Source organism: Pseudophryne corroboree, chromosome 1 (assembly GCF_028390025.1).
Source record: "Pseudophryne corroboree isolate aPseCor3 chromosome 1, aPseCor3.hap2, whole genome shotgun sequence".
In the NCBI taxonomy this organism is placed as follows: domain Eukaryota; kingdom Metazoa; phylum Chordata; class Amphibia; order Anura; family Myobatrachidae; genus Pseudophryne; species Pseudophryne corroboree.
The window spans coordinates 170,405,389-170,954,718 of record NC_086444.1 but is presented as its reverse complement, the minus strand read 5'-3'; the positions used below and the strand labels follow the sequence as shown (position 1 = coordinate 170,954,718).

The following is a 549,330-nucleotide window of genomic DNA, read 5'->3' as shown; positions in this document are numbered from 1 at the left end:
TGGGAGTGCCGTGAAAAACGCAGGCATGTCCAGGCGTTTGCAGGGCAGGTGTCTGACGTCAGGCTGAAGTGATCGCTGTGGCTGAGTAATGGGCCCTACACACTGGCAGATAACACAGAACGATATGAACGTTCATATCATTCAGTGTGTAGGCACCAACGATGAGCGATGCGCGGCCCTGCGCTCGGTCATCATTGGTGCCCCGTCGCTTATGCATGCAGGCCAATATGGACAATCTCGTCCATATTAGCATGCACTGCTATGGAGCCGGGTGAAACTTCACTCCCCCCCGCCGCGGGGTATAAGTTCAGAGCTACTCAGAAACTGCACAAAAACTTTTTGCACAGCTCCCCTGCACAAGCGATCACACACTTGCTATGCTAAAATACGCTCCCCCATTGGGGGGTCATTCCGAGTTGATCACTAGCTGCCGTTTTTCGCAGTGTAGCGATCAGGCTAAAAATCGTCATTTCTGCGCATGCATATGCACCGCAATGCGCAGCCGCGTCGTACAGGTACAATGAGCATCGTGGGTTTGCACAGAGTCTAACAAACATTCCTGTCGCACAGCCGAACGCAGGAAGATTGACATGAAGTGGGCGTTTCTGGGTGGCAACTGACCGTTTTCAGGGAGTGTTTGGAAAAACGCAGGCGTGGCTGAAAAAACGCAGGCGTGGCTGGGAGTTTGCTGGGCCGGTGTGTGACATCAAAAGCCGCCCCTCCATCGTTAGAATCAACGCACACGAAGAGTAACTACAGGGCTGGTCTTGTTTTGCACAAAAAGATTTTGCAGGCACTCTGCTGCACAAGCGTTTGCACTTCTGAAAGCGAAAATACACTCCCCAGTGGGCGGCGGCAATGCGTTTGCACGGCTGCTAAAAACTGCTAGCGAGCGATCAACTCGGAATGACCCCCACAGAGACAGCCCTCGCTGCTGGGAGCTGAGCTCTCAGGTTGTCAGGGGGCGGAAGCAAGCTCGGACAGAAGGAAGAGACAGGAAAAGCTCTACTTCGGAGGAGTAGAGGTGACAGGGAGTGTGTAAGTTTGTCACTTTCTTCCTCACATCCCTATGTATAGCCCTCTCCTTTATCTCTACCTCTGTATAACACTCTCCCCTCTCTCTTATCTCTCCTTCTGTATAAAACTCTCCCCATCTTATCTCTCCCCCTGAATAACACTCTCCCCATCTTACAGTATCTCTCTCCCTGTATAACACACTGCCCTACCTCTCCCCCCTGTATAACACTCTCCCCTACCTTATCTCTCCCCCTGTATAACACTCTCCCCTACCTTATCTCTCCCCCTATATAACACTCTCCCCTACCTTATCTCTTACTCTGTATAACACTCTCCCTTATCTTTTCTCTCCCCCTGTATAACACCCTCTCCTTCCTCCTCGCTCCTTCTGTATTACACCCTCTTTCCTTCTCTCTACCTCTGTATAACACCCTCTCCTTCCTCCTCGCTCCATCTGTATAACTCTCTCTTCTTCCTCACATCTCCCTCTGTATAATACACTCTCCTTCCTCTTCTTTCCTTCTGTATAACACTCTCTATTTCCTCTTCCCTCCCTCCGTATAACAATCTTCTTCCTTGTATCTCTCTCTTTATAACACTCCTTCCTCTTCTCTCCCTCTATAATACTCTCTCCTTCCTCTTCTTTTCCTCTATATAACACCCTCTTGTTCCTCCTCGCTCCGTCTGTATAACAATCTCTCCTTCTTCCTTGCTACCTCCGTATAACACTCTTCTTCCTTGTATTTCTCTCTGTATAACACTCTCTCCTTACTCTTCTCTCCCTCTGTATAACACTCTCTCCTTCCTCTTCTCTCCTTCTGTATAGCACTCTCTCCTTCCACTTCTCTCCCTCTGTATAACACCCTTTCCTTCCTCCATGCTCCCTCCGTATAACACTCTCTTCCTCGTATTTCTCTCTGTATAACGCTCTCTCCTTCCTCTTCTCTCCCTCTGTATAACGCTCTCTCCTTCCTCTTCTCTCCCTCTGTATAACACCCTCTCCTTCCTCCTTGCTTCCTCTGTATAACACTCTTATTTCTTGTATATCTCTCTGTATAACACTCTCTCCTTCCTCTTCTCTCCCTCTGTATAACACCCTCTCCTTCCTCCGCGCTCCCTCCGTATAACTCTCTTCCTCTTCTCTCCCTCTGTATAACATCCTCTCCTTCCTCCTCGCTCCCGTCTGTATAACAGCGCCACCTTTGCCCCGGATCGAATGCTCCGCCCCCCCTGCAGTGTCGCCAGGGAGAAACATGATGACATGGGGGCTTGAAGAGGAGGCATTCCAGCTCCCAGTGCAGCAGCAGCCCAGCGAGTCCGGAGTCAGACCTCCGGTGACCTTTTCCCCACCTGCCCTCAGTCACAGAGCTTGGGCTGGTGAGTGATGCTTAAAACAAGAATGTTATTTTATATTTCTCTAACTGGTGTAATGTGTAAAAGGGGGCGCTTCCTGGTGTAATGTGTAAAAGGGGGCTCTACCTGGTTCAATGTGTAAAATGGAGCTCTACCTGGCATAATGTGTGACAGGGGCTCTACCTAGCGGAATGTGTCAGTGATCGCGCTGAGCCAATAAAAAAAGTGGGTCCCAGGGACCCTTCACTTTTAAAAATTTGGGTCCTACCGGTCTTTTTCTGGGTCCCATCGGAATGAAGGTTCTTATTAATCTTCATCTTGTTTGGACACTACAAAAGTGTTGCAAGATGGGGGGATGGGGTGACAATGCTGCTGGGCTGTGTAGCATGCAGGACACCCTGCACCAGAGCTGTAACTAGACATTTTGGTGCCCTTAGGCAGAAAGTGAATTGGTGTTCCACCTCTCAGATCATAAAGTATAGGTAGTGTGCGCCGTAGGCGCGTTGCAAAATTTTAGGGGCGTGGCTTCATAGGGAAGGGGCGTGACCACATAATAGTGTCAATTCACATTACACCACACAGTAGTGCCGCTTAGACACATTGCACCAGGTAGAACCTCCTATGCACACTGCGCCAGGTAGAGCGCGTTATACACTTTGCTCCAGGTACAGCACGTCATACACTTTGCTCCAGGTACAGCACGTCATACACTATGCTCCAGGTACAGCACGTTATACACTTTGCTCCAGGTACAGCACGTCATACACTTTGCTCCAGGTACAGCACGTCATACACTTTGCTCCAGGTACAGCATGTCATACACTTTGCTCCAGGTAGAGGACTTATACAAATTGCACCAGGTAGAGCACGTTATACACATTGCGCCAGGTAGAGCACGTTATCATACACATTGCGCCAGGTAGAACACGTTATACACAATGTGCCCGGTACAGCACGTTATTATACACATTGCGCCAGGTAGAGCACGTTATACACAATGCGCCTGGTAGAGCACGTTATTATACACATTGCGCCCGGTAGAGCACGTTATTATACACATTACGCCAGGTAGAGCACGTTATTATACACATTGCGCCCGGTAGAGCACGTTATTATACACATTACGCCAGGTAGAGCACGTTATTATACACATTGCGCCAGGTAGAGCACGTTATCATACACATTGCGCCAGGTAGAACACGTTATACACAATGCGCCCGGTACAGCACGTTGTTGTACACATTGCACCAGGTAGAGCACGTTATACACAATGCGAATGGTAGAGCACGTTATTATGCACATTGCGCCAGGTAGAACACTGAGGCACATTGCAGTAACCACTTATGACCTCCAGTTGCGCGGGGCTCTGAGACACTGGATGGGGTGCAATACAATGCAGATAGATGGGATCTGATCTCAATAACTGTCAGGCTGCACCGACGGACGCTACCCCTCTGCCCTGAAGCTCCAATATGTTACGTTCCTGGTGCTCAGAACAAGAGAGATGTTGCGTAGTGAGTCCAGAGCACCAGGACGTGACGCTGAAATAAGGTGTGGTATGGAAATAGCCCCTAGCAGCCTACCTCCATTGTTTCACCCGTGTGGTCAATTCACGCCTGCGTGACTATGGTTTCTTGGGCCCACGGCAGCCGCGTTTGAAGGGCGGATTAGGTCTGCCCAACTCCGATGCCCCCAGGTCTTAGAGTGAGACAAGGCGTGAACCGAGACAGGATAATAACAAGGGGACCTATAACTAAAGCAAACAGAAGGCTAGGGGCTACTAATAACCCTAAAACTAAATATATGTGCGGCACGCCGCCAAAGGAAAAGAACAACAAAAGTTACCACTGTCCACACCCCCACACGGCACCGTCGTGTACCGGGGAGGACAGTGAAAAGCGGAAACCTCCGCAAAAACACCAGTACAAAACAAACGCAAGGACTAAGCGGCCTAGAAGCCGCTACTTACGAAACCGGGAGAGAACCCCCAGATGACTGCAACAGGTTCACTTGGACTGGAAGGATTCCCAGGACCGGCTTCAGAACTCCAGGACTCAGGAGCACAGGGAGCAGGATCGACCAGATACAGCAGACTAGGAACAAACTTTGCAAGGCAGGAACAGCATACAGGAAGCTATCACCGGCGAGGCTGCAGTGTGCTGGCTCCCATAAGAAGGCTGCCTTCCGAGAAAAAAAAATTTCAGATAGGCCCCGACGCACATGCACTTTTAAGGTGGGAGATGAGGTGTGGTTGTCAACCCGCAACATCAAGCTCCGACAACCCTCGGCTAGATTGGGACCCAAATTTATTGGACCGTTCCTTATCGTAAAGAAGGTCAATCCAGTTGCTTTTCGGCTACGCTTGCCTAAATCACTCAAAATTGGCAATACTTTTCACTGTTCCCTTTTGAAGCAATATATTTCTTCCAGGAGATTCCCTCGGAAAACTTCCCAGGGTAGACCTCCGGTGGATGTTCAGGGGCAACAAGAGTTCCTGGTGGAGAAGGTTTTAGATTCCAAAGTCTCTCGGGCCGGCTTTATTTTTTGGTTCACTGGAAAGGCTATGGCCCGGAAGAAAGGTCTTGGGTCCTGGATAACAATTTACATGCCCCTAAACTTAAGAGATTATTCTTTCAGGAATTTCCTCAGAAACCCGGCTTTAGGGGTTCTTTAACCCCTCCTCAAGGGGGGGTACTGTTAGGTGCCGCGGTCCGCGGTGCCTCTCGGTCTGCTACCGAGCGACGCTCCCTGCCGCTGCACCTCCCTCGCTGCCCGCCCGGCGCCTAGCAACGCCAGGACGCCGTGCTGTTAGGGTCTCCTGCCCTGTGCTGCCACGTCGTCATGGCAACCGGGAGACAAGTGCTAGCGGAGTAACCTGAGCGCAGCTGATACTCCGGTTCGGGTCTTTTGCTGTGCAGTGGTTACAGGCTCTGTGCACGGCAGGGGATCCGGTGCTGGTTTTTGTGCTCACAGTCTGTGAGGTCTGAGTGGGGCGTGGACAGCACCTGCTATATAAGGCCTCTTCTCAGGTTAAGCAGAGGCTGCTGAATATGTTATGCACACCAGTGCCTGCAGGAATGTACTGGTGTCTGAACTGTTATGCACACCAGTGCCTGCAGGAATGTACTGGTGTCTGAACTGTTATGCACACCAGTGCCTGCAGGAATGTACTGGTGTCTGAACAGATAGGGATGCAAAACAAATGAACTCACAGACAGACTGGGGAATATGACATTACGTACACAGAAGGTGATAGGGTAACAAAATAAACACAAAGTGAACAGAGAAGCCCAGAGGCTAAGAAACTGGGTGTCTCCCTAGTATTAAGAATGCTCAGATGGAAAAAGCAAGATGTTGTGTTTTAATACGTAGAGAACCCGAAATGCTGTTGCTAAGGGCAACAGCAAAACCCTAAAGGGTTACCAACGGGTGTGGCAGTAAACTCCTTGGTCAGAGATGGAATGATAGACACAAGGAGAGTCTCCACAATCCTAATCCTCACTTGCAGTGCACAGGTTCAGCTTACTGCCACTAAACTGACACCTGAACACCTTGCACAGTGAGACAGGATTTAGGCAGGCAAGTCTGAGAATACAGCCGCAAACTTGCTAAGTTCACAGAGTAGCAAAAGAACCCCAGCAAGTTAAACGACTGACTCCAGTCTTACTGCTAGGTCTGGATTGGCAGAGTGTAGTACCAAATCCCAAGGCCTATATGCAGTAAGCAACAACAAATACAAAGCTACACAGTACTGGCTAACTTTCAGGAACTAACTAACCAACAAAGATTCAGCAGCATCTGCTTAACCTGAGAATAGGCCTTATATAGCAGGTGCTGTCCACGCCCCACTCAGACCTCACAGACTGTGAGCACAAAAACCAGCACCGGATCCCCTGCCGTGCACAGAGCCTGTAACCACTGCACAGCAAAAGACCCGAACCGGAGTATCAGCTGCGCTCAGGTTACTCCGCTAGCACTTGTCTCCCGGTTGCCATGACGACGTGGCAGCACAGGGCAGGAGACCCTAACACGTGCGTACTGTAGCCGCCGGGTCCCTGGCAACGCTAGGACGTCGGGCGTCCACAGCCACCGGGTCCATGGCAACGGGGTCGCCATTGGCGGACCGCGTTCCCCGTTGCCAGATAAAACTGGATTAGTTGTTCGTGCAGCAGGGCAGCTGCACGGCAACTATTAATTAGGGTCTGGGGGCTCAATTTTAATAGCAAGCTCCATGAGTTTATCTAAAGTCTCAGGAGCGGGGTACTGAAGGAGACTGTCTTTGATAACTTCGGACAAACCGAGGTGAAACTGACTGCGCAGGGCCAGGTCGTTCCAGCCACAGCCGTTCAACCAACGGCGAAATTCGGTACAATACACCTCTGCGGGATTTTTCCACTGTTTAAGTGCACGCAGGTGACTCTCAGCCGACGCTTCCCTATCAGGGTCGTCATACAAAAGGCCTAAGGACTTAAAAAAGGCATCTACAGATAGCAAGGCTGCGTCATCGACTTTTAGCCCAAAAGCCCAGGTTTGCGGATCGCCTTGTAGTAATGACATCACAATCCCGACCCGTTGAAACTCAGTACCAGAGGATCGGGGCCTTAAACGAAAATAAAGTTTACAAGCTTCCTTGAAATTAAAAAAATCCTTTCGGTTACCCAAAAAACGGTCGGGAAGATGCATCTTTGGTTCTGGAATCATACTCGGGGAGGCTCGCAAAAGATCTTCCTGCAATCTCACCCGAAGAGTAAGATCCTGAACCATCTGAGTTAGTTCCTGAATCTGGTTGGCCAAAAGCTGGCTGGGATTCGGTCCTAATACTGCCGGATTCATGAGGCCGAATTTCAAGGCCCACCAAATACAAATAACTCTTTATTCTTTTTGTGGCCGGTGATAATGTTACGTTCCTGGTGCTCGGAACAAGAGAGGTGTTGCGTAGTGAGTCCAGAGCACCAGGACGTGACGCTGAATTAAGGTGTGGTATGGAAATAGCCCCTAGCAGCCTACCTCCATTGTTTCACCCGTGTGGTCAGTTCACGCCTGCGTGACTATGGTTTCTTGGGCCCACGGCAGCCGCGTTTGAAGGACGGATTAGGCCTGCCCAAGTCCGATGCCCCCAGGTCTTAGAGTGAGACAAGGCGTGAACCGAGACAGGATAATAACAAGGGGACCTCTAACTAAAGCAAACAGAAGGCTAGGGGCTACTAATAACCCTAAAACTAAATATATGTGCTTCACGCCGCCAAATGAAGAGAACAACAAAAGATACCACTGTCCACACCCCCACACGGCACCGTCGTGTACCGGGGAGGACAGTGAAAAGCGTAAACCTCCGCAAAAACACCAGTACAAAACAAACGCAAGGACTAAGCGGCCTAGGCCGCAACACGCGGCAGAAGCCGCTACTCACGAAACCGGGAGAGAACCCCAATAAGCGAGAACCCCCAGATGATTGCAACAGGTTTACTTGGACTGGAAAGATTCCCAGGACTGGCTTCAGAATTCCAGGACTCAGGAGCACAGGGAGCGGGATCGACCAGATACAGCAGACTAGGAACAAACTTTGCAAGGCAGGAACAGCATACAGGAATCTATCACCGGCGAGGCTGCAGTGTGCTGGCTCCCATAAAAAGGCCCTGCTGGCCAATGACAGGAGGGCCAGCAAGACCAGCCCCCAGACCCTAATTAATAGTTGCCGTGCAGCTGCCCTGCTGCACGAACAACTAATCCAGTTTTATCTGGCAACGGGGAACGCGGTCCGCCAATGGCGTCCCCGTTGCCATGGACCCGGCGGCTGTGGACGCCCGGCGTCCTAGCGTTGCCAGGGACCCGGCGGCTACAGTACGCACGGCGTCCTGGCGTTGCTAGGCGCCGGGCGGGCAGCGAGGGAGGTGCGGCACCCGTGAGCATCGCTCAGAAGCAGACCGAGCGGCGCCGCAGACCGCGGCACCTAACACAATACTGTCTGTCTGCAGTGAATCAAAGCAGTACAGCCCCAGGTGCTGGGAGGCCGACTGCACGAAGGGTCCGTTTGACACATGTGGCTCCGCCCCAGCAGCGACTCACTGACACTCACCATTTTTTCTGACAGCACAGTGCAGTGAGTGCACTGGCACAAGTAGCCAGCCGGTGCCTGTAGTGGCCGCAGCCTGGAGGGAGGAGCTCTATGTGAAATCGCAAGCAGAGGCTGTTCTCTGATAAGAAGGAGCTCCTCCAATCGCTTCCCCTGATGTGCTGGCCACTGCTAAATATACCGACGATCAGTTACAACTGTGTCAAAGTAGTGGAGCCCCAGGTGCAATGGGAAAGTCAGTGTCACACTGCACAGTTGTACTGATTACCGGTATATTTAGCAGTGGCCAGCCTGCGGCGGCGGCCAGATCCGGAGCGGTACTCACCGTCACAGAGGAGGGTGCGGTGCCTGGTGTGCGTGGCCAGTCTGCCAGCCCTGCAGCACAGATTCATGTGCTGACGGCGGAGCCGAGGTCAGCGCGCAGAGGGGAGCAGGATTCAAAGCGGTGGACTGGCGGGAGACACTGCAGGCTGTGATTGGTTGGAGACTACAGGAGGTGATTGGCTGAGGAAACAGCCAGTCACCTCCTGCGTTCCGCTGACTGGCTTACAACATGCAAACACATATTCAGATGAGCGCGTCCTGTGGGACCCGCTCATCTTCTAAATGTGAGTCCCGGGCGGCTATTTCTGGGTAAAATACGCGCCATAGCGCGTTTTTGCGAACACTGTGTGTAAAAGGGGCTCTACCTGGTGCAGTGTGCGTAAGTGGTGTTACTGTGCGGCGTAATTTGAGTAACGGAGACTACTGTGCAGCGTAAAATGAATTGGTATATTCTTGTGATTATGCCCCTTCCCCACGAAGCCATGCCCCTATATTTTTGGCGCACACCTACAACGTGCACTGGCACACCTACAACGTGTACTGTTTTAAATATTATTTTTTGGGGGGAGGGTTGCCGATGCTGCTTCTTGTACACATCACTAAAATGTCTAGTTACGGCACTGGGTGTATACTAGGTATGCAGGTAACACTGGTAGGGTGTGTACTAGTAGGTTGCCCATATTATCCCTTTAACCAGGGATACTCATTAATTACACAGGTTCTGTGGCTGTCTGACTACAAGCCTGTATTTCACCTGGTTAAAAGCAGCCACAGAACCTGTGTAATTCATGAGTGTCCCAGGTTAAAGGGATAATATGGTCAGCCTAATACTAGCTACTCCGGTAACAATCACACTGGAAGAAGGGTATATACTACTAGGGATGCAAGTAACACTCAGCACTGGAAGGGTGTATACTACTAGGGATGCAAGTAACACTCAGCACTGGAAGGGTATATACTAGGGAAGCAGGTAAAACACAGCACTGAAAGGGAGTATAGAGAGTGAGTGAATAAATAAGTATACTGCTGGGAAGCAGCACAGCCCTGCCTGGAGATTACTACGGAACACTGCAGGAAAAGCGGTTGACCTGTCTGCACTCTGCATGGCCTCTGCAGTGTACGGCAAATGTACAGCTCACTATCTCTATATACTGCTTACTACGTCTCCTGTCCATAGTTACACCCGGGGGGAGCTGCACAGCACAGCTGGTAGTAAGTAATTAGTGCTCCTGCTGTAAGGAGCACAATGCAAGTGACACAAGGGCAGGACTTGCTGCATGTCAGAGACTTTCTCATCCTAACTCCAAGTACAAACACTCACACGGCGTTTAACAACAGGCATGTGATAGAATGACCAGGAAGGAGGAGGGGAGGAGCTAAGCACAATCCAGGGTAACACAGGACGGCTTCAATCATGAAGCTTCCGTCCCAGCCAGACAGAGCTGGGGCGCCCCCTGCTGTCCACACACAGTACCTGCATGTAAATTGCCCCCATACAATCTGCTAATATTCAAACAATTGGGAAGGGGTTAGGTTTGGGAGATCGCTGGTCACCATACTGATGCCGGGATCCCGGTGTCCACATTGCCCCATGTGGGCTTGCTTCGCTCTCCATGCAGCAGGCTCGGTGGCTCGCTGCACTCGCCACTGGTTCTTTTCCCACTCTATGGGTGTCATGGACATCCACGAGTGGGAATAGTCCCTGTCAGTCAGCATGCCGACTGTCAGGTTTTCCCCCGCTCGGGGTTCCAGCGCCAGGATCACATAGCCACATCCCTTGGGCAGATGTATTAACGTGGAGAAGGGTATAAAGAAGTGATAAACTAGTGATAAGCGCAAGGTGATAACGCACCTACCAATCATTGCGGATTTTAAAAATGACAATTGGGAGCTGACTGGCTGGTGCGTTATCACCTTGAGCTTATCACTTCTTTATCCTTTCTCCAGGCTTAAGACATCTGTCCCAGACTGTCCCAAATATATTAAGCCATAAAAAGTGATAAGTTTAGAAAGGTAAAGATTGATAAAGTGCCAGCCAATCAGCTTCCTGTCATTTTTTCAAACACAGTATGTGACATAGCAGTTAGGAAGCGGATTGGCTTGTACTCAACACTCTTTATCCATCTCCACTCTATCACTTTCTAAGGCTTAATACATTTGGGTCTATGTTTACAAAAAATCTTCATGAAATTCTAAGAAATCGCTATGAAACCCGGTTATGAGTAGTTCTGGGTGTATGTACTGTGGACATGAAGTTCCTACTTATACAGGACTATTTGTAAATTAAAACAAGAAGTTATGCTTAGTAGTTATATATAAGGAGAGTATCATATTCATGTTTATGTTATGAGACCTATTGCAGTGCAGCTCATGGAAAGTATCATTATTATTAACATACATTGTGGCAATGAGGAATTATCTTCTGGATTTATCAAGATTAGTGACTCCCATAGGAACCTGTCCCAACGAAGAGCTTGGCCTGCAGAATTAACTATCGCCAGGATGGATTCGTGTGGAACAAATACAAATGGATACTACTTAATGGGACTAATTCAGAGTTGATCGTAGCAGCAAATTTGTTAGCAGTTGGGCAAAACCATGGGGGTAATTCCAAGTTGATCGCAGCAGGAATTTTGTTAGCAGTTGGGCAAAACCATGTGCACTGCAGGGGAGGCAGATATAACATGTGCAGAAAGAGTTAGATTTGGGTGGGTTATTTTATTTCTGTGCAGGGTAAATACTGGCTGCTTTATTTTTACACTGCAAATTAGATTTCAGATTGAACACACCACACCAGGGCTGGCTCCAGGCCTACTAGCACCCTGAGCGAAAACATGTAAAAGCGCCCCCCCCCCTCCATGCGCGCGCTCTCCAGGGAAAGTGGGTGTGGCCTCTTGGAAAGTGGGCGTGGCCTCATAACTTCATATTATTAGACTATAAATAAATATGTTTTCACACCCCCTCTACGCACACAATTAGCAGCCTTACACATAACAGCCACAGTAGTGTTCCTTACACACAATGTCTCCAGTATAGTGTCAGATACACATAATGTCTCCAGTATAGTGCCAGATACACAAGTGCAGTGCCAGATAGACATGATATGCCCCCCAGCAGTGCCAGCTACACACAATATGCCCCCCAGCAGTGCCAGCTACACGATAGTGTTCACTTTTTAGGGCAGAGAGGGCACATTTTTAAGTTAGGAGGGCAAAATGATGTACATACTGTAATGCTTGGTGCTCATCTACCTACATGGTAAAGCACGGACAGTGCGCGGAGAAGGCGCGCATCAAAAATTTAGGGGCGTTGCTTCGTGGGGAAGGTGCGTGGCCACATAATAGTGACAATTCGCATTACACCACACAGTAGTGCAGTTAATACACACTGCACCAGGTAGAACCTCCTAGACACTTTGCGCCAGGCAGAGCACGTTAGACACTTTGCGCCAGGCAGAGCATGTTAGACACTTTGCGCCAGGCAGAGCATGTTAGACACTTTGCGCCAGGCAGAGCACGTTAGACACTGATAAAGTCAAATATTACCTATGAACATAAGCTATATACTAATACCGTGGAGCCGTAATGGCCGCTAAACCACGTGCACGTGCGCCGCATTCTGTACGCTGTTTGCGTACAAAGAACTGTACGTGGTACGCACGTTGCGTACACACGCTGCGCTGAGTGTACGGAATACACTCAGCGAGCGTACACACAGTTGATGACCTTTAAACCTTTTAAATGAACGCTGTAAGGGTATGCTTATACTGTAAACCTTGGCAATGTAAAACCACAATGATGTAATGCTTAAACCTTTAACGATGTGAATAAGGTATGAGCGGTTAATACGCTAAGAGAGACCCTTTATAATAACTGGTGAAACACACAAGACCTGGTAAGGTTCCAACACCTTCGTAGAAGATTCTATAGTATAAAAAGGGGAAAACAGTTACAGCTTATACACTACAGACCTAACATCAATATCTAAACAGAATAACAAGAAATAAATGTGAACAATAGCGAACGATCGCAAACAGAACAAACACAAAGAGAATAAATGGCAAACACTTAAAAGATAACAAAATGAGAACGAATGGCGTACACAAAGAATAACAAAATGGCTACAGAGAAACTTACACACGTGGGAATGATTTGCAAGCGCGTTCTGGAAACCAGCCCTCAGCCTTCACCGTGAAAACCTTGCAGAGAGAGTGAGTGCTGGTCCCGCAATGGTGGCCTTTATATACACAGCATACAGTACAATACAATGGTCCCTACAATCTCATTGTTCATTGGACACAGGAATGTGTCTCTGCATTATAACAAAAGGTCATAGGTGGATTCGAACAGGTGGGCTGTGTCTATTTCCAACTGCTAAGGTGGGAGGTATCCTCAGGATTCCCGCCGCATGGATAATGAACCGCAAATATAGTAAATGTCTATAAACTACTTTGATACATAACTATACGCAGGAGCGAACAATCTCTTCCTAACCAACACCGATATGTTACTAATAAAATACTCTACAGCTGGATACTAAACACCACCGTTCAACCTTTGTCTGACCCTTCATATCATGCAAAGAGGAATCCCCATGTCCACGAACCATTTACACTAAACATACTTGCTGACATTGTTAAGGGAAACACTATCTATAAAACACACTATTTAGGTTAAATATGATATAAACGAGTCGCCCGCTACAAGCTCACAAACTCTACCGTAAATACGCATATCACGCGCGTAATCGCCGGAGCGAGTTTACACAATTTGCGGACATGTGCACGCACGGCAGACTGAATGCACGAGCAGCGGGCATGTGCATTGGGGTTAGTACAAGGCATTGTGAATCACGATATTTTTCGACTTTGACAGTCCACCCTTTGGCAGTCACCAATAACTGCCACTTTCTAAACAATTCAAGCAGAAAAATATATATGTTATCATGAAATACCTCATTATGATTGGGAGTAGGGAGGAGAGGAGGAGGTGGGAAATGTATGACCTAGTGGGATAGTAAAAGCATGTGTGTATGAAATCCATGTCTGAGGGGTCATGTATCATCGTGCCGTACGTGTTCTAAACCAAGCTTCGAGGTATTGCGAAGTATACATTGAATCCTTCTCATCCCGTATTAAGGGTCTGTAAATGGGCTAACAAACTCTACCGAGCTCTTTTCGGCTTTTAGTTCCAACAAATGGGGTGCACATTAGTTGATGATACATGAAGGGGGAGAATATGTGAGTACTAATATATGTGCCTATATTACCTGTCGACTATGTGTGTCACTACCTGAAGATAGTAGAGATGAAGATAAGAAACATGCGTTATAAATGCAGTCGTATGATCATGTATGTGGTCATCTTTGGGTGTCTTGTTGAAGTCTTGTCTGATGTCTTGTCTGATGTTTTGTCTCTTTACTGTATCTTTGCTGTAAATGGCAAGCAAAGCTCTTCAAGTGTCCATAAAAAATTACAGTCTCTAAAACTCATCAATTGTCGGTGAAACAGTTCATCAATGGTCTGTATGAAGGGTCATCAAATTCTTCTTCCAAGTGGATGTCTTTGTACCTTGGAGAAAACCAAAGGAGAAACGGGTGAAAGAAACGGACCGTGGAATCACATTTTCTCTGACGTCCTAGTGGATGCTGGGGACTCCGTAAGGACCATGGGGAATAGCGGCTCCGCAGGAGACTGGGCACAAAAGTAAAGCTTTAGAACTACCTGGTGTGCACTGGCTCCTCCCCCTATGACCCTCCTCCAAGCCTCAGTTAGATTTTTGTGCCCGAACGAGAAGGGTGCACACTAGGTGGCTCTCCTGAGCTGCTTAGTGAAAAGTTTAGTTTTAGGTTTTTTATGTTCAGTGAGACCTGCTGGCAACAGGCTCACTGCATCGAGGGACTAAGGGGAGAAGAAGCGAACTCACCTGCGTGCAGAGTGGATTGGGCTTCTTAGGCTACTGGACATTAGCTCCAGAGGGACCGATCACAGGCCCAGCCATGTATAGGTCCCAGAGCCGCGCCGCCGGCCCCCTTACAGAGCCAGAAGACAGAAGAGGTCCGGAAAATCGGCGGCAGAAGACGTCCTGTCTTCAACAAGGTAGCGCACAGCACTGCAGCTGTGCGCCATTGCTCTCAGCACACTTCACACTCTGGTCACTGAGGGTGCAGGGCGCTGGGGGGGGGGCGCCCTGAGACGCAATAAAAACACCTTGGATGGCAAAAAATGCATCACATATAGTTCCTGGGCTATATGGATGAATTTAACCCCTGCCAGAATACACAGAAAAACGGGAGATAAGGCCGCCGAGAAGGGGGCGGAGCCTATCTCCTCAGCACACTGGCGCCATTTTCCCTCACAGCTTCGTTGGAGGGAAGCTCCCTGGCTCTCCCCTGCAGTCACTACACTACAGAAAGGGTTAAAAAAGAGAGGGGCACTAATTACGCGCAGTATTAAAAATACAGCAGCTATAAGGGGAAAAACACTTATATAAGGTTATCCCTGTATATATATAGCGCTCTGGTGTGTGCTGGCAAACTCTCCCTCTGTCTCCCCAAAGGGCTAGTGGGGTCCTGTCCTCTATCAGAGCATTCCCTGTGTGTGTGCTGTGTGTCGGTACGTTTGTGTCGACATGTATGAGGAGAAAAATGATGTGGAGACGGAGCAGATTGCCTGTAATAGTGATGTCACCCCCTAGGGGGTCGACACCTGAGTGGATGAACTGTTGGAAGGAATTACATGACAGTGTCAGCTCTGTATAAAAGACAGTGGTTGACATGAGACAGCCGGCTACTCAGCTTGTGCCTGTCCAGACGTCTCATAGGCCGTCAGGGGCTCTAAAGCGCCCGTTACCTCAGATGGCAGATATAGACGCCGACGCGGATACTGACTCCAGTGTCGACGGTGAAGAGACAAATGTGACTTCCAGTAGGGCCACACGTTACATGATTGAGGCAATGAAAAATGTTTTACACATTTCTGATAATACGAGTACCACCAAAAAGGGGTATTATGTTCGGTGAGGAAAAACTACCTGTAGTTTTCCTGAATCTGAGAAATTAAATGAGGTGTGTGATGATGCGTGGGTTTCCCCCGATAACAACTGATAATTTCTAAAATGTTATTGGCATTATATCCTTTCCCGCCAGAGGTTAGGGTGCGTTGGGAAACACCCCCTAGGGTGGATAAAGCGCTCACACGCTTGTAAGAACAAGGGCTCTACCCTCTCCTGAGATGGCCGCCCTTAAGGATCCTGCTGATAGAAAGCAGGAGGGTATCCTAAAATGTATTTACACACATACTGGTGTTATACTGCGACCAGCAATCGCCTCAGCCTGGATGTGCAGTGCTGGGTTGGCGTGGTCGGATTCCCTGACTGAAAATATTGATACCCTAGATAGGGACAGTATATTATTGCCTATAGAGCATTTAAAAGATGCATTTCTATATATGCGTGATGCACAGCGGAATATTTGCCGACTGGCATCAAGTCTAAGTGCGTTGTCCATTTCTGCCAGTAGAGGGTTATGGACACGACAGTGGTCAGGTGATGCGGATTCCAAACGGCATTTGGAAGTATTGCCTTATTAAGGGGAGGAGTTATTTGGGGTCGGTCTTTCAGACCTGGTGGCCACGGCAACAGCTGGGAAATCCACGTTTGTACCCCAGGTCGCCTCTCAACATAACAAGCGGGCAAAAGGTTCCTCATTTCTGCCCCGTGACAGAGGGAGAGGAAAAAGGCTGCGGAAATCAGCCAGTTCCCAGGAACAGAAGCCCTCTCCCGCCTCTGCCAAGCCCTCAGTATGACGCTGGGGCTTTACAAGCAGAATCAGGCACGGTGGGGGCCCGTCTCAATGAATTTCAGCGTGCAGTGGGCTCACTCGCAATTAGACCCCTGGATCCTTTAGGTGATATCTCAGGGGTACAAATTGGAATTCGAGACGTCTCCCCCTCGCCGTTTCCTAAAGTCGGCTTTACCGATGTCTCCCTCTGACAGGGAGGCAGTTTTGGAAGCCATTCACAAGCTGTATTCCCAGCAGGTGATAATCAAGGTACCCCTCCTGCAACAGGGAACGGGGTATTATTCCACACTGTTGTGGTACCGAAGCCGGACGGCTCGTGAGACCGATTCTAAATCTAAAATCTTGAACACTTACATACGGAGGTTCAAATTCAAGATTGAGTCACTCAGAGCAGTGATTGCGAACCTGGAAGAAGGGGACTACATGATGTCTCGGGACATCAAGGATGCTTACCTTCATGTCCCAATTTACCCTTCTCACCAAGGGTACCTCAGGTTTGTGGTACAGAACTGTCACTATCAGTTTCAGACGCTGCCGTATGGATGGTCCACGGCACCCCGGGTCTTTACCAAGGTAATGGCCGAAATGATGATACTCTTTCGAAGGAAGGGAATTTTAGTTATCCCTTACTTGGACGATTCCCTGATAAGGGTAAGATCCAGGGAACAGTTGGAGGTCGGTGTAGCACTATCTCAGGTAGTGTTGCGGCAGCACGATTGGATTCTCAATATTCCAAAATCGCAGCTGATTCCGACGTCTCGTCTTCTGTTCCTAGGGATGATCCTGGACACAGTCCAGAAAAAGGTGTTTCTCCCGGAGGAGAAAGTCAGGGAGTTATCCGAGCTAGTCGGGAACCTCCTATAACCGAGCCAAGTCTCAGTACATCAATGAAAGGGTTCTGGGAAAAATGGTGGCTTCCTACGAAGCAATCCCATTCGGCAGATTCCACGCAAGAACTTTCCAGTGGGACCTGCTGGACAAATGGTCCGGGTCGCATCTTCAGATGCATCAGCGGATAACCCTGTCACCAAGCACAAGGGTGTCTCTCCTGTGGTGGTTGCAGAGTGCTCATCTTCTAGAGGGCCGCAGATTCGACATTCAGGACTGGGTCCTGGTGACCACGGATGCCAGCCTGCGAGGCTGGGGAGCAGTCACACAGGGAAGGAATTTCCAGAGCTTATGGTCAAGCCTGGAGACATCACTTCACATAAATATCCTGAAGCTAAGGGCCATTTACAATGCTCTAAGCTCAGCAAGACCTCTGCTTCAAGGTCACCCGGAGTTGATCCATTCGGACAACATCACGGCAGTTACCCACGTAAACAGACAGGGTGACACAAGAAGCAGGAGGGCAAGGCAGAAGCTGCAAGGATTCTTCGCTGGGCGGAAAATCATGTGATAGCACTGTCAGCAGTATTCATTCCGGGAGTGGACAACTGGGAAGCAGACTTCCTCAGCAGACACGACCCCCACCCGGGAGAGTGGGGACTTCACCCAGAAGTCTTCCACATGTTTATAAAACTCGACAAGTATTGCGCCAGGTCAAGGGACCCTCAGGCAATAGCTGTAGACGCTCTGGTAACACAGTGGGTGTACCAGTCAGTGTATATGTTCCCTCCTCTGCCTCTCATACCCAAGGTACTGAGAATTATAAGATGGAGAGGAGTAAGCACTATATTCGTGGCTCCGGATTGGCCAAGAAGGACTTGGTAACCGGAACTTCAAGAGATGCTCACGGAGGATCCGTGGCCTCTACCTCTAAGAAGGGACCTGCTCCAGCAAGGACCCTGTCTGTTCCAAGACTTACCGCGTCTGCGTTTGACGGCATGGCGGTTGAACGCCGGATCCTGAAGGAGAAAGGCATTCCGGATGAAGTCATTCCTTTCCTGATCAAAGCCAGGAAAGATATAACCGCAAAACATTATCACCGCATTTGGCGAAAATATGTTGCGTGGTGCGAGGCCAGTAAGGCCCAGACGGAGGAATTTTCAACTAGGTCGATTCCTACATTTCCTGCAAACAGGAGTGTCTATGGGCCTGAAATGGGGGTCCATTAAGGTTCAAATTTCGGCCCTGTCAATTTTCTTCCAAAAAGAACTAGCTTCAGTCCCTGAAGTTCAGACGTTTGTGAAAGGGGTACTGTATATACAGCCTCCTTTTGTGCCTCCAGTGGCACCTTGGGATCTAAATGTAGTTTTTGGGTTCCAAAAGTCACATTGGTTTGAACCACTTAAATATGTGGAGTTAAAATATCTCACATGGAAAGTGGTCATGCTGTTGGCCCTGGCCTGGGCCAGGTGCGTGTCAGAATTGGCGGCTTTATCCTGTAAAAGCCCTCATCTGATTTTCCATTCGGACAGGGCGGAATTGAGGACTTGTCCTCAGTTTCTCCCTAAGGTGGTTTTCAGCGTTTCACCTGAATCAACCTATTGTGGTGCCTGCGGCTACTAGGGACTTGGAGGACTCCAAGTTGCTAGACGTTGTCAGGGCCCTGGAAATATAGGTTTCCAGGATGGCTGGAGTCAGAAAATCTGACTCGTTGTTTATTCTGTATGCACCCAACAAGCTGGGTGCTCCTGCTTCTAAGCAGACTATTGCTCGTTGGATTTGTAGTACAATTCAGCTTGCACATTCTGTGGCAGGCCTGCCACAGCCAAAATCTGTAAAAGCCCATTCCACAAGGAAGGTGGGCTCATCTTGGGCGGCTGCCCGAGGGGTCTCGGCTTTACAACTTTGCCGAGCAGCTACTTGGTCAGGAGCAAATACGTTTGTAAAATTCTACAAATTTGATACCCTGGCTGAGGAGGACCTGGAGTTCTCTCATTTGGTGCTGCAGAGTCATCCGCACTCTCCCGCCCGTTTGGGAGCTTTGGTATAATCCCCATGGTCCTTACGGAGTCCCCAGCATCCACTAGGACGTCAGAGAAAATAAGAATTTACTTACCGATAATTCTATTTCTCGTAGTCCGTAGTGGATGCTGGGCGCCCATCCCAAGTGCGGATTGTCTGCAATACTGGTACATAGTTATTGTTACCAAAAAAATCGGGTTATTGCTGTAGTGAGCCATCTTTTCTAGAGGCTCCTCTGTTATCATGCTGTTAACTGGGTTTAGATCACAAGTTATATGGTGTGATTGGTGTGGCTGGTATGAGTCTTACCCGGGATTCAAAATCCTTCCTTATTGTGTACGCTCGTCCGGGCACAGTATCCTAACTGAGGCTTGGAGGAGGGTCATAGGGGGAGGAGCCAGTGCACACCAGGTAGTTCTAAAGCTTTACTTTTGTGCCCAGTCTCCTGCGGAGCCGCTATTCCCCATGGTCCTTACGGAGTCCCCAGCATCCACTACGGACTACGAGAAATAGAATTATCGGTAAGTAAATTCTTATTTTATCACAACATTGTCTCGATGGACGGGTCATAAATTAAACTGGTTGTTGTTACAATGCCCTCGCTCCTCAAACTCATCAATTTGGTACTACGCTTGCAATTCATTAAAATCCGAACACATCTGAATATCAGACCAATCATTATGACAACTCCTAGGATACATAAGAGGAACTTCCCTACAGCAACGATAACATTTTGAGCCCATTCTCCTAAACCTGAGAACCAATTACATGGGTTCAACCATGATACCCAGCCGGTTAGTTCATTACCCACAGAAGCAAGGGTAAGGTTGTGCCTCCTTCGGAACTCCTACTTCAATTGCAAGATATCGTCCATCTTTTGATCTATGACCTCTGTTGGGTCCTCAGTGCTGTTTGTGATATACGTACAACACTTTACACCATACTGAGTTGCTAGGGTGACACAATACCCTCCTGTCACTGCTGTGAGGTAATTTAGAACCATCCTGTGCTGGACCAGTTCCGTTTTGTAAGCTTGCAATTCTCTCCCGGTATACCTGAAGGTGTCATCATACATCTCGGTGATATTGTCTATCAGGTTCGCTAGCGCGGTTATATACCTATAATATATAACTCCTCTGGCGGTAAGGGTGATATCTAACGTGAGTAGGAGTTGAATCCCGGTGGATTCGTGAATCAAATCAGAGGCTGCATGCTCTGTCCTATCTATAAGGTGTCTTTTTACAATGTGTTCGTAATGAGTGTGAGTGTAAGGAGCTTGAGCATTGCGGTGAACATCTTTCATCTTTTCATGGGTAATGGTCATTACTTCTGGTAATACTCTTCCAATGTAACACAATCCCTCTGAGTTTGGGGCAAGCCACTTATACGCCTTCCTCCCACATATGAAATATGCATCATCGGGGAGGACATATGGGATAGAGAATGACATCACCATATTACAAACCTTCCAGGTGAAAAATCCTATCCCTTACTCTCTCATCTGTCTAGTACACGTATCAGGTTGTATGATATGTGCACAGTATCCTGGTGATACTTCTCCAACTCGCATGGGCCTATTTCCTAAAGTGTACCTATATTGGAAATATCTTCCACTGTTGGCTATTTGGCGTATAAGCTCTGAGTCGATGGGCATTCAATCGGCTCTGTGTGAGAATGTGATGGTTCAGTTGTTCCATGTCACTTCCCAATTTCCCGGCTTTCGGGGATTGGAAATGTTAAAACATATTAGGGACCTATCTACATGGTATTGGTGGAGCTTCAAACTAGGAGGGAAAGAAATATTAAATTTCTTGTCCACCGGTCTCCCACCCCTTAACTCAAGTACCTCATCTATCGTTAAAGAGTATGGCACTAGTCCTGACTTTCTATGACCTTGAGGTACTTGTGAGCACACCCAGCATTCCGTTTGGTTTAAAACCTTACCCACTCATGAGTGATAGTCACTCAATGGATGACGGTCCATGTTGATATTAAGGTTGGACTGACATCTCTGGATGCACCCGTCCTCAACTATGTTGTCACAATTCCTACAGATACAATTCTCTTCAGCTAACAATCCTTCACAATGTCTACTAGTGTCATGGCTACCAGATCGTTTTCTGATACTCGCCTTTACTCTGTGATTGTGTTGCTCTTGGAATTCTACGACTCCATCCTGATCATCGGAACCCATTCCAGATCCTTTCTCGACCTCACTGGTACTCTCACCGAAACAGACTGCTCTGGTCAACAACAGGGTCAACAGGAAAACACGAACTGCAGTCTCTTGGGGCGAGTCCATCTTGCAGGAGGAGAAAGAGAAAGTTGTAATGGGGGTACAGAAAATAATTGAAGGGGAAAAAAACTTGTTACGATAATTTGTCCTCTAGTCTTGCTGTTCTTCTTGCTCAGTTGTCATCTCAAAGGTGCTGTCTCACAGTCTTCCCAAAACGAACACTCCGGTGATACAATATTCTTTCCAAATCAGCGATCTTTCTGTAAGGAGCATAAATCTGGTATTACCATTTGTCTAACTTTTGTGTGACATACCATCCGTAAAACATGAAAGAACAAAAAGAGAGAGAACAATTAGAAAAGAAAAACATTGTCAGATTTCCGTTCACCATTAGGCTTTTTACACCAACATGTCCATCGGTATCTCTGCGCAGTCTCCCCCACCAGTTTCTCCACTCTCCACCCTTTGTGCCTGGCCAAACACAACGATGCTGGTAAGATATACTGGGGTTGGGTAGACCTCTGAAGAGACCAAGTAGTCATGTGACGTTTGAGTTCTGCTGTTGAACGTTAGAGATGAGAAGGAAACATTTAAAGATAAATTACAAAAGTTTACCCGGCCGTCCCTGTGTCTACAAGGAACTGACCTCCCAATTACATTGACTGTAACCTCAGGCTTACTATCAAGGCTAATGATCAACTTTACTGGCTGCAAATTACAGGTGCGGCCCAAAATTCTTCCTATATGATCCCTGATTATAATTACGTGTGTCATAACTTTGCTCGTGTTCTTGTCTAGGGGGTCTGACTTTATGTGTGCTGTTACAGTTGTTGGCATAATGCCCTTCCCTTTTACAAAGATAACAAACCCTTGGCTTCCTCCATGTGCCAGGGGCCTGGGGTTTTGGTCGATTTGATGCCTCCTCTAGTGCTTGGATGCTCATCACCATCAACTGCTCTCCCTGTGCTTCCCTGGTTCTTTGGATATTACGGTCATGTCGTTGTCTAAGGGGTTTATACACCTTATGTGCATCTTTAAACCTACAATTCCGTGCATAATGACCTTCCCTCTGGCAACTATAACATCTTATCATATTCGACTTACCCACAGGGGTCTGGGGCTTAGACTGAGGTAGTTTACTTATTGTCATCAGCTTACCCCCCTGTGACTCCCTGTGTTTGCTGATGTTCCGATCGTGCCCAACAGCGGACTTTCTTAATGCAGCCACCGAGATACTTCTCCAGTTTGGTTGAGAGGTTTGTACCCTGATTCTTAGTGTGTCTTTTAAGCCGTCCATTAATACGGACACAGCTACCTCCCTATAATGTACATTATCCTCAATGTCCGTGATCCCAGTGTATCTAGATATTTCCTGCAGTGCTCGATGGAAATATTCCGCTGCCATTTCACCTTCTTTTTGTCTAATGGAGAAAATTTTGTTCCACTTGACAACAGTTGGGAAATATACTCCTAATTGCAGATTGATTTGTCGTACATTCTCCTGAGTGTATTCCTCAGTGAGAGGTACGTCTGCGTCTAATTTACAATCAGTAATAAATTTCAAAGGGTCAATGTTGGAAGGTAAACATACTCGTAGCACTGTTCGCCAATCTTTGTTTGTGGGTTCTGCGGCGTTACCTAATTCTTTAATAAACCTCTGACATGTGGCTAGATCTCTCCTGGGATCAGGAAATTCAGACATAATTGTCCTTAATTCTGTCCGGGACCAGGGACAATGCATAGCAATGTCTCTGACGGGAGTGACTCCCTGAGCGTCAGTCCTCCCATTGGGGACTGTGATCACCCTGACAGGATTAAGTTCAGCTACATCATCTTGTGTTGACTCTACAATATGAGGTGCATTTGTCTGTGTATAATATACAATACCGTACTTACCTGTGGACACGACCTCACCTGACCCTCCGTAAGGGGGCTTGACTACTGCCTTTACCGATTGGGTCATGCCCACCTGGGTGTCTCGTATGATGGCTGCTGGAAAAAGTTCCGACATCGTGCTGGGCTCACTTTCTTGCTTGTAATCCTGAGGGAAGTTTAACATGGGGTGCAACTTGCACGGGTTAGAATTTGTATATTTATCAGTTTTCCTTCTATCATTATTACATTTATTACATTTACTACTATCATTATTAATACAGTTACTAAGTGCACTATTATCATCATATCCCAGTATGCCATTCTCTGTAGCCATTGCTTCTCCAGTTGCCATGTGTTTCCTGCTAAAGTGGGAACAAGCTGTGTAAGCTAATTCCCTTTGTATCTCACTTTCCTGTTGCCATAAATGTAAACAATTATAATGTCTATTCCGTTGCTTTCCGGATTTTATGAGACATATCCTTCTCCTTAAATTTTGCAACACCTCAGGATCAAAACTGCCTACCCTGGAGAACTGTTCTCCATTGTTCACAGTCATACGTTCCCACTCAATGCATAAAACCTCTGCGTGTGATCCATATTTTTCACACATTATATACCTGGCCGACCCAACTGGTCGTGGTATTAAATCAACCTGAACCTTGGTTGATCGTCCCTTACTTGAGCAACTGGCCCCCATTATTTGCAGGTATTGCTTTCTCAGCGAATTTCCTACAAAAAACCAAGTTCCCAGAGGTAAGGCGACGGTGAAAGTTCAACGAGTGCCTTCACTCACTCTCGCCCACGTCGACCAATACGCCCACACACTGCCTTAGCGCTGGCGTACCCAACCCAGGGCCCCTGCAACCTGAACCTCTACTTACTGGGGCGTGTGGGAGTATGCTACCCTCCCCAGTAAGTATCAGTTGCTGGAGAATTCCTGAGTGATCAGCGAACCTCCCTTAAAATAAAAAAAACCTACACAAATCACGTTAGAATGTACAAATAGCGTTTATGATCCCACAAAGCGTACGCAAACTGCGTAATGGGTATCAAGGTAACCAACTAATGCACACAATTATGTGCGGTACAGTCGCACTGCGTATAAGTAACTATTACTTATCCGCCGCACGACCAGCAGAATCTGTTGTTTAGGCTGCGAAACCTTCAGCCGGAGCGTATTCTCAAAACGGGCCTATATGGGTACTGCGCCAACTCCCCTGGGTTGCGCTCACTACCTCTGACCTTTCTTAAGTCAGGGTCTTCAGAAACTTGGTATAGGTACTTTTAACGGATTTCTGATTTTTTTTAGCGGACCTTCTGGTCTGCTGTAACACTAATTGCTCCTTTTACCTTAAATCACTGTTAACGTGAGATGGCCTTCTCCCACGCCACCACGTGTTCACTTCACGGGTGGCTTTCTACGAGATCCCGAATTTTCTCAAGGTTCACCCAAAAGAAAACTTTACTTGCATACGCACGCTCTTTCACTTCATATATACTTTGATTTTTCTGTACAGAAAATTTCTTTCATTCAGGTAACACAGGTTAATCCCAAAGGAGATGCAACAAGAGAAGGATCTTTTTAAACTAGTTTTAGGAAACTGAAAGAAATTGTGCTATTATCTCGTGGCTTCTGTATCGCCTTACTAAAACAATGCTATCGTGTGATTTGTATCTAATGGGCGTATCTGTACGCACGTTGCGTAATTTACGCCACGTGTGTAGGCCTTTGCGTTGCATACGCTGTCTCGCACTCGGTCAGAGACACGTGTACACAGGCCGGATACGTCCGCAGTAACACAAATAACACGCTTCTATAAATGCAAACGATATCTAACTATAATCGCTCACTTAACACTACACACAGTTTCCTCTGTATCAACCTTTACAACTAGGCCAGGCTGTGTGCGTGCTTTACAATTACTCCCTTAAGTATTACTCTTTACTTTTAACTAAAATAGCAACAAATTTTCTCAGCACGTTATCAATGCAAATGGCAAACAGGAAAGGTAGATATGTGAAAGTACACAAATGAAAATACAGGTGTGTGCGTGTGTTGCGTGCGCAACTTGCACCAAACAGAAATTAAAACAGTTTTAAAAGAAAATAGCTTAACGTTCTTACCTTTCGGTTCCGCATCCCATCAGCATCCCTACAAACCAAGCGAAGCAGACGCTTATCCGATCAGCACTACCGTATCCCCAATCATAAACACGGATACAGGGGATACTACCTTCCCGCCCTTTGCTGATGGATAAAGTCTGCCTGGTACCGCTTGGCAGCGGATATGAGTAGGCCCGGACGATGCCCCCAATTGATAAAGTCAAATATTACCTATGAACATAAGCTATATACTAATACCGTGGAGCCGTAATGGCCGCTAAACCACGTGCACGTGCGCCACACTCTGTACGCTGTTTGCGTACAAAGAACCGTACGTGGTACGCACGTTGCGTACGCTGCGCTGAGTGTACGGAATACACTCAGCGAGCGTACACACAGTTGATGACCTTTAAACCTTTTAAATGAACGCTGTAAGGGTATGCTTATACTGTAAACCTTGGCAATGTAAAACCACAATGATGTAATGCTTAAACCTTTAACGATGTGAATAAGGTATGAGCGGTTAATACGCTAAGAGAGACCCTTTATAATAACTGGTGAAACACACAAGACCTGGGAAGGTTCCAACACCTTCGTAGAAGATTCTTTAGTATAAAAAGGGGAAAATAGTTACAGTTTATACACTACAGACCTAACATCAATATCTAAACAGAATAACAAGAAATAAATGTGAACAATAGCGAACGATCGCAAACAGAACAAACACAAAGAGAATAAATGGCAAACACTTAAAAGATAACAAAATGAGAACGAATGGCGTACACAAAGAATAACAAAATGGCTACAGAGAAACTTACACACGTGGGAATGATTCGCAAGCGCGTTCTGGAAACCAGCCCTCAGCCTTCACCGTGAAAACCTTGCAGAGAGAGTGAGTGCTGGTCCTGCAATGGTGGCCTTTATATACACAGCATACAGTACAATACAATGGTCCCTACAATCTCATTGTTCATTGGACACAGGAATGTGTCTCTGCATTATAACAAAAGGTCATAGGTGGATTCGAACAGGTGGGCTGTGTCTATTTCCAACTGCTCAGGTGGGAGGTATCCTCAGGATTCCCGCCGCATGGATAATGAACCGCAAATATAGTAAATGTCTATAAACTACTTTTATACATAACTATACGCAGGAGCGAACAATCTCTTCCTAACCAACACCGATATGTTACTAATAAAATACTCTACAGCTGGATACTAAACACCACCGTTCAACCTTTGTCTGACCCTTCATATCATGCAAAGAGGAATCCCCATGTCCACGAACCATTTACACTAAACATACTTGCTGACATTGTTAAGGGAAATACTTTCTATAAAACACACTATTTAGGTTAAATATGATATAAACGAGTTGCCCGCTACAAGCTCACAAACTCTACCGTAAATACGCATATCACGCGCGTAATAGCCGGAGCGAGTTTACGCAATTTGCGGACATGTGCACGCACGGCAGACTGAATGCACGAGCAGCGGGCATGTGCATTGGGGTTAGTACAAGGCATTGTGAATCACAATATTTTTCGACTTTGACAACACTTTGCGCCAGGCAGAGCACGTTAGACACTTTGCGCCAGGCAGAGCACGTTAGACACTCTGCGCCAGGCAGAGCACGTTAGACACTTTACGCCAGGCAGAGCACGTTAGACACTTTGCGCCAGGCAGAGCACGTTAGACACATTGCCTAGCCACAGACGCCTAGCGGGAACACTACATGATATGCTCCCCAGCCGTGCTCCCCAGCTGCTCCCCAGCAGTGCCAGCAACACATGACATGCCCCCCAGCAATGCCAGATACATAAATGGCCACACAGTGCCAGATATGTAGATACAGAAAAGCCCCCACAGTGCTAGATAAATGCCCCCACAGTGCCAGATAAATGTCCCCACAGTGCCAGATAAATGTCCCCACAGTGCCAGATAAATGCCCCCACAGTGCCAGATAAATGCCCCCACAGTGCCAGATATGACCCCACAGTGCTACATAAATGCCCCCACAGTGCTACATAAATGCCCCCACAGTGCCAGATAAATGTCCCCACAGTGCCAGATAAATGCCTCCACAGTGCCAGATAAATGCCCCCACAGTGCCAGATAACTGCCCCCACAGTGCCAGATAAATGCCCCCAGTGCCAGATAAATGTCCCCACAGTGCCAGATAAATGCCCACAGTGCCAGATAAATGCCCCCACAGTGCCAGATAAATGTCCCCACAGTGCCAGATAAATGTCCCCACAGTGCCAGGTAAATGCCCCCACAGTGCCAGATAAATGCCCCCAGTGCCACAGTGCCAGATAAATGTCCCCACAGTGCCAGATAAATGCCCCCACAGTGCCATCCATAAATGATTCACTCAGCCCCCCCCCCCCAATACCTGCGGCGTTGGAGGGGGAGGAGTACTGCTGTCTGCGGGCGGCAGTGCAGGTCCGGGTGCAGGGGTGCGGGCGGGCGGCTAGGAAGCCTCCAAGGCGCTTGAGTGCGCGGCGCCGGCGTCTGACGTTAGACACCGGCGCCGCTCAGCGCGTATAGCGCACTCAAGTCACACGATGCTGCAGTGCACAGGGCCGGCTCCATGTTCGAATATGGCGGCGCCAGCGCGCGGCGCCCATTATGGGTGGCGCCCTGTGCGGCCGCTCTATTCGAACATGCCTAGAGCCGGCCCTGCACCACACCCAAATCTAACTCTCTCTGCACATGTTAAACCTGCCTCCCCTGCAGTGCACATGGTTTTGCCCAACTGCTAACAAAATTCCTGCTGCGATCAACTTGGAATTACCCCCACGTGCACTGCAGGTGTGGCAGATATAACATGTGCAGAGAGAGTTAGATTTGGGTGGGGTGTGTTCAAACTGAAATCTAAATTGCAGTGTAAAAATAAAGCAGCCAGTATTTATCCTGCACAGAAACAATATAACCCACCCAAATCTAACTCTCTCTGTAAATGTTATATCTGCCACCCCTGCAGTGCACATGGGCCCTCATTCCGAGTTGTTCGCTCGGTATTTTTCATCGCATCGCAATGAAAATCCGCTTAGTACGCATGCGCAATGTTCGCACTGCGACTGCGCCAAGTAACTTTGCTATGTAGAAAGTAATTTTACTCACGGCTTTTTCATCGCTCCGGCGATCGTAATGTGATTGACAGGAAATGGGTGTTACTGGGCGGAAACACGGCGTTTCAGGGGCGTGTGGCTGAAAACGCTACCGTTTCCGGAAAAAACGCAGGAGTGGCCGGAGAAACGGTGGGAATGCCTGGGAGAACGCTGGGTGTGTTTGTGACGTCAAACAGGAACGACAAGCACTGAACTGATCGCACAGGCAGAGTAAGTCTGAAGCTACTCTGAAACTGCTAAGTAGTTAGTAATCGCAATATTGCGAATACATCGGTCGCAATTTTAAGAAGCTAAGATTCACTCCCAGTAGGCGGCGGCTTAGCGTGTGTAACTCTGCTAAATTCGCCTTGCGACCGATCAACTCGGAATGAGGGCCATGGTTTTGCCCGACTGCTAACAAATTTGCTGCTATAATCAACTTTGAATTGGTGCTCACAAGTCGAAATTCTTAAAAGGATTAATGAGATGATGTTCATAATGTCCTTGTGACTTGTCATCTGCTCGATGGTACTGCTCTGCACGTCCTTTTCCTCCGAACAATGATGAACATAGGATAGGTGGAAAATAAATCCAATAGTGTAATATGTCTTATAAAGGGGTTAACAAGCCCTGTTGGCAGAAAACACGGACTAGATGAGGGATAGTCAGAAATCCTGATCCTCCACTATAGTGCGCTTGAGGGGGTAAACACAGTATGAATTACTATATGTATCACTTATAGACCTGCAGCTCCAGGTGTGCGCAGGACCACTCTTTCATATTTTTTTCTTTGTGTGCAGCCTCCACCCAGGCCCCCTCCTCTCTCACCAGCAGCGCAGCTGCGCAGTAGACAGAGCACTAGGGTCACTAGTAGAACCTAGCACTGTGCCAGAGTCTAGTACGCATGCACAGGTCTCTGGGAAGATGACAGCCTTTTTTCTTGTGATTATGCCACTGTGCATGTGCAAAATACCAAGAAAATGGTGCCACAGCCATTTTTTTATTTGTGCAGTGCTTGGGAGCAAATGGTCGATTGTCATTTGCTCTCATCCATTACTAGATTTTCATTCCAACCAACCAGATAATTGTATAGTGTCACGATCCGGGTATCTGGACGCCATTTCTTACCCATCAGATGTCTCCTAAGGCTGGCTCAGCGCTCCAGGACCGGATCCCATCTGTTATCCTGAGATTTACATTCCTGTATCCTCTCCTGTCACTCTGAGATGCTGTCACAGTAAACGCCATATTACACCTGGCATGGCGTCTCCCGCGGCCTCCGCCGCCGTCCCTGAGCTTCTGCATGCAGAGTGTCTGAGTGGCGATTACGTCAGCCGCGGCCTCCGCTGTGTCCGCGTGGTTGGATGTGCACCTGTCAGCTTGGCGCCTCCTGTCTCCGGGGGCCGGCGCCGCCATTACTGTTTTCATTACCACATGGATTACAAACCAAACTTCCCTCCAAGTGTCTGCATGGGCGCAGCCATCTTGGATTCTGTCAGCTGATCATTTCCACCAATCTGTTCTCAGTATTGATAATCTGCATAATTGCCTAGCCAATCCCTTCCTTGCTGCAGGTATAAATACACTGTGCCTGAGCAAGGAAGGCGTCAGTGCTTTGGTTGTCAAACCTAGTTCCTGTTTGTCTCTCTCCTGTGATTGTCTTCCAGGTTCCAGCTCCTGTCTCAAGACTTCCACCATAGAGACCCGCACCAGCATTCCACCTGCGGTGTAGCCTGACTCTCCGATCCATTGTGGACTCATCTGTTTCCAGCTACAACATTACCTGCTTCCAGCCCAGCTTCCAGCAGAGTACAGCTTCTCTTAAAGGGCCGGTGTCCTTTCTACAGTTTACCACTCTCCACCGGTATTATTATTTCTCCGCTCTCAAGTTCTACATTTCATTCATATTGCATCGCTCTCAAGCTTCATTTATTATTTAACTGGTTCCAGCCAGTATCCACTCCGTGCCAACATCTGTCTGGTTCCAACCAGAACCCACAGCAGCTATTTTATTTACAGCAGTCCAGCTTTCCCTGGAACACCAGCTGGTACGATCCTGGGCTTTCTTCATTGCTACAGTCGGGCCTGGTAAGGACTTTCCAACTCGCAGATAATAAGAACTGTCTCATACTACCAGAGCTCTGTGGCCCCTGCCACCCTGTAGTACCCAGGAACTGTATTATTTCTCTGCTGATTTTATGTTTCTTTTACTGCTACTGTGATGCATGGAGTTTGTCATAAATAAACATCATTGACTTTTATTCAAGTTGTCGTGGTCACGCCTTCGGGCGGTTATTCTTCATGTTACTTACATGTCCAGGGGTCTGATACAACCTCCCAGGTTCCGGTACATCTCAGCCCCTACAACTGAGGCTGCCTCCCGTCAGCTCAGGCCCTCAGTTGTGACAGTAAGCACTGACCTAATGAATCCAGCCGGAGACCAGGATCAAGCGGCCAGGCCGATGCAAGAACTGGCAGCCCGACTAGAACATCAGGAGGCTGCACAGGGCCACATCATCCGCTGTCTCCAGGATCTCTCTACTCGGCTGGATGGGATTCAGACAACTCTCCGTGGATCAGGCGCGTCTGGTGCGTCAACCACAGTGACTCCAGCTATAACCCCACCCACCTTACCCATTTCTGCTCCACGTCTTCATCTTCCAACGCCAGCAAAATTTGACGGATCTCCAAGATTCTGCAGGGGATTTCTCAACCAGTGTGAGATTCAGTTTGAGCTACAACCTGGCAATTTTCCCAGTGACCGTACAAAAATTGCCTACATTATTTCTCTTCTCAGTGGCTCAGCCCTTGATTGGGCATCACCGTTATGGGAGAGGTCCGACACCCTGCTATCTTCCTACACTGCCTTCGTGTCAACATTCAGGCGCATCTTCGACGAGCCAGGCCGGGTAACCTCAGCTTCATCCGAGATTCTCCGTTTACGCCAGGGCTCACGTACTGTAGGACAATATCTGATACAGTTCCAGATCCTGGCATCCGAACTGGCATGGAACGACGAGGCCCTGTATGCTGCATTCTGGCATGAGCGTATTAAAGATGAGTTAGCTACCAGAGACTTACCCTCTAAGTTAGATGAGCTAATCTCACTCTGCACGAAAGTTGATTTACGTTTCAGAGAGAGAGCAACTGAGCGTGGAAGATCATCTGCTCCAAAATCTTCTGCTCCTCCTCCTCGCCAACTGTCACCAACTAAAGATGAGCCCATGCAAATTGGCCGTTCCCGTTTAACTCCTGCTGAGCGCCGAAGACGTCTCTCCGAGTCTCTCTGTCTTTATTGTGCAGCTCTGTCTCACACCATTAATGCCTGTCCCAAACGTCCGGGAAACTCCAAATCCTAGCAGCCAAGGAGAGGGCCGGCTAGGAGTAATGATCTCCTCTCCATCTCCTCAAGATTGTAATCTCCCAGTCTCGCTTCAAGTTGCTCAACGTTATCGGAACGTCATTGCCCTCCTTGATTCCGGAGCAGCTGGGAACTTTATTACCGAAGCCTATGTTAAACGGTGGTCCCTACCCACCGAGAGACTTCCTTCGTCCATTTCTTTAACTGCCGTGGATGGCAGCAAAATTTTTGATGCAGTTATTTCTTTAAGGACTCTACCAGTTCGTCTGAGAGTGGGAGTTCTTCATTCCGAACTAATTTCTTTTTTAGTGATTCCTAGAGCCACACATCCTGTGGTCCTGGGCCTTCCATGGCTCCGTCTTCACAATCCTACAATTGATTGGACGACTACGCAAATCCTGGCATGGGGTTCCTCCTGTGCTGAGACATGTTTGTTTAAAGTATTGCCTGTCTGTTCTTCCTCCCCCAGGTCGTCTGATGTTCCACCTCCTCCATATCAAGATTTCACGGATGTGTTCAGTAAAGCTTCTGCTGATATCCTTCCTCCTCATAGAGAATGGGACTGCCCGATTGATCTCGTTCCAGGGAAGGTTCCACCTCGAGGCTGAACTTATCCGTTGTCTCTGCCTGAGACGCATTCTATGGAGGAATACATTAAAGAGAACCTAGCAAAGGGGTTCATTCGACCTTCTTCTTCCCCAGCCGGCGCAGGCTTCTTTTTTGTAAAAAAGAAAGATGGTGGTCTGCGGCCGTGCATCGACTACAGAGGTTTGAACGACATTACCATCAAGAACCGTTATCCTTTACCCCTGATTACTGAGCTCTTTGACAGAGTTAGCGGAGCTACCATCTTTACAAAGCTGGACTTGAGAGGTGCATACAATCTCATCCGGATCCGTGAGGGTGACGAGTGGAAGACCGCCTTTAACACCCGTGACGGACATTATGAGTACCTCGTCATGCCCTTCGGATTGAGCAATGCTCCAGCTGTCTTCCAGCATTTTGTCAATGAGATCTTCAGAGACATTCTATACCGTCATGTCGTGGTCTATCTAGACGATATCCTCATTTTTGCCAACGATTTAGAGGAACATCGTTTTTGGGTTAAAGAGGTTCTGTCCCGTCTCCGTGTCAATCATCTCTATTGCAAATGAGAGAAATGCGTCTTTGAAGTCAAGTCCATTCCGTTTCTAGGGTACATTGTGTCCGGTTCCGGACTAGAGATGGATCCTGAGAAACTACAAGCAATCCAAAATTGGCCGGTACCCTTAACCCTCAAAGGGGTCCAGAGGTTCTTAGGGTTCGCCAACTATTACCGAAAGTTTATACGAGACTTTTCCACCATTGTGGCGCCTATTACTGCTTTCACTAAGAAGGGTGCTAACCCGTCCAAGTGGTCTGAAGAAGCCATGCAAGCATTTCATCTTTTAAAACAAAGGTTCATCTCTGCGCCTGTTCTGAAACAGCCTGACATCGACTCTCCTTTCATCTTAGAGGTGGATGCCTCCTCCGTTGGAGTAGGAGCGGTGTTATCTCAGAGGGCTAAAGATGGCCATTTACACCCTTGCAGTTTCTTCTCCCGGAAGTTCTCCCCAGCTGAGCGCAACTATGCCATTGGCGACCAGGAGTTGCTAGCCATCAAGCTCGCTCTAGAAGAGTGGAGGTATCTGTTGGAGGGAGCTTCTCATTCAATCACCATACTTACAGACCACAAGAACCTTTTATATCTGAAAGGCGCACAATGTCTCAACCCTCGTCAGGCCAGATGGGCACTTTTCTTTTCCAGGTTCGACTTTAAACTCCAGTTCTGTCCGGGCTCTCAGAATCGCAAGGCCGATGCCCTTTCCCGCTCTTGGGAGCAAGAAAATGAGTCAGAGTCTTCAGACAAGCATCCTATTATAAATCCGTTGGCATTCTCCACGGTAGGGATGGACTCTACACCCCCATCAGTGAAAAGTTTTGTGAAACCGATGCTAAGGAAGAAGCTCATGCATTGGGCCCATGCTTCCCGTTTTGCCGGACATACAGGTATCCAAAAAACCCTGGAGTTTATCTCTAGGTCCTATTGGTGGCCAACTCTGAAAAAGGACGTCTTGGAGTTTATTGCATCTTGCCCAAAGTGTGCTCAACATAAGGTATCCCGCCAGTCGCCTGCGGGGCAACTGGTTCCACTATCTGTTCCCCGTCGACCTTGGACCCATTTGTCGATGGATTTTATTACAGATTTACCCATGTGCAACAAGTTCAATACCATCTGGGTGGTAGTTGACCGGTTCACCAAGATGGCACACTTCATTCCTCTCACCGGTCTTCCGTCAGCTTCCAAGTTGGCTCAAGTATTCATACAAGAGATCTTCCGACTCCACGGTCTTCCTGAAGAAATTATCTCAGATCGAGGAGTTCAATTCACAGCCAAATTCTGGCGAAGTTTATGTCAAGTCCTCCAAGTCAAGCTAAAGTTTTCCACGGCTTACCATCCTCAGACCAATGGTCAAACCGAGAGGGTGAATCAGGACTTGGAGGCCTTCCTCCGCATCTATGTGTCCTCCTCTCAAGATGACTGGGTTCAATTACTTCCCTGGGCCGAGTTTTGTCATAACAACCAGTATCATTCTTCATCTGCTTCAACACCATTCTTCACTAACTTTGGATTCCACCCTAAAGTCCCTGAGTTCCAACCGCTTCCAGCAACTTCTGTTCCCGCAGTGGATACCACCTTGCATCAGTTTGCCAATATCTGGAAGAGCGTACGATCAGCTCTGCTCAAGGCATCGTTCAGGTACAAGAAGTTTGCGGATAAGAAGCGTCGAGCAGTTCCTGCTCTCAAGGTGGGTGATCGGGTATGGTTATCCACGAAGAATTTGAGGTTAAGAGTTCCCAGTATGAAGTTTGCACCTCGCTCTATCGGTCCTTTCAAGATTGAACAAGTCATCAATCCTGTTGCTTACAGATTTCAGTTGCCTCCCTTCTTAAAAATACCCAGGACATTCCATGTTTCCCTGTTGAAACCGCTGATCTTGAATCGGTTTCATTCCTCCAACTCTGAAAGTCCAAACTCAACGAGGCGTTGAGTATGAAGTAGCCAAGATCCTGGACTCACGTCACCGTTACGGTCAACTACAATATCTTATTGACTGGAAGGGTTATGGCCCTGAGGAACGTTCATGGACCAATGCTTCTGATGTCCATGCTCCTGCCTTGGTCCAGAGATTCCATTCCAAGTTTCCTCAAAAGCCAAAGAAGTGTCCTGGGGCCACTCCTAAAGGGGGGGGTGCTGTCACGATCCGGGTATCTGGACGCCATTTCTTACCCATCAGATGTCTCCTAAGGCTGGCTCAGCGCTCCAGGACCGGATCCCATCTGTTATCCTGAGATTTACATTCCTGTATCCTCTCCTGTCACTCTGAGACGCTGTCACAGTAAACGCCATATTACACCTGGCATGGCGTCTCCCGCGGCCTCCGCCGCCGTCCCTGAGCTTCTGCATGCAGAGTGTCTGAGTGGCGATTACGTCAGCCGCGGCCTCCGCTGTGTCCGCGTGGTTGGATGTGCACCTGTCAGCTTGGCGCCTCCTGTCTCCGGTGGCCGGCGCCGCCATTACTGTTTTCATTACCACATGGATTACAAACCAAACTTCCCTCCAAGTGTCTGCATGGGCGCAGCCATCTTGGATTCTGTCAGCTGATCATTTCCACCAATCTGTTCTCAGTATTGATAATCTGCATAATTGCCTAGCCAATCCCTTCCTTGCTGCAGGTATAAATACACTGTGCCTGAGCAAGGAAGGCGTCAGTGCTTTGGTTGTCAAACCTAGTTCCTGTTTGTCTCTCTCCTGTGATTGTCTTCCAGGTTCCAGCTCCTGTCTCAAGACTTCCACCATAGAGACCCGCACCAGCATTCCACCTGCGGTGTAGCCTGACTCTCCGATCCATTGTGGACTCATCTGTTTCCAGCTACAACATTACCTGCTTCCAGCCCAGCTTCCAGCAGAGTACAGCTTCTCTTAAAGGGCCGGTGTCCTTTCTACAGTTTACCACTCTCCACCGGTATTATTATTTCTCCGCTCTCAAGTTCTACATTTCATTCATATTGCATCGCTCTCAAGCTTCATTTATTATTTAACTGGTTCCAGCCAGTATCCACTCCGTGCCAACATCTGTCTGGTTCCAACCAGAACCCACAGCAGCTATTTTATTTACAGCAGTCCAGCTTTCCCTGGAACACCAGCTGGTACGATCCTGGGCTTTCTTCATTGCTACAGTCGGGCCTGGTAAGGACTTTCCAACTCGCAGATAATAAGAACTGTCTCATACTACCAGAGCTCTGTGGCCCCTGCCACCCTGTAGTACCCAGGAACTGTATTATTTCTCTGCTGATTTTATGTTTCTTTTACTGCTACTGTGATGCATGGAGTTTGTCATAAATAAACATCATTGACTTTTATTCAAGTTGTCGTGGTCACGCCTTCGGGCGGTTATTCTTCATGTTACTTACATGTCCAGGGGTCTGATACAACCTCCCAGGTTCCGGTACATCTCAGCCCCTACAACTGAGGCTGCCTCCCGTCAGCTCAGGCCCTCAGTTGTGACATATAGTATATGCCCAGTTTAAGACAGCTCTGATTTGCAGGCAAGGAAATGGATAGCACTGCCTTGGAAAGTGGGAGTGATTATGCAAATTAGTAACCTGCATACATTGGGGCTGGAAATAAAATCACAGGATAGAATGCTGGTGGCGCAGGTAGATGCACATGCGCATTTTGTAGGTGTGTTGGTTGTGTTTAGGCAGTGGCGTAACTAGAAGTTTTTCTCCCCCAAGCCAAAAAATTCTTCGGCGCCCCCCCCCCCCCCTTCCCCCCTCCCCATCCCCCATCCCTCATAATTGGCACTATTAAAGGGACAAAATGCGCGCATCACAAAAAAGGGTGCGTGGCTTTGTTGGAATGGGCGTGGTTTTGCATAAAGGGGCGTGGCATTGCAGGAAAAGACTTCCTTATACCCCAGTTTTGCAACCTGCACGCCCAGACGTTAGCCACCACAGGAAAGAAAAATAATCCTGATTCATGCCCCTTACATTATTTGTAATTTTTCCTCCTTATAGTAATGCCCAGTATACATTATGCCACATACTGCAATGGCCCTTAGACATTATTCCACACACAATAAAGCACATGACATAATATGCACACACCATAATGCCCCCGACACAGTATGCCACACACCATAATGCCTGTGACACATTATGCCACACACCGTAATGCCTGTGACACATGACGACAGGAATCGCAATGCCCGTTATACATTATGCTACACACTGCAATGCCCCTGATACATTATAGCACATACAATGTCTGTGACACATTATGCCACACACCGTAATGCCTGTGACACATGACGACAGGCAGTAGCGGATCTTGCCACGGGCAAGCAGGACTTTTGCACGGGGCGCCGCCTTCCGGAGGGCGCCGCACCATGGCAAGATCCGCCACTGCTGTGCCGTCCGCTGCCCACTGTGTCCCCCGTCTGTGCCTCCTGTGAAGGGAACTAGACGCGTAGCGTCTAGTTTCCCTTCGTGGAGAGTACCTTTGCTGAACGGTGCACGATGACGTCATCGCGCACCGCTCAGCATTCAAGCGGCGCTACTAATGTACAGGGGGCGTAACTGACCACGCCCCCTGTATTAATCCACGCCCCGTTTCCTGCCCGGGGCGCAGAGCGGGCTTGAACCGGCCCTGTCGACAGGAATCGCAATGCCCGTTATACATTATGCTACACACTGCAATGCCCCTGATACATTATAGCACATACAATGCCTGTGACACATTATGACACGCACTGCAATGACCCTGAGACATTATACCACATACCACAATGCCCGTGATATAGTATACAACACACAGTAATGCCTGACACATACCGCAATGCCCGTTATACATTATGGCACACTGCAATGACCCTGAGACATTATACCATATACCACAATGCCCGTGATATAGTATACAACACACCGTAATGCCTGACACATTATGACACACACCGCAATGTCCGTGATACATTATGCCACACACTGCAATGACCCTGAGACATTATACCATACACCGTAATGCCTGTGACACATACCGCAATGCCTGTTATACCCTATGCCACACTGAAATGCCCCTGAGACATTATACCACATACCACAATGCCCGTGATATAGTATGCCACACACCGTAATGCCTGTGACACATTCTGACACACACTGCAATGTCCGTGATACATTATGCCACACACCGTAATGCCCATTACACATTAAGTCCTACAGTAAGGCTTCTAATTACTTTTAAATTACCTGCTCGTTACCAGGGGTTTCATGCTCTTGGTTCCATGCACGGTGCCAGGGGTTTTCATGCTCAGGGTGTCATGCTCGTTGCCAGGTGTTTCATGCACTGGGTGTCATGCTCGTTGCCAGGGGTTTCATGCACTGGGTGTCATGCTCGTTGCTAGGGGGTAGTGCTTGTTGCTAGGGCTGTGCTCCCAGTGCCACATATGTCCCCAGTGCCAGATATTCCCCCACGGTACCAGGTACTCACATGCCCCCAGAGCCAAATATAGCCCCCCCCCCAGTGCCACATATGCCCCCAGTGCCAGATATTCCCCCACAGTGCCAGGTGCTCACGTGCCACCAGTGCCAAATATAGCCCCCCCCATGAGCCAGGTACACATACAGTGCCATATATGCCCTCTCAGTGCCCCCCCCCAGTGCCATATATGTCCCCTGGCGGGTCTGTTAAAGGAAGTGCCGGTTTGTGAGCCAATCAGAGCTCTTGAACGGCACTTCCTTTATTAGACCCGCCGGAGACCCAGAGGGACACGGGAGAGGCGCGCGCTGTGCCCTCCGTGTCCCTCCTTACAGCAGGGAGGGTTAGTGACAACAGATTGACATGCGGACACTCATCCGCATGTCAATCTGCTCTAAATCAGTGGCGGCGCCCCCGCAGCCCCTCGCCCCCAAGCCACCGCGATCGCTGCGGGGGCAGTAGTTACGCCACTGCTGGTACTGTATAGTCATTTTGGACAGGTTGGTATTGGGTGACCGGTGGTTGGGAGACTGGCGGTCACCATACCGACGCCGGGATTCCGTCTGTCAGATGGCCAGCAGGGGTGGTTTCGGCCAGCACAACAAAGACCCTTGCGGGCTCGTTGCGCTTGCCACAGGTTCTATCCCACTCTATGGGAATAGTCCCTGTTGCTCGGCATGCCAACTGGCGGGCTAGTCAGTGTTCATGATGCCAGCGCTGGTATTGTAACCGCATCCTTTTTGGACTTGAAGAGCCTGCACACTGCAAGCATCTGTTTGTTCATTTATTGTTTTTCTCCCTGATGTTAGATCGAGACCATACATACCTCAGTCCTTTTCTAGGTCACTAAGCTATACAACAGTGAAAATGTGATATAAATTCATACAGTATTTTCTGTGTGATGCCAGAACGTACAGTCTAAATTTCACTTTTTTTTGTCTCCATGGTCCATAAACAGTCCCTAGAAGTATAATTCTCAATAAAAAAATGTCTATGTACAGACACAACCCTTACAGCTTTATTATATGTATATATATTTATTGTAGGGTGTCCCTATTTATCTTTGGCTATGTAAGGCTTTGTGTGAACCCAATTTCCACTGTTGTTATGTTGTTTATTACTGTTCCAGTGTTTCAATGATAACCTCATTTAAGGACAAAACAATGAAAACTAGTGTGCCCTGAGCAGTCTCCAGGTGTGCCGCCATAGAAGCACATCCAGGCCCGTCAGTGTTTTGCCGTTACTGAGGCCCTGGAACGATCAAAACTGGTGGGTTTAGTGGTTGCAGAGCCAGTTCTTATTTTGGACCCGGGCAGTGTTGGGCTCTTCTGGCTTTCTCAGATGTGGCTCAGGCGTTACCTGTGGAGAAGCTGCAACATGACATCATAGGACATGCAACTGCACCATGCATCACCATTATATTTGAATGTGCCTTGGCAATACTTAAATCTTGTTCAGTGTGCCGCGAGTTGTAAAGGGTTGAAAATCTCTGTGCTACAGTGTCGTCACCATGTTGTTATAAAAACGACAAAAGACGAGCATTGGTAAAGGGGCTGCTGGAGGGGCCTGGCAGAAGCCCCAGTTTGCTACCCCTCCCCAGTATGCCTGTGCTGTAGCCAGTGGCAGTGGCGCCGTCTTCATGGTGATTTCTTTGGGAAGATGGCACTGCACATAGAAAGCAAAGACTCTGGCACTGCTCCTGATTGGCTTCTGGTCCGTGAACACGGACCGGCACCTGACCCGTGCCATCGCCGGAGACCGGACTGGGGAGCAAGAGAGGTGTGCGCTGTGCTCTCCTGCCCTCGCTGCAAGCAAGGTGGTTGGGCCGCAAAAGGACCCCTGCCCGCGGGCCACAAAAGGATGCGGTAGGAGCTGCGAGTTTGACACCCCTGCCCTAGAGTTTCAGAATTTCTGTTACGGCACCCCAAGACCATAGTTTCTTAGTGAGAAATTAAGAAAAAAATATAAAATTAAGTAAATTGTGTTTATAATATGTCATCCTTAGGTTCAGTTATGTGGTGAAGGACTGGTTTTGCCGATTAAATTCAGTATAAGCAATTTGAATTGTTCATGGACCACCAAACTACGGCACCACTGCAAGGCCTCCTCTATCCCCCCCCTTCCCACCTTTCCCAAGGAACCCCAGGGTCTCACGGCCCCCTGTATGGAAACTATTGCCATAAAATAAATGTATTTTTATAACTACATGTAATACACCTTAGATCTCAGTTCCTTTAAGGTTTTATATCCTTGTATACAGTAAACTACACATATTTGAAAATCCTACACCAGGCACAAGTAATAATTCAGATGCGTTGTTGACCGGCGGCCGGGATCCTGGTGGTCAGCATACCGATGATGGGATCCTGACTGCCAGCATGCCGGGAGAGGGGCAAGCAAAATGAAGCCCCTTGCTGCGGGCTTCACGCTGCGGGCTTGGTGGCTTGCTGCGCTCGCCACAGGTTCTATTCCCACTCTATGGGTGTCATGGACACCAACTAGTGGGAATAGTCCTCGGCCCCACTGACTGCATTCGGTGGCCTGGATCCCGGTGGTGGTAAGCTGACCGCCGGGGTGGTGACTACATCCCATTTAGATGACTATGTGGGAGTTTTAGCATTATTATCCTATTTGTATGTAAAAAGTGTTGAAAGGGGAGAGCGCTACTGCGCAGATTCCATACTGTTCCTTCAGGAAGGCTTCACTCCCTGTACCAAGATGGCTGCTGACCTAAATCCTGCACATAAATGCGACGGCATCTTGTCAATGTCTTAGAGCATCACAGTGGGAGACAGTAGTTTATCACTTAACTCCTCAGAGACCTGAGATTATCAGAGATCCACACTTCCAGTGATCTTGCCGAATAACACCCCTCTCATCTCAACCTCCGCTCAGTGAGAACCAGTGTGTAACAGTGATCAAGTGGGGTTCATAGGAATATTTTATGCAATTCACAGTATGAGCTTACCATCTTTGGAGTGTTGGAGAATTATTATACATTTTTATTTTTTGGTCAGAGAATTTTTTTTTATTATTTTATAATGTAACTGGACCCTGTATTGTTATTTTCCCCTCAGCTCACTTTAAAATAGTTATAAAGGAGAAAGATATCTAAAAGCAATGATAGAGTAAGACCATTTCTCTAACGTCCTAGTGGATGCTGGGTACTCCGTATGGACCATGGGGAATAGACGGGCTCCGCAGGAGACTGGGCACTCTAAAGAAAGATTAGGTACTATCTGGTGTGCACTGGCTCCTCCCTCTATGCCCATACTTGCCTACTCTCCCGGAATGGCCGGGAGGCTCCCGAAAATCAGGTGACCCTCCCGGCCCCCCGGAAGAGCAGGCAAGTCTCCCGATTCGCGGGGTCCCCCTGCTCGTCCGCCCACTTAGTGTGTAAAGTGGGCGGTCCGGGCAGTTGATGACGCGATTCTTGCTGAATCGCGTCATCTTAGCCACGCCCCCTGCAGTGTAATGCCGGTGATCGCGGCATTACAGTGTGGGGGCGTGGCTTAAAGGCAGTGTCATCGTGACTCCGCCCCCGCTCTGCCCCCGTCCCGCCTCCATCCCACCCCTTCATCCACGTCACAGCCTCCCCTGCCCGCCCTCTGAGACGACCTGGCTGCTCTCTCCCGCAGAGAGCAGCCAGAATGTAGGTAAGTCTGTCTATGCCCCTCCTCCAGACCTCAGTTAGAATCTGTGCCCGGCCAGAGCTGGGTGCTCCTAGTGGGCTCTCCTGAGCCTGCTAGTAAAAGAAAGTTTTGTTAGGTTTTTTAATTTTCAGTGAGCTTCTGCTGGCATCAGACTCACTGCTACGTGGGACTGAGGGGAAAGAAGCAAACCTACCTATGTGCAGCTAGGTTGCGCTTCTTAGGCTACTGGACACTATTAGCTCCAGAGGGTTCGAACACAGGCACTTGTGCTCGGTCATCCGTTCCCGGAGCCGCGCCGCCATCCCCCTCGCAGAGCCAGAAGAACAGAAGCTTGAAGACGGCGAAATTGGCGGCAGAAGACTCCTGTCTTCATTTAAGGTAGCGCACAGCACCGCAGCTGTGCGCCATTGCTCCCAGCACACTTTCACACTCCGGTCACTGTATGGTGCAGGGCGCTGGGAGGGGGGTGCGCCCTGGGCAGCAATTGAAGTACCTTTCTGGCAAAATACACATATATACAGTCAGGCACTGTATATATGTAAAATCCCCCGCCATTTTTTCACACAGAAAGCGGGACAGAAGCCCGCCGCTGAGGGGGCGGGGCCTTCTTCCTCAGCACACCAGCGCCATTTTCTCTTCACAGCTCCGCTGAAAGGACGCTCCCCAGGCTCTCCCCTGCAGTATCCAGGTACAAGAAGGGTTAAAAAGAGAGGGGGGGCACATAAATTTAGGCGCAAAAGTCATAAAATCGGCAGCTATTGGGTAATCACTTATTATAGTGAGAATCCCTGGGTTATATAGCGCTGTGGTGTGTGCTGGCATACTCTCTCTCTGTCTCCCCAAAGGCCTTTGTGGGGTCCTGTCCTCAGTCAGAGCATTCCCTGTGTGTGTGAAGTGTGTCGGTACGGCTGTGTCGACATGTTTGATGAGGAGGGTTACGTGGAGGCGGAGCAAGTGCAGATAAATGTGGTGTCGCCGCCGTTGGGGCCGACACCTAATTGGATGGATATGTGGAAGGTCTTAAATGATAATGTAAGCTCCTTACAGAAAAGGTTTGATGACGCTGCAGCCTTGGGACAGCCGGGGTCTCAACCCGTGCCTGCCCAGGCGACTCAGAGGCCGTCAGGGTCTCATAAATGCCCACTATCTCAGATGGTTGACACAGATGCCGACACGGAGTCCGACTCCAGTGTCGACGATGATGAGGCACATTTACAGCCTAAGATGACCAAGGCCATCCGCTACATGATTATTGCAATGAAAGATGTATTGCACATTTCAGAGGTTAACCCTGTCCCTGACAGGAGGGTGTATATGTTTGGGGAGAAAAAGCAGGCAGTGACTTTTCCCCCTTCACATGAATTAAATGAATTATGTGAAGAAGCGTGGAGTTCCCCCGATAAGAAAGTAGTGATTTCCAAAAAGCTACTGATGGCGTACCCTTTCCCGCCAACGGACAGGTTACGTTGGGAATCCTCCCCTAGGGTAGACAAGGCGTTGACATGCTTATCTAAGAAGGTGGCCCTGCCGTCACAGGATACGGCCGCCCTAAAGGATCCTGCGGACAGGAAGCAGGAAAGTATCCTGAAATCAGTGTATACACACTCTGGTACTCTACTGAGACCTGCTATTGCTTCAGCCTGGATGTGTAGCGCTGTAGCTGCGTGGACAGATACTCTGTCGGAGGACATAGATGCCCTGAACAGGGATACTGTTTTGCTAACCCTGGGCCATATAAAAGACGCCGCCTTATATATGCGGGATGCCCAGAGGGACATTTGCCTGCTGGGCTCTAGAATAAATGCAATGTCCATTTCTGCCAGAAGGGTCTTATGGACTCGGCAATGGACAGGAGATGCCGATTCTAATAAACACATGGAGGTTTTGCCTTATTTGGGTGAGGAATTGTTTGGGGACGGTCTCTCGGACCTCGTGTCCACAGCGACAGCTGGAAAGTCGACTTTCTTGCCTCAGGTTTCCTCACAGCCTAAGAAAGCACTGTATTATCAAATGCAGTCCTTTCGTTCTCAGAGAAGCAAGAAGGTCAGAGGTGCATCCTTTCTTGCCAGAGGCAGGGGTAGAGGAAAGAAGCTGCACCATGCAGCCGGTTCCCAGGAACAAAAGTCCTCCCCGGCTTCCACTAAGTCTACCGCATGACGCTGGGGCTCCACAGGCGGAGCCAGGTGCGGTGGGGGCGCGTCTCCGAAAATTCAGCAACCAGTCGGTTTGCTCGCAGGTGGATCCCTGGGCTGCACAAATTGTATCTCAGGGATACAAGCTGGAATTCGAAGTGACTCCCCCTCACCGTTACCTAAAATCAGCCTTGCCAGCTTCCCCCATGGAAAGGGTGGTAGTGCTGGCGGCAATTCACAAGCTGTACCTCCTGCAAGTGATAATAATGGTCCCCCTCCTTCAACAGGGAAGGGGTTACTATTCCAAAATGTTTGTGGTACCGAAACCGGACGGTTCGGTAAGACCCATTCTGAATTTAAAATCCTTGAAGATTTATATGAAAAAATTCAAGTTCAAAATGGAATCGCTCAGAGCGGTCATTGCAAACCTGGAAGAGGGGGATTTTATGGTATCTCTGGACATCAAGGATGCTTACTTGCATGTCCCCATTTATCCACCTCACCAGGAGTACCTCAGGTTTGTGGTACAGGACTGTCATTACCAGTTCCAGTCGTTGCCGTTTGGCCTGTCCATGGCACCGAGAATATTTACCAAGGTAATGGCGGAAATGATGGTACTCCTTCGGAAGCAAGGAGTTACAGTTATCCCGTACTTGGACGATCTCCTCATAAAGGCGAGGTCCAGGGAGCAGTTGTTGATCAGCGTAGCACACTCTCAGGAAGTGTTGCAACAGCACGGCTGGATTCTGAATATTCCAAAGTCGCAGCTGATTCCTACGACGCGTCTGCCCTTCCTGGGCATGATTCTGGACACAGAACAGAAGAAGGTGTTTCTCCCGGAGGAGAAGGCCCAGGAGCTAGTGGCTCTGGTCGGGGACCTCCTAAAACCAAAACAGGTGTCGGTGCACCACTGCACGCGAGTCCTGGGAAAGATGGTGGCCTCATACGAAGCCATTCCCTTCGGCAGGTTCCATGCCAGGATCTTTCAGTGGGATCTGTTGGACAAATGGTCCGGATCGCATCTTCAGATGCATCGGCTGATCACCTTGTCCCCGAGGGCCAGGGTGTCTCTTCTGTGGTGGCTGCAGAGTGCTCATCTTCTCGAGGGCCGCAGGTTCGGCATTCAGGACTGGGTCCTGGTGACCACGGATGCAAGCCTCCGCGAATGGAGGGCAGTCACTCAGGGAAGAAACTTCCAAGGGCTGTGGTCAAGTCAGGAGACTTGTCTGCACATAAACATACTGGAACTAAGGGCCATATACAACGCCCTGAGTCAAGCGGAGCCCCTGCTTCGAGACCAACCAGTGCTGATTCAGTCAGACAACATCACGGCGGTCGCCCATGTAAACCGCCAGGGCGGCACAAGAAGCAGGGTGGCCATGGCGGAAGCCACAAAGATTCTTCGTTGGGCGGAGAATCACGTGCAAGCACTGTCAGCAGTGTTCATTCTGGGAGTGGACAACTGGGAAGCAGACTTCCTCAGCAGACACGACCTCCACCCGGGAGAGTGGGGACTTCATCAAGAAGTCTTCACACAGATTGCAAATCGATGAGAACTGCCACAGGTGGACATGATGGCGTCCCGCCTCAACAAAAAGCTAAAAAGATATTGCGCCAGGTCAAGGGACCCTCAGGCGATAGCTGTGGACGCGTTAGTGACACCGTGGGTGTTCCAGTCGGTCTATGTGTTTCCTCCTCTTCCTCTCATACCCAAGGTGCTGAGAATAGTAAGAAAAAGAGGAGTGAGAACAATTCTCATCGTTCCGGATTGGCCAAGAAGGACTTGGTACCCAGAACTACAAGAGTTGATCACAAAGGACCCATGGCCTCTGCCTCTCAGACAGGACCTGTTTCAACAGGGACCCTGTCTGTTCCAAGACTTACCGCGGCTGCGTTTGACGGCATGGCGGTTGAACGCCGGATCCTAATGAAAAAGGGCATTCCGGAAGAATTGATTCCTACGCTGATCAGAGCTAGGAAGGATGTGACAGCAAAGCATTATCACCGTATATGGCGAAAATATGTTGCTTGGTGTGAGGCCAGGAAGGCCCCTACTGAGGAATTCCAGCTGGGTCGATTTCTGCACTTCCTACAGTCAGGTGTGACTATGGGCCTAAAATTAGGGTCCATAAAGGTCCAGATTTCGGCCCTATCTATTTTCTTTCAAAAAGAACTGGCTTCACTGCCTGAGGTTCAGACGTTTGTAAAGGGAGTGCTGCATATTCAGCCCCCTTTTGTGCCACCAGTGGCACCTTGGGATCTTAACGTTGTGTTGGATTTCCTGAAATCCTACTGGTTTGAGCCACTTAAGACCGTGGAACTAAAGTATCTCACGTGGAAAGTGGTCATGCTGTTGGCCTTAGCTTTGGCTAGGCGTGTGTCAGAATTGGCGGCTTTGTCATGTAAAAGCCCCTATCTGGTCTTCCATATGGACAGGGCAGAATTGCGGACTCGTACCCAATTTCTCCCAAAGGTGGTATCATCGTTTCATTTGAACCAACCTATTGTGGTGCCTGCGGCTACTCGGGACTTGGAGGACTCCAAGTTGCTGGACGTAGTCCGGGCTTTGAAAATATATGTTTCCAGAACAGCTGGAGTCAGGAAGACTGACTCGCTGTTTATTCTGTATGCACCCATTAAGCTGGGTGCTCCTGCTTCAAAGCAAACTATTGCTCGCTGGATCTGTAGCGCGATTCAGCTGGCTCATTCTGCGGCTGGATTGCCGCATCCTAAATCAGTGAAAGCCCATTCCACAAGGAAGGTGGGCTCTTCTTTGGCGGCTGCCCGAGGGGTCTCGGCTTTACAGCTTTGCCGAGCAGCTACTTGGTCGGGGTCAAACACTTTTGCAAGGTTCTACAAGTTTGATACCCTGGCTGAGGAGGACCTTGTGTTTGCTCGTTCGGTGCTGCAGAGTCATCCGCACTCTCCCGCCCGTTTGGGAGCTTTGGTATAATCCCCATGGTCCTTACGGAGTTCCCAGCATCCACTAGGACGTTAGAGAAAATAAGAATTTACTCACCGGTAATTCTATGTCTCGTAGTCCGTAGTGGATGCTGGGCGCCCGTCCCTAGTGCGGACTTTCTGCAATACGTGTATATAGTTTTTGCTAAATAAGGGTTATTGTTATGAGCCATCCGTTGAGTGATGCTCAGTTGTTGTTCATACTGTTAACTGGGTAAGGTTATCACAAGTTGTACGGTGTGATTGGTGTGGCTGGTATGAGTCTTACCCTGGATTCCAAAATCCTTTCCTTGTAATGTCAGCTCTTCCGGGCACAGTTTCCCTAACTGAGGTCTGGAGGAGGGGCATAGAGGGAGGAGCCAGTGCACACCAGATAGTACCTAATCTTTCTTTAGAGTGCCCAGTCTCCTGCGGAGCCCGTCTATTCCCCATGGTCCTTACGGAGTTCCCAGCATCCACTACGGACTACGAGAAATAGAATTACCGGTGAGTAAATTCTTATTTCTCTGACGTCCTAGTGGATGCTGGGGACTCTGTAAGGACCATGGGGAATAGACGGGCTCCGCAGGAGACTGGGCACTCTAAAAGAAAGATTAGGTACTATCTGGTGTGCACTGGCTCCTCCCTCTATGCCCCTCCTCCAGACCTCAGTTAGAATCTGTGCCCGGCCAGAGCTGGATGCACCTAGTGGGCTCTCCTGAGCCTGCTAGTAAAGAAAGTAATTGTTAGGTTTTTTATTTTCAGTGAGATCTGCTGGCAACAGACTCACTGCTACGTGGGACCGAGGGGAGAGAAGCAAACGTACCTATTCACAGCTAGGTTGCGCTTCTTAGGCTACTGGACACCATTAGCTCCAGAGGGTTCGAACACAGGCAGAGGTCCTCGGTCGTCTTTTCCCGGAGCCGCGCCGCCGTCCCCCTCGCAGAGCCAGAAGATCAGAAGTTGGTGATGAAATCGGCGGCTGAAGACTCCTGTCTTCATTAAGGTAGCGCACAGCACCGCAGCTGTGCGCCATTGCTCCCACTGCACACCACACACTCCGGTCACTGTAGGGTGCAGGGCGCTGGGGGGGGGGGGCGCCCTGGGCAGCAATAAGAATACCTTTGGCATAAAAAGACACATAATACAGTCTGTGACTGTGTATGTGTAAAACCCCCGCCATTTTTTAGTCAGAAACAGCGGGACAGAAGCCCGCCGCTGAGGGGGAGGGGCCTTCTTCCTCGGCACACCAGCGCCATTTCTCTTCACAGCTCCGCTGGAAGGACGCTCCCCAGGCTCTCCCCTGCAGTCTCCTGGCACTAAGAGGGTAAAAAGAGAGGGGGGGCACATAAATTTAGGCAAAAGGTATATATATACAGCAGCTATTGGGAAAAATTCACTTCTGTTAGTGTGTATCCCTGTGTTATAGCGCTGTGGTGTGTGCTGGCATACTCTTTCTCTGTCTCCCCATAGACCTTGTGGGGTCCTGTCCTCAGTCAGAGCATTCCCTGTGTGTGTGCTGTGTGTCGGTACGGCTGTGTCGACATGTTTGATGAGGAGGGTTACGTGGAGACGGAGCAAGTGCAGATAAATGTGGTGTCGCCCCCGTCGGTGCCGACACCTGATTGGATGGATATGTGGAAGGTCTTAAATGACAATGTAAACTCATTACACAAGAGATTTGATGATGTTGCTGCCGGGGGACAGCCGGGCTCTCAACCCGGGCCTGCCCAGGCGCCTCAGAGGCAGTCAGCGTCTCAAAAACGCCCACCTACTCAGTTGGTTGACACGGATGTCGACACGGAGTCCGACTCCAGCGTCGACGATGATGAGGCACTATTACAGCCCAAAATGACTAAGGCCATCCGATACACAGAGCCGGCCCTAACCAATATGATGCCCTAGGCAAGATTTTGGCTGGTGCCCCCTAGCACCACCGCTGGTTCCGCTTCTGACCTTGCACCTCTTTCCCAGCATCATCACATCTCACCCATTGCAGTCCTTATTTTGGTGTTTGTACCCCCTATATTTTAAATAGGAACAGTTCGCATATTTGGCACACAGCCCAAAAAGGGGTGTGTTTTTGCTGGCAAGGGGCATGGCCACACAATAGTAACCCCAATTCCAATAACGCCACACAGTACTGCAACTTTATTCACATTTGATCATGCAATAGTGTCCCTAATTCACATAGCATCACACAGTAATACCAATTTACCTTATATATGTTACTCCTCACAGTAGTACCCCTTATTCACACTCCATCACACTGAATTGCTTTTTATTCACATTACACCACACCCTATTGCTCTTTATTCACATTAGATGACACAGTAGTGCCCTTTCTATACACAACGACACATAGTAGAGCACCTTATACACATAATGCCACAGAGTAATGCCCCTTACACATATGAGACACATTATCAATGCCCTTATACACATAATGACACACATAGTGCCCCTTACACACATGTTGCACATTATTAATACATTTTTACATGACACACATAATGCTCCTTACACATATTCTGAACACTACTGCACAACCAACCCACTCACATGCACACAGCACTCACACTGCCACTGTGACCTCTGCCTCTGCTTGGATACAGATGTGTCCTCATAAATCTTGCCTCAATGCTAACGTCGGGCACCTTTTTTTATGAAAAGGCATCTTATTTGCATTGCTATGTGGCTAGTATGCACAAGCAGCTTCTGCTGATTAAAATGATATGCATCATGCCTATATACTGTGTGAGACTGTGGCTGTATCTGCATACAAAATGCTACACACAGAATATAGGCATGCTGCATATCATTTTAATCAGCAGAAGCTGCTGATACCCCTAGGCATATCAAATGCCCTAGGCAATTGCCTAGTTTGCCTATGCCTATGGCCGGCTCTGCCGATACATGATTATTGCAATGAAAAATGTATTACACATTTCAGAGGCTGACCCTGTCCCTGACAAGAGGGTAAATATGTTTGGGGAGAAAAAGCAGCCAGTGACTTTTCCCCCGTCACATGAATTAAATGAGTTATGTGAAGAACCGTGGTCTTCCCCTGATAAGAAAGTAGTGATTCCCAAGAGAATACTAATGGCGTACCCTTTCCCGCCAAAGGATAGGTTACGCTGGGAATCCTCCCCTAGGGTTGACAAGGCCCTGACGCGCTTATCTAAAAGAGTGGCCCTGCTGTCTCAGGATACGGCCGCCCTAAAGGAACCTGCGGATAGGAAGCAGGAAGGTGTCTTGAAGTCAGTGTATACACACTCTGGTACTCTACTGAGACCGGCTATTGCTTCAGCTTGGGTGCGCAGTGCTGTTGCAGCATGGACAGATACTCTGTCAGAGGGGTTAGATACCCTGGACAGGGATACCGTATTGCTAACACTTAGCCATATTAAAGACGTCGTCTTATATATGCGGGATGCCCAGAGGGACATTTGCCTGCTGGGCTCTCGAATAAATGCAATGTCCATTTCTGCCAGGAGGGTCTTATGGACTCGGCAGTGGACAGGGGATGCCGACTCTAAAAAACACATGGAGGTTTTGCCTTATAAGGGTGAGGAATTGTTTGGGGACGGTCTCTCGGACCTCGTATCCACAGCGACAGCTGGAAAGTCGACTTTCTTGCCACAGGTTTCCTCACAGCCTAAGAAAGCACCGTATTACCAAATGCAGTCCTTTCGTTCTCAAAAAAGCAAGGGAGTCAGAGGTGCATCCTTTCTTGTCAGAGGCAGGGGTAGAGGAAAAAAGCTGCACCATGCAGCCAGTTCTCAGGAACAAAAGTCCTCCCCTGCTTCCACTACGTCCACCGCATGACGCTGGGGCTCCACAGGCAGAGCCAGGAGCGGTGGGGGCGCGTCTCCGAAATTTCTGCAACCAGTGGGTTCGCTCACAAGTGGATCCTTGGGCTATACAAATTGTATCTCAGGGATACAAGCTGGAATTCGAAGTGACGCCCCCTCACCGTTACCTAAAATCCGCCTTGCCAGCTTCTCCCACGGAGAGGGAGATAGGCCTGACGGCTATTCACAAGCTGCTCCTCCAGCAAGTGATAATAATGGTACCCCCCCTTCAGCAGGGAAGGGGTTACTATTCCACACTGTTTGTGGTACCGAAACCGGACGGTTCGGTAAGACCCATTCTAAATTAAAATCCTTGAACATTTACATGAAAAAGTTCAAGTTCAAAATGGAATCGCTCAGAGCGGTCATTGCCAGCCTGGAAGAGGGGGATTTTATGGTATCTCTGGACATCAAGGATGCGTAGTTGCATGTCCCCATTTATCCGCCTCACCAGGAGTACCTCAGGTTTGTGGTACAGGACTGTCATTACCAATTCCAGACGTTGCCGTTTGGTCTATCCACGGCACCGAGAGTCTTTACCAAGGTAATGGCGGAGATGATGGTACTTCTCCGGAAGCAAGGAGTTACAGTTATCCCGTACTTGGACGATCTCCTCATAAAGGCGAGTTCCAGAGAGCAGTTGTTGATCAGCGTAGCACACTCTCAGGAAGTGTTGCTACGGCACGGCTGGATTCTGAATATTCCAAAGTCGCAGCTGATTCCTACGACGCGTCTGCCCTTCCTGGGCATGATTCTGGACACAGAACAGAAGAAGGTATTTCTCCCAGAGGAGAAGGCTCAGGAGTTAGTGACCCTGCTCAGGGATCTCCTGAAACCAAAGCAGGTGTCGGTGCATCACTGCACGCGAGTCCTGGGAAAGATGGTAGCGTCATACGAAGCCATTCCTTTCGGCAGGTTCCATGCCAGGATCTTTCAGTGGGATCTGTTGGACAAGTGGTCCGGATCGCATCTTCAGATGCATCGGCAGATCGCCCTGTCCCCGAGGGCCAGGGTGTCTCTTCTGTGGTGGCTGCAGAGTGCTCATCTTCTCGAGGGCCGCAGGTTCGGCATACAGGACTGGGTCCTGGTGACCACGGATGCAAGCCTCCGCGGATGGGGGGCAGTCACGCAGGGAAGAAACTTCCAGGGGCTGTAGTCAAGTCAGGAGACTCGTCTGCACATAAACATACTGGAATTAAGGGCCATATACAACGCCCTGAGTCAAGCGAAACCCCTGCTTCGAGACCAACCAGTGCTGATTCAGTCAGACAACATCACGGCAGTCGCCCATGTAAACCGACAGGGCGGCACAAGAAGCAGGGTGGCGATGGCGGAAGCCACAAGGATTCTTCGTTGGGCGGAGAATCACGTACAAGCACTGTCAGCAGTGTTCATTCCTGGAGTGGACAACTGGGAAGCAGACTTCCTCAGCAGGCACGACCTCCACCCGGGAGAGTGGGGACTTCATCAAGAAGTCTTCGAACAGATTGCAAATCGGTGGGAACGGCCACAGGTGGACATGATGGCGTCCCGCCTAAACAAAAAGCTAAAAAGATATTGCGCCAGGTCAAGGGACCCTCAGGCGATAGCTGTGGACGCACTGGTAACTCCGTGGGTGTTCCAGTCGGTATATGTGTTTCCTCCTCTTCCTCTCATACACAAGGTACTGAGAATAGTAAGAAAAAGAGGAGTGAGAACGATACTCATTGTTCCGGATTGGCCAAAAAGGACTTGGTACCCAGAACTTCAAGAGATGATCACAGAGGACCCATGGCCTCTGCCTCTCAGACAGGACCTGTTGCAGCAGGGGCCCTGTCTGTTCCAAGACTTACCGCGGCTGCGTTTGACGGCATGGCAGTTGAATGCCGGATCCTAGCGGAAAAGGGTATACCGGCTGAAGTAATTCCTACGCTGATAAGAGCTAGGAAGGATGTGACAGCAAAGCATTATCACCGCATATGGCGGAAATATGTTGCTTGGTGTGAGGCCAGGAAGGCCCCTACTGAGGAATTCCAGTTGGGTCGTTTTTCTGCATTTCCTACAGTCAGGTGTGACTATGGGCCTCAAATTGGGGTCCATAAAGGTTCAGATCTCGGCCCTATCCATTTTCTTTCAAAAAGAACTGGCTTCACTGCCTGAGGTTCAGACGTTTGTAAAGGGAGTGCTGCATATTCAGCCTCCTTTTGTGCCACCAGTGGCACCTTGGGATCTTAACGTTGTGTTGGATTTCCTGAAATCCCACTGGTTTGAGCCACTTAAGACCGTGGAGCTAAAATATCTCACGTGGAAAGTGGTCATGCTATTGGCCTTAGCTTCGGCTAGGCGTGTGTCAGAATTGGCGGCTTTGTCATGTAAAAGCCCCTATCTGATTTTCCATATGGACAGGGCAGAATATTCAGCTGGCTCACTCTGCGGCTGGATTGCCGCATCCAAAATCAGTAAAAGCCCATTCCACAAGGAAGGTGGGCTCTTCTTGGGCGGCTGCCCGAGGGGTCTCGGCTTTACAGCTTTGCCGAGCTGCTACTTGGTCGGGTTCAAACACATTTGCTAAGTTCTACAAGTTTGATACCCAGGCTGAGGAGGACCTTGAGTTCGCTCATTCGGTGCTGTAGAGTCATCCGCACTCTCCCGCCCGTTTGGAAGCTTTGGTATAATCCCCATGGTCCTTACCGAGTCCCCAGCATCCACTAGGACGTCAGAGAAAATAAGAATTTACTCACCGGTAATTCTATTTCTCGTAGTCCGTAGTGGATGCTGGGCGCCCGTCCCAAGTGCGGACTTCTTCTGCAATACGTGTATATAGTTATTGCATACTAAAGGGTTATTGTTATGAGCCATCCGTTGATTGAGGCTCAGTTGTTGTTCATACTGTTAACTGGGTATGGTTATCACAAGTTGTACGGTGTGATTGGTGTGGCTGGTATGAGTCTTACCCTGGATTCCAAATCCTTTCCTTGTAGTGTCAGCTCTTCCGGGCACAGTTTCCCTAACTGAGGTCTGGAGGAGGGGCATAGAGGGAGGAGCCAGTGCACACCAGATAGTACCTAATCTTTCTTTTAGAGTGCCCAGTCTCCTGCGGAGCCCATCTATTCCCCATGGTCCGTACGGAGTCCCCAGCATCCACTACGGACTACGAGAAATAGAATTACCGGTGAGTAAATTCTTATTTTTTCCTTACTGTGTAAGCTGCAAACTAGGTGTCCTGTTAGTTGCTTTTCATTTTTCCTTTGTATGCCTTACTGCCATGCTTTACTTATTGCACAGTGTAATCTATGTAGTGGATCCAAGATGGCTGCCTCACATGGTACTCTCTTGTGTAGAATAAACAATGCATGGTTCTAAACTCTCCTAATATATTTGTCTCCCTAAATATGTGTCATTTCTTCACCTTTTGAGAGAATTTATTTATTAAGACAACTTCAAGCAAAATATATTTAAAAAATAAATGTCTATTTTTATTTCAAGCACAATGTAGCCTATTTTTGTTCTACTACTTCTTCTTCTTCGTCTTCTTCTTCTTCTTCTTCTTCTTCTTCGTCTTCGTCTTCTTCTTTAAAAACACCACACCGTCTTTAAGAAAAAAGTTTATTAGTCAGGGTTTTCACCTGGGGGCGGCGGCCTTTAAGTTCTTTTGCATGGCTGCCGCCTTCCCAGGGCTTCCAGCTTCTACAGCTGGTGGGCGGCGGCTGTTAAGCTCTTTTGCATAGCACTTGGAGAACCACAATTGCCAGCATGTCCGGACATAAAGGGCCCGCTTGCACCTGTAAAGAAAATATTAAAATAAAAACACCACACCGTCTTTAAAAAAAAGTTTATTAGTCAGGGTCTTCACCTGGGGACGGCGGCATTTAAGCACTTTTGCATGGCCACTGCCTCTCCAGGGCTTCCGCCGTCTTCACCTGGGGGGCCGCCGCCTCCCCAGGGCTTCCGTCATCTTTCTCCGGCGTCTTCACCTGGGAGGCAGCGGCCTTTAAGCTCTTTTGCATGGCTGCCGCCTTCCCAGGGCTTCCAGCGTCTTCACCTGGTGGACGGTGGCTGTTAAGCTTTTTTGCATAGCACTTGGAGAACCACAAGTGCCAGCATGTCCGGACATAAAGGGCCCACTGGCACCTGTAGTCCACCTGTAAAGAAAATATTAAAATAAAAACACCACTCCGTCTTTAAAAAAAAGTTTATTATTCAGGGTCTTTACCTGGGGACGGCGGCCTTTAAGCTTTTTTGCATGGCTGCCGCCTCTCCAGGGCTTCCGATGCCTTCACCTGGGGGGCCACCGCCTCCCCAGGGCTTCCGGCGTCTTCACCGGGGAGGCAGCGGCCTTTAAGCTCTTTTGCATGGCTTCCGCCTTCCCAGGGCTTCCAGCGTCTTCACCTGGTGGGCGGCGGCCGTTAAGCTCTTTTGCATAGCACTTGGAGAACCACAAGTGCCAGCATGTCCGGACATAAAGGGCCAGCTGGCACCTGTAGTCCACCTGTAAAGAAAATATTAAAATAAAACACCACACCATCTTTAAAAAAAAGTTTATTATTCAGGGTCTTCACCTGGGGGCGGCGGCCTTTAAGTTTGTTTGCATGGCTGCCGCCCATCCAGGACTTCCAGCGTCTTCTTTCTTCAGGAGCTCTTCCGCCGTCGGACTGACTCCGATGCCTCGCGCTGACTTATATAAGTCAGCCGGAGGGGCCGGGGTGATGACGCAGCGAGCCGTGATTGGCTCGTGGATGATATCTTGAATTTAAAAAATTACGCTGAGGTGCCATTTTTGAAATTGATACTTCTCCGCTGCCAAACTCTGCAGAATGGCAGTGCCACTAATACTCTGCCAATGATGCCCACACCTCCGCACACCCATACAGTGATGGCAGCGGATCCAGTGACGGATCCTCTGGCCAATCACTGTGGCCTCACTGACAGGGGTGTGCTTTCATAGGTTGAAAGCACGTCCCTGTATGAAAGCAGCACCTCTAATGGTGCCGCTTTCCCATGCATTTCCAATGGACTTTTAATGCCCATGGTTAGGCCCCGCCCCCCGCTCCCACACCCTTCCCCATTCACAATGGGAGGCACCACGATCCCAAACACATTTAAACAGGGATAATGATTAGATTAATATAAAGGAGATACTTATGACACAGAATACAGTATGTGTCATAAGTATCTTCTTTATATTATTTTAATCATTAATGACAGGGGAGGCACTGCCTCCCCTGCCTTCCCTGACTGCACGTCCCTGGTTTGCCCAGAACACCCACCCACCAACTAACCTTGCCTAACCCAGTCTTCCCATCTGTCACCTCAAATCTGATATTTTGACCTATTTACTCGTCAGGAGAAAAACGCACCTATAAGTCAATGGTGAGAGAGTGAAAAAAGAGAGCAAGAAATGAGTGGGGCATGGAGAGCCCACCGGGGGAATGCAGAGGTAAAGGCCCATGCTTAGGGGTGTGGCCTGCTGCCACAGAGGCTTGGCTAACATGGTATAGGGCCCATGATAAATATATATAGTAAATACTGCTAGTGCATGCATGATAATGTACCAGATTAATAACTGCAATGCACTGTAGATAATATGTATAATGTACAATTCAAGTGCACAGACGGGACCTGATCCATAGACGAGGAGGTGGGCCCCCAGGCAGTAGGGCCCACCGGTGGTTTCCCTTGTACCCTTATGGGTTATGACTGTCCCCCTCCCCCCTTACTCCCACTCAGGGAGGGGGACAGTCATAACCACCATAGCATTAATTTCTGACGCTAACAGGAATTACAACTGTACAAATGTAGCCATTCTCGTTGTGGCTACATCTTAAGACGATTGCGCCTTGTTAGTCGCGACCGCACCACGTACGTCTGGACGTCTAAGACATGTGTGTGCCCCATTCACATGGATGGGGGCGGCAAATGCCGCAACTCGACATGGCTATGCACAGGTGCGCATAGCTGCGTCGAGGGTGCACGTTTCCCTCAGATGTAGCCATGATCAGCATGGCTACATCTGTATATAGTATTGGATAAAAACAAAAGTAATGATTAAAGCACAATTTAATTCTCTTACATCTCTACATATTAATAAAAATGGATCAGCGTGCAACACTGGCACACTGGGATTTAGGCAGGCAGAGAGAGAGAGAGAGTAAAGCACCCTTCATATATCTCCAATGGCCCATTTGCAGCCGCTTGTGGATATTAAGTAATGGCACTGTCCCAGTAGGTGTGAGATTTTGTTTTTATCCAATACTATGCTATCCCCAAGGTCGTAAGTCATATATTATAATAGTCATGCTAAACGTCTGCCGACAATTCAAAATAAGCTGCTCTTATCTTTGTCCAGTCACTAACCTTCTACCAGTGGGCTATGCCGTGCCAGGCCTCTGAAAGCATGTGCAAGAGACAGCAACAGCATAGCCCTGACATAGGCAGTTTCCATTATGACATCACAGCATGACCTCACACACCCCACCAGACCGGCTAAGACTGGTTATTTCTGGTTTGAGGCCCTTGTCTTTTACATGACTGGCCTAAGGGAAATGTGATTTAATTTATTATTTAAAATTATTACATTAGAAAAATGTTATTACTGCCATTTGCCGGCAGTTTTGCTCACTTAGTGGCATCTAATATTGTGATGTATATTTTATATTTTACAAATAGAGCCTGATTCAGGTTGGATCGCAATCGCAATAAGCGATCCAACGGTAAAAATTGCTAAGAGGATGCGGGATCCTGCGCAGGGCCCATACTGCGCATGCGCCTGCATTTTCTATGGCGCCCCACAGAAAATGCGATTGCTTCTGCCTCTCTATGAGGCAGAGATGGTCGCGGAGGTGTGGGGGGGGGGGGGGAGGCAACGCTACATTTCAAAGACGGAGATGGAGTATTGCGGGGACGAGACTTCAAAACAGGGTCGGCAACGGAGAAACAGGGGGCGTAGTCGGGGCAGCTGCATGACATCACATGCAGCCGATGCTATCACAAAAATGGCTGCGGGTCTCATGCGGGCGCCTAACATGTGAGGCATACTAGCCCTGTGCTGGGCGTCCCCCCGCATGTCAGAGAATCTGATCATAAATGTGCTAAATTTAGCACATCTAGGATCAGGTCTGAATCACCCCCATGGAACAAAAAAAAGGCCCAAATTATGTGATTTTAGTTTTGTATGTCAATTTTTGAAAACAAAAAAACAAAACCAGTCACGGCAGTTTGGCAAAAACCAAATACAAAGCCGGATGACGAATCAAGGCCAATTGCAAATCCAGCAAAAATGGTCCTGTGCACATCTCTAGTAATATTCTAATATCACATTGAGTTTGCTAGCATTGTATGCCTAGGGATGTGCTGATATGAGACATTCCCTTTAACTCCTGTTTTATTGAGTTTAATAAATTATTCCTGTAGTTTAGCTGGTCATTCAAAACTTGGGATCAGTGCTACCATATGGTCCCTACTGGTCTGCACATGTGCACTGATGTTGCTTGCTAACTGGTAGCTGCATTAGAAGTTGTTGCATTCCACAGGAGGAGCTAGTTGCTTATATCCAGTTTTGCGTTCCACATGGCACAGTTCGGGAGCACCAGTGCCACATTTTACACATGGTACCCTGAGGTTACCGGCAGAGAGGTGCATCTCTGCCTGACCGATTACGTGACTTAAGTGTTGAACAGTGTATTGTTGCTATAGGATGTGATACCACTACCAGGCAGGCCATGTGGTCCAAATTAAACTACTGTACATGTAGTTTGCTGTCTTTTTGTACATTATTCTGTTGGTATAAACATACTTGCCTACGCTCCCTCATTCTGCAGGAGACTCCCTGAAATAGAAGCAATCTCCCAAACTCCCTGAATAGTCCAGCAATCTCACTGATTGCACCTTAACCCCTGATGGGGGGTAAGGTAGAGACAGTGGCGTAAGTTAGTCCCAGTTGCCCGGAGGCAAGATAAATATTTGTGCCCCCCTATTTCCTATATTAAGATAAATATATGTATGTATGGTATGTATGTGTGCGTGTGTTCTGAAAAAAAATTATATACTTTATTTATACATTTAATTGTCTTTTATTTTAAATCACACATTTCTTAGCAGTCATACCCAGGATTAGAACCCATGACCTGTTACCCTAACAGCAGACACTTTACTGATGGAGTTATGAGAATTCTAACTATATGAAGTAGAAGTTACGTGTTATAGTTACAATTCTCATATTTCCTGTACAGGAGCAAACTGCTTCATCAGTAAAGTGACTGATTCTAGTGTAATAGATTGTGGTTTCTAATCCTGGGTGTGACACTTGTAAAATGTTTATATTCAGTATAATAATGAGGGTGTGATTTGTAAGGTGCAGGGACCAGTGCAGAAGTCGGACACTGAAAAGACAGCGGCAGCTATCAATTAACTTAATTCAATGGTGTTACAGAATGGGAGGAGAGGTGCCCCCTTCAGAGAAGGAGCCCGGCGGCAGATGACTCCGGTGCCTCCCAGAGTTCTGCCTCTGGGTAGAGAATAGAATAACAGTCGGTAAGAGTAATTCTAGAAAGGCACTTGTAAATAATGGTAAGTTACCATTAAAGCAAAAGGGCAAAGGAAATATTAACATAAAATGTATGCTTGCGAAAGCAAGAAGCCTATCAGGTAAAATGGGGGAATTGGAATGGCATGTATCAAAAAATCAGTATGATATTACAGAAACATCGTGGGACGACTCTCACGACTGGGTTACTAATTTGGAGGGATATTCACTTTTCAGGAGGGACAGGGCTACCAAAAGGGGAGGAGGGGTATGTCTCTATGTAAAACCATCTCTAAAACCAAACTTAATATATGTTATTTACGAGGGGACTGGTGATAATGTGGAATCACTATGGGTTGAGATCACTAGTGGGGGCACTGAAATAAAGAAACTAGTCATTGGCACGTGCTACAAGCAACCAGATATTAGCATACGTGACGAGGAACTGCTCTCACAGCAAATTGAAAAAGCTACGGGATTGGGGGACATCCTAGTGTTACGGGATTTTTAACTATCCGGGTATAAACTGGAGTAACGATTCATGTGTAAAAATTAGGAGCAGCAGGATTCTAAACACATTAAAGGATCAATACTTGTCTCAATCAGTTGAGGACCCAACCAGAGGTAATAATGTTCTGGACCAAGTTATTACCAATAATGTGGACATTATATCAAACATTACAGTTGGGGAGACCTTGGGAAACAGTGATCACTATATGATCACATTCAGCATCAGTTTCAAGAAACATAGCTATAAGGAATCAACAAAAACATTCAACTTTAGAAAAGCTAACTTCAATATGCTGAGACAGGCACTAAACGACATTGACTGGGAAGTTTTGTTTCATGATAAAGACACATCGGAAATGTGGGATACTTTAAAAGGGTTGCTTGATAGCAATATTCACAAATTCATACCCTTGGGCAGTAAACACAAGAGTAATAGACTCAAATCAATGTGGCTTAATAAGGATGTCAAAGAAGCAATGGCTAAAAAGAGGTGTTCTTTTAAAGCATTTAAAACTAATGGAGGGGAGAAGTCATTCCAGTATTACAAAGAATGCAATAAAAGATGCAAAAAAGTAATAAGGGCAGCTACAATTGTAAACGAAAAACAAATTGCTATAGAGAATAAAGCCAATCCCAAAGAGTTTTATAAATACATAAACATTAAAGGGTTAAAAAATTAGAACATAGGCCCATTAAAAGATGAACTGTGAGCCTTGGAAACGATGACAAAATAAAAGCGGATATACTGAACAGCTTTTTTTCAGGGAGGATCAGACAGTGTTAGTAGTGCATAACGACAGTGAAGGTAATGATTCTTGGCTAGATGCTTGTTTAAGTGAGGAAATAGTCCTGGAGAGACTAAGCAACATAAAGATTAATAAATCACCGGGACCAAATGGTTTTCATCCGAGGGTTATTATGGAACTTAAGGCACAGCTTGCAAGACCCTTATACTTGATTTTCTATAGTTCCATTAAATCGGGTATGGTAAACATGGATTGGCGTATAGCTGAGGCAGTGCCATTATTTAAAAAGGGTTCTAAAAATCATTCTGGGAACTATAGACCAGTTAGTTTAACCTCTATAGTGGGTAAAATATTGGAAGAAATTTTGAGGGATAGCATAGAAGATTATATGCGGAATACTAAATTTATTAGCAGGAGTTAGCATGGGTTTGTGAGGGACAGATCATGTCAAACTAACTTAATTAGCTTCTTCGACGAAGTGAGCGATAATCTTAACCAGGGAAAAGCAGTGGATGTGGTCTATTTAGATTTTGCAAAATCCTTCAATACAGTGCCTCACAAGAGACTGATCATCAAATTAAGGGAACTTGGCCTAGGATACACTGTTGTACATGGATAGGTAATTGGCTGGATAACAGGGTACAACGAGTAGTGGTCAATGAGATGTTCTCCAGCTGGGCACTAGTAGTCAGCGGTATAACACAAGGGTCCATATTTGGTCCGCTACTGTTCAATATATGTATTACTGACCTAGGAATAGGCCTGGGAAGCATAGTATCAATCTTTGCAGATGATACTAAACTGTGTAAGGTAATTAATTTGGAAATAGATGTGGAGTCTCTACAGAATGACTTATTTAAACTTGAATTCTGGGTGTCTAAATGGGGAATGAGGTTCAATATTGAAAAATGCAAAGCTATGCATTTTGGGATTAAAAACAAACTTGCATCCTATTCACTTAATGGGGAAAATATAGGGGTATCAGTAGTGGAAAAAGATTTGGGGGTCCTCATAGATAATACACTCAATAACAGTACACAGTGTCAAAATGCAGTGAAGAAGACAAGTAAAGTCCTTGCTTGCATAAAACGGGGTATTAAGACCAGGGACGAGGATGTAATCATGCCGCTGTGCAAATCATTGGTACGTCCGCACCTGGAATATTGTGTTCAATTTTTGGCACCATATTATAAAAAAGATATTGCGGAACTCGAAAGAGTTCAGAGGCGTGCTACTAAACTGATTAAAGGTTTAGAGACACTGGAGTACGAGGAAAGGCTAACTATGTTAAATATGTATACTCTAGAAAAGAGGCGTCTAAGAGGAGATATTATTAAAATCTTCAAATAGGTAAAGGGTCATTACAAGGAGTTAGCAGGGGATTTGTTTATTAATAGAACTCTGTATAGGACACTTGGACACTCACTGAGGCTAGAGGAGAGAAAATTCCGTACAAAACGTAGGAAGGGGTTCTTCACGGTAAAGGGCAATAAAGATTTGGAACTCCCTGCCGGAGAAGGTAATAATGGCGGACTCTGTAAATGCATTAAAAATCAGGTTGGACAGCTTTCTAGCTGAAAAAAGTATCCAAGGCTACAGCATTTAATATATTGGCATTAGTATCTGGGAGTTGTACGAAATATAGTTGACAATTGGTACGAAACCATTATTTCAACTGGTGCATTATAATGTGCACAGCTAAACACAGAATACAAGTTGAACCCGATAGGCATTTCACCTCTTTTCAACCTCAACAACTATGTTACTATGTTAACCCCATTGTGCAGCTGTTACATTCTTGGGGGGAAAAAATAAATCACAGATACATACATTCAAATGGGAACATCAGTGCCATTTCCCTGTATTGGTTATAAGTAGTGATGTGCACCGGAAATTTTTTGGGTTTTGTGTTTTGGTTTTGGATTCGGTTCCGCGGACGTGTTTTGGATTCGGACGCGTTTTGGCAAAACCTCCCTTAAAAATTTTTGTCGGATTCGGGTGTGTTTTGGATTCGGGTGTTTGTTTGTTTTTTTTCAAAAAACCCTCAAAAACAGCTTAAATCATAGAATTTGGGGGTAATTTTGATCCTATAGTATTATTAACCTCAATAACCATAATTTCCACTCATTTCCAGTCTATTCTGAACACCTCACACCTCACAATATTATTTTTAGTCCTAAAATTTGCACCGAGGTCGCTGGATGACTAAGCAAAGCGACCCAAGTGGCCGGCACAAATACCTGGCCCATTTAGGAGTGGCACTGCAGTGTCAGACAGGATGGCACTTAAAAAAATTGGCCCCAAACAGCACATGATGCAAAGAAAAGAGAAAAAGAGGTGCACTGTGGTCACTGGATGGCAGAGCTAAGCGACACAAGCACCTCAATATCACAGGAATTATTTTTGTTCTAATCAATGGTATTATTGGTCCAAATCACTGGAAGAAAATGACAAAATCACTGGAATTAAATGGCAGTAATGGCGGGAATTATTTCAAATGGCAGTACCACTGGACATATACGGAAGTGTCAGACAGGATGGCACTTAAAAAAATAGTCCCCAAACAGCACATGATGCAAAGAAAAGAGAAAAAGAGGTGCACTGTGGTCGCTGGATGGCTAAGCTAAGCAACACAAACACCTCAATATCACAGAAATTATTCGTTCTAATCAATGGTATTATTGGTCCAAATCACAGGTAGAAAATGACAAAATCACAGGAATTATTCATTCTAATCAATGGTATTATTGGTCCAAATCACTGGAAGAAAATGACAAAATTACAGGAATTATTCATTCTAATCAATGGTATTATTGGTCCAAATCACTGGCAAAAAATAACAAAATCACAGGAAGTATTTGTTCTAATCAATGGTATTACTGGTCCAAATCACTGGAAAAAAATTACAAAATCACAGGAATTATTCGTTCTAATCAATGGTATTATTGGTCCAAATCACTGGAAGAAAATGACAAAATTACTGGAATTATTTGGCAAGATCACTGTAATTAATAATTATAAATCACTGATGTTAATTGGTAATATCTGCTATCGCCTGCCTAGTGAAGTGGAATCTAGATGGGATTTTGTACCAGGGACACAATAACTTCATCAATTATCTAAATCCCAATGCACTAATAGCTGAAAACGGGCGCACGTCTAACAGCACACTGATTATACTGAGAACTGATTATACTGATCACTGATGATACTACGGAGAACTGACACTGAGCAGCGAGAACAGCACTGGACTATTGTACTGTAGTATACTGCTCACCACAATGCAGCACTGACACTGAGCACAGATATTAAGCACTGATCAGGATACTAGAAGTGACATGGTGCAGCAAAATAACGCTATGGCCTACTGTACTGTAATACTATATACTGGTGGTCACCACAATGCAGCTCTGTACTACTATATACAGGTTACCACAATGCAGCACAGATATTGAGCACTGATCCGGAGAATAGAACTGAGTCTGACACGGAGCTGCAAGATACAGCAATGGACAACTGTACTGTACTACTATATACTGGTGGTCACCACAATGCAGATTGTACTACTATATACTGGTCCCCACAATGCAGCACAGATATTGAGCACTGATCTGGAGAATAGAACTGAGTCTCACACGGAGCTGCAAGATACAGCAATGGCCTACTGTACTGTACTACTATATACTGGTGGTCACCACAATGCAGCACTGTACTACTATATACAGGTCCCCACTATGCAGCACAGATATTGAGCACTGATCCGGAGAATCGAACTGAGTCTGACACGGAGCTGCAAGATACAGCAATGGACAACTGTACTGTACTGCTATATACTGGTGGTCACCACAATGCAGCACTGTACTACTATATACTGGTCCCCACAATGCAGCAAAGATATTGAACACCGATCCGGAGAATAGAACTGAGTCTGACATGGAGCTGCAAGATACAGCAATGGCCTACTGTACTATACTACTATATACTGGTGGTCACCACAATGCAGCACTGTACTACTATATACTGGTCCCCACAATGCAGCAAAGATATTGATCACTAATCTGGAGAATAGAACTGAGTCTGACATGGAGCTGCAAGATACAGCAATGGCCTACTGTACTGTACTACTATATACTGGTGGTCACCATAATGCAGCACTGTACTACTATATACTGGTCCCCACAATGCAGCAAAGATATTGATCACTAATCTGGAGAATAGAACTGAGTCTGGCACGGAGCTGCAAGATACAGTAATTGACAACTGTACTGTACTACTATATACTGGTGGTCACCACAATGCAGCACTGTACTACTATATACTGGTCCCCACAATGCAGCACACTGAGCACATATATTGAGCTTTTCAGGCAGAGAACGTAGCCACGTCCTCTTCGCTCAATCGACAATGCACAAGTGAAAATGGCGGCGGCACTCAGCTCTTTATATGGATTCCGAATCTCGCGAGAATCCGACAGCGGGATGATGACGTTTTCCTCCGTTCGGGTTTTGCGTGTTAGGCGGGAAGAACCAAGGCTGCCTCCGACCCATGTAAACCACGTTAAGTTCGGGGGGGTTCGGATCTCGACGAACCGATCCCTCTCATCTCTAGTTATAAGACACAGTGCTCCCTATGGCTACATGCATTTTAAATAAAGTTTCTCGTGGCCACTTACAGTATATGGAACCTCTTGTAAAGCACAATACACAAACAAATTCTGCAAAATATAAGAGTTTTTTCTTCAACAAGTAGATCTTACTAACTTTGGGGCTCATTTACATTTGGATGTACTGTAAGTAATTTTTATGACACGCCTCTCAGATGGAGCAGTACACGTCCGCAATGATAGTTGTTACTTTCACATCTCCCTGAAATACTTTTTCAAAAGTAGGCAAGTATGCTTTAAGTCGGGTTCTGTTGTATAACCTGGGCAGAGTCAAGGTCTGCAGAAGCATGACCGGAACACCAACTGTCAGTGCAGTGCTATACGCTGGAAGTCCAACTGCACTAAGTGAGTGTAATAATTCCACTCATACTGTATAGTCATTTTGGACAGGTTGGTATTGGGTGACCGGTGGTTGGGAGACTGGCGGTCACCATACCGACGCCAGGATTCTGTCTGTCAGATGGCCAGCAGGGGGGGTTTCGGCCAGCACAACAAAGACCCTTGCGGGCTCGTTGCGCTTGCCACAGGTTCTATCCCACTCTATGGATATAGTCCCTGTTGCTCGGCATGCCAACTGGCGGGCTAGTCAGTGTTCATGATGCCAGCGCTGGTATTGTAACCGCATCCTTTCTGGACTCGAGGAGCCTGCACACTGCAAGCATCTGGTTGTTCATTTATTGTTCCTCTCCCTGATGTTAGATCGAGACCATACATACCTCAGTCCTTTTCTAGGTCACTAAGCTATACAACAGTGAAAATGTGATATAAATTCATACAGTAGTTTCTGTGTGATGCCAGAACGTACAGTCTAAATTTCACTTTTTTTGTCTCCATGGTCCATAAACAGTCCCTAGAAGTATAATTCTCAGTAAAAAAATGTCTATGTACAGACCCAACCCTTACAGTTTTATTATATGTATAGATTTTTATTGTAGGGTGTCCCTATTTATCTTTGGCTTTGTAAGGCTTTGTGTGAACCCAATTTCCACTGTTGTTATGTTGTTTATTACTGTTCAAGTGTTTCAATGATAACCTCATTTAAGGACAAAATGATGAAAACTAGTGTGCCCTGAGCAGTCTCCAGGTGTGCCGCCATAGAAGCACATCCAGGCCCGTCAGTGTTTTGCCGCTACTGAGGCCCTGGAACAATCAATACTGGTGGGTTTAGTGGTTGCAGAGCCAGTTCTTATTTTCGACCCGGGCAGTGTTGGGCTCTTCTGGCTTTCTCAGATGTGGCTCAGGCGTTACCTATGGAGAAGCTGCAACATGACATTATAGGACATGCAACTGCACCAAGCATCACCATTATATTTGAATGTGCCTTGGCAATACTTAAATCTTGTTAAGTGTGCCACGAGTTGTAAAGGGTTGAAAATCTCTGTGCTACAGTGTCGTCACCATGTTGTTATAAAAACGACAAAAGACGAGCATTGGTAAAGGGGCTGCTGGAGGGGCCTGGCAGATGCCCCAGTTTGCTACCCCTCCCCAGTATGCCTGTGCTGTAGCCAGTGGCAGTGGCGCCATCTTCATGGTGATTTCTTTGGGAAGATGGCACTGCACATAGAAAGCAAAGACTCTGGCACTGCTCCTGATTGGCTTCTGGTCCGTGAACACGGACCGGCACCTGATTTAAGATACCCGTGCCCAGTGCCGTAACTAGGCATTTTAGCGCTGTGTGCAAGAAACGACAGTGGCGTGTCCCCCCCATGTAAGATAGGGGCAGTGCGCGCCGTAGGCGCGTGCAAAATTTATAGGGGCGTGGCTTCACGGGGAAGGGGCATGGCCACAAAATAATAGCAATTCATACTACGGTGCACAGTAGTCTACATTATTCAAATTACGCTGCACAGTAGCGCCACTACACCAGGTAGAGCCCCTTTTATACATTACAGCAGACAGCGTCCCCCTTTTTACAAATTACAGCAGACAGTCCCCCTTTTTACACATTGCGGCAGCTAGTCCCCCTTTTTACACATTGCGGCAGCCAGGCCCCCTCTTTACACATTGCGGCAGCCAGTCCCCCTTTTTATACATTGCGGCAGCCAGTCCCCCTTTTTATATATTGCGGCAGCCAGGCCCCCTTTTTACACATTACGGCAGCCAGGCCCCCTTTTTACACATTGCGGCAGCCAGGCCCCCTCTTTACACATTGCAGCAGCCAGGACCCCTTTTTACACATTGCGGCAGCCAGACCCCCTCTTTACACATTGCGGCAGCCAGTCCCCCTTTTTACACATTGCGGCAGCCAGGACCCCTTTTTACACATTGCAGCAGCCAGTCCCCCTTTTTACACATTGCGGCAGCCAGGCCCCCTTTTTACACATTGCGGCAGCCAGGACCCCTTTTTACACATTGCGGCAGCCAGGCCCCCTTTTTATACATTGCGGCAGCCAGGACCCCTTTTTACACATTCCGGCAGCCAGGCCCCCTTTTTACACATTGCGGCAGACGGTGTCCCCCTGAGAGAGAGAGAGAGAGAGGGAGGGATATACTTACCTTCTCCCCGCTGACAGGCTCCTCATGCTGGCATCTCCCTCTCGGTGCAGGCAGTGAGGTGAGAAGGAGGAGGAGGGAGGGGGATTGGAGCCGCAGCAGCGCTATTTGATTGGTAGTAAGCGCCGCTGCAGCATCCCCCTCTCCTTCCGTATTGGTTGCCTGGCGCTGCTGTGGATGCTGGGATGAAGGAACCGCATCCCAGCATCCATAGCAGCGCCGGGCAGCCAATACAGAAGGAGAGGGGGATGCTGCAGCGGCGCTTACAACCAATCAAATAGCGCTGCTGCGGCTCCCTGCTCCCCCTCCCTCCTCCTCCTTGAACGCTGCCCGGCGCTGGTCTCTTCTCCCTCCAGCGCGGCGCACGGCGCACACAGCAGCCAGAGGCGGCATGTAATGAGTCAATTTGACTCATTACATGCCGCTGGCCGTTGCGCCCTCAGGGCAACTGCGCTGTGTGCCAAGCCCACTTGGCACACGCGTAGTTACGGCCCTGCCCGTGCCATCGCCGGAAACCGGACTGGGGAGCAAGAGAGGTGTGCGCTGTGCTCTCCTGCCCTCGCTGCAAGCAAGGTGGTTGGGCCGCAAAAGGACCCCAGCCCGTGGGCCACAAAAGGATGCGGTAGGAGCTGCGAGTTTGGCACCCCTGCCCTAGAGTTTCAGAATTTCTGTCGCGGCACCCAAAGACCATAGTTTCTTAGTGAGAAATTTAGAAAAAAATATAAAATGAAGTAAATTGTGTTTATAATATGTCATCCTTAGGTTCAGTTATGTGGTGAAGGATTGGTTTTGCCGATTAAATTCAGTATAAGCAATTTGAATTGTTCATGGACCACCAAACTACGGCACCACTGCAAGGCCTCCCCTATCCCCCCCCTTCCCACCTTTCCCAAGGAACCCCAAGGTCTCACGGCCCCCTGTATGGAAACTACTGCCATAAAATAAACTTATTTTTATAACTACATGTAATACACCTTAGATCTCAGTTCCTTTAAGGTTTTATATCCTTGTATACAGTAAACTACACATATTTGAAAATCCTACACCAGGCACAAGTAATAATTCAGATGCGTTGTTGACTGGCGGCCAGGATCCTGGTGGTCAGCATACCGATGATGGGAAGGACTGATTTAATTTTAACAACTGGTTGTGCAGGAATACTCCCCTTTCCTTTCCATAATTGATTTACTGAGGTAAACTCAGCTTCTTTCCTAGCACACCACACTCTACACTCTTTGCCAGGTCCATATACTAGACCTATTTTTACAACATATATTTCCCTTTTTCTTTTCTTCTTTGGGGTTTTTCCTCTTTTTCTGATCTATAAACTATCTGTATCCTTGACCTAACCTTGACAAGTATGTCAAGCTTCAGCCTGAGGAATGAACTGATTAATAAACGGAGGACTGAAGACCTAGGGGGTATTTTTTCAGATCCAAGTACATCCACTACATCCGCCATTAGTTGGAATGATGACATGCACAAATTGAAACTTCTGAGACAAAGACAAACAAGAGTGAACTGGGACTTGATAAGTTTGGAAAACTATTTGAAACATAAGATAGTACCACGAGGATTGCGCCCTAAGGTTTTCCCAACCTATCCACTTGCTACTGACAGTCTGAAACGTGATTGGGAGACCTGCCTACTCAAATGCTCTAATGATTTGATACTGATATTAATCAAACATAACAACTTGATTTTGGAAGAAGTAGGAAAAGAAATTGATAACATTGGGAAAAAAATGGAAGTGTTTGAGAACGAGACTCTCTTCCAAACTAGATTTGAACTGGAGAAAAAAGCCCTACAAGAATATGAGGAAGTAATTACAGAACGCAAAAAGTCAAAATTTCAACGTGACAAACAGGACTTCTCATTGGGCAAAATCTTCAAGTGGAATATACCGCCAAGGAGGGAAAGATCACAGAATCATCAGGGGTACCCCTCCTCATCAGAGATTGACTCATCAGGAACTGAGGAGGATCAAGGGGAAACCTACCATCATTACAGAGACGAAACCGACAACTTTCAGGCACAACATCCCTCTTCCTCTTCTTCTTTTTTGGACAAACAGAGACCCAAAAGGGGCCGTCCAAGAGGAAGTCGAGGAGGGGCGGCAGGAAAAGGAAGAGGGGATTGAAGATGGGATTCTCCACCCCCATCCCACTATCCAATACGGAATCGGAGGAAATACTAACTGGACCAACCAGTCTTACGATTATTAACTTATCTGAACATATTATCACAGATGACCATAGAAATGTTTTATCCAAAGGCCTTACTTTTGCGCCCACCAAGAGATTTGATCGCTTCCAATGGGAGAAGGATTTAAATCTCTTTGGGAGAAAATTGCTTCTCAAAAAATTCTTTGCCAACAAAAATAGAGCTGATGCCTCTAATACAGGAGGATACCAAGAACTAGACAGTATTACCCAACAAGATCTCACATCGGATGATGATAGGAGGGCGATTATTATGTTGGAGGAACTTCAGGATGATGTTGAAATACATCATGTGGAAACACAGGACGACACATCAACTAATAGATCAATATGCAAGAAAAAAAGCAATTTCTTCCCACAGGATAACATTTGCCCAGAAGTAAAGGTCTTTATGCGCCTTGTCTCCCAAGACCTTGATGATTTACATCAGAGACGAAAGAGACTTTCCCAGCGCAATCTGAAATACAGAGAAAGGATGGCCATCGCTGAAATTGAGTCATGGGAAGACGTGGTGGTTAAACCATCTGACAAAGGTGGCAATGTTGTGATTTGGGGAAAACATCTTTATATTAAAGAAGCTATGAGACAACTAAATGACACAGATTGTTATAGAAGATCCATCTTTAACCCAACAGACAACATCCTAACTCTGTATATTAGACTGATTGAGAAAGCATTTAGGGAAGGTACAATTACAAAAACTGAATTCGAATACCTAAGAGTAATCAACCCTAGGGTACCGACGTTCTATCTTCTCCCAAAGACGCACAAGAGCCTTACCCACCCTCCTGGTAGGCCAATTGTCTCCGGGATTGGAGGTCTTTTGGAGCAAGCCAGTACATTTATTGATATTCACCTTCCTACGTACAAGACACTACTGACGTCTTGAAAAAGATCCATGATGTACGGTTGGAGGACAACCAACTTCTGATAAGCATGGATGTGGAATCACTATACACATCGATTGACCATCAGAAAGGAATTAATGCCATTAAATACTTCTTGGATATAGAGGGAACAAGTGACTTTCATCAATTTCTTTTGGACCTCTTACATTTTGTTTTAAACAACAATTACTTCACATTTAACAATAGATTTTACGTACAAACGAGGGGCACGGCTATGGGGGCAGCCTGTGCCCCCACGTACGCAAACTTATTTCTTGGATGGTGGGAATGTGAGAAAGTTTTTTCTGATTATAATGACCATCATACCAGAAGAGTTTTGATGTGGTTACGGTATATAGATGACATCCTGGTCATCTGGGATGGAGACGAGAAAACATTTGAGGACTTTGTCCAGGACCTGCACGCAAACGACTTGAATTTGAAATTCACATATGTCATTAATAAAGACAGAGCCCCTGTTGAGGGTGAAACGTACGTCCAGTATCTGTTCCTGAGCGTCATGTGACGCTGTTTCCGGAAATCCCGCCATACGTCACTGGGACCGGACCATTGGCACTGACGGAGACGCTTGCCGAGGCTGCTACACAGGGGGACACTCTCTCCCCGCAAGGTATTCAGTGTGCTCTCATCGCCTGCACGGCATCACCTGTCAAACCCTGCAATGACATCCTGTTAACAGGGCTGAGGGGTGCCACAGCGGACGACAGCAGAATCACTCTTTCTTCCTTCAGCCCGCCGCCGCCTGGTTAACTCTCTCACCTCCCATTCACTGTGTGCTAGCACGCACATGGGAAGGCAGCAGAAGTTAGCCAGACACATGGGACGGGCTACTTTACTATCCACAAGGTTCTCTTGTTTATTACAAACGTGTTAATTTAACCCAATGATTGATATTGCATCAAAGTATCATAGGTTAAGCATATGAGAATTCTGAGCCATCTTGCACTAAGTCAGCACTACAGGTTAATTTATTCACAGGAGGATTGAGCTCAATGTAAATGTTTGAATTTGTTATCATTGTGTCACTTTCTCAAGGAACCAGACCACCAAGTTACATATGACACATCTATACAATATACCCTTCATATACAGGGGAATTGAGCTCATTCAGGCATCATAATTGTTTTTATAGCAAATGATATGCTCCAGATGAACCAATAATATTTCTAGGTTACAGAAGAAACAGTCCTGATACATTGTGACTTGACATAAGTTCTGTTATTTATACAGAACTGTTCTCTCCGGTTTTTCTTCTTCTTTCCTCCCAACAGGAAACAGACATAATATCTGTTCAATGCCCGTATAATTATATTTATTGAACACTCTGGAGATTATGATGTGACTGATAATTTGTTACTAATTGTAACTGGCATACTTGGCTCTCCCACTATTTCAAATATTATAACCTTTCCAGCTGATACCCTGGGAAATATGTTGTAGGCAAACAGCTCCGTTTGAACTATTACAGTGCCATCGTGGTCATAAGATTATTTTGACCATTTTTTAAATTTAATTCTTTCTTTTTTAATTTATCATTTTGCTGTGCATTATCTATTTGTTACACAGTTTACAATATTTTCACCCGTGGGTAAACCCGCATATAGAGGTCTGAATTATCTAAATAGAAAACCTCAACCATATGGGAATTAATATACTCACCTTTTTGCTTTTTGAATTTATATATATTTTTTTCTTCATCATTTGTTTAAAATTTAAAAAAAATACATAAAAATATCCAAAAAATTACATTAAAAACCCTGTTAAAGAAAAGACAAATATTATATCTTACTTGAGAACAAATAAAAGTTATGTTTTAACAATTATTATATTTACAACTATAAGAGTGCCCCCACAAAGAGGTTTACTTCTCTGTTCCCTGATCCCTTTCAAGGAACAACCTGTTTTTGTTACCGATGATGGGATCCTGACTGCCAGCATGCCGGGAGAGGGGCAAGCAAAATGAAGCCCCTTGCTGCGGGCTTCACGCTGCGGGCTTGGTGGCTTGCTGCGCTCGCCACAGGTTCTAATCCCACTCTATGGGTGTCATGGACACCAACTAGTGGGAATAGTCCTCGGCCACACTGACTGCATTCGGTGGCCGGGATCCCGGTGGTGGTAAGCTGACCGCCGGGATGGTGACTACATCCCATTTAGATGACTGTGTGGGAGTTTTAGCATTATTATCCTATTTGTATGTAAAAAGTGTTGAAAGGGGAGAGCGCTACTGCGCAGATTCCATACTGTTCCTTCAGGAAGGCTTCACTCCCTGTACCAAGATGGCTGCTGACCTAAATCCTACACATAAATACGGCGGCATCTTGTCAATGTCTTAGAGCATCACAGTGGGAGACAGTAGTTTTTCACTTAACTCCTCAGAGACCTGAGATTATCAGAGATCCACACTTCCAGTGATCTTGCCGAATAACACCCCTCTCATCTCAACCTCCGCTCAGTGAGAACCAGTGTGTAACAGTGATTAAGTGGGGTTCATAGAAATATTTTATGCAATTCACAGTATGAGCTTACCATCTTTGGAGTGTTGGAGAATTATTATACATTTTTATTTTTTATTTTTTGGTCAGAGAATTTTTTTTTATTATTTTATAATGTAACTGGACCCTGTATTGTTATTTTCCCGTCAGCTCACTTTAAAATAGTTATAAAGGAGAAAGATATCTAAAAGCAATTATAGAGTAAGACCATTTTCCTTACTGCATAAGCTGCAAACTAGGTGTCCTGTTAGTTGCTTTTCATTTTACCTTTGTATGCCTTACTGCCATGCTTTACTTATTGCACAGTGTGTAATCTATGTAGTGGACCCAAAATGGCTGCCTCACATGGTACTCTCTTGTGTAGAATAAACAATGCATGGTTCTAAACTCTCCTAATATATTTGTCTCCCTAAATATGTGTCATTTCTTCACCTTTTGAGAGAATTTATTTATTAAGACAACTTCAAGCAAAATATATTTAAAAAATTAATGTCTATTTTTATTTTAAGCACAATGTAGCCTATTTTTGTTCTACTACTTCGTCTTCTTCTTCTTCTTCTTCTTCTTTGTCCTTGTCTTCTTCTTTAAAAACACCACACCGTCTTTAAGAAAAAAGTTTATTAGTCAGGGTTTTCACCTCGGGGCGGCGGCCTTTAAGTTCTTTTGCATGGCTGCCACCTTCCCAGGGCTTCCAGCTTCTTCACCTGGTGGGCGGCGGCTGTTAAGCTCTTTTGCATAGCACTTGGAGAACCACAATTGCCAGCATGTCCGGACATAAAGGGCCCGCTGGCACCTGTAAAGAAAATAATAAAATAAAAACACCACACTGTCTTTAAAAAAAAGTTTATTAGTCAGGGTCTTCACCTGGGGACGGCGGCATTTAAGCACTTTTGCATGGCCACTGCCTCTCCAGGGCTTCCGCCGTCTTCACCTGGGGGGCCGCCGCCTCCCCAGGGCTTCCGTCGTCTTTCTCCGGCGTGGGCAGCGGCCTTTAAGCTCTTTTGCATGGCTGCCGCCTTCCCAGGGCTTCCAGCGTCTTTACCTGGTGGACGGTGGCTGTTAAGCTTTTTTGCATAGCACTTGGAGAACCACAAGTGCCAGCATGTCCGGACATAAAGGGCCCACTGGCACCTGTAGTCCACCTGTAAAAAAAATATTAAAATAAAAACACCACTCCGTCTTTAAAAAAAAGTTTATTATTCAGGGTCTTCACCTGGGGGCGGCGGCCTTTAAGCTTTTTTGCATGGCTGCCGCCTCTCCAGGGCTTCCGACGCCTTCACATGGGGGGCCGCCGCCTCCCCAGGGCTTCCGGCGTCTTCACCGGGGAGGCAGCGGCCTTTAAGCTCTTTTGCATGGCTGCCGCCTTTCCAGGGCTTCCAGCGTCTTCACCTGGTGGGCGGCGGCCGTTAAGCTCTTTTGCATAGCACTTGGAGAACCACAAGTGCCAGCATGTCCGGACATAAAGGGCCCGCTGGCACCTGTAGTCCACCTGTAAAGACAATATTAAAATAAAAACACCACACCATCTTTAAAAAAAGTTTATTATTCAGGGTCTTCACCTGGGGGCGGCGGCCTTTAAGCTCGTTTGCATGGCTGCCGCCCATCCAGGACTTCCAGCGTCTTCTTTCTTCAGGAGCTCTTCCGCCGTCGGATTGACGCCGATGTCTCGCGCTGACTTATATAAGTCAGCCTGAGGGGCCGGGGTGATGATGCAGCGAGCCGTGATTGGCTCGTGGTTGCCATCTTGAATTTAAAAAATTACGCTGAGGTGCCATTTTTTAAATTGGTACCGCTCCGCTGCCAAACTCTGCAGAATGGTAGTGCCAATAATACTCTCACTGCCACCGATGCCCACACCTCCGCGCACCCATACAGTGATGGCAGCGGATCCAGTGACGGATCCTCTGGCCAATCACTGTGGCCTCACTGACAGGGGTGTGCTCTCATGGGTTGAAAGCACGTCCCTGTATGAAAGCAGCACCTCTAATGGTGCCGCTTTCCCATGCATTTCCAATGGACTTTTAATGACCATGGCTAGGCCCCGCCCCCCGCTCCCACACCCTTCCCCATTCACAATGGGAGGCACCACGATCGGTGCCTCCCAAACACATTTAAACAGGGATAATGATTAGATTAATATAAATTAGTATCTTCTTTATATTATTTTAATCATTAATGACAGGGGAGGTACTGCCTCCCCCAGGGGCGAATCCAGAAGAAAATGATAGGGGGGGCACCATGGAAGGGGCAAGTACATTTGCGTGCGGCTTCGGTGCATGTGAGTGGCGCTTCTTATACAATGCCCACAGTTGTAGCGCTCATTATGCAATGTCCACTGTACTGGTATTGCCCCTTATATAGACCCCCAAGTAGTGGTGCCCCTTTTGCAATGCCCGTATTGCCCCCAGTAGTAATGTTGCCTGTAGTAATGCCCCCAGTCATTATGCCCCCAGTGGTAATTCCCCTGCAGTCATGACCCCAGTAGTTTACCACCCCCCCCCCCTTTAGTTTAGCCTCCCAGTGGTAATGCCCCCAGTTGTTTAGCCACCAGTAGTAATGCCCACCTGTAGTTTGCCCCATTGTAGTTTAGTCCCTGTAGTTATGCCCCCTTGTAGCTTAGCCTTCAGTAGTAATGCCCCCAGTAGTTTGGCCCCTGTAGTTATCCCCCAGTAGTTTGGCCCCCAGTAGTTTGGCCCCTCTGTAGTTTAGCCCCCAAGTAGTAATGCCCCTGCAGTTAAGTCGCCAGTAGTAATGCCCCTGTAGTTACGCCGCCAGTAGTTGGCACCTTTGTAGTTGTCCCCCAGTAATAGTCCCCCAGTAGTTTACCCCCAGTAGATGCCACCCAGTAATAATGTCCCCCAGCAGTTTGCCCCCAGTAGATACCCCCCAGTAATAATGTCCCCCAGTAGTTTGCCCCCAGTAGATGCCCCCCAGTAATAATGTCCCCCAGTAGATGCCCCCCAGTAATAATGTCCCCCAGCAGTTTGCCCCCAGTAGATGCCCCCCAGTAATAATGTCCTCCAGTAGTTTGCCCCCAGTAGTAATGCCCCTTATGAGTTTGCCCCCAATAGATGACCTCCCAGTAGTAATGCCCCCAGTAGATGCCCCCCAGTAAAAATGTCCCCCAGTATCTGCCCCCAATAGATGGCCCCCAGTAGTAATGTCCCCAGTAGATGCCCCCCAGTAATAATGCCCCAGTAGCTGCCCCCAATAGATGACCCCCCAGTAATAATGCCCCCTACGAGTTTGCCCCAATAGATGACCCCCCTGTAGTAATGCCCCCAGTAGATGGCCCCCAGTAAAAATGTCCCCCAGTAGCTGCCCCAATAGATGACCCCTCAGTAGTGATGCCCCCAGTAGATGCCCCCCAGTTATAATGCCCCCAGTAGTTTGCCCCCCCAGTAGTTATGCCCCTTGTTGATGGCCCCCCAGTAGTAATGTCCCCCGTAGTTTGCCCCCAGGAGATGCCCCCGCTGCATTAAGGAAGAAAAAAACATACTTACCGAGCCCCGTTCCCGCGCCGCTGCAGTCCTCCTCTTGGCGTCCTCTCCTCAGCACTATGAGAGAGATGGCACAGTGACAGCGCCGGAAGCCGGAGCTCAGTACTGAGCTCCTGCCTCCGGCTGCCGCTGTGCAGGGAGACGAGCGCCCGCTGGTAACACAATCTCAGCGGGCGCCCGTCATCTCCCTGTGTGGCGCCGGGGGAGAACGGGGGAGCGCAAGGGAAGAACGGGGGACGGAGGCCAGAAATGACAGGGGGGGGCACGGGCCCGAGTGCCCCCCCCCCTGGATCCGCCACTGGCCTCCCCTGCCTTCCCTGACTGCACGTCCCTGGTTTGCCCAGACCACCCACCCACCAACTAACCTTGCCTAAGCCAGTCTTCCCATCTGTCACCTCAAATCTGATATTTTGACCTATTTACCCGGCAGGAGAAAAACGCACCTATACGTCAATGGTGAGCGAGTGAGAAAAGAGAGCAAGAAATGAGTGGGGCATGGAGAGACCACCGGGGGAATGCAGAGGTAAAGGCTCATGCTTAGGGGTGTGGCCTGCTGCCACAGATGCTTGGCTAACATGGTATAGGGCCTATGATAAATATATATAGTAAATACTGCTAGTGCATGCATGATAATGTACCAGATTAATAACTGCAATGCACTGTAGATAATATGTATAATGTACAATTCAAGTGCACAGACGGGACCTGATCCATAGACGAGGAGGTGGGCCCCCAGGCAGTAGGGCCCACCAGTGGTTTCCCTTGTACCCCTATGGGTTATGACTGTCCCCTTCCCCCCTCTCTCCCACTCAGGGAGGGGGACAGTCATAACCACCATAGCATTCATTTCTGACGCTAACAGGAATTACAACTGTACAAATGTAGCCATTCTCGTTGTGGCTACATTTTAAGGCGATTACGCCTTGTTAGTCTTGTTAGTCGCGACCGCACCACGTACGTCTGGACATCTAAGACATGTGTGTGCCCCATTCACATGGATGGGGCGGCAAATGCCGCAACTCGACATGGCTAGGCACAGGTGCGCATAGCTGCGTACAGGGGTGCACGTTTCCCTCAGATGTAGCCATGATCAGCATGGCTACATCTGTATATAGTATTGGATAAAAACAAAAGTAATGATTAAAGCACAATTTAATTCTCTTACATCTCTACATATTAATAAAAATGAATCAGCGTGCAACACTGGCACACTGGGATTTAGGCAGGCAGAGAGAGAGAGAGAGTAAAGCACCCTTCATATATCTCCAATGGCCCATTTGCAGCCGCTTGTGGATGTTAAGTAATGGCACTGTCCCAGTAGGTGTGAGATTTTGTTTTTATCCAATACTATGCTATCCCCAACTTCGTAAGTCATATATTATAATAGTCATGCTAAACGTCTGCCGACGATTCAAAATAAGCTGCTCTTATCTTTGTCCAGTCACTAACCTTCTACCAGTGTGCTATGCCGTGCCAGGCCTCTGAAAGCATATGCAAGAGACAGCAACAGCATAGCCCTGACATAGGCAATTTCCATTATGACATCACAGCATGACCTCACACACCCCACCAGACCGGCTAAGACTGATTATTTCTGGTTTGAGGCCCTTGTCTTTTACATGACTGGCCTAAGGGTAATGTGATTTCACTTATTATTTAAAATTATTACATTAGAAAAATTTTATTACTGCCATTTGCCGGCAGTTTTGCTCACTTAGTGGCATCTAATATTGTGATGTATATTTTATATTTTACAAATAGAGCCTGATTCAGGTTGGATCGCAATCGCAATAAGCGATCCAACGGTAAAAATTGCTAAGAGGATGCGGGATTCTGCGCAGGGCCCATACTGCGCATGCGCCTGCATTTTCTACGGCGCCCCACAGAAAATGCGATTGCTTCTGCCTGTCTATGAGGCAGAGATGGTCGCGGGGGTGGGGGGGGGGTGGGAGGCAACGCTCCATTTCAAAGACAGAGGGGTATATTTACTAAGGTCCCGATTTTGACCGAGATTCCGTTTTTTCTTCAAAGTGTCATGTCGGGAATTTACTAAGCAAAAATCTCGGCAGTGATGAGGGCATTCGTAATATTTTGGAAGTCCTAGGAAAAAATTACGAATCAATACACCATCGGTCAAATACGCCTGCAATTTGGTAGAAATCGGTAAGTTACTAAAAAGTGCAAATCACAAACACTGCCGACAACAGCCAAACACTGCCGTGCTGAAATACAATTCGTTAAAAAGTGCTAAAAAAAAACAGACCTGCTTTTTTATCCCGTGTTTGGATAGGCATGCACGGATCCATGAGATCCGTGCATGTTTATCAGTGGGAAGGGGATGGGAAAGTGTTTTTTTTTTTTTTTTTTTATGCGTGGGGTCCCCCCTCCTAAGTAAAACCAGCCTCGGGCTCTTTGAGCCGGTCCTGGTTGCAAAAATATGGGGGGGAAAAAGATAGGGGTATAATTTTTTCAACAGGTACACCATGGATTCTACATGGAGAAGAGGACCGACCCTCGTGTGAACATAGGTAAGTATGTGTATATGGAGGTGTGGATGTATGCATTAAAGTTTTACTTTCAAGGTGTGTGTCTTGTGTTTTTATTGGGGTATTTTTTTAGTAGTAGTACTACAGGTACCAGCGGGCCCGGTTTTCCTCCGCATGCTGGTACTTGTGGTTCTCCAAGTTCCAGCTTGCGGGGGAGGCTTGCTGGGACTTGTAGTACTGCTACTAAAAACAATATTCATTTTTTTACAAAACGGCTATCAGCCTCCCATCCGCAGCCCTTGGATGGGGGGGACAGCCTCGGGCTTCACCCCTGGTCCTTGGGTGGCTGGAGGGGGGGGACCCCTTGATTGAAGGGGTCTCCACTCCTCCAGGGTACCCCGGCCAGGGGTGACTAGTTGGTTATGTAATGCCAGGGCCGCCGGGACCTATATAAAAGTGTCCCCCGGCTGTGGCATTATGTATCTGGCTAGTGGAGCCCGGTGCTGGTTTCAGAAATACGGGGGACCCCTACGCTTTTTGTCCCCCGCATTTTTGGAACCAGGACCAGGCGGAGAGCCCGGTGCTGGTTGTTTAAATATGGGGGAACCTCTGACATTTTTTTCCCCATATTTTTGCAACCAGGACCGGCTCAAAGAGCCCAAGGCTGGTTTTGCTTAGGAGGGGGGACCCCACGCAATTTTTTGGGGGATTTTAACACTGATTTTATTTTTTTAAAAGGTGCACAATGAAGCCCAGCATGGATCTCTCAGATCCGGTCGAGATGCATTGTATTAAAGTCAGCAGTGTTTTACAAGACACTCACGTAAAACACTGCCAAAAAAAACGAATGACATCGACATCGGTAAAACCGAAAATGCAGAATACGGGAGCTTAGTAAATTAGTCGTACTAAATTCAAAAAGTTGCAACTTTACACTTTCAATGTCATTCGTGATCGAACTTTGACCTCAAACGGGAAAATACTAATTTTAGTAAATATACCCCAGAGATGGAGTATTGCGGGGACGAGACTTCAAAACAGGGGCGGCAACGGAGAAACAGGGGGCGTAGTCGGGGCAGCTGCATGACATCACACGCAGCCGATGCTATCACAAAAATGGCTGTGGGTCTCATGCGGACGCCTAACATGTGGGGCATACAAGCCCTGCGCTGGGCGTCCCCCCGCATGTCAGAGAATCCAGCAAAAATGGTCCTGTGCACATCTCTAGTAATATTCTAATATCACATTGAGTTTGCTAGCATTGTATGCCTAGGGATGTGCTGATATGAGACATTCCCTTTAACTCCTGTTTTATTGAGTTTAATAAATTATTCCTGTAGTTTAGCTGGTCATTCAAAACTTGGGATCAGTGCTACCATATGGTCCCTACTGGTCTGCACATGTGCACTGATGTTGCTTGCTAACTGGTAGCTGCATTAGAAGTTGTTGCATTCCACAGGAGGAGCTAGTTGCTTATATCCAGTTTTGCGTTCCACATGGCACAGTTCGGGAGCACCAGTGCCACATTTTACACATGGTACCCTGAGGTTACCGGCAGAGAGGTGCATCTCTGCCTGACCGATTACGTGACTTAAGTGTTGAACAGTGTATTGTTGCTATAGGATGTGCTACCACTACCAGGCAGGCCATGTGGTCCAAATTAAACTACTGTACATGTAGTTTGCTGTCTTTTTGAACATTATTCTGTTGGTATAAACATACTTGCCGGGTGTAGTATGGCTGACCGGCGGTCTCCTGACCGCCGGTCAGTTTACCGACGCCGGGATCCCGGCAGCATACCGACGCCGGGATCCCGGCGGGGAGAGGCGAGTGCAGCAAGCCCCTTGCGGGCTCGCTGTGCTCGCCGTGCTGCGGGCTCGGTGGCGACCTACGGTCGCCACGGGTTCTATTCCCACTCTATGGGTGTCGTGGACACCCACGAGTGGAAATAGTCCCTGTTGGTCGGCATGCCGACCATCGGGAGAGTGGGTGTCGGGAAGCTGCAGGAGGTCATGTGACCGTCGGTCTCCCGACCGTCGGTCACCTGACCGTCGGTCACATGAATACCACCCATACTTGCCTACGCTCCCTCATTCTGCAGGAGACTCCCTGAAATAGAAGCAATCTCCCAAACTCCCTGAATAGTCCAGCAATCTCACTAATTGCACCTTAACCCCTGATGGGGGGTAAGGTAGAGAATAGAATAACAGTCGGTAAGAGTAATTCTAGAAAGGCACTTGTAAATAATGGTAAGTTACCATTAAAGCAAAAGGGCAAAGGAAATATTAACATAAAATGTATGCTTGCGAAAGCAAGAAGCCTATCAGGTAAAATGGGGGAATTGGAATGGCATGTATCAAAAAATCAGTATGATATTATAGGTATTACGGAAACATGGTGGGAGGACTCTCACGACTGGGTTACTAATTTGGAGGGATATTCACTTTTCAGGAGGGACAGGGCTACCAAAAGGGGAGGAGGGGTATGTCTCTATGTAAAACCATCTCTAAAACCAAACTTAATATATGTTATTTACGAGGGGACTGGTGATAATCTGGAATCACTATGGGTTGGAATCACGAGTGGGGGAACTGAAATAAAGTAACTAGTCATTGGCACGTGCTACAAGCAACCAGATATTAGCATACGTGTGTTAGGGTCTCCTGCCCTGTGCTGCCACGTCGTCATGGCAACCGGGAGACAAGTGCTAGTGGAGTAACCTGAGCGCAGCTGATACTCCGGTTCGGGTCTTTTGCTGTGCAGTGGTTATAGGCTCTGTGCACGGCAGGGGATCCGGTGCTGGTTTTTGTGCTCACAGTCTGTGAGGTCTGAGTGGGGCGTGGACAGCACCTGCTTTATAAGGCCTCTTTTCAGGGTAAGCAGATGCTGCTGAATCTTTGTTGGTTAGTCAGTTCATGAACGTTAGCCAGTACTGTGTAGCTTTGTATTTGTTTGTTGCTTACTGCAAATAGGCCTGGGAATTTGGTATTACACTCTGCCAATCCAGACCTAGCAGTAAGACTGGAGTCAGTCGTTTAGCTTGCTGGGGTTCTATTACTACTCTGTGAACTTAGCAAGTTTGCGGCTGTATTCTAAGACTTGCCTGTCTAATCCTGTCTCACTGTGCTAGGTGTCAGGGGTCAGTTTAGTGGCAGTAAGCTAAAACCTGTGCACTGCAAGTGAGAATTAGGATTGTGGAGATTCTCCTTGTGTCTATCATTCCATCTCTGACCAAGGAGTTTACTGCCACACCCGTTGGTAACCCTTTAGGGTTTTGCTGTTGCCCTTAGCAACAGCATTTCGGGTACTCTACGTATTAAAACACAACATCTTGCTTTTTCCATCTTAGCAGTTCTAATACAAGGGAGATACCCAGTTCCTTAGCCTCTGGGCTTCTCTGTTCACTTTGTGTGTATTTTGTTACCCTATCACCTTCTGTGTACGTTATGTCATATCCCCCAGTTTGTCTGTGAGTCCATCTGTTTTGCATAACAGTTCAAACACCAGTACATTCCTGCAGACACTGGAGTGCATAACAGTTCTGACACCAGTACTTTCCTGCTGGCACTGGTGTGCATAACATATTCAGCAGCCTAATACTCCTGTTGAAATTTTGTGGGAATATGGAGCATACCCCTCAAAATATGTTGCAACAGGTGGTCGATCAGGTGCAGGTCCTGACTCGACAATTTAATGATTTGTCCATTAAAATGCACACCTCCCAGGCTGCTGGCGGAGCTCCCGCAGCAGCAGCACCTGCAGGGGTTAAGGAGCCGAAAGTAAATCTCCCGGATCGTTTTTCTGGAGATCGCTCGCAGTTCTTTTGTTTCAAGGAGAGCTGCAAGCTATACTTCCGGCTTAGGCCTCAGTCTTCTGGGTCGGAGATTCAGCGGGTGGGCATAGTGATTTCCTTGCTACAAGGAGACCCACAGGTCTGGGCATATGGGTTGCAGCCTGACTGTCCGTCGCTTAAAAGTGTTGATGCTTTTTTTACGGCACTGGGCATGTTGTATGATGACCCTGACAAGACGGCCTCAGCCGAGGCTCAGATTTCGATCCTTAAGCAAGGGCGAAGGCCAGTTGAGGTTTACTGTACGGAGTTTCGGAGGTTGGCCCATGATACCCAGTGGAATGACCCAGCCCTGAGACACCAGTACCGAAGAGGTCTTTCTAACCAGATAAAGGACCAACTGGTACAATATCCCTTGCCTGATAGCTTGGATCAGCTCATGCAGTTATCCATCCGGGTGGATAGACGGCTGAGAGAGCGTAGGCTTGAAAGGGAGACTGAGATTTCCTTCCTTCCCAAGGGAACCTCAGACTCTGAGGAATTTTTTGAGGAGCCTATGCAGATTGGGGCTACCCGCCTCTCCTCGCGTGAGAAGACGCGGAGGAGACAGCAGGGGTTGTGTTTGTACTGTGGGAATAAAGGTCATGTGGTAGTATCATGCCCAGAAAAGCCGGAAAACTTCAGGGCCTGAGGGTGATGGGAAATATCCTGTCAGGCCAGAAGTCAGAATTTCCCAAGAAGACTTTTATCATTCCGGTGACCTTGAAGATCCTCGGTCAAACTGTCAAGACTGAGGCCTTTGTGGACAGTGGGGCCGACGGGGTTTTTATGGACCGCCAATTCGCCCTGAAACACTCTGTTCCCTTAGTACCCTTGGCATCGGAAATTGAGATTTGTGGGTTAAACGGGGAACCATTATCCCAAGGTAAAATTACCTCTTGCACTAGCCAGATTTCTTTTTTTATTGGAGCCACACACTCTGAAAAATTGTCCTTTTATGTGACTGTCTGTACTTTTGCCCCATTGGTGTTGGGGTTACCCTGGTTAAGGGCCCACAATCCTCAATTTGACTGGGTCTCTGGGGAGATTCTTAGTTGGGGTACTGATTGTTTCAGGAGTTGCTTGAGCCTTCCAGTCAGGCTCTCGCAGCTAAGTTTGCCAGGATTGCCAGGGTGTTATGCAGATTTTGCGGACGTGTTCTCCAAAAAAGTTGCAGAGGTACTACCTCCCCATCGCCCCTATGACTGTGCCATTGATTTGTTGCCAAATGCTAAGCTTCCCAAGAGCAGGTTGTACTCCCTGTCACGTCCTGAGACTCAGGCTATGGCAGAGTACATTCAGGAGAACTTGGCTAAGGGATTTATCAGACCTTCACAGTCTCCAGTTGGGTCGGGGTTCTTCTTCGTGGGTAAAAAGGACGGTTCGTTGCGACCCTGCATCGACTTCAGGGAATTGAACCGTATCACGATTAAAAACTCATACCCACTGCCTCTCATTTCGGTCTTGTTTGACCAGCTTCGTACTGCCACCATTTTTTCTAAGATTGACCTACGCGGTGCGTACAATCTAATCCGAATAAGAGAGGGGGATGAATGGAAGACTGCCTTTAATACCCACTCAGGGCATTATGAATATTTGGTGATGCCTTTTGGGCTCTGTAATGCCCCGGCAGTCTTCCAGGATTTCATGAATGATGTGCTCAGGGAATATTTGGATAGATTCTTAGTTGTATACTTAGATGACATCCTAATCTTCTCCCATTCCCTGGAGGAACATCGGAAGCATGTACGCTTAGTCCTCCAGAAACTCAGAGACCACCGGCTTGGGGCGAAGCTGGAGAAGTGCGAATTTGAAGTTCAGCAAATCGCATTTCTAGGATATATTATCTCCCCAGAAGGTTTCCAAATGGAGGGTTCCAAGGTACAGGCAGTCCTGGATTGGGTGCAGCCCACTAGTTTGAAGGCGCTTCAGCGTTTCCTGGGCTTTGCGAATTTTTATAGACGATTTATCGCTGGATTTTCGTCTATAGTGGCGCCCTTGGTGGCACTCACTAAGAAAGGGGCGGATGTTGCTCACTGGTCTTGTGAGGCTAAAGCGGCTTTTGCCCGTCTCAAAAGGGCATTTGTTTCGGCCAAGGTGCTGCGACACCCAGATCCAGAGCGTCCTTTTGTGGTGGAGGTGGATGCCTCTGAGATGGGTATTGGGGCAGTGCTTTCTCAGATGGGAGTGTCTGATAATCGCCTTCATCCCTGTGCTTACTTTTCCCGTAAATTTTCGCCTGCCGAGATGAATTATGACGTGGGTAACTGGGAATTGTTGGCTATTAAGGATGCACTCGAGGAGTGGAGACACTGGCTTGAGGGGGCTAAGTTTGTGGTCTCAATTCTCACTGACCATAAGAATCTGGCATATTTAGAGTCAGCGAAGCGTCTCAATGCCAGGCAGGCACGATGGGCTTTGTTTTTTGCTCGCTTTAATTTTTTGATAACATATCGCCCTGGGTCAAAAAACATCAAGGCTGATGCGCTCTCGCGGAGTTTTGCTCCAATCCAGGAGACCACAGAGGAGCCGTTGCCCATTGTTTCCCCATCATGTATTAAAGTGGGCATTACCCAGGACCTCTTATCATTAGTCCTTAGAGCACAGGAGCAGGCTCCTCCAGACCTTCCGGTAGGTCTTTTGTTTGTGCCTCCTAGGTTAAGACAGCGAGTGTTCCTGGAATTCCATGCCAAGAAGTCGGCAGGTCACCCGGGTATTGCCAGAACTCGGGAGTTGCTATCTAGGGCGGTGTGGTGGCCCTCGGTGGCTAAGGATGTGGATCAGTGGGTTCGGGCATGTGACATCTGTGCCCGAAATAAGACTCCTAGAGGGGTTCCTGTTGGCCCATTACATCCACTCTCTATCCCATCTAAGCCATGGACCCACATTTCAATGGATTTTGTGGTGGACTTGCCCAAATCCTCGGGGATGACAGCCATCTGGGTTGTCGTTGACAGGTTTTCGAAGATGGCGCACTTCGTTCCACTGGTTGGGCTGCCATCAGCCAGACGCCTGTCTGAATTATTTATGCTGCATGTTGTGCGTCTCCACGGGTTGCCACTTGATGTGGTCTCTGACCGCGGATCCCAGTTTGTGGCCAAATTCTGGAGGGCATTTTGTTCCGATCTCCAGATTTCTGTCAGCTTGTCGTCAGGCTACCATCCGCAGTCTAATGGGCAGACTGAAAGGGTGAACCAGTCCTTGGAGCAGTTCCTCAGGTGTTATGTCTCCAAGTGTCAGACTGACTGGGTTGCTCATCTGTCCATGGCGGAGTTTGCCTATAACAACGCGGCTCACTCTGCTACAGGGATCTCTCCCTTCCTTTGTGTGTATGGGCATCATCCTAAGGCCAATTCTTTTGACCCCCTGGACTCCACGCCTGGTGGTTCCTCTGTGGTTTCGGTCCTTAGAGGTATTTGGCGGAAAGTGAAGAAAGCCCTTGTGTCTGTGTCATTAGTGACCAAAAGGGTTTTTGATAAGCGGAAAAGACCCTGCAGCTTCAAATTAGGAGACTTCGTCTGGTTGTCTACCAAGAATTTGAAGTTGAGACAGCCATCTCATAAGTTAGGGCCCCGGTTCATCGGCCCTTATAAGATCACCAGGGTTATCAATCCGGTGGCATTTCAGTTAGATCTGCCCCGTTCTTTGGGTATCAATAAAACATTTCATTGTTCCCTTTTAAAACGGGCGATTAGTAATCCTTCTACCAGTGGAAGACCTTCCCCTCTTCTGATACGTGGCCAGAGGGAGTTTGTTGTTGAAAGGATTCTTGACTCCAAGGTGGTTCGGGGTCGGCTGTCATTTTTGGTGCACTGGAAGGGGTATGGCCCGGAGGAGCGGTCGTGGGTGCGCAGTTGTGATCTTCATGCCCCCAGACTGATACGCTCTTTCTTCTCGCAGTTCCCCGATAAACCCGGTGGTAGGGGTTCTTTGACCCCTCGTCAGAGGGGGGGTACTGTTAGGGTCTCCTGCCCTGTGCTGCCACGTCGTCATGGCAACCGGGAGACAAGTGCTAGTGGAGTAACCTGAGCGCAGCTGATACTCCGGTTCGGGTCTTTTGCTGTGCAGTGGTTATAGGCTCTGTGCACGGCAGGGGATCCGGTGCTGGTTTTTGTGCTCACAGTCTGTGAGGTCTGAGTGGGGCGTGGACAGCACCTGCTTTATAAGGCCTCTTTTCAGGGTAAGCAGATGCTGCTGAATCTTTGTTGGTTAGTCAGTTCATGAACGTTAGCCAGTACTGTGTAGCTTTGTATTTGTTTGTTGCTTACTGCAAATAGGCCTGGGAATTTGGTATTACACTCTGCCAATCCAGACCTAGCAGTAAGACTGGAGTCAGTCGTTTAGCTTGCTGGGGTTCTCTTACTACTCTGTGAACTTAGCAAGTTTGCGGCTGTATTCTAAGACTTGCCTGTCTAATCCTGTCTCACTGTGCTAGGTGTCAGGGGTCAGTTTAGTGGCAGTAAGCTAAAACCTGTGCACTGCAAGTGAGAATTAGGATTGTGGAGATTCTCCTTGTGTCTATCATTCCATCTCTGACCAAGGAGTTTACTGCCACACCCGTTGGTAACCCTTTAGGGTTTTGCTGTTGCCCTTAGCAACAGCATTTCGGGTACTCTACGTATTAAAACACAACATCTTGCTTTTTCCATCTTAGCAGTTCTAATACAAGGGAGATACCCAGTTCCTTAGCCTCTGGGCTTCTCTGTTCACTTTGTGTGTATTTTGTTACCCTATCACCTTCTGTGTACGTTATGTCATATCCCCCAGTTTGTCTGTGAGTCCATCTGTTTTGCATAACAGTTCAAACACCAGTACATTCCTGCAGACACTGGAGTGCATAACAGTTCTGACACCAGTACTTTCCTGCTGGCACTGGTGTGCATAACAACGTGACGAGGAACTGCTCTCACAGCAAATTGAAAAAGCTGCGGGAATGGGGGACATCCTAGTGTTACGGGATTTTTAACTATCCGGGTATAAACTGGAGTAACGATTCATGTGTAAAAATTAGGAGCAGCAGGATTCTAAACACATTAAAGGATCAATACTTGTCTCAATTAGTCGAGGACCCAACCAGAGATAATAATGTTCTGGACCAAGTTATTACCAATAATGTGGACATTATATCAAACATTACAGTTGGGGAGACCTTGGGAAACAGTGATCACTATATGATCACATTCAGCATCAGTTTCAAGAAACATAGCTATAAGGAATCAACAAAAACATTCAACTTTAGAAAAGCTAACTTCAATATGCTGAGACAGGCACTAAACGACATTGACTGGGAAGTTTTGTTTCATGGTAAAGACACATCGGAAATGTGGGATACTTTAAAAGGGTTGCTTGATAGCAATATTCACAAATTCATACCCTTGGGCAGTAAACGCAAGAGTAATAGACTCAAATCAATGTGGCTTAATAAGGATGTCAAAGAAGCAATGGCTAAAAAGAGATGTTCTTTTAAAGCATTTCAAACTAAAGGATGGGAGGAGTCATTCCAGTATTACAAAGAATGCAATAAAAGATGCAAAAAAGTAATAAGGGCAGCTACAATTGTAAACGAAAAACAAATTGCTATAGAGAATAAAGCCAATCCCAAGGAGGTTTATAAATACATAAACATTAAAGGGTTAAAAAATTAGAACATAGGCCCATTAAAAGATGAACTGTGAGCCTTGGAAACGATGACAAAATAAAAGCGGATATACTGAACAGCTTTTTTTCACCAGGGAGGATCAGACGGTGTTAGTAGTGCATAACGACAGTGAAGGTAATGATTCTTGGCTAGATGCTTGTTTAAGTGAGGAAATAGTCCTGGAGAGACTAAGCAACATAAAGATTAATAAATCACCGGGACCAAATGGTTTTCATCCGAGGGTTATTATGGAGCTAAAGGCACAGCTTGCAAGACTCTTATACTTGATTTTCTATAGTTCCATTAAATCGGGTATGGTACCGATGGTTTGACGTATAGCTGAGGTAGTGCCATTATTTAAAAAGGGTTCTAAAAATCATCCTGGGAACTATAGACCAGTTAGTTTAACCTCTATAGTGGGTAAAATATTGGAAGGAATTTTGAGGGATAGCATAGAGGATTATCTGCGCAATACTAAGTTTATTAGCAGGAGTTAGCATGGGTTTGTAAGGGACAGATCATGTCACACTAACTTAATTAGCTTCTACGACGAAGTGAGCGATAATCTTAACCAGGGAAAAGCAGTGGATGTGGTCTATTTAGATTTTGCAAAAGCCTTCAATACAGTGCCTCACAAGAGACTGATCATCAAATTAAGGGAACTTGGCCTAGGATACACTGTTTGTACATGGATTGGTAATTGGCTGGATAACAGGGTACAACGAGTAATGGTCAATGAGATGTTCTCCAGCTGGGCACTAGTAGTCAGCGGTATACCACAAGGGTCCATATTTGGTCCGCTACTGTTCAATATATGTATTAATGACCTAGGAATAGGCCTGGGAAGCATAGTATCAATCTTTGCAGATGATACTAAACTGTGTAAGGTAATTAATTTGGAAATAGATGTGGAGTCTCTACAGAATGACTTATTTAAACTTGAATTCTGGGTGTCTAAATGGGGAATGAGGTTCAATATTGAAAAATGCAAAGCTATGCATTTTGGGATTAAAAACAAACTTGCATCCTATTCACTTAATGGGGAAAATATAGGGGTATCAGTAGTGGAAAAAGATTTGGGGGTCCTCATAGATAATACACTCAATAACAATACACAGTGTCAAAATGCAGTGACGAAGACAAGTAAAGTCCTTGCTTGCATAAAACGGGGTATTAAGACCAGGGACGAGGATGTAATCATGCCGCTGTACAAATCATTGGTACGTCCGCACCTGGAATATTGTGTTCAATTTTTGGCACTATATTATAAAAAAATATTGCGGAACTCGAAAGAGTTCAAAGGCGTGCTACTAAACTGATTAAAGGTTTAGAGACACTGGAGTACGAGGAAAGGCTAACTATGTTAAATATGTATACTCTAGAAAAGAGGCGTTTAAGAGGAGATATTATTAATATCTTCAAATATGTAAAGGGTCATTACAAGGAGTTAGCAGGGGATTTGTTTATTAATAGAACTCTGTATAGGACACGTGGACACTCACTGAGGTTAGAGGAGAGAAAATTCCGTACAAAACGTAGGAAGGGGTTCTTCGCGGTAAAGGCAATAAAGATTTGGAACTCCCTGCCGGAGAAGGTAATAATGGCGGACTCTGTAAATGCATTCAAAATCAGGTTGGACAGCTTTCTAGCTGAAAAAAGTATCCAAGGCTACAGCATTTAATATATTGGCATTAGTATCTGGGAGTTGTACGAAATATAGTTGACAATTGGTACGAAACCATTATTTCAACTGGTGCATTATAATGTGCACAGCTAAACATAGAATACAGGTTGAACCCGATAGGCATTTCACCTCTTTTCAACCTCAACAACTATGTTACTATGTTAACCCCATTGTGCAGATGTTACATTCTTGGGGGGGAAAATAAATCACAGATACATACATTCAAATGGGAACATCAGTGCCATTTCCCTGTATTGGTTATAAGTAGTGATATGCACCGGAATTTTTTTGTGTTTTGTTTTTGGATTTGGTTCCGCGGACGTGTTTTGGATTCAGACGCGTTTTGGCAAAACCTCCCTTAAAAATTTTTGTCGGATTCGGGTGTGTTTTGGATTTGGGTGTTTTTTTTCCCCAAAAAACCATCAAAAACAGCTTAAATCATAGAATTTGGGGGTAATTTTGATCCTATAGTATTATTAACCTCAATAACCATAATTTCCACTAATTTCCAGTCTATTCTGAACACCTCACACCTCACAATATTATTTTTAGTCCTAAAATTTGCACCAAGGTCGCTGGATGACTAAGCTAAGCGACCCAAGTGGCCGGCACAAACACCTGGCCCATTTAGGAGTGGCACTGCAGTGTCAGACAGGATGGCACTTAAAAAAATTGGCCCCAAACAGCACATGATGCAAAGAAAAGAGAAAAAGAGGTGCACTGTGGTCACTGGATGGCAGAGCTAAGCGACACAAACACCTCAATATCACAGGAATTATTTTTGTTCTAATCAATGGTATTATTGGTCCAAATCACTGGAAGAAAATGACAAAATCACTGGAATCATTCTTTCTAATCAAGGGTTTTATTGGTCCAAATCACTAGAATAAAATGACAAAATCACTGGAATTAAATGGCAGTAATGTCGGGAATTATTTCAAATGGCAGTACCACTGGACATATACGGAAGTGTCAGACAGGATGGCACTTAAAAAAATAGTCCCCAAACAGCACATGATGCAAAGAAAAGAGAAAAAGAGGTGCACTGTGGTCGCTGGATGGCTAAGCTAAGCAACGCAAACACCTCAATATCACAGGAATTATTTGTTCTAATCAATGGTATTATTGGTCCAAATCACAGGAAGAAAATGACAAAATCATAGGAATTATTAATTCTAATCAATGGTATTATTGGTCCAAATCACTGGAAGAAAATGACAAAATTACAGGAATTATTCATTCTAATCAATGGTATTATTGGTCCAAATCACTGGAAGAAAATGACAAAATTACTGGAATTATTTGGCAAGATCACTGTAATTAATAATTATAAATCACTGTTGTTAATTGGTAATATCTGCTATCGCCTGCCTAGTGAAGTGGAATTTAGATGGGATTTTGTACCAGGGACACAATAACTTCATCAATTATCTAAATCCCAATGCACTAATAGCGGAAAACGGGCGCACGTCTAACAGCACACTGATTATACTGAGAACTGATTATACTTATCACTGATGATACTACGGAGAACTGACACTGAGCAGCGAGAACAGCACTGGACTATTGTACTGTAGTATACTGGTCACCACAATGCAGCACTGACACTGAGCACAGATATTAAGCACTGATCAGGATAATAGAAGTGACATGGTGCAGCAAAATAACGCTATGTCCTACTGTTCTGTAATACTATATACTGGTGGTCACCACAATGCAGCTCTGTACTAATATATACAGGTCACCACAATGCAGCAAAGATATTGAGCACTGATCCGTAGAATAGAACTGAGTCTGACACGGAGCTGCAAGATACAGCAATGGACAACTGTACTGTACTGCTATATACTGGTGGTCACCACAATGCAGATTGTACTACTATATACTGGTCCCCACAATGCAGCACAGATATTGAGCACTGATCCTGAGAATAGAACTGAGTCTCACACGGAGCTGCAAGATACAGCAATGACCTACTGTACTGTACTACTATATACTGGTGGTCACCACAATGCAGCACTGTACTACTATATACAGGTCCCCACAATGCAGCACAGATATTGAGCACTGATCCGGAGAATCGAACTGAGTCTGACACGGAGCTGCAAGATACAGCAATGGACAACTGAACTGTACTGCTATATACTGGTGGTCACCACAATGCAGCACTGTACTACTATATACTGGTCCCCACAATGCAGCACAGATATTGAGCACTGATCCGGAGAATAGAACTGAGTCTGACACGGAGCTGCAAGATACAGCAATGGACAACTGTACTGTACTGCTATATACTGGTGGTCACCACAATGCAGCATTGTACTACTATATACTGGTCCCCACAATGCAGCAAAGATATTGAACACCGATCCGGAGAATAGAACTGAGTCTGACACGGAGCTGCAAGATACAGCAATGGCCTACTGTACTGTACTACTATATACTGGTGGTCACCACAATGCAGCACTGTACTACTATATACTGGTCCCCACAATGCAGCACAGATATTGAGCACTGATCCGGAGAATCGAACTGAGTCTGGCACGGAGCTGCAAGATACAGCAATTGACAACTGTACTGTACTACTATATACTGGTGGTCACCACAATGCAGCACTGTACTACTATATACTGGTCCCCACAATGCAGCACACTGAGCACAGATATTGAGCTTTTCAGGCAGAAAACGTAGCCACGTCCTCTCCGCTCAATCGACAATGCACGAGTGAAAATGGCGGCATACATTATAGCACATACAATGTCTGTGACACATTATGCCACACACCGTAATGCCTGTGACACATTATGCCACACACCGTAATGCCTGTGACACATGACGACAGGCAGTAGCGGATCTTGCCACGGGCAAGCAGGACTTTTGCTGGGGCACCGTCTTCCGGAGGGCGCTGGCGCCATCCAGAGGACGACGCACCATGGCAAGATCCGCCACTGCTGTGCCCTCCGCTGCCCGCTGTGTCCCCCGTCTGTGCCTCCTGTGAAGGGAACTAGACGCTACGCGTCTTGTTTCCCTTCGTGGAGAGTACCTTTGCTGAACGGTGCACGATGATGTCATTGTGCACCGCACAGCAAAGGTCCTCTCCAGGAAGGGTACTAGACGCTACGCGTCTAGTTTCCCTTCGTAGAGAGGACCTTTTGCGGTGCGGTGCGCGATGACGTCATCGTGCACCGCTCAGCATTCAAGCGACGCTACTAATGTACAGGGGGCGTAACTGACCACGCCCCCTGTATTAAGCCACGCCCCATTCCCTGCCCGGGGCGCAGAGCGGGCTTGAACCGGCCCTGACGACTGGAATCGCAATGCCCGTTATACATTATGCTACACACTGCAATGCCCCTGATACATTATAGCACATACAATGCCTGTGAAACATTATGACACGCACTGCAATGACCCTGAGACATTATACCACATACCACAATGCCCGTGATATAGTATACAACGCACAGTAATGCCTGACACATTCCGCAATGCCCGTTATACATTATGCCACACTGCAATGACCCTGAGACATTATACCACATACCACAATGCCCGTGATATAGTATACAACACACCGTAATGCCTGACACATTATGACACACACCGCAATGTCCATGATACATTATGCCACACACTGCAATGACCCTGAGACATTATACCATACACCGTAATGTCTGTGACACATACCGCAATGCCCGTTATACCATATGCCACACTGCAATGCCCCTGAGACATTATACCACATACCACAATGCCCGTGATATAGTATGCCACACACCGTAATGCCTGTGTCACATTCTGACACACACCGCAATGTCCGTGATACATTATGCCACACACCGTAATGCCCATTACACATTAAGTCCTACAGTAAGGCTTCTAATTACTTTTAAATTACCTGCTCATTTCATTCTCTTGGGTTTCATGCTCTTGGTTCCATGCATGGTGTCAGGGGTTTTCATGCTCAGGGTGTCATGCTCGTTGCCAGGTGTTTCATGCACTGGGTGTCATGCTCGTTGCCAGGGGTTTCATGCACTGGGTGTCATGCTCGTTGCTAGGGTGTAGTGCTTGTTGCTAGGGCTGTGCTCCCAGTTCCACATATGTCCCCAGTGCCAGATATTCCCCCACGGTACCAGGTACTCACATGCCCCCAGTGCCAAATATAGCCCCCCCCCCCAGTGCCACATATGCCCCCAGTGCCAGGTATTCCCCCACAGTGCCAGGTGCTCACGTGCCACCAGTGCCAAATATAGCCCCCCCCATGTGCCAGGTACACATACAGTGCCACAAATGTCCCCTCAGTGCCCCCCCCAGTGCCATATATGTCCCCTCAGTGCCCCCCAGTGCCATATATGCCCCCTCAGTGCCCCCCCAGTGCCACCTATGCCCCCAGTGCCAGATATTTCCCCACATATGCCCCCTCAGTGCCTCCCCAGTGCCATATATGCCCCCTCAGTGCCCCCAGTGCCTTATATGCCCCCTCAGTGTCCCCCAGTGCCATTTATGCCCCCTCAGTGCCCCCCCAGTGCCATATATGCCCCCTCAGTGCCCCCCCCCCCCCCGCTGCTGTGAAGGAGGAACACGGAGGGCACATCGAGCGCCTCTCCTGTGTCCCTCTGGGTCTCTGGCGGGTCTGTTAAAGGAAGTGCCGATTCGTGAGCCAATCAGACCTCACGAACGGCACTTCCTTTATTAGACCCGCCGGAGACCCAGAGGGAGATGGGAGAGGCGCGCTCTGTGCCCTCCGTGTCCCTCCTTACAGCAGTGATGGTTAGTGACAACAGATTGACATGCGGACGCTCGTCCGCATGTCAATCTGCTCTAAATCAGTGGCGGCGCCCCCGCAGCCCCTCGCCCCCAAGCCACCGCGAGGGCTGCGGGGGCAGTAGTTACGCCACTGCTCATACTGTATAGTCATTTTGGACAGGTTGATATTGGGTAACCAGTGGTTGGGAGATTGGCGGTCACCATACAGACGCCGGGATTCCGTCTGTCAGATGGCCAGCAGGGGGGGTTTCGGCCAGCACAACAAAGACCCTTGCGGGCTCGTTGCGCTTGCCACAGGTTCTATCCCACTCTATGGGAATAGCCCCTGTTGCTCGGCATGCCAACTGGCGGGCTAGTCAGTGTTCATGATGCCAGCGCTGGTATTGTAACCGCATCCTTTTTGGACTTGAGGAGCCTGCACACTGCAAGCATCTGGTTGTTCATTTATTGTTCCTCTCCCTGATGTTAGATCGAGACCATACATACCTCAGTCCTTTTCTAGGTCACTAAGCTATACAACAGTGAAAATGTGATATAAATTCATACAGTAGTTTCTGTGTGATGCCAGAACGTACAGTCTAAATTTCACTTTTTTTGTCTCCATGGTCCATAAACAGTCCCTAGAAGTATAATTCTCAATAAAAAAATGTCTATGTACAGACACAACCCTTACAGTTTTATTATATGTATAGATTTTTATTGTAGGGTGTCCCTATTTATCTTTGGCTATGTAAGGCTTTGTGTGAACCCAATTTCCACTGTTGTTATGTAGTTTATTACTGTTCCAGTGTTTCAATGATAACCTCATTTAAGGACAAAACAATGAAAACTAGTGTGCCCTGAGCAGTCTCCAGGTGTGCCGCCATAGAAGCACATCCAGGCCCGTCAGTGTTTTGCCGTTACTGAGGCCCTGGAACGATCAATACTGGTGGGTTTAGTGGTTGCAGAGCCAGTTCTTATCTTGGACCCGGGCAGTGTTGGGCTCTTCTGGCTTTCTCAGATGTGGCTCAGGCGTTACCTATGGAGAAGCTGCAACATGACATCATAGGACATGCAACTGCACCATGCATCACCATTATATTTGAATGTGCCTTGGCAATACTTAAATCTTGTTCAGTGTGCCGCGAGTTGTAAAGGGTTGAAAATCTCTGTGCTACAGTGTCGTCACCATGTTGTTATAAAAACGACAAAAGACGAGCATTGGTTAAGGGGCTGCTGGAGGGGCCTGGCAGAAGCCCCAGTTTGCTACCCCTCCCAAGTATGCCTGTGCTGTAGCCAGTGGCAGTGGCGCCGTCTTCATGGTGATTTCTTTGGGAAGATGGCACTGCACATAGAAAGCAAAGACTCTGGCACTGCTCCTGATTGGCTTCTGGTCCGTGAACACGGACCGGCACCTGATTTAAGATACCCGTGCCATCGCCGGAGACCGGACTGGGGAGCAAGAGAGGTGTGCGCTGTGCTCTCCTGCCCTCGCTGCAAGCAAGGTGGTTGGACCGCAAAAGGACCCCTGCCCGCGGATCACTAAAGGATGCGGTAGGAGCTGCGAGTTTGACACCCCTGCCCTAGAGTTTCAGAATTTCTGTTGCGGCACCCCAAGACCATAGTTTCTTAGTGAGAAACTTAGAAAAAAATATAAAATGAAGTAAATTGTGTTTATAATATGTCATCCTTAGGTTCAGTTATGTGGTGAAGGACTGGTTTTGCCGATTAAATTCAGTATAAGCAATTTGAATTGTTCATGGACCACCAAACGACGGCACCACTGCAAGGCCTCCCCTATCCCCCCCCCCCTTCCCCTTCCCACCTTTCCCAAGGAACCCCAGGGTCTCACAGCCCCCTGTATGGAAACTACTGCCATAAAATAAACTTATTTTTATAACTACATGTAATACACCTTAGATCTCAGTTCCTTTAAGGTTTTATATCCTTTTATACAGTAAACTACACATATTTGAAAATCCTACACCAGGCACAAGTAATAATTCAGATGCATTGTTGACCGGCGGCCGGGATCCTGGTGGTCAGCATACCGATGATGGGATCCTGACTGCCAGCATGCCGGGAGAGGGGCAAGCAAAATGAAGCCCCTTGCTGCGGGATTCACGCTGCGGGCTTGGTGGCTTGCTGCGCTCGCCACAGGTTTTATTCCCACTCTATGGGTGTCATGGACACCAACTAGTGGGAAAAGTCCTTGGCCCCACTGACTGCATTCGGTGGCCGGGATCCCGGTGGTGGTATGCTGACCATCGGGATGGTGACTACATCCCATTTAGATGACTATGTGGGAGTTTTAGCATTATTATCCTATTTGTATGTAAAAAGTGTTGAAAGGGGAGAACGCTACTGCGCAGATTCCATACTGTTCCTTCAGGAAGGCTTCACTCCCTGTACCAAGATGGCTGCTGACCTAAATCCTGCACATAAATGTGGCGGCATCTTGTCAATGTCTTAGAGCATCACAGTGGGAGACAGTAGTTTTTCACTTAACTCCTCAGAGACCTGAGATTATCAGAGATCCACACTTCCAGTGATCTTGCCGAATAACACCCCTCTCATCTCAACCTCCGCTCAGTGAGAACCAGTGTGTAACAGTGATCAAGTGGGGTTCATAGAAATATTTTATGCAATTCACAGTATCAGCTTACCATCTTTGGAGTGTTGGAGAATTATTATACATTTTTATTTTTTATTTTTTGGTCAGAGAATTTTTTTTTATTATTTTATAATGTAACTGGACCCTGTATTGTTATTTTCCCCTCAGCTCACTTTAAAATAGTTATAAAGGAGAAAGATATCTAAAAGCAATGATAGAGTAAGACCATTTCTCTAACGTCCTTGTGGATGCTGGGAACTCCGTATGGACCATGGGGAATAGACGGGCTCCGCAGGAGACTGGGCACTCTAAAGAAAGATTAGGTACTATCGGGTGTGCACTGGCTCCTCCCTCTATGCCCATACTTGCCTACTCTCCCGGAATGGCCGGGAGGCTCCCGAAAATCGGGTGACCCGATTGTTATTTTCCCCTCAGCTCACTTTAAAATAGTTATAAAGGAGAAAGATATCTAAAAGCAATTATAGAGTAAGACCATTTTCCTTACTGCGTAAGCTGCAAACTAGGTGTCTTGTTAGTTGCATTTCATTTTACCTTTGTATGCCTTACTGCCATGCTTTACTTATTGAACAGTGTAATCTATGTAGTGGACCCAAAATGGCTGCCTCACATGGTACTCTCTTGTGTAGAATAAACAATGCATGGTTCTAAACTCTCCTAATATATTTGTCTCCCGAAATATGTGTCATTTCTTCACCTTTTGAGAGAATTTATTTATTAAGACAACTTCAGGCAAAATATATTTAAAAAATAAATGTCTATTTTTATTTTAAGCACAATGTAGCCTATTTTTGTTCTACCACTTCTTCTTCTTCTTTGTCTTCGTCTTCTTCTTTAAAAACACCACACCGTCTTTATGAAAAAAGGTTATTAGTCAGGGTCTTCACCTGGGGGCGGCGGCCTTTAAGTTCTTTTGCATGGCTGCCGGCTTCCCAGGGCTTCCAGCTTCTTCACCTGGTGGGCGGCGGCTGTTAAGCTCTTTTGCATAGCACTTGGAGAACCACAATTGCCAGCATGTCCGGACATAAAGGGCCCGCTGGCACCTGTAAAGAAAATATTAAAATAAAAACACCACACCGTCTTTAAAAAAAAGTTTATTAGTCAGGGTCTTCATTGGGGACGGCGGCATTTAAGCACTTTTGCATGGCCATTGCCTCTCCAGGGATTCCGCCATCTTCACCTGGGGGGCCGCCGCCTCTTCAGGGCTTCCGTCGTCTTTCTTCGGCGTCTTCACCTGGGAGGCAGCGGTCTTTAAGCTCTTTTGCATGGCTGCCGGCTTCCCAGGGCTTCCAGCGTCTTCACCTGGTGGACGGTGGCTGTTAAGCTTTTTTGCATAGCACTTGGAGAACCACAAGTGCCAGCATGCCCGGACATAAAGGGCCCACTGGCACCTGTAGTCCACCTGTAAAGAAAATATTAAAATAAAAACACCACTCCGTCTTTAAAAAAAAGTTTATTATTCAGGGTCTTCACCTGGGGGCGGCGGCCTTTAAGCTTTTTTGCTTGGCTGCCGCCTCTCCAGGGCTTCCGACACCTTCACCTGGGGGCCGCCGCCTCCCCAGGGCTTCCGGCGTCTTCACCGGGTAGGCAGCGGCCTTTAAGCTCTTTTGCATGGCTGCCGCCTTCCCAGGGCTTCTAGCGTCTTCACCTGGTGGGCGGCGGCCGTTAAGCTCTTTTGCATAGCACTTGGAGAACCACAAGTGCCAGCATGTCCGGACATAAAGGGCCCGCTGGCACCTGTAGTCCACCTGTAAAGAAAATATTAAAATAAAAACACCACACCATCTTTAAAAAAAAGTTTATTATTCAGGGTCTTCACCTGGGGGCGGCGGTCTTTAAGCTCGTTTGCATGGCTGCCGCCCATCCAGGACTTCCAGCGTCTTCTTTCTTCAGGAGCTCTTCAGCCGTCGGACTGACGCCGATGCCTCGCGCTGACTTATATAAGTCAGCCGGAGGGGCCGGGGTGATGACGCAGCAAGCCGTGATTGGCTCGTGGTTGCCATCTTGAATTTAAAAAATTACGCTGAGGTGCCATTTTTGAAATTGGTACCGCTCCGCTGCCAAACTCTGCAGAATGGCAGTGCCACTAATACTCTCACTGCCACCGATGCCCACAACTCCGCGCACCCATTACAGTGATGGCAGCGGATCCAGTGACGGATCCTCTGGCCAATCACTGTGGCCTCACTGACAGGGGTGTGCTTTCATGGGTTGAAAGCACGTCCCTGTATGAAAGCAGCACCTCTAATGCTGCCGCTTTCCCATGCATTTCCAATGGACTTTTAATGCCCATGGCTAGGCCCCGCCCCCCGCTCCCACACCCTTCCCCATTCACAATGGGAGGCACCACGATCCCAAACACATTTAAACAGGGATAATGATTAGATTAATATAAAGGAGATACTTATGACACAGAATACAGTATGTGTCATAAGTATCTTCTTTATATTATTTTAATCATTAATGACAGGGAGGCACTGCCTCCCCTGCCTTCCCTGACTGCACGTCCCTGGTTTGCCCAGACCACCCACCCACCCACCCACCAAATAACCTTGCCTAACCCAGTCTTCCCATCTGTCACGTCAAATCTGATATTTTGACCTATTTACCCGGCAGGAGAAAAACGCACCTATACGTCAATGGTGAGAGAGTGAAAAAAGAGAGCAAGAAATGAGTGGGACATGGAGAGCCCACCGGGGGAATGCAGAGGTAAAGGCCCATGCTTAGGGGTGTGGCCTGCTGCCACAGAGGCTTGGCTAACATGGTATAGGGCCCATGATAAATATATATAGTAAATACTGCTAGTGCATGCATGATAATGTACCAGATCAATAACTGCAATGCACTGTAGATAATATGTATAATGTACAATTCAAGTGCACAGACGGGACCTGATCCATAGACGAGGAGGTGGGCCCCCAGGCAGTAGGGCCCACCGGTGGTTTCCCTTGTACCCCTATGGGTTATGACTGTCCCCCTCCCCCCTCACTCCCACTCAGGGAGGGGGACAGTCATAACCACCATAGCATTCATTTCTGACGCTAACAGGAATTACAACTGTACAAATGTAGCCATTCTTGTTGTGGCTACATCTTAAGGCGATTGCGCCTTGTTAGTCGCGACCGCACCACGTACGTCTGGACGTCTTAGACATGTGTGTGCCCCATTCACATGGATGGGGGCGGCAAATGCCGCAACTCGACATGGCTAGGCACAGGTGCGCATAGCTGTGTCGAGGGTGCACGTTTCCCTCAGATGTAGCCATGATCAGCATGGCTACATCTGTATATAGTATTGGATAAAAACAAAAGTAATGATTAAAGCACAATTTAATTCTCTTACATCTCTACATTTTAATAAAAAGGGATCAGCGTGCAACACTGGCACACTGGGATTTAGGCAGGCAGAGAGAGAGTAAAGCACCCTTCATATATCTCCAATGGCCCATTTGCAGCCGCTTGTGGATGTTAAGTAATGGCACTGTCCCAGTAGGTGTGAGATTTTGTTTTTATCCAATACAATGCTATCCCCAAGGTCGTAAGTCATATATTATAATAGTCATGCTAAACGTCTGCCGACAATTAAAAATAAGCTGCTCTTATCTTTGTCCAGTCACTAACCTTCTACCAGTGTGCTATGCCGTGCCAGGCCTCTGAAAGCATATGCAAGAGACAGCAACAGCATAGCCCTGACATAGGCAGTTTCCATTATGACGTCACAGCATGACCTCACACACCCCACCAGACCAGCTAAGACTGGTTATTTCTGGTTTGAGGCCCTTGTCTTTTACATGACTGGCCTAAGGGAAATGTGATTTCACTTATTATTTAAAATTATTACATTAGAAAAATTTTATTACTGCCATTTGCCGGCAGTTTTGCTCACTTAGTGGCATCTAATATTGTGATGTATATTTGATATTTTACAAATAGAGCCTGATTCAGGTTGGATCGCAATCGCAATAAGCGATCCAACGGTAAAAATTGCTAAGAGGATGCCGGATCCTGCGCAGGGCCCATACTGCGCATGCGCCTGCATTTTCTACGGCGCCCCACAGAAAATGCGATTGCTTCTGCCTGTTTATAAGGCAGAGATGGCTCCGGGGGTGGGGAAGGGGGGGGAGGCAACGTTCCATTTCAAAGACGGAGACGAGTATTGCGGGGACGAGACTTCAAAACAGGGGCGGCAACGGAGAAACAGGGGGCGTAGTCGAGGCAGCTGCATGACATCACACGCAGCCGATGCTATCACAAAAATGGCTGCGGGTCTCATGCGGGCGCCTAACATGTGGGGCATACTAGCCCTGTGCTAGGCGTCCCCCCGCATGTCAGAGAATCTGATCATAAATGTGCTAAATTTAGCACATCTAGGATCAGGTCTGAATCACCCCCATGGAACAAAAAAAAGGCCCAAATTATGTGATTTTAGTTTTGTTTGTCAATTTTTGAAAACAAAAAAACAAAACCAAAATACAAAGCCGGATGACGAATCAGGGCCAATTGCAAATCCAGCAAAAATGGTCCTGTGCACATCTCTAGTAATATTCTAATATCACATTGAGTTTGCTAGCATTGTATGCCTAGGGATGTGCTGATATGAGACATTCCCTTTAACTCCTGTTTTATTGAGTTTAATAAATTATTCCTGTAGTTTAGCTGGTCATTTAAAACTTGGGATCAGTGCTACCATATGGTCCCTACTGGTCTGCACATGTGCACTGATGTTGCTTGCTAACTGGTAGCTGCATTAGAAGTTGTTGCATTCCACAGGAAGAGCTAGTTGCTTATATCCAGTTTTGCGTTCCACATGGCACAGTTCGGGAGCACCAGTGCCACATTTTACACATGGTACCCTGAGGTTACCGGTAGAGAGGTGCATCTCTGCCTGACCAATTACGTGACTTAAGTGCTGAACAGTTTATTGTTGCTATAGGATGTGATACCACTACCAGGCAGGCCATGTGGTCCAAATTAAACTACTGTACATGTAGTTTGCTGTCTTTTTGTACATTATTCTGTTGGTATAAACATACTTGCCTACGCTCCCTCATTCTGCAGGAGACTCCCTGAAATAGAAGCAATCTCCCAAACTCCCTGAATAGTCCAGCAATCTCACTGATTGCACCTTAACCCCTGATGGGGGGTAAGGTAGAGAATAGAATAACAGTCGGTAAGAGTAATTCTAGAAAGGCACTTGTAAATAATGGTAAGTTACCATTAAAGCAAAAGGGCAAAGGAAATATTAACATAACATAAAATGGGGGAATTGGAATGGCATGTATCAAAAAATCAGTATGATATTATAGGTATTACGGAAACATGGTGGGACGACTCTCATGACTGGGTTACTAATTTGGAGGGATATTCACTTTTCAGGAGGGACAGGGCTACCAAAAGGGGAGGAGGGGTATGTCTCTATGTAAAATCATCTCTAAAACCAAACTTAATATATGTTATTTACGAGGGGACTGGTGATAATGTGGAATCACTATGGGTTGAGATCACTAGTGGGGGCACTGAAATAAAGTAACTAGTCATTGGCACGTGCTACAAGCAACCAGATATTAGCATACGTGACGAGGAACTGCTCTCACAGCAAACTGAAAAAGCTGCGGAAATGGGGGACATCCTAGTGTTACAGGATTTTTAACTATCCGGGTATAAACTGGAGTAACGATTCATGTGTAAAAATTAGGAGCAGCAGGATTCTAAACACATTAAAGGATCAATACTTGTCTCAATTAGTCGAGGACCCAACCAGAGGTAATAATGTTCTGGACCAAGTTATTACCAATAATGTGGACATTATATCAAACATTACAGTTGGGGAGACCTTGGGAAACAGTGATCACTATATGATCACATTCAGCATCAGTTTCAAGAAACATAGCTATAAGGAATCAACAAAAACATTCAACTTTAGAAAAGCTAACTTCAATATGCTGAGACAGGCACTAAACGACATTAACTGGGAAGTTTTGTTTCATGGTAAAGACACATCGGAAATGTGGGATACTTTAAAAGGGTTGCTTGATAGCAATATTCACAAATTCATACCCTTGGGCAGTAAACGCAAGAGTAATAGACTCAAATCAATGTGGCTTAATAAGGATGTCAAAGAAGCAATGGCTAAAAAGAGGTGTTCTTTTAAAGCATTTAAAACTAATGGAGGGGAGGAGTCATTCCAGTATTACAAAGAATGCAATAAAAGATGCAAAAAAGTAATAAGGGCAGCTACAATTGTAAACGAAAAACAAATTGCTGTAGAGAATAAAGCCAATCCCAAGGAGGTTTATAAATACATAAACATTAAAGGGTTAAAAAATTAGAACATAGGCCCATTAAAAGATGAACTGTGAGCCTTGGAAACGATGACAAAATAAAAGCGGATATACTGAACAGCTTTTTTTCACCAGGGAGGATCAGACGGTGTTAGTATTGCATAACGACAGTGAAGGTAATGATTCTTGGCTAGATGCTTGTTTAAGTGAGGAAATAGTCCTGGAGAGACTAAGCAACATAAAGATTAATAAATCACCGGGACCAAATGGTTTTCATCCGAGGGTTATTATGGAGCTTAAGGCACAGCTTGCAAGACCCTTATACTTGATTTTCTATAGTTCCATTAAATCGGGTATGGTACCGATGGATTGGCGTATAGCTGAGGTAGTGCCATTATTTAAAAAGGGTTCTAAAAATTATCCTGGGAACTATAGACCAGTTAGTTTAACCTCTATGGTGGGTAAAATATTGGAAGGAATTTTGAGGGATAGCATAGAGGATTATCTGTGGAATACTAAGTTTATTAGCAGGAGTTAGCATGGGTTTGTGAGGGACAGATCATGTCAAACTAACTTAATTAGCTTCTACGACGAAGTGAGCGATAATCTTAACCAGGGAAAAGCAGTGGATGTGGTCTATTTAGATTTTGCAAAAGCCTTCAATACAGTGCTTCACAAGAGACTGAACATCAAATTAAGGGAACTTGGCCTAGGATACACTGTTTGTACATGGATAGGTAATTAGCTGGATAATAGGGTACAACGAGTAGTGGTCAATGAGATATTCTCCAGCTGGGCACTAGTAGTCAGCGGTATACCACAAGGGTCCATATTTGGTCTGCTACTGTTCAATATATGTATTAATGATCTAGGAATAGGCCTGGAAAGCATAGTATCAATCTTTGCAGATGATACTAAACTGTGTAAGGTAATTAATTCGGAAATAGATGTGGAGTCTCTACAGAATGACTTATTTAAACTTGAATTCTGGGTGTCTAAATGGGGAATGAGGTTCTATATTGAAAAATGCAAAGCTATGCATTTTGGGATTAAAAACAAACTTGCATCCTATTCACTTAATGGGGAAAATATAGGGGTATCAGTAGTGGAAAAAGATTTGGGGGTCCTCATAGATAATACACTCAATAACAGTACACAGTGTCAAAATGCAGTGAAGAAGACAAGTAAAGTCCTTGCTTGCATAAAACGGGGTATTGAGACCAGGGACGAGGATGTAATCATCATGCCGCTGTACAAATCATTGGTACGTCCGCACCTGGAATATTGTGTTCAATTTTTGGCACCATATTATAAAAAAGATATTGCGGAACTCGAAAGAGTTCAAAGGTGTGCTACTAAACTGATCAAAGGGTTAGAGACACTGGAGTACGAGGAAAGGCTAACTATGTTAAATATGTATACTCTAGAAAAGAGGCGCCTAAGAGGAGATATTATTAACATCTTCAAATATGTAAAGGGTCATTACAAGGAGTTAGCAGGGGATTTGTTTATTAATAGAACTCTGTATAGGACACGTGGACACTTACTGAGGTTAGAGGAGAGAAAATTCCGTACAAAACGTAGGAAGGGGTTCTTCACGGTAAGGGCAATAAAGATTTGGAACTCCCTGCCGGAGAAGGTAATAATGGAGGACTCTGTAAATGCATTCAAAATCAGGTTGGACAGCTTTCTAGCTGAAAAAAGTATCCAAGGCTACAGCATTTAATATATTGGCATTAGTATCTGGGAGTTGTACGAAATATAGTTGACAATTGGTACGAAACCATTATTTCAACTGGTGCATTATAATGTGCACAGCTAAACACAGAATACAGGTTGAACCCGATAGGCATTTCACCTCTTTTCAACCTCAACAACTATGTTACTATGTTAACCCCATTGTGCAGCTGTTACATTCTTGGGGGGGGGGGGGGATAAATCACAGATACATACATTCAAATGGGAACATCAGTGCCATTTCCCTGTATTGGTTATAAGTAGTGATGTGCACCGGAAATTTTTTGGGTTTTGTGTTTTGGTTTTGGATTCGGTTCCGCGGACGTGTTTTGGATTCGGACGCGTTTTGGCAAAACCTCCCTTAAAAAATTTTGTCGGACTCGGGTGTGTTTTGGATTCGGGTGTTTTTTTTTTTTTAAAAACCCTCAAAAACCGCTTAAATCATAGAATTTGGGGGTAATTTTGATCCTATAGTATTATTAACCTCAATAACCATAATTTCCACTAATTTCCAGTCTATTCTAAACACCTCACAATATTATTTTTAGTCCTAAAATTTGCACCGAGGTCGCTGGATGACTAAGCTAAGCGACCCAAGTGGCTGGCACAGACACCTGGCCCATTTAGGAGTGGCACTGCAGTGTCAGACAGGATGGCACTTAAAAAAATTGGCCCCAAACAGCACATTGTCACGATCCGGGTATCTGGACGCCATTTCTTACCCATCAGATGCCTCCTAGGGCTGGCTCGGCGCTCCAGGACCGGATCCCATCTGTTGTCCTGATGTGTACGTTCCTGTGTCCTCTCCTGTCGCTCTGGGACGCTGTCACAGTGGGCGCCATATTGCACCTGGCATGGCGTCTCCCGCGGCCTCCGCCGCCGTCCCTGAACTTCTGCATGCAGAGTGTCTGAGTGGCGATTGCGTCAGCCGCGGCCTCCGCTGTGTCCGCGTGGTTGGATGTGCATCTGTCAGCCTGGCGCCTCCTGTCTCCGGTGGCCGGCGCCGCCATTACTGTTTTCATTACCACATGGATTACAAACCAAACTTCCCTCCAAGTGTCTGCATGGGCGCAGCCATCTTGGATTCTGTCAACTGATCATTTCCACCAATCTGTTCTCAGTATTGATAAATCTGCATAATTGCCTAGCCAATCCCTTCCTTGCTGCAGGTATAAATACACTGTGCCTGAGCAAGGAAGGCGTCAGTGCTTTGGTTGTCAAACCTAGTTCCTGTTTGTCTCTCTCCTGTGATTGTCTTCCAGGTTCCAGCTCCTGTCTCAAGACTTCCACCATAGAGACCCGCACCAGCATTCCACCTGCGGTGTAGCCTGACTCTCCAATCCATTGTGGATTCATCTGTTTCCAGCTACAACATTACCTGCTTCCAGCTCAGCTTCCAGCAGAGTACAGCTTCCCTTAAAGGGCCGGTGTTCTTTCTACACTTTACCACTCTCCACCGGTATTATTATTTCTCCGCTCTCAAGTTCTACATTTCAGTTCATATTTCATCGCTCCCAAGTTCATTTATTATTTAACTGGTTCCAGCCAGTATCCACTCCGTGCTAACAACAGTCTGGTTCCAGCCAGTATCCACAGCAGCTGTTTTATCTTCAGCAACCCAGCTTTTCCTGGAACACCAGCTGGCACAATCCTGGGTTATCTCCATTGCTACAGTCGGGCCTGGTAAGGACTTTCCATCTAGAAGATCATAAGAACTATCTCACACTACCAGTGCCCTGTGGCTCCTGCCATCCTGTAGTACCCAGGAACTGTATTTATTCTTTGCTGACTTTTACGTTTTCTTTTACTGCTGCTGTGTTGCGGAGTTGTCATAATAAACATCATTGACTTTTATCCAAGTTGTCGTGGTCACGCCTTCGGGCAGTTATTATTCATGTTACTTACATGTCCAGGGGTCTGATACAACCTCCCAGGTTCCGGTACATCTCAGCCCCTACAACTGAGGCTGCCTCCCGTCAGCTCAGGCCCTCAGTTGTGACAGTAAGCACAGACCAAATGAATCCAGCCGGAGACCAGGATCAAGCGGCCAGGCCGATGCAAGAACTGGCAGCCCGACTAGAACATCAGGAGGCTGCACAGGGCCACATCATCCGCTGTCTCCAGGATCTCTCTACTCGGCTGGATGGGATTCAGACAACTCTCCGTGGATCAGGCGCGTCTGGTGCGTCAACCACAGTGTCTCCAGCTATAACCCCACCCACCTTACCCATTTCTGCTCCACGTCTTCATCTTCCAACGCCAGCAAAATTTGACGGATCTCCAAGATTCTGCAGGGGATTTCTCAACCAGTGTGAGATTCAGTTTGAGCTACAACCTGGCAATTTTCCCAGTGACCGTACAAAAATTGCCTTCATTATTTCTCTTCTCAGTGGCTCAGCCCTTGATTGGGCATCACCGTTATGGGAGAGGTCCGACACCCTGCTATCTTCCTACACTGCCTTCGTGTCAACATTCAGGCGCATCTTCGACGAGCCAGGCCGGGTAACCTCAGCTTCATCCGAGATACTCCGTTTACGCCAGGGGTCACGTACTGTAGGACAATATCTGATACAGTTCCAGATCCTGGCATCCGAACTGGCATGGAACGACGAGGCCCTGTATGCTGCATTCTGGCATGGCTTATCTGAGCGTATTAAAGATGAGTTAGCTACCAGAGACTTACCTTCTAAGTTAGATGAGCTAATCTCACTCTGCACGAAAGTTGATTTACGTTTCAGAGAGAGAGCAACTGAGCGTGGAAGATCATCTGCTCCAAAATCTTCTGCTCCTCCTCCTCGTCAACTGTCACCATCTAAAGATGAGCCCATGCAACTTGGCCGTTCCCGTTTAACTCCTGCTGAGCGCCGAAGACGTCTCTCCGAGTTTCTCTGTCTCTATTGTGCAGCTCCGTCTCACATCATTAATGCCTGTCCCAAACGTCCGGGAAACTCCAAATCCTAGCTTGCCAAGGAGAGGGCCGGCTAGGAGTAATGATCTCCTCTCCATCTCCTCAAGATTGTAATCTCCCAGTCTCGCTTCAAGTTGCTCAACGTTATCGGAACGTCATTGCCCTCCTTGATTCCGGAGCAGCTGGGAACTTTATTACCGAAGCCTATGTTAAACGGTGGTCCCTACCCACCGAGAGACTTCCTTCGTCCATTTCTTTAACTGCCGTGGATGGCAGCAAAATTTTTGACGCAGTTATTTCTTTAAGGACTCTACCAGTTCGTCTGAGAGTGGGAGTTCTTCATTCCGAACTTATTTCTTTTTTAGTGATTCCAAGAGCCACACATCCTGTGGTCCTGGGCCTTCCATGGCTCCGTCTTCACAATCCTACAATTGATTGGACGACTACGCAAATCCTGGCATGGGGTTCCTCCTGTGCTGAGACATGTTTGTTTAAAGTATTGCCTGTCTGTTCTTCCTCCCCCAGGTCGTCTGATGTTCCACCTCCTCCATATCAAGATTTCACGGATGTGTTCAGTAAAGCTTCTGCTGATATCCTTCCTCCTCATAGAGAATGGGACTGTCCGATTGATCTCGTTCCAGGGAAGGTTCCACCTCGAGGCCGAACTTATCCGTTGTCTCTGCCTGAGACGCATTCTATGGAGGAATATATTAAAGAGAACCTAGCAAAGGGGTTCATTCGACCTTCTTCTTCTCCAGCCGGCGCAGGCTTCTTTTTTGTAAAAAAGAAAGATGGTGGTCTGCGGCCGTGCATCGACTACAGAGGTTTGAACGACATTACCATCAAGAACCGTTATCCTTTACCCCTGATTACTGAGCTCTTTGACAGAGTTAGCGGAGCTACCATCTTTACAAAGCTGGACTTGCGAGGTGCATACAATCTCATCCGGATCCGTGAGGGTGACGAGTGGAAGACCGCCTTTAACACCCGTGACGGACATTATGAGTACCTCGTCATGCCCTTCGGATTGAGCAATGCTCCAGCTGTCTTCCAGCATTTTGTCAATGAGATCTTCAGAGACATTCTATACCGTCATGTCGTGGTCTATCTAGACGATATCCTCATTTTTGCCAACGATTTAGAGGAACATCGTTTTTGGGTTAAAGAGGTTCTGTCCCGTCTCGGTGTCAATCATCTCTATTGCAAATTAGAAAAATGCGTCTTTGAAGTCAAGTCCATTCCGTTTCTAGGGTACATTGTGTCCGGTTCCGGACTAGAGATGGATCCTGAGAAACTACAAGCAATCCAAAATTGGCCGGTACCCTTAATCCTCAAAGGGGTCCAGAGGTTCTTAGGGTTCGCCAACTATTACCGAAAGTTTATACGAGACTTTTCCACCATTGTGGCGCCTATTACTGCTTTCACTAAGAAGGGTGCTAACCCGTCCAAGTGGTCTGAAGAAGCCATGCAAGCATTTCATCTTTTAAAACAAAGGTTCATCTCTGCGCCTGTTCTGAAACAGCCTGACAACGACTCTCCTTTCATCTTAGAGGTGGATGCCTCCTCCGTTGGAGTAGGAGCGGTGTTATCTCAGAGGGCTAAAGATGGCCATTTACACCCTTGCAGTTTCTTCTCCCGGAAGTTCTCCCCAGCTGAGCGCAACTATGCCATTGGCGACCAGGAGTTGCTAGCCATCAAGCTCGCTCTAGAAGAGTGGAGGTATCTGTTGGAGGGAGCTTCTCATTCAATCACCATACTTACAGACCACAAGAACCTTTTATACCTGAAGGGTGCACAATGTCTCAACCCTCGTCAGGCCAGATGGGCACTTTTCTTTTCCAGGTTCGACTTTAAACTCCAGTTCTGTCCGGGCTCTCAGAATCGCAAGGCCGATGCCCTTTCCCGCTCATGGGAGCAAGAAAATGAGTCAGAGTCTTCAGACAAGCATCCTATTATAAATCCGTTGGCATTCTCCACGGTAGGGATGGACTCTACGCCCCCATCAGGGAAAAGTTTTGTGAAGCCGATGCTAAGGAAGAAGCTCATGCATTGGGCCCATGCTTCCCGTTTTGCCGGACATACAGGTATCCAAAAAACCCTGGAGTTTATCTCTAGGTCCTATTGGTGGCCAACTCTGAAAAAGGACGTCTTGGAGTTTATTGCATCTTGCCCAAAGTGTGCCCAACATAAAGTATCCCGCCAGTCGCCTGCGGGGCAACTGGTTCCACTATCCGTTCCCCGTCGACCATGGACCCACTTGTCGATGGATTTCATTACAGACTTACCCATGTGCAACAAGTTCAATACCATCTGGGTGGTAGTTGACCGGTTCACCAAGATGGCACACTTCATTCCTCTCACCGGTCTTCCGTCAGCTTCCAAGTTGGCTCAAGTATTCATACAAGAGATCTTCCGACTCCACGGTCTTCCTGAAGAAATTATCTCAGATCGAGGAGTTCAATTCACAGCCAAATTCTGGCGAAGTTTATGTCAAGTCCTCCAAGTCAAGCTAAAGTTTTCCACGGCTTACCATCCTCAGACCAATGGTCAAACCGAGAGGGTGAATCAGGACTTGGAGGCCTTCCTCCGCATCTATGTGTCCTCCTCTCAAGATGACTGGGTTCAATTACTTCCCTGGGCCGAGTTCTGTCATAACAACCAGTATCATTCTTCATCTGCTTCAACACCATTCTTCACTAACTTTGGATTCCACCCTAAAGTCCCTGAGTTCCAACCGCTTCCAGCAACTTCTGTTCCCGCAGTGGATATCACCTTGCATCAGTTTGCCAATATCTGGAAGAGCGTACGATCAGCTCTGCTCAAGGCATCGTTCAGGTACAAGAAGTTTGCGGATAAGAAGCGTCGAGCAGTTCCTGCTCTCAAGGTGGGTGATCGGGTATGGTTATCCACGAAGAATTTGAGGTTAAGAGTTCCCAGTATGAAGTTTGCACCTCGCTATATCGGTCCTTTCAAGATTGAACAAGTCATCAATCCTGTTGCTTACAGACTCCAGTTGCCTCCCTTCTTAAAAATACCCAGGACATTCCATGTTTCCCTGTTGAAACCGCTGATCTTGAATCGGTTTCATTCCTCACTTCCTCCAACTCCGAAAGTCCAAACTCAACGAGGCGTTGAGTATGAAGTGGCCAAGATCCTGGACTCACGTCACCGTTACGGTCAACTACAATATCTTATTGACTGGAAGGGTTATGGTCCTGAGGAACGTTCATGGACCAATGCTTCTGATGTCCATGCTCCTGCCTTGGTCCGGAGATTCCATTCCAAGTTTCCTCAAAAGCCAAAGAAGTGTCCTGGGGCCACTCCTAAAGGGGGGGGTGCTGTCACGATCCGGATATCTGGACGCCATTTCTTACCCATCAGATGCCTCCTAGGGCTGGCTCGGCGCTCCAGGACCGGATCCCATCTGTTGTCCTGATGTGTACGTTCCTGTATCCTCTCCTGTCGCTCTGGGACGCTGTCACAGTGGGCGCCATATTGCACCTGGCATGGCGTCTCCCGCGGCCTCCGCCGCCGTCCCTGAACTTCTGCATGCAGAGTGTCTGAGTGGCGATTGCGTCAGCCGCGGCCTCCGCTGTGTCCGCGTGGTTGGATGTGCATCTGTCAGCCTGGCGCCTCCTGTCTCCGGTGGCCGGCGCCGCCATTACTGTTTTCATTACCACATGGATTACAAACCAAACTTCCCTCCAAGTGTCTGCATGGGCGCAGCCATCTTGGATTCTGTCAACTGATCATTTCCACCAATCTGTTCTCAGTATTGATAAATCTGCATAATTGCCTAGCCAATCCCTTCCTTGCTGCAGGTATAAATACACTGTGCCTGAGCAAGGAAGGCGTCAGTGCTTTGGTTGTCAAACCTAGTTCCTGTTTGTCTCTCTCCTGTGATTGTCTTCCAGGTTCCAGCTCCTGTCTCAAGACTTCCACCATAGAGACCCGCACCAGCATTCCACCTGCGGTGTAGCCTGACTCTCCAATCCATTGTGGATTCATCTGTTTCCAGCTACAACATTACCTGCTTCCAGCTCAGCTTCCAGCAGAGTACAGCTTCCCTTAAAGGGCCGGTGTCCTTTCTACACTTTACCACTCTCCACCGGTATTATTATTTCTCCGCTCTCAAGTTCTACATTTCAGTTCATATTTCATCGCTCCCAAGTTCATTTATTATTTAACTGGTTCCAGCCAGTATCCACTCCGTGCTAACAACAGTCTGGTTCCAGCCAGTATCCACAGCAGCTGTTTTATCTTCAGCAACCCAGCTTTTCCTGGAACACCAGCTGGCACAATCCTGGGTTATCTCCATTGCTACAGTCGGGCCTGGTAAGGACTTTCCATCTAGAAGATCATAAGAACTATCTCACACTACCAGTGCCCTGTGACTCCTGCCATCCTGTAGTACCCAGGAACTGTATTTATTCTTTGCTGACTTTTACGTTTTCTTTTACTGCTGCTGTGTTGCGGAGTTGTCATAATAAACATCATTGACTTTTATCCAAGTTGTCGTGGTCACGCCTTCGGGCAGTTATTATTCATGTTACTTACATGTCCAGGGGTCTGATACAACCTCCCAGGTTCCGGTACATCTCAGCCCCTACAACTGAGGCTGCCTCCCGTCAGCTCAGGCCCTCAGTTGTGACACACATTATGCAAAGAAAAGAGAAAAAGAGGTGCACTGTGGTCACTGGATGGCTAAGCTAAGCAACACAAACACCTCAATATCACAGGAATTATTCGTTCTAATCAATGGTATTATTGGTCCAAATCACATGAAGAAAATGACAAAATCACAGGAATTATTCATTCTAATCAATGGTATTATTGGTCCAAATCACTGGAAGAAAATGACAAAATCACAGGAATTATTCGTTCTAATCAATGGTATTATTGGTCCAAATCACTGGAATAAAATGACAAAATTACAGGAATAATTCATTCTAATCAATGGTATTATTGGTCCAAATCACTGGCAGAAAATGACAAAATCACAGGAATTATTTGTTCTAATCACTGGTATTACTGGTCTAAATCACTGGAAGAAAATAACAAAATCACAGGAATTATTCGTTCTAATCAATGGTATTATTGGTCCAAATCACTGGAAGAAAATGACAAAATTACTGGAATTATTTGGCAAGATCACTGTAATTAATAATTATAAATCACTGATGTTAATTGGTAATATCTGCTATCGCCTGCCTAGTGAAGTGGAATCTAGATGGGATTTTGTACCAGGGACACAATAACTTCATCAATTATCTAAATCCCAATGCACTAATAGCGGAAAACGGGTGCACGTCTAACAGCACACTGATTATACTGAGAACTGATTATACTGATCACTGATGATACTACGGAGAACTGACACTGAGCAGCGAGAACAGCACTGGACTATTGTACTGCAGTATACTGGTCACCACAATGCAGCACTGACACTGAGCACAGATATTAAGCACTGATCAGGATACTAGAAGTGACATGGTGCAGCAAAAAAACGCTATGGCCTACTGTACTGTAATACTATATACTGGTGGTCACCACAATGCAGCTCTATACTACTATATACAGGTCACCACAATGCAGCAAAGATATTGATCACTAATCTGGAGAATAGAACTTAGTCTGACACGGAGCTGCAAGATAAAGCAATGGCCTACTGTACTGTACTACTATATACTGGTGGTTACCACAATGCAGCACTGTACTACTATATACTGGTCCCCACAATGCAGCACAGATTTTTAGCACTGATCCGGAGAATAGAACTGAGTCTGACACGGAGCTGCAAGATACAGCAATGGACAACTGTACTATACTGCTATATACTGGTGGTCACCACAATGCAGATTGTACTACTATATACTGGTCCCCACAATGCAGCACAGATATTGAGAACTGATCTAGAGAATAGAACTGAGTCTCACACGGAGCTGCAAGATACAGCAATGGCATACTGTACTGTACTACTATATACTGGTGGTCACCACAATGCAGCACTGTACTACTATATACTGGTCCCCACAATGCAGCAAAGATATTGATCACTAATCTGGAGAATAGAACTTAGTCTGACACGGAGCTGCAAGATAAAGCAATGGCCTACTGTACTGTACTACTATATACTGGTGGTTACCACAATGCAGCACTGTACTACTATATACTGGTCCCCACAATGCAGCACAGATTTTTAGCACTGATCCGGAGAATAGAACTGAGTCTGACACGGAGCTGCAAGATACAGCAATGGACAACTGTACTATACTGCTATATACTGGTGGTCACCACAATGCAGCATTGTACTACTATATACTGGTCCCCACAATGCAGCAAAGATATTGAACACCGATCCGGAGAATAGAACTGAGTATGACACGGAGCTGCAAGATACAGCAATGGCCTACTGTACTGTACTATATACTGGTGGTCACCACAATGCTGCACTGTACTACTATATACTGGTCCCCACAATGCAGCACACTGAGCACAGATATTGAGCTTTTCAGGCAGAGAACGTAGCCACATCCTCTCCGCTCAATCGACAATGCACGAGTGAAAATGGCTGCGGCACGCAGCTCTTTATATGGAATCCGAATCTCGCGAGAATCCGACAGCGGGATGATGACGTTTTCCTCAGTTCGGGTTTTGCGTGTTAGGCGGGAAGAACCGAGGCTGCCTCCGACCCGTGTAAACCACGTGAAGTTCGGGGGGGTTCGGATCTCGACGAACCGATCCCTTTCATCTCTAGTTATAAGACACAGTGCTCCCTATGGCTACATGCATTTTAAATAAAGTTTCTTGTGGCCACTTACAGTATATGGAACCTCTTGTAAAGCACAATACACAAACACATTCTGCAAAATATAAGAGTTTTTTCTTCAACAAGTAGATCTTACTAACTTTGGGGCTCATTTACATTTGGATGTACTGTAAGTCATTTTTATGACACGCCTCTCAGATGGAGCAGTACACGTCCGCAATGATAGTTGTTACTTTCACATCTCCCTGAAATACTTTTTCAAAAGTAGGCAAGTATGCTTTAAGTCGGGTTCTGTTGTATAACCTGGGCAGAGTCAAGATCTGCAGAAGCATGACCGGAACACCAACTGTCAGTGCAGTGCTATACGCTGGAAGTCCAACTGCACTAAGTGAGTGTAATAATTCCACTCATACTCAGTGGCGTAACTAGAAGTTTTTCTCCCCCAAGCCAAAAAATTCTTCAGCGCTATTAAAGGGACAAAATGCATGTGCCACAAAAAAGGGGGCGTGGCTTCGTTGGAATGGGCATGGTTTTGTATAAAGGGGCGTGACATTGGGGGAAAATACTTCCTTATACCCCAGTTTTGCAACCTGCACGCCCAGACGTTAGCCACCACAGGAAAGAAAAATAATCCTGATTCATGCCCCTTACATTATTTGTAATTTTTCCTCCTTATAGTAATGCCCAGTATACATTATGCCACATACTGCAATGGCCCTTAGACATTATTCCACACACAATAATGCACATGACACAATATGCACACACCATAATGCCCCCGACAAATTATGCCAGACACCGTAATGCCTGTGACACATTATGCAACATACCGTAATGCCTGTGACACATGACGACAGGAATCGCAATGCCCATTATACGTTATGCTACACACTGCAATGCCCCTGATACATTATAGCACATACAATGTCTGTGACACATTATGCCACACACCGTAATGCCTGTGACACATTATGCCACACACCGTAATGCCTGTGACACATGACGACAGGCAGTAGCGGATCTTGCCACGGGCAAGCAGGACTTTTGCCCGGGGCGCCGCCTTCCGGAGGGCGCCACACCATGGCAAGATCCGCCACTGCTGTGCCCTCCGCTGTGCCCTCCACTGCCCGCTCAGTGCCCCCCAGTGCCACATATGCCCCCAGTGCCAGATATTCCCCTACAGATGCCCCCTCAGTGCCCCCCCCAGTGCCATATATGCCCCCTCAGTGCCATATATGCCCCCTCAGTGCCATATATATGCCCCCTCAGTGCCGCCCCCGCTGCTGTGAAGGAGGAATACGGAGGTCACAGCGCGCGCTTCTCCTGTGTCCCTCTGGGTCTCTGGCGGGTCTGTTAAAGGAAGTGCCGGTTCGTGAGCCAATCAGAGCTCACAAACGGCACTTCCTTTTTCAGACCCGCCGGAGACCAAGTGGGACACGGGAGAGGCGCGCGCTGTGCCCTCCGTGTCCCTCCTTACAGCAGGGAGGGTTAGTGACAACAGATTGACATGCGGACGCTCGTCCGCATGTCAATCTGCTCTAAATCAGTGGCGGCGCCCCCCGCAGCCCCTCGCCCCCCAAGCCACCGCGAGGGCTGCGTGGGTAGTAGTTACGCCACTGCTCATACTGTATAGTCATTTTGGACAGGTTGGTATTGGGTGACCGGTGGTTGGGAGACTGGCGGTCACCATACCGACGCCGGGATTCCGTCTGTCAGATGGCCAGCTGGTGGGGGGGGGGGGGGGTTTCGGCCAGCACAACAAAGACCCTTGCGGGCTCGTTACGCTTGCCACAGGTTCTATCCCACTCTATGGGAATAGTCCCTGTTGCTCGGCATGCCAACTGGCGGGCTAGTCAGTGTTCATGATGCCAGCGCTGGTATTGTAACCGCATCCTTTTTGGACTTGAGGAGCCTGCACACTGCAAGCATCTGGTTGTTCATTTATTGTTCCTCTCCCTGATGTTAGATCGAGACCATACATACCTCAGTCCTTTTCTAGGTCACTAAGCTATACAACAGTGAAAATGTGATATAAATTCATACAGTATTTTCTGTGTGATGCCAGAACGTACAGTCTAAATTTCACTTTTTTTTGTCTCCATGGTCCATAAACAGTCCCTAGAAGTATAATTCTCAGTAAAAAAATGTCTATGTACAGACACAACCCTTACAGTTTTATTATATGTATATATATTTATTGTAGGGTGTCCCTATTTATCTTTGGCTATGTAAGGCTTTGTGTGAACCCAATTTCCACTGTTGTTATGTTGTTTATTACTGTTCCAGTGTTTCAATGATAACCTCATTTAAGGACAAAACAATGAAAACTAGTGTGCCTTGAGCAGTCTCCAGGTGTGCCGCCATAGAAGCACATCCAGGCCCGTCAGTGTTTTGCCGTTACTGAGGCCCTGGAACGATCAATACTAGTGGGTTTAGTGGTTGCAGAGCCAGTTCTTATTTTGGACCAGGGCAGTGTTGGGCTCTTCTGGCTTTCTCAGATGTGGCTCAGGCGTTACCTATGGAGAAGCTGCAACATGACATCATAGGACATGCAACTGCACCATGCATCACCATTATATTTGAATGTGCCTTGGCAATACTTAAATCTTGTTCAGTGTGCCGCGAGTTGTAAAGGGTTGAAAATCTCTGTGCTACAGTGTCGTCACCATGTTGTTATAAAAACGACAAAAGACGAGCATTGGTAAAGGGGCTGCTGGAGGGGCCTGGCAGAAGCCCCAGTTTGCTACCCCTCCCCAGTATGCCTGTGCTGTAGCCAGTGGCAGTGGCGCCGTCTTCATGGTGATTTCTTTGGGAAGATGGCACTGCACATAGAAAGCAAAGACTCTGGCACTGCTCCTGATTGGCTTCTGGTCCGTGAACACGGACCGGCACCTGATTTAAGATACCCGTGCCATCGCCGGAGACCGGACTGGGGAGCAAAAGAGGTGTGCGCTGTGCTCTCCTGCCCTCGCTGCAAGCAAGGTGGTTGGGCCGCAAAAGGACCCCTGCCCGCGGGCCACAAAAGGATGCAGTAGGAGCTGAGAGTTTGACACCCCTGCCCTAGAGTTTCAGAATTTCTGTTGCGGCACCCCAAGACCATAGTTTCTTAGTGAGAAATTTAGAAAAAAATATAAAATGAAGTATATTGTGTTTATAATATGTCATCCTTAGGTTCAGTTATGTGGTGAAGGACTGGTTTTGCCGATTAAATTCAGTATAAGCAATTTGAATTGTTCATGGACCACCAAACTACGGCACCACTGCAAGGCCTCCCCTATCCCCCCCCCCCCCCCTTCCCACCTTTCCCAAGGAACCCCAGGGTCTCACGGCCCCCTGTATGGAAACTACTGCCATAAAATAAACTTATTTTTATAACTACATGTAATACACCTTAGATCTCAGTTCCTTTAAGGTTTTATATCCTTGTGTGAGAGGGCAGCGGGTTGCGGGGGACGGGGGCAGTTGCTTGCCCCCACTCCCTCGGTCGGCGGCGGCATTGCGGCGGGTCCCGAGTGCGGAGGGGCTTGCATCCGTTGGGATTCAAGCCCCTCCAATCGCGGCACGGAGCGGCGCCGGGCGGGAGCCAATCAGGGCTCGCGCCCGGTCAGCCAATCAGGACATGCCGCGACGAGCCAATCGAGGCTCGTCGCGTCATAGCTCCGCCCCCTCCCAGCGTCTTATAACAGACGCGGCGGAGCGGGAGCAGTCAGTCGGCGCCGGGGACGGAGCAGAGAAGAGCTCCAGAAGAAAAAGAAGAAAGAAGACGGCGGCGGTGCCCGGGAAGCGGCAGAAGCGGCGGCGGCGACGACGACGACGACGAGAGCGGCCCGGAAGCGGCAAAAGAAGACAGAAGAGGTCACAGCTGGAAGAACCTGTCTACGCCCGGGAAGAGGACGAAGACGTCGGAACGGCCAGGACAGAGGAGCCCACCGGAAGTCCCGGCGGAGAGTGCCGCGGTGTGTGGGAAGCGAAAGAGCTAACGAAGCTCCCCACCGCGGCCTCTCCCAACGGCCCGGTAAGCGGCCTCGCGCCGAGCCTCCTACCACTAGACCACCGGGTGTTCGGGCACTAGGCCCGTGGGCATGGTCAGGCCCTCTCGGCCTGTGGGTAGTTAGTCGGGCCCCTCCGGCCCGTGGGCACCGAGTCGGGTCCTCCTGGCCCGTGGGGCATATTGTTGAGTCCTTGTGGCCAAGTGGGACGAATAAGGTGACCCTGGGTATTAGGCCCAGGTCACCCAACGGGCGCCAGTTAGGCGGGCACTAGGCCCGGGGCGCAAGCCAGGCACTAGGCCTGTGGGGCATTAGGGTATTACAAGGTGACCCGGTAACAGACCCACCAGGGGAGGAGAACACCATCGGGCTGTTGACCTAATAGGTGGAACCCCGTGCCTTGCGTACCTCGACGAGTGTGCTGTGCGGCCGCTCGGCGGGGTGCGCTGTAGGTGAGGCGCGGAGGGTCGGCTGACCCTCGCGTCGGGTGTACGCTCCCAGGTGGGTAAGGACCGTGGGGAGTGGGGCCTCACCAGGAGGGGCAGCAGAACCTGTGACGGACCGGATGACAAGGTACTCCTCATAATAAATGTATTCGCATTTGAACTTGCACTTGCTTGACCTGTTAGTGATTAGGAGACGTAGCCGGCCCAATAAGTTGTAGTTTCTAACAATTAGGCTCAGTTTGTTGTTAGCCGTTGTTTAGTTGTAGGGAGGTTGCTGTCGTCCTTTTTCCCCAGGAGCGGAGGGGCGCTTCAAGCAAGCTGACAAGATTGCCTGCGTAAGTACTAATTGTGAGTTGTGTATTTGTCCGTGTCGAGCACCAGTTGCAGGATCCCGCTGTTACGATTCCTGTACCCCAGACTGGAGAAGATCTTATGGCAGAGATCTGAGTACAGGAATGAAATACAGGTTGTGGGAGCTGGAGAGCCTAGTAACCCCTGGCGCCCTAACTCCGTTGTCTCGCCCGTGTTATCAGAAATCCCCTGCGAGACTATGGTTGCTTGAGCCCATGGCAGCCGCGTTCGAAGGGCGGATTATGTCTGCCCAACCCCGATGCCCCCGCAGGTCTTAATGGGAGACAAGGGGAAGTCCGAGACAGGGAGATAACAAGGGGCCCTCTGACTAAGCAACCAAGCCAGGGGTTACAAGCTAACTTAACTAAATCAAAAGGTATGTGCGGACTAGCCGCCAGGGAAAAGGACAACCAAGGATCCATGGATCCGACACTCCTATCCGGCACCGCTGGACACCAGAGTGGATCTTGTGGAAGCGGAATCCTCCGCAAAGCACCAGAACTCAAAATAAACACAATAATAAATAGTAGCGGACAAGCCGCAACACACGGCTGCGCCGCGACTCACGAACACCACCAGATGTTAAAGGTGCTCGGTCAGACTCCAGGAACAGATGGTAACTTCCGAGTACTGGATCACTGAGAACAGGAACAAACGAACAGACCGGGACTGGGAACTCTCTCTGCAGCAGAATCAGGCAAACAGGAAGCTATCACCGGCGTCTGTGAGGAGTCCTGGGAGTGCTTTTAACAGAGAGTCTTCCAATCAGCTGTTTGGAGGCTGATTGGATTAAATGCCATGCAGCTGACAAGCTGCATGGCCAGGGAAACAGATGAGTGATAATTACAACATGCCGTGCAGCTGCATGCTACACAGCCAGGAAACCAGTGATGATATAAACTTAGACCCAGCAACGGGGAACACGATCCGACAGTGGCGTCCCCGTTGCTAGGCGCCGGCCGCACTGACGAGCGGACCCTCGGCGCCTAACAGTACCCCCCCCTTGAGGAGGGGTCAAGGAACCCCTAAATCCGGGTTTCTGAGGAAATTCTTGAAAAAATGCCCTTTTGAGCCTTGGGGCATGAAGGTCCTCATCTAGGACCCACGACCTTTCCTCAGGGCCATAACCTCTCCAATGCACCAAAAAATAAAGCCGACCCCGGGACAGCTTGGAATCGAGAACCTTCTCAACCACGAACTCCTGCTGACCCTGTACATTAACTGGTGATCTCCCCTGAGGTTTTTTACGAGGAAATCTGCTAGATGAAACATATGGTTTGAGCAAAGAGCAATGGAAGGTATTTCCGATTCGTAACGTTTTTGGTAGCTGTAACCGGAAAGCAACTGGATTGACTTTTTTGATAATGAGAAATGGTCCAATAAATCTAGGACCCAATCTGGCTGAGGTTTGTCGAAGTTTGATATTGCGAGTCGACAGCCACACCCTGTCTCCTACTCTAAAAGTGCACGGCCGCCGGAACCTGTCCGAAAAATCTTTTTCCTTGAAAGCTGCTTTTCTGAGAGCTATGTGCACTTTTTTCCAAATAAGTTTAAGATGAGAGGTCAGGGCCAGAGAGGAGACAGAGGAATGTTGGAAAAATGAATTAGCTCTGGGGTGGAAACCAAAAACTGCAAAAAATGGAGACACATTGGTAGAGGAATGACAGGCATTATTATAAGCAAACTCTGCCAATGGAAGAAACTCAGACCAGTCATTTTGGAGTTTGGCCGAGTACAAACGCAAATATTGTTTTAAGGATTGGTTCACTCGCTCAGTCTGTCCATTTGATTGTGGATGATAACCGGAGGTTAATGATAATTTCATTTTTAACGAAGCACAAAAAGACTTCCAAAACTGTGCAATGAATTGTGGACCCCTGTCAGAAACAATATCAGTGGGTAACCCATGGAGTCTGAAAACATGACGGAGGAACAAGACTGCCAATCCCTGGGCAGATGGCAATCGGGGAAGACCAATAAAATGAGCCATCTTACTAAAACGGTCCACTACCACCCATATGACTGTGCATCCAGCTGACAGAGGGAGATCCACCACAAAATCCATGGAGATATGCGACCATGGTCTAAGAGGAACATTCAATGGCATAAGTTGACCAATAGGCAAAGAACGGGGAACTTTATGCTGTGCACAGACCTGACACGAAAAAACAAACTCTTTAATGTCTTTAGAAAGACCAGGCCACCACACTGCGCGGGATACCAATTCAAAAGTTTTAGCGACTCCCAGATGCCCTGCAACTTTGCTATCATGAAATTCCTCCAAAACAGTTGCTCTCAAAAACTCAGGAACAAAAAGACGACCAGCAGGAGTATTTCCCGGAGCTTGATGTTGAAGCAGCTTCAATTGAGAAAAAACATCCTGTGTGAGACCTGCCTGAATGACTGAAGGCGGAAGTATGAGAGTAACAGGACTGTTGTCTTGAGCTGGAAGAAAACTGCGTGAGAGGGCATCTGCCTTGGTATTCTTGGAACCAGGTCTGAAGGTGATAATGAATTTGAAACGAGTGAAAAATAAAGCCCAACGAGCCTGTCGGGCATTCAGTCGCTTAGCTGATTCAATGTATTGAAGATTTTTGTGATCTGTCAAAACAGAAATGGTATGGGTCGCTCCTTCAAGCCAATGTCTCCACTCCTCAAAAGCCCATTTAATAGCCAGCAACTCCCGATTACCAACATCGTAGTTGGATTCAGCAGATGAGAATTTCCTGGACATAAAGGCACAAGGATGTAACTCAAGGGAATCTGGATCCTTCTGAGAAAGGATAGCCCCTACACCAACCTCCGAGGCATCTACCTCAACGATGAAAGGCAATTCTGGGTTGGGATGTCTAAGGACAGGGGCTGAGACAAAGGCTTGTTTCAAGGCCTGAAAAGATACTTTAGCTTCACATGACCAATTGGTAGGATCTGCTCCCTTCTTAGTGAGTGCCACAATGGGAGCAACTATGTCAGAGAAAGAGTGAATAAACCTTCTGTAGTAGTTCGCAAACCCTAAAAAGCGCTGAATTGCTTTTAAGTTGGTGGGTTGCGCCCAACTCAGGATGGCTTGGAGCTTCTTAGGTTCCATTCGGAATCCCCGAGGGGAAATAATGTACCCTAAAAAGGATACCTCCGTGACGTGAAATTCACACTTCTCCGGTTTGGCATACAAGTGATTTTCACGTAATTTCTTAAGTACCTGACGCACCTGGGTAACATGTTGTTCTATAGAGTCAGAAAAAATCAAAATGTCGTCTAAATAGACCACAACGAATCTTCCCAGAAACTCACGGAGCACATCATTAATGAGATCCTGAAAGACTGCCGGAGCGTTAGATAGGCCGAAAGGCATGACCAGATACTCATAATGACCTGATTGAGTACTGAATGCCGTTTTCCACTCATCCCCCGATCTGATTCTAATGAGATTATATGCTCCTCTCAGGTCAATCTTGGAAAAAATAACAGCCGAACGTAGCTGATCAAAGAGGACAGAGATCAGAGGCAGAGGGTAAGTATTCTTTACTGAGATTTTATTCAGGGCTCGAAAGTCAATGCAGGGTCTGAGGGAACCATCCTTCTTCTCTACGAAGAAAAAACCTGCACTTAAAGGGGATTTAGATGGCCTGATAAACCCTTTCTCAAGACTTTCTTTCACATACTCATTCATGGCCACAGTTTCAGGACCAGACAATGCATATAACCTTCCTTTAGGCAACGTGGCACCAGGAATTAACTCAATGGTACAATCATAAGGCCTATGGGGAGGCAAAATATCCGCATTGCCCTTGGAAAACACATCCAAAAAATCTTGGTACTCTCCAGGAATATGTGCGGGCCTGGCAGCAGCTACTCGGATAGGAAGTGTAATACATTCTTTATCACAGATGGTACTCCATTGTAGAATCTCCCCAGACTGCCAATCTATGATGGGATTATGAAAGGCCAGCCAAGGGTGACCCAGAACCACAGGAACTGCTGGACAATGGGTAAGAAAAAACTCAATCTTTTCAGAATGTAGAGCTCCCACCGAGAGCAAAACAGGAGGTGTACATAGAGAAATAACCCCATTGGATAAGGGACTCCCATCTAAACCATGCATGGTGATACACCTACTTAAGGTTAACTGAGGAATACCTAAGGCCTTGGCCCATGTTAAGTCCATAAAGTTTCCTGCAGCTCCACTGTCCACAAAAGCAGAGACCGAGGAACAGAGGCTGTCATAAGAAACTTTAGCAGGAACCAATAGTGAATTATTTGAGGAGATGAGCTGTAGACCAAAGTGAACCCCCTCACTATTCACTTGGTCAGGAAGTTTCCAGACTTGTTTGGGCAACTACGGGCAAAATGTCCCTTACCTCCGCAGTACAAACACAGACCAGAATTTTGCCTCCTGGTTCTTTCTTCCGGAGACAATTTGGAGAGACCAATCTGCATAGGCTCCTCCATGTCTATCGGAACGGAAGAAACACAGGGAAAAGAAACTACAGATGCCCCTTTCTCAGTCCTCCGCTCTCTGAGCCGACGATCTATTTTAATAGAGAGCTCCATGAGTTTATCAAGGTTCTCAGGAGCGGGATACTGAAGGAGGCTGTCTTTTATAGATTCAGATAAGCCGAGGCGAAACTGACTGCGCAGGGCAGGATCATTCCAGCCACAGTCGTTCGACCAACGGCGAAACTCCGTACAATAATTCTCTGCAGGATTCCTACCCTGTCTTAGAGCACGCAACTGACTTTCTGCGGATGCCTCTCTATCAGGGTCGTCATACAATAGCCCTAAAGATTTCAAAAAAGCGTCTACAGACGATAAGGCCGGATCGTCTGTCTTTAAACCAAAAGCCCAGGTCTGAGGATCCCCCTGAAGCAGAGAAATTATAATTCCAACCCGCTGAGCCTCCGTACCTGAGGAAACTGGTCTTAAACGAAAATACAGTTTACAAGACTCTTTAAAATTAAAAAACTGTTTTCTATCCCCAAAAAAACGGTCAGGCAGATGCATTTTTGGTTCAGGGATGACCCTCGGGGAAGTCCGTAACAGATCTTCCTGTGAGCTCACCCGGAGGGACAGATCCTGAACCATCTGGGTAAGTTCCTGAATCTGACTAACCAAAAACTGGCCAGGATTTGGCCCAACACCGGTGGGATTCATGAGGCCGACAAAATTCTCCCTACTGGATAAGTGAAAAAAATTAACTCCTGTTGAAATTTTTTCTTTTGTCTGGCCGGTGATAATGTTACGATTCCTGTACCCCAGACTGGAGAAGATCTTATGGCAGAGATCTGAGTACAGGAATGAAATACAGGTTGTGGGAGCTGGAGAGCCTAGTAACCCCTGGCGCCCTAACTCCGTTGTCTCGCCCGTGTTATCAGAAATCCCCTGCGAGACTATGGTTGCTTGAGCCCATGGCAGCCGCGTTCGAAGGGCGGATTATGTCTGCCCAACCCCGATGCCCCCGCAGGTCTTAATGGGAGACAAGGGGAAGTCCGAGACAGGGAGATAACAAGGGGCCCTCTGACTAAGCAACCAAGCCAGGGGTTACAAGCTAACTTAACTAAATCAAAAGGTATGTGCGGACTAGCCGCCAGGGAAAAGGACAACCAAGGATCCACGGATCCGACACTCCTATCCGGCACCGCTGGACACCAGAGTGGATCTTGTGGAAGCGGAATCCTCCGCAAAGCACCAGAACTCAAAATAAACACAATAATAAATAGTAGCGGACAAGCCGCAACACACGGCTGCGCCGCGACTCACGAACACCACCAGATGTTAAAGGTGCTCGGTCAGACTCCAGGAACAGATGGTAACTTCCGAGTACTGGATCACTGAGAACAGGAACAAACGAACAGACCGGGACTGGGAACTCTCTCTGCAGCAGAATCAGGCAAACAGGAAGCTATCACCGGCGTCTGTGAGGAGTCCTGGGAGTGCTTTTAACAGAGAGTCTTCCAATCAGCTGTTTGGAGGCTGATTGGATTAAATGCCATGCAGCTGACAAGCTGCATGGCCAGGGAAACAGATGAGTGATAATTACAACATGCCGTGCAGCTGCATGCTACACAGCCAGGAAACCAGTGATGATATAAACTTAGACCCAGCAACGGGGAACACGATCCGACAGTGGCGTCCCCGTTGCTAGGCGCCGGCCGCACTGACGAGCGGACCCTCGGCGCCTAACACCCGCTAGGCCTAGCGGACCCGCTCACACCTCGGTGCGCAAGTGCCAATAGGTGATGATTGGGTAGCTGAGGCCCACGGGCCGATGATGACATTCACCTAATCGGTGAACGTCGCAGCTGCCCCGGTGTGCCACCTATTCCCTGGAGGGAACCAGTGGCCCCGCAGTAAGACTGTTTCTTGTCCTTTTCTAGCCGTCGAGTTCCGGCTGGGCCACGGCGGGGAGGGCTCGGAAGAAGCGACCCCAGAAGCCCAGGTTGAGGGCAGCGCATAAGACGTATACAGAGGTAAGCAGGGATTTACTTGCACGGGCGCAGACTTCGTACCATATACTGATCCGCTTACATTTGGCGTAGTCGGCAGGATCCTGAGAAAAGATGGATCAGGAAGTGGAACGTCCGGAGGATGAGGATAACGAGTCCCCCGAGGAGACGAAGGACGCGCCTCGAGACAGGGTACCCATTGGGGCGGCCCTTAACCACCTCGATAAGTTCGATGGACGGAATATGCCCTTGACAGAGTGGATCGAGCAGTTGGAAACTACGATCGACCTCTACCAAATTCCGAGGCGGATCCAGGTGAATTTGGCTTTGAAGGTTCTGACTGGCGATGCCCGCAAGACCGTGCGAGTACGCCCCGAGCGGCTACGGAAGAACCTGGCCGATGTCTTCACCATCCTGAAAGGCGTGTATGGGGAGAAGGCCACCACCACCACCCTGAAGAAGCGTGTGTTCGCACGGGTTCAACGGGAAGATGAGACGATCTCCCAGTTCGCGAACGCGATCCAGGAGTACATGAGCGAGATCCAGACGAGAGAAGATGAGGACTTGATGACAGGGGACCCGGATTCCACCTTGCGAGGTATTTTAATTGGTGGACTGAGGAGCAGGTCCCTGCGGAACTACCTCCAGGATAAGATCGACGGGGATGGCGAACTCACCTTCTTCGAAGTATTAGGGATGGCGCTGAAGAAGGAGGAAAATGCGGAGCTTAGTTCCAGCGCCGTGGCCGCACCACCCACCCAACCGGTAGATAGGGTCCGAACACCGGAGGTTAGTCCCCTGGAAGGATGTATCAAGGAGTTAACCACCACGCTCCTTCTCGTCCAGGACGAAGTGTCCCAGTTGAGGCAGCGGGTGGAACGGGCCGAAAACCGTGACGCCGACCCTGAAAGGAGGAGCTGGGATGACGAGGACCGGCCCAAGGAAAGGAACCCTCGGAAAAAAAAGGAAACGGAGACCGCCGGACGTCGAGGAGGCGAGGGGCGCTCGAGAGGACCCCGCGAGCTGGTGTGTTGGGAATGTGAGGAGCCTGGACACTTCGCTCGGGATTGCCCAGGACGCCGCTCCGGACGGGAGGGGCGTAGGAGACCTTTAAACTAAGGTCCCTCGCGGTAACGGGACAATCCGCGGGGGAAGGCGGCGCGCAAGTAGACGTCGTCAACTCATCGGACTTGTTCGGTGAGTGTCCCACGGTAGTGGCAAAGCTAGGAGGGAGGGATCAACGTTGCCTTTTGGATACCGGATCCCAAGTGTCCACCATGTCCGAGAAACGGTTTAGGGAAGATTATGCCCATCTCACGACCACCAGCGTCGGAAATTGGGTAACCCTAGTGGCCGCAAACAACCTCCCCATTCCCGTGACAGGTGTCGTGTGGATTGAGGTGGAGGTGTATGGGCAGTCCCTTGGGAGAAAAGGGTTCGTAGTGGTGAGTGGCGAGGAGTTTCACCATGGGCCGGTGATTCTGGGGATGAACATCCTACGGAGTCTAGATCGAGTACTTGTACACGATAAGGGCCCCCAGTACTGGAAGTACCTGGGTGTACAGAGGCCGGTGCAGCAGGCTTTCCAGAGGGTCGTCCAGCAGAAGGAGGAGACCGCCTCTATAGAAACCCTGCATCCTCTCGGCTTGATCAAGACGCGATATAATCAAAGGGTGAGGGTTCCGGCGAGACAGGAGGTGGTCCTGGAAGTACCCGTCCGTGCACAGCAGCGGTTAGAAGGGAAGGAGGTTGTGATAGAGCCTTGTTGGTTCCGACAAGTGGAGGCCGGGTTGCTGCTGGCCCGAACCGTAGCGGTCGTACGGAATGGTACCGTACCCCTACGGGTGTGCAACCTAGGAAACTCTCCAATTAAGATCCCGGGCAGGTCAGTGCTGGCCCATCTAGAGGCTATCCCCGAGGGTGGTATTGAACCCGGCCCTAGGGTTACTTTAAAGCCAGACGCATGCGAGCCTTGGACGTTGGCCGTCGCCCTCGAGGAAAAACAGGAACCCACCGCGGAGTGGAACGGGGACGTGATACTGAACCAGATGGACGTATCACTGGAGGGCCTTAGTACCGCCGAGGTGGACCGGGTAAAGCGCATGTTGTGGGCACGACAGAAGTCGTTCTCCCGCAGCGAGGAAGATTTTGGGCACACGACCGAGATAGAGCATGAGATAAACACCGGTGACAGCCTGCCCGCTCGGGAGCGCTATCGGCAGATTCCCCCGAAGCTGTACCAAGAGGTTAAGACCATGATCCAGCAGATGTTGGCCAACGGCGTCATCAGGGAGATTAAGAGCCCATGGGCTGCCCCCATCGTGCTGGTCAAGAAGAAGGACGGGACGATCCGATTCTGCGTGGACTATCGGAGGTTAAACAGCTGCACCGTCCGGGACGCTTATCCCTTGCCCCGCATTGAGGAGTCGTTGGCGGCCCTGGGGAAGTCGCGCTTCTTCTCCACCTTGGATCTGGCCAGTGGGTACTGGCAGGTGCCCGTTGCGGAGAAGGATCAGGCGAAGACGGCGTTCGTGACGCCCATGGGGCTTTTTGATTTTTGTCGAATGCCCTTCGGGCTCTCCAATGCACCGGCCACGTTCCAGCGCCTTATGGAGCGCTGTCTCGGGGACTTGAACTTCGAGGCAATCCTCATTTACCTGGATGATATCATAGTGTTCGCCCCCACCCTGGAGGAACACTTGCAGAGGCTGGAACAAGTGCTCCAGCGATTGGAGCAATACGGCCTCAAATTGAAGCCAAGGAAGTGCCACCTCCTGAAGTCCAGCCTGGAGTACCTGGGCCATGTAGTCTCAGAGGAAGGGGTGCGGCCCACCCCCGATAAAATTGCCGCAGTCCAGGAATGGAAGACCCCGGGCAACGTGACGGAGGTGAGGGCGTTTCTGGGGTTGGTGGGCTATTATCGGCGGTTCATTCGGGATTTTGCCAAAATTGCCGGCCCTCTGCATGGACTGTTGCGAGGTGTTGCCACGGATGTGCGGAATCGGGCAGTGGCGTGGGACCAAGCACAGGAGGTTGCCTTCACGGGGCTTAAACAAGCCCTCACCCAGGCACCCGTGCTGGCTTATGCGGACTTCGATAAGCCATTCATATTATACACCGACGGAAGTCACCAAGGCCTGGGGGCCGTCCTCTCCCAGTTACAGGAGGGCCAGGAGCGAGTCATCGCGTATGGGAGTCGGAGTCTCCGGGAGTCGGAGCGGAACCCTGACAACTACAGCTCGTTCAAGCTGGAGTTGCTGGCAGTTGTTTGGGCGGTCACCGAGAAGTTTGCAGAGTACTTGACCGCCACCGACTTCGAAGTGGTCACGGATAACAGCCCCCTGTCACATCTGCATACGGCCAAGTTGGGCGCCCTGGAGCAGCGTTGGGTAGCCCGCTTGGCCAAGTTCTCCTTTAAGATTCGATACCGGCCGGGTAAGGCGAATGCCAACGCAGACGCCCTGTCCCGCTATCCGGTAGGGCTACCTATGGGGCCCACGGATGAAGAGAGAGAGGGTCAGGAGATGCCTGACCTTACCCGGATGACCCCCAGCCCGAACGGGCCCAAGGCAGCACGCGGGATTCTTCTACAGCAGACCTTGCCGGACTGGGCTACGGCCCAAGGGCAAGACCCGGAGGTGCGGTATGTACGGGGGTGGAAGGAGCGGGACCACTGGCCGACCTCCGCGGAGAGGCTGCGGCTTAGCCCGTGGGGCAGGAGGCTGGTACGTCAGTGGGAACGACTGGCCGTACGAGGAGGGGTGTTGTGCCGCCAAGCTTACCTCGAGCATGAGCTCCGGAAAGTATGGCAGGTGGTTCTACCCCGCGAGTCGGCCCGTGGCCTGGTGACAGAGGCCCACGAAGAAGGCGCCCATTTTGGTACAGAGAAGACCCTGCAATGGGTCCGCCGACAGTATTTCTTCCCGGGGTTGCAGACCCTGGTAGAAAGCGTGTGTCAGACCTGTAGGAGGTGTGCAGTCACCAAAGGTGGCGAACAACGGGCACCGGTGCAGACCATCCGGACCACCAGACCCCTGGAGCTCCTCATGGTGGACTATGTTTTGATCGGAGAGTCGGTGCGTGGGTGCCAGTATGCCATTGTCATGACCGACCACTTCACCAAATTCACAGTGGTTGTCCCTACCAGGGACCAGACGGCCGACACGGCGGCTAGGGCCATTGTGGAGCATTTCATCCGGCGGTACGGCTGCCCGGAGCGCCTCCATTCGGATCAAGGTGCGTGCTTCCAGGGGCGGGTGATGGAGCGGTTGTGTCGCACCTATGGCATGAATAAATCAAGGACCACCCCGTACCACCCCCAGGGGAATGGGGCCTGCGAACGATTCAACCGGACGTTGCTACAAATGCTGAGGGTCCTGGAGGCTGACAAGAAGCGACGTTGGCCCGACTTCGTTCCAGAATTGGTGTGGGTCTACAATAACAGAGTGCATCGGACCACTGGGTTCTCGCCGTATTTCCTGTTGTTCGGCCGACCTGAGAAGGACCTGCAGGACCTCGATCTGTCTCTACCGGCGGAGGAGGAAGAGTGGACACACAGTGGGTGGATTGAGGAACAGAAACGCCGCCTGACGTTCGCCCAGGAGGTGGCAGCGGGGAACATCGGGTCCAACCTGCACCCCAGCCCCGGGAGGTCACTAGGAGGACCGTTCGCGGAGGGGCAAAGAGTGCTAGTCCGCGAGAAACGTCCTGGGAACAAGTTGAGCGAACGGTGGGAGGTGATGCCCTACGTTGTGCAGCGGCGAGTGTCTCCTGACAACCCCGTCTACGAAGTAAAGGCCGAAGACGGGAGTGGGCGTGCCCGCACCTTACATAGGAACATGCTGCGTCCCTGCCTATTTGAGGATCTGCTTCCCCTGGAGACAGTCTCAGGGAACACTCCGGACCCGGAGGAGGATGATTGGTGGATGCCGCCGCCGGAAGGGGTCCCGGGGCCTCCACCATCGGGAGAGTCGGCCGGGAGTGAAGAACTGGTGACTTCGGTGTCAGAAGTTCCCGTCCCCGCCTCCGCAACCCTGCCCAGGCGGTCGACGCGAACTACCCTTGGGGTGCCGTCCCCCCGTTTTGCGGACCCAGATTTTGAGTGGGCCGCAGCTCGCATTTTTGTAGGGACTACAAAGGAAACAGGGGGGGGAAATGTGAGAGGGCAGCGGGTTGCGGGGGACGGGGGCAGTTGCTTGCCCCCACTCCCTCGGTCGGCGGCGGCATTGCGGCGGGTCCCGAGTGCGGAGGGGCTTGCATCCGTTGGGATTCAAGCCCCTCCAATCGCGGCACGGAGCGGCGCCGGGCGGGAGCCAATCAGGGCTCGCGCCCGGTCAGCCAATCAGGACATGCCGCGACGAGCCAATCGAGGCTCGTCGCGTCATAGCTCCGCCCCCTCCCAGCGTCTTATAACAGACGCGGCGGAGCGGGAGCAGTCAGTCGGCGCCGGGGACGGAGCAGAGAAGAGCTCCAGAAGAAAAAGAAGAAAGAAGACGGCGGCGGTGCCCGGGAAGCGGCAGAAGCGGCGGCGGCGACGACGACGACGACGAGAGCGGCCCGGAAGCGGCAAAAGAAGACAGAAGAGGTCACAGCTGGAAGAACCTGTCTACGCCCGGGAAGAGGACGAAGACGTCGGAACGGCCAGGACAGAGGAGCCCACCGGAAGTCCCGGCGGAGAGTGCCGCGGTGTGTGGGAAGCGAAAGAGCTAACGAAGCTCCCCACCGCGGCCTCTCCCAACGGCCCGGTAAGCGGCCTCGCGCCGAGCCTCCTACCACTAGACCACCGGGTGTTCGGGCACTAGGCCCGTGGGCATGGTCAGGCCCTCTCGGCCTGTGGGTAGTTAGTCGGGCCCCTCCGGCCCGTGGGCACCGAGTCGGTTCCTCCTGGCCCGTGGGGCATATTGTTGAGTCCTTGTGGCCAAGTGGGACGAATAAGGTGACCCTGGGTATTAGGCCCAGGTCACCCAACGGGCGCCAGTTAGGCGGGCACTAGGCCCGGGGCGCAAGCCAGGCACTAGGCCTGTGGGGCATTAGGGTATTACAAGGTGACCCGGTAACAGACCCACCAGGGGAGGAGAACACCATCGGGCTGTTGACCTAATAGGTGGAACCCCGTGCCTTGCGTACCTCGACGAGTGTGCTGTGCGGCCGCTCGGCGGGGTGCGCTGTAGGTGAGGCGCGGAGGGTCGGCTGACCCTCGCGTCGGGTGTACGCTCCCAGGTGGGTAAGGACCGTGGGGAGTGGGGCCTCACCAGGAGGGGCAGCAGAACCTGTGACGGACCGGATGACAAGGTACTCCTCATAATAAATGTATTCGCATTTGAACTTGCACTTGCTTGACCTGTTAGTGATTAGGAGACGTAGCCGGCCCAATAAGTTGTAGTTTCTAACAATTAGGCTCAGTTTGTTGTTAGCCGTTGTTTAGTTGTAGGGAGGTTGCTGTCGTCCTTTTTCCCCAGGAGCGGAGGGGCGCTTCAAGCAAGCTGACAAGATTGCCTGCGTAAGTACTAATTGTGAGTTGTGTATTTGTCCGTGTCGAGCACCGGTTGCAGGATCCCGCTAGGCCTAGCGGACCCGCTCACACCTCGGTGCGCAAGTGCCAATAGGTGATGATTGGGTAGCTGAGGCCCACGGGCCGATGATGACATTCACCTAATCGGTGAACGTCGCAGCTGCCCCGGTGTGCCACCTATTCCCTGGAGGGAACCAGTGGCCCCGCAGTAAGACTGTTTCTTGTCCTTTTCTAGCCGTCGAGTTCCGGCTGGGCCACGGCGGGGAGGGCTCGGAAGAAGCGACCCCAGAAGCCCAGGTTGAGGGCAGCGCATAAGACGTATACAGAGGTAAGCAGGGATTTACTTGCACGGGCGCAGACTTCGTACCATATACTGATCCGCTTACATTTGTATACAGTAAACTACACATATTTGAAAATCCTACACCAGGCACAAGTAATAATTCAGATGCGTTGTTGACCCGCGGCCGGAATCTTGGTGGTCAGCATACCGATGATGGGATCCTGACTGCCAGCATGTCGGGAGAGGGGCAAGCAAAATGAAGCCCCTTGCTGCGGGCTTCACGCTGCGGGCTTGGTGGCTTGCTGCGCTCGCCACAGGTTCTATTCCCACTCTATGGGTGTCATGGACACCAACTAGTGGGAATAGTCCTCGGCCCCACTGACTGCATTCGGTGGCCGGCATCCCGGTGGTGGTAAGCTGACCGCCGGGATGGTGACTACATCCCATTTAGATGACTATGTGGGAGTTTTAGCATTATTATCCTATTTGTATGTAAAAAGTGTTGAAAGGGGAGAGCGCTACTGCGCAGATTCCATACTGTTCCTTCAGGAAGGCTTCACTCCCTGTACCAAGATGGCTGCTGACCTAAATCCTGCACATAAATGTGGCGGCATCTTGTCAATGTCTTAGAGCATCACAGTGGGAGACAGTAGTTTTTCACTTAACTCCTCAGAGACCTGAGATTATCAGAGATCCACACTTCCAGTGATCTTGCCGAATAACACCCCTCTCATCTCAACCTCCGCTCAGTGAGAACCAGTGTGTAACAGTGATTAAGTGGGGTTCATAGAAATATTTTATGCAATTCACAGTATGAGCTTACCATCTTTGGAGTGTTGGAGAATTATTATACATTTTTATTTTTTATTCTTTGGTCAGAGAATTTTTTTTTTTTAATTTTATAATGTAACTGGACCCTGTATTGTTATTTTCCCCTCAGCTCACTTTAAAATAGTTATAGAGGAGAAAGATATCTAAAAGCATTTATAGAGTAAGACCGTTTTCCTTACTGCGTAAGCTGCAAACTAGGTGTCCTGTTAGTTGCTTTTCATTTTACCTTTGTATGCCTTACTGCCATGCTTTACTTATTGCACAGTGTAATCTATATAGTGGACCCAAAATGGCTGCCTCACATGGGGGGTCATTCCGAGTTATTCGCTCGTTATTTTTTTCTCGCAATGGAGCGATTAGTCGCTAATGCGCATGCGCAATGTCCGCAGTGCGACTGCGCCAAGTAAATTTGCTATGCAGTTAGGTAATTTACTCACGGCATTACGAGGTTTTTTCTCCGTTCTGGTGATCGTAATGTGATTGACAGGAAGTGGGTGTTTCTGGCCGGAAACTGGACGTTTTATGGGTGTGTGTGAAAAAACGCTACCGTTTCTGGGAAAAACGCGGGAGTGGCCGTAGAAATGGAGGAGTGTCTGGGCGAACGCTGGGTGTGTTTGTGACGTCAAACCAGGAACGACAAGCACTGAACTGATCGCAGATGCCTAGTAAGTGTGGAGCTACTCAGAAACTGCTAAGAAGTGTCTATTCGCAATTCTGCTAATATTTCGTTCGCAATTTTGATAAGCTAAGATTCACTCCCAGTAGGCGGTGGCTTAGCGTGTGCAAAGCTGCTAAAAGCAGCTTGCGAGCGAACAACTCGGAATGAGGGCCATGGTACTCTCTTGTGTAGAATAAACAATGCATGGTTCTAAACTCTCCTAATATATTTGTCTCCCTAAATATGTGTCATTTCTTCACCCTTTGAGAGAATTTATTTATTAAGACAACTTTAAGCAAAATATATTTAAAAAATAAATGTCTATTTTTATTTTAAGCACAATGTAGCCTATTTGTGTTCTACTACTACTTCTTCTTCTTCTTCTTCTTCTTCTTCTTTGTCTTCGTCTTCTTCTTTAAAAACACCACACTGTCTTAAAGAAAAAAGTTCATTAGTCAGGGTCTTCACCTGGGGGCGGCGGAATTTAAGTTCTTTTGCATGGCTGCTGCCTTCCCAGGGCTTCCAGCTTCTTCACCTGGTGGGCGGCGGCTGTTAAGCTCTTTTGCATAGCACTTGGAGAACCACAATTGCCAGCATGTCCGGACATAAAGGGCCCGCTGGCACCTGTAAAGAAAATATTAAAATAAAAACACCACACCGTCTTTAAAAAAAAGTTTATTAGTCAGGGTCTTCACCTGGGGACGGCGGCATTTAAGCACTTTTGCATGGCCACTGCCTTTCCAGGGCTTCCGCCGTCTTCACCTGGGGGGCCGCCGCCTTCCCAGGGCTTCCAGCGTCTTCACCTGGTGGACGGTGGCTGTTAAGCTTTTTTGCATAGCACTTGGAGAACCACAAGTGCCAGCATGTCCGGACATAAAGGGCCCACTGGCACCTGTAGTCCACCTGTAAAGAAAATATTAAAATAAAAACACCACTCCGTCTTTAAAAAAAAGTTTATTATTCAGGGTCTTCACCTGGGGGCGGCGGCCTTTAAGCTTTTTTGCTTGGCTGCCGCCTCTCCAGGGCTTCCGACGCCTTCACCTGGGGGCCTCCGCCTTCCCAGGGCTTCCAGCGTCTTCACCTGGTGGGCGGCGGCCGTTAAGCTCTTTTGCATAGCACTTGGAGAACCACAAGTGCCAGCATGTCCGGACATAAAGGGCCCGCTGGCACCTGTAGTCCACCTGTAAAGAAAATATTAAAATAAAAACACCACACCATCTTTAAAAAAAAGTTTATTATTCAGGGTCTTCACCTGGGGGCGGCGGCCTTTAAGCTCGTTTTCATGGCTGCCGCCCATCCAGGACTTCCAGCGTCTTCTTACTTCAGGAGCTCTTCCGCCGTCGGACTGACGCTGATGCCTCGCACTGACTTATATAAGTCAGCCGGTGGGGCCGGGGTGATGACGCAGCAAGCCGTGATTGGCTCGTGGTTGCCATTTTGAATTTAAAAAATTACGCTGAGGTGCCATTTTTTAAATTGGTACCGCTCCGCTGCCAAACTCTGCAGAATGGCAGTGCCACTAATACTCTCACTGCCACCGATGCCCACACCTCTGCGCACCCACACAGGGATGGCAGCGGATCCAGTGACGGATCCTCTGGCCAATCACTGTGGCCTCACTGACAGGGGTGTGCTTTCATGGGTTGAAAGCACGTCCCTGTATGAAAGCAGCACCTCTAATGGTGCCGCTTTCCCATGCATTTCCAATGGACTTTTAATGCCCAAGGCTAGGTCCCGCCCCCCGCTTCCACACCCTTCCCCATTCACAATGGGAGGCACCACGATCCCAAACACATTTAAACAGGGATAATGATTAGATTAATATAAAGGAGATACTTATGACACAGAATACAGTATGTGTCATAAGTATCTTCTTTATATTATTTTAATCATTAATGACAGGGGAGGCACTGCCTCCCCTGCCTTCCCTGACTGCACGCCCCTGGTTTGCCCAGACCACCCACCCACCAACTAACCTTGCCTAACCCAGTCTTCCCATCTGTCACCTCAAATCTGATATTTTGACCTATTTACCCGGCAGGAGAAAAACGCACCGATACGTCAATGGTGAGAGAGTGAAAAAAGAGAGCAAGAAATGAGTGGGGCATGGAGAGCCCACCGGGGGAATGCAGAGGTAAAGGCCCATGCTTAGGGGCGTGGCCTGCTGCCACAGAGGCTTGGCTAAGATGGTATAGGGCCCATGATAAATATATATAGTAAATACTGCTAGTGCATGCATGATAATGTACCAGATTAATAACTGCAATGCACTGTAGATAATATGTATAATGTACAATTCAAGTGCACAGACGGGACCTGATTCTTAGATGAGGAGGTGGGCCCCCAGACAGTAGGGCCCACGGGTGGTTTCCCCTGTACCCCTATGGACCAATCCAACCCTGAGTGGGAGTGAGGGAGGGAGGGGGACAGTCATAACCACCATAGCATTAATTTCTGACGCTAACAGGAATTACAACTGTACAAATGTAGCCATTCTCGTTGTGGCTACATCTTAAGGCGATTGCGCCTTGTTAGTCGCGACTGCACCACGTACGTCTGGACGTCAAAGACATGTGAGTGCCCCATTCACATGGATGGGGGCGGCAAATGCCGCAACTCGACATGGCTAGGCACAGGTGCGCATAGCTGTGTCGAGGGTGCATGTTTCCCTCAGATGTAGCCATGATCAGCATGGCTACATCTGTATATAGTATTGGATAAAAACAAAAGTAATGATTAAAGCACAATTTAATTCTCTTACATCTCTACATATTAATAAAAATGAATCAGCGTGCAACACTGGCACACAGGGATTTAGGCAGGAAGAGAGAGAGAGAGAGAGTAAAGCACCCTTCATATATCTCCAATGGCCCATTTGCAGCCGCTTGTGGATATTAAGTAATGGCACTGTCCCAGTAGGTGTGAGATTTTGTTTTTATCCAATACTATGCTATCCCCAAGGTCGTAAGTCATATATTATAATTGTCGTGCTAAACGTCTGCCGACAATTCAAAATAAGCTGCTCTTATCTTTTTCCAGTCACTAACCTTCTACCAGTGTGCTATGCCGTGCCAGGCCTCTGAAAGCATATGCAAGAGACAGCAACAGCATAGCCCTGACATAGGCAGTTTCCATTATGCCATCACAGCATGATCTCACACACCCCACCAGACCGGCTAAGACTGGTTATTTCTGGTTTGAGGCCCTTGTCTTTTACATGACTGGCCTAAGGGAAATGTGATGTCACTTATTATTTTAAATTATTAGATTAGAAACATTTTATTACTGCCATTTGCCGGCAGTTTTGCTCACTTAGTGGCATCTAATATTGTGATGTATATTTTATATTTTACAAATAGAGCCTGATTCAGGTTGGATCGCAATCGCAATAAGCGATCCAACGGTAAAAATTGCTAAGAGGATGCGGGATCCTGCGCAGGGCCCATACTGCGTATGCGCCTGCATTTTCTACGGCGCCCCACAGAAAATGCGATTGCTTCTGCCTGTCTATGAGGCAGAGATAGTCGCGGGGGTGGGGGGGGGGGAGGCAACGCTCCATTTCAAAGACGGAGATGGAGTATTGCGGGGACGAGACTTCAAAACAGGGGTGGCAATGGAGAAACGGGGCGTAGTCGGGGCAGCTGCATGACATCACACGCAGCCGATGCTATCACAAAAATGGTTGCGGGTCTCATGCGGGCGCCTAACATGTGGGGCATACTAGCCCTGTGCTGGGCGTCCCCCCGCATGTCAGAGAATCTGATCATAAATGTGCTAAATTTAGCACATCTGGGATCAGGTCTTAATCACCCCCATGGAACAAAAAAAAGGCCCAAATTATGTGATTTTAGTTTTGTTTGGCAATTTTTGAAAACAAAAAAACAAAACCAGTCACGGCAGTTTGGCAAAAACAAATACAAAGCTGGATGACGAATCAGGGCCAATTGCAAATCCAGCAAAAATGGTCCTGTGCACATCTCTAGTAATATTCTAATATCACATTGAGTTTGCTAGCATTGTATGCCTAGGGATGTGCTGATATGAGACATTCCCTTTAACTCCTGTTTTATTGAGTTTAATAAATTATTCCTGTAGTTTAGCTGGTCATTCAAAACTTGGGATCAGTGCTACCATATGGTCCCTACTGGTCTGTACTGATGTTGCTTGCTAACTGGTAGCTGCATTAGAAGTTGTTGCATTCCACAGGAGGAGCTAGTTGCTTATATCCAGTTTTGCGTTCCACATGGCACAGTTCGGGAGCACCAGTGCCACATTTTACACATGGTACCCTGAGGTTACCGGCAGAGAGGTACATCTCTGCCTGACCGATTACGTGACTTAAGTGTTGAACAGTGTATTGTTGCTATAGGATGTGATCCCACTACCAGGCGGGCCATGTGGTCCAAATTAAACTACTGTACATGTAGTTTGCTGTCTTTTTGTACATTATACTGTTGGTATAAACATACTTGCCTACGCTCCCTTATTCTGCAGGAGATTCCCTGAAATAGAAGCAATCTCCCAAACTCCCTGAATAGTCCAGCAATCTCACTGATTGCACCTTAACCCCTGATGGGGGGTAAGGTAGAGAATAGAATAACAGTCGGTAAGAGTAATTCTAGAAAGGCACTTGTAAATAATGGTAAGTTACCATTAAAGCAAAAGGGCAAAGGAAATATTAACATAAAATGTATGCTTGCGAAAGCAAAAAGCCTATCAGGTAAAATGGGGGAATTGGAATGGCATGTATCAAAAAATCAGTATGATATTATAGGTATTATGGAAACATGGTGGGACGACTCTCACGACTGGGTTACTAATTTGGAGGGATATTCACTTTTCAGGAGGGACAGGGCTACCAAAAGGGGAGGAGGGGTATGTCTCTATGTAAAATCATCTCTAAAACCAAACTTAATATATGTTATTTACGAGGGGATTGGTGGTAATGTGGAATCACTATGGGTTGGGATCACTAGTGGGGGCACTGAAATAAAGAAACTAGTCATTGGCACGTGCTACAAGCAACCAGATATTAGCATACGTGACGAGGAACTGCTCTCACAGCAAATTGAAAAAGCTGCGGGAATGGGGGACATCCTAGTGTTACGGGATTTTTAACTATCCGGGTATAAACTGGAGTAACGATTCATGTGTAAAAATTAGGAGCAGCAGGATTCTAAACACATTAAAGGAGCAATACTTGTCTCAATTAGTCGAGGACCCAACCAGAGGTAATAATGTTCTGGACCAAGTTATTACCAATAATGTGGACATTATATCAAACATTACAGTTGGGGAGACCTTAGGAAACAGTGATCACTATATGATCACATTCAGCATCAGTTTCAAGAAACATAGCTATAAGGAATCAACAAAAACATTCAACTTTAGAAAAGCTAACTTCAATATGCTGAGACAGGCACTAAACGACATTGACTGGGAAGTTTTGTTTCATGGTAAAGACACATCGGAAATGTGGGATACTTTAAAAGGGTTGCTTGATAGCAATATTCACAAATTCATACCCTTGGGCAGTAAACGCAAGAGTAATAGACTCAAATCAATGTGGCTTAATAAGGATGTCAAAGAAGCAATGGCTAAAAAGAGGTGTTCTTTTAAAGCATTTAAAACTAATGGAGGGGAGGAGTCATTCCAGTATTACAAAGAATGCAATAAAAGATGCAAAAAAGTAATAAGGGCAGCTACAATTGTAAACGAAAAACAAATCGCTATAGAGAGTAAAGCCAGTCCCAAAGAGTTTTATAAATACATAAACATTAAAGGGTTAAAAAATTAGAACATAGGCCCATTGAAAGATGAACTGTGAGCCTTGGAAACGATGACAAAATAAAAGCGGATATACTGAACAGCTTTTTTTCACCAGGGAAGATCAGACGGTGTTAGTAGTGCATAACGACAGTGAAGGTAATGATTCTTGGCTAGATGCTTGTTTAAGTGAGGAAATAGTCCTGGAGAGACTAAGCAACATAAAGATTAATAAATCACCGGGACCAAATGGTTTTCATCCGAGGGTTATTATGGAGCTTAAGGCACAGCTTGCAAGACCCTTATACTTGATTTTCTATAGTTCCATTAAATCGGGTATGGTACCGATGGATTGGCGTATAGCTGAGGTAGTGCCATTATTTAAAAAGGGTTCTAAAAATCATCCTGGGAACTATAGACCAGTTAGTTTAACCTCTATAGTGGGTAAAATATTGGAAGGAATTTTGAGGGATAGCATAGAGGATTATCTGCGGAATACTGAGTTTATTAGCAGGAGTTAGCATGGGTTTGTGAGGGACAGATCATGTCAAACTAACTTAATTAGCTTCTACGACGAAGTGAGCGATAATCTTAACCAGGGAAAAGCAGTGGATGTGGTCTATTTAGATTTTGCAAAAGCCTTCAATACAGTGCCTCACAAGAGACTGATCATCAAATTAAGGGAACTTGGCCTAGGATACATTGTTTGTACATGGATAGGCAATTGGCTGGATAACAGGGTACAACGAGTAGTGGTCAATGAGATGTTCTCCAGCTGGGCACTAGTAGTCAGCGGTATACCACAAGGGTCCATATTTGGTCCGCTACTGTACAATATATGTATTAATGACCTAGGAATAGGCATGGGAAGCATAGTATCAATCTTTGCAGATGATACTAAACTGTGTAAGGTAATTAATTCGGAAATAGATGTGGAGTCTCTACAGAATGACTTATTTAAACTTGAATTCTGGGTGTCTAAATGGGGAATGAGGTTCAATATTGAAAAATGCAAAGCTATGCATTTTGGGATTAAAAACAAACTTGCATCCTATTCACTTAATGGGGAAAATATAGGGGTATCAGTAGTGGAAAAAGATTTGGGGGTCCTCATAGATAATACACTCAATAACAGTACACAGTATCAAAATGCAGTGAAGAAGACAAGTAAAGTCCTTGCTTGCATAAAACGGGGTATTGAGACCAGGGACGAGGATGTAATCATGCCGCTGTACAAATCATTGGTACGTCCGCACCTGGAATATTGTGTTCAATTTTTGGCACCATATTATAAAAAAGATATTAGTAACATAGTAACATAGTATCTGAGGTTGCAAAAAGACAATTGTCCATCGAGTTCAACCTATTTGTCGTCTCCTATGCATGATGATTTTACTAAAATTTCTGACTGATGCTGCTGTCAGCCGATGCATTTTATCCCTATTTATAGTAACTATAATGCATGACTATGCACCATACCCATGGATATCCTTATCCATTAGGAATTTATCTAACCCATTCTTAAAGGTGTTGACAGATTCCGCCATTACAACTCCCTCGGGCAGGGAATTCCAAACACGTATTGTCCTTACCGTGAAAAAGCCTTTATGCCGTATTGTGCGGAATCTCCTCTCCTCTAACCTGAGCGAGTGTCCACGAGTCCTCTGTGTTGATCTAACCAAAAACAGGTCCCGCGCAAGCTCTGTGTATTGTCCCCTTATATATTTGTAGATGTTGATCACATCCCCTCTTAGTCTCCGCTTTTCCAATGTAAATGTCACGATCCGGGTATCTGGACGCCATTTCTTACCTATCAGATGCGCTCCAGGACCGGATCCCATCTGTTATCCTGATGTACACATTCCCGCATCCTCTCCTGTCTCTCTGGACGCAGTCACAGTAACGCCTTATACATCTGGCATGGCGTCTCCCGCGGCCTCCGCCGCCGTCCCTGAGCTTCTGCATTCAGAGTGGCGATTACGTCAGCCGCGGCCTCCGCTGTGTCCGCGTGGTCGGATGTGCATCTGTCAGCCTGGCGTCTCCTGTCTCCGGTGGCCGGCGCCGCCATTACTGTTTTCCAGACCACATGGATTACAATCCAAACTTCCCTCCAAGTGTCTGCATGGGCGCAGCCATCTTGGATTCTGTCAGCTGATCATTCCTACCAATCCGTTGCCAGTATTATTAATTTGCATAATTGCCTAGCCAATGCCTTCCTTGCTGCAGGTATAAATAGGTTGTGCCTGAGCAAGGAAGGCGTCAGTGCTTTGGTTGTCAAACCTAGTTCCAGTTTGTCTCTCTTCTGTGAATGTCTTCCAGGTTCCAGCTCCTGTCTCCAGACTTCTGCTATAGAGACCCGCACCAGCATTCCATCTGCGGTGTAGCCTGACTCTCCGATCCATTCTGGACTCACCTGTTTCCAGCTACAACATCACCTGCTTCCAGCTTAGCTTCCAGCAGTGTACAGCTTCTCTTAAAGGGCCGGTGTCCTTTCTGCAGTTTACCACTCTCCACCGGTATTATTATTTCTCCGCTCTCAAATTCTACATTTCATCTACATTGCATCGCTCTCAAGCTTTATTTATTATTTAACTGGTTCCAGCCAGTATCCACTCCGTGCCAACACCTGTCTGGTTCTAACCAGTACCCACAGCAGCATTTTATCTACAGCAGTCCAGCTTTCCCTGGAACACCAGCTGGTACGACCCTGGGCTTTCCTCATTGCTACAGTTGAGCCTGGTAAGGACTTTCCAACTTGCAGATAATAAGAACTGTCTCATACCACCAGAGCACTGTGGCCCCTGCCACCCTGTAGTACCCAGGAACTGTATTATTATTATTTCTCTGCTGATTTTTATGTTACTTTTTACTGCTACTGTGATGCATGGAGTTTGTCATAAATAAATATCATTGACTTTTACTCAAGTTGTCGTGGTCACGCCTTCGGGCGGTTTCTCTTCATGTTACTTACATGTCCAGGGGTCTGATACAACCTCCCAGGTTCCGGTACATCTCAGCCCCTACAACTGAGGCTGCCTTCCGTCAGCTCAGGCCCTCAGTTGTGACAGTAAGCACTGACCAAATGAATCCAGCCGGAGACCAGGATCAAGCGGCCAGGCCGATGCAAGAACTGGCAGCCCGACTTGAACATCAGGAGGCTGCACAGGGCCACATCATCCGCTGTCTCCAGGATCTCTCTACTCGGCTGGATGGGATTCAGACAACTCTCCGTGGATCAGGCGCATCTGGGGCGTCAACCACAGTGACTCCAACTATAACCCCACCCACCTTACCCGTTTCTGCTCCACGTCTTCATCTTCCAACGCCAGCAAAATTTGACGGATCTCCAAGATTCTGCAGGGGATTTCTCAACCAGTGTGAGATTCAGTTTGAGCTACAACCTGGCAATTTTCCCAGTGACCGTACAAAAATTGCCTACATCATTTCACTTCTCAGTGGCTCAGCCCTTGACTGGGCATCACCGTTATGGGAGAGGTCCGACACCCTGCTATCTTCTTACACTGCATTCGTGTCAACATTCAGGCGCATCTTCGACGAGCCAGGCCGGGTAACTTCAGCTTCGTCTGAGATTCTCCGTTTACGCCAGGGATCACATACTGTAGGACAATATCTTATACAGTTCCAGATCCTGGCATCTGAACTGGCATGGAACGACGAGGCCCTGTATGCTGCATTCTGGCATGGTTTATCCGAGCGTATTAAAGATGAGTTAGCTACCAGAGACTTACCCTCCAAGTTAGATGAGCTAATCTCACTTTGTACAAAAGTTGACTTACGTTTCAGAGAGAGAGCAACTGAGCGTGGAAGATCATCTGCTCCAAAATCTTCTGCTCCTCCTTCTCGCCAACTGTCACCAACTAAAGATGAACCCATGCAAATTGGCCGTTCCCGTTTAACTCCTGCTGAGCGCCGAAGACGTCTCTCCGAGTCTCTCTGTCTTTATTGTGCAGCTCCGTCTCACACCATTAATGCCTGTCCCAAACGTCCGGGACTCCAAGTCCTAGCTCGTCAAGGAGAGGGCCGGCTAGGAGTAATGATCTCCTCTCCATCTCCTCAAGATTGTAATCTCCCAGTCTCGCTTCAAGTTGCTCAACGTTATCAGAACGTCATTGCCCTCCTGGATTCCGGAGCAGCTGGGAACTTTATTACCGAAGCCTATGTTAAACGGTGGTCCCTACCCACCGAGAGACTTCCTTCCTCCTTTTCCTTAACTGCCGTGGCTGGCAGTAAAATTTTTGATACAGTTATTGCTCTAAGGACTCTACCAGTTCGTCTGAGAGTGGGAGTTCTTCATTCCGAACTTATTTCACTTTTAGTGATTCCAAGAGCCACACATCCTGTGGTCCTGGGCCTTCCATGGCTCCGTCTTCACAATCCTACAATTGATTGGACGACTATGCAAATCCTGGCATGGGGTCCCTCCTGTGCTGAGACATGTTTGTTTAAAGTGTTGCCTGTCTGTTCTTCCTCCCCCAGGTCGTCTGATGTTCCACCTCCTCCATATGAAGATTTCACGGATGTGTTCAGTAAAGCTTCTGCTGATATCCTTCCTCCTCATAGAGAATGGGACTGCCCGATTTATCTCGTTCCAGGGAAGGTTCCACCTCGAGGCCGAACTTATCCGTTGTCTCTGCCCGAGACGCATTCTATGGAGGAATACATTAAAGAGAACCTAGCAAAGGGGTTCATTCGACCTTCTTCTTCTCCAGCCGGCGCAGGCTTCTTTTTTGTAAAAAAGAAAGATGGTGGTCTGCGGCCGTGCATCGACTACAGAGGTTTGAACGACATTACCATTAAGAACCGCTATCCTTTACCCCTGATTACTGAGCTCTTTGACAGAGTTAGCGGAGCTACCATCTTTACAAAGCTGGACTTGAGAGGTGCATACAATCTCATCCGGATCCGTGAGGGTGACGAGTGGAAGACCGCATTTAACCCCCGTGACGGACATTATGAGTACCTCGTCATGCCCTTCGGATTGAGCAATGCTCCAGCTGTCTTCCAGCATTTCGTCAATGAGATCTTCAGAGACATTCTATACCGTCATGTCGTGGTCTATCTAGACGATATCCTCATTTTTGCCAACAATTTATAGGAACATCGTTTTTGGGTAAAGGAGGTTCTGTCCCGTCTCCGTGTCAATCATCTCTATTGCAAATTAGAGAAATGCGTCTTTGAAGTCAAGTCCATTCCGTTTCTAGGGTACATTGTGTCCGGTTCCGGACTAGAGATGGATCCTGAGAAACTACAAGCAATCCAGAATTGGCCGGTACCCTTAACCCTCAAAGGGGTCCAGAGGTTCTTAGGGTTCGCCAATTATTACCGAAAGTTTATACGAGACTTTTCCACCATTGTGGCGCCTATTACTGCTTTTACCAAGAAGGGTGCTAACCCGTCCAAGTGGTCTGAAGAAGCCATGCAAGCTTTTCATCTTTTAAAACAGAGGTTCATCTCTGCGCCTGTCCTGAAACAGCCTGACATCGACTCTCCTTTCATCCTAGAGGTGGATGCCTCCTCCGTTGGAGTAGGAGCGGTGTTATCTCAGAGGGCTAAAGATGGCCATTTACATCCTTGCAGTTTCTTCTCACGGAAGTTCTCCCCAGCGGAGCGCAACTATGCCATTGGCGACCAGGAGTTTCTAGCCATCAAGCTCGCTCTAGAGGAGTGGAGATATCTGTTGGAGGGAGCTTCTCATTCAATCACCATCCTTACAGACCACAAGAACCTTCTATATCTGAAAGGCGCACAATGTCTCAACCCTCGTCAGGCCAGATGGGCACTTTTCTTTTCCAGGTTCGACTTTAAACTCCAGTTCTGTCCGGGCTCTCAGAATCGCAAGGCCGATGCCCTTTCCCGCTCATGGGAGCAAGAAAATGAGTCAGAGTCTTCAGACAAGCATCCTATTATAAATCCGTTGGCATTCTCCACGGTAGGGATGGATTCTATGCCCCCATCAGGGAAAAGTTTTGTGAAGCCGACACTAAGGAAGAAGCTCATGCATTGGGCCCATGCTTCCCGCTTTGCCGGACATACAGGTATCCAAAAAACCCTGGAGTTTATCTCTAGGTCTTATTGGTGGCCAACTCTGAAAAAGGACGTTTTGGAGTTTATTGCATCTTGCCCAAAGTGTGCTCAACATAAAGTATCCCGCCAGTCGCCTGCGGGGCAACTGGTTCCACTATCTGTTCCCCGTCGACCATGGACCCATTTGTCGATGGATTTTATTACAGATTTGCCCATGTGCAACAAGTTTAATACCATCTGGGTGGTAGTTGACCGGTTCACCAAGATGGCACACTTCATTCCTCTCACCGGTCTTCCGTCAGCTTCCAAGTTGGCTCAAGTATTCATACAAGAGATCTTTCGACTCCACGGTCTTCCAGAAGAAATTATCTCAGATCGAGGAGTTCAATTCACAGCCAAATTCTGGCGAAGTTTATGTCAAGCCCTCCAAGTCAAGCTAAAGTTTTCCACGGCTTACCATCCTCAGACCAATGGTCAAACTGAGAGGGTGAATCAGGACTTGGAGTCCTTCCTCCGCATCTATGTGTCCTCCTCTCAAGATGACTGGGTTCAATTACTTCCCTGGGCCGAGTTCTGTCATAACAACCAGTATCATTCTTCATCTTCTTCAACACCATTCTTCACCAACTTTGGATTCCACCCTAAAGTCCCTGAGTTCCAACCGCTTCCAGCAACTTCTGTTCCCGCAGTGGATATCACCTTGCATCAGTTTGCCAATATCTGGAAGAGCGTACGATCAGCTCTGCTCAAGGCATCGTTCAGGTACAAGAAGTTTGCGGATAAGAAGCGTCGAGCAGTTCCTGCTCTCAAGGTGGGTGATCGGGTATGGTTATCCACGAAGAATTTGAGGTTAAGAGTTCCCAGTATGAAGTTTGCACCTCGCTACATCGGTCCTTTTAAAATTGATCAAGTCATCAATCCTGTTGCTTACAGACTCCAGTTGCCTCCTTTCTTAAAGATACCCAGGACATTCCATGTTTCCCTGTTGAAACCGCTAATCTTGAATCGGTTTCATTCCTCACTTCCTCCAACTCCGAAAGTCCAAACTCAACGAGGCGTTGAGTATGAAGTAGCCAAGATCCTGGACTCACGTCACCGTTACGGTCAACTTCAGTATCTTATTGACTGGAAGGGTTATGGCCCTGAGGAACGTTCATGGACCAATGCTTCTGATGTCCATGCTCCTGCCTTGGTCCGGAGATTCCATTCCAAGTTTCCGCAAAAGCCAAAGAAGTGTCCTGGGGCCACTCCTAAAGGGGGGGGGGGTGCTGTCACGATCCGGGTATCTGGACGCCATTTCTTACCTATCAGATGCCTCCTAAGGCTGGCTCAGCACGCCAGGACCGGATCCCATCTGTTATCCTGATGTGCACATTCCCGCATCCTCTCCTGTCTCTCTGGACGCAGTCACAGTAACGCCTTATACATCTGGCATGGCGTCTCCCGCGGCCTCCGCCGCCGTCCCTGAGCTTCTGCATTCAGAGTGGCGATTACGTCAGCCGCGGCCTCCGCTGTGTCCGCGTGGTCGGATGTGCATCTGTCAGCCTGGCGTCTCCTGTCTCCGGTGGCCGGCGCCGCCATTACTGTTTTCCAGACCACATGGATTACAATCCAAACTTCCCTCCAAGTGTCTGCATGGGCGCAGCCATCTTGGATTCTGTCAGCTGATCATTCCTACCAATCCGTTGTCAGTATTATTAATTTGCATAATTGCCTAGCCAATGCCTTCCTTGCTGCAGGTATAAATAGGTTGTGCCTGAGCAAGGAAGGCGTCAGTGCTTTGGTTGTCAAACCTAGTTCCAGTTTGTCTCTCTTCTGTGAATGTCTTCCAGGTTTCAGCTCCTGTCTCCAGACTTCTGCTATAGAGACCCGCACCAGCATTCCATCTGCGGTGTAGACTGACTCTCCGATCCATTCTGGACTCACCTGTTTCCAGCTACAACATCACCTGCTTCCAGCTTAGCTTCCAGCAGTGTACAGCTTCTCTTAAAGGGCCGGTGTCCTTTCTGCAGTTTACCACTCTCCACCAGTATTATTATTTCTCCGCTCTCAAATTCTACATTCCATCTACATTGCATCGCTCTCAAGCTTTATTTATTATTTAACTGGTTCCAGCCAGTATCCACTCCGTGCCAACACCTGTCTGGTTCTAACCAGTACCCACAGCAGCATTTTATCTACAGCAGTCCAGCTTTCCCTGGAACACCAGCTGGTACGACCCTGGGCTTTCCTCATTGCTACAGTTGAGCCTGGTAAGGACTTTCCAACTTGCAGATAATAAGAACTGTCTCATACCACCAGAGCTCTGTGGCCCCTGCCACCCTGTAGTACCCAGGAACTGTATTATTATTTCTCTGCTGATTTTTATGTTACTTTTTACTGCTACTGTGATGCATGGAGTTTGTCATAAATAAATATCATTGACTTTTACTCAAGTTGTCGTGGTCACGCCTTCGGGCGGTTTCTCTTCATGTTACTTACATGTCCAGGGGTCTGATACAACCTCCCAGGTTCCGGTACATCTCAGCCCCTACAACTGAGGCTGCCTTCCGTCAGCTCAGGCCCTCAGTTGTGACAGTAAGCACTGACCAAATGAATCCAGCCGGAGACCAGGATCAAGCGGCCAGGCCGATGCAAGAACTGGCAGCCCGACTTGAACATCAGGAGGCTGCACAGGGCCACATCATCCGCTGTCTCCAGGATCTCTCTACTCGGCTGGATGGGATTCAGACAACTCTCCGTGGATCAGGCGCATCTCGGGCGTCAACCACAGTGACTCCAACTATAACCCCACCCACCTTACCCGTTTCTGCTCCACGTCTTCATCTTCCAACGCCAGCAAAATTTGACGGATCTCCAAGATTCTGCAGGGGATTTCTCAACCAGTGTGAGATTCAGTTTGAGCTACAACCTGGCAATTTTCCCAGTGACCGTACAAAAATTGCCTACATCATTTCACTTCTCAGTGGCTCAGCCCTTGACTGGGCATCACCGTTATGGGAGAGGTCCGACACCCTGCTATCTTCTTACACTGCATTCGTGTCAACATTCAGGCGCATCTTCGACGAGCCAGGCCGGGTAACTTCAGCTTCGTCTGAGATTCTCCGTTTACGCCAGGGATCACATACTGTAGGACAATATCTTATACAGTTCCAGATCCTGGCATCTGAACTGGCATGGAACGACGAGGCCCTGTATGCTGCATTCTGGCATGGTTTATCCGAGCGTATTAAAGATGAGTTAGCTACCAGAGACTTACCCTCCAAGTTAGATGAGCTAATCTCACTTTGTACAAAAGTTGACTTACGTTTCAGAGAGAGAGCAACTGAGCGTGGAAGATCATCTGCTCCAAAATCTTCTGCTCCTCCTTCTCGCCAACTGTCACCAACTAAAGATGAACCCATGCAAATTGGCCGTTCCCGTTTAACTCCTGCTGAGCGCCGAAGACGTCTCTCCGAGTCTCTCTGTCTTTATTGTGCAGCTCCGTCTCACACCATTAATGCCTGTCCCAAACGTCCGGGACTCCAAGTCCTAGCTCGTCAAGGAGAGGGCCGGCTAGGAGTAATGATCTCCTCTCCATCTCCTCAAGATTGTAATCTCCCAGTCTCGCTTCAAGTTGCTCAACGTTATCAGAACGTCATTGCCCTCCTGGATTCCGGAGCAGCTGGGAACTTTATTACCGAAGCCTATGTTAAACGGTGGTCCCTACCCACCGAGAGACTTCCTTCCTCCTTTTCCTTAACTGCCGTGGATGGCAGTAAAATTTTTGATTCAGTTATTGCTCTAAGGACTCTACCAGTTCGTCTGAGAGTGGGAGTTCTTCATTCCGAACTTATTTCACTTTTAGTGATTCCAAGAGCCACACATCCTGTGGTCCTGGGCCTTCCATGGCTCCGTCTTCACAATCCTACAATTGATTGGACGACTACGCAAATCCTGGCATGGGGTCCCTCCTGTGCTGAGACATGTTTGTTTAAAGTGTTGCCTGTCTGTTCTTCCTCCCCCAGGTCGTCTGATGTTCCACCTCCTCCATATCAAGATTTCACGGATGTGTTCAGTAAAGCTTCTGCTGATATCCTTCCTCCTCATAGAGAATGGGACTGCCCGATTGATCTCGTTCCAGGGAAGGTTCCACCTCGAGGCCGAACTTATCCGTTGTCTCTGCCCGAGACGCATTCTATGGAGGAATACATTAAAGAGAACCTAGCAAAGGGGTTCATTCGACCTTCTTCTTCTCCAGCCGGCGCAGGCTTCTTTTTTGTAAAAAAGAAAGATGGTGGTCTGCGGCCGTGCATCGACTACAGAGGTTTGAACGACATTACCATTAAGAACCGCTATCCTTTACCCCTGATTACTGAGCTCTTTGACAGAGTTAGCGGAGCTACCATCTTTACAAAGCTGGACTTGAGAGGTGCATACAATCTCATCCGGATCCGTGAGGGTGACGAGTGGAAGACCGCATTTAACCCCCGTGACGGACATTATGAGTACCTCGTCATGCCCTTCGGATTGAGCAATGCTCCAGCTGTCTTCCAGCATTTCGTCAATGAGATCTTCAGAGACATTCTATACCGTCATGTCGTGGTCTATCTAGACGATATCCTCATTTTTGCCAACAATTTAGAGGAACATCGTTTTTGGGTAAAGGAGGTTCTGTCCCGTCTCCGTGTCAATCATCTCTATTGCAAATTAGAGAAATGCGTCTTTGAAGTCAAGTCCATTCCGTTTCTAGGGTACATTGTGTCCGGTTCCGGACTAGAGATGGATCCTGAGAAACTACAAGCAATCCAGAATTGGCCGGTACCCTTAACCCTCAAAGGGGTCCAGAGGTTCTTAGGGTTCGCCAATTATTACCGAAAGTTTATACGAGACTTTTCCACCATTGTGGCGCCTATTACTGCTTTTACCAAGAAGGGTACTAACCCGTCCAAGTGGTCTGAAGAAGCCATGCAAGCTTTTCATCTTTTAAAACAGAGGTTCATCTCTGCGCCTGTCCTGAAACAGCCTGACATCGACTCTCCTTTCATCCTAGAGGTGGATGCCTCCTCCGTTGGAGTAGGAGCGGTGTTATCTCAGAGGGCTAAAGATGGCCATTGACATCCTTGCAGTTTCTTCTCACGGAAGTTCTCCCCAGCGGAGCGCAACTATGCCATTGGCGACCAGGAGTTGCTAGCCATCAAGCTCACTCTAGAGGAGTGGAGATATCTGTTGGAGGGAGCTTCTCATTCAATCACCATCCTTACAGACCACAAGAACCTTCTATATCTGAAAGGCGCACAATGTCTCAACCCTCGTCAGGCCAGATGGGCACTTTTCTTTTCCAGGTTCGACTTTAAACTCCAGTTCTGTCCGGGCTCTCAGAATCGCAAGGCCGATGCCCTTTCCCGCTCATGGGAGCAAGAAAATGAGTCAGAGTCTTCAGACAAGCATCCTATTATAAATCCGTTGGCATTCTCCACGGTAGGGATGGACTCTATGCCCCCATCAGGGAAAAGTTTTGTGAAGCCGACACTAAGGAAGAAGCTCATGCATTGGGCCCATGCTTCCCGCTTTGCCGGACATACAGGTATCCAAAAAACCCTGGAGTTTATCTCTAGGTCTTATTGGTGGCCAACTCTGAAAAAGGACGTTTTGGAGTTTATTGCATCTTGCCCAAAGTGTGCTCAACATAAAGTATCCCGCCAGTCGCCTGCGGGGCAACTGGTTCCACTATCTGTTCCCCGTCGACCATGGACCCATTTGTCGATGGATTTTATTACAGATTTGCCCATGTGCAACAAGTTTAATACCATCTGGGTGGTAGTTGACCGGTTCACCAAGATGGCACACTTCATTCCTCTCACCGGTCTTCCGTCAGCTTCCAAGTTGGCTCAAGTATTCATACAAGAGATCTTTCGACTCCACGGTCTTCCAGAAGAAATTATCTCAGATCGAGGAGTTCAATTCACAGCCAAATTCTGGCGAAGTTTATGTCAAGCCCTCCAAGTCAAGCTAAAGTTTTCCACGGCTTACCATCCTCAGACCAATGGTCAAACTGAGAGGGTGAATCAGGACTTGGAGTCCTTCCTCCGCATCTATGTGTCCTCCTCTCAAGATGACTGGGTTCAATTACTTCCCTGGGCCGAGTTCTGTCATAACAACCAGTATCATTCTTCATCTTCTTCAACACCATTCTTCACCAACTTTGGATTCCACCCTAAAGTCCCTGAGTTCCAACCGCTTCCAGCAACTTCTGTTCCCGCAGTGGATATCACCTTGCATCAGTTTGCCAATATCTGGAAGAGCGTACGATCAGCTCTGCTCAAGGCATCGTTCAGGTACAAGAAGTTTGCGGATAAGAAGCGTCGAGCAGTTCCTGCTCTCAAGGTGGGTGATCGGGTATGGTTATCCACGAAGAATTTGAGGTTAAGAGTTCCCAGTATGAAGTTTGCACCTCGCTACATCGGTCCTTTTAAAATTGATCAAGTCATCAATCCTGTTGCTTACAGACTCCAGTTGCCTCCCTTCTTAAAGATACCCAGGACATTCCATGTTTCCCTGTTGAAACCGCTAATCTTGAATCGGTTTCATTCCTCACTTCCTCCAACTCCGAAAGTCCAAACTCAACGAGGCGTTGAGTATGAAGTAGCCAAGATCCTGGACTCACGTCACCGTTACGGTCAACTTCAGTATCTTATTGACTGGAAGGGTTATGGCCCTGAGGAACGTTCATGGACCAATGCTTCTGATGTCCATGCTCCTGCCTTGGTCCGAAAATTCCATTCCAAGTTTCCCCAAAAGCCAAAGAAGTGTCCTGGGGCCACTCCTAAAGGGGGGGGTGCTGTCACGATCCGGGTATCTGGACGCCATTTCTTACCTATCAGATGCCTCCTAAGGCTGGCTCAGCGCTCCAGGACCGGATCCCATCTGTTATCCTGATGTGCACATTCCCGCATCCTCTCCTGTCTCTCTGGACGCAGTCACAGTAACGCCTTATACATCTGGCATGGCGTCTCCCGCGGCCTCCGCCGCCGTCCCTGAGCTTCTGCATTCAGAGTGGCGATTACGTCAGCCGCGGCCTTCGCTGTGTCCGCGTGGTCGGATGTGCATCTGTCAGCCTGGCGTCTCCTGTCTCCGGTGGCCGGCGCCGCCATTACTGTTTTCCAGACCACATGGATTACAATCCAAACTTCCCTCCAAGTGTCTGCATGGGCGCAGCCATCTTGGATTCTGTCAGCTGATCATTCCTACCAATCCGTTGTCAGTATTATTAATTTGCATAATTGCCTAGCCAATGCCTTCCTTGCTGCAGGTATAAATAGGTTGTGCCTGAGCAAGGAAGGCGTCAGTGCTTTGGTTGTCAAACCTAGTTCCAGTTTGTCTCTCTTCTGTGAATGTCTTCCAGGTTCCAGCTCCTGTCTCCAGACTTCTGCTATAGAGACCCGCACCAGCATTCCATCTGCGTTGTAGCCTGACTCTCCGATCCATTCTGGACTCACCTGTTTCCAGCTACAACATCACCTGCTTCCAGCTTAGCTTCCAGCAGTGTACAGCTTCTCTTAAAGGGCCGGTGTCCTTTCTGCAGTTTACCACTCTCCACCGGTATTATTATTTCTCCGCTCTCAAATTCTACATTTCATCTACATTGCATCGCTCTCAAGCTTTATTTATTATTTAACTTGTTTCAAGCCAGTATCCACTCCGTGCCAACACCTGTCTGGTTCTAACCAGTACCCACAGCAGCATTTTATCTACAGCAGTCCAGCTTTCCCTGGAACACCAGCTGGTACGACCCTGGGCTTTCCTCATTGCTACAGTTGAGCCTGGTAAGGACTTTCCAACTTGCAGATAATAAGAACTGTCTCATACCACCAGAGCTCTGTGGCCCCTGCCACCCTGTAGTACCCAGGAACTGTATTATTATTTCTCTGCTGATTTTTATGTTACTTTTTACTGCTACTGTGATGCATGGAGTTTGTCATAAATAAATATCATTGAATTTTACTCAAGTTGTCGTGGTCACGCCTTCGGGCGGTTTCTCTTCATGTTACTTACATGTCCAGGGGTCTGATACAACCTCCCAGGTTCCGGTACATCTCAGCCCCTACAACTGAGGCTGCCTTCCGTCAGCTCAGGCCCTCAGTTGTGACAGTAAACATGCCTAGTCTTTCAAGCCTTTCCTTGTATTTTATCGTCTCCATGCCCTTGATTAGTTTGGTCGCCCTCCTCTGTATCTTTTCAAGCTCCAGGATATCCTTTTTGTAGTACGGTGCCCAGAATTGTACACAGTGTTCAAGGTGTGGTCTCACTAGTGATTTATATAACGGGAGTATAATACTCTCGTCCCTAGCATCAATACCCCGTTTTATGCATGCTAATATCTTTTTAGCCTTCTTTGCTGCAGTCCTACTTTGGGTACTACTGCTTAGCTTGCTATCTATGAGAACACCTAAGTCCTTTTCCAGTACAGAATCCCCTAATTTTACCCCATTTAGTAGGTAGGTGTAATTTTTGTTCTTGTTACCACAGTGCATTACCTTACACTTGTCTGTGTTGAAGCGCATTCTCCATTTGGCTGCCCATGCTTCTAATTTAACTAAGTAATTCTGAAGAGAATCGGCATCCTCCTCTGTATTTATAGCCTTACACAATTTGGTATCATCTGTTAAAATTGACACCATGCTCTCTAGACCTTCTGTTAGGTCGTTAATGAAAATATTGAACAATAGCGTGTTATGATTCCAGCACTCCTGACCAGAGGAGATCTTATGACAATGACCAGAGCGCTGGAATGGAATGCTGGTAACGGGAGCAGGAAAGACTAGTTGCCCCTGGCGCCCTAACTCTATTGTCTCACCCGTGCTATCGGAAATCCCTTGCGAGACTATGGTTTCTTGAGCCCTTGGCAGCCACGTTTGAAGGGCGGATTATGTCTGCCCAACTCCGGTGCCCCCCGGTCTTAATGAGAGACAAAGGGAAATCCGAGGCAGGATGATAACAAGAGGACCTCTGACTGACAACAGGCCAGGGGCAACAAGCTAACTAGCAAAGACCAGGCCACCATACTGAGCGGGAGTAGTATGTGCGGAAAAACCGCCAGGGAAAAGGACAACCAAAAATCCACTTGTCCAATACTCCTACCCAGCACCGCCGGATACCAGAGTGGACCTGTGGAAGCGGAACCCTCCGCAAAATGCTCCAAAACACAAATAATAAATGGTAAAGCGGCCAAGCCGCAACACACGGCAAAGCCGCGACTCACGAACACCACTGGATGTTAAACGGTGATCAGTCAGGACTCCAGGAACAAGATGACAACTTCCGAGTACAGGACTACTGGAGACTGGAACGACCGGATACAGCAAGACTGGAAACAGACTCTCAGCAAACAAGGACAGCATGCAGGAAGCTATTACCGGCGTCTGTAAGAAGCCCTGAGAGTGCATATAAACAGGAGTCCTCCAATCAGCTGCTGACAGGGCTGATTACATAAATGCCATGCAGCTGCCTTGCTGCACGGCCAGGAAACAGGTGCACAATAATTTTAACTGGACCCAGCAACGGGGAAAGCGGTCCGCCAGTGGCGTCCCCGTTGCTAGGGTCCGTGCGGCTCAGTGCGCCCGGCGTCTAGCGTTGCCAGGGAGCCGGCGGCTGTACGCGTACGGCGTCCCTGGTTGCTAGGCGCCGGGCCGCACCGACGAGCGGACCCCGGCGCCTGACAGTACCCCCCCCTTGAGGAGGGGTCAAGGAACCCCTAAAGCCAGGCTTCCGAGGAAATTCCCGAAAAAATGCCCGCTTGAGCCTCGGGGCATGAAGATCCTTATCCAGGACCCAAGACCTTTCCTCTGGACCATAGCCTCTCCAGTGAACCAGAAAATAAAGCCTGCCCCGGGACAATTTGGAATCGAGAACCTTCTCCACCAGGAACTCCTGTTGTCCCTGTACATCCACTGGAGATCTTCCCTGAGAGATCTTCCGAGGAAATCTACTGGAAGAAACGTATGGTTTCAACAGGGAGCAATGAAACGTATTTCCAATCCGGAGAGATCTTGGTAAACGTAACCGGAAAGCAACTGGGTTGAATTTTTTAATAATATGAAATGGTCCAATAAATTTGGGTCCCAATCTAGCCGAGGATTGTCGAAGTCTAATGTTACGAGTCGACAACCATACCCTATCTCCCACCTTAAAAGTGCAAGGACGTCGGAGCCTGTCAGAAATTTTTTTCTCTTGAAAGGCCGCTTTTCTGAGAGCAAGGTGCACCTTTTTCCAAATGGCTCTGAGATGGGAGGTTAAGGTTAGCGAGGAAACTGAGGAATGTTGAAAAAAAGAATTAGCTCTGGGGTGAAAACCAAAAACTGAAAAGAATGGAGACACATTAGTGGAGGAATGACAAGAATTATTGTAAGCAAACTCCGCCAATGGAAGAAACTCGGACCAATCATTCTGGAGTTTGTCTGAGTACAAACGCAAATACTGTTTCAATGATTGGTTAACTTGCTCGGTTTGCCCGTTGGATTGGGGGTGGTAACCGGATGTTAATGACAATTTCATCTTTAATGAAGCACAAAAACACTTCAAGAATTGTGCAATGAATTGTGGACCCCGATCAGAAACAATATCAGTGGGCAACCCATGAAGTCTGAAAACATGGCGGAGAAATAAAACTGCCAATCCTTGGGCAGATGGCAGTCGGGGAAGAGCAATGAAATGAGCCATCTTGCTAAAACGGTCCACTACCACCCATATGACTCGGGATCCGGCTGAAAGGGGAAGGTCTACCACAAAATCCATGGAAATATGAGACCATGGCCTGAGGGGGACATTTAAGGGCATAAGTTGCCCGATAGGCAAGGAACGGGGAACCTTATGCTGTGCACAAACCTGACATGAAAAAACAAACTCCTTAACGTCTTTAGAAAGACCAGGCCACCATACTGAGCGGGAGACTAACTCCAAAGTCTTAGAGATCCCCGGATGCCCGGAAACTTTGTTATCATGGAACTCAGTTAAAACAGTAGCTCTCAAAAACTCAGGGACGTAAAGACGACCAGCAGGAGTATTTCCAGGAGCTTGGTGTTGAAGCTGTTTTAACTGGGTAAATAAATCTTGTGTGAGGCCTGCCCAAATGACTGAAGATGGAAGTATGGGAGTAACAGGACTGTTATTGTGAACCGGAAGCAAACTGCGTGACAGGGCATCCGCCTTGGTATTCTTGGAACCTGGCCTGAAAGTGATAATAAATTTGAAACGAGTAAAGAATAAAGCCCAACGAGCCTGCCGGGCATTCAGCCGCTTAGCTGATTCGATGTATTGCAGGTTTTTATGGTCAGTCAATACTGAAATAGTATGTGTTGCTCCCTCCAGCCAATGCCTCCACTCCTCGAAAGCCCATTTTATTGCCAGTAACTCCCGGTTACCAACGTCATAGTTGGATTCAGCGGAGGAGAATTTCCTGGACATAAAGGCACAAGGATGTAGTTCCAGAGACTCCGGATCTTTTTGAGATAGGATAGCCCCCATTCCAACCTCCGAGGCATCAACCTCCACAACGAAGGGCAATTCTGGATTGGGATGTCTGAGGACTGGAGCCGAGACAAAAGCTTGTTTCAGGGCCCGAAAGGACAACTCAGCTTCACGCGACCAGTTGGTAGGATCCGCTCCTTTCTTTGTCAGAGCCACAATGGGAGCAACCAGGTCGGAAAAAGAACGAATGAACCTCCTATAATAATTCGCAAACCCTAAAAAGCGCTGAATTGCTTTTAAATTGGTGGGTTGCGCCCAACTAAGGATGGCCTGGAGCTTCTTAGGTTCCATGAAAAATCCCCGAGGGGAAATAATGTATCCTAAAAAAGATACCTCCGTGACATGAAACTCACATTTCTCCAGCTTGGCATATAGATGATTCTCACGTAACTTTTGAAGAACCTGACGCACCTGGGTAACATGTTGTTCAATTGAGTCAGAATAAATCAGGATGTCGTCTAAGTAAACGACCACGAATTTCCCTAGGAAGTCACGGAGCACATCGTTAATGAGGTCCTGGAAAACTGCTGGAGCGTTAGACAAGCCAAACGGCATCACCAGGTACTCGTAGTGACCCGACTGAGTACTGAAGGCCGTCTTCCACTCATCTCCAGACTTGATTCGGATGAGGTTATACGCTCCTCTTAGGTCAATTTTAGAAAAAATCACAGCCGAACGCAGCTGATCAAAGAGGACAGAAATCAGCGGCAGAGAATAAGTATTTTTTACTGAGATTTTATTCAGGGCTCTAAAGTCAATGCAAGGTCTAAGCGAGCCATCCTTTTTCTCCACAAAGAAGAAGCCTGCACTTAAAGGAGATTTTGATGGCCTAATAAATCCTTTCCCTAGGCTCTCCTTAACATAATCATTCATGGCCGCAGTTTCTGGCCCGGATAAAGCATAAACCTTCCCTTTGGCAATGCGGCACCAGGAATTAGATCAATAGCACAATCATAAGGCCGATGTGGAGGCAGAATGTCTGCATTGCCCTTGGAGAACACATCAGCAAACTCTTGGTATTCCACGGGAATGAGTTCAGGAATGGCAGCTGCTATTCTGACTGGAAACGTAATACATTCCTTATCACAGAAGGTACCCCATTGTGAAATATCCCCCGACCGCCAATCAATGGTGGGATTATGAAAGGCCAGCCAAGGGTGACCCAGAACCACTGGAACTGCTGGGCAATGGGTAAGGAAGAACTCGATTTTTTCAGAATGAAGAGCTCCTACCGTAAGTAGTACAGGGGGTGTACAGAGGGAAATAACCCCATTGGACAGTGGACTCCCATCTAAGCCATGCATGGTGACACACCTACCCAAAGATAACTGAGGAATGCCTAAGGCCTTAGCCCAAGTTAAATCCATAAAGTTTCCTGCAGCTCCACTGTCAACAAAAGCCGACACCGAAGAACTGAGGCTGCCAAAGGAAACTTTAGCTGGGACTAAAAGGGAGTTATTCGAGGAGATAAGCTGCAGACCTAGGTGAACCCCCTCACAATTCACCTGGTCGAGGCGTTTCCCGACTTGTTCGGACAATTACGAGCAAAATGTCCCTTACCCCCACAGTACAAACAAAAACCAGAGTTTTGCCTTCTGGCTCTTTCTTCAGGAGACAGCCGGGAGAGACCCATCTGCATGGGCTCCTCTACGTCCTCAGGAATGTAATATACACATGGAGTTGACCTGACAGGTGCTCCTTTTTCAGCTCTCCGCTCTCTGAGACGACGATCAATCTTAATAGAAAGCTCCATGAGTTTATTGAGAGTCTCAGGAGCGGGATACTGAAGGAGACTGTCTTTTATAGACTCTGATAAGCCGAGGCGAAACTGACTGCGCAGGGCTGGGTCATTCCAGCCACAGTCGTTCGACCAACGGCGAAACTCCGTACAATAAACCTCTGCAGGATTCCTACCCTGTCTGAGAGCGCGCAACTGACCTTCAGCGGATGCCTCTCTATCAGGGTCATCATACAATAGCCCTAAAGACCCAAAAAAGGCGTCTACTGACAACAAGACCGGATCCTCTGCTTTTAAACCAAATGCCCAGGTCTGAGGATCCCCCTAGAGCAAAGAAATAATAATCCCAACCCGCTGAGATTCAGTACCCGAGGAGATCGGTCTTAAACGAAAATAAAGTTTACAGGATTCTTTAAAATTAAAAAACTCTTTCCTATCACCAGAAAAACGGTCAGGCAAATGCATCTTTGGTTCAGGGACTACCTTCGGGGAAGTTCGCAAAAGATCTTCCTGCGACTTCACCCGAAGGGAAAGATCCTGAACCATCTGAGTAAGTTCTTGAATCTGGCTGACTAAGAGCTGACCAGGATTTGGCCCTAAACCTGTTGGATTCATGAGGCCGATAAACTCGTACAAAACTGAATGAGAAAAAAATTAAACCCCGTTTAATTTTAAGTTTTGGTGTGGCCGGTAATAATGTTATGATTCCAGCACTCCTGAGCAGAGGAGATCTTATGACAATGACCAGAGCGCTGGAATGGAATGCTGGTAACGGGAGCAGGAAAGACTAGTTGCCCCTGGCGCCCTAACTCTATTGTCTCACCCGTGCTATCGGAAATCCCTTGCGAGACTATGGTTTCTTGAGCCCTTGGCAGCCACGTTTGAAGGGCGGATTATGTCTGCCCAACTCCGGTGCCCCCCGGTCTTAATGAGAGACAAAGGGAAATCCGAGGCAGGATGATAACAAGAGGACCTCTGACTGACAACAGGCCAGGGGCAACAAGCTAACTAGCAAATACCTGAAGTATGTGCGGAAAAACCGCCAGGGAAAAGGACAACCAAAAATCCACTTGTCCAATACTCCTACCCAGCACCGCCGGATACCAGAGTGGACCTGTGGAAGCGGAACCCTCCGCAAAATGCTCCAAAACACAAATAATAAATGGTAAAGCGGCCAAGCCGCAACACACGGCAAAGCCGCGACTCACGAACACCACTGGATGTTAAACGGTGATCAGTCAGGACTCCAGGAACAAGATGACAACTTCCGAGTACAGGACTACTGGAGACTGGAACGACCGGATACAGCAAGACTGGAAACAGACTCTCAGCAAACAAGGACAGCATGCTGGAAGCTATTACCGGCGTCTGTGAGAAGCCCTGAGAGTGCATATAAACAGGAGTCCTCCAATCAGCTGCTGACAGGGCTGATTACATAAATGCCGTGCAGCTGCCTTGCTGCACGGCCAGGAAACAGGTGCACAATCATTTTAACTGGACCCAGCAACGGGGAACGCGGTCCGCCAGTGGCGTCCCCGTTGCTAGGGTCCGTGCGGCTCAGTGCGCCCGGCGTCTAGCGTTGCCAGGGAGCCGGCGGCTGTACGCGTACGGCGTCCCTGGTTGCTAGGCGCCGGGCCGCACCGACGAGCGGACCCCGGCGCCTAACATAGCGGTCCTAATACTGAGCCTTGCGCACACCACTTAGCACTTCAGTCCAAGTTGAAAAAGATCCATTAACCACAACGTGCTGCTCCCTATTATCTAAGCAGTTTTTGACCCAAGTGCATATTGTGCTTCCTAGCCCTGATTCTTGTAGCTTGTAGATAAGTCTCATGTGTGGTACAGTATCGAACGCTTTGGCAAAGTCTAAAAAGATTACATCCACGTCTTTACCCTGATCTAGGTTTGCGCTTACTGTTTCATAAAAGCCAAGTAAGTTGGTTTGACAGGATCTGTCCTTCATAAACCCATGTTGATTCCTTTTAATGACCTAATTGGCTTCAAGAAACTTCTGAATACTATCTCTTAGAATACCTTCCAATACTTTCCCCACTATAGATGTAAGACTAACTGATCTATAATTACCTGGTTCAGCTTTACATCCCTTTTTGAATATAGGCACTACTTCCGCTATACGCCAGTCTTTGGGAATCATACCTGATATAACTGAATCCTTAAAGATCAAAGATAGCGGTTTTGCCAGTTCAGAGTGAAGCTCCATTAGAACCCTTGGATGAATACCATCGGGCCCTGGTGATTTATTAATCTTTAAATGTTTTAATCGGTCACAGACTACTTCCTCGCTTAAATAAGTACCTATCAGTGTGATATTCTCATTATTGAGATTGTGTGTCAGTCCCTGAATTGGATCCTCTCTAGTGAATACTGTTGAAAAAAACTCATTTAGTGTGTCCGCTATGTCATTGTCATTTTTGCTTAAGACTCCCAACTTGTCTTTTAAAGGGCCTATACTCTCCTTCTTTAATCTCTTGCTATTAATGTATTTAAATAATTTTTTGGGATTCGCTTTGCTTTCCTTTGCTACTAGTTTTTCAGTTTCTACTTTAGCCGCTCTTATTTCCTTTTTGCAAATTTTGTTACATTCCTTATAGTGCTGAAATGACTCTGCTTCCCCGTCAGATTTGTATTTTTTAAATGCTCGCCTTTTCTTGCCCATAATTCCTTAATCTTTTTGTTAAGCCACATCGGTTTATGATTTTTATTCCCTTTTTTGCTACTCATAGGAATACATTTGAGTGTTTTTTTAGCTAGCAGGAATTTTAGTACCTCCCATTTCTCCGTAGTATTTTTTCCTAAAAACAAACCTTCCCATTCAATATCCCTGAAAAATACCCTCATCTTTTCAAAATTTGCTTTGCTAAAGTTTAAAGTCCTAGTTGAGCCAGTATAGGGCTGTTTATGGAAACTGATATTGAATGTGACCATATTGTGGTCGCTGTTTCCTATGGGTTCCCCTACTATAATACCTGATACCAAATCCCCATTGTTTGTTAATACCAGGTCTAAGATTGCATTGTACCTAGTTGGTTCCTCAATTAGTTGGACTAAGTAGTTATCATTAAGTGTGGTTAAAAACATATTGCCCCTAGCAGTATCACATGAATCGTTTTTCCAGTTTATCTCTGGATAGTTAAAATCTCCCATCACTACTATGTATCCTACTCCTGCTGCTCTTTCAATTTGCTTTAGTAACAATTCATCATCAGATGCGTTGATACCAGGCGGCCTATAGCATACACCCAATACTAACTTTTTTATTCCTTTTTCCCCGCATGCAATTTCTACCCATAATGTCTCGACAGTGTCTACAGTCCCCTCCTGAATATCTTCCCATATATTAGGTTTTAAAAACGGCTTTACGTAAAGACACACCCCTCCACCCTTTTTATTTAGTCTGTCTCTCCTAAACAGTGTATAGCCCTCTAGATTGACTGTCCAATCATGAGATTCATCCCACCAAGTTTCAGTAATGCCTATAATATCATACTGTTTGCTTGCTGCAAGTATTTCTAGTTCACCCTTTTTACCAGTAATGCTTCTGGCGTTTACATACATACAACTAAGATAAGTATTTTCCCTTGCATTAGGGACATCTTTCACCTTATGTAGCAAGGATGACCTGTAATCGTCATTGGTTAGTGCTTTGGTAAAATCCCTTTTAGTACCCATGTTAGTAACCTTATTGCCTGCTCTTACCCTCCCCCCAACTTCTCCCCCATTTCGTTTACTACCGCCATCTCCACTATTCTCACTGCATGACCCGTAGTTTCTAGCTAAACCCTCCCCCAAGGCTCCTAGTTTAAAATCTCCTCCAACCTTCTAACCATCCTTCCCCCCAGCACCGCTGCCCCCTCCTCAGTCAGGTGCAATCCGTCACGACAAAAGATATGGCGCCTGACTGAGAAGTCCGCCCAGTGTTCCAGGAACACAAACCCCTCTTTCCTGCACCAATCTCTAAGGCACACATTTACCTCCCTAATCTCCCTCTGCCTCCCTGGACTAGCGCGTGGCACGGGTAATAATTCCGAGAATATTACCTTAGATGTCCTTGCCTTCAGTTTCTTTCCTAAGTCCCTATAGTCTTTCTTAAGGACATCCCACCTTCCGCTAACTTTGTCATTGGTGCCAATGTGCACCAAGTCCGCCGGGTCTTTGCCAGCCCCTCCCAACAATCTATCTACCCGGTCCGCGATGTGCCATACCCGAGCACCCGGGAGACAACAGACTGTACGGCGATCACGGTCTCGGTAGCAAATTGCCCTATCTGCCTTCCTGATGATAGAATCCCCTAGCACCACCATCTGACTAGGTACCTCTCTATCTTTTATCCCAACCGCGCCAGAGGGACCGCACCTCTGGATGCTAGAGGGAGCAGTCTCCTCCGGCACCGTCATTTCTTCACTATCATCCAATGTAATCATGCCGCTGTACAAATCATTGGTACGTCCGCACCTGGAATATTGTGTTCAATTTTTGGCACCATATTATTAAAAAGATATTGCGGAACTCGAAAGAGTTCAAAGGAGTGCTACTAAACTGATTAAAGGGTTAGAGACACTGGAGTACGAGGAAAGGCTAACTATGTTAAATATGTATACTCTAGAAAAGAGGCGTCTAAGAGGAGATATTATTAATATCTTCAAATATGTAAAGGGTCATTACAAGGAGTTAGCAGGGGATTTGTTTATTAATAAAACTCTGTATTGGACACGTGGACACTCACTGAGGTTAGAGGAGAGAAAATTCCGTACAAAACGTAGGAAGGGGTTCTTCACGGTAAGGGCAGTAAAGATTTGGAACTCCCTGACGGAGAAGGTAATAATGGCGGACTCTGTAAATGCATTCAAAATCAGGTTGGACAGCTTTCTAGCTGAAAAAAGTATCCAAGGCTACAGCATTTAATATATTGGCATTAGTATCTAGGAGTTGTACGAAATATAGTTGACAATTGGTATGAAACCATTATTTTAACTGGTGCATTATAATGTGCATAGCTAAACACAGAATACAGGTTGAACCCGATAGGCATTTCATCTCTTTTCCACCTCAACAACTATGTTACTATGTTAACCCCATTGTGCAGCTGTTACATTCTTGGGGGGGAAAAATAAATCACAGATACATACATTCAAATGGGAACATCAGTGGCATTTCCCTGTATTGGTTATAAGTAGTGATGTGCACCGGAAATTTTTTGGGTTTTGTGTTTTGGTTTTGGATTCGGTTCCGCTGACGTGTTTTGGATTCGGACGCGTTTTGGCAAAACCTCCCTTAAAAATTTTTGTCGGATTCGGGTGTGTTTTGGATTCGGGTGTTTTTTTTAAAAAAAAACCCCTCAAAAACAGCTTAAATCATAGAATTTGGGGGTAATTTTGATCCTATAGTATCATTAACCTCAATAACCATAATTTCCACTCATTTCCAGTCTATTCTGAACACCTCACACCTCACAATATTATTTTTAGTCCTAAAATTTGCACCGAGGTCGCTGAATGACTAAGCTAAGCGACCCAAGTGGCCGGCATAAACACCTGGCCCATTTAGGAGTGGCACTGCAGTGTCAGACAGGATGGCACTTAAAAAAATTGGCCCCAAACAGCACATGATGCAAAGAAAAGAGAAAAAGAGGTGCACTGTGGTCACTGGATGGCAGATCTAAGCGATACAAACACCTCAATATCACAGGAATTATTTTTGTTCTAATCAATGGTATTATTGGTCCAAATCACTGGAAGAAAATTACAAAATCACTGGAATCATTTGTTCTAATCAATGGTATTATTGGTCCAAATCACTGGAATAAAATGACAAAATTACTGGAATTAAATGGCAGTAATGTCGGGAATTATTTCAAATGGCAGTACCACTGGACATATACGGAAGTGTCAGACAGGATGGCACTTAAAAAAATAGTCCCCAAACAGCACATGATGCAAAGAAAAGAGAAAAAGAGGTGCACTGTGGTCGCTGGACGGCTAAGCTAAGCAACACAAACACCTCAATATCACAGGAATTATTTGTTCTAATCAATGGTATCATTGGTCCAAATCACATGAAGAAAATGACAAAATCACAGGAATTATTCATTCTAATCAATGGTATTATTGGTCCAAATCACTGGAAGAAAATGACAAAATTACAGGAATTATTCATTCTAATCAATGGTATTATTGGTCCAAATCACTGGCAGAAAATGAAAAAATCACAGGAATTATTTGTTCTAATCAATGGTATTACTGGTCCAAATCACTGGAAGAAAATGACAAAATCGCAGGAATTATTCGTTCTAATCAATGGTATTATTGTTCCAAATCACTGGAAGAAAATGACAAAATTACTGGAATTATTTGGCAAGATCACTGTAATTAATAATTATAAATCACTGATGTTAATTGGTAATATCTGCTATCGCCTGCCTAGTGAAGTGGAATCTAGATGGGATTTTGTACCAGGGACACAATAACTTCATCAATTATCTAAATCCCAATGCACTAATAGCGGAAAACGGGCGCACGTCTAACAGCACACTGATTATACTGAGAACTGATTATACTGATCACTGATGATACTACAGAGAACTGACACTGAGCAGCGAGAACAGCACTGGACTATTGTACTGCAGTATACTGGTCACCACAATGCAGCACTGACACTAAGCACAGATATTAAGCACTGATCAGGATACTAGAAGTGACATGGTGCAGCAAAAAAACGCTATGGCCTACTGTACTGTAATACTATATACTGGTGGTCACCACAATGCAGCTCTGTACTACTATATACAGGTCACCACAATGCAGCACAGATATTGAGCACTGATCCGGAGAATAGAACTGAGTCTGACACGGAGCTGCAAGATACAGCAATGGCCTACTGTACTGTACTACTATATACTGGTTGTCACCACAATGCAGATTGTACTACTATATACTGGTCCCCACAATGCAGCACAGATATTGAGCACTGATCTGGAGAATAGAACTGAGTCTCACACGGAGCTGCAAGATACAGCAATGGCCTACTGTGCTGTACTACTATATACTGGTGGTCACCACAATGCAGCACTGTACTACTATATACAGGTCCCCACAATGCAGCACAGATATTGAGCACTGATCCAGAGAATCGAACTGAGTCTGACACAGAGCTGCAAGATACAGCAATGGACAACTGAACTGTACTGCTATAATAAGAATTTACTTACCGATAATTCTATTTCTCATAGTCCGTAGTGGATGCTGGGGACTCCGTAAGGACCATGGGGAATAGCGGCTCTGCAGGAGACTGGGCACATCTAAAGAAAGCTTTAGGACTATCTGGTGTGCACTGGCTCCTCCCCCTATGACCCTCCTCCAAGCCTCAGTTAGGATACTGTGCCCGGACGAGCGTACACAATAAGGAAGGATTTTGAATCCCGGGTAAGACTCATACCAGCCACACCAATCACACCGTATAACTCGTGATCTGAACCCAGTTAACAGCATGATAACAGAGGAGCCTCTAGAAAAGATGGCTCACTACAGCAATAACCCGATTTTTTGGTAACAATAACTATGTACCAGTATTGCAGACAATCCGCACTTGGGATGGGCGCCCAGCATCCACTACGGACTACGAGAAATAGAATTATCGGTAAGTAAATTCTTATTTTCTCTAACGTCCTAAGTGGATGCTGGGGACTCCGTAAGGACCATGGGGATTATACTAAAGCTCCCAAACGGGCGGGAGAGTGCGGATGACTCTGCAGCACCAATTGAGAGAACTCCAGGTCCTCCTCAGCCAGGGTATCAATTTTGTAGAATTTTACAAACGTATTTGCTCCTGACCAAGTAGCTGCTCGGCAAAGTTGTAAAGCCGAGACCCCTCGGGCAGCCGCCCAAGATGAGCCCCCTTCCTTGTGGAGTGGGCATGTACAGATTTTTGGCTGTGGCAGGCCTGCCACAGAATGTGCAAGCTGAATTGTACTACAAAATAGTCTGCTTAGAAGCAGGAGCACCCAGCTTGTTGGGTGCATACAGAATAAACAGCGAGTCAGTTTTCCTGACTCCAGCCGTCCTGGAAACATATATTTTCAGGGCCCTGACAACGTCTAGCAACTTGGAGTCCTCCAAGTCCCTAGTAGCCGCAGGCACCACAATAGGTTGGTTCAGGTGAAAACGCTGAAACCACCTTAGGGAGAAACTGAGGACGAGTCCTCAATTCCGCCCTGTCCGAATGGAAAATCAGATAAGGGCTTTTACAGGATAAAGCCGCCAATTCTGACACGCGCCTGGCCCAGGCCAGGGCCAACAGCATGACCACTTTCCATGTGAGATATTTTAACTCCACAGATTTAAGTGGTTCAAACCAATGTGACTTTTGGAACCCAAAAACTACATTGAGATCCCAAAGTGCCACTGGAGGCACAAAAGGAGGCTGTATATGCAGTACCCCTTTTACAAACGTCTGAACTTCAGGGACTGAAGCTAGTTCTTTTTGGAAGAAAATTGACAGGGCCGAAATTTGAACCTTAATGGACCCCAATTTCAGGCCCATAGACACTCCTGTTTGCAGGAAATGTAGGAATCGACCCAGTTGAATTTCCTCCGTCGGGCTTTACTGGCCTCGCACCACGCAACATATTTTCGCCAAATGCGGTGATAATGTTTTGCGGTTACATCCTTCCTGGCTTTGATCAGGATAGGGATGACTTCATCCGGAATGCCTTTTTTCCTTCAGGATCCGGCGTTCAAAACCGCCATGCCGTCAAACGCAGCCGCGGTAAGTCTTGGAACAGACAGGGTCCTTGCTGGAGCAGGTCCCTTCTTAGAGGTAGAGGCCACGGATCCTCCGTGAGCATCTCTTGAAGTTCCGGTTACCAAGTCCTTCTTGGCCAATCCGGAGCCACGAATATAGTGCTTACTCCTCTCCATCTTATCAATCTCAGTACCTTGGGTATGAGAGGCAGAGGAGGGAACACATACACTGACTGGTACACCCACGGTGTTACCAGAGCGTCTACAGCTATTGCCTGAGGGTCCCTTGACCTGGCGCAATACCTGTCGAGTTTTTCCCAACGGTTTATAATCATGTGGAAGACTTCTGGGTGAAGTCCCCACTCTCCCGGGTGGAGGTCGTGCTGAGGAAGTCTGCTTCCCAGTTGTCCACTCCCGGAATGAATACTGCTGACAGTGCTATCACATGATTTTCCGCCCAGCGAAGAATCCTTGCAGCTTCTGCCATTACCCTCCTGCTTCTTGTGTCACCCTGTCTGTTTACGTGGGTGACTGCCGTGATGTTGTCCTACTGGATCAACACCGGCTGACCTTGAAGCAGAGGTCTTGCTAAGCTTAGAGAATTGTAAATGTCCCTTAGCTTCAGGATATTTATGTGAAGTGATGTCTCCAGGCTTGACCATAAGCCCTGGATATTCCTTCCCTGTGTGACTGCTCTCCAGCCTCGCAGGCTGGCATCCGTGGTCACCAGGACCCAGTCCTGAATGCCTAATCTGCGGCCCTCTGGAAGATGAGCACTCTGCAACCACCACAGGAGGGACACCCTTGTCCTTGGTGACAGGGTTATCCGCTGATGCATCTGAAGATGCGACCCGGACCATTTGTCCAGCAGGTCCCACTGGAAAGTTCTTGCGTGGAATCTGTCGAATGGGATTGCTTCGTAGGAAGCCACCATTTTACCCTTGGCTCGGTTTTAGGAGGTTCCTGACTAGCTCGGATAACTCCCTGGCTTTCTCCTCCGGGAGAAACACCTTTTTCTGGACTGTGTCCAGGATCATCCCTAGGAACAGAAGACACGTCGTCGGAACCAGCTGCGATTTTGGAATATTGAAAATCCAATCGTGCTGCCGCAACACTACCTGAGATAGTGCTACACCGACCTCCAACTGTTCCCTGGATCTTACCCTTATCAGGGAATTGTCCAAGTAAGGGATAACTAAAATTCCCTTCCTTCGAAGGAATATCATCATTTCGGCCATTACCTTGGTAAAGACCCGGGGTGCCGTGGACCATCCATACGGCAGCGTCTGAACTGATAGTGACAGTTCTGTACCATAAACCTGAGGTACCCTTGGTGAGAAGGGTAAATTTTGACATGAAGGTAAGCATCCTTGATGTCCCGAGACATCATGTAGTCCCCTTCTTCCAGGTTCGCAATCACTGCTCTGAGTGACTCAATCTTGAATTTGAACCTCTGTATGTAAGTGTTCAAAGATTTTAGATTTAGAATCGGTCTCACCGAGCCGTCCGGCTTCGGTACCACAACATTGTGGAATAATACCCCGTTCCCTGTTGCAGGAGGGGTATCTTGATTATCACCTGCTGGGAATACAGCTTGTGAATGGCTTCCAAAACTGTCTCCCTGTCAGAAGGAGACATCGGTAAAGCCGACTTTAGGAAACGGCGAGGGGGAGACGTCTCGAATTCTAATTTGTACCCCTGAGATATCACCTGAAGGATCCAGGGGTCTACTTGCGAGTGAGCCCACTGCGCGCTAAAATTCATTGAGACGGGCCCCCACCGTGCCTGATTCTGCTTGTAAAGCCCCCGCGTATACTGAGGGCTTGGCAGAGGCGGGAGAGGGTTTCTGTTCCTGGGAACTGGCTGATTTCTGCAGCCTTTTTCCTCTCCCTCTGTCACGGGGCAGAAATGAGGAACCTTTTGCCCGCTTGTCCACGAAAAGACTGCGCCTGATAATACGGCGTCTTCTCATGTTGAGAGGCGACCTGGGGTACAAACGTGGATTTCCCAGCTGTTGCCGTGGCCACCAGGTCTGAAAGACCGACCCCAAATAACTCCTCCCCTTAATAAAGCAATACTTCCAAATGCCGTTTGGAATACGCATCACCTGACCACTGACGTGTCCATAACCCTCTACTGGTAGAAATGGACAACGCACTTAGACTTGATGCCAGTCGGCAAATATTCCGCTGTGCATCACGCATATATAGAAATGCATCTTTTAAATGCTCTATAGGCAAAAATATACTGTCCCTATCTAGGGTATCAATATTTTCAGTCAGGGAATCCGACCACGCCAACCCAGCACTGCACATCCAGGCTGAGGCGATTGCTGGTCGCAGTATAACACCAGTATGTGTGTAAATACCTTTTAGGATACCCTCCTGCTTTCTATCAGCAGGATCCTTAAGGGCGGCCATCTCAGGCGAGGGTAGAGCCCTTACAAGCGTGTGAGCGCTTTATCCACCCTAGGGGGTGTTTCCCAACGCACCCTAACCTCTGGCGGGAAAGGATATAATGCCAATAACATTTTAGAAATTATCAGTTGTTATCGGGGGAAACCCACGCATCATCACACACCTCATTTGATTTCTCAGATTCAGGAAAACTACAGGTAGTTTTTCCTCACCGAACATAATACCCCTTTTTGGTGGTACTCGTATTATCAGAAATGTGTAAAACATTTTTCATTGCCTCAATCATGTAACTTGTGGCCCTACTGGAAGTCACATTTGTCTCTTCACCGTCGACACTGGAGTCAGTATCCGTGTCGGCGTCTATATCTGCCATCTGAGGTAACGGGCGCTTTAGAGCCCCTGACGGCCTATGAGACGTCTTGACAGGCACAAGCTGAGTAGCCGGCTGTCTCATGTCAACCACTGTCTTTTATACAGAGCTGACACTGTCACGTAATTTCTTCCAACAGTTCATCCACTCAGGTGTCGACCCCCTAGGGGGTGACATCACTATTACAGGCAATCTGCTCCGTCTCCACATTATTTTTCTCCTCATACATGTCGACACAAAAGTAGCGACATACAGCACACACACAGGGAATGCTCTGATAGAGGACAGGACCCCACTAGCCCTTTGGGGAGACAGAGGGAGAGTTTGCCAGCACACACCAGAGCGCTATATATATACAGGGATAACCTTATATAAGTGTTTTTCCCCTTATAGCTGCTGTATAGTTAATACTGCGCCTAATTAGTGCCCCCCTCTCTTTTTTAACCCTTTCTGTAGTGTAGTGACTGCAGGGGAGAGCCAGGGAGCTTCCCTCCAACGGAGCTGTGAGGGAAAATGGCGCCAGTGTGCTGAGGAGATAGGCTCCGCCCCCTTATCGGCGGCCTTATCTCCTGTTTTTCTATGTATTCTGGCAGGGGTTAAATGCATCCATATAGCCCAGGAGCTATATGTGATGCATTTTTTTTTGCCATCTAAGGTGTTTTTATTGCGTCTCAGGGCGCTCCCCCCCAACGCCCTGCACCCTCAGTGACCGAAGTGTGAAGTGTGCTGAGAGCAATGGCGCACAGCTGCAGTGCTGTGCGCTACCTTGTTGAAGACAGGACGTCTTCTGCCGCCGATTTTCCAGACCTCTTCTGCCTTCTGGCTCTGTAAGGGGGCCGGCGGCGCGGCTCTGGGACCCATCCAAGCTGGGCCTGTGATCGTCCCTCTGGAGCTAATGTCCAGTAGCCTAAGAAGCCCAATCCACTCTGCACGCAGGTGAGTTCGCTTCTTCTCCCCTTAATCCCTCGATGCAGTGAGCCTGTTGCCAGCAGGTCTCACTGAAAATAAAAAACCTAAACTAAAACTTTCACTAAGAAGCTCAGGAGAGCCCCTAGTGTGCACCCTTCTCGTTCGGGCACAGAGATCTAACTGAGGCTTGGAGGAGGGTCATAGGGGGAGGAGCCAGTGCACACCAGATAGTCCTAAAGCTTTCTTTAGATGTAAAATTGGAATTTAAGGTAAAAACCTGCGCACTCTATTTGCTGCCTTTAGTGGTTCCTATACCCTGATGTGTCACCTTACACACCTGAAGAACATACACAATACAAAAATGATGGGATAGGGACCAACTGGTGGCGCAAACAAATGTCAAATGAGAAGGGCAATTACCTATACACAGCTGATACTATGCAATGTCCTTATAATTCAAAGAGAGTCCAATTTACTGGGAATTCCCAGAAAAACTTCTCACGAGTGTCCAAGTCCAAATGGTACCATGTAAGAAAACACAAGTGGTATATTCTAGTTCAGAAAAACATACAAATGGTGGTAATATTCAGTGTTAATACTTCTTCCCGGATTCCTTATATGAAGGTGTCTATGGGAGGTGGTGATATAGCCGTACGGGTTCACCTCGGTGCAGAAGGTTATGTCGGTTCCTCACATGTATGCTTACTTAAAATACTTGCAAACAGACTTATATGGGTTTCTTTGGAATTCTGGACATATTAACTATATGTCATACACTCATCAAAATAGTAGCTCACATTCAGGCTTACTTCAACAGATGTCGTTCTTCCATGTAGCGGTTTCTTTACAGGTTACTGCTCCTGCTGTCCTCAGATGTCTCCTCGCTTCGTGATGTGCTCGATATAAAGCATACAAACGAGGGGACGTATGAGGATAAGTGCAGAATTTATTTTATAAAATAATGATAAAAATTCCTTCCAAGAAGGTACAGAAAATCAGATCCCCACAGGGAAAACCAGAATATCAAGATCTAATAAATCACAGTCAGACAGTGGGAAAAGATGGTACCCCGGGGAGTCTCACCGCTTTCTGGCTGGAAAAACCGGTTGCTGTGGTGATCCAATCTGTTACATGCTCCCACCAACGCGTTTCAACTATAAGTCTTTCTCAAGGTGCATGTGGAGTGTGCCCTGCCTTCTATTTATACCTGGCATAATGTGCAAACATACGCCCCTTCCTGGGCGTGTCCTATTCTGTTGATTAGTGCATGTATCAAATAAAATACCATTTAAACAATTGAGTCCTATAAGAGGGGTCAAGGGATAATATAACATATAAATACTGTAAGTAAATAAAAAGAGAAGAAGGGTAAAAACGTATTTTGCGTTCCATTTGGTCTGGAACGCATGCTACTTCCGCCGGACATCCGGCGGAAGTGACTAGACATCCAATAGAGTACGTCCTCGTGGCGAGTAGTTGCCATGGTAACACTATTCAGCATAGTGCTCGAACGGTGTGTTACTAATGTGGCCATGGTGATCCGTCCCAGCGGATCTGACGTCATACGCCACGATAGGTAACCCTGGTAACGTTGCCAAGCCTAATGCTGATGGTCGCGCCGAACGGGACCTTGTTGTCATGGTAACCCGTCCCCGGATTCTGACAATATGCGGTTCATAATGTGATTGCTGGGCCCTGCTGTTTCCTGTTCTTTGCGTTCCAAATGCTTTGGATTGCGGATGGACAGACTAGTCCATTCCAAATATAGTATCAAATTAAATGTATCAATTAGATTTATACTTGGCGGGTCCTAGCGGTTCATTAGCGGGTCCTGGATTTCTCTATTGATTTCTACATAAAATCACAACCATTATGTGGAGCACTAATACCAGATTGATAGCATTCACTCTGGAAATAATTTATAAGAGGTAGGTATCCAAGTGTCTTAAAAACTTTTTTTCAGAGACTTAAGTAATTAAGATAATTAAATAGTTAAAATATTTGACGTGTCTTAAAAACGGGACTGATAATTTGATAAATTTAAGAATTTAAAACAGCAAATAAAGCCCCCATTAGGTTATGGTGCATACTCTGATACATAGATATAAATACACGGGTTTCTCCATGTATCATAACACGTACATTATTCTGTTTCCTATTCTTATGAAATTAACCCTATTTCTGGTAAGATATCAATATTTTTCTTTAACATAAAAAATATGGGCCTGGAAAAAGGGAGTTACAGGAACCATTTTGTTTCAAAGTCCAGGTTAAGACCTGCTGGGTGTAAGGTCCCCATTTCGAAGATACTTCGCATTTCTCTTTTTGCGAGATCCTCTTCCATGCTGTTCTTCCTCCAATTACCTTTTATAATATGAATTCCACAAAAGGCAACTAGGTCTGTTGGTTGACATTGATGAAACTCCTTGAAATGGGCTGAAACCCCATGTGAGATGACTCCTTTCTTAATATTCCGAACGTGTTCGGCCATCCGTTCCTTCAATTTTCTCCCAGTCCTGCCAATGTATTGTTTGCTGCATGAACAAGTGAGGAGATATACCACGTTGGTGCTATTGCAGGTAATGAAATGTTGGATATGTCCCACTCTTCCATTGGAAGTTGAGGTATATTCCGTGATCTTTGAAGTAGGGCTTTTACAATTTTTACACATGCTGCAAGTGCCGCATCTATGGAAGCCCTTAGTCATAATCGTACCCGGTTTTCTTTTCTCGTTTACAGCACTCTTCACTAGATGGTTCTTGAGGTTGTCAGCCTTTCTGTATATGAACCTTGGCTTATCCCTCAAAGTTTCTTTCAGTACTGGATCACGTAGAAGAATGTTCCAGTGCCTTTTAATGATTGATTCCATTTGCTTGTGCTGACTACTGTATTTTGTTATAAATGGTATACCCATAACTTCCACAGGATTCTCCAGATTTCTTTTTAACGTGAGAAGATCTTCTCTATTGCTTTCCCGATATTCTTGAAAAGGAGTTTCCAAAATCCCAGCTGCATATCCCTTCTCAATGAATTGTTTTTTAAGTTGGGTCCCTTGTTCTTGATAGTCTTCCAATCTGGAGCAATTTTTTCTAATCCGATGGAATTGGCTTTTAGGTACTGACGCTAACCAGTTTTTGTGATGGTTACTATCTGAGGGTATGAATGAATTGCAATCCGTTGGTTTTGTATAGGTGCGTGTATGTAAGGTTCCTCCTTCAATGAAGATCTCTAGATCCAGAAAATGTACCGACCTTTCGCTGATATCGAATGTGAGTATGATATTCTTGTTGTTATTATTCAAGGATAGGCAAAACTCCTGTAGGGATAAGTCCGTACCATGCCATACAAAGAAAATGTCATCTATGTACCGGACCCAGGTAACCAGGCCCGCCCCTTCGCCACCCCAAACATCCATGACTTCCTGTTCCCATTTGGCCATGAATAAATTTGCATAGCTCGGGGCGAACCTGGTCCCCATGGCCGTACCGTTAATCCGGAGGTAATATGATTGATCATGAAAGAAGAAATTATTCTTAAGTATGAGTTCTATCCCTTCCAGAATAAATTCCAGTTTAGGATTGAGATGCTGCTCTCCTGAGACAAAATAGGATACTGCCTCCAACCCGTCTGTGTGTTTAATAATGGTGTACAGTGATGAAACATCAGCCGTCACCAAGCGATACTCTGAATTCCACTCAATAAGTTCTAATTTCCTAATCAGATCTGTAGAATCTCTGAGATATGAAGGTACTTTTGCAACCAGTGGTTGTAGCAGATGGTCTATGAACTGTGATAAATTAGATGTCAGAGATTCAGTCCCCGCTACTATAGGTCTTCCCGGTGGTTTTTGGGAGTTCTTATGAACCTTCGGTAAGATGTAGAACACCGGTATGGAGGGATTCTGGATCAACATATATTTGTGATTCTTCTCCGTAATAATTTCTCGTTGTTTATATTTATCTAAGAAGGTGATAAGTCTCTTTTTTATTTGTTCTGATGGATTCCCTCTAAGCTTCTTATACGTTTGTTCATCTCCCAGCTGCCTCACGATTTCTTCTTCATAATCCTTCTGGTCCAAAATAACGATACCACCGCCCTTGTCGGCTGGTTTAATTATAATAGATGTTTGTTCCTTCAGTTTCTTCAAAGCTTCTCGTTCTTTCCGATTTAAATTATTCGATCCATTCTTCCAAGGGATTTCCTGTTCGAGGTCTTCTTTCACAGCTTTTTCGAATGTTTCTATAAAACAGCCTTTCTTATGGGCTGGGTAGAAGATGGATTTTGGTTTGAAGATATTATTCGTTTCCTCGTTCTGTATTGGTTGTTCATTGAAGAATTTTTTGAGCGTAAGTTTTCGTATGAACTTCTGTAGGTCCACATATACCTCAAAATTGTCAATCCTTGATGATGGGGCAAACTTTAGTCCCCTGGATAGGACCTTCTCTTCCTCATTTGAAAGCTTATAATTACTTAAATTAAAGATTTTAACGAACCCTTGATTCTTATTTTCCTGGGTATTTCCATTACTACAATGTTCTTCATCCTTTTCCTGTATTATACTCTTTCTCTTTTTCCGTCTTTTCCTTTTCTTTCCAGTTTGATTTCCCTCCACCGTTTTTTTCTTTTTCCCGCCACGTTTACCTCTTCTAATCTTAGGGGCGGGTTTTATTCTAAAAAAACCCTTCCCGCGGTGCTTTCTTTCTGGTGATAGCTGTTATGGATTCGTCTTCCATTGTGTCCATTATATTCTCTTTGATTATGTCTTCGGTCGTGGGGTATACTCTCCTCTCTCCTCCTTCGCTGATATCCCTCTCTCCAAGAGTCTCTTCTCTCTATCCGATGTATTCTCCTTTCAAAACTTGGTGTTCTTGCTCTCCAGGACCTTCTTCTTTCTTCCCTATGGTGGTTTCTCGTGGGAGAGGGATCCCTTCTTCGTGGGGGTGGGTTCTTCCTGGGATTAACCCATGTTCTCCTCCTTCTTCCATCTTCCTCTCTACTTGTGTCTTGGCGTCTATCATTAAACCTCACCCTATTTTCTAGGTTGTTTGTTGTCATCTTTTGAACTCCAAAATAGTTTCTCTCTTTCTTGGTGATGAGGTGTTGTTTTCCCTCTTTGAAATCCGTGATATCCCGTAGATATTTTTTCTTTTTCTTCTGCATTAATTCCTTTTCATTGTCCCTCACTTTCTCTACAATGTCTTGTTCGATCTCCTTATAATCGGTAAGGCCCTTAAATGGTTCTACCATATTCTTTAGGGATTCTATTTCCGTTTCTACTTCTTTAAGTTCCTTAGTCCTCTCTCGTACCAAGAGTCTCATCAGCGAAAGCGAGCAGGAATCTAGGATTCTCATCCATTCAACCTCGAATGGTGATGATCTATTTTGGAATGAGGGTAGTTTATCTATTCTTAAGCCCCTAGGAATGATTTCCTCAGAAATGTATCTTTCCAGGGAGATCAATTCCCACCATATTTTCCCTTCTTTTAATAGAGCCTTCTGTAATTTCTCCATCATCCCTTCTAGGTCTTCGTCCACACATTGGACGGAATCTACATGATTTTGGAATATTTCTTCCAATTTCTCTCTTCTTATGTCTCTATGTGAGAACATATTGGCGGTGCAGCTGGAAATTACCTTAGGGTGAACAGACTACGTAAAATTGGAATTTAAGGTAAAAACCTGCGCACTCTATTTGCTGCCTTTAGTGGTTCCTATACCCTGATGTGTCACCTTACACACCTGAAGAACATACACAATACAAAAATGATGGGATAGGGACCAACTGGTGGCGCAAACAAATGTCAAATGAGAAGGGCAATTACCTATACACAGCTGATACTATGCAATGTCCTTATAATTCAAAGAGAGTCCAATTTACTGGGAATTCCCAGAAAAACTTCTCACGAGTGTCCAAGTCCAAATGGTACCATGTAAGAAAACACAAGTGGTATATTCTAGTTCAGAAAAACATCCAAATGGTGGTAATATTCAGTGTTAATACTTCTTCCCGGATTCCTTATATGAAGGTGTCTATGGGAGGTGGTGATATAGCCGTACGGGTTCACCTCGGTGCAGAAGGTTATGTCGGTTCCTCACATGTATGCTTACTTAAAATACTTGCAAACAGACTTATATGGGTTTCTTTGGAATTCTGGACATATTAACTATATGTCATACACTCATCAAAATAGTAGCTCACATTCAGGCTTACTTCAACAGATGTCGTTCTTCCATGTAGCGGTTTCTTTACAGGTTACTGCTCCTGCTGTCCTCAGATGTCTCCTCGCTTCGTGATGTGCTCGATATAAAGCATACAAACGAGGGGACGTATGAGGATAAGTGCAGAATTTATTTTATAAAATAATGATAAAAATTCCTTCCAAGAAGGTACAGAAAATCAGATCCCCACAGGGAAAACCAGAATATCAAGATCTAATAAATCACAGTCAGACAGTGGGAAAAGATGGTACCCCGGGGAGTCTCACCGCTTTCTGGCTGGAAAAACCGGTTGCTGTGGTGATCCAATCTGTTACATGCTCCCACCAACGCGTTTCAACTATAAGTCTTTCTCAAGGTGCATGTGGAGTGTGCCCTGCCTTCTATTTATACCTGGCATAATGTGCAAACATACGCCCCTTCCTGGGCGTGTCCTATTCTGTTGATTAGTGCATGTATCAAATAAAATACCATTTAAACAATTGAGTCCTATAAGAGGGGTCAAGGGATAATATAACATATAAATACTGTAAGTAAATAAAAAGAGAAGAAGGGTAAAAACGTATTTTGCGTTCCATTTGGTCTGGAACGCATGCTACTTCCGCCGGACATCCGGCGGAAGTGACTAGACATCCAATAGAGTACGTCCTCGTGGCGAGTAGTTGCCATGGTAACACTATTCAGCATAGTGCTCGAACGGTGTGTTACTAGTGTGGCCATGGTGATCCGTCCCAGCGGATCTGACGTCATACGCCACGATAGGTAACCCTGGTAACGTTGCCAAGCCTAATGCTGATGGTCGCGCCGAACGGGACCTTGTTGTCATGGTAACCCGTCCCCGGATTCTGACAATATGCGGTTCATAATGTGATTGCTGGGCCCTGCTGTTTCCTGTTCTTTGCGTTCCAAATGCTTTGGATTGCGGATGGACAGACTAGTCCATTCCAAATATAGTATCAAATTAAATGTATCAATTAGATTTATACTTGGCGGGTCCTAGCGGTTCATTAGCGGGTCCTGGATTTCTCTATTGATTTCTACATAAAATCACAACCATTATGTGGAGCACTAATACCAGATTGATAGCATTCACTCTGGAAATAATTTATAAGAGGTAGGTATCCAAGTGTCTTAAAAACTTTTTTTCAGAGACTTAAGTAATTAAGATAATTAAATAGTTAAAATATTTGACGTGTCTTAAAAACGGGACTGATAATTTGATAAATTTAAGAATTTAAAACAGCAAATAAAGCCCCCATTAGGTTATGGTGCATACTCTGATACATAGATATAAATACACGGGTTTCTCCATGTATCATAACACGTACATTATTCTGTTTCCTATTCTTATGAAATTAACCCTATTTCTGGTAAGATATCAATATTTTTCTTTAACATAAAAAATATGGGCCTGGAAAAAGGGAGTTACAGGAACCATTTTGTTTCAAAGTCCAGGTTAAGACCTGCTGGGTGTAAGGTCCCCATTTCGAAGATACTTCGCATTTCTCTTTTTGCGAGATCCTCTTCCATGCTGTTCTTCCTCCAATTACCTTTTATAATATGAATTCCACAAAAGGCAACTAGGTCTGTTGGTTGACATTGATGAAACTCCTTGAAATGGGCTGAAACCCCATGTGAGATGACTCCTTTCTTAATATTCCGAACGTGTTCGGCCATCCGTTCCTTCAATTTTCTCCCAGTCCTGCCAATGTATTGTTTGCTGCATGAACAAGTGAGGAGATATACCACGTTGGTGCTATTGCAGGTAATGAAATGTTGGATATGTCCCACTCTTCCATTGGAAGTTGAGGTATATTCCGTGATCTTTGAAGTAGGGCTTTTACAATTTTTACACATGCTGCAAGTGCCGCATCTATGGAAGCCCTTAGTCATAATCGTACCCGGTTTTCTTTTCTCGTTTACAGCACTCTTCACTAGATGGTTCTTGAGGTTGTCAGCCTTTCTGTATATGAACCTTGGCTTATCCCTCAAAGTTTCTTTCAGTACTGGATCACGTAGAAGAATGTTCCAGTGCCTTTTAATGATTGATTCCATTTGCTTGTGCTGACTACTGTATTTTGTTATAAATGGTATACCCATAACTTCCACAGGATTCTCCAGATTTCTTTTTAACGTGAGAAGATCTTCTCTATTGCTTTCCCGATATTCTTGAAAAGGAGTTTCCAAAATCCCAGCTGCATATCCCTTCTCAATGAATTGTTTTTTAAGTTGGGTCCCTTGTTCTTGATAGTCTTCCAATCTGGAGCAATTTTTTCTAATCCGATGGAATTGGCTTTTAGGTACTGACGCTAACCAGTTTTTGTGATGGTTACTATCTGAGGGTATGAATGAATTGCAATCCGTTGGTTTTGTATAGGTGCGTGTATGTAAGGTTCCTCCTTCAATGAAGATCTCTAGATCCAGAAAATGTACCGACCTTTCGCTGATATCGAATGTGAGTATGATATTCTTGTTGTTATTATTCAAGGATAGGCAAAACTCCTGTAGGGATAAGTCCGTACCATGCCATACAAAGAAAATGTCATCTATGTACCGGACCCAGGTAACCAGGCCCGCCCCTTCGCCACCCCAAACATCCATGACTTCCTGTTCCCATTTGGCCATGAATAAATTTGCATAGCTCGGGGCGAACCTGGTCCCCATGGCCGTACCGTTAATCCGGAGGTAATATGATTGATCATGAAAGAAGAAATTATTCTTAAGTATGAGTTCTATCCCTTCCAGAATAAATTCCAGTTTAGGATTGAGATGCTGCTCTCCTGAGACAAAATAGGATACTGCCTCCAACCCGTCTGTGTGTTTAATAATGGTGTACAGTGATGAAACATCAGCCGTCACCAAGCGATACTCTGAATTCCACTCAATAAGTTCTAATTTCCTAATCAGATCTGTAGAATCTCTGAGATATGAAGGTACTTTTGCAACCAGTGGTTGTAGCAGATGGTCTATGAACTGTGATAAATTAGATGTCAGAGATTCAGTCCCCGCTACTATAGGTCTTCCCGGTGGTTTTTGGGAGTTCTTATGAACCTTCGGTAAGATGTAGAACACCGGTATGGAGGGATTCTGGATCAACATATATTTGTGATTCTTCTCCGTAATAATTTCTCGTTGTTTATATTTATCTAAGAAGGTGATAAGTCTCTTTTTTATTTGTTCTGATGGATTCCCTCTAAGCTTCTTATACGTTTGTTCATCTCCCAGCTGCCTCACGATTTCTTCTTCATAATCCTTCTGGTCCAAAATAACGATACCACCGCCCTTGTCGGCTGGTTTAATTATAATAGATGTTTGTTCCTTCAGTTTCTTCAAAGCTTCTCGTTCTTTCCGATTTAAATTATTCGATCCATTCTTCCAAGGGATTTCCTGTTCGAGGTCTTCTTTCACAGCTTTTTCGAATGTTTCTATAAAACAGCCTTTCTTATGGGCTGGGTAGAAGATGGATTTTGGTTTGAAGATATTATTCGTTTCCTCGTTCTGTATTGGTTGTTCATTGAAGAATTTTTTGAGCGTAAGTTTTCGTATGAACTTCTGTAGGTCCACATATACCTCAAAATTGTCAATCCTTGATGATGGGGCAAACTTTAGTCCCCTGGATAGGACCTTCTCTTCCTCATTTGAAAGCTTATAATTACTTAAATTAAAGATTTTAACGAACCCTTGATTCTTATTTTCCTGGGTATTTCCATTACTACAATGTTCTTCATCCTTTTCCTGTATTATACTCTTTCTCTTTTTCCGTCTTTTCCTTTTCTTTCCAGTTTGATTTCCCTCCACCGTTTTTTTCTTTTTCCCGCCACGTTTACCTCTTCTAATCTTAGGGGCGGGTTTTATTCTAAAAAAACCCTTCCCGCGGTGCTTTCTTTCTGGTGATAGCTGTTATGGATTCGTCTTCCATTGTGTCCATTATATTCTCTTTGATTATGTCTTCGGTCGTGGGGTATACTCTCCTCTCTCCTCCTTCGCTGATATCCCTCTCTCCAAGAGTCTCTTCTCTCTATCCGATGTATTCTCCTTTCAAAACTTGGTGTTCTTGCTCTCCAGGACCTTCTTCTTTCTTCCCTATGGTGGTTTCTCGTGGGAGAGGGATCCCTTCTTCGTGGGGGTGGGTTCTTCCTGGGATTAACCCATGTTCTCCTCCTTCTTCCATCTTCCTCTCTACTTGTGTCTTGGCGTCTATCATTAAACCTCACCCTATTTTCTAGGTTGTTTGTTGTCATCTTTTGAACTCCAAAATAGTTTCTCTCTTTCTTGGTGATGAGGTGTTGTTTTCCCTCTTTGAAATCCGTGATATCCCGTAGATATTTTTTCTTTTTCTTCTGCATTAATTCCTTTTCATTGTCCCTCACTTTCTCTACAATGTCTTGTTCGATCTCCTTATAATCGGTAAGGCCCTTAAATGGTTCTACCATATTCTTTAGGGATTCTATTTCCGTTTCTACTTCTTTAAGTTCCTTAGTCCTCTCTCGTACCAAGAGTCTCATCAGCGAAAGCGAGCAGGAATCTAGGATTCTCATCCATTCAACCTCGAATGGTGATGATCTATTTTGGAATGAGGGTAGTTTATCTATTCTTAAGCCCCTAGGAATGATTTCCTCAGAAATGTATCTTTCCAGGGAGATCAATTCCCACCATATTTTCCCTTCTTTTAATAGAGCCTTCTGTAATTTCTCCATCATCCCTTCTAGGTCTTCGTCCACACATTGGACGGAATCTACATGATTTTGGAATATTTCTTCCAATTTCTCTCTTCTTATGTCTCTATGTGAGAACATATTGGCGGTGCAGCTGGAAATTACCTTAGGGTGAACAGACTACGTAAAATTGGAATTTAAGGTAAAAACCTGCGCACTCTATTTGCTGCCTTTAGTGGTTCCTATACCCTGATGTGTCACCTTACACACCTGAAGAACATACACAATACAAAAATGATGGGATAGGGACCAACTGGTGGCGCAAACAAATGTCAAATGAGAAGGGCAATTACCTATACACAGCTGATACTATGCAATGTCCTTATAATTCAAAGAGAGTCCAATTTACTGGGAATTCCCAGAAAAACTTCTCACGAGTGTCCAAGTCCAAATGGTACCATGTAAGAAAACACAAGTGGTATATTCTAGTTCAGAAAAACATCCAAATGGTGGTAATATTCAGTGTTAATACTTCTTCCCGGATTCCTTATATGAAGGTGTCTATGGGAGGTGGTGATATAGCCGTACGGGTTCACCTCGGTGCAGAAGGTTATGTCGGTTCCTCACATGTATGCTTACTTAAAATACTTGCAAACAGACTTATATGGGTTTCTTTGGAATTCTGGACATATTAACTATATGTCATACACTCATCAAAATAGTAGCTCACATTCAGGCTTACTTCAACAGATGTCGTTCTTCCATGTAGCGGTTTCTTTACAGGTTACTGCTCCTGCTGTCCTCAGATGTCTCCTCGCTTCGTGATGTGCTCGATATAAAGCATACAAACGAGGGGACGTATGAGGATAAGTGCAGAATTTATTTTATAAAATAATGATAAAAATTCCTTCCAAGAAGGTACAGAAAATCAGATCCCCACAGGGAAAACCAGAATATCAAGATCTAATAAATCACAGTCAGACAGTGGGAAAAGATGGTACCCCGGGGAGTCTCACCGCTTTCTGGCTGGAAAAACCGGTTGCTGTGGTGATCCAATCTGTTACATGCTCCCACCAACGCGTTTCAACTATAAGTCTTTCTCAAGGTGCATGTGGAGTGTGCCCTGCCTTCTATTTATACCTGGCATAATGTGCAAACATACGCCCCTTCCTGGGCGTGTCCTATTCTGTTGATTAGTGCATGTATCAAATAAAATACCATTTAAACAATTGAGTCCTATAAGAGGGGTCAAGGGATAATATAACATATAAATACTGTAAGTAAATAAAAAGAGAAGAAGGGTAAAAACGTATTTTGCGTTCCATTTGGTCTGGAACGCATGCTACTTCCGCCGGACATCCGGCGGAAGTGACTAGACATCCAATAGAGTACGTCCTCGTGGCGAGTAGTTGCCATGGTAACACTATTCAGCATAGTGCTCGAACGGTGTGTTACTAGTGTGGCCATGGTGATCCGTCCCAGCGGATCTGACGTCATACGCCACGATAGGTAACCCTGGTAACGTTGCCAAGCCTAATGCTGATGGTCGCGCCGAACGGGACCTTGTTGTCATGGTAACCCGTCCCCGGATTCTGACAATATGCGGTTCATAATGTGATTGCTGGGCCCTGCTGTTTCCTGTTCTTTGCGTTCCAAATGCTTTGGATTGCGGATGGACAGACTAGTCCATTCCAAATATAGTATCAAATTAAATGTATCAATTAGATTTATACTTGGCGGGTCCTAGCGGTTCATTAGCGGGTCCTGGATTTCTCTATTGATTTCTACATAAAATCACAACCATTATGTGGAGCACTAATACCAGATTGATAGCATTCACTCTGGAAATAATTTATAAGAGGTAGGTATCCAAGTGTCTTAAAAACTTTTTTTCAGAGACTTAAGTAATTAAGATAATTAAATAGTTAAAATATTTGACGTGTCTTAAAAACGGGACTGATAATTTGATAAATTTAAGAATTTAAAACAGCAAATAAAGCCCCCATTAGGTTATGGTGCATACTCTGATACATAGATATAAATACACGGGTTTCTCCATGTATCATAACACGTACATTATTCTGTTTCCTATTCTTATGAAATTAACCCTATTTCTGGTAAGATATCAATATTTTTCTTTAACATAAAAAATATGGGCCTGGAAAAAGGGAGTTACAGGAACCATTTTGTTTCAAAGTCCAGGTTAAGACCTGCTGGGTGTAAGGTCCCCATTTCGAAGATACTTCGCATTTCTCTTTTTGCGAGATCCTCTTCCATGCTGTTCTTCCTCCAATTACCTTTTATAATATGAATTCCACAAAAGGCAACTAGGTCTGTTGGTTGACATTGATGAAACTCCTTGAAATGGGCTGAAACCCCATGTGAGATGACTCCTTTCTTAATATTCCGAACGTGTTCGGCCATCCGTTCCTTCAATTTTCTCCCAGTCCTGCCAATGTATTGTTTGCTGCATGAACAAGTGAGGAGATATACCACGTTGGTGCTATTGCAGGTAATGAAATGTTGGATATGTCCCACTCTTCCATTGGAAGTTGAGGTATATTCCGTGATCTTTGAAGTAGGGCTTTTACAATTTTTACACATGCTGCAAGTGCCGCATCTATGGAAGCCCTTAGTCATAATCGTACCCGGTTTTCTTTTCTCGTTTACAGCACTCTTCACTAGATGGTTCTTGAGGTTGTCAGCCTTTCTGTATATGAACCTTGGCTTATCCCTCAAAGTTTCTTTCAGTACTGGATCACGTAGAAGAATGTTCCAGTGCCTTTTAATGATTGATTCCATTTGCTTGTGCTGACTACTGTATTTTGTTATAAATGGTATACCCATAACTTCCACAGGATTCTCCAGATTTCTTTTTAACGTTTGCACAAGCAAATGGAATCAATCATTAAAAGGCACTGGAACATTCTTCTACGTGATCCAGTACTGAAAGAAACTTTGAGGGATAAGCCAAGGTTCATATACAGAAAGGCTGACAACCTCAAGAACCATCTAGTGAAGAGTGCTGTAAACGAGAAAAGAAAACCGGGTACGATTATGACTAAGGGCTTCCATAGATGCGGCACTTGCAGCATGTGTAAAAATTGTAAAAGCCCTACTTCAAAGATCACGGAATATACTTCAACTTCCAATGGAAGAGTGGGACATATCCAACATTTCATTACCTGCAATAGCACCAACGTGGTATATCTCCTCACTTATTCATGCAGCAAACAATACATTGGCAGGACTGGGAGAAAATTGAAGGAACGGATGGCCGAACACGTTCGGAATATTAAGAAAGGAGTCATCTCACATGGGGTTTCAGCCCATTTCAAGGAGTTTCATCAATGTCAACCAACAGACCTAGTTGCCTTTTGTGGAATTCATATTATAAAAGGTAATTGGAGGAAGAACAGCATGGAAGAGGATCTCGCAAAAAGAGAAATGCGAAGTATCTTCGAAATGGGGACCTTACACCCAGCAGGTCTTAACCTGGACTTTGAAACAAAATGGTTCCTGTAACTCCCTTTTTCCAGGCCCATATTTTTTATGTTAAAGAAAAATATTGATATCTTACCAGAAATAGGGTTAATTTCATAAGAATAGGAAACAGAATAATGTACGTGTTATGATACATGGAGAAACCCGTGTATTTATATCTATGTATCAGAGTATGCACCATAACCTAATGGGGGCTTTATTTGCTGTTTTAAATTCTTAAATTTATCAAATTATCAGTCCCGTTTTTAAGACACGTCAAATATTTTAACTATTTAATTATCTTAATTACTTAAGTCTCTGAAAAAAAGTTTTTAAGACACTTGGATACCTACCTCTTATAAATTATTTCCAGAGTGAATGCTATCAATCTGGTATTAGTGCTCCACATAATGGTTGTGATTTTATGTAGAAATCAATAGAGAAATCCAGGACCCGCTAATGAACCGCTAGGACCCGCCAAGTATAAATCTAATTGATACATTTAATTTGATACTATATTTGGAATGGACTAGTCTGTCCATCCGCAATCCAAAGCATTTGGAACGCAAAGAACAGGAAACAGCAGGGCCCAGCAATCACATTATGAACCGCATATTGTCAGAATCCGGGGACGGGTTACCATGACAACAAGGTCCCGTTCGGCGCGACCATCAGCATTAGGCTTGGCAACGTTACCAGGGTTACCTATCGTGGCGTATGATGTCAGATCCGCTGGGACGGATCACCATGGCCACATTAGTAACACACCGTTCGAGCACTATGCTGAATAGTGTTACCATGGCAACTACTCGCCACGAGGACGTACTCTATTGGATGTCTAGTCATTTCCGCCGGATGTCCGGCGGAAGTAGCATGCGTTCCAGACCAAATGGAACGCAAAATACGTTTTTACCCTTCTTCTCTTTTTATTTACTTACAGTATTTATATGTTATATTATCCCTTGACCCCTCTTATAGGACTCAATTGTTTAAATGGTATTTTATTTGATACATGCACTAATCAACAGAATAGGACACGCCCAGGAAGGGGCGTATGTTTGCACATTATGCCAGGTATAAATAGAAGGCAGGGCACACTCCACATGCACCTTGAGAAAGACTTATAGTTGAAACGCGTTGGTGGGAGCATGTAACAGATTGGATCACCACAGCAACCGGTTTTTCCAGCCAGAAAGCGGTGAGACTCCCCGGGGTACCATCTTTTCCCACTGTCTGACTGTGATTTATTAGATCTTGATATTCTGGTTTTCCCTGTGGGGATCTGATTTTCTGTACCTTCTTGGAAGGAATTTTTATCATTATTTTATAAAATAAATTCTGCACTTATCCTCATACGTCCCCTCGTTTGTATGCTTTATATCGAGCACATCACGAAGCGAGGAGACATCTGAGGACAGCAGGAGCAGTAACCTGTAAAGAAACCGCTACATGGAAGAACGACATCTGTTGAAGTAAGCCTGAATGTGAGCTACTATTTTGATGAGTGTATGACATATAGTTAATATGTCCAGAATTCCAAAGAAACCCATATAAGTCTGTTTGCAAGTATTTTAAGTAAGCATACATGTGAGGAACCGACATAACCTTCTGCACCGAGGTGAACCCGTACGGCTATATCACCACCTCCCATAGACACCTTCATATAAGGAATCCAGGAAGAAGTATTAACACTGAATATTACCACCATTTGGATGTTTTTCTGAACTAGAATATACCACTTGTGTTTTCTTACATGGTACCATTTGGACTTGGACACTCGTGAGAAGTTTTTCTGGGAATTCCCAGTAAATTGGACTCTCTTTGAATTATAAGGACATTGCATAGTATCAGCTGTGTATAGGTAATTGCCCTTCTCATTTGACATTTGTTTGCGCCACCAGTTGGTCCCTATCCCATCATTTTTGTATTGTGTATGTTCTTCAGGTGTGTAAGGTGACACATCAGGGTATAGGAACCACTAGAGGCAGCAAATAGAGTGCGCAGGTTTTTACCTTAAATTCCAATTTTACGTAGTCTGTTCACCCTAAGGTAATTTCCAGCTGCACCGCCAATATGTTCTCACATAGAGACATAAGAAGAGAGAAATTGGAAGAAATATTCCAAAATCATGTAGATTCCGTCCAATGTGTGGACGAAGACCTAGAAGGGATGATGGAGAAATTACAGAAGGCTCTATTAAAAGAAGGGAAAATATGGTGGGAATTGATCTCCCTGGAAAGATACATTTCTGAGGAAATCATTCCTAGGGGCTTAAGAATAGATAAACTACCCTCATTCCAAAATAGATCATCACCATTCGAGGTTGAATGGATGAGAATCCTAGATTCCTGCTCGCTTTCGCTGATGAGACTCTTGGTACGAGAGAGGACTAAGGAACTTAAAGAAGTAGAAACGGAAATAGAATCCCTAAAGAATATGGTAGAACCATTTAAGGGCCTTACCGATTATAAGGAGATCGAACAAGACATTGTAGAGAAAGTGAGGGACAATGAAAAGGAATTAATGCAGAAGAAAAAGAAAAAATATCTACGGGATATCACGGATTTCAAAGAGGGAAAACAACACCTCATCACCAAGAAAGAGAGAAACTATTTTGGAGTTCAAAAGATGACAACAAACAACCTAGAAAATAGGGTGAGGTTTAATGATAGACGCCAAGACACAAGTAGAGAGGAAGATGGAAGAAGGAGGAGAACATGGGTTAATCCCAGGAAGAACCCACCCCCACGAAGAAGGGATCCCTCTCCCACGAGAAACCACCATAGGGAAGAAAGAAGAAGGTCCTGGAGAGCAAGAACACCAAGTTTTGAAAGGAGAATACATCGGATAGAGAGAAGAGACTCTTGGAGAGAGGGATATCAGCGAAGGAGGAGAGAGGAGAGTATACCCCACGACCGAAGACATAATCAAAGAGAATATAATGGACACAATGGAAGACGAATCCATAACAGCTATCACCAGAAAGAAAGCACCGCGGGAAGGGTTTTTTTAGAATAAAACCCGCCCCTAAGATTAGAAGAGGTAAACGTGGCGGGAAAAAGAAAAAAACGGTGGAGGGAAATCAAACTGGAAAGAAAAGGAAAAGACGGAAAAAGAGAAAGAGTATAATACAGGAAAAGGATGAAGAACATTGTAGTAATGGAAATACCCAGGAAAATAAGAATCAAGGGTTCGTTAAAATCTTTAATTTAAGTAATTATAAGCTTTCAAATGAGGAAGAGAAGGTCCTATCCAGGGGACTAAAGTTTGCCCCATCATCAAGGATTGACAATTTTGAGGTATATGTGGACCTACAGAAGTTCATACGAAAACTTACGCTCAAAAAATTCTTCAATGAACAACCAATACAGAACGAGGAAACGAATAATATCTTCAAACCAAAATCCATCTTCTACCCAGCCCATAAGAAAGGCTGTTTTATAGAAACATTCGAAAAAGCTGTGAAAGAAGACCTCGAACAGGAAATCCCTTGGAAGAATGGATCGAATAATTTAAATCGGAAAGAACGAGAAGCTTTGAAGAAACTGAAGGAACAAACATCTATTATAATTAAACCAGCCGACAAGGGCGGTGGTATCGTTATTTTGGACCAGAAGGATTATGAAGAAGAAATCGTGAGGCAGCTGGGAGATGAACAAACGTATAAGAAGCTTAGAGGGAATCCATCAGAACAAATAAAAAAGAGACTTATCACCTTCTTAGATAAATATAAACAACGAGAAATTATTACGGAGAAGAATCACAAATATATGTTGATCCAGAATCCCTCCATACCGGTGTTCTACATCTTACCGAAGGTTCATAAGAACTCCCAAAAACCACCGGGAAGACCTATAGTAGCGGGGACTGAATCTCTGACATCTAATTTATCACAGTTCATAGACCATCTGCTACAACCACTGGTTGCAAAAGTACCTTCATATCTCAGAGATTCTACAGATCTGATTAGGAAATTAGAACTTATTGAGTGGAATTCAGAGTATCGCTTGGTGACGGCTGATGTTTCATCACTGTACACCATTATTAAACACACAGACGGGTTGGAGGCAGTATCCTATTTTGTCTCAGGAGAGCAGCATCTCAATCCTAAACTGGAATTTATTCTGGAAGGGATAGAACTCATACTTAAGAATAATTTCTTCTTTCATGATCAATCATATTACCTCCGGATTAACGGTACGGCCATGGGGACCAGGTTCGCCCCGAGCTATGCAAATTTATTCATGGCCAAATGGGAACAGGAAGTCATGGATGTTTGGGGTGGCGAAGGGGCGGGCCTGGTTACCTGGGTCCGGTACATAGATGACATTTTCTTTGTATGGCATGGTACGGACTTATCCCTACAGGAGTTTTGCCTATCCTTGAATAATAACAACAAGAATATCATACTCACATTCGATATCAGCGAAAGGTCGGTACATTTTCTGGATCTAGAGATCTTCATTGAAGGAGGAACCTTACATACACGCACCTATACAAAACCAACGGATTGCAATTCATTCATACCCTCAGATAGTAACCATCACAAAAACTGGTTAGCGTCAGTACCTAAAAGCCAATTCTATCGGATTAGAAAAAATTGCTCCAGATTGGAAGACTATCAAGAACAAGGGACCCAACTTAAAAAACAATTCATTGAGAAGGGATATGCAGCTGGGATTTTGGAAACTCCTTTTCAAGAATATCGGGAAAGCAATAGAGAAGATCTTCTCACGTTAAAAAGAAATCTGGAGAATCCTGTGGAAGTTATGGGTATACCATTTATAACAAAATACAGTAGTCAGCACAAGCAAATGGAATCAATCATTAAAAGGCACTGGAACATTCTTCTACGTGATCCAGTACTGAAAGAAACTTTGAGGGATAAGCCAAGGTTCATATACAGAAAGGCTGACAACCTCAAGAACCATCTAGTGAAGAGTGCTGTAAACGAGAAAAGAAAACCGGGTACGATTATGACTAAGGGCTTCCATAGATGCGGCACTTGCAGCATGTGTAAAAATTGTAAAAGCCCTACTTCAAAGATCACGGAATATACCTCAACTTCCAATGGAAGAGTGGGACATATCCAACATTTCATTACCTGCAATAGCACCAACGTGGTATATCTCCTCACTTGTTCATGCAGCAAACAATACATTGGCAGGACTGGGAGAAAATTGAAGGAACGGATGGCCGAACACGTTCGGAATATTAAGAAAGGAGTCATCTCACATGGGGTTTCAGCCCATTTCAAGGAGTTTCATCAATGTCAACCAACAGACCTAGTTGCCTTTTGTGGAATTCATATTATAAAAGGTAATTGGAGGAAGAACAGCATGGAAGAGGATCTCGCAAAAAGAGAAATGCGAAGTATCTTCGAAATGGGGACCTTACACCCAGCAGGTCTTAACCTGGACTTTGAAACAAAATGGTTCCTGTAACTCCCTTTTTCCAGGCCCATATTTTTTATGTTAAAGAAAAATATTGATATCTTACCAGAAATAGGGTTAATTTCATAAGAATAGGAAACAGAATAATGTACGTGTTATGATACATGGAGAAACCCGTGTATTTATATCTATGTATCAGAGTATGCACCATAACCTAATGGGGGCTTTATTTGCTGTTTTAAATTCTTAAATTTATCAAATTATCAGTCCCGTTTTTAAGACACGTCAAATATTTTAACTATTTAATTATCTTAATTACTTAAGTCTCTGAAAAAAAGTTTTTAAGACACTTGGATACCTACCTCTTATAAATTATTTCCAGAGTGAATGCTATCAATCTGGTATTAGTGCTCCACATAATGGTTGTGTGATTTTATGTAGAAATCAATAGAGAAATCCAGGACCCGCTAATGAACCGCTAGGACCCGCCAAGTATAAATCTAATTGATACATTTAATTTGATACTATATTTGGAATGGACTAGTCTGTCCATCCGCAATCCAAAGCATTTGGAACGCAAAGAACAGGAAACAGCAGGGCCCAGCAATCACATTATGAACCGCATATTGTCAGAATCCGGGGACGGGTTACCATGACAACAAGGTCCCGTTCGGCGCGACCATCAGCATTAGGCTTGGCAACGTTACCAGGGTTACCTATCGTGGCGTATGACGTCAGATCCGCTGGGACGGATCACCATGGCCACATTAGTAACACACCGTTCGAGCACTATGCTGAATAGTGTTACCATGGCAACTACTCGCCACGAGGACGTACTCTATTGGATGTCTAGTCACTTCCGCCGGATGTCCGGCGGAAGTAGCATGCGTTCCAGACCAAATGGAACGCAAAATACGTTTTTACCCTTCTTCTCTTTTTATTTACTTACAGTATTTATATGTTATATTATCCCTTGACCCCTCTTATAGGACTCAATTGTTTAAATGGTATTTTATTTGATACATGCACTAATCAACAGAATAGGACACGCCCAGGAAGGGGCGTATGTTTGCACATTATGCCAGGTATAAATAGAAGGCAGGGCACACTCCACATGCACCTTGAGAAAGACTTATAGTTGAAACGCGTTGGTGGGAGCATGTAACAGATTGGATCACCACAGCAACCGGTTTTTCCAGCCAGAAAGCGGTGAGACTCCCCGGGGTACCATCTTTTCCCACTGTCTGACTGTGATTTATTAGATCTTGATATTCTGGTTTTCCCTGTGGGGATCTGATTTTCTGTACCTTCTTGGAAGGAATTTTTATCATTATTTTATAAAATAAATTCTGCACTTATCCTCATACGTCCCCTCGTTTGTATGCTTTATATCGAGCACATCACGAAGCGAGGAGACATCTGAGGACAGCAGGAGCAGTAACCTGTAAAGAAACCGCTACATGGAAGAACGACATCTGTTGAAGTAAGCCTGAATGTGAGCTACTATTTTGATGAGTGTATGACATATAGTTAATATGTCCAGAATTCCAAAGAAACCCATATAAGTCTGTTTGCAAGTATTTTAAGTAAGCATACATGTGAGGAACCGACATAACCTTCTGCACCGAGGTGAACCCGTACGGCTATATCACCACCTCCCATAGACACCTTCATATAAGGAATCCGGGAAGAAGTATTAACACTGAATATTACCACCATTTGGATGTTTTTCTGAACTAGAATATACCACTTGTGTTTTCTTACATGGTACCATTTGGACTTGGACACTCGTGAGAAGTTTTTCTGGGAATTCCCAGTAAATTGGACTCTCTTTGAATTATAAGGACATTGCATAGTATCAGCTGTGTATAGGTAATTGCCCTTCTCATTTGACATTTGTTTGCGCCACCAGTTGGTCCCTATCCCATCATTTTTGTATTGTGTACTTTCTTTAGATGTGCCCAGTCTCCTGTGGAGCCGCTATTCCCCATGGTCCTTACGGAGTCCCCAGCATCCACTTAGGACGTTAGAGAAATACTGTTGGTCACCACAATGCAGCACTGTACTACTATATACTGGTCCCCACAATGCAGCACAGATATTGAGCACTGATCCGGAGAATAGAACTGAGTCTGACACGGAGCTGCAAGATACAGCAATGGACAACTGTACTGTACTGCTATATACTGGTGGTCACCACAATGCAGCATTGTACTACTATATACTGGTCCCCACAATGCAGCAAAGATATTGAACACCGATCCAGAGAATAGAACTGAGTCTGACACGGAGCTGCAAGATACAGCAATGGACAACTGTACTGTACTGCTATATACTGGTGGTCACCACAATGCAGCACTGTACTACTATATACTGGTCCCCACAATGCAGCAAAGATATTGATCACTAATCTGGAGAATAGAACTGAGTCTCACACGGAGCTGCAAGATAAAGCAATGGCCTACTGTACTGTACTACTATATACTGGTGGTTACCACAATGCAGCACTGTACTACTATATACTGGTCCCCACAATGCAGCACAGATTTTGAGCACTGATCCGGAGAATCGAACTGAGTCTGGCATGGAGCTGCAAGATACAGCAATGGACAACTGTACTGTACTGCTATATACTGGTGGTCACCACAATGCAGCACTGTACTACTATATACTGGTCCCCACAATGCAGCACACTGAGCACAGATATTGAGCTTTTCAGGCAGAGAACGTAGCCACGTCCTCTCCGCTCAATCGACAATGCACGAGTGAAAATGGCGGCGGCACGCAGCTCTTTATATGGAATCCGAATCTCGCGAGAATCCGACAGCGGGATGATGACGTTTTCCTCCGTTCAGGTTTTGCGTGTTAGGCGGGAAGAACCGAGGCTGCCTCCGACCCGTGTACACCTCGTGAAGTTCGGGGGGGTTCGGATCTCAACGAACCGATCCCTCTCATCTCTAGTTATAAGACACAGTGCTCCCTATGGCTACATGCATTTTAAATAAAGTTTCTTGTGGCCACTTACAGTATATGGAACCTCTTGTAAAGCACAATACACAAACACATTCTGCAAAATATAAGAGTTTTTTCTTCAACACGTAGATCTTACTAACTTTGGGGCTCATTTACATGGATGTACTGTAAGTCATTTTTATGACACGCCTCTCAGATGGAGCAGTACACGTCCGCAATGATAGTTGTTACTTTCACATCTCCCTGAAATACTTTTTCAAAAGTAGGCAAGTATGCTTTAAGTCGGGTTCTGTTGTATAACCTGGGCAGAGTCAAGGTCTGCAGAAGCATGACCGGAACACCAACTGTCAGTGCAGTGCTATACGCTGGAAGTCCAACTGCACTAAGTGAGTGTAATAATTCCACTCATACTCAGTGGCGTAACTAGAAGTTTTTCTCCCCCAAGCCAAAAAATTCTTCGGCGCTATTAAAGGGACAAAATGCGTGTGCCACAAAAGGGGGCGTGGCTTTGTTGGAATGGGCGTGGTTTTGCATAAAGGGGCGTGGCATTGCAGGAAAAGACTTCCTTATACCCCAGTTTTGCAACCTGCACGCCCAGATGTTAGCCACCACAGGAAAGAAAAATAATCCTGATTCATGCCCCTTACATTATTTGTCATTTTTCCTCCTTATAGTAATGCCCAGTATACATTATGCCACATACTGCAATGGCCCTTAGACATTATTCCACACACAATAATGCACATGACACAATATGCACACACCATAATGCTCCCGACACATTATGCCACACACCGTAATGCCTGTGACACATTATGCCACACACCGTAATGCCTGTGACACATGACGACAGGAATCGCAATGCCCGTTATACATTATGCTACACACTGCAATGCCCCTGATACATTATAGCACATACGTCTGTGACACATTATGCCACACACCGTAATGCCTGTGACACATTATGCCACACACCGTAATGCCTGTGACACATGACGACAGGCAGTAGCGGATCTTGCCACGGGCAAGCAGGACTTTTGCCCGGGGCGCCGCCTTCCGGAGGGCGCTGGCCGCACCATGGCAAGATCTGCCACTGCTGTGCCCTCCGCTGCCCGCTGTGTCCCCCGTCTGTGCGTCCTGTGAAGGGAACTAGACGCGTAGCGTCTAGTTTCCCTTCGTGGAGAGTACCTTTGCTGAACGGTGCACGATGACGTCATCGCGCACCGCACAGCAAAGGTCCTTTCCACGAAGGGAACTAGACGCTACGCGTCTAGTTTCCCTTCGTGGAGAGGACCTTTTGCTGTGTGGTGCGCCATGAGGTCATCGCGCACCGCTCAGCATTCAAGCGGCGCTACTAATGTACAGGGGGCGTAACTGACCACGCCCCCTGTATTAAGCCACGCCCCATTTCCTGCCCGGGGCGCAGAGCGGGTTTGAACTGGCCCTGACGACAGGAATCGCAATGCCCGTTATACATTATGCTACACACTGCAATGCCCCTGATACATTATAGCACATACAATGCCTGTGACACATTATGACACGCACTGCAATGACCCTGAGACATTATACCACATACCACAATGCCCGTGATATAGTATACAACACACAGTAATGCCTGACACATACCGCAATGCCCGTTATACATTATGCCACACTGCAATGACCCTGAGACATTATACCACATACCACAATGCCCGTGATATAGTATACAACACACCGTAATGCCTGACACATTATGACACACACCGCAATGTCCGTGATACATTATGCCACACACTGCAATGACCCTGAGACATTATACCATACACCGTAATGCCTGTGACACATACCGCAATGCCCGTTATACACTATGCCACACTGCAATGCCCCTGAGACATTATACCACATACCACAATGCCCGTGATATAGTATGCCACACACCGTAATGCCTGTGACACATTCTAACACACACCGCAATGTCCGTGATACATTATGCCACACACCGTAATGCCCATTACACATTAAGTCCTACAGTAAGGCTTCTAATTACTTTTCTCTGACGTCCTAGTGGATGCTGGGAACTCCGTAAGGACCATGGGGAATAGCGGCTCCGCAGGAGACTGGGCACAAAAAGAAAGCTTTAGGACTACCTGATGTGCACTGGCTCCTCCCCCTATGACCCTCCTCCAAGCCTCAGTTAGATTTTTGTGCCCGACCGAGCAGGGTGCAATCTAGGGGGCTCTCCTGAGCTTCTTAGATAAAAGTTAGTTTTAGGTTTTTTATTTTCAGTGAGACCTGCTGGCAACAGGCTCACTGCATCGAGGGACTAAGGGGAGAAGAAGCGAACCTGCCTGCTTGCAGCCAGCTTGGGCTTCTTAGGCTACTGGACACCATTAGCTCCAGAGGGATCGAACACAGGCCCAGCCCCGGAGTCCGGTCCCAGAGCCGCGCCGCCGGCCCCCTTACAGAGCCAGAAGCAAGAAGGTCCGGAAAATCGGCGGCAGAAGACATCAGTCTTCATCAAGGTAACGCACAGCACTGCAGCTGTGCGCCATTGCTCCTCATGCACACCTCACACTGCGGTCACTGATGGGTGCAGGGCGCTGGGGGGGGCGCCCTGAGCAGCAATATTAACACCTTGGCTGGCAAAAATACATCACATATAACCCCCAGGGCTATATGGATGTACATTAACCCCTGCCAGAATCCATAAAAATGCGGGAGAAAAGTCAGCAAAAAAGGGGCGGAGCTATCTCCTTCAGCACACTGGCGCCATTTTTCCCTCACAGCTCCGTTGGAGGGAAGCTCCCTGGCTCTCCCCTGCAGTTAATACACTACAGAAAAGGTTAAAAAGAGAGGGGGGGCACAATTTAGGCGCAGTATACATATATATATGCAGCTTTAAGGGAAAACACTTTTTATAGGTGCTATCCCTGTGATATATAGCGCCCTGGTGTGTGCTGGCATACTCTCCCTCTGTCTCCCCAAAGGGCTTTGTGGGGTCCTGTCCTCTATCAGAGCATTCCCTGTGTGTGTGCTGTGTGTCGGTACGGCTGTGTCGACAGGTATGTGGAGGATAATGAGGTGGAGGCGGAGCGAATGCCGGTAAATATGTTGTCACCCCCTGCGGGGTCGACACCGGTGTGGTTGAACTTATGGAAGGATTACGTGAAAGTGTCAACTCCTTACATAAAAGGTCGACGACACAGAACAGCCGGCTACTCAGCTTGTGCCTGTTCCAGCGTCTCAAATGTCATGGGGGGCTCTAAAATCGCCCGCTACCTCAGATAACAGACACAGATGTCGACACGGATACTGACTCCAGTGTCGACGTCGACGAGACTGGTGTACCCTCCAAATAGGTCCACCCGTTACAGGATTGAGGCAATGAAAAATGTATTACACATTTATGATTATACCCCAGGTACCACATAAAAGGGTATTGTGTTTGGTGAGAGAAAACTATTAGTAGTTTTTCCTGCATCTGAGAAATTAAATGAGGTGTGTGAGGAAGAGTGGTCTTCCCCCGGTAAGAAATTGATAATTTCTAAAACGGTTATTGGCAGCGTACCCTTTCCCGCCAGAGGATAGGTCACGCGGGGAAACACCCCATAGGGTAGATACAGCGCTTACACGCTTATCAGAAAAGGTGGCACTACCGTCTCCGGATACGGCCGCCCTGAAGGGACCTGCTGATAGAAAGCAGGAGGTTACCCTATAAGATATAGTCACACACTAGGGCATTATATTGCGACCAGCCGTTGCTTCGGCATGGATGTGCAGTGCTCCCGCTGCGTGGTCAGATTCCCTGTCGGAAAATAACTATGGATAGGGACAATATTTTGCTGAAAATAGAGCATATAAAAGACGTGGTCTTATACATGCGTGATGCACAGAGGGATATTTGCCGGCTGGCATCAAAAATAAGCGCTAGGTCCATTGCCGCCAGACGGGGGTTATGGACTTGGCAATGGTCAGGCGATGCCGACTCGAATCGGCACATGGAAGTTGCCCTATAAGGGGGTAAAACTGTTTGGGGATGGTTTTTCAGACCTCGTTTCCACAGCTACTGTTGGGAAATCGATTTTTTTTGCCACAGGCTACCCCACAACAAAAGAAAGCACCGTATCATCAAGTACGGTCCTTTCGGCCCCAGAAAAGCAAGAGGGCTAGAGGCTCATCCTTTCTGCCGAGAGGCAAAGGTAGAGGAAAAAGCTGCAACACACAGCTAGTTCCCAAGAGCAGAAATCCTCCCTGCGTCCGGTAGGTCCACAGCATGGTGCGGGGGCTGCTCAGGCGGACCCGGGTACAGTGGGGGCCCGTCTCAGAATTTTCAGCGGACAGTGGGCTCTCTCACATGGATCCCTGGGTCCTTCAAGTAGTATCTCAGGGGTACAGGCTGGAGTTCGAGACGTTCTTCCCCCCGCCGTTTCCTAAAATCTGCCTTACCGGCACCTCCCTCTGCCAGGGAGACGGTGTTGGTGGATATTCAACACTATAATCACAACAAGTGATTGTCAAGGTGCCCCTCCTTCAGCAAGGAAGGGGTTACTATTCCACAGTGGTTGTGGTACCGAAACGTTTCGGTGAGACCCATCTTGAAATTAAAATACTTGAACTTTTATATCAGAAGATTCAAGTTCAAGATGGAATCGCTAAGGGCGGATATTACGAGCCTGGACGAGGGGGATTACAGGGTCTCCCTGGACATCAAGTATGCGTACCTGCATGTCCCCATTTACCCTCCTCACCAGGAGTACCTCAGATATGTGGTACAGGACTGTCACTATCAGTTCCAGACGCGGCCGGTGGAGTTGTCCACGGCACCGAAGGTCTTTACCTAGGTAATGGCAGAAGTGATGATACTCCTTCGCAAGAAGGAAGTTTTTATTATCCCATACTTGGACGATCTCCTGATAAAGGCGAGGTCCAAAGAACAGTTGGTAGTGGGGGTAGCACTCTCTCGGGAAGTGCTACAACAGCACGACTGGATTCTCAATATTCCAAAGTCACAGCTGGTCCCGACGACACGTCTTCTGTTCCTGAGAATGTTTCTGAACGCAGACCAGAAAAGAGTGTTTCTTCCAGTGGAAAAAAGCCGAGGAGTTGTCATCTCTAGTCAGAGACATCCTAAAACCAGGACAGGTGTCGGTACATCAATGCACACGAGTCCTGGGAAAAATGGTAGCTTCGTACGAAGCATAATTCCATTCGGAAGACTCCACGCAAGGACGTTCCAGTGGGACCTGTGGGACTAATGGTCCGGGTCCCATCTACAGATACAACAGCGGATAACCCTGTCAGCAAGAAACAGGGTGTCGCTGCTGTGGTGGCTGCAGAGGGCTCATCTACTAGAGGGCCGCAGATTCGGAATACAGGACTGGGTCCTGGTGACCACGGATGCCAGCCTTCGGGGCTGGGGTGCAGTCACACAGGGAAGAAATTTCCAAGGAGATTTCGCTTCACATAAATATTCTGCAGCGAAGGGCCATTTACAATGCCCTAAGCCAAGCAAGGCCCCTGCTTCAGAACCAGCCGGTACTGATCCAATCAGACGACATCACGGCGGTCGCCCATGTAAACAGACAGGGCGGCACAAGAAGCAGGATGGCGATGGCAGAAGCCACAAGGATTCTCCGATGGGCGACCTACACCCAGGAGAATGGGGACTTCATTCAGAAGTTTTCCAAATGCGGGTAAACCGTTGGGAATGACCACGGGTGGACATGATGGCGTCCCGCCTCAACAAGAAGTTGAAAAGATATTGCGCCAGGTCAAGGGATCCTCAGGCGATCGCTGGGGACGCTCTAGTGACACCGTGGGTGTACCAGTCGGTTTATGTGTCTCCTCCTCTACCTCTCGTACCCAAGGTACTGAGAATAATAAGAAGGCGAGGAGTGAAAACCATACTCGGGGTTCCGGATTGGCCATGAAGAGCTTGGTACCCGGAACTTCAAGAGATGCTGGCAGAGGACCCTTGGCCTCTGCCGCTTAGACAAGACCTGCTGCAGCAGGGACCCTGTCTGTTCCAAGACTTACCGCAGCTGCGTTTGACGGCATGGCGGTAGAACACCGGATCCTAAAGGAAAAGGGTATTCCGAAGGAAGTCATCCCTACCCTGATCATAGCCAGGAAGGATGTCACCGCAAGACATTATCGCCGCGTTTGGCGAAAATTTATTGATGGTGGGAGGCCATGAAGGCCCCGATGGAGGAATTTCAACTATGTCGATTCCTGCACTTCCTGTAAGCAGGGGTGACGTTTGGGCCTCAAATTGGGGTCCATCAAGGTCCAGATTTCAGCTCTGTCGATTTTCTTCCAGAAAGAACTGGCTTCACTGCCTGAAGTTCAGACTTTGGTTAAAGGAGTACTACATATTCAGCCTCCTTTTGTGCCTCCTGTGGCACTTTTTTGGATCTCAACGTGGTGTTGGATTTCCTAAAGTCGCATTGGTTGAGCCACTTAAAACCATGGAGCTAAAGTATCTCGCGTGGAAAGTGGTCATGCTGTTGGCCTTGGCCTTGGCCAGGCGTGTGTCAGAATTGGCGGCTTTGTCATGTAAAAGCCCTTATCTGATTTTCTATATGGATTGGGCAGAGTTGAGGACTCGTCCTCAGTTTCTCCCAAAGGTGGTCTCAGGTTTTCACTTGAACCAACCTATTGTGGTGCCTGCGGCTACTAGGGACTTGGAGGATTCCAAGTTGCTGGACGTAGTCAGGGCCCTGAAAATTTTATTTTTCCAGGACGGCTGGAGTCAGGAAAACTGACTCGCTGTTTATCCTGATGGCACCCAACAAGCTGGGTGCTCCTGCTTCTAAGCAGTCTATTGCGCGCTGGATTTGTAGCACTATTCAGCTGGCGCATTCTGCGGTAGGATGACCGCAGCCTAAATCAATAAAAGCCCATTCCACAAGGAAGGTGGGCTCATCTTGGGCGGCTGCCCGAGGGGTCTCGGCTTTACAACTTTGCCGAGCAGCTACTTGGTCAGGGGCAAACACGTTTGCAAAATTCTATGAATTTGATACCCTGGCTGAGGAGGACCTGGAGTTCTCTCATTCGGTGCTGCAGAGTCATCCGCACTCTCCCGCCCGTTTGGGAACTTTGGTATAATCCCCATGGTCCTTACGGAGTTCCCAGCATCCACTAGGACGTCAGAGAAAATAAGAATTTACTTACCGATAATTCTATTTCTCGTAGTCCGTAGTGGATGCTGGGCGCCCATCCCAAGTGCGGATTGTCTGCAATACTTGTACATAGTTATTGTTAACTAATCGGGTTCTTGTTGTGAGCCATCTATTCAGAGGCTCCTCTGTTATCATGCTGTTAACTGGGTTTCATATCACAAGTTGTACGGTGTGATTGGTGTGGCTGGTATGAGTCTTACCCGGGATTCAAAATCTTTCCTTATTGTGTACGCTCGTCCGGGCACAGTATCCTAACTGAGGCTTGGAGGAGGCTCATAGGGGGAGGAGCCAGTGCACACCAGGTAGTCCTAAAGCTTTCTTTTTGTGCCCAGTCTCCTGCGGAGCCGCTATTCCCCATGGTCCTTACGGAGTTCCCAGCATCCACTACGGACTACGAGAAATAGAATTATCGGTAAGTAAATTCTTATTTTAAATTACCTGCTCGTTACCAGGGGTTTCATGCTCTTGGTTCCATGCACCGTGCCAGGGGTTTTCATGCTCAGGGTGTCATGCTCGTTGCCAGGTGTTTCATGCACTGGGTGTCATGCTCGTTGCCAGGGGTTTCATGCACTGGGTGTCATGCTCGTTGCTAGGGGGTAGTGCTTGTTGCTAGGGCTGTGCTCCCAGTGCCACATATGTCCCCAGTGACAGATATTTCCCCACGGTACCAAGTACTCACATGCCCCCAGTGCCAAATATAGCCCCCCCCCAATGCCACATATGCCCCCAGTGCCAGATATTCCCCCACAGTGCCAGGTGCTCACGTGCCCCCAGTGCCAAATATAGCCCCCGCATGTGCCAGGTACACATACAGTGCCATATATGCCCCCCTCAGTGCCCCCCCAGTGCCATATATGTCCCCTCAGTGCCCCCCAGTGCCACATATGCCCCCAGTGCCAGATATTCCCCCACAGATGCCCCCTCAGTGCCCCCCCAGTGCCATATATGCCCCCTCAGTGCCCCCCCAGTGCCATATATGCCCCCTCAGTGCCCCCCCAGTGCCATATATGCCCCCTCAGTGCCATATATGCCCCCTCAGTGCCCCCCCCCCCCCCCCCCCCCGCTGCTGTGGAGGAGGAATACGGAGGGCACAGCGCATGCCTCTCCTGTATCCCTCTGGGTCTCTGGCGGGTCTGTTAAAGGAAGTGCCGGTTCGTGAGCCAATCAGAGCTCACGAACGGCACTTCCTTTATTAGACCCGCCGGAGACCCAGAGGGACACGGGAGAGGTGCGCGCTGTGCCCTCTGTGTCCCTCCTTACAGCAGGGAGGGTTAGTGACAACAGATTGACATGCGGACGCTCGTCCGCATGTCAATCTGCTCTAAATTAGTGGCGGCGCCCCCGCAACCCCTCGCTCCCAAGCCACCGCGAGGGCTGCGGGGGCAGTAGTTACGCCACTGCTCATACTGTATAGTCATTTTGGACAGGTTGGTATTGGGTGACCGGTGGTTGGGAGACTGGCGGTCACCATACCGACGCCGGGATTCCATCTGTCAGATGGCCAGCAGGGGGAGTTTCGGTCAGCACAACAAAGACCTTTGCGGGCTCGTTGCGCTTGCCACAGGTTCTATCCCACTCTATGGGAATAGTCCCTGTTGCTCGGCGTGCCAACTGGCGGGCTAGTCAGTGTTCATGATGCCAGCTCTGGTATTGTAACCGCATCCTTTCTGGACTTGAGGAGCCTGCACACTGCAAGCATCTAGTTGTTCATTTATTGTTCCTCTCCCTGATGTTAGATCGAGACCATACATACCTCAGTCCTTTTCTAGGTCACTAAGCTATACAACAGTGAAAATGTGATATTAATTCATACAGTAGTTTTTGTGTGATGCCAGAACGTACAGTCTAAATTTCACTTTTTTTTGTCTCCATGGTCCATAAACAGTCCCTAGAAGTATAATTCTCAATAAAAAAATGTCTATGTACAGACACAACCCTTACAGTTTTATTAAATGTATAGATTTTTATTGTAGGGTGTCCCTATTTATCTTTGGCTATGTAAGGCTTTGCGTGAACCCAATTTCCACTGTTATGTTGTTTATTACTGTTCCAGTGTTTCAATGATAACCTCATTTAAGGACAAAACGATGAAAACTAGTATGCACTGAGCAGGTGTGCCGCCATAGAAGCACATCCTGGCCCGTCGGTGTTTTGCCGCTACTGAGGCCCTGGAACTATCAATACTGGTGGGTTTAGTGGTTACAGAGCCAGTTCTTATTTTGGACCAGGGCAGTGTTGGGCTCTTCTGGCTTTCTCAGATGTGGCTCAGGCGTTACCTATGGAGAAGCTGCAACATGACATCATAGGACATGCAACTGCACCATGCATCACCATTATATTTGAATGTGCCTTGGCAATACTTAAATCTTGTTCAGTGTGCCGCGAGTTGTAAAGGGTTGAAAATCTCTGTGCTACAGTGTCGTCACCATGTTGTTATAAAAACGACAAAAGACGAGCATTGGTAAAGGGGCTGCTGGAGGGGCCTGGCAGAAGCCCCAGTTTGCTACCCCTCCCCAGTATGCCTGTGCTGTAGCCAGTGGCAGTGGCGCCGTCTTCATGGTGATTTCTTTGGGAAGATGGCACTGCACATAGAAAGCAAAGACTCTGGCACTGCTCCTGATTGGCTTCTGGTCCGTGAACACGGACCGGCACCTGATTTAAGATACCCGTGCCATCGCCGGAGACCGGACTGGGGAGCAAGAGAGGTGTGCGCTGTGCTCTCCTGCCCTCGCTGCAAGCAAGGTGGTTGGGCCGCAAAAGGACCCCTGCCCGCGGGCCACAAAAGGATGCAGTAGGAGCTGCGAGTTTGACCATAGTTTCTTAGTGAGAAATTTAGAAAAAAATATAAAATGAAGTAAATTGTGTTTATAATATGTCATCCTTAGGTTCAGTTATGTGGTGAAGGACTCTATTCCCACTCTATGGGTGTCATGGACACCAACTAGTGGGAATAGTCCTCGGCCCCACTGACTGCATTCGGTGGCCGGGATCCCGGTGGTGGTAAGATGACCGCCGGGATGGTGACTACATCCCATTTAGATGACTATGTGGGAGTTTTAGCATTATTATCCTATTTGTATGTAAAAAGTGTTGAAAGGGGAGAGCGCTACTGCGCAGATTCCATACTGTTCCTTCAGGAAGGCTTCACTCCCTGTACCAAGATGGCTGCTGACCTAAATCCTGCACATAAATGCGGCGGCATCTTGTCAATGTCTTAGAGCATCACAGTGGGAGACAGTAGTTTTTCACTTAACTCCTCAGAGACCTGAGATTATCAGAGATCCACACTTCCAGTGATCTTGCCGAATAACACCCCTCTCATCTCAACCTCCGCTCAGTGAGAACCAGTGTGTAACAGTGATTAAGTGGGGTTCATATAAATATTTTATGCAATTCACAGTATGAGCTTACCATCTTTGGAGTGTTGGAGAATTATTATACATTTTTATTTTTTAATCTTTGGTCAGAGATTTTTTTATTATTATTTTATAATGTAACTGGACCCTGTATTGTTATTTTCCCCTCAGCTCACTTTAAAATAGTTATAAAGGAGAAAGATATCTAAAAGCAATTATAGAGTAAGACCATTTTCCTTACTGCGTAAGCTGCAAACTAGGTGTCCTGTTAGTTGCTTTTCATTTTACCTTTGTATGCCTTACTGCCATGCTTTACTTATTGCACAGTGTAATCTATGTAGTGGACCCAAAATGGCTGCCTCACATGGTACTCTCTTGTGTAGAATAAACAATGCATGGTTCTAAACTCTCCTAATATATTTGTCTCCCTAAATATGTGTCATTTCTTCACCTTTTGAGAGAATTTATTTATTAAGACAACTTCAAGCAAAATATATTTAAAAAATAAATGTCTATTTTTATTTTAAGCACAATGTAGCCTATTTTTGTTCTACTACTTCTTCTTCTTCTTCTTTGTCTTCATCTTCTTCTTTAAAAACACCACACCGTCTTTAAGAAAAAGGGCTTCCAGCTTCTTCACCTGGTGGGCGGAGGCTGTTAAGCTCTTTTGCATAGCACTTGGAGAACCACAATTGCCAGCATGTCCGGACATAAAGGGCCCGCTGGCACCTGTAAAGAAAATATTAAAATAAAAACACCACACCGTCTTTAAAAAAAAGTTTATTAGTCAGGGTCTTCACCTGGGGATGGCGGAATTTAAGCACTTTTGCATGGCCACTGCCTCTCAAGGGCTTCCGCCGTCTTCACCTGGGGGGCCGCCGCCTCCCCAGGGCTTCCGTCGTCTTTCTCCGTCGTCTTCACTTGGGAGGCAGCGGCCTTTAAGTTCTTTTGCATGGCTGTCGCCTTCCCAGGGCTTCCAGCGTCTTCACCTGGTGGACGGTGGCTGTTAAGCTTTTTTGCATAGCACTTGGAGAACCACAAGTGCCAGCATGTCCGTACATAAAGGGCCCACTGGCACCTGTAGTCCACCTGTAAAGAAAATATTACAATAAAAACACCACTCCGTCTTTAAAAAATTTTTTATTATTCAGGGTCTTCTCCTGGGGGCGGCGGCCTTTAAGCTCTTTGCATGGCTGCCGCCTCTCCAGGGCTTCCGACGCCTTCACCTGGGTGCCTCCGCCTCCCCAGGGCTTCCGGCGTCTTCACCGGGGAGGCAGCGGCCTTTAAGCTCTTTTGCTTGGCTGCCGCCTTCCCAGGGCTTCCAGCGTCTTCACCTGGTGGGCGGCGGCCGTTAAGCTCTTTTGCATAGCACTTGGAGAACCACAAGTGCCAGCATGTCCGGACATAAAGGGCCCGCTGGCACCTGTAGTCCACCTGTAAAGAAAATATTAAAATAAAAACACCACACCATCTTTAAAAAAAAGTTTATTATTCAGGGTCTTTACCTGGGGGCTGCGGCCTTTAAGCTCGTTTGCATGGCTGCCGCCCATCCAGGACTTCCAGCGTCTTCTTACTTCAGGAGCTCTTCCGCCGTCGGACTGACGCCGATGCCTCGCGCTGACTTATATAAGTCAGCCGGAGGGGCCGGGGTGATGACGCAGCGAGCCGTGATTGGCTCGTGGTTGCCATCTTGAATTTAAAAAATTACGCTGAGGTGCCATTTTTCAAATTGGTACTTCTCCGCTGCCAAACTCTGCAGAATGGCAGCGCTACTAATACTCTCACTGCCTCCGATGCCCACACCTCCGCGCACCCATAAAGTGATGGCAGCGGATCCAGTGACGGATCCTCTGGCCAATCACTGTGGCCTCACTGACAGGGGTGTGCTTTCATGGGTTGAAAGCATGTCCCTGTATGAAAGCAGCACCTCTAATGGTGCCGCTTTCCCATGCATTTCCAATGGACTTTTAATGCCCATGGCTAGGCCCCGCCCCCCGCTCCCACACCCTTCCCCATTCACAATGGGAGGCACCACGATCCCTAACACATTTAAACAGGGATAATGATTCGATTAATATAAAGGAGATACTTATGACACAGAATACAGTATGTTTCATAAGTATCTTCTTTATATTATTTTAATCATTAATGACAGGGGAGGCACTGCCTTCCCTGACTGCACGTCCCTGATTTGCCCAGACCACCCACCCACCAACTAACCTTGCCTAAGCCAGTCTTCCCATCTGTCACCTCAAATCTGATATTTTGACCTATTTACCCGGCAGGAGAAAAACGCACCTATACGTCAATGGTGAGAGAGTGAAAAAAGAGAGCAAGAAATTAGTGGAGCATGGAGAGCCCACCGGGAGAATGCAGAGGTAAAGGCCCATGCTTAGGGGTGTGGCCTGCTGCCACAGAGGCTTGGCTAACATGGTATAGGGCCCATGATAAATATATATAGTAAATACTGCTAGTGCATGCATGATAATGTACCAGATTAATAACTGCAATGCACTGTAGATAATATGTATAATGTACAATTCAAGTGCACAGACGGGACCTGATCCATAGACGAGGAGGTGGGCCCCCAGGCAGTAGGGCCCACCGGTGGTTTCCCTTGTACCCCTAAGGGTTATGACTGTCCCCCTCCCCCCTCACTCCCACTCAGGGAGGGGGACAGTCATAACCACCATAGCATTCATTTCTGATGCTAACAGGAATTACAACTGTATAAATGTAGCCATTCTCGTTGTGGCTACATCTTAAGGCGATTGCGCCTTGTTAGTCGCGACCGCACCACGTACGTCTGGACGTCTAAGACGTGTGTGCCCCATTCACATGGATGGGGGCGGCAAATGCCGCAACTCGACATGGCTAGGCACAGGTGCGCATAGCTGCGTCGAGGGTGCACGTTTCCCTCAGATGTAGCCATGATCAGCATGGCTACATCTGTATATAGTATTGGATAAAAACAAAAGTAATGATTAAAGCACAATTTAATTCTCTTACATCTCTACATATTAATAAAAATGAATCAGCGTGCAACACTGGCACACTGGGATTTAGGCAGGCAGAGAGAGAGTAAAGCACCCTTCATATATCTCCAATGGCCCATTTGCAGCCGCTTGTGGATGTTAAGTAATGGCACTGTCCCAGTAGGTGTGAGATTTTGTTTTTATCCAATACAATGCTATCCCCAAGGTCGTAAGTCATATATTATAATAGTCATGCTAAACGTCTGCCGACGATTCAAAATAAGCTGCTCTTATCTTTGTCCAGTCACTAACCTTCTACCAGTGTGCTATGCCGTGCCAGGCCTCTGAAAGCATATGCAAGAGACAGCAACAGCATAGCCCTGACATAGGCAGTTTCAATTATGACATCACAGCATGACCTCACACACCCCACCAGACCGGCTAAGACTGGTTATTTCTGGTTTGAGGCCCTTGTCTTTTACATGACTGGCCTAAGGGAAATGTGATTTCACTTATTATTTAAAATTATTACATTAGAAAAATGTTATTACTGCCATTTGCCGGCAGTTTTGCTCACTTAGTGGCATCTAATATTGTGATGTATATTTTATATTTTACAAATAGAGCCTGATTCAGGTTGGATCGCAATCGCAATAAGCGATCCAACGGTAAAAATTGCTAAGAGGATACGGGATCCTGCGCAGGGCCCATACTGCGCATGCGCCTGCATTTTCTACGGCGCCCCACAGAAAATGCGATTGCTTCTGCCTGTCTATGAGGCAGAGATGGTCGCGGGGGTGGGGGGGGGGGATGCAACGCTCCATTTCAAAGACGGAGATGGAGTATTGCGGGGCGAGACTTCAAAACAGGGGCAGCAATGGAGAAACGGGGCGTAGTCGGGGCAGCTGCATGACATCACACGCAGCCGATGCTATCACAAAAATGACTCCGGGTCTCATGCGGGCGCCTAACATGTGGGGCATTCTAGCCCTGTGCTGGGCATCCCCCCGCATGTCAGAGAATCTGATCATAAATGTGCTAAATTTAGCACATCTAGGATCAGGTCTGAATCACCCCCATGGAACAAAAAAAGGCCCAAATTATGTGATTTTAGTTTTGTTTGTCAATTTTTGAAAACAAAAAAAACAAAACCAGTCACGGCAGTTTGGCAAAAACCAAATACAAAGCCGGATGACGAATCAGGGCCAATTGCAAATCCAGCAAAAATGGTCCTGTGCACATCTCTAGTAATATTCTAATATCACATTGAGTTTGCTAGCATTGTATGCCTAGGGATGTGCTGATATGAGACATTCCCTTTAACTCCTGTTTTATTGAGTTTAATAAATTATTCCTGTAGTTTAGCTGGTCATTCAAAACTTGGGATCAGTACTACCATATGGTCCCTACTGGTCTGCACATGTGCACTGATGTTGCTTGCTAACTGATAGCTGCATTAGAAGTTGTTGCATTCCACAGGAGGAGCTAGTTGCTTATATCCAGTTTTGCGTTCCACATGGCACAGTTCGGGAGCACCAGTGCCACATTTTACACATGATACCCTGAGGTTACCGGCAGAGAGGTGCATCTCTGCCTGACCGATTACGTGACTTAAGTGTTGAACAGGGTATTGTTGCTATAGGATGTGATACCACTACCAGGCAGGCCATGTGGTCCAAATTAAACTACTGTGTACATGTAGTTTGCTGTCTTTTTGTACATTATTCTGTTGGTATAAACATACTTGCCTGCGCTCCCTCATTCTGCAGGAGACTCCCTGAAATAGAAGCAATCTCCCAAACTCCCTGAATAGTCCAGCAATCTCACTGATTTCACCTTAACCCCTGATGGGGGGTAAGGTAGAGAATAGAATAACAGTCGGTAAGAGTAATTCTAGAAAGGCACTTGTAAATAATGGTAAGTTACCATTAAAGCAAAAGGGCAAAGGAAATATTAACATAAAATGTATGCTTGCGAAAGCAAAAAGCCTATCAGGTAAAATGGGGGAATTGTAATGGCATGTATCAAAAAATCAGTATGATATTATAGGTATTACGGAAACATGGTGGGACGACTCTCACGACTGGGTTACTAATTTGGAGGGATATTCACTTTTCATGAGGGACAGGGCTACCAAAAGGGGAGGAGGGGTATGTCTCTATGTAAAATCATCTCTAAAACCAAACTTAATATATGTTATTTACGAGGGGACTGGTGATAATGTGGAATCACTATGGGTTGAGATCACTAGTGGGGGCACTGAAATAAAGAAACTAGTCATTGGCACGTGCTACAAGCAACCAGATATTAGCATACGTGACGAGGAACTGCTCTCACAGCAAATTGAAAAAGCTGCGGGAATGGGGGACATCCTAGTGTTACGGGATTTTTAACTATCCGGGTATAAACTGGAGTAACGATTCATGTGTAAAAATTAGGAGCAGCAGGATTCCAAACACATTAAAGGATCAATTCTTGTCTCAATTAGTCGAGGACCCAACCAGAGGTAATAATGTTCTGGACCAAGTTATTACCAATAATGTGGACATTATATCAAACATTACAGTTGGGGAGACCTTGGGAAACAGTGATCACTATATGATCACATTCAGCATCAGTTTCAAGAAACATAGCTATAAGGAATCAACAAAAACATTCAACTTTAGAAAAGCTAACTTCAATATGCTGAGACAGGCACTAAACGACATTGACTGGGAAGTTTTGTTTCATGGTAAAGACACATCGGAAATGTGGGATACTTTAAAAGGGTTGCTTGATAGCAATATTCACAAATTCATACCCTTGGGCAGTAAACGCAAGAGTAATAGACTCAAATCAATGTGGCTTAATAAGGATGTCAAAGAAGCAATGGCTAAAAAGAGGTGTTCTTTTAAAGCATTTAAAACTAATGGAGGGGAGGAGTCATTCCAGTATTACAAAGAATGCAATAAAAGATGCAAAAAAGTAATAAGGGTGTCACGATCCGGGTATCTGGACGCCATTACTTGCCTTTCAGATGTCTCCTGAGGCTGGCTCAGCGTTCCAAGGCCGGATCTCATCTGTGTCCACCTTCTGCATATCCCTCCTGTCACGCTGAGACGCTGTCACAGCAGCGCCATGTTTGAATCCTGCATGGCGTCTCCCGTCCTCCGCGGCCTCCGCCGTCATCCACGTGTCTCAGCATGCATTTGTCAGTCTGGCGTCTCCTGTCCTCTGCGTCCGGCGCCGCCATTACAGTTATGTTTCCACATGGTTTCCAAACCAGCTTTCCCTCCAAGTTCTAACATGGGCGCAGCCATGTTGGATCCAATCACATGCTTCAGTTCCACCAATCCACTGCCTCTGGAAATCTGCATAATTGCCCAGCCAATGCCTGCCTTGCTGCAGGTATAAGTATCCTGTGCCTGGGCCAGGAAGTCGTCAGTGCTTTGTTTGTCATACCTTGTTCCAGTCTCTCTCTCCTGTGGTTGTTTTTCCAGGTTCCAGCTCCTGTCTCCAGCATCCACTAAGAGACCCGCACCTGCCTACCATCCTGCGGTGCAGCCTGACTCTGCAGTCCTCCGTGGCTGATCCAGCTTCCAGCTATTAACCCATCTGCTTCCAGCAGCCTGCTTCCAGCAGATTCCAGTATCCTTAAAGTGCCGGTGTTGTTCCAGCGGATTCCTACTTACCAGCAGTATCCACTACCACCGGTAACCATCCTTCAACTCCTCTGTTTCCACGCTCCCTAGCATCTTACAGTATCCACTCCGTGTTTCATCACCTGGCTGGTTTCATCCAGCATTCACTCTGTGACTTTATCACCTGGCTGATCCCATTTCAGCATCCACTCCATGTCTTACCACCTGGCTGGTTCCATCCAGCAATTACAACAGCTTATTCAAGTTACCGGCTTCATCTGTTACATCTACTGGCATGTTCCTTGGCTATCTCCACTACTGCAGCCAGGCCTGGTAAGGTTATTCCATCAAAGGACTTTAACAGCTGTTCTTTAACCTACCAGTGCTCTGTGATACCTTTTATGGTCAAAGTGTTCCAGGAACTATATTATTTACCATTGCCATTATTTGCTGTTTGTTATTGTCACAACTGAGGGTTTTAGCTGACAGGAGGAAGCCTCAGTTGTAGGGGCTGAGAGGAACTTAAACCGGGGAGGTTTAATCAGACCCCTGGACATGTAAGTGTTAAAAGGAAACCCGAAGGTGTGACCATGACAACCATGTAAAAGTAAATTAAAAGTTTATTGACAAACTCCGTGTAACAACAGACAGCAAATGATGACAGTGGCAATAAATAATATTCCTGGAACACTTTGACCATGGAAGGTGTAACAGAGCACTGGTAGGTTAAGAACAGCTGTTAAAGTCCTTGATGGAAAAACCTTACCAGGCCTGGCTGTAGTAGTGCAGATAACCAAGGAACATGCCAGTAGATGGAATAGATGAAGCTGGTAACTTGAATCAGCTGTTGTGTTTGCTGGATAGAACCAGCCAGGTGGTAAGACACGGAGTGGATGCTGAGAGGGATCAGCCAGGTGATAAAGTCACTGATTGAATGCTGGATGGAACCAGCCAGGTAATGATACATGGAGTGGAAACTGTAAGATGCTAGGGAGCGTGGAAACAGAGGAGTTGAAGGATGGTTACCGGTGGTAGTGGATACTGCTGTTTAAGTAGGAATCCGCTGGAACAACACCGGCACTTTAAGGATACTGGAATCTGCTGGAAGCAGGCTGCTGGAAGCAGATGGGTTAATAGCTGGAAGCTGGATCAGCCACGGAGGACTGCAGAGTCAGGCTGCACCGCAGGATGGTAGGCAGGTGCGGGTCTCTTAGTGGATGCTGGAGACAGGAGCTGGAACCTGGAAAAACAACCACAGGAGAGAGAGACTGGAACAAGGTATGACAAACAAAGCACTGACGACTTGCTAGCCCAGGCACAGGATACTAATACCTGCAGCAATGCAGGTATTGGCTGGGCAATTATGCAGATTTCCAGAGGCAGTGGATTGGAGGAACTGAAGCATGTGATTGAATCCAACATGGCTGCGCCCATGTTAGAACTTGGAGGGAAAACTGGTTTGGGAATCCATGTGGAAACATAACTGTAATGGCGGCGCCGGCCGCAGAGGACAGGAGACGCCATGCAGGATTCAAACATGGCGCCGCTGTGACAGCGTCTCAGCGTGACAGGAGGGATATGCAGAATGTGGACACAGATGAGATCCGGCCTTGGAACGCTGAGCCAGCCTCAGGAGACATCTGAAAGGAAAGTAATGGCGTCCAGATACCCGGATCGTGACAGCACCCCCCCCTTTAAGAGTGGCCCCAGGACACTTCTTAGGCTTTAGAGGAAACTTCGAGTGGAAATTCCGGACCAAGACAGGAGCATGGACATCTGAGGCATTGGTCCAAGAGCGTTCTTCAGGACCATAGCCCTTCCAGTTAATAAGATACTGCAACTGACCGTAACGGAAACGTGAGTCCAGAATCTTGGCCACCTCATACTCGACTCCCCGTTGAGTCTGAACTTTAGGAGCTGGAGGAAGTGCAGAATGAAACCGATTCAGAATCAGCGGTTTCAACAGGGAAACATGGAATGTCCTGGGTATTTTCAAGAAGGGAGGTAACTGGAGTCTGTAAGCAACGGGATTGATGACTTGTTCAATTTTAAAAGGACCGATGAAACGAGGTGCAAATTTCATGCTGGGAACTCTCAACCTCAAATTCTTCGTGGACAACCATACACGATCACCCACCTTGAGAGCAGGAACCGCTCTACGCTTCCTATCGGCAAACTTCTTGTACCTGAATGAGGCTTTAAGCAGGGCCGCGCGGACATTCTTCCAGTTATTTGAAAACTGACGCAAGGTGACATCCACTGCTGGAACAGAAGTTGCTGGAAGCGGTTGGAATTCTGGAACTTTAGGGTGGAATCCATAGTTGATGAAGAATGGTGTTGAAGAAGATGAGGAATGGTATTGATTGTTGTGGCTAAACTCGGCCCAAGGAAGGAGTTGAACCCAGTCATCTTGGGAGGAAGACACATAAATGCGGAGGAAGGCCTCCAAGTCCTGATTCACCCCCTAGGTCTGACCATTGGTCTGAGGATGGTAAGCTGTAGAAAACTTTAACTTGACTTGGAGGGCTTGACACAAACTTCGCCAAAATTTGGCTACGAATTGTACTCCACGATCAGAGATGATCTCTTCAGGAAGACCGTGAAGTCGGAAGATCTCTTGGATAAACACTTGAGCCAACTTGGAAGCTGACGGAAGAACGGTGAAGGGTATGAAATGTGCCATCTTGGTGAACCGGTCAACTACCACCCAGATGGTATTAAACTTGTTGCACATAGGCAGGTCTGTAACAAAGTCCATCGACAAATGGGTCCACGGTCGACGGGGAACAGATAATGGAACCAGTTGCCCTGCAGGCGACTGGCGGGAGACTTTGTGTTGGGCACATTTCGGGCAAGAAGCAATAAACTCCATGACGTCCTTCTTCAGAGTTGGCCACCAGTAGGACCTAGAAATAAATTCAAGGGTTTTCTGAATGCCTGTATGTCCGGCAAAACGGGAAGCATGGGCCCAATGCATTAGCTTCTTCCTTAACACCGGCTTCACAAAACTTTTCCCTGGTGGAGGCGTAGAGTCCATCCCTACCGTGGAGAATGCCAATGGATTAATAATAGGATGCTTGTCCGCAGACTCCGACTCATTTTCTTGCTCCCATGAGCGGGAAAGGGCATCGGCCTTGCGATTCTGAGAACCCGGACAGAACTGGAGTTTAAAGTCGAACCTGGAAAAGAAAAGTGCCCATCTGGCCTGATGAGGGTTAAGACATTATGTGCTTTTCAGATATAAAAGATTCTTGTGGTCAGTAAGTATAGTAATTGAATGAGAAGCTCCCTCCAACAGATATCTCCACTCCTCTAGAGCGAGCTTGATGGCTAGCAACTCCTGGTCGCCAATGGCATAGTTGCGCTCAGCTGGGGAGAACTTCCAGGAGAAGAAACTGCAAGGATGTAGATGGACATCTTTAGCCCTCTGGGATAACACCGCTCCTACTCCAACAGAGGAGGCATCCACCTCTAAGATGAAAGGAGAGTCGATGTCGGGCTGTTTCAGAACTGGTGCAGAGATGAAACGTTGCTTTAGGAGATGAAAAGCTTGCGTAGCTTCTTCAGACCACTTGGATGGGTTAACACCCTTCTTGGCTAATGCAGTGATAGGCGCCACAATGGTGGAAAAGTCTCGTATAAACTTTCTGTAAAAATTGGCGAACCCTAAGAACCTCTGGACCCCTTTGAGGGTTAAGGGTATCGGCCAATTCTGGATTGCTTGTAGTTTCTCAGGATCCATCTCTAGTCCGGAACCGGACACAATGTAACCTAGAAACGGAATGGATTTAACTTCAAAAACACATTTCTCCAATTTGCAATAGAGATGATTGACACGGAGACGGGACAGAACCTCCTTTACCCAAAAACGATGTTCCTCTAGATTATTGGCAAAGATGAGGATATCATCTAGATATACCACGACATGGCGGTATAAGATGTCTCTGAAGATCTCATTGACGAAATGCTGGAAGACAGCTGGAGCATTGCTCAATCCGAAGGGCATGACGAGGCACTCATAATGTCCATCACGGGTGTTAAAGGCGGTCTTCCACTCGTCACCCTCACGGACCCGGATGAGATTGTAGGCACCCCTCAAATCCAACTTTGTAAAGATGGTTGCTCCGCTGACTCTATCGAAGAGCTCTGTAATCAAGGGTAAAGGATACCGGTTCTTGACGGTAATGTCGTTCAGACCTCTGTAGTCGATGCACGGCCGCAGACCACCGTCTTTCTTCTTAACGAAGAAGAAGCCTGCGCCAGCTGGAGAAGAAGAAGGTCGGATAAAACCCTTCGCCAGGTTCTCTTTGATGTACTCCTCCATGGAGTGCGTCTCAGGCAGAGACAACGGATAAGTTCGGCCTCGAGGTGGAACCTTCCCTGGAATGAGATCAATTGGGCAGTCCCATTCTCTATGAGGAGGAAGGATATCAGCAGATGCTTTACAGAACACGTCCGTGTAGTCTTGATATGGAGGAGGTGGAACATCAGACGACCTGGGGAAAGAAGAACAAACAGGAAGCACTTTGGACAAACAGGTCTCAGCACAGGAGGGACCCCATGCTAGTATCTGCGTAGTCGTCCAGTCAATCGATGGATTGTGGAGGCGGAGCCATGGAAGGCCCAAAACCACTGGATGTGTGGCTCTTGGAATCACTAGGAAGGAAATAAATTCTGCATGAAGAACTCCCACTCTTAGACGAACTGGTAGAGTCCTTAGAGAAATAACTGCATCAAATATCTTGCTGCCATCCATGGCAGTCAAGGAGATGGACGAGGAAAGTCTCTCGGTGGGTAGGGACCACCGTTTAACATAAGCTTCGGTTATGAAATTCCCAGCTGCTCAAGGAATCAAGGAGGGCAATGACGTTCCTGTAACGTTGAGCAATTTGAAGCGAGACTGGGAGATTACAATCATGAGGAGATGGAGAGGAGAGCATTACTCCTAGCCGGCCATCTCCTTGGCGAGCTAGGACTTGAAGTCCCAGACGTTTGGGACAGGCATTGATTGCGTGAGACGGAGCTGCACAGTAGAGACAGAGGAACTCGGAAAGACGTCTTCGGCGCTCAGCAGGGGATAGACGGGAACGACCAATTTGCATGGGCTCATCCTCGGACGGAGACGGTTGACGAGGAGGAGGAGCAGCGGATTTTGGAGTGGATGACCTTCCCCGCTCAATTGCTCTTTCGCTGAACCGTAGATCAACCTTCGTGCATAATGAAATTAGCTCATCCAACTTAGAGGGCAAGTCTCTGGTAGCTAACTCATCCTTGATGCGCTCAGATAAGCCATGCCAGAATGCAGCATACAGGGCCTCGTCGTTCCATGCCAGTTCGGATGCCAGGATTTGGAACTGTATTAGATACTGTCCCACAGTACGTGTTCCCTGGCGTAAACGGAGATTCTCAGATGAAGCAGAGGTTACCCGGCCTGGCTCGTCGAAGATGCGCCTGAATGTTGCCACAAAGTCAGTATAGGAGGACAGCAGGGGATCAGACTTCTCCCATAAAGGTGATGCCCAGTCAAGGGCTGAGCCGCTGAGAAGGGAGATGATATAGGCAATTTTAGTACGGTCACTGGGGAAATTGCCAGGTTGAAGCTCAAAATGGATTTCGCATTGGTTGAGAAATCCCCTGCAGAAACTTGGAGATCCGTCAAATTTTGCTGGCGTTGGAAGATGAAGACGTGGAATGGAAATGGGCAAGGTGGGTGGGGTTACAGCTGGTGTCACTGTCGTGGACGCAACGGACGTGTCAGGTTCACGGAGGGTTGTTTGAATCCCATCCAGCCGCGTAGAGAGATCCTGGAGACAGCAGATGATATGGCCTTGTGCAGCCTCCTGATGTTCAAGTCGGGCTGCCAGTTCTTGCATCGGCCTAACCGCTTGATCCTGGTCTCCGGCTGGATTCATATGGTCAGTGCTTACTGTCACAACTGAGGGTTTTAGCTGACAGGAGGAAGCCTCAGTTGTAGGGGCTGAGAGGAACTTAAACCGGGGAGGTTTAATCAGACCCCTGGACATGTAAGTGTTAAAAGGAAACCCGAAGGTGTGACCATGACAACCAGGTAAAAGTAAATTAAAAGTTTATTGACAAACTCCGTATAACAACAGACAGCAAATGATGACAGTGGCAATAAATAATATTCCTGGAACACTTTGACCATGGAAGGTGTAACAGAGCACTGGTAGGTTAAGAACAGCTGTTAAAGTCCTTGATGGAAAAACCTTACCAGGCCTGGCTGTAGTAGTGCAGATAACCAAGGAACATGCCAGTAGATGGAATAGATGAAGCTGGTAACTTGAATCAGCTGTTGTGTTTGCTGGATAGAACCAGCCAGGTGGTAAGACACGGAGTGGATGCTGAGTGGGATCAGCCAGGTGATAAAGTCACTGAGTGAATGCTGGATGGAACCAGCCAGGTAATGATACACGGAGTGGAAACTGTAAGATGCTAGGGAGCGTGGAAACAGAGGAGTTGAAGGATGGTTACCAGTGGTAGTGGATACTGCAGATAAGTAGGAATCCGCTGGAACAACACCGGCACTTTAAGGATACTGGAATCTGCTGGAAGCAGGCTGCTGGAAGCAGATGGGTTGATAGCTGGAAGCTGGATCAGCCACGGAGGACTGCAGAGTCAGGCTGCACCGCAGGATGGGTAGGCAGGTGCGGGTCTCTTAGTGGATGCTGGAGACAGGAGCTGGAACCTGGAAAAACAACCACAGGAGAGAGAGACTGGAACAAGGTATGACAAACAAAGCACTGACGACTTGCTAGCCCAGGCACAGGATACTTATACCTGCAGCAATGCAGGTATTGGCTGGGCAATTATGCAGATTTCCAGGCAGTGGATTGGAGGAACTGAAGCATGTGATTGAATCCAACATGGCTGCGCCCATGTTAGAACTTGGAGGGAAAACTGGTTTGGGAATCCATGTGGAAACATAACTGTAATGGCGGCGCCGGCCGCAGAGGACAGGAGACGCCATGCAGGATTCAAACATGGCGCCGATGTGACAGCGTCTCAGCGTGACAGGAGGGATATGCAGAATGTGGACACAGATGAGATCCGGCCTTGGAACGCTGAGCCAGCCTCAGGAGACATCTGAAAGGCAAGTAATGGCGTCCAGATACCCGGATCGTGACGGTTATTACACGGAGTCTGTCAATAAACTTTTATTTTTACTTTTACCTGGTTGTCATGGTCACACTTTCGGGTTTCCTTTAACACTTACATGTCCAGGGGTCTGATTAAACCTCCCCGGTTTAAGTTCCTTTCAGCCCCTACAACTGAGGCTTCCTCCTGTCAGCAAAAACCCTCAGTTGTGAGAGTAAGCACTGACCATATGAATCCAGCCGGAGACCAGGATCAAGCGGCCAGGCCGATGCAAGAACTGGCAGCCAGACTCGAACATCAGGATGCTGCACAAGGCCACATCATCCGCTGTCTCCAGGATCTCTCTACGCGGCTGGATGGGATTCAAACGACCCTCCGTGGACCTGGCACGTCCGGTGCGTCCACGACAGTGACACCAGCTGTAACCCCACCCATCTTACCCATTTCCATTCCACGTCTTCATCTTCCAACGCCAGCAAAATTTGACGGATCTCCAAGATTCTGCAGGGGATTTCTTAACCAATGTGAAATCCATTTTGAGCTTCAACCTGGCAATTTCCCCAGTGACCGTACTAAAATTGCCTATATCATCTCCCTTCTCAGTGGCTCAGCCCTTGACTGGGCATCACCTTTATGGGAGAAGTCTGATCCCCTGCTGTCCTTCTATACTGACTTTGTAGCTACATTCAGGTGCATCTTCGACGAGCCAGGCCGGGTAACCTCTGCTTCATCTGAGATTCTCCGTTTATGCCAGGGAACACGTACTGTGGGACAGTATCTTATACAGTTCAAAATCCTGGCATCCGAACTGGCATGGAACGACGAGGCCCTGTATGCTGCATTCTGGCATGGCTTATCTGAATGCATCAAGGATGAGTTAGCTACCAGAGACTTGCCCTCTAAGTTGGATGAGCTAATTTCATTATGCACGAAAGTTGATCTACGCTTCAGAGAAAGAGCAACCGAGCGAGGAAGATCATCTATTCCTAAATCTTCTGCTCCTCCTCCTCGTCAACCGTCTCCATCCGAAGATGAGCCCATGCAGATTGGTCGTTCCCGTCTATCCCCTGCTGAGCGCCGAAGACGTCTTTCCGAGCTTCTTTGTCTCTACTGTGCAGCTCCGTCTCACGAAATCAATGTCTGTCCCAAACGTCTTGGACTTCAAGTTCTAGCTCGCCAGGGAGAGGGCCGGCTAGGAGTAATGCTCTCCCCTCCATCTCCTCATGATTGTAATCTCCCAGTCTCGCTCCAAATTGCTCAACGTTACAGGAACGTCATTGCCCTCCTTGATTCCGGAGCAGCTGGGAATTTCATAACCGAAGCTTATGTTAAACGGTGGTCCCTACCCACCGAGAGACTTTCCTCGTCCATCTCCTTGACTGCCGTGGATGGCAGCAAGATTTTTGACGCAGTTATTTCTCTAAGGACTCTACCAGTTCATCTGAGAGTGGGAGTTCTTCATGCAGAATTTATTTCCTTTCTAGTGATTCCAAGAGCCACACATCCAGTGGTTTTAGGCCTTCCATGGCTCCATCTCCACAATCCATCAATTGACTGGACGACTACGCAGATACTAGCATGGGGTCCCTCCTGTGCTGAGACCTGTTTGTCCAAAGTGCTTCCTGTTTGTTCTTCTCTCCCCAGTTCATCTGATGTTCCACCTTCTCCATATCAAGACTACACGGACGTGTTCAGTAAAGCTTCTGCTGATATCCTTCCTCCTCATAGAGAATGGGACTGCCCAATTGATCTCATTCCAGGGAAGGTTCCACCTCGAGGCCAAACTTATCCATTGTCTCTACCTGAGACGCACTCCATGGAGGAGTACATCAAGGAGAACCTGGCGAAGGGTTTTATCCGACCTTCTTCTTCTCCAGCTGGCGCAGGCTTCTTCTTCGTTAAGAAGAAAGACGGTGGTCTGCGGCCGTGCATCGACTACAGAGGTCTGAACGACATTACCGTCAAGAACCGATATCCTTTACCCTTGATTACAGAGCTCTTCGATAGAGTCAGCGGAGCAACCATCTTTACAAAGTTGGATTTGAGGGGTGCCTACAATCTCATCCGGATCCGTGAGGGTGACGAGTGGAAGACCGCCTTTAACACCCGTGATGGACATTATGAGTACCTCGTCATGCCCTTCGGATTGAGTAACGCTCCAGCTGTCTTCCAGCATTTCGTGAATGAGATCTTCAGAGACATCCTATACCGCCATGTCGTGGTTTATCTAGATGATATCCTCATCTTTGCCAATAATCTAGAGGAACATCGTTTCTGGGTAAAGGAGGTTCTGTCCCGTCTCCGTGTCAATCATCTCTATTGCAAATTGGAGAAATGTGTCTTTGAAGTTAAATCCATTCCGTTTCTAGGTTACATTGTGTCCGGTTCCAGACTAGAGATGGATCCTGAGAAACTACAAGCAATCCAGAATTGGCCGATACCCTCAACCCTCAAAGGGGTCCAGAGGTTCTTAGGGTTCGCCAATTATTACAGAAAGTTTATACGAGACTTTTCCACCATTGTGGTGCCGATCACTGCATTAACCAAGAAGGGTGCTAACCCGTCCAAGTGGTCTGAAGAAGCTACGCAAGCTTTTCATCTTCTAAAGCAACGTTTCATCTCTGCACCAGTTCTGAAACAGCCCGAAATCGACTCTCCTTTCATCTTAGAGGTGGATGCCTCCTCCGTTGGAGTAGGAGCGGTGTTATCCCAGAGGGCTAGAGATGGCCATCTACATCCTTGCAGTTTCTTCTCCCGGAAGTTCTCCCCAGCTGAGCGCAACTATGCCATTGGCGACCAGGAGTTGCTAGCCATCAAGCTCGCTCTAGAGGAGTGGAGATATCTGTTGGAGGGAGCTTCTCATTCAATCACTATACTTACCGACCACAAGAATCTTTTATACCTGAAAAGCGCAGAATGTCTTAATCCTCGTCAGTCCAGATGGGCACTTTTCTTTTCCAGGTTCGACTTTAAACTCCAGTTCTGTCCGGGTTCTCAGAATCGCAAGGCCAATGCCCTTTCCCGATCATGGGAGCAAGAAAATTAGTCAGAGTCTGCGGACAAGCATCCTATTATTAATCCGTTGGCATTCTCCGCGGTAGGGATGGACTCTACGCCTCCACCAGGGAAAAGTTTTGTGAAGCCGGTGTTAAGGAAGAAGCTCATGCATTGGGCCCATGCTTCCCGTTTTGCCGGACATACAGGCATTCAGAAAACCCTTGAGTTTATCTCTAGGTCCTACTGGTGGCCAACTCTGAAGAAGGACGTCATGGAGTTTATTGCTTCTTGCCCAAAGTGTGCCCAACACAAAGTTTACCGCCAGTCGCCTGCAGGGCAACTGGTTCCATTATCCGTTCCCCGTCGACCATGGACCCATTTGTCGATGGACTTTGTTACAGACCTGCCTATGTGCAACAAGTTTAATACCATCTGGGTGGTAGTTGACCGGTTCACCAAGATGGCACATTTCATACCCCTCACCGGTCTTCCGTCAGCTTCCAAGTTGGCTCAAGTGTTTATCCAAGAGATCTTCCGACTTCACGGTCTTCCTGAAGAGATCATCTCCGATCGTGGAGTACAATTTGTAGCCAAATTTTGGCGAAGTTTGTGTCACGTCCTCCAAGTCAAGTTAAAGTTTTCTACAGCTTACCATCCTCAGACCAATGGTCAGACCGAGAGGGTGAATCAGGACTTGGAGGCCTTCCTCCGCATTTATGTATCTTACTCCCAAGATGACTGGGTTCAACTCCTTCCGTGGGCCGAGTTTAGCCACAACAATCAATACCATTCCTCATCTTCTTCAACACCATTCTTCATCAATTATGGATTCCACCCTAAAGTTCCAGAATTCCAACCGCTTCCAGCAACTTCTGTTCCAGCAGTGGATGTCACCTTGCGTCAGTTTTCAAATAACTGGAAGAATGTCCGCGCGGCCCTGCTTAAAGCCTCATTCGGGTACAAGAAGTTTGCCGATAGGAAGCGTAGAGCAGTTCCTGCTCTCAAGGTGGGTGATCCTGAATGGTTGTCCACGAAGAATTTGAGGTTGAGAGTTCCCAGCATGAAATTTGCACCTCGTTACATCGGTCCTTTTAAAATTGAACAAGTCATCAATCCCGTTGCTTACAGACTCCAGTTACCTCCCTTCTTGAAAATACCCAGGACATTCCATGTTTCCCTGTTGAAACTGCTGATCCTGAATCGGTTTCACTCTGCACTTCCTCCAGCTCCTAAAGTTCAGACTCATCGGGGAGTCGAGTATGAGGTGGCCAAGATTCTGGACTCACGTTTCCGTTACGGTCAGTTGCAGTATCTTATTGACTGGAAGGGCTATGGTCCTGAAGAACGCTCTTGGACCAATGCCTCAGATGTCCATGCTCCTGTCTTGGTCCGGAATTTCCACTCGAAGTTTCCTCTAAAGCCTAAGAAGTGTCCTGGGGCCACTCCTAAAGGGGGGGGGGTGCTGTCACGATACGGGTATCTGGACGCCATTACTTGCCTTTCAGATGTCTCCTGAGGCTGGCTCAGCATTCCAAGGCCGGATCTCATCTGTGTCCACCTTCTGCATATCCCTCCTGTCACGCTGAGACGCTGTCACAGCAGCGCCATGTTTGAATCCTGCATGGCGTCTCCTGTCCTCCGCGGCCTCCGCCGTCATCCACGTGTCTCAGCATGCATTTGTCAGTCTGGCGTCTCCTTTCCTCTGCGGCCGGCGCCGCCATTACAGTTATGTTTCCACATGGTTTCCAAAACAGCTTTCCCTCCAAGTTCTAACATGGGCGCAGCCATGTTGGATCCAATCACATGCTTCAGTTCCACCAATCCACTGCCTCTGGAAATCTGCATAATTGCCCAGCCAATGCCTGCCTTGCTGCAGGTATAAGTATCCTGTGCCTGGGCCAGGAAGTCGTCAGTGCTTTGTTTGTCATACCTAGTTCCAGTCTCTCTCTCCTGTGGTTGTTTTTCCAGGTTCCAGCTCCTGTCTCCAGCATCCACTAAGAGACCCGCACCTGCCTACCATCCTGCGGTGCAGCCTGACTCTGCAGTCCTCCGTGGCTGATACAGCTTCCAGCTTCCAGCTATTAACCCATCTGCTTCCAGCAGATTCCAGTATCCTTAAAGTGCCGGTGTTGTTCCAGCGGATTCCTACTTATCAGCAGTATCCACTACCACCGGTAACCATCCTTCAACTCCTCTGTTTCCACGCTCCCTAGCATCTTACAGTATCCACTCCGTGTTTCATCACCTGGCTGGTTTCATCCAGCATTCACTCTGTGACTTTATCACCTGGCTGATCCCATTTCAGCATCCACTCCGTGTCTTACCACCTGGCTGGTTCCATCCAGCAATTAAAACAGCTTATTCAAGTTACCAGCTTCATCTGTTACATCTACTGGCATGTTCCTTGGCTATCTCCACTACTGCAGCCAGGCCTGGTAAGGTTATTCCATCAAAGGACTTTAACAGCTGTTCTTTAACCTACCAGTGCTCTGTGATACCTTTTATGGTCAAAGTGTTCCAGGAACTATATTATTTACCATTGCCATTATTTGCTGTTTGTTATTACACAGAGTCTGTCAATAAACTTTTATTTTTACTTTTACCTGGTTGTCATGGTCACACCTTCGGGTTTCCTTTAACACTTACATGTCCAGGGGTCTGATTAAACCTCCCTGGTTTAAGTTCCTTTCAGCCCCTACAACTGAGGCTTCCTCCTGTCAGCCAAAACCCTCAGTTGTGACAAAGTGCAGCTACAATTGTAAACGAAAAACAAATTGCTATAGAGAATAAAGCCAGTCCCAAAGAGTTTTATAAATACATAAACATTAAAGGGTTAAAAAATTAGAACATAGGCCCATTAAAAGATGAACTGTGAGCCTTGGAAACAATGACAAAATAAAAGCGGATATACTGAACAGCTGTTTTTCACCAGGGAGGATCAGACGGTGTTAGTAGTGCATAACGACAGTGAAGGTAATGATTCTTGGCTAGATGCTTGTTTAAGTGAGGAAATAGTCCTGGAGAGACTAAGCAACATAAAGATTAATAAATCACCGGGACCAAATGGTTTTCATCCGAGGGTTATTATGGAACTTAAGGCACAGCTTGCAAGACCCTTATACTTGATTTTCTATAGTTCCATTAAATCGGGTATGGTACCGATGGATTGGCGTATAGCTGAGGTAGTGACATTATTTAAAAAGGGTTCTAAAAATCATCCTGGGAACTATAGACCAGTTAGTTTAACCTCTATAGTGGGTAAAATATTGGAAGGAATTTTGAGGGATAGCATAGAGGATTATCTGCGGAATACTAAGTTTATTAGCAGGAGTTAGCATGGATTTGTGAGGGACAGATCATGTCAAACTAACTTAATTAGCTTCTACGACGAAGTGAGCGATAATCTTAACCAGGGAAAAGCAGTGGATGTGGTCTATTTAGAGTTTGCAAAAGCCTTCAATACAGTGCCTCACAAGAGACTGATCATCAAATGAAGGGAACTTGGCCTAGGATACACTGTTGTACATGGATAGGTAATTGGCTGGATAATAGGGTACAACGAGTAGTGGTCAATGAGATGTTCTCCAGCTGGGCACTAGTAGTCAGCGGTATACCACAATGGTCCATATTTGGTCCGCTGCTGTTCAATATATGTATTAATGATCTAGGAATAGGCCTGGGAAGCATAGTATCAATCTTTGCAGATGATACTAAACTGTGTAAGGTAATTAATTCGGAAATAGATGTGGAGTCTCTACGGAATGACTTATTTAAACTTGAATTCTGGGTGTCTAAATGGGGAATGAGGTTCAATATTGAAAAATGCAAAGCTATGCATTTTGGGATTAAAAACAAACTTGCATCCTATTCACTTAATGGGGAAAATATAGGGGTATCAGTAGTGGAAAAAGATTTGGTGGTCCTCATAGAAAATACACTCAATAACAGTACACAGTGTCAAAATGCAGTGAAGATGACAAGTAAAGTCCTTGCTTGCATAAAACGGGGTATTGAGACCAGGGACGAGGATGTAATCATGCCGCTGTACAAATCATTGGTACGTCCGCACCTGGAATATTGTGTTCAATTTTTGGCACCATATTATAAAAAAGATATTGCGGAACTCGAAAGAGTTCAAAGGCGTGCTACTAAACTGATCAAAGGGTTAGAGACACTGGAGTACGAGGAAAGGCTAACTATGTTAAATATGTATACTCTAGAAAAGAGGCGTCTAAGAGGAGATATTATTAATATCTTCAAATATGTAAAGGGTCATTTCAAGGAGTTAGCAGGGGATTTGTTTATTAATAGAACTCTATATAGGACACGCGGACACTCACTGAGGTTAGAGGAGAGAAAATTCCGTACAAAACGTAGGAAGGGGTTCTTCACGGTAAGGGCAATAAAGATTTGGAACTCCCTGCCGGAGAAGGTAATAATGGCGGACTTTGTAAATGCATTCAAAATCAGGTTGGACAGCTTTCTAGCTAAAAAAAGTATCCAAGGCTACAGCATTTAATATATTGGCATTAGTATCTGGGAGTTGTACGAAATATAGTTGACAATTGGTACGAAACCATTATTTCAACTGGTGCATTATAATGTGCACAGCTAAACACAGAATACAGGTTGAACCCGATAGGCATTTCACCTCTTTTCAACCTCAACAACTATGTTACTATGTTAACCCCATTGTGCAGCTGTTACATTTTTTGGGGGGGAAAATAAATCACAGATACATACATTCAAATGGGAACATCAGTGGCATTTCCCTGTATTGGTTATAAGTAGTGATGTGCACCGGAAATTTTTTGGGTTTTGAGTTTTGGTTTTGGATTCGGTTCCGCGGACGTGTTTTGGTTTCGGACGCGTTTTGGCAAAACCTCCCTTAAAAATTTTTGTCGGATTCGGGTGTGTTTTGGATTTGGGTGTTTTTTTCTTCAAAAAACCCTCAAAAACAGCTTAAATCATAGAATTTGGGGGTAATTTTGATCCTATAGTATTATTAACCTCAATAACCATAATTTCCACTCATTTCCAGTCTATTCTGAACACCTCACACCTCACAATATTATTTTTAGTCCTAAAATTTGCACCAAGGTCGCTGGATGACTAAGCTAAGCGACCCAAGTGGCCGGCACAAACACCTGGCCCATTTAGGAGTGGCACTGCAGTGTCAGACAGGATGGCACTTAAAAAAATTGGCCCCAAACAGCACATGATGCAAAGAAAAGAGAAAAAGAGGTGCACTGTGGTCACTGGATGGCAGAGCTAAGCGACCCAACACCTCAATATCACAGGAATTATTTTTGTTCTAATCATTGGTATTATTGGTCCAAATCACTGGAAGAAAATGACAAAATCACTGGAATCATTCGTTCTAATCAATGGTATTATTGGTCCAAATCACTGGAATAAAATGACAAAATTACTGGAATTAAATGGCAGTAATGTCGGGAATTATTTCAAATGGCAGTACCACTGGACATATACGGAAGTGTCAGACAGGATGGCACTTAAAAAAATAGTCCCCAAACAGCACATGATGCAAAGAAAAGAGAAAAAGAGGTGCACTGTGGTCGCTGGATGGCTAAGCTAAGCAACACAAACACCTCAATATCACAGAAATTATTCGTTCTAATCAATGGTATTATTGGTCCAAATCACAGGTAGAAAATGACAAAATCACAGGAATTATATATTCTAATCAATGGTATTACTGGTCCAAATCACTGTCAGTACAGTGCTATACGCTGGAAGTCCAACTGCACTAAGTGAGTGTAATAATTACACTCATACTCAGTGGCGTTACTAGAAGTTTTTCTCCACCAAGCCAAAAAATTATTCGGCGCAGTGCCCGTTATACATTATGCTACACACTGCAATGTCCCTGATACATTATAGCACATACAATGCCTGTGACACATTATGACACGCACTGCAATGACCCTGAGACATTATACCACATACCACAATGCCGGTGATATAGTATACAACACACAGTAATGCCTGACTCATGCCGCAATGCCCGTTATACATTATGCCACACTGCAATGACCCTGAGACATTATACCACATACCACAATGCCCGTGATATAGTATACAACACACCGTAATGCCTGACACATTATGACACACACCGCAATGTCCGTGATACATTATGCCACACACTGCAATGACCCTGAGACATTATACCATACACCGTAATGCCTGTGACACTGTTAGGGTCTCCTGCTCTGTGCTGCCACGTCGTCATGGCAACCGGGAGACAAGTGCTAGCGGAGTAACCTGAGCGTAGCTGATACTCCGGTTCGGGTCTTTTGCTGTGCAGTGGTTACAGGCTCTGTGCACGGCAGGGGATCCGGTGCTGGTTTTTGTGCTCACAGTCTGTGAGGTCTGAGTGGGGCGTGGACAGCACCTGCTATATAAACCCTCTTCTCAGGTTAGGCAGATGCTGCTGAATTTTTGTTGGTTAGTCAGTTCCTGAAAGCTAGCTAGTACTGTGTAAACTTTGTATTTGTTTGTTGCTTACTGCAAATAGGCCTTGGGATTTGGTATTACACTCTGCCAATCCAGACCTAGCAGTAAGACTGGAGTCAGTCGTTTAACCTGCTGGGGTTCTTTTGCTACTCTGTGAACCTAGCAAGTTTGCGGCTGTATTCTCAGACTTGCCTGCCAAAATCCTTTCTCACTGTGCAAGGTGTTCAGGTGTCAGTTTAGTGGCAGTAAGCTGAATCAGTGCACTGCAAGTGAGGACTAGGATTGTGGAGACTCTCCTTGTGTCTATTATTCCATCTCTGACCAAGGAGTTTACTGCCACACCCGTTGGTAACCCTTTAGGGTTTTGCTGTTGCCCTTAGCAACAGCATTTCGGGTTCTCTACGTATTAAATCACAACATCTCGCTTCTTTCCATCTGAGCATTCCTAATACTAGGGAGACACCCAGTTTCTTAGCCTTTGGGCTTCTCTGTTCACTTTGTGGTTATTTTGTTACCCTATCACCTTCTATGTATGTAATGTCATATTCCCCAGTCTGTCTGTGAGTTCATTTGTTTTGCATCCCTCTCCGTTCAGACACCAGTACATTCCTGCTGGCACTGGTGTGCATAACATATTCAGCAGCCCAATACTCCTGTTGAAATTTTGTGGGAATATGGAGTATACCCCTCAAAATACTTTGCAACAGGTGGTCGATCAGGTGCAGGTCCTGACTCGACAATTTAATGATTTGTCCTTTAAAATGCACACCTCGCAGGCCGCTGGCGGAGCTCCCGCAGCAGCAGTGCCTTCAGGGGTTAAGGAGCCGAAAGTAAATCTCCCGGATCGTTTTTCTGGAGATCGCTCGCAGTTCTTTTGTTTCAAGGAGAGCTGCAAGCTATATTTCCAGCTTAGGCCTCAGTCTTCTGGGTCGGAGATTCAGCGGGTGGGCATAGTGATTTCCTTGCTACAAGGAGACCCACAGGTCTGGGCATATGGGTTGCAGCCTGACTGTCCGTCGCTTAAAAGTGTTGATGCTTTTTTTACGGCACTGGGCATGTTGTATGATGACCCTGACAAGACGGCCTCAGCCGAGGCTCAGATTTCGATCCTTAAGCAAGGGCGAAGGCCAGTTGAGGTTTATTGTACGGAGTTTCGGAGGTTGGCCCATGATACCCAGTGGAATGACCCAGCCCTGAGACACCAGTACCGAAGAGGTCTTTCTAACCAGTTAAAAGACCAACTGGTACAATATCCCTTGCCTGATAGCTTGGATCAGCTCATGCAGTTATCCATTCGGGTGGATAGACGGCTGAGAGAGCGCAGGCTTGAATGGGAGACCGAGGTTTCCTTCTTTCCCAAGGGAACCTCAGACTCTGAGGAATTTTCCGAGGAGCCTATGCAGATTGGGGCTACCCGCCTCTCCTCGCGTGAGAAGACGCGGAGGAGACAGCAGGGGTTATGTTTGTACTGTGGGAATTAAGGTCATGTGGTAGTATCATGCCCAGAAAAGCCGGAAAACTTCAGGGCCTGAGGGTGATGGGAAATATCCTGTCAGGCCAGAAGTCAGAATTTCCCAAGAAGACTTTTATCATTCCGGTGACCTTGAAGATCCTCGGTCAAACTGTCAAGACTGAGGCCTTTGTGGACAGTGGGGCCGACAGGGTTTTTATGGACCGCCAATTCGCCCTGAGACACTCTGTTCCCTTAGTACCCTTGGCATCGGAAATTGAGATTTGTGGGTTAAACGGGGAACCATTATCCCAGGGTAAAATTACCACTTGCACTAGCCAGATTTCTTTGCTTATTGGAGCCACACACTCTGAAAAATTGTCCTTTTATGTGACTGTCTGTACTTTTGCCCCATTGGTGTTGGGGTTACCCTGGTTAAGGGCCCACAATCCTCAATTTGACTGGGTCTCTGGGGAGATTCTTAGTTGGGGTACTGATTGTTTCAGGAGTTGCTTGAGCCTTCCAGTCAGGCTTTCACAGCTAAGGTTGCCAGGATTGCCAGGATGTTATGCAGATTTTGCGGACGTGTTCTCCAAAAGAGTTGCAGAGGTACTACCTCCCCATCGCCCCTATGACTGTGCCATTGATTTGTTGCTGAATGCTAAGCTTCCCAAGAGCAGGTTGTACTCCCTGTCACGTCCTGAGACTCAGGCTATGGCAGAGTACATTCAGGAGAACTTGGCTAAGGGATTTATCAGACCTTCACAGTCTCCAGTTGGGTCGGGGTTCTTCTTCGTGGGTAAAAAGGACGGTTCGTTGCGACCCTGCATCGACTTCAGGGAATTGAACCGTATCACGATTAAAAACTCATACCCACTGCCTCTCATTTCGGTCTTGTTTGACCAGCTTCGTACTGCCACCATTTTTTCTAAGATTGACCTACGCGGTGCGTACAATCTAATCCGAATAAGAGAGGGGGATGAATGGAAGACTGCCTTTAATACCCACTCAGGGCATTATGAATATTTGGTGATGCCTTTTGGGCTCTGTAATGCCCCGGCAGTCTTCCAGGACTTCATGAACGATGTGCTCAGGGAATATTTGGATAGATTCTTAGTTGTATACTTAGATGACATCCTAATCTTCTCCCATTCCCTGGAGGAACATCGGAAGCATGTACGCTTAGTCCTCCAGAAACTCAGAGACCACCGGCTTGGGGCGAAGCTGGAGAAGTGCGAATTAGAAGTTCAGCAAATCGCATTTCTAGGATATATTATCTCCCCAGAAGGTTTCCAAATGGAGGGTTCCAAGGTACAGGCAGTCCTGGATTGGGTGCAGCCCACTAGTTTGAAGGCGCTTCAGCGTTTTCTGGGCTTTGCGAATTTTTATAGACGATTTATCGCTGGATTTTCGTCTATAGTGGCGCCCTTGGTGGCACTCACTAAGAAAGGGGCGGATGTTGCTCACTGGTCTTGTGAGGCCAAAGCGGCTTTTGCCCGTCTCAAAAGGGCATTTGTCTCGGCCAAGGTGCTGCGACACCCAGATCCAGAGCGTCCTTTTGTGGTGGAGGTGGATGCCTCTGAGATGGGTATTGGGGCAGTGCTCTCTCAGATGGGGGTGTCTGATAATTGCCTTCATCCCTGTGCTTACTTTTCCCGTAAATTTTCGCCTGCCGAGATGAATTATGACGTGGGTAACCGGGAATTGTTGGCTATTAAGGATGCACTCGAGGAGTGGAGACACTGGCTTGAGGGGGCTAAGTTTGTGGTCTCAATTCTCACCGACCATAAGAATTTGGCATATTTAGAGTCAGCGAAGCGCCTCAATGCCAGGCAGGCACGATGGGCTTTGTTTTTTGCTCGCTTTAATTTTTTGATAACATATCGCCCTGGGTCAAAAAACATCAAGGCTGATGCGCTCTCGCGAGTTTTGCTCCAATCCAGGAGACCACCGAGGAGCCATTGCCCATTGTGTCCCCATCATGTATTAAAGTGGGCATTACCCAGGACCTCTTGTCATTAGTCCTTAGAGCACAGGAGCAGGCTCCTCCAGACCTTCCGGTAGGTCTTTAGTTTGTGCCTCCTAGGTTAAGACAGCGAGTGTTCCTGGAATTCCATGCCAAGAAGTCGGCAGGTCACCCGGGTATTGCCAGAACTCGGGAGTTGCTATCTAGGGCGGTGTGGTGGCCCTCGGTGGCTAGGGATGTGGATCAGTGGGTTCGGGCATGTGACATCTGTGCCCGAAATAAGACTCCTAGAGGGGTTCCTGTTGGCCCATTACATCCACTCTCTATTCCATCTAAGCCATGGACCCACATTTCAATGGATTTTGTGGTGGACTTGCCCAAATCCTCGGGGATGACAGCCATCTGGGTTGTCGTTGACAGGTTTTCGAAGATGGCGCACATCGTTCCATTGGTTGGGCTGCCATCGGCCAGATGCCTGTCTGAATTATTTATGCTGCATGTTGTGCGCCTCCACGGGTTGCCACTTGATGTGGTCTCTGACCGCGGATCCCAGTTTGTGGCCAAATTCTGGAGGGCATTTTGTTCCGATCTCCAGATTTCTGTCAGCTTGTCGTCAGGCTACCATCCGCAGTCTAATGGGCAGACTGAAAGGGTGAACCAGTCCTTGGAGCAGTTCCTCAGGTGTTATGTCTCCAAGTGTCAGACTGACTGGGTTGCTCATCTGTCCATGGCGGAGTTTGCCTATAACAACGCGGCTCACTCTGCTACAGGGATCTCTCCCTTCCTTTGTGTGTATGGGCATCATCCTAAGGCCAATTCTTTTGACCCCCAGGACGCCACGCCTGGTGGTTCCTCTGTGGTTTCGGTCCTTAGAGGTATTTGGAGGAAAGTGAAGAAAGCCCTTGTGTCTGTGTCATTAGTGACCAAAAGGGTTTTTGATAAGCGGAAAAGACCCTGCAGCTTCAAATTAGAAGACTTCGTCTGGTTGTCTACCAAGAATTTGAAGTTGAGACAGCCATCTCATAAGTTAGGCCCCCGGTTCATCGGTCCTTATAAGATCACTAGGGTTATCAATCCGGTGGCATTTCAGTTAGATCTACCCCGTTCTTTGGGTATCAATAAAACATTTCATTGTTCCCTTTTAAAACGGGCGATTAGTAATCCTTCTTCCAGTGGAAGACCTTCCCCTCTTCTGATACGTGGCCAGAGGGAGTTTGTTGTTGAAAGGATTCTTGACTCCAAGATGGTTCGGGGTCGGCTGTCATTTTTGGTGCACTGGAAGGGGTATGGCCCGGAGGAGCGGTCGTGGGTGCGCAGTTGTGATCTTCATGCCCCCAGACTGTTACGCTCTTTCTTCTCGCAGGTCCCCGATAAACCCGGTGGTAGGGGTTCTTTGACCCCTCGTCAGAGGGGGGGTACTGTTAGGGTCTCCTGATCTGTGCTGCCACGTCATCATGGCAACCGGGAGACAAGTGCTAGCGGAGTAACCTGAGCGTAGCTGATACTCCGGTTCGGGTCTTTTGCTGTGCAGTGGTTACAGGCTCTGTGCACGGCAGGGGATCCGGTGCTGGTTTTTGTGCTCACAGTCTGTGAGGTCTGAGTGGGGCGTGGACAGCACCTGCTATATAAACCCTCTTCTCAGGTTAGGCAGATGCTGCTGAATCTTTGTTGGTTAGTCAGTTCCTGAAAGCTAGCTAGTACTGTGTAAACTTTGTATTTGTTTGTTGCTTACTACAAATAGGCCTTGGGATTTGGTATTACACTCTGCCAATCCAGACCTAGCAGTAAGACTGGAGTCAGTCGTTTAACCTGCTGGGGTTCTTTTGCTACTCTGTGAACCTAGCAAGTTTGCGGCTGTATTCTCAGACTTGCCTGCCAAAATCCTTTCTCACTGTGCAAGGTGTTCAGGTGTCAGTTTAGTGGCAGTAAGCTGAACCAGTGCACTGCAAGTGAGGACTAGGATTGTGGAGACTCTCCTTGTGTCTATTATTCCATCTCTGACCAAGGAGTTTACTGCCACACCCGTTGGTAACCCTTTAGGGTTTTGCTGTTGCCCTTAGCAACAGAATTTCGGGTTCTCTACGTATTAAATCACAACATCTCGCTTCTTTCCATCTGAGCATTCCTAATACTAGGGAGACACCCAGTTTCTTAGCCTTTGGGCTTCTCTGTTCACTTTGTGGTTATTTTGTTACCCTATCACCTTCTATGTATGTAATGTCATATTCCCCAGTCTGTCTGTGAGTTCATTTGTTTTGCATCCCTCTCCGTTCAGACACCAGTACATTCCTGCTGGCACTGGTGTGCATAACAGACACATACCGCAATGCCCGTTATACCCTATGCCACACTGCAATGCCCCTGAGACATTATACCACATACCACAATGCCCGTGATATAGTATGCCACACACCGCAATGCCTGTGACACATTCTGGCACACCCGCAATGTCCGTGATACATTATGCCACACACCGTAATGCCCATTACACATTAAGTCCTACAGTAAGGCTTCTAATTACTTTTAAATTACCTGCTCGGTAGCTCTTGGTTCCATGCACGGTGCCAGGAGTTTTCATGCTCAGGGTGTCATGCTCGTTGCCAGGTGTTTCATGCACTGGGTGCCATGCTCGTTGCCAGGGGTTTCATGCACCGGGTGTCATGCTCGTTGCTAGGGGGTAGTGCTTGTTGCTAGGGCTGTGCTCCAAGTTCCACATATGTCCCCAGTGCCAGATATTCCCCCACGGTACCAGGTACTCACATGCCCCCAGTGCCAAATATAGCCCCCCCCCCTCCAGTGCCACATATGCCCCCAGTGTCAGATATTCCCCCACAGTGCCAGGTGCTCACGTGCACCCAGTGCCAAATATAGCCCCCCCATGTGCCAGGTACACATACAGTGCCATATATGCCCCACTTAGTGCCCCCCAGTGCCATATATGTCCCCTCAGTGCCCCCAGTGCCAGATATTCCTCCACAGATGCCCCCTCAGTGCCCCCCACAGTGCTACATATGCCCCTCAGTGCCCTCCCAGTGCCATATATGCCCCCTCAGTGCCCCCCTTAGTGCCATATATGCCCCCTCAGTGCCCCCCCGTGCCATATATGCCCCCCCCCACCCGCTGCTGTGAAGGAGGAACACGGAGGGCACAGCGCGCGCCTCTCCTGTGCCCCTCTGGGTCTCTGGCGGGTCTGTTAAAGGAAGTGCAGGTTCGTGTTTTAATCAGAGCTCACGAACGGCACTTCCTTTATTAGACCCGCCGGAGACCCAGAAGGACACGGGAGAGGCGTGCGCTGTGCCCTCCGTGTCCCTCCTTACAGCAGGGAGGGTTAGTGACAACAGATTGACATGCGGACGCTCGTCCGCATGTCAATCTGCTCTACATCAGTGGCGACGCCCCCGCAGCCACTCGCCCCCAAGCCACCGCGAGGACTGCGGGGGCAGTAGTTACGCCACTGCTCATACTGTATAGTCATTTTGGACAGGTTGGTACTGGGTGACCGGTGGTTGGGAGACTGGGGGTCACCATACCAACGCCGGGATTCTGTCTGTCAGATGGCCAGCAGGGGGGGTTTCGGCCAGCACAACAAAGACCCTTGCGGACTCGTTGCGCTTGCCACAGGTTCTATCCCACTCTATGGGAATAGTCCCTGTTGCTCGGCATGCCAACTGGCGGGCTAGTCAGTGTTCATGATGCCAGCGCTGGTATTGTAACCGCATCCTTTTTGGACTTGAGGAGCCTGCACACTGCAAGCATCTGGTTGTTCATTTATTGTTCCTCTCCCTGATGTTAGATCGAGACCATACATACCTCAGTCCTTTTCTAGGTCACTAAGCTATACAACAGTGAAAATGTGATATAAATTCATACAGTAGTTTCTGTGTGATGCCAGAACGTACAGTCTAAATTTCACTTTTTTTTCTCTCCATGGTCCATAAACAGTCCCTAGAAGTATAATTCTCAATAAAAAAATGTCTATGTACAGACACAACCCTTACAGTTTTATTATATGTATAGATTTTTATTGTAGGGTGTCCCTATTTATCTTTGGCTATGTAAGGCTTTGTGTGAACCCAATTTCCACTGTTGTTATGTTGTTTATTACTGTTCCAGTGTTTCAATGATAACCTCATTTAAGGACAAAACGATGAAAACTAGTGTGCCCTGAGCAGTCTCCAGGTGTGCCGCCATAGAAGTACATCCAGGCCCGTCAGTGTTTTGCCGCTACTGAGGCCCTGGAACGATCAATACTGGTGGGTTTAGTGGTTGCAGAGCCAGTTCTTATTTTGGACCCGGGCAGTGTTGGGCTCTTCTGGCTTTCTCAGATGTGGCTCAGGCGTTACCTATGGAGAAGCTGCAACATGACATCATAGGACATGCAACTGCACCATGCATCACCATTATATTTGAATGTGCCTTGGCAATACTTAAATCTTGTTCAGTGTGCCGCGAGTTGTAAAGGGTTGAAAATCTCTGTGCTACAGTGTCTTCACCATGTTGTTATAAAAACGACAAAAGACGAGCATTGGTAAAGGGGCTGCTGGAGGGGCCTGGCAGAAGCCCCAGTTTGCTACCCCTCCCCAGTATGCCTGTGCTGTAGCCAGTGGCAGTGGTGCCGTCTTCATGGTGATTTCTTTGGGAAGATGGCACTGCACATAGAAAGCAAAGACTCTGGCACTGCTCCTGATTGGCTTCTGGTCCGTGAACACGGACCGGCACCTGATTTAAGATACCCGTGCCATCGCCGGAGACCGGACTGGGGAGCAAGAGAGGTGTGCGCTGTGCTCTCCTGCCCTCGCTGCAAGCAAGGTGGTAGGGCCGCAAAAAGACCCCTGCTCGCGGGCCACAAAAGGATGCGGTAGGAGCTGCGAGTTTGACACCCCTGCCCTAGAGTTTCAGAATTCCTGTTGCGGCACCCCAAGACCATAGTTTCTTAGTAAGAAATTTAGAAAAAAATATAAAATGAAGTAAATTGTGTTTATAATATGTCATCCTTAGGTTCAGTTATGTGGTGAAGGACTGGTTTTGCCGATTAAATTCAGTATAAGCAATTTGAATTGTTCATGGACCACCAAACTACGGCACCACTGCAAGGCCTCCCCTACCCCCCCCCCCCCCCTTCCCACCTTTCCCAAGGAACCCCAGGGTCTCACGGCCCCCTGTATGGAAACTACTGCCATAAAATAAACTTATTTTTATAACTACATGTAATACACCTTAGATCTCAGTTCCTTTAAGGTTTTATATTCTTGTATACAGTAAACTACACATATTTGAAAATCCTACACCAGGCACAAGTAATAATTCAGATGCGTTGTTGACCGGCGGCCGGGATCCTGGTGGTCAGCATACCGATGATGGGATCCTGACTGCCAGCATGCCGGGAGAGGGGCAAGCGAAACGAAGCCCCTTGCTGCGGGCTTCACGCTGCGGGCTTGGTGGCTTGCTGCGCTCGCCACAGGTTCTATTCCCACTCTATGGGTGTCATGGACACCAACTAGTGGGAATAGTCCTCGGCCCCACTGACTGCATTCGGTGGCCGGGATCCTGGTGGTGGTTAGCTGACCGCCGGGATGGTGACTACATCCCATTTAGATGACTATGTGGGAGTTTTAGCATTATTATCCTATTTGTATGTAAAAAGTGTTGAAAGGGGAGAGCGCTACTGCGCAGATTCCATACTGTTCCTTCAGGAAGGCTTCACTCCCTGTACCAAGATGGCTGCTGACCTAAATCCTGCACATAAATGCGGCGGCATCTTGTCAATGTCTTAGAGCATCACAGTGGGAGACAGTAGTTTTTCACTTAACTCCTCAGAGATCTGAGATTATCAGAGATCCACACTTCCAGTGATCTTGCCGAATTACACCCCTCTCATCTCAACCTCCGCTCAGTGAGAACCAGTGTGTAACAGTGATTAAGTGGGGTTCATAGAAATATTTTATGCAATTCACAGTATGAGCTTACCATCTTTGGAGTGTTGGAGAATTATTATACATTTTTATTTTTTATTCTTTGGTCAGAGAATTTTTTTTAATTATTTTATAATGTAACTGGACCCTGTATTGTTATTTTCCCCTCAGCTCACTTTAAAATAGTTATAGAGGAGAAAGATATCTAAAAGCATTTATAGAGTAAGACCGTTTTCCTTATTGCGTAAGCTGCAAACTAGGTGTCCTGTTAGTTGCTTTTCATTTTACCTTTGTATGCCTTACTGCCATGCTTTACTTATTGCACAGTGTAATCTATGTAGTGGACCCAAAATGGCTGCCTCACATGGTACTCTCTTGTGTAGAATAAACAATGCATGGTTCTAAACTCTCCTAATATATTTGTCTCCCTAAATATGTGTCATTTCTTCACCTTTCGAGAGAATTTATTTATTAAGACAACTTCAAGCAAAATATATTAAAAAAATAAATGTCTATTTTTATTTTAAGCACAATGTAGCCTATTTTTGTTCTACTTCTTCTTCTTCTTCTTCTTCTTCTTCTTCTTCTTCTTCTTCTTCTTCTTTGTCTTCATCTTCTTCTTTAAAAACACCACACCGTATTTAAGAAAAAAGTTTATTAGTCAGGGCCTTCACCTGGGGGCGGCGGCCTTTAAGTTCTTTTGCATGGTTGCCGCCTTCCCAGGGCTTCCAGCTTCTTCACCTGGTGGGCAGAGGCTGTTAAGCTCTTTTGCATAGCACTTGGAGAACCACAATTGCCAGCATGTCCGGACATAAAGGGCCCGCTGGCACCTGTAAAGAAAATATTAAAATAAAAACACCACACCGTCTTTAAAAAAAAGTTTATTAGTCAGGGTCTTCACCTGGGGACGGCGGCATTTAAGCACTTTTGCATGGCCACTGCCTCTCCAGGGCTTCCGCCGTCTTCACCTGGGGGGCCGCCGCCTCCCCAGGGCTTCCATCGTCTTTCTCCGTCGTCTTCACCTGGGAGGCAGCGGCCTTTAAGCTCTTTTGCATGGCTGCCGCCTTCCCAGGGCTTCCAGCGTCTTCACCTGGTGGACGGTGGCTGTTAAGCTTTTTTGCATAGCACTTGGAGAACCACAAGTGCCAGCATCTTCGGACATAAAGGGCCCACTGGCACCTGTAGTCCACCTGTAAAGAAAATATTAAAATAAAAACACCACACCGTCTTTAAAAAAAAGTTTATTATTCAGGGTCTTCACCTGGGGGCGGTGGCCTTTAAGCTTTTTTGCATGGCTGCCGCCTCTCCAGGGTTTCCGGCGTCTTCACCAGGGAGGCAGCGGCCTTTAAGCTCTTTTGCTTGGCTGACGCCTTCCCAGGGCTTCCAGCGTCTTCACCTGGTGGGCGGCGGCCGTTAAGCTCTTTTGCATAGCACTTGGAGAACCACAAGTGCCAGCATGTCCGGACATAAAGGGCCCGCTGGCACCTGTAGTCTACCTGTAAAGAAAATATTAAAATAAAAACACCACACCATCTTTCAAAAAAAGTTTATTATTCAGGGTCTTCACCTGGGGGCGGCGGCCTTTAAGCTCGTTTGCATGGCTGCCGCCCATCCGGGACTTCCAGCGTCTTCTTACTTCAGGAGCTCTTCCGCCGTCGGACTGACGCTGATGCCTCGCGCTGACTTATATAAGTCAGCCGGAGGGGCCGGGGTGATGACGCAGCGAGCCGTGATTGGCTCGTGGTTGCCATCTTGAATTTAAAAAATTACGCTGAGGTGCCATTTTTGAAATTGGTACCGCTCCGCTGCCAAACTCTGCAGAATGGCAGTGCCACTAATACTCTCACTGCCACCGATGCCCACACCTCCGCGCACCCATACAGTGATGGCAGCGGATCCAGTGACGGATCCTCTGGCCAATCACTGTGGCCTCACTGACAGGGGTGTGCTTTCATGGGTTGAAAGCACGTCCCTGTATGAAAGCAGCACCTCTAATGGTGCCGCTTTCCCATGCATTTCCAATGGACTTTTAATGCCCATGGCTAGGCCCCGCCCCCCGCTTCCACACCCTTCCCCATTCACAATGGGAGGCACCACGATCCCAAACACATTTAAACAGGGATAATGATTAGATTAATATAAAGGAGATACTTATGACACAGAATACAGTATGTGTCATAAGTATCTTTATATTATTTTAATCATTAATGACAGGGGAGGCACTGCCTCCCCTGCCTTCCCTGACTGCACGTCCCTGGTTTGCCCAGACCACCCACCCACCAACTAACCTTGCCTAAGCCAGTCTTCCCATCTGTCATGTCAAATCTGATATTTTGACCTATTTACCCGGCAGGAGAAAAATGCACCTATACGTCAATGGTGAGAGAGTGAAAAAAGAGAGCAAGAAATGAGTGGGGCATGGAGAGCCCACCGGGGGAATGCAGAGGTAAAGGCCCATGCTTAGGGTTGTGGCCTGCTGCCACAGAGGCTTGGCTAACATGGTATAGGGCCCATGATAAATATATATAGTAAATACTGCTAGTGCATGCATGATAATGTACCAGATTAATAACTGCAATGCACTGTAGATAATATGTATAATGTACAATTCAAGTGCACAGATGGGACCTGATCCATAGACGAGGAGGTGGGCCCCCAGGCAGTAGTGCCCACCGGTGGTTTCCCTTGTACCCCTATGGGTTATGACTGTCCCCTCCCCCCTCACTCCCACTCAGGGAGGGGGACAGTCATAACCACCATAGCATTCATTTCTGACGCTAACAGGAATTACAACTGTACAAATGTAGCCATTCTCGTTGTGGCTACATCTTAAGGTAATTGCGCCTTGTTAGTCGCGACCGCACCACGTACGTCTGGACATAAAAGAAATGTGTGTGCCCCAATCACATGGATGGGGGCGGCAAATGCCGCAACTCGACATGGCTAGGCACAGGTGCGCATAGCTGCGTCGAGGGTGCACGTTTCCCTCAGATGTAGCCATGATCAGCATGGCTACATCTGTATATAGTATTGGATAAAAACAAAAGTAATGATTAAAGCACAATTTAATTCTCTTACATCTCTACATATTAATAAAAATGAATCAGCGTGCAACACTGGCACACTGGGATTTAGGCAGGCAGAGAGAGAGAGAGTAAAGCACCCTTCATATATCTCCAATGGCCCATTTGCAGCCGCTTGTGGATATTAAGTAATGGCACTGTCCCAGTAGGTGTGAGATTTTGTTTTTATCCAATACTATGCTATCCCCAAGGTCGTAAGTCATATATTATAATAGTCATGCTAAACGTCTGCCGACAATTCAAAATAAGCTGCTCTTATCTTTGTCCAGTCACTAACCTTCTACCAGTGTGCTATGCCGTGCCAGGCCTCTGAAAGCATATGCAAGAGACAGCAACAGCATAGCCCTGACATAGGCAGTTTCCATTATGACATCACAGCATGACCTCACACACCCCACCAGACCGGCTAAGACTGGTTATTTCTGGTTTGAGGCCCTTGTCTTTTACATGACTGGCCTAAGGAAAATGTGATTTCACTTATTATTTAAAATTATTACATTAGAAACATTTTATTACTGCCATCTGCCGGCAGTTTTGCTCACTTAGTGGCATCTAATATTGTGATGTATATTTTATATTTTACAAATAGAGCCTGATTCAGGTTGGATCGCAATCGCAATAAGCGATCCAACGGTAAAAATTGCTAAGAGGATGTGGGATCCTGCGCAGGGCCCATACTGTGAATGTGCCTGCATTTTCTACAGCGCCCCACAGAAAATGCGATTGCTTCTGCCTGTCTATGAGGCAGAGATGGCTCCGGGGGTGGGGAAGGGGGGGAGGCAACGCTCCATTTCAAAGACGGAGATGGAGTATTGCGGGGACGAGACTTCAAAACAGGGGCGGCAATGGAGAAACGGGGCGTAGTCGGGGCAGCTGCATGACATCACACGCAGGCGATGCTATCACAAAAATGGCTGCGGGTCTCATGCGGGCGCCTAGCATGTGGGGCATACTAACCCTGTGCTGGGCGTCCCCCCGCATGTCAGAGAATCTGATCATAAATGTGCTAAATTTAGCACATCTAGGATCAGGTCTGAATCACCCCCATGGAACAAAAAAAAGGCCCAAATTATGTGATTTTAGTTTTGTTTGTCAATTTTTGAAAACAAAAAAACAAAACCAGTCACGGCAGTTTGGCAAAAACCAAATACAAAGCCGGATGACGAATCAGGGCCAATTGCAAATCCAGCAAAAATGGTCCTGTGCACATCTCTAGTAATATTCTAATATCACATTGAGTTTGCTAGCATTGTATGCCTAGGGATGTGCTGATATGAGACATTCCCTTTAACTCCTGTTTTATTGAGTTTAATAAATTATTCCTGTAGTTTAGCTGGTCATTCAAAACTTGGGATCAGTGCTACCATATGGTCCCTACTGGTCTGCACATGTGCACTGATGTTGCTTGCTAACTGGTAGCTGCATTAGAAGTTGTTGCATTCCACAGGAGGAGCTAGTTGCTTATATCCAGTTTTGCGTTCCACATGGCACAGTTCGGGAGCACCAGTGCCACATTTTACACATGGTACCCTGAGGTTACCGGCAGAGAGGTGCATCTCTGCCTGACCGATTACGTGACTTAAGTGTTGAACAGTGTATTGTTGCTATAGGATGTGATACCACTACCAGGCAGGCCATGTGGTCCAAATTAAACTACTGTACATGTAGTTTGCTGTCTTTTTGTACATTATTCTGTTGGTATAAACATACTTGCCTACGCTCCCTCATTCTGTAGGAGACTCCCTGAAATAGAAGCAATCTCCCAAACTCCCTGAATAGTCCAGCAATCTCACTGATTGCACCTTAACGCCTGATGGGGGGTAAGGTAGAGTATAGAATAACAGTCGGTAAGAGTAATTCTAGAAAGGCACTTGTAAATAATGGTAAGTTACCATTAAAGCAAAAGGGCAAAGGAAATATTAACATAAAATGTATGCTTGCGAAAGCAAAAAACCTATCAGGTAAAATGGGGGAATTGGAATGGCATGTATCAAAAAATCAGTATGATATTATAGGTATTACGGAAACATGGTGGGACGACTCTCACGACTGGGTTACTAATTTGGAGGGATGGTCACTTTTCAGGAGGGACAGGGCTACCAAAAGGGGAGGAGGGGTATGTCTCTATGTAAAATCATCTCTAAAACCAAACTTAATATATGTTATTTACGAGGGGACTGGTGATAATGTGGAATCACTATGGGTTGAGATCACTAGTGGGGGCACTGAAATAAAGAAACTAGTCATTGGCACGTGCTACAAGCAACCAGACATTAGCATACGTGACGAGGAACTGCTCTCACAGCAAATTGAAAAAGCTGTGGGAATGGGGGACATCCTAGTGTTATGGGATTTTTAACTATCCGGGTATAAACTGGAGTAACGATTCATGTGTAAAAATTAGGAGCAGCAGGATTCTAAACACATTAAAGGATCAATACTTGTCTCAATTAGTCGAGGACCCAACCAGAGGTAATAATGTTCTGGACCAAGTTATTACCAATAATGTGGACATTATATCAAACATTACAGTTGGGGAGACCTTGGGAAACAGTGATCACTATATGATCACATTCAGCATCAGTTTCAAGAAACATAGCTATAAGGAATCAACAAAAACATTCAACTTTAGAAAAGCTAACTTCAATATGCTGAGACAGGCACTAAACGACATTGACTGGGAAGTTTTGTTTCATGGTAAAGACACATCGGAAATGTGGGATACTTTAAAAGGGTTGCTTGATAGCAATATTCACAAATTCATACCCTTGGGCAGTAAACGCAAGAGTAATAGACTCAAATCAATGTGGCTTAATAAGGATGTCAAAGAAGCAATGGCTAAAAAGAGGTGTTCTTTTAAAGCATTTAAAATTAATGGAGGGGAGGAGTCATTCCAGTATTACAAAGAATGCAATAAAAGATGCAAAAAAGTAATAAGGGCAGCTACAATTGTAAACGAAAAACAAATTGCTATAGAGAATAAAGCCAGTCCCAAAGAGTTTTATAAATACATAAACATTAAAGGGTTAAAAAATTAGAACATAGGCCCATTAAAATATGAACTGTGAGCCTTGGAAACAATGACAAAATAAAACCGGATATACTGAACAGCTTTTTTTCACCAGGGAGGATAAGACTGTGTTAGTATTGCATAACGACAGTGAAGGTAATGATTCTTGGCTAGATGCTTGTTTAAGTGAGGAATAGTCCTGGAGAGACTAAGCAACATAAAGATTAATAAATCACCGGGACCAAATGGTTTTCATCCGAGGGTTATTATGGAGCTTAAGGCACAGCTTGCAAGACCCTTATACTTGATTTTCTATACTTCCATTAAATCGGGTATGGTACCGATGGATTGGCGTATAGCTGAGGTAGTGCCTATCACTGACCTGATTGGAAAGTGTTGTGGACTCGGGGCTTCTTCCGGTGACCGGGAAGAGGAACCGCTACTGGGTCGCAGTAGAGATGGCCGGATGTAGGTCTTCCTCATACAGGATTAAGACGGCAGACAGGAGGCACGGAGGAATGCGTGAAGGTCTCCTGAAAGACAAGACTTGTAAAGATGCTGAATGCTGAGGCACTGAGATGCTGGAGGCACAGGTATTGAGGCACGGAAGTGCCGGAGGCACAGCGATGCTGAGTGCTGAGGCACAGAGGTGCTGGAGGCACTGAGGTGCTAGGGGCACAGGTATTGAGGCACGGAGGTGCCGGAGGCACAGCGATGCTGAGTGCTGAGGCACAGAGGTGCTGGAGGCACTGAGGTGCTGGGAGCACAGGTATTGAGGCACGGAGGTGCCGGAGGCACAGGTATTGAGGCACGGAGGTGCCGGAGGCACAGCGATGCTGAGTGCTGAGGCACAGAGGTGCTGGAGGCACTGAGGTGCTGGGAGCACAGGTATTGAGGCACGGAGGTGCCGGAGGCACAGGTATTGAGGCACGGAGGTGCCGGAGGCACAGCGATGCTGAGTGCTGAGGCACAGAGGTGCTGGAGGCACTGAGGTGCTGGGAGCACAGGTATTGAGGCACGGAGGTGCCGGAGGCACAGGTATTGGGGCACGGAGGTGCGTGGAGGCGCTTGGAAGCACAGAGGTGCATGGAGGCACGGAGGAGCTTGGAGGCACGGAGGTGCTTGGAGGCACAGAGGTGCTTGGAGGCACGGAGATGCTTGGAGGCACGGAAGTGCTTGGAGGCACGGAGGTGCTTGGAGGCACGGAGATGCTTGGAGGCACGGAAGTGCTTGGAGGCACAAAGATGCTTGGAGGCACGGAAGTGCTTGGAGGCACGGAAGTGCTTGGAGGCACGAAGATGCTTGGAGGCACGGAGATGCAGGCACGGAGACCGCAGGAACGTGGGAGCTCTGGAGATCACAGCTTCTGACAGCAGAATTGATGATACTCAGGCACCGGAGCTCTGCCCGGTGACTGAATTTAAACTTCCCGCCTCTCTCCAATGACGTCACCCGCCCATCAGACCCCCGGGGACGCCAGGCGCACTCGCGACGCCCGTCCCCCGGACATCCGCCGGGACCAGCACCGACAGAGCAACAGGAGCCGGGGACCACCAGCGGGGACGGCCGCCAGGAAGCCCAGCGCACCCGGAGGGGTAAGCGCCGCGGCGGCATGACAGTACCCCCTCCTCTAGGAGTGGCCTCAGGACACTTTCCTGGTTTAGTTGGGTGTCTGGAATGAAAGATCCGAATCGGTCGGGGAGCGGTGACCTCAGAAGCCTTTATCCAACTTCTTTCTTCAGGTCCATAACCCTTCCATTCCACCAAATATTGTAAACCCTTGTGATAGTAACGAGAGTCTAGAATAGTTTTGATCTCGAAGTCTGTTCCTGTTTCAGTCTCCATTGAGGTGGGGCTAGAGGCCTTTGACTGAAAACGATTAAGGACGAGAGGACGAAGAAGAGAAACATGGAAGGCATTAGGTATACGTAGGTGAGAAGTCAAACCCAGCTTACAGACCACAGGATTCAGAACTTGTAGCACAGGGTAAGGACCGATGAATCTTGGAGCAAACTTCGTGGTGGGCACCTTCAACCGGAGATTACGTGTGGACAGCCATACCCTGTCACCAACCTTGTATTGAGGAGCGGCTCGCCGTTTCTTATCTGCGAAGAACTTGTACCGGACTGAAACCTTCTTAAGATTAGCATGAATCTTACTCCAAATTTGTCCGAAGTGTCGTAGAGTGGACGTTACAGCTGGAACCTCTTCTGTCGGAAGGCTTGGTAATTCTGGAACACGTGGATGGAACCCGTAATTGACGAACAATGGAGATTCCCCAGTGGAAGAATGAAACGAATGGTTATGGGCAAACTCCGCCCAAGGCAACAACTCCACCCAGTTGTCCTGTGAAGGGGAGAGATAAAGACGAAGGAAAGTCTCTAGATCTTGATTGACTCGTTCCGTTTGACCATTCGTTTGGGGATGATAAGCGGATGAAAACTTAAGTTTAATCTGTAGAGTCGAACAGAGGGCTTTCCAAAACCTTGCGGTGAACTGTACCCCACGGTCAGAGACTATTTCTTGTGGCAACCCATGCAACCGAAAATGTTCTTGGATGAACAGTAGAGCTAGTTTCGGAGCTGACGGTAGACCAGTCAAAGGCACGAAGTGTGCCATCTTCGAAAAACGGTCAACGATTACCCAGACGGTGTTGCAACCCTTGGAACAGGGCAAGTCAGTGATGAAGTCCATGGAAATGTGAGTCCAGGGTCTCACAGGGATAGGTAAAGGACGAAGTAACCCAGCAGGAGGCAGGTGAGGAGATTTATGTTGTGTACACTGTGGACAAGAATTAACTTAATCCTGTACATCCTTCCTCATGGTGTTCCACCAGTAAGACCTTTGCAGAAACTTGTACATCTTCTGGGCACCGGGATGACCGGAAAACTTGGAGTTATGGACCCACTGTAATATTCTTGGCCAGAATCTAGCTGGTACGGACATTCTTCCAGGAGGAGGAGCTGGAGTAGTTAAAGCAGCGGAAACTGGATTTAGAATTAAACTCCGCTCAAAAGATTCGTCCTCGTCTGTGGAAACTTGTGAACGGGACAGCGCATCTGCTTTAATATTGAGAGTCCCGGCCCGGTACTTGATAACAAAAGAAAATCGAGTAAAGAAAAATGCCCATCTCGCTTGGCGAGGATTCAAGCATTGTGCGGATTTGATGTACAGCAAATTTTTGTGATCCGTGTAAATGGTAAACACATGTTTAGCCCCTTCCAAGAGGTATCTCCACTCTTCCAAGGCGGATTTAATTGCCAAAAGTTCCTGGTCTCCAATAGTGTCATTTCATTTGGCCGGAGAGAATTTACGAGAGTGGAAGCCACACGGATGTAACTTCTTATCAGAGGAGTACTGAGAGAGAACGGCCCCAACCCCGACTGAAGATGCGTCAACCTCTAGGAAGAAAGGTTCATCGAAATTTGGTTGTTGGAGAACTGGAGCGGCCATGAAAGCTAACTTCAAGTGGGAAAATGCCTCAATGGCTTCGGGAGGCCACAAACTCGGATTAGAGCCCTTTCTTGTCAGGGCAGTAATGGGGGCGACAATGGCTGAGAAACCTCTAACGAATTTCCTGTAGTAATTCGCAAAGCCCAGGAACCTTTGTATTGCTTTCAAAGAGAGAGGCTGAGTCCAGTCACGAATGGCAGAAAGCTTTTCCGGATCCATGCGAAGCTCCGTCCCCGAGATGATATAACCGAGGAACGGAATTGATGTTACTTCAAAGGTACATTTGGAAAGCTTAGCATAGAGATGATTCTCTCGTAAACGGTGGAGCACTTCTTTGACTTGAGTCCTGTGTTCAACAAGATTCTTGGAAAAAATCAGTATGTCGTCCAAATATACCACAACACTCTGATATAACATGTCTCGGAAGATTTTGTTGACGAATCCCTGGAAAACAGCAGGAGCATTACTAAGACCGAACGGCATCACCAAGTATTCGTAATGCCCATCTCGGGTATTGAAGGCAGTCTTCCATTCATCCCCTTCTCGGATGCGTATAAGATTATAAGCTCTCCTCAAGTCGAGTTTGGAGAAAACGCGGGCACCACGAACCCTATCAAATAACTCTGGGATTAGTGGCAAGGGGTATTTATTCTTGATAGTGATATCGTTTAAGCCGCGGTAGTCGATACATGGTCTCAACCCCCCGTCCTTCTTCTTCACGAAAAAGAAGCCCGCTCCAGCAGGGGAGGAAGAGGGGCGAATAAATCCCTTGAGCAGATTGGATTTAATATATTCCGACATAGCTTGAGTCTCGGGAAGTGATAGGGGATATGTGCGACCACGAGGTGGCATCTTCCCTGGGACAAGGTTAATAGGGCAGTCCCAAGGCCTATGAGGTGGTAACAGATCAGCTGCTTGTTCCGAAAACACATCCTTGTACCCTTGATACGCCTCCGGAATATGCTCTTCATCCGTCTTGGAAGAGACACGGAGCGGACAAACAGGAGTAAGACAATTAGCGTGACAAAAGGAACTCCAGGACAGAATTTGTGAAGACTTCCAGTCAATGTGGGGATTATGAATTTTTAGCCAAGGCATTCCAAGGACCAGATCATGGTGCATTTCTGGGATCACCAAGAGTTCCAGACTTTCTTGATGTAGAGCCCCGACCTGCAGCTTAACTGGCTCCGTGCGCCACATTAAGAGACCCTTGGAAATTCTAGTCCCGTTGATAGCCGTCAACGAAATAGGCCGCTCGATAGGCCGTAACTTTAAACCCATGCTTTGGACACAGGAGGAAGAAACAAAGTTCCCCGCAGCCCCGGAATCCAACAGGGCTTCACAAGACTTGGAGGCTGAATCGGTGACTAGAGTTATAGGAAGCAAACAGTCCAAAATTGGAGAAGATTTTGTCGTAACCCCCAGCTTGACTCCTCCGGAACAAGCTAGGCCTGCCCGTTTCCCGGACGGGATTTACAAAATTTGAGAAAGTGATCTGCGGCTCCACAGTAAAGGCAAAGTTTACCCTCACGACGACGCTGTCGTTCTTCCGGAGACAGTCGGGATCGGTTAATTTGCATGGGCTCGTCCGAGCTAGGCATAGCCACCGGTCTAGGAGTAGGATTCTGGAACCTGGAACGATCTGAACGGCTACGTTCTCTTCCACGCTCCTGCATCCGAAGATCCACCTTGACGCAAAGAGAAATCAACTCTTCTAATGGATCCGGCAGATCCCTTGTAACCAGCTCATCTTTCAGCCGATCGGAGAGACCGTTCCAGAAGGCGGCTCTCAGGGCATCATTATTCCAGCGTAATTCAGAGGCAATGGTCTGGAAATGAACCACATACTGACCCACGGAACGGGAGCCCTGACGAACACGGAGCAAGTCGGAAGAAGCAGTGGTCATCCTGCTGGGTTCGTCGAAGATTCTTCGAAAGGACGTGATGAAGTTGGTGTAGTTGTAAACCACGGGATCAGATCGTTCCCACAACGGAGACACCCAATCCAACGCTGATCCCTCAAGCAGGGAAATGATATACGCTACCTTAGAGCGATCCGTAGGGAAGTTATGAGCGAGTAGCTTGAAGTGCACCTCGCACTGATTTAAAAAACCACGGCAATTCTTTGGGTTCCCATTGTAGCGGGGAGGAGTAGGAAGCTGAAGACGTGACCTGGTACCGGCCGGAGGTTGGACATTACTGGAAACAGCAACTGGAGCAGTTACGGAAGCTGGAGCCGGAATTGCGGAGGCTAAGGATGCTTGGATTTGATCCAATCGGCCGGACAGCTCCTGGAGATATTGCATCACCTGACCCTGTGTCGCCTCTTGAGACTGAACTCGGGAAGCCAAACTTTGGATGGCGCTCGACTCTGTGTTCCGATTCCCCGGGTCCATGTGGCCTGAGTATACTATCACTGACCTGATTGGAAAGTGTTGTGGACTCGGGGCTTCTTCCGGTGACCGGGAAGAGGAACCGCTACTGGGTCGCAGTAGAGATGGCCGGATGTAGGTCTTCCTCATACAGGATTAAGACATCAAACAGGAGGCACGGAGGAATGCGTGAAGGTCTCCTGAAAGACAAGACTTGTAAAGATGCTGAATGCTGAGGCACTGAGATGCTGGAGGCACAGGTATTGAGGCACGGAAGTGCCGGAGGCACAGCGATGCTGAGTGCTGAGGCACAGAGGTGCTGGAGGCACTGAGGTGCTAGGGGCACAGGTATTGAGGCACGGAGGTGCCGGAGGCACAGCGATGCTGAGTGCTGAGGCACAGAGATGCTGGAGGCACTGAGGTGCTGGGAGCACAGGTATTGAGGCACGGAGGTGCCGGAGGCACAGGTATTGAGGCACGGAGGTGCCGGAAGCACAGCGATGCTGAGTGCTGAGGCACTGTGGTGCTGGGAGCACAGGTATTGAGGCATGGAGGTGCCGGAGGCACAGCGATGCTGAGTGCTGAGGCAAAGAGGTGCTGGAGGCACAGAGGTGCTGGGAGCACAGGTATTGAGGCACGGAGGTGCTGGATGCACAGGTATTGGGGCACGGAGGTGCGTGGAGGCGCTTGGAAGCACGGAGGTGCTTGGAGGCACGGAGGAGCTTGGAGGCACGGAGGTGCTTGGAGGCACGGAGGTGCTTGGTGGCACGGAAGTGCTTGGGGGCACGGAGGTGCTTGGAGGCACGGAGATGCTTGGAGGCACGGAAGTGCTTGGAGGCACGGAGATGCAGGCACGGAGACCGCAGGAACATGGGAGCTCTGGAGATCACAGCTTCTGACAGCAGAATTGATGATACTCAGGCACCGGAGCTCTGCCCTGTATCTGAATTTAAACTTCCCGCCTCTCTCCGATTGGCGGAGAGCGCCGATGACGTCACCCGCCCATCTGACCCCCGGGGACGCCAGTCGCACTCGCGACGCCCGTCCCCCGGACATCCGCCGGGACCAGCGCCGACAGAGCAACAGGAGCCGGGGACCACCAGCGGGGACGGCCGCCAGGAAGCCCAGCGCACCCGGAGGGGTAAGCGCCGCGGCGGCATGACAGTACCCCCTCCTCTAGGAGTGGCCTCAGGACACTTTCCTGGTTTAGTTGGGTGTCTGGAATGAAAGATCCGAATCGGTCGGGGAGCGGTGACCTCAGAAGCCTTTATCCAACTTCTTTCTTCAGGTCCATAACCCTTCCATTCCACCAAATATTGTAAACCCTTGTGATAGTAACGAGAGTCTAGAATAGTTTTGATCTCGAAGTCTGTTCCTGTTTCAGTCTCCATTGAGGTGGGGCTAGAGGCCTTTGACTGAAAACGATTAAGGACGAGAGGACGAAGAAGAGAAACATGGAAGGCATTAGGTATACGTAGGTGAGAAGTCAAACCCAGCTTACAGACCACAGGATTCAGAACTTGTAGCACAGGGTAAGGACCGATGAATCTTGGAGCAAACTTCGTGGTGGGCACCTTCAACCGGAGATTACGTGTGGACAGCCATACCCTGTCACCAACCTTGTATTGAGGAGCGGCTCGCCGTTTCTTATCTGCGAAGAACTTGTACCGGACTGAAACCTTCTTAAGATTAGCATGAATCTTACTCCAAATTTGTCCGAAGTGTCGTAGAGTGGACGTTACAGCTGGAACCTCTTCTGTCGGAAGGCTTGGTAATTCTGGAACACGTGGATGGAACCCGTAATTGACGAACAATGGAGATTCCCCAGTGGAAGAATGAAACGAATGGTTATGGGCAAACTCCGCCCAAGGCAACAACTCCACCCAGTTGTCCTGTGAAGGGGAGAGATAAAGACGAAGGAAAGTCTCTAGATCTTGATTGACTCGTTCCGTTTGACCATTCGTTTGGGGATGATAAGCGGATGAAAACTTAAGTTTAATCTGTAGAGTCGAACAGAGGGCTTTCCAAAACCTTGCGGTGAACTGTACCCCACGGTCAGAGACTATTTCTTGTGGCAACCCATGCAACCGAAAATGTTCTTGGATGAACAGTAGAGCTAGTTTCGGAGCTGACGGTAGACCAGTCAAAGGCACGAAGTGTGCCATCTTCGAAAAACGGTCAACGATTACCCAGACGGTGTTGCAACCCTTGGAACAGGGCAAGTCAGTGATGAAGTCCATGGAAATGTGAGTCCAGGGTCTCACAGGGATAGGTAAAGGACGAAGTAACCCAGCAGGAGGCAGGTGAGGAGATTTATGTTGTGTACACTGTGGACAAGAATTAACTTAATCCTGTACATCCTTCCTCATGGTGTTCCACCAGTAAGACCTTTGCAGAAACTTGTACATCTTCTGGGCACCGGGATGACCGGAAAACTTGGAGTTATGGACCCACTGTAATATTCTTGGCCAGAATCTAGCTGGTACGGACATTCTTCCAGGAGGAGGAGCTGGAGTAGTTAAAGCAGCGGAAACTGGATTTAGAATTAAACTCCGCTCAAAAGATTCGTCCTCGTCTGTGGAAACTTGTGAACGGGACAGCGCATCTGCTTTAATATTGAGAGTCCCGGCCCGGTACTTGATAACAAAAGAAAATCGAGTAAAGAAAAATGCCCATCTCGCTTGGCGAGGATTCAAGCATTGTGCGGATTTGATGTACAGCAAATTTTTGTGATCCGTGTAAATGGTAAACACATGTTTAGCCCCTTCCAAGAGGTATCTCCACTCTTCCAAGGCGGATTTAATTGCCAAAAGTTCCTGGTCTCCAATAGTGTCATTTCATTTGGCCGGAGAGAATTTACGAGAGTGGAAGCCACACGGATGTAACTTCTTATCAGAGGAGTACTGAGAGAGAACGGCCCCAACCCCGACTGAAGATGCGTCAACCTCTAGGAAGAAAGGTTCATCGAAATTTGGTTGTTGGAGAACTGGAGCGGCCATGAAAGCTAACTTCAAGTGGGAAAATGCCTCAATGGCTTCGGGAGGCCACAAACTCGGATTAGAGCCCTTTCTTGTCAGGGCAGTAATGGGGGCGACAATGGCTGAGAAACCTCTAACGAATTTCCTGTAGTAATTCGCAAAGCCCAGGAACCTTTGTATTGCTTTCAAAGAGAGAGGCTGAGTCCAGTCACGAATGGCAGAAAGCTTTTCCGGATCCATGCGAAGCTCCGTCCCCGAGATGATATAACCGAGGAACGGAATTGATGTTACTTCAAAGGTACATTTGGAAAGCTTAGCATAGAGATGATTCTCTCGTAAACGGTGGAGCACTTCTTTGACTTGAGTCCTGTGTTCAACAAGATTCTTGGAAAAAATCAGTATGTCGTCCAAATATACCACAACACTCTGATATAACATGTCTCGGAAGATTTTGTTGACGAATCCCTGGAAAACAGCAGGAGCATTACTAAGACCGAACGGCATCACCAAGTATTCGTAATGCCCATCTCGGGTATTGAAGGCAGTCTTCCATTCATCCCCTTCTCGGATGCGTATAAGATTATAAGCTCTCCTCAAGTCGAGTTTGGAGAAAACGCGGGCACCACGAACCCTATCAAATAACTCTGGGATTAGTGGCAAGGGGTATTTATTCTTGATAGTGATATCGTTTAAGCCGCGGTAGTCGATACATGGTCTCAACCCCCCGTCCTTCTTCTTCACGAAAAAGAAGCCCGCTCCAGCAGGGGAGGAAGAGGGGCGAATAAATCCCTTGAGCAGATTGGATTTAATATATTCCGACATAGCTTGAGTCTCGGGAAGTGATAGGGGATATGTGCGACCACGAGGTGGCGTCTTCCCTGGGACAAGGTTAATAGGGCAGTCCCAAGGCCTATGAGGTGGTAACAGATCAGCTGCTTGTTCCGAAAACACATCCTTGTACCCTTGATACGCCTCCGGAATATGCTCTTCATCCGTCTTGGAAGAGACACGGAGCGGACAAACAGGAGTAAGACAATTAGCGTGACAAAAGGAACTCCAGGACAGAATTTGTGAAGACTTCCAGTCAATGTGGGGATTATGAATTTTTAGCCAAGGCATTCCAAGGACCAGATCATGGTGCATTTCTGGGATCACCAAGAGTTCCAGACTTTCTTGATGTAGAGCCCCGACCTGCAGCTTAACTGGCTCCGTGCGCCACATTAAGAGACCCTTGGAAATTCTAGTCCCGTTGATAGCCGTCAACGAAATAGGCCGCTCGATAGGCCGTAACTTTAAACCCATGCTTTGGACACAGGAGGAAGAAACAAAGTTCCCCGCAGCCCCGGAATCCAACAGGGCTTCACAAGACTTGGAGGCTGAATCGGTGACTAGAGTTATAGGAAGCAAACAGTCCAAAATTGGAGAAGATTTTGTCGTAACCCCCAGCTTGACTCCTCCGGAACAAGCTAGGCCTGCCCGTTTCCCGGACGGGATTTACAAAATTTGAGAAAGTGATCTGCGGCTCCACAGTAAAGGCAAAGTTTACCCTCACGACGACGCTGTCGTTCTTCCGGAGACAGTCGGGATCGGTTAATTTGCATGGGCTCGTCCGAGCTAGGCATAGCCACCGGTCTAGGAGTAGGATTCTGGAACCTGGAACGATCTGAACGGCTACGTTCTCTTCCACGCTCCTGCATCCGAAGATCCACCTTGACGCAAAGAGAAATCAACTCTTCTAATGGATCCGGCAGATCCCTTGTAACCAGCTCATCTTTCAGCCGATCGGAGAGACCGTTCCAGAAGGCGGCTCTCAGGGCATCATTATTCCAGCGTAATTCAGAGGCAATGGTCTGGAAATGAACCACATACTGACCCACGGAACGGGAGCCCTGACGAACACGGAGCAAGTCGGAAGAAGCAGTGGTCATCCTGCTGGGTTCGTCGAAGATTCTTCGAAAGGACGTGATGAAGTTGGTGTAGTTGTAAACCACGGGATCAGATCGTTCCCACAACGGAGACACCCAATCCAACGCTGATCCCTCAAGCAGGGAAATGATATACGCTACCTTAGAGCGATCCGTAGGGAAGTTATGAGCGAGTAGCTTGAAGTGCACCTCGCACTGATTTAAAAAACCACGGCAATTCTTTGGGTTCCCATTGTAGCGGGGAGGAGTAGGAAGCTGAAGACGTGACCTGGTACCGGCCGGAGGTTGGACATTACTGGAAACAGCAACTGGAGCAGTTACGGAAGCTGGAGCCGGAATTGCGGAGGCTAAGGATGCTTGGATTTGATCCAATCGGCCGGACAGCTCCTGGAGATATTGCATCACCTGACCCTGTGTCGCCTCTTGAGACTGAACTCGGGAAGCCAAACTTTGGATGGCGCTCGACTCTGTGTTCCGATTCCCCGGGTCCATGTGGCCTGAGTATACTATCACTGACCTGATTGGAAAGTGTTGTGGACTCGGGGCTTCTTCCGGTGACCGGGAAGAGGAACCGCTACTGGGTCGCAGTAGAGATGGCCGGATGTAGGTCTTCCTCATACAGGATTAAGACATCAGACAGGAGGCACGGAGGAATGCGTGAAGGTCTCCTGAAAGACAAGACTTGTAAAGATGCTGAATGCTGAGGCACTGAGATGCTGGAGGCACAGGTATTGAGGCACGGAAGTGCCGGAGGCACAGCGATGCTGAGTGCTGAGGCACAGAGGTGCTGGAGGCACTGAGGTGCTAGGGGCACAGGTATTGAGGCACGGAGGTGCCGGAGGCACAGCGATGCTGAGTGCTGAGGCACAGAGATGCTGGAGGCACTGAGGTGCTGGGAGCACAGGTATTGAGGCACGGAGGTGCCGGAGGCACAGGTATTGAGGCACGGAGGTGCCGGAAGCACAGCGATGCTGAGTGCTGAGGCACTGTGGTGCTGGGAGCACAGGTATTGAGGCATGGAGGTGCCGGAGGCACAGCGATGCTGAGTGCTGAGGCAAAGAGGTGCTGGAGGCACAGAGGTGCTGGGAGCACAGGTATTGAGGCACGGAGGTGCTGGATGCACAGGTATTGGGGCACGGAGGTGCGTGGAGGCGCTTGGAAGCACGGAGGTGCTTGGAGGCACGGAGGAGCTTGGAGGCACGGAGGTGCTTGGAGGCACGGAGGTGCTTGGTGGCACGGAAGTGCTTGGGGGCACGGAGGTGCTTGGAGGCACGGAGATGCTTGGAGGCACGGAAGTGCTTGGAGGCACGGAGATGCAGGCACGGAGACCGCAGGAACATGGGAGCTCTGGAGATCACAGCTTCTGACAGCAGAATTGATGATACTCAGGCACCGGAGCTCTGCCCTGTATCTGAATTTAAACTTCCCGCCTCTCTCCGATTGGCGGAGAGCGCCGATGACGTCACCCGCCCATCTGACCCCCGGGGACGCCAGTCGCACTCGCGACGCCCGTCCCCCGGACATCCGCCGGGACCAGCGCCGACAGAGCAACAGGAGCCGGGGACCACCAGCGGGGACGGCCGCCAGGAAGCCCAGCGCACCCGGAGGGGTAAGTGCTGCGGCGGCATGACAGTGCCATTATTTAAAAAGGGTTCTAAAAATCATCCTGGGAACTATAGACCAGTTAGTTTAACCTCTATAGTGGGTAAAATATTGGAAGGAATTTTGAGGGATAGCATAGAGGATTATCTGCGGAATACTGCAGGAGTTAGCATGGGTTTGTGAGGGACAGATCATGTCAAACTAACTTAATTAGCTTCTACGACGAAGTGAGCGATAATCTTAACCAGGGAAAAGCAGTGGATGTGGTCTATTTAGATTTTGCAAAAGCCTTCAATACAGTGCCTCACAAGAGACTGATCATCAAATTAAGGGAACTTGGCCTAGGATACACTGTTTGTACATGGATAGGTAATTGGCTGGATAACAGGGTACAACGAGTAGTGGTCAATGAGATGTTCTCCAGCTGGGCACTAGTAGTCAGCGGTATACCACAAGGGTCCATATTTGGTCCGCTACTATTCAATATATGTATTAATGACCTAGGAATAGGCCTGGGAAGCATAGTATCAATCTTTGCAGATGATACTAAACTGTGTAAGGTAATTAATTCGGAAATAGATGTGGAGTCTCTACAGAATTACTTATTTAAACTTGAATTCTGGGTGTCTAAATGGGGAATGAGGTTCAATATTGAAAAATGCAAAGCTATGCATTTTGGGATTAAAAACAAACTTGCATCCTATTCACTTAATGGGGAAAATATAGGGGTATCAGTAGTGGAAAAATATTTGGGGGTCCTCATAGATAATACCCTCAATAACAGTACACAGTATCAAAATGCAGTGAAGAAGACAAGTAAAGTCCTTGCTTGCATAAAACGTGGTATTGAGACCACGGACGAGGATTTAATCATGCCGCTGTACAAATCATTGGTACGTCCGCACCTGGAATATTGTGTTCAATTTTTGGCATCATATTATAAAAAAGATATTGCGGAACTCGAAAGAGTTCAAAGGTGTGCTACTAAACTGATTAAAGGGTTAGAGACACTGGAGTACGAGGAAAGGCTAACTATGTTAAATATGTATACTCTAGAAAAGAGGCGTCTAAGAGGAGATATTATTAATATCTTCAAATATGTAAAAGGTCATTACAAGGAGTTAGCAGGGGATTTGTTTATTAATAGAACTCTGTATAGGACACGTGGACACTCACTGAGGTTAGAGGAGAGAAAATTCCGTACAAAACGTAGGAAGGGGTTCTTTACGGTAAGGGCAGTAAAGATTTGGAACTCCCTGCCGGAGAAGGTAATAATGGAGGACTCTGTAAATGCATTCAAAATCAGGTTGGACAGCTTTCTAGCTGAAAAAAGTATCAAAGGCTACAGCATTTAATATATTGGCATTAGTATCTGGGAGTTGTACGAAATATAGTTGACAATTGGTACGAAACCATTATTTCAACTGGTGCATTATAATGTGCACAGCTAAACACAGAATACAAGTTGAACCCGATAGGCATTTCACCTCTTTTCAACCTCAACAACTATGTTACTATGTTAACCCCATTGTGCAGCTGTTACATTCTTGGGGGGAAAAAATAAATCACAGATACATACATTCAAATGGGAACATCAGTGCCATTTCCCTGTATTGGTTATAAGTAGTGATGTGCACCGGAAATTTTTTGGGTTTTGGTTTTGGATTCGTTTCCGCGGACGTGTTTTGGATTCAGACGCGTTTTGGCAAAACCTCCCTTAAAAATTTTTTACGGATTCGGGTGTGTTTTGGATTCGGGTGTTTTTTTTTTTTAAAAAACCCCTTAAAAACAGCTTAAGTCATAGAATTTGGGGGTAATTTTGATCCTATAGTATTATTTACCTCAATAACCATCATTTCCACTCATTTCCAGTCTATTCTGAACAACTCACACCTCACAATATTATTTTTAGTCCTAAAATTTGCACTGAGGTAGCTGGATGACTAAGCTAAGCGACCCAAGTGGCCGGCACAAACACCTGGCCCATTTAGGAGTGGCACTGCAGTGTCAGACAGGATGGCACTTAAAAAAATTGGCCCCAAACAGCACATGATGCAAAGAAAAGAGAAAAAGAGGTACACTGTGGTCACTGGATGGCAGAGCTAAGCGACACAAACACCTCAATATCACAGGAATTATTTTTGTTCTAATCAATGGTATTATTGGTCCAAATCACTGGAATAAAACGACAAAATCACTGGAATCATTCGCTCTAATCAATGTTATTATTGGTCCAAATCACTGGAATAAAATGACAAAATCACTGGAATTATTCATTCTAATCAATGGTATTATTGGTCCAAATCACTGGCAGAAAATGACAAAATCACAGGAATTATTTGTTCTAATCACTGGTATTACTGGTCCAAATCACTGGAAGAAAATTACAAAATCACAGGAATTATTTGTTCTAATCAATGGTATTATTGGTCCAAATCACTGGAAGAAAATGACAAAATTACTGGAATTATTTGGCAAGATCACTGTAATTAATAATTATAAATCACTGATGTTAATTGGTAATATCTGCTATCGCCTGCCTAGTGAAGTGGAATCTAGATGGGATTTTGTACCAGGGACACAATAACTTCATCAATTATTTAAATCCCAATGCACTAATAGCGGAAAACGGACGCACATCTAACAGCACACTGATTATACTGAGAACTGATTATACTGATCACTGATAATACTACGGAGTACTGACACTGAGCAGCGAGAACAGCACTGGACTATTGTACTGTAGTATACTGGTCACCACAATGCAGCACTCACACTGAGCACAGATATTAAGCACTGATCAGGATACTAGAAGTGACATGGTGCAGCAAAATAACGCTATGGCCTACTGTACTGTAATACTATATACTGGTGGTCACCACAATGCAGCTCTGTACTACTATATACAGGTCACCACACTGCAGCACAGATATTGAGCACTGATCCGGAGAATAGAACTGAGTCTGACACGGAGCTGCAAGATACAGCAATGGCCTACAGTACTGTACTACTATATACTGGTGGTCACCACAATGCAGATTGTACTTCTATATACTGGTCCCCACAATGCAGCAAAGATATTGAGCACTGATCTGGAGAATAGAACTGAGTCTCACACGGAGCTGCAAGATACAGCAATGGCCTACTGTACTGTACTACTATATACTGGTGGTCACCACAATGCAGCACTGTACTACTATATACAGGTCCCCACAATGCAGCACAGATATTGAGCACTGATCCGGAGAATCGAACTGAGTCTGACACGGAGCTGCAAGATACAGCAATGGACAACTGAACTGTACTGCTATATACTGGTGGTCACCACAATGCAGTACTGTACTACTATATACTGGTCCCCACAATGCAGCACAGATATTGAGCACTGATCCGGAGAATCGAACTGAGTCTGACACGGAGCTGCAAGATACAGCAATGGACAACTGTACTGTACTGCTATATACTGGTGGTCACCACAATGCAGCATTGTACTACTATGTACTGGTCCCCACAATGCAGCAAACATATTGAACACCGATCCGGAGAATAGAACTGAGTCTGACACGGAGCTGCAAGATACAGCAATGGCCTACTGTACTGTACTACTATATACTGGTGGTCACCACAAAGCAGCACTGTACTACTATATACTGGTCCCCACAATGCAGCAAAGATATTGATCACTAATCTGGAGAATAGAACTAAGTCTGACACGGAGCTGCAAGATACAGCAATGGCCTACTGTACTGTACTACTATATACTGGTGGTTACCACAATGCAGCACTGTACTACTATATACTGGTCCCCACAATGCAGCACAGATTTTGAGCACTGATCCAGAGAATTGAACTGAGTCTGGCACGGAGCTGCAAGATACAGCAATTGACAACTGTACTGTACTACTATATACTGGTGGTCACCACAATGCAGCACTATACTACTATATACTGGTCCCCACAATGCAGCACACTGAGCACAGATATTGAGCTTTTCAGGCAGAGAACGTAGCCACGTCCTCTCCGCTCAATCGACAATGCACAAGTGAAAATGGCAGCAGCACGCAGCTCTTTATATGGAATCCGAATCTCGCGAGAATCCGACAGCGGGATGATGACGTTTTCCTCCATTCGGGTTTTGCGTGTTAGGCGGGAAGAACCGAGGCTGCTTCCGACCCGTGTAAACCACGTGAAGTTCGCGGGGGGTTCGGATCTCGACAAACCGATCCCTCTCATCTCTAGTTATAAGACACAGTGCTCCCTATGGCTACATGCATTTTAAATAAAGTTTCTCGTGGCCACTTACAGTATATGGAACCTCTTGTAACGCACAATACACAAACAAATTCTGCAAAATATAAGAGTTTTTTCTTCAACAAGTAGATCTTACTAACTTTGGGGCTCATTTACATTTGGATGTACTGTAAGTCATTTTTATGACACGCCTCTCAGATGGAGCAGTACACGTCCGCAATGATAGTTGTTACTTTCACATCTCCCTGAAATGCTTTTTAAAAAGTAGACAAGTATGCTTTAAGTCGGGTTCTGTTGTATAACCTGGGCAGAGTCAAGGTCTGCAGAAGCATGATCGGAACACCAACTGTCAGTGCAGTGCTATACGCTGGAAGTCCAACTGCACTAAGTGAGTGTAATAATTCCACTCATACTCAGTGGCGTAACTAGAAGTTTTTCTCCCCCAAGCCAAAAAATCCTTCGCCCCCCCCCCATCCCCCATAATTGGCACTATTAAAGGGACAAAATGCGCGCGCCACAAAAAGGGGGCGTGGCTTCGTTGGAATGGGCGTGGTTTTGCATAAAGGGCGTGGCATTGCAGGAAAAGACTTCCTTATACCCCAGTTTTGCAACCTGCACGCCCAGACGTTAGCCACCACAGGAAAGAAAAATAATCCTGATTCATGCCCCTTACATTATTTGTAATTTTTCCTCCTTATAGTAATGCCCAGTATACATTATGCCACATACTGCAATGGCCCTTAGACATTATTCCACACACAATAATGCACATGACACGATTATGCACACACCATAATGCCCCCGACACATTATGCCACACACCATAATGCCTGTGACACATTATGCCACACACCGTAATGCCTGTGACACATGACGACAGGAATCGCAATGCCCGTTATACATTATGCTACACACTGCAATGCCCCTGATAAATTATAGCACATACAATGTCTGTGACACATTATGCCACACACCGTAATGCCTGTGACACATTATGCCACACACCGTAATGCCTGTGACACATAACGACAGGCAGTAGCGGATCTTGCCACGGGCAAGCAGGACTTTTGCCCGGGGCGCCGCCTTCCGGAGGGCGCTGGCGCCTTCTGGAGGGCGCTGGCGCCTTCCGGAGGGCGCAGCACCATGGCAAGATCCGCCACTGATGTGCCCTCCGCTGCCCGCTGTGTCCCCCGTCTGTGCCTCCTGTGAAGGGAACTAGACGCGTAGCGTCTAGTTTCCCTTCGTGGAGAGGACCTTTGCTGAACGGTGCACGATGACGTCATCGCGCACCGCACAGCAAAGGTCCTCTCCACGAAGAGAACTAGACGCTATGCGTATAGTTTCCCTTCGTGGAGAGGACCTTTTGCAGTGCGGTGCGCGATGACGTTATCGCGCACCGCTCAGCATTCAAGCGGCGCTACTAATGTACAGGGGGCGTAACTGACCACGCCCCCTGTATTAAGCCACACCCCGTTTCCTGCCCGGGGCGCAGAGCGGGCTTGAAACAGCCCTGAAAACAGGAATCGCAATGCCCGTTATACATTATGCTACACACTGCAATGCCCCTGATACATTATAGCACATACAATGCCTGTGACACATTATGACACGCACTGCAATGACCCTGAGACATTATACCACATACCACAATGCCCGTGATATAGTATACAACACACAGTAATGCCTGACACATACCGCAATGCCCGTTATACATTATGCCACACTGCAATGACCCTGAGACATTATACCACATACCACAATGCCCGTGATATAGTATACAACAAACCGTAATGCCTGACACATTATGACACACACCGCAATGTCCGTGATACATTATGCCACACACTGCAATGACCCTGAGACATTATACCATACACCATAATGCCTGTGACACATACCGCAATGCCTGTTATACCCTATGCCACACTGAAATGCCCCTGAGACAATATACCACATACCACAATGCCCGTGATATAGTATGCCACACACCGTAATGCCTGTGACACATTGTGACACACACTGCAATGTCCGTGATACATTATGCCACACACCGTAATGCCCATTACACATTAAGTCCTACAGTAAGGCTTCTAATTACTTTTACATTACCTGCTCGTTGCCAGGGGTTTCATGCTCTTGGTTCCATGCACGGTGCCAGGGGTTTTCATGCTCAGGTTGTCATGCTCGTTGCCAGGTGTTTCATGCACTGGGTGTCATGCTCGTTGCCAGGGGTTTCATGCACTGGGTGTCATGCTCGTTGCTAGGGGGTAGTGCTTGTTGCTAGGGCTGTGCTCCCAGTGCCACATATGTCCCCAGTGCCAGATATTCCCCCACGGTACCAGGTACTCACATGCCCCCAGAGCCAAATATAGCCCCCCCCCCAGTGCCACATATGCCCCCAGTGCCAGATATTCCCCCACAGTGCCAGGTGCTCACGTGCCACCAGTGCCAAATATAGCCCCCCCCATGTGCCAGGTACACATACAGTGCCATATATGCCCCCACAGTGCCCCCGCCAGTGCCATATATGTCCCCTCAGTGCCCCCCAGTGCCATATATGCCTCCTCAGTGCCCCCCAGTGCCACATATGCCCCCAGTGCCAGATATTCCCCCACAGATGCCCCCTCAGTGCCATATATGCCCCCTCAGTGCCATATATGCCCCCTCAGTGCCCCCCCAATGCCATATATGCCCCCTCACCCCTCAGTGCCCCCCCCCCCCCCTGCTGCTGTGAAGGAGGGACACGGAGGGCACAGCGCGCGCCTCTCCTGTGTCCCTCTGGGTTTCTGGCAGGTCTGTTAAAGGAAGTGCCGGTTCATGAGCTAATCAGAGCTCACGAGCGGCACTTCCTTTATTAGACCCCCGGAGACCCAGAGGGACACGGGAGAGGCGCGCGCTGTGCCCTCCGTGTCCCTCCTTACAGCAGGGAGGGTTAGTGACATCAGATTAACATGCGGACGCTCGTCCGCATGTCAATCTGCTCTAAATCAGTGGCGGCGCTCCCGCAGCCCCTCGCCCCCAAGCCACCGCGAGGGCTGCGGGGGCAGTAGTTACGCCACTGCTCATACTGTATAGTCATTTTGGACAGGTTAGTATTGGGTGACCGGTGGTTGGGAGACTGGCGGTCACCATACCGACGCCGGGATTCCGCTTGTCAGATGGCCAGCAGGGGGGGTTTCGGCCAGCACAACAAAGACCCTTGCGGGCTCGTTGTGCTTGCCACAGGTTCTATCCCACTCTATGGGAATAGTCCCTGTTGCTCAGCATGCCAACTGGCGGGCTAGTCAGTGTTCATGATGCCAGCGCTGGTATTGTAACCGCATCCTTTTTGGACTTGAGGAGCCTGCACACTACAAGCATCTGGTTGTTCATTTATTGTTCCTCTCCCTGATGTTAGATCGAGACCATACATACCTCAGTCCTTTTCTAGGTCACTAAGCTATACAACAGTGAAAATGTGATATAAATTCATACAGTAGTTTTTGTGTGATGCCAGAACGTACAGTCTAAATTTCACTTTTTTTTCTCTCCATGGTCCATAAACAGTCCCTAGAAGTATATTTCTCAATAAAAAAATGTCTATGTACAGACACAACCCTTACAGTTTTATTATATGTATAGATTTTTACTGTAGGGTGTCCCTATTTATCTTTGGCTTTGTAAGGCTTTGTGTGAACCCAATTTCCACTGTTGTTATGTTGTTTATTACTGTTCCAGTGTTTCAATGATAACCTCATTTAAGGACAAAACGATGAAAACTAGTGTGCCCTGAGCAGTCTCCAGGTGTGCCGCCATAGAAGCACATCCAGGCCCGTCAGTGTTTTGCCGTTACTGAGGCCCTGGAACGATCAATACTGGTGGGTTTAGTGGTTGCAGAGCCAGTTCTTATTTTGGACCCGGGCAGTGTTGGGCTCTTCTGGCTTTCTCAGATGTGGCTCAGGCGTTACCTGTGGAGAAGCTGCAACAAGACATCATAGGACATGCAACTGCACCATGCATCACCATTATATTTGAATGTGCCTTGGCAATACTTAAATCTTGTTCAGTGTGCCGTGAGTTGTAAAGGGTTGAAAATCTCTGTGCTACAGTGTCGTCACCATGTTGTTATAAAAACGACAAAAGACGAGCATTGGTAAAGGGGCTGCTGGAGGGGCCTGGCAGAAGCTCCAGTTTGCTATCCCTCCCCAGTATGCCTGTGCTGTAGCCAGTGGCAGTGGCGCGGTCTTCATGGTGATTTCTTTGGGAAGATGGCACTGCACATAGAAAGCAAAGACTCTGGCACTGCTCCTGATTGACTTCTGATCCGTGAACACGGACCGGCACCTGACCCGTGCCATCGCCGGAGACCGGACTGGGGAGCAAGAGAGGTGTGCGCTGTGCTCTCCTGCCCTCGCTGCAAGCAAGGTGGTTGGGCCGCAAAAGGACCCCTGCCCGCGGGCCACAAAAGGATGCGGTAGGAGCTGCGAGTTTGACACCCCTGCCCTAGAGTTTCAGAATTTCTGTTGCGGCACCCCAAGACCATAGTTTCTTAGTGAGAAATTTAGAAAAAAATATAAAATGAAGTAAATTGTGTTTATAATATGTCATCCTTAGGTTAACTTATGTGGTGAAGGACTGGTTTTGCCGATTAAATTCAGTATAAGCAATTTGAATTGTTCATGGACCACCAAACTACGGCACCACTGCAAGGCCTCCCCTATCCCTACACTTCCCACCTTTCCCAAGGAACCCCAGGGTCTCACGGCCCCCTGTATGGAAACTATTGCCATAAAATAAACTTATTTTTATAACTACATGTAATACACCTTAGATCTCAGTTCCTTTAAGGTTTTATATCCTTGTATACAGTAAACTACACTTATTTTAAAATCCTACACCAGGCACAAGTAATAATTCAGATGCGTTGTTGACCGGCGGCTGGGATCCTGGTGGTCAGCATACCGATGATGGGATCCTGACTGCCAACATGCCAGGAGAGGGGCAAGCAAAATGAAGCCCCTTGCTGCGGGCTTGGTGGCTTGCTGCGCTCGCCACAGGTTCTATTCCCACTCTATGGGTGTCATGGACACCAACTAGTGGGAATAGTCCTCGGCCCCACTGACTGCATTCGGTGGCCGGGATCCCGGTGGTGGTAAACTGACCGCCGGGATGGTGACTACATCCCATTTAGATGACTATGTGGGAGTTTTAGCATTATTATCCTATTTGTATGTAAAAAGTGTTGAAAGGGGAGAGCGCTACTGCGCAGATTCCATACTGTTCCTTCAGGAAGGCTTCACTCCCTGTACCAAGATGGCTGCTGACCTAAATCCTGCACATAAATGCGGCGGCATCTTGTCAATGTCTTAGAGCATCACAGTGGGAGACAGTAGTTTTTCACTTAACTCCTCAGAGACCTGAGATTATCAGAGATCCACACTTCCAGTGATCTTGCCGAATAACACCCCTCTCATCTCAACCTCCGCTCAGTGAGAACCAGTGTGTAACAGTGATTAAGTGGGGTTCATAGAAATATTTTATGCAATTCACAGTATGAGCTTACCATCTTTGGAGTGTTGGAGAATTATTATACATTTTTATTTTTTATTTTTTGGTCAGAGAATTTTTTTTAATTATTTTAGAATGTAACTGGACCCTGTATTGTTATTTTCCCCTCAGCTCACTTTAAAATAGTTATAAAGGAGAAAGATATCTAAAAGCAATTATAGAGTAAGACCATTTTCCTTACTGCGTAAGCTGCAAACTAGGTGTCCTGTTAGTTGCTTTTCATTTTACCTTTGTATGCCTTACTGCCATGCTTTACTTATTGAACAGTGTAATCTATGTAGTGGACCCAAAATGGCTGCCTCACATGGTACTCTCTTGTGTAGAATAAACAATGCATGGTTCTAAACTCTCCTAATAAATTTGTCTCCCTAAATATGTGTCATTTATTTACATTTTGAGAGAATTTATTTATTAAGACAACTTCAAGCAAAATATATTTAAAAAATAAATGTCTACAGTGACACAAATAGGGAAACTTAAAGAGACGGGCCAGGTTCCACTCTAGGAGAGTTCCTAAAACGGCATAATCAAACATCGAAATATAAAGGTAAGTAAGAAAGCCCAACATAATCAGGTAGTATCAGGTTGTGGGGAAAGTAGTTGTGACATATCTGCAGGGGCAGTAATGACCATGGGAAGTCCACGCCGCTCCCGGAATACCTCCCACTTTGACCATCCCTCCCGCACCAGAGCAGGAGAACTGGAATATATCCCTCCTGCTGTTTCAAATAAGAAATGCTTGTGGGTGTTGTTAATAATTGAGTGGATGGTGGGTATCACTTGAGATTTCCACAGCTGTCCAATTGCAGCCTTGGTGGAAATTAGGACATGACCAGCAACATATCTGTCTCGTAGCGGTAAATCAAACGTCAAGTAATGAAATAGAGCAAACAAAGGATTCATTGGTAGCTCCATCCCCAGCACCTCCCGCAAAAGAGAGAACACTTCAGTCCACAGCGGGGTTGTGCATATTGAACCAATCCCGAGCCTGACTAAGAGCACAGGCGGTGTGGTACCCTTCTAAGTTAGGGTAGGCAACCCCTCCAACAGTCTTGGGTAACATCAAAACCTGCCTAGCAATGCGAGGCCTAGATCCCTTCCAGATATAGTGAGAAATAATTTTGTTAGCCCGTATAATAAGTGGTTTGGGAAGGCTACGAGGGATAGCCCGAAACAGGTATAAGAGTTTAGGGACCAAACAGAAAGAAAAAACTCTTTTGCTGCGCCTGTGTGTAATGATCTATTATAAATAAATATAAATTGAACCTGGATCTTATGGCGTGGGGAAACACGTTCGCCTCTATAAGGAGATGTGCAATACTCCTATAGGGTTAATAGAATTATAGAATAAAAATAGAGGCGCTCATGAAAAACACACACCAAAATGTCACAGGTTCAGTGTCAGCCAAGGAATAAATCAAAAAGTATAAAATATATATATTTATTAATAATGATATAAGAATACTATTTCATAATGGATAATTCACAATTAATATTCCTTATGATTTTAGCATTATTTATAAGATACAGAGGTTTAAAAATTACATGGATTATCTGAATCTTGATAGTATATTAATATACTTAAGAAATCACTGAACTGTACAATTCAAAAAATATATGTATCAGAATGTTGCAGTCTCTTTTAGAAACACTGTTACCACAGCTGCAGGACGTGATTTATGAGTATGTCACATTGACTGCACGTATTATTGATAGTCAACATAGATTGATATGTGAAATACCTCTCCACAAGGGCTGGTGAACCCGAGCGTCCCCGGGTGAGTCCAAAAGTTGCCCTGTAGATAATAAAGCTGGAGGGTACGTTGGATGTCTGAATCTGTCAGCCGACAGCACGGTTTGTTTGATTACCTTACTTGTTCCACCTTGCAAGTGCTGTGCAGGTAATGGTGAGCGGCAGATGTATAGCTGCTGGATCGGGTGGTATCTTAAACCCGGATGTGTGTATGCGTTCCTTCCAAGCTACCTGGACGTGCACCGTCCGCCGGTAGATACCGCGGTGGAATCGCTGGAGATGAATGCCGTATCCGTGCGGCGTCTGTAGCTGATCGTGTGGCCACGTAGAGAGCCGTCCACGGCTGCTGTTGGTGAGGCCGGATAAGGTGGCTGTGGCCTGAATGCGTCCCGGATACAGGTGTTCAGTGATTTCCAAAAAAGGGGAAGAGTCCTGACGCGTTTCGTCACGTTACCCGTGACTTTTTCAAAGATTTGAAAAAGTTTAAGATACCACCCGATCCAGCAGCTATACATCTGCCGCTCACCATTACCTGCACAGCACTTGCAAGGTGGAACAAGTAAGGTAATCAAACAAACCGTGCTGTCGGCTGACAGATTCAGACATCCAACGTACCCTCCAGCTTTATTATCTACAGGGCAACTTTTGGACTCACCCGGGGACGCTCGGGTTCACCAGCCCTTGTGGAGAGGTATTTCACATATCAATCTTTGTTGACTATCAATAATACGTGCAGTCAATGTGACATACTCATAAATCACGTCCTGCAGCTGTGGTAACAGTGTTTCTAAAAGAGATTGCAACATTCTGATACATATATTTTTTGAATTGTACAGTTCAGTGATTTCTTAAGTATATTAATATACTATCAAGATTCAGATAATCCATGTAATTTTTAAACCTCTGTATCTTATAAATCATGCTAAAATCATAAGGAATATTAATTGTGAATTATCCATTATGAAATAGTATTCTTATATCATTATTAATAAATATATATATTTTATACTTTTTGATTTATTCCTTGGCTGACACTGAACCTGTGACATTTTGGTGTGTGTTTTTCATGAGCGCCTCTATTTTTATTCTATAATAAGAGTTTAGGGAGCAGGATCATCTTAGTTGCAGAGATACGTCCTCGCCAGGAAAGTTCGTTTAGGGACCCTTCTTTAATTAATTTTTCAAATGCGTTTAATAAGGGCGTATAATTACAATCATATAAATCCCCATCTAGAGATAGATGGATACCTAAATACTTGATAGATCTCCCCTGCCAAGCGTAACGGTATCTGTCTTTGAGTAAAGCGATAGTGCGTGGTGAAGTGTGAAGCGGTAAAGCTTCCGTTTTGGAAGTGTTTAAATTATAATAGGAAATTCTGGAATATAGGTCCAGAATACAATGGAGGGCAGGAAGGGAGGTGGCAGGATGGGTCATACAAAGCAAAATGTCGTCAGCGAATAAACTGATTTTGTGCGTCAGTCCTCCTATCTCTGGACCCGTAATTTTCAGCTCGGACCTAATGGTTTCGGCTAGAGGCTCAATGGCTAAGGCGAATATAAGAGACGATAAGGGACAGCCCTGTCTTGTGCCATTCGAGATATCAAATCTACCTGACAAACATCCATTGACAAACACCCTTGCAGAGGGAGCAGAGTACAGAGCGAATATAGAGTCTAAGAACCCCCCAGCAAAACCGAATTTATCCAGAACCGCTCTCAAATATCCCCAATGGAGCCTGTCAAACGCCTTTTCGGCGTCCAATAACAAAATGAGGAGGGGCGTCTTATGCGCATCGCAATATTCCATTATGTTGTATACTCTACGAGTGTTGTCCGGGGCCTGTCTGTCTGGAACAAAGCCAACCTGGTCAGCAGCTATGAGAGATGGAAGCAGCGGGGATAGTCAGTTGGCGATAAGCTTTGCAAAAAGCTTGACATCTGTATTCAACAGAGCTATGGGACGGTAATTTTGGACAGCTGCAGGGGATTTGCCAGGTTTAGGAATAGCAACTATTTGTGCCTCAAGCATTTCCCCTGGAAACTTCCCCACAGCTGACGCCTCATTAAAAACAGACAACAGCACAGGGGCCAAGTCAGCTTTAAATGATTTGTAGAAATTGGTAGGGAAGCCATCGGGGCCGGGGGCTTTGTCTCTCGGGAGACCATCAATAGCCACCTCTAGTTCTTTTAATGTCCATGGGGAACTGAGGGACAGGCAGGCCGCTGAGTCCAACATCGGGAGGGAAAGTCCCTTTAGGAAGGACTGGATATCAGCTGCACTGGGTTGGTGGGTAGTCGGGTCCGATTTTAAACAATATAGTCGAGAATAATACTCTGCAAAAGTGTTTGCAATATCATAAGGATCTGACACTCTATATCCCGTGGAGGAGCAAACATAGTGGATTCTGGTCCTAACTCGCCTACCACGGAGTTTCCGAGCCAAAAGGCGACCCGCTTTATTCACTATATGATCACATTCAGCATCAGTTTCAAGAAACATAGCTATAAGGAATCAACAAAAACATTCAACTTTAGAAAAGCTAACTTCAATATGCTGAGACAGGCACTAAACGACATTGACTGGGAAGTTTTGTTTCATGGTAAAGACACATCGGAAATGTGGGATACTTTAAAAGGGTTGCTTGATAGCAATATTCACAAATTCATACCCTTGGGTAGTAAACGCAAGAGTAATAGACTCAAATCAATATGACTTAATAAGGATGTCAAAGAAGCAATGGCTAAAAAGAGGTGTTCTTTTAAAGCATTTAAAACTAATGGATGGGAGGAGTCCTTCAGTATTACAAAGAATGCAATAAAAGATGCAAAAAAGTAATAAGGGCAGCTACAATTGTAAACGAAAAACAAATTGCTATAGAGAATAAAGCCAATCCCAAAGAGTTTTATAAATACATAAACATTAAAGGGTTAAAAAATTAGAACATAGGCCCATTAAAAGATGAACTGTGAACCTTGGAAACGATGACAAAATAAAAAGTGTATAAACTGAACAGCTTTTTTTCACCAGGGAGGATCAGACGGTGTTAGTAGTGCATAACGACAGTGAAGGTAATGATTCTTGGCTAGATGCTTGTTTAAGTGAGGAAATAGTCCTGGAGAGACTAAGCAACATAAATACTCCCCAAACAGCACATGACGCAAAGAAAAAAAGAGGCGCAATGAGGTAGCTGTGTGACTAAGCTAAGCGACCCTAGTGGCCGACACAAACACCTGGCCCATCTAGGAGTGGCACTGCAGTGTCACGCAGGCTGGCCCTTCAAAAAAATACTCCCCAAACAGCACATGACGCAAAGAAAAAAAGAGGCGCAATGAGGTAGCTGTGTGACTAAGCTAAGCGACCCTAGTGGCCGACACAAACACCTGGCCCATCTAGGAGTGGCACTGCAGTGTCACGCAGGATGGCCCTTCAAAAAAATACTCCGAGTGCACTGACGACACAGAGGTAGGTACAGCCGTGGCCTACCGTACTGCTATATATATATATAATATACTGTATAATAATAACGGACCTGGTGGACACTGTCAGCAGACTGCTAAACTAGTATGAAGAAAAAAAAAGCCACCACAGGTATACAATGTAGATGGATGGATAGTATAGTATTATATTACTTATGGACGACGAGTGCACTGACGACACAGAGGTAGGTACAGCCGTGGCCTACCGTACTGCTATATATATATATAATATACTGTATAATAATAACGGACCTGGTGGACACTGTCAGCAGACTGCTAAACTAGTATGAAGAAAAAAAAAGCCACCACAGGTATACAATGTAGATGGATGGATAGTATAGTATTATATTACTTATGGACGACGAGTGCACTGACGACACAGAGGTAGGTACAGCCGTGGCCTACCGTACTGCTATATATATATATATATATATATAATATACTGTATAATAATAACAACGGACCTGGTGGACACTGTCAGCAGACTGCTAAACTAGTATGAAGAAAAAAAAAGCCACCACAGGTATACAATGTAGATGGATGGATAGTATAGTATTATATTACTTATGGACGACGAGTGCACTGACGACACAGAGGTAGGTACAGCCGTGGCCTATCGTACTGCTATATATATATATATATATATATATATATATAAAATATACTGTATAATAATAACGGACCTGGTGGACGCTGTCAGCAGACTGCTAAACTAGTATGAAGAAAAAAAAAAGCCACCACAGGTATACAATGTAGATGGATGGATAGTATAGTATTATATTACTTATGGACGACGAGTGCACTGACGACACAGAGGTAGGTACAGCCGTGGCCTACCGTACTGCTATATATATATATAATATACTGTATAATAATAATGGACCTGGTGGACACTGTCAGCAGACTGCTAAACTAGTATGAAGAAAAAAAAAGCCACCACAGGTATACAATGTAGATGGATGGATAGTATAGTATTATATTACTTATGGACGACGAGTGCACTGATGACACAGAGGTAGGTACAGCCGTGGCCTACCGTACTGCTATATATATATATATAATATACTGTATAATAATAACGGACCTGGTGGACACTGTCAGCAGACTGCTAAACTAGTATGAAGGAAAAAAAAGCCACCACAGGTATACAATGTAGATGGATGGATAGTATAGTATTATATTACTTATGGACGACGAGTGCACTGACGACACAGAGGTAGGTACAGCCGTGGCCTAACGTACTGCTATATATATATATAATATACTGTATAATAATAACGGACCTGGTGGACACTGTCAGCAGACTGCTAAACTAGTATGAAGAAAAAAAAAGCCACTACAGGTATACAATGTAGATGGATGGATAGTATAGTATTATATTACTTATGGACGACGAGTGCACTGACGACACAGAGGTAGGTACAGCCGTGGCCTACCGTACTGCTATATATATATATATAATATACTGTATAATAATAACGGACCTGGTGGACACTGTCAGCAGACTGCTAAACTAGTATGAAGGAAAAAAAAGCCACCACAGGTATACAATGTAGATGGATGGATAGTATAGTATTATATTACTTATGGACGACGAGTGCACTGACGACACAGAGGTAGGTACAGCCGTGGCCTACCGTACTGCTATATAATATATATAATATACTGTATTATAATAACGGACCTGGTGGACACTGTCAGCAGACTGCTAAACTAGTATGAATAAAAAAAAAGCCACCACAGGTATACAATGTAGATGGATGGATAGTATAGTATTATATTACTTATGGACGACGAGTGCACTGACGACACAGAGGTAGGTACAGCCATGGCCTACCGTACTGCTAATAGATATAATAAATATACTGTATAATAATAACGGACCTGGTGGACACTGTCAGCAGACTGCTAAACTAGTATGAAGAAAAAAAAAGCCACCACAGGAGTGTTTTTCAGGCAGACAAACGTATACTGGACTGGTGGTCACTGTCAGCAAAACTGTGCACTGTACTCCTGCTATAACTGCTCCCCAGTCCCCACAATTAGGCAGTGTGAGCACTGAGCAGTGCACTCAGCACAGATATATCATGCAGCAGTGAAGCACACTGAGTGAGCACAGATATGGTGGAGCGTTTTTTTCAGGCAGAGAAACAAAGGATTAAACTCACTGGTGGTATAATCAAAACCCTGCACTGTACTCCAACAGCTGCTCCCCTTCCCCAATCCTCCCCACAATTATAAGTCACTCAGTCTCTTTACTCTTTTCTTCTACTATAACGGAGAGGACGCCAGCCACGTCCTCTCCCTATCAATCTCAATGCATGTGTGAAAATGGCGGCGACGCGGCTCCTTATATAGAATCCGAATCTCGCGAGAATACGACAGCGGGATGATGACGTTCGGGCGCGCTCGGGTTAACCGAGCAAGGCGGGAGGATCCGAGTCGCTCGGACCCGTGAAAAAAAAGGTGAAGTTCGGGCGGGTTCGGATCCCGAGGATCCGAACCCGCTCATCACTACTAATCAATGGTATTACTGGTCCAAATCACTGGAAGAAAATGACAAAATCACAGGAATTATTCGTTCTAATCAATGGTATTATTGGTCCAAATCACTGGAAGAAAATGACAAAATTACTGGAATTATTTGGCAAGATCACTGTAATTAATAATTATAAATCACTGATGTTAATTGGTAATATCTGCTATCGCCTGCCTAGTGAAGTGGAATCTAGATGGGATTTTGTACCAGGGACACAATAACTTCATCAATTATCTAAATTCCAATGCACTAATAGCGGAAAACGGGCGCACGTCTAACAGCACACTGATTGTACTGAGAACTGATTATACTGATCACTGATGATACTACGGAGAACTGACACTGAGCAGCGAGAACAGCACTGGACTATTGTACTGTAGTATACTGGTCACCACAATGCAGCACTCACACTGAGCACAGATATTAAGCACTGATCAGGATACTAGAAGTGACATGGTGCAGCAAAATAACGCTATGGCCTACTGTACTGTAATACTATATACTGGTGGTCACCACAATGCAGCTCTGTACTACTAAATACAGGTCACCACAATGCAGCACAGATATTGAGCACTGATCCGGAGAATAGAACTGAGTCTGACACGGAGCTGCAAGATACAGCAATGGCCTACTGTACAGTACTACTATATACTGGTGGTCACCACAATGCAGATTGTACTACTATATACTGGTCCCCACAATGCAGCACAGATATTGAGCACTGACCTGGAGAAAAGAACTGAGTCTCACACGGAGCTGCAAGATACAGCAATGGCCAACTGTACTGTACTACTATATACTGGTGGTCACCACAATGCAGCACTGTACTACTATATACAGGTCCCCAAAATGCAGCACAGATATTGAGCACTGATCCGGAGAATCAAACTGAGTCTGACACGGAGCTGCAAGATACAGCAATGGACAACTGAACTGTACTGCTATATACTGGTGGTCACCACAATGCAGCACTGTACTACTATATATTGGTCCCCACAATGCAGCACAGATATTGAGCACTGATCCTGAGAATAGAACTGAGTCTGACACGGAGCTGCAAGATACAGCAATGGACAACTGTACTGTACTGCTATATACTGGTGGTCACCACAATGCAGCATTGTACTACTATATACTGGTCCCCACAATGCAGCACAGATATTGAGCACTGATCCAGAGAATAGAACTGAGTCTGACACGGAGCTGCAAGATACAGCAATGGCCTACTGTACTGTACTACTATATACTGGTGGTCACCACAATGCAGCACTGTACTACTATATACTGTTCCCCACAATGCAGCACAGATATTGAGCACTGATCCGGAGAATCGAACTGAGTCTGGCACGGAGCTGCAAGATACAGCAATTGACAACTGTACTGTACTACTATATACTGGTGGTCACCACAATGCAGCACTATACTACTATATACTGGTCCCCACAATGCAGCACACTGAGCACAGATATTGAGCTTTTCATGCAGAGAACGTAGCCACGTCCTCTCCGCTCAATCGACAATGCACGAGTGAAAATGGCGGCGGCACGCAGCTCTTTATATGGAATCCGAATCTCGCGAGAATCCGACAGCGGGATGATGACGTTTTCCTCCGTTCGGGTTTTGCGTGTTAGGCGGGAAGAACCGAGGCTGCCTCCGACCCGTGTAAACCACGTGAAGTTCGGGGGGGTTCGGATCTCGACGAACTGATCACTCTCATCTCTAGTTATAAGACACAGTGCTCCCTATGGCTACATGCATTTTAAATAAAGTTTCTCGTGGCCACTTACAGTATATGGAACCTCTTGTAACGCACAATACACACAAAAAATTCTGCAAAATATAAGAGTTTTTTCTTCAACAAGTAGATCTCACTAACTTTGGGGCTCATTTACATTTGGATGTACTGTAAGTCATTTTTATGACACGCCTCTCAGATGGAGCAGTACACGTCCGCAATGATAGTTGTTACTTTCACATCTCCCTGAAATGCTTTTTCAAAAGTAGGCAAGTATGCTTTAAGTCGGGTTCTGTTGTATAACCTGGGCAGAGTCAAGGTCTGCAGAAGCATGACCGGAACACCAACTGTCAGTGCAGTGCTATACGCTGGAAGTCCAACTGCACTAAGTGAGTGTAATAATTCCACTCATACTCAGTGGCGTAACTAGAAGTTTTTCTCCCCCAAGCCAAAAAATTATTCGGCGCCCCATCCCCACCCATCCCCCATAATTGGCACTATTAAAGGGACAAAAAGCGCGCAGCAAAAAAGGGTGTGTGGCTTCATTGGAATGGGCGTGGGTTTGCATAAAGGGGCGTGGCATTGCAGGAAAAGACTTCCTTATACCCCAGTTTTGCAACCTGCACGCCCAGACGTTAGCCACCACAGGAAAGAAAAATAATCCTGATTCATGCCCCTTACATTATTTGTAATTTTTGCTCCTTATAGTAATGCCCAGTATACATTATGCCACATACTGCAATGGCCCTTAGACATTATTCCACACACAATAATGCACACGACACAATATGCACACACCATAATGCCCCCGACACATTATGCCACACACCGTAATGCCTGTGACACATTATGCCACACACCGTAATGCCTGTGACACAAGACGACAGGAATCGATATGCCCGTTATACATTATGCTACACACTGCAATGCCCCTGATACATTATAGCACATACAATGTCTGTGACACATTATGCCACACACCGTAATGCCTGTGACACATTATGCCACACACCGTAATGCCTGTGACACATGACGACAGGCAGTATCGGATCTTGCCACGGGCAAGCAGGACTTTTGCCCGGGGCGCCGCCTTCCGGAGGGCGCTGGCGCCTTCCGGAGGGCGCCGCACCATGGCAAGGTCCGCCACTGCTGTGCCCTCCGCTGCCTGCTGTGTCCCCCGTCTGTGCCTCCTGTGAAGGGAACTAGAAGCGCAGCGTCTAGTTTCCCTTCGTGGAGAGTACCTTTGCTGAACGGTGCACGATGACGTCATCGCACACCGCACAGCAAAGGTCCTCTCCACGAAGGGAACTAGACGCTACTCGTCTAGTTTCCCTTCGTGGAGAGGACCTTTTGCTGTGCGGTGCGCAATGACGTCATCGCGAACCGCTCAGCATTCAAGCGGCGCTACTAATGTACAGGGGGGGTAACTGACCACGCCCCCTGTATTAAGCCACGCCCCGTTCCCTGCCTGGGGCGCAGAGCGGGCTTGAACAGGCCCTGACGACAGGAATCGCAATGCCCGTTATACATTATGCTACACACTGCAATGCCCCTGATACATTATAGCACATACAATGCCTGTGACACATTATGACACGCACTGCAATGACCCTGAGACATTATACCACATACCACAATGCCCTTGATATAGTATACTACACACAGTAATGCCTGACACACACCGCAATGCCCGTTATACATTATGCTACACACTGCAATGCCCCTGATACATTATAGCACATACAATGTCTGTGACACATTATGCCACACACCGTAATGCCTGTGACACATTATGCCACACACCGTAATGCCTGTGACACATGACGACAGGCAGTATCGGATCTTGCCACGGGCAAACAAGACTTTTGCCCGGGGCGCCGCCTTCCGGAGGGCGCGGCACCATGGCAAGGTCCGCCACTGCTGTGCCCTCCGCTGCCCGCTGTGTTCCCCGTCTGTGCCTCCTGTGAAGGGAACTAGACGCGTAGCGTCTAGTTTCCCTTCGTGGAGAGGACCTTTGCTGAACGGTGCACGATGACGTCATCGCGCACCGCACAGCAAAGGTCCTCTCCACGAAGGGAACTAGACGCTACGCGTCTAGTTTCCCTTCGTGGAGAGGACCTTTTGCTATGCGGTGCGCGATGACGCCATCGCGCACCGCTCAGCATTCAAGCGGCGCTACTAATGTACAGGGGGTGTAACTGACCACGCCCCCTGTATTAAGCCACGCCCCATTCCCTGCCCGGGGCGCAGAGCGGGCTTGAACCGGCCCTGACGACAGGAATCGCAATGCCCGTTATACATTATGCTACACACTGCAATGCCCCTGATACATTATAGCACATACAATGCCTGTGACACATTATGACACGCACTGCAATGACCCTGAGACATTATACCACATACCACAATGCCCGTGATATAGTATACAACACACCGTAATGCCTGACACATTATGACACACACCGCAATGTCCGTGATACATTATGTCACACACTGCAATGACTCTGAGATATTATACCATACACCGTAATGCCTGTGACACATACCGCAATGCCCGTTATACCCTATGCCACACTGCAATGCCCCTGAGACATTATACCACATACCACAATGCCCGTGATATAGTATGCCACACACCGTAATGCCTGTGACACATTCTGACACACACCGCAATGTCCGTGATACATTATGCCACACACTGTAATGCCCATTACACATTAAGTCCTACAGTAAGGCTTCTAATTACTTTTAAATTACCTGCTTGTTGCCAGGGGTTTCATGCTCTTGGTTCCATGCACGGTGCCAGGGGTTTTCATGCTCAGGGTGTCATGCTCGTTGCCAGGTGTTTCATGCACTGGGTGTCATGCTCGTTGCCTGGGGTTTCATGCACTGGGTGTCATGCTCATTGCTAGGGGGTAGTGCTTGTTGCTAGGGCTGTGCTCCCAGTGCCACATATGTCCCCAGTGCCAGATATTCCCCCACGGTACCAGGTACTCACATGCCCCCAGTGCCAAATATAGCCCCCCCCCCCCCCAGTGCCACATATGCCCCCAGTGCCAGATATTCCCCCCCAGTGCCAGGTGCTCACGTGCCCCCAGTGCCAAATATAGCCCCCTCCCCATGTGCCAGGTACACATACAGTGCCATATATGCCCCCTCAGTGCCCCCCCCAGTGCCATATATGTCCCCTCAGTGCCCCCCAGTGCCATATATGCCCCCTCAGTGCCACATATGCCCCCAGTGCGATATTCCTCCACAGATGCCCCCTCAGTGCCCCCCCCAGTGCCATATATGCCCCCTCAGTGCCCCCCCAGTGCCATATATGCCCCCTCAGTGCCCCCCCTAGTGCCATATATGCCCCCTCAGTGCCCCCCAGTGCCATATATACCCCCTCAGTGCCATATATTCCCCCTTAGTGCCCCCCCGCTACTGTGAAGGAGGAACACGGAGGGCACAGCGCGCGCCTCTCCTGTGTCCCTCTGGGTCTCTGGCGGGTCTGTTAAAGGAAGTGCCGGTTCGTGAGCTAATCAGAGCTCACGAACGGCACTTCTTTTATTAGACCCGCCGGAGACCCAGAGGGACACGGGAGAGGCGCGCGCTGTGCCCTCCGTGTCCCTCCTTACAGCAGGGAGGTTTCGTGACAACAGATTGACATGCTCGTCCGCATGTCAATCTGCTCTAAATCAGTGGCGGCGCCCCTGCAGCCCCTCGCCCCCAAGCCACCGCGAGGGCTGCGGGGGCAGTAGTTACGCCACTGTGTTTAGGGATAAGTGAGTTGGGCATTGCATCAAACTGCTGTTATCTATCTCCCCCTCCTGTTTTCTTTGTTATTCCCTGATATCCTTTTCCCGCTCTCTGGGGAACATGCACAAAGGCCATTCTTCCTTATGATATAATTCTACCTGTATGTGGGGAGCTGCTGTGGTTGTTTTGAGAGCTGTCTAGACCCTCTAGCACAACATTTTTCAACCGCTGTGCAGCGGCACACTAGTGTGCCACCAGCGGTTGTCAGGTGTGCCGCAGCCTGCTGCTCACGTGGCTCACCGGCCACCAGAGATGCCCTGCACAGTGCGCCGCTGCCATCCGCCAGCGATACATGAATCCTTCTCCTGCCGTCGTGCACGGGCAGCACAGTCAGCTCTCCTGCTACCCAGTCCGTGACCTATACCCCCAAAAATTAATTACAAAAAAAAAGACACCTAGACTGATTCACAAATACACAGACTCACAAATACACAGCAAATACAGACACATAAGGCTTTCTGCACCACTATCTCCTTCAGCAGGCTGAATATGCCCAACCCCATGGTTCCAGCTTAGGCTGCAGCATTGCCGGAGCTTCAAGATGTGGCCCATCGGAAGTCCCAAAAGGGGACGTCCAGTTTCTAACCACAGACCCTGCACCTCTGCGTGTGGGAGGAGGTGCGGACCTTAACACAACATGAGCGAAAGACTGCAAATAATCCCTTGTGTCGGGAAAAGGCATGTGAAGCATTATCAGTATATAATCTGCGCAGTAAAACATCAGAGCGTGCCGATGACACATTTATAGTTCTTTCATTGGACTAGGTTCACAGACATCTACCATAATATAAATAAGGAAACGCTACAGAAAAAGTGCTCACTACTGGTAAAGTAGGATATCAATGTGATTTCATCACTGTTCTGGAAAAGCATGAGTTCTGCTTTCCAAATAGGTTCCGCCTCATAATGTGTTTTATTAGTGTCCGTTCTAGGTCAGCCAACATGGGAACCCCTATAACTGAGTTTGCCAATACAACAATTTGTTTCCTACCAACAATATGTGGGGGGCAAATGAAACACTAAAGTTGAACGCTGAGGGGTCGATTAAATTAGGTGCAGGCCCCACAAAGTGACGTTACAATTCTGCTAATTACCAAAAGAAGGGTATGTGATTCCGCACCAGTCTTACACAAATTAAGTGTATAATTCAGACCAGTATTATCTGTTTAGAGAGAAAATCTCTGATAAAAAACCTGGTGGTGCACCCAGAGTCAGACAAGAACCTAAGACAAAATATTTACAGAAGACTCTTGTGTAGGTGCACTCTTATATATGTTTATGTAAATATGGTAAGTATTAAAACATAACGTTTATTATGTGTAGTTAAGATAAATTCAATATCCACTAATCCACCATAGGATCAACATACAAAGAAACAAACAAAGAGCACAAAATAGAAAAAAAACACATTGGAAAAATGTGAAATGTGTTCTGGTTGGTCTATATCAATAATAGCCTGGCATAGAGATGTAGACACTGTCGTCATACATCAGTCTTCTGCCTTACCAGCACAAGCAGATCTTGTCTGGGACCTGAATAGGTCAAACATGGGTCGGACCTCATATCTCAGGAGTACCTTGTCGTCATGTAAAATCTCAAAGATACGTCTGTGTATCTCTCTACCCCACAATAACTGAAATATACCTCTGGGGCTTGCCTCTGATATTTCAAAGGATTCGCCAAAGATTGGAAGGAAGACACAGTGTGCCCATCACCGGTTTGCTTCCAGATCGGACGAGATTGAGCTCATGCGGTGAGGTATGGTAGTAAAAAGCGGACAGAATTGTCGACTCACCAATGAGAGTGCACCTATTAAGTATATTTAAGGGTAGAAAATTGTGGATCTACTGTCTACGTTAGACCTAGGATTGCTCCTCTGAATCGTAGCTGAGAGTCCACAGAATAAGTTTAGGTTAGAAGGAGAGAAATAAGCTTGAAGTCTGAAGTATGTTTTAGAAGTAGGTTGTAACATACATCATTGCTGCATCCACAATCAGATCTCAGTATAGCCAGTTCAAATTCACAAAAGGCAGTAATCCATGTGACGAATAAGCACAGTTGCCCTGTTCACATGTGTGGAATTATCCATACACCGTATTGGGACATATTAAAGGGCATCACCATAATCTAGAGGACCCGTCAGACCAAGAGGACATAGAGGACCTGTCAGACCAAGAGGACGAAGAGGACCCGTCGGACCAAAATGATGAAGAGGACCCGTCAGTCCAAGAGGACACGTCAGACCAAGAGGACCCGTCGGAACAAGATGACAAGGAGGACCTGTTGGACCAAGAGGACCCTTCGGACCAAAAGGACGAGGAGGACCCATTGGACCAAGAGGACCCGTCGGACCAAGAGGACGTAGAGGACCCGTCGGACCAAGAGGACCCGTCGGAACAAGAGGACGAGGAAGACAAGTCGGAACCAAGAGGAAAAGGAGGACCCATCTGACCAAGAGGACGAGGAGGACCCATCAAACCAAGAGGACCCCATCAGATCAAGAGGATGAGGAGGACCCGTCGGACCAAGAGGATGAGGAGGACCCGTCGGACCTAGAGGACGTGTTGGACCAAGAATACCCATTGTACCAAGAGGACAAGCACCCGTTGGACCAAGAGGAAGAGGAGGACCCGTCGGACCAAAAGGAAGAGGAGCACCACTCGGACCAAGAGGATGCATCAGACCAAGAGTACAAAGCGGACCCGTAGGACCAAGAGGACATGTCAGACCAAGAGGACAAAGCAGATCCGTCGGACCAAGAGGACCCGTTGGACCAAGAGGACCCATCGGACCAAGTGAACCCGTCGGACCAAGAGGACGAGGACCCGTCGGACTAACAAGATGAGGAGGACCCATCAGACCAAGAGGACCCGTCGGACCAAGAGGACATAGGGGCCCCGTCAGACCACAAGGACGAGGAGGACCCATCGGAACAAAATGACAAAGAGGACACGTCGGTCCAAGAGGACGCATCAGACCAAGAGGACAAAGAGGACCAGTCGGAACAAGAGGATGAGGAGGACCCGTCGGACCAAGAGGAAGAGGAGGACCCGTCGGACCAAGAGGACCTGTCGGACCAAGAGGACCCGTCAGACCAAAAGGACGTAGAGAACCCGTCGGACCAAGAGGACGTAGAGGACCCATCGGACCAAGAGGACCCGTCGGACCAAGAGGAAGAAGAGGACCCGTCGGACCAAGAGGAGGAGGAAGACCCGTCGGACCAAGAGGACGTAGAGGACCTGTCGGACCAAGAGGACGAAGAGGACCCGTCGGACCAAGAGGACGAAGAGGACCCGTTGGACCAAGAGGACCCGTCCGACCAAGAGGACAGGGAGGACCCGTCGGACCAAGAGGATGAAGAGGACCAGTTGGGCCAAAATGACGAAGAGGACCTGTCGGTCCAAGAGGATGTGTCGGACCAAGAAGACGCTTCGGACCAAGAGGACCCGTCGGAACAAGAGGACGAGGAAGACCCGTTGGAACCAAGTGGAAGAGGAGGACCCAACCGACCAAGAGGACGTAGAGGACCTGTCGGACCAAGAGGACGAAGAGGACCCGTCGGACCAAGAGGACGAAGAGGACCCATCGGACCAAGAGGACCCGTCAGACCAAGAGGACAGAGAGGACCCGTCGGACCAAGAGGATGAAGAGGACCCGTCGGTCCAAGAGGACGTGTCGGACCAAGAAGACGCTTCGGACCAAGAGGAGGAAGAGTACCCGTCGGACCAAAAGGACAAAGAGGACCCATCGGACCAAGAGGACGCGTTGGACCAAGAGAAACAAGAATACCCGTCGGACTAAGAGGACGAGGAGGACCCATTGGACCAAGAGGACCCATCGGACCAAGAGGACAAGGAGGACCCATCAGACCAAGAGGAGGAGGACCCGTCGGACCAAGAGGACGTAGAGGACCTGTCGGACCAAGAGGACCCGTCGGAACAAGAGGACGAGGAAGACCCGTTGGAACCAAGAGGAAGAGGAGGACCCAACCGATCAAGAGGATGAGGAGGACCCATCCGACCAAGAGGACCCCGTCAGATCAAGAGGACGAGGAGGACCCGTCAGACCAAGAGGACAAGGAGGACTTGTCAGACCAAGAGGAAGAGGAGAACCCGTCGGACCAAGAGGATGAGGAGGACCCGTCGGACCAGGAGGACCCGTCGGACCAAGAGACCGAAGAGGACCCGTCGGACCAAGATGACATAGAGGACCCGTCGGACCAAAATGACACAGAGGACCCGTCGGTCCAAGAGGACGCGTCAGACCAAGAGGACAAAGAGGACCCGTCGGAACAAGAGGACGAGGAGGACCCGTTGGACCAAGAGGACACGTTGGACCAAAAATACCCATCGGACCAAGAGGACGAGCACCCGTCGGACCAAGAGGAAGAGGAACACCCGTCGGACCAAGAGGAAGAGGAGCACCCGTCGGACCAAGAGGAGGTATCAGACCAAGAAGACAAAGCGGACCCGTCGGACCAAGAGGACGTGTCAGACCAAGAGGACAAAGCGGACTCGTCGGACCAAGAGGACCCGTTGGACCAAGTGAACCCGTCGGATCAAGAGGATAAGGACCCAGCAGACTAAGAAGACAAGGAGGACCCGTCGGACCAAGAGGACATAGAGGACCCGTCGGACCAAAATGACTAAGAGGACCCGTCAGTCCAAGAGGACAAAGAGGACCCATCGGAACAAGAGGACGAGGAGGACCCGTTGGACCAAGAGGACCCGTCGGACCAAGAGGACGAGGAGGACCCGTCTGACCAAGAGGACCCGTCGGACCAAGAGGACGTAGAGGACCCGTCGGACCAAGAGGATGTAGAGGACCCGTCGGACCAAGAGGACGATGAGGACCCATCGGACCAAGAGGACCAGTCGGAACAAGAGGACGAGGAAGACCCGTTGGAACCAAGAGGAAGAGGAGGACCCAATCGACCAAGAGGATGAGGAGGACCCATCCGACCAAGAGGACCCCGCCAGATCAAGAGGACGAGGAGGACCCGTCGGACCAAGAGGACGAGGAGGACTTGTCAGACCAAGAGGAGAACCCGTCGGACCAAGAGGATGAGGAGGACCCGTCGGACCAGGAGGACCCGACGGACCAAGAGACTGAAGATGACCCGTCGGACCAAGAGGACCCATCGGACCAAGATGACATAGAGGACCCGTCGGACCAAGAGGACCCGTCGGACCAAAATGACGCAGAGGACCCGTCGGTCCTAGAGGACGCGTCAGACCAAGAGGACAAAGAGGACCTGTCGGAACAAGAGGACGAGGAGGACCCGTTGGACCAAGAGGACACGTTGGACCAAGAATACCCATCGGACCAAGAGGACGAGCACCCATCGGACCAAGAGGAAGAGGAGCACCCGTCGGACCAAGAGGAGGTATCAGACCAAGAAGACAAAGCGGACCCGTCGGACGTGTCAGACCAAGAGGACAAATCGGACCCGTCGGACCAAGTGAACCCGTCGGTTCAAGAGGATAAGGACCCGTCAGACTAAGAAGACAAGGAGGACCCGTCGGACCAAGAGGACAAAGCGGACCCGTCGGACCAAGAGGACATAGAGGACCCGTCGGACCAAAATGACTAAGAGGACCCGTCAGTCCAAGAGGACAAAGAGGACCCATCGGAACAAGAGGACGAGGAGGACCCGTTGGACCAAGAGGACCCGTTGGACCAAGAGGACGAGGAGGACCCGTCTGACCAAGAGGACCCGTCGGACCAAGAGGACGTAGAGGACCCGTCGGACCAAGAGGATGTAGAGGACCCGTCGGACCAAGAGGACGATGAGGACCCATCGGACCAAGAGGACCTGTCGGACCAAGAGGACCCGTCAGACCAAAAGGACGTAGAGAACCCGTCGGACCAAGAGGACGTAGAGGACCCATCGGACCAAGAGGACATAGAGGCCCCGTCAGACCAAGAGGACGAGGAGGACCCATCGGACTAAAATGATGAAGAGGACACGTCGGTCCAAGAGGATGCATCAGACAAAGAGGACAAAGAGGACCAGTCGGAACAAGAGGACGAGGAGGACCCGTTGGACCAAGAGGACCCGTCGGACCAAGAGGACCTGTCGGACCAAGAGGACCCGTCAGACCAAAAGGACGTAGAGAACCCGTCGGACCAAGAGGACGTAGAGGACCCATCGGACCAAGAGGACCCGTCGGACAAAGAGGAGGAGGACTCGTCGGACCAAGAGGACCCATCGGACCTGTCGTACCAAGAGGACGAAGAGGACCCGTCAGACCAAGAGGACGAAGAGGACCCGTTGGACCAAGAGGACAGAGAGGACTCGTCGGACCAAGAAGATGAAGAGGACCAGTTGGACCAAAATGACGAAGAGGACCCGTCGGTCCAAGAGGATGTGTCGGACCAAGAAGACGCTTCGGACCAAGAGGACCCGTCGGAACAAGAGGATGAGGAAGACCCGTTGGAACCAAGAGGAAAAGGAGGACCCAACCGACCAAGAGGACGTAGAGGACCTGTCGGACCAAGAGGACGAAGAGGACCCGTCGGACCAAGAGGACGAAGAGGACCCGTCAGACCAAGAGGACGAAGAGGACCCGTCGGACCAAGAGGACCCGTCGGACCAAGAGGACAGAGAGGACCCGTCGGACCAAGAGGATGAAGAGGACCCGTTGGACCAAAATGACGAAGAGGACCCGTCGGTCCAAGAGGACGTGTCGGACCAAGAAGACGCTTCGGACCAAGAGGAGGAAGAGTACCCGTTGGACCAAAAGGACCCATCGGACCAAGAGGACGCGTTGGACCAAGAGAAACAAGAATACCCGTCGGACTAAGAGGACCCATTGGACCAAGAGGACCCATCGGACCAAGAGGACAAGGAGGACCCGTCGGACCAAGAGGACAAGGAGGACCCGTCGGACCAAGAGGAGGAGGACCCGTCGGACCAAGAGGACCCGTCGGACCAAGAGGACGTAGAGGACCAGTCGGACCAAGAGGACCAGTCGGAACAAGAGGACGAGGAAGACCCGTTGGAACCAAGAGGAAGAGGAGGACCCAATCGACCAAGAGGATGAGGAGGACCCATCCGACCAAGAGGACCCCGCCAGATCAAGAGGACGAGGAGGACCCGTCGGACCAAGAGGACGAGGAGGACTTGTCAGACCAAGAGGAGAACCCGTCGGACCAAGAGGATGAGGAGGACCCGTCGGACCAGGAGGACCCGTCGGACCAAGAGACTGAAGATGACCCGTCGGACCAAGAGGACCCATCGGACCAAGATGACATAGAGGACCCGTCGGACCAAGAGGACCCGTCGGACCAAAATGACGCAGAGGACCCGTCGGTCCTAGAGGACGCGTCAGACCAAGAGGACAAAGAGGACCTGTCGGAACAAGAGGACGAGGAGGACCCGTTGGACCAAGAGGACACGTTGGACCAAGAATACCCATCGGACCAAGAGGACGAGCACCCGTCGGACCAAGAGGAAGAGGAGCACCCGTCGGACCAAGAGGAGGTATCAGACCAAGAAGACAAAGCGGACCCGTCGGACGTGTCAGACCAAGAGGACAAAGCGGACCCGTCGGACCAAGTGAACCCGTCGGTTCAAGAGGATAAGGACCCGTCAGACTAAGAAGACAAGGAGGACCCGTCGGACCAAGAGGACAAAGCGGACCCGTCGGACCAAGAGGACATAGAGGACCCGTCGGACCAAAATGACTAAGAGGACCCGTCAGTCCAAGAGGACAAAGAGGACCCATTGGAATAAGAAGATGAAGAGGACCCGTTGGACCAAGAGGACCCGTCGGACCAAGAGGACGTAGAGGACCCATCGGACCAAGAGGATGTAGAGGACCCGTCGGACAAAGAGGACGATGAGGACCCGTCGGAACAAGAGGACGAGGAAGACCAGTCGGAACCAAGAGGAAGAGGAGGATCCATCCGACCAAGAGGATGAGGAGGACTCATCAGACCAAGAGGACCCCATCAGATCAAGAGGACGAGGAGGACCCGTCAGACCAAGAGGACCCATCGGACCAAGAGGACGCGTTGGACCAAGAATACCTATCGGACCAAGGGGACGAGCACCCGTCGGACCAAGAGGAAGAGGAGCACCCAACGGACCAAGAATACTCATTGGACCAAGAGGACAAGCCCCCGTCGGACCAAGAGGAAGAGGAGCACTCGTCGGGCCAAGAGGAAGAGGAGCACCCATAAGACCAAGAGGACGCATCAGACCAAGAGGACAAAGCGGACCCGTCGGACCAAGAGGACGCGTCAGGCCAAGAGGACAAAGCGGACCCGTCGGACCAAGAGGACCCATCGGACCAATTGAACCCGTCGGACCAAGAGAACGAGGACCCGTCGGATTAAGAAGATGAGGAGGACCCGTTGGACCAAGAGGACGAGGAGGACTCATCAGACCAAGAGGACCCCATCAGATCAAGAGGACGAGGAGGACCCGTCAGACCAAGAGGACCCATCGGACCAAGAGGACGCGTTGGACCAAGAATACCTATCGGACCAAGGGGACGAGCACCCGTCGGACCAAGAGGAAGAGGAGCACCCAACGGACCAAGAATACTCATTGGACCAAGAGGATCCGTCGGACCAAGAGGATCCGTCGGACCATGAGGACCCATTGGACCAGGAGGACCCCTCGGACCAAGAGGATGAGGAGGACACGCCAGACAAAGAGGACGCGTTGGACCATAAGAAAACGTCGGACCAACAGGACCCGTCGGACCAAGAGGACCCATCGGACCAAGAGGACCCATCGGACCAAGAGGACCCATCAGACCAAGAGGACAAAGACGACTCGTCGGACCAAGAGGACGAGCGGGACCAAGAGGAAGTGGAGAACCTGTTTGACCAAGAGGACGCAGAAGACATGTCAGACCAAGAGGACAAAGCAGACCCGCCGGATCAAGAGGACGCATCAATACTTCTCCATACAGAGCTCTTTGTAAGCTGTGATCCAGACTGCCAGGATAGACCATGCAGTGCAGTTACGGTACCGCAGAAAATGTACAGGTATGCTCATGCTGCACGGCTGACTAGTGCTGATTGTAGTGGCTAGTGTTTGGTGACAGACCGCGAGGGACCAATGAGAAGGGGAGCGGATGAGGAAGAGAAGGTGCCCCGCTCCCCGGCTATATTCACCATCTGTCACGATCTGGGTATCTGGATGCCATTACTTGCCTTTTAGATGTCTCCTGAGGCTGGCTCAGCGTTCCAGGGCCGGATTGCATCTGTAGTGCTGATGGCCACATTCTGCATCCCTCTCCTGTCACTCTGAGACGCTGTCACAGCGGCGCCATGTTTACCTTCTGAATGGCGTCTCCCGTCCTCCGCCGCCGTTCCTGTGTTCCAGTATACAGGTTATCAGAGTGGCGCCTCATGCCAGCCGCGGCCTCCGCTGTCGTCCGCGTGGTTCTAGTGTGCAGTCATCAGTCTGGCGTCTCCTGTCCTCTGCGGCCGGCGCCGCCATTACTGCTAAGTTTCCACATGGATTACCAAACCAACTTTCCCTCCAAGTACCAACATGGGCGCAGCCATGTTGGATTCTGTCACATGTCCAATTTCCACCAGTCCACTGCTCCATGGAATCTGCATAATTGGCTAGGCAATCCCTTCCTTGCTGCAGGTATAAGTATCCTGTGCCTGAGCAAGGAAGGCGTCAGTGCTTTGGTTGTCAAACCTAGTTCCAGTCTGTCTCTCTCCTGTGGTTGTTTTCCAGGTTCCAGCTCCTGTCTCCAAGCTTCCACTAAAGAGACCCGCTCCAGTCTACCACCTGCGGTGCAGCCTGACTCTCCAGTCTTCTGTGACTCCTCCATCTCCAATTACAGATTCACCTGCTTCCAGCATCCAGCTTCCAGCAGAGATCAACTCTTCTTAAAGTGCCGGTACCATTTCTGCAGATTTCCATTAACCACCAGTACTATTATTTCACCGCTCTCAAGCTCCATATATCATTTGTATTTCACCGCTCTCAAGCTTCATATATCATTTGGCTGGTTCCATCCAGCACCCACTCCGTGTCTACATCTGTCTGGTTCCAACCAGTACTCACAGCAGCCACTTCATCTGCAGCAGTCCAGCTTTCCATGGAACATCAGCTGGTATGAACCTGGGCTATTCCCACTACTACAGTCGGGCCTGGTAAGCACTTTCCATCTAGAGGACAATAAGAACTGTACCCATACTACCAGAGCCCTGTGGCCTTTGCCATCCTGTAGTACCCAGGAACTGTGATATATATTACTGCTGATTTTACGTATCTCTTTTTATCACTGCTGTGTTGCATGGAGTCTGTCTAATAAATATCATTGACTTTTACCTTGGTTGTCGTGGTCACGCCTTCGGGCAATCTTCCTACGTGTAACTTACATGTCCAGGGGTCTGATACAACCTCCCAGGTTTCACTACACCTCAGCCCCTACAACTGAGGCTGCCTCCCGTCAGCTCAGGCCCTCAGTTGTGACAGTAAGCACTGACCAAATGAATCCAGCCGGAGACCAGGATCAAGCGGCCAGGCCGATACAAGAACTGGCAGCCAGACTTGAACATCAGGAGGCTGCACAGGGCCACATCATCCGCTGTCTCCAGGATCTCTCTACTCGGCTGGATGGGATCCAGACAACCCTCCGTGGAACAGGCGCGTCCGGTGCGTCACCCACAGTGACTCCAGCTGTAACCCCACCCACCTTACCCATTTCTGCTCCACGTCTTCATCTTCCAACGCCAGCAAAATTTGACGGATCTCCAAGATTCTGCAGGGGATTTCTCAACCCGTGTGAAATCCATTTTGAGCTACAACCTGGCAATTTCCTCAGTGATCGTACTAAAATTGCCTAGATTATTTCCCTTCTCAGTGGCTCAGCCCTTGACTGGGCATCACCGTTATGGGAGAAGTCTGATGCCCTGCTGTCCTCCTATGCTGATTTTGTGACAACATTCAGGCGCATCTTCGACGAGCCAGGCCGGGTAACTTCAGCTTCATCTGAGATTCTCCGTTTACGCCAGGGATTGCGTACTGTGGGACAGTATCTTATACAGTTCAAGATCCTGGCATCCGAACTGGCATGGAACGACGAGGCCCTGTATGCTGCATTCTGGCATGGCTTATCAGAACGCATCAAGGATGAGTTAGCTACTAGAGACTTGCCCTCTAAGTTGGATGAGCTAATCTCACTATGCACAAAAGTTGATCTACGGTTCAGAGAAAGAGCAACTGAGCGAGGAAGATCATCTGCTCCAAAATCTTCTGCTCCTCCTCCTCGTCAACCGTCTCCATCCAAAGATGAGCCCATGCAAATTGGTCGTTCCCGTCTATCTCCTGCTGAGCGCCGAAGACGTCTTTCTGAGTCTCTCTGTCTCTACTGTGCAGCTCCGTCTCACACCATCAATGCCTGTCCCAAACGTCCGGGAAACTTCAAATCCTAGCTCGCCAGGGAGAGGGCCGGCTAGGAGTAATGATCTCCTCTCCATCTCCTCATGATTGTAACCTCCCAGTCTCGCTTCAACTTGCTCAACGTTATAGGAACGTCATTGCCCTCCTGGATTCCGGAGCAGCTGGGAATTTCATGACTGAAGCATATGTTAAACGGTGGTCCCTACCCACGAGAGACTTCCCTCGTCCATTTCCTTGACTGCCGTGGATGGCAGTAAGATTTTTGATGCAGTTATTTCTCTAAGGACTCTACCAGTTCGTCTGAGAGTGGGAGTTCTTCATTCAGAATTTATTTCTTTTTTAGTGATTCCAAGAGCCACACATCCAGTGGTTTTGGGCCTTCCATGGCTCCGTCTCCACAATCCATCGATTGACTGAACGACTACGCAAATACTGGCATGGGGTCCCTCCTGTGCTGAGACCTGTTTGTTTAAAGTACTTCCTGTTTGTTCTTCCTCCTCCAGGTCGTCTGATGTTCCACCTCCTCCATATCAAGACTACACTGACGTGTTCAGTAAAGCTTCTGCTGATGTCCTTCCTCCTCATAGGGAATGGGACTGTCCAATTGATCTCATCCCAGGGAAGGTTCCACCTCGAGGCCGAACTTATCCGTTGTCCTTACCAGAGACGCATTCCATGGAGGAGTACATCAAAGAGAATCTGGCGAAGGGTTTTATTCGACCTTCTTCTTCTCCAGCTGGCGCAGGCTTCTTTTTCGTAAAGAAGAAAGACGGTGGCCTGCGGCCGTGCATCGACTACAGAGGTTTGAACGACATTACCGTCAAGAACCGATATCCTTTACCCCTGATTACAGAGCTCTTCGACAGAGTTAGCGGAGCAACCATCTTTACAAAGTTGGATTTGAGGGGTGCTTACAATCTCATCCGGATCCGTGAGGGTGATGAGTGGAAGACCACCTTTAACACCAGTGACGGACATTATGACTACCTCGTCATGCCCTTCGGATTGAGCAACGCTCCAGCTGTCTTCCAGCATTTCGTGAATGAGATCTTCAGAGACATCTTATACCGCCATGTCGTGGTTTATCTAGATGATATCCTTATCTTTGTCAATAATCTAGACGAACATCGTTTCTGGGTAAAGGAGGTTCTGTCCCGTCTCCGTGTCAATCATCTCTATTGCAAATTAGAGAAATGTGTCTTTGAAGTCAAATCCATTCCGTTTCTAGGTTACATTGTGTCCGGTTCCGGACTAGAGATGGATCCTGAGAAACTACAAGCAATCCGGAATTGGCCGATACCCTTAACCCTCAAAGGGGTCCAGAGGTTCTTAGGGTTCGCCAATTACTACAGAAAGTTTATACGAGACTTTTCCACCATTGTGGCGCCTATCACTGCGTTGACCAAGAAGGGTGCTAATCCATCCAAGTGGTCTGAAGAAGCTACGCAAGCTTTTCATCTATTGAAACAACGGTTCATCTCTGCACCGGTTCTGAAACAGCCCGTCATCGACTCTCCTTTCATCCTTGAGGTGGATGCCTCCTCCGTTGGAGTAGGAGCGGTGTTATCCCAGAGGGCTAAAGATGGTCATCTACATCCTTGCAGTTTCTTCTCCCGGAAGTTCTCCCCAGCTGAGCGCAACTATGCCATTGGCGACCAGGAGTTGCTAGCCATCAAGCTCGCTCTAGAGGAGTGGAGATATCTGTTGGAGGGAGCTTCTCATTCAATCACTATATTTACCGACCACAAGAATCTTTTATATCTGAAAAGCGCACAATGTCTTAACCCTCGTCAGGCCAGATGGGCACTTTTCTTTTCCAGGTTCGACTTTAAACTCCAGTTCTGTCCGGGCGCTCAGAATCGCAAGGCCGATGCCCTTTCCCGCTCTTGGGAGCAAGAAAATGAGTCGGAGTCTTCAGACAAGCATCCTATTATTAATCCGTTGGCATTCTCCACGGTAGGGATGGACTCTACGCCCCCACCAGGGAAAAGTTTTGTGAAGCCGGTGTTAAGGAAGAAGCTCATGCATTGGGCCCACGCTTCCCGTTTTGCCGGACATACAGGCATTCAAAAAACCCTTGAGTTTATCTCTAGGTCCTATTGGTGGCCAACTCTGAAGAAGGACGTCATGGAGTTTATTGCATCTTGCCCAAAGTGTGCCCAACACAAAGTTTCCCGCCAGTCGCCTGCGGGGCAACTGGTTCCATTATCTGTTCCCCGTCGACCGTGGACCCATTTGTCGATGGACTTTGTTACAGACCTGCCTATGTGCAACAAGTTTAATACCATCTGGGTGGTAGTTGACCGGTTCACCAAGATGGCACTGTCACAACTGAGGGCTGGTGCTGACCAGGGGGAGCCTCAGTTGTAGGGGCTGAGGTATATGTGTACCTGGGAGGCAGTACAGGGTTCTTAGACAAGCAGGGAACCTTTAGAACAAATGCCCGAAGGCGTGACCAAGACAACGAAGGAAAGTTCAAAGGTTTATTAAACACAGTTCAGAGGAATACGGATGACTTGGTACAGGTAACAGGAATCACAGTTCAGAGAAATACTTGGGATCGATGACGGAACACCGATGGAGACTTGGGATCGATGGCGGAGCACCGATGGAGACTTGGGATCGATGGCGGAGCACCGATGGAGACTTGGGATCGATGGCGGAGCACCGATGGAGACTTGGGATCGATGGCGGAGCACCGATGGAGACTTGGGCATCGATGGCGGAGCACCGATGGTTACTGGGCATCGATGGCGGAACACCGATGGTTACTGGGGATCGATGGCGGAACACCGATGGTTACTGGGGATCGATGGCGGAACACCGATAGAGACTTGGGATCGATGGCAGAACACCGATGGTGACTGGGGATCGATGGCGGAGCACCGATGGAGACTCGGGATCGATGGCGGAGCACCGATGGTTACTGGCAGGGCAGAGCACCGCTGGAAGCTAGAAGCTGGAAGCCGGTCTCAGGTAACTGCCAGTCACAGGGAGCAATGTAGACACTGCAGAGTCAGGCTGTACTGCAGAGAAAGTCCATGGAAGAACTGCAAACTGGAATCACTGAAGACAATTGAAGCACTGACAAAACTTTCCAGCCCAGGAACAAGATATTTATACCAGCTGGGAAACAGGGATTGGCTGGCTGATTAAGCAGAGTCCAGAGTGCAGCTGCTGGGTAATCAGGCCGAGAGCAGAGTACAGCTGATAGGCTGAAAAGTAACATGTGATGAAAACAAACATGGCTGCGCCCATGTTTGAACTTGGAGGGAAAGACTGTTTGTAACTTGCATGTGAAACTTAACCCTGATGCTGCCAGAATCACAGTAAAGAGATTAGAGACAGAGATGCAGCATGCTGCACACAGACAGTGCAGATGGAATCCAGGCTTGGAACGCTGGGACAGTCTCAGGAGGCATTTGGAAGGTAAATACTGATAAGGAATTACCTGGATCGTGACAGGCACATTTCATTCCTCTCACCGGTCTTCCGTCAGCTTCCAAGTTGGCTCAAGTGTTCATTCAAGAGATCTTCCGACTCCACGGTCTTCCTGAAGAGATCATCTCAGATCGAGGAGTACAATTTGTAGCCAAATTCTGGCGAAGTTTGTGTCAAGCCCTCCAAGTCAAGTTGAAGTTTTCTACAGCTTACCATCCTCAGACCAATGGTCAAACTGAGAGGGTGAATCAGGACTTGGAGGCCTTCCTCCGCATTTATGTGTCTTCCTCTCAAGATGACTGGGTTCAACTCCTTCCCTGGGCCGAGTTCTGCCATAGCAACCAATATCATTCCTCATCTTCTTCAACACCATTCTTCACCAACTATGGATTCCACCCTAAAGTTCCAGAATTCCAACCGCTTCCAGCAACTTCTGTTCCAGCAGTGGATGTCACCTTGCGTCAGTTTGCAAACAACTGGAAGAATGTACGAGCGGCTCTGCTCAAAGCATCGTTCAGGTACAAGAAGTTTGCAGATAAGAAGCGTAGAGCGGTTCCTGCTCTCAAGGTGGGTGTTCGTGTGTGGTTGTCCACGAAGAATTTGAGGTTAAGAGTTCCCAGCATGAAGTTTGCACCTCGTTACATCGGTCCTTTCAAAATTGAACAAGTCATCAATCCTGTTGCTTACAGACTCCAGTTACCTTCCTTCTTGAAAATACCTAGGACATTCCATGTTTCCCTTTTGAAACCGCTGATTCTGAATCGGTTTCATTCTGCACTTCCTCCGGCTCCGAAAGTCCAGACTCAACGGGGAGTTGAGTATGAAGTTGCCAAGATTCTGGATTCACGTTTCCGTTACGGCCAATTACAGTATCTTATTGACTGGAAGGGCTATGGTCCTGAAGAACGCTCTTGGACCAATGCTTCAGATGTCCATGCTCCTGCCTTGGTCCGGAATTTCCACTCTAAGTTTCCTCAAAAGCCGAAGAAGTGTCCTGGGGTCACTCCTAAAGGGGAGGGTGCTGTCACGATCCGGGTATCTGGACGCCATTACTTGCCTTTTAGATGTCTCCTGAGGCTGGCTCAGCGTTCCAGGGCCGGATTTCATCTGTAGTGCTGATGGCCACATTCTGCATCCCTCTCCTGTCACTCTGAGACGCTGTCACAGCGGCGCCATGTTTACCTTCTGAATGGCGTCTCCCGTCCTCCGCGGCCTTCTGCCGCCATTCCTGTGTTCCAGTATACAGGTTATCAGAGTGGCGCCTCATGCCAGCCGCGGCCTCCGCGTGGTTCTAGTGTGCAGTCATTAGTCTGGCGTCTCCTGTCCTCTGCGGCCGGCGCCGCCATTACTGCTAAGTTTCCACATGGATTACCAAACCAACTTTCCCTCCAAGTACCAACATGGGCACAGCCATGTTGGATTCTGTCACATGTCCAATTTCCACCAGTCCGCTGCTCCATGGAATCTGCATAATTGCCTAGGCAATCCCTTCCTTGCTGCAGGTATAAGTATCCTGTGCCTGAGCAAGGAAGGCGTCAGTGCTTTGGTTGTCAAACCTAGTTCCAGTCTGTCTCTCTCCTGTGGTTGTTTTCCAGGTTCCAGCTCCTGTCTCCAAGCTTCCACTAAAGAGACCCGCTCCAGTCTACCACCTGCGGTGCAGCCTGACTCTCCAGTCCTCTATGACTCCTCCATCTCCAATTACAGATTCACCTGCTTCCAGCATCCAGCTTCCAGCAGAGATCAACTCTTCTTAAAGTGCCGGTACCATTTCTGCAGATTTCCATTAACCACCGGTACTATTATTTCACCGCTCTCAAGCTCCATATATCATTTGTATTTCATCGCTCTCAAGCTTCATATATCATTTGGCTGGTTCCATCCAGCACCCACTCCGTGTCTACATCTGTCTGGTTCCAACCAGTACTCACAGCAGCCACTTCATCTGCAGCAGTCCAGCTTTCCATGGAACATCAGCTGGTATGAACCTGGGCTATTCCCACTATTACAGTCGGGCCTGGTAAGGACTTTCCATCTAGAGGACAATAAGAACTGTACCCATACTACCAGAGCCCTGTGGCCTTTGCCATCCTGTAGTACCCAGGAACTGTGATATATATTACTGCTGATTTTACGTATCTCTTTTTATCACTGCTGTGTTGCATGGAGTCTGTCTAATAAATATCATTGACTTTTACCTTGGTTGTCGTGGTCACGCCTTCGGGCAATCTTCCTACGTGTAACTTACATGTCCAGGGGTCTGATACAACCTCCCAGGTTTCACTACATCTCAGCCCCTACAACTGAGGCTGCCTCCCGTCAGCTCAGGCCCTCAGTTGTGACACCATCATTGTGACTGTAGTCACAGAGAGTGTCAGAGTGCAATACGCTTCTGAGAGTCTGGCAGTGGATGAGCACTGCTAAGGTATATACTCAATGAGAACTACTATGTCATTCTACCCCCTGGCACGGGTGGCACTGCCGGGCGGCTCCATCCCCCTTGGCAGGCGCCCCTGGCAAGTGCCATCCTGGCCAATAGGAAGATACATCCCTGCCTCCGACTCAAGATATTCAACCCAGGTCTCAGAAAAAAGGTGCTGATTGGCTGTTTATGTGTCTGCTCAGAGCAGTCCCCAGCCCCTCCTTTGAAACCTCATCAATGTGAGCCAGAAAAGTCTATTTTAAATCACATCACAGTATTTAACATGGGTGACCCGGGTTCAGCGTGAAAGGCACTAACCCGGGAATAATCAAAAACGAAACTGTAATGTGAAAGGGTCTGAGCCTGCTTGGACACAGGTCGGACCCGGGTTCAAAAGCCGGGTCTGACCTGGGTTTGTGATCTGAGAGCGGTATTTCTGGAATGGGTCATGTTGACATCCATCAGATAGGTTAAAACAAATGTTTTCTTTTCCACTGGAAGGTAGCATAAAGGTAAGAATAATAATAAAATAATAATAATCATTTTCAAATCACCTTATCAGTCCAAAAATAATATTTTTTAAAGATGTGAGTATTCAACGGAAACAATATCTAAAACTTTATAAGACAGAGGTTCCCAAACTGTGTGCCGTGGCTCCCTGGGGTGCCTCGGGACACTTGCAGGGGTGCCCTGGGTTGGTGGTCCAGGACCAATTCAAATTATTCATGGTCAATATAATAGGCAAAACCAGTGCTGGTGGCTGCCAGTCATAAAATATGTGGCCAAACAGAAGCAAATCTTGTCCCTCACCACACAACTGACCCTAAGGATGACATATAAACGCGATAAACTTAATGTAATATTTATTTCTAAATTTCTCAATAAGAAATTTTTGGCCTAGGGGTGCCGTGAATAAAATTCTGATATTCTAGGGAGCCGTGATTAAAAAAAGTTTGGAAACCACTGTTATAAGAGGTAGATTTTCGAATCCACAGCCCTATCTTCTAACAGGTGTATCACGTGACCGATGGGCGCCAAACTAATGTTGGGATCCCGGCATTGAGATGTCCGGCAAAGGGGGGGGGGGGATGGCGAGCGCAACGAAGCCCCTTGCGGGCTCGCTGTGCTCACCATGCTGTGGTGCCGTGGACAGCCACAGTGGGAATAGTCCTTTTTAGTTGGCATGCCGACTGTCAGGATTATGGGTGGGCGGGATGTAGGTGCCGGCATTGTTACCGATGGTCTCCTAACCACCTGACACATAACTACATCCCCTTCTAACACGCTTAAGTCAGATGTGTCTTACAGGTGAGACAAGCATGTCATTCGTCTTTGGTTAAGAATAATAAAAACCACAAAAGCATACAAAAAACCCAGTAAGTGTTATTAACAAAGATCTGCTGAGACACTTGAAAGCACCCTCCTCCTGGGACTGTGGCCAGACAGAGAGCACCCTCCTGTGCAGTGTGTACTGAGTAACTGCCGCACTCCCTCCTGTCACTCTAGTACTGTGTATAATAATACGGTTGCGTCTATGGCTTGCCACAGGTTACTATTCCAAATAGTTTGTGACATGGATCCAGAGGTTTATGGGAAAGGTCCTCTCCACTAAAAGAAACTAGACGCTACCATAATGATAATAATGCACATGGAGCTGTCACATGACGTCACGTCGTGTCGCCCGCAGATGATGTCATACTGAAACTTGTCTACTCTTCGGCCGGTACGTCCCTCCTGGCCTCACGTGACAGGCTGCGGCGTGCTGTGTGCGCTGGGCCCGGGTGTGTGTCACAGCTGCTGCCGGGATGAGGAAGGGGAGAAGCGGGGACCCGGTTGCACAATGATCCGCAGAGCGAGACTCAGCTTCAAGCCGAACGTAAGGCCAGGAAGCCGTGCCCCAGGGTCCGGGGCTGTCGGCGGGGGAGATGGAGTGGGAGCCCCCCAGCCAGAGCCCGTACATGTTACGGGGAAGGATAACGTAAGAGGAGGCCTGGAGGAGAGCGCCACCCAGGGGAGCGCAGAGACACAGCCCCGGGAGAGTGAGGCAGAGCGGTGAGTGTCACATTATAGTGTGGCTGCAATAGAGACACCACTGATTGGGGGAACCTGTCACCGCCTGCACTTCCTCAGGTGTTGTATAGCTGCCAATCCCAGGTTATGCTGGGACATATAGTTCATCTGCCTTTTGAGAGCTGCAGGTTACATGTACCTGTAGTACAGTGGTTCTCAAGCTGTGTGCCGTGTTATCCTGGGGTTCCTCGGGGCATTTGCAGGGTTTCCCTAGGTTGGTGGTTCAGGACCAATTCAAATTATTTATGGTTAATGTAATAGGCAAAACCAGTGCAGGTGGCTATCAATCATAACGTGTACAAACAGAAGCAAATCCTGTCCCTCACCACATAACTGACCCTAAGGATGACATACAGTAGTTTAGTTCATCTTTAGTTTTGTTTGAATCTGCTTTATCACAAGAACAAGGACAGTTTAAAATATTAATAAAATATGATCCAATTTTAGTATTGTTTCATTGTTTGTGGGTATAGCCAGGGTAGGTATAGCAGGGTGTAGCATGGCTGACTGGCGGTCAGCATACCAACGCCAGGATCCCGGCAGGGAGGGGCGAGGGCAGCAAGCCCCTTGCGGGCTCGGTGGCGACCCACTCTATGGGTGTCGTGGACACCGACGAGTGGAAATAGTCCCTGTTGGTCGGCATGCCGACCATTGGGATAGTGAAGGGTCGGGATTTTGGTGGAGGTCATGTGACCGTCGGTCTCCCGACCGCCGGTCACATGAATACCACCCGGTTTAGCAAACAGCTGGAAGGGCAACTGGAAGCATGTCCACTGGTATTTGTACAGGTGTGTGCTGGCACTGAACAACTGACAGGGCATAGTCCTCTTTGCAGTGCACATTTACACTGCCTATAGATATACTGGATGCCACCAGCACATTACAAAATCTGAATACATAAAACCTCGACCATTCTTCATGAACACACAGTCAGCTCACTGGTTGCTGTATTCTTTATAATGTCTAGGATATGTGGGTAGTGTTTCTGGCAGTTATGGTGAATGAATTGATCCGTGCGATGTGCACCTACCATATAGCACCCATTCTTTTGGCAGCCATCTTGGGAGCTGGGAGTAGTATGGTATGCCGGCGGTCGGGCTCCCGGCGACCAGCATACCGGCGCTGGGAGCCCGACCACCGGCATACCGACAGTGTGGCGAGCACAAATGAGTCTCTTGCGGGCACGGTGGCGTGCTACGCGCGCCACGCTATTTTATTCTCCCTCCAGGGGGGGTCATGGAACCCCACGAGAGAGAATAAGTGTCGGGATTCCGGCGCCGGTATACTGTGCGCCGGGATCCCGACAGCCGGCATTACTGAAGACCACCCTGGGAGCTTACCTCTCATGAAGTGATCTGAGCAAGTCGTCTCTTATGTCACCAAGAGGCAGGTTAATTGGGCTATAAAATAAAGAGACCCTACATCTTCTGCCTATCAGGGCCAGATGAAGGCTACCAATTAAATGGACACTTCTGCCACTACTATGTCCTTTAAATTGTCTCCAGACTCTCCACTGACTATAAGCATCATAGCTACAGTTGCCAGACAATCCCTCTAATAAGGGGAGCAGGAAAGAGACAGAGAGGGAGGGTGGGGGAGCGAGAAAGAGAGGGTGTCAGGGAGAGGGGGGGAGCAAGAGTGAGGGTGTCAGAGATACGGATAGAGGTGAGAGAGAGTGTGTGTGTCAGGGAAAGAGGTAGAGAGAGTGAGTGTGTGTGCGTCAGGGAGCGAGTGAGTGTGTGCGCGTCAGGGAGCGAGTGTGTGTGTGCGCGTCAGGGAGCGAGTGTGTGTGTGCGCGTCAGGGAGCGAGTGTGTGTGTGCGTCAGGGAGCGAGTGTGTGTGTGCGTCAGGGAGCGAGTGTGTGTGTGCGTCAGGGAGCGAGTGTGTGTGTGCGCGTCAGGGAGCGAGTGTGTGTGCGCGTCAGGGAGCGAGCGAGTGTGTGTGCGTCAGGGAGCGAGCGAGTGTGTGTCAGCGAGCGAGTGTGTGTGTGTGTCAGGGAGCGTGTGTGTGTGTCAGGGAGCGAGCGTGTGTGTGTGTCAGGGACCGAGCGTGTGTGTGTGTGTGTGTGTGTGTGTGTGTCAGGGACCGAGCGTGTGTGTGTGTGTCAGGGACCGAGCGTGTGTGTGTGTGTCAGGGACCGAGCGTGTGTGTGTGTGTCAGGGACCGTGCGTGTGTGTGTCAGGGACCGTGTGTGTGTGTCAGGGACCGAGCGTGTGTGTGTGTCAGGGACCGAGCGTGTGTGTGTGTGTGTGTGTGTGTGTCAGGGACCGAGCGTGTGTGTGTGTGTCAGGGACCGAGCGTGTGTGTGTGTGTCAGGGACCGAGCGTGTGTGTGTGAGTCAGGGACCGAGCGTGTGTGTGTGTGTGTTAGGGACCGAGCGTATGTGTGTGTGTCAGGGACCGAGCGTGTGTTTGTGTGTCGGGGACCGAGCGTGTGTGTGTGTGTGTGTCGGGGACCGAGCGTGTGTGTGTGTGTCGGGGACCGAGCGTGTGTGTGTGTGTCGGGGACCGAGCGTGTGTGTGTGTGTCGGGGACCGAGCGTGTGTGTGTGTGTGTCAGGGACCGAGCGTGTGTGTGAGAGTCAGGGACCGAGCGTGTGTGTGTGTGTCAGGGACCGAGCGTGTGTGTGTGTCAGGGACCGAGCGTGCGTGGGTGTGTTTGTCAGTCTGGGAGGGAGTGGACAAATTGCAGCATTATGTCTACGAGAGGGTAGAGCTCCTATAGTCAGTCATGCCCACCTACTGTAGAGAGACGGAGACAATGTTGTCTCTACCTCCAAAAGACATCCATCATTGCCTACGATGCTGTAGGCAATGATGTACGATGATGCCAGGAAGGTTCAGAGTGGGCTGGAGCAATGTTTTCCATAGCGTGGGGGCCACTGTGTGACTATCTGCCTATAACTCGCCTCTGTTGTCAACTCCCTTTAATGCTTGCAATCGGTACTCATTTGGTGCTTCCCCACTCTGTGGTAAAGTTTAAGCTGGGTACACAGTAGACAATGTGTACCCAACACAACATTGATATGGACGGGACCCGACAGGGGTGCCTTAATCGGCAAGTGCATAGACTCTTGCCGATGCAGACAGTGGGGGAGAGCTGTTCCTTGCTGTTGGCAAGGTGATGTCGGATGCATCGTTAACAACATTTAGTGTACACACTGAACGAGATTGTGAAAGATCTCGCTCGGATCGGCCCTTCTGATCGAGAATTTTCAAAATCTCGTCTAGTGTGTATGGGGATTTGATAAGTCTGGATTGTATGGCGGGGTGTAATGGAGTCCGAGATTGCTGGAGATGCGGGATGCAGACCGATCTGACGTTTTTTCAAAGAGGCAAAACCAAGTGATTGTCCCTTTAAAAAACATCCGAGATTGGCCGGCATCCCGCACCTCCGGCAGTCTCGGACTCCATTACATCTCACCATTAATGAATAGAAAGCATTAAATATGCTTGGGTTTCTAATACATAACAATGTTTCACAGTTTTAATATAATAAGCAGGACTTAATTTGTTTTTCACTAAAACATTTATGGCAAAAAACTTGGTTTAAAAAAATATGTATACAGATATATTCTCTTGCATCCTTGCAGTCACGCTAAACAGCACTTGAAGTTGCAACAGTCGCCGTGGCGGGACTATGTAGCGCAGAGCATATTTTTTTGCGTTTTTCCACGAAAATGCGTCTTAGACGCAAAGTAATGCAATAGGACGCACAAGCAGCTTCTATTGATAAAAATGATATGCAGCATGCCTATATGCTGTGTGTACTTGTGGCTCTATCTGCATCCGGGAAAAAAATCCACTGTAGCATAGCTTTTTGTATGCAAATACAGTCGCAGTCACACACAGAATATAGGCATGCTGCAAATCGTTTTGATCAGCAGAAGCTGCTTGTGCGTCCTATTACATTACTTTGTGTCGAAGACCCATTTTCGCAGGATAAACGCAAAATTAGACGCTCTTCGCTACCAAGTCACATGGCGCTCACACGTTATGTGTATTGCAACTTGTAGCGCACGGAGCAAAGATGTAAGAGGACACATCTGTATATTTTTTATTTTATATTTACCGTGCCCGCAGCGTGGTGAATGCAGTGAACCCGCACGGGGCCTCGATGCTCTCGCCCCGCTGCCGGCAATCTGGCGGACGGGATGCTGCTGCGGCCACTGGCTGTTTGGCTGTTGTGCGAGTCTCTGGGAGAATCACTGGCAAAGGGAGGACAGCAGCTTAGCTGCTTCCTGGAGAAGCATTACCCGCCCTACCCCACTCACAGTACCTCCGGCCCTCATCCGCGGCACACCCACACACACACCCTCCAGCACCCGTGGTGGCTCCGGACCCCTCCCCCACCCACAGCACCACCGCACCTGCCCCCAACCGCGGCGTCCCCCGCACCTGCTCCTACCCCACCCACGGTGGGTCCGGATCCCCGCCCGCGGCACCCACGCACCCGCCACTCACCTGCCCGCGACACCATCACACCCGCCACTCCCCCACCCGCAGCATCACCGCACTCGCCTCTCCCCCACACGCGGCACCACCGCACCCGCTCCTCTCCCACCTGCGTTGGCTCCGGACACCCTCCCCACTCGCAGCACCCCCGCAACCGCCCCTCCCCCACATACGGCACTCCCGGCCCCCCACCCCCATCCGTGTTTCCCCCGCACACCCGCCACTCCCCCATCCATAGCACCTATTAGGCAATTCATCAGGCCCTGCATGCGCTGTTCACGCCGTTGCAAGGGGCTAAGACCCCTTAACCATCGCACGCCCTTTGTCCGTGCCATATTTAACCACTCACACAATTATAATTGGAGCTAATACTCCATATAATAAAAATATTGCACGCCACAAGAGCGTGCAAGGGTTAAGGGGACGTAGCCCCTTACGACGGTGTGAAGAGCGCCTGTAGAGTGCGATGAATCACCTAGTATAAATATATCAAATATTTCTCTGAAATGGGTCCCAGTAACAGCATGAATTTCACACACAGCAAGTTCCTAATGAAATCTGTGTAATATAAAGGGGTTACTATTGGCTACTGACCCCTGCTGGGCATGCCAGCTCCTGTGATTACGTTTCCATTCAGGAAAATAAAATGGATTTGCCTGTAGAATCAGCTCTCAACAGTAAATTATTAATGCAAGGTAGGTAGTTTAAGGGAAGTACATTGTGTACTGTATCTCTCACCAAGATTGTGAACAGCTTGTGGCTTTAATCAGCCTATAATACAGTAGGTTGTATAAGGTCTCCCACCTACTGTATGGAGCTGCTTCTCTGAATAAATAGCCTTGACTGGTCCGTCTATTCTGTGGCTCCAGGAATGTGGCTTTCACATCAGGCTATATAGAATATCCCGCCCGTCCATGCTGTTACTCTGAATAGTTGGCTTCCCCGACATAAGCTGCATGTGCTCCCAGTCTGTCCCGCTGTAAGCCAATAGAGCAAGTGGTCAGGGCACACCAGGACACTACAGTGCACACTGGTCACTACCTTGGGGGAAAATAGGACATTGATAGGTAAAATGTCTGGGTCCCAGAACCTGAATAGAAAGGAACTTAATAACCATTTTCTTTACCCTACTTGTAATTTCATCAAAGGAGGATGAACATTGCAGGTTTTCCTGCATGTACCTCTATAGGTAGCAAAGGGAAATTGTGATCTGTGATGTTTGTGGCCGTGAGTTAGCAGGGAAACAGGCCAGCTGCTGGCAGCTTATGGTTATTGTTAGTGAATGAATTGCCCCCAATTTGTGACTGCTAAAAAATAGCCTGCTAAACTTAGTCACTGGGCAGTATTGCCTGTCTGTCACACTGTATAGTGTGTGAGTGTTACATGGGCACCTTTACAGAACTGGTTCTCGTTTATTTTGGTTTTAAACTCATTAGAATTAAGGTTGTAGCAGAGAAAGAAGTAATTGCTGGGATGTCATAACAATTGTAAACGTCAATAATGTCTTAAATGTACTTATTCTGCCTCTTTCTTTGGTTGCCAGGCATGAAAAGACGACCACTGTCAGCAATGAAAGTCAGCCGAGTGTGGCAACTTCCACACCTCTCCAGAGGAGGAAAAGGATTTCCACATTGCCTAACCTGGCCAAGCCAAGGCTTTCTAATTCTAAACCTGTTGTTGTTGCTCCTCCTCCCAAGCCTCCACAAGTGGAAATTGGTCCCACATTACCTGTCAGTAATGTTCCGTGTCAGACTGAAGTGTCTCCACCTGAGAAGGCCAAATTACCGAGCCCTCCAAAGTCACAAGCTCCTCCTGCTGCAACTCAAGCGCAGCATGTGGCCTTACCTGAAAAGAGAACTCCAGTGCCTCAGGTCCCCCAGTTTTCTCCTTATAAAAAATCTGTCCTTAAACATTCTGAAGCGAGTCCTGTTAAACCTGTGGAGTGCACGCCAAGGGACGAGCTGAGTCCTCTTAAAGAAAGACCTTCCCAGAAGTCTATCAATGAAGACTTTGTGACAAATAAGCGAATTACTTCTAAAAAGACTGTTGGTAATCTGGAGAAGGAGAGACTTAGACGATCACAAAAATTACGAGAATTGCTTAGGGATGAATTGCGGAAAGAACGGGTATATATTTATATATTTTTTCTCTCTCTTAAGCATGTCTGGTGCGTTGTAATATTTAAGATCTGCTCCTGAAACTTTTCTAAATGTAAATAGAATTCTACTTAATGGAAATAAAATACATTGGGGTATATTCAATTGGTGTCGAAAGCTGCCATCTGTCGAAAAGACGTCAGTTTTTGACTTTTTAAGGTCAAATCGTGATTCGACCTATTCAATCCCAGCTGTCTTTATTCGACAAGTCGGGGAATTCGACTTGTCGAATAGTACGTGAATCGGTGGTATAGCTGCCGATTCACGTACTTTTGAGGGAAACGGGGCCAAATTCGACATGATTTGACCCTGTTTCCGACCATCTCAGTCCGACATAAAAAAAATGTCGGACTGAGATTAGGGACCTTAGTGGAGGAGACGGAGTAGAGCCGCGGGCAGTGCTGGAGATGGGTAGCGCCGGAGACGGGGAGCCGCGGGCAGCCAGACCCCTGTCGGGCAGCGCTGGAGACGTGGAGCCGCGGGCGACGGGGTGAGCAGCGCTGGAGGATGTCACAGCCGCCGCTCACAGCAGCGTCCACCCGGCTCCAGCAAGCGAGACTTTGCTTGCTTGAGCCGTGTGTCGCTGCTGTGAGCGGTGGCTGTGATGCGGGGACGACTGTGAGGCAGAGAGACGGGGGGGGGGGGGTGGGGGGAGACGGGGGAGAGCCACAAGCAGACTGGGGAGAGCAGCGCTACAGCAGCGGCTATATAGCCGCTGCTGTAGCGCTGCTCTCCCCAGTCTGCTCGTGGGTCTCCCCTGTCTAGCTCCTGCATCTCAATTCGCCTTTTTTAAAAGTCGAATTGAGATGACATTGAATAGCCCAAGTCGGATCCATTCCGACAAATGAATGTCGGAATGGATCCGACTTCAATTAAATATACCCCATTGCCTATAGGTTTATATTATTAATACAAATTGAAGGGAATTGAATGCATAACTTCTACTTTAAAACTTCCTACTCCTAAATAAGATTTCTCTGACGTCCTAGTGGATGCTGGGAACTCCGTAAGGACCATGGAGTATAGCGGCTCCGCAGGAGACTGGGCACAAATAGAAAGCTTTAGTACTACCTGGTGTGCACTGGCTCCTCCCCCTATGACCCTCCTCCAAGCCTCAGTTAGATTTTTGTGCCCGAACGAGAAGGGTGCACACTAGGGGCTCTCCTGAGCTTCTTAGTGAAAGTTTTAGTTTAGGTTTTTTATTTTCAGTGAGACCTGCTGGCAACAGGCTCACTGCATCGAGGGACTAAGGGGAGAAGAAGCGAACTCACCTGCGTGCAGAGTGGATTGGGCTTCTTGGCTACTGGACACCATTAGCTCCAGAGGGACCGATCACAGGCCCAGCCTTGGAGCTCGGTCCCAGAGCCGCGCCGCCGGCCCCCTTACAGAGCCAGAAGCAAGTAGAGTCCGGCAAATCGGCGGCAGAAGACATCCTGTCTTCCACAAGGTAGCGCACAGCACTGCAGCTGTGCGCCATTGCTTCTCAGCACACTTCACACTCCGGTCACTGAGGGTGCAGGGCGCTGGGGGGGGGGCGCCCTGAGCAGCAATAGAAACACCTTGGCTGGCTAAAAGTACATCACATATAGCTCCTGGGCTATATGGATGAATTTTAACCCCTGCCAGATTTTCACAAAAAGCGGGAGAAAGGCCGCCGAGAAGGGGGCGGAGCCTATCTCCTCAGCACACAGGCGCCATTTTCCCTCACAGCTCCGCTGGAAGGACGTCTCCCTGACTCTCCCCTGCAGTCCTGCACTACAGAAACAGGGTAAAAAAAGAGAGGGGGGCACTAATTGGCGGGATATTAACAATACAGCAGCTATAAGGGAGAAACACTTATATAAGGTTGTCCCTATATCTATATATAGCGCTCTGGTGTGTGCTGGCATACTCTCCCTCTGTCTCCCCAAAGGGCTAGTGGGGTCCTGTCCTCTATCAGAGCATTCCCTGTGCGTGTGCTGTGTGTCGGTACGTTTGTGTCGACATGTATGAGGAGGAAAATGATGTGGAGGCGGGGCAATTGCCTATAATAGAGATGTCACCCCCAAAGGAGTCGACACCTGAGTGGATGGCTTTATGGAAGGATTTACGTGACAGTGTCAGCTCCTTACAAAAGACGGTTGATGACATGAGACAGCCGACTAATCAGCTAGTCCCTGTCCAGGCGTCTCAGAAACCATCAGGGGCTCTAAAAAGGCCGTTACCTCAGGTGGTGGATACTGACGTCGACACGGATACTGACTCCAGTGTCGACGGTGAGGAGACAAACGTGACTTCCAGTAGGGCCACACGTTACATGATCACGACAATGAGAGAGGTGTTAAACATTTCTGATACTGCAAGTACCACTAAAAAGGGTATTATGTGGGGTGTGAAAAAAACTACCTGTAGTTTTTCCTGAATCAGACGAATTAAATGAGGTGTGTGATGAAGCGTGGGTTTCCCCCGATAAAAAACTGATAATTTCTAAAAAGTTATTGGCATTATACCCTTTCCCGCCAGAGGTTAGGGCGCGTTGGGAAACACCCCCTAGAGTGGATAAAGCGCTCACACGCTTATCAAAACAAGTGGCGTTACCGTCTCCTGATACGGCCGCCCTCAAGGAACCAGGTGACAGAAAACTGGAAAATATCCTAAAAAGTATATACACACATACTGGTGTTATACTGCGACCAGCAATCGCCTCAGCCTGGATGTGCAGCGCTGGGGTAGCTTGGTCGGATTCCCTGACTGAAAATATTGATACCCTGGATAGGGACAGTATATTGTTGACTATAGAGCATTTAAAAGATGCATTTCTATATATGCGAGATGCACAGAGGGATATTTCCACTCTGGCTTCAAGAGTGAGTGCGCTGTCCATTTCTGCCAGAAGAGGATTATGGACGCGACAGTGGTCAGGTGATGCGGACTCTAAACGGCATATGGAAATATTGCCTTATAAAGGGGAGGAGTTATTTGGGGTCGGTCTATCGGACCTGGTGGCCACGGCAACTGCTGGGAAATCCACATTTTTACCCCAGGTAGCCTCTCAACATAAAAAGACGCCGTCTTATCCGGCTCAGTCCTTTCGTCCCCATAAGGGCAAGCGGGCAAAAGGTTCCTCTTTTCTGCCCCGGGGCAGAGGAAGGGGAAAAAGACTGCAACAGACAGCCACTTCCCAGGAACAAAAGCCCTCCCCCGCTTCTGCCAAGTCCTCAGCATGACGCTGGGGCCTTACAAGCGGACTCAGGCACGGTGGGGGCCCGTCTCAAGAATTTCAGCGCGCAGTGGGCTCACTCGCAAGTGGACCCATGGATCCTGCAAGTAGTATCTCAGGGGTACAAATTGGAGTTCGAGACGTCTCCCCCCTCGCCGGTTCCTGAAGTCTGCTTTACCAACGTCTCCCTCCGACAGGGAGGCAGTATTGGAGGCAGTTCACAAGCTGTATTCCCAGCAGGTGATAATCAAGGTACCCCTCCTGCAACAAGGGAAGGGGTATTATTCCACGCTGTTTGTAGTACCGAAGCCGGACGGCTCGGTGAGACCAATTTTAAATCTGAAGTCTTTGAACACTTTCATACAGAGGTTCAAATTCAAGATGGAGTCACTCAGGGCAGTGATCGCGAACCTGGAAGAGGGGGACTATATGGTGTCTCTGGACATCAAAGATGCCTACCTCCATGTCCCCATTTACCCTTCTCATCAAGGGTACCTCAGGTTTGTGGTAGAAAACTGTCACTATCAGTTTCAGACGCTGCCGTTTGGATTATCCACGGCACCTCGGGTCTTTACCAAGGTAATGGCCGAAATGATGATTCTTCTTCGAAGAAAAGGCGTTTTAATTATCCCTTACTTGGACGATCTCCTGATAAGAGCAAGATCCAGAGAACAGTTAGTAGTCGGAGTAGCCCTATCTCAAGTAGTGCTACGGCAGCACGGCTGGATTCTAAATATCCCAAAATCGCAGCTGATTCCGACAACACGTCTTCTGTTCCTAGGGATGATTCTGGACACAGTCCAGAAAAAGGTGTTCCTTCCGGAAGAAAAAGCCAGGGAGTTATCCGACCTAGTCAGAAACCTCCTGAAACCAGGGCAAGTCTCAGTGCATCAATGCACAAGAGTCCTGGGAAAGATGGTAGCTTCCTACGAAGCGATTCCATTCGGCAGATTCCACGCAAGAACGTTCCAGTGGGATCTGCTGGACAAATGGTCCGGATCGCATCTTCAGATGCATCAGCGGATAACCCTGTCCCCAAGGACACGGGTGTCTCTTCTGTGGTGGTTGCAGAGTGCTCATCTTCTAGAGGGCCGCAGATTCGGCATTCAGGACTGGGTCCTGGTGACCACGGATGCCAGCCTGAGAGGCTGGGGAGCAGTCACACAGGGAAGAAATTTCCAGGGCTTGTGGTCAAGCCTGGAGACATCACTTCACATAAATATCCTGGAGCTAAGGGCCATCTACAATGCTCTAAGCCTAGCAAGACCTCTGCTTCAAGGTCAGCCGGTGCTGATCCAGTCGGACAACATCACGGCAGTCACCCACGTAAACAGACAGGGCGGCACAAGAAGCAGGAGGGCAATGACAGAAGTTGCAAGGATTCTTCGCTGGGCGGAAAATCATGTGATAGCACTGTCAGCAGTGTTCATTCCGGGAGTGGACAACTGGGAAGCAGACTTCCTCAGCAGGCACGACCTCCACCCGGGAGAGTGGGGACTTCACCCAGAAGTTTTCCACATGATTGTGAACCGTTGGGAAAAACCAAAGGTGGACATGATGGCGTCACGCCTCAACAAAAAACTAGACAGGTATTGCGCCAGGTCACGGGACCCTCAGGCAATAGCTGTGGACGCTCTGGTAACACTGTGGGTGTACCAGTCAGTGTATGTGTTCCCTCCTCTGCCTCTCATACCCAAGGTACTGAGAATCATAAGAAGGAGAGGAGTAAGGACTATACTCGTGGCTCCGGATTGGCCAAGAAGGACTTGGTACCCGGAACTTCAAGAGATGCTCACGGAGGACCCGTGGCCTCTACCTCTACGAAGGGACCTGCTCCAGCAGGGACCCTGTCTGTTCCAAGACTTACCGCGGCTGCGTTTGACGGCATGGCGGTTGAACGCCGGATCCTGAAGGAAAAAGGCATTCCGGATGAAGTCATCCCTACCCTGATCAAAGCCAGGAAGGATGTAACCGTGCAGCATTATCACCGTATTTGGCGTAAATATGTTGCGTGGTGCGAGGCCAGGAAGGCCCCTACGGAGGAATTTCAACTGGGTCGTTTCCTGCATTTCCTGCAAACAGGACTGTCTATGGGCCTAAAATTAGGGTCCATTAAGGTTCAAATTTCGGCCCTGTCGATCTTCTTCCAAAAAGAACTGGCTTCAGTTCCTGAAGTTCAGACGTTTGTCAAAGGAGTGCTGCATATACAGCCTCCTTTTGTGCCTCCAGTGGCACCTTGGGATCTCAATGTGGTTTTGGGGTTCCTAAAATCACATTGGTTTGAACCACTCACCACTGTGGACTTAAAATATCTCACATGGAAAGTGGTAATGCTATTGGCCCTGGCTTCAGCCAGGCGCGTGTCAGAATTGGCGGCTTTATCCTATAAAAGCCCTTACCTAATTTTTCATACGGATAGGGCAGAATTGAGGACTCGTCCTCAATTTCTCCCTAAGGTGGTTTCAGCGTTTCACCTGAACCAGCCTATTGTGGTACCTGTGGCTACTAGGGACTTGGAGGACTCCAAGTTGCTGGACGTAGTCAGGGCCCTGAAAATATACGTTTCCAGGACGGCTGGAGTCAGAAAATCTGACTCGCTGTTTATTCTGTATGCACCCAACAAGCTGGGTGCTCCTGCTTCTAAGCAGACTATTGCTTGTTGGATTTGTAGTACAATTCAGCTTGCACATTCTGTGGCAGGCCTACCACAGCCAAAATCTGTAAAAGCCCATTCCACACGGAAAGTGGGCTCATCTTGGGCGGCCGCCCGAGGGGTCTCGGCTTTACAACTTTGCCGAGCAGCTACTTGGTCAGGGGCAAACACGTTTGAACAAATTTGATACCCTGGCTGAGGAGGACCTGGAGTTCTCTCATTCGGTGCTGCAGAGTCATCCGCACTCTCCCGCCCGTTTGGGAGCTTTGGTATAATCCCCATGGTCCTTACGGAGTTCCCAGCATCCACTAGGACGTTAGAGAAAATAAGAATTTACTTACCGATAATTCTATTTCTCATAGTCCGTAGTGGATGCTGGGCGCCCATCCCAAGTGCGGATTGTCTGCAATACTTGTACATAGTTATTGTTAACTAAATCGGGTTATTGTTGTAGTGAGCCATCTTTTCTAGAGGCTCCTCTGTTTATCATACTGTTAACTGGGTTCAGATCACAAGTTATACGGTGTGATTGGTGTGGCTGGTATGAGTCTTACCCGGGATTCAAAATCCTTCCTTATTGTGTACGCTCGTCCGGGCACAGTATCCTAACTGAGGCTTGGAGGAGGGTCATAGGGGGAGGAGCCAGTGCACACCAGGTAGTACTAAAGCTTTCTATTTGTGCCCAGTCTCCTGCGGAGCCGCTATTCCCCATGGTCCTTACGGAGTTCCCAGCATCCACTACGGACTATGAGAAATAGAATTATCGGTAAGTAAATTCTTATTTTTACCATTTAAGTTGCCCTTAGCACTAAAGATATATATTAAAAAAATCAATTAACGTGTAAAGTATTTAAAAAAAAAAAAAAAAAATATTAATCATCATAGACCTATGTTAAAACAAAACACACAAAAGAAAAGCAGTGATTTGTTTATTTCTGAAGTCGGATGCTGTCGTTTAAACCTGCTGTGCTACGTATGCAGGGGGGCTACCGCTATGCCGGCGCTTGTGATCACATTCTTAAATGCAATCGCAACGCAGGAGGGCGGCCCTTCTTATGTTGGGCGGCCTTGCCCTGTGCTGGGCGGCCACCAGCATGACATTTTTTTAGTGAAGATTCTGCTCTTTAGCAGAATCTACTCCTGAACCTGAGTCGGGTATAACCACAATCAAATAATTACTTTGGTTATTAATTGCATCTGGAACTTAATTAGTCCCTTGTTCATACATGTTTTAGCTATACTTTATATGGGGTACTTAGTCATTGTTATGTTACTAGCCTAGATTCAGAAAGATTCCTTCTTCTTTTGGCAGATTGTATCCCTCAAAGTGGTGATCCAAAGCTCTAGTAGTTGCTTTATGCATTGTGATTGTATAAAACTTTGCCCTGAGTTTAAAAACTTAATCTTAACAGAGTTTTAGGGGGATATCCTATTAGCAGTGGTACTTTTACTACTGCTAATAGGATCGCTGGGGGCTGTTCTATTAGCCCTTTTCCCTCAATGCCGTCGCCTGTTGGGGATTATGATTGGCATGCCTCAGGCATCCGAAGCATAATCTGCGATAAGGAGCTGACAGAGCTGCGATAACACATGGGAACGGGAACTTATTCCGAATCCAATGTGTTTTCGTGCGATCGCAGGTCCAATTTTGGTCTCTAATTGGATACTGCGATAATGAGTCATTCATTAATTGCGATAAACAGCCGTTTAACTGCCGAAATTACATCGGGGCTAATAGGATACCACCCATAGTCTTTAATCTAAAGTTCCTTTTATTAATATGTTGGCAGTGATCAACTCCCTTGAATCCTCAGGGGGGTATTCAATTAGTGTTGAAAAAACTGCACTTTTTGCCGTTTTTTTGGGTCGAATTTTATTGCCTGTGCCGATTTCAAAACTCCAGCACTGGCGAAAACCATGTGTATCTGTAAATTTGCCACTGATACACATGTTTTGGCGAATTTGCGGCCGTTTTCGCCCATTTTTGGTGCAATTTTTGCCCATGCCATTTCTACAAAAAAAAAAAAAGTGAAACAGCATGGGCGAAAATGGGTTAAAAAACGGGCATGCCAGCAATTGAATACCCTGTGTCTAAAAAACTGCACTTAATTGAATTCCCCTTTCAGTGAGCTACTTGGAACAATATACAGCAGATCAGGAACTTTTCATAAATCCCCATAAGGTTTTCTCTGTAATGGTAACCGTTTGGTTTTTCCAGTGAAGTTAATAAATTTGTCTGTCGTTAAAATCTGTAATAAAGTAATTTGTTTTCTATATAACTCTCATAGCATCTTACTAATCAACATTTCAGTCATGTTTAAAATGAACTTTATAAATATGACATAACTTGAAATCAACCCATAAACCATTTGTCTTAAGCCAGGTACACATCAGCCAAGTAATCGGACGATATATCGTTCTGACGCAGTTGGGAATGAAATAATCGTGCGCTCGTGGATCTTTCCCTGGATCATCCTGTCTGGCATGCTGCATGCCCAATGGGATGACCCACAGAACAACAACACATTTTAAATATGGTGGTCAACGATGCATAACGCCTTCGTCCACTGCATCGTGCAGTGTGTATGGACAGCGCAATGTATCGTGCCATCGCTGGGTACACACATTGTTTAGTGTGTACATAACAGTAGCTCAACAGGTTGTGTCTGCTCTCTCAGCTTCATCAATTTCCAAAACATCTGGATTCAAATGTTATCCCCCCCTCCCGGGCACGATCGCGCCCACCGGTGGTATTCTAATGTTACTGCCGACGGACACGACAGGTTAATTTCAACTCGCTACCCTCGGAGGTAGCGAGCTGAAATTCGTGTAAAGAGACCCGTTTGGGCGCCCAAACGGGTCTTTTCATGATCGCGTCCATTAGTTTAGTTGGGTTCAGGTGCTTTACGCGCCTAAACCCGACTGTACTGTGCGCGATAGGGGCAAAAAAGGGGGACATTTGAATATCGCCCCTCTATCTAACGTCACTTAAGACGGGAGATATGGGGTGCATTAAGATTTGAATCCTCCTACCCCCCCTAGATTCAGGAGTCCCTTATGCGTCCTCAAAAACACAGCTGTCCTGGAATTAGCAACTGATAGAGATCTTGTGAAGCTTTGGAAATGTTGGGGAACATTTAATAGAAAATGGAGGTCCAGCTAACCATCCATTTGACAGTTTAAACCGATATCACGCTAAAGGGCTGTAACCTCTGGTGTCTGTTAATCTGATGTCTCGCTGAGGATGCAGAGTACCCCACATATACCTAAAGACCTGGTATTGAAAAGGAAATAGTTAAATTCCAGATACAATTAATTATCAAATTATCTAGTACTTATAATGTGGCAATACACTGAGGGTTTACCAGAGAGTGACTGATTTCACCACTTGTTTAGAAAGTGATAGCTAACATTTCTTCCTGTCTCTGTTTTACCACATCTGTTACCAGTAGTACATTTTAAAATTGTTTTGAAGTACTTTATTAATGTATCATATTTTTTCGAGGGCGGGAGGGGGGGTCTGTAAAAAAAAAAAAAAAAAATATATATATATATATATATATATATATATATATATATATACATTTTTTTTTTTTTTTTTACATAGTCTTAGCTGTCCTTCAAATTAGATGTATACCCCTGGCCCTCTTGCACCCGTCACCTGCGTGTGCCAAGCCATAACTTGCAGCAAGTTAATGGCTGGGTATAGGTCACCAAACACATATGTATAATTTTGCCACTGGCTGCAAAACATGGCAAAGCACGGCAGGTGACAGGCAACATACAACAGTAAACTCCAGACAGCAGCTTTTTTTTAACAAACATAACAGTACAGCACTTCCAATTTTCATTAAAGTTTTGGGTTTAACGCAAAGAAATAACAGGCCCCCCCAACGTCTTGAAGATTTCTTTCCCTCACAAGCAATATACTATAACTACAACACCCCTGAAATGCATGGATTAATCAGTGGTGCAGGTTGCAAATAAATTGTGTAATGTGTGGCAAAAAAGGATGTTGCCACATGGGGAGCGGACAATAAAAATAATTGTGCTTAACCTTTTCCTGTGTGTATGTGTGTGTGTGTGCTGTCACATTTACATTGTCAGGCAAAGAGTGTGTTTCTTGTACAGCGGAGTGTTCCTCTTCACCAGGGGGCTCACTACTGGGTACTCAGGGCAGTGCACCTTCCTAGAATAGCAGGGCTGAACTGGAATGGGTTAATTCCATTGAGGGAATGATCTCAAATATTTCTACAAAGCTATCCCGCAAGGAGAAAGAGACGCAATACTTAAGACAGACTGTGGATGAGTTTATGAATAGAGAGTTAGTGCCCAAACCAGCGTCTCAATCCCCTCCCATTTGTCCACAAAAACGATCTCTGGCCCATATCCTGCAGTCTGTCTCTGCTACTCTGTCACATGGAATAGAGGCTCTTATAGAGGCTAACAGAGATGTTCTACAAATTCCTGATAAGGCGTCAGAGGAGTGTGAGGAATCTTATTTTAATGTAAAAAGAAGTCCTCAGTCACTTTTCCTGCGTCAAAGGAATTGAATACCCTGTTTGAAAAACCATGGGTTACTCCTGATGGGAAATGTCCAATTCCTAAAAGGTTGCTCTCACCTTTTCCTTATCCTCTGGAGGATAGGAAAAAATGGGAAAATCCACAGATAGTGGACGCATCAGTCTCTAGGCTGTCAAGAAAAATAGTATTGCCTGTCCGTGGTGCAGCCTCCCTAAAAGATACGGCTGATCGTAAAATTGAGACTACACTCAAATCATTGTACACAAAGACCCACTATTGCATGTGCTTGGATCACAAAAGCCATTGCTAAATGGTCAGGTAACGTAATTGAGGGGTTAGATTCCTTGTCTAGGGGGGGATGTTGTTTTACTCCTGCAGCATATACAGGACTGTGCGAACTTTATGGTGGAAGCCTTATAGGAGATTGGTTTGCTCAATGCACGCACCACCGCTATGGCTGGGGCTTGTGGCTACACCAGTGGACTGCTGATGCGGACTCCAGGTAAGGCGAGGAAGGCCTACCATTCACAGGAGTGCCCTTATTTGGAGACTAATTGGACAAATGGATCTCCAAAGCTACTGCGGGTAAGTCTACGTATTTTCCTTCCGCAGCTCCCCCTGCCAGGAAAGCTTATTCAGCTTCAAATTTACAGTCCTTTCGGATAGCCAAGTTTAAGGGCAAATCCAGAGGTGCCTCTATGGCCTCCAGAGGCGCAAGAGGTAAACCACTCAAACCAGCAACTGCAGGTGCTCGGGAACAGAGCTCAGGCTCTGCTTCCTCAAAGCCTTCAGCATGACGGTGGACCGTGAGGCCTGGAGGATTGTCAGGTGGGAGCCCGAGTAAAATTCTTCAGTCACATCTGGTTAAGTTCATGCCGGGATCCCTGGGTAATAGATCTTATTTCCCAGGGCTACAGACTGGAGTTCCAAGAGCTCCCACCTCACATATTCTTCAAATCAGGCTTACCAGCTTCACAAGAGGCAAGTATAACGTTGCAGCAGGCCATCCAAAAACTGGTACAGATTCAAGTCATTGTTCCAGTTCCACCTCATCTACACAACAAGGGGTACTATTCCAACTTGTTTGTAGTACCGAAACCGGACGGTTCGGTACGACCAATTCTGAACCTCAAGTCCTTGAATCCATTCTTAAGAGTGTTCAAGCTCAAGATGGAATCTCTGAGAGTGGTGATCTCGGGTCTGGAGGAAGAGGAATTCCCTAGTGTCTCTAGATATCAAGGATGTGTACCTTCACATTCCGATCTGGCCGCCTCATCAGGCTTATCTACGGTTTGCACTGCAGAACTGTCACTACCAGTTCCAGGCCCTGCCATTTGGTCTCTCCACGGCACCGATGGTGTTCACCGAGGTGATGGCAGAGATCATGTTTATACTCCGCAAGCATGGAGTGAACGGAATTCCGTACCTGGACGATCTTCTGATAAAGTCGCCATCCAGGGAGAGGTTGCTGGACAGCACTGGCCTCTCAACCAAACTTCTCCAGGATCACCGGTGGATTCTGCACCTTCCGAAATCTCACCTAGAGCCAACACAGAGGCTCCCATTCCTGGGAATGATACTGGTCACGGAGTCGCAGAAAGTGTTCCTTCCGTTGGAAAAGGCATTGGTAATCCAGTCGATGATTTGGGATGTCCTGAAGCCAACCTGGATATCGGTGCATCTATGCATTCGCCTTCTGGGGAAAATGGTAATGGTGGCCTCTTACGAGGCACTTCAATACTGACGGTTTCACGCAAGACCCTTCCAGCTCGATCTGTTGGACAAATGGTCCGGATCACATCTTCACATGCACCAGAGGATTCGTCTGTCGCCAAAAGCCAGGATCTCCCTTCTGTGGTGGCTACAGACCTCTCAGCTCGTTGAAGTTCGGAATTCAGGACTGGATCCTGTTAACCACGGACGCAAGCCTCCGAGGTTGCGGAACAGTCACCCAGGGGGTGCAGTTTCAAGGAAGATGGTCAAGTCAGGAAGACATCCTTACAATCAACATTCTGGAACTCAGGGCCGTAAACAACGCCCTTCTGCAGGCCTCTTATGTTCTTCAGAATCAGGCTATTCAAGTCCAGACGGACAATGTGACGGCAGTGATGTACATAAATGGACAGGGCAGATCGAGAAGCAGAGCAGCAATGTCGGAGGTGTCAAGAATTCTCCTCTGGGCAGAAAAAACCTCTTTGGCGTTGTCTGCGGTCTTCATTCTGGGAGTAGACAACTGGGAAGCAGACTTCCTCAGCAGACATGACCTGCACCCGGGGTAGTGAGGCCTTCACCCGGATGTGTTCAGGTGCTTGACATGTCGATGGGGATATCCACATGATGGCCTCTTGTCTCAACAGGAAGCTTGAGAGGATTGTTCCAGGTCGAGAGACCCACAGGCAGTGGCAGTAGACGCTCTGACGACTCCATGGGTCTATCAGATGGTGTACGTGTTTCCTCCACTAACTCTGATCCCAAGAATTCTCAAAAGAATAAAAAGGGAAAAGGTTCAAGCAATACTCATTGCTCGCACTGGCCAAGAAGGGCCTGGTACGCGGACCTTCTGGAGATGTTCCTTGAAGATCCGTGGCCTCTACCTCTTCGCGAGGATCTTCTGCAACAGGGCCCATTCGTCTATCAGGACTTACCATGGCTACGTTTGACGGCATGGAAGTTGAACGGCTAATTCTAGCCAGAAGAGGGATTCCTAACAAGGTTAAGACTATGACCCAAGCCAGGAAGGGGGTAACGTCTAAACATTACCAAAGTATTTGGAAGAAATGCGTCTCTTGGTGTGAGAGCAGAACTTATTCTGTGGTGGCATTTCATCTGGGACGTTTCCTGCTTTTTCTGCAGACAGGTGTGGATGTGGGCCTATGTCTGGGCTCCATATAATGTCCAGATTTCGGACTTGTCCATTTTCTTTCAAAAACATTTGGCTTTTCTCCCTGAGATCCAGACGTTCTTGAAAGGTGTTCTGCACATCCAACCTCCCTTTGTGCCTCCCACAGCATCTTGGAATCTCAATTTGGTGCTGCAGTTCCGCCAATTGGACTGGTTTGGACCGTTACAGGAGGTGGATGTAAAATATCTTACGTGGAAGACCGTCACACTGTTGGCCTTGGCTTCAGCAAGACGTGTGTCGGAGCCCTTATTTAATTTTCCATGAGGATAGAGCTGAACTCAGAACTCGTCAGCAATTTTTTCCTAAAATGGTGTCTCAGTTTCACATTAACCAACCTATTGTGGTTCCGGTTGTCACTGACACCTCTGCAACTTCAAAGTCTTCGGATGTTGTGAGGGTTTTGAAGGTGTATGTAAAGCAAACAGCTCGTTACAGAAAATCGGACTCGCTGTTTGTTCTTTATGATCCCAATAAAATTGGGTGTCCTGCTTCAAAGCAGTCCATTGCACGCTGGATGAGGCTCACTATCCAGCATGTTTATTCCACGGCAGGTTTGCCGGTTCCAAAATCTGTACAGGCCCACTCTACTAGGTCAGTGGGTTCTTCTTGGGTAGCCGCCCAGGGTGTCTCAGCTTTACAGCTCTGCCGAGCGGCTACTTGGTCTGGTTCGAACACGTTTGCGAAGTTCTACAAGTTCGATACTTTGGCCTCTGAGGACCTTCAGTTTGGTCACTCTGTTCTGCAGGAACCTCAGCACTCTCCCACCCGGTTTGGGAGCTTTCGTACATCCCCATGTAGTGTTCACTCTAGGCTGTTTTAGCAGGGCGCCGCGCCCTGCCCGTTTTTTAAAAGGCAAAACCCACCCTGCCCCTTTTGCGGCGCCTTGCTAGAACAGCCGCCCGCTTCCTGCCCTCCCAGCGTGTAAAGATGCCGTGCGCATGTGCACGGCATCCATTCACGCTATGGGAGAGAGCTGGAGGAAGCCCAGCACCGACGGAGGTGCTGGGCACGCCCCCAACAGTGACGTCGCCGGCGACGGACGTCCCCTACAGCAGCGTATGTGGGCCGAACGCCCACTAAAATGACGTAGCCATGCCCCCTAATTTGCATTCCACCCCCCACCCCACCCCGATTCGACGCGCAAATGTGTCCCCGGAGTCGGGCACCCTGTCCCATTTAATTTCTAGAGTGAACACTACCTATGGTACTAAATGGAATCCCAGTATCCTCTAGGACAGGGCTGGCCAAACCGGTCCTCGAGATCTACCAACAGTTCATGTTTTCTAGGCCTCCTGGAGATCTGTAGAATTGTCAGTTAGGAATGAACGAACTAAAGTTTATCCTGCACCAGACTAAATGTAAATAATTAATTAATGATAACCAACTAGACAAAGAAAAATTAGGCCCCAATAGGCAACTGTTCTTATGTTGGAGGTGCTCCCGGAATTATGTAACAGATGCACATTTATTTGGTGGGTGTGGAAAAACCCACAACTCACCAAAAGAGAAGAAATTCCTTTGTTTGGAGCACTCTTTTTTTTTTTATAATATGTATACATTATTTATTTGAATTAAAACCTAACTTTTATTATTCAGTACTTGACTAAAAAATGAAAGGGGTATACTTTGAATATCATTTAGTGAATCCCCTTATGAACAGTGGTAAAAATATATATGAGCAGATACTGTCGTCTTGAAATTCTTGATCTTGCTCAAAAAATAATAAAAAGACAGTGATAGTAGTCTATCAGAATTCTAGCAAACCGCAATAGTGATATTTTTTAATGCATTTAATCAGACAACACATTAGTATCTAATATTGGAACTTGAATGTCTCATACATAAAATCCAGACCAATAATGTGTCTGGATTACAGCAAACGGCATGAATCGTGCTTAATACCTTCTTAGGATCGGCTTATCCCCATAGCTAAATAAACACTTGTGCATTGATAGCTGGTCCCTCTTCCATGAAAGGTGATTCAGAATTACTACACATGTCTTTGTTTGCTGAATAGAGAATACATGGTTGCTATTTGAATATACTGGGCACCTCATCTGCATTATAGTTCATATGTATCCTTTTGTATAATCTTGAGCATGATCATAACAATTTAATATTATGTATCAAATTATATTTGTAACAGATGCAGGTGCCTAAGCAGCAGCCACTCCATCTAGCTCAAATTCTAGTCACAATTCAGCAAGCCACGTAACTGCCATTTGACCTGTACATAAATATACAACACAGTATCCCCCTAAGATCATACGGGAATTATGGTTATTTAAGAGGTAGAATCAAAAATCCAGAAAAACCCTAAGCATGTCTTGATAAAGGCATCAAGATGTATTGCAGATCCTATACATATGGGCAGATGTCTGCATGCCGGAATCACTTAGATGCATATAGGGTTTAGTAACAAAAATAATGTGTTGTAGTATATCATGGACAGTGAAGAAGACAGCTGTAGACACTCTAGTAAACGAATCCCATCTGCTGTCTGACCTCATCCATGAACGGAGGAAAGATGAGAGTAGGACCGTGGACTGTGCCGTAGAAATGAGAAAAGAAGGAACACTGGCTGGGGATCCCGTTGTGGTGTTAGATGGGCCCTGGTGCTTTAAAGGCCTTGCAGGATCTAAATGCGCCACTAGGGCCTGGGCCAGAGTCCAAAATAAAAGAGGGAAAACAATGAAAAAGATCAAAATATCATTGATTTAATGATGCTATCAATTAAAGAGAAAACTATCCAAATTGTAGCATAAGGTTAAATATTCAACCGTATATACAATATAAGGGACATGTGATCGATATGTCTCTCTGTAGCTTGTCCCTGGCATATAATCCCCAGGGCAAAAATTAGTGTTAAACACACAAATGTTAATACCTCCTTATCCTTGGAATAGAAAGTTTAAAGCAGATTTTATTTATACTGCAGTTTCCCACACCAAAGTTACTCTTAATAGCTGTAAACTGCTCGAGGTTAGTAAATCATAATCATAAATGATATGATAAATAAAATACTTTAAGATCTTAGCAACAAGTGCTATGTTCTCTATGAATAGATAATAAAGAATCACTAGTGACGTGAAAAAATGTCTGTTCAAAACAAAAGCCCGCACATGACAATAAGCATATATATTGCTACTATAAAGAATGGTTATAATATATATCTTTGTGGGCACAAGCTAAATGTTATATCAGGCATTAATATATACATATTGGTTGGGCTTTGACGTTGCCATACTGCTCTAAGAGGTTGGTACCTGTTCAATAGAGAACATACAAGGACAATACCTGTTAGATAAAGAGCTGAAATAAAGCAGTTGGCACTCCAGTTCACCGATCCCATCTGCTGTCTGACCTCATCAGATGAGCGGAGGACAGATGAGAATATGATCGTGGGCTGTGCTGTTGAGTAAGAAGAAGAAAAGGACGGCAACTTGTGAAGCCGTATGTGGTGTTAGGCGGACCCTGATGCTTATTGCCTTGCAGGGTCTGGATGCGCCACCGGAGACCAAGGGGTATATGCAATTAGCGGCGAATCGCGGCAATTTTTCGCCCGTTTTTTCATTCGACACAATTCGCCCGTCGAATTTCGGCAAGTGGGTGCCGAAATTCACCATATTCAATGAAAAATGTATTCGACAGTTCCGCTGTCGAAAAACGGCCGATTTGACGGTTTTTGATCCGATTTTTAAAAAACGTGAAAAAACAGTAAAAAACCCGAAAAAAAATGGCGTGGGGTCCCCCCTCCAAAGCATAACCAGCCTCGGGCTCTTCGAGCTGGTCCTGGTTCTAAAAATCCGGGGGAAAAATGGACAGGGGATCCCCCGTATTTTTAAAACCAGCACCGGGCTCTGCGCCTGGTGCTGGTGCAAAAAATACGGGGGACAAAAAGAGTAGGGGTCCCCCGTATTTTTAACACCAGCATCGGGCTCCACTAGCTGGACAGATAATGCCACAGCCAGGGGTCACTTTTATACAGCGCCCTGCGGCCGTGGCATTGAATATCCAACTAGTCACCCCTGGCCGGGGTACCCTGGGGGAGTGGGGACCCCTTCAATCAAGGGGTCCCCCCCCCCCAGCCACCCAAGGGCCAGTCACGGGGGGGGTCTCTTCATTCGGGGAAAGGGGTCCCATGTGTAAACATGGGACCCCTTTCAGTCCGCTGGTCCGGGTGTTCGTTTTGTTTTTTTGCTAAGTACGAGGATTTATCTCTGGACACTGGATTGAGGTGAGTATAATTTTTTTCACAGGTACCCCGGATCGTCGGAGACGAGACGTGCCAGTCGGCGTGTCAACATAGGTAAGTATGTGTGTGTCGGCAGGTGTGAAATAAAGTTTTACACTCAAGGTGTGTGTCTCCTGTTTTTATTTGGGTATTTTTTTCCCAGTAGTACTACAGGTACCAGCGGGCCCGTTTTTCTCCCGCATGCTGGTACTTGTGGTTCTCCAAGTACCAGCTTGCGGGGGAGGCTTGCTGGGACTTGTAGTACTACTACTGGAAAAAACAATATACTTGACATTTTCTCAAGGCTATCAGCCCCCCATCCGCAGCCCTTGGATGGGGGGGACAGCCTCGGGCTTCACCCCTGGCCCTTGGGTGGCTGGGGGGGAGCCCCATGATTGAAGGGGTCCCCACTCCCCCAGGGTACCCCGGCCAGGGGTGACTAGTTGGATATTTAATGCCATGGCCGCAGGGCGCTGTATAAAAGTGACCCCTGGCTGTGGCATTATCTGTCCAGCTAGTGGAGCCCGGTGCTGGTTTTAAAAATACGGGGGATCCCCTGTCCATTTTCCCCCCGGATTTTTAGAACCAGGACCAGCTCGAAGAGCCCGAGGCTGGTTATGCTTTGGAGGGGGGACCCCACGCCATTTTTTTCCGGGATTTTACCATTCCATCTAAAAAAAATATATATATTTTTACAAATATATAAATAATACTTGTGCCTCCAAAAAAGACAAACCAAGTACCTAATCCCTTCTAATATAAATAGATATGCTATTACCAATAAAAAAAACACCAAAAAAAACATGTTTTAATTTTTTTTTATTAGTTTCACCCACCAAAGTGTGGCGGATTGAAAATGACGAATTTACTGTCTAAAAGCACTGTTGTCGAATTTCCAAACTTCAATTGAATATACTTTTGTCGAATTGCAGCATTTGTATCATTGCAGAAAAGTCGAATTTCAAAAAGTCGAATTTTGAAAGTCCGTTTTTTTTGATGGAAAGTACTGAATTGCATTGACGATTTTTTTTTTTTGGCGAAAAAGTCCCGTTTTTCGACAATTTCGGGAATTCGACCGCAATTGCATATACCCCCAAGTGTCGGTCCGTGGAGGGGAGAAGAGAGAGAGGGTATGGGGAATACCGGGTTGTTTTGTCCAAACCGCAGGTCGCTGTATATTGCCGCTGCTGGCCGCGGTACCCCCGGATTCAGTAGATCCTGGCCGCAGGATTACTGTATATTGCTGCTGCTAATCACGGCTCCCCCTGCAGTGAGGAGTCCGTGCGTCAGGCCGTTGCTGGACGTACGTTTCACCACCTGGGCTTGCTCACCTAGCAGCCTATAGTGGTGTTCAGATAATGCATTTAAAAAGGAATCGTTAGCCAATACCTTTCCTGAGGTCCTAATTATTTAATTTTGGCATCAATTAGCCCTGCTGTTCTTATCCATTAAACAATGTATTCCCTATCTGACTCCAAAAGGCAAGTCATCTCAGAGATTAAATGTAAAATTTATTTTGTACACAATGAATGAATGCAGCACATCTTAATTAGTAATGACTACACCTGTGCACCAGATAGGTGGTCTGGAAAATGTGAACTGTTGGTAGATCTCGAGGACCGGTTTGGCCAGCCCTGCTCTAGGGTGTAAGAGAAAATATGATTTTAATTACCTACCGGTAAATCCTTTTCTCGTAGTCTGTAGAGGATACTGGGCACCCGGCCGGTGCTTCTTTCTTCCTGCACTGTTATTGTTGGTTCAGCTGTTACTGTTCCTATTTAAAGTTGGGTTAGCATAGCTTTCCTCTAGTTTGTGTGTGCTGGTTCGGAATCTCACCACTATCCTTTATATCCTTCTCTCAAAGTATGTTCATCTCCTCGGGCACAGTTTCGTAGAGTCATGTTTAGTGAAAATGTCAGTTCTTTTAACCCGTGTCCTCAATGCTGCATGGCCTTAACATAATCTTTTTTTTTTTTTTTACCACATTTATCCTACCTTTTGGTTGTAACTGTGTTTTGTCTGTGTAGAAAATCTGGAAGGAGAAGCATCCCATTATACCCATCACAGTGGAGCCAGAGCGATCCAAGATGGTTATGAGAGATTTCATACACTTCATTCCAGCAAATAACCCCATGACGTAAGTCTGTCACTGCCTGGATATGGCTGCTGTCCTGTCTGTGTGTCCATCTATGCAAAGTATAAACCATAGCCTAAGAGTAGAAACAATTATCTAGAAAACAGTCTTGAGCATTCTTGAGAATAGATCTATGTCTACATGTAAGTGCTCAGCAGACTATTCGTGTCACTTCAACCTCATCCAGTGTGTGTGATATTGGGGCTGTGGGCTGGCAGTATTGCAAACTTAATTCATGACTGCTGGTAAGAAAGGAGTGTTAAGGACTTTAGATTAGATAGGAGACTTGCACACCATACCGGCCGCTTACATCCCGTGACAGTTGTCATTTTGCACAAGGGATGTGGATACTCCGGAGAAGGCTGCAAGGAAAGGTTTAAATGCTAGCAGTCGGGAGACACCTGCCCACAGCACGGTATTTCAAAAACCAGTGTAATATCACCAGGAATTTACAATTATTTAGTATATAGTATGCACTGTTTAATCAGGAATATAGTACATACAGTAGGAGGTGAATACGATCTGCCTCCATCTACTGTATCTCCAGACCTGGAAGTTGCAAAACTTGCTTTGGAGGAATACAACCCAGGAATACGCAAGTACCTGCTTAAATATCTATGAACCTCGAACAATACTAATTCACTAAACTGCTTTCAAGTGCTACTAACAAGTGTTCACTGATTTCTAGAATTGTTCCTAACTGAGTTTTAATACCAAGTTTGTGCTTTGCAGTATTGCTTTTATGATATTCTTTTATTGTCAACCGGCCGGCAGGGGTGTATTTAGGGGTCCGAGCGCCCCTGGCAAAGTAAAGGACTGGTGCCCCCGCCCATATGTGAAATAGGGAAGGCACGTGTGCCAAAAAAAGGGGCATGGCCACTCAATAGTACCCCAATTCAAATTACATCACAATAGTGTGCCTTACTCACATTACACAGCACAGTAATGTACAGTACATTATTCACGTTATGCTACGCAGTAGTACCAGGGGCATCTCTAGAGAGGAGGGGACCCATGTGCAGATTCCATGTTTGGGCCCCCTCCTCTCTCGTAGCCGTCACCGCTGCTGGTCTGAGCGCCGTAGACTCTGGCTCAGTTCGCTAGCAGCGGCGGTTACGGCTACAGGAGAGGAGGAGGCCCACACACAGTCACCGATGGACTCTGGAAAGGTAGGTATAGGAGAAATGGGTGCAGTGTGTGTGGTGTGCGTTCCTCTGGACTCAGGGGCCCCGTGTGCACTGCACACACTGCACCCATTATAGATACACCACTGAGTACTACCCCTTATACACATTATGCCACGCAGTAGTGCCCATATATATGGGAAGGCATGCATGCTCCTGGGAAAGTGGGCGTGGCCTCATAATTTTATATTATATCAAACTATAAATATATAATCACACCCCCTACAAATGCACACACACAATTAGCAGCCTTACACACAATACCCACAGTAGTTCTCCTTACACATAATGTCCCGAGTATAGTGTAGGATGCACATTATTTCCCCCAGTATAGTGCCAGTTACACATAATGACCCCAGTAGTGCAGTGCCAGATACACATAATGCCTCAGAGTATAGTGGCAAATACACATATGCTCCCACAGTACCAGACACTCGTATGCCCCCACAGTGCCGGACACTCAAATGTCCCCACAGTGCCACATGCCCCCACAGTGCCAGATACACACATGCCACCACAGTGCCAGACACACACATTCCCCCATGTTGATTTTACTATTAAAGGCAGCTATTTTTAGGTAGATTCACTTTTAGAGGTGGCAGCTATCTCCCCAACCCCATATAGTTCCTCAACAGCAGGGATGCCCATTAATGATCAAAGAATGCAGCAACAGCCACTGTAATTGGTGCCGGGGTCCAGCACCACACCACAATACAGACAAGAAACTCTACATACTGTAAACTACACCTCCCAGCAGTCGCTGCTGCATGCTGTGATCGTTACTGGGCATCCATGCTAGTGAGGAACTACACAGGGGGTGGGGGGATAGCTGCTGTCTCTAAAAGTGAATCTACATTACCTACTGCCCGCGTGTGGCACCTCTGGATGGCGCCCCTCCTCAACTGGCGCCCCTGGCGAGTGCCATCCTGGCCAATAGGAAGATACACCCCTGCCGGCCGGTACCAAATTGTAATCTGTTTAATATATGTTTTATTAAAAACTGATACTCTAAATACCTGTTTCTTGAGAGCCATTCATTTTATTTCTTTTATTTATTGTTAACCCTTTGGGAGCTGAGCGGTCTCCCTTTTTACCCCATTCACACCACCAATGCCGGATCTTACCTGGGAATTGGAATCGTGCCCTTTTCGGGTGGGATCCGGCATTGGACCCTACAGCAGGCTTCCCTGACCCGCCAATATGCTGGGCGAGTTGCCATATCGACGGGGGACGGAGCCAGCAGCGGAGGCGAGGCTGCGCTGGGAGAAGAGATCATCTCTCAGCGCCGCCTCTCCCTATTATAGTGAACGGGACCCGGGAGCCCGTTCACGCTGCCACTGACCCGGTATTAAACCCAGGAATAACACGGCTTTATTCCCGGGTCAAATTAACAGGCCAGGCAACCCGAGATTTTGACCATGGCCCTTTCGCACACCGACCCGCGTAGACCCGGCAATTTTCTGGGTCGATACCGGGTTTTGTGCTGTGTGAAAGGGGTATAAGTGGCAGCTAGAGGCATATGTGTCAGTTTATAGTAATCTAGAAAATTATCAGCGCCAGGTCATGTATTTGGTTCAGTGTTGAGGACTTAAGTGTGATGACCAACCAGGATAAAGTTGTTAACCGATATGTTTAAGGTTAGAGTGGAAAGTGATGATATATAGTTTCCTCTGATATGTATGCAAGGATAGGGCATATACAATGCATCCAGAAAGTATTCACTTTTTCCATGTTTTATGTTACAGCCTTATTCCAAAATGGAATAAATTCTTTTTTTTTCCCACTCAAAATGACAACGTGAGAAGGGTTTGTTTTTTTGTTTGTGTTTTTTTGTGTGCAAATTTATTCAAAATAAAAAACGAAGCAATCGCATTTACATAAGTATTCACAGCTTTTGCCATAAAGCTCAAAATTGAGCTCAGGTGCATCCTGTTTCCATTGATCATCCTTGAGATGTTCCTACAGCTTAATTGGAGTCCACCTGTGGTAAAGGCACAGACCTGTCTATATAAGGTCCCACACTTGACAGTGCATGTCTGAGCACAAACCAAGCATGAAATCAAAGGAATTGTCTGGATACCTCCAAGACAGAATTGTCTCGAGGCATGAATCTGGGGAAGGGTACAGAAAAATATCTGCTGCTTTGAAGGTCCCAATGAGCACAGTGGCCTCCATCATCCGTAAATGGAAGACGTTCGCAACCACCAGTACTCTTCCTAGAGCTGACTGGCCGTCTAAACTGAGCGATCGGGGGAGAAGGGCCCTAGCCAGGGAGGTGACCAAGAACCCGATGGTCACTCTGTCAGAGCTACAGCATTCCTCTGTGGAGAGAGGAGAACTTTCCAGAAGGACAACCACCTCTGCAGCAATCGAACCAATCAAGCCTGTATGGTATAGTGGCCAGATGGAAGCTACTCCTTAGTAAAAAGCACATGGCATCCCGCCTGGAGTTTGCCAAAATGCACCTGAAAGACTCTCAGACCATGAGAAACAAAATTCTCTGGTCTGATGAGACAAGGATTGTGAAGCATGGTGGTGGCAGCATAATGCTGTGGGGTTGTTTTTCAGCGACAGGAACTGGGAGACTAGTCAGGATTGAGGGAAAGATGAATGCAGCAATGTACAGAGACATCCTGGATGAAAACCTGCTCCAGAGCGCTCTTGACCTCAGACTGGAGCGACAGTTCATCTTTAAGCAGGACAACGACCCTAAGCACACAAGATATCAAAGAAATGGCTTCAGGACAGCTCTGTGAATGTCCTTGTGGCCCAACCAGAGCCCAGATTTGAATCCAATTGAACATCTCTGGAGAAGAGATCTGAAAATGGCTGTGCGCCGACTCTTCCCATCCAGCCTGATGGAGCTTGAGAGGTGCTGCAAAGAGGAATATGCGAAACTGCCCAAAGATAGGTGTGCCAAGCTTGTGGCATCATATTCAAAAAGAGTTAAGGCTGTAATTGCTGCCAAAGGTGCATCAACAAAGTATTGAGCAAAGGCTGTGAATACTTATGTACATGTGATTTCTTAGTTTTTTTATTTTTAATACATTTGCAAAAATCTCAAAAACACTTTTCACGTTGTCATTATGGGGTATTGTGTGTAAAATTTTGAGGGAAAAAATTAATTTATTCCATTTTGGAATAAGCCTGTAACATAACAAAATGTGGAAACAGTGAAGCGCTGTGAATACTTTCCGGATGCACTGTAAACATTTTGCAGGCAAACTCTTAAGTGAACAGAACATACTGCGTGTGAGTGTGTAAGAATTGTGTGATATTTCTCTCTGTCCTTTTATTGCTTTACATTGTTTTCTTCCACTGGGAGAAGTGATCAGTCTGGATTACATAACTAGGGACCTGATATGTAGGTTTTCATCTAGATGAGAAGATAGTTGGATTCATTTTAGATGATGATGTTGCTGGGCTCCTAGTCACTAATCCATTAAATGTGAAAAATGTATAATTTGATACTTTTAGGGCTAATGACTTTCCCTTGTTTTCCTAAAGCTCTTCTCTTGAAGAAACAAAAACTAGTGAAAAGTCTCCTCCTACAGAATCCCAAGTTACTCAAGGGTGAGTTCAGTACTTCCGACTTGTTTATGTAAGCACTTGTCTGTATACTGCATGTACAGGAAGCACTGGTGTATGTGTATGTGTATGTATATGTGTGTGTGTATATATGTATGTATGTGTATATATATATATATATATATATATATATATATATATATATATATATATACTTATGTAATTGGGTGGCACTCAAAGGGACTTAATTAGAAGAAATAATCTCAGAGACCACGCTCTTCAGATGCGGTAACGTTTCAGTTGTATTACAACTTTTGTCAGACCCAACAAGCATTCACAAAATACAAACATTTATACCTTACCCTCCACCTCGTGCAGCGTCCTCTCTGACCCGGTGTGCTGGCAGGGATAGATGACGTCATCGCGCATTCTTTGTGCGACGCGCTCCCGCCGCTAGCAGCGTCCCGGTTACCTGGGGAACACACAAATACAATAACAGTGCAGCTTATTAGAACCTATTCATACAATTAAACACAGCGTTTCAGTTTGACATGTAGAGGCAAAAATTACAAGACTTAAAAAAAACAGCATAACCCTGCTAATATTAATATTAGCAGGTTTATGCTGTTTATTTAAGTACACACAGCTCAAAAAAATAAAGGGAACACTTAAACAACACATTGTAACTCCAAGTCAATCACACTTCTGTGAAATCAAACTGTCCACTTAGGAAGCAACACTGATTGACAATCAATTTCACATGCTGTTGTGCAAATGGAATAGACAACAGGTGGTAATTATAGGCAATTAGCAAGACACCCCCAATAAAGGAGTTGTTCTGCAGGTGGTGACCACAGACCACTTCTCAGCTCCTATGCTTTCTGGCTGATGTTTTGGTCACTTTTGAAAGCTGGCGGTGCTTTCATTCTAGTGGTAGCATGAGACTGAGTCTAAAATCCACGCAAGTGGCTCAGGTAGTGCAGCTCGTCCAGGATGGCACATCAATGCGAGCTGTGGCAAGAAGGTTTGCTGTGTCTGTCAGCGTAGTGTCCAGAGCATGGAGGCGCTACCAGGAGACAGGCCAGTACATCAGGAGACGTGGAGGAGGCCGTAGGAGGGCAACAACCCAGCAGCAGGACCGCTACCTCCGCCTTTGTGCAAGGAGGAACAGGAGGAGCACTGCCAGAGCCCTGCAAAATGACATCCACCAAGCCACAAATGTGCATGTGCATGAGGGTGGTATGAGGGCCCGACGTCCACAGGTGGGGGTTGTGCTTACAGCCCAACACCGTGCAGGACGTTTGGCATTTTCCAGAGAACACCAAGATTGGCAAATTCTCCACTGGCGCCCTGTGCTCTTCACAGATGAAAGCAGGTTCTCACTGAGCACATGTGACAGACGTGACAGAGTCTGGAGATGCCAAGGAGAAGGTTCTGCTGCCTGCAACATCCTCCAGCATGACCGGTTTGGCAGTGGGTCAGTAATGGTGTGGGGTGGCATTTCTTTGGGGTGCCGCTCAGCCCTCCATGTGCTCGCCAGAGGTAGCCTGACTGCCATTAGGTACCGAGATGAGATCCTCAGACCCCTTGTGAGACCATATGCTGGGTGCGGTTGGCCCTGGTTTCCTCCTAATGCAAGACAATGCTAGACCTCATGTGGCTGGAGTGTGTCAGCAGTTCCTGCAAGGCGAAGGCATTGATGCTATGGACTGGCCCGCCCGTTCCCCAGACCTGAATCCAATTGAGCACATCTGGGACATCATGTGTCGTTCCATCCACCAACGCCACGTTGCACCACAGACTGTCCAGGAGTTGGCGGATGCTTTAGTCCAGGTCTGGGAGGAGATCCCTCAGGAGACCATCCGCCACCTCATCAGGAGCATGCCCAGGCGTTGCAGGGAGGTCATGCAGGCACGTGGAGGCCACACACACTACTGAGCCTCATTTTGACTTGTTTTAAGGACATTACATCAAAGTTGGATCAGCCTGTAGTGTGTTTTTACACTTTTTAATTTTGAGTGTGACAACAAATCCAGACCTCCATGGGTTAATAAATTTGATTTCCATTGATAATTTTTGTGTGATTTTGTTGTCGGCACATTCAACTATGTAAAGAACAAAGTATTTAATAAGAATATTTAATTCATTCAGATCTAGGATGTGTTATTTTAGTGTTCCCTTTATTTTTTTGAGCAGTGTATATCTATATCTATCTATCTATCTATTTTTTTATTTTTTTATTTCTCATACGTCCCAGAGGATGCTGGGGATGCTTCAAGAACCATGGTGTATAGACGGGATCCGCAGGAGACATGGGCACAATATAAGACTTTGAATGGGTGTGAACTGGCTCCTCCCTCTATGCCCCTCCTCCAGACTCCAGTTAGATTCTGTGCCCAGTGAGAATTGATGCACACTGAGGAGCTCTCCAGAGTTTCTCAGAAAAAAGACTTCTGTTAGGTTTATTATTTTCAGGGAGACCTGCTGGCAACAGGCTCCCTGCATCATGAGACTGAGGAGAGAGAAGCAGGCCTACTTCTCTGAGTTCAAAGGCTCTGCTTCTTAGGCTACTGGATACCATTAGCTCCAGAGGGTTCGATCACTTGGTGCGCCTAGCTGCTTGTTCCCGGAGCCGCACCGTTACCCCCCCTCACAGAGCCAGAAGACAGAAGCCGGGTGAATATAGGAAGATCAGAAGACTTCAGTGACGGCAGAAGACGGCGTTTGAGGTACTGCGCAGCGGTCGCGCTGTGTGCCATGCTCCCACACATAACACGGCACTGCAGGGCGCAGGAGGGCCGCCCTGTGCAGCACTGGACCCTCAAACAGCACTGGCAGAAGTAAAAACAGTGCCTAGGCACTAGTTAAGGGACCCCCGCCAGTATAAATATGAATTTAAGCGGGACTAAAGCGCGCCATGTAGTGGCCGGGCTTAGCCCACACAGCTCTGACCAGCGCCATTTTCTCTTCACAGAAGCTGCAGAGTGCTCTTCCCAGGAGGAGGCTGGAGTGGGGACAGAAAATACTGTGAGAGTGACCGTGTCGGCACTGCCGACGGATGATTGGATAAATATGTTGAGTGTTTTGAATGCAAATGTGACTCTGTTGACTAAGAGATTTGATAAATCTGAGTCTAGGAACCAGACATGGAGGAAATCCATGGAGGATGCTTTGTCACAAGCTCAGACCCCTTCGGGGTCACAGAAACGTGCATTAACCCAGATGGCTGATACAGATACCGACATGGACTCTGATTCCAGTGTCGACTATCGTGATGCCAGATTAAATCCAAAACTGGCTAAGAGCATTCAGTACATGATTGTGGCAATAAAAGGAGTGTTGCATATAACAGAGGACCCTGCTGTCCCTTATACAAGGGTCTGTATGTATAAAGGAAAGAAACCTGAGGTAATGTTTCCTCCCTCTCATGAACTGAACGCGCTCTTTGAAAAGGCTTGGGAAAATCCTGACAAGAAGATACAGGTTCCCAAAAGAATTCCAGTGGCATATCCGTTTCCATTTGGGGACAGGTAAAAGTGGGAGTCAACCCCCACGGTAGACAAAGCTTTTTCGCGTCTATCCAAAAAGGTGGCGCTTCCGTCTCCTGACACGGCAGTCCTAAAAGATCCTGCGGATCGTAAGCGGGAAAATACACTAAAATCCATTTATGTCACTACAGGGTCGCTACTCAGGCCTGCCGTTGCTTCGGCATGGGTGAGTAGCGCTATTGAAAAGTGGGCAGATAACTTGTCATCTGAGAGAGATTCCCTAGACAGGGATAGCGTGCTTTTGACTCTGGGTCATATCAGGGACGCTGCAACATATTTAAAAGAAGCTGTAAGGGATATTGGCCTTTTGGGATCAAGGGCCAATGCCATGGCAGTCTTGGCAAGGAGAGCATTTTGGATTCATTAATGGAATGCTGACGCTGACTCTAAGAAGGCGATGGAGTCTCTACCGTTTAACGGTAGTGTCTTGTTTGGTGACTGCCTCACTGACCTGGTATCTACGGCTACCGCGGGTAAGTTGTAATTTTTACCTTATGTTCCTGCACAGCAGAAGAAAACGCATCACTATCAGATGCAGTTCTTTCGGCCCAATAAATACAAAAAAGGACGAGGGTTCTCCTTCCTTGCTGCGAGGTGAAGAGGAAGGGGAAAAAGGTCACAGGCTGAGGCAAGTTCCCAAGAGCAGAAGTCCTCTCCGGCTTCTACCAAATCCACCGCATGACGCTGGGGCTCCTCTGCGGGAGTCCGCACCGGTGGGGGCACGTCTCCAACTCTTCAGTCAGGTCTGGGTGCACTCGAACCTGGATCCTTGGATAGTAGAAATAGTAACCCAAGGATACAGATTGGAGTTTCAAGACGTGCCCCCTCACCGATTTTTCAAATCGGCCTTGCCAGCTTCTCTTCTAGAAAGGGAGGGTAGTAAGCGCTGCGATACTAAAGTTGTGTCAAAATCAAGTAATTGTCACAGTGCCCCCGTCACAACAGGTGGAAGGCTTTTATTCGAGCCTGTTCGTGGTCCCGAAGCTGGATGGCTCAGTCAGACCGATTCTGAACCTAAAATCCCTCAATTTCTTTCTAAAAAAATTCAAATTCAAGATGGAATCTCTCTGAGCAGTGATCTCCAGTCTGGAGGAGGGGGATTTTATGGTGTCGGTCGACATAAAAGATGCCTACTTGCATGTCCCCATATATCCTCCACATCTGGCTTAACTGAGATTTGCTGTTCAGGGTTGTCATTACCAATTTCAGACGTTGCAGTTTGGTCTATCCACGGCTCCGAGGATTTTCACCAAAGTAATGGCGGAAATGAAGGTTCTCCTGCGCAAGCAGGGAATCACAATTATCCCGTACTTGGACGATCTCCTCATAAAGGCGAGATCCAAGGAGCAATTGCTGAAAAATGTTGCCCTTTCACTGACGATTCTGCAACAACATGGTTGGCTCCTAAATTTGCCAAAATCACAGTTGGATCCGACGACACGGCTGTCGTTCCTGGGTATGATTATGGATACAGAATTGCAGAGAGTTTTTCTTCCAGTGGAAAAGGCTCTGGAAATACAGAACATGGTAAAACAGATTCTGAAACCAGCAAAGGTGTCAGTTCTTCAATGCACTCGGTTGCTGGGGAAGATGGTGGCGGCCTACGAGGACATTCCGTATGGCAGGTTCCATGCCAGGGTGTTTCAGTGGGACCTGTTGAACAAGTGGTCCGGGTCTCACCTGGACATGCACCGGAAAATGATCCTATCTCCCAGGACTAGAATCTCCCTTCTGTAGTGGCTGCACAGTTCTCACCTTCTGGAGGGACGCAGGTTCGGGATTCAGGATTGGATCCTGGTAACCACAGATGCAAGCCTTCGAGGCTGGGGAGTAGTCACACAGGGAAGAATCTTTCAGGGAAAGTGGTCAAGCCAGGAAGCTTGTCTACACATAAACATTCTGGAATTAAGGGCCATTTACAACGGCATCTTGCAAGCAGAACATCATCTTCGAGGTCTGCCTGTCTTGATTCAGTCAGACAATGTGACGGCAGTGGCGTACATAAACCGCCAGGGCGGAACAAGGAGCAGAGCGGCGATGGCTGAGGCCACGAAGATTCTTCGCTGGGCGGAAAGACATGCCAGCTCTCTGTCAGCAGTCTTCATTCCAGGATTGGACAACTGGAAGCAGACTTCCTCAGCAGACACTATCTCCATCCAGGAGAGGTGGGGTCTTCATCGAGAGGTCTTTGCAGAAGTGACAAGTCGTTGGGGAGTTCCTCAAGTAGACATGATGGCGTCCCGCTTCAACAAGAAACTTCAGAGATATTGCTCCAGGTCAAGGGACCCTCAAGTGATAGCGGTGGACGCCCTAGTGACACCGTGGGTGTTTCCGTCGGTATGTGTTCCCTCCACTTCCACTCATTCCAAAGGTGATAAAAATTATAAGAAGAACAAGGGTTCAGGCGATACTCACTCATTGTTACGGATTGGCCAAAAAGGTCCTGGTATCCAGATCTTCAGGAGTTGCTCATAGAAGATCCCTGGCCTCTTCCTCTTTGGGAGGACCTGTTACAACAGGGGCCGTGCGTGTATCAGGACTTACCGCGGCTGCGTTTGACGGCGTGGCAGTTGAACGCCAAATCCTAGCCCGAAAGGGTATTCCCAGTGAAGTCATTCCCACACTTATTCAGGCTAGAAAAGAAGTAACTGCAAAGCATTATCACCGTATTTGGAGAAAATATGTGCCTTGGTGTGAATCCAAGAAGGCTGCTATGGAAGAATTTCACCTGGGGCGTTGGCTCCATTTTCTACAAGCAGGTGTGGATGCGGGCCTAAAGTTAGGCTCCATTAAAGTACAGAGTTTTTTCAATGACATTAACATTGCATGAACACGTGCAAAGAAAAGAACATTCCAATGACAGCTGTTTCCACAAAGCACTGCTCCACAATACATCAGACATGCTGCATCTCTATCAGGCAGTAAGGGTAGCTCTGTCATTGGTGTCTTAGTACAGAATAGGATTTTACTGAGTAACCTACTGTACATCTTTCAATGTCCCTTCTGTAATATTCAGTGAAGATATTTGAGATTTGGAATGTATTCTTCACGTATTAGGGCGGCTTCACCAAATTTGTGTATATATGTCCGTTCATCAGTCAGAACTTCACAGGATCTGTCTTTCCGTGAATTTGGGTGTTGCAGGAAGAAGCTGGGTGACGACAATGCAATCTCACAGCACTTCCCTGACTTGTGGGAGTGTCGTGGGTGAGTAGCTAGAGATCTAGCCGAGTCAGGCATACGGGGAAGGGAAGGCTGTTTCTGGCGGATCTCTTGCACCTAACATGGGGCTAGTTCTAGTTGTGGCTGTTGCGGAGGCAGGCATAGGAACATTAAGCGGCACATCTTCCTGCTTGTAGACGCACAGTGACTTTCATTAGCTGAATGGATTCTGGCATTAGCATAAGGTAGTAGCTTCCATGGCTGCCTGCAAATACAGCTGCTTTTTGTGGGTAACAACCCCACTGTTTAGGATTATCTGTCCTCTTGCAGTTTTTACCAATATGTCTCTCTTGCTATCATCTCAGGCCAGTGGGAAAAACAAGTAATGTGGATGAAGAGGATCCTGATGAAGAAGAAGGTGGCGAAGATGATGACAGCCAGTTACTGGCTCCTCGTGTGAAAGTGGCGGAAGATGGCTCCATTATTCTTGATGAGGAGAGGTAAGACATTATGGAATGCATGGGAAAATGAGCTGTACACTGTAAATCATTTAGACTATGAAAATCTCCAACCTTGATCCAGAGATTGTTCTAATGCACAACACTGATTTGCCCAGTGCAGAAGTGTTCCTATACATCTGTCCTCTAATACAGCCAGGTAGGCTAGTTTGGAGCACCACAAATCTTTCAGCTTGCCCACCAGAGACTTTTTCACAAAATATGCATCTTATTTGCATCACTAATGCAACAAAATGACAATGCGCAGGTGCTCTGGGTGCTGACACTGGCTTTTCATGTAGCTTCCCTATGCGGCTCATTTGCTAATCTGGGAAGAAATAGAGGTCCTATACCAGTGTGCAGCGCCATGCCTTGCGCCACGTATTGTAATGCTTGCTCTCTATATGCTTTGCAGCAAAAATAGTAGTCCCAAGTACCTAGGACACTGTGGGTCTGATTCATGTTTGTAAGTAAAGCAAAAAAAAAATAAGCAGCTGGGCAAAACTATGCTGCACTGCTGCTGGGGCAGCTGTAACATGTGCAGAGATATTTAGATTTGGTTGGGGTGTAATCAAACTGAAATTTAAATTGCAGTGTAAAAATAAAGCAGCCAGTATTTACCCTGCTCAGAAAAACATACAACCCACCCAAATGTATATCTCTCTGCACATGTTACATCTGCCCCTCCTGCTCAGTTGTGTGCTTTACTTACAAACATGAATCAGGCCATTCTGTGTATATGAATATGTATGCAGCTACAATGCCAATAAGATGCATTGTTCAGGAAAGTACAAAAATCACAAGGATCTCTACCCCTGGTGGTGCATTTACGTTGCTCCAAGCATCTTTCGCCATATGGCATAAAAACACTAGGTGACTGATAGACACAGCTGTGTTCCATTATTTAGGGCTACATATCTGCGTGTACAGAGATGCTCAGGTCAAGTTTTTCGTACAACTGTAATAAATTATAAAGGTACAAGCAGTATACATGTTGATGCACTTATTGTGTGATTATAAAAAGGAAGATGGAATGTATTAGATGTGCAGATGGTGGGCTTTTAAGAATAGAGAGAATAAAGTATCGGCTAAATTGTTCATTGTGTCTTATTTTTTTTGTCAGTTTAACAGTAGAAGTAATTAGAAATAAAGCTCCAATAGTTGAAGGCAATGACCCAATATTTGAGCGAGGCTCCACAACAACGTACTCCAGTTTTCGAAAGAGCAATTACTCAAAGCCATGGTCTGATCAAGGTCAGTAAATTTCCATATATGGTACTGCAGTGTGTTATTAGGTTTCATCATAGCATAAATAGATACAGAGTGGAACTTCCACTTCACTTACAGGAAAGGTCTTGATGAATGTTCTGAAAGGTGACTGAAATATATTACCTGTATCGAATTGTGCCATGATGAAAAAGATCCCCAAACTACTATACCTGGGGACGTATTCCATGTTGTACGCAAACATTTGCATAATGTACCTGAAAATAGTCACATACAGTATTTGCAGCGTACTCGGATATGATTGCAGCTGAAAGTTTGCTAGTGCGTCTCCGTTCCCTCTCACATAACTGTGTCGGCTGTACATGGCGTATGGCTGTGAGTATAAATATATGTCTGTTATCCTGATTCGTGTTTACAACATCAGGTTTCAGCACCCACAAGTCAGTCCCCTCCAGGCAAACGCAATCACTTCTGTTCAGTGTGCATTCCCAGCCTGCGGCTACACATCCCCGAGCCCCTAGTTGTGCGCTTTTGCAAGCCAGGATTATACAGATGGGTCCACATTTATCTTGACCTTTAATAGGATTAACTGAGACTCCCCTGCTGTAATGACTTAATCCCCTGCTGTATTGTTCTCTGTATTGTATTGCAGTAGAGAACAATAGGTGAAGGGTTTATGCTAATAAATCATGTTGTGCCTAGGCGCAGAAAACTAGTCAAGATAACCGTGGACCCATCTGTAGCTGAAAAAGACACTGTGCTAAAAGACCCAAAACCTGAGTTTGTGTCCAATTATGAATAAGTCCTATAATAGTTAACAAGCTTGCATGTCTTATATAAAAGATAAATTCTATATGTACTGTATATGTCATTAGCTATTAAGTTTCTGCTAACCTGTTTTATAAGGAGCTGTTTTTTTCTTAGAAACGGATATGTTCTTTTTGGCTATCAGCATGGTAGGAACAGACTTCTCAATGATCGGCCAACTTTTCCCTCATAGGGAGAGGATAGAGATCAAGGTAAATTTTACCTATAGTTTGAATAACACTGAAGGTTAACGCTGAATTATTTTGTATTAACTGCTTTGATATTGTGGATGCTTCGGACTAGTTCTGCTTGTGACTGTAAAGCTGTGGCCTGCTTATACAAGTGAACTCTGGGGGTCATTCCGACCTGATCGCACGCTGCCGTTTTTCGCAGCGCATCAATCAGGTCCCTACTGCGCATGCGTATGCACCGCAATGCGCAGGCACGTCGTACGGGTACAAAGCGGATCGTTGCTGGGCGATGGATTTAACAAAGAATCCATTCGCACAGCCGATCGCAAGGAGATTGACAGGAAGAAGGCGTTTATGGGTGTCAAATGACCGTTTTCTGGGAGTATTTGGAAAAATGCAGGCGTGTCCAAGCGTTTGCAGGGCGGGTGTCTGACGTCAATTCCGGGACCGGACAGTCTGAAGTGATCGCAGCGGCTGAGTAAGTTCAGACGTACTCAGAAACTGCACAAACTATTTTTGTAGTGCTCGGCTGCACATGCGTTCGCACACTTGCAAAGCTAAAATACACTCCCCGGTGGGTGGTGACTGTGCGTTTGCACGGCTGCAAAAAGTAGCTGACGAGCGATCAACTCAGAATGACTCCCTTTGTTTCTCTAACGTCCTAAGTGGATGATGGGGACTCCGTAAGGACCATGGGGAATAGCGGCTCCGCAGGAGTCTGGGCACATCTAAAGAAAGCTTTAGGACTAACTGGTGTGCACTGGCTCCTCCCCCTATGACCCTCCTCCAAGCCCCAGTTAGATTTCTGTGCCCGACGAGAAGGGTGCACACTAGGGGCTCTCCTGAGCTTCTTAGTGAAAGTTTTAGTTTAGGTTTGTTATTTTCAGTGAGACCTGCTGGCAACAGGCTCACTGCATCGAGGGACTAAGGGGAGAAGAAGCGAACTCACCTGCATGCAGAGTGGATTGGGCTTCTTGGCTACTGGACATTAGCTCCAGAGGGACGATCACAGGCCCAGCCTGGATGGGTCCCGGAGCCGCGCCGCCGGCCCCCTTACAGAGCCAGAAGAGCGAAGAGGTCCGGAAAAATCGTCGGCAGAAGACGTTCCTGTCTTCAATAAGGTAGCGCACAGCACTGCAGCTGTGCGCCATTGCTCTCAGCACACTTCATACTCCGGTCACTGAGGGTGCAGGGCGCTGGGGGGGGCGCCCTGAGACGCAATAAAACATGATAAAAATACCTTACATGGCAAAAAATACATCACATATAGCTCCTGGGCTATATGGATGCATTTAACCCCTGCCAGAATATACAGAAAAACGGGAGATAAGGCCGCCGAAAAGGGGGCGGAGCCTATCTCCTCAGCACACTGGCGCCATTTTCCCTCACAGCTCAGTTGGAGGGAAGCTCCCTGGCTCTTCCCTGCAGTCACTACACTACAGAAAGGGTTAAAAAAAAGAGAGGGGGCACTAATTAGGCGCAGTATTAAAACATACAGCAGCTATAAGGGGAAAAACACTTATATAAGGTTATCCCTGTATATATATATATATAGCGCTCTGGTGTGTGCTGGCATACTCTCCCTCTGTCTCCCCAAAGGGCTAGTGGGGTCCTGTCCTCTATCAGAGCATTCCCTGTGTGTGTGCTGTGTGTCGGTACGTTTTTGTCGACATGTATGAGGAGAAAAATGATGTGGAGACGGAGCAGAGTGTCTGTAACAGTGATGTCACCACCTAGGGGGTCGACACCTGAGTGGATGTACTGTTGAAAATTACGTGACAGTGTCAGCTCTGTATAAAAAAACAGTGGTTGACATGAGACAGCCGGCTACTCAGCTTGTGCCTGTCCAGACGTCTCATAGGCCGTCAGGGGCTCTAAAGCGCCCGTTACCTCAGATGGCAGATACAGACGCCGACACGGATACTGACTCCTGTGTCGACGGTGAAGAGACAACCGTGATTTCCAGTAGGGCCACACGTTACATGATTGAGACAATGGAAAATGTTTTATACATTTCTGATAATACGAGTACCACCAAAAAGGGGTATTATGTTCGGTGAGGGAAAAACTACCTGTAGTTTTCCTGAATCTGAGAAATAAAATGAGGTGTGTGATGATGCGTGGGTTTCCCCCCGATAACAATTGATAATTTCTTAAAAAGTATTGGTGTATACCCTTTCCCGCCAGAGGTTAGGGTGCGTTGGGAAACACCCCCTAGGGGGGATAAGGCGCTCACACGCTTGTAAGAACAAGGGCTCTACCCTCTCATGAGATGGCCGCCATTAAGGATCCTGCTGATAGAAAGCAGGAGGGTATCCAAAAATGTATTCACACACATACTGGTGTTATACTGCGACCAGCAATCGCCTCAGCCTGGAGGTACAGTGCTGGGTTGGCATGGTCGGATTCCCTGACTGGAAATATTGATATCCTAGATAAGGATAGTATATTATTGCCTATAGAGCATTTAAAAGATGCATTTCTATATATGCATGATGCACAGCGGAATATTTGCCGACTGGCATCAAGTATAAGTGCGTTGTCCAATTCTACCAGTAAAATGGTCAGGTGATGCGGATTCCAAACGGCATTTGGAAGTATTGCCTTTGAAAAGGGACATTTGGGGTCGGTCTTTTAGACCTGGTGGCCACGGCAACAACTGGGAAATCCACGTTTGTACCCCAGGTCGCCTCTCAAAATAAGACGCCGTATTATCAGGCGCAGTCCTTTGTTGGCAAGCGGACAAAAGGTTCCTCTTTTCTGCTCGTGACAGAGGGAGAGGAAAAAGGCTGAAGAGATTAGCCAGTTCCCAGGAACAGAAACCCTTTCCCGCCTCTGCCAAGCCCTCAGTATGACGCTAGGGCCTTACAAGCTCAGGCACGGTGGGGGCCCGTTCTCAATGAATTTCAGTGCGCAGTGGGCTCACTCGCAAGTAGACCCCTGGATCCTTCAGGTAATATCTCAAGGGTACATATTGGAATTCGAGACGTCTCCCCCTCGCCCTTTCCAAAAGTCGGCTTTACAGACGTCTCCCTCTGACAGGGAGGCAGTTTTGGAAGCCATTCACAAGCTGTATTCCCAGCAGGTGATAATCAAGGTACCCCTCCTGCAACAGGGAACGGGGTATTATTCCACACTATTGTGGTACCGAAGCCAGACGGCTCGGTGAGACCGATTCTAAATCTAAAATCTAAAATCTTTGAACACTTACATACAGAGGTTCAAATTCAAGATTGAGTCACTCAGAGCAGTGATTGCGAACCTGGAAGAAGGGGACTACATGATGTCTCGGGACATCAAGGATGCTTACCTTCATGTCAAAATTTACCCTTCTCACCAAGGGTACCTCAGGTTATGGTACAGAACTGTCACTATCAGTTCAGACGCTGCCGTAGGGATGGTCCACGCCACCCCGGGTCTTTACCAAGGTAATGGCCGAAATGATATCCCTTCGAAGGAAGGGAATTTTAGTTATCCCTTACTTGGACGATTCCCTGATAAGGGTAAGATCCAGGGAACAGTTGGAAGTCGGTGTAGCACTATCTCAGGTAGTGTTGCGGCAGCACGATTGGATTCTCAATATTCCAAAATCGCAGCTGGTTCCGACGACTTGTCTTCTGTTTCCTAGGGATGTTCCTGGACACAGTCCAGAAAAAAGGTGTTTCTCCCGGAAGAGAAAGCCAGGGAGTTATCCGAGCTAGTCAGGAACCTCCTAAAACCGAACCAACTCTCAGTGCATCAATGCACAAGGGTTCTGAAAAAAAAATAGTGGCTTCCTACGAAGCAATCCCATTCGTTAGATTCCACGCAAGAACTTTCCAGTGGAACCTACTGGACAAATGGTCCGGGTCGCATTTTCAGATGCATCAGCGGATAACCCTGTCACCAAGGACAAGGGTATCCATCCTGTGGTGGTTGCAGAGTGCTCATCTTCTAGAGGGCCGCAGATTCGGCATTCAGGACTGGGTCCTGGTGACCACGGATGCCAGCCTGCGAGGCTGGGGAGCAGTCACACAGGGAAGGAATATCCAGGGCTTAGGGTCAAGCCTGGATACATCACTTCACATAAATATCCTGAAGCTAAGGGCCATTTACAATGCTCTAAGCTTAGCAAGACCTCTGCTTCAAGGTCAGCCGGTGTTGATCCAGTCGGACAACATCATGGCAGTCACCCACGTAAACAGACAGGGTGGCACAAGAAGCAGGAGGGCAATGGCAGAAGCTGCAGGGATTCTTCGCTGGGCGGAAAATCATGTGATAGCACTGTCAACAGTATTCATTCCGGGAGTGGACAACTGGGAAGCAGACTTCCTCAGCACGACCTCCACCCGGGAGAGTGGGGACTTCACCCAGAAGTCGTCCACATGATTAAAAAACTCGTCAGGTATTGCGCCAGGTCAAGAGACCCTCAGGCAATAGTTGTAGACGCTCTGGTAACACCGTGGGTGTACCAGTCAGTGTATGTGTTCCCTCCTCTGCCTCTCATACCCAAGGTACTGAGATTGATAAGATGGAGAGGAGAAAGCACTATATTCGTGGCTCCGGATTGGCCAAGAAGGACTTGGTAACCGGAACTTCAAGAGATGCTCACGGAGGATCCGTGGCCTCTACCTTTAAGAAGGGACCTGCTCCAGCAAGGACCCTGTCTGCTCCAAGACTTACCGCGGCTGCGTTTGACGGCATGCCGGTTGAACACCGGATCCTGAAGGAAAAAAGGCATTCCGGATGAAGTCATCCATATCCTGATCTAAAGCCAGGAAGGATGTAACCGCAAAAACATTATCACAGCAATTGGCGAAAATATGTTGCGTAGTGCGAGGCCAGTAAGGCCCGACGGAGGAAATTCAACTGGGTCGATTCCTACATTTCCTGCAAACAGGAGTGTCTATGGGCCTGAAATTGGGGTCCATTAAGGTTCAGATTTCGGCCCTGTCAATTTTCTTCCAAAAAAGAGCTGGCTTCAGTCCCTGAAGTTTAGACGTTTGTAAAAGGGGTACTGCATATACAGCCTCCTTTTGTGCCTCCAGTGGCAATTTGGGATCTCAATGTAGTTTGGGTTCCAAAAGTCACATTGGTTTGAACCACTTAAATCTGTGGAGTTAAAATATCTCACATGGAAAGTGGTCATGCTGTTGGCCCTGGCCTGGGCCAGGCGCGTGTCAGAATTGGCGGCTTTATCCTGTAAAAGCCCTTATCTGATTTTCCATTCGGACAGGGCGGAATTGAGGACTCGTCCTCAGTTTCTCCCTAAGGTGGTTCCAGCGTTTTCACCTGAACCAACCTATTGTGGTGCCTGCGGCTACTAGGGACTTGGAGGAATCCAAGTTGCTGGATGTTGTCAGGGCCCTGAAAATATTTCCAGGACGGCTGGAGTCAGGAAATCTGACTCGCTGTTTATCCTGTATGCACCCAACAAGCTGGGTGCTCCTGCTTCTAAGCAGACTATTGCTCGTTGGATTTGTAGTACAATTCAGCTTGCACATTCTGTGGCAGGCCTGCCACAGCTAAAATCTGTAAAAGCCCGTTCCACAAGGAAAGTGGGCTCATCTTGGGCGGCTGCCCGAGGGGTCTCGGCTTTACAACTTTGCCGAGCAGCTACTGGGTCAGGGGCAAACACGTTTGCTAAATTCTACAAATTTGAAACCCTGGCTGAGGAGGACCTGGAGTTCTCTCATTCGGTGCTGCAGAGTCATCCGCACTCTCCCGCCCGTTTGGGAGCTTTGGTATAATCCCCATGGTCCTTACGGAGTCCCCAGCATCCACTTAGGACGTTAGAGAAAATAAGAATTTACTTACCGATAATTCTATTTCTCATAGTCCGTAGTGGATGCTGGGCGCCCATCCCAAGTGCGGATTGTCTGCAATACTTGTACATAGTTATTGTTACAAAAATTGGGTTATTATTGTTGGGAGCCATCTTTTCAGAGGCTCCTCTGTTATCATACTGTTAACTGGGTTCAGATCACAAGTTATACGGTGTGATTGGTGTGGCTGGTATGAGTCTTACCCGGGATTCAGAATCCTTCCTTATTGTGTACGCTCGTCCGGGCACAGTATCCTAACTGAGGCTTGGAGGAGGGTCATGGGGGGAGGAGCCAGTGCACACCAGTTAGTCCTAAAGCTTTCTTTAGATGTGCCCAGTCTCCTGCGGAGCCGCTATTCCCCATGGTCCTTACGGAGTCCCCAGCATCCACTACGGACTATGAGAAATAGAATTATCGGTAAGTAAATTCTTATTTTCCAGTAGGGCCACACATTACATGATTGAGACAATGGAAAATGTTTTATACATTTCTGATAATACGAGTACCACCAAAAAGGGGTATTATGTTCGGTGAGGGAAAAACTACCTGTAGTTTTCCTGAATCTGAGAATTAAATGAGGTGTGTGATGATGCGTGGGTTTCCCCCCGATAACAATTGATAATTTCTTAAAAAGTATTGGTGTATACCCTTTCCCGCCAGAGGTTAGGGTGCGTTGGGAAACACCCCCTAGGGGGGATAAGGCGCTCACACGCTTGTAAGAACAAGGGCTCTACCCTCTCATGAGATGGCCGCCCTTAAGGATCCTGCTGATAGAAAGCAGGAGGGTATCCAAAAATGTATTCACACACATACTGGTGTTATACTGCGACCAGCAATCGCCTCAGCCTGGAGGTGCAGTGCTGGGTTGGCATGGTCGGATTCCCTGACTGGAAATATTGATATCCTAGATAAGGATAGTATATTATTGCCTATAGAGCATTTAAAAGATGCATTTCTATATATGCATGATGCACAGCGGAATATTTGCCGACTGGCATCAAGTATAAGTGCGTTGTCCAATTCTACCAGTACAATGGTCAGGTGATGCGGATTCCAAACGGCATTTGGAAGTATTGCCTTTGAAAAGGGACATTTGGGGTCGGTCTTTTAGACCTGGTGGCCACGGCAACAACTGGGAAATCCACGTTTGTACCCCAGGTCGCCTCTCAAAATAAGACGCCGTATTATCAGGCGCAGTCCTTGTTGGCAAGCGGACAAAAGGTTCCTCTTTTCTGCTCGTGACAGAGGGAGAGGAAAAAGGCTGAAGAGATTAGCCAGTTCCCAGGAACAGAAACCCTTTCCCGCCTCTGCCGAGCCCTCAGTATGACGCTAGGGCCTTACAAGCTCAGGCACGGTGGGGGCCCGTTCTCAATGAATTTCAGTGCGCAGTGGGCTCACTCGCAAGTAGACCCCTGGATCCTTCAGGTAATATCTCAAGGGTACATATTGGAATTCGAGACGTCTCCCCCTCGCCGTTTCCAAAAGTCGGCTTTACCGACGTCTCCCTCTGACAGGGAGGCAGTTTTGGAAGCCATTCACAAGCTGTATTCCCAGCTGGTGATAATCAAGGTACCCCTCCTGCAACAGGGAACGGGGTATTATTCCACACTATTGTGGTACCGAAGCCAGACGGCTCGGTGAGACCGATTCTAAATCTAAATCTAAAATCTAAAATCTTTGAACACTTACATACAGAGGTTCAAATTCAAGATTGAGTCACTCAGAGCAGTGATTGCGAACCAGGAAGAAGGGGACTACATGATGTCTCGGGACATCAAGGATGCTTACCTTCATGTCAAAATTTACCCTTCTCACCAAGGGTACCTCAGGTTATGGTACAGAACTGTCACTATCAGTTCAGACGCTGCCGTAGGGATGGTCCACGGCACCCCGGGTCTTTACCAAGGTAATGGCCGAAATGATATCCCTTCGAAGGAAGGGAATTTTAGTTATCCCTTACTTGGACGATTCCCTGATAAGGGTAAGATCCAGGGAACAGTTGGAAGTCGGTGTAGCACTATCTCAGGTAGTGTTGCGGCAGCACGATTGGATTCTCAATATTCCAAAATCGCAGCTGGTTCCGACGACTTGTCTTCTGTTTCCTAGGGATGTTCCTGGACACAGTCCAGAAAAAAGGTGTTTCTCCCGGAAGAGAAAGCCAGGGAGTTATCCGAGCTAGTCAGGAACCTCCTAAAACCGAACCAAGTCTCAGTGCATCAATGCACAAGGGTTCTGGGTAAAAATGGTGGCTTCCTACGAAGCAATCCCATTCGTTAGATTCCACGCAAGAACTTTCCAGTGGAACCTACTGGACAAATGGTCCGGGTCGCATTTTCAGATGCATCAGCGGATAACCCTGTCACCAAGGACAAGGGTATCCATCCTGTGGTGGTTGCAGAGTGCTCATCTTCTAGAGGGCCGCAGATTCGGCATTCAGGACTGGGTCCTGGTGACCACGGATGCCAGCCTGCGAGGCTGGGGAGCAGTCACACAGGGAAGGAATATCCAGGGCTTAGGGTCAAGCCTGGATACATCACTTCACATAAATATCCTGAAGCTAAGGGCCATTTACAATGCTCTAAGCTTAGCAAGACCTCTGCTTCAAGGTCAGCCGGTGTTGATCCAGTCGGACAACATCATGGCAGTCACCCACGTAAACAGACAGGGTGGCACAAGAAGCAGGAGGGCAATGGCAGAAGCTGCAGGGATTCTTCGCTGGGCGGAAAATCATGTGATAGCACTGTCAACAGTATTCATTCCGGGAGTGGACAACTGGGAAGCAGACTTCCTCAGCACGACCTCCACCCGGGAGAGTGGGGACTTCACCCAGAAGTCGTCCACATGATTAAAAAACTCGACAGGTATTGCGCCAGGTCAAGAGACCCTCAGGCAATAGTTGTAGACGCTCTGGTAACACCGTGGGTGTACCAGTCAGTGTATGTGTTCCCTCCTCTGCCTCTCATACCCAAGGTACTGAGATTGATAAGATGGAGAGGAGAAAGCACTATATTCGTGGCTCCGGATTGGCCAAGAAGGACTTGGTAACCGGAACTTCAAGAGATGCTCACGGAGGATCCGTGGCCTCTACCTTTAAGAAGGGACCTGCTCCAGCAAGGACCCTGTCTGCTCCAAGACTTACCGCGGCTGCGTTTGACGGCATGCCGGTTGAACACCGGATCCTGAAGGAAAAAAGGCATTCCGGATGAAGTCATCCATATCCTGATCTAAAGCCAGGAAGGATGTAACCGCAAAAACATTATCACAGCAATTGGCGAAAATATGTTGCGTAGTGCGAGGCCAGTAAGGCCCGACGGAGGAAATTCAACTGGGTCGATTCCTACATTTCCTGCAAACAGGAGTGTCTATGGGCCTGAAATTGGGGTCCATTAAGGTTCAGATTTCGGCCCTGTCAATTTTCTTCCAAAAAAGAACTAGCTTCAGTCCCTGAAGTTTAGACGTTTGTAAAAGGGGTACTGCATATACAGCCTCCTTTTGTGCCTCCAGTGGCAATTTGGGATCTCAATGTAGTTTGGGTTCCAAAAGTCACATTGGTTTGAACCACTTAAATCTGTGGAGTTAAAATATCTCACATGGAAAGTGGTCATGCTGTTGGCCCTGGCCTGGACCAGGCGCGTGTCAGAATGGGCGGCTTTATCCTGTAAAAGCCCTTATCTGATTTTCCATTCGGACAGGGCGGAATTGAGGACTCGTCCTCAGTTTCTCCCTAAGGTGGTTCCAGCGTTTTCACCTGAACCAACCTATTGTGGTGCCTGCGGCTACTAGGGACTTGGAGGAATCCAAGTTGCTGGATGTTGTCAGGGCCCTGAAAATATTTCCAGGACGGCTGGAGTCAGGAAATCTGATTCGCTGTTTATCCTGTATGCACCCAACAAGCTGGGTGCTCCTGCTTCTAAGCAGACTATTGCTCGTTGGATTTGTAGTACAATTCAGCTTGCACATTCTGTGGCAGGCCTGCCACAGCTAAAATCTGTAAAAGCCCGTTCCACAAGGAAAGTGGGCTCATCTTGGGCGGCTGCCCGAGGGGTCTCGGCTTTACAACTTTGCCGAGCAGCTACTTGGTCAGGGGCAAACACGTTTGCTAAATTCTACAAATTTGATACCCTGGCTGAGGAGGACCTGGAGTTCTCTTATTCGGTGCTGCAGAGTCATCCGCACTCTCCCGCCCGTTTGGGAGCTTTGGTATAATCCCCATGGTCCTTACGGAGTCCCCAGCATCCACTTAGGACGTTAGAGAAAATAAGAATTTACTTACCGATAATTCTATTTCTCATAGTCCGTAGTGGATGCTGGGCGCCCATCCCAAGTGCGGATTGTCTGCAATACTTGTACATAGTTATTGTTACAAAAATCGGGTTATTATTGTTGGGAGCCATCTTTTCAGAGGCTCCTCTGTTATCATACTGTTAACTGGGTTCAGATCACAAGTTATACGGTGTGATTGGTGTGGCTGGTATGAGTCTTACCCGGGATTCAAAATCCTTCCTTATTGTGTACGCTCGTCCGGGCACAGTATCCTAACTGGGGCTTGGAGGAGGGTCATAGGGGGAGGAGCCAGTGCACACCAGTTAGTCCTAAAGCTTTCTTTAGATGTGCCCAGTCTCCTGCGGAGCCGCTATTCCCCATGGTCCTTACGGAGTCCCCAGCATCCACTACGGACTATGAGAAATAGAATTATCGGTAAGTAAATTCTTATTTTTTTTACTGTGTTCGTATCCCTATGCTTATGAGTGCAGGGATAACTGCACATGCACATATTTCAAGCCTATTGCCACTGAGACTTTTCGTACCCCTGTACTGAGCCTATTTTGTCTTTTTTTTTTTTGGCTGATCACATTCCAGCTTGAATAGCTATGCAGTACCATGACATCTTTATTTTATTTTGTTAATTTTTGTATTTTTTACATTCATAGATGTAGGAGCTTGCACAGACCCTTTGTGTACATTGGGTGCCCCTTAAAGTGCCTAGGCAAAATGTGTTCAAAACTTTTCAGCTGTAAATAAAAGCCGGGTTCTTTGCCAGCACTGTGTGTTGTATAAAGGCCTTATATAAATCGGATTGTTCACCGGTATGTAGACAGGTCGCCGTGTTTGGTGCACTTTAGAGTATTATATTTATAAGGGTTAAAAATAACAGCCATTAAATTCTAGGTAAAGCAGGTATATGACAATACTGTGTGTAAAATAGGTTTAATTGGGATGTGCTTACACCATATTTGCATCTAGTAGCGTATATGATGCACTGCATTTTGTCCCAAAAAGGGCAGTGAACCCCGGGCTGAGAGTCACAGCAGTTGCAAAAAAAATGTTGATGCACGTTTTTGCTGTGCCAGCACATTTTAAGCCAATCTTAGTTTGTATGCTTTAACGCCTGTGTTTTAATGAACTTGGAAATTGTCACAGACACTAGTTCAGATAGCCATGTTTGCTGTCATGGTTGTATATTTTTGGGGAAAATTAAATATCCTTTACATTTTACTTTTTTTATTTCATTATTTTGCTAGACCGGTCTTTTTACACATTTTGTGGATTTGCCATTTAGATTTCACAGGTGTTTTCTGCTTTGTTTAGAACAAGTTTAAGCGGGAAGAGCGAGCAAACGGTTGGAGGATAGACAAGGCTTTCAGTAAGTGTGCCCGTCATTATTTACGTAACATTGTTTTATTTAGAAATGAAATCGTACCTAACAAACCACTTTAGCTGAGTTTGAGTTAATTTGTAAATGCTAGAATAATCCTGCTGCTGCTTTTCAGAAGCATGTTCATTAAATGTTCAGTTTTCTCAAGCTTCCCCCCCCCCCCCCTTCACCACTACATTTCTTTGTGATGGGCCCCATCCTAAACCTAACCTAATTATGTTGAATTAAATGCTACTGGCCCTGGTTTATGCTACAGGCGCTTTCACACTGTTCATAAAAAGTAGTAAGGAAAGACCTGAGGAAAAAGTGTTGTTAATAATCCTGCCACACTTTCTGGGCAATAGAAAGTAATAATGAATATCCTGTGTTAAACTGGAGAGAGGTGTATAGTATATGGCCTCCAGCAGTTACACACGTTAGTAAGATGATGATTATGGCATCCACCAAACCAAAGTAAGATCAAGATGGACAAACTCCTCCTGCAGCACATACTCTCCAGTATGGCATTAGAGTTCTTATCACTTATACCCCTTTCACACCGCACAAATAACCCGGTATCGACCTGGCATATTGCCGGGTCAGCGTGCGGTGTGATAGGGGCATAGCCGAAATCCCGGGTCGCCTCACCAAGCAATTCAACCCAAGAATAAAGCAGTGTTATACCTGGGTTGAGATATGGGGGGGGGGGGGGGCGGGAGGGTGAGATATGACCAGGTCAGATATTGGGGGATGTTGTAAAGTAACAGAGGGTGTGGAGTTTAAACTGGATTCTGCAGTAAATGGGGAGCTAGTGTAGAGGTTGGCAAAGATGGGAGGCAGTAGCAGCCACAGTGTTGAGAATTAATTCAGGTAGGTGAGGAGGAGGGCAGACATGATGACGTTGCTGTAATCAGATTGGGCGAGAAGGACAGATTTTTTTGATTTCTTTTTTAGCATTACAGATGAGGGATCTAATCCTGGCAATATATTGAAGATGTAGTGTCAGAATTGGGATAATGTTGGATGTCCAAGCAGTGGACATAGGGAACAGAGAAGGGTGTAATTTTGTAAATGGAGAGAGATGAAGTTTGAAGTATTTAGAGAGTGGAAAGGTGCGGAGGTCCATTTTGTACATGCTGAGGCTTCCGTAATGTTGGGACATCATAAGAGTGTAGCTGAAAGGGGAGGGGTCAGAGATGCAGAGATAGATTTGAGTGTCTTCAGGCAGCCATTTTAATCTTGGTGGAGGTGGCCTTATGGAAATACTGTATCTATAACCATTTTTAGTTTTACTTTCAGGTGCCCTTCTTTAATGTGCACCTCTTTTGTGCCCTGCATTGAACAGTCAGAGGCCCAGGGTAGGAAAGTAATAACTTTCCTCTCCATCTCCTGGTTCCTGATGTGTCCTTTAGAACCACAAAGTAACCACCCACTTCTAAATGTATTATCTCTCCCTCCTCACTCACTCATGAATCATGATGCTACAGTGAAAATTCTCTACATCTTCTTCCCTGATCTTCCTGAGGGGCGAAGTTCCCACCATTAGGCCTCTTGGGCAGAGTCGTAACTAGGGTTCCCGGAGCCCAGGGCAAAATTAAGAATGAAGCCCCCCCCCATAAAACTGTAAAGCATGTGCGCGCGCCTGAGGAGCGCCGAAAAAATGGATTTGGTGACATACGAGAAGGGGCATGGCCACTGAAAATGGGGCGTGATGCCACTTGTTTCTTGTCACACTGGGAACATTCTTTTCAATTTCACATGCACCTTACCTATATGATGGTTTCTCACAATACGGAACGTCTGAAGAACTGTATCCTCTAAGACAGGCTGCGTCTTCAGTCGGTATTCACTATTCATGTAGGAGATCACATTGTCCAGAAGATGCCTGTTTGTGTAGGAATATTACCACGGTCAGCATCATACAGTACAACAGAGGTTCAACAAGACTCGTGTAATCTGTGTCTCATTCTGTCCCCTGCATCTCTCAGCTAAACCATCTCCACTACTGTGTCTGTCACATCATCACCTACCCCCTGCGTCGTCTCTGAGCACACCATCATGTACCCCTACGTCGTCTCTGAGCGCACCATCATCACCCCCTGCATTGTCACTCAGCACACAATCGCCACCCCCTGCGTAGTCTGAGCACACCATCACCTACCACTGCATCATCTCTCAGCATACCATCACCTACCCCCTGCATTATCTCTCAGCATACCATCACCTACCCCCTCCATCATCTCTCAGCATACCATAATCTATCCCCTGCATCATCTCTCAGCACACCATCACCACCCCCTGCGTAGTCTCTGAGCACACCATCCCCTACCCCTGCATCATTTCTCAGCACACCATCACCTCCATCTGCATCATCACTCAGCACACCATCACCACCCCCTGCGTAGTCTCTGACCACACCACCCCCTACCCCTGCATCATCTCTCAGCACACCAGCACCTACCCCCTGCATCATTTCTCAGCACACCATCACTTCCCCCTGCGACATCTCTCAGCACACCATCACCTCCCCCTGCGACATCTCTCTGCACATCATCATCTTCTACCTGGCGTTGTCTCTAAGCCAAACCATTATCTCCCCCTGCATTGTCTCCCACATCATTCTATCATCATCAATTCAGTTGTTTTGGGCGTCTAAAAATCCTGTCCAAACAGGACTTGTTAGATGCTTAAACAATTGTCACTCTTCAGTTGTGTTTCAGCGTCTATGCAAGATGAGCATGTCGCACCCAAACAGACCGGATTTAGCCACCTCAAACGGGTAAACCCATTTAAACTCCCTGCTTTGGATGTCCAAACTCCCGGGCCTCCCTCTGGGGGACCCCATGGTAGGGGGCCGGCTTTTTCAGTGTGCACAGATCTGGCAGCAGTCTACAACAGATGCCTGGGTGCAAGAAGCGGTATCTCTTCGTTATGTTTTCCTCTTCAAGCATCCTCCTCGAAGGTTCTTCTGCATCAGCCCGTCTCGGGTGGAGGAGAAGGCAAGGGCCTTGCAAGAAGCAGTTCAGAAATTTCTTCAGTCAGGAGTAGTCATTCCAGTACCCCCTGCACAACGGGGACAGGGTTTTTACTCCAACCTGTTTTTGGTTCAGAAGCCAAATGGGTCTTTTCGACCCATTCTCAATCTCAAAATGCTAAACAAATACATTTGGGTACCACGGTTTCACATGGAGACGTTACGCTCCATAGTTCTGGCCTTGGAACCAGGGGATTATATGGTATCCCTGGATATTCAGGCTGCATACCTACATGTTCATATAGCACTGTCCTATCAGTGTTATCTCAGGTTCGCCATCCTCCATCAGCATTTTCAGTTCCAGGCCCTACCCTTTGGGTTAGCCACAGCCCCCAGAGTTTTTACCAAGATCATGGTGGTGATGCCAGCTTATCTCCGCAAGCAGGGGATAAGAATTTTTCCATACCTCGACCTTTTAATCCAGGCACAATCACAGGAATTGCTCCTGTGCCATCTCAAACAGACAAGAACATGTCTGCAGAGGCATGGGTGGCTCATAAATTGGGCAAAGTCTTCTCTGGTTCCGTCACAACGTATGACTCTGGGGCTGTACTGGATTCAAGTCAACAGAAAGTATTTTCTCTTACGTCCTAGAGGATGCTGGGGTCCACATTAGTATCATGGGGTATAGACTGGTCCACCAGGAGCCATTGGCACTTTAAGAGTTTGAGAGTGTGGGCTGGCTCCTCCCTCTATGCCCCTCCTACCAGACTCCGTTTAGAAAATGTGCCCGGAGGAGCCAGTCACAGCTAGGGGAGCTCTCCAGAGTTTCCTTAGTAAAGTTTAGTTTTAGAGTTTATTATTTTACAGGGAGACTGCTGGCAACAGCCTCCCTGCATCGAGGGACTGAGGGGGGGAGCAGTGTCTGCCCTGCGGGGTCTGAGCCACCGTGTCCGCTGCCTGGACACTGAGCTGCAGAGGGAATAGATCGTTCCCCGCCGTAGGGTATCGCTCACCCCAGCAGCGTGCCACCACCCCCTTACAGAGTTGAAGATTGTGGCGAGCGAGTCACCCCCCCCCCCCTCCTAGCAAGCGGGGGGCTGGTGTGAAGATTGCAGCATCAGGGTAGAAGCGCAGTATTAACTGTCCTCCGGGGACTCAGCGGTACATAGTGCGGCACTGTGAGGGGCGCCCTGAGCCAGCGCCTACACCCTACACTGGTCACACAGCTTGTCGGTGTCCCTGGTTCTCAGCCAGCATCAATCCTCAGGCCAGTATAATCCTGTGAAGAGCGAGAAGACAGCGCCACTTTGGAGGCGGAGCTTCTCCTCAGAGCGGACCAAGCAGCGTTTCATGGCCATTTTCCTGCCTGCACAGCGCTGTCAGTGAAGAGGAAGTCCCTCCACAGCAACTCCAGCTATCTATCACAGTACCAGGGGGTTGTAGAAAGGGGGGAAGGCTGCATAACGACTGTGTAACCTATTAAGGTGCACAGTCAGTGCTGCTAAGGGGTCTCCCTTTATTTTAAAAGCGCTGTGTGTGGGTTAGCTCCAATCTATGTGTCTCTTGCCATTCTTGGGGGTGAAACTCTGTCTGCCTTCCCGTGTGTGTGTGTGTGTGTGTGTGTGTGTGTGTGTGTGTGTGTGTGTGTGTGTGGAGTGTCTGTGGTCTCCATTAAGCAATGTCCAGGGACTCTGTGTCATATGCTGCAGAGTATATGTCCTCTCAGGATGATCCCATTCCATGTAATCAGGATTGCACTGGTTTAGCACAGATTCCAGCAAGGGAGCCTGAGTGGTTATCCTCTATCAAATCTATGATTTCTCAGATTTCTGATAGGGTTGCACAAAATGAATCTGCAACCCAGACTTTACAGAACTTTGTCAGTATGGCCCAGGTCTGGTACATCAGGGCTCCCTGCTGTATATTCCCATAAACGTGCTTTGGCTCAGATCATGCAGGATGATACAGATACCGACTCTCATACTACAGACGGTGATGGGGATGTGTTGCGCGGGGGGGGGGGGGGGGGGGGGGGGGTCGGGGGGCGCGCGCATCACTTGAAAAAGGGGTGCAGTTGATGATAGAGGCTATTAGGGATGTGTTGAATATTGCTGATACAACACCCGAGCAGGTTGAGGAGGCTTACTTCACTGAAAATAAGAAAGCTTCGCTAACCTTCCCTGCGTCAAAGGAATTAAATGCTATATTTGAAAAGGCTTGGGAAAACCCAGATAAGAAATTCCAGATACCTAAAAGGGTTCTGGTAGCATTTCCTTTCCCGGTAGAGGATAGGAAAAAATGGGAAAACCCGCCTATTGTTGACACGTCAGTATCCAGACTCTCAAAAAAGGTGGTTTTACCTGTTCCAGGATCTACCGCTTTGAAAGAGCCGGCTGATCGTAAAATTGATAATACGCTCAAATCCATGTACACAGCTTCTGGGGCAATACTACGTCCCACTATTGCCAGTGCTTGGATTGCCAAAGCTACAGTAAAGTGGTCAGGCACGTTACTTGAGGATTTGGATACTATGGAAAAATGTGATGTTGAATTGTTTTTATGTAACATTCAGGATTCGGCAGGATTTCTGGTAGAATCCATGAAGGACCTGGGTTCCATGGCTGCTGGAATTTCATCCATGTCAGTATCAGCTCGTCGAGGGCTATGGTTGCGCCAGTGGTCTGCTGACGTGGGATCCAGGAGAAGTGTGGAGACCCTACCCTACACAGGTCAGGCTCTCTTTGGGGGAAGCGTTAGATGGGTGGATCGCTACGGCTGGTAAGTCACCCTTCATTCCCTCAGCTACACCTGCTCCGAAGAAACCGTTTTCTTCAGTTACGTCACAGTTCTTTTGGTCTAACAGGCCCAGAAAGGCAAAGCTGTCCAACACCTTCTTTCGGGGAGTTCAGCCCAAGTTCAAGAAACCTGAGGAACAGAAACCCTGCTTCAGGTACACCAAAGTCCTCCGCATGACTGTGGACTGCACTCCCCGGAGGTGGAGCCGGTGGGAGCGAGACTCAGACATTTCAGTCATCCGGCCTGGACCCCTGGGTGCAAGATATTACAGGCTGGAATTTCAAAATTTCCCTCTTCACTGATTTTTTCAGATCAGGCTTGCCAACTCTGCTGGCAGACAGGACTGTCCTGCAAGAAGCAGTACAGAAGTTGGTGGAGGCACAGGTCATTTTGCCAGTACCTCCTCACATGCAGAACAAAGGTTACTATTTAAACCTTTTCATGGTACCGAAACCGGATGGTTCGGTCAGGCCCATTCTGAACTTAAAATCACTAAACCGCTTTCTGAGGGAGTTCAAGTTCAAAATAGAGTCCCTAAGGGCAGTGATATCAGGTCTGGAGGAGGGGGGGGGGTTCCTAGTATCCCTGGATATCAAGGATGCGTACCTCCACATTACGATTTGGCTGCCGCCTCAAGCTTATCTGCGATTGCACTGTTGGACTGTCCCTTTCAGTTCCAGGCCCTTCCATTCGTTCTCTCCACAGCACTGAGGGTGTTCACCAAGGTGGTGGCAGAAATGATGATTCTCCTCCGCAGACAGGGGGTGAACATAATTCCTTATCTGGACGATCTGCTGATAAAGGCTTCGTCCAGGGAGAAGCTGTTACGGTCCATAGCACTTACGACTTAGCTTCTCAGAAAACAAGGTTGGATCCTGAATCTTCCAAAGTCACATTTGGAACCAACCAGAAGGTTATCTTTTCTGGGAATGATCCTCGACACGGAGGTGCAGAGGGTATTCCTCCCAGTGGAAAAGGCGTTAGTGATTGAAACGATGGTCCTGGATGTCTTGAAGCCAGCCCGGGTGTCAATTCATCAGTGCATTCACCTTCTGGGGAAGATGGTGGCCTCGTATGAGGCTCTGCAGTACTGGAGGTTTCACGCTCTGTCCTTCCAACTGGATCTCCTAGACAAGTGGTTGGGAACCCATCTACACATGCACCAGAGAATTCGTCTGTCGCCAAAGGCCAGGATTTCACTCCTCTGGTGGCTGCAATTAACTCTCACCTTCTGGAGGGCCGCAGGTTCGGGTTTCAGGACTGGATCCTTCTAACCACGGATGCAAGTCTTCGGGGCTGGGACGCAGTCACTCAAGGGGTAACCTTCTAAGGAAGGTGGTCAAGTCTGGAAGCTAGCCTGCCGATAAACATTCTGGAACTAAGAGCCGTCTACAACGGTATTCTCCAAGCGGCCCATCTTCTGAGAAATCGGGCCATTCAAGTGCAGTCGGACAATGTGACAACAGTGGCTTACATAAACCGACAGGGCGGAACGAAGAGCAGAGCTGCAATGGCAGAGGTAACAGGAATCATCCTCTGGGCAGAAAAGCACGCATTGGCGCTGTCAGCAATCTTCATTCCGGGAGTAGACAACTGGGAAGCGGACTTCCTTAGCAGACACGATCTCCATCCAGGGGAGTGGGGTCTCCATCCGGAGGTGTTCAAGGAGGTAACAGATCTTTGGGGTGTACCCCAGATCGACATGATGGCCTCTCGTCTCAACAAGAAGCTTCGGCGGTATTGTTCCAGGTCAAGGGACGCGCAAGCAGTAGCGGTGGACGCCCTAGTGACTCTGTGGGTGTTCCAGTCGGCGTACGTGTTTCCTCCACTTCCACTCATCCCAATAGTTCTAAAGCTCATAAGGAGAACAAGGGTTCAAGCGATCCTCATTGTTCCATACTGGCCAAGAAGGGCTTGGTACGCGGATCTTCTGGATCTACTGCAAGAAGAGCCGAGGCCTCTGCCTCTGCCTCTTCGGGAGGACCTGCTGCAGTAGGGGCCGTTCGCCTATCAGGACTTACCATGGCTACGTTTGACGGCATGGATTTTGAACATCTGATACTAGCTCGGAAGGGCCTTCTGAACAAAGTTATTACTACCCTGATACAGGCTAGGAAAGGAGTAATGTCTAAACCATTACTATCGAATTTGGGAAAAATATGTCTCTTGGTGTGAGTCCAAGAAATTTCCTGCAGTGAAGTTTCAACTGGGACGGTTTCTCCTCTTCCTACAAGCTGGATATGGATATGGGCCTGAAGTTGGGATCTGTGAAGGTCCCAATTTCGGCCCTGTCCATTTTCTTCCAGGAACAATTGGCTGCCCTACCTGAGGTTCAGACCTTTTTGAAGGGAGTTCTGCACATCCATGCTCCCTTTGTACCGCCTATGACGCCATTGGATCTTAACGTGATGTTGCAGTTTCTCCAATCTGACTGGTTTGAGCCTCTACAGGAGGTCGACGTCAAATTTCTTAGGTGGAAGGCTGTCGCTTTGTTGGCTTTAGCTTCTGCTAGACATATGTCGGAGTTGGGGGATTTGTCCTGTAAAAGCCCATACTTGATCTTCCACGAAGATAGAGCTGAGCGCCGGACACATCAGCAGTTTCTTCCAAAAGGTTGTGTCGTCATTTCATATCAACCAAGCTTTTATGGTGCCAGTGACTACTGACTCCGCAATTTCATCAAAGTCCTTGGATGTTGTAAGGGCTCTGAAAATCTATGTGAAGAGGACTGCTCATCACAGAAAATCAGACTCTCTGTTTGTCCTGTATGATCCCAAGTAAATTGGGTGTCGTGCTACTAAGCAGACAATATCTCGCTGGATCTGGTTCACTATCCAGCATGCGTATTCTACGGCAGGCTTGCCGTGTCCTACGTCTGTCAAGGCCCACTCTACACGTAAGGTGGGGTCTTCCTGGGTAGCTGCCCGGGGTGTGTGTGCGTTACAACTTTGCCGAGCAGCAATTTGGTCTGTATCGAACACGTTGGCAAGTTCTACAAGTTTGATACTTTTACTGAACTTCAGATCATCAGTTCTGCAGGAGCCTCCGCGCTCTCCCTCCCGTTCTGGGAGTTTTGGTACATTCCCATGGTACTAATATGGACCGCAGCATCCTCTAGGATGTAAGAGAAAATAGGATTTTGGTTACCTACCGGTAAATCCTTTTCTCGTAGTCCGTAGAGGATGCTGGGCGCTCACCCAGCGCTTTGTTTTCCTGCAATTATTATCTGGTTCAGTACAACTTTGTTTTTAGTTAAGTACTGCGTTGTTTACTTGGTAAGTAATGTTCTCAGCGGTTGCTGAGTTTTCAAGCTAAGTTAGCTAGATGTGCCTTGTATGTGTGAGCTGGTATGAATCTCACCACTATCTGTGTTAAATCCTTCTCTCGAAGATGTCCATCTCCTCGGGCACTGTTTCTTGACTGAGTCTGGTAGGAGGGGCATAGAGGGAGGAGCCAGCCCACACTCTCAAACTCTTAAAGTGCCAGTGGCTCCTGGTGGACCCGTTTATACCCCATGGTACTAATATGGACCCCAGCATCCTCTACGGACTACGAGAAAAGGATTTACCGGTAGGTAACCAAAATCCTACTTTTACCTCGGAACAAGATATCCAAGGTACAGTCAAAGATTCAGGAGTTGTTACACAGTCAAACAGTATCAATTCACGCAGCAATGCGAGTGATGGGTTTGATGCTGTCAACATTCGACATGGTGGAGTATTCGCAATTCCACTCGAGGCCTCTGCAGCGGCTGATTCTGGCGAGACGGAATGGAGTACATGGGACAATAAAGAACCAGAATATGGTACTTCCAGTAAAGATAAGAAAGTCATTAGCCTGGTAGCTACAGACATCCCAACTAGACAAGGGGAGACCCTTTTGGATATCTGATTAGGAGATCCTGATAACAGATGCCAGTCTTTAGGGCTGGGGAGCAGTGTCCGGAAAATTATGGTTCCAGGGACAATGGACCACAGAAGAAAGTTGCCTGCCAATAACCTGTTAGAACTTTGGGCCATATATGTGGCACTGATTCAGGCAAAGGACACTCTTCAAGGAAAACCAGTCCAGATACGCTCGGACAGTGCAATGGCAGTAGCGTACCTCAACCATCAGGGAGGAACCTGCAGCCAAACAGCAATGAAGGAGGTAAGCCACATTCTAAAGTGGGCAGAACTCCATCTCCCAGCCTTGCCCGCAGTATTCGTTCCAGGAGTCCTAAACTGGGAAGCGGACTTTCTCAGTCGACACGCCATTCAGACAAGCAAATGGGCTCTACACCCGGGGGTCTTTCAGACTCTAGTAGACAAGTGGGGATTGCCAGAGATGGATCTCATGTCGTCCCGTCTGAACAACAAAGTGCCCGGATACGGGTCAGGAACAAAGGATCCAAAAGCGATCTTTGTGGACGCCTTGTCAGTGAAATGGGACTTTCATCTGGTGTATGTTTCCTCCGATCACCCTGTTACCCAGGGTGGTGAGGAAAGTAAAGCAAGCAAAGGGTGCCGTGATTCTAATAGCTCCGGCTTGGCCCAGAAGGCATTGGTACACAGATCTGCAGAGAATGTCGATGGATGCTCCACTTCTGCTCCCTCAACGTCCAGATCTACTAATGCAGGGTCCTTGTTATCACAGACATCTGGATCGACTGTCTTTGACGGCGTGGCTCTTGAAACCTCTATCCTGAAGTCAAGAGTATTCTTACAACAGGTGATTCAAACAATGCTCAGAGCAAGGAAACCTCCTCAGCTCGTATTTATCACAGAATATGGCAGGCCTACTATATTCATTGGTGCAGTGAGAGAAGTATGGACCCGAAATCCTTCAGAGTTTCCAGGGTCTTAACTTTCCTTCAGGCAGGAATGGATAAAGGTTTGAATGTGGCTTCCTTGAGAGTTCAAGTATCAGCATTGACTGTATGGTTCCAAGAGAAAATTGCCAATTTACAGGATGTGCGTACTTTTTTCCAGGGAATGCTGCACGTTCAATCTCCTTTTGTTCCTCCTACAGCATCTTGGGACGTAAGTCTAGTCCTCAAAGCTCTGCAAGTTGCTCCGTTTGAACCATTTAATAAAGTGGATCTTAAATGGTTGACAGCTTAAGTTCTCTTTCTCTGACGTCCTAAGTGGATGCTGGGACTCCGTAAGGACCATGGGGAATAGCGGCTCCGCAGGAGACTGGGCACAACTAAAGAAAGCTTTAGGACTACCTGGTGTGCACTGGCTCCTCCCACTATGACCCTCCTCCAGACCTCAGTTAGAATCTTGTGCCCGGCTGAGCTGGATGCACACTAGGGGCTCTCCTGAGCTCCTAGAAAGAAAGTATATTTTAGGTTTTTTATTTTACAGTGAGATCTGCTGGCAACAGACTCACTGAAGCGAGGGACTAAGGGGAGAAGAAGCGAACCTACCTAACTGGTGGTAGCTTGGGCTTCTTAGGCTACTGGACACCATTAGCTCCAGAGGGATCGACCACAGGACCCGACCTCGATGTTCGGTCCCGGAGCCGCGCCGCCGGCCCCCTTACAGAGCCAGAAGCAAGAAGTGTTCCGGAAAATCGGCGGCAGAAGACTTCTGTCTTCAACAAGGTAGCGCACAGCACTGCAGTTGTGCGCCATTGCTCCTCATGCACACCTCACACTCCGGTCACTGATGGGTGCAGGGCGCTGGGGGGGGGGGGGGCGCCCTGAGGGCAATATAATACACCTTGGCTGGCAAATCATAACAATATATAGTCCTAGGGCTATATATGTGATAAATTACCCCTGCCAGAATCCATAAAAAAAGCGGGAGAAAAGTCAGCCGAAAAAGGGGCGGGGCTATCTCCCTCAGCACACTGGCGCCATTTTTTCTTCACAGTGCAGCTGGAAGACAGCTCCCCCGGCTCTCCCCTGTAGTTTTCAGGCTCAAAGGGTTAAAAAGAGTGGGGGGGCACTAAATTTAGGCGCAATATGTGTATGCAAGCAGCTATTGGGGGAAAAATCACTCAGTTATAGTGTTAATCCCTGCATTATATAGCGCTCTGGTGTGTGCTGGCATACTCTCTCTCGTGTCTCCCCAAAGGATTTTGTGGGGTCCTGTCCTCAGTCAGAGCATTCCCTGTGTGTGTGCGGTGTGTCGGTACGGCTGTGTCGACATGTTGGATGAGGAAGGTTACGTGGAGGCGGAGCAGAGGCCGATAAATGGGATGTCGCCCCCTGTGGGGAAGACATCATAGTGGATGGATAGGTGGAAGGTATTAACCGACAGTGTCAACTCCTTACATAAAAGGCTGGATGACGTAACAGCTGTGGGACAGCCGGCTTCTCAGCCCGCGCCTGCCCAGGCGTCTCAAAGGCCATCAGGGGCTCAAAACACGCCCGTTACCTCAGATGGCAGACACAGATGTCGGCACGGAGTCTGACTCCAGTGTCGACGAGGTTGAGACATATACACAATCCACTAGGAACATCCGTTGCATGATCTCGGCAATGAAAAATGTGTTACACATTTCTGACATGAACCCATGTACCACATTAAAGGGGTTTTATGTTTGGGGAGAAAAAGCAGCCAGTGTTTTGTTCCCCCATCAGATGAGTGAATGAAGTGTGTAAAGAGCGTGGGTTCCCCCGATAAGAAAATGGTAATTTCTAAAAAGTTACTGCTGGCGTACCCTTTCCCGCCAGAGGATAGGTCACGTTGGGAGATATCCCCTAGGGTGGATAAGGCGCTCACACGTTTGTCAAAAAAGGTGGCACTGCCGTCTTGGGATACGGCCACTTTGAAGGAGCCTGCTGATTAAAAGCAGGAGGCTATCCTGAAGTCTGTATATACACACTCAGGTACTATACTGAGACCTGCATTTGCCTCAGCATAAATAGTGCTGCTGCAGCGTGGTCTGATACCCTGTCAGATAATATTAATACCCTAGACAGGGATAATATTTTGCTAACATAGAGCATATTAAAGACGTCGTCTTATATACGAAGGATGCACAGAGGGATATTTGCCGGCTGGCATCCAGAATTAATGCAATGTCCATTCTGCCAGGAGGGTATTAGAGACCCGGCAGTGGACAGGTGATGCTGCCTTTAAAAGGCACATGGAGATTCTGCCTTATAAGGGTGAGGAATTGTTTGGGGATGGTCTCTGGGACCTCGTATCCACAGCAACAGCTGGGAAGAAATTTTTTTACCTCAGGTTTCCTCACAGCCTAAGAAAGCACCGTATTTTCAGGTACAGTGCTTTCGGCTTCAGAAAAGCAAGCGGGTCAAAGGCGCTTCCTTTCTGCACAGAGACCAGGGAAGAAGGAAAAAGCTGCACCAGACAGCCAGTTCCCAGGATCAAAAATCTTCCCCCGCTTCCTCTGAGTCCACCGCATGACGCTGGGGCTCCACAGGTGGAGACAGGTGCGGTGGGGGCGCGTCTCGGGAACTTCAGGGACCAGTGGGCTTGCCCACAGGTGGATCCCTAGGTTCTGCAAGTAGTATCACAGGGATACAGGCTGGGGTTCGAGGCGACTCCCCCTCGCCGTTACCTCACATCAGCCTTGCCTGCTGCCCTCGGAGAAAGGGAGGTAGTACTGGCGGCAATTCACAAGCTGTACTTCCAGCAGGTGAAATCAAGGTACCCCTCCTTCAACAAGGCCGGGGTTACTATTCCAAAATGTTGTGGTACCGAAACCAGACGGTTCGGTGAGACCCATTCTAAAATTGAAATCCTTGAACACTTATATACGAAGGTTCAAGTTCAAAATGGAATCGCTCAGGGCGATTATTGCAAGCCTGGAGTATTTCATGGTATCACTGGACATCAAGGATGCTTACCTGCATGTCCCTATTTACCCTCTTCACCAGGAGTACCTCAAAATTGTGGTACAGGATTGTCATTACCAATTCCAGACGTTGCCGTTGGTCTGTCCCCGGCACCGAGGGTATTTACCAAGGTAATGGCCGAAATAATTATCCCGTACTTGGACGATCTCCTTATAAAGGCGAGGTCCAGGGAGCAGTTGTTCGTCGGAGTAGCACTATCTCGGGAAGTGCTACAACAGCACGGCTGGATTCTGAATATTCCAAAGTCGCAGCTGGTTCCTACGACGCGTCTACTGTTCCTGGGTATGGTTCTGGACACAGAACAGGATAAAAAGGGTTTCTCCCGGAGGAGAAGTCCAAGGAGTTGTCGTCTCTAGACAGAGACCTCCTAATACAAATACAGGTGTCGGTGCATCAATGCACGCGAGCCCTGGGAAAGATGGTAGCTTTTTACGAAGAAATTCCATTCGCCAGGTCCCATGCAAGGATCTTCCAGTGGGATCTGTTGGACAAGTGGTCCGGGTCGCATCTTCAGATGCATCGGCGGATAACCCTGTCTCCAAGGGCCAGGGTGTCGCTGTTGTGGTGGCTGCAGAGTGCTCATCTTCTAGGGGGCCGCAGATTCGGCATACAGGACTGGGTCCTGGTGACCACGGATGCCAGCCTTCGAGGCTGAGGGGCAGTCACACTGGGAAGAAACTTCCAAGGACTATGGAAAAGTCAGGAGACTTCCCTACACATAAATATTCTGGAACTAAGGGCCATTTACAATGCCCTAAGTCAGGCTAGACCCCTGCTTCAACACCGGCCGGTGCTGATCCAGTCAGACAACATCACGGCGGTCGCTCATGTAAACCGACAGGGCGGCACAAGAAGCAGGATGGCGATGGCAGAAGCCACAAGGATTCTCCGATGGGCGGAAAATCATGTGTTAGCACTGTCAGCAGTGTTCATTCCCGGAGTGGACAACTGGGAAGCAGACTTTCTCAGCAGACACGACCTCCACCCGGGAGAGTGGGGACTTCATCCAGAAGTCTTCCAAATGATTGTACACCGTTGGAAAAGGCCACAGGTGGACATGATGGCGTCCCGCCTCAACAAAAAGCTACAAAGATATTGCGCCAGGTCAAGGGACCCTCAGGCGATAGCTGTGGACGCTCTGGTAACACCGTGGGTGTACCAGTCGGTGTATGTGTTCCCTTCTCTGCCTCTCTTACCCAGGGTAATGAGAATAATAAGGAGAGGAGTAAGAACTATACTCATTGTTCCGGATTGGCCAAGAAGAGCTTGGTACCCAGAACTCCAAGAAATGATCTCAGAGGACCCATGGCCTCTGCCGCTCAGACAGGACCTGCTGCAGCAGGGGGCCTGTCTGTTCCAAGACGTACCGCGGCTGCATTTGACGGCATGGCGGTTGAACGCCGGATCCTGAAGGAAAAGGGCATTCCGGAGGAAGTTATCCCTACGCTAATTAAAGCTAGGAAAGAAGTGAACGCAAACCATTATCACCGCATATGGCGGAAATATGTTGCGTGCTGTGAGGCCAGGAAGGGCCCCAAAGGAGGAATTTCAGCTAGGTCGATTTCTGCACTTCCTACAGTCAGGGGTGACTATGGGCCTAAAATTGGGTTCCATTAAGGTCCAGATTTCGGCTATATTGATTTTCTTCCAAAATAGAACTGGCTTCACTGCCTGAAGTTCAGACTTTTGTTAAGGGAGTGCTGCATAGTCAGCCCCCGTTTGTGCCTCCAGTGGCACCGTGGGATCTCAACGTGGTGTTGGATTTCCTGAAGTCGCATTGGGTTGAGCCACTTAAATCCGTGGAGCTACAATACCTCACGTGGAAAGTGGTCATGCTGTTGGCCTTGGCGTCGGCCAGGCGTGTATCAGAATTGGCGGCTTTGTCATGCAAAAGCCCTTATCTGATTTTTTATATGGATAAGGCGGAATTGAGGACTCGTTCCCAATTCCTTCTTAAGGTGGTATCAGTTTTTCATGTGAACCAACCTATTGTGGTGCCTGCGGCTACTTGGGACTTGGAGGATTCCAAGTTACTGGACGTAGTCAGGGCCCTGAAAAGTATATGTTTCCAGGACGGCTGGAGTCAGGAAAACTGACTCGCTATTTATCCTGTATGCACCCAACAAGCTGGGTGCTCCTGCTTCTAAACAGACTATTGCTCGCTGGATCTGTAGCACGATTCAACTTGCACATTCTGCGGCTGGACTACCGCACCCTAAATCTGTAAAAGCCCATTCCACGAGGAAAGTGGGCTCTTCTTGGGCGGCTGCCCGAGGGGTCTCGGCTTTACAAATTTGCCGAGCTGTTACTTGGTCGGGTTCAAACATTTTTGCAAGAGTCTACAAGTTTGATACCCTGGCTGAGGAGGACCTAGAGTTTGCTCATTCGGTGCTGCAGAGTCATCCGCACTCTCCCGCCCGTTTGGGAACTTTGGTATAATCCCCATGGTCCTTACGGAGTCCCAGCATCCACTTAGGACGTCAGAGAAAATAAGATTTTACTCACTGGTAAATCTATTTCTCGTAGTCCGTAGTGGATGCTGGGCGCCCATCCCAAGTGCGGATTGTCTGCAATACTTGTTTATAGTTATTGCCTAACTAAAGGGTTATTGTTGAGCCATCTGTTGAGAGGCTCAGTTATATTTCATACTGTTAACTGGGTATAGTATCACGAGTTATACGGTGTGATTGGCGTGGCTGGTATGAGTCTTACCCGGGATTCAAAATCCTTCCTTATTGTGTCAGCTCTTCCGGGCACAGTATCCTAACTGAGGTCTGGAGGAGGGTCATAGTGGGAGGAGCCAGTGCACACCAGGTAGTCCTAAAGCTTTCTTTAGTTGTGCCCAGTCTCCTGCGGAGCCGCTATTCCCTATGGTCCTTACGGAGTCCCAGCATCCACTACGGACTACGAGAAATAGATTTACCGGTGAGTAAAATCTTATTTTCTACTGACTATGGCATCAGCTAGAAGAGTGTCAAATTTAGGAGCGCTGTCATGTTGTTCCCTTTTTCTGATTTTTTTTTATCCAGATAAAGCAGTTCTAGGTCTGGGTAGCTTCCTAAGGTGGTGTCTAAATTCCACCTTAATGAAGAAATTGTAGTCTTGGCTTTTCAGGTATTGGGACTTTCTGCGGGAGATGCATCGCTGGACGTGGTCCGGACATTAAGGATCTAAGTGGATCATACCAGTGCCATCAGAAAGACAGATTCTCTCTTCATTCTCTACGGATTTCACAAGAGAGGATGGCCTGCTACTAAACAGACGCTGGCAAGATGGCTTCGAATGACAATTTCAGAAGCATACTCTCAAGCTGATTTCCCTGTTACGGCTAATGTCTCTGCTCATTCTACTCGTAAGGTAGCTCCTTCATGGGCAGCACAACATGGTGCTTCAGCAGAACAGATATGTAAGTCAGCCACATGGTCTTCCATTAACACATTCATTAGACATTATGCCTTGGATACTTTTTGCCTCTCATGACGCTGAATTCGGGCGTAAGGTTCTCCTGTCCAATCAGGAGCGTCCCCACCACTAAATTGCTTTGGGAAATCCCATTGTTATCATGTGGATAACCTGTGGACCCTGCCGGAGAAATATACGTTATGGTAAGAACTTACCGTTAATAACAGTTAACGTGCCCGTCTCCTGGACGGGCCCGTTGCATCCTGGGAGGCCTGAAAGCTTTTGATGGTTTGGTGCCAATTCGCTGTCGATCCATCATATCCCATTGTTATCCTGTGGACTTAGGAGAAATACCGTTATCAACGGTAAGTTCTTACCATAACGTATGTTTTAGCTATAAGATGAGTTTTGAACACTTCCGAGACTACGACATCGGATTCACCATGTACTGCTTTATTTGGTAGAAAGCAGCGTTCATCAGGCACTTATTCTTTTTCCAAGAAACTGGATGATCCTCTGGCAGAGGCTTGGAAACACCCGGACAATCGGTTTCAGATGCCTAAAAGTTTGCTCAGCATTGATCCATTTCCATCAGCTATGACGGATAAATGGGAGATGTTACCTCGAGTGGACTCCTCTCTATTCAGGTTGTCCAAAAAGACTGCATTACCTGTTCTGGGAGCAACTTCGTTGAAAGATCCGTTTGACCAGAAGCTGGACACCATGTTGAGGTCCATCTATTCGGCCGCAGGTGTCTCACTTACACCATCTTGGTGAGTTCCTGGGTGAGCAAGGCAGTGGAGCATTGGGCGACTAAATTGATTAAGGACTTACAAGAGGGAGTTCCGTTAGAAGAAGTATTGATCTTAGCGGAACATATTAAGGAATCAGCTGTATACCTAGGAGAAGCGGCTACAGATATCGGACAAGTTAACTCGAGAATCTCAGCAGCAACTATTGCAGCCAGAAGAGTTCTTTGGCTTTGGTCATGGCAAGTTGACGCTGAGGCAAAAAGAGCGGCAGAAGCACTTCCGTTTACAGGTGACATTCTTTTTGGAAAATAACTAGACTCATTCATTTCTCAGGCTACGGGTGGTAAATCTACCTTTTTCCAACCCTTCCGCCATCGCCTAAGCGCTCTTATATTGGAATTTCCTTTCGGTCCTTTCGTTTCACTCAGCCTTTTAGATGACGCGGAAGCGCTACACCCTTGCGAGGTAGAGGTCGCCGCAAGCAACAGTTGCTGCTCGTAGTAAAGACCCAAAGCCTGCAGGAAAGACCGTGACATGACAGTTTACCTTCCCACCGGGGCCCAAGTACGGTGGTTGCGTGGCTTCGAAACTTTCAGGATACCTGGTATAAGATATCAGACAATGCGTGGATTCGCAATATGATCTCCCAAGGGTACAAGTTAGATTTCAAATTTTTGCCGCCAAATAAATATTTTACGACAATCTTCCACTTCTTCTGGTCAAACGTTTGGCCCTTCAAGGTGCAATACAGTCTTTGGTAGAATCCGCTGTGTTAATGCTGCTTCAACGAAAGAAGGGTTTCTAAACTAATCTTTTCGTAGTACCAAAACCAGAGAGTACTGTACGAACAAATCTGAAATCGTTAAATCAGTTCAAGATGGAGTCGCTCAACTCTGTGATCTCGAGCCTGGAACCCAAGGAATTTATGATATCTCTGGACATCAAGGATGCGTATCTCCACATTCCGATATGGGAACCACACAAAGAGTTTTCTTAGGTTTGCGATTCAACAGGATCATTTTTAGTTCAGAGCATTACCATTCGGTCAGTCCGCAGCCCCCAGGGTGTTTACCAAGGTCATGTCGGTGATGATTGCTCACCTCAGATCATTGGGAGCCACAATAATACCATACCTAGACGACCTCCTCCTCAAAGCTCCATAGGATCTCATTCTCCAGGAGCATGCTCTATTAACATACAATGTGTTAGTGGAACACGAATGGATAATCAATTTTTGGAAATCCAATCTTCAGCCGGCACAGCGTTTCTTGGGGTGATCCTGGATACCAACGTCCAGAAAGTTTTTCTGCCTCAAGACAAAGCTCTGGGTATACAGAAACTGGTCCAAGCTGTATGACTTTCCTGAAAATTGTACTAAAGCAATCTGTGTGGTTTATGCTTTATTGTAAAAATGTATGGAATAAATATCTGTTGTAGTTTCAGAGACATCAGACATGTATTTTATGTCAGAAATTACCATGTCCTATCTTGGTTACATCCGTTACACTTAAACAATGTATTTATTTACAGCAGACAACAATGGTGAGGCTTGTTCACACTTCATATTTTCATTCACCAGTGGTAGATACAATTGTGGTAAAATTTGCTTCTTTATGTGCATTTTAAATTTGAAGCAATCCAGATGTTTAGCACAAACATTGTATCTGAGAGTTACATCCATTACTTTGGAATTGCCCATAGTCCTAATGGAGAGCAGTAATTAATTCACTACCGTACATTGTACTGCGACACTGGTGAGCCTTAAAGTATTAGTACAAGTGGACAGCATTACCTTAATAGTTTACATCTATAGCCACTATGTCGCAAAGAGAAGGAAATGAAAGTCAAGGCCTCAAAAATCCTTACTTGGGTAACGTTACACATCTGCATGAGAACAGCCTGTCACTTCCTGGGAAGAACACATGAGCCTGTTTGGTTTTACAGTGTAACAATGTGACTTAATACAAGTGTCTTCCATCTTTATAATGATATTTCCCTTCATTCCCTCTGCCTTATGTTGCACCCATAGGGTATGGCCCTGCTCTTCAGACTGCAGCTGAGATACTAGTTACTACCCATTCTGTGAGCACATCAACATAGCCAATAGTACAGCAAGATGGGAATATTGTCTCTTTTTCACCAAAATTACTTTCTATTTATTAGGCGGTCTAGCTGGATTTACATTTGGTCAAAATGAACCAACATTTGCAAATAGAATTAGAGTTGGGAAGGGTCTGCATCCTAGCCCCACTGTAATGGCAGTGTTAAACTAAAGCTGCTTGGTATTTTTTGTGCCACTTGCAAAGGAAAGTCAATGTTTTTCCTGCATGCAAAATAAATTATTAATAAACCTTGTGGCTAAGCAGTATGGTCCATGTGGAAATTTGCCCCCTTTTTCTCAGATCAACTCCAGTTGAGGCCTAGTGGGTTTAGGAGGTTAAGGGTGTTATTCAGGTTTGTTAGCAAATCAAAAAAGCACACTAATGGGCAAAACCACTGTTGCACTGCAGGTGGGGCTGATGTAATATGTGCAGAGAGAGTTAGATTTGGGTGGGTTATAGTGTTTCTGTGCAGGGTAAATACTGGCTGTTTTTTATTTTTACACTGCAACTTAGATTTCAGTTTGAACACACCTCACCCAAATCTAACTCTCTGCACATGTTACGTCAGCCCCACCTGCAGTGCAACATGATTTACCCATTTGTGTACTTTTTTGATTTGCTAACAATCCTGAATAAACCCCCAAGTACACATTAAGCAATGTTTCAGAACTGCGTTTTTGGGTTATCTGTACTGGTATTAGTGTTAGAGAGTGCCTCAAATGGGCAACTTTTTTAGATGTAAGCTTTGTGCTGTATTATATTGAATTATTGACTACCAAAGGTTAAAGCAGACTGTAATAAATTACATTTTACTGTTTAACAGGGGAGAAGAAATCCTTTGACTTTGAATTTTTTGCTCAACTGCTTGAAAAGGCCCTTGAAGCAGGGAAGAAAAAGCCGAAAACCCCAAGAACTAAACAGCCACGTGAGAAAAAGGCTAATAAGTCACGCAAGAAACAGAAAGGTAAGAGTATTAATCTGTGCATGAAGAAGTTCTGTCCAGGGACATTATGCAGATAACATCACTCTTATGCAGGTGAATGGACTTATGGCAGAAGGCTTTAAAAAAAAAAAAAAAAAAAAAATTCTATTAGTTCATTATTTACCTACAGATGTGTCCTCATATATCTAGCCTCAATACGCCATGCACCGCGTGATGCCTGGCATGTATGAGGCTAATTTCGGGCTTCTTTTTAACCAAAAATACGACTTGTGACTAGGACGCATTCGCAAACTCTGCTGATTCAACTGATATGCGGCCTATAGTCTGTGTACAACTGCGGCTGTATCTGCATATGAAATGCTACAGTATGTTGGTGTTTTCCAGGAAGTTTGTTGCTTTCTGTAATCATCAGTAACCGATTGACTGATGGACAGCCAGCTATTGTAAAAAAATAAATAAAAAAAAAATTGCATGGGATTGTTAAAAAAAAAAAAAAAAAAAAAAAAGGACATTCTGGACCTCATAGATTACAAATATTAGGCCTGATTCAGGTTTGTTAGCAAAACAAAAAGCACAAAACTGGGCAAACCATGTTGCACTGCAGGTGGCGCATGTGTAACATGTGCAGAGAGTGTTATATTTGAATTCAAACGGAAATCTAAAATGCAGTCTTCAAAAGTCTTCTGAAACAGCCCCACCTCAGAGGCTGAGAAACGCGTCAAGTGTAGCCCTTTACATGACGCGGCAGGCTGGGACTGCAGGGAGGGCATCATGGCCCAATAGACGGCACTTGGCACTTAACTGACCCGAATCCCCCAACTTCCTCCGCCCCCAGTCACATGGAGAGCAGTCATGTGACCGGAGGGAACCAGAACTGCAGAGCTGCACCGGGAGCTGCCAGGAGCCAACACCCGGTGCAGCATCAGGTAACCCCTGGTAAGCTGCCATTCGTGCTGGTTCATCTGGGCTAATTAGATAGCCCCCGGCGGGACAATTAGCCCCGGTAAATTACTGGGACTAATTGGATATTTCCCTTGGGGAACTACATGTGTCTGCATGCTGTGGCATACAGGGCCTGTATTGCAATAAATCTTAGTTTAAGGATTTTACACACTGGTTTAATTTTTTATCGAAAAATACTCCTCACACACCCCTCGTTCACCCATTTATTACTTGCATAATCTAATGGGATAGGTTCTCTTCTGTCCAGTTAGGCATCCCTGGGTGCCCATGTGCACGGTCTCTTATTCTTTTTTTTTTTAAAGAATATTTTATTAGGTAATGCAGAATTAGGTTACACCAAGTGGGATAAACAGTAGACTTATTAGAGAACCTCAAGCAAGACATTGTTAGCACTTGTAAACTGTAAACTGAGTTGGAGGTCCAGTAGACATCATCAAAAATCAGTAAAGGTGTAACATATCATAGTACTGAAATAAAACATAACATTTTGTCTATTTGAAGAAGAATATACTAGTCAACATTCTGAACAACGTGTAACAGAATGTGAGAGAAAATACACAGAACTTTAAGGAATATGTAAAGAGAGAGACAAGAGAGTAGAAAGGGTATAAAGAGGGAGAGAAAGAGAAAAGGGGGGAAGAAGAAGAAAGGGGGAGGGAGGACGAGGGTTAGGAATCACGGAGTCAGAGATGTAGCGGTAAGATAAAAGTAGTTGGGGTGGGGTAGCCAGTCGAGGTGTATGCACCACATTAAAGTAGTTCAGAAGTCCACAAAGCAAGATCAGATGGTTGACAAGGGAGGTTCGGCATCGTTGTAATCGGTCCAAGGTGACCAGACGCGAACAAATTGAATCGGGGTGTCATGGATAACTCAGGATATTCGCTCCAATCTGTAAGTCGACCATATGGCATTAATGGTAGCAGGGAGGGGAGTGGGGGCGGTAGATTTCCAATGTGCTGCAATTTGACATTTAGCGGTGTAAAGTATATGATTAATCAATTTGTGTGTGGGTCGCGGAAGGTTGGGGATCGGTCTAGCTAGAAGACAGTAAAAAGGTGAAGAGGGCATATCAAAGTCAGTGATATTTTTAATTAATTTGTGTATTTCCTGCCAATATTGGCTTAAACTAGGGCACGTCCACCAAATGTGTAATAAAGACCCCTTCTGGCCACATTGTCTCCAACAGAGATCCGAGGCATCAGGGAAAATAACACGCAGTCGGGTCGGAACTAGGTACCAGCGAGTATACAGTTTATAAGCATTTTCTTTAATGCGCACTGAGATTGAACATTTCAATATTGCTAGTTTAATTTGAGACCATTCGTTGGGAGTAAGAACCTCCCCCGTGTCATTCTCCCAGGCCAGTTCATGAATCGTAAGATGGTAAAATTTGATAAATTGACGAAATGAGGCCTTTAGATAAGTGGTGTGAACGACAAAGGGATTCAATAGCTGAAGTAGGTGCAAGGGGTGTGCCCGGAGAGGGACGGTTAAGCGAGTGGTAAAAATGTCGGATTTGTAAAAATTGGTAGAAGACTCTGTGGGGGAGATTAAAGCGCGATTGTATGTTAGCAAAGTCCAGAAAAGTGTGTAGGGGAGCTATATCCAGAGGGAACAAAATATTATGGGCAGTCCACAGTGGGAATTGACAGTGGTCCATACCAGGAATGAAAGCAGGGTTGTTCCATAATGGGACCAGAAGGGGATGAAGTGAGCGAAGTTTGTAGAAACGTGTACAGAAATCCCAAGTGGATAGTGTGAACCGTATCGTAGGAAGAAAGGAGGAAGTTGGTGGACGATGTGCCGCGGGAGCACCATAAGAGGGTAGAGGGGGAATAGACCGACAATTTGTGGGCTTCAATGTGTGTCCAAACTTTCTGGTTTGGAGGGGCATGCCAATGAATACAAGAGGCTAAATGGGTAGCTCGATAGTATTTAATAAGATCAGGTATGCCTACTCCCCCTGAGGATTGATGTTTTTGCAGTATTCGCATCTTAACTCTTGGTTTCTTGGTTGCCCTTATAAAATTTGAGATGTCTCGCTGTAAGTTCTTAAGAATTGAGGTGGGGATATGAATTGGTAGTAGCGTCTGCCACAAGTATAATAAGCGGGGTAGAACGTTCATTTTAACAGCCGCTGTGCGACCGAACCATGATATATATTGTTTGTCCCAAGTTGATAGATACGATTTGATAGAGGCCAGCAACCTCGGGAAATTGGCAGCGTATAACCGGGGATATGATTTCGTTAGATACACCCCCAAATATTTTCCGAAAAGGAAAGTCAGTTTGAAGCAGTGTTGGATCTGAGTTTGGGATATTGATGTTATAATTTGAGTGAAAGCCATAAGTGCGAGCTTCAGCGAACAAGGTCGGAAGGGAGACAGTAGGATGGTCAATGTCAGTATTACATCGTCCGCGTATAGTGCTATCTTATGGTCCGAGTGTCCCACCTTTATGCCCGTGATACTGTCATTAAGTCTAATCCTCGCTGCGAGAGGCTCCATCACGAGGGCAAACAACAGAGGAGAAAGGGGACAGCCCTGTCTGGTACCGTTCTTAATTTGGAAGGGCTCGGAGGAGAGGCCATTTACCAATACGGAGGCAGAGGGGTTATGATAGAGAGAATTAATACCATTGAGAAAAGCGCCTCGAAATCCCATATGACATAGGGTTTGAGTCAAAAACGGCCAGGCAACCCTGTCAAAGGCTTTTTCAGCATCGAGCGCCACCACCAGGGTCGACAGCGAGCGGGTTGTCGCTACATGAATAAGATTGATCAGACGCCTCGTATTATCGGCAGCTTGTCTGTTGGGGATGAAGCCGACCTGATCCGGATGGACCAAGGACGTCGGTATAGGGGTTAAACGCATGGCAAGAATCTTAGCAAAGAGTTTTAAATCAACGTTTAGAAGAGAGATAGGCCTATAGTTGCCTAGAGGGTCTCTCTGTGGTTTAGGGATAATTATAATGTTGGCCCTGGTGGTGGCATCATCAAGCGAACCGCCCTCCAGTAATGAGTTGAAAAGGGGGCGAAGCATAGGGAGCAGCGAGTCTGTAAATTTTTTGTAGTAAAGGGCGGTGAAGCCATCAGGGCCTGGTGCTGCAGAGCGGCGTAGCGATTTAATAGCTATCCTAATCTCCTCGTCAGTGATCGCTGCATTAAGGGTTTGAAGCTGAGTCACGGATAACGTGGGCAAAGAGCAGGAATTCAGGTAATGGGTAAGAGAGGTGAGATCTGGGAGCGAGGTAGAGGGGCCTATGTGAAAGATTGTAGAGCGATTCAAAGAACTGACGGAATTGCCTAGTCATTACTTGAGGATCATGAGTAGCAGTGCCGTCAAGACATTTCAGCGTAAGGATACGGTTGCGAGTGCGTTTAGCGCGAAGCTTGCGGGCTAAGATGGTGTCAGCTTTGTCAGACTTTTCGTAAAAAGTTTGTCGAACCCACAAAAGAGTCTGCGCTGCCTTTTTAGACAAAATTTGTGACAATTGCCCCTTAACAGCGAGTATCTTTAAATAAGTGCGTCTTTTAGGGTGGTTATGGTGAAGATCCGTTAAGGAGGCTAGTGACTTTTCAAGCTCTAATATACGTGCCATCTCTACTTTCTTAGATGCAGCTGCTAAACTAATAAGGGTACCCCGAAGAGTAGCCTTATGAGCTTCCCATAGGGTGGGTGGGAGGATACCAGGGGTGGTGTTGAGGGTAAAGAAATCCGTGAGAGCTGTGTTAATAGCCTCAATATTGGATTGTTTCAAGAGGAGGGATTCATTAAGTCCCATATGAGAAGAAATTTCCAATTCGATAGCTAAATGATCTGACCACGGGATATGGAGGACCTGAGCGTCGAGAAGAGTTTGGGATGTAGCACGATCTACAAAAAAATTATCTCTGCGAGTGTGCAGGTCATGGAGGGGAGAGTAGTGCGTGAACCCTCTCGCAGCGGGGTATTGTATTCTCCAAGCATCATATAGGTTATGGAGAGCTAGTCGTGACAGAAGCGTCTTGGCGTGCCTGGGGGGAGTAACAGAGGAGCGAGATCTATCCAGTTTGGGGTCTACGATAGTATTGAAATCCCCTCCTATAATGGTGAGTCCCCGGGGTATTTGGGCGAGTCGATTAAAGAAGGTAGCGTAGAGAGAACCTTGTTGACCATTAGGGGCATAAACTGAGGCTAATATGATTGGGGCTTGTTTGTACATACTCGTGAGGATAAGGAAGCAGCCCAGTGGATCAGAAATAGAATCATGTATAGTGATAGGTGTATTATGATGGATTAGTGCCTCGACGTTTAGCGTTCATTGAGGAGTGAAAGACCATGGGATATTGTTTGGTCGTGAGGGAAGGATGGGGTGTTTTAAGATGGGTCTCTTGCAACATAATAGTATTAGAGTTACGTCTATGGAAATATTGAATGGTTGGGGAGTTGAGGCCGTTTGCGTTAAGAGTTAAAACTGTCAACTTCATGGTGGATCAAAAGAAAATGAGCTCAGTAGTGAACAGGATCTACACCTCGACTGGCGGGAAGAGCAGGGAAGGAGACCAAGAAGGGGGTTAAAGATAATGAGAAAGGAAGTAAGAATTAGAGAAGAGAGAAGGTGACCTACTCCTATAGCGGAGACAGGTCCAGGGTGAAAAGAAAGCGTGTCGCTAAGACACATCCATCTGGAGACATGGGTGAATAAGAACAACAAAATTCCCAGCAGATGAAGTATAGTGAACATACTAGGTAACAACGAGAACGAGATGACCTAAGGGAGAAAAAGGGCATGCATTGACACAATAACGCATGAAATAAGAACGGGTGAAAACATAATAAAAAAAAAAAAAAGTGAGTCCGATGCATATATTTGACATCCAAAAAATACAGGACTGAAAGAATAAACAATATTGAAATAGAGAAGAGCAAGTGTGACAGGTGCAGTTGAGCAGACATTTCCCCATAACAAATAGTAATGAGAGAGAGAACAAGAGCAGGGAGCTGGCGCAACTGTAATCAATAGAAGAGAAAGAATTATCATTCAATGTACGGGTAATAGTGCTCCAGTAGGGGAGCCTAACTTGTATAAAAAAAAAAAAAAAGCGTCAGAGCTGTCTAAAGAGCAAATATCAAACACATGACTAGGGAGCGTCAAAAGTGCCTAGAGAATTAACATGAATAAAATGTAAAGCATAACTTTCCATAACAACAGAACAAATACAATTAAGCCGTGGACCAGTCCCGGGATGGCGCCACGGGTCTATGTGGTGAAACAGATTGTTGTCGGCATATTTCTGGAACGTCTTCTAGGAGACCAAACAACTTCAGCAGGTCATAACCTTGGGCTGGAGTCTTAACAGCGTGAGTCGTACCATTTCTGTTAACCAATAATTGAAAGGGGAAGCCCCACTTATATTTGATAGAGTGGGTTCTCAAAGTCTTGGTGACATTCAGTAGATCTCTCCGTTTCTTAAGTGTCGACGGGGCCAAGTCCTGAAAAAGTTGGAGTTGAGACCCAGAGTAGGAGACCGTTGAGAGCCCTCTAACAGCGGTCATGATCTGCTCTTTCGCTTTAAAGTAGTGAAAGCGGAGGATAACGTCCCGTGGTGGTTGAGTCGAGGGCGGTTTGGGGCGGATAGCCCTATGGGCCCGGTCAAGATGAAGAAGATCCACAGAAATGTCAGGGACTAGTTGAAGAAAAAGGTCCTCTAAGTAGGCTGAGAGTGAATCGGCAGTTACCGTTTCCGGGATGTTGAGTATGCGGATATTGTTCCGTCTATTTCGATTTTCAATGTCCTCGAGATGGTCTTTGTATGATTCCAAGTCAGCCCGTAGATTCGTAAATTCTTGGTCCATCACGCTCTGATATTGACAGATTTCATCTACATTCTGTTCGAGAGTGTCCGTTCTGGAACCAAGGTCAGCAAGTTCCGATTAATAAATCTGCAAGGGCCAACCTCATCTCTGATTGTATCGTTTTGGTAACTATAGAGATCACATCATTAGCCGAAAGAGGGGGGTCAGCAGAAGATACGCCGGCCATGGTCAGAGTACCTTCTTCCACAGGTAGTTGTTTCGGGAGAGAACCAGCTTTTTCCCAGGCCCTAATGATACGGGGTTTGGATGGAGCAGGGGCCTTCCGGCGCTTCTGTGGCATACCGTGCAAAAGACCATACATCAGAGCTAACAGTCAAAAATTTAGCAGGGTGAGACAGATGATATGGGGCTTCCCTTAATAGAATGGCAGTTACGGTCTCATGAAGATAATTGCAATGGAAGCAGTCGACATTAGTAACAGAGACGTACAGTTGGGCCCTTGTTCGGGTCAGGTCATCTCGTGAGTTAAAGGAAAAACATCATCATGCGAGTTGAAGAGAGCACATGAAATGAGGAACTAGCCACTGAAGTATAGTAATGGAGGACACAGGTGAGCAGCACTACTCGGAGAAGCACACGACAGTACCCCTAATCAGCTGCGGCGAACACCTATTGGTATGTCGGCCAGGGCCTTGAGAGCTAATCGATCAGGTGAGGCGTCTCCTGCGTGCGCTCCCAATAATATACTGTGGGTTAAATAGGAGTAGGAGTAAGTCTTCAGCCACACTGAGTGACACAGTACACCTGGCAGACAGTAGTGGTGCCCTATTGTATAGGCCTGGTGCCTCTAGGCAACAAAGCAGCTCTCAGGTAATGGGCCACAGGGGGTATGTGCCAGGCCAGTGTGGGGGAGAGTAGAGAATTGGTGAGGGAGAGAGCGGAGCACCGGGCACAGAAACAGTCAGCAGTGGGAGGATGGGAGCAAGTCACAGCTAATACCCACTCACCAGCCCAGTGGAGGTTTATAGAGCCCGGGATACGTCCTGCGGGGTCTACTAACGAGGAGTGCGGCAGGCAGAGCGGGTCCCGCAGCATGGAGAGAGATCCGGGCAGTTGTCTCAGCCGCGCAGGCAGCGTTGTGTAACGTGCTGTGGGCGCCTGCCAGTCTCCAAGATGGCCGCCGGACGATCCGTGCAGTGGAAGAGGCGCCCAGCGCCGGCAGAGCGGAGGTAGCGGTGGGGGCCGGTGTGACAAGTCTGGCGGGTCCGGTGGTAAGTGGGGCTCGCGGTGGCCGGCCAGGACGTGTTACCCGCTGGGTGCGGGGCGCCAGGGAGTCGCGCCGGATCCAGCCCAAAATCGAGGCCCCGGTCTGGAGGGAGCGGACAGTCCACAGTCTGCAGGAGCTCCTATAAGTTGCTCCCCGACTCCGTAGCCGCTGTCCGGGCACCCCACTGGATGGTACAGGGGGAAGGCTGTAAGTAGGGGTACTTTATGGGCTGAGGTAGGGAAAATAAGGGTATTTAGACCTCTTGGGAAGTGGCGCTCAGGACAAACGTGTCCGTTCCTCTCAGCAGCCAGGCCACGCCCCCACTGTCTCTTATTCTTTGTATTTTACAATAAGACTGTACAAAGAATTTTAGAAATGAAAGGTAGTAAATGCTGATTATTCGTGTTGTCATTAAATGATAGGTTTCATATACAGTATACATTCCACATTCCCTATAAAGGAAAATGTTGTGTAAGGCAGTCCTATTGTGCAAGCATCTACATGAATGTGTATATGGGGGAAATACTGATCTAATTCTGTGTGTTCACAGATAAATCTGCAGCAGAACACAATGATGGGGAATCTGCCAGTCTGTCAGAAGGGGAGAGAGCTGATGCCAGGTCAGCAGAGAAAGAGAACGAGGGATCCCGCAGTGTAAAAGAGTGCTCGCCTGCACCTGACCCTGTTCCTGGAAAAAAGCGGAGGGCCAGAAAAAAAAAGGGGGACATTAATGAGCCAGAAGAAGAAAATCCGGAGACCCAGGGTGGTGATTTGCCTCAAATTCCAAAGAAGAAGGAATCCCAAAAGAAAAGTAAGACCAATGATAGCATCTGTACATACTGTGTAGCAAATGTTGGATCCAGTCTGAGCTAGACAGCCATAAACCGACAAATTTCTCACTTGTTTATATGGGAGGTAGTCAATTGATCGCCGGTCAGGATACCGATGCCGGAATCCAGACACCAGCTGAAATACCAGCGGTCGGAGTCACGACCGCCAGCTCGTTCCCCCACTTGGGTAGTGGTCCACGTCACCGGGTCCGAAGCGCAGCAAGCCCGTGAGGGGACACACTGTGCTCGCCACCGGGATCCCGGCGTCGGTCTCTGGACCGCTGGGATCTCATACTGATCGCATTTATATGGAGAACATGACCATAAGCAGATGTTTCATTTGCCACAGATATAACCCCTAGTGTGACACTAGCTAAATGTGCTTTTTCAAAAGATCCTGTATTTTGTGACCTATGACTAATTCTGCCAGTAATCCATTAGCACCTGTTTGACATCCTTGGGTTTCAGAGAAGAGCGGTCAGGAATGGTTAGTTAGGTTTCCTTGCAGGGCCGGCTGTCCACCAGGCAGTTCTGGCAAATGCCAGAAGGACCGCTGGCCATATGAGCCAGTCTGGCCAGGGGGATTTGGTGTCAGGCCCGGTTTTGCAACCATGAAGAGACAGCGGCACAGCGCCACTGTCATTTCAAATCTGGCGCTGTCTGCGAGCCAACCGGAGCTCCTGCAGAGCCGGCTCCTGATTGGCTGCTGGGTTGCGAACTCCGTTTATCTTGTGGCAGCTCCAGATGCTAAATGACGGTGGTGTTGTGCTGCTGACTCTCCATGGGTGCCTGTCGACCCCAACATCAAATTCTGCTGCTGCTACATGAGGGGGAGGTCAGAGGCTACTGGATGGACATAGGGAGAGATAAGAGGCTGCGCGGAGCTGTGCTGTGCTGTGGGGTATAATGTTTTAAGGGAAACTACTGTTGTGTGGCATAATGTGTAAGGAGCACTACTACTGAGTGGCATAATTTGTAGAGGGCATTACTGTGTGTCATAATGTGTAATAGGCATTACTGTGTGGCATAATATGTTATAAGGGGGCATTACTGTGTGTGGTGGCATAATGTCTAAGGGCCATTACTGTGTTGCAAAATTTATTTGTGGCACTACTATTTTGTGACGTAATTTGTAGAGGTACTTGCTGTTTGTGGCATAATGCATAAAAGGCATTACTGTGTGACATAATGTATAAGTGGCACTATTACTGCATAATGTGTATAAGGGGCACTACTGTGTCACGTAATGTGAATGGGCTGTACTGTGTTGCGTAACGTGAATAATGGGCACTACTGTATGATGTAACGTAAATAAGCGATACTACCGTGCAGTGTATTTTGACTAAGGGGCACTACTGTGTGCCAAAATTTTAATTGGGGGTACTATTGTGTGGTCATTTCCCTTCCCAGCGAGACCAAACACTTTTTTTTTTTTTCTGGTGCACACACTCTCCTTGATTTAGTTATGGGGTGCACCAATGCTCTTTATGTACACAGGGCACCATAATGTGTAGTTATGCCTCTGCTTTGGTGTACACAAATGTGTCGTCCTCTGTGTTCAGCACTCCTGCCCTAAAAAAAATCCTACAGTGAACACCATCTAATCCTCTACAACTGCTAAGCTAGGGCTTTGTAGATTCGGAAAATGCCTTCCCTTTTTTCCTTGTGTGACATACACAATGAAGTGCCAGCTTTACCTTTAACAGAACCAACCAAACACCAAATGTCAGACTATGGCACATGTTTGAATCCCTGGTAGGATGAGCTCTGTTGTGTGTATTTTAGTATAGAGAATGATGTACACTTGTATGTTCCAATATTAATTATATTTGTAAGGGTATAGACTAAAGTAGGAGGAGTCAGGAATAGTAAGGGGAGGAGTCTATCCCAGGAGCCAGATGCTGACTCTGAGGTGGGCCTGTGTGTCTATTTTAATCCCTGCCTGGCCCTGTCTGTATCCATTTGGATTTGGCCATTCTCCCCTAGTACCCAGGCTCGTGATTATCTCCTTGTCACATTATGCAAATTCTGAAAAAAATAGATCTCCTACATTTTCCCATTGTGACATAATGAAGTTAACCCCCTGTACACACAGGGAGATTTCCCCAGAGATGTCTGCTGAGCGATCTAGCACAGACCGCTCAGCGGTGAAATGAGCTATGTGCTAGATTTACAGGTTCTCAAACTTGGTCCTCAGGACCACGCATGGTTCACATTTTGCAGATCACCTGTAGATATTTAAAATGTGACAGTTAGTGATACACAGTGCACCTGCTGGGTGACATGGAAAACATGAACCATGTGGGGTCCTGAGGACTGAGAACCACTGTTCTAGATTGTGCCTGCATGCAGGCACAATCTACTAGCGGCAATAGCGACGCGCATCGCTATCCCTGTGGGGCATACACACGGAGAGATCTGTGCTTAATTTCGAAGCAATCTTGTCAGATTGCTTAGAATTTAAGCACGGATCTCTCCGTGTGTACCCCCTTAAGTCCGGCCCTGTTCCTTATCACTTGTTTACTGTACACAGGACTCTGAGTGATGTGTACCTCAGTATGGACACTTGAGCTTCCATTGTACTAATAATTGTCATCAATTTAGGTAACTGAATCTAAAGGTGCATACACACGGTGCAATATATTCTCGCGATTTTGACTAAATAGTCAAAATTGAAAGGAAAGTTAGTGCAAATCGCACAGTGTGTACCGATGCATGGTCCCACTGGGTCTGTATCGCAAGTAAATATAGACTGTGCAGGCAAGTCAATTTTGGCTATCTAGTACAAAGTATAGTCAAAATCGTACATAGCCAAAATCGTAAACAGACATAGACAATATCGCATAGTCAAAACCACACACAAGTCAGTATAGCACCGTGTATTCACCTTTACAGTAACTAACACGTCAGCTGATGTTAGAGCCATGTTACACTGAATCTAACCATGCTGACAATAGGGGAGACATGAGACTATGTTTACATTGTATCCAGAAAGTATTCACAGCATCCCATAATGACAATGTGAAGAAAAATTTGGCTGGTTTTTTTTGAGATTTTTTGCAAATTTATTTAAAATAAAAAAACTAAGAAATCACATGTACTGTAGTATCCACAGCCTTTGCTCAATACTTTGTCAGCAATTACAGCCTCAAGTCTTTGAATATGATGCCACAAGCTTGGCACACCTATCTTTGGGCAGTTTCGCCCATTCCTCTTTGCAGCACCTCTCAAGCTCCATCAGGTTGGATGGGAAGCGTCGGCGCACAGCCATTTTCAGATCTCTCCAGAGATGTTCAATCGGATTCAAGTCTGGGCTCTGGCTGGGCCACTCAAGGACATTCACAGAGTTGTCTTGAAGTCACTCCTTAGATATATTGTCTGTGTGCTTAGGGATGTTGTCCTGCTGAAAGATGAACAGTCGCCCCAGTCTGAGGTCAAGAGCGCTCTGGAGCATGTTTTAATCCAATATGTCTCTGTGAATTGCATCTTTCCATCTATCCTGAGTAGTCTCCCTGTTGCTGCCGCTGAAGAACATCACCACCACCATGCTTCACCGTAGGAATGGTATTGGCCTGGTGATGAGCTGTGACTGGTTTCCTCCAAACATGACGCTTGGCATTCATGCCAAAGAGTTCACGCCAAAGCATTCAATCTTTGTCTCATCAGACCAGAGAATTTTGTTTCTCATGGTCTGAGAGTCCTTCAGGTGCATTTTGGCAAACTCCAGGTCGGCTGCCATGTGCTTTTTACTAAGGAGTGGCTTCCGTCTGGCCACTCTACCGTTGGTGGACCTGGTTGGTGGATTGCTGCAGAGATGGTTGTCCTTCTGGAAGGTTCTCCTCTCTCCACAGAGGAATGCTGTAGCTCTGACTAGGGCCCTTCTCCCCTGATCGCTCAATTTAGACGGCCGGCCAGCTCTAGGAAGTGTCCTGGTTGTTCTGAATTTCTTCCATTTACGGATGATGGAGGCCACTGTGCTTATTGGGACCTTCAAAGCAGCAGATATTTTTCTGTACCCTTCCCCAGATTTGTGCCTCGAGACAATCCTATCTCTGAGGTCAGCAGACAATTCCTCTGACTTCATGCTTGGTTTGTGCTCAGACATGCACTGTCAAGTGTGGGACCTTATATAGACAGGTGTGTGCCTTTCCAAATCATGTCCAATCAACTGAATTTACCACAGGTGGACTCCAATTAAGCTATAGTAACATCTCAAGGGTGATCAGTGGAAACAGGATGCACCTGAGCTCAATATTGAGCTTCATGGCAAAGGCTGTGAATACTTATGTACATGCGATGTATTCGTTTTTTATTTTTCTCTGACGTCCTAGTGGATGCTGGGAACTCCGTAAGGACCATGGGGAATAGCGGCTCCGCAGGAGACTGGGCACATCTAAAGAAAGCTTTAGGACTATCTGGTGTGCACTGGCTCCTCCCCCTATGACCCTCCTCCAAGCCTCAGTTAGATTTTTGTGCCCGACCGAGCAGGGTGCAATCTAGGGGGCTCTCCTGAGCTTCTTAGATAAAAGTTAGTTTTAGGTTTTTTATTTTCAGTGAGACCTGCTGGCAACAGGCTCACCGCATCGAGGGACTAAGGGGAGAAGAAGCGAACCTGCCTGCTTGCAGCCAGCTTGGGCTTCTTAGGCTACTGGACACCATTAGCTCCAGAGGGATCGAACACAGGCCCAGCCTCGGAGTCCGGTCCCAGAGCCGCGCCGCCGGCCCCCTTACAGAGCCAGAAGCAAGAAGAGGTCCGGAAAATCGGCGGCAGAAGACATCAGTCTTCATCAAGGTAGCGCACAGCACTGCAGCTGTGCGCCATTGCTCCTCATGCACACCTCACACTGCGGTCACTGATGGGTGCAGGGCGCTGGGGGGGGCGCCCTGAGCAGCAATATTAACACCTTGGCTGGCAAAAATACATCACATATAACCCCCAGGGCTATATGGATGTACATTAACCCCTGCCAGAATCCATAAAAATGCGGGAGAAAAGTCCGCGAAAAGGGGGCGGAGCTATCTCCTTCAGCACACTGGCGCCATTTTTCCCTCACAGCTCCGTTGGAGGGAAGCTCCCTGGCTCTCCCCTGCAGTTAATACATAAAAAGAGAGGGGGGGGCACAATTTAGGCACAGTATACAATATATATGCAGCTATAAGGGAAAACACTTTTTTATAGGTGCTATCCCTGTGATATATAGCGCCCTGGTGTGTGCTGGCATACTCTCCCTCTGTCTCCCCAAAGGGCTTTGTGGGGTCCTGTCCTCTATCAGAGCATTCCCTGTATGTGTGCTGTGTGTCGGTACGGCTGTGTCGACAGGTATGTGGAGGATAATGAGGTGGAGGCGGAGCGAATGCCTGTAAATATGTTGTCACCCCCTGCGGGGTCGACACCGGTGTGGTTGAACTTATGGAAGGATTACGTGAAAGTGTCAACTCCTTACATAAAAGGTCGACGACACGGAACAGCCAGCTACTCAGCTTGTGCCTGTTCCAGCGTCTCAAATGTCATGGGGGGCTCTAAAATCGCCCGCTACCTCAGATAACAGAAGATGTCGACACGGATACTGACTCCAGTGTCGACATCGATGAGACTGGTGTACCCTCCAAATAGGTCCACCCGTTACAGGATTGAGGCAATGAAAAATGTATTACACATTTATGATTATACCCCAGGTACCACATAAAAGGGTATTGTGTTTGGTGAGAGAAAACTATTAGTAGTTTTTCCTGCATCTGAGAAATTAAATGAGGTGTGTGAGGAAGAGTGGTCTTCCCCCGGTAAGAAATTGATAATTTCTACAACGGTTATTGGCAGCGTACCCTTTCCCGCCAGAGGATAGGTCACGCGGGGAAACACCCCATAGGGTAGATACAGCGCTTACACGCTTATCAGAAAAGGTGGCACTACCGTCTCCGGGTACGGCCGCCCTGAAGGAACCTGCTGATAGAAAGCAGGAGGTTACCCTATAAGATATGGTCACACACTAGGGCATTATATTGCGACCAGCCGTTGCTTCGGCATGGATGTGCAGTGCTCCCGCTGCGTGGTCAGATTCCCTGTCGGAAAATAACTATGGATAGGGACAATATTTTGCTGAAAATAGAGCATATAAAAGACGTGGTCTTATACATGCGTGATGCACAGAGGGATATTTGCCGGCTGGCATCAAAAATAAGCGCTAGGTCCATTGCCGCCAGACGGGGGTTATGGACTTGGCAATGGTCAGGCGATGCCGACTCGAATCGGCACATGGAAGTTGCCCTATAAGGGGGTAAAACTGTTTGGGGATAGTTTTTCAGACCTCGTTTCCACAGCTACTGCTGGGAAATTTATTTATTTTTTGCCACAGGCTACCCCACAACAAAAGAAAGCACCGTATCATCAAGTACAGTCCTTTCGGCCCCAGAAAAGCAAGAGGGCTAGAGGCTCATCCTTTCTGCCGAGAGGCAAAGGTAGAGGAAAAAGCTGCAACACACAGCTAGTTCCCAAGAGCAGAAGTCCTCCCTGCGTCCGGTAGGTCCACAGCATGGTGCTGGGGCTGCTCAGGCGGACCCGGGTACGGTGGGGGCCCGTCTCAGATATTTCAGCGGACAGTGGGCTCTCTCACATGGATCCCTGGGTCCTTCAAGTAGTATCTCAGGGGTACAGGCTGGAGTTCGAGACGTTCTTCCCCCCGCCGTTTCCTAAAATCTGCCTTACCGGCACCTCCCTCTGCCAGGGAGACGGTGTTGGTGGATATTCAACACTATAATCACAACAAGTGATTGTCAAGGTGCCCCTCCTTCAGCAAGGAAGGGGTTACTATTCCACAGTGGTTGTGGTACCGCAACGGTTCGGTGAGACCCATCTTGAAATTAAAATACTTGAACTTTTATATCAGAAGATTCAAGTTCAAGATGGAATCGCTCAGGGCGGTTATTACGAGCCTGGACGAGGGGGATTACAGGGTCTCCCTGGACATCAAGGATGCGTACCTGCATGTCCCCATTTACCCCCCTCACCAGGAGTACCTCAGATATGTGGTACAGGACTGTCACTATCAGTTCCAGACGCGGCCGTTGGAGTTGTCCACGGCACCGAAGGTCTTTACCTAGGTAATGGCCGAAGTGATGATACTCCTTCGCAAGAAGGAAGTTTTTATTATCCCGTACTTAGACGATCTCCTGATAAAGGCGAGGTCCAAAGAACAGTTGGTAGTGGGGGTAGCACTCTCTCGGGAAGTGCTACAACAGCACGACTGGATTCTCAATATTCCAAAGTCACAGCTGGTCCCGACGACACGTCTTCTGTTCCTGGGAATGTTTCTGAACGCAGACCAGAAAAGAGTGTTTCTTCCAGTGGAAAAAGCCGAGGAGTTGTCATCTCTAGTCAGAGACATCCTAAAACCAGGACAGGTGTCGGTACATCAATGCACACGAGTCCTGGGAAAAATGGTAGCTTCGTACGAAGCATAATTCCATTCGGAAGACTCCGCGCAAGGACGTTCCAGTGGGACCTGTGGGACTAATGGTCCGGGTCCCATCTACAGATACAACAGCGGATAACCCTGTCAGCAAGAAACAGGGTGTCGCTGCTGTGGTGGCTGCAGAGGGCTCATCTACTAGAGGGCCGCAGATTCGGAATACAGGACTGGGTCCTGGTGACCACGGATGCCAGCCTTCGGGGCTGGGGTGCAGTCACACAGGGAAGAAATTTCCAAGGAGATTTCGCTTCACATAAATATTCTGCAGCTAAGGGCCATTTACAATGCCCTAAGCCAAGCAAGGCCCCTGCTTCAGAACCAGCCGCTACTGATCCAATCAGACGACATCACGGCGGTCGCCCATGTAAACAGACAGGGCGGCACAAGAAGCAGGATGGCGATGGCAGAAGCCACAAGGATTCTCCGATGGGCGACCTACACCCAGGAGAATGGGGACTTCATCCAGAAGTTTTCCAAATGCGGGTAAACCGTTGGGAATGACCACGGGTGGACATGATGGCGTCCCGCCTCAACAAGAAGTTGAAAAGATATTGCGCCAGGTCAAGGGACCCTCAGGCGATCGCTGGGGACGCTCTAGTGACACCGTGGGTGTACCAGTCGGTTTATGTGTCTCCTCCTCTACCTCTCATACCCAAGGCACTGAGAATAATAAGAAGGCGAGGAGTGAAAACCATACTCGGGGTTCCGGATTGGCCATGAAGAGCTTGGTACCCGGAACTTCAAGAGATGCTGGCAGAGGACCCTTGGCCTCTGCCGCTCAGACAAGACCTGCTGCAGCAGGGACCCTGTCTGTTCCAAGACTTACCGCGGCTGCGTTTGACGGCATGGCGGTAGAACACCGGATCCTAAAGGAAAAGGGTATTCCGAAGGAAGTCATCCCTAACCTGATCATAGCCAGGAAGGATGTCACCGCAAGACATTATCGCCGCGTTTGGCGAAAATTTGTTGCTTGGTGGGAGGCCATGAAGGCCCCGACGGAGGAATTTCAACTATGTCGATTCCTGCACTTCCTGCAAGCAGGGGTGACGTTTGGGCCTCAAATTGGGGTCCATCAAGGTCCAGATTTCGGCTCTGTCGATTTTCTTCCAGAAAGAACTGGCTTCACTGCCTGAAGTTCAGACTTTGGTTAAAGGAGTACTACATATTCAGCCTCCTTTTGTGCCTCCTGTGGCACTTTTTGGATCTCAACGTGGTGTTGGATTTCCTAAAGTCGCATTGGTTGAGCCACTTAAAACCATGGAGCTAAAGTATCTCGCGTGGAAAGTGGTCATGCTGTTGGCCTTGGCCTTGGCCAGGCGTGTGTCAGAATTGGCGGCTTTGTCATGTAAAAGGCCTTATCTGATTTTCTATATGGATAGGGCAGAGTTGAGGACTCGTCCTCAGTTTCTCCCGAAGGTGGTCTCAGGTTTTCACCTGAACCAACCTATTGTGGTGCCTGCGGCTACTGGGGACTTGGAGGATTCCAAGTTGCTGGACGTAGTCAGGGCCCTGAAAATTTTATTTTTCCAGGACGGCTGGAGTCAGGAAAACTGACTCGCTGTTTATCCTGATGGCACCCAACAAGCTGGGTGCTCCTGCTTCTAAGCAGTCTATTGCGCGCTGGATTTGTAGCACTATTCAGCTGGCGCATTCTGCGGTAGGATTACCGCAGCCTAAATCAATAAAAGCCCATTCCACAAGGACGGTGGGCTCATCTTGGGCGGCTGCCCGAGGGGTCTCTGCTTTACAACTTTGCCGAGCAGCTGCTTGGTCAGGGGCAAACACGTTTGCAAAATTCTACGAATTTGATACCCTGGCTGAGGAGGACCTGGAGTTCTCTCATTCGGTGCTGCAGAGTCATCCGCACTCTCCCGCCCGTTTGGGAGCTTTGGTATAATCCCCATGGTCCTTACGGAGTTCCCAGCATCCACTAGGACGTCAGAGAAAATAAGAATTTACTTACCGATAATTCTATTTCTCGTAGTCCGTAGTGGATGCTGGGCGCCCATCCCAAGTGCGGATTGTCTGCAATACTTGTACATAGTTATTGTTAACTAATCGGGTTCTTGTTGTGAGCCATCTATTCAGAGGCTCCTTTGTTATCATGCTGTTAACTGGGTTTCATATCACAAGTTGTACGGTGTGATTGGTGTGGCTGGTATGAGTCTTACCCGGGATTCAAAATCCTTCCTTATTGTGTACGCTCGTCCGGGCACAGTACCTAACTGAGGCTTGGAGGAGGGTCATAGGGGGAGGAGCCAGTGCACACCAGATAGTCCTAAAGCTTTCTTTAGATGTGCCCAGTCTCCTGCGGAGCCGCTATTCCCCATGGTCCTTACGGAGTTCCCAGCATCCACTACGGACTACGAGAAATAGAATTATCGGTAAGTAAATTCTTATTTTAATAAATTAGCAAAAACCACCCAAAAAACTTTTCACGTTGTCATTATGGGGTATTGTGTGTAGAATTTTGAGGTAATAATGAATTTATTAAATTGTGGCATAAGGCTGTAACATAACAAAATGTGGAAAAAGTGAAGCGCTGTGAATACTTTCCAGATGCACTGTACTGTATGGTGTATTTTGTTTCTATTTGCCCATCTATTTATTAATGTGCTACGTTTCCTTGTCTGAATGTTTTGGCTTATATTGTCTGCATAGGTAAGAAGCCTGCAGAAAGCAAAGAACGCAATACTGAACATGAGTCTACCACAAATGACAAGAGTCTAGAAGATGTCAAGACTGAGAAGAAAAGAGGACGTAAGAAAAAATCTGCCCCCAAAGAATCTGAAGTGGAAGAGGGGGAAAATGATGGTACTGATAAACTGCAGGATTCTAGAAAGAACAAATACATTGCAAATGGTGAGATCCTTATTAGAAGACATTCCTTAATATCTGCACAATTTCTTTATAAACTCTGCGATCTGACATTGCAAGAGTTAAAGGCTTAATCCAGGGAGAACTTTATGAAAGATTGCACTGTGAATCAGCTGTTCACTGCAGTCTTGCACAGTAGACCACTACAGAGTTGCACGTTAATGTCCAGTGTGCACTACTATGCTGAAGACGTGCCCCCAATTTCCTAATTTGTCTAGCTAGGTAACCCCATAACCTGCAATAAACAAGCACTATGGTTATTGCTTTTACACATCCAATTTAAAATTAATTTCCAAATAGTTATCCTCATTTATGTTGTGAGGTGCCACAAACTTTGCAGTACCAAACGGTCAGCATTACAGCTCAATTCGAAAACTTAGAAATAGAACAAGTACATATGAGGTTGATGAAGGACATAGTCATGGGTTAGCAGGTAGTGAGGAGCCCCCTTACAGTCTAGATAGGAGGAAGCAAAGCTGAGACAATAGTAGATATTGATACGCAAGTGGAAATGGCAGCTAGGGCATGCAAAGGGAACAGTATTAGGTGTGGATAGGTTGTAGTGAAGAGTTGGGCTTTGAGAGAGCTCATGAAAGGTTGGAGGAGACTCTGGTCATGAAGGGTAAGGAGTTAGCGGGAGGTGGGTGTGTTAGGCGGCGGTCAGGGACAGAATAGATACATTAGTCAAGTGGGAGGTCCGATGGTGAGGGACCTGGTGAGGGCTTTGTAAGTGACCTCATGCAGCATAATTTTGGAGGTGGTGGGGAGCCACTGTATGGATTGGATTTGAAGAGTGGTTCAACCAGTGAGGAGGAGTAGTAGGAAAAGATCAGCCTCTTAAGCCCGTGATTGGAAAATATCAAGTGCCAGTCATTATTAGCCGTAGTTCTCAAAGCTGTAAAGTTTTTCAGAATGTAAAAATGCAATGTGTTTATTCCTTCAGGTGATATGATCTTCCTTGAAAGTCTAATACTTTATACTGATTTATATTAATGTGAGTAATTTAAATTGTTGTAATGTGTAGAGAATAATTTTGGTTTCTTTTGTATTTGCACTTAGAGAGCTGTGATGTACCTGAAGATACAGAGGATGATGCAAATGCGTTCAGCGAAACTGCAGAAGTTGATCTGTCATCGGAGTCTGTCACTCTTCCTATTGATGAAGACTCCTCACTAGTGCTCTTTACTGAGGAAAGCGAGTGCCACTCGGGGCTTGACGAATTATCCAGGTATATTTGTTGCAGTTGCGCAAATCAGCCCTCCTGGGCGTGCCAGGTTCCGTGAGACTCAGCTGGCGTCGGGCATCATATTTTGCCAAATGCAACATAATGCGGCTAGTACGCACCAGGAGACTGTGCTGATTAGTTTCATATGTGATACTTGTGTGTCTGTGTGCGACGGAGTCTTTAAATCTGCATGCGAAGCGCCGTGGCTTTTTCCCATACTTAGTTTGTTGTGCTTTACATACAGACTCTGTCACACACAGATACACAAATGACGCATATCAAATTAATCAGCAGAGTCTCTGGGTGCGTCCTAGTCACATCACGTTGTGGCTAAGATACATTTTTGGCAAAAATAAAAAAAAAGATTTGCACGGAACCTATCCTTTCACTTCCGCAGGCATCTCCAGCTGCATGGCATATTGAGGCTACATGTATGAGGACACATCTGTAATTAAATGATCGTTTAGAATTCATAAAATCTATGTCTCCTTCATCCACTAGGGGCCACTGGAGTGCAGTAACAATGGTGATATAGTAGGCTGTAACTGGGAGCTGGCACTTTAAATGTATAACCATGTGACTTGCTCCCCGCCTACTATGTCCCCCCTCCAAGCCAGTCTTTTTAATGTGCCCAAGGGAGCTGGTCACTTTTGGGCTTCTTCCTGATGGATTTATTTTTTAATTTTTTATTTTTTTTACACTTTGAGAACAGACAGGCAGATTCCAGTGATCACAAAAACGCGCTATGGCGCGTATTTTACTCACTTTGGGGACCGGGGACTCCCTTTTCCAAAATGGGCGGATCCCAAGGACGCGATCCACCCGTGCCTGAGTGTTCCCTAGCTAATGTGCCCGCAGCTGAAGGGCTGGGTAAGTGGTGTGTGTGGTGATGTGGGAACACATGGAGAGGTGCAGGGAGCAGCGGCGCACGGAGGTGCTGTGCGCCGGGGAGCTGTTGTGGATGAACCAGCGACTGCGTGCTGCCCGGTACCCGCTGCCGCCTGGCCGCTGTCGCACACTACAGACCCTGGGCTGCTCCTCGCACACTGTGTCCGTAGCCACCTGCCCCGGACACCGGATTCCCGAGCTGTCTCACTCGCCAGCTGCTCCCCTGGTAGAAGTGACACTGAAGGCGGTGCCACAGTTTAGCACGCCGCCAGCAGAGCTCAGTGTCCATGCAGTCCCCCGCACCCTGGCCGGTCTGCCACATACGCTGTGGCTGAAGCAGGCACAGCTCCAGAATTGCATGGCACCTGGGGCCCAGGTCACATGCACCACCGCACCGAGGGGGGGGGGGGGGGTTAGAACGCAGAGAGGCACAGTGGGGTACCACCGCACCGGGGGGGGGGGGTTAGAACGCAGAGAGGCACAATGGGAGGAAGCTGAGAGGCACAGGGGGAATGCAGAGGTTCGGGACACACAGAGGCACACAGGGGGGAACGCAGAGAAGCACACATGCGGAGGAAGCTGAGAGGCACAGAGAGGGCAAAGCAGAGAGGCACGGAGGGGGCAAAGCAGAGAGGCACGGAGGGGGCAAAGCAGAGAGGCACACGGGGGAGGGAGCAGGGAGGCACACGGGGGGGATGCAGAGAGGCACAGAGGGACACAGGGGAGAGTGTTTTGGAATGACGAGGCTGGATTGACACAAGCGTTGTCTTTTTTTCACTTTGTGGAAAGGACCCGGATGCTACATTAACATAAGGGGCAGAAGGCTGGAAAGGTAAGAGGCTGGAGAGACACAAGAGGCTGGAGTGGATTCAGGGGTCAGGAAGTGACACAGGGATCATGAGTCTGGGTGAACCTTTGTTTGATGATGCATTGGTTATATTCCTACACAAACAGGCAGCTTCTATCCAGGCGATCTCCTACATGAATAGTGAATACCAACTGAAGACCCTGGCCCTCATTCCAAGTTGATCGCTCGCTAGCTGCTTTTAGCAGCAGTGCACATGCTAGGCCGCCACCCTCTGGGAGTGTATCTTAGCTTAGCAGAAGTGCGAACGAAAGGTTAGCAGAACTGCTCGTGAAATTTTTCATGCAGTTTCTGAGCAGCTCCAGACGTACTCCTACCTTGCGATCTCTTAAGTCAGTTTAGTTCCTGTTTTGACGTCACAAACACGTCCTGCGTTCGGCCAGCCACTTTCCCGTTTCCCCAAGCACGCCTGCGTTTTTACCTGTCACGCCTGCGTTTTTTAGCACACTCCCTGAAAACGGCCAGTTACCACCCAGAAACACCCACTTCCTGTCAATCACTCACCGATCAACAGAGCGACAGAAAAGCGTTGCTCACACTTGTGTAAAACTGCATAGTTTTGTGTGAAAGTACTTCGCGCGTGCGTACTGAGGCCCGTACGCATGCGCAGAAAATGCCGCTTTTTCAACTAATCGCTGCGCTGAGAACGAAAGCAGCTAGCGATCAACTCGGAATGAGGTCCTCTGTCTGCCCAGGGAGGATCCATTTCTTCAGAGGTTCCCCGTTGCACTGAAACCACCTTGTAGGTAAGGTGTATTTGGAATAGAATAGAGAGAAATACTCCCAGAGCGATGAGAAACGGATGGCATATCATGATGAACACGCTCCCATTTCGAGTGGCCACATCCCTAAGACCAAAGCACCACTGCCCACAACATCACCCCACAGACCTGTCCCCGCACACTTACACTCTCACCTACCACACCTTACCACCTACCGCCACTTGTTGCGAGGCCACATCGACTTTTCCAGGAGCGCAAAGAGATCCCTCCTTTTCTGGTGCCAACTTTTAAACCCTGTAACTGCCATCTACCCTTACCCCTTCCCTAACTCCAGCACTGCCTGCAGATAGCCCCCTCCTTGTCACTGGTACTGCCTCAGTTGCTATCTACCCTTACTCTCTCCCTACCCCTATCCCCCTCCTTGCCATCCAGTACTGTCCCAGCTGCTATTTACCCTTTCTCTCTACCTACACATAGCACGGGTGGTATTCATGTGACCGCCGGTCAGCTGACTGACAGTCACATGACCTCCTCCACCAGCCCGACGGGTCACTGTCCCGATGGTTGGCATGCCGACCAACAGGGACTATTTCCACTCGTGGGTGTCCACGACACCCATAGAGTGGGAATAGAACCCGTGGCGACCGCAGGTCGCCACCGAGCTCGCAGCGTGGCGAGCGCAGCGAGCCCGCAAGGGGCTTGCTGCACTCGCCCCTCCCCGCCGGGATCCCGGCGTCGGTATGCTGCCGGGATCCCGGCGTCGGTAAGCTGACCGGCGGTCAGGAGACCTCCGGTCAGCCGTACTACACCCCATAGCACTGCTTGACACTAGCCTCCTCCCCCAGCACTGTCCCAACTGCTTTCTACACTTAACCCCAGCACTGCCTGCCCTTACCCCAACTTCTCCCTGCCTCTACCCCCAGTTCTACCCCAGCTGCTGCTTGCCCTTAAACCTCTTTACCCTAAATGCTACCTGCCCCCAGCACTGTCCCAACTGCTGCCTGCCCTCATCCCCCATAATATGTGATGGGACCCAGTAATTGTGGAAGAGGACCCCAATTTTTATTTTTTTAAGTAAAGGGTCCCTGGGACCCACAAATTTTTTTGCTCACCGCGATCACTGGATTCTGCTCTGCCTGTCTGCATCGTTAGAGCTGCCGGTGAGGTCACCATCACAGCTGCATGCGGCTTGGCGCTGGGACCCCAGGCTGCAGAGACGTTAGCTCTCTGGTTGTTGTGACCGGACTCCGCTGCTTGCGGCGCGCGTCGGGGTCACCTCCTCAGCCACACCACCACCGGACAGCACGATGGTAAGTATAGCCTGGCCGGACACCGCTGCTTGCGGCACGCGTCGGGGCCACTTCCTCAGCCATGCTGGCCGCCATTTCAACAATCGGCAGCAGTAAGTATAACCCTGACTTCTGTTAGCAGAAGCCAGGGCTCTTCAGTGTGGTAGGGATTGCTCTGTTAGCGGGGCATCCGCTAGCGCCATTACAGTTTAAAATAGGCACCATAGCGGGCAGGGGGGCGGCGGAGCTTATCCTCGGCTTTGGTTCTCAGTTCTCGGCGGCCCCGGCGTTTCACACACGAACGCTGACCGCCATTTTGCACTTTGCACATGTGAGGCTCCTGTTTTTAATATTTTAACACTGCATACAGAGCGGATGGGACTACCATCCCTCTTCTGTATTGGCCTCACACTTTTTCTTGTAGATCAAATCAATGCACTTATGCAAAGGACTGGTATTTGTAGATACCCAGGTTTAATAACACAGAGAGATATTTAATTGTGTGTGTGTAGGATCAGTCCTGATATAGCAGGAAAATGCTCCAAGGCTGCACAGATGATTTTCTTAACTAGTGTGCTGCAAAATATCTGTACAGCCCTCACTGCAGAAAGTTCCTGTTGGGACTACTTTGCTTTCAGGGAAGTTTCTAGGTCTCACAGATTGATAAGATCCGTTAAGGGACTTTCCACTGCCATGAACCGTCCTTATAACCCCTCCACAGCTTTCAAAAAGGAGGTTGCTAACCTCCGTTTTCTAGGAATGGGGAGCTCAGTAGCCTAGTGGTTAAGTTTCCTATCCACCGTGACGTACCATGCAGACACTTATGTTAAGGCCTCTCTTAGAGGGGTGAAGTACGTACATGAACAGGTTTCATAGGAGCCTAAACCTGTCTCTCAGGCCACAGGTGATACTAATTCTGTAATTTGGCGACTGTGGGGAGTTAGACAGTGAAACATGCCTTTCACTGCACGATCTAACCCCTGCCCTACATGTGGCTACGCTCCTGTATCCCCCTTCACCCTTCTGTCTGTCTGTTTTTTCTCAGCCCTCATCGCACCTGCAGAATGCTCCTAGTTGGACGGCTGAGCTTACGCAGATAATGTCGCTGTTAACCAGAGACCCCGTCTGTAATTTCTCCTCCCCAGGTGTCAAGAAAAGAGATTGCTAACCTCAACGTTACACGACTCTGCTGATGAGATGCCTCTATTGGAGGAGGCAATAGCTGTCCGGGATACTGATGACGATCGGATTTATGAGGAATCTGAACCAGTGCCTCAGGGTATCGAGGCGATTATTGCAGAGTTCGTCTGGTGCTAAAGATGGAAGAGTCGGAACTGGACACTTCACGTTCCTCGGGGTTCGGCACCAATAAAAAACTGACAGCGACTTTTCCAGTTTCTGAAGAGCTGGATGTGTTCCGGACGGCGGCCTGGACAAATCTGGATGCAAAATTTCAGGTATCAAACAATGTTTGTCTTCCCATGCTCTCCCCGCAGATAGCAGGACGCGAATTGTAGATCCCTCGGTGTCTCGCCTGTCCTAGAAGACAGTTCTGCCGGTTTATGGAGCAACCTCACTAAAGGAGCCGTCTGATAGAAATTTGCGACAGCGGAGGTTCTACTTTGCTGGCGCAGTTATGTGGTTGGGTCAACAAGACTGTGGTAGCCTGGGCGGTACTATTGTCCTCGGGGTTACAGGACGGTTTGTATCGGGTTCAACTGATACCTTTGGCGGATCGTATTGGCGAATCTGCTCTCTATCTTTGTGAGGCCTCCAAGGACTTCTGTATCCTCGGAGCCAGAATTTCCGCTTTGGCTTTCTTGGCCAGCGGAGCTCTCTGGCTGCGACAGTGGCAGGTGGAGCCTGAATCCTAGAGGGCAGCAGAGGCGTTGCCCTTTACGGGCCTGTTTGGAAATCTTAACGCCTGGATTTTTCAAACCACTGGGGGTAAGTCCGCTTATCTTCCCACTGCTGCTCCAGCTCCTCGACAGTCCTATTCCGGTCCTTCCTTTCGTACCCCTTCCAGGTTTCGAGGCCATGCCAGGGGAGGTGCCTCTGTCACACGTGGATCTCGAGGTAGAGGCCGAGGCAGAGGTTCACCAACCTCGACCCAACTTGATGGTAAGTCTTCCACCACACCCACCGCATGATTTGCCCCTCTCCCACCTGGGGGATCCCAGGGTGGGAGCTTGTCTGTGGGATTTCAGGGAGGCCTGGGTACAATCCTGTCCAGATGCTTGGGTCAGGGATTTCCTCACTTGCGGTTACATACTCTATTTTCGAATCCAACCGCCTCAGTGTTTCTTCACTTCGGGTTTGCTGGTTTCCGACGACTGTAGGGTCGTCCTGCAGGCGGCATTCCAGACGCTTCTATCCGCACGGGTGCTGATCCCTGTTCCCTCATCATCGGAAACGGGGTTATTACTCAGGCCTTTTTTCTCGTGCCAAAGCCGGACGGCTCGGCCAGGCCTATTCTGAACTTAAAGGAATTCATTCCATTTTTTGAGGAGTCCCTTCGGTCTGTTATTACCAGTTTGGTGCAAACCGTGTTTATGGAGTCCTTAGACATCAAAGATGCCTACTTACATGTTCCCATTTGACCTCATCAGGCTTTACTCCGGCGATACCGGATGCTCATTTCCACTTTCAGGCCCTTCCGTTCGGTCTCTCTTCTGCTCCCAGAGTGTTCTCAGTGGGCATGGCAGTCAGGATGACCCTGCTTCAAAGGCAGGGAGTGACGATTGTCCCTTATCTGGAAACACTACTGCTGCAGACCCACTCTGCAGGCCTGTTGCTTCAGAATATCCGGATAACCCAGGATCTTCTGATTCGGCACAGGTGGATCCTGAACTTCCCGAAGTCTCACTTATGCCCCTCGCACATTCTTGGGTTTGATTCTCTTTTTTCTTCCTCAGGACAAGGTCCTCTCTCTTTAGACACGTGCGGCGATGAGAGAGGTCACCAACGTCCTCCTCTGAGCAACAGGGTCCTTTTTCTTTATTCAGCCTTATGCAGGCTTCATTTGATGGCATGGCTGTTAAGAAAGCTATCTGAGAAGGAAGGGTTTTCCTCGTACGGTTATACCTACTATTCTCCGAGCTCAGAAGTCTATCACATTGTCTCACTATTACTACATTTGGAAACTTATGTGACATGGTGTGACCGACGAGAGTTTTCCCCTTCAGTTTTTCATTTAGCCACCTTCTTAGTTTTCTCCAGATGGTTTTCTCGGCAGGGCTTCGACTAGGTTCACTTGAGGTTCAGGTCACTGCTCTTTCGGGTTTTCTTCCAAGGGAAATTTGCCTTGCTGCCGGAAGTTCAGACCTTTTTGCAGGGAGTTCTCTGAATGCAGCCCCCCTTTCGTCCTCCAACGACACCATGGGACCTCAGCCTGGTCCTCACTTTCCTGCAGTCTCCGTTATTTGAGCCTCTGGAATCAGTGGAGACGAAATATCTCACCTGAAAGGTGGTCTTTCTCCTGGCTCTGGCTTCAGCCAGACGGGTGTCGACACTTGGGGCTCACGCTCTCTCTCTCTCCCTCCCCCCCCCCCCCTCTTGTCGCCCTACTTACCTGATATTCCATGAGGTTACGGCTGAGCTTCTACTCCGATGTTGTTTCTCCCGAAGGTGGTGTCCGCTTTTCACATAAATCAGCCACTTGTGGTTCCGGCCCTCTCGACAGATTCACCAAATTCGAGATCTTTGGATGTTGTCAGGGCGCTCCGACTCTCGGTGGAGAGGACTTCAACTATTGGGAAGTCTGTTTTCTTATTTGTTCTGTACGATGCTCCCGTCCTGGATAGCCGGTTTCCAAGCAGATGTTGGCTACGTTTGACCATCAGACAGGCTTATGTGTTGGTTTCTCGAGAGCCTCCGTCTTCCATTTCAGCGCACTCTACGCGCTTTGTGGGACCTTCGTGGGCACCCGCCCATAGGGTGTCCATATCTACTTTGTCGCGCTGCCACTTGGTCGGGCCGACATATACGTTTGTCAAGTTTTATGGGTTTGACACTTTTGCGTCCTCTGCATCACAGTTTGGCCTGGCGGTTTTGCAGGACGCTCAGCGCTCTCCCTCCCGTCTTGGGCGCTCTGGAACGTCCCCATTGTTACTGCACTACAGTGGCCCCTAGTGGATGAAGGCGAAATCAGGATTTTGGTACTTAACAATAAATCCCTTTCTCCGATTCCACAGGGGCCACTGGACGCCCACCCTGCGCTGTTTTCTCTGCTTCACTTATTTGTTTGCATGTCACTGTGTGACTGCTCGTTTTGTTCAGGTTACCCTTTCACTATGTTTCCAGGTTTCCTTGGTGTTATCCTGTTTTAAAGAGCTTAGCGAACCTCCTCTACTTTAACGTTGGTCTTTTCCAGCTCTCCTCGGGCACAGTTTTAACTAGACTGGCTTGGAGCGGGGACATAGTAGGGGAGGAGCTAGTCACATGGTTATAAATTTAAAGTGCCAGCTTCCAGTTACTGCCTACTATATCCCCATTGTTTCTGCACTCCAGTTGCCCCTGTGGAATCGGAGAAAGGGATTCATCGGTAAGTATCAAAATCCTGATTTCTCTAGCATCCATAAGGGATATTGGGGTAACCTAGTTGATGGGGTATAGACGGGGGCCAAAGGAACCGGTACACTTTAAATTTCTTCACTGGGTGTGCTTGCTCCTCCCCTCTATGCCATGCCCCTTCCCACAGGCAGTTTAGAAAAAAGTGCCCTCAGGAGAGAATGCACATCTCTGCAGCTCCAGAGAGTTTTCTTCAATTTCTTTTTAACTTTTATTATTTTTGGTATGCTGATTGGGAAACAGCATACCTGCACTGTGGGAGTTAGGGGGGAAGGGGCGGTCACCGGCCTTGCGAAGTGCAGAGCCGCTTCCCCGCTACAGGACCACCGTCCTGAGAGGTTGTTTGTTCAGCGGGGCCCTGCGCCTTGGCTGTCACAATCGCAGCACACCCCTAACACTAGCCTGAAGGTGACGTCTGTGGTGAGTACAAACCGTGGGCCCCGTTAGGGGGGTCCCCTGGTGCTAAGTGCGGCTTAACACGGGCGCAGCATACGGGACACTCCTGGGGTGGGGGGGTTCCACTAGAGCCCCCCATGAAGACTGGCTTATATTAGCTTGAACTAGCACCTGTGCAACGTTTTAAAGCCACACAGGAGACTTTGCCAGTATAAAAATCATTATAGCTCTAACGCCATTGAAGGGGGCGGAGCTAACTCAGAGCGGGACCAGAGGCATTTTGGCGCCTTCCTCTGCTTAATGCAGCCACGGACAGCGCACACAGCGCTTCTGGACTCCCAAGACACACTGGAAATCTGGTACAGGGTGTAGCAAAGGGGGAAAGCTGCTATTGTACACGGTCTGTGCCCTCTCCAGGCCAGAATTTACTAGTATTTGCTGTGTTATAGTTAGCGGTCAGCCTCACTGGAGCAGTGCAGTGTCTCTCTCTCTCTCTTTCTCTCTCCTCTCACATACAGTAAGGGCAGGCTTGCAAAGTATTAGTGTATGTGTATGTAATTGTGCTTACTGTGAAACATGGGTAAACACAAACTCTGCAGTGTATGCCATACCAGATTCTCTCCATTTTCATCTGATTCTGCTTCTTGTGAACAATGCAGCCATCTTCACAAATCAGTGAAGGGGCTGGGGGAGAGGGTCCAGATCCCCACTGGCTAGGGTCTCTTAAAACTATGATGTCAGATATGTCATCCCAACTCACTGCTCATGTACAGAAAACTCGACTACTTCAATAAGTTGTTGCAGACTTACCTGCTAGGGCAGATGTTACACAGCCCCCCCTCTCTCCTGCAGGTCCACAGAAGCGTTATTTACCTGCCCTACTCTCTGATATACAGGAGGATGGGGAGGACTTGGATCCCGTTAGTGGGGATTCAGATTCTGCTCAGGGTATTGAACCCCTAATTTTGGCTATACGGGATGTGTTAAAGCTCCCTCTAGAGCAGGGATGGAGAACCTTTGGCCCCCCAGCTATCGCTGCACTACACATACCAGCATGCCTTGCAACAGCTTTGCAATTTGGCTATGCTAAAACTGTTGCAGGGCATGCTGAGATGTGTAGTTCAACAACAGCTGGAGTGCCGAAGGTTCCCCATCCCTGCTCTAGAGGACGCTGCGTCACAGCAGTCGTTTTTCTTTACACAAAACAAGCCTAATGTCACTTTCCCTGATTCTGCAGAGTTACATGACCTATTCAAGTTAGCTTGGAGAAATCCAGACAAAAAATTCCAAGTGTCAAAATAGTTTTTGCGCACTTTCCTATTTGCTCCTGCAGGCAGGAAGTTTTGGGAGGAACCCCCATGGGTCTCGACTGTCTAAAAAGGCGGTGCTGCCTGCCCTGGCTCCTTTTAACATAAAGGATCCCGAGGACCGGAAAATAGAGACTACACTAAAATCTATGTACATGCCAGCAGGTGTATCGCAGAGGCCGGTCATAGCTGGATGACCCATGCCATTCATACGTGGGCTACTCAGATTCAGGAGGGCCTCTCCAGAGCTATGCCACTGGTCACTATGGTGACTCTCCTCAAGCACATTCAGGACACTACACGGGTCCTGTGTGACTCGCTCAAGGAGATGGGAAATATTAATGCTAGGATTCTGCCATGGCAGTGTCGGCGCGCAGGGCTTTGTGGTTGCGTCAGTGGATTGTGGACGCAGAATCAAAGCGCAGTGTGTAATCCCTCCCCTTTTCGGGGGAATGGCTATTTGGGGTTGAGCTGGATACGTGGATTTCCAAAGTAATGCCTGGGAAATCCACGTTTCTTCCCTCTGGCGCCCCGCCGGCAAGACGCTCCTACACGAGGCAATCTGTGCAGTCCTTTTGGTCTAACAGATTTCGATCTAAGGCCAGAGGTGCCTCAAATACGACTAGAGGCACCAGAGGTAAGTCAAGAAAACCTGCAAGCACCAGCTCTCAGGACCAGACCACCAGTTCTGCTTCCGCTAATACCTCAGCATGACTGTGCCCACCCACCCCGAGGGGATCTCGAGGTGGGAGCTCGACTGCGTCACTTAAGCCGCGTCTGGGAGGCTTCCTGCCACGATACCTGGGTCAGGGATCTCATTTCTCAGGGCTACAAGCTGGAGTTCGACGGTGCTCCTCCCCAACGATTTTTCAAATCAAACTTACCAGATTTGGAGGATATGCAGGTTACGTTGCAACAGGCCATCCAAAAGTTGGTCCAGTCCCACGTCATTGTTCCAGTACCTATACCACAACGAGGCAAGGGTTATTTCTCCAACCTGTTTGTGGCACCGAAACTGGACTGTTTGGTAAGGCCCATTTTGAATCTCAAGTCCTTGAACCCTTACCTAAAGGTTTTCAAGTTCAAAATGGAATACTTGCAGGCCTGGAGGAACAGGAATTCATGGTCTCCCTGGATATCAAGGATGCCTAACTTCATATTCCGATTTGGCCACCTCATTAAGTATACCTGAGGTTTGCCCTACTGGACGATCACTACCTGTTCCAAGCCCTACCCTTCGGCCTGTCCACAGCTCCGAGGGTGATGGCGGAGATTATGTTCCAATTCTGGGTCCAGAGGGTCAATCTGGTCCCTTTCCTGGACGATCTTCTGATAAAAGCAAGATCCAGGGAGCTGTTATTGCTCCATATCGACCGCACTATCCATCTTCTGTCACACCATGGGTGGATCCTCAATTTACAGAAGTCCTACCTGGAGCCAACTCAGCGGCTCCTGTTTCTGGGGATGTTGCTAGATACTGTGGTACAGAAGGTGTTCCTATCAGAGGACAAGGCGAGAACACTTCAGGAGATGGTCCGAATAGTGCTCCGACCTACTCAAGTGTCATCCATCTTTGCATACGATTGCTGGGAAAGATGGTCGCCTCATACAAAGGCAATCCAATATGGGAGGTTCCATGCCAGAACGTTTCAATTGGATCTCCTGAGCAAGTGGTCCTGCTCACATCTACAGATGCCTCAGGCCAGGATTTCCCTCCTGTGGTGGTTACAGTCCTCCAATCTCCTGGAAGGCCGGAGTTTTGGGATTCAGGATTGGACCCTCCTCACGACGGATGCGAGTCTGAGAGGATGGGAAGCTGTCACCCAAGGGGCTCAGTTCCAGGTCAGCCCACGAAAGCCTCCTTCCGATCAACATTCTGGAACTTCGGGCGATCTATAATGCTCTGCTTCAGGCCTCTCCTCTGCTCAAGGATCACGCGATCCAAGTACTGTCGGACAACGCCACAGCAGTGACGTATATCAATTGACAAAAAGCAGAGCCTGCATGCGAGAGGTGTTAAAGATACTCCTCTGGGCGGAAAGAAATGCAAGAGCCATGTCAGCAATCTTCATTCCGGGTGTGGACAACTGGGAAGCAGACTTCCTAAGTCGTCACGATCTCCACCCGGGGAAGTGGGGACTCCACAAGCAGGTGTTCCAGCAGATCATCGAACGGTGGGGCTGCCCACAAATAGACATGATGGCTTCTCGACTCAACAAGAAGGTTCACTGGTATTGCTCATGAACCAGGTACCCTCAGGCGAGGGCAGTGGATAAACTGACGTCACCTTGGCCTTACCGGCTGGTCTGTCGGTTTCCTCCGATTCCGTTGCTCCCAAGGGTGCTTAATTGAATCCGGAATCAAGGAGTCCAGGCAATTCTGAATGCCCCGGATTGGCCGCGAAGGGTGTGGTACACGGATCTTGTGGACATGTCCATCGAAGACCCTTGACCTCAACCACGAAGAAGAAATCTACTTCAACAAGGACCGTTTGTGTACCCGGACTTACGGTGACTTCGTTTGACGGCATGGAGGTTGAGTGGAACATCCTAGCTCACAAGGGCCTTTCCAAAAAGGTTATTGCTACCATGGTTCAGGCCAGGAAACCTGTGACGTCAAAACACTATCATTATATCTGAAGGAGATATGTCTCTTGGTGCGAGGAACGCACGTATCCGCCTGCAGAGTTCCACTTGGGACAATTCTTACGTTTCCTGCAGGCTGGTGTGGATAAGGGCTTACGTCTGGGTTCCATTAAGGTCCAGATGTCAGGTCTTTCCATTTTCTTCCAGAAGAAATTGGCGGCATTGCAGACCTTTTTGCTAGGGGTACTCCACATACAGCCTCTTTTTGTGCTGCCTACGGCGCCCTGGGATCTGAATGTGGTATTGGAATTTCTACAGTCCTCCTGGTTTAAACCTCTGATGACTGTGGAAGACAAGTACCTCACGTGGAAGATGGTGATGTTACTGGCCCTGGCTTCAGCTCGAAATGTCTCCGAATTGGGGGCCTTGTCGTCTAAAAGTCCATACTTTTACGAGGACAGAGCGAAGCTCCGGACTAGACAGCAGTTCCTGCCGAAGGTTGTCTCTGCATTTCACCTGAATCAGCCTATTGTAGTTCCGTCCAGTTCTGATTCTTCTGCTCCTCCAGAGGCGTTGGATGCTGTGCGAGCCTTGAAGATCTATGTCAAGCGAACGGCTTGGATAAAAAAGATGGATTCTTTGTTCGTGCTCTGATGCACAGAAAAAGGGTTGTCCTGCTTTGAAGCAGTCCATTGCTCGTTGGCTTCAACTTACTATCCAACAGGCCCATGTGTCGGCAGCCTTGCCTGTTCCTAAGTCTCTGAAAGCCCATTCTACAAGATCGGTGGAGTCTTCCTGGGCAGCTGCCCGTGGAGCCTTGCAACTGTGCCGAGCTGCTACCTGGTCGGGGAAGAACACTTTCGTTAAGTTCTGCAAGTTTGATACCCTAGCCAAAGAGGATACCCAGTTTGGGCAGGCAGTGCTGCAGCAGTCTCTGCACGTTCCCGCCCATTCTGGAAGCTTTGAGACGTCCCCATCGTACTAGGTTCCCCCAATATCCCTTATGGATGTTTTCTCGTAGCCCATAAGGGATATTGGTCGCCCGCCTCAGTGCGTTTAATTTTCTGCAGGTTCTCTTTTATGTGTTTTCATGTTCAGCTGTTGTTGTTACCAGCCGTTGCTGGTTGTTATATGTTAGTGGTGTGCTGGTATATAAATCTCACCACTCCTTGTTTTCATTTTCCTTCTCTCATATACAGTATGTCCTTTCTCCTTCGGGCACTGTTTTACCTATAACTGCCTGTGGGAGGGGGTATAGAGGGGAAGAGCCAGCACACCCAGTGAAAATATTTAAAGTGCACCGGCTCCTTTGGACGCCGTCCTATACCCCATGATGTCATAAGAGAAATATATAAGGCACCCGGTGGCAGTATTAATATAAGACTCAACTGCATTTATTGTAGAATAGAATCTTTAATAGTTGTTTTCTTCAGAGAAATCACTGCTTCCGATTGAATTAATAGACTGCAATCTTACTGGTTCAGTGCAGACAACTAATGCCTCTACAGTCTGTAGATCATGGGTCTTCAACCTGAGTCCCTCGAGCTCCTGTGGAACTACACATCCCAGCATGCCTGCCACAGTTTTGCTGTTAAGGTATGCTAAAAAGGAGGCAGGGCATGCTGGGATGTGTAGTTCCACAGCAGCTGGAGGGCCATAGGTTGAAGACCCATGCTGTAGATAATAGGTCCACTTTAAACCAAAACCACTAGCGCCCACATGACGACAAGAAAACTTGGGTGCTAGTGTATACTTGTCTATGGTTTTGATAAAATAATATTAACTGACTACTAAATGTACAGTATGTTTAATTTTGAAAGAGCTAAAAGTAGTAAATGTGTGTATGTATGTGTATATATATATGTGTTTGCATGTATGTATGTATATATATATATGTATGTATATATATATGTGTGTGTGTGTATATATTACTTTTAGCTCTTTCAAAAGCTAAGTCAAGACAAGCTAAGTCAAGAACTGTCCTGAGAGCCAAGCTAATGCGAAACGCATCCCTTCTTACAATTTTCTTGCAATTAATTACTATTTTTAACTTTATCTTGTAATAATTTTTGTATTTCAGCATGCAGGATAGTCAGAGTCAGGATCAGCAGCCCGAAGCGCAGATTGCAGATGCGACTAAAAATACTACATTTGGGGATTCTGGTTCCATGGAGGCAAGCCAAGAGCAGACTAGTCCTTCAGCTATCGATCGCAAGGTTAGGACTTGTGCTACATACTAGAAGATATTGTGTTCATTACAATTGTCTAATCTTTTTCAAAAGCCTATTGGTCAAAAGCTGCTATTATCATAATGGGCTTGGAAATTCATTTTATAAAATGTATACAATCTTATATTTTAGTTCAGAATAAGAGATCATGCCTGTGGCGCTCATTCTGCTTTATTACTGTAAACCACCATGGTATCGGTCGTGATTGACGTAGTTGATGAATGTCTTTTATGTTACAGAGCAACACTTCTGCCAAAGAGTCTAGTGCCGAAGATGTAGAAGTCGTTGAACAGGATTTGGAACCTAAAGATAAGTGAGTGATGATGATGATAATAATAAACTATATAATCAAAAAGAGACTGAAAAAAACAAAACAAAAATCAAAATTGCAACAAATTCAATGTTCCTGAAGTGATTACTACGTGTTTCCTGCAGGCAGCAGGTACTGCGCGGGCGCTGCAAGCGACCTGTTCCAAACTTGTCCAAAGCGTCTGTGAAGAAGGAAGTATCCACTGGAAAGCCAGGCGATAAGGAACGGCAAATCGGTCCTTGTGAACACTTAGAAGTAGGAGAGGTATTCTTTAGCGTTCTCTAAATTTTAATGGCACACTCTCCCTGGGGTTATTTTAGTTTCCATTGTGAAAATATTAGTTGGGTTTTCTTAATTATAGAAATGTCACCCAGTGCCGCTGTAAATGCTAAAATGGAGATATACTTTTTGATTTCTCAGATTGCTGTGGGTGATGAGAAAACACCAGAGGAAGACGCCATGACTGTGGACAAGCACACAGAGCCAAGTGTTAAGTAAGGGCAGAACACTGAGACGGCAGTTTCCAACTGATTAAGGTCGGAAAGGGTTCCGACCTATTCAATAGGGGCTATTTTTTTCCGACTAGTCGGAAAACACGTTGATCAGCAGAATAGCTGCGGATCCACGTGCTTTTGTCGGAAACGTGTCCAAATCCTACGGGTTTTGGCCCTGTTTCCGACAATCTCAATCCGACTTTAAAAAAAAGTCAAATTGAGGAGATGAGACTGGCGAGCGGGTCAGCGGGCTATAGGGGCAGCAGGGCACATAATAAGCAGGTACCTCTGTAGATAGACGGGCGTCCCCCCGGCCAGGCTCCTCTCTCCTGGCAGAGACGAGCGTCCACCCAGCCAGGCTTCTCTCTCCCAGCAGCGACAGGCATTCCCCCGGCCTGGCTCCTCTCTCCCGGCAGCGACTGACAGCAGCAAGAATGGGACACCGGAAACGGCCAGATCCGACAGTCGTATTTGGCTTATATCCGGTAGTCGGATTTGGCCACTCATTGAATAGTGCATTGTCTGATCCTTTCAGACACTGCTTGTCTCAAAGGATCCGACTTGAATTGAACACACCTGTGTGTGTGTGTGTGTGTGTGTGTGTGCGTGTATGTATATATATATATATATATATATATATATATATATAAATCAATCAAAAAGCCTAAACTGAATTCTAATAATTAGCAAACTGTTTATTTTCAAACTGCAACAATGAAAACAAAAGCACTTTGACATAAGTTGTATTTATACAATGCTACAATAAAGCCCAAATATGGTGCTGCTGTTTTGCTACATTAATCATAACGTATGGTCCCTTCTATAGTTTATGCTTGCCAGAAAAAATTGAGTGGACCTCTTCTATGATGTAGCAAATTTCTGCCTGGTTTAGCATTTATTTCTGTTGCCATTTTAAATCCATGGGTCCAAACCGCCATTAGTGGCTTCTACAGACCACTGAATGGTAAAACTACCCCCAAAGTGTCATTGTGGGGTCATCCTGAGTCGGAGGCTGCTGCAACCGCGCTAGAATGTTTTGCCATAGTCGTTTTTGTGACATTATGCAAATGCTAGTGTCAGCCATTCTCTGGTGTACAGCCGTGCTCCTGAATGCGGAAGGTCTGGAAAATCCACTTTCAGCGCCTGCAGTCTCTACCATGGGAAGCACCAGCTATTTTGAATATAATAAATAATTCTGTGTATCTGCAAAGCCACCTCCTAAAGAACACCCAATACATTCCAGAGTCCTTTCTACCCAAATGGTTCTGTGGCTGTGCGTTAACACCGTGGGATGCTGCAGTGTGGCCATTTAGGGATTTAATTATGTTTTGTAAGTAAAGCACGTAACTGCACCTGGGCAAAACCATGCTGCACTGCAGGTGGGGCAGATGTAAAATGTGCAGCAAGATTTACATTTGGGTGGGGTGTGTCCAAACTGAAATCTAAATTGCAGTGTAAAAATAAAGCTGACTTTGTGTGCTACATGCAGACGCAGCCAGTATTTACCCTGCACAGAAAAAATGTCAGCGTATTTGCTCCCATTGCATGGCAACATGGTTTGTTCCAGAGTTGCATGTTTTTTGCTTTTCTTCCCAATCAGGATCAGGCCCTTATTAGACACATACACAATTGCAAAGATCACCAACTACGTGAACATCAGCATTACGTCCGACCTTGAATGGCCCTCTATATTTCTGTGATATTAAGTCATTTCTGTTTCCTGTTCATTAACTGATTATTTTAGGTCTGAGGAATCCATGTCTCCAAATGCATATAAGGAGTCCTCCAAACAGTCTGCACCACGTGTCAGAGGCAGATTCCAGAGGCCGAAGCCTAATGTGCAAATAAAGGCATCATCTAAAAGAGAAAAGATGGATGATAATGAGGACATCCCTGTAGAAATAAAGGAGCAGTCTACTGATGTCTCCAGTGTTATCTCACAGAGCCACAAGGAGGACATAGCTGCGTCTGCGGAGGTTAGACGACTTAGCTCAGCTTTGCTTCTACAGCATTTTCTATAACTCAAAACTGCATAACAGTGTTTATGTATAGAAGTGCTGCCCCGAAATCTCCTCTACACTGTCCTGATGGATATGTCCAAAGGAACGGGTTAATAGTCTTCTGACGCAGTCACAGTTGTTGCTTTTTTGTTTCAGATTGGTGGAACAGTAAATGACGCCTTGTTGTGATTAGACTTTTGAACGTACAGTGTATTTTCGATCTATAGGAAGTCGATGATGGATTGTGTTCAACTCCCAGTAGGTTGGGCACTGACACACATTCTGCTTCTTCTCTTCTCATCTGATCCTTCTAGATTTTTTTGTGTTTATTTTCTTTTCTCTTGCAGCAAGGCTGTGGAACCCTGGACCACGGGGATTACAGATAGGCTGGAGGAGCTGGCACTTCGGATTTAAGCTGCAGTTTAATTTTGAAGTTGCTACCCCCTGCAGCCCCATAATGCTAGTATTCATTAAGTGCTTGTGAAATATGACAGCCCATTGTAGCTTAGTTATTTATTTTGTAAGTTTTCATTTTGCTTTATAGTTAGGGCTGTGCGCTAACAGCGGTATCTCCCATCACACTCCAGTTACTGAGACCGCCTGGATCCTAGGACAGATTGTGTTCTTAACCTTTTAGAGGGTGGTAGTCAGCAGTATTGTAGCAGATGGTAGCGTCATTTTGCCGGGTTTTCTGTGGGCAGTTTCCTCACATGGAGTGTGCGCACTACACAGGCTGGTTGTTACAAAATGCTTTCACCAGAAAGGTGGGAGTAACTCTTGCAGCATGCAGAATACAGCCACAGAGCTTAGGTTAGGGCTAGCAGACCTTGGCAGATGTTGGCTTATCCAGAATGGCTAATTATCTTTATTTTGTGTCTTTTGTTATTATTAGTGACCTGTGTTTTTTTTTTTTTTTTTTTTGTATCTGAGCATTTGATCTGTCTGTGTTTGCTATATGTAGCGAGGCTTCGTGGAAACGGTCATAAAACGCCAAAGCTGTCAGGCACAAAGCACCACCATAGCTTTTTTTTTTATTCTCTAACGTCCTAAGTGGATGCTGGGAACTCCGTAAGGACCATGGGGAATAGCGGCTCCGCAGGAGACTGGGCACAACTAAAGAAAGCTTTAGGACTACCTGGTGTGCACTGGCTCCTCCCTCTATGACCCTCCTCCAGACCTCAGTTAGAATTTTGTGCCCGGCCGAGCTGGATGCACACTAGGGGCTCTCCTGAGCTCTTAGAAAGAAAGTAATACTTAGGTTTTTTATTTTAAGTGAGATCTGCTGGCAACAGACTCACTGCTACGACGGACCTAGGGGAGACAAGCGAACCTACCTGCTTGCAGCTAGCTTGGGCTTCTAGGCTACTGGACACCATTAGCTCCAGAGGGATCGAACACAGGCCCAGCCTCGGTCGTCCGGTCCCGGAGCCGCGCCGCCGTCCCCCTAGCAGAGCCAGAAGCAGATAGGAAGCAGGAGGCTATCCTGAAGTCTGTTTATACACACTCAGGTATTATACTGAGACCAGCTATTGCTTCAGCATGGATGTGCAGTGCTGCAGCTGCTTGGTCAGATTCCCTGTCAGAAAATATTGATACCTTAGACAGGGACACTATATTGCTAACCATAGAGCATATTAAAGACACAGTCTTATACATGAGAGATGCACAGAGGGATATTTGCCGGCTGGCATCTAAAATAAGTGCAATGTCCATTTCTGCCAGGAGGGGTTTATGGACTCGGCAGTGGACAGGGGATGCAGATTCTAAAAGGCACATGGAAGTTTTGCCTTACAAGGGTGAGGAGTTGTTTGGGGATGGTCTCTCGGACCTCGTTTCCACAGCGACAGCTGGGAAGTCAGCATTTTTACCCTATGTTCCCTCACAGCCAAAGAAAGCACCGTATTATCAGGTACAGTCCTTTCGGCCCCAGAAAGGCAAGCGGGTTAAAGGCGCGTCCTTTCTGCCCAGAGGCAGAGGTAGAGGGAAAAAGCTGCAGCATACAGCCAGTTCCCAGGAACAAAAGCCCTCCCCCGCTTCCTCTAAGTCCACCGCATGACGCTGGGGCTCCACAGGCGGAGCCAGGTACGGTGGGGGCCCGTCTCAAGAACTTCAGCGACCAGTGGGCTCGCTCACGGGTGGATCCCTGGATTCTACAAGTAGTATCTCAGGGGTACAAGCTGGAATTCGAGACGTCTCCCCCTCGCCGTTTCCTCAAATCTGCCTTGCCAACAGCTCCCCCGGACAGGGAGGCAGTGCTGGAGGCAATTCACAAGCTGTATTCGCAGCAGGTGATAGTCAAGGTACCCCTCCTTCAACAAGGAAGGGGTTACTATTCCACAATGTTTGTGGTACCGAAACCGGACAGTTCGGTGAGACCCATTTTAAATTTGATATCCTTGAACGCATATATAAAACGGTTCAAGTTCAAGATGGAATCGCTCAGGGCGGTTATTTCAAGCCTGGAGGAAGGGGATTGCATGGTATCACTGGACATCAAGGATGCTTATCTGCATGTCCCCATTTACCTTCCTCACCAGGAGTACCTCAGATTTGTGGTACAGGACTGTCATTACCAATTCCAGACGTTGCCGTTTGGTATGTCCACGGCACCGAGGGTATTTACCAAGGTAATGGCCGAAATGATGATACTCCTTCGAAAAAAGGGAGTTTTAATTATCCCATGCTTGGACGATCTCCTTATAAAGGCGAGGTCCAGGGAGCAGTCGTTGGTCGGGGTAGCACTATCTCGGGAGGTGCTACAACAGCACGGTTGGATTCTGAATATTCCAAAGTCACAGCTGGTTCCTACGACACGTCTACTGTTTCTAGGGATGGTTCTGGACACAGACCAGAAAAGGGTGTTTCTCCCGGATGAGAAAGCCAAGGAGTTGTCGTCTCTAGTCAGAGATCTCCTGAAACCAAAACAGGTCTCGGTGCATCACTGCACGCAAGTCCTGGGAATAATGGTAGCTTCCTACGAAGCAATTCCATTCGGCAGGTTCCATGCAAGAATCTTTCAGTGGGATCTGTTGGACAAGTGGTCCGGATCCCATCTTCAGATGCATCGGCTGATAACCCTGTCTCCAAGGACCAGGGTGTCTCTGCTGTGGTGGCTGCAGAGTGCTCATCTTCTAGAGGGCCGCAGATTCGGCATACAGGACTGGGTCCTGGTGACCACGGATGCCAGCCTTCGAGGCTGGGGGGCAGTCACACAGGGAAGAAACTTCCAAGGGCTATGGTCAAGCCAGGGGATTTCCCTACACATAAATATTCTGGAACTAAGGGCCATCTACAATGCCCTAAGTCAGGCAAGACCCCTGCTTCAAAACCAGCCGGTACTGATCCAGTCAGACAACATCACGGCGGTCGCCCATGTAAAACGACAGGGCGGCACGAGAAGCAGGACGGCGATGGCAGAAGCCACAAGGATTCTCCGATGGGCGGAAAATCACGTGTTAGCACTGTCAGCAGTGTTCATTCCGGGAGTGGACAACTGGGAAGCAGACTTCCTCAGTAGGCACGACCTCCACCCGGGAGAGGGGGGACTTCATCCAGAAGTCTTTCAGCTGATTGTAAATCGCTGGGAACGGCCACAGGTGGACATGATGGCGTCCCGCCTCAACAAAAAGCTAGAAAGATATTGCGCCAGGTCGAGAGACCCTCAGGCAATAGCTGTGGACGCTCTAGTGACACCGTGGGTGTACCAGTCGGTTTATGTGTTCCCTCCTCTTCCTCTCATACCAAAGGTACTGAGGATAATAAGACGAAGAGGAGTAACAACTATACTCATTGTTCCGGATTGGCCAAGAAGAGCTTGGTACCCAGAACTTCAAGAAATGATCTCAGAGGACCCATGGCCTCTGCCGCTCAGACAGGACCTGCTGCAGCAGGGGCCCTGTCTGTTCCAAGACTTACCGCGGCTGCGTTTGACGGCATGGCGGTTGAACGCCGGATCCTGAAGGAAAAGGGTATTCCGGAGGAAGTCATCCCTACGCTGATTAAAGCTAGGAAAGAAGTGACCGCAAACCATTATCACCGCATATGGCGAAAATATGTTGCGTGGTGTGAGGCCAGGAAGGCCCCAACGGAGGAATTTCAGCTGGGCCGTTTTCTGCACTTCCTACAGTCAGGGGTGACTATGGGCCTAAAATTGGGTTCCATTTAGGTCCAGATTTCGGCTCTATCGATTTTCTTCCAGAAAGAACTGGCTTCACTACCTGAAGTTCAGACATTTGTTAAAGGAGTGCTGCATATTCAGCCCCCTTTTGTGCCCCCAGTGGCACCTTGGGATCTCAACATGGTGTTGAATTTCCTAAAGTCACATTGGTTTGAACCACTTAAAACCGTGGATTTAAAATATCTCACGTGGAAAGAGGTCATGCTGTTGGCCTTGGCTTCGACCAGGCGCGTGTCAGAATTGGCGGCTTTATCATGTAAAAGCCCTTATCTGATTTTCCATATGGATAGGGCGGAATTGAGGACTCGTCCCCAATTTCTCCCAAAGGTGGTTTCAGCTTTTCATTTGAACCAGCCTATTGTGGTGCCTGCGGCTACTCGTGACTTGGAGGATTCCAAGTTGCTGGACGTAGTCCGGGCCCTAAAAATCTATGTTTCCAGGACAGCTGGAGTCAGAAAGACTGACTCGCTATTTATCCTGCATGCACCCAACAAGTTGGGTGTGCCTGCTTCAAAGCAGACTATTGCTCGCTGGATCTGTAGCACGATTCAACTTGCACATTCTGCGGCTGGACTGCCGCATCCTAAATCTGTAAAAGCCCATTCCATGAGGAAGGTGGGCTCTTCTTGGGCGGCTGCCCGAGGGGTCTCGGCTTTACAACTTTGCCGAGCAGCTACTTGGTCGGGGTCAAACACATTTGCTAAATTCTACAAGTTTGATACCCTGGCTGAGGAGGACCTAGAGTTCGCTCATTCGGTGCTGCAGAGTCATCCGCACTCTCCCGCCCGTTTGGGAGCTTTGGTATAATCCCCATGGTCCTTACGGAGTTCCCAGCATCCACTTAGGACGTTAGAGAAAATAAGATTTTACTCACCGGTAAATCTATTTCTCGTAGTCCGTAGTGGATGCTGGGCGCCCGTCCCAAGTGCGGATTGTCTGCAATACTTGTATATAGTTATTGGTTAACTAAAGGGTTATTGTTGAGCCATCTGTTGAGAGGCTCAGTTATATTTCATACTGTTAACTGGGTATAGTATCACGAGTTATACGGTGTGATTGGTGTGGCTGGTATGAGTCTTACCCGGGATTCAAAATCCTTCCTTATTGTGTCCGCTCTTCCGGGCACAGTATCCTAACTGAGGTCTGGAGGAGGGTCATAGTGGGAGGAGCCAGTGCACACCAGGTAGTCCTAAAGCTTTCTTTAGTTGTGCCCAGTCTCCTGCGGAGCCACTATTCCCCATGGTCCTTACGGAGTTCCCAGCATCCACTACGGACTACGAGAAATAGATTTACCGGTGAGTAAAATCTTATTTTTTTTAATGCATGCGCAGTGTTATATTACATTGGAATACATACTATTTACCTGCGGCCAGGATGCCGGCTGTTGAGATACTGACAGCGGCATCCCGTATGCCGGCAGCGGGGTGAGCGCTAGAAAGCTCCCTGCAGGCCTGCTGCACTCGCCACGTTGCGGGCAAGGTGGCTCGCTGTGCTCGCCACAGGTTATATTCTCCCTCTATGGGTGTCATGGACACCCATAGAGGGAGAAAAGCCTGTGTCGCCGGTATTGTGGCGGCATTTCACCTCCTGTCAAGATTCTGGTGTCGGCATTGTGACCACCAGGATCCCGACAGGCGGTCTCGTGATTGCCTCCCATTATATTACAGTGTGAACAGGTGAACTCGGGGATATTGTACGCGGACTGTCATGCAAAGTCTAGTGTCGTGCATGCATCGGGTCTCTGTCTACCCTTTTGGAGCAGACGGGTGTAGTATGTTATGCAGGTGGTCGGGCTCCCGGCGGCCAGTATACCGGCGCCGGAATCCCAACCGCTGGCATATTGACAGCTGGGCGAGCGCAAATGAGCCCCTTGTGGGCTCGCAATGCTCGCCAAGCTGCGGGCACGGTGACTCGCTACGCGTGCCATACTATCTATTCTCCCTCCAGGGGGGTCGTGGACCCCCAAGAGGGAGAAAAGCTGCCAGTTTGCTGGTCGTCGGGAGCCCGGTCGCCGGGAAACTGAAGACCACCCAGAGCAGACAGTAACTTGGTCCCTGACTTAGTGACACTTGTAGAGCATCAGCGCTAGGTTCAAGCTAGGCCAGCTGCTGCGCCTGTTTCCTCGTTGTGTGGTACTGTCACCTGCTCCATACACCACGACTTTCATCCACCGTGGCGTGCGTCATCGGGGTTTCAAAAGGTTTCTTCTTCTTATGCGTTTTTGAGTATTCTAAGTTGTGCGCGTCACATACGCGTCTTCCTCCTTCCAGATTTGGAGGAGGAAACAAGTGAGCTTGCAGAGACTTGTCCCTCGAGCAGTGGGTCACATCATTGCACTGTGAACCTCTCTCTAGACTGGTTGGATGGGGTTTCACTAGCAGAAGCGATGGGTCCGTACCAGCAGATCATGTATCCAAGTGGGAATTGCCTCCTAAAGTTGACACTGCTTGGTGCAATTAGCTAAACACATGGTTCTTCCTGTTTAGGGCTCTGTGTCCTTTAAAAAATAGCTAGTTATGAAACTGGAGGGTTGTCTCTGGTCCGTTTTTATGGGCTCTGGGTTCATTATACGACCTTTGTACGCCTCGGTATAGGTGTCTGGAGCTATGGAACATTGGGCTGGCAAACTGATTGACTGTCTTCATGGCGATTCGTACAGATATTTACCACCAGTATTGGCAGAACAGATGAATATGTGTATAAGGCCATACAAGATGTTGTTCAGGTGGCTTCTGGGGTTTCACTTACGGCCATCTCTGCTCAAATTGCCTTTTAGCTCCAGGTGATGGATATAATAGATAGTTAAATGGTCGACACCATAGGGTTGACATACAAAATGTTAACCATACAAAAGGTCAACAGGTACATTATGTCGACATGAAAAAGGTTGACACACATATGGTCCACACATTATTATAATTTATTTTTTTTTTTGGGTTTTTCATGTTTTCACAACTTTTGCTGCATTTGCTATCCATGTCGCAAACTATTACCTTTTAGTAACCTTGTGGCAAGCAAAGCGTCGTGATGCAAGCCACAGCGCCCGAAGTGTGGCGAGGGCATGCATTTTAACTTGTTTGGGTCAAATATGTTTAAAAACACAATAAATGTTTTGACTTTTTTTGTGTCGACCGTTTATATGTCAACCTATGGACCCTGTCTACCTATTGACCCTATGGCAGAGGTTCCCAAACTGTGTGTCGTGGCTCCCTGGGGTGCCTCGGGACACTTGCAGGGGTGCCCTGGGTTGGTGGTCCAGAACCAATTCAAATTATTTATGGTCAATATAATAGGCAAAACCAGTGCTGGTGGCTGCCAGTCATAAAATGTGGCCAATCAGAAGCAAATCTTGTCCCTCACCACACAATTGAGCCTAAGGATGACATATGAACACAATCTACTTCATTTAATATTTTTTTCTAAATTTCTCAATAAGAAATGTTTGGCCTAGGGGTGCCGTGAAAAAAATTCTGATATTCTAGGGCGCCGTGATTCAAAAAAGTTTGGAAACCACTTCCCTATGGTGTCAACCTATTGACTATAGTCCTTTTTAACTGTCTGTCTATTAATCCACACGCTTAGCTCATTGTTTGAACTGTGGATTCTGAATAAAAATGTTCCTTGGAATTCCTTCCTTTTGGCGGAGCGTATTTTCAGGTCAAAAATGGGTGCCATTTTTTCTCCCATTCTACTGGTGGGAAATTATCTTTTTTCTTCTGGTGGCTGCCAATAAACAGTGGGACACGTGTTTCCAAGCTTTTTGCTCCTCCTTTCGGGGGTGAGCGTCCACTAGAGGTCAATCTGCCAAATTATGCTTCTTCCCCCGGCAGTGGTTTGGCTTCAAAGGGCAAATTTTCTGGTGCCAATAGGCGCTTGAGGTCCTAGGCTCTGCAGAAGTCTAGCACCTGACGAGGTCTTCCCCCACCCAGTCAGGTACATCGGGAGGGGGGGGCGGTTGCTACAGTTCAGAGACCGATGGATGAAGTTGTCTTCAGATGCCTGGGTGCTGCGCATCATTTCCAGGGGTGGCACCATCATCCTCTGGAGTCCCCCACCACGGCGGGTTTTCAGCACCTGGTTGCCTTCTGATCCGGAGAAGATGGTGGCATTAGACCAGGCCATCAGTTTTCTCCTTTTGAATGATGTCTTTCCTCCATTTCCTCCTCCGTCAGTGATCCACAGCATGGGGTCAAGGAATAGCAACTGCCCTGTGTGATTTCACCAATATCATGTTGGTGATGGCAAGCTTACTGCGCAAGGAAGGTATCACAATCATACCTTATCTGGATGATCTAGTGAAAGCTGATTCACCTTCAGTTTTAAAAGCACCTAGATCAAGTGCTTTAGGCTTATGGCTGGATCCTGCAGGTTGAGAAGTCCACACCTAATGCTTTGTTAATGCCTTCAGTCTTTGGGGGTGGTCTTGGACACATCTCTCCAGCTGGTTTTCTTGCCGAAGTCCAAAGCACAGAACCTTCAAAACTTGGTCACAACAGTTCTGTTAGTGCCTCATCTGTCGATTTTGGTGTGCATGCAGTTGTTAGACATGATGGGCTCCACCTTCGAGAACATTCAGTATTTCAGATTCCACACTAGGTAATTCCAGTGGGAAATTCTTCACAGTTGGACGGTATATTCAGCATCCCTCTTGACTTGTTCTGTCAGACAGCACTCATCAATCTGTCCATTGATGGCTGGTTTCCGATCATCTCCTGGGATTTTCCTTGGTCACTAGGGATTGGGTCATTGTAACCACTGATGCAAGTCTCCTAGGATGGTGTGCCGTAAAATTACATAGTAATCTCAAGGGCAGTGGTCACTGTCTGAGACGGCTTGCCCGATCAATGTGCTTGAACTCCAAGCCATTCTTCGGGCTCTCTTGCAAGCCCAGTCCATCCTGGCCGACCGGACAGTATTCATTCGGACAATAACTCAGGAGTGGTGTTTGTAAATCATTAAGGAGGCACAAAGAGCCCCGCAGCGATGGCAGCTAAGATCATTTCCTGGGCAGAGATCTTTGTTCTGTCGCTCCTCAGTGGTGATCATTCCGGAAGGAGAAACTTGGAAAGCAGGCTCCTGAGCAGAACCACGTTTCTCCTGGTGGAGTGGTCTCTCAATCCAGAAGTCTTCCGACAGTTGTTCGGAAGTGAGGCCTTCCACAGGTGGATCTCATTACCTCTCGACACAACTTCAAAGTTCCACAATTTTGTGCGAGATCCAGGGGATCCGAGGGCTTTTGTATTGCCTTTTCTCATATTCCATGGCGATAGAGAGGTTACTCCGTATGGTTCCTATGTTCCAGCCACAACTTGTTTTGGCTTTCCTCTTAAACTATAAACTGTTTCCATTTTTTCCTCCTTCTGCCACTTCCTGTAAATGGGATGATCTGGCTCTCTTGGGTGTAGTTCGAGCTCTGCAGATTCACTTCTGTCCGCCACACGGATTTTCTGCTTGTTCCTTATAACACACATTAATGTGGCTGGTCATATTTATTGCGGACCTTTATGTGCTGAATCCGCCCAGTCATCTCTCGAGTCTATTCTGGTGTAGGGTGACAACAGACTGTGTGTTGAAGCATTCCACTAGGATAGTGCGAGCCCTCTAGGCGGCGCTACATGGGACTTCAGCAGAATTGGTCTGTCATGCAGCTCCCTCGTCCTCTGTCTACACATTTGGCCGTGTTTCAGGTTTTTGCTTCCAACAACGCCCACTTTGGGCACACTTTTCTCTGGTCAGGCAGCCTGGGTGTTCCCTCCCCTGGGGGCAGCTGTTGTACAGTACATCCCATGGTCCAGTGTTCCACAGCCTTGCTTAAAAGAAAATAGGATTTTTGGTCATTAACTGTAGAATTCTTAAGGAGGCTGTGGAGCACTGCGATCCCTCCGCCATGGTCAGTTATGCAAAGATTTAGTTCCTGACTATCTTTTCCCTATTGGTTTGGTATATTGTTCACTGGGCTACTGTTGCTCCTTCCCGGACTCTTTTAAAGTACACTGGCAATATGGAGCTGTAGGGGGGATTAAAGCTACAGTTTAATTTTTAAGTGCCAGCTCCTCCAGCCTAGCTGCAATCCCCATGGTATGTTGTTCCACAGCCTGCTTCAGAGAAAAGGATTTAATGGTAAGTGACCAAAAATCCTGTTTGTTTGTTTGTTTTTAACTTTTCATTTTCCTTTTTTTCCCCTTAACCACTTTTGGGTATAGTACAAAAATCTCAACAGTTCCCCAGGGCAAAGGGGGGTGTCTGTACTCACTCCTGCCATCCTCTCCAAAATCAGGGCCCAGGATTTTCATAAAATGGCAGATGTACAGTTCCATCCCCAATATGGAGCAACTGCCTTTGTCTTCGGTAGTCACTGTGGATAAAACGGTCTGTACTGTACCTGTGAAGGAATGGCATCAGTATTTATGCTTTGTTTCCTGGAGAGACACAATACTGAGTGCCTTTATACTGCATAGGCTAATAGTAGTCCCAAATAATATTCCTTGTAAGAGGAGAGCTATGTTGAACCTCCTTTCTGCAGTGCAATTTCACCTATAACCCAATATTAGCCTTTTATTTCATCTAACTGTGGAACACTGGAGACTTTGGGTTATAGAGACTCCACTAATGATAATGGGAACATCAACATTTCTACAGACTGGAAGCTTCCCCAGCATTACCCCTCCACCAGAAGGAAGACCGTTTTAAAGGGTTACACTATGGCAGCTTTAATCTTTTACTTTATAGCCATTTTCTTTTTAACCATATCACCACCATAATGGTTCATCTGCATTTGCACAGTGGATGTAATGCATGAAGTTGGCATAGGTTGGCACTTTTAGAATTCCCTCAGTATTGTTTATCAAATATTCACATCTGGTAGTTTTGACACTGTTTTGTTAATAAACACCCATCTGCCATAACATTAAACCCACTGACAGGAGAAGTGAATACCGTTGATTATCTCGCTACAATGGCACCTATCAAGGGGTGGTATAAATTAGTAAACAAGTGAACACTCCACTCTTGAAGTTGATGTGTTTGAAACAGAAAAAATAGGCAAACGTAAGGATCTGAGCGAATCTGACAAGTGCCAAAGTGTGATTGCAAGATCAGAGCATCTGCAAAACAGCAGCTCTTGTGGGGTGTTCCCAGTATGAGTGGTTAGTACCTACCAATGAAGGACAACCGATGAACTGGCAACATGATCATGGGCACCAAGGCTCTTTGATGTGCGTGGGGAGCGAAGACTAGCCTGTCTGGTCCTAGCCCACAGAAGATCTACTGTAGCACAAAGTTAATGCTGGCTTTGATAGAAAGGTGTCAGAACACACAGTGCATCGCAGATTGTTGCATAGCCGCAGACTGGTCAGAGTGCCCATGCTGACCTCTGTACAATGTGAAAGTGCTCTACAATGGGCATGTGAACATCAGGACTGGACAGTGGAGCAATGGAATGGATGCCACTGCCATCAGGGAATACTGTTGCCATAAAGGGGTGTACTTGGTCTGCAACAATGCGTAGGTAGGTTGTACGTGTTAAAGTAACATTCACATTAATGCCAGGACCCAAGGTTTGTCCACAGAGCATTACCTAGAGTATCACACTGCCTCCGCCAGCTTGCCGCCTTCCCATGGTGCATTCTGGTGCTATCTCTTCCCCAGGTAAACAACACACATGCACCTGACCACATGTAAAAAAAGGAAAAAAGTGATACATCAAAATAGGCCACCTTCTCCCACTGCTCCATGGTCCAGTTCTGATGCTCACGTGCCCATTGTAGGTGCTTTCAGTGGTGTACATACTGTAGGTCTGCATGGGCACTCTGACCAGTCTGTGGCAACGCAGCAAGCTGTGATTCACTGTGTGTTCTGACCCCTTGCTATCCTAGCCGGCGTTAACTTTTCCAGCAGCTCTTCTGTGGGATCAGGCTGGACAGGCTAGCCTTTGCTGCTTCTGCCCATTAGTGAGCCTTGGGTGCTCATGACTCTGTCGCAATCACAGTTTGGCCCTTGTCAGAGTCATCCAGATCCTTATGCTTGTCCTTTTTTCCTGCTTTCATCACCTATAAACAACAAAAAACTAATGTAATTCATGTCACCTGTCAGTGGTTTTAATGTTATGGCTGATGTATGTATGTGTGTGTATAAATAAATACATCATTTTCTTTTAGCTTGACAATGAAGAAATGGAAGTTTCCTCAGTTGATGAAAGCCACAGACAAGTCTCTTCTGCCCCTGTTCCAGTTCCTTGTCCCATTCAGAAAGATTTTGGCTCAGAAGCTCCCCTTGCACAGCCAGTGGGATCAGATGCTGCCTCGCTGGACTCTGGAACGTTAGATGTCAAGTAAGATTAAGGAGAAATGTGTTTGCTCTTAGTGTAAAGTTTATCCATTAACTACACAGATCGGAAAGAGACCTTTTGTATTCTAAACCAATATTACTAATAATTCAGGCCACAAAGGGATTGAAGTTTTACTCCGATCCACTCTGTAGGCGATGACAGCAGTAAACATATTCACAATGTGATATACAGTACATAGAATTTATTGGGATAGAATGGTTTATCATGGACTAGAGCATATATATGTCATTCTCTCTGCATGGCTTTTTTTGCAGTAAAGAGAAGCCTCTGCCAGGAAGAGGACGTCTGTTGAGGCCAAAACCAAACTTGACAAAGATCCCAGCAAAGATTAAGCCTTGTGTATCAGAACAGGACATTCAGCATGCGTCACAGTCACAAGACACTGCACAGGTTACGATTATTTTGATATTCTAGATTTATTTGTAAAATTAAGACCATGGGAAAGAATTTGATTACTTATAGCGCTGGTCATTAAATTGAGGCATCAGATTTCAAAGTAAATTTTATGGTGATCAGTGACTTAACACACCAGTTGATTGAAGTCATTGAGTGACCAGTTTTTTATATATGGCCAATCATATCATTGGATATTCTGTTTAGCAAATTTATGCTGTCATATGGATCATCACTACGTTTTATCACTAATATAAGAATATTTCTCCTTAATGAAGGCTGGAGTACACTGGATCATGGAGTTGCAGGTTGGGACTGCGAAACTGGCATTTAAATAAAATTAAACTCTGCTTTAACATCTTAGCTCCACATCCCTAGCATGTCGGTGTACTTTAAGTCCCTTGCGGACAAGGGCAAGTTTTAGGGGGGGTAGTAAAGCCCTCTGTAGCTAGCTAGTTAGTCTTGTTTTTTTTTCTTCTAACTATTCTTTTAAGTTTTACTTATGTGCCTGTGCGTTGCTTGTAGCAGCGCACAGCCAGATTGTAGTGACTCCAGTAAACTGTATCAGCTTGCTGGATTGCAGCTGCAGGAGGGTGAGGAGCTGACTGGTAAGTCGCTTACCTGATAGCACTTTGGGCCGCCACAGAAACCGCCTGGACCTGGTGACGGTGCATGCTATCACTTTTCTCTTTCATCCATCTGGGGGACGCTGCGCACTTACTGATGGGTTAGAGTGTGTGGGAAGGGAGTTTGGCACAGAACCTATAGAAACCAACTCCTCCCCCCTCTAACTCCTCCCATCTACATCCTGTTCAGGAATTACCTCAGTTTTAGTTTTGTGCCTGAGGAGTACAGGCAGTTTCTTTGCCTATAGTTTTTAGTTAGGTTTTCTTTTCTTTTTATTTGACAAGGGGGTGCCATTCACAATTTGGTCTTGGATGACGGTCACCATGGATGCCAGCCTCATGGATTGGGGGGCAGTGTTTCAATTTCAGCACTTCCAGGGCCTCTGGAACAGCCAGGAATTGACGGGGCCAATCAACATTTGGGAATTGAGAGCACTCCGGTATGTTCTGCTTCAGATATGAATCAGCGTCCGGGGTCATCCAGTATGATTTCAATCAGACAACGTCAAGGCGATGGTTTAAGTCATCAGACAAGGCGGAAGTCGAAGCTGAAAAGCCATGACGGAAGTCTACCATATCCACCAGTGGGTGGTACATTGGGTTCCGACCATCTCAGCAGTTCGCATCCCAGGAGTGGAAAACTGGGAAGCAGATTTCTTAAGCCGTCAGACGATCCATACGGAGGAATGGGAGCTTCCTCAAGAGGTGTTTTCTTACCCTGATGTTCTTGTGGGTTACTCCCGACATTGACCTCCAGACATCTCATCTCAACAGGAAACTACCTCGGTACGGCTCACAAAATCAGGATACTAAGTCGGTGCTGATCGATGCCTTGACATCTCCACGGTGGTTTCAGCTGGGATCTGTTCCCGCCAATTCCTCTACTCCCACGCCTACTTCAGTGCATCCGGAGAGAAGGTCTACAGGTCATTCTCGTGACTCCGGCCTGGCCTCGTCGCCAGTGGTACACTCTTCTGCGCAGCAGGGTGACAAAAAAAAAGAAAACCCCGTTCCGTCTACCTCTACGACCAGATTTTATTCTACAAGCACCTTGTCGCCACCACGATTTAAATCGTCTGGTTTTGACGGCATGGTTCTTGAATCCAGCATTCTAAGAACTAAAGGTTTATCTCTACTGGTGGTGAGCACTATGCTCCAAGCTAGGCAGCCAGTCATCTCTCGAATTTCTCACGGGGTGTGGCATTTCTATATTGCTTGGTGTGAAGACCGTGGGTTGTCGCCAAACTTCTTTTGCTTACCTCGTCTGTTGTCTTTTTCCTTCAGGATGGTCTGACTAAGGGACATAATCTTTCTTCCCTTAAAGGGCAACATCTTTGGCTCTCTCATCTAGACGTTCCTTCACGAGGTGCTCAGGATTCAACCTCCGTTTGTTCTTCCGGTTCCCCCCTGGATTTAAAATTAGTTCTTAAGGCTTTTCAGAAGCCATTACTTCAGACAGAAATGTTTCAGAGTTGGCGTCGCTTTCTTATAGGCTACCTTTGTTAGCTTTTTCATGATGATCGAGTGGTCTTGCGTACGAAACCTTCCTTCTTGCCAAAGATTGTGTCGGTTTTCCACCTGAATCAGGACATTGTACTTCCGGCGTTTGTTCCGAATTCTTCCGCAAAGGATAGTCATTTGGCATTACTAGAGGTTGTTAAGGCCTTACACATTTATTGTCTCGTACGGAGTCTATTTGCCGTACAGATATTTTGTTGTTTTTGATTGATGCACCCAGACGTGGCTGACCGGCCTCTAAGAACGCGGTGGCTTGTTTGCTGACCTCTGCAATTCGACAGGCCTATGTACCCTATACTGTTCCCATTCCTGAATCTCTGAGAGCTCATTGAACTAGGGCTGTTGGAACCTCCTGGACTGTTCGCAGAGGTGTATCTGTTGAGCAGTTGTGCAGAGCGACGACCTGGTCGTCCGTGCATACTTTCACAAGGTTTTACCATTTTCATACTTTTGAATTGGAGACTGCCTCTATGGGCGTCAAATTTTACAGACAGCTATGCCGTCTGGTTCTCCCTCCTCTAATTAGCTTGCTTTGGGAAATCCCATCAGTAAGTGCGCAGCATCCCCCAGATGGACGAAAGAGAAATAGGGATTTTTGTTACTTACAGTAAAATCTCTTTCTCTAATTCCATTTGGGGGACGCTGCGATCCCTCCCGTCTTTTTATCTACTTTATTGGTTATGGTCTGTTCTGTCTCTTTCGGCTTTGCTAAACGTTAACTGAGGTAATTCCTGAACAGGATGTAGATGGGAGGGGTTAGAGGGGGGAGGAGTTGGTTTCTATAGGTTCTGTGCCAAACTCCCTTCCCACACACTCTAACCCATCAGTAAGTGCGCAGCGTCCCCCAGATGGAATCGGAGAAAGAGATTTTACGGTAAGTTACAAAAATCCCTATTTTTAGAGGGTGCAGTGCAGTAGTGCGCCCAGGATGGCGGTAGCCATCTTGCAATGTCTTACTAAGTGGCGGCACCATGAAGTGGATGTACTGTAAATCAGACAGCCCGTCATCATGAGCTATACCAAGCATTGGAGTAACATTTAATTAAGGGAGAGTACAGTTCAAAGTGGGGGACGGAGTTTGCTGCCAGTCTCTCTCCTACACTGCTGCAGCTGCTGGTTCAGTCTCCACTTGCTCCGTAGTTGCTTGAAGCCAGCTTTATGCCTCTGCGGAAATCTAGTCAGATAAGGCACAGTTGTCTTCTCTTCTGCGGCTGCTAGCCTCTCCAGGAAGGCTAAGTATTTATTTTATTACTGCCCTTATATTGTGGCGTGACAGTTTCTCAACCTGTACTTGCACATAGCATTATTATTCTTTTTTTTTTTTTTTACAGTTTGTCTGTTTGAGTTGGTCTGCTGGTGTATGCTACATATAGCTGGACTGTGACGGACTGAAAAGCCCATCGAGGCTTAGCGCGCTTCCATGTGTTATTTTTCACTGGTGTGCCCAGTGTAATACTTGATTACCATGTGGACAGTTGGATTCAGGAGCTTTGTGCGCTGCCTGCCAGATGGGGCCTCATGATATGCAGGTGTCGGCAGGTGCAGCGCCTGTCATGGTAGAGGCGGCGTGGGTCCAGGCTCTAGGTCTGAATTAGTGCAACTCATTGTACGTCAGCAGGAAGATCAGATTAGGGAGGATGCAAGACCTGTTTCCACAGTGCGTGATCTAGAGTCTCCTGCCGTGTGCAATGTGGTTTCCCAGCCGGTATCTAAGCCATCTTGGCTTCGTTCCGTTGAATGTAGATCTTTGTTTGAGGAACCTAAGCAGGGGTCCGTTAGAGGTTTTGTCGGATGAGGGTGAACTTCCTGATGAGGTTGCCTTTTCTGGAGGGCAAGGACCTGAGTCTTCACTGGGCCAAGGCATGGCGGTTAGGCAGTCCCTGGACTGCTTAGATCTGGACACCCAAACGGAAGCAATGGATCCTTTCAAGCGTCAGTGCAAGAAGGTGATTTTTTTTGCTGCTTCTTCAGATTTCTGGGATATCATCGAGGAGGCTTGGAAGGCGCAAGATAACAAGTTATCCATTCCTCGTAAGTTTGCATCCCTCCCAAGGCTGCTTACCCGTAACATGTTTAGCCAAGCACACTGCTCTTCTGGTTCAGGGCTCTGCGTCCTTTAAGGATCCATTAGATAAAAAACTGGAAGGTTGTCTCAAATAAATTTTTCTGGGTTTCATGGTGGTTATCCGCCCTACAGGCTTCTGTGTGAGTGAATCGAGCTATGGAGACGTGCTGACAATCTTGTCACAGGTCTTCAAGATGAATTGTTCCTTAGAAACACTTGTCTTTGGTTGGGGTGTCCTGTATGGACCAGAGTTGGATGCTATTATAGCCCAAGCTACAGGTGGAAAAAGCACTTTTCTTCTTGTGGCAACCCCAAAACATCAGGGTATGTTTTTCCATTCCTTCTACTCTTGCTTTTGGAAGGTTGGGGGGAGGGCGACAGGGTTTGAGCATAAAATATGCCAGTCTACCAGGGTATGCTCCTTCCCCTCCTGGTGCCAACAGACTCTTGGGCGCCAAGGCTCCAGAGTTTTCAGACGCCTGGGTGCTGGACATTATTTCTAGAGGTTATTTCATCGACCTTCCAGGTCTGCCTCAACACCATTTTTTCGCCACCGCTATTCCCTGGGATGTAGAGAAGAGAGTGGCATTACACCAGGCTCTCGGTTCTCTTCTTTCGAATGGAGTTATTGCTTCGGTTCCTTAGTGAGAACAGCACTGGGGTTCTACTCCAATCTATTTTTTGTATGGAAACCGAATGGTTCCTTCCAGCCATTCTGAATCTCTGCACCTTGAACACTGTGCTTTGGGTGGATCATTTTCGGATGGAATCTCTCTGCTCGCTGATCCATGGCATGGAGGCCAACAAATTTTTGGCTTCACTGGGCAGGTCATCACTCACTCATCCAGTTCACTATCGGTTCAGGCCCTACCATTCGGGGTTGCCGCAACCCTGCGGATTTTCACCAAGATCATGGCGGTGATGGCAAGTCTGCTACGCAAGGAATGTATTACAATAATACTTTTATTTAGACTATCTGCTTTTGACGGCCAGTTCAGTTTCACAGTTACAAGTACACCTGTATCGTACAGTACATGTGCTTCAGGATCACAGCTGGATCCAGAATTTTGAGAAGTCTCACCTGTTTCCTTGTCAGCACCTGCTGTCTCGGTTGGTGGTCTTTGACACCTCTCTACAGCATGTATTGCTGCCGGAGTCCCAGGCCCGTAACTTCCAGAATTTAGTCACGATGGTACTGTTGGTACCACATCCATCAGTCTTGATGTACATGAAGTTGTTGAGCACAATGGTGTCCACATTCAAGACCATTCATTATGCCAGGTTCCACTTGCGAGAATTCCAAAGGGAGAGTCTCCACAATTGAACAGTTGCTCTCGTCTCTGCACCTTCTGTCTGCCAGCACACATCAATCCCTCCGTTAGTGGCTGCTTTCCAATCATCAATTGATATATATATCTATAGCCGGATCAGGCAGTGGGTTGCGCATACACACTGCCTGATCCGTCGTGACTGACGTCACGAACTAGGTGGTCATTTACATGCGCCTGCCCAGTTCAGCCGTCAATCACTGCCGGGAGCTGCAGCATGCGTACTGGCGGTCGGCTGACCGTCCATACACACACAACGAAGCACCAATATATCTGACCATATATTGGTCATCGTCTGTGCTGCAGGGCCGACACGATATGTCTGCGAATGACGGCATTCACAGACATATCGTTGGTACACACTGACCAACGGGGCTGTGATATATCGGCCGTTCAATAAAACGGCCAATATATCGGCCAGTGTGTACGCAGCATTATTGTGCCTTGATGACCGAGCATGGGAAATACTGCTGTAATTCCTGTCAAATAAAATTGCTAGTCAAATTGTATGTATGTATGTATGTGTGTGTATGTATGTATGTATGTATGTATGTATGTATGTATGTGTGTGTGTGTGTGTATATATATATATATATATATATATATATATATATATATATATATATATATATATATATATATATATATATATATAGGCAAAATGGTATAAGGGTACTGGCGACCACCGGTGTAATAAAAAAATATTTCAATCCATGTATATAATAAAATAAAATATACAAATGTATTTGGTACAGATAAAATACAATTAATATGATAGTAAAAAATGTGCAATACTAAAAAAGTGGGAAGAGGGGATGGACTGTGTTATAAAAACACATGCACAAGGTTCTAAAACCAAGTTTTACATAAAAAATAAATAAAATGACCAATAATGTTCAAAAACCAGAATAAATAAATAAGGAGAGTCTTAACTTGTAGGTAGAGGGTCACAGAGGGAGAGCCCTCTGTGACCCTCTACCTACAAGTTAAGACTCTCCTTATTTATTTATTCTGGTTTTTGAACATTATTAGTCATTTTATTTATTTTTTATGTAAAATTTGGGTTTAGAACCTTGTCCATGTGTTTTTATAACAGTCCATCCCCTCTTCCCACTTTTTTAGTATTGCACATTTTTTACTATCATATTAATTGTATTTTATCTGTATCTAATACATTTGTATATTTTATTTTATTATATACATGGATTGAAATATTTTTTTTACACCGGTGGTCGCCAGTACCCTTATACCATTTTGCCCATAAACCATTACCACAGTAACTCACCACTACTGCATACTTAAGGGACGGCAGACGCCCAAAATTTTTGGGAGTGTATTTTTAGTCGGGTGTATCTATAACATTTGTGGCGCTTGCACATTCTCTATTTTATTTATTATATATATATATATATATATATATATATATATATATATATATATAATTAGAATTTACTCACCGGTAATTCTATTTCTCGTAGTCCGTAGTGGATGCTGGGAACTCCGTAAGGACCATGGGGAATAGACGGGCTCCGCAGGAGACTGGGCACTCTACAGAAAAGATTAGGTACTATCTGGTGTGCACTGGCTCCTCCCTCTATGCCCCTCCTCCAGACCTCAGTTAGGGAAACTGTGCCCGGAAGAGCTGACATTACAAGGAAAGGATTTTTGGAATCCAGGGTAAGACTCATACCAGCCACACCAATCACACCGTACAACTTGTGATAACCTTACCCAGTTAACAGTATGAACAACAACTGAGCCTCACTCAACGGATGGCTCATAACAATAACCCTTATTTAAGCAATAACTATATACACGTATTGCAGAAAGTCCGCACTTGGGACGGGCGCCCAGCATCCACTACGGACTACGAGAAATAGAATTACCGGTGAGTAAATTCTTATTTTCTCTGACGTCCTAGTGGATGCTGGGGACTCCGTCAGGACCATGGGGATTAGCGGCTCCGCATGAGACAGGGCACAAAAATAAAGCTTGAGGATCAGGTGGTGTGCACTGGCTCCTCCCCCTATGACCCTCCTCCAAGCCTGAGTTAGGTTTTTGTGCCCGTCCGAGCAGGGTGCAATCTAGGTGGCTCTCCTAAAGAGCTGCTTAGAAAAAGTTTTTAGGGTTTTTATTTTACAGTGAGTCCTGCTGGCAACAGGCTCACTGCAACGAGGGACTTAGGGGAGAAGAAGTGAACTCACCTGCGTGCAGGATGGATTGGCTTCTTAGGCTACTGGACACCATTAGCTCCAGAGGGATCGAACACAGGCCCAGCCATGGAGTCCGGTCCCGGAGCCGCGCCGCCGACCCCCTTGCAGATGCCGAAAAGTGATGAGGTCCTGAAACCGGCGGCAGAAGACTTTTCAGTCTTCATGAGGTAGCGCACAGCACTGCAGCTGTGCGCCATTGTTGTCACACACTTCACACCAGCGGTCACTGAGCGTGCAGGGCGCTGTGGGGGGCGCCCTGGGCAGCAATGAAATACCTATACTGGCTAAAAGATACATCACATATAGCCCCTGGGGCTATATGGATGTATTTTAACCCCTGCCAGGTCTCAGAAAAACGGGAGAAGAAGCCCGCCGAAAAGGGGGCGGGGCCTATTCTCCTCAGCACACAGCGCCATTTTCCCTCACAGAAATGCTGGTGGGAAGGCTCCCAGGCTCTCCCCTGCACTGCACTACAGAAACAGGGTTAAAACAGAGAGGGGGGGCACTTATTTGGCGATATGATTATATATATTAAGATGCTATAAGGGAAAAACACTTATATAAAGGTTGTCCCTGTATAATTATAGCGTTTTGGTGTGTGCTGGCAAACTCTCCCTCTGTCTCTCCAAAGGGCTAGTGGGGTCCTGTCCTCTATCAGAGCATTCCCTGTGTGTGTGCTGTGTGTCGGTACGTGTGTGTCGACATATATGAGGACGATGTTGGTGAGGAGGCGGAGCAATTGCCTGTAATGGTGATGTCACTCTCTAGGGAGTCGACACCGGAATGGATGGCTTATTTAAGGAATTACGTGATAATGTCAACACGCTGCAAGGTCGGTTGACGACATGAGACGGCCGGCAAACCAATTAGTACCTGTCCAGGCGTCTCAAACACCGTCAGGGGCGTTAAAACGTCTTTTTACCTCAGTCGGTCGACACAGACACGGACACTGACTCCAGTGTCGACGGTGAAGAAACAAACGTATTTTTCTTTTAGGGCCACACGTTACTTGTTAAGGGCAATGAAGGAGGTGTTACATATTTCTGATACTACAAGTACCACAAAAAAGGGTATTTTGTGGAGTGTGAAAAAACTACCTGTAGTTTTTCCTGAATCAGATAAATTAAATGAAGTGTGTGATGATGCGTGGGTTTCCCCCGATAGAAAATTATTGGCGGTATACCCTTTCCCGCCAGAAGTTAGGGCGCGTTGGGAAACACCCCTTAGGGTGGATAAGGCGCTCACACGCTTATCAAAACAAGTGGCGGTACCGTCTCCAGATAGGGCCGCCCTCAAGGAGCCAGCTGATAGGAGGCTGGAAAATATCCTAAAAAGTATATACACACATACTGGTGTTATACTGCGACCAGCGATCGCCTCAGCCTGGATGTGCAGCGCTGGGGTGGCTTGGTCGGATTCCCTGACTAAAAATATTGATACCCTTGACAGGGACAGTATTTTACTGACTATAGAGCATTTAAAGGATACATTTCTATATATGCGAGATGCACAGAGGGATATTTGCACTCTGGCATCAAGAGTAAGTGCGATGTCCATATCTGCCAGAAGTTGTTTATGGACACGACAGTGGTCAGGTGATGCAGATTCCAAACGGCACATGGAAGTATTGCCGTATAAAGGAGAAAAAGACAACGTCTTTTCAGCCTCAGTCCTTTCGTCCCCATAAGGGCAAGCGGTCAAAAGGCCAGTCATATCTGCCATGGGATAGAGGAAAGGGAAGAAGACTGCAGCAGGCAGCCCATTCCCAGGAACAGAAGCCCTCCATCGCTTCTGCCAAGTCCTCAGCATGACGCTGGGGCCGTACAAGCGGACTCAGGTGCGGTGGGGGGTCGTCTCAAGAGTTTCAGCACGCAGTGGGCTCACTCGCAAGTGGACCCCTGGATCCTACAAGTAGTATCCCAGGGGTACAGATTGGAAGTTCGAGACGTCTTCCCCTCGCAGGTTCCTGAAGTCTGCTTTACCAACGTCTCCCTCCGACAGGGAGGCAGTAGTGGAAACAATTCACAAGCTGTATTCCCAGCAGGTGATAATCAAAGTACCCCTCCTACAACAAGGAAAGGGGTATTATTCCACACTATATTGTGGTACTGAAGCCAGACGGCTCGGTGAGACCTATTCTAAATCTGAAATATTTGAACACTTACATAAAAAGGTTCAAATCAAGATGGAGTCACTCAGAGCAGTGATAGTGAACCAGGAAAAAGGGGACTATATGGTGTCCCGGGACAGATGCTTACCTCCATGTCCCAATTTGCCCTTCTCACCAAGGGTACCTCAGGTTCGTGGTACAGAACTGTCACTATCAGTTTCAGACGCTGCCGGTTGGATTGTCCACGGCACCCCGGGTCCTTACCAAGGTAATGGCCGAAATGATGATTCTTCTTCAAAGAAAATGGACGATCTCCTGATAAGGGCAAGGTCCAGAGAACAGTTGGAGGTCGGAGTAGCACTATCTCAAGTAGTTCTACGACAGCACGGGTGGATTCTAAATATTCCAAAACCGCAGCTGTTTCCGACGACACGTCTGCTGTTCCTAGGGATGATTCTGGACACAGTCCAGAAAAAGGTGTTTCTCCCGGAGAAGAAAGCCAGGGAGTTATCCGAGCTAGTCAGGAACCTCCTAAAACCAGGAAAAGTGTCAGTGCATCATTGCACAAGGGTCCTGGGAAAAATGGTGGCTTCTTACGAAGCGATTCCATTCGGCAGATTTCACGCAAGAACTTTTCAGTGGGATCTGCTGGACAAATGGTCCGGATCGCATCTGCAGATGCATCAGCGGATAACCTTATCGCCACGGACAAGGGTGTCTCTTCTGTGGTGGTTGCAGAGTGCTCATCTGTTAGAGGGCCGCAGATTCGGCAGACAGGACTGGGTCCTGGTGACCACGGATGCCAGTCTGAGAGGCTGGGGAGCGGTCACACAGGGAAGAAACTTCCAGGGAGTATGGTCAAGCCTGGAGATGTCTCTTCACATAAATATACTGGAGCTAAGAGCGATTTACAATGCTCTAAGCCTGGCAAAACCCCTGCTTCAGGGTCAGCCGGTGTTGATCCAGTCGGACAACATCACGGCACTCGCCCACGTAAACAGACAGGGCGGCACAAGAAGCAGGAGAGCAATGGCAGAAGCTGCAAGGATTCTTCGCTGGGCGGAAGATCATGTGATAGCACTGTCAGCAGTGTTCATTCCGGGAGTGGACAACTGGGAAGCAGACTTCCTCAGCAGACACGATCTACACCCGGGAGAGTGGGGACTTCATCCAGAAGTCTTCCACATGATTGTGAACCGTTGGGAAAAACCAAAGGTGGATATGATGGCGTCTCGCCTCAACAAAAAACTGGACAGGTATTGCGCCAGGTCAAGAGACCCTCAGGCAATAGCTGTGGACGCTCTGGTAACACCGTGGGTGTTCCAGTCAGTGTATGTGTTTTCTCCTCTGCCTCTCATACCAAAAGTACTGAGAATTATACGGCAAAGGGGAGTAAGAACGATACTCGTGGCTCCGGATTGGCCAAGAAGAACTTGGTACCCGGAACTTCAGGAGATGTTCACGGAAGATCCGTGGACTCTACCTCTAAGACGGGACCTGCTTCAGCAGGGACCGTGTCTATTCCAAGACTTACCGCGGCTGCGTTTGACGGCATGGCGGTTGAACGCCGAATTCTAAGGGAAAAAGGCATTCCGGAAGAGGTCATTCCTACACTGGTAAAAGCCAGGAAGGAGGTGACTGCACAACATTATCACCGCATTTGGAGAAAATATGTTGCGTGGTGTGAGGCCAGGAAGGCCCCCACGGAGGAATTTCAATTGGGTCGATTCCTACATTTCCTGCAAACAGGATTGTCTATGGGCCTCAAATTGGGGTCCATTAAGGTTCAAATTTCGGCCCTGTCGATTTTCTTCCAGAAAGAATTGGCTTCAGTTCCTGAAGTCCAGACTTTTGTAAAAGGAGTACTACATATACAGCCCCGGTTGTGCCCCCAGTGGCTCCGTGGGACCTTAATGTAGTTTTGGATTTTCTCAAATCCCATTGGTTTGAGCCACTCAAATCGGTGGATTTGAAATATCTTACATGGAAAGTAACCATGCTACTGGCCCTGGCTTCAGCCAGGAGAGTGTCAGAATTGGCGGCTTTATCGTATAAAAGCCCATATCTGATTTTCCATTCGGACAGGGCAGAACTGCGGAAGCGTCCTCATTTTCTGCCTAAGGTGGTGTCAGCGTTTCACCTGAACCAGCCTATTGTGGTGCCTGCGGCTACTAGCGATTTGGAGGATTCCAAGTTGCTGGACGTTGTCAGAGCATTGAAAATATATATTTCAAGGACGGCTGGAGTCAGAAAATCTGACTCGCTGTTTATACTGTATGCACCCAACAAGCTGGGTGCTCCTGCTTCTAAGCAGACGATTGCTCGTTGGATTTGTAGCACAATTCAACTTGCACATTCTGTGGCAGGCCTGCCACAGCCTAAATCTGTCAAGGCCCATTCCACAAGGAAGGTGGGCTCATCTTGGGCGGCTGCCCGAGGGGTCTCGGCATTACAACTCTGCCGAGCAGCTACGTGGTCAGGGGAGAACACGTTTGTAAAATTCTACAAATTTGATACCCTGGCTAAGGAGGACCTGGAGTTCTCTCATTCGGTGCTGCAGAGTCATCCGCACTCTCCCGCCCGTTTGGGAGCTTTGGTATAATCCCCATGGTCCTGACGGAGTCCCAGCATCCACTAGGACGTCAGAGAAAATAAGATTTTACTTACCGATAAATCTATTTCTCGTAGTCCGTAGTGGATGCTGGGCGCCCATCCCAAGTGCGGATTGTCTGCAATACTTGTACATAGTTATTGTTACAAAAAAATCGGGTTGTTATTGTTGTGAGCCGTCTGTTCAGAGGCTCCTACGTTTGTCATACTGTTAACTGGGTTCAGATCACAAGTTGTACGGTGTGATTGGTGTGGCTGGTATGAGTCTTACCCGGGATTCAAAATCCTTCCTTATTGTGTACGCTCGTCCGGGCACAGTATCCTAACTGAGGCTTGGAGGAGGGTCATAGGGGGAGGAGCCAGTACACACCACCTAGTGGTCAAACTTTTACATTTTGTGCCCTGTCTCCTGCGGAGCCGCTATTCCCCATGGTCCTGACGGAGTCCCAGCATCCACTACGGACTACGAGAAATAGATTTATCGGTAAGTAAAATCTTATTTTAACTTGAATATCTTTATATAAGTGTTCAAGGATTTTAAATTCAGAATGGGTCTCACCGAACCGTCCGGTTTCGGTACCACAAACATTGTGGAATAGTAACCCCTTCCCTGTTGAAGGAGGGGGTCCCTGATAATCACTTGCTGGAGGTACAGCTTGTGAATTGCCGCCAGTACTACCTCCCTTTCCATGGGGGAAGCTGGCAAGGCTGATTTGAGGTAACAGTGGGGGGGAGTCGCTTCGAATTCCAGCTTGTATCCCTGAGATACAATTTGTACAGCCCAGAGATCCACCTGTGAGTGAACCCACTGGTTGCTGAAGTTTCGGAGACGCGCCCCCACCGCACCTGGCTCCGCCTGTGGAGCCCCAACGTCATGCGGTGGACTTAGTGGAAGCAGGGGAGGACTTTTGTTCCTGGGAACTGGCTGCATGGTGCAGCTTCTTACCTCTACCCCTGCCTCTGGCAAGAAAGGATGCGCCCCTGACCCTCTTGCCTTTCTGAGAACGAAAGGACTGCATTTGATAATACGGTGCTTTCTTAGGCTGTGAGGAAACCTGAGGCAAGAAAGTCGACTTTCCAGCTGTCGCTGTGGACACGAGGTCCGATAGACTGTCCCCAAACAATTCCTCACCCTTATAAGGCAAAACCTCCATGTGTTTTTTAGAATCAGCATCTCCTGTCCATTGCCGAGTCCATAAGTCCCTCCTGGCAGAAATGGACATAGCATTAAAGCCCAGCAGGCAAATGTCCCTCTGAGCATCCCGCATATATAAGACGACGTCTTTTATATGGCCCAGGGTTAGCAAAACAGTATCCCTGTCGAGGGAATCTATGTCGTCTGACAGAGTATCTGTCCATGCTGCTACAGCACTACACATCCAGGCTGAAGCAATAGCAGGTCTCAGTAGAGCACCAGAGTGTGTATACACTGACTTCAGGATAGCTTCCTGTTTTCTATCCGCAGGCTCCTTTAGGGCGGCCGTATCCTGAGACGGCAGGGCCACCTTTTTAGATAAGCGTGTCAGCGCCTTGTCCACCCTAGGGGATGTTTCCCAACGTAACCTGTCTGTTGGCGGGAAAGGGTACGCCATCAGTAACCTCTTAGAAATCACTAGTTTCTTATCAGGGGAACTCCATGCTTCTTCACATATTCATTTAATTCATCAGATGGGGGAAAAGTCACTTGCTGCTTTTTCTCCCCAAACATATAAACACTTTTGGTATTAACAGGGTTAATCTCAGAAATGTGTAATACATCTTTCATTGCAATAATCATGTATCGGATGGCCTTGGTCATTTTAGACTGTAAATGTGCCTCATCATCGTCGACACTTGAGTCGGACTCCGTGTCGACATCTGTGTCAACCATCTGAGATAGAGGGCGTTTATGAGCCCCTGACGGTTTCTGAGTCGCCTGGGCAGGCGCGGGCTGAGACCCCGGCTGTCCCAAGGCTGCAGCGTCATCAAACCTTTTATGTAAGGAGCTTACATTGTCGTTTAAGACCTTCCACATATCCATCCAATCAGGTGTCGGCCCCGACGGGGGCGACACCACACTTATCTGCCCTTGCTCCGCCTCCACGTAACCCTCCTCATCAAACATGTCGACACAGCCGTACCGACACACCGCACACACACAGGGAATGCTCAGACTGAGGACAGGACCCCACAAAGTCCTTTGGGGAGACAGAGAGAGAATATGCCAGCACACACCACAGCGCAATATAACACAGGGATTTTCACTTATAATAAGTGATTACCCAATAGCTGCCTTATATATTTTATTTGCGCCTAAATTTATGTGCCCCCCCTCTCTTTTTTACCCTTCTTGTACCTGGATACTGCAGGGGAGAGCCTGGGGAGCTGCTTCCAGCGGAGCTGTGAAGAGAAAATGGCGCTGGTGTGCTGAGGAAGAAGGCCCCGCCCCCTCAGTGGCGGGCTTCTGTCCCGCTTTCTGTGTAAAAAAATGGCGGGGGTTTTTACATATATACAGTGCCAGACTGTATATATGTATTTTTATTGCCAAAAGGTACTTCAATTGCTGCCCAGGGCGCCCCCCCCCCAGCGCCCTGCACCCTACAGTGACCGGAGTGTGTAAGTGTGCTGGGAGCAATGGCGCACAGCTGCGGTGCTGTGCGCTACCTTAAATGAAGACATGAGTCTTCTGCCGCCGATTTCGTCGTCTTCCAGCTTCTGTTCTTCTGGCTCTGCGAGGGGGACGGCGGCGCGGCTCCGGGAACGGACGATCGAGGACAGGTGCCTGTGTTGGAACCCTCTGGAGCTAATGGTGTCCAGTAGCCTAAGAAGCACAAGCTAGCTGCAAGCAGGTAGGTTTGCGTCTCTCCCCTTAGTCCCACGTAGCAGTGAGTCTGTTGCCAGCAGAAGCTCAGTGAAAATAAAAAACCTAATAAATACTTTCTTTACTAGTAAGCTCAGGAGAGCCCACTAGGAGCACCCAGCTCTGGCCGGGCACAGGTTCTAACTGAGGTCTGGAGGAGAGGCATAGAGGGAGGAGCCAGTGCACACCAGATAGTACCTAATCTTTTCTTTAGAGTGCCCAGTCTCCTGCGGAGCCCGTCTATTCCCCATGGTCCTTACGGAGTTCCCAACATCCACTAGGACGTCAGAGAAATATATATATATCTACGTACCTCATAACTTTTTCTTTTTGTTGGTCCCACAGCCTTCATGTACTGACACCATATCGCCTTCACGTGCTGCTGCCAGGGACCAAAAAACAAAATTTGAGGAAAAGTAAGATTTAAGATATTTAAATTATAGAGGGGTTTTCTGTTAATACATCTGTCACATATGTGTGTACACACACACACACACACACACACACACACTCTTGTGCTCTCAACCTGTGTCGACTGATCAATTATCTAGACATCAGTCCTGTTCCCTTAAGTGTTGGTTTAGCCCACAGAATGGCTCTGCATAAACATTGAAACAAAAATAAAGCAGTCATATTACAAGGGATTTAATTATTTTAGTTTTGAAGGGGACATTTGTTTTTGTTTTTTTTTTGTTGTTTTTTTAATAGTGTATATATTCTAGAGTTAATGGTTTGCGTATTCAGTATAATGGCCGGACTATAAAGATTAAACCTATTGTGTATAACCCTTAATACTGGATTAAAATTATGACAGAGGGGATTAGAGACCGAATGAAAGACCTATACAGTTACTGTTGTAAATATTACAGAAGGTATAAAATGAATACAGTCTGTTCAGTTCATAGTGATGATCACAAAGTGGCTCTGAAGCAGCTGGGTAAGGCTAGTTCACAGCAAATATCTTTGCAAAATTTTCCCCGAAAAAACTATAAGGGTGTGTGGGGAAACGAGTGAAAAATGTTCTACCATAACAGATGATAATGTGTGCAGCCTGACGTCATAGTGATGTCTGTGCCACTTTGCGTTGAATTCAGTCCTTATTTAGTGTCTTGCCAAAAACATATTTCTGTTCATTATGTGAAGTTGTTAAAGTATTTTTGTTTCTGTGTAGGTCTGAGCCACCCTCTTGTTCTCAGGAAGAACGAAGGACATTCCCTATAAAGCCCGCAATTCTTTCACGAAGCCGGTCCCAGAGACCAAACCCCAGTGTACTAAAGCTGTCTGCTGAGATGGAAAAGTCTGATGTGGAGTGTGCTGGGGATCCTTCTGCAAATGACAGTGACTTGCCCAGCAGCCTACAGAACAATATACACTCCGGAAATGTATGTTTTTTTGGTTGTGCCTATGGGGAGACTTTTCAAGAATTGTTTTTAAAGGTTTTCAAATATATTTCAAAATTAAATGTGCAAATAAGTGATCCCAGAGTAATGGGAGAGATGCCTCATATTGCTTCATACAGTATTCCATTTGTTCTTATTTTGCAGCAGGGAACTGGAATGTCATTACATGAGAATGGAGTGTCCACCTCTGCCCAGGATTCTTCTCCCTCTAGAGAAGTCTCATGCTCTGATCCTTTATCTTCACTAAAATTGATCAAAGATAATGATTCATTTCCAGGAGTTGGCACCATGGGTCAGAAGCCACTGTAAGTTCCTTATATGTAGCCTCTGAATGATGGTTACTGTATTTTCCACAGTATATATACATGCATATCATCATACCCAGTTGTCCTTCTGTATCTTGCATTTTACTCCTTTCCTTTATATTTAGTACGGAGTCTGTGTCTCAGACTGAATGTAAGAAATCTCCCATTAAACCCAATCTCTTGACACGAGGACGACTGGGAAGACCAAAGCCCAATCTTTTGAAGGCCTCTGGTCGGAAAGGAGTAAGTGAAGTTGGAGAAGACAAAAGTATTAGGGCTGCCTCTGATGAAAACGCTAATGAGAAGATATCCCTGGACAGCAATGAGAAGATATCCTTGGACAGCAATGAGAAGATATCCCTGGACAGCAATGAGAAGATATCCCTGGACAGCAATGAGAAGATATCCCTGGACAGCAATGAGAAGATATCCCTGGACAGCAATGAGAAGATATCCCTGGACAGCAATGAGAAGATATCCCTGGACAGCAATGAGAAGATATCCCTGGACAGCAATGAGAAGATATCCCTGGACAGCAATGAGAAGATATCCCTGGACAGCAATGAGAAGATATCCCTGGACAGCAATGAGAAGATATCCCTGGACAGCAATGAGAAGATATCCCTGGACAGCAATGAGAAGATATCCCTGGACAGCAATGAGAAGATATCCCTGGACAGCGATGACGAGTTATCCATTTTAGGAAATGTAAGTAGCAGTATTGTGTAAAAGTACCAATGATCCATGGCAGTCTGCATTTTGTTTCTTCCATCAGGACCAACACAATGTTGTTTTAAGTCTGTGCTATCAGTACGGCTAAAGCTGTTCTTCGTATTCTAGGATGTGCTGGTGATGATATAATTGGGGATTTCTCTAGCATCCATAAGGGATACTGGGGTCTTAGCACGATGGGGTATAGATGGGGGTCCAAAGGAGCCGCTGCACTTTAAATTTCTTCAACTGGGTGTGCTGGCTCCTCCCCTCTATGCCCCCTCCTATAGCCAGTTTAGAAAAATGTGCCCGCAGGAGAAGGATGCACACTCTGGAGCTCCAGAGGATTTTTTCTTCAGTTTATTTTAAACTTTGTTATTGTCGGTATACTGTTTGGGCAACAGTATACCTGCACCATGGGAGTTAGATGGGGGACGGTTACCGGTCTCTTAAGGTGTCAGAGCTGCTTCCCCGCTGCAGGACCACCGTCCTGAGAGGTTGTTGGTACTGCAGGGCGGTGCGCCTTAGCGAACACGATCACAGCACGCCACACACCCCTAACATAGCCTGAAGGTGAGAAGAGTGGTGAGTACAAACTGGGATCCCGCTAGGAGGGTCCCTCGGTTCTTGGTGCGGTGCAACGCAGGGGTGGCATACGGAACCCTCCCTGGGGGAGGGGGATCCGCTATAGTCCCCCTGTGTACACTGGCAGCGTTAGTGAAAACTAGCATTTATGTGATGTTTTACACTGTATTGGAGACATTGCCAGTATAAATAACTACATAGCTCCTGCGCCATTACAGGGGTTGAGTGTCCTCAGAGCGGGACCAGCGGCATTTTGGAGCTGCCTTCTGCTTCCAGCTGCAGTAGCAAGGACACACCGCTCCTCCAGACACTCTCAAACACTCAGGAAACTGGTACAGGGGTATAAATAAGGGGGAGAGCCGCTATTGTACACTATGTAGTGTCCTGAACAGGACAATAATCTGGTGTTTCACTGTGATATCTGTAAAGATACAGCTTGCAGTTTCACTGAGCCTGACAAGCTTGGGTGTGCTGTCTCTCTCTCATTCTGTGTCTCCCCCTCACATATAGTAAGGCAGGCTTGCTATTGTAATACTTGTCTGTGTGTGTTTGTTGTCTCCTGTAAACATGGTTAAACACCAATTATGTAGTGTGTGTCAAGCCAGATTCTCTCCCTCTATGGCTGGTTCCCTCTCGTGTGAACAATGCAGCCAATCCTCCCAAGTTAATGAGGAGGCTGGAGGGGTGGGTCAGGAGCCATCCTGGCTAGGTGCCATAAAAATGATGATGGCGGATATGTCATTACAGCTCACTGCTAATACTCAGAAGACACAACAGCTGCAGCAGGCTGTTGCAGACCTAGCTGCAAAGGCAGATGATAAACAACCCCCCTCCCTAGTTCAGGGCCACATAAACGTGTGCTGCCTGATTTACTCTCAAATTCTGAAGAAGAGGTAAAGGAGGAGGGGGAGGAATTAGATTCTATTACTGAGGATTTAACTGCTGCACAGGGTATTGTGCCCCTCATACTGGCTATCAGGGATGTATTAAAAATCCCTTTAGAATATGCTGCAAAACCGCAGTCGTTTTTTTTGGCACAGAAAAAAAACTCAGTGTCACTGTCCCTGATTCTCCGGAACTAGATGACATGTTTAAGCAAGCCTGGAAAAATGCTGATAAAAAATATCTCGTCACAAAAAGGTTCTTGCACACTGTCCCATTTGCTCCTGAAGGTAGGAAAAATTGGGTAGATTCCCCAGCCGTGGACGTATCAGTCTCCCGCCTGTCAAAATAAGGTGGTACTGATAGCTCCGGGCTCCTTTTACATTAAAGGACCCTGGGGATAGAAAAATAGAAACTACACTAAAGTCTATTTACACAGCGGCTGGCGTATCCCAAAGACCTGTGATAGCGGGTTGCTGGATGACATATTCCCATTCATACATGGGCGACTCAAATTCAGGAGGGTCCTGGGGGTGGGATATGCCCCTGGTTACTACTGTGACCCTCATAAGACACATCCAAGACACTGCACGTGTCCTGTGTGATTCTCTCAAGGAAATAGGCGCTCTTAATGCTAGGACTACTGCCATGGCAGTGTCGGCGCGCAGAGCCCTATGGCTGCGTCAGTGAATAGCGGACGCAAATTCCAAGTGCAGTGTGGAGTCTCTCCCCTTCTCAGGGGAGTGGCTGTTCGGGGTTGAGTTGGATACGTGGATTTCTAAAGTTACTGTGGGGAAATCCACGTTTCTCCCCTCTGTGGCCCCACCGGCTAGTCGTTCCTACCCAGGGCCGTCTTCCCAGTCCTTTCGGTCTAGCAGATTTAGATCTAGGGCCAGAGGTGCCTCCAAAGTGGCTAGAGGCACCAGAGGTAAGACAAGAAAACCAGCAACCGCAGGTTCTCAGGAACAGAGCACCAGTTCTGCTTCCACTAAGGCCTCAGCATGACGGTGCCCACCCACCCCGAGGGGATCTCGAGGTGGGAGCTTGGCTGTGTCACTTCAGCCCCTTTTGAGAAAGCTCCTGCCAGGATACCTGGGTAAAGGATCTCATTTCTCAGGGCTACAAGCTGGAGTTCGAAGGCGCTCCTCATCAACGATTTTTCAAATCAAGCTTTCCAGTTTTGGAGAATACGCGTGTTACGCTGCAACGGGCCATCCTAAAGTTGGTCCAGTCTCAACAAGGATAGGTTTACTACTCCTACCTGTTCGTGATACCAAAGCTGGACGGTTCGGTAAGGCCCATTTTGAATCTAAAATCCTTGAACCCTTACCTAAAGGTTTTCAAGTTCAAGATGGAATCCTTGCGAGCAGTGATTGTAGGCCTGGAAGAACAGGAGTTCATGGTGTCACTGGATATAAGATGCCCATCTCCATATCCTGATTTGGCTGCCTCACCAGGATTACCTCCAGTTTGCCCTGCTGAACGATCATCACCAGTTCCAGGCGCTACCCTTCGGCCTGTCCACAGCTCCGAGGGTGTTCACGAAGGTGATGGAGGAGGTGATTTTCCAACTCCGGGTCCAGGGGGTCAGTATTGTCCCTGATCTTGACGATCTCTTGATAAAGGCGAGATCCAGGGAGCTATTATTGCTCCATATAGACCACACTATCCAACTTCTGTCACACCATGGGTGGATCCTCATTTTACAGAAGTCCCACCTGGAGCTAACTCAGCGGCTCCTGTTCCTGGTAATGTTCCTGGTAATGTTGCTGGATTCTATGGCACAGAAAGTGTTCCTCCTAGAGGACAAAGCGAGAACATTCCAGGAGATGGTCTGAATGGTTCTACGGCCTACTCGAATATCTATCCATCTTTGCATAAGATTGTTGGGGAAAATTGTATCCTCATACAAGGTGATCCAGTATGGAAGGTTCCATGCCAGAGCATCTCAATTGGATCTCCTGAGCAAGTGGTCCGGCTCACATCTGCAGATGCACCGGATGATACGGCTGTCACCTCAGGTCAAGATTTCCCTTCTGTGGTGGCTACAGTCCTCCAACCTACTGAAAGGTCGGAAGTTTTGGGATTCAGGATTGGATCCTCCTCACGACAGATGCGAGTGTGAGAGGATGGGGAGCTGTCACCCAGGGGGCTCGGTTCCAGGGCAGGTGGGCAGCCCACAAAGCCCTACTGCTGATCAACAGTCTGGAACTTCGTGTGATCTACAGTGCTCTGCTTCAGGCCTCTCCTCTACTCACGCGATCCAAGTTCAGTCGGACAACGCTACGGTGGTGGCATGCATAAATTGACAAGGAGGGACAAAAAGCAAGGCCTGCTTTCGAGAAGTGTCAGATACTTCTCTGGGCAGAAAGAAATGCAAGAGCAATGTCCGCAATCATCGTTCCGGGAGTGGATAACTGGGAAACGGACTTCCTGAGTCCTCACGATCTCGACCCGGGAGAGTGGGGGCACTATCATCTGATGATTCAGCAGATCATCAACCGGTGGGGCTGCCCACAAATAGACATGATGGCTTCTCGACTCAAGAAGCTTTGCTGGTATTGCTCGCGCACCAGGGACCCTCAAGCTAGGGCAGTAGATGCACTGACGTCGCCTTGTCCTTACCGTCTGGTCTACCCGTTTCCTCTGATTCCATTGATCCGAAGACTTCTAAAGCGGATCAGGAATCAGAGTCCAGGCAATTCTGATTGCCGCGGATTGGCTTCGGAGGGCGTGGTATGCAGATCTTCTGGACATGTCCGTCGAAGACCCTTGGCCTCTGCCAATGAGAAGACATCTTCTTCAACAAGGACCGTTCGTCTACCCGGACTTACGGCGACTTTGTTTGACAGCATGGAGGTTGAGCGGAACATCCTAACTCACAAGGGCTTTTCCATAAAAGTTATTGCTACCATGGTTCAGGCCAGGAAACATATTTCTCCGGCATGGTCCACAGGTTATCCACAGGATAACAATGGGATATGATGGAACGACAGCGGATTGGCACCAAACGATCACAAGCTTTCAGGCCTCCCAGGATGCAACGGGCTCGTCCATATATCCCTGCCCACTGGCTCAGTCAAATCAGTTTTTTGTTTGGTGCGGCAGGAGTCGGACCATGGTCACAGGGCTGCTGTGTTTGGCAGCCCTAAGCTTTTTTTATTTAATTTTTATAGTCTTACTACATTGTTTTTGAGTGATCTTTCCTAACAGCGTCTTACACGCATATTGGAAAGAGTCGCTCCAACAACACTCCGCCGGGTCGCAACAACGCTTACCCGCGGTGCAAGTGCTGTCTCGACGGGCGTCTGTGTCATCCCGACTATGATCCAAGCCAGGAAGGGGGTAACGTCTAAACACTGCCACCGTATTTGGAAGAAGTATGTCTCTTGGTGTGAAAGCAGACAATATTCTGCGGGGGATTTTCATCTGGGACGTTTCCTGCTTTTTCTGCAGTAGGGAGTGGATGTGGGCCTACATCTAGGCTCCATTAAAGTCCAGATTTCGGCCTTGTCTATTTACTTTCAGAAACAATTTGCTTCTCTCCCTGAGGTCCAGACATTCTAGAAGGGTATTTTGCACATCCAACCTATCTTTGTGCCTTCTACAGCACCTTGGGATCTTAGTCTGGTTCTGCACTTCCTCCAATTGGACTGGTTTGAACCGTTACAGGATGTGGACGTAAAGTACCTTACATGGAAGACCATCACACTGCTGGCCTCGGCTTCAGCAAGATGCGTGTTGGAGCTGGGGGGCAATATCTTACAAAAGCCCCTACTTAATTTTCCATGAGGACAGAGCTGAACTCAGGACTCGTCAGCAATTTCTTCCTACGGTGGTGTCCGCTTTTCACATCAATCAACCTATTGTGGTTCCAGTTGTCACGGACACCTCTGCTACTTCAAAATATTTGGATGTTGTGAGGGCTTTGAAGGTATATGTAAAGAGAACAGCTCATCACAGGAAATCGGACTCGCTGTTCGTTCTTTATGGTCCCAATTAAATTGGGTGTCCTGCTTCAAAGCAGTCAATTGCACGCTGGATGAGGCTCACAATCTAGCATGCTTATTCCATGGCAGGCTTGCCGGTTCCAAAATATGTACAGGCCCACTCTACTAGATCGGTGGGTTCTTCCTGGGTGGCTGCCCAGGGTGTCTCTGCTTTACAGCTCTGCTGAGAAGGTACTTGGTCAGGTTCGAATACGTTTGCAGAGTTCTACAAGTTTGATACTTTGGTCTCTGAGGACCTTCAGTTTGGTCAATCAGCTCTGCAGGAACCTCAGCACTCTCCCACCCGGTTTGGTAGCTTTGGTACTTCCCCATAGTACTAAATGGATTCCCAGTATCCCCTAGGACATAAGAGAAAATAGGATTTTAATTACCTACCGGTAAATCCTTTTCTAGTAGTCCGTGGGGGATACTCTGTGCCTGCCCAGTGCTTTGTTCTTCCTGCACTGTTACTTGGTTCAGTAATGTTTGGTTCAGCTGTTCCTGTTTCAAGTTTGGTTAGCATGGCTTTCCTCTTGTTTTGTGTGTGCTAGTTCGTAATCTCACCACTTTCCTTATCTATCCTTTTCTCAGTGTGTCCGTCTCCTTGGGCACAGTTTCCTAGACTGAGTCTGGAAGGAGGGGCATGGAGGGAAGAGCCAGCGCACACTAGGAAATTCTTAAAGTGCCCAAGGCTCCTAGTGGACCCGTCTATACCCCATGGTACTAAATGGATTCCCAGTATCCCCTACGGACTACGAGAAAAGGATTTACTAGTGAGTAATTAAATTCCTATTTTCTGATTGTAGTCTGCAGAGCTTGTAAATGAAGTCCTCTCAGGTGAAAGCGGTGCACAAGAGGAGTCCTGCTTACGGCCATCAGACTCTGAACACTCTTTAAAAGGAGATCTGGAGTCAAAAGGCAGTGATAAGTAAGTATCTGTTTAGAACGTCATTCTGTTTGACATCTAGTATAGATATTCTATCGAGTAATAATATAAACTCACAGCTAATTATGCTGCAATAAATACGTACAAATTACACCTACACCAGTATCCACTTACACCCCACAATCACAGTAAGACTGCTGTACAGCCAGGCATGTTTCAGTGGTAAATGGTGGAAAATGATCTCTTGAGAAAATATACGTTATGGTAAGAACTTACCGTTGATAACGGTATTTCTTCTAAGTCCACAGGATAACAGTGGGATATGATGGAGCGACAATGGATTTGCACCAATGAGTCAAAGCTTTCCGGCCTCCCAGCATGCAATGGGCCCGTCCATATATCCCCGCCCCCTGGCTCAGGCAAATTAGTTGTATTCCAAAGCTCAATGCAGGAGCATTATATAGAACCCTAATCAGGCGAGAAGAACACAGATGTACACCCTTCCGTACAAGAAGGAAGAGGTGAGTAAATAAAGATTCTCAAATCAGGTGCGTCAGGGTGGAATCCCTGTGGAACCTGTGGACTTAGGAGAAATACCATAACGTATATTTCTCCGGCAGGGTCCACAGGTTATCCGCATGATAACAATGGGATTTCCCAAAGCAGTTTAGCGGTGGGGACGGTCCTGATGCTTAGGAGAATCCTTCGCCCGAATTCAGCATCGTGAGAGGCAAAGGTATCCAAAGCATAATGTCTTATTGATTGTGTAAACGGAAGACAATATGGCTGCCTTACATACCTGTTCTGTTTAAGCACCACATTGTGCTGCCCATGAAGAACCTACCTTACGAGTAAAGTGAACAGAGACATTAGCTGGAATAGGGAGATTATCTAGAAAATATGCTTCGTCACATGAAGTCATCTTGCCAGTGTCTGCCTACCAGAAGGTCATCCTCTCATATGAAATCCATAGAGAATGAACAGAGAAAATGAGTCTCTGATGACACTGGTACCATCTACGTAGATCCTTAATGCCCGGATCACGTCCAGCAATGCATCTCCCGCAGAAAAGGTCCAGACTCTTAAAGGCCGGGACAATATTTCCTTTTGTTAAGGTGGAAGTTAATCATTACCTTAGGAAGATACCCAGATCTAGTTCCTGTAAGTTGGTTATTTACTTTTGGAACTCTACAGTCGATGCCGACCCTTGCTTCTCTCAAGGAAGCCATTCATTCTTGTCTGAAGGAATGCTATGATCCTGGAACTCTAGTTCTGAGAACTACTTTCTCTGAATAAACAATCAGAACTGGGAACAATATGACAATTTCTAAGTCTGATATTCTTCTAGCTGACTACTCAGTCAGTAGAAAAGACACTTTAGTTGTCAACCATTTGTAATTCATATTATTAAGTGGTACAAATGGGGCAACTTGAAGGATTTTCAGGGCTAACCAAGTCCCACGGCACTGTAGGAAAAACAACCAAAGGTTGATGCGCAGCATACCCTGGGGGAAAAAAATGCACATCCTGTAAGTTGGTTATTTACTTTTGGAACTCTACAGTCGATGCCGACCCTTGCTTCTCTCAAGGAAGCCATTCATTCTTGTCTGAAGGAATGCTATGATCCTGGAACTCTAAAAAAAACAAAAAAAAAAAAACTCTTGGGACCATTCACCTACAGCAACTGGAGTTTGCAGATGTTCCCCATCCAAGTATTCACCAGGTCCAACACTGCATGGCTTCACAGATCTGGTGAGATTAGGCATGTTAAGTGTGGTGTGGCTGTAGGTTTTCTTTCACTGTACCAAAGAATATAGGCTTGCCATATTTGGTGATATATGCGAGCTAAGAAGGTTTCCTTGCACTGAAACTGTCTGAAAGTATTCTCTTGACCTGAGGATAAAGGTTTCAATGGCCACGCTGTCAAAGACAGCCGACCCACATGTTTTTGATAACCAGTACCCTGCATTAGTAGGTCTGGACGTTGAGGAAGCAGAAGTAGAGCATCCATTGCCATTCTCTGCTATTCTTCCTGTTTTAACTTACTCACCACCATGGGTAATAGGGTATTTAGAGGAAAACACATCCTCCAGATGAAGGTCCTGTCTCACCGATTAGGCATCCACAATGATCGCCCTGGGATCCTTTGTTCTTGACCCATATGTGAGTATTTTGTTGTTCAACCAAGACGTTCTGAGATACATCTCTAGCATGCACCACTTGTTTTCTAGATTCTGGAAGATCTCTGGGTGTAGAGCCCATTCACTCCTCTGAATGGTGTATCGACTTGAAAAAGTCAATTTTACCTGTTTATGATTCTCGCACTGAAAACATCGGACAAGGTTTGGATGATGAAATCCATCCTCTTAGGTATGTGACTTACCTTCTTCATCCCCTTTTCGGCTGAGAGTTACTTCCCGATGTTGAGGTACTCTAGTGCCGTTGTCTTGTCCGAGCGGAACTGGACTGGTTTTCACATGAAGACTGTCCCGTGCCTACACCGGTGCCCTATATATGGCCCGAGGTTTCAACCTTTATTGACAGCACTTTAGAAACACAATCTCCCTGACACTAATCCTAGTGTCAGAATCTTCCCAATCTGATATCAAAAGGATTTTCCTTTGTCCCGCTGGGATGTCTGTAGCCACCAGGCTAATGACCTTCTTACTTTTATCGTAAGTACCTTAGTCTGTCTTTATTATCTGATGCAATCCATTAATATTTACCACATCTTGTATCCCCAGCTGGGCATATCCAGTGTGGCGTGGTTGTAGATTCTACTAGGTAAGAATCGGACGCTGCAGAGACCTAGAGTGGAATTGTGCATACTCGCTCTTGTTGATGCAGATACCATCAAATCCATCCCCGCATTGCTGCGTGAGTAGATACCGTTTGACTGTGTGGCGATTCTTGAATCCTATAGTGAACCTTGGATTTATTATTGCGAAGTAAAAAATTACTCTCTGCAGACATGATCCAGTACAGCCCCCAAGTGAGTCATCTGATGTGACGAAACTGGAGACGATTTTCTCCAAGTTATGAGTCACTTGCCTGCAAGTCGTTATTGCTGTTGCCGATGACCAGAGCAATCTCTGTGACTGTGCCAGGATTAAAAGATCCTAGGTATGGGAAAAAACCTTAACCCCTGCTGGCGGAGATAAAGCGCTGTTACCCCCATATTTCTGGTAAATACTCCGAGGACTGTGGCTAACCCAGAAAGTAAAGCCTAAACTTAAAAATGCTTTTCTGGAGGAATAGCCGAACCTTGGATAACACTGATGGACAAAAGTATAGGAACATGTAGGTAAGCCTCCTGTATCTCCAGGGATCCATAAACCCCCCTGGCTCCATGCCACACATAAGGAACATAATGATTCCATGTTTCCAAATGTATTTGCTCAGCATTTTTCGGATTGAGCATGAGTCGAAATGCCTCATTTGGCTTCCGACTAAGCCAGGTTGAATTAAAACCTTGTCCTTGTTTGCCAGAGGAACTGTTATACATTAGTATATTAAGCAGTATGAGCATATCGTCCACTACATTAATATTTTAAGTATGTAGGAGAACACATTTACTGAATCATGTTTAACATATGTAACATATTCAGACGCAATGCGACAGAAACAACAGTAATGGGCAATAGGCACTTATATAACTATTCATACTCAAAACAGTAGATAGAGATTTAGTGCTGTATAGCCCGTACTCAGTAGAGTGGGATACAGGGAGACTTACCTCGCTTCCAGGATCGATCAATACGTTAGCAAACGCTGAGTGGATCCAGACGCTACTAGTGTACATTGCCACTCCATGAAGCTATAGTGAACTCGGACGCACCGGTCACGCAGCCGCCTATGCTGCGACAGGGTCTCCTCGTGGTAGCAATCGGTGAACACAGACGCCACAGTCATACAGCCGCCTATGCTGCGACCGGGCCCTCGTGAACTCGGACGCACCGGTCACGCTGCCGCCTATGCTGCGACCGGGTCCCCTCGTGGTAGCAATCAGTGAATACAGACGCCACGGTCATACAGCCGCCTATGGTGCGACCGGGTCCCCTCGTTTCCGCGGGTAGCTGGTAGCGTCTGAGACGGAAGCGAGTAAACAGTTCATGGCAGGAGTCTCTGCGGAAACTGGTCATGAACCATGGGGAGGGGCGACCAGGAGAGCGTCTGACTCCCCATTGCTGACATCAACCTTAGGGATCGCGGCCTCATACTATTCCTGGAGCCTCTGATACCTAAGGCCTAGCGCTGGAGCACCCGTGGTGGCGGCGCGTCAGCTACTGTTTGGTAGTCTCCCAAAACAGTGCGGCTGTGTCCGTATTCCATGTGCTACTCGGAACCGATGCCTTACCTTCTCCCAGTGCTCCGGCCACAGCCTGGTAACGTCTGATGGACCTGCAAGTATATCTGACGCAGACGCCCGCCGAAACAGCACTGTACTCGTGGGTAAGTGTTATCGCGACCCGGCAGAGAGTTGTTGGAGCGACTCTTTCCAATATGCGTATAAGACGCTGTTAAGAAAGATCACTCAAGACTATAAAAATAACATAAGAAAGCTTGGGGCTGCTAAGAATCCAGCAACCCTCTGACCGTGGTCCGGCTCCTGCCGCACCAAACAAAAAACTGATTTGCCTGAGCCAGTGGGCAGGGATATATGGACGGGCCCGTTGCATGCTGGGAGGCCGGAAAGCTTTGATTGGTGCAAATCCGCTGTCGCTACATCATATCCCATTGTTATCCTGTGGATAACCTGTGGACCCTGCCGGAGAAAGAGTTTATTCTGCAATTGTTTCTTTTTTTTCTCACTTAATTCTTTTTTCTCTTGCATAATATATAATGTGTGTTTTTTGAACTTCATCAATACAAAATGTGTTGCTGTGCTGTATTTTTTTCTACAGTATTCTATTTGTGTAACATTCGGCAACACTACTGTACAGTAGTATTCCCTTCTGTCTGTTTTGTGTGATAACTGTGTGAGTAGATTGCCTCCCTAATAATAAATAAGCTGTTGAAGCCTCCTAGGACTTTCGTTTGTTTTCATTTTGCTTCTTTGGACAACATTGTCATTAAAGGTCCGTACACACTTAACGATAAAATGGGCGACGTCGCTCATTTTCCCCCTCCTTGAGCGACGTTGCTCATTTTATCGTTAAGTGTGTATGCCGCCAGCGACGACCGATGCGCGGCCCCGCGGGTCGCAACGATCGTCGCTGTCGGTAGGGCATGCATGAAGGATGTGGACTGTCGTCCACGACCTTCATGCAGGGCTGGCGGGGGCGTGACGTCACTGAGTTATATGAGCGGTCATATCGCTCAGTGCGTACAGGCGGCCGCCGGCCGGCCGGCCCGGGAGGGGGAAACGTTAGACGATGTCGCTCACAGAGCGACATCGTCTAATGTGTATGGGCCTTTACTCCCAGTATTGGAAATCATATTGGCACTTGCTAAAGGGGTAATGACACCTGTCCAGTATTTAGCAAACAGTGGTAAACTCAGTTTACTAATGTTTATTGCTAGCATACATTAAACGTTACTATCTGTTACTGGCAATGGGAACTAAGCAAAACCTTTCTGGCTTCAGCAAAGCCTTTTCCAGGCTTTCTTGAGTCCTCTCTGTGTTGAAGCACAATGTGCATTAGCCAGTAACCGATCACTAACAGCATCTGGCTGCCTGCATCTCAACACATAAGAAGAACTAGAAAGGCGGTTATTAAGTTGGGTGCACAAAATCTATTTGTTGAATTAATTGTAAAGATAAAACGTAGCTTTTATTGCTTATATTAATATAAAGAAGGTCCTTGTGGTAGGACACATACAGCAAAATATAGAGGTTAAAAACATGACATTTACAAACATAAGTGATAAAGAATGCAAAAATTGCCTGCATCTCAGCAAGGGACGCTGCGGAGGAGGGGGTAAGCTCTGGTCCTCACTGGACAGGTAAATCCTCTTAAATACTGGCGGAAGTTTCACTGTGGCATATAGTATTGTTGATAAATGGAAAACATGGTATGTGCCATGCATACATCATACCCTCTGGACATTCAAAACCACGTAGTTCCCATTGGAAAATAATAATTTTCAGTGTCTTAAAGAAAATGTTATAAGTTAATTAATCTTTCGTTGTAGAGGTTATTTCTCAAACTTGTGGACTCCTTTATCAACGAGTGATAAAACGTGTTGTGAATGATGAAACTAGTTTATGATAAATGGTGCACCAGACAATCTGCTTTTAACCGTCATGTGTTTGAATGACAGTTTGGAGCTGATTGGCTGGGGCACCAATTACCATACGCAACAAGTTTTATCCGTCGCTGATAAATAGGCCCCTTATTTGCTAATCATTTAGTATAAACCATGTGCAGTAAGTATGTTATTAAATTGTCTCTGTTGTAACTGTTACCAGACTAACAGAAGAGCTCCAGAAACCATTGAAACCTGCTGTTCTAACAAGAGGCAGGTTTCAGAGACCAAAGCCAAACCTATGTCGAGCAGTAACTAAGAGAGATGCACTGACTTCACCTAATCTACCAAAGAGTCCACCTAAAGGAGAGACCTGTGTGGAGAAAGTCCTGGAACCTGATGCAGCTACAACAACAGTAAGAGGCCTTGTATTAGCTCTCCTCTCTACAAGCGCTCTCCTCTCATTGCAAAATTGGAAACTGTTCTCAAAAACAGCTGTGATATTAGACATTTACATAAATAGATATTTAGCCAGTAAACAAAGATTTGCATATTAATATATACTTCATATAAAGACTAGGGTGCACAGGGACACTGGGTAATGGCTGGAGAGGTTGGACACCAAATAGTTACTAAATTTTTCCCAGCGTGCTCAGGCTCCCTCTCCTGCATACCCTGGCCACCAGCAAGCCAGTTTTTCTTACAGCTCTTGCGCACCCCACCCCTTTAATGTAGTGCCATGCGTGCCCACAGTTAGTTGTCCACCAATGTAGTCCTGTTAGCTTTAGTGGAACCCCCAGTGGATGCAGTCATTTGCGCAGTCTGTGCAGGGGTTGATGCAGCTACTGGACGGAGACAGGACGTCCAGGTGTAGGCCATTCAGATGGGAGAGTTCTACTCCCTTATCGGTGGCTGAGTCTAAATCTGATGTTTCCCCAGACCACAAAGCTATTGTCACTGTCACCTCTGAAGGGAGACTTCTTCGTTATATGAGGATTCGCTGTCTCTGGCAGATGTGGAGGCTTTGGTCAGGGAGGTTAAGTCTCTTCCTCGTTGAGGACTGCGACCGAACTCCTTGATCCAAAGTCCCTGTCTTTTAGTGCCAGAAGTGAGAAATAACAGAGTTTCCGGCTTTTGCACAGCTTCATGATCTCCTAGCAGCATGGGCTCAGCCTACTCAATGCTTTTGGCTGTCAAAGCACATGGCTACCTTTTTTATCCGTTGCCAGATACGGAACAATCCAAGTGTGAGATCCCACCTCTGGTGGGCGCCCTTGTGGCTTGACTAGTTCAGCCATCTATCCTCCCTATGCCGGATGCTTTTTCCCTTAAGGATCCCACTGATTGGAAGATTGAAAACTTCCTTAAAACAACTTACTCTAATGTGGGTGCTATCACGCATCCAGCCTTAGCATCGACCTGAGTGGCAAAAGATGTCGGCTGCTGGCCCAAGGATCTTGAGGATGGTCTCAGCTTTGGTACTAGTAGGAAGGAGTGGTCGTTGATTCTGGAGTATTGGCATCTAACGTTTCGGCAGCTAGGGTCGCAACCAGGAGAACCCTCTGGGTTCGCTCTTGGCAGGCCGATGCGAATTCTAAAAAAGCCTTAGAGTCACTTGCATTTTCCGGGAATATTCTCTTTGGCCAGGAGTTAGACAAAATAGTCACCACCTTGGCGGCATCTAAAACTGTTTTCCTTCCCTTTGCAGCACTTCCTAAAGCTAGAACATCTACCTTTAGTTGCTTTCACCCTCAGGGAAATGCCAATGGACATGCATAGTCTAATTTCTAGGGATGCGTCCTCCAAAGGATCTAAGTCCCCGTAGTAAGCAGTCCTGGGCTACCAGACAGCCTACCCCTAAATCTGAAGACAAGCCTGCTGAATGAATAGGCCGACTACCACCTGGAATATCGCAGGGAGGGGGAAGTAAGCTTCTGTCTATTGGTACAGTTTGGATGGAGACGACGGCGATCCAGTTGGTCAGACGAATGGTCTCTCAAGGTTACACGTTACCTTTCGGAAGCGTCCTCCAGCCCTTACGGCGTAATTAATTGCCCTTTCCTCAGGACCACATATTGCAGGTAAACATGTTTTTCTCTTACGTCCTAGAGGATGCTGGGGACTCCGTAAGGACCATGGAGTATAGACTGGCTCCGCAGGAGACATGGGCACTATGAAGAACTTTAGAATGGGTGTGCACTGGCTCCTCCCTCTATGCCCCTCCTCCAGACCTCAGTTAGATCCTGTGCCCAGAGGAGATTGGGTGCACTACAGGGGAGCTCTCCTGAGTTTCTCTGATAAAGAATTTTATTAGTTTTTTTATTTTCAGGGAGCACTGCTGGCAACAGGCTCCCTGCATCGTGGGACTGAGGAGAGAGAAGCAGACCTACTTAAGTGATAGGCTCTGCTTCTTAGGCTACTGGACACCATTAGCTCCAGAGGGAGTCGGAACGCAGGTCTCCTCTTGCTGTTCGTCCCGGAGCCACGCCGCCGTCCTCCTCGCAGAGCCAGAAGATAGAAGCCGGGTGAGTATAAGAAGAAAAGAAGACTTCAAGGCGGCAGAAGACTTCAGATCTCCCACACACACACACACACACACACTAGCGGGCACAGATAGGTGCAGGGCGCAGGGGTGGGGGCGCCCTGGGCAGCAATAAAGCCTCTACATCTGGCATAGATACTGCGGAGGCAGTATTTCTTTCAATCCCCCGCCAGTTTGAGATATTTTGAGCAGGACCGAAGCCCGCCGCTGGAGGGGGCGGAGCTTGGTCTCTCAGCACTAACCAGCGCCATTTTCTCCACAGAGATCTGCTGAGAAGCTGTCTCCACGGTCTCTCCCCTGCTGAACACTGTGACACAGGGCTGAAAATAGGAGGGGGAGGGGGGGGGTGGGGAGGGGGGGGCACTTGTAAGGCTCAGTGAGTGTATTACACAGTAATTTAATATAAAAGCGCTATTATCTGGGACATTATTTTCCAGTGTCAGTTGGCGCTGGGTGTGTGCTGGCATACTCTCTCTCTGTCTCCCCAAAGGGCCTTATTGGGAAACTGTCTCCTTATAACTATCCCTGTGTGTGTGGGGGGGTCGGTATGAGTGTGTCGGCATGTCTGATGCGGAAGGCTCAGCTAAGGAGGAGGTGGAGCAGATGATTGTGGTGTCGCCGTCGGCAACGCCGACTCATGATTGGATGGACATGTGGAATGTTTTAAATGCAAATGTGACCTTATTACATAAGAGATGGGACAAAGCAGAGTCCAGGGAAAGAGCAGGGAGTCGATCCACGGCTTCGGCTGGGTCACCGGGCCCTTCTGGGTCTCAAAAACGTCCCCTATCCCAGATAGCAGACACTGATACCGACACGGACTCTGACTCCAGTGTCGACTACGATGAAGGGAGGTTGCACCCGAGGGTGGCAAAAAGTATTCATTATATGATTATTGCAATAAAAGAGGTTTTGCATATCACAGATGACCCCTCGGTCCCTGACACGAGGGTGCGCATGTATAAGGAAAAGGAACCTGAGGTAACCTTTCCCCCATCCCATGAACTTAACGAGTTATTTGAAAAGGCTTGGGAAACTCCTGATAAAAAACTGCAGATTCCCAAGAGGATTCTTATGGCATATCCTTTCCCTGCACAGGACAGGGTACGTTGGGAATCCTCACCCAGGGTGGACAAGGCTTTAACACGCCTGTCCAAGAAAGTGGCGCTACCGTCTCCGGACACGGCAGCCCTCAAGGATCCTTCTGATCGCAGGCAGGAAACTACTTTAAAGTCTATTTATGCACATACAGGTGCTTTGCTCAGACCGGCAATAGCATCGGCATGGGTGTGTAGTGCAGTTGCAGCTTGGACAGATACCTCGTCAGTTGACCTTGATACCCTAGATAGGGATACCATTTTATTAACCTTAGGCCACATTAAAGAGGCAGTCTTGTATATGAGGGATGCTCAAAGAGATGTTGGGCTGCTGGGTTCGAGAGCCAACGCCATGGCGATTTCTGCTAGGTGCGCCCTGTGGACTCGCCAATGGACGGGTGATGCCGACTCATAGAAACATATGGAGGTTTTGCCATACAAAGGTGAAGTTTTATTTGGGGAAGGTCTCGCGGACCTGGTTGCCACAGCTATCGCGGGTAAATCTACCTTTTTGCCTTTTGTTCCCCCACAGCAAAAGAAAACTCCACAGTATCAGATGCAGTCCTTTCGGTCGCATAAGTCCAGAAGAGGTCGGGGCTCATCTTTCCTCGCCAGAGGTAAGGGTAGAGGGAAAAGAATGCCTGCTACGGCTAGTTCCCAGGAGCAGAAGTCGTCCCCGGCTTCTACTAAATCCACCGCATGACGCTGGGGCTCCACTGAGGGAGTCCGCACCGGTGGTGGCACGTCTTCGACTCTTCAGCCAGGTCTGGGTTCTGTCAGGCGTGGATCCTTGGGCGATGGATATTGTATCCCAAGGCTACAACCTGGAATTCGAAGAGGTGCCCCCTCGCCGATTTTTCAAGTCGGCCTTGCCAGCTTCTCCCCCAGAGAGGGAAGTAGTGTTCGCTGCAATTCAAAAGCTGTATCAACAGCAAGTGATTGTCAAGGTTCCCCTAGTTCAACAGGGGATAGGGTACTATTCGACCCTGTTCGTGGTCCCGAAGCCGGATGGTTCGGTCAGACCCATTTTAAATCTAAAATCCCTAAACCTGTACTTGAGAGAGTTCAAATTCACGATGGAATCGCTCCGGGCTGTGATCTCCAGTCTGGAAGGGGGGGGATTTTATGGTGTCACTCGACATAAAGGATGCATACCTTCTTGTCCCCATATATCTTCCTCATCAGGCGTACCTGAGATTCGCTGTACAGGACTGTCATTACCAGTTTCAGACGTTGCCGTTTGGGCTTTCCACGGCCCCGAGGATTTTCACCAAGGTGATGGCGGAGATGATGGTGCTCCTGCGTAGGCAGGGAGTCACAATTATCCCGTACTTGGACGATCTCCTGATAAAAGCAAGATCGAGAGATCAATTGCAGAAGAGCGTGTCGCTCTCCCTGAGAGTGCTACAACAACACGGTTGGATTCTCAATCTGCCAAAGTCACAATTGATTCCAACGACTCGACTATCATTCCTAGGCATGATTCTGGACACGGAACAGAAGAGGGTTTTTCTCCCGATGGAAAAAGCCCAGGACCTCCAGAACATGGTCAGAGACTTGCTAAAACCAAAAAGAGTGTCTGTTCATCAATGCACTTGAGTTCTGGGGAAAATGGTGGCAGCCTACGAGGCCATCCCCTTCTAGGTTTCATACAAGGACGTTTCAGTGGGACCTCCTGGACAAGTGGTCCGGGTCCCATCTACTAATACATCAGAAGATAAGCCTGTCCCCCTGGGCCAGGGTGTCTCTCCTGTGGTGGCTGCAAAGTGCTCACCTTCTAGAGCAGGGCTAGCCAAACCAGTCCTCGAGATCTACCAACAGTACACATTTTCCACACCTAGCTGGTGCACAGGTGTAGTCATTACTAATTAAGATGTGCTGCATTCATTCCTAACGGACAATTCTACAGATCTCAAGGAGGCCTGGAAAACATGAACTGTTGGTAGATCTCGAGGACCGGTTTGGCCAGCCCTGTTCTAGAGGGTTGCAGGTTCGGCCGTCTGGACTGGGTTCTGGTGACCACGGACGCGAGCCTCCGAGGATGGGGAGCAGTCACACAAGGAAGAAATTTTTAGGGGCTATGGTCAAGCCAGGAGGCTTGTCTACACATCAACGTACTGGAATTGAGGGCCATATACAACGGCCTACGACAAGCGGAGGATCTTCTTCGCGACCTACCGGTTCTGATTCAATCAGACAACGTCACAGCCGTGGCTCATGTAAACCGCCAAGGCGGGACAAGGAGCAGAGTGGCAGTGGCGGAAGCCACCAGGATTCTTCGCTTGGTAGAAAATCACGTAAGCGCTCTGTCAGCGGTCTTCATTCCGGGAGTGGACAACTGGGAAGCAGACTTCCTCAGCAGACACGATCTCCATCCAGGAGAGTGGGGACTTCATCAAGAAGTTTTTACAGAGATAACAAGTCTTTGGGGAATTCCTCACATAGACATGATGGCGTCACGCCTCAACAAGAAGCTTCGGAGGTATTGTCCCAGATCAAGGGACCCTCAGGCGGTAGCGGTGGACGCCCTGGTGACACCTTGGGTGTTTCAGTCGGTCTATGTGTACCCCCCTCTTCCTCTCATCTCAAAAATATTGAGAATCATAAGACAAAAAAGCGTGAAAACAATACTTGTTGTTCCAGATTGGCCTCGAAGGGCCTGGTATTCAGATCTTCAGGAGATGCTCACAGAAGATCCATGGCCTCTTCCTCTCGGGGAGGACCTGTTACAACAGGGGCCTTGCGTGTTCCAAGACTTACTGCGGTTACGTTTGACGGCATGGCGGTTGAACGCCGAATCCTAGCTGGGAAAGGTATTCTGGAGGAAGTCATCCCTACTCTGATAAAGGCTAGGAAGGAGGTGACGGCAAAACATTATCACCGTATCTGGAGGAAGTATGTTTCTTGGTGTGAAGCCAAGAATGCTCCTACGGAAGATTTCCATCTGGGTCGTTTTCTCCACTTTCTACAGACAGGAGTGGATATGGGCCTAAAATTAGGCTCCATCAAGGTACAGATTTCAGCCCTGTCTATTTTCTTTCAGAAGGAATTGGCTTCTCTCCCAGAAGTCCAGCCTCCTTTTGTGCCCCCAGTGGCACCTTGGGACCTTAACGTGGTGTTACGGTTCCTGAAGTCTCACTGGTTTGAACCTCTTCAAACGGTTGAATTGAAATTTCTCACTTGGAAGGTGGTCATGTTGTTGGCCTTGGCATCTGCAAGGCGGGTGTCCGAATTGGCGGCCTTGTCGCACAAGAGCCCCTATTTGACTTTCCATGTGGATAGAGCAGAGTTGAGGACTCGTCCTCAATTTTTGCCTAAGGTGGTTTCTTCATTTCATATGAACCAACCTATTGTGGTGCCTTTGGCTACGAGTGACTTGGAGGATTCCAAGTCCCTGGATGTAGTCAGGGCCTTAAAAATCTATGTAGCCAGGATGACTGTTTGTCCTGTATGCAGCCAACAAAGTTGGCGCTCCTGGTTCGAAGCAGACTATTGCTCGCTGGATCTGTAACACGATTCAGCAGGCTCATTCTACGGCAGGATTGCCGTTAACAAATTCGGTAAAGGCCCATTCCACTAGGAAGGTGGCCTCTTCTTGGGCGGCTGCCCGAGGCATCTCGGATTTACAGCTTTGTCGAGCAGCTACCTGGTCAGGTTCAAACACTTTTGCAAAATTCTGTAAGTTTGATACCCTGGCTGATGAGGACCTTGCGTTTGCTCAGTCGGTGCTTCAGATTCGTCCGCACTCTCCCGCCCGGTCTGGAGCTTTGGTATAAACCCCATGGTCCTTAGGGAGTCCCCAGCATCCTCTAGGACGTAAGAGAAAATAAGATTTTAAACCTACCGGTAAATCTTTTTCTCCTAGTCCGTAGAGCAGGCATTTTCAACCACGGTCCTCAAGGCACACCAACAATGCAGGTTTTAGTGATATCCAGGCTGCAGCACAGATGGTTAAATCAAAATAACTGAGCTACTAATTAAGTCACCTGTGCTGGAGCCTGGATATCACTAAAACCTGCACTGTCGGAGTGCCTTGAGGACCGTGGTTGGGAATGCCTGCCGTAGAGGATGCTGGGCGCCCGTCCCAGTGCGGACAAAATCTGCAAGGCTTGTATATAGTTGTTGCTTACATAAGGGTTATGTTACAGTTGAGATCAGTCTTTAGCTGATACTGTTTTTTGTTCATACTGTTAACTGGTTGCGTATATTCCAGGTTATATGGTGTGGGCTGGTATGAATCTTGCCCTTAGATTAAGAAAATCCTTTCCTCGTATTGTCCATCTCCTCTGGGCACAGTTTCTCTAACTGAGGTCTGGAGGAGGGGCATAGAGGGAGGAGCCAGTGCACACCCATTCTAAAGTTCTTTATAGTGCCCATGTCTCCTGCGGAGCCCATCTATACCCCATGGTCCTTACAGAGTCCCCAGCATCCTCTACGGACTACGAGAAAAAGATTTACCGGTAGGTTTAAAATCTTATTTTTTGTAATATATGGTTCTGGGGAACAAACAAGTAAGCCTCATAAACATTTTCCTTAACCTTGCATTAGTTTTGTATCCAGAAATAAGTCCCATTAAATAATGTGCTGAATTTAACTGTTTGAATCAGCTGGAATATACATTGTGGTATCGGCTTATGATGCACTGAGTTCCTCCCCAGAGGAAGCCTCTCTTGATGTTGTGAGCGCTTTTCGCATTTATGTTGGCAGAACCAGAGATCTGCATAGGTCAGACTGTTTGTTGTATTTGATTTCAGTAAGTGAGTCTGGCCGGCCTCCAGACAGACTTAGGCCATATGGCTCCGTTTGACTATTAGCCACGCCTACTCTGCGACAAACCTTCCGGTTTCGGCAGGAGTCGCTGCTCGTTCCTCCCAGTTGATTTGGCCTTTCTGATTGGCTCAGCGGGGTGCTTCTGCTGAACAGCTTTGCAAGGTGGACACGTTGTCATCGGCTCATACTTTTCTTCAATTCTACACCTGTGATACATTTGAGTCTTCGGATGCTACTTTTGGTTGTACAGTTCTTGGCACAGCTCTGGGGCGTCCCTGCCTTTAAGGGGACAGCTTTTGGATGTCCCAGTGTCCCTGTGCCCCCTTGTGGATGAAGAAAGAAAATAGGATTTCTCTTACGTCCTAGAGGATGCTGGGGACTCCGTAAGGACCATGGGGATAGACGGGCTCCGCAGGAGACATGGGCACTTTAAGAAAGACTTTAGATCTGGTGTGCACTGGCTCCTCCCTCTATGCCCCTCCTCCAGACCTCAGTTTGATACTGTGCCCAGAGGAGATGGGTGCACCTCAGGGAGCTCTCCTGAGCTTCCTGACAGAAAGTATATTTGTTAGGTTTTTTATTTTCAGGGAGCCTGCTCGCAACAGACTCCCTGCATCGAGGGACTGAGGGGAGAGAAGCAGACCTACTTCTGTGAGTTTCAAGGCTCTGCTCTTAGGCTACTGGACACCATTAGCTCCAGAGGGAGTCAGAACACAGGTCTAACCCTGGAGTTCGTCCCGGAGCCGCGCCGCCGTCCCCCCTCACAGAGCCGGAAGATAGAAGCCGGGTGAGTATGAGAAGAAAAAGAAGACTTCAGAGGCGGCAGAAGACTTCATGATCTTCACTGAGTAACGCACAGCAGTGTAGCTGTGCGCCATTGCTCCCACACACCTCACACACGACAGTCACTGTAAGGGCGCAGGGGGGGTGCCCTGGGCAGCAATATAAACCTCATTTCTGGCAAAAGAGATATATACAGCTAGGCACTGTATATATAAAGAGCCCCCGCCAGTTTTTATTACATTTAAGCGGGACAGAAGCCTGCCGCCGAGGGGGCGGGGCTTCTCCCTCAGCACTCACCAGCGCCATTTTCTCCACAGCACAGCTGAGAGGAAGCTCCCCGGACTCTCCCATGCTTATCCACGGTGAAAGGGGGTTTCAGAGAAGGGGGGGGGGGGGGGGGGGGCACATAATTGGCAGCAAATAATAGTATTACAGCACTACTGGGTAAACACATTGTGTGTTTTTTATGGGGTATTAGCGCTGGGTGTGTGCTGGCATACTCTCTCTCTCTGTCTCTCCAAAGGGCCTTGTGGGGGAACTGTCTTCAGATAAGAGGATTCCCTGAATGTGTGGTGTGTCGGTACGTGTGTCTCGACATGTCTGAGGTAAAAGGCTCTTCTAAGGAGGAGATGGAGCAAATGTGTGTGTGTGGTGTCTCCGTCGACAACGCAGACACCTGACTGGATATGTGGAATTAAGTGCTGAGGTAAATTTATTGCACAAAAGATTAGAGAACAGACAGGGAATCTACCCATGTCTGTCCTTATGTCGCAGGGACCTTCAGAGTCTCCAAAACTCCCACTATCCAAAATAATAGACACTGATACCGACACGGAGTCTGACTCCAATGTCGACTACGATGATGCAAAGTTACAGCCAAAACTGGCAGAAAAGTATTCAATATATGATTATTGTAATAAAAGATGTTTTGCATATCACTGATGACCCATCTGTCCCTGACACGAGGGTACACATGTTTAAGGGGAAGAAAGCTGAGATAACATTTCCCCCCTCTCATGAACCAAATGAATTGTGTGAAAAAGAGCGGGAATCTCCAGACAAGAAACTGCAGTTTCCCAAAAGAATTCTCATGGCGTATCCTTTCCCTGCTAGGGCCAGGATACGATGGGAATCCTCCCCTAGGGTGGACAAGGCGTTGACAAGTTTACCCAAAAGGTAGCGCTGACATACCAAGATACAGCTACCCTCAGGGATCCTGCAGATAGCATGCAGAAAGTCCATTTACACACATTCTGGTACACTACTCAGACCGGCGATTGTGTCGGCATGGGTTTATAGCGCTGTAGCAGCGTGGACAGATACCTTATCAGCAGAGATTGAAACCCTAGATAAGGATACCATGTTATTGACCCTAGGATATATAAAAGATGCTGTCTTATATATAAGACATGCTCAAAGAGACATTGGTCTACTGGGTTCTTGAGTCAACGCTATGTCGATTTCTGCTAGACGTGTCCTGTGGAACATGCAATGGACAGGTGATGCCGACTAAAAGAGGCATATGGAAGTTTTTCCTTACAAGGGTGAGGAATTGTGTGGAGAAGGGCTCTCGGACCTGGTCTCCACAGCTATAGCTGGTAAATCTGATCTTTTGCCTTATATTCCCTCACAGCCTAAGAAAGCACGACATTATCAAATGCAGTCCTTTCGGTCGCAGAAAAACAAGAAAGTACGAGGAGCGTCCTTTCTTACCAGAGGTAAGGGCGCAGGGCACAGCTAGTTCCCAGGAACAGAAGTCCTCCCCGGCCTCTACTAAATCCACCGCATGACGCTGGGGCTCCGCTAAGGGAGTCCGCCCCAGTGGGAGCACGTCTTCGACTCTTCAACCACATCTGAGTTCACTCACAGGTGCATCCCTGGGCAATAGAAATTGTTTCTCAGGGTTACAAGCTGGAATTCGAAGAGGTGCCTCCTCGCCGGTTTTCCTTATCGGCCCTACCGGCTTCTCCCCCAGAAAGGGAGATAATATTAAATACAATTCACACATTGTATCTCCAACAGGTGGTGCTCAAGGTTCCCCTCCTTCAACAAGGAAGGGGATATTACTCAACCTTGGCTGTAGTCCCGAAACCGGACGGTTCGGTCAGACCTATTTTAAAATTTAAATCTCTGAACGATCATCGCCAGCCTGGAAAGGGGGGATTTTATGGTGTATCTAGACATAAAGGCTGCATACCTTCATGTTCCCATTTATCCACCCCATCAGGCGTACCTGAGAATTACGGTACAGTATTGTCATTACCAATTTCAGGGTAATTGGCGGAAATGATGGTGCTCCTACGCAAGCAAGGAGTCACAATTATCCCATACTTGGACGATCTCCTAATAAGGGCGAGATCAAAAGAGCAGTTGTTGAACAGCGTGTCACTTTCGCTGAAGGTGTCACAGCAACTCGGCTGGATTTTCAATATCCCGAAGTCACAGTTGGTTCCTATGACTCGTCTGCCCTTCTTGGGTATGATTCTGAATACGGACCAGAAATGGGTTTATCTTCCGATAGAGAAGGCCCAGGAACTAATGACTCTGGTAAAAAACCTATTAAGGCCAAAACAGGTGTCAGTGCATCACTGCACGGGGGTCCTGGGAAAGATGGTGGCATCTTACGGGGCCATTCCCTTCGGCAGGTTCAATGCGAGGACTTTCCAATGGGATCTACGGAACAAGTGGTCCGGATCACATCTACAGATGCATCAGTTATTCACCTTGTCCCTTAGGGCCAGGGTGTCGCTCCTATGGTGGCTGCAGAGTGCTCACCTTCTAGGGGCGCAGGTTCGCCATCCAGGACTGGATTCTGGTAGCCACGGACGCAAGCCTCCGAGGTGGGGGAGCAGTCACACAGGGAAGAAACTTCAAAGGTCTTTGGGTCAAGTCAAAAAACTTGTATTCAAATCAACATCCTGGAGCTGAGGGCCATATACAACACCCTTCAGGAAGCGGAAACATTGCTTCGCGACCTACTGGTTCTGATCCAGTCAGACAACATCACCGCAGTGGCTCATGTAAACCGCCAAGGCGGCACAAAGAGCAGAGTGGAAATGGCAGAAGCCACCAGGATTCTCCGCTGGGCGGAAAATCATGTAAGCGCATTTTCAGCAGTTCATTCCGGGAGTGGACAACTGAGAAGCAGACTTCCTCAGCAAACACGACCTGCATCCAAGAGAGGACTTCTTTAGGAACCCTTCGCACAGATTGCAAGTCAGTGGGAATTGCCACAGATAGACATGATGGCGTCCCGCCTCAACAAGAAGCTACAGAGCTATTGCACCAGGTCAAGAGACCCTCAGGCAGTAGCTGTAGATGCCCTAGTGACACCGTGGGTGTTCCAGTCGGTCTATGTATTTCCCCCTCTTCCTCTCATACCCAAGGTGTTGAGAATGGTAGGAGGCAGAGGAATGAGAACAATCCTCATTGTTCCAGATTGGCCACGAAGGACCTGGTATCTGGATCTGCAGGAAATGCTCACAGAAGATCAGTGGCTTCTTCCTCTAAGACAGGACCGGTTGCTACAGGGGCCATGTCTATTCCAAGACTTACCGCGGCTGCGTTGGACGGCATGGCGGTTGAACGCCGGATCCTAGCGGATAAGGGTATTCCGGATGAGGTCATTCCTACGCTAATAAAGGCTAGGAAGGACATGACATCTAAACATTATCACCGTATATGGCAAAAATATGTTTCTTGGTGTGAGGCCATGAATGCTCCTACGGAAGAATTCCATCTGGGCCGTTTCCTTCACTTCCTGCAAACTGTAGTGAATTTCGGCCTAAAATTAGGATCTATTAAGGTTCAGATTTCGGCCTTATCCATTTTCTTTCAAAAGGAATTGGCCTCTCTCCCTGAAGTACAAACTTTTGTGAAGGGAGTACTGCATATTCAGCCTCTTTTTGTACCTCCGCTGACGCCTTGGGACCTTAACGTGGTGTTAAGTTTCATTAAGTCACACTGGTTTGAAACACTTAAAACGGTGGAGTTGAAAAATCTCACTTGGAAGGTGGTCATGTTATTAGCCTTGGCTTCGGCTAGGCGAGTGTCGGAATTGGTGGCTTTATCACATAAAAGCCCCTATCTGGTTTTCCATATGGATAGAGCGGAATTGCGGACCCGTCCTCAATTCCTGCCAAAAGTGGTTTCATCCTTTCATATGAACTATTGTGGTGCCTGTGGCTACGCGTGACTTGGAGGATCCCAAGTCCCTTGATGTGGTCAGGGCTTTGAAAATTTACGTGGCCAGATCGGCTACAGTCAGAAAAACAGAAGCACTGTTTGTCATGTATGCAACCAACAAGATTGGTGCCCCTGCTTCAAAGTAGACTATTGCTCGCTGGATCTGTAACACGATTCAGCAGGCGCATTCTATGGCGGGATTGCCGTTACCTAAATCGGTCAAGGCCCATTCCACTAGGAAGGTGGGCTCTTCTTGGGCGGCTGCCAGAGGGGTCTCGGTGCTACAGCTGTGCCGAGCTACTACTTGGTCGGGTTCAAACTCCTTTGCAAAGTTCTATAAGTTTGATACCCTGGCTGAGGAGGACCTCCTGTTTGCTCAATCGGTGCTGCAGAGTCATCCGCACTCTCCCGCCTGTTTGGGAGCTTTGGTATAATCCCCATGGTCCTTACGGAGTCCCCAGCATCCTCTAGGACGTAAGAGAAAATAAGATTTTAAACCTACCGGTAAATCTTTTTCTCGTAGTCCGTAGAGGATGCTGGGCGCCCGTCCCAAGTGCGGACTACTTCTGCAAGACTTGTGTATATATATATATACACAAGTAAATATATATTGCTTAAATAAGGGTTATGTTATATAGTCTCATCGGTCTTGGACTGATGCAATGTCTTTTTCATACTGTTAACTGGATAGTATATCACAAGTTATACAGTGTGATTGGTGTGGCTGGTATGAATCTTGCCCTTGGATTAACAAAAATCCTTTCCTCGTACTGTCCGTCTCCTCTGGGCACAGTTTCTCTAACTGAGGTCTGGAGGAGGGGCATAGAGGGAGGAGCCAGTGCACACCAGATCTTAAGTCTTTCTTAAAGTGCCCATGTCTCCTGCGGAGCCCGTCTATCCCCATGGTCCTTACGGAGTACCCAGCATCCTCTACGGACTACGAGAAAAAGATTTACCGGTAGGTTTAAAATCTTATTTTTTGTTCTAACCTGTTAAATCCCTCTCTTTGAGTCCATAGGGGGCATAGGGCGTCCACCCAGACGCACCTGGCTTGCTGTGTTTTTGTTCCTTATTTCCAGTTTTCTGTATACTTTCTGTGGTTGCAGGGGCGTCGGAAAGGGGAAGGCAAAGGGGGCAGCTTGCCCCCCCAAATATGACAGAAGCGCTTAACTCCCTGATCCCTGCAGGCAGAGCCGGCGCTGCTCGCTCAACAAGGGTATGCAAAGCAGGGAGGCGCTCTCCCCGCTTTGCTACCCTGCTGCTGTTGCTGCACCTGTCAAACTGGATAACAGGTAGCCACAGCGCTCTGCCCACACACTGCTACGCTGCTGCCGAGACATTTGGGGGGGAGTGGCCTAATCGTGGGAGGCGTAGCCATGCCCTTTTATGGAAAAAGTGGGGGGAGGGGATCTGTGCAGTGCCTGACCCCTGACTGAGTCCCCAGCCCTGGCTCAGCCTCTCAGCCAGGGTCAATTGTGGGGGATGTGATCAGTGTGATAACCCCCCACACCCCACCTGTACAGGAACAGGCTGAGGTTGAGCAATAACAGCAGCCTCTCTGCCTTACTGCAGCACAGCACACTGCAGCATGTGCTGTGCTGCCAACATGAGAGCTTATGCTTCTGCCCAGTAAGGAGGGAGGGGGGTGGGAGTGTGGTGCACCAGGTCCCCCGGCGGACCCCTCCATCAGCTCCCCCCCTCTCGGCGTCACTGACGACATAGTACGGAGCCGCTGCTGCTGGAGAAACGGAGCCTGCGAGAAACCGGAGGCGGAGAAGAGAGAGGAGGAGCTGCGCCCGAGCCGGGACCTCCTGCAGGTACTGGGGCCGCACTGTGGAGGGAATGAGGGCTGTACCTGGCATAGGGGGTTATTCAGAGATGAAAGCAGATTGCTGCATATGCAGCCAGATCTGCATTCATCCCTGCACATGCTGGTGTCCGTCCAGCATGTGTAAGGCCGACTCCCGATGCATCCGCAATTAGATTGCGGACACATCTGATATAAGATTGTGTTGGCTGGCTGTGCTTTCAGGCAGTCAGCAGACATTTTTTGGGGGGAGCGTCTGTGTGTGACGTCATGCAGCTGCCCCAAAAATGGTCCCGGTCTGCCCCTGTTTTTCCGGCACCACCCTGCCTTAACCCCGTTACGCTGTCACCTTCATCCAGCGGAGAAGCGACCACAATGCGTATGGCCTCACGCCCACTGCGCATGCACAGTTTGCTGCCACCAACAAACTGTGCTGCGGACCACTATTGCGGCGGGGTTTGAATGACCCCTCTAATGTGTATAATGGGCTGTACCTGGCATAATGTTTATAATGGGCTCTACCTGGAAAATGTGTATAATGGGCTCTAGCTGGCAAATGTGTATAATGGGCTCTAGCTGGATAACGTGTATAAGAGACTCTACTTGGCATAAGTGTATAAGCAGCTCTACTTGGCATAACATGTATAAGGTGCTCTACTGTGGCGTAACGTGTATAAGAGGCTTTTACTCTGGCACACCTTGTATAAGCGGCTCTCCTGTGTGGCGTAACGTGTATAAGGGTACTACTGTGCGGTGTAATGTGACTAACGGACACTACTGTACAGGGTAATGTGAATTGGTACTATTCTTTGGCCCTATTTTTTTTTTTGGCGCGCCTTCGGCGCACACTGTCCCTATTTTCAGCGCCGCGGGTACCAAAGGAAACTTTCAGCCTGAGTTCCTCAAGGTCTAGAACTGGCCCTGTCATCTATTTTTTTTTTTTTAAACTATCTTTCTCATACGTCCTAGAGGATGCTGGGGTCACTTCAAGAACCATGGGGTATAGACGGGATCCGCAGGAGACATGGGCACTTAAAGACTTTCAAAGGGGTGTGAATTGGCTCCTCCCTCTATGCCCCTTCTCCAGACTCCAGTTTAGAATCTGTGCCCAGGCAGACTGGATGCACTCCAGGGGAGCTCTACTGAGTTTCTCAGAAAAGACTTTGTTAGCTTTTTTATTTTCAGGGAGTACTGCTGGCAACAGTCTCCCTGCTTCGTGGGACTTAGGGGAGAGAAGCAGACCTACTTCTGTGAGTTTCAAGGCTCTGCTTCTTTGGCTATAGGACACCATTAGCTCCTGAGGGTTTTGATCACTAGGTACGCCTAGGGGTTCATTCCCAGAGACGGCCGTCACCCCCCTTGCAGAGCCAGAAGTCAGAAGACAGGTGAGTAGAAAAGAAGACTTCAGTGACGGCTTTGAGGTACCACACAGCGATCGCGCTGCGCGCCATGCTCCCACACACACAGGCACTACAGGGTGCAGGGCACGGGGGGGTGGGGGGGGGGGCGGCGCGCCCTGGGCAGCATATCTGACCTCCATAATGACTGGCAAGAGTGGACATAGTGCCGAGGCACTGTTCGGACCCCCGCCAGTATAAAAATTATATAAAAAAAGAGCGGGTCTGAAGCGCGCCATTATGGGGCCGGAGCTTAGCCCTCGCAGCACACAGCACGGCGCCATTCTCTTCACAAAGCTGCAGAGACGCTGGTCCTTCCTCACACTGCTGCATGAGTATCAGGGTGAAAAATGGGGGGAGGGGCACAGCTATTTTGGTGCATTGTTGATAAATTATAAAAGCGCTGCAGGTCTGGGGCATTTCTGCGGTGTTCAGACCGGGTTGGGCGCTGGGGTGTGGGCTGGCAATAATTCCCTCTGTGTCCCTCTGACCGGCTTTACTGTCGGTCTGTCCCCTTTAGGCCAGTTTGTCTGCGTGTGTTGGGTGCACGTGTGTCGACATGTCTGAGGCGGAGGGCTCTTCCCAGGAGGAGACTATGTCAGGAACACAAACGGCTGTGGGAGTGACCCTGTCGGCACCGCCGACACCTGACTGGGTGAATGTTTTGAATGCTAATGTGGCTCTGATAAATAAGAGATTGGATAAATCTGAGTCTCAGAACCAGGCATGGAAGAAATCCGTAGAGGATGTGTTGTTACAAGTCCAGACCCCCTCGGGGTCACAAAAACGTTCATTTACCCAGCTGGCAGACACGGATACCGACACGGACACTGACTCAAGTGTCGACTATAGTGAAGCCAGATTAGATCCCAAACTGGCTAAGATCATTCAGTACATGATTGTGGCAATAAAAGACGTATTACATATCTCTGAGGACCCTACTGTTCCTGATACTAGGGTCTATATGTATAAAGGAAAGAAACCTGAGGTAACGTTTCCTCCCTCTCATGAACTGAGCACGCTTTGTGAAAAGGTTTGGGAAAATCCTGACAAAAAGTTTCAGATTCCCAAAAGGATTCCAGTGGCGTATCCGTTTCCCTCTGGGGATAGGGAAAAATGGGAGTCACCCCCCATTGTGGACAAAGCTCTATAACGGCTGTCCAAAAAGGTGGCTCTTCCGTCCCCTAACACGGCGGTCGTAAAGGATCCTGCGGATCGTAGGCAGGAAAATATATTGAAATCCATTTATGTCACCACGGGTATGCTACTCAGACCAGCCATTGCATCTGCGTGGGTGAGTAGTGCTATCGAAAAATGGTCAGATAACTTGTCATCTGAACTAGATACCCTGGATAGGGATAACATTCTTTTGACACTAGGTTATATCAGGGACGCTGCAGTCTACCTAAAGGAAGCTGCGAGGGATATTGGCCTCTTGGGATCAAGGGCCAATGCCATGGCAGTCTCCGCTAGGAGAGCATTGTAAATTCATCAATGGAATGTTGATGCTGACTCTAAGAAAGCTATGGAGTCTCTTCCGTATAAAGGTGGTGTATTGTTTGGTGACGGCCTCGCTGATTTGGTATCTACGGCTACCGCGGGTAAGTCTTCATTTTTACCTTATGTGCCTGCACCACAAAAGAAAGCACACCACTATCAAATGCAGTCCTTTCGGTCCAATAAATACAGAAAAGGCCGAGGGTCTTCCGTCCTTGCTAGTAGAGGAAAGGGAAAAGGTAAACGATCACCGGCCTTGGCCGGTTCCCAGGAGCAGAAGTCCTCCCCGGCTTCTGCCAAATCCACCGCATGACCCTGGGGCTCCTCTGCGGGAGTCCGCACCGGTGGGGGCACGTCTCAAGCTCTTCAGTCAGTTCTGGGCTCGTTCGGCCCTGGACCCATGGGTTTTAGAAATAGTGTCCCAGGGTTACAAACTGGAGTTTCAAGACGTTCCCCCTCACCGATTTTTCAAATCGGCCTTACCAGCTTCTCTTCCGGACAGGGAGGTGGTATGCGCCGCAATACAAAAATTGTGTCACAATCAAGTCATTGTCAGGGTTCCCCCGTCACAACAGGGAGAAGGCTTTTATTCGAGCCTGTTCATGGTCCCGAAGCCAGACGGCTCAGTCAGACCAATCCTGAACCTCAAATCCCTAAATTTCTACCTAAGAAAATTCAAATTCAAGATGGAATCTCTCCGGGCAGTGATTTCCAGTCTGGAGGAGGGTGATTTTATGGTGTCGGTAGACATAAAGGATGCCTACTTACATGTTCCCATTTATCCTCCACATCAGGCTTACCTGAGGTTTGCATTTCAGGATTGTCATTATCAATTTCAGACGTTGCTGTTCGGTCTGTCCACGGCTCCGAGGATTTTCACCAAAGTAATGGTCGAAATGATGGTTCTCCTGCGCAAGCAAGGAGTCACAATTATCCCGTACTTGGACGATCTCCTGATAAAGGCGAGATCCAGGGACCAATTACTGCAGAACATTACGCTTTCCCTGACAATTCTGCAGCAACATGGTTGGCTCCTTAACTTGCCAAAATCACAGTTGGTTCTGACGAGACGGCTGTCGTTTTTGGGAATGATTCTGGACACAGAATTACAGAGAGTTTTTCTTCCAGTGGAAAAGGCTCTGGAAATTCAGAACCTGGTCAAACAAATTCTGAAACCAGCAAAAGTATCGATCCATGAATGCTCGGTTGCTGGGGAAGATAGTGGCGGCCTACGAGGCCATTCAGTTTGGTAGATTCCATGCCAGAGTGTTTCAGTTGGACAAGTGGTCAAGGGATTTGTTAGACAAGTGGTCCGGGCCTCATCTACACATGCACCGAAGGATAACCCTGTCTTCCAAGACCAGAGTCTCACTCCTGTGGTGGTTGCACAGCTCTCACCTCCTAGAGGGACGCAGGTTCGGGGATCCAGGACTGGATTTTAGTGACCACGGATGCGAGTCTCCGAGGCTGGGGAGCAGTCACACAGGGGGAAAGCTTCCAGGGAAGATGGTCAAGCCAGGAAATGTGTCTGCACATAAACGTTCTGGAATTAAGGGCCATTCACAACGGCCTTCTGCAAGCGGATCGTCTTCTTCGCAATCGGCCCATCTTGATTCAGTCGGACAACATAACAGCAGTAGCGTACATAAACCGCCAGGGCGGAACAAAGAGCAGAGCAGCAATGGCAGAGGCCACAAAGGTTCTCCGCTGGGCGGAAAGGCATACAAGCGCTCTGTCAGCAATCTCCTCAGCAGACACGATCTCCATCCAGGAGAGTGGGGTCTTTATCAAGAGGTCTTTGCAGAAGTGACAAGTCTTTGGGGAATTCCTCAAATAGACATGATGGCGTCTCGCCTCAACAAGAAACTTCAGAGATATTGTTCCAGGTCGAGAGACCCTCAAGCAATAGCAGTGGACGCCCTAGTGACACCGTGGGTGTTTCAGTCGGTGTACGTGTTTCCTCGCTTCCACTCGTTCCAAAAGTGATAAAAATCATAAGAAGAACAAAGGTTCAAGCGATCCTCATTGTTCCGGACTGGCCAAGGAGGGCTTGGTATCCAGATCTTCAGGAATTACTCATAGGAGATCCCTGGCCCCTTCCTCTACGAGAGGATCTGTTACAGCAGGGGCCGTGCGTGTTCCAAGACTTACCGCAACTTTGTTTGACGGCTTGGCGGTTGAACGCCGGATCCTAGCCCGAAAGGGTATTCCCAAGGAAGTCATCCCCACTCTTATTCAGGCCACGAAAGGAGTAACGTCTAAACATTACCACTGTATTTTTAGAAGATACGTGTCTTGGTGTGAATCCAAGAAGGCTCCTACGGAAGAATTTCAGTTAGGACGTTTTCTCCATTTTCTACAAGCCGGTGTGGATGCGGGCCTAAAGTTAGGCTCCATTAAAGTACAAGTTTCAGCCTTATCGGTGTTCTTCCAGAAACAATTGGCCTCCCTTCCAGAAGTTCAGACTTTTGTGAAAGGCGTGTTGCACATCCAACCTCCCTTTGTGCCCCCTGTGGCACCGTGGGATTTTAACGTGGTGTTGCAATTCCTTTAATCTCATTGGTTTGAACCTTTACAAAAGGTGGAGTTGAAATTCCTCACTTGGAAAGTGGTCATGCTGTTGGCCTTGGCATCCGCCAGGCGGGTGTCTGAATTGGCGGCCTTGTCTCACAAGAGCCCTTATTTGATCTTCCATGAAGATAGAGCAGAGTTGAGGACTCGTCAGCAATTTCTGCCGAAAGTGGTTTCGTCGTTCCATTTGAACCAACCTATTGTGGTGCCAGTGGCTACTGACGCCTTGCTGGAATCGAAGTTTCTCGACGTTGTTCGAGCTTTAAAAATGTATGTGGCCAGAACGACTCAGTTTAGGAAAACGGAGGCTCTGTTTGTCCTATATGCTCACAACAAAATTGGGGCTCCTGCTTCCAAGCAAACTATTGCGCGCTGGATCTGTCATCCGATTCAGCAGGCTCATTCTACGGCTGGATTGCCGTTACCGAAATCGGTGAAGGCCCATTCTACCAGAAAGGTGGGCTCGTCCTGGGCGGTTGCCCCGGGGGTCTCGGCATTACAGCTTTGCCGAGCGGCTACTTGGTCGGGTTCAAACACCTTTGCGAAGTTCTACAAGTTTGATACCCTGGCTGATGAGGACCTCATGTTTGGTCAATCGGTGCTGCAGAGTCATCCGCACTCTCCCGCCCGTTCTAGAGCTTTGGTATAAACCCCGTCCCAGTGCGTACTGTATCTGTAGTTGTTAGTTGTGGTTACACACATGTTGTGTTACGTTTATAGTCAGCCTGTTGCTGATGTTGTTCATGCCGTTGACTTGCGTTGTGTTAAATGCCATGTTGTACGGCGTGCTTGAGGTGTGAGCTGGTATGTATCTCACCTTAGTTTAACAATAAATCCTTTTCCTCTAAATGTCCGTCTCCCTGGGCACAGTTCCTATAACTGGAGTCTGGGGGAGGGGCAAAGAGGGAGGAGCCAGTTCACACCCCTTTGAATGTCTTATAGTGCCCATGTCTCCTGCGGATCCCGTCTATACCCCATGGTTCTTGAAGTGACCCCAGCATCATCTACGGACTAAGAGAAAAGGATTTACCGATAGGTATTAAAATCCTATTTTTTCTTTTCAAATGCAAGATGCCCCCAATTCAATACAGAGGAAGTGGCGCTGAAACATACTTTTGCTCAGGGCACCATGGCAACTAGCTATACCTCTGATAAGGGGCACTACTGTGGCCATTGTGAATAAGGGATAGTACTGTGTGGCGTAACGTGTATAAGGGGCACTACTATGTGACGTAATGTGAATAAGGGGCACTATTGTGACGTAATATAAATCAGGTGCACTACGTTTGGGGTAATGCGAATAAGATTGTAATGCTGTGTGGCATAATTTGAATTGTGGATACCATTATGGTTACGCCCCTTCCTTGTGTGAGCACACCCCTTTTTGCAGTGCGCACTGTCTGTTTTTTACGGATGGGAGGGCGCAAATTGATCATTTGCAGGGGGGCGCCAAACACTCTAGCACCGGCCCTCCTGCGGGCGGCATCTCCTTTAAAAACAGCCTGCTACCACAGGGTGCTGTGTCCTCCTATCTTCGTTCGTTGTTTCCTAGCCGCCGCCGGCTATCTCTCCTTCACAGTTGCATTACTGGGAGGAGGCATGGCTATGGTCCCGGTATGTCCCAGCCTGGCCACGCCTCCTCCCAGTAATGCATCTGTGAAGGAGAGACAGCCGGCAGCGGCTAGGACACATCGAAGATAGGAGGACACAGCACCCTGCGGTAGCAGGCTGTTTTTAATGGAGATGCCGCACGCTTAAATATGCATGTAAGCGCTCATCCGCACAGCGGTGGGAGGTTATAGAGGAGGCCGGCACCATGGAGAGCCAAAATAAATAATTTTTTTCTACCCCCCCTTCCCCCAACCTAAAAACATTCCAGCGCCCCTGTGTGGTTGTGTATGCCGGTCTTCCTTCTTCCTCTCCTCGCTCCTGCCGTGGGCTTGCTAAACCAACTGACTTGCCGAGGGGCGGGGTATGAAGGAGGAAGAGAGCCTGAGAATGCTGGGGAAAATGTTGTAACTATTTGGTGCCCAGACTCCAGCCTCCTCTAGGCATTACCCAGTGTCTCTGTGCCACCTATAGACTCGAAGTAAGGGATTTAACTGGGGGAAAAAAACATATTTCTTACTTTTTTTTTTTTTTACTTTAGTATGTGCTGAACCTGTTCACACTCACAGGGAAAGTGTTAAAATTCTCACAAATGTCAATGTGAGATTGCAGTTTCTTAGTGTTGCCTTTTTTATCAATAAATGTTGCTGAAATTCTCCCTGCAGAGAAACTCCCCCTAAAATGAAATACATTTTTTATGGTCTTCTTTTTCTTCCTTATCTGTGACAGTTGTCAGTGTGCGAGGTGGAAAAAGTTCCCGTGCTTGCAAAGTCTAATATTGAAGAGCCCGTGCCTCCAGTCATTCAGTCCTCCACCACTCTACTAGAGACCCTTCATTCACAACATTCCGTGCCTGCCACAGGAAGGGCTGACACCGAGGAGCCTGCTACACCATCCAAAGATTACTCTGCACGTGTCATGTATGTTTCTTTACCATTCAGTACACCTCTTATGCAACAAGGCTGCACACATTGGTTTACAGCTCTCTGCTTCCCTGTCACTCTCTATTGTATCCGAAGCCTAAAACTACATGGCCAGGCTCAATAGAGCAAATTTATGTATGCAAAGCTTTCAATGCATTAATGGTGTGGTATGCTGGGTTGACATGAGAATGTCAACAGTCATACCGTCAACATTGTCATTATGTTGACCTGGACCATGCTGATATTCATGTAGACACTGGTGAAATGTCAACATGTTAGAATGTCGACATATCGTATCCCGTGCCATCGGTGACTTACCTGCTCTCGATGGCTGCAGCGGCTTCCGGGTGCAGGGGTCATGTGACCATAATTTCCGTGTCAGACCTTTGATCTTCTAGTCTAATCCTAACCCTCTTGTCCCGCATCTTAACCCTAATGTTGACATTCATTACATTGTAGATTAAATTGTGCAGAAATATTAACAAGTGTTTACGATTGAAAACACATTTGGTTTCAAATCATTGTGATCATTTATTTTGTATTTGTATTCAGTCTTGTTTTTCCTTAAGGGCCCTACACACTTCCCAATAACCATGATCAATAGGAACGATATCGTTCAAAAACGAACAATAAATTGTTCATATCGGTCAGTGTGTATGCATCAATGATGAACAATGCATGGCGATCTATCCTCAATTTGGACGATATAGAAGTATGTGCTCTCATATCGTCCAAGTATGTAGGCAAAAATCGTTGGCGGAAAAATCGAGCATCGATAATATCATTGGTCGATAAAATCGGTAACATCGCCCAGTGTGTAGGGCACATTACTGTTGCATTGTTAGAAGAAACCTATGCCATGTGTGGAGTCATCGTATGATCCATTTACAAATAATCTTATCAAAATGAAAACAATATTAGTGTACAGTATGTTGGCACTATTCCAATTCTTTGCAGTCCAACCAGATTTCTCTGTGATAAGTATTACATGACTTCTTTCAGAATGAATAATGAAAGAAGAGATTCTGTAGATGAGAGAGACGCAGAATCATCCAAACCAATTTTAAAAACTGGCAGATTCCAAAGACCAAAGCCAAATCTAAGCAGAGCGGCTACACGGATACGGATGGCCACCGTCCCGGAGGAAACCAGCACTGGAGAAAAGCTAGGAGCTGGTACATCATCCATAGTGAGTAGCTAATACACAAGGTGCAGTGGTATTATTTATTTTAAAGATTTCGTCTATACTATAAAAACAAAGTACGTTTTATACCAGTTGGTATCAAAATACCAGTGGTTGAGATCCCAATGGTCAGGATTCCGACAGCGGAATCCTGGTGCTTGGAATGCAGACGGATCCAGGTAAGTATTTTAACCCTAACCGTCCCCTCCTGCAGACTAACCCTAATACTCACCTTGGGCATTCGTCTGCATTGTGAGCGTCAGGACTACATATTTTATACATGCAATTTTTTTATTTTTTTTTATGCCTATTTCATTAGTTGGTCAAGCTTTGGTACAGGGGTATTTTAACAGAGGAGAGTGCCCATGTGCAGACTACGGGTGGGCTCCCTCCTCTTCACGGCGCAATATACTCTGGCATTGCACCCGCCATGTTCCGGACTCTGTGCATTAGCAGCAACCATTTTGCCGGTGATATTTTTATTGTGCTGCTGCAGCTCTGACGTGGGATTCTGGAAAGGTAAGTAATAAAACATGGGTGCGGTGTGAGCCCCCTGGACCCAGGGGCCCATAAAATGTTGGCTCTATATAAAGGAATAATAATTATAATACAGGTTGAGTCTCCCATATCCGGAATTCTGAAATACAGAATCTTTTGAAATATTAAATGTTTTGAGCGTGACTGAGATAGTGACACCCTTGTTTTTGATGGCTCAGTCTACACAAGCTTTGTTTCTTGCACACAATTATCAATAACATTGTATAAATATTCCAAAATATGCAAATAACAGATATCCAATATACTTCTGGTCTCAAGCATTCTGGATATGGGAGACGCAACCTGTAGTGATTTGGTTATGGCTGTGAAAATACACATTCCTGTACTGTATTATAAGACACCACATACTAAGAATATATTTTACAGTGTTTGTAACTTGTTTTGATAAACAGATCAAATCTTCTCTTCTGGCAAATACATACAGTATGTATAGTTGAATGTCAGTATCAAAGGTAAATGAACCATGAAAAATTCTTTCAATTTTCGTATTAACTTTAATTTGTTACATGTTTCAGCTTATTATTTGAATTATTTCCTAAATGTAAGTACTGTTTTGTTGCTGTTTTTATTATTTCTAGAATGAGAGTCCTATCGGCTCACGGGATGTGGAAATATCAGCTGGAGATGTAGAGAGGGAATCCTGTGCAGTAGGATGCCAATCAGCACAACTTTGTGAAGAAAATACACTGGGAAGCTTAAAAGAAAACACACAGGCTGTACAGTAAGTAGAAATTCTAAACCATTAATTGCCTTGAGTGCGATATGTGGTTAGAGTTACTAAAATCCGGTGCAGGTACCAGCAGCTGGAATAAATAGGGCAATTCTTAGGGAATAGACCTTTAACAAATATATCCCTGTGCTTATACAGATGTACCTTCATAAACCTACCCATACGGTGCTAGATGCTTGGCATGAGTGAGCTGCGGCAAATGTTTGGTTTTTCTCGTAAGTCGCACACAGATGTACAGATGTCGTATATCAAATGAATCCGTGCGGTCTTGTAGTTCAGTTAGAAATGGAAAGCCGCGTCAAGCAGTTTTGTAGCCAATTCGCGGCTAACTGAATCTCCTCCATAGACTTTAGTTTAGCACCTATAGATAATAGCACATTATGGTATCGTACGGGTAGTCCTCTGACTACGACAAGTACTCTGTGTGGTTTATAGACTTGACGAAGTTGCCCATACTGGAGAGCAAGTGGAAGGGTCTTCTGTAAAACCCGTGCGAGGCAGATTCCAGAAAGCCAGGCCCAACATCGGGCGAGCAGCTGTGAGAAGAGAGATGCCGGCTATCAATCAGAGAACTTTGGCTTCGGAACAGGTCAGAAAGATTTACTTTAAACAATTAATGGATCTATATTTTGTACTATATTTCACTTCTGATATAGATTATCAGTTTCAGTAGTTTCGTCAGTAATAACAGTGACATAATTTTTTTAAAGGATGAAGTAAAATTGGAGGTCAGCGGAAAGGTGGCAGATCCGCAGCAAAGTGAGGAAGTCACTGACGCCCCTCTCACCAGTCATGGCACCAGTGAAGCTAGACAGTAAGTATAGTGAAACACCTCTTTCATTTGGTCGGTGTTGCAAAAATTTATACAGTATAACCATAATTGACTTTTTGCTTGGTTGCCTTTTATGAGTAAATATTTACAAGCACATTCATGAAGCTTTAATACTTTTAGGGGTTAGACCGCGCATTCTCTGCTCCCAGGTAAAGTGTTGGGAGCTATTAAGTTAGAGGTCCACAATCAAATCATGACTAGTCCTGAGGCAGCACTTACCTCAGACTTCTGCTCCTCACATCCTCTGGAGGTGCGAGTGAATACTGTGGCATGTACTGCCTAAGGCTAGTCACGGGTTGACCACCAGCACGTTAATTGTTTTCTCATTTTAGTTTTTGCTAATGTAATAGTTTGATATCTTTGTCATGTCTGTGTAGGGCTAACGAAAAAAAATCCACAGCTATCAAACCAGCACAGCTAAGACGCTTTAAGCATGTGAAGCCAGTACCAAGCCTTGTAACGCCGAGCAAGAGGCCGAGTCTTTCTGAGAGTAAGAGAAGTGATGAAGAGACAGCGCCTCATGTGCCTACAGTAAGTGTGCAGTAACAAGGTTCTGTTCATTTGTAGTTTCCTATTACTTGTTTTTCACAGCTATGTTCCTTTCTACCAATCCAGCCATATTACTAAATATCTTAGCAGTAATTTTTTTTCTGTATTTCCAGCTTTAGTGCCATATGAGTAAATTACTTCTATTTTAATTGATGTATACATTTTTACACTCAGATTTATTTATTAATATGAAATAATTATTGCATTTGTAAACCGCAGCAGTGAATAATATATATGCTCTTTCTCCTTCATCCACTAGGGGACACTGGAGGATCTTTACGGTGGGGGGTATAGATGGTGGACAAGTGGAGCTTGGGGCACTTTAAATTCTTCAGAATTGTGACTGGCTCCTCCCCTCTATGGGCCCACTGCATGACTGGTTCCCCTCCCCCCGGTTACTGGAATTCAAAGAGATTTGGACCGTAACCTGCAGGGACGCTTGGGTTTTAGACATCATTACTCAAGGTTACAAGCTCAATTTTTCAGTTCAAACCCCCTACAAGATTTTTCACAACAGGTTTACCAGTTTCACAGGAACGTCAACAATCCCTTCAAAGGGCAATAGACAGACTACTACAGGCACGAGTCATAATACCGGTGCCTCTCCACCAACAGAAGCATGGGTTTTACTCCAGTTTATTTGTGGTCCCGAAGCCGGATAGCTCAGTAAGACCAATTCTGAATTTGAAGAGCCTCAATCCCTTTTTAAGAGTGTTCAAATTCAAAATGGAATCCCTGCATTCAGTTATAGCAGGTGTGGAGTTAGGGGAATTAATGGTTTCAGTAGATATCAAGTATGCTTACCTCCACATCCCAGTCTGGCCTCCTCATCAGACTTTCCTCAGATTTGCAGTTGGCGATTGCAGGTATCAGTTCCAAGTCTTACCTTTCGGTCTTTTATCAGCACCGCGAGTCTTCACAAAGGTAATGGTGGTGATGATGGCTCAACTGCGTTCCCAGGGAGTGAACATTGTTCCATACTTAGACGTCATATTGATAAAAACTCAATCCACAGAAAAGTTGGTAAGGGATATTGCGGTAACTCATCGTTTTCTCATAGCACACGGATGGCTTATAATTTTCAAGAAGTCTCAATTACAGACTACCCAGAGAATACAGTTTCTGGGGATGATCCTGGATCCTGTGCTTCAAAGGATAATTCTCCCTCTGGACAAGGTACAGTCCATCCAGGAGTTAGTACGACTAGTCTTACAGCATCGCAGTGTGTCAGTACACCTCTGTATTCGACTTCTGGGAAAGATGGTAGCTGCTTTCGAAGCAATTCAATATGGCAGATTCCTTTCCAGGCCTTTCCAGCTAGATCTCCTCTCACAGTGGTCAGGGTCACATCTTTTTCTGCATCGGATAGTTCGATTGTCCCCCAGGACTCGTCTGTCACCCCTTTGGTGGCAGAACACTGCAAATCTGTCCAAAGATAGACGCTTCGTGGAAACGGATTGGATTCTTCTAACTACAGACGCCAGTCTAAGAGGATGGGGAGCAGTGACATTAGACTGTCAATTCCAGGGCCTTTGGGCTCCGCAGGAAAAGGCTCTGCCCATCAATATCCTCGAACTTTGAGCAGTATACAATGCTCTACAATTAATGTTTCCTCTCTTACAAGAATGGTCAATTTGAGGGGAGGAGCCAGAATTTAAAGCGCCTCCGCTCCACTTATCCACCATCTATACCCCCCACCGTAAAAATCCTACAGTGACTCCTGTGGAATCAGAGAAATGGATTTAACGGTAAGTACCAAAATCCCGTTTTCGTTGTCCAATGTAGTTGAGTAATTAGACACAACATTGGAGGGTGATACTATACTTGTATGGAGGGTTTTTTTTGTTTGTTTTTTACTATTTTATTACATTAACCCTACAAACGTATCTCTGTAGCATATGTCAAGATGTTTTCTGACTCTGGGTGATCTTCAACATTGTTTCACTTTTTAGAAAACACATTGCATCTGTTAAGAAAACACATTGCATCACAACAAGTATTTTCCCCTAAGCACGTAGTGTGGAAAATCCAATTGCAGGCGATGTTCTCGCCTCCGTGAGCTACTGCGGCAACAGCAGCTCGGATTTGCACAATTTTCTTTGCAACCCATAGGGCTATATGCAGAATTGTGCAAATTCGGGGTGAGAGCGGATCACGATGAGTGTGAGATGCTGCGCTGTTGCAATTCGCCCCCTTCACATTTGTATTACCCCCAATGTCTATTATGCCTGCACCACAGCTCACGTGAATTGGCGTCATCTGTTGTCTCAGAGAAGGTGTCAGTCACATGACAAAATAGCTGACACTTGCAAGTGACTTGACAGTTACTTCTGCTCAGTCCACACTATTAGCTTCATTCTACTGTATTTCCTTGCTATAGTGAGAACAGCTTGTCACTGAATGTGGGCTGTCTCAGCCCAAGGGTTGGAGGGTTATCAGCTTGCAGCATTTGCATAGAAACATGTATATACTGTATTTAGAAGTACAGTAATAATGGCATACACAGTGAGAAGGTCCTGGAAGTCACAGAGTTCCTACAGATTTTCAAAAGAACGAATGATTCCTGCTGAGACTACGCAAAAGTATATACATCTGCGCAGTATTGCATGATTTCACTGTGTGCATGCTCAGATGTACTGTACAAACCTTGGAGAGTGATAAAGTGGAGCGAGCTAACATATCAGCCAATCAATGAGCTCCTAACTTCCATGTTACAGACTGTTTTTGAAAAAGTAACAGTAGCTGGTTGGTTAGTAGTTTCTCTCTCCATGGCTTAGTACATCTGCCCCTCAGAGAGAAAATGCACACTCACTTTTAGACTTGTATGCATCCAATTGTGTACAGCTTGGCATAGCTACAGGTTCTTGGTTTTTTTTTTTGTTGTTTTTTTTTTGGGGGTGGGTTGGGTTTTCTTATATGTAAAAAAATAAAATAAATAAATATTCCGCCCCTACATCACCTGATAATGTTGATGCTTAGTATACAAGCTTTATTACAACTGTCACCCCTTTCTGTTGATACCCTGCCATTGCCTGTCTTCTGCTTTCTTGTGTTCATTATGGAATTCTGTATTCATTGGTTCCTGAATAAAGCACTGTATGTTTTTGTTTGTCCTTCTTTTTCTGTGCAAGACTAAAGATCCTGCCATAGAGGTGCATGTATCCTCACCAGCCAATAAGAGAAAAGCTTCTGAGTGCAATGAGGACGTGCCCAAGAGAAGTCGCCTGTCTGATAAGTCCTGTAGACCATCATATTTGTCAGACTCTGAGGTGGACCATGTTTCATTGCCCAATAAACCTGAGAGCAGCTGCCAGTCTGCCGATGTGCAGGAGCAGAGTAACCCACAACAGTCTAGGTAACAGCACACGTTTTCTATACACCTATAAACCTGTCTTTTCTCTAACGTCCTAGTGGATGCTGGGGACTCCGTCAGGACCATGGGGAATAGCGGCTCCGCAGGAGACAGGGCACATCTAAAAAAGCTTTTAGGTCACATGGTGTGTACTGGCTCCTCCCCCTATGACCCTCCTCCAAGCCTCAGTTAGGTTTTTGTGCCCGTCCGAGAGGGTGCAATCTAGGTGGCTCTCTTAAAGAGCTGTTTAGAAAAGTTTTTTTTTAGGTTTCTAATCAGTGATTCCTGCTGGCGACAGGATCACTGCAACGAGGGACTGAGGGGAGAGACTTGCAACTCACCTGCGTGCAGGAGGATTGAAGTCTTAGGCTACTGGACACTGAGCTCCAGAGGGAGTCGGAACACAGGTCAGCCTGGGGTTCGTCCCGGAGCCGCGCCGCCGATCCCCCTTACAGACGCTGAAGAACGGCAGAACGGAGGTCCGGAAACAGGCGGCAGAAGACTCCTCAGTCTTCATGAAGGTAGCGCACAGCACTGCAGCTGTGCGCCATTGTTGCTACACGGCTCACTGATCTCGGTCACGGAGGGTGCAGGGCGCTGCTGGGGGCGCCCTGGGCAGCAATATAGATTACCTTAGAGGCAAATAAATACATCACATATAGCCATTAAGGCTATATGTATGTATTTAACCCAGGCCAGTTTTCCTAATAACCGGGAGAAAAACCCGCCGAGAAAGGGGCGGAGCTTATTCTCCTCAGCACTCAGCGCCATTTTCCTGACCAGCTCCGCTGGTGAGGAAGGCTCCCACTCTCCCCTGCACTACAGAAACAGGGTTAAAGAGAAGGGGGGCATAAATTGGCGATATAATTATATATTAAGAGCGCATATATATATATAGAAACAACACCTTCTAGGGTTGTTATATACATTATGGCGCTTTTGGTGTGTGCTGGCAAACTCTCCCTCTGTCTCCCCAAAGGGCTAGTGGGTCCTGTCCTCTATCAGAGCATTCCCTGTGTGTGTGCAGTAGGTCGGTACGTGTGTGTCGACATGTATGAGGAAAATGTTGGTGAGGAGACGGAGAAAATTGCCTGTAATGGTGATGTCACTAGGGAGTCGACACCGGAATGGATGGCTTATTTAGGGAATTACGTGATAATGTCAACACGCTGCAAGCCGGTTGACGACATGAGACAGCCGGCGGACAAATTAGTATCGGTCCAGGCGTCTCAGACACCGTCAGGGGCTTGTAAAAACGCCCATTTACCTCAGTCGGTCGACAGACACTGACACGGACACTGACCCCAGTGTCGACGGTGAAGAAACAAACGTATTTTTCCTTTAGGGCCACAAGTTACATGTTAAGGGCAATGAAGGAGGTGTTACATATTTCTGATACCACAAGTACCACAAATAAGGGTATTTTGTAGGGTGGGAATAAACTACTTGTAGTTTTGCCTGAATCAGATAAATTAAATGAAGTGTGTGATGATACGTGGGGTTCCTCCGATAGAAAGTTATGGGCGGTATAGCCTTTTCCCGCCAGAAGTAAGGGCGAGTTGGAAAACACACCTTAGGGTGGATAAGGCGCTCACACGCTTATAAAAAACATGGCGTTACCGTTTCCAGATACGGCCGCCCTCAAGGAGCCAGCTGATAGGAAGCTGGAAAATATCATAACAGTATATACACACATACTGGTGTTATACTACGACCAGCAATCGCCTCAGCCTGGATGTGCAGCGCTGAGGGGGCTTGGTCGGATTTCCTGACTGAAAATTTTGATACCCTTGACAGGGACAGGATTTTATTGTCTATAGAGCATTTTAAGGATGCATTTCTATATATGCGTGATGCGCAGAGGCATATTTGCATTCTGGCATCAAGAGTAAATGTGATGTACATATCTGCCAGACGAAGACACGACAGTGGTCAGGGGAGGCAGATTCCAGACGGCATATGGAAGTATTGCCGTATAAAGGGGCGGTCCATTGGACCTGGTGGCCATGGCAACAGCTGAAAAATCCACCTTTTGTTACCCCGAGTCACATATTGGCAGAAAAGGACACAGTCTTTCAGTCTCAGTCCTTTCGTCCTCATACGGGCAGGCGGGCAAAGGCCAGTCATATCTGCCCAGGGGTAGAGGAAAGGGAAGAAGACTGCAGCAAGCAGCTCATTCCCAGGAACAGAAGCTCCTCACGGCTTCTGCCAAGTCCGCAGCATAACGCTGGGGCCGTACAAGCGGACTCAGGTGCGGTAGGGGGTCATCTCAAGAGTTTCAGCAACACTCGCAAGGGAACTCCGGGATCCTACATGTAATATCCCAGGTGTACATTGGAAATTCGAGACGTCTCCCCCTCACACAATTCACAGGCTGTATTCCCAGCAGGTGATAATCAAAGTACCCTTCTTACAACAAGGAAGGGGGTAGTATTCCACACTATATTGTGGTACTGAAGCCAACCGGCTCGGTGAGATCTGAAATATTTGAACACTTACATACAAGCGTTCAAATCAAGATGGAGTCACTCGGAGCAGTGATAGCGAACCAGGAAGTAGGGGACGATATGGTGTCACTGGATATCAGGGACGCTTACCTACAGGTCCAAATTTGCCCTTCTCACCAAGGGTACTTCAGGTTCCTGGTACAGAACTGTCACTATCAGTTCAGACGCGGCCGTTTGGATTGTCCACGGCGCCCCGGGTCTTTACCAAGGTAATGACCGGAATGATGATTTTTCTTAAAAGAAACATGGACGCTTTCCTGATAAGGGCAAGGTCCAGAGAACAGTTGGAGGTCGGAGTAGCACTATCTTAAGTAGTTCTACGACAGCACGAGGGGATTCTAAATATTCCAAAATCGCAGCTTTTTCCGACGACACGTCTACTGTTCCTAGGGATGATTCTGGACACAGTCCAGAAAAACGTGTTTCTCCCAGTGGAGAAAGCCAGGGAGTTATCCGAGCTAATCGGGATCCTCCTAAAACCAGGAAAAGTGTCAGTGCATCATTGCACAAGAGTCCTGGTAAAAATGGTGGCTTATTACGAAGCAATTCCATTCGGCAGATTTCCCGCAAGAACTCTTCAGTGGGATCTGCTGGACAAATGGTCCGGATCGCATCCTCAGATGCATCAGCGGATAACCCTATATCCAAGGACAAGGGTGTCTCTCCTGTGGTGATTACAGAGTGCTCATCTTCTAGAGGGCCGCAAATTCGGCATTCAGGATTGGATGCCGGTGACCACGGAGGCCAGCCTGAGAGGCTGGGGAACAGTCACACAGGGAAAAAATTTCCAGGGAAGTGTGATTAAGTCTGGAGAATTCTCTCCGCATAAATAAGCTTAGAGCAAATTTATAATGTTCTAAACTTAGCTAGACCTCTGCTTCAAGGTCAGCCGGTATTGATCCAGTGGGATAACATCACGGCAGTCGCCCACGTAAACAGAAAGGGCGGCACAAGAAGCAGGAGGGCAGTGACAAAACTGCAAGGATTTTTCGCTAGGCGGAAAATCATGTGATAGCACTGTCAGCAGTGTTCTTTCCGGGAGTGGACGACTGGGAAGCAGACTTCCTCAGCAGGCATGACCTCCACCCGGGAGAGTGGAAACTTCATAGGGAAGTTTTTCAACATGATTGTGGACCGTTGGCAAAGACCAAAGGTGGACATGATGGCGTCCCGCCCGAACAAAAAACGGGACAGGTATTCCGCCAGGTCATGAGACCTTCAGGCGATAGCTGTGGATGTTCTGGTAACACCGTGGGTGTACCAGTCAGTGTATGTGTTCCCTCCTCTGTTTCTCATAACCAAGGTATTGAGAATTATAAGACATAGAGGAGTATGAACTATACTAGTGGCTCCGGATTGGCCAAGAGGGACTTGGTACCCGGAACTTCAAGAAATGCTCACAGAGGACTAAGGGCCTGGGGAGCTAAGAAGGGACTTGCTTCAGCAAGTACCATGTCTATTCCAAGACTTACCGCGGCTGCGTTTGACGGCATGGCGGTTGAATGCCGGATCCTGAAGGGAAAAGGCATTCCATAAGAGGTCATACCTACCCTGGTCAAAGCCAGGAAGGAGGTGACCGCACAACGTCATCACCACATGTGGTGAAAATATGTTGCGTGGGTGAGGCCAGGAAGGCTCCACGACGGAAATTCAACTAGGTCGATTTCTACACTTCCTGAAAACAGGAGTGTTTTGGGCCTCAAATTGGGGTTCATTAACATTTAAATTTCGGCCCTGTAGATTTTCTTCCAGAAAGAATTGACTTCAGTTCCTGAAGTCCAGATTGTAAAGGGTGTATTGCATATACAGCTTTTTTGTGCCTCTAGGGGCACCGTGAGGTTTCAACATAGTGTTGGGATTTCTTAAAATCATATTGGTTTGAACAGCTCAAATCTGTGGATTTGAAATATCTCACATGGAAAGTGACCATGCTGTTGACCAATATCTCACATGGGAAGTGACCATGTGTTAGCCCTGGCCTCGGCCAGGCGATTGTCAGAATGGGCGGCTTTGTCTTACAAAAGCCCATATTAAAATTTTCCATTTGAACGGGGCAGAACTGGGACTCGTCTCCAGTTTCTTCCTAAAGGGGTGTCAGCGTTTTCACCTGAAACAACCTGTTGTGGTGCCTGCGGCTACTAGGGACTTGGAGGACTCCAAGTTACTAGACGTTGTCAGGGCCCTAAAAATATATATATATATATATATATATATATATATAGTTAGGACGGCTGGAGTCAGAAAGTCTGACTTGCTGTTTATATTGTATGCACCCAACAAGCTGGGTGCTCCTGCTTCTAAGCAGTCTATTGCACGCTGGATTTGTAGTACAATTCAGCTTGCACATTCTGTGGCAGGCCTGCCACAGCCGAAATATGTAGATGCCCATTCCACAAGGAAGGTGGGCTCATCCTGGGCGGCTGCCCGAGGAGTCTCGGCATTACAACTTTGCCGAGCAGCTACGTGGTCAGGGGAGAACACGTTTGTAAAATTTTACAAATTTGATACTCTGGCTAAGGAGGACCTGGAGTTCTCTCATTCGGTGCTGCAGAGTCATCCGCACTCTCCCGCCCGTTTGGGAGCTTTGGTATAATCCCCATGGTCCTGACGGAGTCCCCAGCATCCACTAGGACGTTAGAGAAAATAAGAATTTACTTACCGATAATTCTATTTCTCGTAGTCCGTAGTGGATGCTGGGCGCCCATCCCAAGTGCGGATTGTCTGCAATGCTTGTACATAGTTATTGTTACAAAAATCGGGTTATTACTATTGTTGTGAGCCATCTTTTCAGAGGCTACTTCGTTTTGTTATCATACTGTTAACTGGGTTCAGATCACAAGTTGTACGGTGTGATTGGTGTGGCTGGTATGAGTCTTACCCGGGATTCAAGATCCTTCCTTATTGTGTACGCTCGTCCGGGCACAGTACCTAACTGAGGCTTGGAGGAGGGTCATAGGGGGAGGAGCCAGTACACACCATGTGACCTAAAAGCTTTTTTAGATGTGCCCTGTCTCCTGCGGAGCCGCTATTCCCCATGGTCCTGACGGAGTCCCCAGCATCCACTACGGACTACGAGAAATAGAATTATCGGTAAGTAAATTCTTATTTTTTAGGACTCTTTATCACCTCATTTTACTTTAAATCTGTAACACTGGCAATAGGTTTCTTTATTTCATGTTTTAGTAGTTTGATATTTGAGCATGAATGTTTTGGGAATGAGCTAAGCAGAAATAGACACATCTGCAAAGTTCACATGTTATTGGAACATATTTTTCACACGTGTGTAGCCCTGTCCGAGTTCTAGGTGAGCTCAGCCTTTAATGTGAATGATATCCTATATTACAAAGCCACATATTTTCACATTAGATTTGGACGGACGCTAAGAAAGACATTGTCCACAACACTACCTGTGCTACCCAAACCTTCTGAAAATTCATCTCAACGGCCAGATAATGGGAAGACCAGACAGAGGGTGAAACCCAACAAAAGCAAAGTGTCAAAACCATCATCCAACAAGAGCAAAGGGAAGACCACCCTGGTGAAGCTCAGAGCTACACAGCGGGAAGACGAGGAGGAGGAAGATGCAGAGTTAGACTTCGAGGAAGAGGATTATAATCTTGCACCTGATATGTTAAACCAGGCTCCAGTCTTTGTCCCCTTCAGCCTAAGGTCACCAAAATATGTGCCTGCTGAGATTGAAGAGACTTTAGAAGAGGTATTTCTTATTTGGTGGGGGGATTATTCAGTAGTGGCAGCAGTAGTATCTTTCAATTCTATGTAACCTTACCCCCCAAAAACCTGGGTCTGTTTACTAAGCCTTGGGCGAAGATAAAGTACCAGCCAATCAGCTCCTAACTGCCATGTCACAGGCTCTGTTTGAAAAATGACAGGAGCTGGTTGGTTGTTATTTTATCTCCGTCCAAGGCTCAGTAAATAAGCCTTTGTATGGTAATGCTTACTACAGTTTTCCACAATGGGGTATATTCGATTCATGTCTGATCCTTTCCGACAGAAAGGATCCGACATGTGAGTATTCAATAATCGTCCCAACTCGACAGGTTTGGCCTGTTCCCAACCAGGCCAATCCGTCTTTTTTTAAAGTCGGATTGACATTGTCGGAAACTGGGCTAAAACCTGGCGGATATTACTGGAGGGAGCCACGCTGCAGGCGGACCAAAGGAACCCGCTTCACTATGCGCCTCTACTTCCAGCCCCCGCTGCCGGCCCAGCAGCAGCTGCAGCACACCACACCCTCTAACGGTAGCAGCGGTGGCGCCCCCCGGTTGGTCTTCATCGAAAAGACGCGTCCTCCGGGTGTCGCAGACGAGTTCTCCTGGGCCTCCGGGGTGGTGGTGCTCGGCCCCCCGGCAGCTGCGGAAGTGGGAGCGTTTGGCCGCGCTTCCGGCAATACGTATTTTGATAATCCATGTGATTTCCGACATGTCTGGAATACCCAAATTGCTGGAAAAAAACGAGTCATTGAATACCCCCCATTGAATGACTGAGAAGTCTGGTGAAATCAGAGGGTATTGTTGAGAGTACAGCATGAACTTAAACAGATTCAGGGAATAAACTAAGCAAAAGCAAACTTAATTAATGTGTCACTGAAATTGTTGTTAATCCTATGAATATGTTCTATACAGTTTGAAATACCAGTGGAAGATGAAGATGTACTAAGTAATGCAAGCCTGGAATCTGGAAACTCTCCTTCTCAAACTTTGGAGCATGCAGGGACCCAGGCCCCTCCTGCAGACACAGGTGAAGAGTACCCGCTTCCCACCTCCTACACTCCCCCCCCCCCCATCCCCATTTGCGCCACTTCATACAGTGATATACAATCTATATCGTATTATAATAAAGGTATGCAAAAATGAGATAACCATTGTGGAATGGAAACTAGAATATTGAGCTTTTAATCCCTTTTCAACAATTAAGGCTAAATAAGGTTATGTAACTTTTGTAATAATTGTTGAATCTGAATTGATTGGGCCTATATAAGGTTTTATAACCTGAGGAGCCGAATTGACATAGTGAGATGCTATACTGGTTTTTGGGGGAGCAGAGCCTGAATGCTCTTACCACTATTAAGAAGGATTTAATATTGCTCTGGCCAATTATTGAAGCTCTTTCCGTCTTAGTATGTGTATGGATCAGAAGTGTTAACCATACTATATGCTCTTGTTATGTATTATATGGAAATGTACTGTATATTTACCTCCCATTATCTTCCTTTCTTCTTTCTGTACCCTTCTCCCTCTCCTTATTTCAGAAAAAAAATATTGAATGTAGGTAATGCAAGACAGAAGTGTTTTGTGACTGTGCCTATTCACATGAGCCATATTCTAGGTCACCTACTCCTGCTGTGACTTCTAGTATTCCATTTACGCGTAGTAATCTTTTTCGGTGTTGTGTTCATTTCTTTCATCCATGAGGAACACTAGAGCACCTGGGGTTATAGAGTGTGGTGTAAGAGAATGGGCTCTTCCAATTTACCGCCAAAAGCTAGAGCTCCGCCACTTCTATGCCCAGGACATTTTGGTCTGATGGAGCTGGCATGTGGGAATTTTAGTAACAAATTTGTATCCTGATCCATGTTTTCTTCATATAGCCTATATATACTGCGCATTTTGTTTGACTGATATTGGATCTTTTTCTAGATCACTGTTATGGAAGCACTGAAGCCGCAATGACATTGATATCAATGGGCAATTCTGCCTCCCAGTCCAGTATAGGTGTGTATGTACAGCTATCACTGTAAGCATGTAATCTAACTCTGATTTGTGATTAGTTTGGAGCGAGGCACCTTCGCTTGCCATGCGAGGGGACACGGTGCACTAATTGGGATTCCCGGTTAATGTACGGAGAAAATGACACCAAAAAAACATAAAAAACTCATGTCGTCCTTTTGATCTGTCGACCTAAAGACCCTGTCGACCAATAGTGATCGACCTAGTTACTGTCGACCCTCCATATCACACCCGTAGGCGGTATCCAGTGTCTAGGTCGACCACTATTGGTTGACAGGGTCTCTAGGTTGACAGGTCAAAAGGTTGACATGAGTTTTTCTAATTTTTTCTTTTTTTTACCTTTTTCATACTTAACGATCCACGCGGACTACGATTGGGAATAGTAACCTGTGCCGAGTGCAGCAGTAGCGGGCCGAGGCACCTTGCCCAAAGCATGGCGAGTGAACACGGTGCCCTAATTGGCGTTCCCAGTCAATGTACTGAGAAAATTACACACACAAAAAACATTTAAAAACTCATGTCGACCTTTTGACCGGTCGACCTAGAAATCCTGTTGACCTAGTTACTGTCGACCAATAGTGGTCTACCTAGACACTGTCGACCTAGTTACTGTCGACCCTCCATACCACACCCACTGTAGGCATACGTGGTGTCCTGTTTGTGGTATGAGTAGATTATTTCAAGTGGTCTTATTTACAGCTAAATCCAAAATTAAGATTTCTTCTTCAGGATCCATAGTCTCCACAGGGTTAACCTTGGGTATTTACAGCTTAATCCCAAATTAAGATTTTTTTTGAATTTTTGGGGGGTGAAGAGGGGTGTGCTTCATGTTCACGTCTTTAGCTCTTTCATCTCTGGACACGGCAGACACAGCAGATGTTCTCTCATTTAATTTAAAGGATCATGTTAGAATTTTTTTTTTGTATTATTAAAGTGTGTGGCTATTTTACACATCTCCAGATGGTATAACCCCAAAAGGGGTTTGTTAAAAAGCCAAGCAAATATACAGTAGCCTGTTTTTATAAAAAGGCACTGAGATTTTAATGATGAAATTGCACGATTGGTGCATATGCTTTATACCTGTATGAAATGTAACCACTTGTGCTCGTATGTGTCCTGGGACCAATAAAATAACTAGTTTCTTCTGTCAGGAGAGTCTCTAAGTTCTGATCACTGTGCAGAGAAGGAGCTGCCACCAACACCCAGAAGCCAGAAAGACTTGGAGCAGTACAGAAGATTTGAATCATTATCCTCTTCTATAACTGAGCATCTCTCGAACAACAAACATTCTGTTTGTGCAGCAGAGAACAGTACATTAAATGCCAGGTCAGCATTATCTGTTCTCTTTACGAGACTCAAGGGGGGTCCCAGACTGCTGTGTTCTGAACACACGAACACACACACGAACACACACACATACACACACACACATACACACACACACACACACATGCACAAACACACGCACACACACTTACAGGAAAAAGGGTTTGGGTAACATATTGGGTGATATTCAAATGATATATCACGCCCAATCTCCTTTCTAAAGTGATCTGTTATCGCGCATATTGCACCCATAGTAATCAGGTTTAGCTGCGTAAAGGGTTAGGGCGCCTCGCTACCCCGGGGGTAGCGAGCTGAAATGATAATACCATACCTGTAAGCAGAAGCAGAACTGGTTTGGAGGGGGTGAAAAGAATTGAATACCGCCCATTGAATACCACACTGTGTTGTGTGTGCTGGCTACACCTCTGCATCAAGTATTTATGGCTATGTGAACGATGCATACAGAAGTGTCTTCAGATGCTTTAGCCTTACCTACTTCACATGCAGTTGTCTCGCACACTACAGTGCTTTTGGAATGCAACAAGAGAAAACTGCGTGCATTTATACAGTATGTGTAATGGGCATCTTTTGATACATCTCCCACCTAATGATTTAACGTCATATTATTTTACCATTCTTCCTTGTGATCTAACAGAAAGCTGGCAACTAGACACACAACGTAAATTATTATGGTGGAGGGCTTCCCTAATATTCATGCAATTTGGTTGTTTGTAGGTCGGTGGATGATCATCATGATCTCCCCAGTTCCGCAGCAGAACATGGATCACTCCCCAGACCAGAGACAACACAGTCAGATGATCTTATGATCAGTCCAGCTTTCCATTCCTCTGAGGATTCCTTGCATGCATTCAGTGACAATTTAGTGATGCCAGTAGATCAGGTAAGAGGATGACAGGTATGCTTTATGATTTACAAAACAAAAAAGTGCATATAAAAAATATTAACATTTCTTATATCTTTTTATTATGTGATGTTTGAGAAAATTACCTCTGATCTAACTGTAGATTAATCAAGTCGATTCCAATGTACAGAAGATACCTAGTATATTCCTTTTACTGTAAGAGCTACTTACTGGGTTATTTGTGGAATAAAGAATATAGTACAGTATGCAGTGTTTTTAAAATGTTTTGTTTCTCTGGTTGTATAATATATAGCGTTACCGCAGCATGCAGGAGGGGGAACCGCAGCATGACTTGATGTCCGAAGTGTCAGGTATGTTGAACACTTCTACTTCTCTGGCAATAGAATTAGCATCACATTTTTGTTTTGTTTTCCTCATACTTTGTTTTTCTTGGTTACTGTTATATAACTTTTGTGAACGGAACATAATAAGCTGTGACTTTCAGCCTCAGACTGTGACTACGTATGGTCACTAATGGGGTACCTAGACTGGTGCTGAAAGTTGATGCCCATCATAGTAGTACACCTGTAATGTTACATAAAAACCTTATTACAAGATATTAATTGTATCACACATGCCTACAAATTCAGTATCTTTTCTGTGTGTTCTTGATTACAGATAGTCTACTTGATAGCGGTTGTCCGGCAGAAGAAGAAACGTTTATTTTGACACTAGTAGAAATTCCAATTAATGAGGACTATGCCTATTCATGCGACTCAAATTCAACAGATTCTCTGCCAGCTCCTGTGATCATCAGCTCTGGCTCTTCTCAAACCCTAACTCAGAATCAAAGGTGAGGTGTTTGTATGGATCCATCTCAAAAGGTGCTGACTCCCTCAATTAGTGATAGTGATACATTTTCAAACCTGAAATCCAGATCTCTGCACTACCTTTGTTTGCCGTAAAGGAATCCAGATGATTGTTGGTTATGTTCCTAGAAGGCCGGGCATTGATAAAAGGCTTCTTCTCCAGTTCTTATTCTCCAGTGCTCTGTACTAGAGTATGGGATAGGGGAAGTACTCAAACGTTTACACCAGTTACGTTGGTCTGGCTTGGATATAAGCCAACGCATTGGGTTACCTGAACACTCAAGCACCCAGGTCATGATGGAATCCTACAATTGGTAGAGCAGTTTGTTCAGGCCATATTCCCGATTAGGGTGGCCAATCCTGGGCCATTTTTTTCAATCCCAGGGATAGGGATTGAAAAATGGTCAATCTTGGGATACCCAGGATTGGTTTGTTTCATGTGTCAGTGCCCCGCACACATAACTCACCACCCTGCAACCTGGGAGGACAGGTGGGTAACCGAGGTCCGTGCGGCAGGCTGCTAGCTGCGCAGCGTGACCACTGGCTTCACATATCTCGCAGGGGGAGGAGGGAGCCGAGCAGCGTCTGACCTGAGGACGCGCAACACTGCCCGGCATAAAAAAAAAAATAAAGGACCGCCTGATTCCAAAATCCCCGGGATTGCCCTAAATCCTCGGGTCCTGCCGACCCTGGGATTGCCCACCCTATTCTCGATCTATATCATATTTTACTTGGAAGATTATAAGTACTCCGCATTGTACACGGTAAAATGACAAGCATATGCTTCAAGTCACTACTATAAAGTCACAACAGAATTTGTTCCTCCCCCTCTATACATCACCCCCTGTTTCTACCTGTATTGAGGTGGGGGTTTTTTTTAGTGCCTCAGGATCTTTGTATGGTTTTTATGGGCTTTACAGCAGATAAACCTTTACTTTTTATTTTTCACTTTTTGGGAGGGGCGCACTGTTTTCAGTGTTCACAGCTACCTGTCCACCGTGGGAGCTGCTTCATGGCCAGAGCACTGTCACTGAAGGCAGTTGCCTTGACCGAGTGGTTTCTGGCGGAGACTGAGGCGCACTGCTGCTGGGAGAGCTGCTGCTACCGGTGGAGGGTGGAGACCAGCAGAATCGTCTCCGAACAGCATCGTCAGATCTATACTTTTCTTATAGGGGGAGTTGCAGGGGATGTAGTTGACATCTCAGCATATGGGATCCCAGCGGTCAGAATACTGGCGCCGGAATCCCGACAGCTGTCAGAATGCCGACAATGGAATCCCGAACGTAAGTATGCCAGAGAGGGTTAGGGTTAAGCTGTGGGAGGGAGGGTTTGGATGTGGGAGGGAAGGGTTAGAGTTTATTAGGCTGCGGGGGTGGAGTGTTAGCGGGAGGGTTAGGATTACAGGGAGGGGCAGGTTTAAGGTTACTTTAATGCAGCGCCTCTGATGGAATTTCAAGCAGTTGGAATGCCGGTGTCGGTATTCTGACCACCGGTATCCTGATTGCAGCTATCCCTTGCCCAACCCGCTGGCAGTGGACATTCCACCCTCCCCCCCCCCCCACTGTGATAGGTTTGTGTTGAAGTTTCAGAGAGAGAAGGAAGCCAACAACAAAGCGGAGAGAGAGAGACTATGAACAGGTGCAAGAAGCCGGCGATAGACATTTAAAAAAAGAGAGAGAGCATAAGAGAGGCAGAGAGTGCAAGAGAGGCGGAGAGATAGAGAGGCAGAGAGTGGGGCAGACAGAGGAGAGAAGGGATAAAGAGGAGAGAGCGCAAGAGGCAGAGAGATAGTAAAGGCAGAGTAGAAAGAAAAAGGGGCAAAGAGAGAAGAAAAAGAGGCACAGAGGAGAGGGGGGGTAAAGCGAGAAGCGGAGATAGAGAGGCAGAACGAGGCACAGAGGAGGAGAGGGGGGTAAAGAGAACGCACAAGAGGCGGAGAGATAGAAAGGCACAGAGGTGGGGCAGAGCGAGAGAGGGGAAAAGAGAGAGAAAGGCACAGAGGAGAGAGAAAAGGGTGGGAAATAGCTGAGCCAGTTGTACAGTAGATACCACTAATACCGCATTGTTACACACACACACACATATACATATATATGCTGTGTATTCTTCTGTAGAGAATTGAAAGAGAAATAAAAAAAACAATGGAACATGAACTGCACTCTTTCTAGTAATAAATAAAAATTCTTCCCAGTAGAGTATTTATGATCCAAAAAAACAAATCAAAATGATCTTTGGAAAGTAATATTGTCACAATGATGAATGGAAGATAACTTGTAGGGAAAGTCGGAAATCCTTTATTTTCATTTATCTACTTTTCTCTATCGTCCTAGTGGATGCTGGGGTTCCTGAAAGGACCATGGGGAATAGCGGCTCCGCAGGAGACAGGGCACAAAAAGTAAAGCTTTATGATCAGGTGGTGTGTACTGGCTCCTCCCCCTATGACCCTCCTCCAAGCCTCAGTTAGATTTTTGTGCCCGGCCGAGAAGGGTGCAATCTAGGTGGCTCTCCTAAAGAGCTGCTTAGAAAAGTTTAGCTTAGGTTTTTTATTTTACAGTGAGTCCTGCTGGCAACAGGATCACTGCAACGAGGGACTTAGGGGAGAAGAAGTGAACTCACCTGCGTGCAGGATGGATTGGCTTCTTGGCTACTGGACATTAGCTCCAGAGGGACGATCACAGGTACAGCCTGGATGGTCACCGGAGCCTCGCCGCCGGCCCCCTTGCAGATGCTGAAACGAGAAGAGGTCCAGAATCGGCGGCAGAAGACTCCTCAGTCTTCTTAAGGTAGCGCACAGCACTGCAGCTGTGCGCCATTTTCCTCTCAGCACACTTCACACGGCAGTCACTGAGGGTGCAGGGCGCTGGGAGGGGGGCGCCCTGGGAGGCAAATGAAAACCTTTTTTGGCTAAAAATACCTCACATATAGCCTCCGGGGGCTATATGGAGATATTTAACCCCTGCCAGAATCCACTAAAGAGCGGGAGACGAGCCCGCCGAAAAAGGGGCGGGGCCTATCTCCTCAGCACACAGCGCCATTTTCCTCACACAGCTCCGCTGGTCAGGAAGGCTCCCAGGCTCTCCCCTGCACTGCACTACAGAAACAGGGTAAAACAAGAGAGGGGGGGCAAAATTGTGGCAAAACTATATTATTAAAGCAGCTATACAGGGAGCACTTATTATAAGGCTATCCCTGTCATATATAGCGCTTTTGGTGTGTGCTGGCAAACTCTCCCTCTGTCTCCCCAAAGGGCTAGTGGGGTCCTGTCTTCGTTAAGAGCATTCCCTGTGTGTCTGCTGTGTGTCGGTACGTGTGTGTCGACATGTATGAGGACGATATTGGTGTGGAGGCGGAGCAATTGCCAAATATGGGGATGTCACCTCCTAGGGGGTCGACACCAGAATGGATGCCTTTATTTATGGAATTACGGGATAGTGTCAACACGCTAAAGCAGTCGTTTGACGACATGAGACGGCCGGACAATCAATTAGTGCCTGTCCAGGCGCCTCAAACACCGTCAGGGGCTGTAAAACGCCCTTTGCCTCAGTCGGTCGACACAGACCCAGACACAGGCACGGTGACGAATCAACCGTATTTTCTAGTAGGGCCACACGTTATATGATTTTGGCAATGAAGGAGGCGTTACATATTGCTGATACTACAGGTACCACAAAACAGGGTATCATGTGGGGGTGTGAAAAAACTACCTATAGTTTTTCCTGAATCAGATGAATTAAATGAGGTGTGTGATGAAGCGTGGGTTGCCCCCGATAAAAAAATGCTAATTTCAAAGAAGTTATTGGCTTTATACCCTTTCCCGCCAGAGGTTAGGGCGCGCTGGGAAACACCTCCTAGGGTGGACAAGGCGCTCACACGCTTATCAAAACAAGTGGCGTTACCCTCTCCTGAGACGGCCGCACTTAAAGATCCAGCAGATAGGAGGATGGAAAATATCCAAAAAAGTATATACACACATACAGGTGTTATACTACGACCAGCTATAGCGACAGCCTGGATGTGCAGTGCTGGGGTAGCTTGGTCAGAGTCCCTGATTGAAAATATTGATACCCTGGATAGGGACAATGTTTTACTGTCTTTAGAGCAAATAAAGGATGCATTTCTTTATATGCGTGATGCACAGAGGGATATTTGCACACTGGCATCACGGGTAAGTGCTATGTCCATTTCGGCCAGAAGAAGTTTATGGACGCGACAGTGGTCAGGTGATGCGGACTCAAAACGGCATATGGAAGTTTTGCCGTATAAAGGGGAGGAGTTATTTGGTGTCGGTCTATCGGATTTGGTGGCCACGGCTACAGCCGGGAAATCCACCTTTTTACCTCAAGTCACTCCCCAACAGAAAAAGACACCGACTTTTCAACCGCAGCCCTTTCGTTCCTTTAAAAACAAGAGAGCAAAGGGATATTCATATCTGCCACGAGGCAGAGGAAGGGGGAAGAGACAGCAACAGGCAGCTCCTTCCCAGGAACAGAAGCCCTCCCCCGCTTCTACAAAAAGCCTCAGCATGACGCTGGGGCTTCTCAAGCGGACTCGGGGGCGGTGGGGGGTCGTCTCAAGAATTTCAGCGCGCAGTGGGCTCACTCGCAGGTAGATCCCTGGATCCTGCAGATAATATCTCAGGGGTACAGGTTGGAACTAGAGACGGATCCACCTCGCCGTTTCCTGAAGTCTGCTTTACCAACGTCCCCCTCCGACAGGGTGACGGTCTTGGAAGCCATTCACAAGCTGTACTCTCAGCAGGTGATAGTCAAGGTACCCCTTTTACAACAAGGAAAGGGGTATTATTCCACTCTATTTGTGGTACCGAAGCCGGATGGCTCGGTAAGACCTATTCTAAATCTGAAATCCTTGAACCTGTACATAAAGAAGTTCAAGTTCAAGATGGAGTCACTCAGAGCAGTGATAGCGAACCTGGAAGAAGGGGACTTTATGGTATCCTTGGACATCAAGGATGCGTATCTCCACGTTCCAATTTACCCCTCACACCAGGGGTACCTTTGGTTCGTCGTACAGAACTGTCACTATCCGTTTCAGACGCTGCCGTTCGGATTGTCCACGGCACCTCGGGTCTTTACCAAGGTAATGGCCGAGATGATGATTCTTCTTCGAAGAAAAGGCGTATTAATTATCCCATACTTGGACGATCTCCTAATAAGAGCAAGGTCCAGAGAACAGCTAGAGATGGGATTAGCACTGTCTCAAGAAGTGCTAAAACAGCACGGGTGGATTCTGAATATTCCAAAATCCCTGTTAATTCCGACAACACGTCTGCTGTTCCTAGGGATGATTCTGGACACGGTTCAGAAAAAGGTTTTTCTCCCGGAGGAAAAAGCCAAGGAGTTATCCGAGCTTGTCAGGAACCTCCTAAAACCAGGAAAGGTGTCTGTACATCAATGCACAAGAGTCCTGGGAAAAATGGTGGCTTCTTACGAAGCAATTCCATTCGGCAGATTCCACGCAAGAATTTTCCAGAGGGATCTGTTGGACAAATGGTCAGGGTCGCATCTTCAGATGCACCAGCGGATAACCCTGTCTCCAAGGACAAGGGTATCTCTTCTGTGGTGGTTGCAGAGTGCTCATCTATTGGAGGGCCGCAGATTCGGCATACAGGATTGGATCCTGGTGACCACGGACGCCAGCCTGAGAGGCTGGGGAGCAGTCACACAAGGAAGAAACTTCCAGGGCGTGTGGTCGAGCCTGGAAACGTCTCTTCACATAAACATTCTGGAACTAAGAGCAATCTACAATGCTCTAAGCCAGGCAGAACCTCTGCTTCAAGGAAAACCGGTGTTGATCCAGTCGGACAACATCACGGCAGTCGCCCATGTGAACAGACAGGGCGGCACAAGAAGCAGGAGTGCAATGGCAGAAGCTGCAAGGATTCTTCGCTGGGCAGAGAATCATGTGATAGCACTGTCAGCAGTGTTCTTCCCGGGAGTGGACAACTGGGAAGCAGACTTCCTCAGCAGACACGACCTTCACCCGGGAGAGTGGGGACTTCATCCAGAAGTTTTCCACATGCTGGTAACCCGTTGGGAAAGACCAATGGTGGACATGATGGCGTCTCGCCTCAACAAAAAACTGGACAGGTATTGCGCCAGGTCAAGAGATCCGCAGGCAATAGCTGTGGACGCGCTGGTAACGCCTTGGGTGTACCAGTCGGTGTATGTGTTTCCTCCTCTGCCTCTCATACCAAAAGTATTGAGAATTATACGGCAAAGAGGCGTAAGAACGATACTAGTGGTTCCGGATTGGCCAAGAAGGACTTGGTACCCGGAACTTCAAGAGATGATCACGGAAGATCCGCGGCCTCTACCTCTGAGAAGGGACTTGCTTCAGCAGGGTCCCTGTCTGTTTCAAGACTTACCGCGGCTGCGTTTGACGGCATGGCGATTGAACGCCGGATCCTAAAGGAAAAAGGCATGCCGGAAGAAGTCATTCCTACTTTGATTAAAGCAAGGAAGGAAGTAACCGCGCAACATTATCACCGCATTTGGCGAAAATATGTTGCGTGGTGCGAGGATCGGAGTGCTCCGACGGAGGAATTTCAACTGGGTCGATTCCTACATTTCCTGCAATCAGGATTGTCTATGGGTCTCAAATTGGGATCTATTAAGGTTCAAATTTCGGCCCTGTCGATTTTCTTCCAAAAAGAATTGGCTTCAGTTCCTGAAGTCCAGACTTTTGTTAAGGGAGTGCTGCATATACAGCCCCCTGTGGTGCCTCCAGTGGCACCGTGGGATCTCAATGTTGTTTTGGACTTTCTCAAATCTCATTGGTTTGAACCACTAAAAACTGTGGATTTGAAATATCTCACATGGAAAGTGACCATGCTACTAGCCCTGGCTTCGGCCAGGAGAGTGTCAGAACTGGCAGCTTTATCTTACAAAAGCCCATATCTGATTTTCCATTCGGACAGGGCAGAACTGCGGACTCGTCCGCATTTTCTCCCTAAGGTGGTGTCAGCATTTCATCTGAACCAACCTATTGTAGTGCCTGCGGCTACAAGCGACTTGGAGGACTCCAAGTTGTTGGACGTTGTCAGAGCTTTAAAAATATACATTTCAAGGACAGCTGGAGTCAGGAAATCTGACTCGCTGTTTATACTATATGCTCCCAACAAGTTGGGCGCTCCTGCGTCTAAGCAGACTATTGCTCGCTGGATTTGTAGTACGATTCAGCTTGCACATTCTGTGGCAGGCCTGCCACAGCCAAAATCGGTAAAAGCCCACTCCACAAGGAAGGTGGGTTCTTCTTGGGCGGCTGCCCGAGGGGTCTCGGCATTACAACTCTGCCGAGCGGCTACGTGGTCGGGGGAGAACACGTTTGTAAAATTCTACAAATTTGATACCCTGGCTAAGGAGGACCTGGAGTTCTCTCATTCGGTGCTGCAGAGTCATCCGCACTCTCCCGCCCGTTTGGGAGCTTTGGTATAATCCCCATGGTCCTTTCAGGAACCCCAGCATCCACTAGGACGATAGAGAAAATAAGAATTTACTTACCGATAATTCTATTTCTCGGAGTCCGTAGTGGATGCTGGGCGCCCATCCCAAGTGCGGATTATCTGCATTACTTGTACATAGTTACAAAAATCGGGTTATTATTGTTGTGAGCCATTTTTTCAGAGGCTCCGCTGTTATCATACTGTTAACTGGGTTTAGATCACAGGTTGTACGGTGTGATTGGTGTGGCTGGTATGAGTCTTACCCGGGATTCATAAATCCTTCCTTATTGTGTACGCTCGTCCGGGCACAGTACCTAACTGAGGCTTGGAGGAGGGTCATAGGGGGAGGAGCCAGTACACACCACCTGATCATAAAGCTTTACTTTTTGTGCCCTGTCTCCTGCGGAGCCGCTATTCCCCATGGTCCTTTCAGGAACCCCAGCATCCACTACGGACTCCGAGAAATAGAATTATCGGTAAGTAAATTCTTATTTTCTCTAACGTCCCAGTGGATGCTGGGGACTCCGTAAGGACCATGGGGATAGACGGGCTCCGCAGGAGACATGGGCACTTTAAGAAAGAATTTAGGTCCTGGTGTGCACTGGCTCCTCCCTCTATGCCCCTCCTCCAGACCTCAGTTTGATACTGTGCCCAGACGAGCTGGGTGCTTTTCAGTGAGCTCTCCTGAGTTTGCTGAGAGAAAGTTTTTTGTTAGGTTTTTTATTTTCAGGGAGCTCTGCTGGCAACAGACTCCCTGCATCGTGGGACTGAGGGTAGAGAAGCAGCCCTACTCTCTGAAACTAGGTCCTGCTTCTTAGGCTACTGGACACCATTAGCTCCAGAGGGATCGTACGCAGGATCTCACCCTCGCCGTCCGATCCCAGAGCCGCGCCGCCGTCCCCCTCGCAGAGCCGGAAGACAGAAGCCGGGTGAGTATGAGAAGCAAAGAAGACTTCACAGGCGGCAGAAGACTCCGTTCTTCACTGAGGTAACGCACAGCACTGCAGCTGTGCGCCATTGCTCCCACACACCTCACATACTCCGGTCACTGTAAGGGTGCAGGGCGCAGGGGGGGGGGGGGCGCCCTGGGCAGCATTTGGGACCTCTTTTGGCAAAAGTTAAACGTATATATACAGCTGGGCACTGTATATATGTATGAGCCCCCGCCAAAAATTGCATATTTAAGCGGGACAGAAGCCCGCCGCTGAGGGGGCGGTGCTTCTTCCTCAGCACTCACCAGCGCCATTTTTTCTCCACAGCTCCACTGAGAGGAAGCTCCCCAGGCTCTCCCCTGCAGATACACGGTAGAAGAGGGTAAAAAGAGAGGGGGGGTACATAATTAGGCGCAAAAAACAATATATAAACAGCAGCTACTGGGTTAACATTAAGTTACTGTGTTATTCCTGGGTTTATAGCGCTGGGGTGTGTGCTGGCATACTCTCTCTCTGTCTCTCCTAAGGGCCTTTTGGGGGAACTGTCTTCAAAAAAGGGCATTCCCTGTGTGTGTGGTGTGGCGGTACGCTTGTGTCGACATGTCTGATGAGGAAGGCTTTGTGGAAGCAGAGCGGGAGCAAATGAATGTGGTGTCTCCGCCGACGGCGCCGACACCTGATTGGATGGATATGTGGAAGGTTTTAAATGATAATGTTAATTCCTTGCATAAAAGGTTAGAAAAAGCTGAAGCCTCAGGACAGTCAGGGTCCCAACCCGTGCCTGATCCTATGTCGCAGAGGCCGTCAGGGTCTCAGAAGCGCCCACTATCCCAAATTGTTGACACAGATACCGACATGGATTCTGACTCCAGTGTCGATTACGATGATGCAAAGTTACAGCCAAAATTGGCTAAATTCATCCGTTATATGATTATAGCAATTAAGGATGTGTTGCACATCACAGAGGAAATCCCAGTCCCTGACAAGAGGGTACATATATATGGGGAAAAGAAGCCGGAGGTAACCTTTCCCCCCCTCACACGAGCTAAATGAGTTATGTGAAAAGGCTTGGGAATCTCCAGATAAAAAACTGCTGATTTCCAAAAGGATTCTTATGGCGTATCCTTTCCCGCCAACGGACAGGTTACGCTGGGAATCCTCCCCTAAGGTGGACAAAGCTTTAACACGCTTATCCAAGAAGGTAGCCCTGCCGTCACAGGATACGGCTACCCTCAAAGATGCTGCGGATCGCAAACAGGAGGTTACCCTGAAGTCCATTTATACACATTCAGGTACCTTACTGAGGCCGGCGATCGCGTCGGCCTGGGTGTGTAGTGCAGTAGCAGCATGGACGGATACCGTGTCTGAGGAAATTGATACCTTAGACAAGGATACTATATTGTTGACCTTGGGGCATATTAAAGACGCTGTCCTATATATGAAAGATGCTCAAAGAGACATTAGTCTACTGGGTTCTAGAATAAATGCTATGTCAATTTCTTCCAGAAGGGTCCTGTGGACTCGTCAATGGACAGGTGATGCCGACTCAAAAAGGCATATGGAGGTTTTACCTTACAAGGGTGAGGAATTGTTTGGGGAGGGTCTCTCGGACCTGGTCTTCACAGCTACTGCTGGAAAGTCAATTTTTTTGCCATATGTTTCCTCACAGCCTAAGAGAGCACCGTATTATCAAATGCAGTACTTTCGATCACAGAAAAACAAGAAAGTCTGAGGTGCGTCCTTTCTTGCCAGAGGCAGGGGCAGAGGAAAGAAGCTGCACAACACAGCTAGTTCTCAGCAACAGAAGTCCTCCCAGGCCTCTACAAAATCCACCGCATGACGCTGGGGCTCCACAGGCGGAGCTAGGCCCAGTGGGGGCACGTCTTCGAAATTTCAGCCACAAGTGGGTTCACTCCCAGTTGGATCCCTGGGCAATAGATATTGTGTCTCAGGGATACAAGCTGGAATTCGAGGAGATGCCCCCTCACCGATACCTCAAATCGGCCCTGCCAGCTTCCCCCCACGAGAGGGAAATAGTGTTAACTGCAATTCACAAATTGTATCTTCAACAGGTGGTGGTCAAGGTTCCCCTCCTTCAACAAGGAAGGGGTTATTATTCGACCATGTTTGTAGTCCCGAAACCGGACAGTTCGGTCAGACCCATATTGAATTTAAAATCCCTGAACATATACCTGAAAAGGTTCAGGTTCAAGATGGAATCGCTGAGAGCGGTCATCGCAAGCCTGGAAGGGGGGGATTTTATGGTGTCTCTGGACATAAAGGATGCATACCTTCATGTCCCCATTTATCCACCTCATCAGGCGTACCTCAGATTTGTGGTACAGGATTGTCATTACCAATTTCAGACGTTGCCGTTTGGTCTCTCCACGGCACCGAGAATATTTACCAAGGTAATGGCGGAAATGATGGTACTCCTGCGGAAGCAAGGAGTCACAATTATCCCATACTTGGACGATCTCCTCATAAAAGCGAGATCAAGAGAGCAGTTACTGATCAGCGTAGCACTTTCTCTGGAAGTGTTACGGCAACACGGCTGGATTCTAAATATTCCAAAGTCGCAGTTGGTTCCTACGACTCGTCTGCCTTTCCTGGGCATGATTCTAGACACAGACCAGAAAAGGGTTTATCCTCCCGATGGAGAAAGCTCAGGAACTCATGACACTGGTCAGGAACCTATTAAAACCAAAACAGGTGTCAGTGCATCACTGCACTCGTGTCCTGGGAAAGATGGTGGCATCTTACAAGGCCATTCCTTTCGGCAGATTCCATGCGAGGACTTTTCAATGGGACTTACTGGACAAGTGGTCCGGATCACATCTTCAGATGCATCGGTTAATCACCCTATCCCCCAGGGCCAGGGTGTCACTCCTGTGGTGGCTGCAGAGCGCTCACCTTCTCGAGAGCCGCAGATTCGGCATTCAGGACTGGGTCCTGGTGACCACGGACGCAAGCCTCCGAGGTTGGGGTGCAGTCACACAGGGAAGAAATTTCCAAGGTCTGTGGTCAAGTCAAGAGACTTGCCTTCACATCAACATCCTGGAACTAAGGGCCATATACAACGCCCTACGTCAAGCGGAGACCCTGCTTCGCGACCAACCGGTTCTGATTCAGTCAGACAACATCACCGAAGGGGCTCATGTAAACCGCCATGGCGGCACAAGGAGCAGAGTGGCGATGGCGGAAGCCACCAGAATTCTTCGCTGGGCGGAGAATCACGTAAGCGCACTGTCAGCAGTGTTTATCCCGGGAGTGGACAACTGGGAAGCAGATTTCCTCAGCAGACACGACCTCCACCCGGGAGAGTGGGGACTTCATCAGGAAGTCTTCGCACAGATTACAAGTCGGTGGGAACTGCCATAGGTGGACATGATGGCATCCCGCCTCAACAAAAAGCTACAGAGATATTGCGCCAGGTCAAGAGACCCTCAGGCGATAGCTGTAGACGCCCTGGTGACACCGTGGGTGTTCCAGTCGGTCTATGTATTTCCTCCTCTTCCTCTCATACCCAAGGTGCTGAGGATAATAAGAAAAAGAGGAGTGAGAACAATACTCATTGTTCCAGATTGGCCACGAAGGACTTGGTATCCAGATCTGCAAGAAATGCTTACAGAGGACCCGTGGCCTCTTCCTCTAAGACAGGACTTATTGCAACAGGGGCCCTGTCTGTTCCAAGACTTACCGCGGCTGCGTTTGACAGCATGGCGGTTGAACGCCGGATCCTAGCAGAGAAAGGCATTCCGGATGAGGTCATTCCTACGCTGATAAAGGCTAGGAAGGACGTGACAGCTCACCATTATCACCGTATATAGCGAAAATATGTTGCTTGGTGTGAGGCCAGGAATGCTCCTACGGAGGAATTCCAGCTGGGCCGTTTCCTTCACTTCCTACAGTCCGGAGTGAATTTGGGCCTAAAACTGGGTTCCATTAAGGTCCAGATTTCGGCCATATCCATTTTCTTTCAAAAAGAGTTGGCTTCTCTACCTGAAGTTCAGACGTTTGTAAAGGGAGTGCTGCATATTCAGCCCCCTTTTGTGCCTCCAGTGGCACCTTGGGATCTTAACGTGGTGTTGAGTTTCCTGAAATCCCACTAGTTTGAACCACTCAAAACGGTGGAGTTGAAATATCTTGCGTGGAAGGTGGTCATGCTATTAGCCTTGGCTTCGGCTAGGCGTGTGTCAGAGTTGGCGGCTTTGTCACATAAAAGCCCCTATTTGGTTTTCCATGCGGATAGAGCAGAATTGCGGACCCGTCCACAATTTCTGCCGAAAGTGGTTTCATCCTTTCATATAAACCAACCTATTGTGGTGCCTGTGGCTACTACTGACTTGGAGGATTCCGAGTTACTTGATGTGGTCAGGGCTTTGAAGGTTTATGTAGCCAGAACGGCTAGGGTCAGGAAAACAGAGTCTTTGTTTATCCTGTATGCTTCCAACAAGCTTGGTGCTCCAGCTTCAAAGCAAACTATTGCTAGCTGGATCTGTAACACGATTCAGCAGGCTCATTCTGCGGCTGGATTGCAGCTGCCAAAATCAGTTAAGGCCCATTCCACAAGGAAGGTGGGCTCTTCTTGGACAGCTGCCCGAGGGGTCTCGGCATTACAGCTTTGTCGAGCGGCTACTTGGTCAGGTTCAAACACTTTTTCAAAGTTCTACAAGTTTGATACCCTGGCTGAGGAGGACCTTGTGTTTGCTCAATCGGTGCTGCAGAGTCATCCGCACTCTCCCGCCTGTTTGGGAGCTTTGGTATAATCCCCATGGTCCTTACGGAGTCCCCAGCATCCACTAGGACGTTAGAGAAAATAAGATTTTACTTACCGGTAAATCTATTTCTCGTAGGCCGTAGTGGATGCTGGGCGCCCGTCCCAATTTGGACTTCTTCTGCAATACTTGTATATAGTTATTGCTTCAATAAGGGTTAAGTTATGGTTGCATCAGGGTTTGACCTGATGCTCTGTTATTTGTCATACTGTTAACTGGTTGTTATCACATGTTATACGGTGTGATTGGTGTGGCTGGTATGAATCTTGCCCTGGATTACCAAAATCCTTTCCTTGTACTGTCAGCTCTTCTGGGCACAGTTTCTCTAACTGAGGTCTGGAGGAGGGGCATAGAGGGAGGTGCCAGTGCACACCAGAACCTAAATTCTTTCTTAAAGTGCCCATGTCTCCTGCGGAGCCCGTCTATCCCCATGGTCCTTACGGAGTCCCCAGCATCCACTACGGACTACGAGAAATAGATTTACCGGTAAGTAAAATCTAATTTTGACTTTCAGTAGTAGCAGGGCACAATGACAGCCACAATCTACACAGAACAGTAGCCAAGCATTGTAAGATCCTGCTGCGGGGCTGGTATATTTTACGTTTGTGTGTGCAGTAGCATCATATCAAGGACAGGTGCAGTTTTCCACACACGAAACACTGCTGGCTTTAACCACCTGGGCCTCCCGAATCTGTCACCAGCCACCTGAGGCCCCGCTCCATGTCACACGAAGCTGCCTCATTAGCAGAGGAGCCCCTGCCCTGCTCATGCAACACCCCAACCATGGCCACCCGAAGCGCCGCCCTCTGGTCGTGCTAAGCTCTGCGCGTGGTAGTTTGTGCTGGAAACTGCCCGTGTCTCCTCCGGTCATTGTAGAGGCAGAGCCGCAGCTGTAGCACCAGCAGAGGGAAATGGCTGGCCATGTTACACTGCTCGTCTGGGTGCTGGATGATTGCCAGCAGTGCTGCTACTAAGAGGGGGTCACACTGCCACAGTTTGTCGCCGGGTTACCGCAGACTGCTACCATTCTCTGTAAGTGCCAGAAAACCACCCTGACATTTCTTCACTACAGGCCTTCTGTGGATCAGGTTACGTGCCATGCCCTGCAAAAAGCAATTTATATGTTTCTAATCCCTGTAGAACAGAGGGGAATGGGCTTTGATTTAAAACGGTTTTTAGTTAAAAAACCAATTGGATTTTTTTAAGCCTTTTTTTTGACCTTCAAGGTTTTAAACACCTATTTTTGGGTGAACAGGATTGAATTAATGAGATCTGTAATTAAAGATATGAAAAGGACAAGTTCATGATTTTTATGGACATCAAAGATGCTTATTTGCAACTTCCAATCTGGGAGGATCATCATTATCAATTTTTCTCTTACGTCCTAGAGGATGCTGGGGACTCCGTAAGGACCATGGGGTATAGACGGGCTCCGCAGGAGACATGGGCACTATAAAGAACTTTAGAATGGGTGTGCACTGGCTCCTCCCTCTATGCCTCTCCTCCAGACCTCAGTTAGATTCTGTGCCCAGAGGAGACTGGGTGCACTACAGGGGAGCTCTCCTGAGTTTCTCTGATAAAGAATTTTGTTAGGTTTTTTATTTTCAGGGAGCACTGCTGGCAACAGGCTCCCTGCATCGTGGGACTGAGGAGAGAGAAGCAGACCTACTTAAGTGATAGGCTCTGCTTCTTAGGCTACTGGTCACCATTAGCTCCAGAGGGAGTCGGAACGCAGGTCTCCCCTCGCTGTTCGTTGGAGCCCCGCCGCCGTCCTCCTCGCAGAGCCAGAAAATTGAAGCCGGGTGAGTATAAGAAGAAAAGAAGACTTCAAGGCGGCAGAAGACTTCAGATCTTCACTGAGGTAAGCGCGCCATTGCTCCCACACACACTACACACACTAGCGGGCACAGATGGGTGCAGGGCGCAGTGGGGGGCGCCCTGGGCAGCAATTAAACCTCTATATCTGGCATAGATACTGCGGAGGCAGTAATTCTTTAAATCCCCCGCCAGTTTGAGATATTTTGAGCGGGACCGAAGCCCGCCGCTGGAGGGGGCGGAGCTTGGTCCCTCAGCACTAACCAGCGCCATTTTCTCCACAGAGATCTGCAGAGAAGCTGGCTCCACGGTCTCTCCCCTGCTGAACACGGTGACACAGGGCTGAAAAGAGGAGGGGGGCACTTGTAAGGCGCAGTGAGTGTATTACACAGTAATTTCATATAAAAGCGCTATTATCTGGGACATTATTTTCCAGTGTCAGTTGGCGCTGGGTGTGTGCTGGCATACTCTCTCTCTGTTTCTCCAAAGGGCCTTATTGGGGAACTGTCTCCTTATAACTATATCCCTGTGTGTGTGGGGGTGTCGGTACGAGTGTGTCGGCATGTCTGATGCGGAAGGCTCAGCTAAGGAGGAGGTGGAGCAGATGATTGTGGTGTCGCCGTCGGCAACGCCGACTCATGATTGGATGGACATGTGGAATGTTTTAAATGCAAATGTGACCTTATTACATAAGAGATTGGACAAAGCAGAGTTCGGGGAAAGAGCAGGGGGTCAATCCACGGCTTTGGCTGGGTCACCGGGCCCTTCTGGGTCTCAAAAATGTCCCCTATCCCAAATGGCAGACACTGATACCGACGCGGACTCTGACTCCAGTGTCGACTACGATGAAGCGAGGTTGTACCCAAGGGTGGCAAAAAGTATTTATTATATGATTATTGCAATAAAAGAGGTTTTGCATATCACAGATGACCCCTCGGTCCCTGACACGAGGGTGCGCATGTATAGGGAAAAGAAACCTGAGGTAACCTTTCCCCCATCCCATGAGCTTAACGAGTTATTTGAAAAAGCTTGGGAAACTCCTGATAAAAAACTGCAGATTCCCAAGAGGATTCTTATGGCATATCCTTTCCCTGCACAGGACAGGGTACGTTGGGAATCCTCACCCAGGGTGGACAAGGCTTTAACACGCCTGTCCAAGAAAGTGGCGCTACCGTCTCCGGACACTGCAGCCCTCGAGGATCCTGCTGATCGCAGACAGGAAACTACTTTAAAGTCTATTTATGCGCATACAGGTGTTTTGCTCAGACCGGTAGTAGCATCGGCATGGGTGTGTAGTGCAGTTGCAGCTTGGACAGATACCTTGTCAGCTGACCTTGATACCCTAGATAGGGATACCATTTTATTGACCTTAGGCCACATTAAAGACGCAGCCTTATATACGAGGGACGCTCAAAGAGACGTTGGGCTGCTGGGTTCGAGAGCCAACGCCATGGCGATTTCTGCTAGGCGCGCCCTGTAGACCCGCCAATGGACGGGTGATGCCGACTCAAAGAGACATATGGAGGTTTTTCCATACAAAGGTGAAGTTTTATTTGGGGAAGGTCTTGCGGACCTGGTTGCCACAGCTACCGCGGGTAAATCTACCTTTTTGCCTTTTGTTCCCCCACAGCAAAAGAAAACTCCACAATATCAGATGCAGTCCTTTCGGTCGCGTAAGTCCAGAAGAGGTCGGGGCTCATCTTTCCTCGTCAGAGGTAAGGGTAGAGGAAAGAGAGCGCCTGCTCCAGCTAGTTCCCAAGAGCAGAAGTCCTCCCCGGATTCTACTAAATCCACCGCATGACGCTGGGGCTCCACTGAAGGAGTCCACACCGGTGGGGGCACGTCTTCGACTCTTCAGCCAGGTCTGGGTGACCAATTTCCTGTGAACCGCAAGTGGAACGCAAAGTCCGGAAGCGCGAACCCGGAAGTCGCGGGACGCGACACGTGCAGACAGTCCACCTTCACACAGTCTGTGGCAGCGCAAGAATCCCGTAGGCTCAGCTACGAGTCCCCCATCCCCTGCATCTGATACTAAGATTCCAGGTACTGTGGACCAGGCAGGAGGAAACACTAGGAGGACATACGGGCTTGCACAACCCAGGAGCGCTCCTGACATTAACGGATGGGTGAAGTATCATTATACAAACACCCCATATACAGTATGAACAGCATCCTTTTTAAAGTGGCATGTCACCATTTATAAGTATTCTTTGCACGACATAACAGTCAGTCTGCTTGGAGTTAAAATCTTTCCATAGTACCGGTGCATGATACTATATCCATTCAGCCGAAGGAGAGTTTATTTCTAACCACTTTAACTGCATGAGTGCATACAACTAACTCATTACTTTGTGAATTAACAACTATTCGCTTTGGAACTAACACCATCTTTGCTTATACATGTGTAAGAACTTTCGGCTGAAGGAGAATTCTTCCTTAATTGGTTTTACAATTACAGGTGCTTGCAATTAAGCTTTTAAAGGGAGCATTACCAATCAAAGCGCAATCTATGTGGAGTTTACATTTGCTTGCTCACGGAGTAATTGATTTAATTATTAGTTCATGGTTTTATGCTATTAATTCTGCTTTACTGTTTACATGTAAGATTAATTTTTAATCAGTAATTTGAAATAAATCAGTTATTTGTATCAAAAAAGCAGTCGGTTAATATATTGTGCGCCTTCACTTATATTTTCTTTAGGTATACATTTAGATGTTGAGTGGATTTCCAGGTCCACATTGTGAAGGCAGCCTTTTTTGGGTTGTCCTCTCTGTTTAGAGGCTACAGTTGGGAAAGGCTCAGCGCCAGACACATTCTTTTTCGAGGTCTGGGTTTTGTCAGACGTGGATCCTTGGGCGATGGATATTGTATCCGAAGGCTACAAACTGGAATTCGAGGAGGTGCCCCTCGACGATTTTTCAAGTCGGCCTTGCCAGCTTCTTCCCCAGAGAGGGAAGTAGTGTTAGCTGCAATTCAAAAGCTGTATCAACAGCAAGTGATTGTCAAGGTTCCCCTAGTTCAACAAGGGAAAGGGTACTATTCGACCCTGTTCGTGGTCCCGAAGCCGGATGGTTCGGTCAGACCTATTTTAAATCTAAAATCCCTAAACCTGTACTTGAAAAAGTTCAAATTCAAGATGGAGTCGCTCCGGGCTGTGATCTCCAGTCTGGAAGGGGGGATTTTATGGTGTCACTCGACATAAAGGATGCATACCTTCATGTCCCCATATATCCTCCTCATCAGGCGTACCTGAGATTCGCTGTACGGGACTGTCATTACCAGTTTCAGACGTTGCCGTTTGGGCTTTCCACGGCCCCAAGGATTTTCACCAAGATGATGGTGCTCCTGCGCAGGCAGGGAGTCACAATTATCCCATACTTGGACGATCTCCTGATAAAAGCAAGATCGAAAGATCAATTGCAGAAGAGCGTGTCGCTCTCCCTGAGAGTGCTACAACAACACGGTTGGATTCTCAATCTGCCAAAGTCACAATTGATTCCAGCGACTCGACTATCATTCCTAGGCATGATTCTGGACACGGAACAGAAGAGGGTTTTTCTCCCGGTGGAAAAAGCCCAGGACCTCCAGAACATGGTCAGAGATTTGCTAAAACCAAAAAGAGTGTCTGTTCATCAATGCACTTGAGTTCTGGGTAAAATGGTGGCAGCCTACGAGGCCATCCCCTTCAGCAGGTTTCATGCAAGGACTTTTCAGTGGGACCTCCTGGACAAGTGGTCAGGGTCCCATCTGCTAATACATCAGAAAATAAGCCTGTCCCCCCGGGCCATGGTGTCTCTCCTGTGGTGGCTGCAAAGTGCTCATCTTCTAGAGGGTCGCAGGTTCGGCATTCAAGACTGGGTCCTGGTGACCACGGACGTGACCCTCCGAGAATGGGGAGCAGTCACACAAGGAAGAAGTTTTCAGGGCCTATGGTCAAGCCAGGAGGCTTGTCTACACATCAATGTACTGGAATTGAGGGCCATATACAACGGCCTACGACAAGCGGAGAATCTTCTTTGCGAACTACCGGTTCTGATCCAATCAGACAACGTCACAGCCGTGGCTCATGTAAACCGCCAAGGCGGGACAAGGAGCAGAGTGGCAATGGCGGAAGCCACCAGGATTCTTCACTGGGCGGAAAATCACGTAAGCGCTCTGTCAGCGGTCTTCATTCCGGGAGTGGACAACTGGGAGGCAGACTTCCTCAGCAGACACGATCTCCATCCAGGAGAGTGGGGACTTCATCAAGACGTTTTTACAGAGATAACAAGTCTTTGGGGAATTCCTCACATAGACATGATGACGTCACGCCTCAACAAGAAGCTTCGGAGGTATTGTGCCAGGTCAAGGGACCCTCAGGCAGTAACGGTGGACGCCCTGGTGACACCTTGGGTGTTTCAGTCTGTCTATGTGTGTCCCCTCCCCCCACCCCTCTTCCTCTCATCTCAAAAATATTGAGAATCATAAGACAAAAAAGAGTGAGAACAATCCTCATTGTTCCAGATTGGCCTCGAAGGGCCTGGTATTCAGATCTTCAGGAGATGCTCACAGAAGATCCATGGGAGGACCTGTTACAACAAGGGCCCTGCGTGTTCCAAGACTTACCGCGGTTACGTTTGACGGCATGGCGGTTGAACGCCGAATCCTAGCTGGGAAAGGTATTCCGGAGGAGGTCATCCCTACTCTGATAAAGGCTAGGAAGGAGGTGACGGCAAAACATTATCACCGTATCTGGAGGAAATATGTTTCTTGGTGTGAAGCCTAGAATGCTCCTACGGAAGATTTCCATCTGGGCCGTTTTCTCATCTTTCTAGAGACAGGAGTGGATATGGGCCTAAAATTGGGCTCCATTAAGGTACAGATTTCGGCCCTATCTATTTTCTTTCAGAGGGAATTGGCTTCTCTCCCAGAAGTCCAGACTTTTGTAAAGGGAGTGCTGCACATCCAGCCTCCTTTTGTGCCCCCAGTGGCACCCAGGGACCTTAACGTGGTGTTACGGTTCCTGAAGTCTCACTGGTTTGAACCTCTTCAAACGGTTGAATTGAAATTTCTCACCTGGAAGGTGGTCATTTTGTTGGCCTTGGCATCTGCAAGGCGGGTGTCCGAATTGGCGGCCTCGTCTCACAAGAGCCCCTATTTGACCTTCCACGTGGATAGAGCAGAGTTAAGGACTCGTCCTCAATTTTTGCCTAAGGTGGTTTCTTCATTTCATATGAACCAACCTATTGTGGTGCCTGTGGCTACGGGTGACTTGAGGATTCCAAGTCCCTGGATGTAGTCAGGGCCTTAAAAATCTATGTAGCCAGGACGGCTCGAATTAGGAAAACAGAAGCACTGTTTGTCCTGTATGCAGCCAACAAAGTTGGCACTCCTGCTTCGAAGCAGACTATTGCTCGCTGGATCTGTAACACGATTCAGCAGGCTCATTCTACGGCGGGATTGCCGTTAACAAATTCAGTGAAGGCCCATTCCACTAGGAAGGTGGCCTCGTCTTGGGCGGCTGCCCGAGGCGTCTCGGCTTTGGTTTGGTCAGGTTCAAACACTTTTGCAAAGTTCTATAAGTTTGATACCCTGGCTGATGACCTTGCGTTTGCTCAGTCGGTGCTGCAGATTCGTCCGCACTCTCCCGCCCGGTCTGGAGCTTTGGTATAAGCCCCATGGTACCTTACGGAGTCCCCTCTAGGACGTAAGAGAAAATAAGATTTTAAACCTACTGGTAAATCTTTTTCTCCTAGTCCGTAGAGGATGCTGAGCGCCCGTCCCAGTGCGGACAAAATCTGCATGGCTTGTATATAGTTGCTGCTTACATAAGTGTTATGTTACAGTTGAGATCAGTCTTTCGCTGATACTGTTTTTTGTTCATACTGTTAACTGGTTGCGTATAGTCCAGGTTATACGGTGTGGATGGTGTGGGCTGGTATGAATCTTGCCCTTAGATTAACAAAATCCTTTCCTCATATTGTCCATTTCCTCTGGGCACAGTTTCTCTAACTGAGGTCTGGAGGAGGGGCATAGAGGGAGGAGCCAGTGCACACCCATTCTAAAGTTCTTTATAGTGCCCATGTCTCCTGCGGAGCCCATCTATACCCCATGGTCCTTACGGAGTCCCCAGCATCCTCTACGGACTAGGAGAAAAACATTTACCGGTAGGTTTAAAATGTTATTTTTGCTTTCCCCTTTAATCTGGTGACAACTCGAAAGGTTTACAAAAATGATGGCTGGCATGGATGCTCTTCTGAGGTTCAGGGGACTCCTAATCATTCAGTACCTAGACAATCTCTTAAGGCAGGGTGTCCAACTCTGCTTTGGGCACATTACCTACAGTGTGCACAGATTTTGGGGTCCTGGGGTTGAATTATCAGCCACCAGTGATTCAGAGGGTGGTTTTTCCTGGACATTCTTATCATGTTAACTGATCCATTATGGTGTTTCCCCTTACACAGAATTGATTAAATTAGATCATCTTTAATGGTGTAGAACTTGAAGCCGTCATATTTAAGAGAAATGGATTCTATTGATAACAGCAACCTTGTTTTGAACCACTTGATTCAATGGATGTAAAGACTCAAATGGAAAGTTTACTTTTGGCTATTTTCACAACTAAAAGAGTTGTTTGTACTGTTCCCACAACTAATCCATCCTTTAAATCTAAAAAGGTTTAGGAGTTCCACTTAAATCAGGACATAGTGATTGCGCCACTACTGTAGGTCAACCAATGCTTTGCAGATGAAGAGATTCCTCTTCACTTTTTATATGTGGTAATAGATTTGCAGATCGTTGTCAGAAAGAGGCTAGAGTTTAGACCAGCTGTCAATCTTTTGATTTCCCATCATGCCAACAAGAGAGGTTGGGTCAGGCAGCAAAGTCTCTCGACTGAGGATGGTTCTCTGTATATAATTTTGCAGACTTTTTTTACATGTTTCATCCTTTTAGGAAAATAGAGGAGTGAAAGCGTTTTGTATATTTTAAAGTGCTTTGAGATCATTGAGATACAAATATCTAATACAGAAAAAAAATATTTTGTTTTTATTTGAAACACTTGATACTTTTGCAGAAATGCAGTGTTGTACTGGTATATGTTTTTGTCACTTAAAATGTCAACCTATTTAATTTTCACCATTGCACAGCTCTGGGTACCCTGTGCCCGTGGAATCTGTATCCTGTGAGCCTCCTATGGGTGTTCAGGAGGAATTAATGTGCAGCCAGTCTTCTAGGAAGAGAACTGCCAGCGGGTCAATCGGAGCAGACGGCACAATCAAAGAGAAGAAAATTGTACTGTGCGAAAGTGTTCAGGTAACAAAGTAACTCTATTAAGTTGTGTTGTTCTTATTATGTATCGTGTACATTTATAGCTATGAGATTTTCTTTTTCTTTTTTCTTTTTAGCAAGCAGAAGATAAGATGAAAGCTGCAGGTGAATATTTACAAGGACAATAATAACACTGTAATTTAGTACGATGAGGTCTCTTCTTAGACACTTATCATGTGTAACAAGGTGCATGTAATTAAACCCACCCTTTCACAAGATTTGACAGCATGACTTCTGTAATTAATTTACAGAAATCATTCCACCTGTATATAAATATAATAAAATAGTTCTTGACATGTTAGTCACACACACTGCCAGTCCCTTAAGTACTGTACACCAGACAGAGGCATCAAAAAAGGGGGCATGGCCTATCAAAGGGGTGTTGCCTCATGGGAAATCCCAGGTTCCCTCAAAATGGGGGTGTGGCCTAGCTGGAAGGGGAGTGGCTTTACAGAAAGCATCTCGATTACCTCCCTCTGGTGATTCTGGGCTACCTGCACTGCCGGCTCCTCCTCTGTGACAGGAGAATGTCACACTGCAGCACTCGGCTCCTGTCACTGCGGAGGAACCTGCATTTTAGTGTTGCACCCCATAGTGAAGCCTCTGACGCAAGACGTGTTTCTTCTTCTTGAGCTAAGTATTGTATCCCTTGCGAATAGGTAAAACTAGAGAACTGAAAATGTCCTTGTCTGCAGTCCAGTGTACCTATTCTACATTGTTTTGTTTTACCAGCTGCTGAAACAGATTGTAACAAGAGAAGCACATATGAAGCATCACCAGCTGAACCTGAGCACACGATGGAGTTCACTCAGACTGAGGACTTTCCTGTTGGGGGAGAAAATCTGCCCTGCTGTACAAAGCAAAGTGACAGCGTGCACATAGACAAGTCTGCAACTGGCAGCACTGAATTATTAAACACAAACTTGCCTTCAGCATGTGCAAAAACAGCATCAACATCCAAAGCACCATTAAAAAGGTGAGCATCTTTGTTTAAGGGCACAAGTAGGAAAGATGTACAGTATATTGTTTTACCTACTGGAATTTATGAGGATTCTCCTAGTCACAGAGGTGTTCCGTGTCCAGAGCAGACGCTAACCAATTTGGTGCCCTAGGCAAGACTTTGGCTGGTGCTCCCTGACAGTCCCACCACCAAGCTTAATAATAACACATTGGTTTAGGACTTTTATTTCCGAAAATCCCTGTCCCCTCACAGCATAGTAACCCTCACAGTTCAGCACCCCTCTCCCCTCACAGTATAGTATACCTCGCAGCTCAGCACCCCTCTCCCCTCACAGCATAGTAACCCTCATAGTACAGCACCCCTCACAGCATAGTAACCCTCATAGTACAGCACCCCTCTCCCCTCACTGCATAGTAACCCTCACAGCATAGTAACCCTCATAGTACAGAACCCCTCTCCCCTCACAGCATAGTAACCCTAACAGTACAGCACCCCCTTCCCTCACAGTACAGCATCCCTCTCCCCTCACAGCATAGTAAACCTCACAGCCCAGCACCCCTCTCCCCTCACAGCATAGTAACCCTCACAGTACAGCACCCCTCTCCCCTCACAACATAGTAACCCTCATAGTACAGCACTCCTCTCCCCTCACAGAATAGTAACCCTCATAGAACAGCACCCCTCTCCCCTCACAGCATAGTAACCCTCACAGTACAGCACCCCTCTCCCCTCACAACATAGTAACCCTCATAGTACAGCACTCCTCTCCCCTCACAGAATAGTAACCCTCATAGAACAGCACCCCTCTCCCCTCACAGCACAGTAAACCTCAGTCCAGCATCCCTCTCCCCTCACAGCATAGTGACCCTCATAGTACAGCACTCCTCTCCCCTCACAGCATAGTAAACCTCACAGTACAGCACCCCTCTCCCCTCACAGCATAGTGACCCTCATAGTACAGCACTCCTCTCCTCTCACAGCATAGTAACCCTCACAGTACAGCACCCCTCTCCCCTCACAGCATAGTGACCCTCATAGTACAGCACTCCTCTCCTCTCACAGCATAGTAACCCTCATAGTACAGCACTCCTCTCCCCTCACAGCATAGTGACCCTCATAGTACAGCACTCCTCTCCTCTCACAGCATAGTAACCCTCATAGTACAGCACTCCTCTCCCCTCACAGCATAGTAAACCTCACAGTACAGCACCCCTCTCCCCTCACAGCATAGTAAACCTCACAGTACAGCACCCCTCTCCCCTCACAGCATAGTAAACCTCACAGTACAGCACTCCTCTCCCCTCACAGCATAGTAAACCTCATAATACAGCACTCCTCTCCCCTCACAGCATAGTAACCCTCACAGTACAGCACCCCTCTCCCCTCACAGCATAGTAAACCTCATAATACAGCACCCCTCTCCCCTCACAGCATAGTAACCCTCACAGTACAGCACCCCTCTCCCCTCACAGCATAGTAACCCTCATAATACAGCACTCCTCTCCTCTCACAGCATAGTAAACCTCATAATACAGCACTCCTCTCCCCTCACAGCATAGAAACCCTCACAGTACAGCACCCCTCTCCCCTCACTGTACAGGCATTGGAAAGCTGACTGTTAGAATGAGAGACTCAGTGCTACACCAGGCCATACACAAAGTGCAGGCTCACTACTGTGTTGTGCTGCCTGCAGATTGTATCTTGGGGGAGGCATACCACACGCACTTGAAGAGTTACAGCCGTAGCCGTCCCTGCTTTTCCTGGCTCCTGTATTACGCAGTTGGACTTGGATGCAGCCTGCTGGAGGGAGAGCCGTGAGGTGTTACTCTCAAACTCTGCAAAGGCCCATGGGAGGAACTGCTGCAGTTTGGCATGCTCAGCAGCCCTCCTGTGGCCATTTTACTTTCTGTACAGAATGAGCCTGTGTGCATGCGCAGAAGCTGATTCTGACACCTGCCCAATCGGAGCTGTACTCTGATCTCAGTAGCTGCCATCTGGTCCAGGTAGCAGTGAGAGCTGGATGGGCAACCGTCAGAGGGAAGCTATGGGCCCACCCAGCCGCTGCCAGTAGGCTTTTCCATGTGTCCCTAGGCATTTGCCTAGACTGCCTATGCCTAGAGCCTGCTCTGTCCATGTAAAGTCGAGAGGTTATAAATCAAATGCATTCATTTTCTTAAACACCAAACATGGTTTATAAAGGAGATTATACATATTCATTTTTGTATTGTTTGTTGTTTTTTTTCAGTGGTCACAAATATTGTCCATTTTCTACATTACCAGAATAAGCATCTTCCAAAACTTAATTTCTTAATAGAGAACATGCACTTTTTGTAGCAATGGAAAAAGTCAGATTTATATTCTTGATGATACTAGATGTATTACTTCTCACTCCCTAAACCAGTATGTAGTATGCACTGTAGTATTACAGAAGACACCCGTATATAATCAAATGAGCGGGCTAAAAGTAGGGTTGAGAGAACAGGGCTGTAAACTTAAAGACAAGTCAGTAAACTTTCACCTTTTTGTAATTAAAGAAAAATATTGGTCCATATAAATCAGTGCCCATATTGATATTACGCAAAGTATGAGCCACTGTTTTGTTGAAAACCCACTATTTGCAATTCTTGTAGGTCATACTGCACTTCTGCTTACACACAAGGCTCTCAACCAAACTACACCAACAAACATCTCTTTAATTATCTCAAAATATCTCCCAGCTCAACCCATCCGCTCTGCGCTGAATCTGCCTCTTTCATCCACACTTAATACACGCACCCATTTTTTGTGATACATGACTAACACACACACACAATTTTTACTCGATGTTGCATATGTTATTTCTGCACTCACACATCCCCCGGATCCCATGCCAACATTGCTGTTTGACTGAATCATACCAAGAACACCTGAAATGTGACTGGACCAAATTTCAATATGTAGCACTTATCAGATTCCTATTTCCCTATAGATTGTAGACCTGCGAGCAGGGCCCTCTAACCTCTTTGTCAGTCTGTTATTACCCAGTCTTGGTTTGTTCTCAATTGTAGAGGGCAACAGAACATGCTAGTACTATATAAATAAATGTTGTTGTTGGGAATTTGTCTACTTTGTGGGTTCACATTTATTGTTTTCTTAGGCCTGGAAGTAAACCTTTGGGATTTTTACCTTTGGTCTGCAAAGACAAGCAGTCTAAGAAAGCAAAAAAAGAAACCTCTAAGAAGAAAAACTTGGCAAAGCATAAAAAGATCCCTACACCAGCTTCTCGGCCCCAGCAACACAGCCATGTACTAAGCCAAGAAGATGCCACAAGCAATACAGTGCCTTCTCAATGTACCGTCGCTTCTGCTGTCACACCTTCTTCCGAGACTGAAGAGATCATCACCCCTGAATGTCAAGTAAGTTGATTAAGATGGTTTCCGGTCTTCAAATCAGCCATGTTTTGCCGAAAGGCAGCAAGTTTGTCTTGCGCTATTACCCCTTTCACACTGCACAAATAACCCGGTTTCGACCTGGTATACAGGTCGACATGGGTCGCTGTGCGGTGTGAAAGGGGCCATGGACGAATTCCCGGGTCGCCTGACCCGATAATTCACCCCCGGGTTATAAAAAGGGTTATTCCCGGGTAATTACCGGGCCAGGCACATGATGAACAGGTTACCCGGGTCGATGCGCCCCAGTACCCGTTCAGTGCATAGGGAGAGGCGGTGCGGAGATGATGTTATCTCGCAGCGCCGCACCCATCCCCAATGCCGGCTCCATCCACGGATGGCACCCCGACCCGGCATATTGCCAGGTCGGGATTGCGGTGTGTAGGGTCCAATGCCGGGTCCCACAAGGGAAGGACCCGTTTCCAATTCCCGGGTGGGACCCGGCATTGTGATCTAAAAGCAGTATATGAGATCACATCAGTAGCTTCTTGGTATACATTAGAGATACAGTAGAAGTCAGAAAGTACAATAGTAATTGTAGAGGATTGTCACCTGATGGCAACCAGTGCAGAGGTTCAGATCCACTAAGATCCTATACTGCAGACCAAGGAGGAGAGAAGTTGAATTGCCTTCCTAAAGCAAAAATGTTGATTCAGAAAACAAGATCATTGATCATTTCCAAGTGTAAATGGTGGTGAAGATTTCAGCGTGACAGCATGTTGGCAATGCATTTTTGTTTTGTTTTTCTCTTACGTCCTAGAGGATGCTGGGGTCCACATTAGTACCATGGGGTATAGGTGGGTCCACCAGGAGCCATTGGCACTTTAAGAGTTTTAAAGTGTGGGCTGGCTCCTCCCTCTATGCCTCTCCTACCAGACTCAGTTTAGAAAATGTGCCCGGAAGAGCCGGTCACAGCTAGGGAAGCTCTACAGAGCTTCTTTAGAAAAAGGTTTGTTTTTTTGACAGGACACTGAGCTCCTGTGGGGATCGATCGTTCCCCGCCACAGGGGATTGCTCACCCCAGCAGCATGCTGCCACCCCCCTTACAGAGCCAGAATATTGGTGGCGAGTGAGTCACCGACCCCCCTAGCAAGCGGGGGGCCGGTGTAAAGATGGCGGCAACAGGGTATGGAGCGCAGTACTAACTGCGCTCCGGGGCTCAGCGGTACATAGTGCGGCGCTGTGAGGGGCGCCCTGAGCTAGCGCCTACACCCTACACTGGTCACACAGCCTGTCGGAGTTCCGGGATCTCTGCCAGCATATTTCCTCAGGCCAGTATAATCCTATGAAGAGCGGGAGGACAGCGCCAGAGCATTTTCCTGCCTGCACAACACTGTCCGTGAAGAGCAAGTCCCTCCAGAACAACTCCAGCTATCTCTCACGGTACCAGGGGGTTGTAGAAGGGGGGGGGGGGGGGGGGGGGGAGGCTGTATACAAGCTGTGTAACCTATTAAAGTGCACAGTCAGCGCTGGTTGGGAGTCTCCCTTTACCTAAAAAGCGCTGTGTGTGGGTTGCAGGGCCGGCTCCAGGCCTACTAGCACCCTGAGCGAGAAAATGTAAAAGTGCCCCCCGACCCCCTCCCCCCCCCCCCCCCCCCCCCCCCCCCCCATGCGCGCTCCTGGAAAAGTGGGTGTGGCCTCCTGAAAAAGTGGGCGTGGTCTCGCCCCCCAGCAGTGCCAGCTACACATGACATGCCCTCCGGCAGTGCCAGCTACACGTGACATGACTCCCAGCAGTGCCAGCTACACATGATAGTGTTCACTTTTTAGGGCAGGTTGCTGATCACAGGGAGGGCACATTTTTAAGTTAGGTGGGCAAAATGATGTACATATTGTAATGCTTGTTGTTCCCATTTCCACACGCTTAAGCATGGACAGTGCGCGCCTAAGGCGCGCAGCAAAAATTTAGGGGAGTTACTTCGTGGGGAAGGTGCGTAGCCTCATTATAGTGGCAATTCACATTACACCACACAGTAGTGCAGCTAATACACATTGCACCAGGTAGAACCTCCTATAAGAGCACGTTAGACACATTGCGCCAGGTAGAGCACTGAGACACACTGCCCAGCCACAGACGCCTAGCGGGAACACTACATGATATGCCCCCCAGCAGTGCCAGCTACACATGACATGCCCCCCAGCAGTGGCAGCTACACGTGACATGCCCCCCAGCAGTGCCAGCTACATAAATGGCCACACAGTTCCAGATGGATAAATGCCCCCACAGTGCAGATATGCCCCCACAGTGCCAGATACATTAATGCCCTCACAGTGCAAGAAATGTCCCCACAGTGCAAGAAATGCCCCCACAGTGCAAGAAATGCCCCCACAGTGCAAGAAATGCCCCCACAGTGCAAGAAATGCCCCCACAGTGCCAGATACATAAATGCCCCCACAGTGCCAGATACATAAATGCCCCCACGGTGCCAGATACATAAATGCCCCCACGGTGCCAGATACATAAATGCCCCCACGGCGCCAGATACATAAATGCCCCCACGGTGCCAGATACATAAATGCCCCCACGGTGCCAGATACATAAATGCCCCCACAGTGCCTGATACATAAATGCCCCCACAGAGCCAGATATGCCCCCACAGAGCCAGATAAATGCCCCCACAGTGCCAGATATGCCCCCCACAGTGCCAGATATGCCCCCCACAGTGCCAGATATGCCCCCACAGTGCCAGATATGCCCCCACAGTGCCAGATATGCCCCCACAGTGCCAGATATGCCCCCCACAGTGCCAGATATGCCCCCCACAGTGCCAGATATGCCCCCCACAGTGCCAGATATGCCCCCACAGTGCCAGATATGCCCCCACAGTGCCAGATATGCCACCCACAGTGCCAGATATGCCCCCACAGAACCAGATATGCCCCCACAGAGCCAGATATGCAATACCCCCCACAGTGCCAGAAAATAAGAATTTACTTACCGATAATTCTATTTCTCATAGTCCGTAGTGGATGCTGGGGACTCCGAAAGGACCATGGGGAATAGCGGCTCCGCAGGAGACTGGGCACAAAAGTAAAAGCTTTAAGACTACCTGGTGTGCATTGGCTCCACCCCCTATGACCCTCCTCCAAGCCTCAGTTAGGATACTGTGCCCGGACGAGCGTACACAATAAGGAAGGATTTTGAATCCCGGGTAAGACTCATACCAGCCACACCAATCACACCGTACAACTTGTGATCTGAACCCAGTTAACAGCATGATAACAGAGGAGCCTCTGAAAAGATGGCTCGCAACAATAATAACCCGATTTTTTTGTAACAATAACTATGTACAAGTATTGCAGACAATCCGCACTTGGGATGGGCGCCCAGCATCCACTACGGACTATGAGAAATAGAATTATCGGTAAGTAAATTCTTATTTTCTCTGACGTCCTAGTGGATGCTGGGGACTCTGAAAGGACCATGGGGATTATACCAAAGCTCCCAAACGGGCGGGAGAGTGCGGATGACTCTGCAGCACCGAATGAGAGAACTCCAGGTCCTCCTCAGCCAGGGTATCAAATTTGTAGAATTTAGCAAACGTGTTTGCCCCTGACCAAGTAGCTGCTCGGCAAAGTTGTAAAGCCGAGACCCCTCGGGCAGCCACCCAAGATGAGCCCACTTTCCGTGTGGAATGGGCTTTTACAGATTTTGGCTGTGCCAGGCCTGCCACAGAATGTGCAAGCTGAATTGTACTACAAATCCAACGAGCAATAGTCTGCTTAGAAGCAGGAGCACCCAGCTTGTTGGGTGCATACAGGATAAACAGCGAGTCAGATTTTCTGACTCCAGCCGTCCTGGAAACATATATTTTCAGGGCCCTGACTACGTCCAGCAACTTGGAATCCTCCAAGTCCCTAGTAGCCGCAGGCACCACAATAGGCTGGTTTAAGTGAAATGCTGAAACCACCTTAGGGAGAAATTAAGGACGAGTCCTCAATTCTGCCCTGTCCGGATGAAAAATTAGGTAAGGTCTTTTATAGGATAAAGCCGCTAATTCTGAGACACGCCTGGCTGAGGCCAGGGCTAACAGCATTACCACTTTCCATGTGAGATATTTTAAGTCCACAGTGGTGAGTGGTTCAAACCAATGTGATTTTAGGAACCCCAAAACTACATTGAGATCCCAAGGTGCCACTGGAGGCACAAAAGGAGGCTGTATATGCAGTACTCCCTTGACAAACGTCTGAACTTCAGGAACTGAAGCTAGTTCCTTTTGGAAGAATATTGACAGGGCCGAAATTTGAACCTTAATAGACCCTAATTTTAGGCCCATAGACAGTCCTGTTTGCAGGAAATGCAGGAAACGACCCAGTTGAAATTCCTCTGTAGGGGCCTTCCTGGCCTCACACCACGCAACATATTTACGCCAAATACGGTGATAATGTTGCACAGTTACATCCTTCCTGGCTTTGATCAGGGTAGGGATGACTTCATCCGGAATGCCTTTTTCCTTCAGGATCCGGCGTTCAACCACCATGCCGTCAAACGCAGCCGCGGTAAGTCTTGGAACAGACATGGTCCCTGCTGGAGCAGGTCCTTTCTTAGAGGTAGAGGCCACGGGTCTTCCGTGAGCATCTCTTGAAGTTCCGGGTACCAAGTCCTTCTTGGCCAATCCGGAGCCACGAGTATAGTCCTTACTCCTCTCCTTCTTATGATTCTCAGTACCTTGGGTATGAGAGGCAGAGGAGGGAACACATACACTGACTGGTACACCCATGGTGTTACCAGAGCGTCCACAGCTATTGCCTGAGGGTCCCTTGACCTGGCGCAATATCTGTCCAGTTTTTTGTTGAGGCGGGACGCCATCATGTCCACCTTTGGTTTTTCCCAACGGTTCACAATCATGTGGAAGACTTCTGGGTGAAGTCCCCACTCCCCCGGGTGGAGATCGTGTCTGCTGAGGAAGTCTGCTTCCCAGTTGTCCACTCCCGGAATGAACACTGCTGACAGTGTTATCACATGATTTTCCGCCCAGCGAAGAATCCTTGCAACTTCCCACATTGCCCTCCTGCTTCTTGTGCCGCCCTGTCTGTTTACGTGGGCGACTGCCGTGATGTTGTCCGACTGGATCAGCACCGGCTGACCCTGAAGCAGAGGCCTTGCCTGACTTAGGGCATTGTAAATGGCCCTTAGTTCCAGGATATTTATGTGAAGTGACGTTTCCATGCTTGACCACAAGCCCTGGAAATTTCTTCCCTGTGTGACTGCTCCCCAGCCTCTCAGGCTGGCATCCGTGGTCACCAGGACCCAGTCCTGAATGCCGAATCTGCGGCCCTCTAGAAGATGAGCACTCTGCAACCACCACAGGAGAGACACCCTTGTCCTTGGAGACAGGGTTATCCGCTGATGCATTTGAAGATGTGATCCGGACCATTTGTCCAGCAGATCCCACTGAAAAGTTCTTGCGTGGAATCTGCCGAATGGAATCGCTTCGTAAGAAGCCACCATTTATCCCAGGACCCTTGTGCATTGATGCACTGACACTTGGCCTGGTTTTAGGAGGTTCCTGACTAGGTCGGATAACTCCCTGGCTTTCTCCTCCGGGAGAAACACCTTTTTCTGTACTGTGTCCAGAATCATCCCTAGGAACAGCAAACGTGTCGTCGGAATCAGCTGCGATTTTAGAATATTTAGAATCCATCCGTGCTGTCGTAGTACTACTTGAGATAGTGCTACTCCGACCTCTAACTGTTCTCTGGACCTTGCCCTTATCAGGAGATCGTCCAAGTAAGGGATAATTAAGACGCCTTTTCTTCGAAGAAGAATCATCATTTCGGCCATTACCTTGGTAAAGACCCGGGGTGCCGTGGACAATCCAAACGGCAGCGTCTGAAACTGATAGTGACAGTTCTGTACCACAAACCTGAGGTACCCTTGGTGAGAAGGGCAAATTGGGACATGGAGGTAAGCATCCTTGATGTCCAGAGACACCATATAGTCCCCTTCTTCCAGGTTCGCTATCACTGCTCTGAGTGATTCCATCTTGAATTTGAACCTTTGTATGTAAGTGTTCAAGGATTTCAGATTTAAAATAGGTCTCACCGAGCCGTCCGGCTTCGGTACCACAAACAGCGTGGAATAATACCCCTTTCCCTGTTGTAGGAGGGGTACCTTGATTATCACCTGCTGGGAATACAGCTTGTGAATGGCTTCCAATACCGCCTCCCTGTCGGGGGGAGACGTTGGTAAGGCAGACTTCAGGAACCGGCGAGGGGGAGACGTCTCGAATTCCAATTTGTACCCCTGAGAAACTACCTGCAGGATCCAGGGGTCCACTTGCGAGTGAGCCCACTGCGCGCTGAAATTCTTGAGACGGGCCCCCACCGTGCCTGAGTCCGCTTGTAAGGCCCCAGCGTCATGCTGAGGACTTGGCAGAAGCGGGGGAGGGCTTCTGTTCCTGGGAAGAGGCTGTCTGCTGCAGTCTTTTTCCCCTTCCTCTGCCCCGGGGCAGATACGAGTGGCCTTTTGCCCGCTTGCCCTTATGGGGACGAAAGGACTGAGCCTGAAAAGACGGTGTCTTTTTCTGCTGAGAGGTGACCTGGGGTAAAAAGGTGGATTTCCCAGCCGTTGCCGTGGCCACCAGGTCCGATAGACCGACCCCAAATAACTCCTCCCCTTTATACGGCAATACTTCCATATGCCGTTTGGAATCCGCATCACCTGACCACTGTCGCGTCCATAACCCTCTTCTGGCAAAAATGGACAGCGCACTTACTCTTGATGCCAGAGTGCAAATATCCCTCTGTGCATCTCTCATATATAGAAATGCATCCTTTAAATGCTCTATAGTCAATAATATATTGTCCCTGTCCAGGGTATCAATATTTTCAGTCAGGTAATCTGACCAAGCCACCCCAGCACTGCACATCCAGGCTGAGGCGATTGCTGGTCGCAGTATAATACCAGTATGTGTGTATATACTTTTTAGGATATTTTCCAGCTTCCTATCAGCTGGTTCCTTGAGGGCGGCCGTATCAGGAGACGGTAACGCCACTTGTTTTGATAAGCGTGTGAGCGCCTTATCTACCCTAGGGGGTGTTTCCCAACGCGCCCTAACCTCTGGCGGGAAAGGGTATAATGCCAATAATTTTTTAGAAATTAGCAGTTTTTTATCGGGGGAAACCCACGCTTCATCACACACCTCATTTAATTCATCTGATTCAGGAAAAACTACGGGTAGTTTTTTCACACCCCACATAATACCCTTTTTTGTGGTACTTGTAGTATCAGAAATGTTCAAAACCTCCTTCATTGCCGTGATCATGTAACGTGTGGCCCTACTGGAAAATACGTTTGTTTCCTCACCGTCGACACTGGAGTCAGTGTCCGTGTCTGGGTCTGTGTCGACCACCTGAGGTAACGGGCGCTTTAGAGCCCCTGACGGTGTTTGAGACGCCTGTACAGGTATTAACTGATTTGCCGGCTGTCTCATGTCGTCAACAGTCTTTTGTAAAGTGCTGACACTATCACGTAATTCCTTCCATAAGACCATCCAGTCAGGTGTCGACTCCCTAGGGGGTGACATCACTAATACAGGCAATTGCTCCGCCTCCATACCATTTTCCTCCTCATACATGTCGACACAACGTACCGACACACAGCACACACACAGGGAATGCTCTGATAGAGGACAGGACCCCACTAGCCCTTTGGGGAGACAGAGGGAGAGTTTGCCAGCACACACCAGAGCGCTATATATATACAGGGATAACCTTATATAAGTGTTTTTCCCTTATATAGCTGCTGTATAGATTTATCTGCCAAATTAGTGCCCCCCCTCTCTTGTTTTACCCTGTTTCTGTAGTGCAGGACTGCAGGGGAGAGTCAGGGAGCTTCCCTCCAACGGAGCTGTGAGGAAAAATGGCGCCAGTGTGCTGAGGAGATAGGCTCCGCCCCGTTCTCGGCGGCCGTTCTCCCGCTTTTTTATGGAAAAACAGGCATGAGTTAAATGCATCCATATAGCCCAGGAGCTATATGTGATGCATTTTTTGCCCCCTAAGGTGTTTATATTGCGTCTCAGGGCGCCCCCACCCAGCGCCCTGCACCCTCAGTGACCGGAGTGTGAAGTGTGCTGAGAGCAATGGCGCACAGCTGCGGTGCTGTGCGCTACCTTATTGAAGACAGGACGTCTTCTGCCGCCGATTTTTCCGGACCTCTTCTGCTCTTCTGGCTCTGTAAGGGGGACGGCGGCGCGGCTCTGGGACCCATCCATGGCTGGGCCTGTGATCGTCCCTCTGGAGCTAATGTCCAGTAGCCTAAGAAGCCCAATCCACTCTGCACGCAGGTGAGTTCGCTTCTTCTCCCCTTAGTCCCTCGATGCAGTGAGCCTGTTGCCAGCAGGTCTCACTGAAAATAAAAAACCTAAAACTAAACTTTTTTCTAAGCAGCTCAGGAGAGCCACCTAGTGTGCACCCTTCTCGTTCGGGCACAAAAATCTAACTGAGGCTTGGAGGAGGGTCATAGGGGGAGGAGCCAGTGCACACCAGGTAGTCTTAAAGCTTTTACTTTTGTGCCCAGTCTCCTGCGGAGCCGCTATTCCCCATGGTCCTTTCGGAGTCCCCAGCATCCACTAGGACGTCAGAGAAATGCCCCCCCCCCCCCATAGCCAGAAATGCCCCCACAGTGCGGATCCCCCCAATACCTGCGGCGCTGCTGGGGAGGAGTACTGCTGCTGTCCGCCTGTCCGAGTGTGCTGGCGAGCGGGCGGGAGTGCGGGCGGGCGGCCGGCGAGTCAGAGTGAGCCTGGGTCCGGGTGGCCACTTGTGTGCACTATGGCGCCGGCGTCTGACGTTAGACACCGGCGCCGCGCAGCGCGCATAGCGCACAGTGCACACGGGCCAATGCTGCACACACAGGGCCGGCTCCAGCATCGAATATGGCGGCGCCAGCGCGCGGCGCCCATTAAGGGTGGCGCCCTGCGCGGCCGCTCTATTCGAACATGCCTAGAGCCGGCCCTGGTGGGTTGGCTCCAATCTCTGTCTCTCTCTTGCCATTCTAGGGGGTGAAACGCTATCTGCCCTCTTTTGTGTGTGTGGAGTTTCTGTGGTCTCCTTTAAGCAATGTCCAGGGACACTGTGTCATATGATGCAGAGGATATGTCCTCTCAGGATGAATCCCATTCCATGTAATTAGGATTGCACTGTTTTAGCACAGATACCAGCAAGGAAGCCTGAGTGGTTATCCTCTATCAAATCTATGATTTCTTAGATTTCTACTAGGGTTGCACAAATTGAGTCTACAACTCAGGCTTTACAGAACTCTATGGCAGTCTGGCCCAGTTCTGTTACCTCAGGGCCCCCCGCTGTATATTCCCAAAAACGTTCTCTTGCACAGATTATGCAAGATGACACGGATACCGATTCTGACACTGAGGACGGTGATGGGGAAGTGTTGAGGGGGGGCAGCATCTCTTGCAAAAGGGGTGCAGTTGATGATAGAGGCCATTAGGGATGTGTTGAATATTACTGATACAACACCTGAGCAGGTTGAGGAGGCTTACTTCACTGAAAATAAGAAAGCCTCGCTAACCTTCCCTGCATCAAAAGAATTAAATGCTATTTTTGAAAAATCCTGGGAGAACCCTGAGAAAAAATTCCAGATCCCTAAAAGGGTCCAGGTGGCGTTTCCTTTCCCTGTGGAGGATAGAAAAAAATGGGAAAACCCGCCCATTGTTGACGCATCTGTATCCAGACTCTCCAAAAAGGTGGTTTTACCTGTTCCAGGATCCACCGCCTTGAAAGTGCCGGCTGATCGTAAAATTGATAATACGTTCAAATCTATGTACACGGCTTCAGGGGCTATATTACGTCCCACTATTGCCAGTGCTTGGATTGCCAAAGCTATAGTAAAGTGGTCAGGCACATTACTTGAAGATTTGGATACTATGGATAAATCTGATGTTGAATTGTTTTTGTGTAACATTCAGGATTCGGAATTTCTTCCATGTCTGTCTCAGCTCGTCGAGGACTGGCTGCGACAGTGGTCTGCCGACGCGGAATCCAGGTGAAGTGTGGAGACCCTACCCTACACAGGTCAGGCTCTCTTTGGGGAAGTGTTAGATGCATGGATCTCCACGGCTACAGTGGGTAAGTCACTTTTTCTTCCCTCAGCTGCGCTTGCTACGAAGAAACCCTTTTCTTTGACTGCATTACAGCCCTTTCGGGCTGCCAAGCCACGAAAGGCCAGACCGTCCAACACCTTCTTTAGGTGAGGTCGGCTCAAATCCAAGAAACCTGCGGCGGGTTCCCAGGAACAGAAACCTGATTCAGGTACGCCGAAGTCCTCCGCATGACAGTGGACTGCACGCCCCAGAGGTGGGGCCGGTGGGAGCGAGACTCAGGCATTTCGGTCACGTCTGGCTGTTGTCCGGCCTGGATCCCTGGGTGCGAGATACCCTCCTCACCAATTCTTCAAATCAGGCTTGCCAGCTTTGCTGGCAGACAGGGCTGTCCTGCAGGCAGCCGTCCAAAAGTTGGTGGAGGCACAGGTTATTGTACCGGTCCCTCCTCATATGCAAAATATACTGTAACCGGATGGTTAGGTCAGGCCCATTCTGAACCTAAGATTGCTAAATCCCTTTCTGAAGGAGTTGAAATTCAAAATGGAGTCTCTAAGGGCGGTGATATCAGGTCTGGAAGAGAGGGAATTCCTGGTATCACTGGATATCAAGGATGCGTTTTGTCCCCCGCATCAGGCTTATCTCCGATTCGCACTGTTGGACTGTCACTATTCGTTCCAGCCTTTGCCATTTGGCCTCTCCACAGCACCGAGGGAATTCACCAAGGTGATGGCGGAAATGATGGCGGGGTGAACATAATTTCATATCTGGACGATCTGCTGATAAAGGCACCGTCCAAGGAGAAGCTGTTACAGTCCATCCCTCTCACGACCCACCTGCTCAGGGAACACGGTTGGATCCTGAATCTTTCAAGATCAAATTTAGAACCAACCAGGAGGTTGTCTTTTCTGGGAATAATCCTCGACACGGAAGTGCAGAGGGTGTTTCTTCCAGAGGAAAAAGCATTGGTGATGCAAACAATGGTCCGGGATGTCCTGAAGCCAGCCCAGGTGTCTGTTAATCAGTGCATTCGCCTTCTGGGAAAGATGGTGGCCTCTTACGAGGCTCTACAGTACGGGAGGTTTTATGCTCTGTCCTCCCAACTGGATCTCCTGGACAAGTGGTCGGGATCCCATCGACATATGCACCAGAGGATACGTCTGTCACCAGAGGCCAGGATTTCACTCCTCTGGTGGTTGCAACTACCTCACCTTCTGGAGGGCCGCAGGTTCGGGATTCAGGACTGGATCCTTCTAACCACGGATGCAAGTCTCCGGGGCTGGGGCGCAGTCACTCAAGGGGAGACCTTCCAAGGAAGGTGGTCAAGTCTGGAAGCCGGCCTGCTGATAAACATTCTAGAACTAAGAGCCGTCTACAATGGTCTTCTCCAAGCAGCCCATCTTCTGAGAAATCGGGCCATTCAAGTGCAGTGGGACAATGTAACGACAGTGGCTTACATCAACGAAGCGCAGAGCTGCAATATCAGAGGTAACAAGAATCATCCTCTGGGCAGAAAAACACGTGTTGACGCAGTCAACAATCTTCATTCCGGGAGTAGACAACTGGGAAGCGGACTTCCTCAGCAGAAACAATCTCCATCCAGTAGAGTGGGGACTCCATCCGGAGGTGTTCACGGAGGTAACAGACCTTTGGGGTGTACCTCAAATCGACATGATGGCCTCCCGTCTCAACAAGAAGCTTCGGCGATATTGTTCCAGGTCGAGGGACCCGCAAGCAGTGGCGGTGGATGCCCTGGTGACTCCGTGAGTTTTCCAGTCGGTGTACGTGTTTTCCACCACTCCCACTCATTCCAAGAGGGCTAAAGCTCATAAGGAGAACAAGGTTTCAAGCGATCCTCATTGCTCCAGGCTGGCCAAGAAGGTCTTGGTACGTGGATCTTCTGGATCTACTGCTAGAAGAGCCGAGGCCTCTTCCTCTTCGGAAGGACCTGCTGCAGCAGGGGCTGTTCGCCTATCAAGACTTACCGCGGCTGCGTTTGACGGCATGGAGGTTGAACGCCAGATACTAGCTCGGAAGGGCATTCCGAACAAGGTTATTCCTACCCTGATACAGGCTAGGAAAGGAGTTACGTCTAAACATTACCATCATATTTGGAAAAAATACATATCTTGGTGTGAGTCCAAGAAGTTTCCTACGGTGGAGTTTCAACTGGGACGTTTTCTCCTCTTCCTGCAAGCAGGTGTGGATATGGGCCTGAGGTTGGGATCCATAAAGGTCCAAATTTCTGCCCTATCCATTTTCTTCCAGAAACAGTTGGCTGCCCTCCCTGAGGTTCAGAATTTTTTGAAGGGAGTTCTTCACATCCACCCTCCCTTTGTGCCGCCTACGGGGCCCTGTGATCTTAACGTGGTGTTGCAGTTCCTCCAGTCGGACTGGTTTGAGTCTCTACAGGAGGTTGAGGTCAAGTTTCTCACGTGGAAGGCCATCACTTTGTTGGCCTTAGCTTCTGCTAGACGTGTGTCGAAGTTGGGGGCTTTGTCCTGTAGAAGCCCATACTTGATCTTCAATGAAGATAGGGCTGAGCTTCGGACACGTCAGCAGTTTCTTCCGAAGGTTGTATCGGCATTTCATATCAACCAACCTATTGTGGTGCCAGTTGCGACTGACTCTTCAATTTCATCAAAGTCCTTAGATGTTGTAAGGGCTCTAAAAATATGTGAGAAGGACTGCTCGTCACAGGAAATCGGACTCGCTGTTTGTCCTGTATGATCCCAAGAAAATGGGGTGTCCTGCTTCTAAGCAGACGATTTCTCGCTGGATCAGGTTCACTATCCAGCATGCGTATTCTACGGCGGGATTGCCGTGTCCTATGTCTGTTAAGGCCCACTCTACTCGTAAGGTGGGTTCTTCCTGGGCGGCTGCCCGGGGTGTCTCGGCGTTACAACTTTGCTGAGCAGCAACTTGGTCTGGGTCAAATACGTTTGCATAGTTCTACAAGTTCGATACTTTGGCCTCTGAGGACCTGAAGTTTGGTCTATCTGTTCTTCAGGAGTCTCTGCACTCTCCCTCCCGTTCTGGGAGCTTTGTTACATCCCGATGGTACTGATGTGGACCCCAGCATCCTCTAGGACGTAAGAGAAAATAGGATTTTAATTACCTAACGGGGAATCCTTTTCTCGTAGTCCATAGAGGATGCTGGGCGCATGCCCAGCGCTTCGTTTTCCTGCTATCGTTATTTGGTTCAGTACCACACTCTCAAAATCTTAAAGTGCCAATGGCTCCTGGTGGACCCGTCTATACCCCATGGTACTAATGTGGACCCCAGCATCCTCTTCGGACTACGAGTAAAGGATTTACCGGTAGGTAACCAAAATCCTATTTTATGTAAGATGATAGCACATGGATCGGCCTAAGCGGACTATTTGTTTTTCTTCAGGTTTCTGACAATCAAACCACAGAGTCCCAAGAACCGTCCAATGACCTTGCTACAGAAGAGGAGGCTGCTCCAGTGTCTGAATATTTTTTTAGCGATATTTTCATGGAGATTGATGATTGATGGCTTCCGACACCAAGTCACCAGAATATATTTTACAGACCATATCTTTTTTTAAATGAAACATTTTGCATTGGCACAGCTCTTCTATAAAGAACGTGAGCACGATGTGCCTTCTACAACCAAGGAACAAGCGCGCTCTGTGAGGCCCTTGGGAAAACCAAAGCCTCTTTTTATAACCGTTGTCTACAGTCAGTGGATGTGAAATAGCTATATTTATTTATTTAATGTTAATTTATTGGCTCTTTCCGAGCTGTAGGGTGCTATGCGTTGCTGTGCAATGCATTACAGGATGCTAGTACTATTCTTAGGAACTCATGCTTGTACAAGCATAAACGGATGTTGGATTCCAATAAAGTCAAATAGTGTTTTGGTATGGTTTTTTTTTATTTTTTATATCCTGATACTTAGAAAACATGCAGCCTTTTTATAAAAATTATTAGTAACTTTAAAGGTTACCTAATCTGCAGCTGAAGAGAATTGAAACATAACTCTTCTTAGAGGTACATAAACTGCTATTATGTTTTGTTCAGAATAACCTCCGACTGTATCATATTATAATCTATCTAGATGTGCAAAATTATTTGTTAAAGCAACATAATATCTATACCCTGGATATCCATTTGCACCACAGTCTCATCATCTGAATGTCTTCAATAAACAGGCCTTAATGTGTGTCATTTAAAATCTATTAGGCTGCTTGAGTACTGTAGATTATACAGCGAGTTCAAAAAGTCCCTCCGCAGTGAGCGCTGTCTCCGGCTGCAGATCTCCTTTGCAGCCGTGGAAGCCAGAGAGGAACAGCACTTAATGTAGATAAGTACGTAACAAATTATCTTTTATTTCATGTAAATAAAGTCTTTAAAAACAATTATGTTGTCATATTCCTTAGTACGCATAGTCTGCGGGGTGATCTGCTAAGCACACAGTCACTGCGGAGGATCTTTTTAAACTCCCTGTATCACCTTCAAACATACAGTACTATAGATATAGGTCTTTTTCTTTAATCTCTGATCAACCATAACTGTAATATGCTTACTATGGAAGAGTTCTACACTGGTCAGACTTATTTTGCAGGAACATACTACAAGTTTCAAACCTCTAATACAAATTCAATATAAAATATAAACTTCCTTTTTAGTTGTGTTTTCTATTATGCCACTCTGTGCAATGGCTACCTGTTGGGAGTCGCTGGTATATTGTCGGAAGCAGGATTAGTCACTCTGCAATGGTTGCCCTGCTTATCTTCCAGCGTAGGGCTATATTTATAAAGCTGCTTTTTAAAGACTCCGGGTTGGAGCTGAAAGCCACACTAACATTCAGTGTAAAGCATGCTGGGTTATACACTGAGTGTTAGGGACGCTTTACATTTTAGGCTCCGACCCCTCAAGAAGCACTGGCTTACAAAAGCCGCCGCTGCTTTTAATATAGCTCATGGGTCATCTGGAATCTGATCCAACTCAATCAGATATTGGATATGAACAAGCCCTTACCCAAAAATGGTGGACCGATGGCCACACAGGCAATGTGCATGGTGTAACAGGTTAACCCCAGTGGAAAACTGCAGATGGAAATTATTGCCTTTTCTGTCTAGACAGAGGGCACAAATCAGTGTTCAGTTACTGTGCTGCATTAATCTACACACAGCATTTAAGAAAATGAGCTGCACAGCTATCACGTAGCTGCTGAAATCTCAGCCACTGTTTAACAACCAGGGTTGACTAATTGTTGTTAACCTACTAATCTAGCTGAGGTCCTAGTCCGTGGAGCCCCTCTGTTAGCCAGTCTTGTATCACTTTTTGTATAATATGTATGCTTGAGCATACAGTATATATTATTTCAGTAAAAAGTCCAAAAATGAGGTAAGTTACTGGGTTCCGCTGACTGCTATAACATATATGGATGGTATCTGGGCGGTATCCTGGGTTCCCCTGACTGCTATAACATATATGGGTGGTATCTGGGCGGTATCCTGGGTTCCTCTGAGTACTATAACATATATGGGTGGTATCTGGGCGGTATCCTGGGTTCCTCTGAGTACTATAACATATATGGATGGTATATGGGCGGTATCCTTTGTTCCTCTGAGTACTAGAACATATATGGGCGGTATCCTGGGCTCCTCTGAGTACTATAACATATATGGGTGGTATCTGGGCGGTATCCTGGGTTCCTCTGAGTACTATAACATATATGGGTGGTATCTGGGCGGTATCCTGGGTTCCTCTGAGTACTATAACATATATGGGCGGTATCCTGGGTTCCTCTGAGTACTAGAACATATATGGGCGGTATCCTGGGTTCCTCTGAGTACTATAACATATATGGGCGGTATCCTATTAGTTGCAGTGAATTACCGCAGCTAATGGATTTTCCCCAGGGGCTATCCAATTAGCCCTGTTAACCAGCACTTATCAGGGATTTTGCTTTTGCATACCTCAGTCATGTAAAGCAGAATCCCTGATAACCAGCCCCAGAAGACCCATTTTGGGGTGGTAAGACATGGGTCCACATACTTAACACGGATCCCATGTGTTATCGCCCGATAACTGGTGATTTACCACACAGTAAAAACTGGCTGTAATTGGATAAACCAATAGTGTAATCTTGCTTAAAAGCCCGTTATTACCATGCGGTAAGTCACCACATGTAATAGGATACCGCCCTATACCTTCATAAAATGACACTTATTTTTAAAAGACCCTCACAAGAGATTACACATATTTGAGTGTTGCTTTTGTGCAAAGTCTAGCCATGGATATCGAACAGTTTTACATATTTTCATTCCATGTACATTGCAGGGACGGGGCAGTTCACACAACAACCTGAACAAATTATATCTGCGTCACTGAAGCTGCAATTTCTATCCTAAAACAACGTCTTTTATAAAGATTAATCATCTAACAGTTTCCCGTTCATTCAAATTCAGAATTAATCCTGTGGTGGATAGTAATGTGTGTTCTACTAAGTGCACCAGACTCTCAGGGGTAAATTTAGTAAAGCTTGGTGGTGGTGTTGCCCATAGCAACCATTCAGATTCTATCGTTCCTCTATTGCATCCTTAAACATGCAATTTCAGATTACTTACAGAGCAACACAACCTGCTGTATAATACAGACTTATATTTGCTGAAACTGACTATAGTTCTTGAACTTATTTCTATAATTAGAGACGTGTGACTGGGTATTTACTGTATGCTACTATTATATCTTCAGTTATTCAGGTGCCAAATATTCCCTGTAGCGTTTTGTTTTGCAGTGGGGAAAGTATGATGTATAACCCTTTCAGACATACCACCCGGGAATTTCCCTGCTCAGTCCCGGGTCTTTCACCTCTGAAAAATCCTGGGTTTTTGCTGGGACCCCCTTTCACACTACACCTGAGACCTGGGAAATTCCCTCGTTGACCCCTTTCACACAGACACGTCTTACACATGTCACACTCACACACACAACACCACATTTCAAATTCATACACATACATACATACATACACACACACCACACTCACCACAACAGGCCGCCTCTCTGTTTTTAGGTTGCGCCGGCTGCTTCAATTACTCACAGCAGCACGGACTGTGGCAGCCGGCGCACACTCCGGCTCCCTCCAGGCAGCCCCGCCCCTTCCACAAGTACACACGCCAATCAGGTGCGACCTGGGAGCAAATTCCTGGGTTGCACCTTTCAGACCTAAGCCAGGTTGTCTACGTCCCAGGAAAAACCTGCTCATTGCAGGGTCGTCAACCCAGGAACGTGTTCCCGGGTGGGGATTTTCAGACATAACAAAATCCCGTGTTGATGCGCGTTCATGTGCAAAAACCCGGGATTTTGGAGGATGTCTGAAAGGGGTAGTACACTGGAATTTCCTTTCATAATCACATGTATGGTCATCTGGTAATAGTACTTCTATAAACCATCTTACATTTAGGATAGAGGTTTTATTTATTTATTTATTTAAATTGTATCATACTGTACATATTGTATTGGCTTTTTGAACATAATTTCTTTAGGGAAGAATAAGAGAACAATTTTTAGAGATGTTGTGTTTCTGCGAGTTTGTACTATTTTTTGGAACGTGTTTACTGGGGAAAGACCATAACACAGGAAACAAAATTTTATGACTGACCCATGTAAGAGTTAAATGACTGAGTTTTCCACTTTTATGATTTCTGCATCTGTGAAATGGGTTTTTTGGGGGGGGTTTTTTTGGGGTGGTAACTGTATGTATGTATAAAATGTACAGTGTTTAAAGAAATTAAAGTATTTTATATTAATTTTGTTGTCCGAAATCTTATTTTGCACAGCGGCCACATGTAGCCCCGAGGCACATTATATTCTTTGATTTCAACATCTTCAGTTATGCTCCTTCTGTGTCAACCTAGTGCTTAGTTTGCATCCTCATAACGGAAGCTGGAATGGGCAGCTAGGGTGTGATATGGAGGTGTAATCTCGAATTGTGACAATAATGGCTATCAAACAGTAGCACCTGGAGAGGCCTGACTTACAGGTGCTACAACACTGGGCCTACGTGTCACGATGATGATGATGATGATGGATACAGCCTGCAGCTTATTGGATGAAAATGCCTCAAGCAATTTATGCAAATAGAACAACAGGTACTTTATTCCACTGTATGTGTGCCCTAAGAATAGTGTTCTCCAAGATAAGCTTCCAATTCAGACACACTTGTATTCATTTACCCACCCACTTCAAGTCCACCTCCTGTAAGGTTGAAAGGTTAGCGGCTGAAGTGCTGTCTGTATGTATGTATGTGTGTGTATATATATATATGTGTGTGTATATATATATATATATATATATATATATATAATAAGATTTTACTTACCGATAAATCTATTTCTCGTAGTCCGTAGTGGATGCTGGGGACTCCGTCAGGACCATGGGGATTAGCGGCTCCGCAGGAGACAGGGCACAAAAATAAAGCTTTAGGATCAGGTGGTGTGCACTGGCCCCTCCCCCTATGACCCTCCTCCAAGCCTCAGTTAGGATACTGTGCCCGGACGAGCGTACACAATAAGGAAGGATTTTGAATCCCGGGTAAGACTCATACCAGCCACACCAATCACACCGTACAACTTGTGATCTGAACCCAGTTAACAGTATGACAACGTAGGAGCCTCTGAACAGACAGCTCACAACAAGAACAACCCGATTTTTTTGTAACAATAACTATGTACAAGTATTGCAGACAATCCGCACTTGGGATGGGCGCCCAGCATCCACTACGGACTACGAGAAATAGATTTATCGGTAAGTAAAATCTTATTTTCTCTAACGTCCTAGTGGATGCTGGGGACTCCGTCAGGACCATGGGGATTATACCAAAGCTCCCAAACGGGCGGGAGAGTGCGGATGACTCTGCAGCACCGAATGAGAGAACTCCGGGTCCTCTTTAGCCAGGGTATCAAATTTGTAGAATTTTACAAACGTGTTCTCCCCCGACCACGTAGCTGCTCGGCAGAGTTGTAATGCCGAGACCCCTCGGGCAGCCGCCCAGGATGAGCCCACCTTCCTTGTGGAATGGGCCTTGACAGATTTAGGCTGTGGCAGGCCTGCCACAGAATGTGCAAGTTGAATTGTGCTACAAATCCAACGAGCAATCGTCTGCTTAGAAGCAGGAGCACCCAGCTTGTTGGGTGCATACAGTATAAACAGCGAGTCAGATTTTCTGACTCCAGCCGTCCTCGAAATATATATTTTCAATGCCCTGACAACGTCCAGCAACTTGGAATCCTCCAAATCGCTAGTAGCCGCAGGCACCACAATAGGCTGGTTCAGGTGAAACGCTGACACCACCTTAGGCAGAAAATGAGGACGCGTCCGCAGTTCTGCCCTGTCCGAATGGAAAATCAGATATGGGCTTTTATACGATAAAGCCGCCAATTCTGACACTCTCCTGGCTGAAGCCAGGGCAAGTAGCATGGTTACTTTCCATGTAAGATATTTCAAATCCGCCGATTTGAGTGGCTCAAACCAATGGGATTTGAGAAAATCCAAAACTACATTAAGGTCCCACGGAGCCACTGGGGCCACAACCGGGGGCTGTATATGTAGTACTCCTTTTACAAAAGTCTGGACTTCTTCAGGAACTGAAGCCAATTCTTTCTGGAAGAAAATCGACAGGGCCGAAATTTGAACCTTAATGGACCCCAACTTGAGGCCCATAGACAATCCTGTTTGCAGGAAATGTAGGAATCGACCCAATTGAAATTCCTCCGTGGGGGCCTTCCTGGCCTCACACCACGCAACATATTTTCTCCAAATGCGGTGATAATGTTGTGCAGTCACCTCCTTCCTGGCTTTAACCAGTGTAGGAATGACCTCTTCTGGAATGCCTTTTTCCCTTAGAATTTGGCGTTCAACCGCCACGCCGTCAAACGCAGCCGCGGTAAGTCTTGGAATAGACACGGTCCCTGCTGAATCAGGTCCCGTCTTAGAGGTAGAGGCCACGGATTTTCCGTGAGCATCTCCTGAAGTTCCGGGTACCAAGTTCTTCTTGGCCAATCCGGAGCCACGAGTATCGTTCTTACTCCCCTTTGCCGTATAATTCTCAGTACTTTGGGTATGAGAGGCAGAGGAGGAAACACATACACTGACTGGAACACCCACGGTGTTACCAGAGCGTCCACAGCTATTGCCTGAGGGTCTCTTGACCTGGCGCAATACCTGTCCAGTTTTTTGTTGAGGCGAGACGCCATCATATCCACCTTTTGGTTTTTCCCAACGGTTCACAATCAAGTGGAAGACTTCTGGATGAAGTCCCCACTCTCCCGGGTGTAGATCGTGTCTGCTGAGGAAGTCTGCTTCCCAGTTGTCCACTCCCGGAATGAACACTGCTGACAGTGCTATCACATGATCTTCCGCCCAGCGAAGAATCCTTGCAGCTTCTGCCATTGCTCTCCTGCTTCTTGTGCCGTCCTGTCTGTTTACGTGGGCGACTGCCGTGATGTTGTCCGACTGGATCAACACCGGCTGACCCTGAAGCAGGGGTTTTGCCAGGCTTAGAGCATTGTAAATCGCTCTTAGCTCCAGTATATTTATGTGAAGAGACATCTCCAGGCTTGACCATACTCCCTGGAAGTTTCTTCCCTGTGTGACCGCTCCCCAGCCTCTCAGACTGGCATCCGTGGTCACCAGGACCCAGTCCTGTATGCCGAATCTGCGGCCTTCTAACAGATGAGCACTCTGCAACCACCACAGAAGAGACACCCTTGTCTGTGGCGATAAGGTTATCCGCTGATGCATCTGCAGATGCGATCCGGACCATTTGTCCAGCAGATCCCACTGAAAAGTTCGTGCGTGGAATCTGCCGAATGGGATTGCTTCGTAAGAAGCCACCATCTTTCCCAGGACTCTTGTGCATTGATGCACAGACACTTTTCCTGGTTTTAGGAGGTTCCTGACAAGTTCGGATAACTCCTTGGCTTTCTCCTCCGGAAGAAACACCTTTTTCTGAACCGTGTCCAGAATCATTCCCAGGAACAGCAGACGTGTTGTCGGGGTCAACTGAGATTTTGGAAAATTCAGAATTCACCCGTGTTGTTGCAGCACTACTTGGGTTAGTGCTACTCCGTCCTCCAGCTGTTCTCTGGACCTTGCCCTTATCAGGAGATCGTCCAAGTAAGGGATAATTAATACGCCTCTTCTTCGCAGAAGAATCATCATTTCGGCCATTACCTTGGTAAAGACCCGAGGTGCCGTGGACAATCCAAACGGCAGCGTCTGAAACTGATAATGACAGTTTTGCACCACGAACCTGAGGTACCCTTGATGTGAAGGGCAAATTGGGACATGCAGGTAAGCATCTTTTATGTCCAGGGACACCATAAAGTCCCCTTCTTCCAGATTCGCTATCACTGCTCTGAGTGATTCCATCTTGAACTTGAATTTTTGTATGTACAGGTTCAAAGATTTCAGATTTAGAATAGGTCTTACCGAGCCGTCCGGCTTCGGTACCACAAATAGCGTGGAGTAATACCCCTTTCCCTGTTGTAGGAGGGGTACCTTGACTATCACCTGCTGAAAAAACAGCTTGTGAATGGCTTCCAATACCGTCGCCCTGTCTGAGGGAGACGTTGGCAAAGCAGACTTTAGGAACCGGCGAGGGGGAGACTTCTCGAATTCCAACCTGTAACCCTGAGATACTACCTGCAGGATCCAGGGGTCCACCTGTGAGCAAGCCCACTGCGCGCTGAAATTCTTGAGTCGACCCCCCACCGTTCCTGAGTCCGCTTGTAAAGCCCCAGCGTCATGCTGAGGGCTTTGCAGAACCCGCGGAGGGCTTCTGTTCCTGGGAAGGAGCTGCTTGCTGCCCTCTCTTACCCTTTCCTCTGCCTCGGGGCAGATATGACTGTCCTTTTGCCCGCTTGTTCTTATAGGACCGAAAGGACTGCGGCTGAAAAGACGGTGTCTTTTTCTGTTGGGAGGGGGTCTGAGGTAAAAAGGTGGATTTCCCGGCAGTTGCCGTGGCCACCAAATCCGATAGACCGACGCCAAATAATTCCTCCCCTTTATACGGCAATACTTCCATATGCCGTTTGGAATCCGCATCACCTGACCACTGTCGTGTCCATAAACTTCTTCTGGCAGATATGGACATCGCACTTACTCTCGATGCCAGAGTGCAAATATCCCTCTGAGCATCTCGCATATAAAGAAAAGCATCCTTTAATTGCTCTAAAGTCTGTAAAATACTGTCCCTATCCAGGGTATCAATATTTTCAGTCAGGGAATCCGACCAGACCACCCCAGCACTGCACATCCAGGCTGAGGCGATGGCTGGTCGCATTATAACACCAGTATGTGTGTATATACTTTTTAGGGTAGTTTCCAGCCTCCTATCAGCTGGATCCTTGAGGGCGGCCGTATCAGGAGACGGTAACGCCACTTGTTTTGATAAGCGTGTGAGCGCCTTATCCACCTTAGGGGGTGTTTCCCAGCGCGCCCTAACCTCTGGCGGGAAAGGGTATAATGCCAATAACTTTTTTGAAATTAGCACTTTTCTATCTGGGTTAACCCACGCTTCATCACATACATCATTCAATTTCTCTGATTCAGGAAAAACTACAGGTAGTTTTTTCACCCCCCACATAATACCCCTTTTTGTGGTACTTGTAGTATCAGAGATATGCAAAGCCTCCTTCATTGCCGTGATCATATAACGTGTGGCCCTACTGGAAAATACGTTTGTTTCTTCACCGTCGACACTAGATTCAGTGTCTGGGTCTGTGTCGACCGACTGAGGTAAAGGGCGTTTTACAGCCCCTGACGGTGTCTGAGACGCCTGGGCAGGTACTAACTGGTTTTCCGGCCGTCTCATGTCGTCAACTGATTTTTGTAATGTGCTGACATTATCACGTAATTCCATAAACAAAGCCATCCATTCCGGTGTCGACTCCCTGGGGGGTGACATCACCATTACCGGCAATTGTTCAGCCTCCACACCAACATCGTCCTCATACATGTCGACACACACGTACCGACACACAGCAGACACACAGGGAATGCTCTATTGAAGACAGGACCCCACTAGCCCTTTGGGGAGACAGAGGGAGAGTTTGCCAGCACACACCCAAGCGCTATAATATATATGGGAACAACCCTATATAAGTGTTGTATCCTTATAGCAGCTTAAATATAGTAATATCGCCAAAAAAAGTGCCCCCCCCCTCTCTGTTTTACCCTGTTTCTGTAGTGCAGTGCAGGGGAGAGTCCTGGGAGCCTTCCTCACAGCGGAGCTGAGCAGGAAAATGGCGCTGTGTGCTGAGGAGAATAAGCCCCGCCCCCTATTTCGGCGGGCTCTTCTCCGGAGTTTGTGAGATCTGGCAGGGGTTAAATACATCCATATAGCCTCAAGGGCTATATGTGATGTATTTTTAGCCATAAAAAGGTATTATACATTGCTGCCTAGGGCGCCCCCCCAGCGCCCTGCACCCTCCGTGACCGCTGTGTGAAGTGTGCTGACAACAATGGCGCACAGCTGCAGTGCTGTGCGCTACCTCAGGAAGACTGAAAAGTCTTCTGCCGCCTGCTTCTGGACCTCTTCCATCTTCGGCATCTGCAAGGGGGGTCGGCGGCGCGGCTCCGGGACCGGACTCCATGGCTGGGCCTGTGTTCGATCCCTCTGGAGCTAATGGTGTCCAGTAGCCTAAGAAGCCAATCCATCCTGCACGCAGGTGAGTTGACTTCTCTCCCCTAAGTCCCTCGATGCAGTGAGCCTGTTGCCAGCAGGACTCACTGAAAATAAAAAACCTAAAAACTTTTTCTAAGCAGCTCTTTAGGAGAGCCACCTAGATTGCACCCTGTTCGGACGGGCACAAAAACCTAACTGAGGCTTGGAGGAGGGTCATAGGGGGAGGAGCCAGTGCACACCACCTGATCCTAAAGCTTTATTTTTGTGCCCTGTCTCCTGCGGAGCCGCTAATCCCCATGGTCCTGACGGAGTCCCCAGCATCCACTAGGACGTTAGAGAAATGTATATATATATCAAGCCCAGCAGCGGCGGCACTCACGGGTCTTACTCACAGTCAATAAAGTGCATTTATTTCATCACTCAGTGTCCGACGTTTCGGGGCCACAACGTCCCTTTTTCGAGGTGATACAACAAAATTAGTGAACACAACATACCTTTTATACAGAAGAAAAAGACCCGCGAGCGGGACGAGCTCCCGGCCCCAGGCGTGGGACACACCCCCGGCCTAACTCTACCGTGCTGTGCGATGACGTACTTCCGCCCTGGAGTCGTAAAGACGTCGGCTTCCTGGAGACCAGGGTTGGTAGCGTCGCCTAGGCGACCAGTGCGTCCTGGCAACCAGGTGCATGACGGAACCCTCGTCCAGGGCTGGAATAATACGAAGAGTGTAGTAATTAAAACAAAATAAATGTGTACAATATAGACATTTGACATTGCTGTGCAAACTTAAACGTTTAAGACTATATCCATCATACATGATATTAGTTAAACTACCAGCAGTACCAGCAATATATCACAAATAAAGGAACAATTGAAAATTCGTAATAAGTCAAGAACCTGCCTGTACGACCCAACTGAATGATAGCTATCTTTTTTACTGGAATGTATTCCATAGAATTTTGTCATTAAGCCCAGCCGGTTTAATGGTGCCGAGGGTATAGATCCACCTGGCCTCCATCCTTAAGAGGAGGCTCCCCCGATCTCCCCCCCCCCCCCCCCCCCCCCCCTCACCGATTTGGGAACATGATCGATGATTTGAAATCTTAAATCGCTCAGAACATGTTTCTTCTCCGCATAGTGTCTGGCCACAGGTTGGTCGGACACCTTTCCTGATAGCGCACTTTTAACAGCTGATCTATGTAGAGCTTGTCTCTCTCTGGCAGTTCGCACCGTTTTGCCTACATACTGCAAATGACAGGGACATGTGATAACATATATAATGTGAGATGTAGTACAGGTAAGAACATGTCTGATTTTAAAACAGGGATGGGGAACCTTCGGTCCTCCAGCTGTTGTTGAACTACACATACCAGCATGCTTTGCTACAGTTTTGCTATTTGGCCATGCTGAAACTTGCATGGCATGCTGGGATGTTTAGTTCAACAACAGCTGGAGGACCGAAGGTTCCCCATCCCTGTTTTAAAAGATCTACATGTCACACTTGAAGTAAAAGTCGGCCCTGTCTGTACACTATTGCACGTCTTACACCCTAGGCAACGATAGCAGCCCGGTGGTTTGGATAAAAAGTTAGTAACTGGAGAGACTTCAAACCCTGTGATATCAATGTGTACCACATGATCTTTAATACTCTTTCCTTTAGTGAAACAGGTGAGTGGTCGCTTGAGTTTAAACGCCGGTAAGCTTTTATCGGTGGCCACTATAGGCCATAAGGCCTTGAGTGCCCTGGGAACTACCGGGCTAGTGGTGTTATATTTAGTGGTGCGGCAAAACGCTCCACCACTGTGGTGAGTGCTTCCTCGAGTTTACTGCCGTCACTTGTAATTCTGGCTGCCCTAATAAGCTGTGATCGTGGAAGACCCTTCTTAAGAGCCCTGGGATGATGGCTATTACATCGCAGCCGGGTATTTTTATCAGTGGGTTTATAATAAACCTCCGTATGAATCCTGCCATCCTTCACACATACCTTGACATCCAGGTAGTTAAGGGACTCAGGGTCACATTGAGCTGTAATTCTAATGGGCGAGGGCCTACTGTTGATTCTGGTTACCAGTGCATTAAACCTATTACGCCCTCCCGTCCATAAGATGAAGATATCATCAATATATCTTGAATAATGCAAGATGTATTGGCTGACCTCTGGTATGCTAAAGAACATATCCTGCTCCTCCTGCAACATGAAAATATTTGCAAAGGATGGGGAGACGTTGCTCCCCATCGCACACCCACTTGTTTGGCAGTAAGTGTAGTAATTAAAACAAAATAAATGTGTACAATATAGACATTTGACATTGCTGTGCAAACTTAAACGTTTAAGACTATATCCATCATACATGATATTAGTTAAACTACCAGCAGTACCAGCAATATATCACAAATAAAGGAACAATTGAAAATTCGTAATAAGTCAAGAACCTGCCTGTACGACCCAACTGAATGATAGCTATCTTTTTTACTGGAATGTATTCCATAGAATTTTGTCATTAAGCCCAGCCGGTTTAATGGTGCCGAGGGTATAGATCCACCTGGCCTCCATCCTTAAGAGGAGGCTCCCCCGATCTCCCCCCCCCCCCCCCCCCCCCCTCACTGATTTGGGAACATGATCGATGATTTGAAATCTTAAATCGCTCAGAACATGTTTCTTCTCCGCATAGTGTCTGGCCACAGGTTGGTCGGACACCTTTCCTGATAGCGCACTTTTAACAGCTGATCTATGTAGAGCTTGTCTCTCTCTGGCAGTTCGCACCGTTTTGCCTACATACTGCAAATGACAGGGACATGTGATAACATATATAATGTGAGATGTAGTACAGGTAAGAACATGTCTGATTTTAAAACAGGGATGGGGAACCTTCGGTCCTCCAGCTGTTGTTGAACTACACATACCAGCATGCTTTGCTACAGTTTTGCTATTTGGCCATGCTGAAACTTGCATGGCATGCTGGGATGTTTAGTTCAACAACAGCTGGAGGACCGAAGGTTCCCCATCCCTGTTTTAAAAGATCTACATGTCACACTTGAAGTAAAAGTCGGCCCTGTCTGTACACTATTGCACGTCTTACACCCTAGGCAACGATAGCAGCCCGGTGGTTTGGATAAAAAGTTAGTAACTGGAGAGACTTCAAACCCTGTGATATCAATGTGTACCACATGATCTTTAATACTCTTTCCTTTAGTGAAACAGGTGAGTGGTCGCTTGAGTTTAAACGCCGGTAAGCTTTTATCGGTGGCCACTATAGGCCATAAGGCCTTGAGTGCCCTGGGAACTACCGGGCTAGTGGTGTTATATTTAGTGGTGCGGCAAAACGCTCCACCACTGTGGTGAGTGCTTCCTCGAGTTTACTGCCGTCACTTGTAATTCTGGCTGCCCTAATAAGCTGTGATCGTGGAAGACCCTTCTTAAGAGCCCTGGGAATGATGGCTATTACATCGCAGCCGGGTATTTTTATCAGTGGGTTTATAATAAACCTCCGTATGAATCCTGCCATCCTTCACACATACCTTGACATCCAGGTAGTTAAGGGACTCAGGGTCACATTGAGCTGTAATTCTAATGGGCGAGGGCCTACTGTTGATTCTGGTTACCAGTGCATTAAACCTATTACGCCCTCCCGTCCATAAGATGAAGATATCATCAATATATCTTGAATAATGCAAGATGTATTGGCTGACCTCTGGTATGCTAAAGAACATATCCTGCTCCTCCTGCAACATGAAAATATTTGCA

General features: G+C 47.5%; 2 protein-coding genes across 4 annotated transcripts; both read left to right on the top strand.

Moving 5' to 3' along the window:
• Nucleotides 1-283,668: 283,668 nt before the first annotated feature.
• Nucleotides 283,669-287,893, top strand: LOC134891988 (cell surface glycoprotein 1-like). Its single transcript, XM_063913576.1, has 6 exons — nucleotides 283,669-283,892; nucleotides 283,976-284,834; nucleotides 285,203-285,751; nucleotides 285,887-286,168; nucleotides 286,274-286,769; nucleotides 287,037-287,893. Exons 1-6 carry the CDS (start codon nucleotides 283,669-283,671, stop codon nucleotides 287,891-287,893), a joined length of 3,267 nt encoding a protein of 1,088 aa, XP_063769646.1.
• Nucleotides 287,894-299,036: 11,143 nt separating this feature from the next.
• BDP1 (B double prime 1, subunit of RNA polymerase III transcription initiation factor IIIB) lies at nucleotides 299,037-539,706 on the top strand. 3 transcript variants are annotated; one of them, XM_063963886.1, is made up of 44 exons: nucleotides 299,037-299,585; nucleotides 305,600-306,182; nucleotides 325,752-325,861; nucleotides 330,550-330,615; nucleotides 337,646-337,780; nucleotides 338,901-339,031; nucleotides 339,929-340,023; nucleotides 351,396-351,450; nucleotides 372,107-372,247; nucleotides 380,805-381,065; nucleotides 391,212-391,412; nucleotides 392,487-392,655; nucleotides 407,354-407,489; nucleotides 407,741-407,814; nucleotides 407,937-408,066; nucleotides 408,232-408,305; nucleotides 410,050-410,281; nucleotides 422,639-422,811; nucleotides 423,084-423,219; nucleotides 438,877-438,947; nucleotides 439,703-439,913; nucleotides 440,076-440,236; nucleotides 440,362-440,944; nucleotides 447,210-447,331; nucleotides 453,702-453,894; nucleotides 476,465-476,655; nucleotides 477,661-477,847; nucleotides 478,978-479,120; nucleotides 479,565-479,718; nucleotides 479,840-479,943; nucleotides 480,339-480,492; nucleotides 483,642-483,865; nucleotides 489,736-490,084; nucleotides 491,013-491,127; nucleotides 492,027-492,101; nucleotides 493,268-493,442; nucleotides 494,178-494,343; nucleotides 494,618-494,675; nucleotides 494,983-495,157; nucleotides 517,289-517,454; nucleotides 517,547-517,574; nucleotides 518,202-518,445; nucleotides 521,567-521,825; nucleotides 535,317-539,706. In XM_063963886.1, exons 1-44 carry the CDS (start codon nucleotides 299,374-299,376, stop codon nucleotides 535,434-535,436), a joined length of 7,542 nt encoding a protein of 2,513 aa, XP_063819956.1. In that variant the 5' UTR covers nucleotides 299,037-299,373; the 3' UTR covers nucleotides 535,437-539,706. The 3 variants fall into 3 exon arrangements, with proteins under 3 accessions (XP_063819956.1, XP_063819957.1, XP_063819955.1); XM_063963885.1 differs by having other exon boundaries at nucleotides 299,038-299,585; nucleotides 407,937-408,075; XM_063963887.1 differs by lacking the exon at nucleotides 380,805-381,065 and having other exon boundaries at nucleotides 407,937-408,075.
• Nucleotides 539,707-549,330: the final 9,624 nt, after the last annotated feature.

Excerpts from the sequence above, each read along its gene's own strand:
- LOC134891988 (XM_063913576.1), top strand. The coding sequence starts at position 283,669 with ATGACGAAGAGGACCTGTCGGTCCAAGAGGATGTGTCGGACCAAGAAG. Across the intron at positions 283,893-283,975 it reads CCATCGGACCAAGAGGACCC|AAGACGCTTCGGACCAAGAG; the intron begins GTCAGACCAAGA and ends TGTCGGACCAAG. Across the intron at positions 286,770-287,036 it reads ACCCAACCGACCAAGAGGAC|GACCCATCGGACCAAGAGGA; the intron begins GTAGAGGACCTG and ends TTGGACCAAAAG.
- BDP1 (XM_063963885.1), top strand. The coding sequence starts at position 299,374 with ATGATCCGCAGAGCGAGACTCAGCTTCAAGCCGAACGTAAGGCCAGGA. Across the intron at positions 372,248-380,804 it reads GTCACGCAAGAAACAGAAAG|ATAAATCTGCAGCAGAACAC; the intron begins GTAAGAGTATTA and ends GTGTGTTCACAG. Across the intron at positions 392,656-407,353 it reads GGGCTTGACGAATTATCCAG|CATGCAGGATAGTCAGAGTC; the intron begins GTATATTTGTTG and ends TTTGTATTTCAG.